At 43.6% G+C, this 425,040-nt stretch overlaps 5 protein-coding genes, 6 long non-coding RNA genes and 6 pseudogenes across 58 annotated transcripts, besides 15 other annotated features; 11 read left to right on the top strand and 6 right to left on the bottom strand.

The window, feature by feature from the left end:
• Positions 1 to 21,198: 21,198 nt before the first annotated feature.
• LOC105372501 (uncharacterized) lies at positions 21,199 to 27,884 on the bottom strand. The gene is made up of 4 exons (XR_001754475.2): positions 27,662 to 27,884; positions 26,449 to 26,746; positions 24,663 to 24,914; positions 21,199 to 22,880 (listed from the first exon to the last, which is right to left on the bottom strand). It is a non-coding gene; the product is annotated as an uncharacterized LOC105372501 (long non-coding RNA).
• Positions 27,556 to 28,466: an enhancer, noted in NCBI's record as "H3K4me1 hESC enhancer chr20:1809920-1810830 (GRCh37/hg19 assembly coordinates)". NCBI's record gives its function as "activates a minimal SCP1, AML or CMV promoter by ChIP-STARR-seq in primed H9 embryonic stem cells {active_cell/tissue: H9 hESC(primed)}" and the evidence as "EXISTENCE:reporter gene assay evidence [ECO:0000049][PMID:30033119]".
• Positions 41,123 to 41,417: a silencer, noted in NCBI's record as "tiled region #14496; HepG2 Repressive non-DNase unmatched - State 20:ReprD, and K562 Repressive non-DNase unmatched - State 24:Quies". NCBI's record gives its function as "represses a minimal TATA promoter and a strong SV40 promoter by Sharpr-MPRA in HepG2 and K562 cells {active_cell/tissue: HepG2 | K562}" and the evidence as "EXISTENCE:reporter gene assay evidence [ECO:0000049][PMID:27701403]".
• Positions 54,119 to 54,368: a silencer, noted in NCBI's record as "silent region_12594". NCBI's record gives its function as "represses an Ori minimal core promoter by ATAC-STARR-seq in GM12878 lymphoblastoid cells {active_cell/tissue: GM12878}" and the evidence as "EXISTENCE:reporter gene assay evidence [ECO:0000049][PMID:35858748]".
• LOC100289473 (cytoskeleton associated protein 2-like pseudogene) lies at positions 77,994 to 84,375 on the top strand (annotated as a pseudogene). Its single transcript, NR_037142.1, has 4 exons — positions 77,994 to 78,078; positions 78,892 to 79,220; positions 83,075 to 83,229; positions 84,198 to 84,375. The product of NR_037142.1 is annotated as a cytoskeleton associated protein 2-like pseudogene (transcript).
• Positions 98,800 to 100,984, top strand: CKAP2LP1 (CKAP2L pseudogene 1; annotated as a pseudogene).
• Positions 115,414 to 124,564, top strand: LOC124904858 (uncharacterized). 2 transcript variants are annotated; one of them, XR_007067498.1, is made up of 3 exons: positions 115,414 to 115,974; positions 116,258 to 116,347; positions 124,514 to 124,564. It is a non-coding gene; the product is annotated as an uncharacterized LOC124904858 (long non-coding RNA). The 2 variants fall into 2 exon arrangements; XR_007067497.1 differs by having other exon boundaries at positions 124,176 to 124,564.
• Positions 134,713 to 135,283: an enhancer, noted in NCBI's record as "OCT4-NANOG hESC enhancer chr20:1703103-1703673 (GRCh37/hg19 assembly coordinates)". NCBI's record gives its function as "activates a minimal SCP1, AML or CMV promoter by ChIP-STARR-seq in naive H9 embryonic stem cells {active_cell/tissue: H9 hESC(naive)}" and the evidence as "EXISTENCE:reporter gene assay evidence [ECO:0000049][PMID:30033119]".
• Positions 135,284 to 135,856: an enhancer, noted in NCBI's record as "OCT4-NANOG hESC enhancer chr20:1702530-1703102 (GRCh37/hg19 assembly coordinates)". NCBI's record gives its function as "activates a minimal SCP1, AML or CMV promoter by ChIP-STARR-seq in naive and primed H9 embryonic stem cells {active_cell/tissue: H9 hESC(naive and primed)}" and the evidence as "EXISTENCE:reporter gene assay evidence [ECO:0000049][PMID:30033119]".
• On the top strand, positions 135,448 to 163,415 carry SIRPB3P (signal regulatory protein beta 3, pseudogene; annotated as a pseudogene). Its single transcript, NR_164369.1, has 5 exons — positions 135,448 to 135,570; positions 155,978 to 156,108; positions 159,961 to 160,314; positions 162,468 to 162,582; positions 163,200 to 163,415. The product of NR_164369.1 is annotated as a signal regulatory protein beta 3, pseudogene (transcript).
• Positions 135,480 to 135,529: an enhancer, noted in NCBI's record as "active region_17459". NCBI's record gives its function as "activates an Ori minimal core promoter by ATAC-STARR-seq in GM12878 lymphoblastoid cells {active_cell/tissue: GM12878}" and the evidence as "EXISTENCE:reporter gene assay evidence [ECO:0000049][PMID:35858748]".
• Positions 163,416 to 171,284: 7,869 nt separating the features above from the next.
• Positions 171,285 to 228,588, top strand: SIRPG (signal regulatory protein gamma). Of its 6 annotated transcripts, none has more exons than XM_011529286.3 (6): positions 171,285 to 171,408; positions 208,332 to 208,688; positions 221,235 to 221,552; positions 222,141 to 222,473; positions 227,434 to 227,518; positions 228,104 to 228,588. In XM_011529286.3, exons 2-5 carry the CDS (start codon positions 208,358 to 208,360, stop codon positions 227,514 to 227,516), a joined length of 1,065 nt encoding a protein of 354 aa, XP_011527588.1. In that variant the 5' UTR covers positions 171,285 to 171,408; positions 208,332 to 208,357; the 3' UTR covers positions 227,517 to 227,518; positions 228,104 to 228,588. The 6 variants fall into 6 exon arrangements, with proteins under 6 accessions (XP_011527588.1, NP_061026.2, XP_005260806.1 ...); NM_018556.4 differs by lacking the exon at positions 171,285 to 171,408 and adding an exon at positions 199,961 to 200,098; XM_005260749.5 differs by lacking the exons at positions 171,285 to 171,408; positions 221,235 to 221,552 and adding an exon at positions 199,961 to 200,098.
• Positions 183,904 to 184,405: an enhancer, noted in NCBI's record as "NANOG hESC enhancer chr20:1653981-1654482 (GRCh37/hg19 assembly coordinates)". NCBI's record gives its function as "activates a minimal SCP1, AML or CMV promoter by ChIP-STARR-seq in naive H9 embryonic stem cells {active_cell/tissue: H9 hESC(naive)}" and the evidence as "EXISTENCE:reporter gene assay evidence [ECO:0000049][PMID:30033119]".
• On the bottom strand, positions 191,100 to 191,380 carry RN7SL561P (RNA, 7SL, cytoplasmic 561, pseudogene; annotated as a pseudogene).
• Positions 192,381 to 192,450: an enhancer, noted in NCBI's record as "active region_17458". NCBI's record gives its function as "activates an Ori minimal core promoter by ATAC-STARR-seq in GM12878 lymphoblastoid cells {active_cell/tissue: GM12878}" and the evidence as "EXISTENCE:reporter gene assay evidence [ECO:0000049][PMID:35858748]".
• SIRPG-AS1 (SIRPG antisense RNA 1) lies at positions 209,267 to 224,232 on the bottom strand. The gene is made up of 3 exons (NR_110090.1): positions 224,020 to 224,232; positions 220,390 to 220,534; positions 209,267 to 211,704 (listed from the first exon to the last, which is right to left on the bottom strand). It is a non-coding gene; the product is annotated as an SIRPG antisense RNA 1 (long non-coding RNA).
• Positions 221,825 to 222,650: an enhancer, noted in NCBI's record as "H3K27ac-H3K4me1 hESC enhancer chr20:1615736-1616561 (GRCh37/hg19 assembly coordinates)". NCBI's record gives its function as "activates a minimal SCP1, AML or CMV promoter by ChIP-STARR-seq in naive H9 embryonic stem cells {active_cell/tissue: H9 hESC(naive)}" and the evidence as "EXISTENCE:reporter gene assay evidence [ECO:0000049][PMID:30033119]".
• Positions 228,589 to 237,730: 9,142 nt separating the features above from the next.
• On the top strand, positions 237,731 to 296,355 carry SIRPB1 (signal regulatory protein beta 1). 7 transcript variants are annotated; one of them, XR_007067441.1, is made up of 6 exons: positions 237,731 to 237,871; positions 246,027 to 246,383; positions 252,681 to 252,998; positions 253,598 to 253,930; positions 254,533 to 258,613; positions 258,804 to 258,918. XR_007067441.1 is itself a non-coding variant. In NM_006065.5 (6 exons), the coding sequence occupies exons 1-5, from the start codon at positions 237,796 to 237,798 to the stop codon at positions 291,583 to 291,585; spliced, it is 1,197 nt and encodes a 398-aa protein (NP_006056.2). In that variant the 5' UTR covers positions 237,731 to 237,795; the 3' UTR covers positions 291,586 to 291,587; positions 292,243 to 296,355. The 7 variants fall into 7 exon arrangements, 6 of the variants coding, with proteins under 6 accessions (NP_006056.2, NP_001316086.1, NP_001129316.1 ...); NM_006065.5 differs by lacking the exons at positions 246,027 to 246,383; positions 252,681 to 252,998; positions 253,598 to 253,930; positions 254,533 to 258,613; positions 258,804 to 258,918 and adding exons at positions 279,046 to 279,402; positions 285,703 to 286,020; positions 286,603 to 286,935; positions 291,473 to 291,587; positions 292,243 to 296,355; NM_001329157.2 differs by lacking the exon at positions 254,533 to 258,613 and adding an exon at positions 259,557 to 260,400.
• On the bottom strand, positions 265,892 to 266,348 carry TVP23BP3 (TVP23B pseudogene 3; annotated as a pseudogene).
• Positions 296,203 to 299,733, bottom strand: LOC107985409 (uncharacterized). 3 transcript variants are annotated; one of them, XR_007067492.1, is made up of 4 exons: positions 299,616 to 299,733; positions 299,319 to 299,467; positions 297,075 to 297,195; positions 296,203 to 296,288 (listed from the first exon to the last, which is right to left on the bottom strand). It is a non-coding gene; the product is annotated as an uncharacterized LOC107985409 (long non-coding RNA). The 3 variants fall into 3 exon arrangements; XR_007067493.1 differs by lacking the exon at positions 299,319 to 299,467; XR_001754461.2 differs by lacking the exons at positions 299,319 to 299,467; positions 299,616 to 299,733 and adding an exon at positions 298,743 to 298,831.
• Positions 299,734 to 300,034: 301 nt separating this feature from the next.
• SIRPD (signal regulatory protein delta) lies at positions 300,035 to 323,489 on the top strand. Of its 7 annotated transcripts, none has more exons than NM_178460.3 (4): positions 300,035 to 300,159; positions 305,702 to 306,049; positions 320,430 to 320,585; positions 323,299 to 323,489. In NM_178460.3, exons 1-4 carry the CDS (start codon positions 300,087 to 300,089, stop codon positions 323,313 to 323,315), a joined length of 594 nt encoding a protein of 197 aa, NP_848555.2. In that variant the 5' UTR covers positions 300,035 to 300,086; the 3' UTR covers positions 323,316 to 323,489. The 7 variants fall into 7 exon arrangements, with proteins under 7 accessions (NP_848555.2, NP_001397731.1, XP_047295839.1 ...); NM_001410802.1 differs by having other exon boundaries at positions 320,427 to 320,585; XM_047439883.1 differs by having other exon boundaries at positions 320,412 to 320,585.
• On the bottom strand, positions 307,547 to 345,179 carry LOC105372499 (uncharacterized). The gene is made up of 4 exons (XR_001754464.2): positions 344,945 to 345,179; positions 344,231 to 344,389; positions 317,728 to 317,983; positions 307,547 to 307,692 (listed from the first exon to the last, which is right to left on the bottom strand). It is a non-coding gene; the product is annotated as an uncharacterized LOC105372499 (long non-coding RNA).
• Positions 328,581 to 328,684, top strand: RNU6-917P (RNA, U6 small nuclear 917, pseudogene; annotated as a pseudogene).
• Positions 335,447 to 336,646: an enhancer, noted in NCBI's record as "BRD4-independent group 4 enhancer chr20:1501740-1502939 (GRCh37/hg19 assembly coordinates)". NCBI's record gives its function as "activates an origin of replication core promoter dependent on BRD2, P300/CBP, MED14 and CDK7 cofactors, and independent of BRD4, by STARR-seq in HCT116 cells {active_cell/tissue: HCT116}" and the evidence as "EXISTENCE:reporter gene assay evidence [ECO:0000049][PMID:35650434]".
• On the top strand, positions 336,118 to 342,153 carry LOC105372498 (uncharacterized). Its single transcript, XR_937198.3, has 3 exons — positions 336,118 to 336,177; positions 341,578 to 341,658; positions 342,073 to 342,153. It is a non-coding gene; the product is annotated as an uncharacterized LOC105372498 (long non-coding RNA).
• Positions 356,609 to 357,160: an enhancer, noted in NCBI's record as "H3K27ac hESC enhancer chr20:1481226-1481777 (GRCh37/hg19 assembly coordinates)". NCBI's record gives its function as "activates a minimal SCP1, AML or CMV promoter by ChIP-STARR-seq in primed H9 embryonic stem cells {active_cell/tissue: H9 hESC(primed)}" and the evidence as "EXISTENCE:reporter gene assay evidence [ECO:0000049][PMID:30033119]".
• Positions 356,950 to 357,150: a silencer, noted in NCBI's record as "peak4119 fragment used in MPRA reporter construct". NCBI's record gives its function as "represses an SCP1 promoter by STARR-seq MPRAs in K562 erythroleukemia cells {active_cell/tissue: K562}" and the evidence as "EXISTENCE:reporter gene assay evidence [ECO:0000049][PMID:32103011]".
• SIRPB2 (signal regulatory protein beta 2) lies at positions 366,320 to 387,055 on the top strand. Of its 11 annotated transcripts, none has more exons than XR_007067453.1 (8): positions 366,320 to 366,465; positions 377,675 to 377,746; positions 379,133 to 379,474; positions 380,337 to 380,402; positions 383,870 to 383,948; positions 384,480 to 384,622; positions 384,728 to 385,025; positions 386,608 to 387,055. XR_007067453.1 is itself a non-coding variant. In XM_047440129.1 (5 exons), the coding sequence occupies exons 1-5, from the start codon at positions 366,381 to 366,383 to the stop codon at positions 383,878 to 383,880; spliced, it is 870 nt and encodes a 289-aa protein (XP_047296085.1). In that variant the 5' UTR covers positions 366,320 to 366,380; the 3' UTR covers positions 383,881 to 384,295. The 11 variants fall into 11 exon arrangements, 8 of the variants coding, with proteins under 8 accessions (XP_047296085.1, NP_001128308.1, NP_001116434.1 ...); XR_007067452.1 differs by having other exon boundaries at positions 377,675 to 378,040; positions 384,529 to 384,622; positions 386,608 to 387,053; XR_007067451.1 differs by having other exon boundaries at positions 377,675 to 378,040; positions 386,608 to 387,053.
• Positions 378,342 to 379,541: an enhancer, noted in NCBI's record as "BRD4-independent group 4 enhancer chr20:1458844-1460043 (GRCh37/hg19 assembly coordinates)". NCBI's record gives its function as "activates an origin of replication core promoter dependent on BRD2, P300/CBP, MED14 and CDK7 cofactors, and independent of BRD4, by STARR-seq in HCT116 cells {active_cell/tissue: HCT116}" and the evidence as "EXISTENCE:reporter gene assay evidence [ECO:0000049][PMID:35650434]".
• Positions 390,597 to 390,866: a silencer, noted in NCBI's record as "silent region_12593". NCBI's record gives its function as "represses an Ori minimal core promoter by ATAC-STARR-seq in GM12878 lymphoblastoid cells {active_cell/tissue: GM12878}" and the evidence as "EXISTENCE:reporter gene assay evidence [ECO:0000049][PMID:35858748]".
• Positions 390,891 to 415,574, top strand: NSFL1C (NSFL1 cofactor). 16 transcript variants are annotated; one of them, XM_011529300.3, is made up of 11 exons: positions 390,891 to 391,020; positions 393,314 to 393,411; positions 394,299 to 394,307; positions 399,466 to 399,540; positions 402,021 to 402,026; positions 402,608 to 402,773; positions 403,435 to 403,527; positions 404,600 to 404,709; positions 405,110 to 405,247; positions 411,910 to 412,074; positions 413,829 to 415,574. In XM_011529300.3, exons 1-11 carry the CDS (start codon positions 390,916 to 390,918, stop codon positions 413,989 to 413,991), a joined length of 1,128 nt encoding a protein of 375 aa, XP_011527602.1. In that variant the 5' UTR covers positions 390,891 to 390,915; the 3' UTR covers positions 413,992 to 415,574. The 16 variants fall into 16 exon arrangements, 15 of the variants coding, with proteins under 15 accessions (XP_011527602.1, NP_001193665.1, XP_011527603.1 ...); NM_001206736.2 differs by lacking the exon at positions 394,299 to 394,307; XM_011529301.3 differs by lacking the exon at positions 402,021 to 402,026.
• Positions 391,161 to 391,662: an enhancer, noted in NCBI's record as "H3K27ac hESC enhancer chr20:1446723-1447224 (GRCh37/hg19 assembly coordinates)". NCBI's record gives its function as "activates a minimal SCP1, AML or CMV promoter by ChIP-STARR-seq in naive H9 embryonic stem cells {active_cell/tissue: H9 hESC(naive)}" and the evidence as "EXISTENCE:reporter gene assay evidence [ECO:0000049][PMID:30033119]".
• Positions 415,575 to 425,040: the final 9,466 nt, after the last annotated feature.

Genomic DNA, 425,040 nt, shown 5'->3' with positions numbered 1-425,040 from the left:
CCGTTCTGCTAGGCTTAGCTCTGGTTCCTGCTACCCTTCTTTCCTTTCTCTAAGTATTACTTCCTCTTGATGATTTCCCAGCAAAAGCTGGTTTCCCTCCTCCAAAACCAGCTTCCTGCAGTGGGAGGTCCTGCACCAGGGAGGGGCATTAAGGAGGCTCTCTGGGTCCCTCTGTGGCAATGTCGAGAGGGGCAGTGGAGTTCGCACTGGGACTGTGACCTTGTTGTGGTTGGTTGTTTTTCTGGGAAGGCGGCAGAGGAGCCCCTCTGCTCTCCAGAGGGAACTTGGCTCTTAACTGGTTGGTAACCTTAGCAGGCCTCTCTAGGCCTCAGTTTCCCCATCTGTGAAATGTGGCACTGAATGCATAGTTTTGAGAGGCCCGAGCAGATTGGATTTTGACAGCAAGGACGCAGCCACTGAGGTGCAGTCGCCTGTGGTGGCATCGGGCCATGGCAGTGTTTTTGCAGGCTATTGCAGGAGGGGGTCAGATTTCACAGGGCTCCAGTGCTCCCAGCCCCTGACTTCTTCAGGTCAGTCAGCTTTTCTTTGTTTTATTTGTTGTAACATCAGTATCCACTGAAGTTTCGAATGGAAGACAGGACTCCAAAGTTAATATAAAATGTTTGAAAGTAATAGCTAACACTTTATAGACTTACCATGTGCCAGGCACTCTTCTAAGTGTTCCACACATATTACTTTATGTAATCTTACAGTAATGCAGTCAGGTAGGTACTATTATTAGTTCTATTTTAAAGGTAAGGAAATTGAACAAAGAGAAGTCTAGTAACTTGCCCAAAGTCACTCAGAAAAGTAAGAGGGATTTGAATTCAGGCAGTCTGGCTCTTAACAAGTATTTGTTTGTTTTTTTCCAAAAAGTCACTGATGTAGCTCATCCTCTTTGCCTCCCATCTGGTGTTGGAATCCCTACTACAACATTCCACCAAATGTACTGCCTGGTCTCAGCTTGCACACCTGCAGGGATGGGGAGCTTGCTACCTCCCTGGGGATCTGTGGCCAGCTGTACCAGTTTTAAAACTCTCCCCCAAATTTATGAATTCCTTAATAAATCTTCAAGGCTCCACATGGTTTCCTGGGAAACAGAGCAGCTTGCTCAGCCCCCAGGGACCTGTTATGGTCTGAATTCCAGATGGAGAAATCTAGAAGGAGCCAACAAACCTCACATTTTGTGAACATGAGAGAGGGCACAGGGTGGACACCAGAGTGGAGGCTCTGCGTGTCTGCTCTGGAGTCATTTTTCTGCCTGAGCCTCAGTCTCATCTTCTGTGAAATGGCATTTACCAAGACCACCTTCTTCATACGGTTGCTGTGAGGATTAAAAGAGATAATCCACACGCAGTGCCTGGCACTTAGGTAGCATTAAAAATAGTTAACTAGTATCTTGGTATCATTTTTATCATCATCATCATTATCACCTATGAAGTCTCTGTTCTCACTCTGGAATTTAGGAATGACTTGGTCAGTGGCTTGACCATAGAATGAATAAGGCCAGCAGCTTGATCCCTGGATCCAAATAGTCCTCTTTGGCATATGGAGAAATTGAATCTCAGAGAAGGCTGGGGACTTGCTTAAGGCTTCCCAGCTAGTCAGTGGCAGAAAAAAATAGAGTTCCGTGGAGCAAAGGGAGAGGTGACTGGTTAATTCCACTAGATCCTCTTGGAAATAAATGTGAGATCAAAGGTCAGAAGCAGGACCACTGGGAGGTTGGGGCCAGCTCCTTGACACTCAAGCTTCTGGGAGGAGCACAGTGTGGGTATTAGAATGGTCAGGTGCTCAGATTCACACATCCATACATGTTGCCTGACTAGGAGTTTTTATGTTACATCTGGGTGTGATCCTGTTGCAGGGATGTAGCTTGGATTGGGCAATAGTCATAAACTTTTTGGAATTTGTTTGGGTGGCTTTGGAACACCAGGGGCAGGGCACCTCAATATACCTGAGTGATTCAGTAGAGAAAGCAGAGGTTCAGGAAGCACATATAGGCTTGAATCCCAGCTGCTCCACTGACTTGCTATGTAAGTGACCACTTCGAGGCTCAGTGTCATCATCTAGAAGATAAAGACGGAGTTGTTGGAAGGATTAAATGTGATGAGGGCAGCTGAGTAGCTACAGAAGTTGCCAACCCAGAATCTGTCTTAACCATATTTAAAAATTTGGAGAATTGAAAACCAAATCCAGATTGCCTCTTTCTTTCCAAAATTCAGAAAGATCCTGCCACCTTAAACTGCTTTTTCAGGAGCCCAAGTTGGGCATCTCTGGCCCCCTAGAGCTGCACTCTCTGACCTGTCAACCTGACACCTGCAGATGGGTCAGAGGTCAGCTTCTCCACCTTCCTAGCTCGACAAGTCTGTCCCAGGCCACGGAGGCAGCTGCCCCCGCTCCAGGAGCAAAGATCACTGGGAGAGGAAAATTCCCCATCCCTGGAGGTGTTTGCTCAGGGCCGCTACAGGATGAATATTTCCTTTCATAATGTTGCTAATCATTTTCCCCTCCAGGCAGGAGCGGAGGCTCTCCTGAGCTCCTCGCAGCTGTGGTGCCTTGTGGGCTCTTAATCAATGTTACATGGTAATTAATAATAGATTCTCCTGCTCCAGCTCCATCACTCCTGGCCTCCCACTCTCTCTGACAAGCTGGCATCTTCCTGGCCAGATGAGGCCGAAATCAAAGGCCTGAAATTAGAGCTGAAAATTTGTCCTCCAATTGCTTGTGGGAAGGAATCAGGATAGCTCAAACCCCTGGCAGGTCTGGCGCTGGCTGAAGTTCTCATTTTACCCTCTGATCCCATGGGTGCTCAGCCTTGCTTTATGGATGGGGCATCAGGCTTGGGGACGTTCGCCCATTTGTCCCAGTGGTTCTCACACTCTAGCGTGCATTGGTATGATTCAGTAGATCTGCAATGGGAACCAAGAATCAGCATTTCTAAGAAGTTCCCAAGTGCTGCTGCTGCTGCTGGTCCTGGGGCTACACTTCCAGAACCACTGATTTCTCTCATCCTTTTCCAAGGGCAATTCACCTGGTGCCAGGCACTGGGAATATGGCGAAGAATAAGGCAGATGTAGTGCCTGCCCTCTTGTTGGGTGGAATTGACCTGGGCATCACATGGTGGGTAGGCAAGTAGGTTTTAGAATCAGACATGCTTGATTCAAGTCCTGACTCTGCTAGCGATGCTCTCTGATCTGGGCAGCACCTGCCTTCCCAGTGCCTTCGTCCCTGCAGCTGTCTAATGGGGATAATTACGTTCTCTGCTTCAGATGATTGATGTGAAGATCAAATGAGGAAAGGAATGTACAAATATATGCTCAGGGCTGGGGGCCTGGCTCATGCCTGTAATCTCAGCATGTTGGCTGTCCAAGGCAGGAGGATTGCTTGAGACCAGGAGTTCGGGACCAGCCTGGACAACATGGTGAGACCCTGTCTCTAAAAAAAAATAAAAAATTAAAACATTAGCTGCACATGGTGGCGTGTGCCTGTAGTCCCAGTTACTTGGAGGCTGAGGTGGGAGAATCACTTGAACCCAAGACAAAGGCTGCAATGAGCTATGATTATGCCACTGCTCTCCAGCCTGGGGAACAGAGTGAGACCCTGTCTCATAAAAAAAAGTGCTCAGAAACGTTAGTTATAAAGAGTGATGTATCATTAATAACTATGTTATTATTGTTGCTGGGTCATTGTCCAAGATTGTGTAACTAGGCTCTGGGGAAGTTGAAATTCACTTATTTATTCATTAATTCATTTGACACATATGTCTTGAACAACCAAGTATGTACCAGGTGTTGGAAACACAGAGCTGAGCCCAAAAGTTAACTCTCTACCCTCATGGAGTGGACTTTCTTGTCAATAAGCGAATACATATGTAGTAAGTCGAGGGGTGTCAAGCACGACGATGCGAAACCAAGCAGGGCGGGGATAGAGATGTTGGAGCTGGGAGAGGTGAGCAGGTGATGCTCTTTTAGGTAGAGTAGTCAGCTGAGGCCCCTCTGATAAGGTAACCTTTTAGCAGAGAGCTGACTGGGGAATTATAGTGAGCCAGTAGGTGTCTGCAGGGGGCGTGTTCCAGGCCCAATGAGTGTAAAGGCCAGGTGGGGACCAAAGTCTGTCTGGGACTTACAAGCATTCCACCTGGATGTCTAACATTGCATCCAGGAGTTCCAGACCTTCATGCTTTGTGGTCCCGACAACCTATACATCTCTTCTCTCCTCCACACTGAGGACTGACCCTAGATCCCACCAGAGGCACCATATGCACTTGTATCCCAGGGTTGCGTAGCCTGGTCATCAGATACCACTGGCTTTGGAGTTGGCTGGTCCTGCTGTGACGTTGCATAGGCCACTTCCCACTCTGAGCTCCACTTGACTTGCCTTCAAACAGTGGGTGATAATATTACCTTCATCACAAGCGGTGATGAGTGGTAGACGAGCTCCAGGCCATGAAAATGCTTTGCAAGTGGGACACTTAGTAGGTGCTCAATGAATGGGGTCATCACTATGCCCTCCTCTCACTGCTTCCTTCCCTCCTCAGTGAGACCCAGGATCCAGGTGGGAGCTCAGACCTGGAATTCTTGCTTAGCCAGAGAGTGTGTCCTATTTGCATCGATTTGCATAAGGCAGGGAATGGTGTGTACCTCTTTTTGCCTTTAGTTCCTGCAAGCTCACATCACCATTTAACAATAGGGTGTTGATCTTCCCCTTTCCCTACCATTCATTTTGCCTCTTGAAAGAATTTCAAGCTGTTAATCAAATATGCTGGAGTTGGAAGCTGTTTTTATTTTGGCCTGGTGCAGAATGGGGTCACCAGCTCTGGGCAGTCCTTGATTACCTGCTTTACTGGAGGAGAGACAACAGCAATGATCTCACAAATTGGAGGGTCCTGGAAGCTTTTAAAAGAAGAGCCAGTTTTATTTTTTATGCTTACAAAAGTAGAACATATAGGTAAAATGGAAAATATATAACAGCAGGAAAAATTCCCCAACAAATTACCCATAATAACGGTAACCAAGCATAATCACTATTAACATGTTACTGTCTTTATTTCATGGTTGATTTTTCCCTCATGCAATTTTTCTATAATTGAGATTATACATAATATATATAATGCTACAGCCGGCTTTTCCCCTGTGCTATAATATTATAAACTTGCAAACATCATTTTTTATGATCATGTAATATTCCACTGAACAGATAGTTTTAAAATCCTTCCTCTGTTATAGGACATTTAGATTTGTCCAGTTTTTTTGGTGGGGCTGGGGCAGGATGAGGAGGATATTGTAAATGTAACTGTCATGAAAATTATGTTCCTGGCTTTTTCTCTGCTTATTATGGGTTATTTTATCAGAAGAGAGCTCAGAAGTAAGATTACTAGGATATAAGAAGAGTGAGATGAGCTTAAGACTGTGGATAGATTTCGCTGCATCTCAATCAGTATCTGAATTCAAGAATGTACTTTTGAGTTGGCATTGTCATAGCTTCCTCTATAAACCTCAAAGCAACATGGGACACTCTGCCATGGGATTTGTTGGGCTCCCAGCCTGACGCTCCATGACTCCTGGTGCCCCTCTCACACAGGGAACACTCAACTCTTTGCTGGGGTGGATGCAAAGCTTGGACAATCTGCTTTCTTATAACATCTTTGGGCAGAACTTGTTTATGAAAGTATCTGGAATTCAAGGATACTCAAGCTGTGTCTTCAAGGCTGTGTCTCAAGGCTCTCACAAGTCCTATTTTACAAAAAATGACTTGGCTTTGGTCAGTTAGTAATGAATGTCTTTGGCTCAAACAAATATGTATTTCCAATCCAATTTTTCATAATAAGATGTCAAGAGATAGCATTCCAGACTATGCACAGCTGCCCAACAATGTTGTCTAGCCTTTGGGCTCTATTTTTCTGTTCTGCAGTCTCTGGGACTGTGGCATTTATTCTTGCAGTTTTTGCCTCTTGGTCCCACGATGGCTGCCACACCTCCAGGTATCAAATCCTCATTCCAGGTATGAAGAAGAAGGAAAGGTGAAGGAGCAAAGGAATATGCCATCTAAGTCTATTTTTTGCACCAGAAGACAAAAGCTTTTCTAGAAGCCCCACCCAGGAGATGCTTGCATCTCATTAGCTAGAACCAAGTCCTATGGCCATCTCTGAACCAATCGTTGGTGAAGAGAAATAAGGTTACCATGATCTTTGGACCAATCAAGATTCACCCCCAGAGTTCATGTTAGGGGCCTACCCTCTTTGAGATCAGTGGCTCACCAGTGCTGTGGACACAAATCAGTTTCCTTAGCAAAGAATGGGATGGGATAGCTGAGATTACTGGGATATGTGTTACTAGAAGGAAGACATTGTCATAGGCTTTGTGGAAGATGTTATGATTTCATCCCAGGGGTAAGCTCTCATTGGCTGATGCCCATTTATTTCTCTTGCCCAGTGATTGGCTCAGAGATAAGTACATGGTCTAAATACAGCAAGGACATCCAGTCTGTAATGAAAAGAGAAGGCTCCTCTTCTTTGTGCAGTGGGGTACTTGAATATGATGCCCAGAACTGCTGCAGCTATTTTGTTCTTATGGGGTAAACCAGGCTGAGGATGAAGCTTACGAGTGTACAGAAGGGGGGATAGAGACACAAGGGAAGCCTCAAGAGATGGAGCCGAGGCCTTGATTGAACTCTACCTGAGGCCCTTATGTTTTCTAGACTTTCAGTCTCAAAAGCTAATGTACTCTTCCGGTTGCATAAACCAGCTTGACTGAGGTTTCTGATGCAAGTTAAAGCATGATAACTGACAGAGATGCAAACAGGAACTTTGAGAAAAAGAGTTATGTGGTTAAATAAGTTTGAAGAACTGGATTAAGCAAAGTTTGACAAACTTTTTTTTTTTTGCTTCCCTTAGATTCTTCTATATGCAAATGTGTAATGTGAAGCTTCAAGAGGGGGAGATTTCATGTAGCATTTCCAGAATGTATTGTCCCCAGAATTGTTTTATCGTGGGACAGGACATCATTGGGAAATGCTGACAAGCCTAGCCCCTACCCTATAAACCTTGAATTTTTGACTTGAGATTAGACATATGGTTAATGTAGACGGAGTTAGGAGGCAAGTCTAAAGGGAAGGCAAAGGTTTCAGTTCCTGGAACATCTCCGCAGTGGTCTCTGCGTTTCCTCCCGAGGGACACATTGCATCTACTAGACAGGAAAGAATGCTAATTGCAATTAGACACAAAGGAAATTCCAGGAAGCTCCAAGTAGCCTAGAGAGCCTCAGCTGGGTGACAGGTTAAAACTGATTTTTTCATCCCCAGTTGCCTACATGCAACACACACACACACACACACACACACACACACACACACACACGCACACACACACCACACTCCCTTCACCTTTAGTCCATGGCTTCCTGGAGGGCAGGGTTAAGTGTCTTATTCATCTCTTTCTCCAGGACAACACAGAGGGCCTGGCACTGAGTAGGTGCTTATAAATCCAGCCCTGACACTTGGGAGACATCTGGGAAGAATGTCACTGACAACTTGGCCCTATTGCCACATTTCACAGATGTGAAAACTGAGGTCCCGAGAGAAGGCATCTGCCCAAGCTACAGGGAAAGCCAGAGGCAGAGCCATTCAGGACGAGAACCTGATAACCAACCCCATCCTCCTTCCCCACCTCCCCACCCCCTACCCCACCCCGCCAACCCGGCTGCCACCGCCTCCTGCCTTTCCTACACCCCCTCCCGCCTTTCCTACACCCCCTCCCAGCCTCCTGGTCAGGAGTTCGAGACCAGCCTAGCCAACATGGCGAAATCCTGTCTCTACTAAAAAAATAAAATAAAAAATTAGCTAGGCGTGGTAGTGGGCGCCTATAATCTCAGCTACTCAGGAGGCTTTCTAATTATTTTATTATTTTATATTTATTTATTTATTTATTTATTTATTTATTTTGAGATGGAGTCTTGCTCTGTCGCCCAGGCTGGAGTGCAGTGGCACAATCTCTGCTCACTGCAACCTCTGCCTCCCAGGTTCAAGCAATTCTCCTGCCTCAGCCTCCTGAGTAGCTGGGATTACAGGTGCCCGCCACCATGCCTAGCTAATTTTTTATTTTATTTTTTTTAGTAAAGACAGAGTTTTGTCATGTTGGCTAGGCTGGTCTCGAACTCCTGACCTCAGGCAATCCTTCCGCTTTGGCCTCCCAAGTGCTGGCATTACAGGTGTGAGCCACTGCACCCGACCTCTTTTTGATTACCATGAGCTCTAGAATGCTGCATTCCTGAGGCCATATCCGGGCTCAGGGGGGAAGAACACCCTGATCGTTTAGTGATGTCTGCCATGGACAATGGGAGCAGGGCATGCCTGCCAATGTGTTGTCATTATCCTTGTAATATAGTGCAGCTGAATAAGGAGGGAGAGCAGAGGGAGCTGTGGGAGCCAGCAGGGAGCCTAGCCTGGGGTGAGTTCCAGCCATCTGGAGAAGACGGCAGTGACCCTGGAGGTGACAGAGAAGTGGGAGTTTGCCAGGTAGAGAAGGGCAGGAAGAGGATTCCATGCTAGAGCAACCTGGAGGAGCAACTGTGCAAAGTTCTGCAGGGGTGCTTTAGGTACAGCTTCTTACAGCTGGCAAGTACTGTGGTGGTGGGGTGGGGGGACAAGAAGGCCATGAAGAGTGGGACCAGATCACACAGGGCCTTGAAGGCCACTATTAATGTTCTAGATGTTATCCCAGGCCAGGGGGAGCTATGGTGGAGTTTTAAGCACTCGCTGAGTGACATTGTCACCCTCTTCAGAATGGCCCATTCCTGCTCTTAGTGGGGTGGATGGGAAAGGGTTGGATGGATGCAGGGGTACCAGCAGGAGCCCATGACAGCCGTCAGGTGGAGGGCAGGAGCCAGATGGGGCAGTGCTGTGGACAAGTGGCGGCAGGAATCAGGCATCTGAGTCGAGGTGTCTTGAGGAGGTTGCCCGCCTCCCCTCTCATGAATGTTTAGGAAGTGAGATGAGGGCACCTGGGGCTGCAGGGACCAGATTCTCCAGATGAATCTGCTGCCTCTGAGTAAACCAACAACTAGAACCTTACAGCTGTGGAGCTGGGGGCTGCTCAGAGCAACCTTGAGCCTGCAGCTGCCCTGGGCTGCCTGGAGGGTGAGGAGCCTACAGGGCTGGGCTCTGGGGAGATGGACCTTGGCCACCAGCTACCCAACAAGTGCAGCAAGATTCCCCTGGCAGGTGGGGCCAGGTGAGCAGCTTCACTCCTGCTTGTCTGGGTTGGGGCTCCTTGAAAAAAGTTTGTGGGAGCCTGGCTAGCCCTAATAACAGCAACACATATAAAAACAATAAGAGCTCTCCTGACATCAGCATAGCCATCATAATGCACCCCAAATCTAAAAGCTGCCATCATCTCTATGGCTACCACCTTCATCCCAGGTGCCATATCTCACCTGGATCGTCACCACAGACTCTCCACTGGCTTCCCTGCTTCCACCCTGGGCCCCTCCAGTCCATTCTCCAGGTAGCAGCCAGAGGAATCCTGTTAAAACAGAAGTCAGGTCATGTGGCTCTTTTGAAGGAAATCCTCCAAAGGCCTCCATCTCACAGCTGAAGCCAAAATCCCTACATGATAATCTGCTTCCCTCCTGGGGTGGTGGGGGGCCACCTCCCATTTACCTTCCTCTCTGACCTTGTTTTCCATCATTCAAGATCATTCCTCTCTGGCCACCTCAGCCTCTGGGCTTTCCCTGGGGCATAACTGTCTGTGAACATTTATGCCCCAGGACCTTTGCACCAGCTGTTCATTTTGCCTGGAATGCTCTTCCCCCAAATATTTGCCTGGTTCCTCTATTACCTCCCTTGGGTCTTTGCTCAAATGTCACCTTCTTATTGAGGCCTTCCCTGACCTACCGCCTTATTTAAAATTGCATCCCCTGAATCTACTCTTCTTGGCCTGCTCCCGTGCTTTTTCTCCATAGGACACATCACCACCTGATATGGTTTGGGTGTGTCCCCACCCAAATCTCATCGTGAACTGTAGCTCCCATAATTTCCATGTGTCATGGGAGGGACCCAGTAGGAGGTAACTGAATCATGGAGGTTGGTCTTTCCTGTGCTGTTCTCATGATGGTGATAAGTCTCATGAGATCTGATGGTTTTATAAAGGGGAGTTCCCCTACACAAGATGTCTTGCCTGCGCCATGTAAGACGTGACTTTTCTCCTCATTCACCTTCTGCCATGATTGTGAGGCCTCCTCAGCCATGTGGAACTGTGAGCCAATTAAACCTCTTTTCTTTATAAATTACCCAGTCTCAGGTATGTCTTTATTAACAGCATGAGAACAGACTAATACACCATCTAATATACTATGTATGTATTTTACTTATTTAGGAGTCTGATCCTTCCCTTAGGTTGTGTGCTCCCTGAGGGCAGGGACCTTGTCCTTTTCATCACTGTTGAGATTCTAGCACTGTAAACACTGTCTGGTGCATAATAGGAGCTCAATGTACTTCTGTTAAATGGTTGAAGGAATGGTACTACTTAATCCAATGTGTCTGACACTGGCCTTCACCCTCTTAACAAATCTAAGAAAGCTACGTTGTGAATTTTCATTCTTTTCTCTTTTCAGTTTGGAGAATTTCTGTTGACCCATCACTAAGTTTCACTTTCCTCCTCTGTGTCCAGTCTGTTGCTAATCCCATCAACAGAATTCTTCCTCTTTGATATTATCTTTTTCTTGCTGGTTCCAGCACTTCCAGTCAGCTCTCTCTCTCTTTTGTTTCTCATAGTTTCCTTCTCTCTTCTGAAACTTCCCATCTGTTTATGTATGTTGTCTACCTTTTCTGCTAGATCCTTTAATCTATTTATTACCATTATTTGAAAGCCCCTGTTTCAGAGTGGATGATCATTTATTGAGTACTATATGTCAGACATTGGGATAATGGATGACTTTAACCATTTTAACAAGTTGAATTGGATGAGAAAATGGAAGTTTCATAGTAGGAAGTGACCAGGGGGTGAGGGCATTGGGATTCCAACCTCAGACTGACAGCAGAGCTTTTGTTCTGTTAGTCTGCCTTTAGCTACCAGCTCTCCCAGAGACCTGGGCTCAGTTCACCAGTTTATTCACAATGAAGGATCCAGGTGGCCGGTCCCCATGGCACCTCACTGTGGCCAGGTCTCTGAAGAGTAGAGCCAGCTCAGATGCAAGCTTCCCCACTTGGCCTTCCAGACCCCTACCATCTGGCCCCATCCACTTTTTCCTTCCCATTCCCAGGGCTCCCCTGCAGAGAGCCAAGCTGGCCCCTTCCTCTGCCAGAACCACTCTCCACCTTGTTCTCCATCTTTCCACTCCATCCCAAACATGGCTCTTCTGTGTCTCATTCAATGAGCTGGGTCACTTAACATGTATTTAATCAGCTTGGATTCTGGTCTCTTCACTTACCAGCTGTGTGAGTTAAGTAAACAATTCGCTTCTCTGTGCCTCAGTTTCCAAACCCATGAAGTGGGGACAATGGAAGGACCTATCTCAGGGAAATGGCATGAGGATTGGCAAGTTAGACCATGTATCAATACAGAACCAATACAGTGCCTGCCTCTCAGCCAGTCCTTAGTAAGTGTTAGCCATCATTAACAGTGACAGCTATGATGTGGGGACACAAAGGTGGCTCAGGCCTGACTCTGCTCTCTTGGATCCCCCAATCCCGAGGGGCATCAGGCGTGTAAACCCAATCCCTGTGATCAGGGATAGAGATGGCACAGGCCGGGGACAGCCTGGAAGAGGGGCACTTCCTTTGCCTGCCTGTCTAGCCACTTGGCCGATCAGAGGGACAAAGTCACTGGGCTGTGAAAAGTCCAGCTGGCCAGGCCATGGCAGGAGCCCCCTCCTGCTGGCCCTTCCTCCAGTCCCCACCCCAGCCAGCCACATTTGCTCTTGTCAGGCAGAGGAGGCTGGGCACTGCACATGCGGGGCTAAGACTGAGGTTGTGCACACAGAGACGTAGGTAAGGTGTGAACTTAGGCATGCCAACTTGCATGCTACGAGGCATATCAGCTGGGGCAAGTGTGCTCAGTCAGCCAGATAGACCCAGACAGACACATGCACGCAGAAAGAGCCCTAACATCACAACGGCTCACACATGGCTCCTAGTATGTGCCAGGCATCAATCCGAGCATTCCACATATATTCATTTGTTTGATCCTCACAACAACCTTATAAGGTATGTTTTATTAATATGCCCATTTTACTGATAAGGAAAGTGAAGCAGAGAGGGGGTTGAGTAATTTGCTCAAGGTCATACCCAGTAAGTGGCAGACCTAGATTCCAACCCAGGGAGTCAGGCTACAGAGACAGAACTCTTAACAGCTGTGCAGATCCATGAAACACATGCACAATGACACACACTCATTTTGGACATGCAGACATGGATACATGCCTCCTGATGAACATGGATACCTTCCCAGGTATGTATAAACACAAAGACAAGACGATGTATAAACACAAAGGGATGTATAAACACAAAGACAAGGGATGTATAAACACAGAGATGTATAAACACAAAGACAAGATGAAGATGCCCATGCACACTTGCATTCACACAGTTGGGGAGGGCTAAGTAAACCACTGTTTAACTTGTGGGCAGCAGACTCAAGACCCCTATGCAGCCATAAACACTCAGGCAGACACACTCAGAGGTAGGAATGCACATGCTGTGTGTACACGTGCTAAGACTCCTTCCACAACCAACACACAGAGAAACGGAAAACAGCAATCACGATGGATTCTTATAGTATCTGCTCAGGCTCTTAGCTGACTTCTCAGTTTCCCTTCCTCTCTACGGCAGCAGCAGCCCCAGAAGGGTGGGGGCTTCCCCCATGTGATTCCCCAACGTGTTTGGCGCAATGCCTGGTAATAACATACGCTCACCCTTTCTGGCTTTCCTCACTAGAAAGAGTGTCAGGCCCTTTGCAGTTAAAAGCTTCACTTTACAGTCAGACAGGCCCAAGATATTGCTCTCAGCTGCCCTACTTGTGAGGCAAGGGATTTCACCATTCCAAGCCCACCACTCTCCCCCTAGAACGTGTCCTAGCCACGGTGGCCATTGCTCCTGTACACCAGGGATGTGCCCACCTCAGGGACTTTGCACTTGCCTTTGCCTGGATAAATCCCTGGCTAAGTACGTTTTGTGTTGCTATAGCACTATACCACAGAATGGGTAATTTATAAAGAATGGAAATTTTCTTTGGCTCATGGGTTGGAGGCTGGGAAGTCCAAAATCCAGGGGGGCTGCATCTGGTAAGGGCCTTCTTGCTCCATCATCCCATGGCAGAAGGTGGAAGGACAAAGGGGTTGGGAAAGAAAGAGAGAGAAGAAGGGAGTCATACTCATCCTTTTATTAGGAATGCACTCTCTCTTTCTTTTCTTTTCTTGTCTTTTTTTTTTTTGGAGATAGAGTCTCACTCGGCCGCCCAGGCTGGAATGCAGTGGTGCAATCTCGCTCACTGCAACCTCCACTTTCCAGGTTCAAGTGATTCTTCTGCCTCAGCCTCCTGGGATTATAGGCACCTGACACCACATCCAGCTAATTTTTGTATTTTTAGTAGAGACAGAATTTTGCCATGTTTGGCCAGGCTGGTCTTAAACTCCTGACCTCAGGTGATCCGCCTGCCTCAGCTTCCCAAAGTGCTGAAATTACAGATGTGAGCCACCACGCCTGGCCTAGGAACCCACTCTGTCAGTAACCCACTCCTGTGATAACAGCGTCAATTCATTCATGAAGGCAGAGTCCTCATGACCTGATCATGTCTTTAAAGTGCCCCTCTTAACACTGTTGCATTGAGGATTATGTTTCCAACACATGAGCTTTAGGGGACACAGTAAAATCAGAGCACCCCTTCACCTCCTTTAGGTCTTAAATGTCACCTTCCCAGTGAGGGCTTTCCTGGTGTCGCTGTTAAATTGCAAACCTCCACTCACCTCCCTTGCTCTCTCTACTCTCGCCCCTTCACTCTGTACACTTCTCCATTCTGTTCCCTGCCCCAACAGACTTGTTTTAATTATTTATTTATTGTTCATCTGCCCCACTGAAGTGTAAGCTCCATGAGAGCAGGATTGCTTCTTCACTCTGGTGTCTCCCGAGCCCAGAACCATGCCTGGTGTGTAGCAGGAGCTCGGTGACTCTGGGGAATGCAGAATGCGCTTCGCTTCATAGAAGGGTAGGAGTAACAACGCCCTTGCAGGGTAGTTGGGAGGCTGGGGAGAATCACTCATAGACGCTACATGGGACATAGCATCACCTCAGAGCTCTTTTTTAAAACTCACATACCTATGATCTGCATGGTAAGAGTTGCATGCAGCAGCTGAGTGAACTCAGTGAACCCTGAAAGGGCCCCTTGACAGCCACTCCCCCATCCTCTTTGCCCACCCTCCTCCCCGGTTCACCACTGTATGTTGGTGGACATGTTTCCAGGCCTTTCCCATATATTTACATCTGCACAGATATAACATGTGTGTCATAGGTATGCATCATACATCAATAAGATCATTCTCCATTTATTTGATAACTATTCATTGAGCACCTACTATGTGCCAGGCATTGTTGTGAGGCATGAAAAAGTGAGATTCCTACCCTCCAGAGCTGACACTCTAACAGAGTAGCCAGCAGACAAAGCTAAAGTATTCTTCCAGGTAGTGATATTAATACATGTTATGAAAGACATACATTTAGGTAAAGGGATAGAGGAGGATAGGAGTGGGGTTGTGGGGGGGTGCTTTCAGTCCAGGGGGTCAAGGAAATGTCTCCTCTGAGGAGACATTTGACTTGAGCTTGGAGGATGGGGAGGAACAAGCCCTGCAGATATCCAGGACAGATTCTTGGTAGAGAGGACATTGGGTGCCAAGGCCCCAAGCATGGCATGAAATTAGTGGGTTGGAGAACGAGTGAACAAGCCAGCAGGGCTGGAGCAAAGTGAGCGAGGGGAGGGGCAGGAGATGGGTCAGGGAGGCGCAGTGCAGAACATATGGGGTGGCATGGGGAATGCAGGTTGGGGCATACAACCAGAGCCTCAGGAAGATGGAGCAGAGGAGAGGACTGAGCTAGGATTGGTTTCATTGGGGTTTTTTGGTGCAATTTTTTTTATTGTGGTAGAATATACACAGCATAAAACTGGCCATTTTAACTATTTTTAAGTGTACAGCTCAGTGGCATTAAGCACATTCATATCACTGTGCAATCGTTACCATCATCCGCATGCAGAGCTGTTTTATCTTTCAAAACCGAAACTGCACCCATTCAACACGAATTCCCCCGTCCCCCAGCCCCATTCTACTTTGCGTTGCTATGGATTTGACTACTCAAGATGAATCATATAAGTGGAATCATGCAGTATTTATCTTTTTGTGTCTGGCTTATTTCCCTTAGCATAATATCCTTGAGTTTCATCCATGCTGTACCGTGTGACAAAATTTCTTTCCTTTTTAAGGCTGAATAATATTCCATTATATGTATATACCACACTTTGCTTATCCATTTATTCATCTGCCAGTGGACACTTGGGTTGCGTCCTCCTTTCGGCTATTGTGAATGATGCTGCTATGAAGATGGGTGTGCGGATACTTATTTGAGACGCTGCTTTCAGTTCTTTTGGGTATAGAGCCAGATGTGGAATTGCTGGGTCCCATGGGAATTCTTTGACCTGGTATTTTATGTAACAGAATCCAGGGGCTACCAGGGGAGAACAGCCACCACGGAAGGGCAGAAGCTGGGAGGCCAGCCAGGCAGCAGTTGTTGCAAGGCGCCTTGTCTTACGTAACAACCCATCCTGCAGATCCCTCCAGGGTGGCACAGGGAGTTCTGCCTGTCTCTTTAATGATTCAGGGCACTTTCACTTTCATCCTTTATTTGGGTTCATCCCAGCTCTGGAAGTCAGGTGGGAAAAGGCCTATGATCCCCTTGGAGAGACAGGGACAAAGGGGCTCAGGGAGGGAGAGTGTCTCAGCCAATGTCACTGGGCTCTAGGACGTCCTCTAGGACGTCCTTCAACCCTGGGCCTGCCTTGGGACTGACTCTGGGGGTAGATGACTCCCCTGTGAGTCTCCCTTCTATTCCCTACTCCTGCCAGGCAAGGCTGGGCAGCTGGAGAGAGCTCACAGCCAGAGCCTCTCTGCCAAGACATTAATGAGCCTGAAATCCAACTCAGGGTATCCCTGGGACCTGGAGAGTGAGAAGGAGGCAGCACCCTAATTAGCCACCATTCTTCTCACCTGCAGCTTAGGTAGCCCACCCCGACAGCACTGCCTGAGGCTGGGGGTGTCTCCCAGCAGGCTTAGGAGCCCTGAAACTGGCTGCTATTGGCTGTGTGTCCTCTTTCTGTGCCTCAGGCCCAGGAATGCATCCTGAGGAGGACAGTGAGAATTCCATCAGAGCCACAGGAAGTCACACCCCACCCGGGCTGGGGTCTGACCTGGGTTCAGGCAAATCTCAGGGCCCTGCCTCTCCTGGGATCAGTTCCTCCCTTTTTAAACTTTCACTTTTTGGCTGATGAAGCTTTGTGGGATGAAAGGAGGAATGGGAGATGCTGCTTCCTTGGGTCGGGGGAGCAGGATGGAGAAGGGGCCAGGCCCTGTCTCGCTGGTTTCCCTCCCTCCTATAGGCATCCAGGTCCCAGTCTCTTCTGCCCATTCAGCCCCTTCCTCCTTCCCTTCCTTCCCTGCATGATCTGTCCCGCCCCCACCAGCTTAGTCAGCTCAGCCACAGGGACCTCCTTGCTTTCTTCAAACAAACCAGGAGTGGGCCTGCCTCCGGGCCTTTGCACTCACTGTTTCCTCTGCCTGGAACTCTCTGTCCCAGATTCTATCTCATGCCTCCTTTACATCTTCACTAAAATGTGGCCTTTTCAATGAGACTTTTCCCGACTCTCCTGTTTAAAACTACAAATTGCCCCACTCCTCCCTGGCAGATCTCCACACCCTTCCCTGCTTTGATTTTTTCCACAGCACTTGTCGTCACTTACCACTGGCATATATTATATTCAGTTACCATTCTCTTTCCTCTAGATTGCATGCCCTGTGAAGGCAGGAATTTCTCTCTTGTTGGCTTCTGCATCCCCAATGGCTGGCACAGAATAGGAGCTCAGTAAAGATGTGCTGAATGCACAATTTCAAGGACCATCCATGGCCATTGCCATCACCCTGGTCCAGCCTGCAGCCACCCTTCCCCTGGATGCTGTGACAGCCCCCAATGCTAGGCTCCCGATGTCCTGTTTTGCCCCATCCAGGCAGTTTCCTGCCAGCAGCCAAAGTGAGCTACTTAAAATGCGATTTTGACCAGATGATCCCTGATAGAAACACTTTTGTGGGTCCCATTTTATGGAGAATGAAACCCACAGTACATCACTCAGTCTTCAAGTCCCTGCCTGCTCCGGCCTCCAGTTACTCTCAAACTCATCCCCTGTCTCCTCCCTCCATTGCAGCCACACTGATCTCCTTGGGGCTTCTTGGCCACATGGAGCCCTGCTCTGACCTCAGCGCCTTTGCACCTCCTGTTCCCGCTAACTGGGACACTCTTCTCTCTACCCTTTCTGGTCAGTTCCATCACATTCCTTCTGTCTCAGGCGAATGTCACCTCCTCAGAGAAGTGTTCCCTGACTACCCTAACCGGTTCCTCCACCGAGTCACTCTTAGCTGTTGCTTTGTTCCTATATTTATTGTCTTCCGAGTCACTCTTAGCTGTTGCTTTGTTCCTGTATTTATTGTCTTCCGAGTCACTCTTAGCTGTTGCTTTGTTCCTATATTTATTGTCTTCCGAGTCACTCTTAGCTGTTGCTTTGTTCCTATATTTATTGTCTTCCGAGTCACTCTTAGCTGTTGCTTTGTTCCTATATTTATTGTCTTCCGAGTCACTCTTCGCTGTTGCTTTGTTCCTGTATTTACTATCTTCCGAGTCACTCTTAGCTGTTGCTTTGTTCCTATATTTATTGTCTTCCGAGTCACTCTTCGCTGTTGCTTTGTTCCTGTATTTACTGTCTTCCGAGTCACTCTTCGCTGTTGCTTTGTTCCTGTATTTACTGTCTTCCGAGTCACTCTTAGCTGTTGCTTTGTTCCTATATTTATTGTCTTCCGAGTCACTCTTAGCTGTTGCTTTGTTCCTGTATTTATTGTCTTCCGAAGGAGACTGTGAGCTTCCTGAGGGTAGGTCCTTGTTAGCTTCCTGTTCTCAGCTCGGAGGAGGCACATGGCACATAGTAGATGCTCAATAATATTGTCTGGCTGGATGAATGAAGGTGTCTGAGCACACGCAGCCATTTTCCTCGTTATTCCTCCCTGTCCTCACAAGCTAGGATTGTGATGCCCTTTTGAAAGATGATGCGATTGGGTCTCAGAGAGTTTGGGCAAGCTGCCTGGACCACACAGGCAGTGAGCAGTGTGTGTCTGTACGTCCTTTGTGTGTCTATGTGTATGTCTGGATGTATCTCTGGGTGTCCAAGTGTCCTCTGTGTGTGTCTTTGGATGTCTGTGTGTCTGTGAGTCTCTGGGCACCCAGGTATTCCTATGGATTTGTGTATGTCTGTGTGTTTGCAAGTACCTTTCTTTGCTATGCACATGTGGCTGCCATGTGCATATCTCTGTTTCTCTGTGTGAGTCTGTATCTGTATATCATTGTGAGTCCCTTCATGTCAGCTGTCCTAGTGTCTCTGTGTGCCCCTAAGCATGTGTGTCCACGGTCCAGCTCTGTCAGCTCTCCCAGCCCCCACTCGGTGGTCCATGTCATTCCCTGCTGCCCCAGGCTCCTCCAGGGCTCTAACAGCCTGTCATCTTCCAGCTGTGGGGTCCCTGAGTTCTTTGGGCACCTGGGGAGCTGGAGCAGAGGAGAGAGGCAGACAGTCAGGCAGGCACTGTGCATCCCTGGGGCCCACAGACCCCAACCCATGGAAACCCTCGCTAGCCCCAGGATTGGCTCCTGACTTAAAATTGCCAATCCCTGATTGAGCTGCCAGGAGCCCGCACTGGGCTGGTTCCCATGGCAACGTGGAAGCTGCCAGGCCTCCCGCTCATAAAACAGGTCATAAAGCAGGGGGATGGGAGGAGGATCAGGGGCTGCCCAGCTGAGGGGGGGCTGGCTGCCTGGGAGCTGCTGGGGCCACTTCCCTTGGAGACCTGGCCATGCACCTGTTGGCAGCCAGGCCAGGTTCTGCTCTGCCCCTCACACTGAGCAGCCTCTTTGTGAATAGGAGTCATCATGGCCTCTAGTTCTGCCTCTAGGTACGATGTTGCATGGATCCAGGAATGCTTTGGGTGAAAGGGCCCAGCAGGACTGAGGCCTGGGAGTGAGCTCTGTAACCCTCTGTCTCCCCATCAGTAAAACGGAGAGCGAAGGGAAAGCAGCATGGTGAGTGGAAAGAACCAGGCTTGAGAGTGCACTGGGTTCAAACCCAGCTCCACCTGCAAGCTGTGGGACCCTGGGCAAATGGCTTCAGTCTCTGAGCCAAACTTGTTCACCTCTCAAATGGAGACAATAATGGCGTAGAATATTTGTGAAAATTAAATCAAAGTTTATAAAAACTTCTGATGGTGCCTGGTCCAGAGACCAGCTGTGGTTGTTAGAAATAATAGCAGCTATTATAATAATAGTGATAATTGTGTGCCAAGCACTTGTCTAAACACTTTACACGCAGCAGTTTATTTTATCCTCATAGGTGATAATTATTCCCATTTCACAGATGAGGATGCTAAGGCACAAGAGGTTAAGTGACTCACTCAAATCACAGAAACCAGAGGGAGAACTCCGGTTTAGACATGGAGTTGGGGTGCTTTCAGCCACAACCCAGTACTGCCTCTCTCTTCCCTCCCTGCAGAATCAGTGAGGCTAGGGGAGGAGTCAGCATGAGCCCCAGCCAGCCTCCTCAGCTTCAGGGCCTCCCCACTGCAGCCACGAAGAGGAGAGGGCTTGGCGAGCGTGGGCTTGGTCCTCCAGAAGGACTTGGGGAGGCAAGTTGCAGGGATCACAAAACAACCTCCTTCAATACCCTTTTCCCATTGCTCAGAGGGAGAAATTGAGGCCCAGAGAGGGCTAGTGACTTGCACAAAGTCATATAGCGAGATAGTAGCTGCAAGGATTCAAACCCAAGTCCCTTTCTTTGGAGCCAGTTATACTCCCAATAAGCCCTATGGCTGCCCAAGTACCCCAGGCCACTGGCAAAATTGAGAAGAAAGCAAAGCAATAGGGGCAGCAGTAATTCCTGTGTGTTGTGGATTTAGCAGGTATTGGGTATCACGCTGCAACCCTTCACGTGCACCTTGTTTAGTCCTCGCTGCAGTCCTATAAGGTTAAGGCACATGATACACATTATCAGCATCATCCCCATTTTAGAGATGAGAAAATTGAGGATCAGAGAGGTTATGTGATTTCCTTCAGGTCAATTCAAGAGACTTGAACCCAGACCTGCTGATCCCAGAGCGGCATACAAGGACCCAGCCCTCAATCCTGGGGTCTTTCTGTGGTGTAACTCTTGGGGCGTGCCCATGGGGGCTGCCTCGTGCTGACCACAGCAAGGCCCAAGGAATGAGCATTTCTCCGTCCATCCATCTGTCTACCTACCTATCCGTCTGTTCACTCAATAAATATTTACCCAGGGCTTTCTCCATGCCAGGCAATATTCAGGCATTGGGAGGCATACAGCAGTGAACAAAGCAGGCAGTGCCTGGCTTCGTGGCCCTCATACCCTCGTGGGGAGAGGCAGACTATAAACAGAGAAACAACAAAGATGTGTGTCAGGTGGTGGTGAGGGCTATGGAGAAAAACAAAGCCAGAGGAGGGGGCAGCGCAGGATGGCGGGGTCGGAGAAGGCTTCTCTGAGGAGGTGACATTTGAGCGGTGATCTGAAGGAGGTGAGGGCTTGGGCCGTGTGGGGATCACTAGAGAGGGGTTTCTGGCAGAGGAAATAGCGGGAGCAAAGGCCCTGAGGCGGGAGCGTGCCTGGCATGTTGGAGGAACAGAGAACAGGTCAGTGCAGCTGGAGACGGCAAGCAAGCGGCAGGGCGTTGGGGAGGTGGAGAGGTCAGTGGGAATCAGACCAAGGGCGGCCCTGTCAGGTTTTCTTCTGAGTGAGATGGAAGCCATTGGAGGTTCTGAGCAGAAGCGTGGAATCATCTGATTGAGTTTTTAAGAGCATCTTCTGGCTGCTGGAGTGAGGATGTACTACAGGGCTCAAAGGAAGAGGGAGCGGGGGTTAGAAAGGCAAGGTAGTATGTGGGTGTCAGATGGCAGAGGCTAGGGCCACGCAGAGTGAAGGAGGTGGAGAGGGAGGCCAAGATCTGAATATATTCTAAAGGCTAAGCCACAGGATTAGGGTCTGAGAACCCTCTAGGATGGCTCCAGGTTTTTGGCTTAAACCAGAATGAAACTGTCATTTATGCAGGTGGGGAGGACTGCTGGAAAAGCAGTGCGGGCCCGGGCTTTGCACATCTCAGTTCGTTTGTGCCTTATATTCCTCAAGCATCAGAATCACCGGAGACACTTGTTGAAGTCCAGATTTCTGGGATCCTCCACCAGAGCTTCCCATTCAATAGAGCTGGGTGGGGCTTGAGAATGTGGATTTCTAATCAGTTTCCAGGTGATGGCGATGCTGCCAGTCACAGGACCTCACCTTGAGACCCACAGATTGTTGCAGCTGGGGAAGTGGAGGCTCACAGCTGGAAGGCGACTGGTAATAAAGTCATAAATTGAGCCAAAGCCTCTTCAGTCCTTGGCCAGCTTCTGGACCCTGATGGAGAGAGAAGGGAGCCCTCAGACATTTGTCCCCAGAGAATGAGAAGTGGGTGTGGCTGGAGCTCCTAGGGACCCTCTGGTTTCTGCTTCTGTTTCCATGGAGGCCATAAAAAAGGGTAGTGGCCGAGCGTGCATGTGACATGCATTCTCTCCAGCTTCTCCACCCCCGGGTGTAATCCTGTCTGGCTTCCCTGAGCCCTGTGCACAGGAGGGATTCTGGAGAAGCTTGCTGCAAGACCCAGCGGTGTCCTCATTCCTTTGTTTTACAACCGTTTGCCGTGTTCGCATGCCGCAGTTGTCAGGAGTGCTATCCACCATCTGGGTCCATTTCTGGGTCTCCTCATGTGGGGTGCGTGGAGAGGCTGTACTTTCCAGCCTTCTTGAAGTTAGGCACGTCCTTGGCACTTGATTTCTGCCAAGATCTGTGAGCAGAAGTGAGGTGTGTCTCTTTCTGATGGGAGCCTCAAGAGCTGGTGAGCAATTTTTTGTCTGCATCCCCTGCCAGGGAGACTGGCGGGTTCTTCAAGGGAGGGCTCGCCAGCCTGGGCCCCTGACTGTGGACGTTATGGAGGAGAAGCCTTGCCAACTGGAGATGGACAGGGAACCGGAGTAAGAAGCAAACCTGTGTTTTTTTAAGCCAAGGGTTGGCAAATTTTCTTGGCCAGAGAATGAATATTTTAGGCTTGTCACAGCTACTCAACTCTGCTGTTGGAGCAAGAAAGCAGGCACAGACAGTACGTAAATGGGTGGTTGTGGCTGTGTCTCGATGAAACTTTGTTTACAAGATGAGTGACCAGCTTGCAGGCTATAGTTTGCCAACCTGTTTGAAGTCTTGAGAATTGGGAGTTGTTTGTTCCTGCAGCATGAACTAGCCGTAGTGACAACTGTACCTTCCATAGTGACCTTGCTGGCATAGACAACAGAACCTACTATGCCTCTGCAAGCACAAGGCAGTAGATAAGGAAAGTGTACTTGACTTTGGCTGGAGATCTTGTGGTTCTCCTCTCAGATCCTCTTCCCATCCTTCTCCTTGCTCTCTGTCCTGAGTGGTTGGCCTGCAGGGATTATGTCAATCAAGGGAACCCTTGTTGTCTGGCTTTCCATTGGGTCTGGCCCATTGGGAGCACTGGTGGGATCTGGGAAGAGAGAGGATAGTGAGGCTGGTGTATTTATTCCCCAGTTCTCTGCCTTCAAGATCCCCTCAAGCTGCCTGTGTCCTTCAACTGAAGGCCACATCTCCTATTGGGGGCTCTCTCTTATCTCCTGGTGACAGCCAACTTCTCCCTTCTCCCTCCTCTCACCCTTTGAGCCCATAATAGTTCGACTTGCACCAGCTCTGAGGTACTACCTTATCCTTTGTGGTTTGCTATACTCTTTTCTCATCCCTCCTAAGTGATCCCTTTATTAAAATCAAATCAAATGACCTACCTGGAGGGTGCCATCTGCTCCTGCTGAGACCCTGACTGCTGCTGCTTTGAGGCACACATGTCTGGGCTTGAATTCTGATTGAGTCACTGCCTTAGTTAAATCATGTCACCTCTGAGACCCCTGGGTTTTCTCTTCTGCAGACTGAAGCAAAACTAACCTCTAGGAAAGGAGGAGGGGTTTCCTAAACTATGGTATCTGTACAATGTCAGGAGGCATCTCAATTAGTGTTAGGAAAGAAGGAAGGAATCCTCATGACAGCTTGGAGAGGGTGGGGCCTGAGTGCCACTTGCCACTTGGGAAATGAGGCTAAGGCTGCGTGGGATGGAGTGTTCCGGGGCTCTGAATGGGCCTGAACCCTGGACAGACATCAGTGCATACACCTCTGGTTCAGTCCCTTCTGGGGATATTGCTGGAAAAGGGTCCCTCAGGACAGAAAACGAGGCATCAGCTAGGCCCAGGTTCAAATGTGGGCTTTGCACTCCTTGCTGTGTGACCTTGGGCAAGTGACACTGCCTCTCTGTGCTTCATCTAAAAATAGATAACACAAATACCTACCACAAATGAGAAACAGAACATAAGGCAGGCATCCTGACTCTCTTTTTGACTGCTGTATGCATGGTATCTAAAGCAGTACCTGGTGTATAATAGGTGCTTACTGCTTGTTACATGAATGAATGAGTGAACAAATGCATTTGTGTAGAGCACTTAGCACAGTGCTCACCTGCCTGAATTCAGCTTCTGATGCTACCAGTTTCCAGCTCTGTGGCCTTGGGTGCCTCATTTAAATTTCTTTATGTGGAAGATGGGATTCAAAAATACCTACTTTGTGGGATTGCTAAGGACTACATGAATCTTCACATGTGCCAGGCAGAACCAGCACTCACTCATGTTAACCATCATTGGTCACACTTTTGCTGGGGGTCAGGCTTTTTAAGCTGTTTAAGCTCTTTTGACCATGCATACAGCAGTCAAAAAGAGATTCCGGATGCCTGCCTTATGTTCTAATCCTCACTCGAGGTAAGTATTTTTATCCCTATTTTTAGATGAAGCACAGAGAGGCGGTGTCACTTGCCCAAGGTCACACAGCAAGCAGTGCAAAGCCCACATTTGAACCTGGGTGCCTGACCAGTTGGCTTACTGGAATTACCCCTGGGCTGGGGACAGAAACCTGGGCAACTTGCCACATGATATTGGATGACTGTTGCCCTCCAAGAGCCTCAGTGTTCCTATCTGTGAAGTGGGAGGTGGTGGCTGAAGTGGGAGCCTTCTGAGTCCCCTTGTAGCTTGCACCTGCACATGGGTCACTTTCGGACCAGGCTGTTGCAGGGGATGCCCTATGCACAGCCCCAGAGATGGGACATCTGGATGTGAATGGACTCAGGGCAAGTTCAGGGTCAGAGCCCTCCTCACATGCCTGGGCCAGTGGCAAGCATGTGCCAACACTACTACTACACTACATCACAAACACTACTACTAATGGTATTGCTGACCTTATTATCATCATCATCATGAGGTGGGAGCTGGGAGGAAGCCCTCGTTGGGGTAGGGGTCCCAGCTTCTGGGCCCTCCGCCCTGTTCCCGATTCCTCTATCCTTGGCCAGTGGTGCAGCGGGGAGGTGGCAGCCCATTGGTGCTCAAAGCTGGAAGAGACGTTCTTCACAAGTGCCATCGAGCCTTCTTTTTTTAACCGCCACGAGCTGACTAATGCCTGAGAGTGTCAGTCCCTCCAGCTCCGGGTGGCCCTGCAGGGGTGTGAAGTGCCGAGAGGAGAGGAAGCTGCTGCCTTCCAGAGCTGCCGGGCTGCCTGGGGCACTGTAGGCCCTCAGAGCCTGAGCCCAACATCTCCGAGCCCCTGTCCCTCTGTCAGGGCTCCTGTACGCTCTCCAAGCTCTCATGCCCCTCTCAGACCTCAGCCTCCTTTCTGAGTCTCCCCATCCTTTTCGGATCTCCCTGTCTGCCCTCCGAGCCCCAGCTCCCTCTCCGGAGATCAGTCTCTTTTTTGCCCTCCTCCCGCTTTCCTGTAGTAGTCCCTTGACAGATGCTGGCAGGGTTGCCCGCAGGGGGCCCAGCCCTGGCCTGGGTGCTGGGAATCCTGGCTGGAGCCTCAGTTCAGCCAGTGGCTCTTAGGGGACTTTGTGCAGCTCCTGTTCCCATTTGGGTCTCGCTTTCCCTATCTGTGTAATGAGAGGGTTGGACTGGATGGGTGAGAAGTCCCCTTCCCACACTGAGCCGAGAAGATTCCATAGAAACCCAAAAACCTTCCAGTAGGGGGTTAGGGGTCCAGCGCCCCAGCACGGTTCCTTGCATGGTGCTGGAGCCCCTTTCCCCTTTCCTCAGGGGAAAGTTCATTGCCTCTGAACAGCACAGGCTCTTGGCAGCTATCTCCTGAGTAGATTTTTGGATGTGCCTTTCCAACTCCTCCCTTCCTGACGTCAGCAGTGCCTGGTCCAAGTGGGCCCCCAGTGGTCTTGATTCCATCCTATTTTCCACCTTGCACAATCTAAAACTTGACCAAGGTGTGCACCTCTTGATGCTGGCCAAGTACTCTCCCCATAGATGCCCTGGCTGGTTAATGTATCACACTGAGGGCACGGAATGCTGCATGAACTCATTTTGATGGGCTGTGCAGAGTTTCGGAACCCTCTGGCTCCAGGGCCAAGTCTGGTTACTGCGGCAGCCATGAACGTGCACTGCTCAGGTCTCCTACCGTGGGGAGCATGATTGACTGACGGCCCCAGCTGCTGTCCCTTGGGATGTGCTGCCATATCTGTGCTGAACCCACATTTCCTGTGGGCTGCTGTCAGCCAACCACCGAGCATGGCAGGAATACTAAAGGCAGGCCCACTCTGGAGAGATGAAGAACCCTTCCAGTAAGTGACTTTGGCTCAAGGACTCTCCATTGGCATGGCTTAACCTTTTTTGAATTGTACTGCAGTTCAAGACTCTTCCTACGCAATCTGCCTTCCTTCTCCCTGTCCTTCCCCAGGTGCCAGACCTGCCTTCTCCTGCTCCCTCTCTCAATAAATCTCTTGTATGTTGAACTCAATCTTGACGTCTGCTTTTCAGTGGGCCATCCTAACACAGTTATTACCTACTAGGCTACTGAAGTTATGCTATACACAGGAACTGATAACAGCAACAACTAGGATTTAATGAGCACATATTGTGGGCCAGGCCATATCTCATCAACTGTTTACTTCAGCCTCATGAGGGAGGAACTCTAACTATCCCATTTTATAATGAGGAAACTGAAGCTCAGAGAAGGAAGGAACTTACTCGAAGCAGAATTTAAAAATGACTGTAGAGTTTCCAAATTTTTTGTTGATATCTCTCTCACCCTCTATGTAATACAAGCCGGTGAGTGTAGATATGAAGTCGCTTTTTGCTAATCGTCGTGTCTCCCTCCTCAGAGACTCACGTAGTCTCTGGCATGTAGAAGGCTCTTGATAAATATTTGCTGCAATTGCCAATGAATAAATGAGCAGTAAAAGAGCTGTGCACAATGGCCAAGTGGCTTAGCCACATTGCAAAAAGGTTGCAAAAAGAAGAAGCTTTTCTTTGAAAGTCCTCGGCCCTGGTAAAACATGAGGGTGTGAGTTTCTATATTTATTAAAACATATTTAGCTTTTCTTCCTTTCTCTTTCACACCCGTCTGCTTCATACTGGGGAGGCAGAGCAGAACAATGGAAAGAACTAGTCAAACATAGTAGGATTCTCCTGGCTTGGCCACCTACAATGTTCTGTGCCTCAGTTTCCCCATCAATAAGATAGGAGTATTACTGTCTACTTCATCAAGTGCCTGGCAGAGAGAAGATGGAGTGGGCACACAGCAGGTCCTGTGCTCCTGCCAGTGTCTCCTGGTAGCCCACAGAGGTTGGGCACAGCCCCATGCCAAGCTTGGGCCAACTGGGAAGGTATGGTGGCTGCGGTGGCTGCAGTGGCTGTCACATCAGTCCCCAGAGGGGCTCAGGAAGCCCAGTGCTGGCAGCCTGCTCCCTTCCCCCAGCTGCATAGAGGCATCCTGCCAACCTTTCCCAGCCTGCGGGTGAGTCTCAGGCCCCTGGCTGTCCCAGTTTCTGCTGATAGCAGAGGACCACGCGTGAGTCAATGCATCACCCGCAGGTTTCTGCAGCTGCCCTTGGATGAGCCAGGCCTGACTGGATTAGTAACTGGATCACAGCCTCCGCCCCTGCAAGCGTCAGAGGCTCAGGAATGCTGCAGGAGACCTTGGCGTCAGCTGTCCCAGGCTCCTTGTGCCTTGCATTACAGATGGGGAAACTGAGGCCCAGAGAGGGGAAGGGATCTGCCCAGGGTCACACTGAAACTCAGTGGCATTACAGGAACTCGAGCCTAAATTTTATCCCTCAGGGGCTCATTCATTCATTCATTCATTCATTCTGGATCCTAGCTCTAAAAAACAGATCTCAACTCTGCCCACTCTCCCCTGCTCCACTGTCACGCCTGTAGCCTAGCTGCTGACAGCTCTCACCTGGATGGCTGCAGTAGCCTCCTCCATCCATTTTCCACACAGCAGCCGGGGGGGGCCTTTTAAATAAAAAAAATTAGATTGTGTTACCTTCTTGCACACTCCTATAGTTTCCCATCTTATTCAGGATAAAAACCTGAGGATGTGACCAGGAACCACCAGGCCTTATGGGTCCAGCCCCTGCCACTCTGAACCCTTCCTCTTGCTGTCGCCCCTCCATGCACTTGGTGGGAAGCCAATGCCGTTGGCCTCAGTGTATCTGGAAGGCTCCACCCTGGCCCAGCCCTGGAGCCCTCGTATGTACAGTTCCCTCTGCCTAGAACACTTGTCCCCAGCATCCCCACGGCTGGTCCCTTCCACCCCTCATGTCTCAGCATGATCCCCTCCTCAGGGAGCCCGGCCAACCCAGTCCTTCCACCGCATCCCAGCTGCTCTGCCTCGCCACCCTGCCCCATCCTTTCACAGCACGTACCCCTGCCAGAATGATCGTTAGTCATGCACTTAATTGTTTATCACCAGGAAGAGTGGACACTTCCTGAAGACAGGGGTCTGAGATTCCGTTATGGCCTCGGTGCCTAAAAGAGTCCCTGGCATAGAGTATGTACTCAATAAATATTCCTCTCTCTCTCTCTTTTAACAGCATAGTGTGGGGATCATAATATTTTCTCTTTTTTGTTTATTATTATATTACAAATATATAACTGTATACTTTTTTATTTTATTTTATTTTAGACAAGGTCTTGCATTGTCAGCCAGCCTGGAGTGCAGTGGCGCAATCATAGCTCACTGCAGCCTCGAACTCCTGGGCTCAAAGGATCCTTATGCTTCAGCCTCCTAAGTAGCTGGGACAACAGGTGCAGCCCACTGCCCCTGGCTTTTTAAAAATTATTATTTTTTTTTTGTTGGGACAGGGTCTCACAATGTTGCTCAGGCTGGTCTTGAACTCCTGGGCTCAAGTGATCCTCTTGCCTTGGCCTCCCAAAGTGCTGAGATTACAGGCACGAGCCACTGTGCCTGGCCATAAATATTTCTTGAATGGAGTAAAGGAGAAAGAAGGAAGAAAGAAAGGAAAGAAAGGAGAAAGGGAGGGAGGAAGAGAGGGAGGAAGGGGGGAAAGAGGGAGGAAAGAGAGATGGGGGAAGAGGGAGAGGGGAAGGAAGGAGGGAGGGAAGGAAGGAAGGGAGGAAGGAAAGGAAGGGAAGGAAGGGAAGGAAGAAGGGAAGGAAGAAAGGAAGGAAGAAGACTAAGCAATGGTGTTGCTGGTTGTGGAGGGAGAAGGCCTGATATTGAGGAAAAATTACCAAAGAAAAGTCTGCTTTTGTTTCCTCCCTCACGTAATCTCACTTCCTCTGTGAGTAGTCCCTCCTCATTCTCCCAGCTTCCCTCTGGGCTCCTGGTGCCTGCTGCCCCGCCTCACCTGCTGCTTGTTCTCTTCTGACTCACCTCTCTTCTCAGGAAAACTAATTCTCACTCACTTGTGACAATAGGGCATTCCCATTCAAAGGGAGTTTTTATTTTTAGCTGTCTTCAAAGGGTAAAGCCAAAGAAATGAATACCTAATGGTGGAATCTCTGCTACTAGTGAGGTTGGACGACTGTCCTAATCCCCTGAAATTACATTATGTGGCTATCCCTCTGTCCCAGGTAAGGGCTGGGTGCCCACCCCCAAGTCAGGCCAGGATACATGGCCTTCTGGACTGTGCCTGTCTCTGTCACCTCTCTCCCCTCCCTCATTCACCACTTTCCCAAGATAAATCAACCAGGTCAGTCAACACGTTTTGGTGAAAAAGAAACAAGTTAGTCTTTTGACTCGACAAAGTGGGCCTTTCTCGTGGCAGAGGGGCTGGGGCAGTCGGGAGCATGTGGAATCAGCACTGCTGGGCCAAGACAAGGCCCCTTTTGTGTTCAGGGACAAAGATAGAGTGTCCCGGCAAGATGGGGCCAGGGCCTTTCCAACGCCAGCTCCGGCAGCCTGGATTGGCTGGCAGGCAGACAAGTCTACCCTGTGACTGGGCGGCCCAGGCTCCCAGCCACCGGCCGCCCCACCCCTCCCTTTGGCAAACAACTGGGTGGGGGTGAAATAAATTGTGAAACCAGACTGTCTGCCCTGTCCTGGCCACCAGTGCTCTCGGGGCTGGGGATCCTCAAACCTAACAGACCTGGTACTTGGGGGCTGAAAGTCCTTAAATCTACGATTTCCGTGGCCTTTGGAGATGAAAAAACTTGGCTTTGGTTCCAGGTTGGGTGACCTTGGGCAAGTCACCCCACTTCTCTGAGCCTCTGTTTCCCAGTCTGCAAAACAGTACAATAATAGTTCACCTCCAGCCGTGGTACAGGTTCAATGACATGGCATCTCTAAGGAACAAGGCACATGCCTGGCACAGAGAGGGCACACAACTGTCAAGTTCACAGCTCTTTACAGTTTACCACTTCATAGCTACTATCTCATTAGGTGCTCAGAACACTACCCCTACCCGTGGAGGCAGGAATAATCACCCCCATAGAATGAAGAAGAAACTGAGGCTTGAAGAAAATTTAGAGAATCTGAATTTCTGGGGATGTGGGCATTCTGGAAGGGCACCTGGTAAGGTTATGTGTGGCCCAGGCTGATAGATCCTGAGGAAGGCGGTAAGAGGGAGAATCTCCAAGGTGTAAAAACTTGAGAGGGTCAGAGACTGAAGTAGGGTCATACCCCCAGGTCGTTGCACTGGCTGTGCCCTCTGCAGAGAATACCCTTTTCCTCCCCTCCCCACCCGCAGGTTAATGCTGGTTGGCTTTTTAAGACAACTTAGCCTAGGAAAGGAGGAAATTCACTTTTCATTGGAAATCTTCTGTGTTTAAAATTTTTGCTACGTGGAAAAATTTTTAAATGGAAATATTTTGTTGAATGGTTTATTCATTCAACAGATATTTGTGGAGGACCTACTCTTCATCAGACAGTGATGCCAGATGCTGTTAAGCAAGATAGAAGTGGTCCTGGCCTCCGGGAGCCAACAGTCTAGTTCAGGGGGCTCTTAGCTTTCGCCACATCGGAATCACTTGGGGAGCTTTAAAAATTATTGATACCTGGGCCTCACCCCAGCTATCTTGACTCAATTGCTCTGCAATGGGACATTTTCTTCTTCTCCTTCTTCTCCTCTCCTTCTCTTCCTTCTTCTTCTTCTTTTTTTTTTTTTTTTTTTTTTTTTTTTGAGACAGGGTCTCCCTTTGTTGCCCAAGCTGGAGTGACTGCATTGGCCCTATCTTGGCTCACTGCAGCCTCAACCTCCCAGGCTCAAGCAATCCTCCCACCTCAGCCTCCTGAGTAGCCGGGATGACAGGGACATGCCACCATGCCTGGCTAATTTTTATTATTTTCTGTAGAGACAGGGTTTTGCCATGTTGTCCGGGATGGTTTCAAACTCCTGGACTCAAGTGATCCATCTGCCTCAGCCTCCCAAAGTTCTGGTATTACAGGTGTGAGCCATTGCCGCACCAGGCTCTGCAATGGGGCACTGGGATTTTCAGTAGCCACTCAGGTGATCCCAGAGGCCAACAGCATGGAGAACCATGGTTTTGGGGAAAGGAGACAAATGAGCAAATCACCAAAATGCACAGACCATGATACATGCATACGGTGAAGGAAATCTATACCAGGAAAAGGGACCAGCATGATAGGGTTGCTGTTGAAGATGGCCTGACCCTAGAGGGCCCCTTGGGGTGGGGGGGTACCGCAGCAGGGAGTGGGGCAAAGAAAGTGAGGAGATGGATCACTGGAAACCTGGGGGAAAGCAGTCCAGTCACAGGGAAACAGCAAGCGTGAAGGCCCAGGGATGGGAAATGGTGAATGTGATGAACAGCAAGGCGGCCGGTGTGGCTGGAAGGCTGCAGATGGGTGGGGAGGGAGAGAACAGAAGGAGGCAATGTTGAGAGGTGTCCTGTGGTTCCCCCAGGCCTGAAGGAGTCAGTGCTGCCTCAGGAACCTGACTATCTTCCTCTTATTCTTAGTCCTAGTAACCCACATAGAAACTGGCAAGAAGTGCCTGGTCTGAATATTGGGATCATTCTTGCCTGTCCCAGCAGGCTCAAAGTGAGCCCAGAATGGGTGGCCTCTTCCTCCTTCTCCCTTACCCCAACCCAGAGCCCACAAAAGCATGTGGCTTGGAGGAGACAGGTAGCTACCAGAGGTCAAGGAGTCCCTGCCCTGTGCCTTGGGAAGGACCTGCCCTCCCTCTACAAAGCTAGACAGCTGGACCTACCTGACCTGGGTCCTGGGGGCCGCTGGAACTAGGAAGGGCTCTGGCGTCATGAATCACAAACTGGCATGACATCACCTTGTCCAGTGGACATTCCAGAGGCTTAAAATCTCAGAATTCTTAATATTAGAGTAATAACTTAGTTATTTTAGAGTGTCGTATTAGAATTGCATTCAAATAATACAGAAATGTCATATTGCGTTAGCAGCCTAGATTGGAATGTTGTGGTACAATGTCTTATAATATTGCATTAGGACATGATGTAATGTTATGTGTTAGAATGGTATGTTGCTCCAGAGTGTAGGATTAGAATATTGGTTAGAATTGTGCTGAAATGTTGAATTAGAATATTAATCTGTGTTAGAACATTATATTTGAATGCAATGTTATAATAGTATATTAGTGTTACATTAAAATATTATATTGTGTTGAAATGTTTTCTTAGCAAGTTTTCTTAGAATGGCATGTTGAATCTTAAAATCAAAAGGGAGCGCATGAAATTGTGGGGTTCTTTGATGGCATGCAAAACACCACCTGACCTAGGAATGGTGGAGTAGCGGTGGCAGGGCCTGGATTTGGGCTCAGCTCTGACACTGACTCCTTTCCCTGCTCTTCCTCTCTCTGGACCTCAGTTTCCCCATTTTTACATCAGGAGCTGTTGGGCAGTGTTGGCCTCTAGGGCCTCTCTCATGCTGACTGTTTATGGGGCTCTGAATGCTGGACATTCGCGCTACGCCAACTCCCGGGCAGGAAGTGAAAATTCTGCTTAACAATGAGATTGATCTTATCAGGGAATGAATGACTTTCTGGGAGTAAACAGCTTCCTCACTGACAGGAAAAGTAAGAGGATCAAGTGACCAGGGTGAGAGAAACTCCAGACCAAGCAGGCAGGAGTATAGACCTCCAGCCAGCTGCTCACTCTTCCCTAAAGGCACAATGACTCCATCCTGCAAACTGGGGGTGAACCAGAGTCTCCTTCTTCCTTCTAGAAACATTTCCCCATCCATCCCACCCAGTCTTCTCCAGACCCCATGGCTGACCACAGTTTTAGGCTGCTATCCCTGACTGATGGGCCGAATTGCTGAGTTCTGAGCCCCTCATCTTTGCCCCTAGACGTTGGCTGGACTCTCGACCATCTCTGTTTTCCCCCTCCCCTATGTGGATCAGGGCATTTCAGAAGTAGGCCTAGAACAGATGGTTTCAGCAAAAATATCCCGGGCCTTCCCACCTGAACTCTCCCTGCCCCTCACTCTCTAGAAGAAAAAACAAGTGATGGCAAGGCAACCTGGAAAAATCCACACATTTACACAAGCTCTGATCCTTCTGTACATCTTCATGTTTTGCATGCACCACCACCCACAGACCCTGTGGTCCCTGATCCAAGACAAGGAGGGGGTTAAGAGCAAGGCCCAGCAGACCAGCTAATGACCATCAGTGCTCTTGTGCAACCCACTTCCCCTTCTGAAACTGTGTCCTCCATTGCAAAATGAAGTAAGGGTTTTGACCTTATTAAGCATGATGGGCATGAATTTGAGGTAACACCTGCAAACCATTCAGCTCAGCACTTATCAAGTGGCAAATGCACTGAGCTTGTTGAGGTTGAAATTGTCTAGAACTGGGCACACCCTACACCCACCCTAATGCCTTCAGCTTGAGGTCTGGGCCCCAGCCTTCCTGCATGCTACAGCTTGGAGGGTAACATTCATATCTCGCGGTCATCCTGAGATGAAAGGGAAAATCCACAGGAGAAAGACAGCCAGGGGTCTTGGTGATTGGAAGAAGGCTTTCTTAAGAAGCTTGTAGTGAGCATGATGTTTTTTGCTTAAATAAATCTCTTGATACTTTTGAGGGCAGACAAGGCCTTGGAACCTGGAGTAAAGAGGCTGGGCAGAGTTCTAGGCCCACATGGCGTCACTGGCTGACCTCTTTCTATCTCAGGGTTTCAGTTATCTAATCTGGAAAATGGGGCTTTAAAAGGCACTTCTTTCACAGGTCATTGTGGGGGTCAAATGAGATGGTCTAACTCAGAAATCTAGGAAAGGCCGTGAGAGGCCTGGTGTGGTATAGGGATGGAGAACAAAAAATAACACGAAGAAAAGGAGAAATGAAAGGGGAAATGGAGGGGAAGGGATAACTTAGAGAGATTGCATGCTATGGGCAGTCCCTGAGGCAGTCGCCAAGGCAACTTAGAGAAACAGCAGGTGGTAGGCAGTCAGCAGCTCTGCCACTAGCTTGTTGTGTGACTTCCAGCTGGTTCCCTGCCCTCTCTGAGCCTCAGGGTCCTCATGGGTAACACTGGCCATTCAGACTGGACAACTCCAATGGTGAACTCACCCGCCTCCCTTGGTCCCCTGGATTCCCTGATATGCAGCCGTAAGCCCTGAAGTGCTTGGCTGGGGAGACTAGAGTTGATCACAATTCCTAAACACCTTCACTCCTATTTTCATGGTTGGACCATGGATGGCAAGGAAAGGATCTCAGATTTCTGGAGGTGACAGCTGGGACAGCTGAAGATGGTCAGGTTCAAGCTCCTGCCTGAAGCTTGCCAGACGCTATCTGTCCACTTTTGCTGTGGTCACCTAGTGGGGATAGTGGAAATTGAGCAAATGTGTGTTAGTCATAAATGCCTGGTATGAGAACAAAGCAGTAAGCAAGCCAGATCCAGTTCTTGCTCTCATGGAATAACGTCTGGGGAGCAGGGTGAATAATACATTAGAACTCTGCTATTTGGTGCATATATGTATGTAATTGTTATATCTGCTTGATGAATTGACACTTTTATCAGTATATAATGTTTTTTGTCTCTTGTAAACATATTTGACTATTATGTATAGCATTCGTATAGCCATCTCAGATCTCGTTTGGTTACTATTTGTATGAAATATATTTTTTCATGTTTTCACATTCAATCTATTTGTATCTAAAATGAGTCTTTTGTAGACAGCATATAGTTGGATATTTAAAAAAATTCATCCTGTCAATTTATGCCTTTTGATTGGTGAGTTTAATCCATTTACATTTAAACTAATTACTGGTAATTAGGAACTTTTGCAATTTTGTTATTTGTTTTCTCTCAAATGTGCTGTTGAACTCTTCTAGTGAATTTTTCATTTCAGTTATTGTATTTTTCAGTTCCATAATTTATATTTGGTTCCCTTTTATAATTTCTATCTCTTTGTTGATATTATAATTTGGTTCATATATCATTCTTCTGATTTCCTTTAGTTATTTTTCTGTGGTTTTCTTTAGCTCTTTGAGCATTTTTAAGACAGTTGTTTCAAAGTCTTTATCTAGTAAGTCCAATGTCTGGGCTTCCTTAGGGATAGTTCCTGTCAATTTATTTTATTCCTTTGAATGAGCCATGTTTTCTACTTCTTTGTTGTGTTTTTGTTGTTGTTGTTGTTGAAAACTGGACATTTGAAAAAACAGCTGCCTCTCCCAGGCTTTGCAAACTGACTCTGTGTTACACAATCCTTCACCAAGGTGAAAGCTTCAGGTCTTCTCAGGTCTTTTCTGAGAATGAATCTTGCCTGCTCCTAAATGTGGCTTACTCAATTCCTCCATATGTACAGCTGCTTTTGAATGTCTTACTTTTTCAAAGAATCTTACCCCAGCACCCAGCTTCTCCTTAGGGCCACAGATGGTCTATTGTGTGTGTCCACTCATAATCTCTTGCCCCAGTCATCTATGGGTCTATAGTCTCCCTGCAGCTTCCACCAACAGTGCCCTCAGCTTCCCTCTACCTGAGATTTTAGTTAGACAAAACAGAGAGCTGTCCTCCAGGCAGGCCTCAGACCAGTTAGAGTGTTGCCAGTAAGGTAGGCTTGCTCCCTCTGGCTCAAGGGAGGGAAATGGGCTGCTGTGCCAGGGAGGGGGTTGGGCAAAAGGGAGTAAAAATGCCACAAAACTTTTTCTGCTGTTTGAAGGTGGCTTTTTCTTGATTAGGTATTCACCTGGGTGCTGTAAACCTTTGACTGTTTTCCAGAGCTCCTATATTAGTTCTAAACCAGTCTCTGGTTGTTTTCTTGGTGCTTCCATGGGGTGAATGACAGCTTGGAGCTTCCTAGTCTGCAATTTTGCAGCTGCCACTCCTCCAACCGACGGTACATTAGAAGCATTCAAATATCTAACTGCACATTACAGGGAAATGAACACATCGCTGGTGTGAATGTCTGCAGGGAGGAAGGTACCAGGGATAATTGGGATCAGAAAAGGCCTTGGGGAAGGTATGATTTTTGAACTGAAAGAGAGGAAGGAAAAAGCCAGGAAAGCAATTCAGGAAAGCATAATAGCAAAGGCCTTGAGGTGAAGAAGAACCTGGTTTGTTCTAGGCCCTGTTGGAAGGATGGTGTGGCCAGAGCCCAGGGAGGCCTGGGGATCAGAGCACACAGGGCCTGGGGGCTGGGATGAGCAGCTCGAGCTGTATTCTGTGGGGAGAACCCATGGAGGGCTTTAAGAACTAAAGAGACCTTGTGATTTTTGCTTAAAACGACAAGGCTGCATTGCAGGTAAGGTCTAGAGTGGGAGCAGTGAAGAGGCTGGTGTAGATGCCCCGGTGAGAGATGAAGCTACAGTCTGGGAATTAAGGGTCAGTTCTTGGCAGGGGTCAGAGGAAGCAGAGTTTAGTGGGAACAGCTGGAAGCATCCCTGCAGACTTTCAGAGGTGGACCAGGGAACATTCTTGGCCAAGTCAAACCAAGAATGGTGTTGGGACAAGAGGCAGGAGGGATATTTTTGCCCCTGTGGCTTCCTTTGAAGTTCTAAGCTCTACCTCTCCCAGATGAGCCTTTCCCCAGGGAAAGGAAGACAAACTGTGTCTCCAGGGTTTACAGAACCAGCCTCTGAAAGGTTTTTCAAACAGGAACTGGACCATTGAGAAGATGGGGAAGCTGGGCCCAAGGAAGGGCTGTGGCCATGGCCTCACAGCACATGGTCCTCCTTTATGGGAGGTGAGTCAGGGACTGCATCACCCAGTTCCTGCTAATACTCAAGTGTCAGCATTTTCAGTGCGTTTGAGGTTAAACTCAAGGATTCCAGAGTTGGGCTGGCCTGGCCAGAGTCCTGAGCTTTCTGGCTCACAGAGTGATGCTGTGCTGGCCACTCCCCCTCTCTGAGCCTCAGTTTCCTCATCAGTACCACTGGGGCGATGATAGTCCTCACCACACTGGTTATTGTGAACTGTGTGAGATAACACATGAAGAGCACTTAGCAAGGTACCTGGCTCACAGTGAGTACTCAATAACTGATTTTTGCAATGACATTGCTATTTACTGTGATAAGAGTAAGTATTATCTGGGGACCCTGGTGACAATTTTAGGCACCCAGCAGAACCACAGAATCTCACTTGGTTTGGTTTGGGAGAATGTCAGAGAGTGGTCTCCACTTCCTGTTCCTTATTTAGCCACGGACCTCACCTGTTCTCAGGCCACACAGCCTATCTCATGTCTAAAGTGAAATGTCATGGGTCAAAGAGAAGGAAAGATAACCCGTGACCAGGAGGACCACGAGGACCATTTGAGCTGGAACTTAAGGTTGGGTGGGAGCAACACAGGCCAAGACAGCAGGATGCCATTCCAGGAGAAGAGAGGAGCCACAGCCAGGGCTTAGAAGTCGAAAAATGATTCTTATTCCGTTCGGGTAGGCAGAAGAGAGTGAGTCATTTTGGCCACAGTGGAGAACTTGTGATGGGAGGGTGGGTACAAGGAAATCAGGCTGTAGCTAGATCATGGATGCCAGGGTGGGGGAAATTGGCCTTCACCTTAGAGGTGACGGGGACAGGGGGCTCTGACTGTTTCTGAGAAAGAGAAGGCCATCCTCAGAGCTGGACTATGCGAAGGTCACTCCGTCAGCTTGAATATAGGCAAGAGGCCCAGAGACCTGCTGGAGCCTCTCTGTGGTCTAGGTCAGGGGTGCGGAGGCCCACTCTGGGCAGTGAAAATGCACATGTAAGGAGATCCCACAGGTATGAAGGGGGTAGAATCAACAAGACTTGGCAACTAACTAGAAGGGGCAGGGGTGAGGGAGGACCCAAGCCTGACTCCCAGATGCCAGCTTGGGCAAAGCGGTGGTTGAATAGGGGCCAAGGATGGAGGTGGTGTGGGGAGGAAGATGGCGGGGGTGGGGGCAGCTCTGAACACATCTTGCCTGAAGAGCCCATGGGCCACCTGCACCGGCACTTGCCTCTATAAGTCTGGACTTGGAGATGGGTCTCGGGATTGGGGACAGGTATTTGACAACGTTTATAGCCCTGAGTTTGGCTGGCTTGTTGAGGAGACAGGCGAAGGAGAGGAGGTGGGGCAGGTATGCCGGCTGCTGCTCTCTTTGGCCTCAGCCCTGGGACAAGCTTGTCCATCTCCTCTGCTGCCCTCCCCCTCTTCTCCTCATCTTACTTCCTTCTGGCTCTTACTTAGCTGCGTCATTTTAGGGAACTTGGAAACCAGGCCTGGTGTCTTTAACTTACAAAATTATACACTCCAATGAGCCGGAAAGGGGCTTTTGGAATAATTCTATTGAAAATATGTGGGTTTTCGCCTTGAAATGATCTTCCTGAAATTATCCCCTTTCTCTCTTTATAAATATTAAAAAGAAGGAATCTGAGCTTACTGCTTTAAATCTCTATTCAGGGACTTTTTTTCTTCTGCCTCCCAGGAAAGCAACCAGTCATTTCTGAGGAAGAAAAGGACAAGGCTGGCGCCGTTTCCTTTAACATAACAATCCCACCTCACTTCTGAAATCCACTTTTTGGAATACCCCTGACCAATCCCTCCTTGTTCCCCCCTACAGCTAAGCCGGGATTTGCTGGAATATTGTGTGTCAGTGTGGGGGTGCGACAGAGGAGCCACTCCAGGAAGGGTGGCAAGGGGAAGGTGAGGAAGGCTAGAGAGACAGGCAGAGAGAGAAGGGGAGAAGCAGGGACACGGATGAAGGGGAGACAGAGACAGCAACAGCGACAGAGAGACAGAAACGAGAGATATGCAGAGAGATACGAAGAGACAGAGAAAGAGACAGAGGGACAGAAAGAGAGAGAAAAACAGAGAGGAAGACAGAAAGAGACAGAGAAGCAGAAAGAGACAGAGACAAGGACAAAGGGAGGGAGATAGAGTGACAGAGGGATGGAGAGAGGCAGGGAGAAAGAGAGAGAGAGAGAGAGAAAGAGGGAGAGAGAGAGACAAGGCACATACACACCCACACACACCCAGAAAGAGAGGCAGGAGGGAAAGCAAGGGAGGATAGAGCAGAGACAGAGGGAGAGGGAGATAATGCTAGGGAGAAAGGGAGAGATGTGTAAGAATAGAGAGGGAGAGATGGGCTGGGGGAAGAGACATGGAGACACTGAAACCCTGGATATTGAGGATTAAAGGAGAGACAGAATATTGTGGGGGGAGAGGTGGGAGGGAGAGACAGAGACAGAGAGAGAGAGAGAGAGAGAGAGGGAGAGAGAGAGACAGAACAAGCATGCTGAGGAGAGAGAAAGTAGCACACAGATGCAGAGAGACAAAAAGGGAAGACATAGGAATAGAGAAATGGGGAGGGCTGGGGAAGAGACAGAGCTAGAGGCAGAAAATGATAAAGAGAGAGAGGCCCACAGAATGGAGACGATGCAGATTGACAGATGGGGTAGAAAAGAGCCAGAGAAATTGCAAGTCAGGAAGGAGGCAGGGGAGAGAGGCTGACATGGAGGGGTGGATGAGGAGACCTGATGGGCTCTGCAGCCTGCGTGCAGGTGCGAGTGTGTGGCTTGTGAGCACAATGGCCTCCAATGGAGGGAAGCCCCTTGTTCCCAGCCCGGCCCCTCTGCTGCCTTCCTCAGTGCCTGAGAGTGGGGTGAAGCATTGCCTGCCTTTGATGCACAGAGGGTGGGGCAGAGCAGACCAGTTAACAGAGTGTGGTTTAGAAGACAGGCAACCCCGAGTTCAAGCATCAGCTCTGCCAATCCCTGCCAACCCCCTTGGGGCCCTTACTCAGTCTTTTGGAGCCTTGGCTTTCTTGTCTGGAAAATGGGGCTAACAATGCCTATCTACATCATAGGATCGCCACGGTGCCTACAGGAGGCCTCACTGCAAAGGGCTTGGCACAGCACCTGAGTCAGCTGCTATTGTCCAACCTGGAGTGTAGGGTGGACTGTAGTCCTTCTGTGATCTCATAATCCACCAGCAGACCCCTCCTGTGTACCCCTCTGTGTACTCCTGCTGTGTACCTGGAGACCCCCAGGTCTCCAGGGGTCAAACCACACCCCACAGGCACCTTGGAAGAAGAAATCCACAGGAGGAAAAAAAGAAGTAGGAATCTTGGTAGCTGGGAGAGTTCTGAGAGGGCATCTCAGGCAGCTGTGATGGGTTCAAGAGGAAATGGAGGCTTGGGTGCACTTCCCTGGTCTCCACCTCCTTCAAAGAGAACCCAGGGAGGAGGAAAGTGTGACCTTGAGCCTGTCCAGGGCTTCTGCCTGCCTGGCTGACCCAGAGCGGGTTGGATTCCATGCTCTGTGAAGGCCTTTGAGGTCCTAACAGTCAGGGGTTCTCGAAGTCCATGATTGTAAGCAGCCCGACTGGGGCTGGGGGGCGATGGGGAAGGGTGTCCCCTGCTCCCCCACCTCCTTCTGCCAAGGCTGCAGAGGGAACAGAGGCCGTTGCCTTCTGAAGGATTTGTCACAAAGCGCGGTGGTCGGTTACCGGTTACCACATAAGCCAAGGCCTTGATCTGCTGTGTTTGAGGAAACCCTTTGTTCCTTTCAAGTCTCTATTCTCTGAGCCAGGGCTAGTGCGGAGACCGAAGCAGTGAGCTTTCTCTTTCTTCCTTTTCTTTTTGGATTTTTAAAAATAACTGGCTTGCGCATTCAGGCGGTGTTCCAGAATTGGGTTCCCAGGCTGTGGTTCAGGGCCAGGGACTCCAGCAGCCCCTTCATCCCAGGAAGGCCTCGGGGGAGGGAGAGCCTAAGGGCTGATGGGGAGGGGAGGGCACACACAGGTGCTTGTGAGAGGCTTGGGCTCAGGAACCAACACTGAGGGGAGACTGAAGATGGGGTTCTAACTCTGGCTATGCACCCCATGCATGCCCAGTGCATCTTCTTCTGGACCTCAGTTTTTTTCAGTGCAGGGTTGGAGGCCAGAGCAGAGATGGCCACTTTTTCCCATGGCTGAGTCTATGCCAGACATTGCTCATCAATTGCCCTTCCCCACGGAGCTTGGATAAGCCCCAAGAAGTCTTTTCAACACCGTGCTCTGGGTATCTACTGCCAATTGCATTTGGCATGCAAAGTGAGACCTGCTTCCTGTCCTGAGAGAAGATCATCTCTGAGGCACCAATATGAAGTGGGGATGCAATAAATATTTTTTGGATGAATGGGCACTGCTTTTTTTAGCCCTTACTTCATGCCAGGCATTGTTCTGAGTACTGTTTAGAACATGCCAGGCATTGTTCTAAACGTTGAACAAAACAAAGTTCCTGACCTCAATCTCACATGTGAGGGAGACAGGCAATAAGCAAATGAACAGAGAAACAGATCAAATGTCAGGTGGTGATCAGAGCCATAAAGAAAAATTAAAACAATAGAGAGTGACAGGCTGTGGGTCGGTAGGGGGGAACGTTGTGGATAAGGTACCCAGAGAAGATCTTCTGGGAAAGAGATATGGAGTAGACAAAGTGACAGTCTCCTCAGAGCCCATCACTCTAGGACTTTGAGTCTAAATTTGTCTGACTTTAAGATTCTAATTTCATTGAGTAAGATTCTAGAATCTCGTGAATCTAGGAACCTATAACCAAAATTATAGATTTTCACTGCTCTCATATTCCATGACAATGATGCTAGAATTCTGTGACTCTGAAATTCTAGGCTTCACTGATGCATCTTTTTGCTTGAACAGACCAGGATTCATTGCCTACCCTCTCCCCACTACCCCTAGGAAATGGAGCTGAAAATAGAAACAGTCAAAACAACAAGCCATTCCAGCTCTAAGTGCCATAGTAAACAAATGGTCCAATGTTGCTCTGATAGTTTAATTGCGGCAGTTCCAGACAAGCCCATTCATGAAGGATCTTTAGTTGATGGAGAGGAGGAGTGAGCACCCAGGGAAGGGATGGCTTGTAGGGCAGGCACTTGGGGGAGGTCTGCGTCACGACCCCAGCTGAGGATGATGCTCTGGGAAGCCTGTTGGGTTTCAGCAGCCAAAGCATTGGTATTTGGATCAGGCCCCTTGGCCTTTAAGGACCACAATGGTGGCTATTTTAACTGGCAAAGTAAAGAAGTGTCTCTTTGAGGATGTGGCATTAGAGCTAGACTGGAAGACTTAAGAAGATACTAGCTTGACAGAAATCCAGGGAAGTGAGTCCCAGGCAAAGGGGAAGAGCAGATTCAAAGGTCCTGAGGTGAGAGAGAGCTTGGCAGGTTCCCCAAGTATTCAGAGCATAGGACAGAGAGGAGATGATATCAGAGGGATAAGCAGGGGCTGTTTCCTATAGGGGTTTGGAGGTCAGGGTTAGGAATATGGAAGCCACTGGAAGGTTTTTAACAGGGGAGTGACATGATATAAATCCATATTCAAAAGATTACTAAGTGCTTTGAGTAGAAGAGACTACTGGGGGCAAGAGTAGAAACTGAAAGACCAGTGAGAGACCCCAGTGTTTCAGTGAGAAATGATGGTTGTTTGGATTTAGATGGTGGCAGTGGGTCCATCTGTTTGTCTACCGCTTTGTTCTTCCCTCCTTTCTTCCATTCTTCTATCTCTTCATCCATCCATTCATCCATCCACCCATCCATCCACCCACCCATCCATCCACCCACCCATCCATCCACCCACCAACCCATCCACCCATTCATCCACCCACCCATCCATCCATGCATGCATCCATCCATCCATCCATCCATCCATCCATCCATCCATCCACCCTCCCATCCACCCACCCACCCATCCATCCATCCATCCATCCACCCACCCACCCATCCATCCATCCATTAACTAAACACTCAGAGCCAGGGGCTGTGCTGGGTGTGTCTATGGGGAGTCAGGTACAATGCTGAGATAACAAGAATGAAATACACATGGTTCCCAGCCTAAGGGGCTTACAAAACAGCAGGGTACACAAAATTGCAATGTAATGTTATGAATGCTCCAGTTAAGGAATGCATGAAGCACCGAGAGAGCTCATGGGAGGTAATTCCCTATGCTCTGTCCTGGAGGAGATACTGATGTTTGAGTTGGGCCTTTCGAAGGACACGGGAGTTGGACAGGCAGCAGAAGAGTGTTCCTGGCAGGGGCACACAGCTTGAGTAAAAAGCAAGGAGGCAGCATGAGTGAGCATGGCCGGTTCTGGAAATGTACAGATGTCTAGGTTGGTTGAATCAACAGATGCGAGTGGGGACGCTGTGGGAGAGGAGTTTGGGTCAACTTGGGAAGACGTGGAGCAGCATATGCCCATGACTGGGCCTGCCCCTTCCGCTCAGCTCTGCCTGCCCCTATCAGAGCTGAATAATTGAATTAAGTACCAGCTCTTAAACAAGATGCAGCTGTTTAGCAGATGTTGCTTCCACCCCAGATGGAGGTGCATCTTGGCGACGGGCACAACATTTCGAAGGCGTCTAATTTGTGAGGCTGTGGAGAGGAAAGAACTTCAAGATGCTGGCATTATTATTTAATAACCATCATTAATTACACACTCCCTCCCTCCAGCACCACTGCATGTCAAACATTCCTGCCGGATTGGGACTGGGGGCACAGAGGCGGGCTGGCAGGTGGGCTTGGGGGTTGGACTTGCTGGTTCTGATTCAGAAAAACAAAAGAAGAAAAGGGAATAAAGTCATCAATCCACAAAGCCTTCAAGAACTTTTATAATAATGGAAAATGACTTCTCTTGCATTTTTCATAAAATGAGTACAAATAATAACTGCTATTGATTGAACCCCCACTCAGAGCCAGGGGCTGTGCTGGGTGTGTCTTAGACATTGCCTCCAATTCCCTAATCCTCCCAACAGCCACGCATGGCCCTACCTCAGGGCCTTTGCCCTTGATGTCTCCTCCGACTGGGAAGGTTCTTCCTTCAGACACCCACATGGCTAACTCCCCTACATCTTTCAAAGCTCCACTTAAATGTCAGCTCCCCAGAGAGGCCTTCCCTGACCACCACTCCCTGAAATAATGTCCTCCACATTCTTGACCTCCTTCCCTTGCTTTTTCTTTCATCACCTGATATACGTATATTTGTTAATTGTCTATTTCTCCCTTTTAGATTTTAAGCTCCCAAGGGCAAGGATTTTTGTTTCATTCACTGTGGCCTCCCCAGCACTCAAAACAATGCTTGACACAGGACAGAGTTCTTTTTTCTTTTTTGAGATGGAGTCTGGCTCACTTGCCCAGGCTGAAGTGCAGTGGCACGATCTTGGCTCACTATAACCTCTGTCTCCTGGGTTCAAGCGATTCTCCTGTCACAGCCTCTGGAATAGCTGGGATTACAAGTGCACGCCACCATGTCCAGCTATTTTTTTTTCTTTTTTGGGGGGGTATTTTTAGTAGAGATGTGATTTCATCATATTGGCCGGGCTGGTATCCAACTCCTGACCTCAGTGACCCGCCTGCATCGGCCTCCTGAAGTGCTGGGATTACAGGCATGAGCCACCGTGCCTGGCCCAGAGTTCTATAAATATTTGTTCAATGGGTGGGTGATTCATCAGTGGGTCTCATTAAAAAATGTGCAGAAGAGTGTTAGGGAGATAAAATCTCTTTCCCAGGCATTACACAGCCAGCAAAGAGCAAGCTGAGATTTGAATTCAGCTCTGTCTAATTCTAAAGCTCTGCTCTTTTCATTAAGGACTTTGTTTTTCTTCTCCAAAGAACTTATTACCACTTACATATTATTATTATTATTTTTGAGACGAAGTCTTGCTCTGTTGCCCAGGCTGGAGTGCAGTGGCATGATCTCGGCTCACTGCAACCTCCGCCTCCCAGGTTCAAGTGATTATCATGCCTCAGCCTCCCGAGTAGCTGGGATTACAGGCATGTGCCACCACGCCCTTGTATTTTTAGTAGAGATGGGGTTTCACCATGTTGGTTAGGCTGGTCTCGAACTCCTGACCTCAGGTGATCCAACACCCCCCCCCCCACCCCTCGGCCTCCCGAAGTGTCAGGATTACAGGCGTGAGCCACCACGCCCAGCCCACTTACTTATTATTTATCTATTCATGTGTTTAATGTCTGTCCTTCCCACTACAATGGCAGCTCCACTGAGGGCAGAGTTCATCTGTTCTGTTCACAGCTGAATCCCCAGCCCCAAAACAGTACCTGGCACCCAGGAAATGCTTTATAAATATACGCTGAATGAAGGAAAGAAGGTCTGGGATATGGGAGGCTGGAGGTGTTCACACCCTTGCTGGGTCTCTGACTGGGTGAGACGGTGGGGAGCTCCAAGATGTTTTCCACTTCCCCAACCCCTCCCACATACAGACTTCTTATTCACTCTTGGAAGCAATGCTGCAAGGGAAGTATTATCCAAACCATTTTACAGATGGGGAAATTGAGGCTCAATCAGAGAAATGATTTGCCTTTCTCAAGGTCACCCAGCTAGTAAGTGTCAGAGCTGGGATTTAAACCTAGGTCTCCAGAGTTCACTTGTCATGCAAAAGGGACCCTTAATGCTTGCTAGCTCTGCCCACCCAAAGGCAATAGCTAGAAGGTCCAGAAGGTCCAGTCACAATCTATGCATTTCCCCATCAAGGTCAGGGGTGTCAGGACCAATGTGAAACTCATGCTTAATTCACAACTCCCAGCTTTGTCCATTTAAATGAAAACTTTCATGTTATTTTAACCAAAATCCCCTGTCGACTTCAATGAAAGCTTTGAATCCATGAGGAAGGTCAGAAAGGGTTTTTTGGAGGTAGCACAGGCGCCCAGTGGAAATCATATTAGCATATTCATTATCATCAGGGCCCTTTGAATGTGTTTTTGAGCTGTTCCCTTCAAGTGACTGGAGACAATGGCTCCTTTCTGTTCACAAATTCCTGGGCTTGAAGTGGGCTGTGGCCAGCTCCTGTGTGCTTCTCTGCACTTTCCAAATGGTCACAGGGAACCCGTGTCGCATAAGGTAACAGGGAGGATGTCATCCACCAGGAGTGCTGGTGGTGAATGAGGCTCTTTGTCTGGGTTTGGAAGAAATATCTCCTCAAGTCACTTAGGCAGCTATGGTGGACCCCAAAGATGGGCTCAGGTAACAAAATATGTTGTTAAACTGTCTTCTAAGGAGGCTGGACCCTATTAACAGGAGATCCCTGAGTGTGGCAGAGTCAGGGCTGGGTCTGGGGTAACAAGGTAGTTGCTCAACTCTAGAAAGTGCCAGGATCACCCAGGGAGCATTTAGCAACCATCAGTGCCCAGCACCACCTCACCAGGCCATCTGGACCCAAATCTTGGCGAGTAGGGGAGTAAACAGGCATCAAAGGTTTGTAAGTGTCCCCAGATGCAGACAGGCAGCTAGTAAGCAGAGCAGAATGGCTCTCTCCTCGAATCAGAGGGGAGGAGAAAAGAGAAGTTGTGGGTGGGGTATGGTGGGGAGGGAGGGCTACAGGAAATCCTCTGGGCATGTGTCGGGAAAAGAGAACTTCAGGGGAAAAACACTCTTTTTTTTTTTTCTCTCTCTAAAGAAAATTCTCAAACTACAGGAAGTGGAGAGAACAGTACAGTGACCCTACACGCTTGTTACCAGCCTCACCTGTCACCCACATGGAGTCCTTCCCATTTGTGGGGTTTCCAGGTGTGTGCCTGTCCCAGGGAGGCCACGTGCCCCTGCTGCCCCAGAACCTTCCTTCTGTAAAGCCCACGCTGCTCTCCAGTGATTCTGACAGTAGATCCTTGGTGGGAACACAGAGCTCCAGCTCTCAGCCCGGGACAAGCTTTGACAGGAGAGCCAGCTACTGGGACACAAGTCCTTTTGTGTGAAGGGAAAAAAAAAAATAGTTCTAATTAAAAAGAAATCCCCACCTATTTGGACTAATTCCTCCATGACTAGCTTCTCCTTAGTTCTCCTGTTTTCGGACAGGGCCTGAGGCCGATTTCCCCTGAATAGGATCAAAGAAGTGAGGGGACTAGCCTAGGGCCTGGAACACCCAGAGGGTGGCTGCTGGGGGCGTGAGAACTGGGTAGGGGTGCCTCCAGGAAGTCCTCTTATGTGTGCTTCTTTGTTCATTTGACAAGGATTTGCTGAGCACCTACTATGCATCAGACGCTGTGTTCTAGGCAAGGGGGATACACCTGATGGAAGAAGGTCCTTCCCTAGACGTAGCTAACATCCCAGTGTGGGAGATGACACGAAACAGTAAGTAAAATCTACCGCGTGTCAATAGATGGTGTTAAATGCTACAGAGAAAGTTAAAGCAGGGAAGGAGACGGGGGAGGGACTGCTGGAGTGGGTGGTAATTTTTAATGAGGTACCCAGGGAAGGCATCTCTGCAGACCCACACAAGTGAGATAGGGAGCCGTGCTGGAGGGGCACCCCAGGCAGAGGGCACAGCAGATGCAAAGGCCCATGGGTGGGAGTTCTCCTTCCAGGAGTGGTGATCACCTTGAGTGGCTGGAATAGAGGAAGGGCTGGGGAGAGCTCTGGGAGGTGAGGTCAGGGAGGCAGGTCTGTAGGGGAAACTGAGGAGGTCAGACTGTGTGACTTAGGAGGCCTTTGTTTTTCCTCTGAGTGAGAAGGGCAGTGATGGGTGGGTTTTGAGCAAGAGGACTACAAGCTCCAGCCTAGGTTTTAACAGGACATCTCTGGCTGCTGAGTTCAGAACAAGTTGTAGAAGGCAGGCCAGAGGCAAGAGGAGGCTGTTGTGTCACCCCAGGTGACAGACGATAGTGGGTCAGACTAGGGTGATCATGGAGGGCACGGATACGTTTAGAAGGAAGAGCCAATAGAATTTGTGGACTGCAAGAATGTTGGAATATGACTCAGGACAGCCAGGGCTGACTCCAAGGTATTTGACCTAAGCAGCTCGAATTATAGAGTTGGCATTTCCTGATATGAAAATCCTGCAGAAGGGGTGGGTTTTGGAGGCACAATCAGGAGTTCCATTTTGGACAGGTGAGATTTGACATGCCTGTGTAACACGGACGGAGCTGTGGAGTTAGTAGCTGGGCATGAGGCTGGAGTGCAGGGGAGACGCCTGGCCCGGAGTCACCCCAGATGGTGAGTGAGATCACTTAGGATATGATTGTAGATGGTGAGACATGGACTAAGGTTCTGATATAACAGGAACTGGGCCAGGCCATGTCTTCTGGGCCTCGTCACCTGGGATTGATGGAGGGATGTCCTGATCCTACCTCCCTCTCCATTCACCACTTCCAAATCTTAGCATTTACCCTAAAGATAAACGGGAGAGCTGAGCTAGCCTAATTTTGGTTGAAAAGAGCAGAGCCTCTCTCCTAACTTGAGCCATGGGGGTTGTTGTAAAGCTACATGCAGGGACTGGAAGGCAGGAATTTTGACCACACATCACAGAATACAACTTAGCCACTGGAACATCATTCAGGACCCAGTGCTCTGGGACTGAGTCAGTTCATAGTCATCTCAGGAGCAGACGTTTGTCAAATTTCTCCTCCCCCTTGTCTGTCTTGGAAGTTTGGCTTACTCATTGCCCCTGTGCCTTCACATTTGTTTGAATTATGTCATCTTTTAGGGTCTTTCAGCTTGTAGGCATCATCCCAACTCTTTGTGGTCCAATTCAAACTGGCAGCCACCATCACTGCTGATGAGTTTAGTTAATTGGGCTCAGCCCTGCTGGGTGGAGCTTCTGTCCCAGGCTGTATCACAGGCTGCTCAGCCTATATTTTGGCAGTCTTTGGGTCAGGTGGCTCTTCCTGCCCCCACCAGGTGTTGTGGAAGTGTGGAGATATTGGGTAAAGAATTCAAGGTCAATAATAGTAATGTCAACAGTAATAGTAACAGCATGGCTATTGATTAAGGAAGACTGCATCAGACAGACTGGGTTCCGGTTCAAGCCCAGCTTCTACCACTTACTATGACCTTGGGCAGCTCGTTCAGCCTAACTGCATCCCCATCTCTACATCTACAAGTGGGAAATAATAATGTTAACTACATCTTAGCATTGTGGTGAGGAGTATATAAACTAATCAAGAAGACTCTTATGGCATATAATTTAATCAGGGCTCAAAAAACACCAGTCACTCTTACCATGACTATTGGTTGAACAGTTCTTCTGTGCTAAATGAGGTGCTTTAAAGGCGCACATTCTCATTTGATTCCTTATAAAATCCCAATGAGACAGGTTCTTTTTTCAGCCCCAACTTATAGCTGTGAAACTGGAGGCAGAAGTGATATGACTTATCCAAAGGTCCTTCAGCTAGTACGAGATGAAGCTGGGACACTCAAACACAGGTTTATCTGGTTTCAGAACCGGTGGTCTCACTGTGTCCCCCCAGCGGGGCATATAGAATATGTAAATGCTCACCCTGGGCCACTTCCTCTGCAAGACTGTGGGCAGGAGCCCCCACAAGAAGGTGCAGGGCACTCCCTGATCCTCCACAACCCCACTCCCTACCCCAGATCTTTCTGCCTTCCGAGGAGATAATGCCTAGTCTTCTAAATACTACTCAGATCCAGTGGGATTGTGCCCCTCGCCTGCTCTGCCCTGCAAAGGCCATTCCTATTCCTTGTCCTGTGTGGTCCTCAACATTTCAATTACTTAGCAAAGCAGGGATTATTTCCTCCCATTTGACAGATGCAGAAACTGAAATTCACCGAAAGGATGGAACCGTATTCTCCCCAGTCCTTACAAGGAGCATTTGGAGAAAGGCAAAACTGAACTTGAGGGGAACAGGGAGTCACTGCATGTCCTCGAACAGGGGTGAGGCAAAGGCAAGAAAGACCGGGGTCAGAACAGAGAAGCTTGGAGCTGGAGCAGAAAGGTGCCTCATTTAACTGGGCCTGTGCCCTGCTTAGCAATGTAGCCAGTTCTGCAAAGTCTCCTCCAGACTTGGGGTTCAGTCAGGGTGTAAAGGAAATAGAATGATATGAATTCCTGGTGCCAGTTTAATTTCATGAAATATGCCAGCATGGCCCTGGGGCTTGATGCAGTCTTCCCTACTGAAGGATCACAGCGGGAAGGGAGCATCTGCAGGCTCTTGGCTCACATTTGTCACCTGTAACCTTCACACACCAGGCACAAGTCTTGCCCATGCTCCGGGGCTGTCATCCATAAACAGTCCCTGAGCTTCACATGTGTGGGTTTCACAGCACAGCTCTGGAATCTGACAGTCGAGGGTTTGAATCTCAGCCTTGCACCTACTCTCTGTGTGGCCCGGAGCAAGTCATTTAACCTCTCTGGGTTTCTGCTTCCTCGTCTGTGATCCTCACTCAGTGGGATACTGCGGAGATCAAGTGAGATATGTTCATTTAGTGCTTGGCACAGTGCCTGGTGTGTGGCAAACCCCATTACTGTTTCACACAACACAAAATAATTCGGACACTTGCTGTTGGCATAGGAATGATTAAAAGATATACGGTATAGGAACATAACAAATAATAAAAAAGGAAAGATTATTTTGATGACAGAGTGGAAGATGTGTTAGGAAGGAGAAGACTGGTATAGAAACATCTCTGCTAGGAACAGTGTTTGGCTGTTGGTAGCAAAAACAACAACAACAACAACAAAACACCTAACCATGGAATAGATTTTAGTTGGTCCTCAATACCCATGCTCCCCTTCTTCCTTAGTCAACAAAATCCCTAATTTTCATCAGAATACATGGCTTGCCTCCTGCAATAAAGATTACAGTTTCCAGTTTCCCTTCCATATCCTAGGTATGCCCATGTAAGTTCTGGCCAATGGAAAATGTTGTGTGTGACTTCCAGAAAATGTCTTAAAAGGGAAGGTAAACACCTTCCTCCACCAGTCCTCCACACTTTCTGGAATTTGAGACATGATGACTACATCTCAAGCAGCTCGGACCATGTGATAATTTAAAGATGGCTGTGGATTCTTTGATCCTCCTCCCTTTGAGAGGAGTCAATTTCCCCTGTACTTAAATCTGGGCTGACCTGTGACTTCTTTGACCAATAGAGTATGGTGGAAATGATGTCACGCCCACTCCAGGCCTAACCTCTAGGAGGACTGGCAGTTTCTGCTATGGCCTCTGGGAGCCATGAGCTGCCATGAAAAAGGTCAAACTACTCTGCTGGAGACACCCACCTGGAGAAGCCCTGGGATTCCATGGAGAGGCAGACGGACCCAGCTGAGCTCAGTGTTCCAGCCATCCCCACGAAAGCACCAGGAACCTGAGTGAAACCATCTCGATCCTCCAGCATAGCACAATCAGCAGCTGAAGATCACTGAGTGACTCTAGTCGGCGCTCCATGGATCACTGAAGGATCACCCAGCTGAGCCCTGCGCAAATTTCTGACTCACAAAACTGTAGACGATACAATGGTTGTTGTTTGGGGGCAGTTTGTTATGCTGTAGCAATAAATAGCCAGAAGAGACCAAGAGGCAGAAGTTGTTTGCTGAAAATAATGCAAAAATTATACCAGCCCTTGCCCAGCTACCTCCGGATTTCTTGCTACATGAAAAAAAAAAAAAAAATCCCTATTTGTTTAAGCCTCGTTGACACCTTGGGCTATTGCTCAGTCCTCAGTTTTCCATTTGTTAAATGGAGCATTAGCTCCTGTCTTACTACTTCCCAAAGGTGCCTGAGAGGGTAGAGTAAGAATGAAGAAGAGAAGGCCTTTTTCATGTAATATAAACAGTGCTTATGTTCCCAAAGATCAGCGAGTGACATGCTCAAACAGTTATAATATATTTAATGTGGTCATAATGGGAGTGAACTTGTCATGAACCAATTGCAATGGATTTTGGAATCAGACACGTTAGGGCTTGAGGCTCTCAGCTCTGCTAGACAAACTTCTAACTTGACAAATAGGCCAGTCATTAAATCTCTCCAAGCCTTAGTTCCCTCATCAATAAAGCACAGACGATGTGATTTCCCTCCGTTGAGTCTGTGTGAGGATTAAATTAAATGAGATTCATCCATCTATTTGATAAATATTGAATATCTCCTAGGGTCTAGGCCAAACACACTCTTGATATTGGTGGAGGCTGGTGTCCACTCACCCTTAAATCTAAATATTTAAAAATTATAAATCAGACCAATACCTTCTCTTAAATGTTCTATCCTTCTCCTCAGTAAGTATAACTTCTCAGCAGCCTGAAAGGCCAGGATTGATTTGGATTTCTTAGATACTCGCACTGAAATGTGGCGGTGCTGGGGAGAGCCAGCCCCATTCCCTGGTCGCTCATTTCCCAGCCTATAAACTGCCACCTTCCCTTCTCATCCCCAGCTCCATCCTGTACCGTGCACACCTCACCTGCATGTGTGTAGACATCCCAGGCTGCAGGTCCAATCTCCATCCACACCCTATCCTCTGCAGTGCCCCTTGGCTACACCCTGGGCTTAGTGTTCTGCCTCCAGACAATAGACCAGGAAGAGGCCTGGCAGCAGGCTTGGGACTTTTAGGTAGGGAGCTCAGGAATCCTAGGAATCTGTAGTATTCTAGACAAGGAGCAAAGACTTGGATGGGTATATCCCCTTGGCACTGCAGACTCTCTAGCCTGTGGGGATGTACGCAGCTGGAGGCTGGCCAGGGCAGAGCCCCGCTTGCCTGGGTCCAAGGATGGGCTGGTCAGCCTGTGCTAGGTGCTGCAGGTACATGAGTAGATGAAGCAGATACCACCCCTGCTTCTCCTACTCAAAGGTGAAGACACATCCCTGAAGTCAGGGCCTCAGTCTTAGCCCTATCTATAAGATGAGGGCTTACCTGATCTGACATCAGGTAATGTTGGAGACTTGGTGTACGTCCTCAGGAATGTCCTAGAAGCCAGGAGGTCAGATGAGGAGGGGCAAGCTTAAGGCCTAAGCAATCAACTTCCTCCTTGAACCTAAGGCTGGCAAGGCAGGAAGGGCACCCACCCTCTGGTCCAACTCCATCCACGCAACTCCTTCAGTGGCCATAACAACACAACTTCCCATCACACCTAGAATAAAAGTCCAGCTCCTTGCCGAGACCTGCAAAGCCTGCTACCCCCAGCTGCTGACCATCTCCAGTCTCCTTACTACTGCTCACTGAGTTCCATCCTTATGTTCATGAAACCCCACATCTACTCTCCCACCTCAAGGCCTTTGCCCTTGCTGTTTTCTCTGCTGGACACGCCCAGCTCTTTGCATGGCTAGTTCCTCTCACTGTGCAGGCCTCAGCTTACTCTCTTGCACAGAGACGTCCATTGACATCCTTTTAGGAGCAGCTCCTGTCTAGCCCCAGCTCTCTCTTGGGCGTGTCACCACTTTACATCCTTCCTAGTACAGCCAAAACTGGTGTAATGGAGTGTGCAAAAGCTTCCACTTGGGGCTGGACTGGCTGGGTCGAAACCCAGGCTGGGCCCAATATTCTCAAGTGCCGAGCCTACCTACTGCGCACTTGAGGCTATTGTTCAACCTGGTTCCCCACATATCGTGCAACCTGTTGTTTCTCCACCTATCGTGCAACCTGTTTCTCCACATATTGTTCAACTTCCTATTTCCCTTCAATAGATTATTCAACCAGCATTTTCCTATCTGTACAAGGGAGTGAGGATTACATGACCTAATGTGCATATAGCATAGAGCAGAGCCTGGCATAAGCGCTGCATTGGTGTTTGCTACGATATTAACACTTGTTGCTATTTGAAATTATTTTGTCTGTATGTTTCTTGTTTATTTCCCTCTTCTCTCTGACAGGCAAACTCCCCACAACAGCCTCCTCAACGCTGCCTCCCACAGTGCTTGGACAAAATAATTACAGCAAGATGCGGGCACTGAGCTGACTCCTTATGTAGGACATCCCAGTGCAGGTAGAGAAACTGAGGGACAGTTGGAGGTTCCTTGCCCTTGGTGATGCGGTGAGAGGGCCTGCAGGCACCAGCCCGGCCGCCCGCACCGCTTCTCGCGGACCCCAGCGGAGCCGCGCTTCTCGTGCCGCTCCTGAGGGTTTCCGCGGCGCCGGCGTTTTTGTTCCCGGCGCGTTTAAGTCGTTGAGGCCGAATCAAGCGAAGGCGGAAAAGCGGCGCGCAGCCCGCGTCAGCTGCAGTTCCGTCCCCCTGGTTCCCGGTGCGCTAACAAAGGCATTTGCATGAAAACAGGAACCCCGTCTGCAGAAAGGACTCGTTGGCGGGGTGCATCGTGCGCTCCAGTGCCCCTACCGCGGCGCCCCGCTCCCCAGGTGGGGAAGAAGCGGGGTGCGGGGACTGGCCCCAAACACGGCTCGGCCGGCGGGGACCGGCACGCTGCGGCCCGGGCGACCCCCTTCTCCGCCCCTTTCCCAGGCCGGCGGAAACGGCCGTCTCGGGCGTGGGCGCGCTTCTGCGGACTCCTCGGGACCTTTTACCCAGGCGTGCGGCCGGGGCGCCCGGGGCCTCGGGGAGCCGGCGCCAGCGTGCGGAGCGCAGCGGAGCGGAGGGAGCGGCGGGAGCGGCGTCCGTGGCTGGTCCAGGTCTGGGGCGCAGCCTCCAGGCTCGCCCTGCGCCGCTCTGGGCCTCGGCCTCTTCGCCTGTTCGACCGGGGCGCAAGCGTGTCACAGCGCCTGTCTGCAGGGGGAAGCGGGCTTCCCAGAGGGGCGCGTGGCTCGCAGAGGGGCTCCGGGAATATCCGCTCCGTTGGCCCTTTCCAGAGCTTTTCCTTAGCTGCTTCTCCTTTGAAATCCGCCTTTTTCCCAGCAGCCCTTGGAGGCAGGATAAATTAAGTGGTAAAAGCAGAGGATTAGGAACCGGGAACCCTGGATTCAAATCCTGCCCGCCGCTGACCAGCTTTGTAACCATGAGCAGGTTACTCCGCCTCTGGAGGCCTCAGCTTCCCCGTCTGTAAAATGGGGCCTAACACAGTCCAGAAAGTGCTTAGTGCCGCAGTGTCACACACCGAGTGCTTAATTCATTCTTAAAATTATCACTTCCAGCTGTGGGACAGGCGCAGGGTAGAAAGGGGTTTTCTTAAGGTCACAGGCGGGGTCAAAGGCAAACCCTCCGGGTCCTCACAAGTAAGACTTGCGAAGCAGCAAGTTCCCCAAAGGGTCTTATCCAGCCGGGTAAGGAGCGCCGGGGCATCTCCCCCCTCTCTCTCCGCGAAGACGCACAAGCAATGGCTGGCGAACCTACTGCCTGGAATGGGGTTCTTGGGTCGAGACCTTTAAAAAAATAAAGAAGAGGAAGAAGAAAGAAAGAAAACAAACAAACATGCACGCAAAAACGGAATGCCAGAGCCTTTGATCTAGGAGCCAGCTTGCTATTCAGGGCCGACCACCGTCTCGCCGCAGTTCCTCCCCGGGAAGGAAGCCTCGCGCTGCCCTCCGGTGGCAGGCGAGGTAGTGTCGCCTGGGCGCAACTCACAAGCAGGGGTTTACCGGAGAAGCCAGCTTCGCTCTGCGCGGGTGGGGGCTGTGGGGGAGAGAGGAGGGAAAATCGGAATTGTTCCCTGACTGCTGTTTTTTGGTCCCGGTGGATCTTGGGAGTCTTGGAAAGAGAATAATAAGGCTCTCTGCATTTGAAAGGCATAGGAGTTTTTACATTCTGGTTTTATTTATTTTTGAATGGATAACACATTTACACGATTCAAAAGATAAAAAAGAGGATAGCGTGAAAAGGAAGTCTCGCTTCCACTCTTGTTCCCCAGGCACCCAGTTCCCCTTCCTAGAGACAGCCATTGTTACATGTTTCTGTGTACCCACCCGGAGACAGTCCATGCAAATGCAAGTATTTTACAGGATCAATAGTAGCTTGCTCTGTATACTCTTCTGCCTCTTGCTGCTTCGCTTAAAAATGCATCATGGAGTTTGTTCCATGTTGATTCACATAGGGCTGCCTCGTTCTTTTGAACAGCTGCATAATATTCCATTGTTTGGCTCTCCTGTAATTATTTGATCAGTGTTCTATTGATGAGCCTTGAGGCTGCTTCTAATCTTCTGTAATCACAGTGTGTTACAACAAATAAGCACCTACATGCATTGTTATGCCTAGGTGCCAGTGAGGCACATAGCTATTGCGGTATAACAAACCACTCCGAAATTCAGTGGCTTTAAATAGAAAGCTTTTGGTATTGCTCATGTGGGTCAGCTGGGTAGCACTGCTGATCTGGGCCAAGCTCAGCTAACTTTGCATTTGCTCCTTGTGTCTGGGATCAGAAAGGGTGGGTCAGCTGGGGCTGGTTTATTTAGGATGGTCTAAATCACATGTCTGGTAGTTGACTGGCTATCAGCTAGGGTTAGAGGGGTGTTCAGGCTATGTGTCCGTCAACATCTGATAACATGCAGTGCCTCCTGAGACTGTATAACTGGTGTGAATTTACATCCATTACATTCTGTTGGTGCAAACATGTCACAAGCCAGCCCAGATTCAAGAGGTGGGGAAATAGAAATCACTTCTCCCAGGGAGGAGCAGCAAAGTCACACGGCAGAGTATGATGCAAGGGCCCTGAGGTATTGTGGCCATTTAAAAATATATTTATAATGTTATAGTTAGCATTATGGTGATAACATTACCTTTGGATATAAACATTACCTTTGCCATTACCTGACAGACGTTACCTCAAGCCTCAAGGCTCATCAACAGAAGACTGATCAAATAATTAACAACAATAATAATTAACAACAACAATAATTTCAACAGAAGACTGATCAAATAATTAACTAGGCCATCAGGGTTGACATTAAGTGATATTGATATTGATAGCATATTCTCTTGATATAACTTTTTGAGAATGACACTGTACCTCTGTGGTTTTCCTCCCCCAAACCAGTCTAATAATAACCCCAGTCTAATAATGAGAATAGCCTCACAGAATAGCCGCTATGCACAGCCTCCACTTAAGGGATGGGGAGTTATGCTTCACTTCCTTGAGGGGGCAGTATGTAATAAGTTATTTGGAATTCTTCTGCTACTGGTTTATTCAGTCATTTATTCTATCCGTGTGCACTCATGGATATTTATTTTGTACTTTTCATTATAATCCAATACTATGTTATTTATATTGTTGCTTAAATTGTTCCAGTTTTGGCGCCTGGGAGCTCTCTCTATTGGCTCCTGTTTCCCTTTGCCATAATTTTTTGTTATGTTTTTGAGCCCTTCCTTACTTTCTGGCACTAAAGCTGCTCCAGACTCATCTTGCATATTTTCTTCCCAGCCCTAGAATCAGCCGTTTCTCCAGGGAGCCCGGTTCCTTTCACTGGAGAATGTTCTTAGAAACAGATCTGGATGGTGGGTTTGCATGTTGCTATTGGGGACCCACTACCAGGGGGCAGAGCTAGGAAATACATGTATGTATCCTAGCCCGTGTATTCACATAACTGTAATGATTCTGTATCTATCATTGGTATCTATATTAAGTTAAACATGAGCTCATGCTACCGTCTCTGACTCTAACACATTCATACAGTTCATTCTATCCTTCTCCCTTTGCTTATCTATAACCTCCCACTTCAGCAGTGAAAAACCTGGCTCCTACCATCTGCCATCCATTTACTTAATTGTTCAATGTTAGTACACATGTACTGGGGTTTCAGAATTGTCAAACCATACCCCTGTGAGACACAGCTCTACCAACTGGAGGGCAGTGCTTATGGACAGCTCTTTTCATCTTGAGTCTTCTTGTTTCCAGTCATTTCCAAAGTTGTTTAGGTCAGCACCTCTAGTCTCCATGCCCTTCAATGAGATCCCTCGTACGTTTGTAATACAATTAGATTCTGTTGCCATCATCTGCATTTTATCCTGTGATTCCCCATCCTCCTAGTAGATTTTTAAAAATTGGCATACATTAAGGTTTACTTTTTTTTTTTTTTTTTTTGAGATGTAGTTTCCCTCTTGTTGCAAGGTCGCGCAATGGCGCAATCTTGGCTCACCGGAACCTCCGCCTCCCGGGTTCAAGCGATTCTCCTCCTCAGCCGCCCGAGTAGCTGGGATTGCAGGCATGCACCACCACACCCAGCTAATTTTGTATTTTTAGTAGAGATGGGGTTTCTCCATGTTGGTCAGGCTGCTCTCGAACTCCCGACCTCAGGTGATCCACTTGCCTCGGCCTCCCAAAGTGCTGGGATTACAGGTGTGAGCCACCGCGCCCGGCCAAGGTTTACTTTTTGTGCTGTAAAATTCTATGGTTTTGACAAATGCATAGTGACAAATGGATAGTGTAGGACCTCTTTATATGTTCTAGATATCAAGCCCTTAGCAGATATATCAATCACTACAGTACCACACAGAATAGTTTCATGGCTGTAAAATATCCACTGTGCTTCACTTAGCCACCTGTCTCCTTCTTCTCAGTCCTCTGGCAACCACTGATCTATTTCCCATCTCTATCATTTGCTTTTTTAAAGAAATCATATAAACGGAATTATCATATATATATATACGTATATGTATATATGTATATACACACGCACACACACACACACACACACACACATATATATATATATAAAACATTTGGAAACTGGCTTCTTTCATTTAGCAATATGCACTTAAGATTCATCCATATTGTTGTGTGAATTAACAGTTCCTTTTATCTCCGAATAATGTTCCATAGTATGACTGTTCCACTGTTTGTTTATCCATTCACCTATTAAAGGACATCTTAGTTGCATCTGGCTTTATTATGAATAAAGCTGCTATAAACATTGTGTGCAGGTTTTTGTGTAGACATAAGATTCCTTATCAGTTGAGTAAATACCTAGGGACATAATTTCTAGATTGTATGGTAAATCAATGTTTAACTTTATAAGAAACTGCCAAACTTCCAAACCGTACTTCCAAAGTACCATTTTTCATTCCCACTAGCAATGAGTGACAGTTTCTGTTGCTCTGCATCTTCATCAGCACTGGTATTGCCAGTTGGTTGTAATTTAGCTATTTTTATAGGTGTGTAGTAGTTGTTTTAATTTGCATTTCTATAATGACGAATGATCATTTCTTCAAATGCTTATTTGCCATTTGTATACATTCTTTGGTGAGATGTCTGTTCATATCTTGTGCCCATTTTTTAATGTAGATGTTTGCTTTCTTATTGTTGAGTTTTAGACATTGTTTGCATATTCTGGATATGATCTTTGGGATGGTTAATTTTATGTGTCAACTTCTCTGGGCTATCACAAGGGATGCCCAGATAGCTGGTAAAACTATTTCTTGGTGTGTCTGTGAGATTGTTTCCGGATGAGATTAGCATTTGAATCAGTACACTAGGTAAAGAACTTTGCCCTCAGCAATGTAGATGGACATTATCTAATCCATTGAGGGTCTGAATAGATCAGAAAGGCAGAGAGAGTGCAAATTCTCTCTCTTTCCTTGAGCTGAGCATCCTTCTTTTCTTCTTCGACATCAGAGTTCTCCTGGTTCTTAGGTCTTCAAACTCTGGGTCCTATAATAGCTGGTACCCTCCCCTCAGGCCCCTGGCCTTTGGAATTAAAAGTTCTGATTCTCTGAGAAGCCCTGACTAATACAATCTTTCATTAGCTATGTGATTTGCAAATATTTACTCCCATCCTGTGTCTTATCTTTTCATCCTTTTTTTTTTTTCTTTTTAGTGACAGGGTCTTGTTCTGTCACCCAGGTTGGAATGCAGTGGCATAATCATAGCTCACTGTAGCCTCAAACTCTTGGGCTCCAACAATCCTCCTACCACAGTCTCCTGAATAGGTGGGACTACAGGTATTCTACAATGCCCAGCTAATTTTTTTTTAGAGGCGGGGTCTTGCTATGTTGTCCAGGCTGGTCTTGAACACCTGAATTCAAGCAATCCTTCCACCTCAGCCTCCAATGGAGGGCAATGGTGGGATCTCAGCTCACTGCAGCCTCCACCTCCCGGGTGCAAGTGATTCTCCTGCCTCATCCTCCTAAGTAGCTGGGTCTACAGGCACGTGCTACCACGCCCAGCTAATTTTTGTGTTTTTTTAGTAGAGTTGGGGTTTCACCATGTTAGCCAGGCTGGTCTCGAACTCCTGACCTCAAGTGATTATGCGCATGACTCAGCCTCCCAAAGTGCTGGGATTGCAGGCCTAAACCACCACACCTGGCCAACAGTGCCTTTTATAGAGCTAAAGTTTAATAAAGTTCAACTATCAATCTTTTAAAATTATGTTTTTGGTATTGTATCTAAAAACTAGTCAGCACATCCAAAGTCAAGTAGATTTCTCCTATGCTTTCTTCTAGCAGTTTTATTGTTTTGTGTTATATGTTAAGTCTATGATCTATTTTGACTTCATATTAATTTTCATGTAAGCTGTAAGGCCTATGTTAAGGATTTTTTTCTTTGTCTATAAACATCTAACTGTTCCAGCATCTTTGTCAAAAATGAGTTGACTGTATTTGTGTGGATAGCTTTCTGGGCCTTCCATTCTGTTCCATTGATCTATGTGTCTGTATTTTTGACCACACTGTCTTTGATTACTGTAGTTTTATAGTAAGTCTTAAAATCGGGCAGTGTGAGTCCTCCAACTTGGTTGTTTTTCACAATATTGTTGGCTGTTCTGTACTTTGCCATCCCATGTAAAAAAAAAAATTTTTTTTTTTTTTTTTTTTTTCTTTTGAGACAGAGTCTCGCTCTGTTGCCCAGGCTGGAGTGCAGTGGCACGATCTCTGCTCACTTCAACCTCCACCTCCAGGCTTCAAATGATTCTCGTGAGTCAGCTTGCAAAGTAGCTGGAATTACAAGCGTGTACCACCATGCCTGGCTAATTTTTGGATATTTTTCATAGAGAGGGGGTTTTGCCACGTTGGCCAGGCTATTTAGTTGTTTGAGTTTCTTATACGTTTTGAATATTAACCCCTTATGAGATGTATGGTTTATAAATGCAGGATGTTCTTCCATTCCATAGTTGTCTCTTCATTCTCTCCATGATTTAGATCTTTGATTTCTTTTGTTTTTGTTTTTTAGTTCTCTGCATACAGATGCTGTATATATTTTGTTTGATTTATATCTCAGTAGTTCATCTTGGGGGATGCTATTTCAAAAGGTATTTAGTTTATTAAATTTACAATTCTATTTGTTTATTACTGGCATATAAGAAGGTAATTGACTTTTGTATATTAATCTTGTGTCCTATGACCTTGCTAAATTCTCTTATTTGTTCCAGAAGTTTTTCTTTTGTTTGTTTGGTAGATCTTTTGGGATTTTCTATGTAGACAGCCACATCATACATGAATAAAGACAGTTTTGTTCCTTCCTTTTCAAACTGTATACTATTTATTTCATTTCCTAGCAGTACCTAGGACTTCCAGTATGATGGTGAAGAGAAATGATGTGGGAGGGCATCCTTATCTTTTTCTCAATTTTATTAGGAAAACATTCATTCATTTACATTAAATATGATGCTACATATTGGTTTCTTGTATATATCCTTATTAGGTTAAGAAATTTCCCTTATATTCTTAATATTTTTGGAGTTTTAAAATCTTGAATGAGCAATGCACTTTGTCAAATGCTTTTTGTGTATATATTGATGCGATCATATGCTTTTCTTAGTCTATTAATATGATGTATTACACATTGATTGATTTATAAATATTGATCTGGCCTTCTCTTCCTGGAATGAACCTCATTTAATTGTGATATATTATTATCCTTCTTAAATATTGCTGGATCCAATTTGTTGATACTTTATTAAGGATTTTTACAGTTATGTTTATGAGAGATATTTGTAGCTCTTTTTTCTTTTAATGTCTTTATCTGATTTTGGCATTAGAGTAATTCTAACCTCATAAAATGAGTTGGGAAGTGTTCCTTTCTCTTTTGTCTTCTGGAAGATATTATATAAAATTGGTATTACTTCTTCCTTAAATGTTTGGCAGATTTCATCAATGAAACCGTATTGTTCTGTTATTTCCTTTTATAGATGGATTTTAACTACCAAATGAATTGGTTTAATAGGCATAGAACAATCTAAGTTATCTCTGGTTCTCCTTAAGTAAGTTTTGGTAGTTTGTGTCTTTCAAGGAATTGGCTAATTTGATCTAAATTATCAAATTTATGGGAATAGGGTTGTCCACAGTAACAACTCATCATCGTTTCAGTTTCTGTGGGATCAATGGTAATGACCCCTCTTTTTTCCTCAGTGTTAGTAATTTGTGTCTTCTCACTTGCTTTTCCTTGGTTAGCGTGGCTAGGGGCTTATCAATTTTATTAATATTTATAAAGAACTAGCTTTTGGCTTTTATTGCTTTTCTCTATTGTTTTTCTGTTTTTAATATCACTGATTTCTGCTCTAATTTTTATTATTTTCTTTCTCCTATTGTCTCAATTTTAACTTTCCATTCTTTATTTAGTTTACTAAGGTAGAAGTTTAGGCTACTGATTCTGGAATTTCTTCTTTTCTAACACACATTGGATGCTATAAATTTCCTTTTATGCACTACATTAGCTAAATAACACAAAGTTTTCTAATTTTTATTTTCATTTAGTTCAAAATATTTTCTAATTTCTCTTGAGACTTCTTTTTTGAACCATGGTTTATTTAAAGGTGTACTGTTTAATTTCCTACTATAGTCAGCTTTCTGTTTTTGATTTCTAGTTTAATTCCTTTGTGATCTAAGAACGTAATTTGTATGATTTCTATTCTTTTTAATTTGTGAAGGTGTGTTTGATGGTCCTGAATGTGGTCTGTCTTGGTGAACATTCCATGAGTGTTTGAGAAGAATGTGCATTCCGCTGTTATTGGATGAAATACTCTATAAATGTTAATTAGATCAAGTTAATTAATAGTGCTGTGCAGGTCATCTGTATCCTTACTGATTTTCTGCCTGTTTGATCTATTAATTACTGAAAGAGGGGTATTGAAGTCTCCAACTGTAATTGTGGATTTGCCTATTTCTCTTTTCAGTTCTGTCTATTTCATGTCATGAATTTTGACACTTGTTGTTAGGAGCTTAAGATGATTATGACTACTTGGATAATTGACTCCTTTATAATTATAGAATGACCCTCATTAGTTCTGATACTCTTTCTTATTCTAAAGTCCGCTTTGTCTAAAATGAATATATTAATAGCTACTCCAGTATCCTTTTGATTAGTGTGAGTATACTATCCCCTTACTTAAAAAATTGAGATATAGTTCACATACCATAAAATTCACCCTTCCCAAGTGTACAGTTCTGTGCTGATTAGTGTATTCACAAAGATGTGAAATTATCGCTGGGCACAGCGGCTTATGCCTGTAATCCCAGAACTTTGGGAGGCCAAGGCAGGTGGATCACTTGAGGTCTGACCAACATGGTGAAACCCTGTCTCTACTAAAAATACAAAAATTAGCCAGGCTTGGTGGTGGGTGCCTGTAGTCCCAGCTACTCAGGAGGCTGAGGCAAGAGAATCAATTGCTTGAACCCAGGAGGCAGAGGTTGCAGTGAGCTGAGATCATGCCACTGCACTTCAGCCTGGGCAACAGAGCAAGACACCATCTCAAAAAAGAAAAAAAAAAGATGTGAAATTATCAACAAGAATTCCAGAAACATATAATTACCCTACAAAGAAATGCACACCCGTTAGCAATTACTTCCCATTCCCCCTCCCTGGAGAACCTGGCAACCACCAATCTACTTTATGTCTCTATGAATTTTCCTGTTCTGGACATTTCATATAAATGGAATCATATAATGTGATTCTATATTGTGTCTGGCTTTTTTCACTTGGTATAATGTTTTCAGAGTTCATCCATGTTCATCCAAGCAATCCTCCTGCCCCAGCCTCCTCTGTAGCTGGGACTATAGGTGCGTGCTACTGCGGCCATGTATCACTACTTCATTCCTTTTTATGACTGGATAATATTCCATTGTATGATGTCATATTTTATTGCATCATCCCATTTTTTTAATCAGTTGATGGACATTAGGGTTATTTTCATCTTTTGGCTCTGATGAACAAAGCTGCTATGAACATTGATGTATGAGTTTTTGTGTGGATATATGTTTTCAAATCCCTTAGGTAAATACCTAAAAGTGGAATTGTTGAGTCATATGGTAACTGTATATTTAGCATATCAAAGAATCACCAAACTGTTTAACAAAGCAGATGCACAAAGCGGATTTCATATAAGTGGACTTATACACGTTTTGTCCTTTTGTATCAGCCTTATTTCACTTAACATAATAATGTTTACGAGATTGATCCTTTTGCAGCATCTATCAGAACTTTATTCTTTTCTATGGCTGAATAATATTCTATGATATGTATATACCACATTTTGTTGAGTAATTTTTCTGTTGATGGACACTTGATTTTTCACGACAGCCAAAACATCTTTTGGCTATTGTGAAGAATGTTGCAATGAACATTGGCATGCAAGCATCATAGTCCCTGTTTTCAATTCTTTGCACTGTAAAGCTAGGAGTGGAATTGCTGGATCATATGCAATTCTATGTTTAGCTTTTTGAGAAACTGGAAAACTTTTCTACAGTGGCCGCACCCTTTTACTTTCTCACTATCAGTGAACAAGGGTTCCAATCTCTCCACATCATTGCCATTTCTTTTTTTTTTTTTTTAGTTGTTATTTGTAAATAGCCATCCTCTTAGGTATGAAGTGGTTTTGATTTTGTGTTTCCTAAATTACTAATGATGTTGAGCATATTTTCTTGTGCTTATTGGACATTTGTGTATCTTCTCCGGGAAAATGCTTATTCAAGTCCTCTTCCCATTTTTTAATTGGGTTGTTTGTCTCTTTAATTGTTGAGTTGTAGGAGCTCTTAATATATTCTAATAATTATATTATTAGATATATAATTTGCAAGTATTTTCTCCCATCGCATAGGTTGTCTTTTCACTCTCTTGATGATAACATTGGATGCACCAAAGTTTTTAATTTTAATTAATTTATTTGTTCTTTTATTGCTCATGCTTTTGCAACCCCTGCCAAATCCAAGGTTGTGAAGGTTTACAACTATGCTTTCTTCTAATAATTTTATGATTTTAGCTTTTACATTCAGGCTCTGATGGATTTTGGGTCAATTTTTACATATGGAGTGATGTAGGAATCCAACTTCATTTCTTTTGTTCATGGACATCCTGTTGTCTCAGCACAACCTGTTGAAGAGGCTATTCTTTCCACACTGACTGGACTTAACACCCTGGCCCTATACTTTATGGGGTTATTTCTGGACTTTCAATTCTATTGCACTGGTCTATATGTCTATATATTGGTTTATATAACCTTATGTCATTATCATACTGTGTTAATTACTATAGCTTTATCCTAAGTTTTGAAATTGAGAGTGTGAGTCCTCCTACTTTGTACTTCTTTCTACATGTCTCCATATAAGAGGGAGACAGAGGGAGATTTGATACACAGAAGAGGAGGAGGTGACATGACCAGACAGGAAGAGATTGGAGTGATTTGGCTACAAACCAAGGAATGCCAGCAGCTACTAGAAGCTGGGAGAGGCAAGGAAGGGATTCTCCCTTATAGAGCCTTAAGAGGGAGCACAGCCCCGCCAACACCTTGGTATCGGCCCAGTGATTCTAATTTTGGATTTCTGGCCTCCAGAACATTAACAGAATAAAATTCTGTTGTTTTTAGCCACCCACCCTGTCCTAATTTGTTACAGCAGCCTTGGGGAACTAACACAGATTGAGTATGTCTTGCCTAAAATATTTAGGACCACAAGTGTTCTAGATTTTATTTTTTTTTATTTGGGCATGTCTGCATATACATAATGACATATCTTGGAGGTGGGACCCAAGTCTAAACACAAAATTCATTTATGTTTCATACACACCTTACACACATAGCCTGAAGATAATTTTATACTATGTGATATGGTTTGGCTGTGTCCCACCCACACCCCAAATCTCGTCTTGAATTCCCACGTGTTGTGGGAGGTACCTAGTAGGAGGTAATTGAATTATGGGGGCAGGTCTTTCCCATGCTGTTCTCGTGATAGTGAATAAATCTCATGAGATCTGATGGTTTTAACAAGGGGAGTTTCCCTGTGAGAGCTCTCTCTGCCTGCTGCCATCCATGTAAGACATGACTTGCTTCTCCTTGCCTTCCACCATGATTGTGAGGCTTCCCCAGCCACGTGGAACTGTAAGTCCAATTAAACTTCTTTCTTTTGTAAATTGCCCAGTCTTGGGTATATCTTTATCAGCAGCATGAAAATGGACTAATACTATGTACTATGCATATAAAATTATAGTGTATAATTTTATACTATGTGTATAAAATACACACATATACTCTGTGTGTGTGTGTGTGTGTGTGTGTGTGTGTGTGTAAAATATATATAGAGATGGAGTGTTGTTATGTTGCCCAGGCTGGCCTTGAACTGCTGGGATCAAGCAATCCTCCTGCCCTAGCCTCCTAAGTAGCTGGGACTACAGGTGCATGCCAATGCAACAAGCTATACAGTATTTTAAAAATTTTGTGCATGAAACAAATTTTTGACTGTGTTTTGCCTGCAGACCATCCCATGAGATCAGGTGTAGAATTTTCCACTTGTGTTGTCATGTTGGCCCTCAAAAACTTTCAGATTTTGGAGCATTTCAAATTTCAGATTTTCAGATTAGGGATGCTCAGCCTCTATAGCTTGCTTTGTAAATTTTTGCTGAAAGCTGGACATGTTGAATAAGAAAATAAACACTGAGGTAAATAGACCTTTAGTGTGAGGATTGATGTTAATCTAGCTAGGAGTTGGGCAGCATTTAATGCTTGTTGTAGTTATAGGCACCAGGGACTTCCAATTCATTTAATGTCCTTATTTTCTCCTCTCTTGGCTCTGGAGCTTTCCTTTATACAGCTCCTCAGAGAGTCTGTGTCTTGTAGCTGTAAGTCACTGTACTCTACTGGAGCCTTATTGGTATGTGCTAGAGTGTGGGGGACGGAGGGCATTCCCTAATCCTCTAATTAAGTCTCAATCTGGGGCCTCTTGCTTCAGGAGTGTGGACTTTAGAAGTGTTTTTCTTCTTCCTGCAGGGGTAGAGCTCCCTCCCCTGCCACCACTTTTTTCCTCCCTAGATGGGACAGGAAGTCTGGAGAGGCCTGGAGTGATGCAGAGCTCCTTTAGCCTAGCTAAGATAGAGTTTCAGAAGTGCCCTCTGCCAAAGTCCTTCCCTCTGGCAATGAGGGAAGAGATCCTGGGAGGGTTTCACCATAGCTTTCATTGCATCTCCCTGCTCGGGCCACGTGGGGACCTTTCTCATTGGAACTTGGTGAGCTTTCTGGAGGAAAAACCTGCAAGAGTGTGAGGTCTTCCCTCTCATGCTTCTCCCTCCCATGCTAGTCTGCACGTAGCCTTGGCAATTCATCAGAATTACTGTGTAAGCATTCCCACTGGCTGACTTAGGCCTTGCTGCAGGGAAGCAGAACTTTGGGCTCACATCTATCTGGACTCATCTGATTCTCCAGATTTTTAGGTGGTAGTTTGCTCTGCAACCTCAGTTTTCTAATGGGCTCAAGGAAAGTCATTGATTTTCAGCATATCCAGCATTTTCTTGTTGTAAGGTCAGGAGTAACGACTTCCAAGTTCTTTGCATGTCAGAGTTGAAACCAAAAGTCCCCACTGTGGGGACTTTTAATATCAATCTACTACAGCAAGTAAGAAATATTAAAAGTCACAAAACCATAGGACTATAATCTTGGAATCAAAAAGACTTTGGCACGTAGAGTCATAGAGTTTTACAACTGGAGAATCGTAAATTCTAAGAAGAAAAGTCCCCCAGATTGAAAATCTCCGTGGACTCACCACTATTTATAGGACGACATGACATAAAACGATTTTTATGCTCTGACCCGTTCCATCTCTCCAGCCTCATTTCTCACCACTTATCTCACCTCCTGCCCAAATCCTATTCTCCCTCCCACTCCCCAGCAAACAAATTCCACCCAGGGCTGCAGCCTTGTCCTAACCTACTTCGTATTCTCTGCTGCACCTTGAATATTGCCTGGAACCTAGCAAACCCTCAATGATCATTTGTTAACCTAATGAATAAATAAAATGGTAAAACTCTCTGCACGGTGTGTAGCACACAGAAGTATTAACAGTGACCTACCTCTATCATCCACCTGATTTTTGCCTCATACTCTTCTAAGCATGTCACGTGTATTCATTTTATTTTCATAACCTTATGTGATAGGTGCTATTATGATTCCCATTTTAAAGATGAGGGAAGTGAGGCACAGAGAGGTTAGCAGTTTGCTCAAGGTTACTCAGCTGATAGGCAGCAAACTGTCATAAATAGGTTGTAATTAGCATGAGGCTTCTATTATTTTCCAGGCACTGTGCTAATGCTGGATGCATTGGGTGCGTAATCTCTCATTTCATAATAACTCCCATGTAATGCATGAAGAAATGGAAGTTTAGAGGGGTTAGGTGACGTGTCCAGGGTCACACAGGTAGTAAAAGCTGGAACTAAAATTCGCACCAGGTCTGCCTGCTGTACATCCCACAATTTTTACTATTCTTCGAGCGGCTTCTGCTGGTTGTATGGAAGGTGACACCTTTGCCCCCTTGTCAAGCCATCCAACTCCTCTTCCTTCAAGACATAGCTCAATGATCCCTTGTCTATGAAGCCTTCCCTGGCCTCTTCCCCACCCCACCCCCAGCTGCTGCAGCCAGCCTTCCTTCTCTGAGCCTCCATATCCCACCCACCTGCCCTTCACACCCCAGTGGAGCCCAACGGTTAGAAATTCAGGCTCTCCTGGTGGTCTTAGGTTCAAATTCTGGTTCTGCTGGGTGGACCTTGATTCACCCTTTGTGTGACCATTTGAGCTTTGATTTTTTTTCCATCTGTAAAATGGAGATAAGAAAATCAGTTTGCACAGGGGGCTGGGTGAAAGGTGCATAAATCTTAGCCAAATGCTTACTGAAGCATATACTACACTGTATTATAATGATCTGTGTAAATGTTCATCTCCATATCTTGAGGGCAGGAACTGATACTGATTCTGATGTATCTCTTTGCCCCTAGCACCCAGTATGGCTTAAAATAGGTATTAAATAAATGTGGAGTAAATGAATAAAAAATGAAATAAATGGATCTTAGAATCCTATTCTCATAATTTGATACATAAAACCTAAGGACCTCATGTCACATAACTGCAAAGTTTGAAGGATCTTAGAGATCAACTTCCGGAGGTGTTCAATCTTTTTGACTATCACCCACACTTAGTAATATACTTTATATTGCCACCTAGTGAGTGCACACACGCGCACACACACACACAAACACGGACGCGCACACACACACACCCCGAAAGTTTCAGTGGACAGTTCTTGCCTTTCCTATGTGGGATAAACTCACATAATTCCTCTTCTTTTCTCTTTCCTCGCCTCACCTCCCCTTCTATCTTCTAACTTTTCCCTTCTCCTCCTTTCCTTCTTTTCTTTCCTCTCTCTTCTATCTTTTCCGTTAAAAAAAATTGCTAGTTTAGGTCCGCTAAATCGATTTCATGCCCCATGAAGGCATTGTGACCTATGGTTTGAAAATCACTTATCTAGTCGAATTAGACTCCTTGTCCAGCATCTCTAACTGGAGTTCTATACTTATACTTCCCTGATGAAAGGAAGTTCCCCCAAAAGATAAACAGTTTTGTTACTGGACAGCATTTATTGTTAGAAAGTTCTTCCTTCTCTTAAGCAGAAATGAGCCTCTTATAACTTCCTTATTGGTCTTAGTTGTTCCTATCTAGCTTGCTGGTCTCTCTGTAAGTTATCAAGCAAATCACCTCATCTCATTGAGTTTTCTTTTCTTCTCCTCTTCCTACAGATGTGCCCCACCTAAGTGCTGACAGCCTAAAAGTCCACCATTAAAGCCATTCTTCGGGTTTAAGGCATTGATCTTCACCATCATCTCCCATTATTATATCTGCTTGCTCTCATGGAGACAGGGGTCACTGGGGCCAGTCCACCTGTAGTGGCTGAAGTCTTCATCTCCTGCAGCAGAGAAGTTTGTTGGGACTATGTAAAATATCAAAAGAGGGTTTCTTTAACCCTTAAATCTCTTTTGCTTGTTTTCTTTCCTCAATGGCTTGGATCTTCCCAGTGAGATGCTCAGTGGGGTTAGCAAATAGCATTTTGGAAATCACAACCAATATTGAAGGGTGAAATGGTATGTTAGCCTTTAACACCTTAGTCTAAATTTTCCCCTGCCAGTCTCTTCCATCACTCTAAGATCAGCCAGGAGAGGGGAATTCTAATGCTAGCCCTCTATAGGGTCTCCTCAGGCAAGAGGCAGTAACCAGCCTTCACTCCAAGGTAAGTGTCAGATTCCTAGGACTGAAAGATTCCCTTGGCCCTATACATCCAAACTCTCTCTTCATTCATTCATCGAACAAGTATTTGTTGAGCATCTTCTGTGTGCTACACCTTGTGCTAGGTGTTGCGGATACCATGGAGACCAAGAGAGTCCCCATTCCTGGCCTCCACGGTGCACGCAGTCTAGCAGTAGTGACAATCACCAATGGTAAGAAGGTGCTCTGCTAAGGTCAGGAGTTGAGGGAGCTTGGAGCAGGGTCTCAGCTCACTGTGTGCTGGAGTCAAGGGAAGGCCTCCTGGGGGCGGACATTTGAGCTGAGACCTGAAGGACAAGGAGCATATGGCTGAGTAGTTCATCTCTCCCTGGCTTCCCTCCTTCTCCCCAGCCCCCAATCCAGGCAGCATCAATGCCCCCATCAAGTCATCTTCCTGAACTCATCTGGGTCACTAGCTTAAATCAGCAGTTCTCAAGTTTTAACTCAGTCAGAATGCTGTTTTGTTTAGTTTGTTTAACTGCAGATTTTAGGACCTCTGTAGGATTCTACATCTGGGGTAGGACTGTGTCTGCATGTCAGTCCATGGCTCATATCTTCGGAAATCCTGGTCTATATCAGAATTCCACGGTTTTGGTATTTGCCCTTGACTATTTGTTCAGCTTCTGAAGGAAAGAGGAAAAGGAAGTTCAGGAATGCCAAGGTTGTCTTTCTGGGATTGCAGAGTCTGGGGAGGCATTGGGAGGGTGGCGTTGGTGACAGCAGGGACTGGGGAGTCCTCAGAGGGGTCCAGCAAGGGCCCTCAGTCCTGGCACCCAACAACCTGAGGGACCTCCCAACAGCCAAATCGTGCTCCTGCCTCACCTCACAGCAGTAGACCAACGGCACATGGTAGCACTGGCCACATAATTAGCAGAGCATGTCCCAGAATAATTAAACGTTTCAAAACAGTAACAGCAGAGCAGTAAATCAAGTGCGGGTTCCTCTCAGAGTGGGGCCCTGTGCAATGCAGGGATCAGATAGCCAGCAGGCTCAGCAGTGGGGTGAGTGGAGCCCCGGCCCAGACTAAAACTCCTGGGTACAGGAAATGAAACCAAGCCTGTGAATATTCAAAGAAGAAGGATCCTTAGAGATCACCTGGCTCAGTTCCCTTCATGTCCAGTTGTAGAACCCAAAGCCCAGAGAGATGGCCCAAGCTGACCCTGCAAATTGGTGGCAGAGCCAGATCAGAATCCCAGCCCTGGGACTCTCCTTCCCCCTCTCCCTCTCCCCCAATCTCTTCTTTCCTGAGGTGGTCTCATCCTATGCAATGTCCATGTGGAAACCATCCACATGTTGACAGCTTGCAAATATCTATCCCCCATCTCCATCACCTATCTCTCCCCCAGCTCCAGAGTCCTGTGTCCAGCCATCCCTAACTGCAGTGGCCTCTTGCTTCCTCTTCTCCCCTGCTTCCTTCCTTACCCACCTCCAGCCTGTCCCTCCTCCAACACACACATACACACAGCCACCAGAGTGTGAGTTTCCAATCTGTGACCTGGATCCTGCTCCGGTACTGCTCTCTGCCCAAGGCACTGCACACAGATTACACTCTAACCTCATCAGCACAGCCTCCAAGATCAAGTCCTGCAGTTTCTCCCATGACCATCTGTTCCCTCACTCTGCTCCCACCACAGTGACCTTGCTGTGGCTCACATATGCCCAGCTCATGCCTGCCCTGCAAGTGTATTCCTCTCTCTGGAACATTCTTCTCCTAGAACTCCCTATGACTTCCACTTCCTTCATTCAGGTCTCAGCTCATAGGCCCCTCCCCAGAGAAGGCTTCCTGTGCACACGGTCCAAAATATACGCAGCTACTGTCTATCCCCTGACTTCTTTTTCTTCATACCAGTTAACCTCCCTGGAATTATACTGCCTAGGTATTCCTTTATTTTTACTATCTTGCTCACTGCTCACTTGCTCAGTGCCCCAAATGATGCCTGCCACATAATTGACACTCTATAAAGAATTGCAGGAATAAGTAAATCAATAACGAAACACATTTATTTAACACATGCATGTTCAGGGGCTATTCAGTGTTAGGGGCTGTGTGAGGCACTGAGGTCTCAGACATGGAGCAAGTGGACAAGGAAGGGTTCCTGTCCTCAAGGAGGCTGATCATCGTCTTGGGGAGACACGGACTTGTGTTCGCAGGAGGCTCAGAGTGACATGTGCAGCTTGTCAAGGGTAAGTCTAAGAAGATGGGGTGAGGGTAAAAGATCCATGGGTCCTTGCAGCAAGGAGTTGGATTTTAGGGTCATTGATGTCCTTTTTTTTTTTTTTTTTTTGAGACAGAGTCTCTCTCTGTCCCCAGGCTGGAGTGCACTGGCGCGATCTCAGCTCACTGCAACCTTTGCCTCCTGGGTTCAAGCGATTCTCTTGCCTCAGCCTCCTGAGTAACTAGGATTACAGGCGCATGCCTCCGCGCACAGCTAATTTTTGTATTTTTAGTAGAGACAGGGTTTCTCCATGTTGGTCAGGCTGGTCTCGAACTCCTGACCTCATGATCCGCCTTCCTTGGCCTCCCAAAATGCTGGGATTACAGGCATGAGCCACTGCACCTGGCCCAGTGTCCCTTTTCTGAAGAGCTAGCAACTCTCTGTCCTCTCTGGGCCCTCAGCCTGTTAGGCCAGCACAGGGGCCCATATTCATGATGAGGGCTCTTGGGTCCCCAGCTCCTATAAAAGGTTGTGCTTATAGAGTACGTGACAGCCAGTTCTTGCCGGTGCTAGAATAAGGAAGGAGACTGACGTGACTCTACTCAGAGGAAGCCAAGCCTTACCCAGTGGACGCATGGCCCAGCCTGGGCTAGCCCTGTGGGTACTTTGGCATTCCTCAGGCCACTCCTTGGAGAACCTCATCTTCTCCACTTCCCCTTCAGCCTTCCAGCCCCACAAGGCAGGCTGCCCATGGCTGCCCACCCACTGCAGCTTAGCCCTAGTGTTGCCAGTCTTCTCCTTCTGTGTAGATGGTGTGATTAAGCTGGAGGGCTGAGACAGGAGCCCTGAAGGAAGCCCACTTCCTCCAGGAAGGCTTCTCTGCTTTCTCAGTGGGATTGCTTCCTTCTGTCCCTTGCCCTGTAGCACATACCTTCCTCTTAGTCTGTTTATCCATGGATCCACCCATCCATCCACCCATCCATCCATCCACCCACCCATCCATCCATCCAACAAACATTCATCCGGCACTTATTTACACTAGTGACCAAGGACATGGTCCCTGTCCTCCAGAGCCTACAGTCTAATAAGGGAAAGAGTTATTATGCAACTAGTTTCAAGTTAACAGTTTAATTATAACTGTGATAAATGCTCTGCAAGAGAAGTATTTGAACCCACAGGGAGACATTAGGGTAGAAAAGACTTCCCTGATGAAGAATGTTTCACCCAAGACCTCACTGTCGACTATGGTAGCCAGTAGCCACACGTGACTATTGAGTGTCTGAAATGTGGCTAGTGTCACCAAGGAACTGAGGGTAGATGAATAATTTTACCAAACTTTATAAAGTAACTATTCTGTGTCAGGCCCTGCCCAGTCCAAACTAGTCTGGTTGAAAATGCCAACATTACATCTAGTTCAGCGTCCACTTCCTTCTCTCACCCCAGCCCACTGCTGCCTCCAAGTCCCTGCTGAGGGATCTGGAAGGGATGGAGGTGAAGCATTCTTTTGTCCCTCCTCCTTTCCCTGAATTGGGTCTGTCTATCATCTGGTGTGTTAGGGCCTGGGAAGGGAGATGGAAAAAGAGGGACTTCTTTTACCCAGCAATGCTCTGTTCACTATGGCTGGACTCTGGAAGCCAGCTGCCTCCTAGGGCACAGGTGTGGATTCCTAGGAGGATCCTGAATGTGTGCATGTGTGCATGCATGTGCACGTGTGTGTGCCCATGTGTGTATGCTGTGGGGGTACACAGTCTGCTGCACAGTCTCTTTTATGCATGATCTGATCCAGGTTCACAGCTCCCCGCTGGAGTCCATGCTGCAGTCTCTTACTCCTAGGCCCTCTTGCCAGTGGTCATCTCTCTTGAGTGGGATGCTCTAAGGTCGGCTCCCCCCTTTCAATGAGGGTCTCTCCATGGACCTCACCCCCTTGCCACTCTGCATGGAGGAAGCTTGAGCTGCTGCCCTGCCACCCCGTCACTCTACCCTGCTGTCTCTTTTCAGTTCCTTTTTCTCCTGCTCAGGGCAACATCAAGGTGGATCAGCAAATCCACTGTTGCTTCAGGAGACACCTGGAAAAAGAAAAGCCAGCCTCCTCCTCCTGCAGGCACGTAATATCTAGGAGTCATTTTGGGGTGCCTTGCTTGGCTGAGTAGTGGTGGGGGGTTGTGAGGTCAGGGGAGTTTCCATAACAGCCTCACCCAGGCTAGAAAACTCCTCTCTAGCCTCTCCCTCCACTTTAGCTGAGCGTACAGACCCCAAAGAGATGGGATGGCTGGGGAGCAGGCTGGGCTTGGCTGCTTTGTAATCAGTCTTGAGAACATACCTGGCCCCAAAGGTTCATTTGTTATTAGCGAGTATCTATTCTGTGCCCAGCACTGTGTGGCTGCTGGTTACAGCCATGAACAAAAAGCAGTAGTCTTCAGGGCAAATCATTTGTTTTTCATGAGGGAAATGGATAAAAACGAGTAATATACATCAGGGCTAACCATTGGAAAGCCCAGTAACGTAGGGTAAGGAAATGGAGAGAGACCAAAGGGAGAGGTTGTTTTCATAGGGAGGTCAGGGAAACTGGTGGCTGTGTTTCAAACTCATGTTTCCCCAACGTGGAGCCTAGTAGACAGTTCTGGGCCATGGGAAATCCGTGCCACCATTGTCCAAGCCCAGTTAAGCTGTGAGGCAAGGGTTGGGTTTCAAAGTCTAGGGTCTTTCTTGGTTGCACGTGGTTGTGTATGTCAAGGCTCACTTCTCAACCCTCTGGGCCCATATCTGATCCATTCTGCATTCCCAGAAGCCGTGTCTGGGCCTGGGACAGGGCAGGCTCTTGATGCTGCTTGTTCAGCATGGAGGAGCCTCCAGGACAAGGGACATCAAGGCTCAGCCTATCAGAGGCCAGCTCTGTGGCTTGAAGCTTGAGGCAGAGCTCAGCCGCTTTCTGGTTTTGCTCATGGGGAATCAGGGACAGTCGGAACCCATTAAAAGGCTCCAGATGCCTCCCTGGTTAGACACCTCAGGCCTGAAGGTTTGCAGCTTGGAAGGAGGCCGTGGCCACAGTGACCACTTCCCTCACTGTGGCTCAGGCCTCTGTTCCAGGCATGGCAGAGAATGGGGTGGGGTAGGCAGCTGGGAAGTATAAGGCCTGCTCCAGGCTGTCAGAGGCTGGTCAGTGGCTCCTGGGCTCTTTCAGGGCCTTATCCAGTGGTTGCCACCAGGAACAGACCAGGAGCACTGTGAGTCTCTCACCATGGCTACCACACCTGGGCGGGCCCTGGGCTCCCTCCTGCCCACCCTTCTGCTGGGACTCACAGGTGAGTCCTGATTCCTGCCCAGAGAGACCCTCAGGGCAGGCAAGGAGACCCCCAGGAATGACCAAATCCAGCCACTGTGTCTTTCTGAAGGAAGACTGAGGCTCAGAGGAGGTGACTGAGCTGTTTTCCTGCCAGTCAGGTGCTGTTTTGCATCTTTTCTTCAATGTAGACCTTGCGGACAAAGGGAGCTGGTGGGAGCTTGGGGGTCAGAAGAGGAAGTGACCTAAGGGTGAGGGGCTCGGGGGAGGTCAGGGGGTAAAAGAGGAGCCCACCTCCCAGTTTTCCCGATGTCAGCTCTAGTCTGGGTGGCTACCTGTTCTGGGTCAGAGAGGGTGTAAGGGTGGAAAAGACAGAGCGAGAGAAAGAAAGAGAGAGAGAGAAAAAAAAGAGAGAGAGAGAAGTCGCCAGAGTGATGGAGCCTCCGGCATTGGAGGCATGGAAGAGTCCTGGACCCAAAGTCAGACAGGCCTTCTTACCCTCCCTCTTTAGTCACTGATAGGCTGTGTGACCTTGAGCAAGTCACGAGACCTTTCTGAATCTCTGTTTCCTTTTCTGGAAAGTGAGGACAATAATACCAGCCTCCCACAGCTGAGATGTGGAAGAAAAGAAGCACACATGGCTGAAAATGTTTTCTGAACCACACGGTGCTGTGTGCAGGGTGGGTGATGAGGGCAGAGCACAGTCCAGAAGGTACCAGAGCTGTGTGCTAAGAGGACAAGTTCCTATGGCCTCCTGCGCTGCCCTCTGCCTGTCATCCTGCTTGTCATTGGTTGTTTATTTGCCTTTCACCCCCATCTGACCAGATGCTTCTCAAGGGTGGGGGTCCTGTCTGACTCATCTCTGTGGTCTCAGCACCCAGCTCTTGACCTGGTGCAGAGCAGGGGCTTAGGGAATGCTGTGAAGACTTGGGGAGTTTCTTGCTCCAGAGCTCTGCAAGGCTGTCCTTAGAAGGAGGGGTGAGTCTCATCCTGCAGTTTTCCTGGGAAAATTCTGGGAGACAGATCCCAGGTTATATCCCAGAAGCAGGAAATATTTTGTCATAGTCCTAGCTGGGTGTGAGGGTGAATGGAGCTGCTTCTCATGGAGACAGCTCCCTGTCACTGCAGGTAAGCAAGCAGACAACGGGGGTCTAGTGAAGTGTTGATGGGAGGCACCCGAGTAGGGGGGCCAACCATCCCTGTTGGGGTGATTCTTGACTTTACACTCAAGTCCTTATAAACTTACATCCACAATGGAAATCCTGATTCATCACCATTCCCTTCCTATCCCAACTTGGTCCTTCTCCAGATCTTCCCAGCTCAAAAAGTAGAGCTACCACCCACACAGCTGCTCTAGAGAAAACCTGGGAATTGTTGATCCAGAATTCATTCTGTCCCTCACCCCCCATCCCGCCCATCACTGAGTCCTGTGGGCTGTATCTTCCAAATGTGTCTCGAGCCTCCTTTTCTCACCACCCTAGTCCAGGCTACCATCACCTTGGCCTGGAGGTCTGTACCAGCTTCCCCACTGGTCTCCCTGCTTCCATTCCTGCCACGCTCCTTCCCATTCTCCACACAACAACCCCAGTTATCCTCTAAAAAATGTACATCAGACCACTTTGCCCCTCTGTTAAAGTCTCTGCTGGTTTCCCATCACTCTCAGAATAGAATCAAGATCATCACCATGGTCCCCAGGCTCTTCTCACTCTGGACCTCTTTGCCATGACACTAGGGTCCCCTACAGACTTCTCAGTTTCTCAAGCCCACCAAGCCCTTCCTGCCTGAGGTCCTTCTCTCCTGCTGTCCCCGCTGTCTGGAATGTCCTTCCTCTGTCCCTTCCCATTGCTGGCTCCTATTCATTCCTGAGTTTCAGCTCAATGATGTCACCTCCTCAAGTAATTCTTCCCCAGCTGCCCTTCTAGAATAAGTCCTCCCTGTATTCTCCATCTATGCAGTCTTTGGGTTTCCTTGATGGCACTGGGATCAGTCATAATCACATTTGCATTTGCTTGTTTTCTTATGATCAAATGCCGATATGCTGCCTGAAGACAGAATCAGACACAGCATATAGTAGGCCCCCAGGGCCTGACACAGCTCTGGTGCCACTGGTGCCTGTGGGGTGTGTCCCACTCTCAGTGTACAATCACAATTGCTCTTTCCTTAGCTGGACAGCCCTTCATCTCTCTGACTGGTCCATCTCACAGGACAAGCCCTGGAGACTCAGTGCCTTTCAACTGTACTGCTGTCCCCTTCAACTCCCAGGACTTCTCCCGGGACTTCAATGTTACGTGGTTGAAGGACAGTGATGAACATCCAGCCTCAGCTCAGCGCCTGGTGCCTGACAATGGAGGCAATGACTTCATCACCAGCAAGGCATGGGTGACACTGACCCGACAGGATGTCTCATCTGAGATCACCTGCGAAGTCACCCACAGGGCCCTGGCAGAGCCCCTGAAAACAACCATGAATCTCTCCCAAGTGCTCTGAGGTGAATGGGCAGTCAGGTGGGGTGGACATTAACCCTGGAAGCATCCAGCTTTCAGGGTTTTTGCCCAAAGCCTCATTTCATAAATGGGGAAATGAAATTCCTCATGGATTTCTGATCATGTGTATTGTGGTTATAAGCGCAGGTTCCAGGGGCTCGCTGTCTGGGTTTTAATCCTAGCTGTGCCACTTTACAACTTGTGGGATCTTGTGAGTTACTTGACTATTTAATACCAGTTTCTTTATATAACAGGAAAAAAATGAGGACCTACTTCATAGCTGTCCTGTGAAGATTAAATGAATTATTCCTTATAAAACACACATAACAGTGCCTGGCATGCAGTGACTTACTTACGAATGTTTGATCTTGTTATTATCTGGTCCCAGACTCCCTTTCTAAACATCTTTGTTCTATTAATGTCATTGTTACAGTTTTTTTTTTAAATGTTTATTATTCATTTAATAATAATGAATATCCACTGTATGCCAGACCCTGTGCTCAGTGCTGGGGATGCAGCAACGAGCAAAATAAAGTCCCTGTCGTCATGGGCATCACCTTTTACTAATTCTTAAAATTATATTTTCTGATATGAAATATTTCAAAAATACAGAATATAGCAGACACCCAGGTACCCTTACCCATATTTAATGAATATTAACATTTAGCCCTATTTGCTTTACATTACGCATACAAGAAAAAAATATTTCTTTAAAAAAAGGCGAGAGACCTTGAGGCTGTTCCCTGGGAGAGGGAAGCATGGGTGGCCACAGGCAGGGGCTGATTTCACCAGGTCTTACTTCCTATTCCTCTGTCTAGTTGTCCCCACCCTGAAGATCACCACTGAAACCTCTGGGACCCATGTACATGTGCAAGACAGAGTGAATCTCACCTGCCACGTCCTCCACTTCTATCCCGCCCACCTGCGACTCACCTGGATGGAGAACAGGAGCATGATCCAGACCCTGGTGTCCCCTCGTCCCCTCAGGCCACCAGAAATCCAGATGGGACATACTCTCTGGAGCACACGTGGCAGGCAGAGGCCACGCTGGAGGAGCGTGAGTTTGCTTGCTGGGTGGTCCACGATGAGCAGCCCCCACTCAAGGCCAACGTCACCCTGCAAGCCCAGGTGCGCAGGCAGGGGAAAGGTGGGTACAGCCTCTGGCCCAGCCCCTCTGGACATCCCCTGTGGGCAGCACGGCTGGGGAGGGTCAGAGACTCAGGGCGGCATTGGATGATGGTGAAGGAAGGAAGGATACCCGCAGCTGGTGATACAACTCTCACACATTCGCCCCCAGACTCCACTTCTCACGCCTTCCTCCACACCCTCCCCAAGAAGAAAGGGTGGGACTCCCCTTCCCTAATTCCATGCATTCTTGATGTTGAAAGTTCTCCACCTTAACACTTGACTGCAAGAAATGGCAGAGGTTAAGGACTGCTGAGCACCAAAGTGCCTTCTAGAAAGGCTATTAATCAAGACTGGCACAGTTGAAAGTTTCTGGATGGCAACTTTAAACAGAGGCCAGAATTCTGAATTCAGCTGGAAAAGAGGGTCCATGCACGGCCTTACGTAGGGTCAGGGCAGGCCCTTACACGGGGTCAGGACAGACCCTTACATGGGGTCAGGACAGGCCCTTACACGGGGTCAAACAGATCCTCCTCCTCCTTTCCCTTTCCTTTTCCCCCTCACTTTCCTTCTCCTTCCATCCTTCTCTTTTTCCTTGTCCTCTTCACTTTCTCTCTTTTTTGAGTATTTTTATATTATCTTATTATTATTTTTTTAACTTTGGTTTTAGGTCTGGGCCCATGTGCAGGTTTTTACATAGGTAAACTGTGTTGGGGGCAGTTTGGTGTACAGCCTCTGTTATTTTTTGACTTTTTAATAATAGCCATTCTGGCTGGTGTGGGATGGTATCTCATTGTGGTTTTAATTTGCATTTCTTTAATGATTAGCGATGAACATTCTTTCACATGCTTGTTTACCGCGGGTGTGTCTTCTTTTGAAAAGTAGCTGTTCACATCCTTCGCCCACTTTTTAATGGTGTTATTTTTTTACTTGTTAGTTTATTTAAGTTCCTTATAGATTGTGGATCTTCGACCTTTGTCGGATGCGCGCTTTGCGAATATTTTCTCCCATTTTGTGGGTCGTCTGTTGGCCGTGCTGATCGTTTCTCTGGCCCGCCTTGCCGCCTGGAATCTCTGCCTCCGTCTCTCGCTCACTCTTTGCGGCCTCAAACCGTTTTCTCCACAAGAGGGAGCTGTCGGCCGGCAGTTCAGACCCAGAGAGCGCGGGCGGCGCTCCTTCCGCCCGGCTGGGATGAGCTCGGGAGAATGAACTACCGGCCCAGAGGCTGGGATGAGCTCGGGAGAATGAACTACCGGCCCAGAGGCTGGGATGAGCTCGGGAGAATGAACTACCGGCCCAGAGGCTGGGATGAGCTCGGGAGAATGAATTACTGGCCCAGAGTGGGCCGGCTGGGCGGTGGGGGCGCTCAGTGTCCGAGAGGGTGGGTGGAGGTCATTAGGATCGGCCGGGCCTTGTGAGCTAGGGGTAAGCCAGCCTATGGACCCACAGCCCTCCAGAACCACGTGAAGTCAAAAAGGACAGTCCCCTGGGGGCAGTGAGGGTGGATGCCTCGGAGTATTACAGCGCAGGCCGCTGCCAGGGTAAGGGTGCCGGACCGGCAACAACAGCCCATCTTCCCACCAGGGCCCTCCACCTCGCATTCTCTCTCTCCCTGACGGAATTGGCCTCTTATCTGGCTGCTGTAAGAATTCTTAAGAGGAATGATCCCACTCAGCTTTCAGTCTCCCCGTGCCTTTTTGTCTGTTGTCCAGCAGAGAGAAGAAAAACACTCACCCAGCAGGATATACAGGTCTGGCTGAAAAACTCAAAACTGGTCCTTTCTGATCAGAAGCAAGTTACGATACTTCTTTATTGACTCATGCTGGTTTTTTCTTCTTTTATTTTTCTCTTTTGCCTGCATGCGGTATATCTGGCCCACTGCTGCAACATTAACCCCCTGGGAGCATCCTTTTGATTATATGGCTCCGCTATGCAGCTTTGTGGGGCCCCGTGGTCTGCAGGGGGAAGGGCAGCCCCTTCCTTTTCTGGCATTTAGGCCCCTTTCTATTTGGTGTTAACAAAGCATTGCAGCTATCCTTCCCCAACCTGGCCCATAAATGCCTTCATCAGCACCCTCACCTGTTACGAACTCCCCACTCTGTCTCTGTTCCTACTGGGTGACACCCGTAGAGCATTTACTGCACACTAGGCATCCTCAAATACATTATCTGATCCTACAACAGAGCCCAGAGCTAGCACAGGGACCAAGGTCTCAGAGGTTCCAAACAGCATAGCTGGGGTTAGAATGCAGGCGTGTCTGTTCAAAAATTCAATGTGTTTTTCTGCATTTTTCTTTCCTATCCTGCCCGAGAATACAAAGCTTAGTGTTATCTCAAGTCTCTTCTCAAATCTCAATTTTAAATGCTCTATTTCTGATATTTATTTCTTCCTGAATTGTGTGGTCTTATCGGTCCATACCAGTTAGTTCTCACAATTAGTATTTAAACTACAAGGGCGTTCCCAAAGTCCCCCGACCTGGGGTTTTATTCCATTTACACCCATCTTCCGTGATTAGACTCTCACATCCTTGAAGCAGGGACTGGCTCTTATGTTTCGAGGTGGCCAAACGTCGGAGTCAAACAGATCAGTGTCCCCAGCCATGTGACCTAAGACAAAACAACTCCCTTTCTTTTTTTGAGATGGAGTTTTGCTCTTATGGCCCAGGCTGGAGTGCAATGGTGTGATTTCAGTTCACTGCAATCTCTGCCTCTCGGGTTCAAGTGATTCTCCTGCCTCAGCTTCCCAAGTAGCTGGGATTACAGGCACACACCACCATGGCCAGCTAATTTTGTATTTTTAGTAGAGATGGGGTTTCACCGTGTTGGTCAGGCTGGTCTCGAACTCCTGAACTCAGGTGATCCACCTACCTCGGCCTCCCAAAGTGCTGGGTTACAGGCGTGAGCCACCACACCTGGCCGCAACTCCCTTTCTGAGTCAAGTTTTCCATTGTTGTAATGACAATTGTTATACCCACCTCAAAGAGCCCTGCTTAAGATTCCTTTCCTTGACTCCTGCTTGGCATCTGGACAATGGGGCCCATAGCAAGTTCTCTGCAGTGACTGTTTGCAGTTTCCACAGTGCCTAGCCCAGAGCTGAGCTGCAAGTAGGACAATATTAAAGGTCATTGGTTAATATAGAGCCAACTGTGCAGAAGTAGAGGCAGCTATGATGTAACAGAAAAAGGCCTTGGCTTGGAGTCAGAATTCCTGGGTTACAATGTCAGTTCTGTTCACTGTGAGGCCCTTGGATGAGTCACTAACCCTCCCTGAGCCTTTTCTTTATCTGTTAATATTAAAAATATGATTAATAATAATTCCTTGGATGGTCATTGTGAGTATATGGTGCGGAGGGCTACCGTTTATATAGTGATTACTGTGTGCTACATATTCTACACTAGTTACATCACTTAATTTATTAATTAACTCTGAGAGAAATGCAAATCAAAACCACAATTAGATACCATCTCACACCAGTCAGAATGGCAAGTATTAAAAACTCAAGAAATGACAGATGCTGGCAAGGCTGTGGAGCAATAGGAACGCTTTTACACTGTTGGTGGCAATGTAAATTAGTTCAACCATTGTGGAAGACAGTGTGGTGATTCCTCAAGGATCTAGAACCAGAAATACCATTTGACCCAGCGATCCCATTACTGGGTACATACCCAAAGGAATATAAATCATTCTATTACAAAGATACATACATGCGTATGTTCATTGCAGCACTACTCACAATAGCAAAGCAGTAAAATAAATTCCTTGACATGGAATCAATCCAAATGTCCATTGGTGATAGACTGGATAAATAAAATGTGGTACATATACCCCACGGAATACTACGCAGCCATAAAAAGGAATGAGATTGTGTCCTTTGCAGGGATGTGGATAAAGCTGGAAGCCATCATCCTCAGCAAACTAATGCAGGAAGAGAAACTCAAACACTACGTGTTCTCACTCATAAGTGGGAGCTGAACAATGAGAACACATGGACACACGGAGGAGAACAACACACACCGAGGCCTGTTGCAGCAGGTGAGGGGAAGGAGAGCATCAGGACCAAAAGCTAATGCATGCGGGGCTTAATACCTAGGTGACGGGTTGATAGGTGCAGCAAACCACCATGGCACATGTTTACCTATGCAACAAACCTGCACATTACGTACATGTATCCCAGAACTTAAAGTAAAATAAAATTTAAAAAAAGAAAGAAAAGAAAAATGTACTTCATCAAAACTAATGGCTAAATAAACAAAGGAAGTCTGAATTTAATTATACTCCAGATATCAAAATGGGATGAATAGTTGTTATAAAATTTAAGCCATTCTTCTTCTATTAAAAAAAATCGCCCCCATTTTACAGATGAAAAAACTGAGGCTCAGAGAGTTAAGTTGCTTGGGCTTCAGTGGAGAGTGGAAATGTAAACTTGGGTTGAGTGAGATCCTAAAGCCTGTGCTCCTAACCTTTTCTCCATGGTTCCAGCCTCTTCTCCATGACCCAGCCTCTGAGAAATGAGGTTTTCTTCCATTTTCAAAGACTGAGGGTAGGGCTGAGTGACAGTAAGGGGTGCCGACCCTGGAGCCTGACTACCTGGCTAAGATCCCAGCTCTGCCACTGACTGATGGACCTTAGACAAGTTACTTAGCCTGCCTGGCCTCAGTTTCCTCATCTGTGAAATGGGGATAGTAACAGCACCCACTTCTGAGGGCTGCTGTGAGAACTCAGTGACTTAGGGAAGAGCCTGTAGGCAGGGTAGGTGCCAAGTGAGTGTTCGCTATGCAGTATCTGTAGGAGTTGACCTCCTTACAAACTGCTGTTGCCCATTGCTACAGTTTCACTGTCCGGCCTCCGTTATCAGATTCAGAAACTGGTTCCTATCAGAACATAACCTTTACATCTTATGAAAGAGGAAGCAATGGGCTTCTTGGCAGATGCTGTGTATTTGTTCACACTGGGGTTCAGGCACCTCTGTGCCCTCTCATGGGAGGGGTCTATCCTTGCAGGCCAGAGTGTCCAGCCTTACAAGTTGCAAGGCCCCCTTCAGCGATCTGAGCCTGGCACAAGGATCCGATTGACCTATGCATCCTCTGGGTTCTCGACACACCAGGTTACTGTGACCTGGCTTAAAAACAAACACGAGCTCCCAAACCCCCAGACCAGCGTCCAGTACAGTGGACACACCTACAATGTGACCAGCAGTGTGCTTGTCCCGCTGATGGATGATGATGTGTTCTCCCACGTCGTTTGCCATGTGGAGCACAAGTTGACGTGGTTTTTCCAGAAAACCACTGGCCTGGACCAGTACCTCCAGGGTAAGATCTCTCTCTCTGCTCAGCTGAGGTAGTGCAGAGTTGGGGTGGGGACTTCTCTGAGCCTCAGTTTCCTCAATGAAAAATGAAGAAGAACCTTCAATGATAAGCAAGCACATCCCTTGTTTGATTGAGGCAAGAATTTAGTGAAATAATACCTGTAAAGCACGTAAGACAGTGCCTTGCTCATACTAACTACTCAGAAGTGGCAATTGTTATTATTATTATTATTTACAGCACTTCTCAGAACTCACTTCTTTCATCTGTAAAATGGAGACAGGATATCTTCTGGGAATTCAATTTTATTATTATCATTATTTTATAGGAAGAAGATTTGAAGAGCTTGGGAAACTAAATTCTAGGGCCAATGGTGTCTTTAGACGGGTTGGACCAATGCTTGGTAGATCTGTGAATTCCATGAGGTCATAAAGTATCATGCCTAGAAGAAATCTTAACCGTCATCCCATTGTTCTGACAACTGTAAAAGTCAGAGAAGGCAAGTGAGTGGTCCAAGCTTGCATAGCAGTAAAATTAATTCCTTGAATGTATATTGGACTTTAAAATCTACAAACTATATCTCTCTTCATTTTCTCATTCACAAAACAGGGGGAGAATTGTGCTATTGGGAAGTAAACACATCATGTTACATGGCAGAAAATATTGGTAGTAATGTCTCAAACATTTACAGCACGCAGACAGTAAAGCACACTCATGTGAATGGACTTCAATGCATAGAACTTCCCTATACTGTTTGTGCCATTTGTGGGTTACAGAAGGAAACTGAGGCTCAAAGAAGTGAAGGCTGCTTAAGGTTGTAAAGCCGGTGAGTGAGAAACCTTGGCATGAATTCCAGCTTCCAACTCTGCTCTATTTACCAGTTGTGGGATCTGCTGCAAGTCGCTTATGTTCTCCCATCCTCAGTATTTTTGTCTGTAAAATAGAGAAATGATAGTTCAGGGAATCTTCCTTATCTGAGTATTTATTATGTAATTCTCCTGAGCTAGGACGATGGTGTTGAGAAGCAAAAGTTATAGAAAATACAAATTTTCAAAAATAAATCGATTACATATAAAATTAGCTCCCACTCCAAGCCCCTCCCTACTCAACACTGCATGCATCTCAGGGCTGTGCTTCCTCTCATGGAAATATCTTTGTGGGTATCTTTATTTGGGTTCCCCTGAAAGCAGAGCCTGAACCCAGGACTTGGGGGTAGGTGGTTGGAGGGTGATGCTGAGAGGTTGGGATGAGGGAGCAGGGAGAGAGATACTAGCTTTGCAGGGGGTCGGCCAAGAAAGAGTGAGTTATTGAGCTGGATGGCCCTGTGGAAAACTGGGGCCCAATGACACTGGAGACCCTCTGAAGAACTGGGTGGACTATGCCTGAGAATTGTCTCATGAAGGAGGAGAGGTGGGGATGTGCCTGTAGTGGGGAGGTGGCATTTCGTGTTTACAGAGAAATCTGAGGCAGAGAAAAGGAAAGGGTTTTGGAAGCCCAAGGTGGGACTCGGTGTGAGTAGTACTGTCTTGCACCAGTGCGCTGAGGTCAGGCAGCTGGGAGAGGAGGCGTGGAGCCCAGAAACCCTCTGCTGTAGGAGGTTGGTCTTGCCTTGATTGATGTGTGGCAAACCTCACACCATTTTGTGCAAATAGAATCCATATCCATTGCAAAGTGCAAACTGAGATCTTGAAAAAGTTGTATTTCAAGAAGTTGAGGCAGGTGATATTGGGGAGCTGCAGGGATCACAGGCAAAGCCTTTGAGTGTTAAAAATGGAATCATAATAATAAGAAAAAATTCACGATGCTAATGATACTGTGGGCACTTCAAAAGAGAGCCCTTCGATTAAAAGATGCCCCTATGAAAATTGATAGAACACTCAAATAATTTCAAATGATTTTTCAAAATTACTCTTTAATGATTGTGCTATAAATGTGAGATTTGAAATGAAGGATTTGTTGGTACTATAGTATAAATTCTGGAAAAAAAATGATGCCAGCTTCCGTCCACTTCCAACAATTATTCTTATAAGAGTTGGTGCCTCTTTGCAATTATACTATATATTTATATGCAAATATAAATTAAGTAAATTTTTTAAAATTTAAATGCTTTTCAAGATGACGTTCCAACCAATTCCTTTTTTACAATTTCTATGAAATTGAGGCCTGATTTTGTATAGGCTGCTTCTAAGTGGCACCTTTTTTTTCTGACACCAAGTAGCTTCAGTGTTTACATTATTTGGTTTTGTGAGAATTGAATAAGAGAATGCATGCACACTGCCTCAAACATTGACTTTCAGGGGATGGGAGCAGTTGTCATCAGCCGTGCTCAGGCCTTTGTCCTCCCAGCACTGGCCTGGACACCAGACAGCCAGGAAAACTCACTGGCGGTTGAAATGGGCCTTCTCAGCCTCTTATCCTTTTTTATTTTTTTTGATCCTTCCCACCTTCTAGAACCCATGACAGTTGTGTGGAGGGCACCTTACCCTGCCCTCTTCTCCACGGGCACCACCCCAGTTACCAGGGCTTCAACACCCGGAGTCTTCCATTCTCAGGTTTTGCTCTTTTCTTGGTGAGATCCCTGTGCTCTCCCTGTGTGCTGAAAGGGAAAGACTAAGTGCAGGTAATAAGCTCAGGGAGGGTGTCTGCCTCAGCTGCCATTAGCAACATCATTGATAGACTTTTACAAGTCTGGGTAGGTTGAGGATGAGAAAAGAATATTTGGGAATTGGATTCCTGTAACTCCTTCAAATTGCCCTACAGAAAGAGTTGCTTCCTCTACCCTAGACCAAGAGCTGAAATCTCTCTTAACTAGGCCCATGAGAGCTGATCTGACCTCAGAGAATTTCATGATTTTAGAGTCTTAGAAACAGAGGGAAAGTGACTTGCACAGGTCTCGCAGTTGGCTATGGTATCAGTGCAATGACCAGAATCCAGATCTCCCAGCCCTCAGTTTAGTGTTAGAGCTGCATCGTGTTGTGTGTTCATAAGAAGTCTATTGAAATATTTAGTGTTTTATAGGACTTCAAATTTGTCCTGTTTTCCTTATTGTGAATACATTCTATTGCATAGCTGAAAATGTGGCTGAAAAAATTCTAGAAGTCATTAGATCATAATTTTGGAAGCCTGGAATCATAAATGCTTATAGCCTTATAGTTTGGGTGTTAGAATAGCATAAAGGTAAAACCTACTGTCTCTGGTGTAATCCCACCTTTGCTACTTGTGCCCTCGGGCAAGTTACTTAATCTCTATAATCTGAAGTTCCTTCCTATGTACAATTTTAACATCTTGGATTCTAAGACTTAGAGTCTATGAATCTTCAAATCTTAAAATTATCTAGTCATAGAGTAAGTTAAATGATTTGTAGCTTCTTCAGTGGAATTCATACCTCATCTTTTCATCTTTAATGGCCAAAGTGAAAAAGAAAAGAAAGATTAAATGACTTTCTTCAATCCCATCCATCCATCCACTCATCCATCCACCCACCCATCCATCCATCTATCCATCCATCCGCTCATCCATCCACCCACCCATCCATCTATCTATCCATCGATCCATCCATCCATCCATCCATCCATCCATCCATCCATCCATCCATCCAGGCATGCATTCACTCATGAATTTACGCTGTCATTCAATCATGCATTTCCTTATGTGTGCATTTGTTAACCAATACCTAAAGTATTCCTCTGTGGCAGGCTCTGGTTAGGCCCTAGGCAGATGACTTCATCCTCAGGGAGCTCCCAGGCACCTACAGATGGCTTCCCACAATAATTGTTTGCTTTCTCTGGGCTTTGTCAGTTCCCCCTACAGTGACAGTGTCCCAGTCTTCCACCTCCTCCAGCTTGGTGGCTGTTACTTGCCTCGTGCAGAGATTCTATCCACAAAACGTGCACCTTGCCTGGCTAGAGGACTGCCATACACTCAAAGGCACTGAGCAACCCACATTAAAGAAGAATAATGATAGGTCCTACACCCTGGAAAAGCTGCTGCTGGTGAATGCATCAGTGCAGGGGCCTGAGCGGGTGCTCACCTGCATGATGGAACATGAGGGACAGCCTCCCAAACGGGCTAACCTCGTACTGTCCACAGCAGCCCACACCGCTTATAAGCCCATTGGGAGCACAGGTAAGTTCACTTCTTCTTCTGTGAGCACCTGGGGTCACTTCTGTATCCTGAGTGGATTTCAGAAGGTACTGGGAGGAGGGGGAGCTTGATAATCAATGAGGTCTTATCCCACTCGAGAGTCTGTGATTCCTTAAATAACCAGAATGGTTTCTGGCCAGTGGATGCCTTTAAATCTGGCCATCCTGAAAGGTTCTTTAATTTCTGTGGAAAGAGTGATCTCCTGGCTCAAGCTCCTTCAAAATTCCCAAGAGAGAGTTCAGCTTAGTGCACTCACTACTGGTGCTTCTCAGATGGTTGTCAGCAAGGCTGTCTTGTTTAAAATATTTGTTTCGGTTATATGGAGGCGAGCTTGAGTGCACATAAAACCTGCTTGCATGATGTCTGCTCCAATGATAGAACAGCCTCTTCCACTTGATTCTTGCACAGGCACTTCACCCCTGTGTGCTTCAGTCTGTTCATCTGTAGATAGTGTCTAATAAATGTTCCTAATTCATTGTCTTTATGAAGATTAAATGAATTAATACATGTAAACTTTACGTATGGTCTATAATAAATGTCAGCTATTGATACCTATTATTTGAATTCAGGTAAGATTATTTTAAAATTTAGTTTCCAGTAGTTACAACTTTGGAAACTTAGGCAACTGAGTCCATTACCTTCCCATAACCTCAGTTTACTCATCTAGAAAATGGTCCTAATGATACCAAACTCTTAAGATGGTAGCAAAGTTATATTAAATGACCACAGGCCTTCGGGACATGGAGCTGATTATATTATACTTAGGTTTGTGCCTCTAAAGCCTTGCACAGTGGCTGCTATGTGTCAGATATTCAAATCAGCATTTGAGCCAAATTCAAGGTGAGGCTTACAGGTCAAGGTCAACTCTTATTTCCAAGAGAGGACTAAATGTGGAGAGAAGACATGGGTTTGGAATCAGAATCAGGTGCAACCTGCAAGCTCTAGAACTTCTTGACTACATGACCTCAGAGAGGGCTTTTAAACTCACAGAGCCTCCACGTGACGGCTCCTTCTATCCTTTGGCATTGAGGCCCAGAGATGCCTGCCCTTGTCTTTGTGGTTTTCCTCCTGGGCCTCAGGGTGCTGCTGGTGATGAGTTTCACAGTGACCTACATCTGCAGGAGGTGGAACCTGTGACAGGTGAACATAGGATAGGCTTTAGTCTTCGGTACTGGGTGACAGGCTGGCAAGAGGCCTACAGGGCAAGCCCAACAAAGTCACTGGGGCCCTCAAGAGTGATCCAGCCTCAAGGGAAGGTTGGGAACACTCTTTATTTTCTCCAAATGTTTTTTGCGATTCCTAGAGTCTTTCAGATCCGTGCATTGTGTAGTGCCCTGGAGGTGGAAAGGTTTCAAATTCCATTCTTTGGGACCCTGGAGATGGGAGGAGGGGGTCCAAGGTGTGGTAGTGGTATGAATGTTGAGACCCAAACTCCAGAGTCCCCCAATACACTGTTACATGTTTCAGTTTTCATATGATATATTTTGGGGATGCATAAGGAAAGTATTGCTAAAATCAATGAATAGAACCTATTCAAGGGACTTGGAGGTTCTGACTAGTGGCAAAGATGAATGTGGGTATGGGAGAGAGTTTAGAACCCAGAAAGTGGCATTGGGGTGTAATGAGTAGGGGCTTTATTTCTGATCTGTGCCACGAATCCAGACTAAGCAGAATACCTGCCATATAGTAGGTGCTCAATAAATATTTGTGAAATTAATACATGAATAAACAAACACATGAATGAATGATTTTTTTTTCTCTACAGCCCCTGCATGCCCTGTGATACATTACCTCCAGCCCTCTCCAAGGGGTTCAAGTGGGGAGAGGCTGCAAGGACTTATAGGTCACTAAAGACCCCTTTATTCCGTCCCTGCCACCCCCATCGCGGACACGCTCCCTTCCGCACACCCTCCTGGTGTTCCTTCCCTCAGAGCTTTGGAGCTGAGTCAGGGACGAGTTTTCTTCATGAGGACTCCAGGGATGTCTTGACCCTGATGTACTGAGCTTCAGATTGGCCCTGCTTCCAACCAAGAGAATTAAACTGCTCAAGAAAAGAAGTTTCCATTCTGCCCCTGGTCATGAACAATCCTTAATTTTCAGAGCAGTTTTTACTTTTGTGCGGGGCTTTTGAAAATATGATTTCATTTTAACACACATATATTTTGAAATCACTGGGAAGTTGCATAAGCATTTTTCTCTTCTGAAATGTACAGAAAAAATACAAACAATACCCATGGACCTAACATCCTATCTTTTAAAAACAGTAACATTTGCCATTATGATCTTCAGTTCTTTAAAAACAAAAAACAAAAAACAAAACACTGTTCTGAATTTATCATTCTCAAGCATGGTTTTATAACTTTATAACATATGTATGAATCCTTAAGCAATGTATAGTATTACTTTTCATATTTTAACATTATATAGATGCTTTGACACTGTACACAGCAATCTGGAACTTTATTTTTTATGCTTAACACAGTTTGTGAGGTTTATTTCTGTTGATATATGGAGCTACATTTTATTAATTTTCCACTGTTCTGTGGTCTTCTATTGTAAGAATATGCCACAATTTATCAATTCTTCTCAAGACAGATTTTGAAGCTTCATTCAGTGTTTTGCTAGTACAACTTTGCAACAAACATTCTTTTATTTGTTTCCCTGGGCATGTGTGGGAGAGTCTGCCTTGTTCCTCTAGCTTGGTGCACAAAGCTGCAGTATTGGTATGATTTGGGAGCTTTTGTTACACAAAAAAAATTTCCAATTGTTGCTTAAGTTTTACTCTTTCCATTTATCCCTTTCATCTCGCTATATATATATATATATATATATATATATATATATATATACACACACACATATATATACACATATATATATACACATATATATACACATATATATATACACATATATATACACATATATGTATACACATATATATACACATATATGTATACACATATATATACACATATATGTATACACATATATATACACATATATATACACATATATATACACATATATATACACATATATATACACATATTATATACACATATATATACACATATATACACATATATATACACATATATATATACACATATATATATACACATATATATATATACACATATATATATAATATTTTTGAATGTTTATTGCATTTTTTAAATAGATACCTTTTAGGAAGTTAAAGAGTTAAGGAGTTTTCCTTTCTTCTATTCCGATATTAATGTATTTTAAAATCAAACAAAAGCAAAAGAAATCATCACCAGCAGACTTGAATTATAAGAAATACTAGTGGACACCCTTCAGGCACAAAGAAAATGACACCAGATGTAAATCTGGATCCATACACAAGAATGAAGAACAGAAAAAGTAAATAGATGCATAAATTTAAAAGACATTTAAACAAAATCTATAGATGATAAGTGAATGTTTAAAGCTAAAAATAATAACGCAGTGTGGATATTATGATAATAACGCATTAATATCATATAATACCTGATACAATGGCACAAAGGCTGGGAGAGGGAATTGGATGTACACAGCCAGAGTATTCCTATATTATACATACAGTGGTATAAATATTGGGGCTTCTTTTTCAGGATCACTGTATATTTTTATATTTTTTCATGTTGTCTTTTATGTCATTTACAAACAGCTTTGTTTTTAATATAAACCTTGTGCACTTTTATTAAATTTATCTTTTTAAGACTTAAATGTAAGATCTGGAACTATAAAAAGAAGAAAACTTGGGAAAAGCTCTTCTGGACACTGGCTGAGACAGAGACGGAGTCTCACTCCATCGCCCAGGCTGGGGTGCAGTGGCACGATCTAGGTTCACTGCAACCTCCGCCTCCCAGGTTCTAGTAATTCTCCTGCCTCAGCCTCCCAAAGAGCTGGGATTACAGGCGCACACCATCACATCTTGTTATATTTTTCTGCTGGTGTGTGTGCACACGTGTGTGTATGCATTATAGATGGTAGGAATCTTATTTTTTTATAGATGATAGGAATCTTATCTTTTCTCTGGAAGGATTAATTATCCAGCACCCCCTGATATCCACTGCCAGCTTTGCTATATAGCGAGTGTCTATAGATCTGTGGTTCCTTCGATGAGCTCTGTGTTCCACTGATCTACTTGTCTAGCTCTCTGTCAATACAGGCAAATTAAATTGTGCTTCACTTTATTGCACTTCACAGACACTGCGTTTTTCACAAATTGACGGTTTGTGGCAACCCTGCATTGAGCAAGTCTATTGGTGCCATGTTTCCAACAGCATGTGCCCACTCCGTGTCTCTGTCACATTTTGGTAATTCTTGCAATATTTCAAATTTTAATAATTATTATATCTGATCTGAGGATCTGTGATTAGTGTAATGGTCTTGTGGCTCCGCGAACCGTGTCCTTATGAAACAGCACACTTGATGGAAAATGTCTTGTGTGTTCTGACTGCTCCACCTACTGGCCGTTCCCCCGTCTTGCTCCCTCTCCTCAGGCCTCCCTACTTAGCCTGAGGCACAGGGAGAGGCATTGGCCTGAAATTAGGCCAATTAATAACCCTGCAACGGCCTCTAAGTGCTCAAGTGAAAGCGAGAGTTGCAAATCGCTCACTTTAAATCAAATCTAGAAATGATGAAGCTTAGTAAAAAAAGGCTTGCCCAAAGCTGAGACAGGCTGAAAGCTAGGCTTCTTGCACCAGACACTCAGCCAGCTGTGAATGCCAAGGAAAAGTTTTTGAAGGAGATTAAAAATACTACTCCAGTGAGCACATGACTGATAAGAAAGCAACACAGTCTTATTGCTGATAAGGAGAAAATTTTAGTGGTCTCGAGAGATGATCAAACTAGCCACAACATTCCCCTGCAATATCTCCGAGGTATGCTTGTGCCTGGCCTAGCATAGCTCCACAGTAAGTTTTGATATCTTTTGGGCAAGTCATCTCACCTTTTCTTATCCAAAATTGTTGTGACTATTCTTGGCTTAAATGCATTTTAGACTCACTTTATCAACTTTCATGAAAAATCCTTTTAGATTTATTAATTGATTCCATGGAATTCATATATTATTTTGGAGACATTTACATTTTTCCAGTATTGAGACTTCCCATTTATGGGCATGGTATACCTCTATTTATTTAGGTTTTCTTTTATGAAGTTCAGTTTACAATTTTACAGTTTTTTTCTCTATAATGGTCTTTTGCATCGTTAGTTAGAGACGCCTTTAATATATTCTAGTTTATGGAATCTTTAAAATTTATTATTACTTTTTTCAGTGGTTGTTGACTACTGAATAGGATTGCAATTGAGTTTTGAACATCAATCTTAGAGCTGGAAAGCTTATGAAATTCTCTTACTAGTGCTAATAGTATGGATATTCTTTTTATATATAACTTTTTTTTTTTTTTTTTTTTTTTTTTTTTTTTTTAAGATGGAGTCTCACTTTGTTGCCCAGGCTGGAGTGCAGTGGTGTGATCTTGGCTCACTGCAACCTCTGCCTCCCAGGCTCAAGCGATTCTCCTGTCTCAGCCTCCCAAGTAGTTGGGATTACAGGCGCATGCCACCATGCCAGGAGACAGGGTTCCACTGTGTTGACCAGGCTGGTCTCAAACTCCTGACCTCTAGTGATCCACCATCCTCACCTCCCAAAGTGCTGGGATTACAGGTGTAAGCCACCCCACCTGGCCTTTGTGTGTAACTCCTATAACATTCGTGTAATGATCTAAATTAGTGTTTATCTTTCTCAAAGTTACATGTACACACTAAGAGTCAAATAAATAGTTATATAAGTTTTACATATAAAAATTGGAGTCTCCCTAACATCCAACCATATTCTATCTCCCAGAAGCAACTATTCTCAATTTTTAATAGATTATCTTAGACTTTTACTGCCATATCTCATATAACATGTTCATATTGCCACTTCTTCATTTTTCAGTATTAGGCGTTACTTTTGACTTCCCACAATTACAGATGGTAATATAATGCTCCACCATTGCTGACTTAATGCCACACGTGAACACTTTCTATTCCCCATCAACTGAATATGATTATATCATAATTTGGGATAATTTAAGAGTCGATGTCTATATTGTAATAAGTGTTTGAATATTCTTACTTTCTTTTTTTTTTTTTTTTTTTGAGATGGGGTCTCACTCTGTCGCCCAGGCTAGCGTGCAATGGTGCAATTTTGGCTCACTGCAATCTCTGCCCCCTGGGTTCAAGCAATTCTCCTGCCTCAGCCTCCCTAGTAGCTGGAATTACAGGTGTGCACCACCACGGCTGGCTAATTTTTGTATTTTTAGTAGAGACAGAGTTTCACCATGTTGGCCAGGCTGGTCTCGAACTCCTGACCTCAATTGATCCACCCACCTCAGCCTCCCAAAGTGCTGGGATTACAGACATGAACCTCCCCACCCGGCTGAACATTATTTCCAGCTGGGTCTGGTAATATTCCTAGCTTTTGCTTATGTTCAGTCTCTCCTGTGTATGTTTGTGTAATCACCACTATAGTCAAAATACAGACAATTCCATAACCATAAAGGTCTCCCTGGTGCTACCTCATTATAGTGACACCCACCCTCACCATACTAAGTCTCTGGCAAATGCTAACCTCTTCTATATCTCTGTAATTTTGACAATGTTATATAAATGGGATCATACAGTATGTAACATTTTGAGTTTGATTTTTCACTCAACATAATGCCTTTGAGATCCTTACAAGTTGTTGCATATATAAATAATTTATTTTTTTATTGCTGAGTGTTATTTTATTGTATGGATGCATACTGTTTGTTTAGCCATTCACTTGTAAGACAAGTTTGTCTTACACTGGTTGTTTCCAGTGTTTTGCTGTTACAAATAAATCTGCTACAAACATTTGTGCACGGTTTTTTGTGTGTACATAAGTTTTCATTTTTCTGGGACAAATGCATGGGAGGGCAATTGCTGGTTCATGTAGTATAGTGAGTGTATGCTTAGTTCTTTTTAAGAAGTTGACAACCAGTTTTATAGAGTGGGTGTATTATTTTACATTCCCATTTTCAATGTATTAGATATTCAGTTTCCCCGCATCCTAGCCAGCATTTGATATTGTCACTATGTTTTACTATAACTGTTCTATTAGGTACATAGTAATAATATCTCATTATGATCTTAATTTGCATTTTCCTGATGGTTAGCGATGTAAGCATCTTTTATGTGTTTATTTTCTATCTATATATCCTTGTTGATAAAATGTCTCTTTATGTCTTTCACCCATTGTGATATTGTGAAATATATATTTGGTCTTCAACCCTGTTTCCTGCCAAACAACCCCTAAAATCCTTAGACTCTCCAAAGAGATGTCTTTTTGTGTCTTAATGAATTGACTGATGGCTGGGAGCACCTCCGTAGCTTCAGGATGGCGACTGGTCACCTGAAGAGTAAGTCGATTAAACGATTTAATCAATTATGCCTACATAATGAAGCTTCTGTAAAAACCCAAAAGGACTGGGTTCAGAGAGCTTCTGGACAGCTGAACACATACAAGTTCCTGAAAAGTGCTGCACCTGCGGACGTCATGGAAGCTCCGTGTCCCTTCCCCATTCCTCTCCCTATGCATCTCTTCATCTATATCCTTTATAATAAACTGGCAAACTTAAGTGTTTCCCTGAGTTCTGTGGGCCGCTCTAGCAAATTAATTAAACACAAGGAAGAGGTCGTGAGATCTCTGATTCATAGCCAGTGAGTCAGAAGCACATTCCTTGCAATTGGCATTGGAAGTGGGGAGAAGTTCCATGGGACTGAGTGCTCATCCCCGTGGTGTCTGACGTTACCTCCAGATAGATAGCATCAGATTAGAATTGGATTGAGGACACCCAGCTGGTGTCTGCTGCAGAATTGATTGCTTGCTTGTTGGTGGAGAAGAAATCTCCCACATTTGGTCACAGAAGTCTTCTGTGTTGATTGTTGCTATATGAGTGCAGAGGAAAAACAGTTTGAGTTTTCCCACCTTTACCCACTTGTAATGGAAGTTTTTGTCTTGTTTTGTTGTTTTTAACTGTTGAGTTTTGAGAGAGATATCCTAGATTTGAACCCTTTGTCAGATGGGTGGTTTGCAAATATTTTCACCCGGTCAGTAGCTTTGTTTTCATCCTTAACATGGTATTTTGGAGAGCGAAAGTTTTAAATTTTGATGAAATCCAACTTATCAATTTTTAAAATTGATCATGCTTTTGATGTCAGGTCTAAGAATCTGCCATCGAGCCTTAGATCCTGAAGATTTTCTCCTAAACATTTTATAGTTTTATGTTTTATCTTTGAACCTACGATCTATTTTGAGATAATTTTTGTATAATGTATGGTATGAGGTTTCGGTTGAGGTTCATTTTTTGTTTATGGATATCCAGCACCTTTTGTTGAAAAGACTGTTTCACTTGTGGAATCAATCCTTCCTCCATTGAATTGCTTTTGCTACTTTGAAAAATCAAGTGTCTGTACTTGTACGGGGCTGTTTCCAGGTTTTCTATTTTGTACCATCGATCTATGTGTCTGTTCCTCTGCCAATATCACAAAGTTTTGATTACTACATCTTTATCATGTCTTAAAATCAGGTATATTGATTCCTTCCACTTTATTCTGTTTTGACTCTTTCAGTTCTCTTTTTTTCCCTTTGTTCATATAAATTTAAAAATAGTCATATATATTTACAAAAATATGTCTAGAATTCTGACAGAAATTGTGTTAAACCTATATATCAGTTTGGATAGAATTGACATTTTTATTATGCTGAGGCTCACAGTCCATGGATATAGCATGTCTCCCTGTGATGGTTAACTTTAGGTGTCAACTTGAGTGGGTTAAGGGATAGCCAGATAGCTGGCAAAACATTATTTCTGGGTGTGTCTCTGAGGGTATTTCTGGAAGAGATTAGTGTCTGAATCAGTGGACTGAGTAAGGAAGATCTGCCCTCATCTAATGAAGATGGGCACCATTCAATCAGTTAAGAGCCTGGATAGAACAAAAAGGCAGAGGAAAGATGAATTCACTCTTTCTTCAGGAGCTGGGACACCAATCTTCTCCTGCCCTTGGATATCAGAACTCCAGGTTATCTGGCCACTGGACTCCAAGACTTACACCAGTGCTATGAGATTACCCAGTCCCAATCTCTACCTCTGTAGAGTCTGAGGCCTTCAGCCTCTGACTGACAGATACGCCAACATCTCCCCTGGTTCTCAGGCCTTCAAATGCAGAACGAGCCACTCCACCAGCTTCTCTGGTTCTCCAGCTTGCAGACAGCATATCGCGGGACTTCTCGGCCTCCATGATCACGTGAGTCAATTCCCATAGTAAATCCCATCTCATCCATCTATTGATATATGTATCCTATTGGTTCTGTTTGTCTGGAGAATGCTGACTAACACATTCCTCTTTATTTGAATCTTCTTTGATTTCTTTCATCAGTGTTTGCAGTTTTCAGCATACAAGTCTTATATATGTTTTGTTAAATTTATAGCTATTTCATTTTTGAGCAAATTAAATGGTATTATATTTTAAATTTTGGTTTTCATGGGTTTATTGCTAGTATATAGAATTAAAGGTAACTTGGCCAGGCATGGTGACTTACGCCTGTAATCCAAGCATGTTGGGAGGCCGAGGCAGGTGGATCACCTGAGGTCAGGAGATTGAGACCAGCCTGGCCAACATGGTGAAATCCTGTCTCTGCTAAAAATACAAAAATTGGCTGGGCATGGTGGCGGACACCTGTAGTCCCAGCTACTTGGGAGGCTGAGGCTGGAGAATCACTTGAACTCTGGAGTCGGAGGTTGTGGTGAGCCAAGATCATGCCACTGCACTCCAGCCTGGGCGACAGAGTGAAACTATGTCTAAAAAAAAAGAATTAAAGTTAACTTTTTGCATGTTGATCACGTAGTCTGTCACCATTCTGAACTCACTTATCAGTTCTAAGAGTCTCTTCTGTAGATTCTGTAGAATTTCCTACAAAGGCTATTATGTCATCTACAAATAGAGATAGTTTTATTTCTTTCTTTCTGATATGTATGCCTTTTATTTCCTTTTCTAGCCTTATTGCCCTGGCTAGGACTTCCAGTACTATACTCAATAAAAGTGGTGAGAGAGGAAGAAACACTGTGACTGAGAAGTCATGGTGAGGCCAGGGCCTGTCACCACCACTGCTGCCACCGAACAACAGAGAAAGCTCCAGGAGTACCTAGAAGTCGAAAGGAACTTCAAGTGCCAAACACTGAGCTTTATCTAAAAGCCAAAAATAATTGCCCAAATCTATCCAAGAGAATGTTATCAATCATGCTGTTTTGCCTGTTAAAGCATAAGGCCCATCAGCATTAAACTCCAGGCCAGACAAGCCAATATTACAAGGTCCCAGAAGCCAAAGTTGAAGCCACTAAAACTGGGCAAAAGGCTGAATATGTTCCTTCTAACCAAACTGTAAGCCTCCAGCAGTAGCTTACAGCAGCACAAAGCTGGATCATTCACCATGGAAAAGCTGTCAAGAAAACCCATGGGGTCACTTAATGCACAGGATTTGAAGACTACAAAGCAGCAGTTAACATATCAAGGAATGTTAAGTGTACAGACTCCATAGGAAATGCCCGCATTGAAAATTAATCTTTGGTTAGCTTTCTAAAAGAGATTAATGAAGAGAATTTGCCTCAAACCTTGTCAGACCCTGAGAGGAAGCCAGACTCTCAATTATGTACTATAAAGAAGTTAAAGAATAACTCTCATAATTGAACCAAGAGCAATTTGGTTCCTCAACAAGCCTTGGGCAGATATTCAGTGACTAGTGCTGCCCTGAAAGACAGAGTTCATAAACAATTTGTTGGAGAAACACAAGTCAAGCTTCTATCAGTAAAGTCATAGCAACTCTCTCAAGAAGATCTTCCAAGACTGGGAGAAAAGCCCCCAAGACAGTTCCCTCTCTCTTTGTTCAGACCCTTAGTAGGACTCAAGCATCAAAAATAAAAAATTAATGGTGGAGGGTACAAAGGTTAATAGGGTTAATTATTAAAGAGCATGTATAAGTTAGTGAATAGGAAGTAAAACATACCAAAACCAGGACATACTCCAGTTTGTTTCAGGGAGGATATAGTAACAGACATTTAAACATTAAGCAAGATCAGCAGTCCATTCAACCTTGTTTTGGGCCTTGGTCGTGTGCACTGCAAAAATCAAAAGCTATAAGCCAGAGGCTAGTTTGACAGTTGGCAGCTTAAATTCAGTCATTCCCAGCACCCACGGCGTAAGAGCAAATGGAACTAATGGGGACAAATGCCACAACAGCTTACAACATAGAGCACAGGCATTGGTCTCCAAGCTGAAAAAGGCTCTTCTGTTTTCTAAACAAGAGAGCTCCCAAAACTCAAGCTGGTAACACAATCATGAAGGAAAAGGAGTGTCAAAAGGGACCCAAATGAATCCAAATACCGAAAAGAAGACAATAGCAGAGGATCAAAGGAAACAACTGGAAGAATGACAGAAATCTAAGGGGAAAATCTATAAGTGGCCTCCTATGACACGTAAAACAGAAAGAAAAATAATAGAGAAAATAAATATTCTGGAAGACCGTTGAAAAAAAAGAGGAAGAAAAGAAAGCACAGCTTCAACTGCTCCATAAAACTAACAACACTCTGACAGAATGTCTGCAGCTCATTGAAAGGGGTGTGGTTTTTAAGGAAATATTTGCCATATTGTCTAGTATTCCTGAGGCTGAAGAACTGCTAAATTCTGGTTCTACAAAGCAAAGTTGTTAGCCAAGAAAGGCACCTATGATGCTACTGGGCTATATGAAAAGGCCATTAAAAATGAGGCAATACCAACACAAGTGTTACAGGAAGTTGTTCTTAACATTTTGCAAGACCCAAACAAAACCATGGAAGGAATCACCTCTGACTTTTTAGTTGCTAAAACTGACATGACATCAGCAGAAGAGCTGGCCAAGAGGATGGAATCTGGAAAGTCTTGTTCTTCTCAAAAAAAAAAAACCAAACAAACAAACAAAAAGGAACAGGTACAGCAACACCCCAAATAATGAAGGCATAACAGGATAATCATCCTGATATCAAATTGCAGATCGCTCCAGCCCTGGAATAAATGGAGTGGCAGAATTGCAAGACGTGAAACTTATCACTCCTGTACGGGGTTCAGTGGAGATCAAACAAGCAGTATCCCACTACCTGGAAAGGCTGCAGGAATGCAATTTAGTAGTGACTTCTCTTGACAAGCTATTAGGTGTGAAAGAAACACAGCATTTTATATTTTATAAAAATGAGATTTTGCCTGTAACGTTAGGATTTCAAATCCTTGAATCATAAGTTTTTTAAAAAAGGTGTTTTAGAGGGCTGGGCATGGTGACTTACACCTGTAATCCCAGCACTTTGGGAGGCCGAGGCAGGCGGATCACGAGGTCAGGAGATCGATACCATCCTGGCTAACACAGTAAAACCCCATCTCTACTAAAAATACAAAAAAAATTAGCTGGGCATGGTGGCGGGCACCTGTAGTCCCAGCTACTCGGGAGGCTGAGGCAGGAGAATGGTGTGAACTCGGGAGGCGGAGCTTACAGTGAGCCGAGATGGTGCCACTGCACTCCAGCCTGGGCAACACAGTGAGACTCCGTCTCAAAAAAAAAAAAAAAAGGTGTTTTAGACCCTCTGAGGTAAGAAATGCTCTTGTTCAAGTGACCTAGAAAATAACGTATAATAGAGAGGCATAATGGATGCAGAAGATTATGTATGGCCTCTCAGGATTTCAAGTAATTTGCTTGGCTTACTCAGATTTTCTATACCCACAGGAAAGTCTTTGGTGTATGTAGGTTGACAGAGTTTTATGGTATACATATATTTCAAACTATTAAGAATTAATTTGTCCTGTAAGTATGGTAAAAATTTGTACTTTATTGATGTACTTTAACCCCAACATAGTTCTTTTTTATATTAGAAGGTTGGTGCCACAGTATGATGGTCTTTCCTTTCTGCGTCCACCTTAGCGGGGAGGGCAAGTCCTTTCACGGTGGAAGATCTGAGCTTTCACGCTGGCTTGCCAGGCTAGATGGGACATAACAGACCACCTGGTTCAAATCTCCTCACTTGCAGATGAATTTATACTAGGTTTGTCTTTGCTCAGAGCCTACAAATGATATTCATGTATGATCTTTGATTTCTGTTGCAGTAACCCTGTAGATGAAGGGGAATCCTTTCTGTGCCAGGTCTCCTGGAATGAAATGCAATCTTGAATTGGGGTGGTCATCTGGCTCTTTTGGTTTATATTCAACCCTAATTTTGCATTTATTATTCAGAAATACTCAAAGTAAAAACAAAAGGGGCAAGAGAGAGGGGCGAGGAGGAGAGAGAGGGGTGAGGACACTGCTTCTTCATTTCAGTGCTTTGATCTGCCAGGGGACAACAGGCCTGAGCAGGCAATGCAAGCCCCAGAGACTGTTATTAGTTCTTTTACTTTCTTTCTGAGAAACTGCTCTAGGAAAGGTAAAATCAGAGTCATGATGGTAACATAATACATAGAAAACCCTGGTCAAGATATTTTAAATTTTTACTTTGTAAATATTTAAGTGTTATCCTTTAAACAATCATTAATATTTTGTTTATTCCTGCTTTTAAAAAAAGAGTGATGAGAGAAAACATTCTTGTTTCTACCCCTATCTAGGGAGAAAGGCTTCAATCTTTCATCATTAAGCATGTTAGCTGTAGCATTTTGTTTTTGTAGATGTCCTTTTTAAAAAAAAATTTTAGTTGACACATAATAATTATACGTATTTAAGGTGCACAGAGTGATATTTTGAAACAGGCATATGAAGTATAATGATCAAATCAGGGTAATTAGGATATCCAGCACTTCAAACATTTATCATTTCTTTGTTTTGGGAACATTCAAAATTCTTTCTTCTAGCTTTTTGAAAAATGCAGTAACTTATAGTTTACCATATGCACCCTACAGTGCTGTGGAACATCAGAACTCATTTTTCATATCTAGCTGAAATTTGTAACCATTCACCAACTTCTCCGTATCTTCCCTACCCTCCTACCCTTCCCAGCCTCTGATAACCGTAAGTCTCTACTTCTATGGGCTCCATTTTTTTTTAGTTCCCACATGTAAGAACACGTGGTATTTGTCTTTCTGCGCCTGACTTATTTTACTTAACAATGTCCTCCAGGCTCATCCATGTTGCTGCAAATGACAGGATTTCATTCTTTTTTTTTTTTTTTAAATGGCTGAGTAGTATTCTATTGTGCACATAATACCACATTTTTTTATTCATTCATCTGTTGATGGACATTTAGGCTGATTCCATACCTTTGCAATAGTGAATAGTGCTGCAATAAACATGAGCATCCCTTTGAGAAACTGATTTCCTTTCCTTTGGATAAATACCCAGTAGTAGGATTGCTGGATTGTAAGGTAGTTCTATTTTTAGTTTTCAGAGAAGTCTTTATACTACTTTCAATAATGGCTCTACTAATTTACATTCCCACCAACAGTGTATAAGAATTTCCCTTTCTTCACATCCTTGCCAGCATTTGTTATTTTTTGTCTCTTTGATAATAGCCAATCTTAACTGGGGTGAGATATCTCATTGTGGTTTTGATTTGCATTTCCTCATGGTTAGTGATGTTGAACGTCTTTTCATATATTTGTCGGCCATTTATTTGTATGCCTTCTTTTGAGAAATGTCTAATTAGATAATTTGCCCACTTTTAAATTGGGTTATTTGTTTTTGGTTGTTAAGTTGTGTGAGTTCCTTGTATATTCTGAATATCAGACCGTTGTTGGGTGAATAGTTTGCAAACTTTTCTCCCATTCTACAAGTTGTCTCCTCACTCTGCTGATTGTTTTCTTTGCTGTGCAGTAGTTTTTTAGTTTAATATAGTCCTATTTGTCTGTTTTGTTGCCTTGTTGCCTGTGCTTTTGAAGTCTTATCCATAAAATCTATGGCTATAGCAATGCCCTGAAGCAGTTCCTCTGTATTTTCTTCCAGTAGTTTTATAGCTTCAGGTCTTACATTTAAGTCTTTAATCCATTTTCAGGTGATTGTTGTGTATGGTGAGAGACAGAGGTCGTTTCATTCTTCTGCATATGGATATCCAATTATTCTGGCACCATTTATTGATAAGATATCCTTTCTCTGATGTATGTTTTAGGGGCCTTTATTGAATGTCAGGTGAATACACAGATTTATTTCTGGGTTTTCTATTCTGTTTCATTTTTTTTATGTGTCTATATACCAATACCATGCTGTCTTGGTAACTGCAGCTTTATAGTATGTTTTGAAGTAAGGTAGTGTGATACCTCTAGCTTTGTTTTTTTTGCTCAGCATTGCTTTGACTATTTAGGATCTTTCGTGGTTCCATACAAATTTTAGGATTTTTTTTTTCTGTCTGTGAAGAATATAATTGGTATTTTGATAGGGATTGCATTGCATCTGTGGATTGTTTTGGGTAGTATGATCATTTTAACAATATCAGTTCTTATAATCCATGAGCACAGGATGTTTTTCCATTATTTTGTATTCTCTTAAATTTCTTTCATCAGTATTTTGTAGTTTTTATTGTGGAGGTTTTTCACCTCCTTGGTTAACTGTATTCCTAGATATTTTATTTTATTTTATTTTATTTTTATAGCTATTGAAAATGGGATTGCTTTTTAAATGTGTTCTTCAGCTATTTATTGTTGGTGTATAAAAATACTACTAATTTTAGTGTTGATTTTGCATCCTGCAACTTTACTGAATTTGTTTATTAGTTCTAAGAGGTTTTTGGTGGAGTCTTTAGTCTTTTTCTATATATAAGATCATATCATCTGCAAAGAGGGACAATTTGACTTTTTCTTTTCCAATTTGGATCTTTTATTTCTTTCTTCTGCTTGATCATTCTGATTCAGACTTCCACTACTATAATGAATAGGAGTGGTCAAAGTGGGCATCTTTGCCTTGTTCCAGTGCATAAAGGAAGAAAGGCTTTTGCTTTTCCCCATTCAGTAGCTGTGGGTTTGTTATATATGGCCTTTATTATGTTGAGGTATGTTCTTTCAGTGCCTAATTTGTTAAGAGTAAGTTTTATTTAGAAGGGATGTTGAATTTTATCAAATCCTTTTTTCTGCATCTATTGAGATGATCATATGGTTTTTGTCTTTCCTTCTGCTGCTGTGATGTATCACATTTATTGATTTGTGTGTGTTGAACCATCCTTGCATCCCTAGAATAAATGTTATTTGATCATGATGTATTATCTTTTTGATGTGTTGTTGGATTTAGCTTACTAGTATTTTGCTGAGGATTTTTGCATCTATGTTAGTCAGGGGTATTGCCTGCAGTTTTCTTTTTTATTGTTTCCTTGTCTGGTTTTGGTATCAGGGTAATGCTGGCCTCATAGAATGAGTTAGTAAAAATTCCCCTTCAATTTTTTTGAGCAGTTTAAGAAGAATTAGTGTTAGTTTGTTATAAGTTTGGTAGGATTTAGCAGTAAAGCTGTTTGGTCCTGGGCTTTTCTTTGTTGGGAGAGTTTTTTATTACTGGTTCAATCTTGTTACTTGTTATTGGTATGTTCAGATTTTCTGTTCCTTTCTAGTTCAATCTTGGTGTGTTGTATACGTCCAGGCATTTATCTATTTCCTCTTGGTTTACAATTTGTTAGCATATAATTGTTCATCATAGTCTATGATGATCCTTGGTATTTCTGTGGTATCAGTTGTAATGTCTCCTTTTTCATTTGAGGATCCAGTCTCATTCCCCTACATGTGGCTTTCCAATTGTCCCAGCACAATTTGTTGAATAAGGTGTCCTTGCTCCACTTACATGTTTTTGTTTGCTATGTCAAAGATCAGTTGGCTGTAAGTATTTGGCTTTATTTCTGTGGTCTCTATTCTGTTACATTGGTCTGTGTGTTTATTTTTATACCAGTACTATGACCATTTTATCTCTTTTTATGTTTTTTGACTTAAAGTCTATTTTATCTAATACAAATATAGCTAATCCTACCTGCTTTTGGTTTCTATTTGGGTAAAATATCTTTTTTCATCCCTTCAGTTTCAATCTATGTGTCTTTACAGGTGAAGTGAGTTTCTTGTAAGCAGCATATAATTGTGTCTTGTCTTTTTTATCCATTCAGCCAGTCTATATCTTTTAACTGCATATGTAAACTGTTTACATTCAAGATCGTAATTGATAGGTGAGGAAGTACTCCTGTCATTTTCTTATTTGTTTCTGATTGACTTGTACATCCTTTGTTTTTTCTTCCTCTCTTATTGGTTACTTTTGTGATTTGGTGGTTTTCTGTAGTGACAACATTATATTTCTTTCTCTTTTTCATTTGTTTATCTGCTCCACCAGTGATGTTTACACTTTTGTGTGTTTTCATGATGGTAGATATTTTCCCTTAACTTCCAAATGTAGAATTCCCTTAAGGAGCTTGGGTCTTGAGAGGTGAGTGGGATCCAGTGTGAATTTTCTCCCTGAAACGATGCAGTCACATGAACTCTAGGCAGCTCCCATACTAGGCTTATGGCCTGTAAGGGCCAAGAGGTTCTCCTGTGGCTAGGCTTATAGGTGTCCATGGTGAGAATGTGCATCACTGTGAATCTCTTGCTTACCATTTTCCCACAATGGGGAGTTCTTCCTGGCACTGAGCTGATCCCAGCCAGGGCAACTGCTCACTTCCCTTTCTTTCAGTGCCTCAGAGGGTTCCTGTCACTTCCCTGATGAATTCCAGTGTTTTCTCTTACACACTCTATTCAATATGTGGTTGTCCACTCTCTGTTTTGATCTTTCTTTGTGAAAGAGGTGAGTGTTGGGTATCTCTAGTCAGCCATGATGTCTCCTTGGTAGATGTTATTTATCAAGTTGAGAAAGTTCCTCTATAATATCTAGCTTTCTGAGTTTTTAATCATGACAGTGTGTAGAATTTTGTCAAATGCTTTTTCTAATAACTTGATACAGTCATCTGATTTTTCTTCTTTAGACTGTTATTGCAATGAACTATACTGACAGATTTTCAAACATAGAATCAGCCATGCGTCTTCATTCTGCTCATTTGGGGTTTATTTTGCTATTTTTTCCTAGGATTTTTCTTTTTTTTTGAGATGGAGTCTCGCTCTGTCACCTAGGCTGGAGTGCAATGGCATGATCTCAGTTCACTGCAACCTCTGCTTCCTGAATTCAAGTCATTCTCCTGTCTCAGCCTCACGAGTAGCTGGGACTACAGGCACCCACCACCACGTCCAGCTAATTTTTGTATTTTTAGTAGAGATGGGGTTTCACTATGTTGGCCAGGCTGGTCTCAAACTCCTGACTGCAAATGATCTGCCCACCTCCAAAAGTGCTAAGATTACAGGTCTGAGCCACCGTGCCCAGCCTTTTTCTAGCTTTTAAAGGTGTGAGCTTCGATTATTGATTTGAGATCTTTTTTCCTAATGTAAGAATTTAGAGATAGAAATTTCCCTCTCAGCATTTCTTTAGCTGTATCTCACATATTCATTTTCGTGCACGTGTGTGTATGTGTGTGTGTGTGTGTGTCTAGATAACAAGAAATTTGAAAATAAACAGTACACTGCTAAATAACCCAAAGGCTTTTGTGTGGACACATTTTTTAAAATTTCTCTTGGGTATTCTCTAGGGGTGTAATTGTTGGATCATATGGTAATTCTATGTTTAAACACTTGAGGAACTGCCAGATTATTTTCCAAAGCAAGAATACCATTTTAAGTTTCCACTACCATATAAGGGTATCTCATTGTGGTTTTGATTTGTATTTTCCTGGTTATTAATGACATGGAGGATCTTTTCATGTGCTTATCTTTGGAGAAATATCTACTTAGATACTTTCTCTTTTTGAAAATTGAGTTATTTGTATTTTTATTATTGAGTTGTAAGTGATTATCTATCTATCTATCTATCTATCTATCTATCTATCTATCATTTATCATCTATCTGTCTATATCTATTTTCTAGATACCAGTTCCTTCTTAGATATATAATTTGGAATATTTTCTCCCATTCCATGAAGTATTTTTTTACTTTATTATCCAAGGTCATGAAGATTTATCCCTACATTTTCTTTTAAGAGATTTACAGTTTTAGCTCTTGCATTTAAATCTTTGATCCACCTTGAGTTAAATTGTTTATATTGTATATGTATGTGGTTATCCAGTTGTCCCAGAATCACGTTGAAGAGACTATTCTTTCATCATTGAATGGTCTTAGCATGCTTGTTGAAAATCAGTTGACCACAGATGTGTGGGTTTATTTCTTGACTCTCAATTATATTCCATTGATATGTATGTCTATCTTTATCAGTACTAAATTTTCTTGGTTACTATTGCTTCATAGTTAAGTATTTCTTTGGATATACCCAATAATGAGACTGCTGGGTCAAATGCTAATTCAATTTTAAGTTCTTTGAGAAATTGCCAGACTACTTTCCGTAATGGCTGAACTAATTCCCATTAGCAGCATGTAAGTATTCCCTTTTCTCCACAACGTTCCTAGCATCTGGTTTTTTTTTTAAAACTTTTTGATAGTAGCCATTCTGATTGATGTGAAATGGTATCTCATTGTGGTTTTGATTTGCATTTCTCTAACGTTTAGTGATGATGAGTATTTTTTCATATGCTTGTTGGCTATGTGTATGTCTTATTCTGAAAATTGTCTGTCCATGTCCTTTGCCCACATTTTCATGGAGTTGTTTGTTTTTTGCTTGTTAATTTGTTTAAGTTTTTGTAGAGCCCTGATATTAGGCCTTTGTCGAATGCATAGTGTGCTAATATTTTCTCCCATTCTGTAAGTTGTCTGTTTACTCTCTTGATAGTCTGTTTTGCTGTGCAGAAGCTCTCTAATTTAATTAGGTCCCATTAGTCAATTTCTATTTTTGTTGCAGTTGCTTTTGGAGTCTTCATGATGAAATATTTACCAGGCCCTATATCCAGAATGGTATATTCTAGGTTATCTTCCAGGGTTTTTATAGTTTATAGTTTTGGGTTTTACATTTAAGTCTTTAATACATCTTAAGTTGATTTTTGTATATAATGTAAGGAAGAGGTCCAGTTTCAATCTTCTGCATATGGCCTGCCAATTACCCTTACTAGGCAGTTTTTATGTGAGGTTGAGTCAATCTAGTTATTAGATGAACAGTACCCTAAGTTTGGGTACTGATAATGCTGTGTTTATTTTCAGTGCACCCAGGCTTCTAATCCTCTGTTGCCTTGTGTTCTGGATGGACTTGTTTGCAGAAGATTTTTCTCAATAGGTGCTTTACCCTCTGCTTTAGGTCTTCCCTTTGCACACCTGCGCCTCAGAGTGGGTCCTTCTTTGTATCTCCCCTTTATCAGTAGTAGACTGCTGTTACTTATCACTCAGGACCTATTAACCCGGTTGGGGCGGGGGGTGTATGCACAGGGAGCTCTGTTGTTATGGTTCAGTCACAGTGTTAGTCACTATGGTCCAGGGTTCCAGAAGTGGAGACTTCTCAGTGGTCCTTCCCTTGGGCATCTCAGTAGATCTCTAATGGTTTAGGCCCAGGATATTTTTCTATCCTTTCCCCAGTGGTACAAAAGGGTTTTCTTTCTGTTCCTTTACCTGAGGAAAAGCAGATTTGCTGTTCTTTCCAGCTGCTTAATGCTTTGTTCCATATGGGAGACAGATGTGAAGGATCTGGGTGGGGCTTTGGGCTTTTTCCTACAGTAGCTGTTGCCCACGTCCCCTAGGTCTGCACCATGAAGGAACCTTTCTCTGAACTCTCATCCCGACCCAACCTTTCTGAGAATCCAGTAAAGTCTGTGGAGAAGAGCCTGCATGTACATGTAAATTTCTTTCATGTCCATGGATCTCTGGGGTTCTATATTCTCATGTTAGCCCACACATACTCACTTTAGCAATTTGGCAAAAAAAACTTTGAATTTTTCTTACCAGTTTATTTGGCGTCCAGCCTCTGCCCCAGGGAGGCATTTGCACATGGCTCATGTCTTCTTGGAGGCATCTGTTTTTCTTTAGATTTCAGATTAGCCAATTGCCCTGCAACTTCAGCTCTCTGATCAGTTCAAGAAAAGATTTTATTTTGTAGATTATACAACTATAAATTTTTGTTGTAAGAGTGGAGATGACACTCTTTCTGAATTTTATCATCCTAAGCAGAAGCTGAATTTCCCTGGATATATTTTCCATATAGAACTCATAGGATTTGCTAATCTGTAGAGTGAGAGAGAGAGAGAAGTCAGTGATGTCCCCAAGATTTTGGGCCTAAGAGACTGGAATAACACATTGCCGTCAAGTGTGTTAGAAAAAGCAGCACATGGAGCACCTTTGGATGGGGAGATCAGGCATTTAATTTTGAACATGTTGAGTTTTAGGGCTGTAACTGGAAACCCTATTGTCTCTCATAACATTTCCATTTCTGAGTGTGATGCTTAAAACCTCTGTTCTTCAAACCTCCACCTTTAGATAAATAGCATATTTTCTAAAGGAAAGGCTCCCTGCACTTCCCACAGGATTGTGAATGAATAATAAGGGTCTCCCCCATCTCAAGAGGGAAGAATAATGAGGACCTTCAGACACGCATGCATGAAGTTGGCACATATTTCTAAGGACAGCAGTCTGGTTTCTTGAATATTTCCTCAAGAAGATAAGTTGCTATGTGAATAATGAAATTTTGTTAGAAGCAAATATTTCTATTGTCTTTACAAGTTGAGAAGGTCAAGGACAGTTGAGCCCATGGCAAATACCTCCAGGACCCTAGACCACCTAAGCAGAACATAGGAAGAGGCTGCAAAAACAAGTCATGCCTACATTAGCAACCACCCACCTCCAACCTACATGAGAAGTTGAAGAGTAGAGAGAAGCTGTATTTTAAATGTATTTTAATAAAGCAAATATTAAAACAAGTATTTATAAGTATTTTTCTTTCCATACCAAAAGCCTGCTTTGACAGTAAAGCTTGTTGACACATAGTTCAAACACTTCCGTCCTGCCTTTTAAGAAATTTATTCTGCTTTTCAAGGAAGGTATGTTTCTATTTTATCTACAAACCTTGTAGACTGGCCTTATGGTTTATAGCAATATAAAAACACATAAAGTGATGCGTTTTTTAAATGAAATTATGTAACGACACATCATGTATATATTTTACCACTCTTACAAAGATAACTTACAGTAAATAATGTTAACAATGTTAGTTTTACTTTTAAAATACAGCATTTTTAAATCTCTAAGCTCAACTTGAAGATATCATAAGAACAGTAAATTCGATAAAAATGAGAAATTACATTCCCATTTCTTTAACAATTTGTAAATTCCAATTATCCTGAACATTTGATACCACTTACATAATTTGTTAATCACATTTTCTTAAACATTTGATAAGAGATTTAATATTTTGATCCAACTACCACAAAGGTAGACTTGTGTACTTGACAGATTTTTCTAAACACTTGACAACTCAGGATTCAAACATAAACACAAAATAGCATATCAAAAGTTAATCACTCAGTTGGAAAACATTTAGACCATAGGCTTTGATTCATTTCTTGAATAATTTTGTTATATCTTCCTCTTTTAGGCTGGCTGCAATGAGCTATAATTGCACTACTGCACTCCACGCTGGGTGACAGAGGAAGACCCTATCTCTGAAAATAAAAGAAGTATATATATATATAAAAGTATCTTCCTCTATATAATTTAATTCATTAAGCCATTTATTTAGATGGAAACTTGGCCCCCTGACATGTGCTATGAAACAAATAGAAACCTAGAAATTTAGTGCCTATTCAAATATTAAGACAGACACTGGTGTGGTGACTTTTGACTATCGCCTCATTGGGACGTTTTTTCTTTCTGATCAACTTAATGAAAGTATAATTTACTATAATTAAGTGTAGCCATTTTTACTGTAGAGTTCAATGATCTTTGATGACCGTGTACAACCATGTAACCACCACCCCCAATCAAAGTAAAGAACATTTTCTTACCAGAATAAATTTCCTCTCCCTTTGCAGTCATTCTCCCCAGCCCTAGGTCACCACTGATCCACCTTCTGTTACTGGAAGGTTAGTTTTCTTCCCTGATTTAGAATTTCATATGAATTAAATCAGATAGTATATACTCTTGTGTTTAGTTTCTTTACCTTAACATGTTTAGAGATACTTGCTGTTGCATATGTCTGTAGCTTTTTATTTTTATTGCTGAATAGGATTTCATTGTAATATACCACAATTGGTTTATGTATTTGCTGATGAATATTTGTGTTATTTCCAGTGTGGGATTATTATGAATAAAGTTGCTACAAAAAAAAAACAAAAGTACAGAGAAGCAGGGAAAGGAAAGATCTTTGGAAGGAGTCGTTAAGGGCTATAGCAAGTTTCCTCCCATCCTCAGGGTCAGGAGTGAGGGGGAAGCACCTGAAACCAAGCAAGAGAACTTTCAGACAACACTTCAGAGATCTTGACACTTATGCCAAGGGCTTGGGAGAGCAGAAGGGCTTGTACTAGAAGTGGTAGCTCCAATGGCCTAAGGCAGCAGAGCAAAAAGAGGCAGGGCTGCACCCAGGGCAGCTGCACTTCCTCCAGTGGTGGGACAATTAATCTGTAGAAGTCCCATCTCATTACACATGACTTTCCTATAAATATTGAGAGTCTCCATCAGCCAACACAGTTTTCTATGAAGTCTGGCCATATCGCAGTCACTTCAAGGAGTCTGATCCATGTCGTTACAGATATCCCAGTGAAGGGCTAAATAAAGCTTAGTTCATGATTTTTGCAAGTGAGAATGGAATAAAAGCTAATCAGATTCAAGGTTTGGTTATCCTTTGAACTCAACATTATGTTCTTGACAACTGATAAAAGCAAAAGAATTTAGACATACATCTTGCCCAAGCAGAACTAGTTTGGAAGGCTTTCAGGGAAAAGGCTGTTTAGAAGCATGAGACCAGAATGGGGAGCACTTGTGTGTACATTTCTACTCAAGTTTTTCCATTTTCCTTCTCTAACATCTTCTTTTGTCATAATCATTGTTTCTCTTTTTTTTTAATTTATTTTTATTTTTTATTTTTTTATTATACTTTAAGTTTTAGGGTACATGTGCACATTGTGCAGGTTAGTTACATATGTATACATGTGCCATGCTGGTGCGCTGCACCCACTAACTCGTCATCTAGCATTAGGTATATCTCCCAATGCTATCCCTCCCCCCTCCCCCGACCCCACCACAGTCCCCAGAGTGTGATATTCCCCTTCCTGTGTCCATGTGATCTCACTGTTCAATTCCCACCTATGAGTGAGAATATGCGGTGTTTGGTTTTTTGTTCTTGCGATAGTTTACTGAGAATGATGGTTTCCAATTTCATCCATGTCCCTACAAAGGACATGAACTCATCATTTTTTATGGCTGCATAGTATTCCATGGTGTATATGTGCCACATTTTCTTAATCCAGTCTATCATTGTTGGACATTTGGGTTGGTTCCAAGTCTTTGCTATTGTGAATAATGCCGCAATAAACATACGTGTGCATGTGTCTTTATAGCAGCATGATTTATAGTCCTTTGGGTATATACCCAGTAATGGGATGGCTGGGTCAAATGGTATTTCTAGTTCTAGATCCCTGAGGAATCGCCACACTGACTTCCACAAGGGTTGAACTAGTTTACAGTCCCACCAACAGTGTAAAAGTGTTCCTATTTCTCCACATCCTCTCCAGCACCTGTTGTTTCCTGACTTTTTAATGATTGCCATTCTAACTGGTGTGAGATGATATCTCATAGTGGTTTTGATTTGCATTTCTCTGATGGCCAGTGATGATGAGCATTTTTTCATGTATTTTTTGGCTGCATAAATGTCTTCTTTTGAGAAGTGTCTGTTCATGTCCTTCGCCCACTTTTTGATGGGGTTGTTTGTTTTTTTCTTGTAAATTTGTTTGAGTTCATTGTAGATTCTGGATATTAGCCCTTTGTCAGATGAGTAGGTTGCGAAAATTTTCCCCCATGTTGTAGGTTGCCTGTTCACTCTGATGGTAGTTTCTTTTGCTGTGCTGAAGCTCTTTAGTTTAATTAGATCCCATTTGTCAATTTTGGCTTTTGTTGCCATTGCTTTTGGTGTTTTGGACATGAAGTCCTTGCCCACGCCTATGTCCTGAATGGTAATGTCTAGGTTTTCTTCTAGGGTTTTTATGGTTTTAGGTCTAACGTTTAAATCTTTAATCCATCTTGAATTGATTTTTGTATAAGGTGCAAGGAAGGGATCCAGTTTCAGCTTTCTACATATGGCTAGCCAGTTTTCACAGCACCATTTATTAAATAGGGAATCCTTTCCCCATTGCTTGTTTTTCTCAGGTTTGTCAAAGATCGGATAGTTGTAGGTATGTGGCGTTATTTCTGAGGGCTCTGTTGTGTTCCATTGATCTATATCTCTGTTTTGGTACCAGTACCATGCTGTTTTGGTTACTGTAGCCTTGTAGTATAGTTTGAAGTCAGGTAGTGTGATGCCTCCAGCTTTGTTCTTTTGGCTTAGGATTGACTTGGCGATGCGGGCTCTTTTTTGGTTCCATATGAACTTTAAAGTAGTTTTTTCCAATTCTGTGAAGAAAGTCATTGGTAGCTTGATGGGGATGGCATTGAATCTGTAAATTACCTTGGGCAATATGGCCATTTTCACGATATTGATTCTTCCTACCCATGAGCATGGAATGTTCTTCCATTTGTTTGTATCCTCTTTTATTTCCTTGAGCAGTGGTTTGTAGTCCTCCTTGAAGAGGTCCTTCACATCCCTTGTAAGTTGGATTCCTAGGTATTTTATTCTCTTTGAAGCAATTGTGAATGGGAGTTCACTCATGATTTGGCTCTCTGTTTGTCTGTTGTTGGTGTATAAGAATGCTTGTGATTTTTGTACATTGATTTTGTATCCTGAGACTTTGCTGAAGTTGCTTATCAGCTTAAGGAGATTTTGGGCTGAGACAACGGGGTTTTCTAGATAAACAATCATGTCGTCTGCAAACAGGGACAATTTGACTTCCTCTTTTCCTAATTGAATACCCTTTATTTCCTTCTCCTGCCTGATTGCCCTGGCCAGAACTTCCAACACTATGTTGAATAGGAGCGGTGAGAGAGGGCATCCCTGTCTTGTGCCAGTTTTCAAAGGGAATGCTTCCAGTTTTTGCCCATTCAGTATGATATTGGCTGTGGGTTTGTCATAGATAGCTCTTATTATTTTGAAATACGTCCCATCAATACCTAATTTATTGAGAGTTTTTAGCATGAAGGGTTGTTGAATTTTGTCAAAGGCTTTTTCTGCATCTATTGAGATAATCATGTGGTTTTTGTCTTTGGCTCTGTTTATATGCTGGATTACATTTATTGATTTGCGTATATTGAACCAGCCTTGCATCCCAGGGATGAAGCCCACTTGATCATGGTGGATAAGCTTTTTGATGTGCTGCTGGATTTGGTTTGCCAGTATTTTATTGAGGATTTTTGCATCAATGTTCATCAAGGATATTGGTCTAAAATTCTCTTTTTTGGTTGTGTCTCTGCCCGGCTTTGGTATCAGAATGATGCTGGCCTCATAAAATGAGTTAGGGAGGATTCCCTCTTTTTCTATTGATTGGAATAGTTTTAGAAGGAATGGTACCAGTTCCTCCTTGTACCTCTGGTAGAATTCGGCTGTGAATCCATCTGGTCCTGGACTCTTTTTGGTTGGTAAACTATTGATTATTGCCACAATTTCAGCTCCTGTTATTGGTCTATTCAGAGATTCAACTTCTTCCTGGTTTAGTCTTGGGAGAGTGTATGTGTCGAGGAATCATTGTTTCTCTTTATAGGCACAGACTCAGAGATTAGTCATTACCTTGGACCTAAACTTTTTTTTTCAAATGTATACATTTATAGGTTGCTACCATTTTTTCAGTGGCCTGAGGAAAACTACTATTTTGAAGTAAAGTAATACCATAGAGTATTTTATGGACCTTCATTGTCTTTTACTGGCTTGATGAAGCCAGTCACGGCCCCCACCCGCTCTCTTTTTTTTTTTCCTTAAGCAGATGAAAGGAAAGGGCAACCTTATTTTTTCTAAAAATCTATCTTCTTCTGACATGTTGGAGGGCTTATGTATTTTGTTTTATTCTCGTTCAAAGCCTTTAGCTTAAGCTATGTCAAGGCTGTCTATAGCAGTTGACTTCTGCTTTCTGCTGGGTCTTCAATTCCTGTTCCTCCTGCCACAAAAGAGCGGTTGCTGATGCTACTTTAGAAAGTGAAGTCATTTGCCTTTTCGGGTAGAATGAAGAAAGCCCGGAGGAGGCTGCAGAATCTTTTCACATGGTGAATATAGCAGGAAGAAAGGAAGGGAGGGAGGGAGGGAAAAAGAAGAAAGGAGGGAAGGAAGGAAGGAAGGAGAAAGAAGGAAAGAAAGAAAGGAAGAGAGAAAGAAAGAAAGAAAAAGAAAGAAGAAAAGACAGAAAGAAAAAGAGAAAGAGGGAGGGAGGGAAAGAAAGAGAAAGAAAAGGAAGGAAGGGAAAAAGAAAGAAGGAAAGAGAGAAGGGAAGGAAAGAGAAAGACAGAGAAAGAAAGAGGAAAGAAAGAAATAGAACTTTCTGTCTTACAGAACTAGATACTGCTCCTGGAGGCCTGGGTGTGACCGTGACGTAGACTCTGGAGCCACAGGATAGACCAGTGACCTCATTTTTCTTGCCAGGTGAGGTCTGTAAGATTTTGATTTGTCTATAATCTGGAATAGAATTGTGCCTTCAAATAAGTGACTTTTCTAACTTTAGGTTATACATGGTGTGATACTAACTTAAAAATAAGTGCATTTTCCTTCAAATAAACTGTTTCTTACGTACAGCAATTTGTAACTTAACAACAGTGGGGTTCTTCTTGGGTGTCTTGTTTTGCATTCTGTAGGTAAAGAGCTGAATTTAACACCGGTTGCAAGAAAAAAAAACTCCCAAGTGCATTTTAATTTCTCTTTCTCAAATTTCTTTTCTTGGATATGTAATATTAAGTGTATACAACACCAATTTAATAAATATCCTATACATTGCCTATATATAAGACCTCTTCTGGGGAATTGGAAAGTTATCAATGTTTTTAAGCAGCTTCAGTTCTCACGAATGAAATAGCTTGTGTACAGGATGATGAGCTATTCGTTAAACATAATCATTGTGCAGGAAGTAGCAAGGGTGGTGTTTTGTTCAGAGTTTGTATCAAAATACCCATTCTCCTAGGCTTTATGTTCTCAACAAATGACTATATTTTATAACATAAAATGTGAAGTTGTTTTGTAATTGGAAAAGGGGACAAAGAACATGTACTGCCATTAGGAAATATCCTTTTGTGTTCAGCTTTGTCATAAACTTTTTTAGTTCAGTTAATTTAACTGTATAAAATCTTTATAAATTATGACAACTGTACCTTCTATTTCAAATGGTGGAATGGTGCAGCTTATTTGGATATGGTTAGAAATTAGGCACATGCAACAACCAAGTCCAAGTGCATTTCTAGTTACAGGTTTCTTAATTTAGTAAGAACATTATTTTTACCAATATAAGTAATTTTACCTCTGTGTTGCACTTGTCAACTGATTTCAATATTAATCACAATAATGTCAAATGCTTAAACTACAAGAGTGAATTTCCAAAAGACTTTTGATTTCATGAATTAAATGAAAAACATTAAATCATGATTTTCTATTTGAATCCTCTGATGGCATCATTTAACTGCTGACTTCTCTTAATGGAGCCAACACATTAACAACCATTGCTTCACTTTTCATGTGTGCATAAAAAAACTTGGAGAAAGTAATGAGTATAATTAACTTAGAAGAACAGTCTTTTGATCTAAATGAAGTCATGCTTCATAGAGTAATATGTAGGCTCACCTTTTGTAGCCCTCATTTTAATCATTATCTTTTAGCGCCATCTTCTTAATGTAGCTATTAACTTTTGAAGTAGATGCTGATGGTTCTTGTGATTGGCAATCTGTGTCTTCTGATTTCCATCTAATCAAGCTTTTTCTAGGCTGCTGGCATGAGACTGCACTTTGCTTTATCATTGAGTGCCCCTCATGCTGTTCTCAAAAAGAAGGGGTTAGTTACACTGTGACCAAGTGCTAAAAAAAAGCACTTCGCTCACTACACATGTATCTCACAGCCTATAAGGTGAGAGCACGGCAGAAGCTGCAAGTACAAAGTGGAAGTTTACTAAATCCACCCCAGCTTCAGTTAATGCAACTATTGACAATAATACTTTGTTAAAACAACAACAAAAAGGACAAATACCCAAACAAGCAAAACATGAGGACAACAGGTATAACCCGAGACTGTTCCAGTGAAACCAAGCCATAGGCTTTCCATAACTGATGATAAGGATGCCAGCTCTGTGGATTAACAAGTGGGAGGGACCAAAGGAATCCCAGAGGGAGGAGTTGGCCTTGGAGAGGCAAGAGAAATTCTACAATACCAGATAAGAAAAAGTGTCAGTAGGTCCACAGCACCTGGAAAAGCCAGAGGTCAGTGACTGACAACATACAGTAAGATTCATTCAACACTTAGCAATTTCCTGTTGTTTGCCAAGCATCAGGTATGACAATTAGTACTATTTATTCAGCATCATTGCATAGCAAACACTTTATTTTATTTAATCTCCACAAAAGAGTGTAAGGTAAGTATTGCTACTTCTGGTTTACAGGGGATAAAACTGAGCCCAGGAGGGGCCAACTGACTTGCCCAACTCCTGGCCATTCCCTCCTGTTCTGGGCATTTCTCCTCTGCCTCTCCCCATTTCTCTGCCTACATGGGGAGTAGATGGGAATGGTGACTTCCCATGTTAAAGGTGTTAAAATCTGTGTGACCCTCTCTCCCACAGAGGTTTGATTATCGTTTTCTCCTCCCATCATTTCTCTTCCCTTTCCAAATGACCCCTCCAAAAACACATCCTTGTTTAACTAAACCTATTTCCTCTGCTGGCAAGAGAGAGGAAATGGGTTTTGATTGTGTTGCAAAAACGTCAGGGGTCCACAACACATTTTACATCTGATTCAATTTTATGTTTTATCATTTTATATTACTAGAGAGACTTTGTTTTTACTTTTTTTAATTTAAAAAGAAAAGAGGTTGATTTTGCTCATGACTGATGGCTGGAAAGATCAAGGCTAGGCATCTGCATCTGGTGAGGGCCTCAGGTTGCTTCCACTCAAGGCAGAAGGGGAAGGGGAGCTGGCATGTGCAGAGATCACATGGCAAGAGAGGAAGCAACAGAGAGAACAGGGGAGATGCCATGCTCTTTTGAACCACCAGCTCTTAATCATAAGAAATCACTCACTGTGCCCACCCCCCCACCCTCTGCAGGGAGGGTATTAATCTATTCATGAGGGATCTGCCCTCATGATCCAAATACCTGCCATTAGGCCCTACCTCCAATATTGGGGATTGTATTAGTCTGTTCTCACACTGCTAATAAAGACATATCCAAGACTAGGTAATTTATAAAGGAAAGGAGGTTTAATGGACTCACAGTTCCACATGAGTGGGGAGGCCTCACAATCATGGCAGAAGGCAAAGGAGGCACAAAATCATGTCTTACATGACGGCAGGCAAGAGAGCTTGTGCAGGGGAACTCTTATTTATAAACCCATTGGATCTCGTGAGACTTATTCACTACCACAAGAACAGTATGGGGAAACTGGCCCCATGATTCAATTATCTCCACCTGGCCCCACCCTTGACATGTGGAGGCTATTACAATTCAAGATGAGATTTGGGTGGGGACACAGCTAAACCATATCAGGGATCAAATTTTAACATGAGGTTTGTAGTGGACAAACATCCAAACCATAGCAAGTGATCAATTCACCTATCAATAACCAATAAGCATATAAAAAGCTTCTTACTCTCTAGTAAATAAAGATGGCAAATTAAAACAATAAAATGTAATTTTCTATCCATCAGATTGAGAACTTAAAAAGTGATAATTGATAATTCCTCAAGCTAGAGAAAGTACAAGGAACCAGACTCCCATTATCTGCTGGCGGGAGTGTAAACTGTTGCAACTTTTCCTTCACAGAAATACCTACCTAAGAATGTTTCGATCTGTTCTATTAAGTATCAGATGGCAGGTTCAGAACAGTGCATATGATTTTCTCTCATTTAGAAAATGTACCAGTGGTCTTCTCTGGAGAGTGGGGCTGAGGGTCTAAGTAGAGATGGAAGTTTTTTTTTGAGACGGAATCTCACTGTTGCCCAGGCTGGAGTGCAGTGGTGTGATTTTGGCTCACTGCAACCTCCACCTCCCAGGTTCAAGCAATTCTCCTGCCTCAGCCTCCTGAGTAGCTGGGATTACAGGTGTGTGCCACCATGCCCAGCTAATTTTTATATTTTTGGTAGAGACAGGGTTTCACCATGTTGGCCAGGCTGGTCTCAAACTCCTGACCTCAGGTGATCTGCCTGCCTCAGCCTCCGAAAGTGTTACGATTACAGGCATGAACCACCGCACCTAGACAAGGAAGCTTTTTTAACCATAGAATCTTAGGTAACTCTTTTTCTTACCATGTACATATATACTGTTTAAGTATCCAAATTTTAAAACCAATTTTTAATTTTAAAAATCTCAACTTGAATTTATCTGAGATTTCAGCTCATATTCACTGCAGAGTTATTTATAATATCAAAAAATGCAAACTTTATATCCAACAGTTTGGTATAAATTGGAAAAAAATAAACTAAACATTAAAAACCATATTGTGGAATATTTTGCAACATAGGCAAATATTCAAATACAGTAAATGAAAAACTGATTATAGATTATATTTCAATCTCCAATTGTGTAATAATCATATATGTACACGTATATGGTCAGGTCTCACTCTGTCTTCCAGGCTGGAATGCAGTGGCATAATCATTGCTCACTACAGCCTCAAACTCCTAGGCTCAAGGATCCTCCCACCTCAGCCTCCCAAGTAGCTGGGACTACAGGTGCATGCCAGTATGCCCTGCTAAACTTCATATGTTTTTGGAGAAACAGAGTCTCACTATTTTGCCCAGGCTATGCTTGAGCTCCTGGCTTCAAGGGAGACTTCTGCTCTGCTCACCCTGAAGATCTCAACTTAAAAGCCATATCCTGGCCGGGTGCGGTGGCTCACGCCTGTAATCCCAGCGCTTAGGGAGGTTGAGGCAGGCAGATCATGAGGTCAGGAGATTGAGAGCATCCTGGCTAACACGGTGAAACCCCGTCTCTACTAAAAATACAAAAAATTAGCTGGGCATGGTGGCATGCGCCTGTAGTCCCAGCTACTTGGGAGGTCGAGGCAGGAGAATCGCTTGAACCTGGAAGGCAGACATTGCAGTAAGTGCAGATGGGAGATCGCGCCACTGCACTCCAGCCTGGACAACAGAGCAAGACTCTGTAAAAAAAAAACAAAAAAAAAAAAAACAAAAAACCATATCCTGGAGGATGCAAATTAAGTCACATCTGCCAGGCAGGTATTCCCTTTTTTTTACAGCAGGTATCTCACATGATAATTACAAATACATTTGCCTCTCAGCCAACAAATATTTATTGAACCATACTCTGTGCCAAGCAATGTGGTTGGTACTAGAAATTAGGCGGAAAAATTCTTGTTCTTGTGTAACTTGCACTCAAATAACTGTAAGGTTACGCCTGTGCTAAGTGCTAGGAACGAGTATGTGGTAGTCCGAAAAACCCATGAAAAGGCAAATTGTACACAGAAACTAGCAAGGATTGCCCTAATACAAGAAATCCTAAGGAGGGGAATTAACCAGACCAAAGAGGGCATCGTTACCCAAGGAACCACACGTTCAAGAAGTAAAAGGCCAAAAAGGCTGTAGCAGAGCCAAGGGGAGTGTGCTGGAAGATGCCAGGCATGCCAGGCCGCCTGCACGTGAAGCACTTGTTGATCTGTTGTCTGGAAACAATGGGGTTATTAGGCGACGGGCAGAGGGAGGATCATACCTGATTAATAGGGACGGTTCCCCTCTGGGCTGAGAGTCTGTGTGTCCGTCTCACTCGGTGGCATCCCAGGAACCCAGAATAGCACTGCACGTAATAGGTGCTCCATAGGGTACCGGCCTGGGTGAACGGGGGACGGGCCTCTGCGGCCGGATGGACCACCCAGGGCCACACCTCCAGCGGCGACCCACATCCACGGCCCCCATATCCCAGGGCGGCCGCAGCAGGAGAGGGAGGGAGGGAGTCCCAGGGCCGCCCCGCAGACCGCCCCTGCCCTCTGGGTCCCCACGCCGCTGCCAGCCTCCTGCCGAGGTTCGGACTCCCGGGGGCCTTGAGGAACCGAGAAGCCGCCTCCTCCCGGGTGGGCGACGTCGCAGGACCGGGACGCTTCACAGAAGTCTCCCTACTGGGCACTCATCTCCCGCGGCCGGCAGCACCGGGCTCTGGAAGTGCCAAGACTTTGTTTTTTCAAGAGACAGGGTCTGGCTGTATTGTCCACGCTGTCCTTGAACTTCTGAGCTCAAGTGATCCTCCCACCTCAGCCTCCCTGGTAGCTGGGACTACAGGTGGATGCCGTCATGCCTGGTTACTAGAGGGACTTACACACACACACACACACACACACTAAAAAAAACCTACTAAACTACTTTTTAGAGAAGTTTTAGGTTCACAGAAAAATTGAACAGAAAGTACAGGGAGTTCCCATATACCCACTTGGTGTTGTACACTCTATGGATGTATAATGACATGCATCCACCATTGATGTATTGTACAGAATAGTTTCACTGTCCTAAAAATCCCTGTGCTCCACCTATCCAGCCTCTCTTTTTTTTTCTTTTTCTTTTTCTTTTCTTTTCTTTTTTTTTTCTTTTTTTTTTTTGAGATGGAGTCTTGCTCTGTCACCCAGGCTGGAATGCAGTGGCGCGATCTCAGCTCCCTGTAACCTCTCCCTCCCGGGTGTAAGCATTTCTCCTGCCTTGGCCTCCTGAGTAGCTGGGATTACTGGCACGTGTCACCATGCTTTGCTAATTTTTATATTTTTAGTAGAGACGGGATTTCACCGTGTTGGTCAGGCTGGTCTTGAACTCCTGATATCAGGTGATCCCCCTGCCTCTGCCTCCCAAAGTGCTGGGATTACAGACATGAGCCACTGCACCTAGCTGACTAAACCTCTTTTCTTTATAAATTACCCAGTGTCAGGTATTTCTTTATAGCAGTGTGAGAACAGACTAATACAGTAAGTATTATACATAAATGCAGCTGGTCTTCCTAAGGATGGTTGCCCCTTAAAGGAAAGCTCAGTTTCGTCCAGCAGTTTCCCGTAATTTTAGAATTTCCTTTTCAAAAGTGTCCAAGGCTAGGACAGTGTATCAGGTCAAAGTGTGTTGCTTTGTGAGCATCACTCCACAAAGTGTCACCAGTGAGTCATGAGTCCCTCTCCTGCATGTAACAGCTGTTCATGCAATTCTCTTCGAGAGAATTGAACTCATCCTCATGTTTCCTTTGGTTTTGAACAAACAGGAATTGGTCACAAATGAAAATACAAGTCTGAATTTCATGCAATAGGGAACAGCTACAATTTTAACAGCATGCTATGTAATTTTAGGCCAAAAGAAATGAAACTACTTATGGTAGACTGCCAATGCTACGACCTGGAACACCTGCTGTGAAATAGCAGCAGAGGAGACAGTTATCTTTTGTTTTATTCCTGAAACCAGAATCTCCTGCCCATAGACAGAGATCAAAACCTCCATTCTAAAGAGAGGCAGTTGGAGAGAACAGCCCAAATAAAGGCAAAACCTCACCAAAAAAGAAAGGGAGATCTGAATTCAGGAGGACTCACCCTTTTACACCCTGTGAAACCTCTGGAGTCTGAGGAACATAGTGCATTAATGCTGGTACCAAGCACTGAGCCCAAGAGGGAAGGCAGCATGTTCAGTGTTGGGAGGTCCCTCTGAATCCTGCTGACTACAGCGGACATGTCTACCTAAGAGAAGAAGCTTAGATAAAATTAATATAAGTAGAAGGTCTATTTGGGCCAAATTTGAAGACTGTAACCCAGGAAACACCTCCAAGTCACTTTGGAGAATAAAGAACAGACTCGAGCTTTTAAGGAAAAAGGACAAACCAGGGGAGGGGATGATTACAAAAGTTTTTGTCAGGAATTCTCATTGCTTTACAAAAATAACATTGATTAGTAACCTTTATACGTTATTTAACTATAGAATATGACTTATAGTGTCCACATATGGCATTGTTACATTAAATTGTATCTACCTGGGGCATCAGTCAGTCTAGAGTCCACATGGCAAGCAGCCTCAAGAGATGGTTACTTAGCTGAAGGAGGGAAGTGGGACATGACTGCTTTCTCATTCCAGTGCCTCTCTGGGCCTGATAATTGAAAGGGGCATTGCATTCCTCAGATTAAAAGGTTTTTGTGCAATTTATATTAAAATACGGATGTACCCAGAATTTATTTAATTACCCTTTACTTTTTCCTGCTGTGTATTGTTTTTAAATCATTATGTAATCTAAGGGTAGCATTATGCTTTCTGTCAGGCCTCCAGCCCAAGCTCAGCCATCATATCCCCTGTGACCTGCATGAATACATCCAGATGGCCTGAAGCAAGTGAAGAATCACAAAAGAAGTGAAAATGGCCGGTGCCTGCCTTAATTGATGACACTCCACCATTGTGATTTATTCCTGCCCCACCTTAACTGGGTGATTAACCTTGTGAAATTCCTTCTCCTGCCTCAGAAGCTCCCGCACTGAGCACCTTGTGACCCCCACCCCTGCCCACAAGAGAAAAACACCCTTTGACTGTAATTTTCCACTACCCACCCAAATCCTATGAAATGGCCTCACCCCTATCTCCCTTTGCTGACTCTCTTTTCAGACTCAGCCTGCCTGCACCCAGGTGATTAAAAAGCTTTATTGCTCACACAAAGACTGTTTAGTGGTCTCTTCACATGGATGCACGTGACATTTGGTGCCATGACTCTGATCGGGGGACCTCCCTTGGGAGATCAATCCCCTGTCCTCCTGCTCTTTGCTCTGTGAGAAAGATCCACCTATGACCTCGGGTCCTCAGACCAAGCAGCCCAAGGAACATCTCACCAATTTTAAATCGGGTGAGTGGCCTCTTTTTACTCTCTTCTCCAACCTCTCTCACTATCCCTTAACCTCTTTCTCCTTTCAATCTTGGCGCCACCCTTCAATCTCTCTCTTCCCTTAATTTCAGTTCCTTTCCTTTTCTGGTAGAGACAGAGGAGATGCGTTTTATCCATGAACCCAAAACTCCGGCACCAGTCACAGGCTCGGGAAGACAGTCTTCCCTTGGTGTTTAATCACTGCGGGATGCCTGCCTGATTATTCACCCACGTTTCAGAGGTGTCTGATCACCGCAGGGACGCCTGCCTTGATCCTTCACCTTAGTGGCAAGTACCACTTTGCTGGGGCACAAATACCCCCCACCCCTTCTCTCCATGTCTCTACCCTCTCTTTTCTCTGGGCTTGCCTCCTTCACTATGGGCAACCATCCACCCTCCATTCCTCCCTCTTCTCCCTTAGCCTGTGTTCTCAAAGACTTAAAACCTCTTCAGCTCACACCTGACCTAAAACCTAAACACCTTATTTTCTTCTGCAATGCTGTTTGACTCCAAAACAAACTCGACGATGGTTCCAAATAGCCAGAAAACGGCACTTTCAATTTCTCCATCCTACAAGATCTAGATAATTCTTGTCATAAAATGGGCAAATGGTCTGAGGTGCCTGACATCCAGGCATTCTTTTACACATCGGTCCCTCCCTAGTCTCTGTTCCCAATGTGACTCACCCCAAATCCTCCTTCTTTCCCCCCCACCTGTTCCCTCAGTCCCAACCCCAAGCATCGCTGAGTCTTTTCAATCTTCCTTTCCTACTGACCCATGTGACCTCTCCCCTCCTCCCCAGACTGCTCCTCTTCAGGTCGCTCCCCGCCAAGCTAAATCAGGCTCCGATTCTTCCTTGGCCTCTGCTCCTCCACCCTATAATCCTTCTATCACCTCCCCTGTGCACACCTGGTTCAGCTTACAGTTTCATTCTGAGACTAGCCCTCCCCCACCTGCCCAACAATTTCCTCTTAGAGCGGTGGCTGGAACTGAAGGCATAGTCAGGGTACATGTGCCTTTTTCTCTATCAGACCTCTCTCAGATCAGCCAGTGTTTAGGCTCTTTCTCATCAGACCCCACTAAATATATACAGGAATTCCAATATCTAACTCTGTCCTACAATTTAACCTGGAGTGACTGAAATGTCATCCTAACTTCTACCCTATCCCCAGATGAATGGGAAAGAGTTTTTTCTCCAGCCCAATCTCACGCTGATAACTGCCGGCTTCAAGAGCCAGACCTCCAGGAAGGCATTAGAGCAGTTCCCCGAGAGGATCCCCAATGGAACTATCAGGCAGATTCCCCAGGTATAGCTAGGCAAGATTATATAATTTCCTGCCTAGTTGAAGGGTGTAAAAAGGCAGCTTACAAAGCTGTTAAAGAACTGTTAAAGAACAAAGCTTAAAGAAACTACCCAAAGTAAACATGAAAACCCCGCCCAGTTCATGGCTGGTTTGGCAGCAACCGTGAGATGCTTTACAACGCTAGACCCTGAAAGGTCAGAAGGCCGTCTTATTCTCAATATGCATTTTATCACCCAGTCAGCTCCTGACATTAAAAAAAACTTCAAAAATTAGAATCCGGCCCTCAAACCCCACAAAAGGAATTAATTAACCTCGCCTTCAAGGTGTACAATAATAGAAAAGAGTTGCAATTACTTGCCTCCACTGTGAGAGAAACCCCAGCCACATCTCCAATACACAAGAACTTCAAAACACCTAAATCCACAGTGGTCAGGCATTCCTTCAGGACCTCCTCCCCCAGGATCTTGCTTTAAGTGCCAGAAATCTGGCCACTGGGCCAAGGAATGCCTGCAGCCCAGGATTCCTCCTAAGCTGTGCCCCATCTGTGTGGGACTTCACTGGAAATCGGACTGTCCAACTCACCAGGCAGCCACTCCCAGAGCCCCTGGAACTCTGGCCCAAGGCTCTCTGACTGACTCCTTCCCAGATCTTCTTGGCTTAGTGACTGAAGACTGACATTGCCCAATCACCTCGGAAGCCTCCTGGACCATCACAGATGCTTTGGGTAACTCTTACAGTGGAGGGTAAGTCCGTCCCCTTCTTAATCAATACGGAGGCTACCCACTCCACAGTACCTTATTTTCAAGGGCCTGTTTCCCTTGCCTCCATAACTGTTGTGGGTATTGACGGCCAGGCTTCTAAACCTCTTTAAAACTCCCCAACTCTGATGCCAACTTGAAGAACAGTTTTTATGCACTTCTTTTAAGTTATCCCTACCTGCCCAGCTCCCTTATTAGGTTGAGACATTTTAACTAAATTATCTCCTTCCCTGACTATTCCTAGGCTACAGCCACACCTCATTGCCGCCCTTTTCCCCAGTTCAAAGCCTCCTTCACATCCTCCCCTTGTATCTCCCCATCTTAATCCACCATTTTGGGACACCTCTACTCCCTCTTTGGTGACCGATCATGCACCCCTTACCATCCCATTAAAACCTAATCACCCTTACCTGATCAATGCCAGTATCCCATCCCACAGCATGCTTTAAAAGGATTAAACCCTGGTATCACTTTCCTGTTACAGCATGGCCTTTTAAAGCCTATAAACTCCCCTTACTATTCCCTCATTTAACTGTCCAAAAACTGGACAAGTCTTACAGGTTAGTTCAGGATCTGCACCTTATCAACCAAATTGTCTTGCCTATCCACCCCGTGGTGCCAAACTCAGATACTCTCCTATCCTCAATACATCCCTCCGCAACCCATTATTCTGTTCTGGATCTCCAACATGCTTTCTTTACTATTCCTTTGTACCTTTCAGCCCAGCCTCTCTTCACTTTCACTTGGATTGACCCTGACACTCATCAGGCTCAGCAAATTACCTGGGCTATACTACTGCAAGGCTTCATGGACAGCCCCCATTACTTCAGTCAAGTCCAAATTTCTTCCTCATCCATTACCTATCTCAGCATAATTCTTCATGAAAACACACATGCTCTCCCTGCTGAGCATGTCCAGCTAAACTTTCAAACCCCAACCCCTTCTACAAAACAACAACTCCTTTCCTTCCTGGGCATGGTTGGATAGTTTCACCTTTGGATACCTAGTTTTACCATCCTGACTAAACCATTATACAAACTCACAAAAACAAACCTAGCTGACCCCATAGATCCTAAATCCTTTCACCACTCATCTTTCCGTTCCTTAAAAACAGCCCTAGAAGCTGCTCTCACACTAGCTCTCCTTAACTCATCCCAACCCTTTTCATTACACACAGCCGAAGTACAGGGCTGTGCGGTTGAAATTCTTACACAAGAGCCAGGACCACGCCCTGTAGCCTTCCTATCCAAACTACTTGACCTCACTGTTTTAGACTGGCTCCCACATTATTCCAGATACCACACCTGACCCCCATGACTGTATCTCTCTGATCCACCTGACATTTACTCCATTTCTCTATATTTTCTTCTTTCCTGTTCTTCACCCTGATCACACTTGGTTTATTGATGTCAGTTCCACCAGGCCTAATCGCCACTCACCAGCAAAGGCAGGCTTTGCTATAGTATCTTCCACATCTATCATTGAGGCTCCTGCTCTGCCCCCTCCACTACCTCTCAGCAAGCCAAACTCATTGCCTTAACTCAGGCCCTCACTCTTGCAAAAGGAGTACATGTCAATGTTTATACTGACTCTAAATATGCCTTCCATATCCTGCACCACCATGCTATTATATGGGCAGAAAGAGGTTTCCTCACTACGTAAGGGTCCTCCATCATTAATGCCTCTTTAATAAAAACTCTTCTCAAGACCACTTTACTTCCAAAGGAAGCTGGAGTCATTCACTGCAAAGGCCATCAAAAGGCATCAGATCCCATCACTCAGGGCAACACTTATGCCGATAAGGTAGCTAAAGAAGCAGCTAGTGTTCCAACTTCAGTCCTTCACAGCCAGTTTTTCTCCTCATCAGTAACTCCCACCTACTCCGCCACTGAAACTTCCACCTATCAATCTCTTCCCACACAAGGCAAATTGTTCTTAGACCAAGGGAAATATCTCCTTTCAGCCTCACAGGCCGATTCTATTCTGTCGTCATTTCATAACGTCTTCCTTGTAGGTTGCAAGCTGCTATCCCACCTCTTAGAACCTCTTATTTCCTTTCCATTGTGGAAATCTATCCTCAAGGAAATCACTTCTCAGCGTTCCATTGGCTATTCTACTAGTCCTCATGGATTGTTCAGGCTCCCTCCCTTCCCTACACATCAAGCTTGGGGATTTGCCCCTGCCCAGGACTGGAAAATTGACTTTACTCACATGCCCCAAGTCAGGAAACTAAAATACCTTTTGGTCTGGGTAGACACTTTCACTGGGTGGGTAGAGGCCTTTCCCACAAGGTCTCAGAAGGCCACCGCAGTCATTTCTTCCCTACCGTCAGACATAATTCCTCGGTTTGGCCTTCCCACCTCTAAACAGTCTGATAATGAACCGGCCTTTTATTAGTCAAATCACCCAAGCAGTTCTCAGGCTCTTAATATTCAGCGGCTCCTGGTTTTATCTCAAACTACCACCTTAAGTCTCTCTTAAAGTGGATAAATGATCTTTGCTGACAGGGTACACTCCAATACTTTCACCCTGATGAAGTCTTATTCTTTACTTTTATACTCACTCTTACTCTTGTTTCCATTCTTATGCCACCCTCTACCTCTCCCCAGCTATCTCCACCACACTATCAATCTCGCTCACTCTCTCCTAGCTGTTTCTAATCCTTCTTTAACAAACGATTGCTGGCTTTGCATTTCTCTTTCCTCCAAAATTGCCGAGGCCTCGACTTAACTCACTGCTAAAAAAAGAGGACTCTGTATATTTTTAAATGAAAACTGTTTTTACCTAAATCAATCTGGCCTGGTGTATGACAACATAAAAAAACTCAAGAATAGAGCCCAAAAAACTCACCAACCAAGCAAGTAATTACACTGAACCCCCTTGGGCACTCTTGAATTGTAGATGTCCTGGGTCCCCCAATTCTTAGTCCTTTAATACCTGTTTTTCTCCTTCTCTTATTCAGACCTCGTGTCTTCCGTTTAGTTTTTCAATTCATTCAAAACTGTATCCAGGCCATCACCAATCATTCCATACAACAAATGTTTCTTCTAACAACCCCACCATATCACCCCTTACCACAAAATCTTCCTTCAGCTCAATCTCTCCCACTCTAGGTTCCCATGCTGCCCCTAATCCCGCTCGAAGCAGCCCTGAGAAACATCGTCCATTATCTCTCCGTACCACCCCCTAAAAATGTTTGCTGCCCCAAAACTTCAATACTATTTTATGTTATTTTTCCTATTGATATAAGAAGACAAGAATGTCAGGCCTCTGAGCCCAAGCTCAGCCATCATATCCCCTGTGACCTGCATGAATACATCCAGATGGCCTAAGAATCACAAAAGAAGTGAAAATGGCCGGTTCCTGCCTTAACTGATGACATTCCGCCATTGTGATTTGTTCCTGCTCCACCTTAACTGAGCATTTAACCTTGTGAAATTCCTTCTCCTGGCTCAGAAGCTCCCCCACAGTGACCTCCGCCCCTGCCTGCAAGAGAAAAACCCCCTTTGACAGTAATTATCCACTACCCACCCAAATCCTATAAAACAGTGCCACCCCTATCTCCCTTCACTGACTCTTTTTGGACTCAGCCTGCCTGCACCCAGGTGATTAAAAGACTTTACTGCTCACACAAAGCCTGTTTGGTGGTCTCTTCACAGGGACGTGTGTGACACTTTCTAAACCTAACACTTGCTCAGTACATAAGTGTTAATGTACATTTTCATTTCCATCTTGGCTTTGTGGGTGCCTAAATCAGCAAATCTCTCCTTTCCTCTTTTTTCTTTTCTTTTTTTTTTTTTTTTTTTTTCCTATTTTGGGATTATTGCCTCTGGAAGCTATGCCTTTAGTTTTGTCTCTGGTTAGTAAGAGGAAAAGGAGAAAAAGGATAGCACCTCTAGGCAGTAGCCTCTCTCTGGGATGGCCCTGATGACTCCAATATAATCAGTCCATCCCCCTCCCTCTTCTTTTCTCTTCAGCAAATATTTTATTTATTTATTTACTTTGACATAGGGTCTCACTCTGTCACCCAGGCTGGAGTGCAGTGGTATGATCCTGGCTTACTGCAGCCTCCTCCTCCCAGGCTCTGGTGATCCTCCCATCTCAGCCCCCTAAGTAGCTAGGACTATAGGCATGCTCTACCATGCCTGGCTAATTTTTTGCATAATTTTTTTTTTGTAGAGACAGAGTTTTGCCATGTTGCCCAGGATGCAAAATATTTTAGAATGACTCGCATTTATGAGTGGATACAGGTTTCCCCTCTCTCTTTGGATATTTACCTGACAAGCCCCTGGTAGTCCTGAGTGGCTTCCCGTCCTGATTTATAATCTCGAATGATCTAAGAAACCTCAAGCGTCTTAGGGGGAGTGGGATCAAAGTGCCCCTTCCCACTTTGCTCTGCTTTTTAAAAACATTGAGCCACCTATCTCCGTGGATGAGATCTGAGATATCCAATGGAGTTGGGATATGAAAGCAACAGCAGCAAGGGAGGCAACAGAGAAGCTCTCAGCAGCCCTGGAGGCACAGAGCTCTACGAGGTGCCGTGGAGGACTCTCTGAGAAAGGAGGGCTGCCTGACACCAAGAGAGAAGAGAGGAAATTACAAATGGTCCCTGACTTACAATGGCTCGATTTCTAAGTTTTTACTTTCTGATGGTGTGCAAGTGATACATTCAGCAAAAACCATGCTTCCAGTACCCATACAACCATTCTTTTACTTTCAGTACGGTATTCAATAAATTACAGGAGATATCCAATACATTCTTATCAAGTAGTCTTTGTGTAGATGATTTTGCCCAACTCTAGGCCAATTTAAGTTTTGAGCATGTTTAAGGCAGGCTAGTCTAAGCTATGATGTTCAGTAGGTTAGGTATGTTAAATGCATTTTTGACTTACAACATTTTCAAGTTAGGATGGGTTTACTGGGACATAACCTCACCACAAGCTGAGAAGCATCTGTGTTGTTGTAATTCAACAACACATTGAACAGTGGGGAGAGAGCCACCCACCCAAGCTGTAGCCCACTGGACTCCTCAACTTGTCTTTATTGCTGAGGCTGGAACAGAGTGATATGCACTCAGCACCAAAGGAGATCTCCATTCTATCAGCAGGAGTTCTTCTTCAAATCAAAATCACTCCGAAGTACACTGAGAAATAGCCAATCCACATAGCCCAGTAACTTCAGATCCCTGGCAATGATAGTTTAAGTATCCCCCTCTTGCTGGAATCATGGATAGGAAGTGGTATCCTGGGCCATATTATTGAGATTGGGACAGGATCCACACTATAGGATGGAAAGTCCTGGCAGAAACACAAAGTGGTGCACACCTTGCCAGCAGGATATAAAGTCGTCTCTATTGGTGGAGCCAATCAGGATAGCAAATTAGTGAGCCATGAGCAGTTAAAAAACATCCCCTGGGAACTTTCTACCCATTTTAAATGATCCATTCTCATCACCAGTTGTGTTGTAAATGGTGGAGTAAGTGTCATTGGTGGGATCTTTGGGGATCATTCCAACACAGTTGCAGAAGTCATACTTGAAGAGACATATAAAATTAAATGATTTGTTTTACTCATAGTTCCTAAAAGGTGAAGCATGACATGCCACACAGGGAGCCCGTTAGAAGGAGCTCCTAGAGAAAGGGCTCAAGTTAGCAGGTGGGGAGATGAGACCGGGTGGACCCCTGGGAAAATGCCTTTATTAGAGTCACAGTAAAGTACACAAGCAAATGGCATGAGGGAATTTCACTGGTGTGTTTGAATATCACTAGGTTACAGTAGGGGAGGGCAAGAACTGGTATCAGGGACCAGCCTTATCATATTGGCACCTCATTGCGTGGGCAGGGTGCTCACAGCCTGTTTGTGGGGACATCAAGGCATGAGAAAAATATGAAGTTCTAAAATTTTAAACCACAACAGAAAATATTTATTTCTTCAGACAATTTTGAGGTATTATGTTGCATCCTTTCATTTCAACCTAAAGAACTCCCTTTAAGATTTCTTGTAGGACAGGTCTAGAGGAGATGAACTCTGTCAGCTTTTGTGTATCCAGGAATATCTCGATTTATCCCATATTTTTGAATGATGGTCTTATCAGGTATAGAAGTCTTAGTTGATGGCTTTTCTTTTCTTTCAGAACTTTAAACATAACATCCCACTGCCTCTGGCCTCCAATGCTTCTGATAAGAACTCAGCCAACAATCTTACTGAGGATCTCTTGTATGTGAGGAATGGCTTCTCTCTTGCTGCTTTCAAGATTCTTTGTTTCATTTTAGCTTTCAATAGTTGGATTATAATATATCTTAGTGTGGGTCTCTGAGTTTATCTTACCTGGCATTTGTTCAGCAACTTATATTTGTAGATTCACATATTTAATCAACTTTGGGAGGACTTGGGATATTATTTCTTCAAATAACCATCTTCTCCTTCCTCTCTGTTTCTCTTCCTCTTCTGTTATTCTCATAATGTGTATGTTCATCCACTTAGTGGTATCCCATAAGTCCTTCAGGTTCTGTTCCTTTTTCTTTATTCTTTTTTGTCTTTCTATCCTGGAGACTCAATAATTTCATTTCAAGTTTTCTGATTCTTTCTTCCTCCTGCTAAAATCTATTATGAAACTCCTCTAGCGAATGTTGCATTATCATGACTTTCAGCTCTTCTATTTCTGTTTGGTTCTATTTTAATATTTTTTATCTCTTAGTTGATGTTCTCATTTTGTTAATACATCTTTTCCTAATTTCCTTTAGATTTTTGTCCACGTTTTCCTTTAGCTATTTGAGCATTTTTGAAATGGAATTTTGCCCTTGTTGCACAGGCTGGAGTGCAATGGTGTGATCTTGGCTCACTGCAACCTCTGCCTCCCCAGTTCAAGTGATTCTCCTGCCTCAGCCTCTCTAGTAGCTGGCATTACAGGTGCCTGCCACAACGCCCAGCTAATTTTTTGTGTTTTTAGTAGAGATGGGGTTTCACTACATTGGCCAGGCTGGTCTTGAACTCCTGACCTCAGGTGATCCACCCACCTCAGCCTCCCAAAGTGCTGGGATTACAGGCATGAGCCACCGCACCTGGCTCTCTTTGAGCATTTTAAGACAGTTGTTTTAAAGTCTTGGTCTAGTATCAGGATGGGACCAATATATTGCAAGAGTTCTTATAAGTAGGAGGCAGGAGAGTAAGAATTAAAGAAGGACATGTGATAATGAAAGCAAGAGGTTGGAGTGATAGTAAGATGAAACTGTGAAAAAAGGAATGTGAACAACCTCTAGAACTGGACAGGTAAGAGACAGAAGCCTAAAAATATTATCTCTGCTGATACCTGCTTAGATTGTATATATTTAAAAGTGCTTTGAGATATATATAGGTAGATAGATATTGTTACAGTCAAGCAAATGAATATAACCATCATCTCAAATAGCTACCTTGTTTTGTGTGTATGCCAAGTGCATCTAAAATCTTACCTTTTAGTAAAAATTGTGAGAATAATTCAATATTATTAACTAGGGTCTTCATGCTGTACATGACATCTGTAGAGTTTTTCATCCTAACGATCTGCAATTTTGTATCTTTCGACATACATCTCCCCATAACCTTCCCCAACCCTACTCCAGGAAACCAAAGTTTTATTCTCCACCTTTGCATATTTGAGTTCTTTTCTTTTTTCTTGGTTACAGCTCAACAATTCCAATTTTGTACTTGTGACCACCGGAAGTGTACGATAATACATTTCTATTGTTGTAGTACATACATTTAGTAGTAATTTGTCAGAGCATCGTTAGGAATCTAATGTAATGTGATTATGCTATGGCTAAAAAATTTCAGGGCTTAAAAAATGTTTTATTTCTTATTTAAGCCATATGTTCATTGTGCGTTGAGAGTTATGTATTTTATAGTCACTCAGAAATCCAAAGTGAGGAAGTAGCTTCCATCAGAGCCTTGTGGGTCTTTGTGGAAGGGAGCAGTTGATCCACAGAGGCTTTTGCCATTAAATGCACAGACCACAAATTATACCCATCACTTCTGCTCGCAACTCAGTGGTCTAAAGAAGTCACATGGCGCCACCCAATGCAATGATTCAGAAAAAGCAACACTCCATGTGGCCAGAAAGTAGAGAGACAAATATTTGGCAAAGCATGATATTTCAAAGGAGGGTTCAGGAGTTCTACTCAGGTCCTCAACCTCATGCTCTACCATTAAACTGGACCTGACTCTGCCACAGTGTTCTCACTTGTAATACAGTCTCATGGTACAGGCTTGTTGTGAGGGTTAAATGAGATAATACATGCAGTGTGCTGAGCTCAAGGCCCACTCCTGGTGTATACTCAGTCAATGAAAGTCATTGATAAACACTTTAGAAAACATAAGCATCACATAAGGATGATTAAATGACTGTTTTGTGTTTTCCTCCAGGAGCGGCAGGTGAGGAGGAGCTGCGGGTGATTCAGCCTGAGAAGTCAGTGTCAGTCACAGCTGGAGGTTTGACCACTCTGTGACCTCCCTTTGCCCTTGGGGCCCATCAGGTGGTTCAAAGGAACTGAAACAGGGCAGGAACTAATCTACAGTTCAAAAGGAGGCCACTTTCCCAAGATAGCTTGCATTTCAGACATCACAAAGAGAAACAATACAGACTTTTCCATGTGCATCACTAGCATCACAAGAGCCAACACTGGCACCTACAACTGTGTGAAGTTCTGGAAAGGGGGCCCTGACATGGAGCTTAAATCTGGACCAGGCACTGAGTTGTCTGTGCATAGTGAGTACAGTGTGGGCCTCCTTCGTCCCCCAGTGTGTGACAATAAGTCAATAGTAACACCTTCCATTCATTGAGCAACAATCGGGTGTGGTGGTGGGTACGCATTTTCATGAACTGGTGTCACCCCCTTCTACAGATCAGTTAAGTTAAGGCCTGATGCATCATGCTATTCACTCAGGCACCCATGGCCTGTAAATGGTGGGTAAAGTCTGTAACACTGGTCTGCCTTCTCCACAACTTGTCTCTTCTCATCTGGCCCAGCCTTTGGTTTCTGCAGATGAGGGAACTGAAAGATTGGGTGACTTGCCCAGGCACAAGGCCAGATCTTGCCTTCTGCCTCCACAGAGCATTTTCCCCCTCTGGGTGGCCGAGTCTCCTTTTTATATAACTGGTACTCACTGAAAACCTACTATGTGCCAGGCTCTGCCCTGGTTGCTGTGTAAGCTGCAATGAACAAAACAGGGAAAAACTTGTCTCTCACAAACCTTACCCTCTCTTTCCTTCCAATGAGAAGGAATTTGTTCGGGGTGGGAGGGGGATTGTGTTTTTCTTAGTTTAATCTTCAAAAAACATCACATTGGGAAGATTTCTGAGAGGCACAGATCCATTGTTTAATCTGATGGCCCTGCTGGGCATAGATGCCGTGAGCTTTGGTGTTTGTGGATCTGTTAGAGAAACTCTTGTGTGATTCAGGGATTGACTTACACAGGTACTGTAGGCTGCAGTCAGAGGTGGTTCATCTCAGAATATCCCTCTCTCCAGGGAAGAGGCCTCCCATGTGAGTGACTTAGAGGTTTCCCAGTAGAGTTAGCAAAGACGCTCACTTTGGGTTTCCTGCCAAAGATCTAGATTCACAATCTAACTCCTGATCCTGGGATGTTAGCACAGGAGGGATCTTCAGACCAGCCAGTCCAACCCCCTGTTGACAAACAAGAGCCTGAGGCCAGGAAATGACATGGGTCTTGCCCACAGTCACAGGGCCAGTTAGTGATGGGATCCAAATTAGAGCTCAGATCCGATTCCAGGCAGGTCCTTCTTGCCCTGGTGTTAGACACCGTCTCCACAGAAGAGCCTGGTACATCCTAGGTGCTGAATAGATGTTCCTTGAACATAACCACTGAGAGGCAGCCAGCACTTCCCCTTTTCACCACCTTCCCAAGGTTCAGAACACCCCTGACATTCAGACCTCGAGCCTGACTGGAAAACAGTAAGTATTTTATTTTATTTTATTTTATTTTATTTTAATTTTGAGATGGAGTCTCCCTCTGTCACATAGGCTGCAGTGCAGTGGCAACATTTCGGCTCACTGAGACCTCTACCTCCCAGATTCAAGTGATTCTCCTGCCTCAGCCTCCTGAGTAGCTGGGACTACAGGTGCCTGCCACTGTGCCAGGCTAATTTTTGTATTTTTAGTAGAGAAAAGGTTTCACCATGTTGGCCAGGCTGGTCACGAACTCCTGACCTCAGGTGATCCACCCACCTCGGTCTTCCAAAGTGCTGGGATTACAGGCATGAGGCACCACATGTGACCCGTTTCATTTTATATAAAGATTCTATATCAGGACATAGACAGCTGCTCAATTAATACCTGTAGAGTACTCCAACTTATGGAGCTATCAAACTTAGTTTACAGTCTTCTGTTAATGGATATGTAAGTTGTTCCCAACCTTGGGCTACTAAAACAACGCTGCAGTGGGTGGCCTTGTATATGTACATGCGTCATCCTGCTCAGGTGGAAGACACCCACTGGAAGTGACATTGCCGGGTCACAGGGTGTGTGTGTTTTAAGGTATGTAGCTATTGCTAATGTTTTCTTCTTGATGTTGAAATAATCAGCACCCCCCACCACCACCCTGCATCCCTTGAACATAGGTAGGGAAGGTGGTTTTACCCTGATTTTGCAGATATTACAAAGACATTGAAATTCCACGATGGTTCATATTGTGCCTAGGCAAGCACCCTTATTAAGGCTCAGGAGTAACTCAGATGTGCTGACTCCTAGTAGAGTGTTCATTCCTGTTTTCCAAGCCATTAACCTAAACGATGCCCTGGATTAGATTGGAGAAAAGTGAGGAGGGGACCAAAGAGTGGCAGCTGTCCCAGATGCTGTGTCTTCATCTGGCATTTTCTCCTTATAACCAGTGCTATGAGAGGGAGACCATTTGCTGCCTCATTTATAGATGAGGACACAGGTTTAGAGAGGGGACCTGACTTGTGAGCAGGCAGAGGAGCCAAGTTTTGACCCCCAGCTGCCTGACACACAGCCCTTGTCTCCGCAACACCCAGCTGTGCTTGCTGAAGTGTAGGGAAATGCTTCAACCTTCTCGTTCTAAACTGTTGTATTGTTCTGTTCTATATCACTAAACATTAAAAAAAAAAAGAAAAAAAAGGCTTCTTCTTGTGTGGGTAGGAGGGGCTGGCTTGACAACCCCCATCAGAAAGTTCCTGCAGGCATTATATGTTATGTTGAACCTGTCCTAAAAGATATGTCTTGGCATTTAGGACTCTTCTTACATGTGCCATTTCTCCTTCATCGAGCAGCATCCATGGAGCTGAGTCCAGCCTCCTGCCTTTCAGCAGACCACACTGAAACCACCTTTGCAAAATTATGAGAGACAGTGAAAGAGATCTAACTTAACTGACTCCATCTTGCTTCTAACCTCCAAGCTGTCCTCGTTCATTCCTGGACGTAGGCTGAACTAACTTTGGGAGAAACTTAGTTTATAGTTTAAACAAAGATGGTAACAGCCCTTTCCCAAAGCAGACCTTCTTGCCTGGAGACTAGAATGCCTTTGTAGGACTAACATTAGCCACAAGATGAGAAATTATGGTTTAGGAGTCATGCAGCTGGAGGCTACAAGATTCTGACCCTCCCTAAACTGCTCCTAAGATCAGTGCTTGAGATATTTGGCAGACTCTGAACTTGATGTATCATCCGGCACCACCCAGATCCAAAAACTGGCTCCTCTGCTCTTATGGCCACCTGCCCAGGAACTGACTCAGCTCAGGAAGACAGCTTCGACTCCCTATGGTTTCATCCCTGACCAATCAGAACTCCTGGCTCACTGGCTTCTCCTTACCCACCAACTTACCCTTAAAAACTCTGCTCCCCAAATGCTCGGAGAGACTGATTTGAGTAATAATAAATCTCTGGTCTCCCGCAAAGCCAGAATTGTGTGAATTACTCTTTCAAGCAATTCCCCTGTCTTCATAAATCGACTCTGTCTAGGCAATGGGCAAGGTGAGCCACTTGGGCCATTACAACGTGCCCACCCACTCATGGTGCCGAAGACTAAGGATGTGGGAATGAGACATTTCCTAGAGTTCTCATGCCCCGTGTGAGCAAGAGTTTACATTCTTTTTTGGGCTATTAGGAACCCAAGGTCTTCTGTTTATGGGTACAGAGTAACCATAGGGAGCCCAAGGGGAGAACTACAGAGTAACCAGCCCTGGGCACCCAGAAGGGAGACTTCTCCCTAGAATTGCATTAAGTCAAGAATCTGAAAGGGACAAGGGAGGTGGCAGTCATTGTTGGGGATGTTGAAGTTCTAGTGCTTACTCTTTGATGAACAGGGAAGCTTGGCAAAACACAGGAAATGCCCAAGTCATGCACGGGGGATAAGAAGACAGTGCCTTCATCTCTCTTAGTCTCAGTTTTCTCATCTGTAAAATCATGACAATCTTGGACTCCTTTAGGAGAGTGGAAAGGACTTAAGATTCTCTCTGTAAATCACCTAACACATTGTAGGCACTCTCCCAAATCACGTGTTATTTCAAGGCTGTGTGATCTCAGGCAACCCAGTTCCCTTTGCTGAGCCTGTTTCTTCATATGTAGGGTGTAGATAATTACACCAATCATTCCAGGATGTTAAGAGGATACAGCTAATCTGGGGAGAGAATAGACCAGTAAATGATGGGGTTGTTTTCCCAAGGTTGTGTGATCTTGGTAAAGTCTTGGCTACCCTCGAGTCCTCAGTTTTCCCATTTGTGAAATGGTGATGATCATGGTCACCATTATGGACTCTGTGGGGATTGGAGAGGATGTGCACAGAGTTCTGGATGGTGATGGTGTTAGGGTTATTACTGAGTGTCAGTAGCACAGTGGTTAGGAGAGCATGGGTTGGAGCCCCATCACCTGTGCCACATCTCAGCTCTGACATTTCCCAGCTCTGTGATCTGGGACAAGGCACTCCACCATCGTGGGCCTCGGTATCCTTACCAGTCAATTGTAACTTGACTTGGGAATATCTTCTCCAACTGTATGTGTTGTTTGTTTACTCTGCTGATTATTTATTTTGCTGTTCAGAAGCTTTTTAGTTTAATTAGGTCCCATTTATTCATTTTTGTTTTTGTTGCATTTGCTTTTGGGGCTTAGTCATGAATTCTTTGCTGAGGCTGATGCCTAGAAGAGTTTTTCCAACCTTGTCTTCCAGAATTTTTATAGTTCTAGGTTTATATTTAAGTCGTTGATTCATCTTGAATTGATTTTTGTATGAAGTGAGAGATGAGAATCCAGTTTCATTCTTCTACATGTAGCTTGCCAGTTTTCCCGGCACCACTTATTAAATAGGGTGTCCATTCCCCAACTTATATTTTTGCATGTTTTGTTGAAGATCAATTGGCTGCACATATTGGGCTCTATTTCTTGGTTCTTTATTCTGTTCCATTGGTCTATGTGCCTACTTTTATACTAGTACCATGCTATTTTGGTAACTATAGCCTTGTAGTATAATTTGAAGTCTGGTAATGTGATGCCTTCAGGTCTGTTCTTTTTGCTTAGTATTGCTTTGGCTATGCAGGCTCTTTTTTTTTGTTCCATATGAATTTTAGGATTGTTTTTTCTAATTCTGTGAAAAATGCTCCTAGCATTTTTATGGGAATTGCATTGAATTTGTAGATTGCTTTGGGCATTATGCTCATTTCCTTAATATTGATTCTTCCAATCCATGAGCATGGGATGTGTTTCCATTTGTTTGTGTCACCTATGATATCTTTTAGCAGTGTTTTGGAGTTCTTGTTGTAGAGATTTTTCACTTTCTTGGTTAAGTATATTCCTATGTATTTTATTTATTTTACAACTGTTGTTTGTTTTCCTAGGTATTTTATTTTGCAGTTGTTTGGGACTGAGTTCTTCATTTGATTCTCAGTTTGGTGGTTGTTGGTGTGCAGCAGTGCTGCTGAGTTGTGTACGTTGATTTTGTAACCTGAGACTTTATCAAATTCATTTATCAAATCTAGGAGTCTTTTGGAGGAGTCTTTAGGATTTTCTAGGTATATAATCATATCATCTGCAAAGAGCAATAGTTTGACTTCCTCTTTTCCCATTTGAATGCTCTTTACTTCTTTCTCTTGCCTAATTTCTCTGGCTAGGATATCCAGAACTATGTTGAATAGAAGTAGTGAAAGTGGGCATCCCTGCCTTATTCTTGTTCTTGGGGGAATGCTTTCAACTTTTTCCCATTCAGTAGGATATTGGCATAGGTTTCTCATCTATGGCTTTTATTTTTTTGAGGTAGGACTCTTCTATGCCTAGTTTTTTGAGAGGAGAGTTTTTATCATAAAGGAATGCTGGATTTTGTTGAATCCTTTTTCTGCATCTATAGAGATGATCATATGGCTTTTGTTTTTAATTCTGTTTATGTGATGTATCACATTTATTGACTTGTGTATGTTAAACCATCCCTGCATCCCTGGGTTGAAGTCCACTTGATCATGATGAACTATCTTTTTGTTGTGCTGTTGAATTTGGTTAGCTAGTATTTTGTTAAGGATTTTTGCATCTATGTTCATCAGGGAAATTGGTCTGTAGTTTTCTTTTTTTTGTTATGTCCTTTTCTGGTTTTGATAATAGGGTGATACTGGCTTCATAGAATGATTTAGGGAGGATTCCTTCTTTCTCTATCTTTTGAAATAGTTTCAGCAGGATTGATATCAATTCTTCTTTGGATGTCTGATAGAATTCAGTTGTGAATCCATCTGGTCCTGGACCTTTTTTTTTGTTTGCCATTTTTTTGATTACCGATTCAATCTCGCTACTTGTTATCGGTCTGTTCAGAGTTTCTATTTCTTCTGGATTTAATATAGGAGGGTTGTATGTTTCCAGGAATTCATCCATTTCCTCTAGGTTTTCTAGTTTATGTGCATAAAGGTGTTCATAGTAGTCTCAAATGATCTTTTGTATTTCTGTGGTGTCAGTAGTAATGGCTCCAGTTTCATTTCTAATTGGTCTTATTTGCATCTTTTCTCTTCTTGGTTAATCCAGCTAATGGTCTATCTATTTTGTTTAGTTTTTCAAAGAACCAGCTTCTTGTTTTATTGATCTTTTGTATTTTGTTGTTGTTGTTTGAATTTCATTTAGTTCTGCTCTGAGCTTTGTTATTTCTTTCCTTCTTCTAGCTTTGGGTTTAGTTTGGTCTTGTTTCTTTAGTTCCTTGGAGCATGATATTAGGTTGTCAATTTGTGCTCTGTCAGACTTTTTGATGTAGGCATTTAGTGCTGTAAACTTTCCTTTTAACACTGCTTTTGCTGTTTCCCAGAGGTTTCGATAACTTGTGTCATTATTATCATTCAATTCAAATAATTTTTTAATTTCCATCTTGATTTCATCATTAACCGAGTTATCATTCAGGAGTGGATTATTTAATTTCTGTGTATTTGTATAGTTTGGAGGGCTTCTTTTGGAGTTAATTTCTAGTTTTATTCCACTGTAGTCTGAGATGATACTTGATATGATTTTGATTTTTAAAAATTTATTGAGACTTGTTTTGTGACCTAGCATATGGTCTATTTTGTGCTGATGAGAAGAATGTATATTCTGTAGTTTGGGGGTAGAATGTTCTGTAAATATCTGTTAAGTCCATTCGTTCTAGGGTGTAATTTAAGTCCATTATTTCTCTGTTGACTTTCTGTCTTGATGATCTGCCCAGTGCTGTCAGTGGTATATTAAAGTCTTCTACTATTACTGTGTTGCTGTCTGTCTCATTTCTTAGATCTATTAGTAGTGGTTTTATGAATCTGGGAGATCTAGTGTTAGGTGCTTATAAATTTAGGATTGTAATATCTTCTTGTTGGATTGATCCTTTTATAATTATATAGTGACCATCTTTGTCCTTTTATACTGTTGTTGCTTTGAAGTCTGTTTTGTCTGATATAAGAAAAGCTACTCCTGCTTGCTTTTGGCTTCCATTTGTGTGGAATATCTTTTTCCACCATGTTACCTTGAGTTTATATGAATCCCTCTATGTTAGGTGAGTCTCAGGAAGACAGTAGATATTTGGATTGTGATTTTTTATCCATTTTGCCATTCTGTATCTTTTAAGTGGAGCACTTAGGCCATTTACATTCAACATTAATATTGAGAAGTGAGGTACTGTTCTCTTCATCATGTTAAATGTTACCTAGATAATTTTTTTTTCATTGTGTTATTGTTTTGTAGGCCCTGTGAGTTTTAGGCTTCCAAGAGATTCTATTTTGGTGCATATTGGGTTTTTGTTTCAAGGTTTAGAACACCTTTTAGCATTTATTGTAGTGCTGGTATGGTAGTAACAAATTCCCTGAACATTTGTTTGTCTGAAAATTACTTTATTTCTTCTTTATTTATTAAACTTAGTTTTGCAGGGTACAAAATTCTTGGCTGAAAATTGTTCTGTTTAAGGAGATTGAAGAGAGGACCCCAATCCCTTCTAGCTTGTAAGGTGTCTGCTGAGAAGTCTGCTGTTAGTTTGATAGGTTTTCCTTTGTAGGTTTCCTGATACTTTTGTCTTACTGCTCTTAGAATTCTTTCCTTCATGTTGGCTTTAGATAGCCTGATGACTATATGCCTTGGTGAAGATGTTTTTGCAATGAATTTCCCAGAAGTTCTTTGAGCTTCTTGGATTTGGATATCTAGATCTCTAGCCAGGCCAGGGATATTTTCCTCAATTATTCCCTCAAATATCTTTTCCAGATTTGTTATTTTCTTTTCTCCCTAGGAACATCAATTATTCTTAGATTTGGCCATTTTACATAATCCTGTATTTCTTGGAGACTTTGTTCATTTCTTTTGACCCTTTTTAAAAAAATTTTTGCCTAATAGAATTAATTCAAAAGCCTTGTCTCCAAGCTCTGAAATTCTTTCTTCTACTTGTTTTAGTGTATTATTAAAAGTTTCTACTGCATTTTGTAATTCCCTAAGTGTGTCTTTCATTTCCAGAAATTCAAATTGGTTTTTCTTGATGATATCTATCTGTCTAGAAAATTTTTCATTCATATCCTAAACTTAGAAAAATTTTTTATGATGGTTTTCACCTTTCTCTGATATCTCCTTGAGTAGCTTAATAAGTCCTTATCTGGTATTTTCAAATATTTCATCTTGGTTTGCATCCATTGCTGTAGAGCTAGTGTGATCCTTTGGGGGTATTATAGAACCATATTTTGTCATATTACCAGAGTTTATATTCTGGTTCCTTCTTATTTGGGTAGGCTATTTCTTCTAACTATTCTTGAATTTATGTTTGATTTGACTAAGTTTGTTGTTTGTTTTAATTTCTTTTTCCCCTTAAGGATGAGACTTTAATACTTATAGTTAGTTACAGCCTAATTTGGTTCTTGGTGCTTCCAGGGATGAAGACTGTAAGAGTTCCCTGGTTATAAAGTCTTTGTATAATGGCTTTCCCACATGCTAGTTGTAGTAGGGGCCAATAGGGGAGGTGTCCCTGGGTAGGGACTAGTTGTGGCTACAGCAGATGGGCAAATGCGATACCCAATGGTGGGCAGAGGTCCCAGTTTTGACAGAGGTTCTTGGAGGAGCTCTCAGTGAGTTGCACTGAGGTCTTATCAGAAGGAAGGGTTGAAGCCACCTTAGCTCCCCTGCCAGGTCAGCAGGAAATTTATTCACCTCTCAGACACACTCCAGTCCTAGTACTCCAGCATTCAGATCAGACAGGCACCTCTTCATGGGTAGGAATGTTGATGTTCAAGTAGAGAGGAATTGTGACTCTGTCTCTCATGCAAGCCGGCACCTGGAGGATGCTCCTCCTGTGGGGATGCCATCACCCTGACGTGTTCCAGAAAGGGCGTCTATAGTTTAACCCACACTTAACTCCCATGGGAAAAGCCCTAACCATGCCTGTGGTGGTGGACAAGGGAGAAAAGATATTTCCTTATCCAAAGCCCTTCATGGGCACCAAGGCTGTCTGACTGTTGGGCTAGAGCTGAAGATTTTCCCTGCTGAGGCCAGCACTACAATTGTGCCTCTGTTAACTTCCCACCAGTGGAAATATCTGATGCTCAAGTCCTGTTGTCTGGATTCCTTTGTCTCACAGGATGTTCCCTTGGTGTGGTGCACTCCCCCTTCTCCTAAGAGTGGGGATCCCTGGGAGCCAGGCTACTGTAAGTGTTATTGTTCCTCTGGGTCTAGCCATCCAGTGAAGTTGCCACACTCCAGGCTCATGTTGGGGAGTGTCTGCAAGGGATCTGGTGATACAACCTGTCCTCAAGTCTCCCAGCAGTGGGTAGCAGCACTAGCTCTAATGGTGGTAGCAGGTGAGTGATGTAGACTCTGTGAGATTCCTTGTTTATTGATAGCCTTAGTGTACTCACTTTCTTGAATACCAGTTAGAGTGGAATGATCTAATCATATGGACAGGCTCAGGACCTCCTGGTTAGCCAGAGTGGTGCAGGCAGTAGTGATAACGGAGATTTCACAGCTGTCTTCTCCTTCTTGGGCGCAGTGCTATTCCACCAGGAGATGCTATCATGGACTGTGTTGGTTGGCTTCCAGCCAGGAGGTGACGCTTGCAAAAGAGCACCAGCCGCTGTAGTAGCAGTAGGATTTTTGCTTGCCTTATGTTGCCCAGTGCGGGTACTCTGGTTTCTCAGGCAATGAGGAGAGGCATATAGTTCTCAAGATTTTCTGTCCTTTATGTGAAGCTACCAGGGCAAGTGGCAGAGCAAAGCCAGATGGGAGCTGGGTCAGGCGGGTTTGCCCTCTGAGTCTTTGCTGGCAGGGTACACAGCAGCCCCTGTGGGTGTTGTGGGGATGGGAGCAGGTCTCAGGTCACTGGGTTGACCTTCCGGAGGGGAGTATTGCTGCCTGTGCTGCACAGAAGGGTTCGCACATGGAATGGTGAGTAGCAGGCAGCGGTAAGCCCCCACACAGTTCCCACGTACTTGGCGAGGCAGATCCACTCCCACAGTGTTACACTGGCAGCAGTGAGCTAAGTTCCAGTCAGCCTGCACTCAGAACTCCAGTTGCCCATGTGAAAATAACAGCCGCTTTCAGACCACGCCTCTCCCCATCCACTGGAAAGCCTGGTGCCTGGCTCCTGCACTTGCGGTTGCAGCCCACTTTTCACTCTCCCCTGCCCTGGTCCTGGCCAAGGGAGTTCATCCCCACCCAAGGTTCTATTGTGAAACCCCCTTGGGGGCTTCCTTCAACCTGAGACCAACTGCTTGAACTTTTCGGCTGTCCTCCGGAGAGTCCCCTGTGTGGAACAGTAGGGAATGGCTTCCATCGGTCCACACGAGGATCTGGAAGTGCATTCACGGGTCTTCCCGCCGTTGCTCCTACTTTTATATTCCACAGGCCTCCCCAAGTCGGTTCCTGCGCTGGTTGGAGTTAGAGCCTTCCCCCATTGCCTGGACTTTCAGGGTCCCTGGTGGGGGTGTCTATCCCCAAGGCAGTCTCTCCCTTCCTCTCACTCTGGGGACTCGCAGCCCTTGCCTGACTCACAGTGTAGGCGGCAGCCTCCTGCTTCCTTCAAAAGGTCTGTCGATTCCTTCGGTTTTCCTATTCAGTTTCTGTGTCGCTTCTTGGAAATAAGTTCTCAGTGTGACTCTCTACACACTATTTTTTCCTTCCAAGTGGGAGAAGTATGCTAGCAATGCGTCTAATCTGCCATCTTGAAAAGCTTTTGTGGTATATCTTTTGCTATTCCTATATTTGTACCTATTTATATTACTTTGTTTGGGTGTGTCTCTTTGTGCTGGATGCTTGGAGATTTCCCTGACATGATCACCCAGCTCACCAACTTACTACTTATTTATATATCTCAGCTACTAAACCTATTAATTTAAAAAATTCAGCACTAATTATGTTTTCATTTCCAGTCTGTGTTTTGGTATTTTCCTTAGATGCCTGTTGTTATTTCATGCCTGCCTATTCTTGTTTCATAAATACCTGATGTTTTATGGATTTACTTCGGTTTTCTTTATAAGGTTATTGAATATACTAATTTTAAAGACCTTTTCACATTGACTTTTTTTAATGTTTTCTCTGTGGAGAAGTTCTCTTTATTGCTGTTTTTGCTTTTAGTTATTGTTGTTCTTGGATTGGTTAGCTAGCTCTCATGGTGCTGCTGTTCTCCAAATCTTTGGAGATTCCTGCATGCACTGCTATCTTTCCAGGAATAACGCCCCAAGTGATTAGGGGTTGTCAGGGTCTCATGAAGCGTGGCACCTGCCCCAACCTCCCTGTGGTGGCTGCTTCTAATTGAGGCTATGGCTTCTTCTCTGCTTACTTCCTGAAAGATGTCTCTCTGGTACGGTTTGCCCGTGTCCCCACCCAAATCTCATCTTGTGTTGTAGTTTCCATAATCCCTCCGTGTTATGGGAGGGACCTGGTGAGAGGTAATTGAATCGTGGAGGCTGTTACCCCATGCTGTTCTCATGACAGTGAGCGAGTTCTCATGAGATCTGATGGTTTTATAAGGGGCTTTTCTCCCTTTGCTCAGCACTTCTTGCACCACCATGTGAAGAGCAATGTGTTTGCTTCCCCTTCTACCATGACTGTAAGTTTCCTGAGGCCTCCCCAGCCCTGCAGAACTGTGAGTCAATTAAACCTCTTTCCTTTATAAATTACCCAGTCTCAAGTTTGTCCTTATAGCAGTATGAGAACAGACTAACAGACTCTCCCTCCCTATGAGAACTGTCATAGAGCAAACATTAAAAGTGAAGGCTGTGGAGTGTGACAGTCTATGTTCTAATTCTGAAAGCTGGGTGATCTTGAGCAAATTCATTACTCTCTATCCGCCTCAGGTGTCCTCACCTGTAAAAGGAGGTTAATGGTAGCACTTACCTCATGGGGTTGGAGTAATGATTTAATGAGATCTGACATACCATGTTTGATGCAGTATCTGGAGCATAACACATCTTCAATAAATGATGCGGCCACTCTTCCTTCATGTTATGTGGAGACTCATTTCTTGTTCATAAGTGTAATTAGACATTGATTAATATAATTATATAATTTTTCATTTTCCTTTCTGTGAGTGTGGAATCACAGACAGGGGAAGATTTCACCATGTGCATATCTGCCACATTGAAACATTTGAATGAAAATATGATAAATTTTACAATTTTATTTGACAATTTCTCATGACAGATGAAGAATCTAAAACCCAGAATGCAACAGAAATGTTTTTGGACAGGGCTTTGTTAGTCATAGATGATGGAAGAGAAACCATTTCTCCCAATAAAGTGGTTTTTCTAAAGTACAGCTGTGGCAGGGAAGCAGTGAATGCTTCTTCTACACAAAAAAATTGTTGCCACAGTTTTTTGGCTATAATTAAGTAGAAGTCTAGCATTTTGTATAGCTTATATTATTCTACCGTATCTCTACAAGGTGCACGTTATAACCTCCATTTACGTACAATCAAACTAAGGCTCAGAGAAGTAAAGTGTCTTGTTGAAAGCCACACAGTTGGAAATTATAAGTGGAGGGATTAATGTATGGATTGACAGGGAGCAGGATGAAGAAAATCCCAGAGGGAGCCATTGATATCAGGATGGCAGGGGTAGTCCAAGTGCTTCATGTAAGCTGGGTCCCAGGAGGACCAGGGAGTTAGATAGGAGGAAGTCCCTGCAACTTGCCAGGCAGTAAGGATCCATTCAAAAGCAATACCTGAGTTCCCTCTGTTTACATGGCACCATGAGTATCAATAATGCCCGACTGTGTTTCAGGCATGGTATAGTTATAACATCTCTTTTAGTCTCCACCATAACATCTGCAGGGAAAGCCTTATTATCCACATTTAGGAGATATTATCCTAAACTTATTATCCACAGTTTAATGAAACTGAGCCTAGGAGGGCCCAGTAGCTTGCCCAACTCCTTAGCACACACTCTTGGTTGGGGCATTTATTCTTCCTCCCTCCTCAGGTCTTATCTGAATACAGTAGTGAATGAAATAGGTGTTTCATTCACGAACAAAAGGTACTGAAATTGAGGTGATGGCCCCAGGAACCTGTCCACCATATTCTCCTCCCATCATAACCCTGTCTCATCTCTGGAATCCATAATCCCCACCTACCTCCTAAAGCAGATCCTTATTACTCTAAACCCACTTCCTCTCCTGGAGGAAGTCGTGAAATGATTCTTTCTGCTGGATGCAGGCACATGAAAATGCTAAGGTCCCAGATTAGACTGAATTTGGGCTAAGTTTGGGCAGTTACATCAACAAACTTTTGGAATAAGGAATCATTTCAGGAGCAGATCTGGTTCCTCTCCAGTGCTGAGCAAGTCCTGTAAATGTTCCTCCTGCCTCCAGCTGAGTAGCGTTTGTTTGAAGCTGGTGCAGACTAAGGCAGCAAGCCAGCCACATCTTACGGTCTTGACATGGACAGTTTAGGGCATAGCTCACAATCACAGATCTTTCTTGGCCTAAAACCCCCAATTGCGGAATCACCAAAAATATCTGAGATGGAGATAGGGGTGATGTGGGGAGAGAGAACATGGTCAAGGTGTGCAGGAAGCATTATTTCTGCTAAGTGTGTCTGATTCTCCTGAAAATGGAGCATGAGAACTCTACTTTGTAGCTGCCTGCTGTGCCTGGTTTCTATGTCACAATCTAGAAGCAGGTTACTGTCTCACTTCATCACAGCTACTTCCTCTTGAATCGAGGGAGCCAGCGCTTGTCTTATCTACTTAGAGCAGAGCCTGAGATCTCCCCAGCACAGACGTTTGAACAGAGCAGGCCCCTGATGTCTCCAGGATACCCATCCTAGCCTCCTGGCCCCACCCTCCTAGTCCTTTCCTGCTGCTGACTCTCCTGCTAGGACTCACAGGTGAGCATTGCCTTGGGCTAGAATGCTTTCTTCTTCACCACGGAGCCATGGCCTTCCCCTGGGCTTCCAGGGATTCCAGACAACCACAAGTGCTGCCAAGGAAAGTCAAGGACTGGGCATTGTCTAAGAGCAGAAGATCAGGGAGGTGCATACTTCCTCTGTGGATCTGCAGCTGGCTACCAGAGGCATCAAACCACATGATGCTTCAACCACCACCAAAACAATTACTTACATTTTTATAGTAGTTCAGTTTACACAACACATTCAAAAGAATCATTATTTAAATCCTTGCAACTCTTGAGGCTCCAGAGGCAAAGAAACCCGCGGAAGCCCACAGAGTGAGCTCAGAGACAGCCTGACAAGGCTGTGTGGCTCCAAGCCCAGCCCTCTCTGTGCACCATCCTGAAGAAGTGAAGTCTGAAATGGTGCCTGCTTGAGTTGGGCAGGGGTGCAGTGTTTCCTGGAGATGTCCTGCATCCACCATCCTCCCTAAGGGTGCTCCTCCCTTTGCCCTGTGTTCCCCCCATTCCTCCCTCCTCTGTGATCTGAGTGTTACCACCATTTCTCTGTGGCCAGTTCCTTTTTAAGAAGTTCCACATCTTCTGCTTGCTGGGTCCTATATTTGTTAGGGCTTCCATAACAAAGTACCACAGACTGGGGGGCTAATACTTCCTCGCAGTTCTGGAGCCTGAAGTCCAATATCAAGGTGTCAGTTGGGTTAGTTTTTTTGGTTTTTGGTTTTTGTTTGTTTGTTTGTTTGTTTGTTTGTTTTGAGAGGGAGTCTCGCTCTGTCTACCCAGGCTGGAGTGCAGTGGCGCAATCTCAGCTCACTGCAACCTCCACCTCCTGGGTTCAAGCGATTCTCCTGCCTCAGCCTCCTGAGTCGCTGGGATTACAGGCGCCCGCCACTATGCCCGGCTAATTTTTGTATTTTAGTAGAGATAGGGTTTCACTATGTAGATCAAGCTGGTCTCGAACTCCTGACCTCAAATGATCCGTCCACCTCGGCCTCCCAAATGCTGGGGTTACATGCATGAGCCACCGTGCCCGGCTGGGTTAGTTTCTAATGAGGTCTCTCCTTGGCTGTAAAAGGCCATCTCTTCCCTGTGTCTTAGCACGTGGTCTTCCCTCTGTGTGCGTCTGTACCCTCAGCTCCTCCTGTAGTGAAAACATGGGTCACAGGGTCACATTGTGTTAAGGCCTGTCCGCAATGACCTCCTTTAACTGAATTACTTCCTAAAGAGCCTATCTCCAAATACAGTCACATTTTGAGCTATTAGGGATTGGGACTTCAACACATTCATTGTGGGGGACACATTCAGCCCATAACAGGTCCCCATAACATGCCTTGGTTCCCTAGACTTTTCTGTGGAGATTTTATTTCCCCTTCCCCAAGACAGGCAGGACTGGAGGGCCTTAACTGGTGCAGCCTTTGAGAGCCGGGCTGCTTGTCCTCACCCCTTTCTCAATCCATGGAGCTGACCCCATGGTCACAGGGCTGGGCATAGTACCTTCTCAGCTCCCCAGTGGGCCCTGCTGTGATGTCCCCTCACAGATCCTAAAGGGCAGGGCTCCCACTTTTAAAAGTATTTTTCTTACACATACACTGTAGTGAAATTACTACCATAATAGTTCACCAATTAAACTCTTCTGATAAGACAGACACATTTCTTAGCATTTTGTATTAATGTGACTAATCCTCACAATATCACTGTGTGAAAGCTACAGTTGTTATCCTCTACTTGCAAAAGGGGAGTCAGGCAGAGGGAGGAACTTGTTCATTGTCTCCTAGCTCAGTCAATGGAGCAGCTCCAGAGTTCCTTCTTTAAGCCAGTTTATGTTAATTGCAGAAAAATTAGAAAGTGCAGGGAGGAAAACAGAGGAACAATCACCACCCATCACACCAGTCAGAGACAACCAGAGTTAAAACCCTGTTGTATGCACTCCAACCTTTTGTTAATAATGTGTTGGATGCTTTCTATGTGCCAGATATTTTACTGAGCTTTTAAAATGTATTATAATTTAGGTCGGGCAGGGTGGCTCATGCCTGTAATCCCAGCACTTTGGGAGGCCTAGGCAAGTGGATTGCTTGAAGCCAGGAGTTCAAGACCAGCCTGGCCAACATGGAAAAACCCTGTCCCTACTAAAAATACAAAAAAAATTAGCTGTGCATGGTGGTGCATGTCTATAACCTCAGCTTCTTGGGAGGCTGAGGCACGAGAATTGTTTGAACCCAGGAGGCGGAGGTTACAGTAAGCCAAGATCATGCCACTGCACTCCAGCCTGGGCAGCAGAGGGACAGTGAGACTGTCTCGAAAAAAAAAAAGTGTTATAATTTTATTCAATGCACAAAACAACCTTGTATATTAGCATGATAGGCCATGCTTTTATATGTGTTTATGAATGTGTGTATGTGTGAGTGTGTGTATACACATTTGTGTATACGAGTGTAAGAATACACACACAGGAGTTTTTATTTTTTATTATTTCTCTTTCTATTTTAAATTAAATTTTTAACAAAAAATTGTAGTTTTATTTTCTATTTGTCAAAATTATGCATATCTACAACATATTAAGAAATATGTATACATTTTGAAATGACTAGATTGAGCTAATTAACATATGCATGATCTTACATACGTATCTTTTTTTGTGGAGAGAACTCATAAAATCTGCTCTCTTAGTATAATGGATGTTATTAAATATGGACTCCATATTGTACAGGTAATCGCTTAATCATATTTCTCCTATCTAACTGAAATTTTGTATCCTTTGACCAATCTCTCCCCAGCCATACCTCCTCCCTAGCCCCTGGTAACACCCATTCTACTGTCTATTTCTATGTGTTCAACTTTTTTAGATTCCACATATGAGTGAGATCATGTGGTATTTGTCTTTCTGCACCTGGCTTTTTTCATTTAGCATAAAGTCCCCCAAGTTTATGTATGTTGTCAAAAATTACAGGATTTCCTTCTTTGGTAAGGCTGATTAGAATTCCATTGTGTATTTTCCTTATCAGTTTGTCTGTTGATGATGGACACTTAGATTGATCCCATATCTCAGCTATTCTAAATAGTGCTGCAGTGAACATGGGAGTGCAGATATTTCTGTGACATGTTGACTTCGTTTCCATTGATTGTATACCCAGTAGTGAGATGGCCGGATCATAGTAGTTCTATTTTAATTTTTGAGGAATTGCCATACTGTTTCTATCATGGCTGAACTAATTTACATTCTCACCAACAGTATGCAAGAGTTTTCTTCTCTGCACACACTCTCCAACACTAGTTAAATATCATTGTTTTTATAATAGCCATTCTAACTGGTGTGAGATGATATCTCACTGTGGTTTTAATTTACATTTCTCAGGAGAATAGTAATGTTGGATTTTTTTCATATGCCTACAGCCATTTGAATGTCTTCTTTTGAGAAATGTCTGTTCAGATATTTGGCCTGTATTTTATATTTTGGGTTGTTTTCTCACTATGGAGTTGTTTGACTTCCTTCTATATTTTATATATTGACTTTTTATCAGATGTATGGTTTGCAAATATTCTCCCATTCTACAGGTTGTCTCTTCACTCTGTTGATTGTTTTCTTGCCTGTGTAGACAGTGTTTAGTTTGTTGGAATCTCATGTGTCTATTTTTGCTTTTGTTGTCTGTCCTTCTGGGTTTATATCCCAAAATTAACTGCCCAGACCAATGTCATGGCACTTTTCTTCTAGTACTTTTACAGTTTTGGATCTTACATTTATGTCTTTAATCCATTTTAGTTGATTTTTTTATGTGATATAAGATGAAGGTCCAATTTTATTCCTTTACATGTGGACATCCAGTTTTGCCAACACCAGTTTTTGAAGACTGGTCTTTCCTCATTGTATGTCTAACAGTTTTGTCAAAAGTCAATTAAGCAAAAATATGTAAGTTTGTTTCTGGACTCTCTATTCTGTACCATCGATCTATGTGTCTCTTCTTATGCCAATGCCATGCTATTTTGATTATTATAGCATTGTACCAGATTTTGAAATAAGGCAGTCTGGTGCCTCCAGCTTTCTTCTTTTGCTCAAGATGGCTTCACCTATTCATGGTTTTCTGTAGTTAATATTAATTTCAGATTGTTCTGTCAATTTCTGTGGAAAATATCATTGGAATTTTTTTAGGATTGAACTGAATTTGTAGATCTCCTCAGGAAATATTTAAACAGTATTAATTCTCCAATCCCTAAACACACATATCTTGTCATTGTGTGTCTTCTATTTCTTTCATCAGTGATTCATAGTTTTCAGGGGGCAGATCTTTCACTTACTTGATTAAATTTACTCCTAGATATTTTAGTTTTTTGAAGCAATGGTAAATGAGATTATTCTATTAATCTTTTTAAGCTAATTTGTCATAAGTGTATAGAAATGCACTGATTTTGCATGTTAAGTTTCTATTTTGCAACTTTATTTGCTTTTTTGATCTAATTGTTTTTAGAGATTTTAGGATTTTCTATGTATAAGATAGTGTCTTCTGAAAACAGCAACAATTTAAATTCTTCCTTTCTGATTTGTATGACTTTCATTTCTTTCTCTTGATAATTATTCTGGATAGGACTTCTGATACTATGTTGCATAGAATTAGTGAGACAGGATATCCTTGTCTTGTTCCTGATCTTAGAGAAAAAGCTTTTCACTTTTCTTCACTGGATATCATGTTAGCTGTGGATTTGTCCTATATGGATTTCATTGTACTGAGGAGCATTCATTTTACATCTAATTTTTTGAGCATTTTTACAATGAAAAAATGTTAAATTTTGTCATATGCTTTTTTTGTCATTGTTGATATGGTCCTATGGTTTTTGTCCTTCATTCTGCTGATGTACTGTATTGCATTTGTAGATTTATGTTTATTGAAGCATCCTTGTATTCCTGAGAAAAATCTCACTTAATCATGCTGAAACACACAGGATTTTAAAAAGACATTCTCTTCCATTCATATTTTAGTCTACATGAAATGCACGTTGAAGAGATGTTTGGTTTTCCCTGTTGCCCAGCCACTCTCTTCCCCTTTCTACCATCTGATATTACCACTGAAACTCTCCCAATCTGTTAAGATAAGCAATAGGTAAGCAACTTCTCTCTTGGTAAAATGAGTTTTATTTTAAAGCAGAACTTCTGTGCATTACTGTCTTAGAGTTCCCTCTTTCATGAAGGGTAAGAGTGAGGAAGAAAGAAAGGGATAAAACAGAGAGCGCTGTCTATGTTATCTACATCTATGGTTATATCAATAGCTGTATCCATATGCATATCATATAATGTCGATTGAAGCCTCCATGACTTAGAAAATCTAAAAAGTAATAATTTACAATTTTTGAATACTCACCATGTGCTAGACACTGTTGGAAATGCCTTATAGCTGTTACCTCAGATGGTTGTTATGCCCAGAATAAATATTCCCCTTAACCTCCTCCCACTGCTCACAGATAAGAAAACAGAAGCACAAAGAGTTGTGTGGATGCTCATTGGTAACTGGTAGAGCTATGATTCGAACTCAGGCACTCTGACTCCAGAGATCACAGGTTTCACCGTCACTCTTGTCAAATACTTGTGGCCTTGATGCTATGCCATGAGACTTCTTGCAGCTGCTGCTCCTGGGAGTGAGTGGGGTTGTGGTATAGGAAGAGGGTTTGTGGTTTTCTCCTTCTGGGCTCTTCTGCTTTCTTTGTGTATGCAAATGAATGTTTTTTAAACCAAGTCATCTACATGGGAAACTCAGTTTCTAGCAAATATCACAGATGCAGTCCACTTAAAATAGATTTCAGTGTCCCAGGGAAGTGTTCTAATGAGTAATTCACACCTTACACACCTATATATTGGATAGCTACTATGTGCCAGGACCTGACATAGAACATGGCATGCATTGGTGAATAAAAGAGCAAAAGTGGTTGACCTTTTGGAGCTTATATTCTACTGGAGAAATGATAATAACCAATACACATGATAAGTAGATAAATAAAATAGTGTAGTATGAGTATATGATTTTATCATGTTGTGGAAATGTCCATATATTCCTTTTATTGATTATTTTTCTCATAAAAAGATGTTCAAATTTGTCAAATGCTTTTCTACATCAAATGAGATAATCGTGTCTTTTTCTCTTCACTGTGTAATATGATATATTACATTATCATTTGTATATTGAAACATCTTTGTATTCTAGGAATAAATTCCACTTACTCATGGTGTAGAATCCTTCTAATATGCTATTAAATTCAGTTTGTTAGTATTTGGTTGAGAATTGTTGCATCAACAAATTATAAGACCAACAGTCCACAAAATGGTGTGCAGCTGCACCTGACGGAAATTTTAATTTTGCTTTTCAGTGGAAGTTTAGGTTCCAATGGGCCCCATTTCAGATGAGCAGAGCCTTGCATGTGGGACAATCTACGGTTCATGATTGCAACAGGAGAGTATTGTTCCTAGATCTGGACTCCAGGATGGGAGAGCCCAGTAGGTAACCAGGCATTTGTTGTTTTAATGGAATATAGCACAAGGGTGAGAGGGGCATTGTTTTTGCATCAAAGGCCCTGGGGAGATGTATGGCCATCATGAATGGTCTAGAAACTCCAAAAAGCATGAAAGAAATTGCTAAAGTCTCCACAGAGAAGAGGTATTTTTGTTTCTTTGTTTATAGGCACTAACAGGGGTGCCTATTGATTTTAATTTGTAAATAAACTTTGTAAAAGAAGAATATGTTGCCACTGGCGCCTCAAAACAACTTAGAGATGCTGGATAATGTGATGTTAATATGCACATCACATGAATCTCCTTTGAAGAGGTTGTTATCAATGTTATGTCATCCTGTGCTCTTGAAGAAATGTAGATGTCATTATTGATATTTAAACAGGATCCTCACTTCAGGATAGAGAGTCTTGGCAGAACTCCAAAAGGTAACATGAAGCTGCACATAGCACAGCAAAAGAAAGCCATCAGTGTAAAAAGCCTTCTCAAGTTGTGGAGCCAATCAGAGTAGCAAATTAGTAAGCCATGAATAGTTAAAGAGCATCTCCTAGGAAATTTCCACCCCAGTTTAGAATGATCCCATTCTCATTGCCATTGGTATTGAAAATGCTAAAGTCAGGCTATTGGGTCTTTATGAATCACTCTAAGATGGTCATGAAATTTTCACTTGGAAAGGCATGTGGAATATGATTTATTTTACTCACAGGTCCTAGAGAGGGAAGTAGGGCATGCTACGTAGAAAGCCATATGAGAAGAGCTCCTAGGAAGCAGGCTCAATCAAGCAGATGGGGAAGCAAGAGAGAAAGAATTCCTCAGCAAGTGCCTTTACTGGGAGTCAGGGTAGAGGGTACAAGCAAAGAGCATGATGGGATTTACTGGTGTCTTTTTATGGGATTAGGTCACAATATGGGAGGGCAAGAAAGGGAAATTGTGCCAGGAGCCAGCCTTATCACACTGGTGCACCTGGTCACCTGGGCAGGGTACTCACAGCATGATTGTGGGATGTTGAAGCATCAGAAAAATATGAACTAAAATAAATTTACATGTAGCAGGACTTTTTTTTTTTTTTTTAGACAGAGTCTCACTCTGTCACCAGGCTGGAGTGCAGTGGCACGATCTCGGCTCACTGCAACCTCCAACTCCCTGGTTCAAGCTACATGATCTCGGCTCACTGCAACCTCTGACTCCCTGGTTCAAGCTATTCTCCTGCCTCAGCCTCCTGAGTAGCTGGGATTACAGGCATGCACCACCACGCTCAGCTAACTTTTGTATTTTTTAGTAGAGACAGGGTTTCACCATGTTGGCTATGATGGTCTTGATCTCCTGACCTCGTGATCCGCCCGCCCTGGCCTTCCAAAGTGCTGGGATTATAGGCATGAGCTACCATGCCCAGCCTGGACATTTTTATTTATACAACTTGCAGTTGCCATGTAGCATCCTTTTATTTCTACCTGAAACCACTCTTGTAGGTAAGGTTTAATGGTAGTGAACTCTCTTAGTTTTTATTCATCTGAGAATATCTTAATTTCTCCCTCATGTTTAGAGGATAGTTTTCCCAGGTATAAGATTCTTGGTTGATAGGTTTTTCCTCTTTCAGCATTTTCAGCATATCACTCCTCTGCCTTCTGGCTTCCAGTGCTTCTGATAAGAAATTGGCTGATCATCTCATTGAAGAACTCTTGTATGTGAGGAATCCATTCTCTATTGCTGCTTTCAGGATTCTTTCCCTGACTTTAGTTTTCAACAGTTGGATTATAATGTGTCTTAGTGTGGGTCTCTGAATTTTTCCTTGAGTTAAACTTGAGTTTCTTCAGAATCTTAAATTTGAGGATTCATGTATTCTATCAAGTTTCAAAAGGTTTTGGGGTATTATGTCTTCAAATAATCTGTTCCTTTCTCTCTTCCTCTTTTCTTCTTCTAGAACTCTAACAATGTTTGTGTTGATCCATTTGATAATGTCCTACAATGTCCTCGGGTTCTGCTTGTTTTTCTTTATTCCTTTTTCTTTCTATTCCCCAGTCACAATAATTTCAATTATTCCATATTCCAGTTTTCTGAATCTCTCTTCTGACTGCTCACACCAGTTGGAGAACACCTCTAGTGGATTTTTCAATTATTGTACTGTTTAACTCTTAAGTTTCTGTTTATTTTTTATAATTTCTCTTGCTGTTGTTCTTATTTTATTAATGCATCATATTCCAATGTTTCTTTAGTTTTTTTTCTGTTGTTTTCTTTAGCTGTTTGAGCATGTTTAAGACAGTGATTTAACATCTTGGTCTAGTGTCAGAAAGGGCCCAATATATGACAAGGGTCTTTGTAGGACATATGACAATGGAAGCAAGATGTGGGAGTGATGGGAAGATGTAACTGTGAGGAAAGGAATGTGGCAGCAAGGAACAGAGCCTCTAGAATACACACAGCTTTGCTGACACCTCTTATTTAAGGGGTAAAACATGGTGCTTTCGTATACATAGACATAGTGTAATGGTTATTACAGTCAAGCAAATGAACATATCCACCCTCTCACATAGTTACCGTGTGTGTGTGTGTGTGTGTGTGTGTGTGTGTGTGTGTGTGTGTAGGGCATCTAAGATAGACTCTTTGAGCAAAAATACTGAATTCAATGCAATGCTATTAACTCTAGTCCTCATATTGCACATTAGATCTCTGGACTTCTTCATCCTACCTTTCTGCAGTTTTGTATCTTTTGGCCTGCATCTCCCCATTACCTCTCCGACTTCACTCCTGGCCACCAACATGTCATCCTCTATCTTTGTATATCTGAAGATTTTTCTCCTTGATTCTGTCCAGTAACATGATTTTGGACTTCTGACCTCCAGAACTATAAGATGATACGTTTCTTTTGTTTTAAGATGCTAAGTTCTGATAATTTGTCACATCAACATTAGGAAACTAAGGTAATGTAATTATGCTATGGGTGAGAAATTCTCAGGGGCTTAAAACAATGTTGTACTTGTTAGTTAAGCTGCATGTTCAGTGTGTGTGGAGAATTCATGGTCATTCAGGCATCCAGGCTGATGGAGCAGACCTCATCAGAGCCTCGTAGGTCTCTGTGGAAGGGAGAAGTTAATCCACAGAGGCTCTTGCAGTTAAATGCACAGCCCACAAATTATACCCATCATTTCTGCTCACAACTCAGTGGCCTAAAGGAGTCACATGGCTCCACCCAATGCAATGATTCAGAAAGTCTGGCCAGGCGCGGTGGCTCACACCTGTAATCTCAGCACTTTGGGAGGCCAAGGCAGGCAGATCAACTGAGGTCGGGAGTTTGAGACCAGCCTGACCAACATGGAGAAACCCCGTCTCTATTAAAAACACAAAAGTAGCCAGGCATGGTGGCGCATGCCCGTAATCCCAGCTACTCGGGAGGCTGAGGCAGGAGAATCCCCTGAACCCAGGAGGCGGAGGTTGTGGTGAGCCGAGATCATGCCATTGCACTCCAGCCTGGGCAACAAGAGCGAAACTCCGTCTCAAAAAAAAAAAAAAAAAAAAGAAAGTGCAACATTCCATATGGCCAGAAAGTGGAGGCACAAATATTTAGCAAAGCATGACACTTCCAAGGGGGGATCAGGAGCTCCACTCAGGTTAGCAACCCCATGCTCTTCCATGAAACTGAACCTCTCTGTGTCTCAGTGTCCTCACTTATAATACAGTCTCATGTTACAGACTTGTTGTGAGGGTTAAATGAGATAATACACACAGTGTGCTGAGCTCAAGGCCTGCTCCTGGTATGCACCCAGTCATTGAAGTTCATTGATACACACTTGAGGAAACATTCAAGATCACGTAAGGATGAGTAAATGACTGCTCTGTTACTTTCTAGGAGTGGCAGGTGAGGAGCTGCAGGTGATTCAGCCTGAGGCATTTGTGTCAGTTGCAGCTGGAGAGATGGCCACTCTGAACTGCACTGTGACCTCCCTGCTCCCTGTGGGACCCATCCAGTGGTTCAGAGGAGCTTGTCCAGGCCAGAAATTAATCTATAGTCCAAAAAGATGCCACTCTCCCCGGGTAACAACTATTTCAGACCAGAGAAAGAGAAACAGCACAGACTATTCCATCCGCATCAGTAGCATCACCCTCGAAGATGCTGGCACCTACTACTGTATGAAGCTCCGGAGAGCAATTCCTGCCAACGTGGAGATTAAGTCTGGACCAGGGACTCAGATGTCTGTGCGTGGTGAGTACAGTGTAGGCCTCCTTCATCCCCCAAGGTATGACAAGAAGTCAATAATAGCACTGTCCTCTGTCAGCAACAATCAAGGGTGGCAGTGGGTGCTCACTTTCATGATCTGATGCCACCCTCTTCTACAAATCAGGTATATTGAGGCCTGGAGATGTCATGCTATTCACTCAAGTCTCCGTGACTGGTAAATGATGGGGAAGTCTGAAACCTTAGTCTGCCTGGCACCATAGCCTTTGCCTCTTCTAATCTGGCCCAGCCATGTTTCCACAGATAAGGGAGCTGATGGTTTGAGTGATTTTCCCAGGCACAAGGCTAGACCTTGCCTGCTGCGTCCACAGAGCACTTTCCCCCCAGGGTGGCTGAGTCTCTTCTTTACGTAACAAGCATTCATCGAGAACCTACTGTGTGTGAGTCTCCACCGTGGTTGCTGGGCAAATAGTTGTTAAAAAAAAAAAAAGGCACAAGCTCTGCTTTCACCAAGCTTACATTCTGTTCCCTTCTAATGAGGATAAATCCATCCAGAGCACTGAGGGAGTAAATTGGGTTTTTCTTTATATAATCTTCAGAACCATCACACTGGGAAGATTCCTGAAGGACACAGATTCACTGTTTAATCTGATGGCCGTGGTGAAAGGAGACGGCAAGAGCTTTATGGGTCTATCCAGGATGTTTGTGGGTTGTTCAGGAAACCCTTGTGTGATTCAGGGACTGCCTCACACAGTCACTAAAGGTTTCAAGCAGAGCTAGGCCATCTCAGAATGTCCCTCGCCTAAGAGAAGAGGTCCTCTATATGGGTGACTTAGGGGTCCCCCAGTTAAGGCAGCAGAATGCTTATTTTGGGTTTTCTTTCAGAGGCCCAGGTTCCTCAATTTAACTCCTGAATCCTGGAATATCAGTGCAAAAAGGACCTTCAGACCATTTAGCCCAATGCCCTTTTACAGATGGGAGACTGAAGCCAAGAAATGACAGGGGCCTTGCCCAAGGTCACAGGGCCAGTTAGGGTTGGGGCAAGAGCCCAGATCCTACTCCAGGCAGGCTTCGTTCCATCCTGGCATTAGATACTCTCTCCATAGAAGAGTCTGGTTCGTAGTAGGTGCTGAATGAAAGCTCCTTGAAAAGAACCGAGTAGGAAGCCAGTATTTCTCCTTTTCATAGTTACTCAAAGGTTTAGAACGCCTCTCTCCTTCATTCTCTGTGCTCTGTTGGTGATTGGAAAACCTCTCCCAAATGCAAGCCATATAATTTCTTATTGAGATTCCATATAAGGACATAGAGACCTGCTCCATTGTTTACCAGCTGCAGAATATGTCAATTTATGGAAATATCAAATGTTATTTTGCAGACTTCTGTTGATGGATATGTAAGTGGTTCCCAACCTTGAGCTTTTGAAACAATTCTGCTGTGGGTGAACCTGCACATATGTTATCCTACTCTGGTGGCAGATGCCTGCCAGAAGTTGCATTGTTAGGTCAGAGAGTGTATGTGTTTTAATTTAAATGGATGTTGCCTAATTTCCCTCCTAGATGAAACAGCAATCAAGGCTCCCCAGAACCCTTGAACATAGGTAGGAATGTGGCTTTATCCTAATTTGCAAATATTACAGACAAAGACACTAAAATTCCCAGGTGGTGCATCTCATACCTGGAACAATGACAGCTAGCAAGTGACTCAGGTTTAACTGAGATCTGCTAACTCCTAGTAGGGTTCTCACTCCTCTTTGCCATGCTATTGGCCTAAGTGACCACTTGGATGAAAGAAGAGGGAGGTGGGAGGGGGCCAAGGAGCAGCGGTTGTGTCAGAGACTGTACCGTCATCCTGGCATTTTCTCCTTTTAACCAGTGCTACGAAGTCGGAGCCATTTGCTGTCCCTTTTACAGATGAAGACATTGAGGCTCAGAGAGGGAACCTGAGTGGTGAACAGGTCAGGGATCCAAGGTTTGAATCCCACAAGCCTGATTGATAGCCCCTGTCTCTGCAACACCCAGCGCACTTGTTAAACTATAGAGAATCCCTCCAAACTTCTCATTCTGAACTCTTGCTTTGGAGAACTGAACAGCCCAGGTAGCCTCAGATGGGGTAAGTGGAGGCCCCTGGGATGGCCTCCCAGGTGGCCCCTCTAATGGATCCTCCTGTCTCCTGATTTCCAGTCCGGGTGCCAGCTCCTACTGCCTCACTCCTCCTAGGTCTCCTCCTGGGCTCCAAGGTGCTGCTGCTGGTTGATGTCTCTGCTGCCTATGTCCACCGGAAGCAGAAGGCCTGACTGTAAGTGTAGAGGAGGGAGGGTGGGCCAAGGGCTGCTCCAGAAGGTCAGGCCAGCAGGAGCACCCAGCCCGCATGCCACACAGCCTCAGGGTCAGTGGAGTTTGGAGAAGGTGATGGGGCTTCCTCAGCACCCTCAGAAGTCTCAGGGAACCCTCTAGGAGAATCCCAACCCCAGGAAGTGTGTGGGTGCTGCAGGAGGTGGGCTACCATAAGGGTGTTCAAAGGTGTCCACAGCACCCTAGGGGCCCATAGGGGAGGTGGGGAGAGGGGGCTGAATGAGGGCCAACTCTGTAGGTGGTCCCTTGCAGGCCATCTCTCAATTATTTGATGCTGTACTCCGTGGCATCTAAGGAATCCCCACTGTAGAGTACTGTTGAGACGCCTCAAGTGGGCTGCTCTTAGTGCTCTCAGGCTCTCAGCGCCTGAGTGGGAGGGATGAGGGAAAGGGCATCAGGACTTGGGAGGAGGGCTGAGCAGGTGAAATTCTATCTCAGGGCTCCCTGTCCACCCATAATAGGCATCCCAAGAGGAAGACCAGCACTGAGGACATAGCAGAGTCTCAGGAATCATTTCTTGAAGGATGAGCAGATGACTAAATGTGGATGTGTTTCCCACAGCTCCTTTCCTCCTCCCCTGCCATGTGGGACCCTCAGTCTGTGCTGCCTCCTTCCTTCCTTGAAGGGCTCAGCTGGAGAGAAGGAGCTGGCGAGAAGCTTCCCCAGACTCAGCTCCAAATGCCTGTCCTCCCAGGACATCTTCCTGCCCACAGGCTCCTGTTGCTCCTTTGCAGAGTCCTTGATGCTCCATAGCAGGGTCTTCATTCATGGTCCTGAGCAGAGGCCATGGGATGGGGCTCTGGGGAGTGACTCACGACACCTCCCTAGGATGTGGGAAACACGCCAAATCTAAACACATTAGGACTCCTTGCATCCATCGCCTTGGGACTGGCCATAAACCACAGACTCTCTCTAGCCCCTCAAGAGTTATTCTGCCATCTGGATTCCTGCCTACTCCAACTTCCCAGCCTTGTTGAGGTTCACTATTGCCTCCTGAATACAAATGAACCCCCATCCCAATTTTAAGAAAAAATGATTCTCCTTCCTCTTTGTCTCACACCAAGAAAGAAAGAAGCTCTCCCTGCTTTCTCTGTGATGGGACACTAGTTCTGCTAGCATCCTGCAGCCTTCCCAGCCCTGCTGCTCGTGGCAGAAATGCTGCCACAGTCCAACATCCTGGAGTCCTCCTTGATTTCTCACTCTCTTTTTTTTATACTCTGCATTCAATTCTGCCTTTGAAATGCTTATGTCCACTTATATGAGACAGTAAATGTTTAACAATGGACTTTCTGAAAGGGAAAAACAAAAAGCTGATTTGTAGTGCTTGCCAATCTCTGTAGTATGAAAATTCCCAACATAGACAGTTTCAAGCCATCAACAGTTAAACAACCAGATTGCAAAATTCCTAAAATTTAACAATTGGCTCTCAGCTGCTCCAGCACAGCACTGAGTTACATGCCTAATTCATGCATTTCTCACCTCCACCACCCTTCCCTGTCGCAGCCAGCATCATCTCTTCTGGTAGCATTCCAATTGCCTCTACTGGCTTTCAGTTTTCAGCCACAGTGATTCTTTGGAAAAGTCTAGTTGTATACTCCTCTGCTTCTTCTCCAACACAGCTACATGGTTCCCTTCATCCCTCCTTCAACTCTTTCTGCCTAATGTCTACTAATGTAAACCACCCTGTATAAAATATCAATTTCCCTCCCTACCCTGATACTCTAATTTATCTTAACATGATGAATTTTTCCTTAGCACATATTACCATCTGTATTATTCTGAATACAGGCAGTTCTCACTTTTCATGGCAATGCAGGATTGTAAAAATGACCGTGCAACCTGAAACCTGGGAAAGCAATCTCCATATCCAATTGGAAAAACAATGATCATTCTGTGACTTTTACAATTTTTTGTCAAAATATTAGAAACAAAGTTACAAACGTAGGAGGCAATAAAAATGTAATGAAATAAACATTTATTAGTGCACTGTAATTCAAAGCATTAGAAACATTGAGAGTTCAAGTGTTTTATTGATTTGTAAAAATGTATCAAGAGTAGTTGGATCAGTGCTTGCCACCTTCTTGTGCATTTCTGATATGGAGCAAGCATTGTTTCTACCTTGGTGTTTCATCATCTTCCTAATTTTGAATTTGTTTCCAACATCTTATCCTTTGCAATTTGTTTGTTTGTTTGTTTTTTAAATTATACTTTAAGTTCTAGGATACATGTGCAGAATGTGCAGGTTTGTTACATAGGCATACATGTGCCATGGTGGTTTGCTGCACCCATCAACCCATCATCTACATTATGTATTTCTCCTAATGCTATTCCTCCCCTTGCCCCCCCACCCCCCAACAGGCCCCGGTGTGTAATGATCCCCTCCCTGCATACATGTGTTCTCATTGTTCAACTCCCACTTATAAATGAGAACATGCGGTGTTTGGTTCTCTGTTCCTGTGTTAGTTTGCTGAGAATGATGGTTTCCAGCATCACTCATGTCCGTGCAAAGGACATGAACTCATTCTTTCTTATGGCTGCATAGTATTTGATTGTGTATATGTGCCACATTTTCTTTATCCAGTCTATCATTGATGGGCATTTGGGTTGGTTCCAAGTCTTTGTTATTGTGAATAGTGCTGCAATAAACATACGTGTATGTGTCTTTATAGTAGCATGATTTATAATCCTTTGGGTATATACCCAGTAATGGGATTGCTGGGTCAAATGGTATTTCTAGTTCTAGATCCCTGAGGAATCACCACACTATCTTCCACAATGGTTGAACTAATTTACATTCCCACCAACAGTGTAAAAGCATTTCTATTTCTCCACATGCTCTCCAGCATCTGTTGTTTCCTGACTTTTTAATGATCGCCATTCTAACTAGCGTGAGATGGTATCTCATTGTGGTTTTCATTTGCATTTCTCTAATGACCAGTGATGATGAGCTTTTTTTCATATGTTTGTTGGCTGCATAAATGTCTTCTTTTGAGAAGCGTCTGTTCATATCCTTTCCCACTTTTGGTGGGGTTGTTTGTTTGTTTCTTGTAAATTTGTTTAAGTTCCTTATAGATTCTGGATATCAGCCCTTTGTCACATGGATAGATTGCAAAAATTTTCTCCAATTCTGTAGGTTACCTGTTCACTCTGATGATAGTTTCTTTTGCTGTGCAGAAGTTCTTTAGTTTAATTAGATTCCATTTGTCAATTTTGGCTTTTGTTGCAATTGCTTTGGTGTTTTAGTTATGACGTCTTTGCCCATGACTATGTCCTGAATGGTATTGCCTAGGTTTTCTTCTAGGGTTTTTATGGTTTTAGATCTTACATTTAAGTCTTTAATCCATCCTGAGTTAATTTTTGTATAAGGTGTAAGGAAGGGGTCCAGGTTCAGTTTTTTGTATATAGCTAACCAGTTTTCACAACACCATTTATTAAATAGGGAATCCTTTCCCCATTGCTTGTTTTTGTTAGGTTTGTCAAAGATCAGATGGTGTACATGTGTGGTGTTATTTCTGAGGTATCTCCCAGTCAGGAGGCATGGGGGTCAGGGACCCACTTCAGGAGGCAGTCAGCCCCTTATCAGAGCAGTGCTGTGCTGGGAGATCCGCTGGTCTCTTCAGAGCTGGCAGGCAGAAAACTTTGAGTCTCCTGAAGCTGCAACCACAGCCACAACTTCCTTCAGGTGCTCTTTCCCAGGGAGATGTGAGTTTTATCTATAAGCCCCTGACTGAGGCTGCTGCCTTTCTTTCAGAGATGCCCTGCCAAGAGAGGAGGAATCTAGAGAGGCAGTCTGGGTACAGTGGCTTTGCTGCACTGTGGTGGGTTCTGCCCAGTTCGAACTTCCTGGTGGCCACCTACTCAAGCCTCAGTAATGGCAGATGCCCCTCCGCCAACCAAGCTTGAGCATCCTAGGTCAACCTTAGTCTGCTGTGCTGGCAGCACGAATTTCAAGCCAGTGGATCTTTGCTTGCTGGGCTCCATGGGGGTGGGATCCACTGAGCTAAACCACTTGGCTCCCTGACTTCAGCCCCCTTTCCAGTCTCACTGTCATTTCAGGTGCCACTGGGGTACAAAAAAAAAAATTCCTGGAGCTAGCTCTGTGTCTGCCCAAGTGGCCGCCCAGTTTTGTACTTGAAACCCAGGGCCCTGGTGGTCTAGGCACCCAAGGGAATCTCCTGGTCTTCAGGTTGCAAAAACCATGGGAAAAGCATAGTATCTGGACCAGATAGCACTGTCCCTCACAGCATAGTCCATCACGGCTTCCCTTGGCTAGGGTAGGGAGTTCCCCAAAACCTTGTACTTCCCAGGTGAGGTGACGCCCCACCCTGCTTCTGCTTACCCTCCGTGGGCCACACCCACTGTCTAACCCGTCCCAGTGAGATGAGCTGGGTACCTCAGTTGGAAATGCAGAAATCACCCACCTTCTCTGTTGGTCTCACTGGGAGCTGCAGACTGGCACTGCTCCTATTCGACCATCTTGCCAGCTCTTCCCCTTTGTACTTTCAAAGTGGTGAAATCTCTGCAAAAGTTCCTTTCATGTGAAGATTTTTGCCTGTGTCACATTCTCTGGGAGCACTTTCTTCTCTCCCATCCCTGCATGAGACAAGACTTGGAGCTCCTTTTCCATAAACATCTGTGTAGACACTTACTGGGATGTGCCTTGCCCTAGTCATAGTGATTCCCCCTGAGGCCAAGCCCACACCACGACCCTGGTGCTAGTAATGACTTTGTGATTATAAGGCTGGACACATGACCCACACTCATCATGTGGTGGTACCTGCACATCCCCCAGCCATTGGCCAGGGTTGTTGCACTGCATCGTAAATCCTTGAGGGCAGAGAGTCTGTTTTTTAAAACTATTACTATTACCAAAATACCACCTAATAAAAATCATATCTAACTTTTGGAACACGGTCAGCTGTTATTAAGTAATTTGCATATATTAATCCATTTTACGGCCTTAACAAACCTATGAAGTTGATATGACTATTATTTCCATTTTAGGGAACTGAAGAAACAGAGATGTTAAACAAATACCCCTAGGTCACACAGCCAGGACTGGTAGAACTAAATTCAAACCTAGAAGTTCTGATTCCTAAGCCCACAAGTTTAAACTGTGCTCTTCTCAAACATCCACTGACTCCTCCCTTTTCCCACAGCCATATCTCATTATCTGCACCTTGTGTCATGAGTGCAGGGCTAAATTTCGCAGAAGGAGAATTTTAGCTTATGGTTTCCCAGGCTCCTGCTTCTCTCAAACATTCAGGCTGTAACTGTACTGCACGAAGTCAACTTAAATTTGAAACTCAATTCTCCACGTGATTTCCACAAAATTTTTTCACTCACATAGCATCTATGCATCTAATAGATCTTTATTGAAGGACTGGAGTTCACAGGAAGTCACTTTGCTGCTCCAAGTACAGATTCTGCCAAATTATTGAAACTATTCTATCAATATTTGAGTCATATATTCCAAATTATAGTTTTGGAGGTATAATATTTTGTGACTCATATCTTCCGGGTAGTTGTTACTTTCATAAAAGGAAATATTCCTCTTTCAACCATTTGTGCTTTTTGCCTTAAATTATACTTCTTAAGATATTAATATTTCTAGCACAAAATTTTGCAAAGTATGTTATGGTATTTCTTTGTTATTGCTATATTTATACATGTTTACATTACTTTGTTTGGATGTGTCTCTTTGTGCTGGGTCCTAGGAGATGGCCCCTACGTGATGACCCAGCTCACTACTTACTACTCATTTATGTATAGTCAGCTTACTCAGCTGATATGGTTTGGATCTGTATCCCCACCAAATCTCATGTAGAATTGTAATCTCCAATGTTGGAGGTGGGCCTGGTGGGAGGTGATTGGATCTTGGGTGTGGATTTCCCTCTTGGTGCTGTTCTCATGATAGTAAGCAAGTTCTCATGAGATCTGGTTGTTTAAAAGTGTGTGATACCTCCCTACTCTCCCTGTCCCTCCTGCTGTGACCATGTAAGATGAGCCTACTTCCCCTTCGCCTTCTGCCATGTTTGTAAGTTTCCTGAGACTTCCTCTGAAGCCAAGAAGGTACAAGCATCATGCTTTCTGCAGAGCCTGTGGAACAGCGAGCCGATTAAACCCCTGTTCTTTATAGATCACCCAGTCTCAGGTATTTCTGTATAGCAATGCAAGAACAAACTAATATGTCAACCTAGTTATTTTTAAAAACCTATATATATATTTAAAATCCTCTGCTTTGTTACATTGCCGAGATACCTGTTGTACTCCATGTCTACCTATTCTTGTTTTATACATGGTTGGTTTTGTTTTATGGATTTGCTTTTTTTGTTATGTTTATAGGTTATTAAATATTCTAATCTTGAACACCTTCTCATATTTTATTTTTTAACGTGTTCTCAGGTGTGAAGTTCTTTTTATTACTGTTTTATTGTTTTTAAGTTATTGTTGTTCTTGGATTGGTTAGCTATCACTTGTGGTGCTGCTGTTCCCCAAATCTTTAGTGATTTCTGCTTGCACTGCCGTCTTTGCAGGAATAATGCCCCATGTGATCTTGGGTTGTCAGGGGCTCGTGAAGCATGGCACCTGCCCCAGCCTCACTGTGGGGGCTGCTCCTAACTGAGTCTGTGGCTTCTTCACTGCTTACTTCTAGAGGGATGTCCCTCCTGTCTTATGAGAGGTGGTCATAGTGCAAACATTAAAAGTGAAGGCTGTGCAGTGTGACAGCCTATGTCTCAATCCAAAAGCTGAGTGATCTTGAGCAAACTTGCTACTCTCTGTGTGCTTCAGATTTTCTCACCTTTACATGAAGGTTAATGGTAGCACTTACCTCAGGGTCAGAGTGTTGAATTAATGAGGTAACTGACATAAAATGCCGGATACCATGTCTGGTGTCCAGGACATCTGCAAAAAATAATAGTTTCTACTATTCCTTCATGGCATATAGAGACTACTTTCTTGTTTTAAAGTGTAGACATTGATTAAGGTAATTTTATCATTTTTTATATTCGTTTCTGTGGGTATGGAGCAGGAGGTGAAGATTTCACTCTCTGTACATCTGCCACATAGAAAAAGAAATTTGGATGGAAATATGATAATTTTTATAATTTCATTTGACAATTACTTCTGAGAGATGAAGGACTTCAAACCCAGCATGTGACAGGGAGGGTTCCACACAGGCCTTTCTTAGTCATAGATGATGAAGGAGAAACCATTTCTCCTAACAGGGTAATTTTTCTAAAGCACAAGTGTCACAGGGAAGCAGTGAATGCTTGCTGTACACAACATATTAATATAGCCACCATTTTTTAGTTATAATTAATTATGAGTTGAGCATTCGGTACGGTTTATATTATTCCTACCATACCTTTACAAGGTACATGTTATAACCTCTATTTACATATAATCAAGCTAAGGCTCAGAGAACTTAGGTGTCTTGTTTAAAGTCACACAGCTCGATATTGTGAGAGAGGAATTCATTTATGCATTGACAAGAAGCAGGGTGCAGAGGATCCAGAGGAAGCAACTGATCTCAGAGTGGCAGGGATATTTCAAGTACACCATATAAGCTGGGTCTCAGGGGCCTGGAAATCTCGGAGAAAGCCACTGGTGGGAAACTCAGCCTGCAGTAGGGATCCATTCAAAAAATTTTGAGTTCCTTCTCTTCACCTGGCACCATGGTATCAATAATGACCTACTGGGTTTCAGGTATGGTACAGTCATGATCTCTTTTAACATCCACAAAAACACAGCAGTGAAAAACCTATTATTTGCAATTTGGAGAACAAAACTGAGCCTAGGAGGGCCCAGTGACTTCCTCAAATCCTTAACACATCCTCTTGGTTGGAGTATTTATTCTTCCTCTCTCCTCACCTCCAATCTAAATGCAGTGGTGGATGGAATAGGTGTTCTGTGTGCAAAACAAAGACTATTGATGTGACTGCCCCAGGAAATTGCATACCATATTCTCCCCCCATCATAACCCTATCCCCTCTCCATAACCCATAACCATAATTCCCACCTCAGCCCACAAAGCATATCCTTATTAACCTAAACCCATTTCCTCTCCTGGAGGAAGTCAGGAGATGATTCCTTCTGCTGGATGCAGACACATGAAAGTGCTGCTAAGGTCCCAGATTAGACTGAATTTGGGCTAAGTTTTGCCAGTTACATTGATAAAAGTTTGGAATAGGGAACAATTTCAGAAGCACACCTGGTTCCTCTCAAATATTGGCAGTAGCTTTTGTGAACCCTCCTCCTGCCCCGAACTGAGTAGCACTTGGTTGAGGCCTGGTGCAGAAGAAGAAAACAAGCCAGCAACATCCTAGGGTCTTGAGATGGGAAGTTTAGAAAACAGTTCTTAATCACAGGTCCTTCTTGAACTAACAGCCCCAAATGGTGAATCACCAAGAAGACCTGAAGATGGTGTTAGGGGCCATGTGGAGAGAACATATGGTCAAGGTGTGCAGGAAGCACTATTTCTGCTAAGCCTGTCTGATTCTCCTGAGAATGGAGCATGAGTAACTGTTTGCGTTGTAACTGCCTACTGTGCCTGATTTCTATTTCACTGTTGTACTCTATCATTGCCACTTCCTCTTGAATCAAGGGAGACAGTGCTTGTCTTCTCTCCTCAGAGAAGTTTGACATCTCCCCAGCACAGATATTTGGACGGAGCAGGCTCCTGAGGTCTTCAGGATACCCATCCCAGCCTCCTGGCCCCACCCTCCTGGTCCTTTCCTGCTGCTGATTCTGCTGCGGGGATGCACAGGTGAGCACTGCCTTGGGCTAGAACCCTTTCTCTCTGCTTGCAGCCCTGAAATCCCTGCCCCTGGGCTTTCAGGGATTCCAGACAAACACAAGTGCTCCCAAGGTAGGTCAAGGACTGGGCATTGTCTGAGAGCAGAAGATCAGGGAGCTGAGCACTTTCTCTGTGGATCTGCAGCTGGCTACCAAGGGATGGAATCAGGTGATCCTTCAACCAGCACCATAATTAGTTACATTTTAAAAATAATATTTCATTTGACAAACACAGAAGAATCATTATTTAAATCCTTACCAGAAGCAGACCTGGTTCCTGTCAAATATTGAGCAGTAGGTTTTGGGAACCCTTCTGCTGCCCCAAACTGAGGAGCAGGAGCCTTGAGGCTGGAGCCTTGAGGCTCCAGGAGGCAAAACCATCTGCCCAAGGCCACAGAGTGAGCTGAGAGACAGCCTGACAGGGTGTGTGGCTCCAGGCTCAGCCCTCTGTTCAGCACCCTGAGGATGTGAAGTCTGAAACAGTGCCTGAGTTGGGCAGGGGAGCAATGTTTCCCGGGGATGTTCAGCCACTGTCCTTCTTCAGGATGCTGCATACTTTGCCCTCTGTTCCCCCTGCTTCCCACTCCTCTGTAATCTCAGTGTTACCACCCATTTTTTTGTGCCCTCTTCCTCTTTAAGAAGGAATTTGCTGCTTTCTGGGCCCTGTAATCCTTTCCTAGGGCTTGCATAACAAAGTACTACAGACTGGGCAGCTAAAATTACAGACATTTACTTCCTTGCACTTTTGGAGGCTGAATGCAAGATCAAGGTGTTGGCAGGGTTAGTCTGTACTGAGGTCTTTCTTACTGGCTCGTAGATGGCCGTCTCTGCTCTGTGTCTTATTACGTGTTCTTCCCTCAGTGTGTGTCTGTGTCCTCATCTCCTCTTCTTCTGAGATCGCCAGTCATATTAGATTAAGACCCCCCCAATGACCTCATGTAACTAAATAGCTTCTTAAAGACCCTGTCTCCAAATACAGTCAAATTCTGAGGTTCTGGGGACTGGGGCTTCAACACATGCATTTTGGGGGACACATTCAGCCCATAACAAGTACCACAATCTACCTTGGTTCTTTCGACTTTACCATGGAGAATTTATTTTCCCTTCCCCAGGACAGGCAGGATTGGAAGACCTTTCCTGGTGCAGCCTGGGAGAGCCCTGCTCACAGCCCACAGACAGGCTGCCTGTCCTCACACCCTACTCAGGCCAGGGAGCTGACCCCAGAATCACAGGGCTGGGCACAGCAGCCTCCCTGCTCCCCACTGGCCCCTGCTGTGAGTCACCTCACAGGTCCTAGAGGACAAGGTTCTCACTTTTCAAATTATCTTTCTTACATATACACTTTACCCAAATGACAGTGGTAAGAGTTCAGCAATTGAGCTCTTCCTACAAGGTAGACACAGTTCTTAGTAATTTGTGTATTTTAACTCTACTTAACTCTACTAATCCTCACAACATCCCTATTTGAAAGCTACACCTATTAACTCCTATTTGAAAACAAGGAGTCAGGCAGAGGGAGGAGCTTGTCCATTGTCCCCTACCTCAGTCAGTGGAGCAGCTGGGATTCAAGTCCAGGTGGACCAACTCCAGAGTTCATTCTTTTAGCCATGTTATGCTACTTGTAGAAATATTAGCACATGCAGGGAAGTAAACATAGGAATAATCATCACCCATCACACCAGTCAGAGAAGTGACACTCAGAGTTAAAACGCTGGTGTATATACTCCCAACATTTGTTACAAATGTGTTGGATGACTTTTATGTGCCAAATATTTTACTGAGATTTTAACAGGTTTCATAATTTTATTTAATGCACAAAACATCTTTATATAGTATAAGGACAGAACAAACTTTTATATATATTTGTGAATGCATGTGTATATATGTATACATATATATATGTGTGTATAAGTGACTATAAGTGTACATACATGTACATAAGATTTCACATTTATTGTTATCTTTTTATTTGCAATGAAATGTCTCAGAAAAGAAATGTATTTTATTTTTGTTTGAGAAAAGCATATATACTTATCATGTACAACATATTATAAAATATGTGTACATGATTAATTTGAGCTAATTAACCTATGCATTACCTTACATGTATATCACTTTTTGTGGTGAGAACTTATAAACTCTGCTCTCTTAGCAATTTTCAACAATACAATTCATGTTATTCACTCTAGAAATCATATCGTACAATACATCTCTTAAACTTATTTCTCTTATCTAAACTAAAATGTTGTATCCTTTGACCAGTATCTCCCAACTACACCCCCTCCCCTGCCCCTGGTAACCACCACTCTAGTCTCTACTTCTTTTTTTTTTTTGAGACGGTGTTTCACCCTTGTTGTCCAGGCTGGAGTGCAATGGTGAGATCTCGGCTCACTGCAGCCTCCACCACCTGGGTTCAAGTGATTCTCCTGCTTCAGCCTCCCGAGTAGCTGGGATTACAGATGTCCGCCACCATGCCCGGCTAATTTTTTGTATTTTTAGTAGTGACGGGGTTTCACCATGTTGGCCAGGCTGGTCTCAAACTCCTGACCTCAGGTGATCCACCTGCCTCAGCCTCTCAAAGTGCTGTGATTATAGGCTCTACTCTCTACTTGTGTGAGTTCAACTTTTTTAGATTCAGTGTATGAGTGAGACCATGTGGTATTTGTCTTTCTGTGCCTGGCTTATTTCACTTAGCATAGTATCCTCCAGGTTGGAAATGACAGAATTTCCTTCTTTTGTAAGGCTGATTAGAATTTCATTGTGTATATATACCACATTTTCTTTCTCCATTCATCTGTTGATAGACACTTAGGTTGATTCCATTTTTGCTACTGTAAATAATGCTGCAATGGATATGGGTGCAGATATCGCTGTGACATGCTGATGTTACTTCCTTTGGATATACACCCAGAAGTGAGATTGCTGGATCTAATGATAGTTCTATTTTTAATTTTTGGAGGAAACTCCATACTGTTTTCAATAATGGCTGTACTAATTTACATTCTCACCAACAGTGGGTTGGATTCTCTTTTCTCCACATACTCTCCAATGCTACTTAAATTTCCTCATTTTGATAATAACCATTCTAACAGGTGTGAGATGATACCTCACTATGGATTTAATTTGCATTTCTCTGATGAATAGTAAGATTGGGTATTTTTTATATGCCTGCTGGCCATTTTAATGTCTTCTTTTGAGAAATGTCTATTCAGGTCTTTGGCCCATATATTAATTGAGTGAGTTGTTGCCTTATAATTGAGTTGCTTGAGTTCTTTATATGTTTTGTGTATTGACTCCTTATCAAATGTATAATTTGCAAATATATTTTCCCATTCTGTATGTTGTCTCTTCACTCTGTTGATTGTTTTCTTGGCTATGTATGTAATCCCACATTCATTTCTATATCCACGAGAAATGCACATGTAGAAGCTTTTTAGTTTGTTGTAATTCAATTTGTCTATTTTTGCTTCTGTTGTGTGTGCTTTTGGGCTGATATCTAGAAACTGATTGCCTAGACCAATGTTACAGAACTTTTCTTCTAGTACTTTACAGTTTCAGATCTTACATTTAAGTCTTTAATCCATTTTGAGTTGATTTTTGTATGTGGTATGAGATGAAGTTCCAATTTTATTTCTCTATACATGGATATCCAGTTTACTCAATAACATTTTTGAAGAGATTGACTTTTCCCTATTGTGTGTCCTTGAAACTTTTATCAAAGATCAATTAAGTGTAAATATGTGAGTTCATTTTTATGGAGTTGTCCCATATGGCATTTATTATGTTGAGGAACAATCATCCTATATGTAATTCATTGACAGTTTTTATCACTTAAAAATGTTGAATTTTTTCATATGCATTTTTGGGGCCTGTGTTGAGATGGTCATAGGGTTTTTGTCACTCATTCTGTTTATGTAGTGTGTCACATGGAGAGATTGCTGAATATCGACCCATCCTTACATTCCTGGGATAAATCTCACTTGACTATGCGAAACACACACAGGATTTTTAAAAGACTTTTCTTATTATTTCCTTCTAACCATTTCTTAGTCTATATGAAATGCACATTAAAGAGATATTTGGTTTTCCCTGTTGCCCACACTCTCTCTTCTTTTTTACTTCTCTGATCTTACCCCTCAAAGTCCCCCAATCTGTTAAGATAAGCAATAGATAAGCAAACCTCTTGGTAAAATGCATAGTCCCTCAAAATAGAACTTCCATGCATTACTCTATTAGTGTTCCCACTTTCATGAAGGGTAGGTGTGAGGAAGAAAGAAGTGGATAAAGTTGCAGAAACTTCGGCCTATAGCATCTATATCTATATAGTAACTATATCTATAGTTATATTAGTTATATCCATATCCATAGTCATACCTATATCCTCATCATCTAATGTCCATTGAAGCCTCCAAGCTTCAGGAAATCTACTGAGTAAAAACTTTATTTTATTTATTTATTCATTTTTTTGAGTCAAGGTCTCACTCTGTCACCCAGGCTGGAGTGCAGTGTTGCGATCTCAGCTCACTGCAACCTCTGCTTCCTGGGTTCAAGTGATTGCCATGTTTCTGCCTCCTGAATAGCTGGGACCACAGGGGTGTGCCACCACCCTCAGCTATTTTTTTATTTTTATTTTTAGTAGAGACAGGGTTTTGCCATGTTGGCCAGGCTGGTCTGAAACTCCTGACCTCAGGTATCTGCCCACCTCAGCCTTCCAAAGTACTGGGATTACAGGCTTGAGCCACTGTGCCTGGCCAACTTTATAATTTTTGAACACCCTCCATGTGGCAGACACTGTTGGAAACATCTTACAGCTCTTACTTTGGATGATCATTATATCCAAGGTAGAGATTCTTATCACCCCCTGCCCCCCACCACACACACACATAGATAAGGAAACAGAAGCACAAAGCATTCCAAGGTCATTCATTGGTAATTGGCAGAGCTATGATTTGAGCTCAGGCACTCTTAATCTAGAGATCACAGTTTTCACCATTACTCTTCCCAAATACTTCTGGCCCTGATTCTATTCCATGAGATTTCTGCAGCTGCTGCTAGTATGAGTGTGTGCAGGGGTGTGGTATGAGGAAGAGGATGTGTAGTTTTCTTCTCCTGGGCTCTTCTGCTTTCTGTATGATTGCAAATTGATTTTTTCTTCACCAACTCATCTACATGGGAAATTTATTTTCTCCAAATTCAACAGAAACAATCCATTTAAAATAAAAGATTTCAGTCTCTTAAGAAAGTATCCCACTGAGCAATTCACACATTATACACATATTTATTGGATATCTACTATGTTCCAGGACCTGACATAGAAATGTTGGGTGCACTGGTGAATAAAATAGAAAAAGTAGTTTCCCTTTTGTTCCTTATATCCACTGGAGAATGACAGTAACCAATACCCATGATAAGGAGGTAAATAAAATAGTAAATTAGACAGTGAATAGTAAATTAGATAGTGCCAAAAAAACAAGAAAGTATGAGTATATGACTTATAATTTTGAATGTTTTCATATATTCCTTTTATTGATTATTTTTGTCATAGAAAGATAGCCACATTTGTCAAAGGCTTTTCTGCATCAAATGGATAATCATGTGTTTTTCCCTTTATTCCATAAATATGGTACATTACATTGTTGTCATTTGTTTACTGAAACATCCTTGGATTTCAGGAATAACTATTATCTGCTCATGGTGTATTATCCTTCTACTATGCTATTCAATTCAGTTTGCTAGTATTTGGTTGAGTATTTTTGCATTAACAAACCTAGCAGTAATAATGCCAACTGTCAACAGAATGGTGTGCAGCTGGACCTGGCAGTGATTTTAATTTTGTGTTCTAGTGGAAGCTTAGTTTCCAATGCGCTTCATATCAGGTGAGCAAAGCCTGGATGTGGGACAATTTATGGTTAATGATTGCAACAGGAAAGTATGCCTTGTAGAACTGTACTCCAGACCAGGGGATCCCAGTAGGTAACCAGTCATTTGTTGTTTTAATGGAATATAGGATGAGGCCAAGAGGGGCATTGTTTCTGCATCAAAAGCCCTGGGGAAATTCATGGCCAACATGAGTGGTGAAGAGACTCCAACAGGCATGAAAGAAGTTGGCAAAATTTTTATAGAGAAGAGGTATTTTTGTTTGTTTGTCCGTTTGTTTGAAGGCACTAACAAGAGTATTGTTTTCGATGATGTGTAAAAGAATATGTTGCCACTAGCATTTAACAGAAACTTAAAGGTGTTGGATTATATGACATTAATACGTGTGTCAAATGAATCTGTTTTAAAGATGTTGTTATCAATGTAATGTCATCTCTGTGCTCCTGAAGAAAGGTGGATGCCATTATTGATATTGAGACATGATCCCCACTTTAGGATGGAGAGTCTTGGTAACACTCCCAAAAGGCAACACAAAGCTGAAGAAAGCAGAGTACAAGAAAGCCATCAGGGTAATAGCATCTCCCAAATGGTTGAGCCAATCAGAGTAGCAAATTAGCAAGCCATGAGCATTCAAAGGGAATCTCCTAGGAACTTTCCACCCTAGTTTAGAATGATCCCATTCTCATTGCCATTAGTGTTGAAAATGGTAGAGTAAGTCCTGCTGATTGGGTCTATAAAGAACACTCTAACATGACTGTGAAAATTTCATTTGGAGAGACATATGAAGATGAACAATTTATTCTACTCATAGTTCCCAGAGAGTGGGGTATGGCATGCCAGGTAGGAAGCCATATGGAAGGAGCTTCCGTGAAGCAGGCTCAACCAAGCAGATGGGGAAGCAAGACAGATTGGAACCCCAGGCAAGTGTCTTACTGGGAGTTAGGGTGGAGGACACAAAAACCATGATGGATTCACTGGTATGTTTTAATGCCACTACTCTACTAGGTCACAGCAGAGGAGGACAAAAAGGGGAATTGTGGCAGGGACCAGCTTTATCACACTGCTGTACCTGGTCATTTGGTAGGGTGCTCACAGCTTGTTTCAGGGATGTTGAGGCATCAGGAAAATATGAATTTTTTAAATGTACACCTAACTGGACATCTTTATTTCCTCATACAATTTTGAGTGCCATGTAGCATCCTTTCATTTCCACCCAAAGCACTCCTTTTAGCGTTTTTGTAGGTAAGGTTTAGTGGTCATAAACTCTCACCACACCAGTTGGGTGTGGTGGTGGGTGCTCATTTTCATGACCTGATGCCACCCCTTCTACAGATCAGGGAAGTTTGGGCCTGGAGACATCGTGCTATTCACGCAAGGATCCATGGCTGAGGATTTATCTGAGAATATCTTAATTTCTCCCTTGTGTTTGAAGGATGTTTGCCAGGTGTAGAGTTCTTGGTTGATAGGTTTTTCCTCTTTCAGCATTTTAAACATATCATTCCTCTGTCTTGTGGCCTCCAATGCTTCTGATAAGAACTCAGCTGATAATCTTACAAGGATCTCTCGCGTGAGAGGAATCGCTTCTCTTTTGCTGCTTTCAGAATTCTTTCCTTGACTTTAATTGTCGACAGTTGGATTATAATGTGTCTTAATGTGGGTCTCTTTGACTTTATCGCTGAGTTAAATTTGGGTTTCCTTGGCACCTTAAGCTTGTAGATTCATGTATTTTATCAAGTTTGGGAAGATTTTGTTCATGATTTCTTCCAATAATCTTCTGCCCCTTTCTCTTTTTCTCTTTTCCCCCAGAACTCTAGTAATGTGTATTTTTATCGATTTGATAATGTATCATCATTCCCTTAGATTCTATTATCTTTCATTTTTGTTGTATCTATACCTCACTGTCAATAATTTCAATGATTTCATCTTCCAGTTTCTTGATTTTTTTCCCACCTGCTCACTTGTTAGAGAACCTCTTTAATGAACTTTTAGTTGTAATACTTTCAACTCTAAAGTTCTCGTTTGATTTCTTTTTATAATTTCTCTTTGTTACAGTTCTTATTTTGTTACTGTATCATAATCCTGAATTATTTTAGTTGTTTGTCTATTGTTTCCTTTAGCTCTTTGAACGTGTTGAAGACAGTGGTTTTAACATCTTGGTCTAGCATCAGGGTGGGCCCACAGTGTATCACATGAGTCCTTATAAGAAGGAGGAGGCAGGAAATTAGGAGTTAGAGAAGCACATGTGAGGATGCAAGCCAGAGGCTGGAGTGATGGGAAGACGTAACTATGAGAAAAGAAATGTTACCAGCTTCCAGAATTAGTAAAGGCAAAGAACAGAGACTCCAGAAAACATAGCTGTTTTTTAAAAAAATTGTATATATGTAAGGTGTACCACATGATGCTTTCCTATACATATACATAGTGTAATGATTATTATAGTCAAGCAAATGAACATATCCATCATCTCACAGTTACTCTGCATGTGGGTGTGTGTCAAGAGCCCATGAAATATACTCTTTAAGCAAAAATACTAAATTCAATACAATATTGTTAACTCTAGTTGTCGATATATGGCATGTTCGATCTCTGGACTTCCTCATCTGACCTATCTTCAATTTTGTATTTTTTGACCTGTATCTCACCATTACCTCCCTGCACTTCACCCTGGTCAGTACCATTTTATTCTTCACCTTTACATACTTGACTTTTCTTCTTGATTGTAACGCAGTCACACAATTTTGGGCTTCTGAATTCCAGAACTACAATATGATACATTTCTTTTGTTGTAACACACCAAGTTTTGGTAATTAGTCGTATCAGCATTAGGAAACTTATGCTATGGGTGAAAAATTCCCAGGGGCTTAAAACAATGTTATTTCTTTTTAAGCTGCATCTTCATGGTGTGTTGGGGATTCTGCATGTCACTGTCACTCAGGAATCCAGGCTGATGGAGCAGACTCCATCAGAGCCTTGTGGGTCTCTGCGGAAGGGAGAAGGTGATCCATAGAGGTTCTTGCATTTGAATGCACAGTCCACGTATTATGCTCATCATTTCTACTCATGACTCAATGGTCTAAAGCAGTTACATGACCTCAGTCAATGAAATGGTCCAGAAATTGCAATACTCCATATGGCCAGAAAGTGAAGGCAAAAATATTTAGCAAAGTATGACACTTCCAAAGAGGGCTCAGGAGCTCCATTCAGGTCCTCAACCCAAAGCTCTATCTTAAAATTGAACCTCTCTGTGCCTCATTGTCCTCACTTCTAATACAGTCTCATGTTCTAATACAGTCTCATGTTTAAGCTCTATCTTAAAATTGAACCTCTCTGCGCCTCATTGTCCTCACTTCTAATACAGTCTCATGTCACAACAAGCTACAGGCTTGTTGTGAAGGTTAAATGAGATAATATATGCAATGTGCTGAGCTCAAGCTCTGCTCCTGATATGCACTCGATCAATGAAAGTCTTTGATACACATGAGGAAACACACAGGATCATGTAAGGATGAATAAATGACTGCTTTGTCATGAAAGTGAAAGCTGAGGAGGAGTTGCAGGTGATTCAGCCTGAGAAGTTCATGTCAGTCGCAGCTGGAGAGATGTCCACTCTGCACTGCACTGCGACCTCCCTGTTCCCTGTGGGGCCTGTCCAGTGGTTCAGAGGAGCTGGACCAGGCCACGAATTAATCTACAGTCCAAGAGAAGGCTACTTTCCCCAGGTAACAACTATTTCAGACTAGACAAAGAGAAACAACACGGACTATGTTCGAGGAGCTAAATAAAAGCTCCTTAAACAAAACCACTGACCGAAGAGCCAGCAATTCTCCTTTTCATCGGTTTCCCAAAGGCTCAGAATGCACCTCACATTCAGACACTAAAGCCCATTGGTGATTGGAAAAACTCTTCCAAACATAAACCCTATCATTCCTTATTGAGATTCCACGTCAGGACATAGAGAGCTGTTCCACTCTTTGACAGCTGCAGAATAGTCCAATTTATGAAAATATCAAATTTGTTTTACAGTATTCTGTTGATAAATATGTAAGTTGCTCCCAATGTTGAACTATTAAAAGAACCCTGCAGTGGGTGACCTTGTACATGTGTTATCCTACTCAGGTGACAAATGCCCACTGGAGGTGGCATTGCTAGGTCAGAGGGTGTGTGTGTTTTCATATGTAAGAACACTGCCTAATTTCCTTCCTAGATCATTAGCAATCGAGACTCCTAACAACCCTTAAACATAGATGGAGAAGGGGGCTTTATCCTGATTTTGCAGTTATTACAGATAAAGACGCAAGTTCCCAGTTGATGCATTCCCACCCTAGGCAATCACATCGAGTAAGTGGCTCAGGTGTGACCCCAATCTGCTACTTCCTAGTGAAGTGCTCACTCCTCTTTGCCATATTATCAGCCTAATTGATCCCTGGATGAGAAAGGAGGGAGGCAGGGAGGGAAGCAGGGAGCAGCAGCTGTGCCAGAGTCTCCTCATAACCAGTTCTAGGAAGGAGGAGCCACTTGTTGCCTCTTTTAACCCACTTAGAAAGAAAAAAAACAGTGCAGCTCACTGCCAGAGCTCATTTAATTTTACACAAACATGCTCTTTGAGGTTGAAGCAAATCTGACTGATTTTCATTGTGAAAATAAAATATAAAAACTGTTCTTGGAGTTATTTCTAAACAGAACTTGTCTCTAATCCTAATGTAACAGAAATGTACTTGATGTTACATTAGAATTAGAGACAAGAGTATTCTTGGAGCAAACAGGGTATGGGTTAAAGATGAGGCACTAAAGCTCAGAGAGGAGACCTGAGTGGTGAGCAGGTCAGGGAGCCAAGGTCTGATCCCAACCCAGCCTGACTCACAGCCCCTGTCTCTGCAACCCTCAGCTATGCTTTTTAAAGTGTGAAGAAATGCTCTAACCTCATTCTAAACTCTTGCATTGCTCTGTTTTACAGCAAAAAGCATTCAACACCAAACAAACAAAAAAAGTCCTGTAGGGGTAGGAGGGGCTGGCTTTACACTCTCTTTAGAAAGGTTCTGCAGATGGCTCATTATATGTCAAGCCTGTTCCTAAAGGACAGGTCTCAGCACACATGAAGCATTTAGGACTCTTCCCCCATGTTGTGCTGTTTCTCCTTCACTCAGCAGCATCTGTGGAGCAAAGTCGGGCCTCCTGCAGCCCAGCAGAGCACGTGCCCACCCCTTCTTGGTGCTGAGGACTAAGGATGAGGAGATGAGGTATTTCGTAGTGGGTGAGTGGGGCCACTGTAAGCAAGAGTTTCCATTCTCCCCTTGGGCTGTCAGGAGCCCATAGTGTTTTATGGCTACAGGGTATCTGGGCCCGGGCACCCAGGAGGGAGGCTTCTCTCTAGAATTGCATAAAGTCAAGAATCTCAAAGGGACAATTGGGTGTGCAGTCAGTGTTGGGGCTCAAGAATTCAGGGCACTTGCTCTGTTAATGGACATGAGTGCTTGGTAGGACACAGGAAGTGCCCACTGGGACACATGGAGGACAAGGAGGCAGTGCCTTCATTTCTCTCAGCCTCAGTTTCCTCATCTGTAAAATGGTGATCATCACGACTCCTTTAGGAGAGGGGATAGGATTTGAGGTTCTCTCTGTAAATCACCTAGCACATTGTAGGCACCCCTAAATCAAGCTGTTATTTCTTGTGATCTTGGGCCAGTCTTGCCTTCCCTTGAGTCCCCAGTTTCCCTATCTGTGCAATGCTGATAATCATGCACCAAACCCACTCTGGGTTCTGTGAGGATGGGAGAGGATGTGCACAGAGTCCTGAATGGTGGTGTTGTTCAGGTTATTACTGAGCTTCCGCAGAACAGTGGTTAGTGCAGGGCAGGCAGGAGCCCAACTGCCTGGGCCACTTCCGGGCTCTGGTACTTCCTGGCTCTGTGACCTGGGACAAGGTGCTCTACCACAGTGAGTCTCAGTGTCCGCACCTGTTGATGATAACACTGACCTCACAGACTGGGGACAGAAACTGAAGGAGTTAAATCCTTTTAAATGCTCAGAGCAGCACCTGGAGTGCAGTAAATGTTCCATAAATATGAACTGTGTGATGTCGAAGCTATGAGACCTCAGATGGGTCAGTGCTTCTCCAGGCCTCAAGGATACATGGGGTTTGGGGTGGGGTCTGGTGGCTTTCGATCTTGGCTGCTCATTAGAATCATCTGGGAAATTTGAAAAAAAAAAATTTAAATCCAGCCCAAGGCTCCCTCCTAAAAAAAAATGCCAGTTTAATTGGTCTGACATGAGCCTGGGCATGCAAAGTTCTCAGTGACTCCAGAAGATTCTAATACACAGCCCCCTAGCAAAAGTGGTCCTCCATTGTGTTGAGCATTGACAGCAGCTTTTCTGGATGTGGATGCTTCAGAATAACATGGGCCAGAGACATCTCAGAAGGCCCCAGTGGCCTGGCCAGGACCCTTCCCATGGAGCAGGCCTTAGGGGACAAGGAGGAGAAGCCTGGTCTAAGTCCTGCTCAGATCCCAGCCTCAGTGTTGGGAACAACTTTAACAAGTTTGTGTTTAAACAGCACTGAAATCCCAGCAAATCCTCACTCCTCAGCCCCAGGAGCCTCCCTGCCTCCACACACGAAGATGTCATGGAGGAATCTGTTTCCTATTCCTTCCAAAATGCTTCCAGCTTCTGTAAATAGCTCCTCTGGAGGGAAGCATCTGTGATCTTGTTTGTGTTTTGAAAGCCAATTTGCCAAACTTGTTTCCTGAGGGGATTGTTCAGAAAAGGGGAGAGAATCCTCACTTGGTGGTTTCTGCTCCTTTTGTCATTTGGGTTTGTCATGAGCCGCAGGGAGCAGGGTTTGAGCCTTTTCTCGGTGTTTCTGCTCCTCTTTGTTCTGCTGCCTAAAGGATAAATGTGTAGATTTAGAAGCAGTAATGACCAAACCTCCTGAAAACAGTCACAGGGGTCATTTGTTAAGCACCTACGACATGCCAGGCTCTGTGCTTTTCACTTGTCTTCTCTTATCTTACCAGGGTGGGGTTTGTGTCCACTTTTGGTCCTTGGCCAGCCGGGCCTCCTCTCTGAGCCTCATCCTATAAAGGGGCTCACATTAGGACCCCCTCACAGGGATGGAGGGGGGTTAAAAAGATTAAAGAGAGGTATAGAGGGAGCAGGCAGCATCAGGCTCCCATAAATGGAAATTGATTACATCCTCTCATCCCGTTAGGGTCGCCATGCTGGTGGTATCTTGATAACTTCTCTTCTTCAAGTGACACCCTCTTTACTGTGCCCTCAAAATGTCTGACACATGTTAGGGAGCAGGTTAATATGTACAAAGGCAAATATGTGTGATATATGCTTCCTGGTGATTGTTGTAGAAGATGTAGGGTAGTAATTCACAATTTGGAGGTGCCCTTTAGGACCTCTCTATGGAAAGAAACTGCCTTCATTTTTCTGATTCTCTAATCTGTGTGCTTTCAGGACGCAGGATGAGTGCCTGCCTGCTTAGATGGCCTGGGTCTGTGTTTCTTGTAGTTAACTAATGATGAAAACATTAACCACCTTTGGCTTTCTCAGTACTCAGTGATCTTGTTTGTCAACCCAAACCTGACCCAACTGAAGACCCAGATTCCAAAAACGTTCCCTCTTTGGAAAGGCAGCACTTGGCACAAATTAGGCCTGCTAACAACAACAACAACAACAACAAATGATTGGCCGAAAAGCCAAAAGAAATAGCATTTATTTGGGAAATAAAGAATTGTACTTTGGGTATACAGAGTCAGAGAAGTGCTGAATAGAGTCTCATACAGCAGTGCGGGAAAGGTTTTGTATAGGGGATTTTCAAAAAAGTTGGTTTTGGAGACAATTCAATGGCTGGGCAAAAATTCTAAACTGCAAACCTGTTTTCATTGGTTACTTAAAGTACTCCAGGATGAGAGAGATCAAAATCCCACGTACCTTGACTTCAGTTGTTACTCAGATCTACAGCAACATCCTGTGGCTTGACCTTTAGCAGGTGTGGGTGCAATGTTCTTACAAACTCTCGGCTCTTCGTTAAAGCTTTAGCCTTAATTACTTCATTTTCTTTCACAGATCCTGCTGGAATATTTGTGAAAAGAATGAACTATATGGAACAAATTCATAAATACCTCAGAGAGATCTCGGTGTATTCACGAAATTTGGGTTAAAGATAGAACTGTGTTCACTTATATGAAGCATCCTCTGTGTTTGATCCAAAGCAAACAGGGCCCCATTTAATCCTCACTGCATCCCGGGAAGCAGAAATGCTGTCCTATTTTACAGAAGAGGAGCTGGATGTGTCAGGCCACCCGTCTCCTGGGCTGAGCGGCCTGGTTCCAGCTCTCACAATGGCACCACTTCACCATTGTTCCCTGTATTGGCTTCTGTAAATGCCCTCTCTTGTTGGGAATAGGCCCCCTAAAATCTGGCCATAAACTGGCCCCAAAACTGGCCATAAACAAAATCTCTGCAGACTGTTACATGTTCGTGATGGCCATGATGCCCACTCCAGACGGTTGTGGGTTTACTGGAATGAGGGCAAGGAACACCTGGCCCACCCAGGGTGGAAAACCACTTAAAGGCGTTCTTAAACCACAAACAACAACATGAGCGATCTGTGCCTTAAGGACATGCTCCTGCTGCAGATAACTAGCCAGACCCATCCCTTTACTTCGGCCCATCCCTTTATTTCCCATAAGGAATACTTTTAGTTAATCTATAATCTATAGAAAAAATGCTTATCACTGGCTTGCTGTCAATACATATGTGGGTAAATCTCTGTTCAAGGCTCTCAGCTCTGAAGGCTGTGAGACCCCTGATTTCCCACTCCACACCTCTATACTTTCTATGTATCTTTAATTCCTCTAGCGCCGCTGGGTTAGGGTCTCCCTGACCGAGCTGGTCTCGGCACTCTCTGAGATTGGTGAACTCTCCAGGGGAGGCAGGCTAGGACCAGTCCATACACAGAGGGAGACCAATCAGTAACTTTGTTCCTGTGCCCAGATTGGTGGAAGTCACCCTGTTTAGAGAGGAGAACTTTGAACTCAGGTCTGGACTTCCTCACCTCTCAGAGCCTTTCCAGCCTGGTCGGTAAAATGAGGACACCACCCTCTCCACATTATTAGAAGGATTAAAAACTAATGTCCATGAAGGTTCTTAACATGTCACACACTCATCATTAGTGATGGTCATCTCAGTCATGTCTCCTGTTTATCGATGCTCCTTTTGTAGCCAAATCCTCTGCCCCTGTGGTATCATGCACTGCAGTGAGGACCACAGCTGAGCATACAGTGAGCTTCACCTGTGAGTCCCACGGCTTCTCCCCCTGAAACACCACCCTGAAATGGTCCAAAAATAGGAATGAGCTCTCAGGCTTCCAGATCAACGTGGACCCTGCAGGAGAAAGTATGCCCTATAGCACCTGCAGCACAGCCAGGATGGTGCTGGCCTCTGGAGACCTTTGCCTTCAGGTCATCTGCGAGGTGGCCCACATCACTTTACAGGGGGACCCTCTTTGTGGGACTGAAAACTTGTCTGAAACCATTCAAGGTAGAGAATCCTCACTCCTAGCCCAATCCCATATCTGGTTGCCAAGCCTGCTCCTCCTCTCTGGCTTTTACTCCAGGGCTTGGATTTCCTGGAATCTAATTCCTAACTGTGCTGCCCACCTTCCATGCACCTAGATGTACTGGTCACTTACTATCATTTCCATGGTAGCAGCTAGATGTCCACCCACCAGGTGGTAGACATCTGTGCTAGATAGATAGATAGCTTGCTAGCTTGCTAGATAGCTAGCAAGCTCTATGCTAGATAGTTTCATTTATTTCACCAAGAGCAACTACGATTAATGAGCACCTACTATGAGCCAAGGCCCTGTGTGCCTGGTGATTTCATTGATTTTGCTGCAGTTATGACATTTCAACTGCATGCCAGGGGTTGTGCTTGCAGATTTCACTCATTCTTAGCCTAGTAGGAGCTACCAGTCCTTGAGCACCTACTGTGTGCTGGGCGTTGTGCTTAGTAATTTCATTCATATGCAAAGAGCACCCTCAATGTCTGAGCACCTGATGCATGCCTAGCTCTGTCCTGGTGATGCCCTCACCGTGGTGGTGGGAGCTACTTTATGGAGCCCTCCCTGTGATCTGTCTGTGCCACAAGGTCAGAGCTTCTGCCCTGTGCTGTTTCAGTTCCACCCTTCTTGGAGGTTACTCAACAGCCCATAAAGGCAGGGAACCAGGTGAACGTCACCTGCCAGGTGAAGAATTTCTACCCCTAGAACCTACAGCTGACCTGGTTGGAGAACAGAAATGTGTCCCAGATAGAAACAGCCTCCATCCTCATTGAGAACATGGAAGGCACCTACGACTGGACAAGCTGGCTCCTGGTGAACATATCTGCCCACAGGGATGATGTGCTCACCTACCAGATGGCGCATGATGGGCAGCTGGTGGTCAGCAAAAGCCTTGCCCTAGAGGTCTCAGCCCACCAGGAGCAGAGCTCAGAGGCCACCCTTGGTGAGGTTACTCCCGATTTTAAAATTTTGTCTCTTTCCTTAATGTTAATAGTAATAGTCATGCTTGTTATAAAATAACCTAGAAATCTATAAACATAGAGTAGATTTTTAAAGTCAGCTGTCTACCCCAAATCCCACACTCCAAGAGTCACCATTACTAAGATTTTGATGCACAACTTGGTAGATCTTTTGACACAAATATATATTAAAGGAGGAAGAGAGATGCAGGGAGATCATCTGCTCATGGAGTCCTGTGTTTTGCCTTCTGTCTCAGATGTTTACTTATGTTCTCCATTCCTTGTCAGATCAGCCCTCCTGCTGTTCTTTCTCTGACTCATTTTTGTTCTGTCCTAAACTTTTCCATCCCATCTGCGACCTCATCCCAGCAGACTCTGGCATCTGCTGTGGGAAAATCAGAAAAGGCATTTAAGACTGGACCAGGCCCCCTGGGGACCGTGACTGGTCACAGCATGAGCCTCTTCTGTGTCCTGATGCTGATATTTGACCAATAATAACCGCAACATCCCTCTGCACATTTACTACGTGCAAATTTCCGTTCATCTATACTCTCCCTTCCTGCTTCAAACATCCAGTAGTTTGGAGTTTTACAGAAGAGAAACTCAGAACTTGAGGAACAATGAGAGATGTTGGGATGTTGTTGAAGATGTCTTGTCATTAGACAAGGTGATTAGTCTAAACGAATCAAGGTAAATTTGAGGCCCTGAAGACAGGGCCACTATCAGCCTGTACGGCAAATTTGTGCTAATTAGAGAAATATTCCCTTCTGCTAGACATTGTCCCAAGGATCTGAAGTTGGCCGATATTCCCCTCTCTTTGACCAAAATATGTCCTGTTTCCCTCTCATACAATACCAGGAGGGGTCTCTGCTCCAGAAGACTTTTCAAAGGCTTGGATTCCTCCTGCATGCCCTAAGACATTAGCCTCATCTGCTGGGTCTGTGCTGGGTCACTGATTTGTCCATGTCCCTGCCTGCTGGAAGAGTGAAGATAGGAAGTGAAGGACAAACAATTTCCCCTATAATCAGAGATGCATGGAAGGTGCATAGTCACGTCCACTGCTCACTCAGTCATGCATGCACCTGCAGTTGCAAATGGAGTCCATCCTGGGTGATCTGATGATTGAGGACGTTTTTCTACAAGATCAATATTGTTATCACAGTTAATAAAATTAACAAAAATTTCCTCATATCATCTAAATTGGGTATATTTTACAATTTTCTCAAATCTCTTTCATGGCTGTTTTTTGTGTGGTGTGTGTGAGCTAAAATTGGTTTTAATTCCTCTTTAATTTTTTGGTAAAATATTCCTGTGAAAGGCTGGGTGCGGTGGCTCACGCCTGTAATCCCAACACTTTGGGAGACCGAGGTGGTTGGATCATGCGGTCAAGAGATTGAGACCAGCCTGGCCAACATGGTGAAACCCCATCTCTACTAAAAATACAAAAATTAGCTGGGCATGGTGGGTGTGTGCCTGTAGTCTCAGCTACGCCGGAAGCTGAAGCAGAAGAATCGCTTGAACCCAAGAAGCAGAGGTTGCAGTGAGCCGAGATCATGCCACTGCACTCCAGCCTGGGCGACAGAGCAAGACTCTGTCAAAAAAAGAAAGAAAGAAAGAAAAGAAAGAAAGAAAAGAAAAAGAAAAAGAAAAAGAAAGAAAGAAAGAAAGAAAGAAAGAAAGAAAGAAAGAAAGAAAGAAAAGAAAAGAAAAAGAAAGAAAGAAAGAAAAGAAAAGAAAAGAAAAGAAAAAAAGAAAAGAAAAGAGAAAGAAAAAGAAAGAAAGGGCTCCTGTGAAAATATCTGGTCTTCAAGATATATTTTCAGAAGTATTAAAATTATCAATTCAATTTCCTTAACATGTTCATATATTTCATAATGAAGGGGATACATCCTGAGTAATGTGTCATTAGCTTGAGGGAGGATAGGTAGTCAAAGAAGTAACCCTGTTCTCAGGATGCAGCAAGAGTGATGGCAGAACAGTCAATACAATAAGACTCAGCATTGGCATTCTAATTGAGCTGATTAAAGCAAAGCTATCTATAGTAGGGACTTCCCCTCTGTGCATTTTGACTTTACCTGTCCTCAAACTGACCCTTTGCTCATTATAATAGTAAAAAACACATCCCTGGGTGGAGATTTAAGATGCTAATGAGCTATGCAATGTATGAACAAGCATATACAGCCACTGCTCAGGTGCACCCAGAGGACTGCCCAGAACATGCTTATTTGCAACACCTCTTTCCACCTCCTTATGAATAATCATTGAAGACTCCCTTAAAGGGAGCCTCCCTAGTGCCAGTCTTTGCTGTCTTATCCTTATGAACAACCCGTTTTGAATCCTCTCTCTCTCTCTCAGGAGGTACCATCTATTCTGCACATAACTTTCAAAATATTCTTTTCCTTTTGCAATAAATTACTCTATGCTGCATTTCCTTTGCTGTGTGTCTCTTGTTTAAATTCTTTTAAACTAAGAAGACAAGAACCAAGGTCTCACAACAGCTATCAACAAGCTAATTTGGTTTTGGCATGACCATCACAAAGTGTACTTACATAAACCTAGAAGGGATAGCCTACTACATACTACACACCTAGGCCATATGGTATGGCCTCTTGCTCCTAGGCCACAAACCGGTACAGCATTTTACTGTACTGAATACCGTAGGCAATTAGAACACAGTAGTTTTTGTGTATCTAAACATTTCTAGCCAGATATTGTGGCTTACACCTGTAATCCCAGCACTTTGAGAGGCCAAGGCAGGGGGATCACTTGAGCCCAAGAGTTTGAGATCAGCCTGGGCAACATGGTGAGACCCTGTCTCTACAGAAAAATTAAAAATTGACTACGTGTGGTGATGCACAGCTGTAGTCTCAGTAGTGGGAGTATCACTTGAGCTCGGGAGTTAAAGGGTGTGGTGAACCGCGATCACGCCACTGCACTCCAGTCTGGGCAACAGAGCAAGTCTCTTTGTCCAAAAAAAAAAAGTAAGTAAATAAACATTTCTAAACATTAAAAGGTGCAGTAAATGTATGATATAAAATATTTTTTAATAATTTTTTTAAAAATATTTTTTAAAATGGTACACATGTATTGGGCACTTCTCATGAATGGAGCTAGCAGAACTGTTTGCTCTGGGTAAGTCAGTGAGTTAGTGATGCATGCACGTGAAGTCCTAGGAAACTACCCTATGTAGACTTTATAAACACCATACACCTTGGCCATGCTAAATGTATATACATTTTTTATTTTTAACTTTCTTAAAGAGCTGGGGTCTCACTGTGTTGCCCAGGCTGGAGTGCAGTGACTACTCACAGGTATGATCCTACTGCTGATCAGTATGACAGTTTTCACCTGCTCCGTTTTTGACCTGGGCTGGTTCACTCTACCTTAGGCAACCTGGTGGTCCCTCCTCTTGCAGGAGGTTAGCCCATTGATTCTGAACTTAGTGCACACACTCAATCCAGAACTTCTGGGCTCAAGCAATCCTCCTGCCTCAGCCTCCTGAGTAGCTGGGACTACATACACATGACACAATGCCTGGTCTAGGCTATGCTAAATTGATTTTTAAAATATTTTGCCTTGTTCAATAATATATTAACCTTAGCTTGCTGTAACATTTTCATGTTATGAGGTTTTTAATTTTTTAACTTTACTTATTAGTAACAACACTCAGCTTGAAACAAACACATTTTATAGCTGTACAAAAATTTTTTTCTCTTTACATCCTTATTCTATGAGGTTTTTGCTAGTTTAGAACTTTGTCTTTTTTTTTTTTCTTTTTTAAACTGTCTTTGTTAAAAACTAAGACCTCCCACGCACATTAGCCTGGGCCTACAGGGTCAGGATCAGCAATAGTGCTGTCTTCCACCTTCGCATCTTGTCCCACTGGAAGGCCTTCAGGGGCCATAACCCGCCTAGAGCTGTCATCTCCTAGGAGAACAATGCCTTCTTCTGGAATCCCTCCTGAAGGACGTGCCTGAGGCTCTTTTTTTTATATATATCCAAAAAAGACCAGATTTTAATTTATATTTAAACGTTCCTAAAAATCAACAAGACCCAGCAGCCCAACTATAAATGGGCAAAATGACATAAATAGTACACATAAAAAGAAAAACAAAGGGCTTTTAAACTTGTGAAAATATACATAACCTAACCTTCAATAAGGGAAATGGAAAATTAGACTAAGTTGTGAGGCTCTTCTTGAGGAGGCGTCACTCCTTTCAGAAACAAGTCCATGGCTTCCTTGCAATGTATGAATACCTGAGTACAAGCTCTCTCAACCCCCTCCTTCCAGTAGGAGAGCCTGGCACCGGGAGATGGGGTGACTGGAAAGAAGGAGCCTCTTTCCCTGGTTTCTGCCTTGGGTTGGATCCAGGGCATCCAGGGAAGGACTCAGATTCAAAAGTTTTGGAGCCTTGTTGGGCCCAGGTAGCTTTGGATGGGGTAAGCGGAGGCCCATCCCAGGTGGCCCCTCTCATGGCTCCTCCTGGAGTCTCATGATTTCTAGGGCTCATGCCAGCTCCTACTGCCCCACTCCTTGTAGCTCTCCTCCTGGGCCCCAGGGCCCTGCTGGGGGTTGATGTCTCTGCCATCTAACATCCACTGAAGCAGAGGCCTGACTGTAAGTGTGGGGATAGAAGGGCTGGCCAAGGGTTGCCGCAGAAGGGCAAGGCCAGCCGGAGGGCCCAGCTCACACGCCATGCAACATCAGGCTCAGTGGAGTTTAGAGAAGGTAACCGAGCTCCCTCTGCACCCTTGGGAGTCTCAGGAAACCCTCTAAGAGGCTCCCAGCCCCAGGAAGTGTGTGGGTGCTGCAGGAAGTGGGTTACAGCAAGGCTGTTCAAAGGTGTCCACGGTGCCTTAGGGGCCTGCTGGGGAGGTGAGAAGAGGGTGCTAAGTGAGGGGCAACTCTGTAGGTGGTCCCTCACAGGCCACCTCTAGATTATTTGATGCTGGACTCCATTCTAAGGAATCCCACTGTAGAGTAATGCTGAGAAGCCCCAGATAGGCAACTCTGAAAGCTGTTCCCACTCTGATCCTCTGAGTGCCTGCGTGGAAGGGATGCGGGAAAGGGCGCCAGGACTCAGGAGGAGGGCTGAGCTGGCACAGTCCTATCTCAGAGCTGCCTGTCCAACCACCACAGACATCTCAGGAGGAGATCAGCACCGGGAACATAACAGGCTCTCCGGAAACATTTCCTGAAGGATGAGCAGATGATTAAACCTGGACGTGTTTTCCCACAGCTCCTTCCTTCCTCCCCTGCCATGTGGAACCCTCAGTCTCTGCCACCTTGATGCCCCAGAGTGGAGTCTTCACACATGGTCCTGAGCAGGGGCCAAGGAATGGGGCTCTGGGCACTGACTCACAGCATCCCCCTAGAATGTGAGAAACACATCAAATCTGAATACACTAGGATTCCTTGCATCCATCACTTTGAGACAGGCCATAAACCACAGACTCTCTCCAGCTTTTCCGTACTTATTCTGTCTTCTGGATTCCCGCCTACTCCATCTCCCCAGCCTTGTTGAGGTTCTCTATTGCCTCTTGAATACAAATGAACCCCCATCCCAGTTTTAAGGGAAAAAAACAGTTCTCTTTCCTCTTTGTTTAAGCATCCAAGATAGTTTGAATATTTGTTCTCTCTAAATCCCATGTTGAAATTTGATCCCCTATGTTAGAGGTAGGGCCTGATGGGAGGTGTTTGAGTCATGGGGGCAGATACATCATGAATGACTTGGTGCCGTCTGCAGTAATAACTGAGTTCTTGCTCAATTAGTATTCACAAGGTTTGATTGTTACAAAGAGCCTAGCACCTCCCTCTTCTCTCTCTCTCTTCCTTCCTCTCTCACCATGTGATGCCAGCTCCTCTTTGTCTCTCACCATGAGTAGAAGCAGTCCGAGGGCCTCATCAGAAGCAGATGCTGACACCATGCTCTTGTACAGTCTGCAGAACCACAAGCCAAATAAACCTCTTATTTATAAATTACCCAGCCTCAGGTATTTCTTTATAGCAACACACGTGGACTAAGACAGTGTCCTACTCCTCACACCTAAAAAGAAAGCAGTTCTCCCTCCTCTCTCTGGGATGGAAACACTAGTTGTTTCTGACAATCTGCAACTTTCCTAACCCTGTTGCTCATGGCAGGAATGCCGCGACAGTTCAAAAGCTTTGGAGTCCTCTTTGATTTCTTTTTCATTTACACGCAACATTCAATTATGCCTTCAAAGTGCTTATGTCCACTGATGAGATGATAAACGTATAACAGTTGACTCTTCAAAAGGAAAAAGAAGGCCGATTTATAGCGCTTGTCAATTTTGATAGTGTAAATACTCCCAATGTAGCCAGTTTCAAGCTTCCAACAGTTTAACAACCAGATTGCAAAATTCCTTAAAGTTTGACAGTTGGCTGTCTTGAACCAGCCCAAGCCTGCTCCAGTACACCACTGAGTTATATTTATAACCTGCGTGCTTCTCACCTCCATCGCTCCTTCCTGGTCCCAATCAGTATCATCTCTTCCAAACTGTTGCTATTGTCTCTACTGGATTGCAGTTTTCAGTCACGATGATTTTTTTTTATTTTTTGAGATGGAGTCTCGCTCTGTTGCCCAGGCTGCAGACTGGAGTGCAGTGGCACGATCTCGGCTGACTGCAAGCTCTGCCTCCCAGGTTCACGCCATTCTCCTGCCTCAGCCTCCCGAGTAGCTGGGACTACAGGCGCCCACCACCACGCCCGGCTAATTTTTTGTATTTTTAGTAGAGACGGGGTTTCACTGTGGTAGCCAGGATGGTCTCGATCTCCTGACCTCGTGATCCGCCCGCTTTGGCCTCCCAACGTGCTGGGATTACAGGCGTGAGCTACCGCGCCGGGCCATGATTTTTTTTTTTTTGAAAAGTCAAATCCTGTCATTCCTCTGAGTCTTCCCCAAAACAGCTGCATGGCTCACTCTCTTCTTTCCTTCAAGTAAGTTTCTGCTGAAATTTCACTTTATTAAAGACACATTTTGTAAACCATGGTGAGGAAAAATAGTCATTTTCCTCTCCTACCCTAGAATTTCAATTCCTCTTATCCTGATCAGTTTTTCTCCTCAGCACTGTATTATATTACCACGTGTACTTATTTTGCATGTCCTCACTTTGCATGGCAGTGCAGGATTGTAAAAATAACTGGAAACCATGAAGCCCTGGTAAACAACTCTACATTCAATGGGAAAAATAATGGTTGTTCTGTGATCCTCATAATTGTTGTCAAAGTATTAGAAACTGTCATATTGTCAGTTAGAAATGTAGCAGGAAGTTCAAATATTTAGTATACTGTAATTCAAAGCATTAGAAACATTGAGAGTTAAATTGTTTTATTTCTTTCTAAAAATGTATCAACAGTAGTTGGAACAGTGCTTGCCTTTGTCTTGCATATTTACTATATGGAACAAGCGAAAGAACAATAGGACACTCTGGTATATTTTTAAGTGATTGCTTTTCCTTTCCGTGTCCTGGGAGCACAAGTGAATATTTCTCCTATATTCACTCTGACGAGCTAACCAAGCTCCCAGAGATAAAACTCACAAAAGTGTGGGAGACCTCCGTTATTGGGTCCTCCTCGAGTTTGTGTCTAAGACTGGCCCACACTGAGCCTCAAGAAATTCTTCAATTACAGTGCAGGCTTTCCTTCCCCGGCACTGGTTCCCACAGAGGTTTTGGCTTCAGGAAGTTGTGATTCTCTATATTACCCTGCCCAACTCCTCAATTCTGGGGACAGTGGTTTGCCCTGTGACCTCGTTTTTCTGACAGATCTAAGAAGAAATGTCACTTTTGATTTGCTCAGCTGGTTCCTTGGTGTTGACTTAAGGGACTTTTTGCAGGGGTTGTGCAGGGGACTGGGTTTCATCCCAGAAAGCTGCTACAGCCACAAGCCCTCAAATGTGCCACATCTGGAATTATGGTCTCTGAAATTGCAAGCTCAGTCCTTAGCTACAGAGCCCTCTTGGTCTGGGCTGTCAATGAGGAAGGGTCATGGGACCCCTGGCATGAGATGAGTGCCTCTGAAACAGAGAGCAGGTTCTGGGGCAGTGGACCTCTCTCCAGTACTGGCTAAATCTACCCAGGCCTGGGAACCCCAAGCACAGACATCCACAACTTCCCAGAGATGGCAACTGTGTCCACTTCCTCTTTCACAATGGAGGATTGTCCCAGTCTCATGGCCCTTTCTCCCTACAGCTACCTCACTCCTCAGACAACATAGCAGATAAGCAGATGCCCTCCTTTCCTGCAGAGTAGAGTCTGGATTCTCTCCATGAGACAGTCTGACAGGGCAGGCAATGTCCATCCCTGTCTCCCAGCCCATCTGGACAGCCCCTGCCACTTCCTCTGCTACCAGGACTCACAGGTGAGTGAGTGCAGCCTGCTCTACATGAGTGTATTTCTACATGGTGTCTCCTCACCCTCTCAGCCCATGTTACCTGCTCCTATTGATTTACATTTGGGAGCATTTTCTTCTCTCCCATCCCAGCATGAGACAAGATTTGGAACAGCTTTTCCATGAGCATTTGAGTAGACCCTTACTGGGGTCATATTGATTCCCCCAGACGTCATGCCTATAGCATGCCCCTGGTGCTGGTAATGACTCCATGATTCTAGGGCTGGGCACATGACCTCAGCTCATCATCGTCGTACTCCACCTCCACCAGCCACTGGCCAAGGTTGTCACACAGCATCATAAATTCTTGAGGGCAGAGGATCTGTTTTTTAAAATTGTTGCTATTACCAAAACACTACCTAATAACGATAATATCTAACTACTATCTATAATGATAATGGTAATACTGAATATATAACTTTTGGAGGACATGGTCAGATAGTATTAAGTAATTTGCATATATTAGTTCATTTAATTCTCATCACAAACTTATGAAGATGGTATGATTATTCTCTCCGTTGTACACTTGGGGAAACTCAGGAAACAGGGAAGTTAATAGTGACCCCAGGATCACACAGCTGGGACCCATTAGAGCTGGATTTCAGACCAGGAAGTTTTGATTCTTAAGCCCACAGTCTTACATCTTTAGTCTTCTGGAGCATCCACTGGCTCCCAGTTTCTCATGTGTCCCAAAGTCGTCCCTGGTTATCTGCACCTGCTGTGATGAGTCAGGGTGAAATATGGCAGATAAAGGAGAATTTTGGCTCATGGACTCCCAGGTTCCTGGTCCTCTCAAACATTCAGATTTTATCTATGCTTCCCCAAGTCACCTAAATTTAAATTTCAATTCTCCACGTGATTTCCACAAAAATTGTAAGCATCTGTGTACTTAGTTGATCTTTACTGAAGGATTGAAGTTCACAGGAAGGCACTTGCTGCTCTAAGCACAGATTCTGCCATCTTCCTGACACTATACTATGCATTTTTGAGTCATATACGCCCAATTCTTATTTTTGGAGACATAATACTTTATGACTCACACCTCTCAAAGTAATGTAGTAATGTGGATAGGTAAAAATAGAGCAATAGGAAAAGATATACCACAATATTGTGGTATATTTTTACCTATCCACATTACTTTGTTTGGGTGTGTCTCTGTGCTGTACCACAGGAAATTTCCCCTACATAATCACCCAGCTTACTAACTTACTATTATACTTATTTATGTATAGTCAGCTAGTCAACCTATTAAGTTTTTTTAAAAAATTTCAGCACTGATTATGTTTTCATTTCCAAAGTCTGTGTTTTGGTATTTTTTCAAGATGGTTGTTGTTACCTCATGCCCGCCTATTTCTGTTTCATATTATTACATGCCTGATGTTGGTTTATGAATTTACTTCTCTTTTGTTTTCCTTATAAGATCATTAAGTATACTAACTTTAAAGAACTTTACACATTTTGTTTTTTCATATTTGCTCAGGTGTGAAGTTCTTTTGATTGCTATTTGTTTTTGAGTTATTGTTTTTCTTGAATTTGTTAGCTGCAGTGCTGTTCCTCAAATCTTTGGTGATTCTTGCTTGCACTTCCGTCTTCCCAGGAATAATTCCCCATGTGATCATGGGTTGTCAGGGCCTCGTGGAGCATGGCACCTGCCCCAGCCTCACTATGAGGGCTGCTCCTAATTGAGGCTATAGCTTCTTCTCTGCTTTCTTCCTGAGGGATGTCTCTCCCTTCCTGCAAGAGGTATCATAGTACAACCATTAAAAGTGAAGGCTGTGGAGTGTGGCAGCCTATGTTCCAGTTCTAAAAGCCGGGTGATCTTGAGCAAATTCATTACTCTCCATGTGCCTCGGGTTTTCTCACCTGTGAAAGGAGGTTAATGGTTGAGCTTACCTCATGGGGTCAGAGCAATGATTTAATGACATTACCAATAGAAAAATGCTTGGCACCATATCTGGAGCACAGGAAACTCTCAATAAATGATAGCTGTTATAATTCCTTCATGTCATATAGAAGCCAATTGCTTGTATTCAAGTGTAATTAGACATTGATTCATATATTCTTTTCATTTTGTGTTTTCACTACTGTGGGTGTGGAGAAGGAGGGGAAGATTTCACCCTGTGTACATCTGCCACATTAAAACAGGACTTTCAATTAAAACATGATAACATTTACAATTTGATTTGACAATTATTCATGACAGATTAAGAACCTAAAACCCACATGTGAGATGAAGGATTCTGGACAGGTCTTTCTTAGTCATAGATGCTGGAAGAGAAATCATTTCTTTTAACAAGGTGGCTTTTCTAAGGCACAACGGTGGCAGAGAACCAGTGGACTCTTCCTGTACACAGAAAATAATTATAGCCATGTTTTTTTGCTTATAATTAATTATGAGTCAAGCATTCAGTATGGCTTATATTATTCCTACCATAGCTCTACAAGGTGCATATTCTAACATTTATTTACATACAATCAAACCAAGGCTCAGAGAAGTAGTGTCTTTTTGAAAATCACACAGCTGGAAATTGTAAGAGGAGGAATTAATCTATGGTTGAACAAGGAGCGGGATTTAGAGAATCCAGAGGGAGAAACTGATTTCAGGGTGGCAGCGAGAGTCCAAATACACTATATAAGCTGGGTCTCAGGAGGCCTGGGTTGCTGGGAGAAAGCCACTGGTGGGCAACTCAGCATGCAGGAGGGATCCATTCAAAAGCAACATTTGAGTTCCCGCACTTCACCTGGCACCGTGAGTATCAATAATGACCTACTGGGTTTCAGGCATGATATGCTCATTACCTCTTTAATCGTCACTAAAACACTGCACAAAAAGACTTACTATTCCCAGTTTAGGAGATTGAAACTGAGCATAGGAGGGCCCAGCGACTTCCCCAACTCCTTGGCACACACTCTTGGCAGGAGCATGGATTTTTCCTCTTTCCTCATTTCCCATCCGAACTCAGTGATGAATGAAATAGGTGCTCTGTGTGTAGAAGAAAGGGTATTGAAATTGATGCGACGGCCCCAGGAACCTGCCCACCATAATCTTCCCTCATGATAACCCTATCCCCTTTCCATAACCCACAATCCCCACCTCACTCCACAAAGCAGTTGCTTATTACCTCAAACCCAGTTTCTCTCCTGGAAGGAGTCAAGAAATAATTCCTTCTGCTGGGTGCAGGCACATGAAAGTGCTAAGGTCCACAAGAGACTGAATTTGGGCTAAGTGTTGCCAATTATAGCAATTTGGAATAGAAAATCATTTCAGGAGAAGATCTGGTTCCTCTCCAGTGTTGAGCAGGTCCTGTGAACTCTTCTCCTACGTCCAGCGGAGTGGCATTTGGTTGAGGCTGGTGCAGAACAAGACCACAAGCCAACCACATCCTAGGGTCTTGAAATAAAGACTTTAGAAAACAATACCTAACAACAGATCTTTCTTGACTTAAAAGCCTCAAATGGCAAATCACCAAGAAGACCTGAAAATGGGTTTGGGGACACGAGGAGGGAGCACAGGTCCCAGGCAGGCAGGAAGCATTATTTCTGCTAACCCTGTCTGATTATCCTGAAAATGGAGCACGATTAACTCCTTGCTTTGTAGCTGCCTACTGTGCCTGATTTGTAAGTCACAATCTAGAAGCAGGTTACTGTTGCATTCCATCATAGCCACTTCCTCTTGAATTGAGGGAGGCAGGGCTTGTCTTCTGTCTTCAGAGCAGGGCCTGACATCTCCCCAGAACAGACGTTTGAACAGAGCAGGCTTCTGAGGTCTCCAAAATGCCTGTCCCAGCCTCCTGGCCCCATCCTCCTGGTCCTTTCCTGCTTCTGACTCTACTGCTGGGACTTACAGGTGAGCATTGCATTGGGCTAGAACCCTTTCTCCCTGCTTCCTGGACCTAGCCTTGCCCCTGGACTTGCAGCAATTTCAGATAAGCACAAGCACTGCCAAGGAAGGTCAAGGACTGGACATTGTCCAAGAGCAGAAGATCAGGGAGCTGAGCACTTTCTCTGTGGATCTGCAGCTGGCTACCAGAGGCATCAAACCTTGTGAGGCTTCTGCCACCATCACAATTAGTTACATTTTTATAATATTTTATTTGACAAACACAGAAGAATCATTATTAAATCCTTACCTGTCTTGAGTCCTCCTACCCATTTTTGTGTGCCCTCCTCCTCTTTAAGAAGTTCCACATTTCATGCTTACAGCGTCCTATATTCCTTTCTTAGGGCTTCCACAACAAAGCACCACAGACTCAGTAACTAAAACAATAGACATTTACTTTCTTTCTTTCAGTTCTGGAGGCTGAATTGCAAAATCAAGATGCCAGCAGGGTTAGTTTCTACTGAGGTCTTTCTCCTTGGCTTGTAGAAGGCCATCTCCTCCATGTGTCTTGACACATGGTCTTCCTCTGTGTGTGTCTGTATTCTCATTTTCTCTTATGAGAACATCAGCCATATTGGATTAAGGCTCCCCGCCAGTGACCTCATTTAACTAAATTGCTTCACCCATTTATGCCTAGTGCTCCGTTATTGGATCACTAAGCTTGCGGGAGTTATTTATATCCTACTGCTCAAGGGCATCGCCAAGGTCTGATTTTTCAAATTAAAAAAAAATTGCAACCTCGGGCATAAATGGGTTAAAGACCTTGTCTCCAAATATGGTCAAATTCTAAGGCGCTGGGGATTGGGGCTTCAACCCATTCGTTTTGGGGGCACATTCAGCCCATAACAGGCACCACCATCTCCCTTGGTCATCTTGACTTTCCTCTGGAGAATTTATTTTCCCTTCCCCCAGGCAGACAGGATTGGGAGGTCTTTCCTGGTGCCACCTGAGAGAGCCCTGTTCACAGCTCCCAGACAGGCTGCCTGTCTTCACCCCTTTTTCAGACCATGCAGCTGACCCCCGGTCACAGGGCTGGGCACAATAGCCTCTCAGTTGCCCACTGGGCCCTGCTGTGATGTCATCTCACAGGTCTTAGAGGGCAAGGTCTCACTTTTCAAATTATTTTTTTTACACATACACTGTACCCAAATGACAGCAGTAATAGTTCAGCAATTGCTCTCTTCCTGTAAGGCAGATGCACTTCTTAGCATTTTGTGTGTATTAAGTCAACTAATCCTCACAGCATCCCTGTGTGGAAGCTATAACTCTTGTGCTCTATTTGCAAATGGGGAGTGAGGCAGAGGCAGGAACCTGTTCATTGTCCCCTACTTCAGTCCATGGAGCAGTTGGGATCAAGTCCAGGTTGACCAGTTCCAGAGTTTATCACCCTTTTAACCATGTTATGCTATGTGTAGAAATATTAGAAAATGCAGGCAAGCAAACATTAGATTAATAATCACCCATCACACCAGTCAGAAACAATCAGAGGTAAAACACTAGTGTATGTATGTTTTCCCAAAATGTTAAAAATGTGTTGGATGGTTTCTATGTGCCAAATATTTTACTGAGATTTTTAAATTTGTCATAATTGTAATTAATGCACAAAACAACCTTATATACTAACATGATAAGCCAAACTTTTATATATATTTGTGAATGTGTATATATACACATTATATACACATATATATGCACATGTGCCTATGCATGTACATGTACATGCACAGATGAGATTTCATTTTTAATCATTGGTTCTCTTTCTATTTTCAGTGAAATTTTTAACAAAATAAATATTTTATTTTATTTTTATTTGACAAAAGTATGTATACTTATGTACAACATATTAAGAAATATGCATACATTGTGGAATGACTAATTTGAACTAATAAACATATGCATTACCTTACATATTTATCATTTTTTATTGTGAGAACTCGTAAACTCTGCTCTCTCAGCAGTTTTCAAGAATACAATTCATATTATTAAGTATAAACACCACATTGTACAATAGATATCTTGAACTTATTTCTCTTATTTAAATTGAAATTTTGTATCCTTTGACTAATATCTCCCCAACTACACCCCCTCTCTAGCCCCCGATAAACACCATTCTACTTTCTACTTCTATGAGCTCAACTTTTTAGATTCTTCATACGTGAAATCATACAGTGTTTGTCTTTCCGTGCCTGGCTTATTTCACTTAGCAGAATGTCCTCCAGGTTCATCCATGTTGTTGCAAATGACAGGGTTTCCCTTTTTGTAAGGCTGATTAGAATTTCATTGTGCATATATGCTACATTTTCTTTCTCCATTTATCTGCTGATAGACACCTAGGTTGATTCCATATCTTGGCTTTTGTAAATAATGCTGCAATGGACATGGGAGTGCAGATATATGTGTGACATGCTGATGTCATTTCCTTTGGATATATGCCAGTAGTGAGATTACCAGATCAGATAAGAGTTATATTTTTAATTTCTTGAGGAACCTGCATACTGTTTTCACTAATGGCTCTACTAATTTATATTCCCACCAACTGTCTGCAAGGGTTCCCTTTTCTCCACATCTTCTCCAATACTAAATTTCCTCTTTTTGATAATAGCCATTCTTAAAGGTGTGAGATGATAGCCCACTGCGGTTTTAATTTGCATTTATCTCATGAATAGTAAGGTTGGATTTTTTTTTATACGCTGACTTGCCATCTTAATGTCTTCTTCTGAGAAATGTCTATTCGGATCTTTGGCCCATATTTTAATAGGGTTGTTTTCTTATGGTTGAGTTGTTTGACTTCCTTATATATTTTGTATACTGACTCCTTATCAGATGTATGGTTTGCAAATGTTTTCTTCCATTCTATAGGTTGTCTCTTCACTCTGTTGATTGTTTCCTTGGCTGGGTAGAAGCTTTTTTAGTTTGTTGTTAATGCCTTTTGTCTATTTTTGCTTTTGTTGCCTGTGCTTTGGGGCTCAAATCCAAAAATGTATTGCCAAGACCAATGTCATGAAACTTTTCTTCTAGTTCTTGTACAGTTTCAGATCTTACATTTAAATCTTTAATCCATTTTGAGTTGATTTTTGTATGAGGCATGAGAAGAAGGCCTAATTTCATTCCCCTACACATGGATATCCAACTTTCCCAGCACCACTTTTTGAAGAGACAGACCTTTCACCATTGTGTTTTCTTCACACTTTTGTCAATAGTCAATTGAGTGTGAATGTGTGAGTTTATTGCTGGGCTCTCTGCTCTGATCCATTGGTCTATATATCTCTTTTTATGCCAGTGCCATGCCATTTTGATTACTTTGACACTGTAGTCAATGTTGAAATTAGGCAGTGTGGTGCTTCCATCTTTGTTCTTTTTTTTTTTTTTTTTAGATGCAGTCTTGCTCTGTCGCCAGTCTGGAGTGCAGTGGTGTGATCTCAGCTCACTGCAATCTCCACCTCCCGGGTTCAAGTGATTCCCCTGCCTCAGCCTCCCAAGTAGCTGGGACTACAGGTGTGCACCACCATGCCTGGCTAATTTTTTGTATTTTCAGTAGAGACAAGGTTTTACCATGTTGGCCAAGACGGTCTCGATTGCCTAACCTCGTGATCTGCTCGCTTCGGCCTCCCAAAGTGCTGGGATTACAGGCATGAGCCACCATGCCCGGCCCCATCTTTGTTCTTTTTGCTCAAGATTGCCTTGATGTAGCATATCACATTTGGAGATTTATGAATGTTATACCATCCTTGCATTCCTGAGATAAATCTCATGTGACCATGCTGAAACACACACAGAATTTTAAAGACTTTCTTTACTGTAAACTTCAACTCATTTTTTCAGTCTATATGAAATGCACATTGAAGAGATGTGTGGTTTTCCCTATTGCCCAGCCACTCTCCCTCCTTCCTACTTCTCTAATCTTACCACTGAAAGTCCTCCAATCTGTTAATAGAAGCAACAGATAAGCAAACTTCTCTCTTGGTAAAATGCATTTTCCCTCAAAGCAGAATTTCTGTGCATTTTTATCCTGAAATTCCCTCTTCCATGAAGGTAGAAATGAGGAAAAAAATGTGGGGATACAGGTGACACAGGTCTGCCTATATTACCTATAACTATAGTTATATTTATATCCATATCCATACCCTTATCCTTATCCTTGTCATCTAATGTCCACTGAAGCCTCCAAGCCTCAGAAATCTACTGAGCAATAACTTTACAATTTTTGAACGTTCACCATGTGGCAGACACTGTTGAAAATGCCTTACCTCTTTTACTTCATGTGATCATTATATACAAGGTAGATATTCTTGTCACCTTTCCTAACAGATAAGAAAACAGAAGCACAAAGTGCTCCAGGCTCACTCATTGGTAACTGGTAGAGCTACGATTTGAACTCAGGCACTCTGACTCTAGAGGTCACAGGTTTCACCATTACTCAAACACTTCCGGTCTTGATTCTATTCCATGAGATTTCTGCAGCTGCTGCTCTTGGGTGTGGAGTGGGCAATGTGGTGTGAAGGGAGATTGTGGTTTTCTTCTCTGGGCTCTTCTACTTTCTGTATGTTTGCAAACTGATTTTTTTTCACTAAGTCCTCTACATGGGAAACTCATTTTCTGTCAAATTCCACAGGAGCAAACCACCTAAAATAGAAGATTTCAGTCTTCGAGGGAAATGTCCCACTGAGCAATTCAAACATTACACACATATCTATTGGATACCTACTATGTGCCAGGATCTGACATAAAAACATGGGGTACTTTGGTAGAATAAAAGAGAAAAAGTAATTGCCCTTTTGTTGCTTACATCCACTGCAGAGAAAGACAGTAATCAATACACATGATAAATAGGTGAATGAAAAAATTAATTTTTGACAATGATAAGTGCAATAAAAATAAAGTATGAGTAGGTGAATGTTATCATCTTGTGAAAGTATTCATATATCCTTTTTATTGTTTTCATCGTAAATAGATGTACAAATTTACCAGATGCTTTTCTGCATCAAAATAGATGATCATGTGTTTTTTCTATTTATTCTATAAATAAATATTTGTAGAATACCATATTGTTTGTCTGTCATTTGTATATTGAAACATACTCATATTCCAGGAATAAATACCACTTGTTCATGGTTTATAATCCTTCTTACATGCTGTTCAATTCAGTTAGCTAGTATTTGGTTGAGGATTGTTGCATCAACAAATCCAGTAGTAATAAGGCCACTGTCAACAGAAAGGTGTGCAGCTGCACCTGACAAATTTTAATTTTGTGTTTCAGTAGAAGTTTAAGTTCCAGTGGGACCCATTTCAGATGAGCAGGGACTGGCCTGTGAGACAACCAGTGGTTAATGCTTGCAACAGGAAATATTCCCCCTAGATCTGGACCACAAGCCAGTAGATTCTAGTAGATAACCAGTCATTTTTTGTTAGAATGAAGTAAAGAACAAGGCAGAGAGGGGCTTTTTTGTTTTGTTTTATTTTTTGTTTTGCGTTAGAAGCCCTGGGGAAGTTTATGACCATCAGGAGTGGTCTAGAAATTCCAAGAGGAATGAAAATCATTGCCAAAGTCTCTAGAGAGAAGAGGTATTTTTGTTTGTTTGAAAGCACTAAAAGGAGTGCCTGTTGATTTTAATTTGCAAGTAAAATTTGTAAATGTAGAATACATTGCCACTGGCACCTCAAAACAACTCAGAGATGCTGGATTATGTGATATTATTATAAGTATCACATGAGTCTTCTTTGAAGAGGTTGCTATAACATCCTGTGCTCTTGAAGAAAGGCAGCTGTCATTATTGATATTGGAATAGGATACACATTTTAGGATAGAGAGTCTTGGCAGCACTCCAAAAGGCAACACATAGCTGTGCATAGCACAACACAAGAAAGGCATCAGGGCAAAAAAAAAACCTTCTCAAATTGTGGAGCCAATCAGTAGCAAATCCGTAAGCCATGAACAGTCAAAGTGCATCTCCTAGGAATTTGCTACCCCGGTTTAGAATAATCCCCTCCTCATTGCCATTAGTGTTGAAAATGGTAGAGTAAGTCCTGCAGGTTGTGTCTTAAAGGATCACTCTAACCTGGTCATGAGAATTTCATCTGGAGAGGCATAGCTGGGTAGGGCATGCCACACAGGAAGCCATATGGGAGGAGCTCCCAGGGAGTAGGCTCAACCAAGCAGATGGGGAAGCAAGAGAGATGAGAGATGAGAAGCCATTGCCTTTAATGGGAGTCAGGGTGGAGGACACCAAGAAAAAGCATGATGGGTTTTACTAGAACGTTTCAGTGTCACTAAGTCACAGAAGAGGAGGACAAGAAGAGGAATTATGGCAGGGACCAGCTTTATCACAGTGGTGTACCTGGTTTGGCAGGGTGCTCACAACTTGTTTGTGGGATGTGGAGGTATCAGGTAAATATGATTTTTTAAAAAAAATTTACATATAACTGGACATCTTTATTTCTTCATATAACTTTGAGTTGCCATATGGCATCATTTCATTTCCACCTGAAGCACTCCCTTTAGCATTTCCTGTAAGCAAGCCTTTGTGGTCATGAACTATCTTAGCTTTTGTTTATCTGAGAATGTCTTAATTTCTCCCTTGTGTTTGAAGGACACTTTCGCCAGGTATAGAATTCATGGTTGACAGGTTTTTCCTCTTTCAGCATTTTGAACATATCATCCCTCTGTCTTCTGACCTCCAATACTTTATATAAAGAGCTCAGCTGATAATCTTACTGAGGGTCTCTTGTATGTGAGGAATCGTTTCTCTCCCACTGCTTTCAGGATTCTTTGAATTTAGTTTTTGACAGTTGAATTATAATGTACCTTAGTGTGGGTCTCAGATTCTATCCTTGAGTTAAACTTGCATTTCTTCAGTGTCTTTAAATTTGTGCATTCATGTATTTTATTAAGTTTGTGAAGGTTTTGACCATGATTTCTTCCAATAATCTTCTGCTCTTTTTTCTCTTCCTCTTTTTTTTCCCCGGAACTCTAATAATGTGTATTTCAATCCACTTGATAGTGTCCCAGAATTCCCTTAGATTCTGTTCTCTATACTATACTCCATTTTCCATCCGTATCTCAGTCTTAATAATTTTAATTATTCCATCTTGCAGCTTTATGATTTTTCTTCCACCTGTTCACACCTGTTGGGGAACCCCTCTACTGAACTTTCAATTGTTGTATTTTCAACTTCTAAGTTTCTGTTGGATTTCTTTTTATAATTTCTCATTCTGGATGTTCTTGTTTTGTGAATGTGTTTATATCCCTGCTGTTTTAGTACTTTGTCCATTTTTTCCTTTACTTCCTTGAGCATTTTTAAGACAGTGGTTTTAATACTGGGTCTAGTGTCAGAGTGCACCCAACATATCAGAAGGGTCCTTATAAGAAGGAGAAAGGAGATTAATTCTTTGAGAAGGACATGTAAGGATGCAAGCAAGACATTAGAGTGATAGGAAGATGTAACAGTGAGAAAGGAATGTGGGCAGCCTCTAGAATTTGGAAAGGCAAAAACTAGCCTGCAAAAGACGCATAGCTTTACTGACAGTTTTTAAATACATATATATATATAAAATATATAAAAATATATATGACACTTATATGACATATATATATATATATATATATACACACTTCAAAGTAGAGTTCAGGAGTTCTATTCAGGTCCTCAACCCAAAACTCTACCTTGAAATTGAATCCCTTGGCTGGGCTTGATGGTTCTCACCTGTCATCCCAGCACTATGGAAAGCCGAGGCAAGTGGATCACTTGCACTCAAGTAAGGGCAACCTGAGCAGAATGGTGTGACCTGTTTCTGCAAAAATACAAAGCTTAACCTGGCATGGTGGTATACACATGTGGTTCTAGCTACTCTGGAGGCTGAGGTAGGAGGATCACTTGAACCTGAGAGGTTGAAGTTGCCGTGAGCCATGATTATGCCTCAGCACTCCAGCCTGGGCAACAGAACAGGACCCTCTCTCAAAAAAAAAAAAAAAAAAAAAAAAAGAACCTCTCTGTGCCTCAGGCCTCAGTGCCCTCAATTGTAATACAGTCTTATGTTATAGGCATGTTGTGAGGGTTAAATGAGATAATACATGCAGTGTGCTGAGATCAAGTCCTGCTCCTGATTCCTGATGTGCACCCAGTCACTGAATATCTTTGATAAACATGAGGAAATACAGGATTATGTAAGGATGAAAAAATGATTGCTTTGTGCTCCTTTTCAGAAGTGGCAGGTGAGGAGGAGCTACAGATGATTCAGCCTGAGAAGCTCCTGTTGGTCACAGTTGGAAAGACAGCCACTCTGCACTGCACTGTGACCTCCCTGCTTCCCGTGGGACCCGTCCTGTGGTTCAGAGGAGTTGGACCAGGCCGGGAATTAATCTACAATCAAAAAGAAGGCCACTTCCCCAGGGTAACAACAGTTTCAGACCTCACAAAGAGAAACAACATGGACTTTTCCATCCGCATCAGTAGCATCACCCCAGCAGATGTCGGCACATACTACTGTGTGAAGTTTCGAAAAGGGAGCCCTGAGAACGTGGAGTTTAAGTCTGGACCAGGCACTGAGATGGCTTTGGGTGGTGAGTACAACATGGACCTCCCTCATCCCCTGATGTGTGACAATAACTCAATAGTAACACCTTCCATTCTTTGAGCAACAATCAGGTGTGATTTTCAGTGCTCATTTTCAAGACCTGTTGTCACCCCCTTCTACAGATCAGGTGAGTTGAAGCCCAGGGACATCATGCTATTGCTCAAGGTAAATGATTGCTAGTAAATGATGGGAGAGACTACATCTTCAATCTGTCTGGCTCTACAGCTCTTGTCCTTCCCAATCTGGCCCAGCCCTTTGGTTCCACAAATGAGGAAACTGACAGATTGAGTGACTTGCCCAGGTACGGGGCCAGAACTCACCTTCTGCCTCCAAAGAGCGCTTCTCTCTCAGGCTGGCCAAGTATATTCTTTTTTTTATTTTTTTTTATTTATTTTATTTTATTATACTTTAAGTTTGCAACAGGCACTCACTGAGAACCCACTGTGTGCCAGACTCCGCCCTGGATGCTGTGCAAACAGCAGTGAATGAAACAGCCAATAGCTCTTCCCCACACCAAGCTTACATTCTCTTCCATTCTAATGAGGAGAAATTCATCCAGGGGATGGAAAGTGTAAATCGTGTTTTTCTTTATTTAATCTTCAGAAACATCACACAGGGAAGATTCCTGGGAGGCACAGATTCACTGTTTAGTCTAATGGCCCGGTGGGAGGAGATGCCAATAAGTCTCGCATTTGCTGTGGGTCTATTTGAAGCCTTGGGTGATTTAAGGACTGAGTCATACAGTCACTGTGGGCTCTGAGCAGAGCTGGGTCATCTCAGAATATCCTTCACCTCAGAAAAGAGGTCATACGTATGGGTGGCTCAGGGGTGCCCAATTTAAAGCAGCAATAAAACTTATTTGGGGTTTCCAGCCAGAGGCCCAGAATCCTCATCCTACCTCCTGAATCCTGGAATTTCAGCACGGGAAAGACCTTCAGACTTTCAGCCCAACTCCCCTTTACAGATGGGGGACTTAAGCCAAGAGATGATAGGGGCCTTGTCCACAGTCACATGGCCAGTTATTGATGGAATCAAAGCCAGAGTCAAGGTCCGAATAGAGGCAGGCTCCTTCCTTCCCCAGTGTTTGTTAGACACTGTCTTCATAGAAGAACCTGGTGCATCACAGGTACTAAATAAAAGCTCCTCAAACAGAACCATGGATCAGGGAGCCAGGATTTCTTTTTTCATCCATTTCCCAAAGGTTCAGAATGCACCTCACATTCAGACACTAAAGCCCATTGGTGATTGGAAAACTTCTTCCAAACATAAGCCCTAACATTCCGTATCGAGATTCCACGTCAGGACATAGAACTGCTCCACTCTTTAGCAGCTGCAGAACACTCCAATTTATGGAAATATCAAAATTTATTTCACAGCATTCTGTTGATGGGTATGTAAGTTGTTCCCAAACTTGAGCTACTAACAATCCTGCAGTGGATGGCCTTGTACATGTATCACCCTCCTCAGGTGGGAGACACCCACTGGAAGTGACATTGCTAAGTCAGAGGGTGTGTGTATTTTCATATATGAGAATATTATCTAATTTCCCTCCTAGATGACATAGCAACAGGGCTCCCCACCACCCTTGAACATAGATGTGGAAGTGGATTTACCCTGATCAGATAATATAGGCAAAGACACCGAAGTTTCCAGATGGTGCCTCCCCAGCCCAGGCAGTCACAGCCAGAAAGTAGCTCAGGTGTGACTCAGATATGCTAACTCCTAGTATGGTGCTCACCCCTCTTTGCCATGCTCTCAGCCTAAATGATGACCTGGATGAGAAAGGAGGGAGGCAGGGAAGGGGGCCAGGGAGTGGCAGTTGTGCCAAAGTCTGCTTATAACCAGTGCTATGAGGGCGGAGCCATTTGTTGCCTCTTTAAAGATGAGGACACTGAGGCTCAGAGAGGAGATCTGAGTGGTGAGCAGGTCAGGGAGCCAAGATTTCCTCCCCACCAGCCTGACTTACAGCCCCTGTCTCTGCAACACTCACTCAGATGTGGTTTTTCAAGTGTAGAGAAATGCTCCAACCTTCTCTTTCCGGACTCTGGCATTGTTCAGTTCTATAGCGAAAAGCATTAAAGACGAAACTGAGGCTGGGTGCAGTGGCTCATGCCTGTAATCCCAGCACTTTGGGAGGCCGAGGTGGGTGGATCACCTGAGGTCAGGAGTTCAAGACCAGCCTAACCAACATGGAGAAACCCCGCCTTTACTAAAAATAAAAAAGTAGCCAGGCATGGTGGCGCATGCCTGTAATCCCAGCTACTCGGGAGGCTGAGGCAGGAGAATCGTTTGAAACTGGAAGGCGGAGGTTGCGGTGAGCCGAGATTGCACCATTGCACTCCAGCCTGGGCAACAAGAGCAAAACTCCATCAAAAACAAAACAAAACAAAACAAATGAAAAAAAGTCCTGTAGGGGTAGGAGGGGCTGGCTTTACCCTCTCATTAGAAAGGTTCTGCAGATGGTTCACTATATGTCAAGCCTGTTTCTAAAAGACAGGTCTCAGCACACATGAAGCGTTTAGGACTCTCCCCCCATGTTGTGCTGTTTCTCCTTCACTCAGCAGCATCTATGGAGCAGAGCTGGGCCTCCTGCAGCTCAGCGGAGCACATGCCCACCTCTTCTTGGTGCTGAGGACTAAGGATGAGGAGATGAGGTATTTCCTACGGGGTGCGTGGGGCCCATAGGAGCAAGTTTCCATGCTCCCCTCAGGCTGACAGGAGCCTACAGTGTTTTGTTTCTGGCCACAGTGTATCTGGGCCTGGGCACCCAGGAGGGAGGCTTCTCCCTTGAATTGCATGAAGTCAAGAATCTCGAAGGGACAATTGGGTGTGCAGTCAGTGTTGGGGCTCAAGAATTCAGGGCACTTGCTCTGTTAATGGACATGAATGCTTGGTGGGACACAGAAGGTGCCCACTGGGACACATGGAGGACAAGGAGACAGTGCCTTCATTTCTCCCAGCCTCAGTTTCCTCTTCTGTAGAATGGTGATCATCATGAACTCCTTTAAGAGAAAGAAAATGATTTGAGGTTCTCTCTGTAAATCACCTAGCACATTCTAAGCATCCCCAAATTGAGGTGCTATTTCAAGGTTGTGTAATCTTAAGCCAGTCTTGCCTTCCCTTGAGTCCTCAGTTTCTCCATCTGTGTGATGCTGATAATCATGGCCCCTACTCTAGGTTCTGTGAGGATCGGAGAGGATGTGCACAGAGCCTCTAATGGTGGAGGTGTTTGGTTTATCACTGAGCTTCGGCAGAACAGTGGTTAGGAGAGCATGGGCAAGAACTCAACTGCCTGGGCCACTTCCCAGCTCTGCCATTTTCTAGCTCTGTGACCTGGGACAAGGCAACCACCACTGTGGGCCTTGGTGTCCTCATCTGTTGATGATAACACCGACATCACAGACTGTAGGGAGAGCTGAAGGAGTTAAATCGTGTAACATGCTCAGAGCAGCACCTGGAATGCAGTAAATGTTCCATAAATGTGAACTATGTGATGCCGAAGCCATGACATCTCAGGTGGGCCAGTGCTCCTCCAGGCCTCAAGGATACATAGGGTTTGGGGTGGAGTCTCGTGGCTTTCAATCTTGGCCACCCATTAGAATCACCTGGGAAACTTTGACAAAAATGTTTACAAACCTGGACCCAGGATCCGCCTAAAAATGCCAATTTAATTGATCTGACATGGGCCTGGGCATCTGAACTCTTCATGACTCCAGAAGATTCTCATACCCAGTCCCCTGGCAAAGGTCATGCCCCATAGGGTTGGGGCTTTGAGAACAGCTTTTCTGGGGGTGGGTGCTTCAGAAAAAATGTGGTGGAAACAGCTCAGGAGGCCTCAGTGCCCTGGCCAGGACCCCTCCCACAGTACGGGCCTCAGGACCCAAGATAGAGTTTCCGGATAAAGCCCTGCTCAGATCCAGCCTCAGTGCTGGAGGACCTTCCATCGTGAAAACGTGTGTATCTAAAAAAGCATTGAAATCCCAGTACTCCTCAGCCCCAAAAGTCTCCCTGCCTCAAAACACCAAGATGTCACGCAGGACAGGGCCAAGATGGCTGACTAGAAGCAGCAGTGATAGGAGGCTCCCATGGAAAAGAACCAAAAAAGCGAGCAAATCCTGCAACACCAACTGAAGTATCCAGGTTCTGACATCAGAATTGACTAGGCAGCTGGCGAGACCCATGGAGAGGAAGAGCAGTGTGGTGCAGAGGCCCCCTGAGAGCTGTGGGGCAGGGAAGCCCCCACCCCCCAGCCAAGGGAGGCGGTGAGTGAGCTGCTACCTAGCCTGTGAAACAGTGCTTTTCCACAGAACTGTGCAACCCTCAGATCGGGAGATCCCACTCATGAGCCCATGCCACTGGGGCCTAGGGTCTCAATCAACCGCAGAGCTGCACAGATTCTCAACAGCCATTCAGCTAGAATCTCCTTAAGGCTGCTGAGCTCCCAGGGGAAGGGGTGGCCAGGATCACAGCTGTGGCTGCCTGCTGTTTAAGCCATCTGAGCTCCTTGGGAGATAGGCGGCAGCCAGCATTGGGACTGATCGCTGCCTAACACACTAAGTTCCCAGGGCAAAGGAAAGGTGGCAGCCATCTCTATAACTGCAGGCCATGCTTTTCCCCTGCTGGAGCCAGGGAGGCTAGATGGCTTGTTCCCAAGAGGTATCCCCCACAGCCCAACACACCAGCTGTGGCAAACTGCGGCCAGAGTGCCTCTTCAGGACTGACCCATCCCTCCTCACTGGGCAGGGCATCCCTCCAGGAACTCCAACAACTCCAGCCTGGGGCTCAGGGACAGAACTCTGATCTCCCTGGGCCTGAGCCCCTAGGGGGAGGGGTGGCCACTGTCTTAGTCTGGCAGACTTAGTTTTTCCTGCTGCTAGTTCTGAGAAATCTGGGCAGCCCAGATAAGTGGGTTTTTCCCCACTGAAGCACACTCACTCCACCAAGGGACAGTCAAAGTGCTTCGTTAAATGGGTCCTGCTCCCCGTGCCACCCAACTGAGAGAGACCCTCTAATAGGGGTTGTCGGACACCCTACACAGGAGTGCTCCTACTGGCATTAGATCAGTGCCCCTCGAGGTTAGAGATCCTAAAGGAAGGAGCAGGCACCCATCTTTGCCGTTCTCCAGCCTCTTCAAGTGACATGTCCAGGTGTGGGAGCCAACCAGATGAAAAGGCCCGAAGTGAACCCCCAACAAACTGCAGCAGCCTTGCAGGGAAGGGACCTGACCATTGAAAGAAAAACAAACAGAAGGCAACAACAGCATCAACAAAAAAAGTCCCCACAAAAACCCCATCCAAGGGTCAGCAGCCTGAAAGATCAAAACTAGACATATTCATGAAGATGAGAAAAAATCAACAGAAAACACTGACAACCCAAAAGGCCAGAGTTGCCTCTTCTCCTCCAAATGATCGCAATGAGTCTCCAGCAGGGGTGCAAAACTGGACAAAGGAGGAAATGGACGAATTGACGGAAGTAGGCTTCAGAAGGTGAGTAATAACAAAGTCCGCTGAGCTACGGGAGCAAGTTCTAACCCAACGCAAAGAAGCTAAGAATCTTAATAAAAGGTTACAGGAGCTGGTAACCAGAAAAACCAGTTTATAGAGGAACATAAATGACCTGATGGAGCTAAAAAACGTAGCACAAGAACTTTGTGAAGCATACACAAGTATCAGTAGTGGAATCAACCAAACAGAAGAAAGGATATCAGAGTTTGAAGACCATTTTGCTGAAATAAGACATGCGGACAAGATTTTAAAAAAAGAATGAAAAGGAATGAACAAAACCTCAGAGAAATATGGGACTATGTAAAAAGATCACAGCTATGATTGATTGGAGTACCTGAAAGAGATGGGGAGGATGGAACCAAATTGGAAAACACACTTCAGGATATTATCCAGGAGAACTTCCCCAACCTAGCAAGACAGGATAACATTGAAATTCAGGAAATATAGAAAACACCACTAAGATACTCCACAAGAAGATCAACCCCAAGACACATAATAATCAGACTCTCCAAGGTCAAAATGAAGGAAAAAATGTTAAGGGCAGCCAAAGAGAAAGGCAAGGTCACCTACAAAGGGAAGTCCATCAGACTAACAGAACAACTATTAGCAGAAACCCTACAAGCCAGGAGAGAGTGGGGGCCAATATTCAACATTCTTAAACAAAAGAATTTTCAACCCAGAATTTCATATCTAGCCAAACTAAGCTTCATATGTGAAGGAGAAATACAATCCTTTCCAAACAAGCAAATGCTGAGGGATTTGTCACCACCAGGCCTGCTTTGCAAGAGCTCCTGAAAGAAGTACTAAATGTGGAAAGGAAAAACCGGTACCAGCCACTGCAAAAACATACCAAAATATAAAGATCAGTGATCACTATGAAGAAACCGCATCAACTGGTGTGCAAAATAATCAGATAGCATCATGAAGACAGGATCAAATTCACACATAACAATATTAAGCTTAAATGTAATTAGGTTAAATCCCCCGATTAAAAGACATAGACAGGCAAATTGGATAAAGAGTCAAGCCCCATCGGTGGGCTGTATTTAGGAGACCCATCTCACATGCAAAGACACACATAGGCTCAAAACAAACGGATGGAGGAAAATTTACCAAGCAAATGGAAAGCAAAAGAAGGTGGGGGTTGCGATCCTGGTCCCTGACAAAACAAACTTTAAACCAACAAAGATCAAAAAAGACAAAGAAGGGCATTACCTAATGGTAAAGGGATCAATTCAACTAACTATCCTAAATATAGGAGCACCCAGATTCATAAACCAAGTTCTTAGAGACCTACAAAAAGACTTAGACTCCCACACAATAATAGTGGGAGACTTTAATACCCCATTGTCAATATTAGACAGATCAATGAGACAGAAAATTAATAAGGATATTCAGGGCTTGAACTCAGCTCTGGATCAAGTGGACCTAATAGACATCTACAGAACTCTCCACCCCAAATCAACAGAAAACACATTGTTCTCAGTGCCACAAGGCACTTATTCTAAAATCAACCACATAATTGGAAGTAAAACACTCCTCAGCAAATGCAAAAGAACGGAAATCATAGCCAACAGTTTATCAGACCACAGTTCAATCAAATTAGAACTCAGAATTAAGAAACTCACTCAAAACCACACAACTACATGGAAATTGAACAGCCTGCTCCTGAATGACTCCTGGGTAAATAATGAAATTAAGACAGAAATTAAGAAGTTATTTGAAACCAATAAGAACAAAGAGACAACATACCAGAATCTCTGGGACACAGCTAAAGCAGTGTTTAGAGGGAAATTTATAGCACGAAATGCCCACATCAGAAAGCTAGAAAGATCTGAAATCAACACCGTAACATCACAATTAAAAGATCTAGAGAAGCAAGAGCAAAAGCTAGCAGAAGACAAGAAATGACTAAGATCAGAAACGAACTGAAGGAGATAAAGACACAAAAAACCCTTCAAAAAATCAATGAATCCAGAAGCTGGTTTTTTGAAGAAATTAACAAAATAGACCACTAGCTAGACTAATAAAGAAGAAAGGAGAGAAGAATCAAATCAATAAAAAAAAGATAAAGGGGATATCACCACTGACCCCATGGAAACACAAACTAACATCAGAAAATACTATGAACACTTCTACGCAAATAAACTAGAAAATCTAGAAGAAATGGATAAATTCCTGTACACATACACCCTCCCAAGACTAAACCAAAAAGAAATCGAGCCCCTGAATAGACCAATAACAAGTTCTGAAATTGAGGCAGTAATTAATAGCCTACCAACCAAAAAAAGCCCAGGACCAGATGGATTCACAGCCAAATTCTACCAGAGGTACAACGAGGAGCTGGAACCATTCCTTCTGAAACTATTCCAAATACTAGAAAAAGTGGGACACCTCCCTGACTCATTTTATGAAGCCAGCATCATCCTGATGCCAAAGCCTGGCAGAGACAGAACAAAAAAAGAAAACATCAGGCCAGTATCCCTGATAAACATCAAAGTGAAAATCCTCAATAAAATACTGGCAAACTGAATCCCGCAGCACATCAAAAAGTTTATCCACCACAATCAAATTGGCTTCATCCCTGGCATGCAAGGCTTGTTCAACATACGCAAATCAAGAAATGTAATCCATCACATAAACAGAACCAATGACAAAAGCCACATGATTATCTCAATAGATGCAGAAAAGGCCTTCAATACAATTCAACACCGCTTCATGCTAAAAATTCTCAATAAATTAGGTATTAACGGAACATATCTCAAAATAAAAAGAACTATTTATGACAACCCCACAGCCAGTATCATAATGAATGTGCAAAAGCTGGAAACATTCCCCTTGAAAACCAGCACAAGACAAGGACGCCCTCTCTAACCATTTCTATTCAACATAGTATTAGAAGTTCTGTCCAGAGCAATCAGGCAAGAGAAGGAAATAAGGGGTATTCAAATAAGAAGAGAGGAAGTCAAATTGTCTTTGTTTGCAGATGACATGATTCTATATTTAGAAAGCCCCATCATCTCAGCTCAAAAACTCCTTAAGCTGATAAGAAACTTCAGCAAAGTCTCAGGATAGAAAATCAATGTGCAAAAATCACAAGCATTCCTATACACCAACAATAGACAAGCAGAGAGCCAAATCATGAATGAACTCCCATTCACAATTGGTACAAAGAGAATAAAATGCCTAGGAATACAACTTACAAGGGATTTGAAGGACCTCTTCAAGGAGAACTACAAACCACTGCTTCAAAGAAATAAGAGAGGACACAAAAAAATGGAAAAACATTCCATGCTCATGGATAGGAAGGATGAATGTCATGAAAAAGTAATTTATAGATTCAGTGCTATTCCCATCAAATTACCATTGACATTCTTCACAGAATTAGAAAAAAAACTACATTAAATTTTATATTGAACCAAAAAAAAGCCCGTATAGCCAAGACAATCCTAAGCAAAAAGAACAAAATTGGAGGCATCACGCTACCTGACTTCAAACTATATTACAAGGCTACAGTAACCAAAACAGCATGGTACTTGTACCAAGACAGACATATAGACCAATGGAACAGAACGGAGACCTCAGAAATAATGCTGTACATTTACAACCATCTGATCTTCAACAAACCTGAGAAAAACAAGCAATGGGGAAAGGATTCCCTATTTAATAAATGGGACTGGGAAAACTGGTTAGCCATATGCAGAAAACTGAAACCAGACCCCTTCCTTACACCTTATACAAAAATTAACTGAAGATGGGTTAAAGACTTAAATGTAAAACCCAAAACCATAAAAACCCTAGAAGAAAACCTAGGCAATACCATTCAGGCATAGGCATGGGCAAAGACTTCATGACGAAAATGCCAAAAGCAATTGCAACAAAAGTGAAAGTTGACAAATGGTATCTAATTAAACTAAAGAGATTCTGCACAGGAATAGAAACTATCATGAGAGTGAACAGGCAACCTACAGAATGGGAGAAAATTTTTGCAATTTACCCATCTGACAAAGGTCTAATATCCAGAATCTACAAGGAACTTAAACAAATTCACAAGAAAAAAACAAACAACCCCATCAAAAAGTATGCAAAGTATATGAACACACACTTCTCAAAAGAAGACATTTATGTGGCCAACAAACATATGAAAAAAAGCTCAACATCACTGATCATTAGAGAAATGAAAATCAAAACCACAATGAGATACCATCTCATGCCAGTCAGAATGGTGATTATTAAAAAGTTAGGAAACAATAGATGCTGGTGATGCTGTGGAAAAATAGGAGCGTTTTTACATTCTTGGTGGGAATGTAAATTAGTTCAACGATTGTGGAAGACAGTGTGGTGACTCCTTAAGGATCAAGAACCAGAGATACCATTTGACCCAGCAATCCCATTACTGGGTATGTAACCAAAGGAATATAAATCATTCTACTATGAGGACACATGCACATGTATGTTTATTGCAGCACTATTTACAATAGCAAAGACATGAAACCAACCCAAATGCCCATCAGTGATAGACTGGACAAAGAAAAGGTGGTACATATACACCATGGAATACTATGCAGCCATAAAAAAGAATGAGTTCATGTCCTTTGCGGGGCCATGGATGAAGCTGGAAGCCATTATCCTCAGCAAACTAACACAGGGACAGAAAAGCAAACACCACATGTTCTCACTCATAAGTGGGAGTTGCACAATGTGAACACATGGACGCAGGGAGGGGAACAACACACACCAGGGCCAGTCAAGGGGTGGGGGGGTGAGGGGAAGGAGAGCATTAGGACAAATAGCTAATGCATGCAGGGCTTAAAATCTAGATGATGGGTTGATAAGTGCAGCAAACCACCATGGCAAACATAACCTATAAAACAAACCTGCATATTCTGCACTTGTATCCCAGAACTTAAAGTAAAATAATAATAATAAAAAGATGTCACAGAGGACTCTGTTCCCTCCTCCTTCCAAAATGCTTCCAGCTTTACCTATGATCTTATTTTTTTTTGAAAGCCAGTTGTCCAGACTTGGTGGTTTTGCTTTTATTATCATTTGAGTTTTTCATGAGCTGCAGGGAGCAGGATTTGAGCCTTTTCTTGGTGTTTCTACTCCTCTATGTTCTGCTGCCTAAAGAATAAGTGTGTAGATTCAGAAGTAGTAATGACCAAACCTCTTGATAACAGCCATAGGGCTCATTTATTAAGCACCTGCTGCATACCAGGCTCCGTGCTTGCCTTCATCCTCCCTCACCTTACCAGGGTGGGTTTTTTATCCACTTTTGGCCCTTTGCTAGCTGGGGTCCCCTCAGACCCTGGTCCTATAAGGGACTCACACGAGGACCCCCTCAAGGCAATAAAGGGAGGATTAAAGAGCTGAGAGGTACAGAGGGAGCAGCCAGCATCAGGCTCCCAAGAAGCCCTCAATAAATGGCAACTGGTTACAGCCTCTCAGCCCTCTAGGGATGCCCAATGCTGCTGGTGTCTTGATGACTTGACTTCTTCAAGTGACACCCTTCTTACTGTGCCCATAAAATGTTTGCATGTGGTAGGGAGCAAGTTAATATTTACAAATGCAAGTATGCCTAATATGTGTTTCCTGATGACTGCTATAGGAGGTGCAGGGTAATAATTAGCAATTTGGAGACACGTTTAGGACTCATCTACAGGGAGAAACTACCCTCATTTTTCTGATTCTCCAGTTTGTGTGCTTTCAGGACCCAGGATAGATTTCTGCCTGTTGGGGTGGCCTAGATCTTTGTCTCTTGTAATGAATTAACGATGAAGAAATCACCCACCTTTGGCTTTCTTAGTACTCAGTGATCATTGTTTTTGGACCCAACCTGGCCCAACTGAAGACCTAGATTCCAAGAAACCTTCCCTCTTTTCAAATTTGGGACTTGGCACAGATTAGACCTGCTAACTAAAAAAAATAATGATTGATAGGAAGGCCAAAGGAAATAGCATTTATCTGGGAAATAAAGAGTTGCAATTTGGGAACCCTGAGTCATGGTAGTCCTGAACAGTGTCCCATAGGGCAATGCAGGAAAAGTTTTGTACTGGGGACTTTCACAAAATGTTGTTTTTGAAAACAGTTCATTGCCTGGCAGAAATGCTAAACTGCAAACTCGTATGAATTGGTTACTTAATTAGGACACTCCAGGATGAGAGAAATCAAAATCCCATGTACCTTGACTTCAGTCCATTGTTATCCAGGTCTACAGCAACATCCTGTGGCTTGACCTTTAGCAGGTGTGAGTGCAATGCTCTTACAAACGCTTGACTCCATGTTAAAGCTTTAGCCTTAACTACTTCATTTTCTTTCAAAAACTGTACTGGAATATTTGTGAAAAGAATGAAAAATATGGAATAAATTCATAAATACACAAAGAGAGAGAGCTCTAGGTATATGTCAAGTCTGGATTAAAGACAGATCTGTGTTTATTTTTATGAAGCATCTTCTGACTTTGATCCAAAGCAAAACTTCTTCCATGGCCCCATTTAATCCTTGTTGCACCCCTGGGAAGGGAAAATGCTGCTGTCCCACTTTGCAGATGAGGGGCTGCATGTTCCAGGCCACCCCTCTCATGGGCTGAGCAGCCTGGTTGCAGGTCTCATGGTGGCGCCACTTTGCCATTGTTCCCTACTTTGGCTTCTGTAAACACCCTCTCTGAGGTTGGTGAGCTCTCCTGGGGAAACAGGCTAGCACCAGTTAATACACAGAGGGAGAACAATCAGTAACTTTGTTCCTGTGCCCAGATTGGTGGAAGTCACCCTATGTGGAGAGGAGGACTTTGAACTCAGACCTGGACTTCCCTCTGGGACCTTTCCCTACACTGTCTGACCTGGGGCTGGTCGTCACCTCTTCCAACCTTTGCATCCTGCTCTGTAAAATGAGAATAAGAACACCATCCTCTCCACATTATTAGAAGGATTAAAATTAATGTATCTGAAGGTTCTTAACAGTGTCACACACTCATCGTTAGTGATTGTCATCTCAGTCATGTCTCCTGTTTATCGATGCCCCTTTTGTAGCCAAACCCTCTGCCCCCGTGGTATTGGGCCCTGCGGCGAGGACCACACCTGAGCATACAGTGAGTTTCACCTGTGAGTCCCATGGCTTCTCTCCCAGAGACATCACCCTGAAATGGTTCAAAAATGGGAATGAGCTCTCAGACTTCCAGACCAACGTGGACCCCACAGGACAGAGTGTGGCCTACAGCATCCGCAGCACAGCCAGGGTGGTACTGGACCCCTGGGACGTTCGCTCTCAGGTCATCTGCGAGGTGGCCCATGTCACCTTGCAGGGGGACCCTCTTCGTGGGACTGCCAACTTGTCTGAGGCCATCCGAGGTAGAGGACCCTCACACCCAGCCCAAGCCCACACCTGGCTGTCAAGCCCACTCCCCTCTCCCCAGGCTGTTGCTCCAGAGGTTGAATGGCCTGTAATCTAATCCCTGACTATACTGCCCGCCCGCCATGCACCTAGGTGTGCTGGTCACTTACTATCATTTTATTGGCAGCGGTCAGGGGACCAGCAATCACGTGCCAAGCTCTGCGCTAGAGAGTTTCATTTATCTCACCAAGAACAACTACTATTAGTGAGTACCTACTATGAGCCAAGTCCCTATGTGCTCGGCGATTTCACTGATTTTGCTACAGTTCTTACATTCCAACTGCATGCCAGGGGTTGTGCTTGTAGATTTCACTCATTCTTAGCCTAGTAGGAGCTACCAGTCCTTGAGCACCTACTGTGCACCAGGCACTGTGCTTGGTAATTTCATTCATATGCAAAGAGCGCCCTCAATGTCTTAGCATCTGCTGCCTGCCTAGCACTGTCCTGGTGATGCCCTCACCGTGGTAGTGGGAGTTAAGTTATGGAGCCCTCCCTGTGATCTGTCTGTGCCAGAAGATCAGAGCTTCTACCCTGTGCTGTTTCAGTTCCACCCACCTTGGAGGTTACTCAACAGCCCATGAGGGTGGGGAACCAGGTAAACGTCACCTGCCAGGTGAGGAAGTTCTACCCCCAGAGCCTACAGCTGACCTGGTCGGAGAATGGAAACGTGTGCCAGAGAGAAACAGCCTCGACCCTTACAGAGAACAAGGATGGTACCTACAACTGGACAAGCTGGTTCCTGGTGAACATATCTGACCAAAGGGATGATGTGGTCCTCACCTGCCAGGTGAAGCATGATGGGCAGCTGGCGGTCAGCAAACGCCTTGCCCTAGAGGTCACAGTCCACCAGAAGGACCAGAGCTCAGATGCTACCCCTGGTGAGGTTACTCAAAATTTTTAAATTTTGTCTTTTTCTCTCATTTTAAAAGTAATATCCACACTTGCTGTAAAATAAGCTAGAAGTCTATAAATACAAAGTAAAATTTTAATGTCAGCTCCATCCCCCCAAATCCCACATGCGAAGAGTCATGACTAGTAAGAATTTGATGCACAAGTTAATAGAACTTTTGACATAAATATATGTTTAATTTTTTTTTTTTTTGAGACGGAGTCTGGCTCTGTCGCCCAGACTGGAGTGCAGTGGCGCGATCTCTGCTCACCGCAAGCTCCGCCTCCCGGGTTCACGCCATTCTCCTGTCTCAGCCTCCCGAGTAGCTGGGACTACAGGCGCCCGCCACCACGCCCGACTAATTTTTTGTATTTTTAGTAGAGATGGGGTTTCACCGTGTTAGCCAGGATGGTCTCGATCTCCTGACCTCGTGATCCGCCCGCCTCAGCCTCCCAAAGTGCTGGGATTACAGGCGTGAGCCACCGCGCCTGGCGTACATAAATATATATTTAAGGAGCAAAGAGGCAGGCAGGGGGAACCATCTTCTCATAGAGTCCTTTGCCTTCCCTTATTCCTTGAGAGTTGTTGTGCCCGTTTCTCATCAGCCCACCCTTGTGCTCCCTACTTTTTCTAACCTCTGCTTTGTTTCTGTTTCATCCAAACTTTTCCATCCTCATTTATGACCTCATCCCAGTACACCCTGACATCTGCTGTGTATGTTTCAGAAAGACAAATGTAGTTTAAAACTGTACCAGGCCTGGCGGCTCACGCCTGTAATCCCAGCACTTTGGGAGGCCGAGGCGGGCGGATCACGAGGTCAGGAGATCGAGACCATCCTGGTTAACACGGTGAAACCCCATCTCTACTAAAAATACAAAAAAATGAGCCGGGCGTGGTGGCGGGCGCCTGTAGTCCCAGCTACTCGGGAGGCTGAGGCAGGAGAATGGTGTGAACCCAGGAGGCGGAGCTTGCAGTGAGCCGAGATCATGCCACTGCACTCCAGCCTGGGCGACAGAGCGAGACTCTGTCAAAAAAAAAAAAAAAAACTGTACCAGGCCTGCAGGTGACCATGAATGGTCACAGAACGGACCTCTTCTGTGTCCTGATTGTGATATTTGAGCAACAATAATCACAAACCCCTCTGCAAATTTACTAAGTGCAAATTTCCATTCATCCATGATCTCTGTTTTTGCTTCAACCACCCAGTAAGTCTGGAGTTTTAAAGAAGGGGAAACTAGGACTTGGGAAGTCATGGGGGATGTTGTTGAAGACCTCTTGCCTTTAGATCGGGTTATTGGTTCAAACTAATTAAAGTAAATCTGGGTCCCTGAGGACAAGGTCAGTATCAGCCTAAAATGCAAATTTGTGCTAGTTAGAGAAACAGTCCTCTTCTGCTGGGCATTGTCCCATGGACCTGAAGTTGGCCTGTGTTCCACTCCGTATGACCAAAATATGTCTTACTTCCCTCTTGTGTAATACCAGGAGGAGTCTCAACTCCAGGAGACTTTTCAAAGGCCCAGGTTCCTCCCACATACCTTATGGTGGTTAGTCTTATCTGCTGGGTCAGTGCTAGGTCACGGATTTTTCCATGTCCCTGTCTGCTGGAAGAGTAAATATAGGAAATGGAGGGCAAAAAATATCTTCTATAATCAGAGATGTATGGAAGGCGTGTGATCATGTCCACAGCTAACTCAGTCATGCATGTACACGCAGTTCCAAATGGAATCCATAGTTGGGTGATCTTATGACTAAAGACAGCATAACAAAACCAGTATCATTATTACAGTTAATACAATTTCAAATTTTTAATCACTAAATTTCATAAAATTATTAAAACAATTCCCTTATATCATCTAAAATGGAGTATACATTCAAATTTTCCTCAAATTTCTTTTATGACTATCTTTCTGTGCACTAAATTTGGTTTTAATTCATATTTAAATGCTTTGCAGTATTTTTCTTTGAAACACTTGGGCCTCAAGAATTTTTGGGGGTGTTTTAAAAGTATAAATTCAATTTCCTCAGTAGTTTAGGGTTACTCATATTATTCATTTCATATTGGGTGAGTTCCGGTAACTCGTGCCTTTTGAAGAATTTTGTGTCCATTTTATCTAAGTTGTCATATTTTTGTGTGTAGAGTTGTTCATAATATCTCCTTATTATCTTTTTGGTGTCTGAAGGGTTATGGCGATATCCCCTGTTTCAACCTCATATCTAAAATATGCCATTTCTGTTTTCTTCTTCATCAGCCTTGCTATAGTTTTTTTCCATTTTATTGGTCTTTTCAAAGGACCACTTTGTTTCCGTGAGTTTTTAAATTGTTTTTGTGTTTCCAGTTTATTCATTTTTTGCACTCTTCTTTTTATTAATTCCTGTCTCCTGCTTGCTTTGAGTTTATTTTGCTCTACTTTTTCTAGTTTCTTGAAGTGGTGATTTAATTGACTTGAGGCTTTTGCTCTTTTCTATGTCATTCCTTTGCCTCCGTTTATGGCTGGGGCTGGTGTTGGGGGATGGGTCCCAGGTGCCTGGCTGCAGGGCTGTCCCTCAGTCCTGAGGCCCCTAGTCAGTCTCCCTTCTTCCTCTCCCACCTTGGAATTTCTCCTATTCCTGATCCTTGTGATGTTTCTAGGGTTCATAGTTTTACTTCTCAGGGAGGTAAAACTGCACCATCAAGACTGGATTGCATTTGCTTTTCAGTTATTCATCCACCCACTGGCTTGGACCAGGACCAGGGCTGGCATTTTTGGGTGCTTTCGGTTTGCCAGATGTAGCATCTTTGCTCAGGTACTAAGGCTGGAAATGCATTTTAAGTTGTCTAGGCTGGCAGGTAAAATGCAAGATGCCTTGTGGTTACATAAGTGCTGCACCAGTGGCGTGGGAGCCGGGTAAGAGACTGTGCACTAGGGTTAGGTGAGTGTTCTGTTTTGACTCACGGTCATTTTGCAGTTTGGCTTTCTCTCTTCAAGTAATACTGAGAGCCAGGGTTGTGCAGAACTTACTTTGTTTTCATTTTTTATTTGATTTGGGGAGGATATTTTATACAGATAAGTAGCTATGCTGCTGCAATTGTACCCAGCAACTCTTAAGTCAACCGAAGATCTTTGAGTGCTTTGACCCAAATGTCCACTCCCACATCTCAGGGTCCCACAACTTCCCCATCAGGGCCCTACCCCAGCATAGCAACCGTTGAAGCTGAGATTCATCCTCCTCTGTGATTCTGCTACTCTTTTAATGATGTCCAGGGCCCAACCCTCTATTCTTTCTGCCCTCTAGCCACAAGAGATAAGAAAGTGCAGTGCTGCCAAGAAGTCCTCTTGCTTTCACGCTGAACCTTAACTCATAATCAATCACTCGTAGCTTCTCAGCATATTTCCCCAAAAAAAATATGCCCAGTGATAGCCATGGAACAAGTTAGTCCTTATAACTACCATTTCCCAATTTGTTTCAAAAGCCTGATGCCAAGGAATTTCCTGCCTGTGGTTACGCCATCCCAGCTTACTGCCAGTGAAAGTTTTATCAATTGCATCCCAGCCATGGTGCCCAGCCCCACTCACTGCCAGCCCTGAGGTCCTCATTGCGAGCTGATGAGTATTCAGGCTTCAAATTTATATTTTAGAGTAAGCTTTACAGACAACTTACCAAGGTCAGTTTCTCTGTAAGGCAGACTAGAGATGGATACAGGAATGCAGGAAGCATCCTGAAGAGCTGTAGGGTCAGCATGCCTCAGGAAATGGGGAGGCAGGACTGTAGGAGGAGCGAGGTGCTGAGCTACAGTGCAGGTAGAACAAAGACCCAGCTGCTCCTGCGGAGGATCCCAAGGGCTGAGAGCGTCATGTAGTGTTTTTTAATTGAGGAGAGAAGCGTGGCCTTCCTATTTTCAATTCAGCCAATCTTTCTTGTGGGCTGTCCCCTAGAAGGAGGAGTGAACTTGGAATTGGGCAGTGCAGCTTTCCTCAAGGGAGAAGAAGTCCCAGAGAGCCACCCAGCTGAGAACTGCCGGCCTCCAACACCCCAGCAGCCACAGATGCTGAGTTCTCCATTTCTTCCTTAAGGACCCACCAGCACCATTTTATTTATTTAAAATATACTGTAATATCTTTAATGGCCCAAACTGCTCGCGTTAAAAATGTTGATTTTAAAAGCCTGAACTGCTCATGTTAAAAATGCAGCGTCCAAACATGTGCTTCCCCGTAACTGAGTGTGCCCAACTAACAGAAAGATTTCAGATGACACCTGCACTGGGGTGGAGGTGGCCTAGGTGACATCTGAGGCCCTCCCAAGCATGAGACCCATTTCCGTGACTCACCAGGATGTTTTCTAGCCGGAAGGTTTCATTATGTCCAGTGTTCCATGGCTCCTCCAAGTTCTGAGAACACGGAGTCCTCCCCTTACTTCTGGGGCTAAGCAGGGAACCTGCAACTCTCATTGTGAAGCCATCCTCAAGCCACCTGCCTACCCTTTTATAGTCATTAAAATGTCCCTAGGAATTTGGACTTGTTTTGTTCCAAAGGACATGGTCTCAGGGATCAACCTAAGGAACACTAGTGATGAGCTTCTTTAGGTTTGAATGCAAGTAACCTTGTGACCCTCCCTAAAATCCATGGGCCTCAGTTTCCCTAGCAGAATGGAATGACAATCCCTGCTCCCATAGGCTTGTGAGGGTCAAGTGAGGAACCCCGTTGCCACATGTATGAATACCTGAGTACACACCCCCTCCACCTCTTCCCTCCAGGAGAATAAGCTGGCAACCTGGGACAGGATGAGTGAGAATGGGGAGCCTCTTTCTGTGGCTTCTGCCTTGTGCTGGAGTGAAGATAGCCTGGGCAGGATGCAGGTTCAAAGGTGGGGCATAGATGGGCCCAGGCAGCCTCAGATGGGGTAAGTGGAGGCCCCTACAATGGCCTCCCAAGTGGTCTCTCTCATAGCCCCTCGTCTTCCCTGATTTCCAGGCCCGGCATCATCCCTTACTGCGCTGCTCCTCATAGCTGTCCTCCTGGGCCCCATCTACGTCCCCTGGAAGCAGAAGACCTGACTGTAAGTACAAGGAAGGGAGGACAGACCAAGGGCTGTCTCAGAAGGGCAAGGCCAACAGGAAGGCCCAGCCCACATGCCATGCAGCACCAGGGTCCGTGGAGTTAAGCTCCCTCCGCACCCTCGGAAGTCTTGGGGAACCCTTTAAAAGGCTCCCAACCCACAGAAATTATGTGGGTGGTGTACAATGTGGGATGCTTGAAATGTGTTCAAAGATGTCCACAGTGCCCTAGGAGTTTCATGGAGGCAGTGATGAGTGGGTGGTCCCTTGCAGGCTATCTGTAGATTATTTGAATGCTGGGACTCCATGGGGTCAGAGAAATCCACATTGTAAACTAATGTTGAGAAACCCAAATGGGAAGCCCTGAAGGCTGTTTGTGCTCTGACCCTCTGTGTGTCTGAGTGGAAGGAATATTGGAAAGGGCATCAGGACTTGGCAGGATGGCTGAGCAGGCAGAGTTCTATCAGGACTGCCTGTCCACCAGTGACAGGTATCCCAGGAGACCAGCCCCGAGAACATAACAGACTCTCAGGAAACATGTCTTGAAAGATGAGCAGATGACTAAGTGTGGATGTGTTTTCCTACAGCTCCTTCCTTCCTCCCCTGCCACGTGGGACCCTCATCTCTGCTGCCTCCTTCCTTTCCTGAGAGGCTCAGCTTGAGAGAATGAGCCAGTGAGAAGCTTCTCTAGACTTGGCTCCAAACATCTCCCCTCCCAAGACATCTGCCTGCCCACAGGCTCCTGTTGCTCCTTCACACAGACCTGGATGCCCCAGAGCAAGGTCTTCATTCATGGTCCTGAGCAGGTGCCATGGGATTGGGCTCTGGGCACTGACTTAACGGCACCTCCCTAGAAGGCGAGAAACATGCCAAATCTAAACACACCAGGACTCCCATCCATCGCCTTGAGACTGACCGTAAACCACAGACGCTCTCCAGGTTCTCAAGAGTTATCCTGCCTTCCAGATTCCTGCCTATCCCAACTCCCCAGCCTTGTTGAGGTTCTCTATTGCCTCTTGAATACAAATGCACTCCCAAAGTGGTTTTAAGAAAATAAAAAGATTATCCTTCCTCTTTGTCTAAGGGTCCTACTCCTCACACTCAGAAACAAAGAAGCTCTCCCTGCTCTCTCTGTGATGGGAACACTAGTTCTAGCATCCTGCAGGCTTCCCCGCCCTGCTGCTCATGGCGGAAATGCTGCCGCAGTCCAAAAGCCTCCTTGACTCCCGAATCCTCCCTGATGTCTCTTTACACCCCATATTCAATTCTGCCTTCAAAATACTTATGTCCACTCGTGAGATGGTAAGTGTTTAAAAATGGACTCTCTTAAAGGAAAAAAAAAGCTGATTTGTTGTACTTGACAATTTCTGTGGTATAATCACCCCCAACATGGCCAGTTTCAAGCTACCAGAAGTTTAACAACTGGATTGCAAAATTCCTGAAACTTAACGGTTGGCTTTCAGGGGCCAGTCCAAGCCTGCTGCAGGAGAGCACTGAGTTACATCCCTAACCTGCACACTTCTCACCTCCATCACCCCTCCCTGTCCCGGCCAGCATCATCTCTTCCGGGAACACTTCTGTAGCCTCTGTTGGCTTTCATTTTTCAGCTACAGGGATTTTTGGAAAAGTCAAATTGTATCACTCCTCTGCTTCTTCCCCAACACAGCTGCATGGCTCCCTTCATCCCTCCTTCAAGCCTCTGCTCAATGTCACTTTATTAAAGGCACCTTTGGCAAACCACCCTGTACATAATATCAATTCTCCTGTCTACCCTGGCATTCTAATTTCTCTTATCTTGATTAATTTTTATTTAGCATTTATTACCATAAGCATTATAACGAATACAGGCAGCCCTCGCTTTTCACAGCAGTGCAAGATTGCAAGAATGACTGTGCAGCCGGAAACCCAGGAAAGCAATCTCCACATCCAATCAGAAAAACAATGATCATATTGTGACCTTTACAATTTTTTGTCAAAATATAGGAAACTCTCATAGTGTCAGTTACAAATGTAGAAGGCAATAAAAAATAATAAATGAATATTTATTAGTACCCTGTAATTCAAAACATTGGAAACATCAAGTGTTTCAGTATTTTATTTCTTTGTAAAAATGTTTCAAGAGTAGTTGGAAGAGTGCTTACCTCCTTCTTGTACACTTCGGATATGGAGCAAACATCCTTTCTATCTGGGTGTTTTATCACCTTCCTCTCTAAGTTTGGATTTGTTTCCAGCACCTTATCATTTGCACTTTCAGTGTCGTGAAATCTCTGCAAAAGTTCCTTTCACGTGAAGATTTTTGCTGTTGTCACATCCTCAGGGACACCTTCGCCCTATTTGTCAGTACCCCATCCCGTATCTGTTAAATTCACCTTCTCTAAGTCCTGCGGGCTGCCTATCTGAAGTTTTTCAAACACTACCAGGGTCTACGTTGCCTCACCAGCTATTCATGCTTCTATAACTCCACTGACATACAATTTGAACTTTATCTCCAGCATTTTCACTGCTCATTTATTCACTGCATTTTCACTGTGGTTGTCCAATCTCTCTTTCAATTATTTGTTTCCCAAAAATGTCACATGGGCTCATCACCAGTTACATGAGGTTGCAGTCTTATGTGAGCCTGTGCCCCTGGCCTGTGGACTTCACAAGTGCCTCTCAGTTTTTTCCCCTATGGTGGGACAGGATGGCCAGAGGGGGCTGGAGTTGGGTGCTTGCCTTCCCCAGGTAGGTTAGGCTCTGATCAAAGCCCAGCAGATTAGGCACTGGTAAAATAGTTTCTCCTGAGAGCTGGGCTTGGTAAGAAGAAAGAATGCTCTGGTGTAGTTCAGAATGATTCGCTTTCCCCTCCACACCCCCCAGGAAGCACAAGTGAATGTTTCTCTCATATTCACTCTGAGCACCTAATCAAGCTCCTGGAGGTAAATCTCACAACAGTGTTGGAGTTCCCTGCGATTGGGTCCTGCTGGAATCTGTTCCTCAGACTGGCCCACACCAAGCCTCTAGCAATTCTTCAATTACAGTGCAGGTTTTCCTACCCTGGCACTGGTTCCCATGGAGGTTTTGGCTTCAGGAAGTTGTAATTCTCTATATCATTTTGTCTAACTTCCAGTTTTGGAGACAATGGTCTGCTCTGTGACCTCATTTCTCTGACAGACCTGAGAAGAGTTGCCATTTCTTATTTGCTCAGCTTGTTACTTGATGTTGGCCCTAGGGACTTTTTGCAGGGGACATCCAGGAGTTTTGGTTCCATCCTTAAAGGCTGCTACAGTAACAAGACCTCAAACTTTCCACACCCAGAATTACAGTCTCTGAAAATCCAAACTCAGTCCTTAGCTACAGGGCCCTGTGGATCAGGGCTGTCAACTGAGGAAGGGCCAAGGGAACCCTGGCATGAAGTGAGTGCCCCTGGGACAGAGAGCAGGCCCAGAGCAGTCAAACTGTCTCCACTACTGTCCAAGGCTCCCAGGCGTGGGAACCCCAAGGTGGATATCAGCAACTTCCCAGGGGTGGCAACTCTGCCTGCTTCCTCTTTTACTATGAGACCATGCCAGTCTCGTGGCCTTTTCCTTCCACAGCAAATTCCCTCCTCAGATATCATGGCAGGTGGGGCTTCTCCTTCCCTGCAGAGCTCAGAGGCTGGGGTCTCTCCGTGATAAACTTTCAACAGAGCAGGCAATGACCATACCTGTCTTCCAGCCCACCTGGACAACCCTTGCCTCTTTATGCTATTGGGACTCACAGGTGAGAGCAGCCTGTTCTACACAGGTGTATTTATATGTAAGTCTCCTCACCCTCTCAGCCCATCTCACCCGTATCTATGGATTTCCATTTGGGAACATTTTCTTCTCTCCCATCCCAGCAGGAGACAAGATTTGGAGTACACTTTCCGTGAGCATCTGTGCAGACTCTTACCGGGATTTGCCTTTCTTTAGTCACAGTGATTTCCCGAGGTCATGCTTGTACCATGACCCAGGTGCTAGTAATGACTTCGTGATTATAGGGCTAGACACGTGACCCACACTCATCATGTGGTGGTATCTGCACATCCCCCAGCCATTGGCCAGGGTTGTCGCACTGCATCGTAAATCCTCGAGGACAGAGAGTCTGTTTTTTAAAGGTATTACTATTGCCAAAACACCACCTAATAACAATAACATCTAACTTTTGGAGCACAATCAGCAATTATTAAGGAATTTACATATATTAATCCATTTTATGACCATAACAAACCTCTGAAGTTGATACGATTACTTCCATTTTATATTTGAGAGAACTCAAGAAACAGAGATGTTAAACAGACTCCCCTGGGTCACACAGCTAGAACTGATAGAACTAAATTCAAATCTAGAAGTTCTGATTCCTAAGCCCACAAACTTAATCTTTGCTCTCCTCAAACATCCACTGACTCCTCACTTGTCCCACAGCCTTATCTCATTATCTGCACCTTCTGTCATGAGTGCAGGGCTAAACTTGGCAGAAAGAGAATTTTAGCTCATGGTTCCCCAGGCTCCTGGTTTTCTCAGACATCCAGGCTGTATCTGTACTGCACAAAGTCAACCTAAATTTGAAACTCAATTCTCCACATGATTTCCACAAAATTTTTCACTCAAATTGTATCTATGCATCTAATAGATCTTCATTGAAGGATTGGAGTTCACAGGAAGTCATCTTGCTGCTTTAAGTAGAGATTCTGCCAGAGCATGGAAATTATTCTATCAATATTTGAGTCATATATTTCAAATCATAATTTTTGGAGGCATAATATTTTGTGACTCATCTTTCAGGTTAGTTGTTACTTTCATAAAAGGAAACATTTCTCTTTCAACCATTTGTGCTTTTTACCTTAAACTATGCTTCTTAAGATAGTATTTCTATTGCAACATTTTCAAACTATTTTGTGTTACAGCTTTTACCATTGCTATATTTATACCTATTGTCATTAATTTGTTTGGGTGTGTCTCTTGGTGCTGGGTTCTAGGAGATTGTCCCTGCATGAAGAGCCAGCTCACTAACTTACTACTCACTTATGTACAGTCAGCTACTCAATTGATACGGTTTGGATCTGTTTCCCCACCAAAATCTCATGTCAAATTGTAATCCCCAGTGTTGGAGATGGGGACTGCTAGGAAGTGATTGAATCGTGGGGGCAGGTTTCCCTCTTGGTGCTGTTCTTGTAATAGTGACTGAGTTCTGGTGAAATCTGGTTGTTTAAAAGTGTGTAACACCTCCACCCTCTCTATCCCTCATGCTCCAGCCATGTGAGATAAGTCTCCATCCACTTTGCCTTCCACCCTTACTGTAAGTTTCCTGAGGCCTCCCAGAAGCCAGGTGTATGCAAGCATCATGCTTCCTATACAGCCTGTGGAACCAGGAGCCAATTAAACCTCTTTTCTTTATAAATTACCCAGTCTCAGGTATTTCTTTTAGCTGTGTGAGAATGAACTAATACAAAAAATTGATACTGACGAGTGGGGCATTGCTATAAAGTTACCTGCAAATGTGGAAGTGGCTTTGGAACTGGATAATGAGCAGAGGTTGAATGAGTGTAGAGGGCTTAGAAGACAGGAAGATGAGCGAAAGCTGGGAATTTCCCAGAGATTTCTTGAATTGTGACCAAAATGCTGAGAGTAATATGGACCATGAAGTCCAGGCTGAGGAGGTCTCAGATGGAAATGATGAACTTCCTGGCAACTGGAGCAAAGATCGGTTTTGTTAAGTCTTGGCAAAGAGCTTGGAGGCACTGTGCCCCTGCCCTGGGGTTCTGTGAAACATTGAACTTGGGAGTGACAATTTAGAGTATCTGCTGGAAGAAATTTCTAAGCAGCAAAGCATTCAAGAAATTTCCTGAGGCGGGGCACAGTGGCTCACGTCTGTAATCCCAGCACTTTGGGAGGCCGAGGCGGGCAGATCACGAGGTTAGGAGTTTGAGACCAGTCTGGCCAATATGGTGAAACCCCATCACTACTAAAAATACAAAAAAAAAAAAAAAATTAGCCAGGTGTGGTGGTGCATGGCACACACCTGTAGTCCCAGCTATTTAGCAGGCTGAGGCAGGAGACTCACTTGAACCCGGGAGATGGAGGTTGCAGTAAGCCAAGATTGCACCACTGCACTCCAGCCTGGGTGACAGAGTAAGACTTTATATCACACACAAAAAAGAAGAAGCAGTTACCTCGCTGCTTCTAACAGCCTAATTCATATGCGTAAGCACAGAGATGACTTGAAACTGGAACTTATATTTAAAAGGGAAGCAGAGCATAAAAGCTTGGAAAATTTGCAGCCTGGACATGTGGTAGAAAAGAAAGGCCCATTTTCAGGCAACGAATTCAAGCAGGCTGTGAACTTTGCATGAGTAAAAAGAAGCCAAATGCTAATATTGAAAACACTGGGAAAAGCCTTCAAAGGCATTTCAGAGACCATCTCTTTACAGGCACAGAGGTCTAAGAGGGAAGAATGGTTTTGAGAGCCAGAACCAGGGCCTGCTGCCGTGTGCGGCCTTCGGACACGGCCCACTGCACCGCATTCACTCCAGCTCCGGTCTTGGCTCGAAGGGGCTCGAGTATATCTCGGCTGCTGCTTCAGAGGGTGCCAGCCATAAGCCCTGGTGGCTCCATGTGGTGTGAATTCTGCAGGTATGCAGAGTACAAGAGCTGAGGATTGGGAGCCTCTGCCTAGATGTCAGAGGATATATGGAAAAGTCTAGATGTCCAGGCAGAAGCCGGAGCCCTCATGAAGAACCTCTACTAGGGCAGTGCAGAAGGGAAATGTGGGGTTGGAGCCCCCACACAATTCCCACTGGGGCATTGCCTAGTGGAGCTGTGAGAAGAGGGCCACCTTCCTCCAGACCAAAGATTGATAGATCCACTAGCAGCTTGCACCATGTGCGGGGAAAAGCTGCAGGCATTCAACACCAAGTATGAGAAGAACCGTGGAATTTGAATTTTGCAAAGGCACAGAGGTGGAGCTGCTCAGGTTTTGGGAGTGCACCCCTTCCACCAGTGTGCCCTGGATGTGAGACATGGAGTCAAAGGAGATAATTTTGGAGCTTTAATGGCTGCCCTGCTGGGTTTCAGATTGCATTGCATAGGCCTGTATTCCCTTTCTTTTGGGCAATGTATCTCTTTTGAAATGGGAGTATTCCCATTCAGATGGCTAAAGCCAATGCCTATACCCCATTGTATCTTGGAAGTAACTGACTTATTTTTAATTTTACAGGCTTATAGGTGGAAGGCACTTGCCTTGTCTCAGATAAGACTTTGGACTTTTGACTTAATACTGAAATGAGTTAAGACTTTGGGGGACTTCTGGGAAGGTATGATTGTATTTGCAATGTGATAAGGACATAATATTTGAAAGTGGGCAGGAGAAAATGATAAGGTTTAGATCTGTGCCACCACCAAAATCTCATGTTGAATTGTAACCCCCAGTGTTGGAGGTAGGACCTGGTGGAAGTTGGCTGGGTCTTTGGGTCAGATTTCCCTCTTGGTGCTGTTCTCATGATGATGAGTGAGTTCTCATGAGATCTGGTGGTTTTAAAATGTGTGGCACCTCCCTACTCTCTCTCTCCCTCCTGCTCTGGTCGTGTAAATATGCTCACTTCCCCTTCACCTTTTGCCATTTTTGTAAGTTTCCTGTGACCTCCCAGAAGCTGATACCAGCATTATGCTTCCTGTAAAGCCTCTGAAACCATCAGCCAATTAAACCTCTTCTCTTTATCAATTACCCAGTCTCAGTCTCAGGTATTTCATTATAACAATTATAGAAAGAACAGATTAATACATCCACCTATTTGTTTTTTAAACAATTTAGCACTAATTATATTTTTTCAAAATTCTTCTTTTTATTACTTTTCTCAGATACCTGTTGTTACTGCACACCTACCTATTCTTGTTTCACACGTGACTTTGTTTTATGGATTTACTTTCTTTTCATTATCTCTATAAGGTTACTAAATATGTTAATGTTAAAAATATTTTCACATTTTATATTTTTATTTTCTGAGGTATTATTTTCTAAGATGTTATTTTCATTGCTGTTTTTGTTTTTTAGTTATTGTTTTTGAATTTATTATGATGTCGCTTTTCCCCAAATCTTTAGTGATTACTGCTTTCACTGTAATCTTTACAGGAATAATGCCCTGAGTGATCATGGGCTGTCAGCACTTTATGGAACATGGCACCTATCCCAACCTTGCTGTGGAGGCTGCGCCTAATTGACGTTATGGCTTCTTCTCTGCTTCCTTCCTGAGAGATATCTCTCCCTTCTTATGAGAGGTGTCATAGTGAAGGCCATGGAGTGTGACAACCTGTGTTCTAGTTCTAAAAGCTGGGTGATGTTGAACAAATGTATTATTGCCTGCGTGCCTCAAGTTTCCTCACCTATAAAAAAAGGTTAATGGTAGTGCTAATTTCATGGGACCAGAGTGATGAATTAATGAGGTAACTGACAAAATGCTTGGCACAGTACCTGGAGCACAGGACATCTGCAGTAAACACAGCAGCTACTACCCTTCATGTCATATAGAGACTAGTTTCTTGTTTTAAAGTGTAATTTGGCATCGATTAACATGATTTTATCATTTTTATATTCATTTCTGTGAGTGTGGAGCAGGAGGTGATGATTTCACCCTCTGTGCATCTGCCACATTGAAAAAGAAATTTGCATGGAAATGTGATGACTTTTACAATTTCATTTGACAATTACTCATGATAGGTGAAGGATTGCAAGCCCAGCATGGGAAAGAGAGGTTTCCAGACAGGTCTTTCTTAGTCACAGATGATGGAGGAGAAACCATTTCTCCTACCAAGGAAATTTTTCTAAAGCACAAGTATGTCAGGGAAGCAGTGAACTCACCCTGTACACAAATGTAATTATAGCCACAATTTTTTGGTTATAATTAAATATGAATCAAACCTTCTGTATGGCTTATATTACTCTTACCATATCACTACAAGGTGCATGTTATAACTTCCATTTACATGTAATTAAGTTAAGGCTTAGAGAAGTCAAGTGTCTTGTTGAAAGTCACACAGCTGGAGATTGTAAGAAAAGGAATTCATCTACAGATTGACAAAAAGCAGGGTGAAGAGGATCCAGAGGGAGAAATTGATCTCAGAGTGTCAGAGGTAGACCAAGTACACCATAAAAGCTGGGTTCCAGAAGTCCGGGGAACATGGGAGAAGGCCACTGGTGGGAAACTCAGCATGCAGTAGAAATCCATTTAAAAGCAATATTTGAGTTCCCTCTCTTCACCTGGCACCATGAGTATCAATAATAACCTACTGAATCTCAGGGATGTATAGTCATTATCTCTTTTGATGTTCACTAAAACATGGCAGTGAGACTTATTATCCCAAGGTTAGAAGGCAAAACTGAACCTAGGCAGGCCCAGTAACTTCCCCAACTCCTTAGCACATCTTCTTAGGGTATTTATTCTCCCTCCCTCCTCAGTTCCCATCTGAAGACAGTGATGAATGGAATAGGTGTTCTATGTGCAGAGCAAAGAGTATTGAAATCGATGTGACTGCTCCAGGAATCTGCCCTCCATATTCTCCCCCATAATAAACATATCCCCTTTCCATAACCCATAATCCCCACCTCACCTCACAAAGCAGATCCTTATTACCCTAAGCCCACTTCCTCTCCTGGAAGAAGTCAGGAAATAATTCCTTCTGCTGGGTGCAGGCATATGAAAGTGCTAACGGCCACATGAGACTGAATTTGGGCTAAGTTTTGCCATTTATATTTATAAAAGTTCGGAATAGGGAACCATTTCAAGAGCAGACCTGTTCCTCTCCAACACTGAGCAGGTCCAGTGATCCCTCATCCTGCCCCAACTGAGTAGCACTTGGTTGAGGCTGTTGTAGAATGAGACCACAAGCCAACCACATCCTGAGGTCTTGAGATGGAAAGTTTAGGAAACATTTCATAACCACAGGTCCTTCCTGGCTTAAGAGCACCAAATGGCAAATCACCAAGAAGACATAAAGATGGGGTTAGGAGTCATGGAAGGAGTTAAGACCTCAGGTGGGAAGGAAGCATTATTTCTGCTAAGCCTGTCTGATTCTCCTGAAATGGGGCATGCATAACTGCTTGCATTGTAGCTGCTTGCTGTTCCTGATTTCTGTTTCACAATCCAGAAGCAGGTTACTGCTTCACTCCATCGCAGCCACTTCCTCTTGAACTAAGGGAGGCAGGGCTTGTCTTCTCTCCTCAGAGCAGAGTCTGCGATCTTCCCAGCACAGACGTTTGGACAGAGCAGGCTCCTAAGGTCTCCAGAATGCCCGTGCCAGCCTCCTGGCCCCACCTTCCTAGTCCTTTCCTGCTGATGACGCTACTGCTGGGGAGACTCACAGGTGAGCACTGCCTTCGGTTAAAATCTTTTTTCCTGCCCACTGAGCCATGGCCTGTCCCTGGACTTTCAGGGATTCCGGACAATGACAAGTGCTGCCAAGAAAGGCCAAGGATTAGGCTTTGACTGAGAGCAGAAAATCAGGGAGCTGAGCACTTTCTCTGTGGATCTGCAGCTGGCTACCAGAGGCATTGAACCACAGGACGATTCAACCACCACAACAACAATTACTTACATTTTGATAATATTTCAATTGAAAAAGCAGAGAAGAATCATTATCTAAATCCTCACCAGTCCTGAGGCCCTAGGGCCAAGTGACATGCCCAAGTCCACAGAGTAAGCTCAGAGACACCCTAACAGGGTTATGTGGCTCTAGGCCCAGCCCTCTCTCTTCACCAAACTGAGGATGTGAAGTCTGTAATAGTGCTCACTTGAGTAGGGCAGTGGTGTGGTGTATCCTGGGAGTGTTCAGCCACCATCCTCCCTAAGGGTGCTCCTCACTTTGTCCTCTGTTCCCCCATGCTCCTCCCTCCCCTGTGACCTGATTCTTACCACCCATTTCTCTGTGGCCTCTTCCTCTTTAAGAAGTTCCACATTTGCTGCTTACTGGGTCCTATATTCCTTTCCTAGGGCTTCCATAACAAAGAACTGCAGGCTGGGTGGCTGAAACTACAGATATTTACTTCCTTGCAGTTAAGGAGGCTGAAGTCCAAGATCAAGGTGTCAGCAGGGTTAGTTTCTACTGAAGTCTCTCTCCTTGGCTTATACAGGGCCATTTTCTCTCTGTGTCTTAAACACATGATCTTCCTCTGTGTGTGTCTGTGTCCTCATCTCCTCTTCTTATGAGAATATCAGTCTTGTTGTATTAAGGCCCACCCCAATGACCTCATTTAACTAAATTACTTCTTAAAGACCCTGTCTCCCAAACTGTAACGTTCAGAGGTGCTGGGGATTAGAGCTTCAACACATGCATTTTGTGGGACACATTCAGCCCATAACAGGTACTACAACCTCCTTTGGTTCTCTTAAATTTCCCATGGATAATTTCTTTCCCCTTCCCAAGACAGGCAGGATTGGAGGGCCTTTCCTGGTGCAGCCTGGGAGAACCCTGCTCACAGCTCCCAGACAAGTTACCTGTCCTGATCCCTTCTCAGGCCATGGAGCTGACCCCAGAACCACAGGGCTGGGCACAGCAGCCTCTCAATTCCCCACTGGGCCCTGCTGTGATGTCACCTCACAGGCCCTAGAGGGCAGGGGTCTCACTTTTCAAATTATTTTTCTCACACATACACTGTACCCAAATGACAGCAGTAAGAGTTTAACAATTGAGCTCTTCCTACCATGTAGACACAGTTATTAGCATTTTGCCTGTTTTAGCTCCACTAATCCTCACAACATCCCTGTGTGAAAGCTGCAACTATTATCCCCTATTTCCAAACAAAGACTCAGGCAGAGGGAGGAACTTGTCCATTCATTGTCCCCTACCTCAGTCAGTGGAGCAGCTGAGATTCAAGTCCAGGTCGACCGGCTCCAAAGTTCATTCTTTTAGTCGTGTTATGCTACTAGCAGAAATATTAGAAAATGCAGGGAAGTAAACATAGAATTAATTATTGCCTACCACACTTGTTAGCAACAACCAGAGTTACAACTGTGATGTATGTACTTCTAAATTTGTTATTAATGTGTTGGATGCTTTCTATGGGCCACATATTTTACTTTCTATGGGCCAGATATTTTAATGAGATTTTAACGTGTGTTGTAATTTTATTTAATACACAAAACAAACTTATATACTATCACAATAGGTCACACTTTGATATATATTTGTGAATGTATATGTGTGTGTCTATATATACATATATATGTGTGTGTGTGTATATATACATATATGTGTGTGTATATATATTTGCAAATGTGTGTATACATATGTGTGTATACATATGTATATGCATGTATGCATATAAGTAAGTGTACATGCACACACAGGAGATTTCATTTTTTATCATTGTTTCTCCAAGTTTCTAATTTCAATGAAACTTTTAACAAAATATTTTATTTTTATTTGACAGAACTGTATATACTTATCATGTATACCATATTAATGAAATATGTGTACATTGCAGAATGCCTAATTTGAGCTAATTAACATATGACCTACCTTGTATATGTATCATTTCTGTGGTGAGATCTCTCAAAATCTGCTTTCAACAATTTTTGAGGTTACGAATTGTGTTATGAACTCTAGACCCCATATTGTACAATAGATTTGTGGAACTAATTTCTCCTAACTAAACTGAAATTTTGTATCCTTTGACCAATATCTCTCCAAATGCACCCCCTGCCTAGTGCCTGGTAACCAATATTCTACTATCTACTTCTATGAGTTCAACTTTTTAAAATTCCACATATGAGAGACATTATGCAGTATTGTCTTTCTGTGCCTGGCTTATTTTACTTAGCATAATATCTTCCAGGATCATTTATATTGTTGGAAATGATAGGATTTCCTTCTTTGGTCAGGCTGATTAGAATTCCATTGTGTATACCAATTTCCTTTCTCCATTTATCTGCTGATGGACATCTAGGTTAATTTAATATCCTGGCTATTGTAAATAATGCTGCAATGGACATGGGAGCACAGATATCTCTGTGACATGCTTATGTCATTTCCTTTGGATGTATGCCCAATAGTGAGATTGCCAGATCATATGATAGTTCTATTTTTAATTTTTTGAGGAGCCTCCATACTGTTTTTGCTAATGGCTCTACTAATTTACATTCCCACTAACTATGTGCAAGAATTCCCTTTTCTCCACATCCTCTCCAAAACTAGTTATCATCTTTTTTATAGTAGCCATTCTAACAAGTGTGAGATGATAGCTCACTGTGGTTTTAATTTGCATTTACCAGATGAATAGTAAGGCTGAGTATTTTTATAGGTCTGATGGCCATTTTAATGTCTTCTTTTGAGAAATGGGTTTTAAGATCTTTGGCCCATATTTTAGTTGGGTTGTTTTCTTAATATTGAGTTGTTTCACTTCCTTATATATTTTGTATATTGACTTTTCATTAGATGCATGGCTAGCAAATATCTTCTTCCATTCTGCTGGTTGTCTTTTCACTCTGTTGATTGTTTCCTTGGCTGTGTAGAAGCTTTTTAGTTTGTTGTAATGCCGTTTGTCTATTTTTCTTTTGTTGCCTGTGCTTTGGGACTCATATCTGAAAATTCATTGCCCACACCAATGTCATGGCACTTTTCTTCCAGTACTTTTACACTTTTAGATCCTACACTTAAGTCTTTAATACATTTTGAATTGATTTTTGTGTGTCATGTGAGAGGAAGGTCTAATTTTATTCCTCTACAGATGGATATCCAGGTTTCCCAATGCCACTTTTTGAAGAGACTGACCTTTCCCAATTGTGTCTGCTTGACATTTTTGTCAAAGGTCAATTGAGTGTAAATGTGTGCGTTTATATCTGGGCTCTCTGGTCTGATCCATTTGTCTATGTGTCTATTTTTATGCCAGTGCCATGCTGTTTTGATTACTATGGCACGGTAGTCAAGTTTGAAATCAGGCAATGTGATGCCTCCAGTCTTTTTGCTCAAGATTGCCTTTTCTACTCACAATTTTCTATGACTAATGTGAACTTGAGGATTGTTTTGTCCATTTCTGAGGAAAATGTCATTGAAATATTACTAATAATGAATTGAATCTGTAGATCTCTTTGGGTAGTATGTATATTTTTAACAAAAGTAATTATCTAATCCACAAGCATGGATATCTTTCCATTATTTTTGTTCTATTTATTTTTCATCAGGGTGTTATAGCTTTTTTTGTGGAGGTCTTTCATGTCCTTGAGTAAATCTGTTTCTAGCTATTTTAGCTTTTTTGGTAGTAATTGTAAATGCGATTACCTTACTGATTTCTTTTTTCAATAAAGTCATAATAATGACAGTAATCAATATACATGATAAATAGGTAAATAAAATCATAAATTAGCCACTGATAAGGGAAAATAAAATAAGGTATGTGTATATAACTTTTATCTTATAGAAATTTTCATATATTCCTATTATTGATGGTATTTTCACAAAAAGATGTCCACATTTCTCAAATGCTGTTTTGCATCAAATGAGATAATCATGTGTTTCTTCTCTTTCTTCTATAAATATGGTGTATTACATTCTTTGTCATTTGTATATTGAAACATTCTTGTGTTCCAGGAATAAATACCACTTGCTCATTGTGTATATTCCTTCTAATATGCTGCTGAACTCAGCTAGTGTTTGGTTGAGGATTATTGCATCAACAAACCGAGTAATAATAATGCCAACTGTTAACAGAAAGGTGTGCAGCTCTACCTGGCAGTGATCTTAGTTTTGTATTTTCATGGAAGTTTAGATTCCAGTGGGCTCCATTTCAGATAAGCAGAGTCTGGCTTTGGGACAATTTATGGTTAAAGAGTACGACAGGAAAGTATGCTCCCCAGATCTGGACTCTAAGCCAGGAGAGCCCAATAGATAACCAGAAATTTCTTGTTGTAATGGAGTATAGCAAAAGCTGAGAGGGGCATTATATTTGCATCAAAGGCCCTGGGGAAAATGTCTGGCCATCATGAGTGGTTTAGAGACTCCAAGAGGCATGAAAGACACAGCCAAAGTCTCTACAGAGAAGAGATACTTTTATTTGTTAATTCATTTAAAGACACTAACAGGAGGGCCTGTTGATTTTAATTTGTAAGTAAAATTTGTAAATGAAGAATATGTTGCCACAAGCACCCCAGAAAAAACTTACTGATGCTGGATTATGTGACATTAATATGCATATCACATGAATCTTCTTTGAAGAGGTGTTACCAATGTTATATCATCTTGTGCTCTTGAAGAAAGGCAGATGTCATTATTGATATTGGAACAGGATCCTCGCTTCAGGATGGAGAGCCATGGCAGCACTCCAAAAGGCAACACAAAGCTGTACATAGCATAGCACAAGAAAGTCATCAGGGTGAAAAGCCTTCTCAAATTGTGGAGCCAATCAGAGTAGCAAATCAGTAAGTCATGAGTCAAAGGCATTCCCTAGGAACTTTCCACCTGAGTTTAGAATGATCCCATCCTCATTGCCATTACTATTGAAAATGTTAGAGTGATTCCTGCTGGTTGAATTTTGAGGATCACTCTAACATGGCCATGAAAAGTTCATATGAAGAGGCATACTCACAGTTCCTAGAGAAGGAAGTAGGGCAGGCCATGCAGGAAGCCATGTGGGAGGAGCTCCCAAGGAGCAGGCTCAATCAAGCAGATGGGTAGGCAAGAGAGATGGGATCCCTGGGCAAGTGCCTTTACTGGGAGTCAAGGTGGAGGACACAAGCAAAAACCATGATGGGTTTTACTAGGGTGTTTCAATGTCACTAGGTCACAGTAGAGGAGGACAAGAAGAGGAATTGTGGCAGGGACCAGCTTTAAAATACTGGTTACCTGGTCACCTGGGCAGGGTGCTCACAGCTTGTTTGTGGGATATTGAAGCATGATTTTTAAAACATGTACACATAACTGGATATCTTTATTTCTTCATACAACTTTGAGTTGCCATGTAGCATCCTTTCATTTCCACCTGAAGCACTCCCTTTAGCATTTCTTGTAGGCAAGGTTTAATGGTCATGAACTCTGTTAGCTTTTGTTTATCTGAGAATATCGTAATTTCTCCCTTGTATTTGAAGGACACTTTGCCAGGTATAGAATTCATGATTGACATATTTTTCCTCTTTCAACATTTTGAACTTACCATCCCTCTATCTTCTGGCCTTCAGTGCTTTGTATAAGAGCTGAGCTGAAAATCTTATTGAGGGTCTCTTTTATGTAAGGAATCACTTCTGTCTTGCTGCTTTAAGGATTCTCTCTTTGACTTTAGTTTTCAACAGTTGGGTTATAATGTGTCTTAGTGTGGGTCTCTGAGTTTATTTTTGAGTTCAACTTGCATTTCTTCTGTGTCTTAATAGGTAGATTCCTGTATTTTATCTAGTCTGTGAAGGTTTTTGTCCACTATGTCTTCAAATAATCTTCTATTCCTTTCTCTCTTTCTCTTTTTTCCCCCTGGAACTCCAGTAAGGTGTATGTTGATACATTTGATAACGTCTCACAATTCCCTTAGATTCTGTGCTCTATACTTTATTCTATTTTCCACCAATACCTCAGTCTCAATAATTTCAATTATACCATCTTCCAGTTTTCTGATTATTCTTCCACCTGCTTATACCCACTGGGGGACCCCTCTAGTGAACTTTTAGTTATTGTACTTTCAATTCCTAAGTTTCTGTTTGATTTCTTCCTATAATTTCTCTTTCTTTACATTCTCATTTTGTTAAGACATTTATATTCCTTTAGTTCTTGGTCCGTTATTTCCTTTACCTCTCAGCATTTTTAAGGCAGTGATTTTAATATCTGGGTCTAGTATCAGGGTGGAGCTAATACATCACAAGTGTGCTTATAAGAAGGAGGAAGGAGATTAATTCTTGGAGAATGACGTTGAAACATCCCTGTATTCCAGGATGTTTGCATGTGAAGATGCAAGAGGTTAGAGTGGTGGGAAGATGTAACTGTGAGAAAGGAATGTGAGAAAACTCTAGAATTTGAAAAGGCAAAAAACAGAGCCTCCAGAAGACACATAGCTCTGCTGAAAGCTCTTTAAAAATTGTGGAAATTGAAGGTGTAAAACATGATGCTTTCATATACGTACACATATACATATACGTAGTGAAATGATTATTAAAGTTAAGCAAATGGACACATCCATCATCTCCCATAGTTATGCTGCATGTGTTGTATGTCAACAGCACCTAAAATGTGCTTTTTAAGCAAAAATACAGAATTCAATACAACATTATTAACTAGAATCCTCAGATTGCACATTCAATCTCTGGACTTCTTCGTCAGACTTACTGCAATTTTATACCTTTTGACCTCCCCATCACCTCCCCTAAGTTCACCCCTAGTCACCACTGTTTTATTCTCTATCTTTGTGTATTTGACGTTCTTCATTTCTTCTTCATTGTACCCCAGTAACACTATTTTGGACTTCTAACCCCCAGAACTATAAAATGTTACATTTGTTTTAAGACACTAAGTTTTGGTAATTTGTCACATCAGCATTAGGAAACTTATGTAATGTGTTTATGCTATGGGTGAAATATTACAAGGGGCTTAAAACAATGTTGTATTTCTACTGGAAGCTACATATTCAGTGTGGATTGGCAGTTCTGCATGCAACGGTCATTCACGCATCCAGGCAATGGAGCAGGCCCCATTAGAGCCTTGTGGGTCTCAGGAAGGGAGAAATTGATCCACAGAGGCTCTTGCAGTTACATGCACAGCCCACAAATTATACCCATCACTTCTGCTCGTAACTCAAGGGTCTAAAGAAGTCACACGGCCCCACCCAATCCATTGATGCAAAAAGTGCAACACTCCATGTAGCCACAGAGTGGAGGCACATATTTAGCAAAACATGGCACTTCCAAGGAGGGCTCAAGAGTTCTACTCAGGTCCTCAACCCAAAGCTCTACATTGAAATTGAACCTCTTGGCCAGGCATGGTGGCTCACGTCTGTAATCCCAGCAGTTTGGAAGGCCAAGGCAGATGCATTGCTTGAGCCCAAGAGGTAGACACCAGTCTGGGCAACATGGTGAAACTGTGTGTCTACAAAAAACACAAAAATTGGCCAGGTATGGTGGAACGCACCTGTGGTCCCAGCTACTTGGGAGGCCAAGGAGAAAGGATCACTTGAGCCTGGGAGGTTGAGGCTAGAGTGAGCTGTGATTGTACCACTGCACTCCGGCCTGGGCAGCAGACAGAGCAAGACCCTGTCTTAAAAAAAAGAAAAAGAAAAACAAAAAGAAAAGAAAAGAAAAAAAGCAAACAGAAAGAACAAAAGAAAGTAAGGAAACAGAAATTGAACCTCTCTGTGCCTCAGTGTCCTCGCTTGTATTACAGTCTTATGTCACAGGCCAGTTGTGAGGGTTAAATGAGATAATACGTGTAGTGTGCTGAGCTCAAGGCCTTTTCCTGGTGTGCACCCGGTCAATGAAAGCCATTGATAAACACTTGAGGAAACACAGAGGATCACGTAAGGATGAAAAAATGACTGCTTTGTGCTCCTTTCCAGGGGTAGCTGGCGAGGAAGAGCTGCAGGTGATTCAGCCTGACAAGTCCATATCAGTTGCAGCTGGAGAGTCGGCCACTCTGCACTGCACTGTGACTTCCCTGATCCCTGTGGGGCCCATCCAGTGGTTCAGAGGAGCTGGACCAGGCCGGGAATTAATCTACAATCAGAAAGAAGGCCACTTCCCACGGGTAACAACTGTTTCAGACCTCACAAAGAGAAACAACATGGACTTTTCCATCCGCATCAGTAACATCACCCCAGCAGATGCCGGCACCTACTACTGTGTGAAGTTCCGGAAAGGGAGCCCCGACCACGTGGAGTTTAAGTCTGGAGCAGGCACCGAGCTGTCTGTGCGTGGTGAGTACAGCGTGGGCTTCCTTCATCCCCTAGTGTGTGACAATAACTCAATAATTACATTATCCATTCTTAGAGCAACAGTCAGGTGTGGTGGTGGCTGAGCAGCCACCCTTTCATGAACTGATGTCACCCCTTCTCCAGATCACATGAGTTGAGGCTTGGAGATGTCATGGCAGTCGCTCGAGGCTCCACGGCTTGGAAATGATGGGACAGAAGGCATCCCCAGCTTGCGGCTCTACAGCTCTTGTGTTTCCAAAGCTGATCCAGCCCTTTGGTTCCACAGATGAGGGAACTGACAATTTGAGTGACTTGCCCAGGCACAGGGCTGGACCTTGCCTTCTGCCTCCAGAGAACGCTTCCCCCTCAGGGTGGCCAAGTCTCTTCTTTATGCAGCAGGCACTCACTGAGACCCCACTGTGTGCCAGGCTCTGCCCTAGATGCTGTGCAAACAGCAGTGAATGAAACAGCCCAAAGCTCTTCCCCACCAAGCTTACATTCTCTTCCCTTCTAATGAGGAGAAATCTGTCCAGCTCATGAAGAGGGTAAATTGTGTTTTTCTTTATTTCATCCTCAGAAACACCCCACGGGCAAGATTTCTGGGAGGCACATTCACTGTTGAATCTGATGGCCTGGTGGGAGGAGATGCCAATACGTTTGGCATTTGCTGTGGGTCTATTTGGGAAACCCTTCTGCGATTTGGGGACTGAGTCACACAGTTACCATGGGCTCCGAGCAGAGCTGCATCATCTCAGAATGTCCCTCACCTCAGGAAAGAGGTCCCACAAGTGGGTGACTTAGGGGTTTCCCATATAAGGCTGCAACAATGCTTATCTGGGGTTTCCTCCCAGAGGCCCAAGAGCTTCGTCCTAAGTCCTGAATTATGGAATGTCAGCACAGGAAGGACCTTCAGACCATCCAGCCCAACCCCCTTTACAGATGGGAGACTGAAGCCAAGACATGACAGGGGCCTTGTCCATGGTCACAGGGCCAGTTAGTGGCAGAATTGGAGCCAGAGTCCATATCTGAATCGTGGCAGTCTCCTTCCTTCCCCAGCGTTAGACGCTGTCTCCATAGAAGAGCCTGGTGCATCATAGGTGCTAGATAAAAGCTCCTCAAACAGAGCCAGGTGTCAGAGAGCCAGCATTTCTCTTTTCATCAGTTTCCCAAATGTTAAGAATGCACCTCACATTCAGATACTAAAGCTTGTTTGTGATTGGAAAACTTCTCCCAAATGTAAGCCCTGTCATTCCATATCGAGATTCCACGTCAGGACATAGAGAGCTGCTCCAGTGTGTTTACAGCTGAAAAATACTCCAATCTATGGAAATATCAAAATTTATTTTACAGTCTTCTGTTGATGGATATGTAAGTTATTCCCAACCTTAGCTACTAAAGCAATCATGCAATGGATGACCTTGTACATGTGTCACCCTACTCAGGCGGGAGACACCCACTGGAAGTGGCGTTCCTAGGTCACAGGATAGTGTGTTTTCATATTTGAGAATATTGCCTGATTTCCCTCCTAGATGATGTAGCAATCAGAGATTACAGGCATAGGCCACCACGCCTGGCTAATTTTGTATTTTGTAGAGACAGGGTTTCTCCTTGTTGCTCAGGCTGGTCTCAAACTCTCAACCTCAGGTGATCCACCCACTTTAGCCTCCCAGAGTGCTCAGATTACAGGCATAAGCCACCGTGCCCAGCCCCACTTCAAACATTTTTAATACAGTGGTTTTAACATCTGCCTCTAGCATCGGGGTGGACACAATACATAAGAAAGGTCCTTACAAGAAGGAGGAAGGAGATTAATTCTTAGAGAAGGATTTGTGAGGGTGCAAGCAAGAGGTTAGAGTGATGGGAAGATGTAACTGTGAGAAAGGAATGTGGGCAGCCTCTGGAATTTGGAAAGGCAAAAAACGGAATCTCCAGAAGACACATAGCTTTACTAACAGCTTTTTAAAAAAATGTGTATATGTAAAGCGTAAAACATGATGCTTTCATGTACATGTATGTATATGAAAATGTACATTGCCCAGTAATGACTGAAATCAGCTCCCCACAACCCTTGAACTTAGACAAGGAAGGTGGCTTTTTCCTGATTGTGCAGATAATATTGGCAAAGACACTGAAATGCCCAGGTGGTGCCTCCCCAGCCCAGGCAGTCACAGCCAGTGGTGGCTCAGGTGTGACTCAGATCTGCTCACTCCTAGTGAAGTACTCACTCCTCTTTGCCATGCTCTCGGCCTAAATGATGAGCTACATGAGAAAGGAGGGAGGTGGGGAAGGGGGCCAGAGAGCAGCAACTGTGCCAGAGTCTCCTTATAACCAGTGCTATGAGGGAGAAGCCATTTGCTACCTCCTTTAAAGATGAGGACACTGAAGCTCAGAGAGGAGACCTGACTTGGGAGCAGGTCAGGGAGCCAAGGCTGGAACCCCGCAGCCTGACTCACAGCCTTTGTCTTTGTGACACTCAACTGTGGTTTTTCAAGAGTGGAGAAATGCTCCAACCTTCTCTTTCTAAACTCTTGCATTGTTCAGTTCTACAGCAAAAAGCATTAAAAACAAAACAAGAACCCTGTAGGGGTAGGAGGGCCTGTCTTCACACTCCCATCAGAAAGGCCCTGCGCGTGTCTCATGATATGCCAAGCCGGTTCCTAAAGGACAGGTCTCAACACACATGAGGCATTTAGGACTCTTCCCCCATGTTGTGTTGTTTCCTCTTCACTCAGCAGCGTCCAATGAGCAGAGTCGAGCCTCCTGCAGCCCAGCAGAGCACGTATCTGCCCGTTCATGGTGCTGAGGACTAAGGATGAGGAGATGAGGCATTTCCTAGAGAGTGTTTGGGGCCCATGTGAGCAAGAGTTGAGATTCTCCCCTCCGGCTGTCAGGAGCCCACTGTCTTTTGCTTATGGCTGCAGGGTAACCAGGCCTGGGCACCCAGGAGGGAGGCTTCTCCCTAACATTGCATGAAGTCTAGAATCTCAAAGGGACAATTGAGGTGGCAGTCAGTGTTGGAGCTCAAGAAGTTAGAACACTTGCTCTGTTAATGGACATAAGTGCTTGGTGGGACACAGGAAATGCCCACTGGGACACATGGAGAATCGGGAGACAGTGCCTTCATTTTGTTCAGCCACGGCATCTTCATCTGTAGAATAGAGACAATCATGGACTCCTTTAGGAAAGTCGTAAGCGTAAGGTTCTCTCTGTAAATCACCTAGCGCACTGTAGGCACCCCCAAAGTGAGGTGTTATTTCAAGATCGTGTGATCTTGGGCCAGTCTTGCCTTCCCTTGAGTCCTCGGTTTCCCCATCGGTGAGATGCTGATTATCATGGCCTATTCTGGGTTCTGTGAGGATTGGAGAGGATGTGCACAGAGCCCCTAATGGTGGTGTCATTCAGGTTATTACTGAGCTTCTGCAGAACTGTCGTTAGGAGAACACAGGCAGTATCCCAGCTGCCTGGGCCTCTTCCCGGCTCTGCCACTTCCTGGCTCTGTGACCTGGGACAAGGTGCTTCACCACCATAGGCCTCGATGTCCTCACCCTTTGATGGTAACACTGACCTCACAGACTGGGCCGAGTCTGAAGGAGTGATATTGTGTAAAATGCTTAGGGCATCAACAAGCACACAGTAAATGCTCAATAAAGGTGAGTTGTGTTAGGGTGAAGCTGTGTGACCTCAGACAGGTCAGGGCTTCTGTAGGCCCCAAGTATAAATGGGGTTTGGGTTGGAGTCCAGTGGCTTTCAACCTTGGCTGCTCATTAGAATCATTGGGAAAACTATCAAAAAAAAAGTTTGCAAAGCTGGACCCAGGAACCCCCCTAAAATGCCAATTTAATTGCATCTAATTTGGGCCTGGATATCTAAAGTTCTTAATGGCTCCAGAAGATTCTCATACACAGCCCCCTAGCAAAAGCGGTGCCCCAGGTTTTGGGGCTTTGAGAACAGCTTTTTGGGTCATGGGTGCTTCAAAACAGCCATTCTGGAAACATTCTGGGAGGCCCCAGAAGCCTGAACAGGACCCCTCCCATGCTACTGGCCTCAGGGCCCAAGATAGGAGACTGGGACAAAGCCTGGCTCAGATGCAGCCTCAGGGCTGGGGAACCTTCTGTCTTGAAAACATTTGTATCTAAACACGTGCTGGAGTCCCAGCAAATCCTCACTCCTCAGCCCCAGAAGCCTCCCTCCCTCAGCACTCCCAGATGTCACTGAGGTATCTTTTCCCTCCTTCTTCCAAAATGCTTCCAGCTTCCCCTGTGATCTTACTTGAAAGCCAGTTCGCCAAACATGGTGGTTGCTGCTCCTTTTATCATTTGGGTTTTTTCTGGCAGCTGCGGTGAGTAGGGTTTGAGCCTTTCCTTGGTGTTTGTGTGCCTCTTTGTTCTGTTGCCTAAAGAATAGCTATGCAGCTCCAGAAGCAGTAATGACCAAACCTCATGATTACAGTCACAGGGGCTATTTATTAAGCACCTACTACATGCCAGGCTATGCCCTTGCACTTACCCTCACTCATCTTCCCAGGGTGGGGTTTCTATCTACTTTTGGCCCTTGGCCACCAAGGATCCTCTCAGAGTCTCGCCCTACACAAGGGCTCACATGAGGACCCCCTCTGACAAATAGAGGGAGGATTGAAGTGTTGAGAGGTACAGAGAGAGCAGCCAGCATCAGGCTGCCAAGAAGCCCTCAAAAAATCGGAACTGAAGACAGCCTCTCAGCCTTCTAGGGACACCCATGCTGCTGGTGTCTCAAAGACTTGACATCTTCAAGTGACACCCTCCTTACTGTGCTCTCACATTATTTCACGCATATCAGGGAGCAAGTTAATATTGGCAAAGTCAAACGTATAATATGTGCTTTCTAAGAGGACGGCAGAAGGTTCAAGGTAACAATTAGCAATTTGCAGACACCCTTAAAATTCATCTACATGGAGAAACTGCACTCGTTGTTCTGATTCTCCAATGTGTTTGCTTTCAAGGCCCAGAATAGGTTTCTGTCTGTTGGTGTGGCCTGGGTCTTTGTCTCTTGTAATTAATTAACGATGAAAAAGCTAACCACCTTTGGCTTTCTTAGTACTCAGTGATCCTTGTTTTTCACCCAAACCTGTCCTAACTGAAGATTCAGATTCCCAAAAATTTCCTCTTTTCAAATTTAGGACTTCCAGCAGATTAGAACAACTAACAACAACAGCAAAATGATTGTTAGGAAGGCCAAAGGAAATAGCATTTATCTGAAAGATAAAGAGGTGCAATTTGGGTACACTGAGTCAGTGAAACCCTGAATAGTGTCCCGTATGGCAATACAGGACCGGTTTTTTATAGGGGATTTTCACTAAAGGTTGTTTTTGGAAACAGTTCATTAGCTGGTTGAAAATCCTCAACTGCAAACCCACTCTCATTGGTTATTTCATTAAAGTACTCCAGGTGAAAGAGATCAAAATCCCACGGACCCTGGCTTCAGTTGTTATCCAGGTCTATCTACTGCAACATCCTGTGGCTTGACCTCTAGCAGGTGTGATTCCAATGCTCTTACAAACTCTTGGCTCTACGTTAAAGCTTTATCCTTAATTAATGCCTTTTATTTGACAGAACGAAATATTTGTGAAAAGAAAAATACGGAATGTTTCATATTTTTATAATACCTAAAGAGAGACCTCTGTGTATCTGTAAAGTCTGGGTTAAAGATAGATCTGTGTTTTTTCGGGGAAGCATCTTCTGTGTTTGATCCAGAGCAAAACTGCTTCCATTGCCCCATTGAATCCTGGCGACATCCCAGGAAGTAGAAACGCCGTCCTCCGTCCTCCTGTTTTGCGGATGAGGAGCTGGGGGTGTCAGCCCACCCCTGTCCTGGGCTGAGCAGCCTGGTTGCAGCTCTCACGGTGGTGCCACTTTGCCATTGATCCCTGTATTGGCTTCTATAAATGCCCTCTCTGAGGTTAGTGAGCCTTCCGGGGGAGGACAGCTAGGACCAGTTAATAACATGGAGGGAGACCAATCAGTAATTTTGTTCCTATGCCCAGATTGGTGGAAGTCTCCCTGTGTGGAGAGGACTTTGAACTCAGGCCTGGACTTCCCTCTGGGCCCTGCCCCTACACTGTCTCACCTCACATGGGTCCTCACCTCTCCCAACCTTTGCATCCTGCTCTGTAAAATGACAATAAGGACACCACCCTCATTAATCTTTCCACATTATTGGAAGGATAAAAAATAATGTCTCAGAAGGTTCTTAACATCTCACACACTTATCGTTAGTGATTGTCATCTGAGTCATGTCTCCTGATTATCGATGGTCCTTTTGTAGCCAAACCCTCTGCCCCCGTGGTATCGGGCCCTGCGGCGAGGGCCACACCTCAGCACACAGTGAGCTTCACCTGCGAGTCCCACGGCTTCTCACCCAGAGACATCACCCTGAAATGGTTCAAAAATGGGAATGAGCTCTCAGACTTCCAGACCAACGTGGACCCCGCAGGAGACAGTGTGTCCTACAGCATCCACAGCACAGCCAAGGTGGTGCTGACCCGCGAGGACGTTCACTCTCAAGTCATCTGCGAGGTGGCCCACGTCACCTTGCAGGGGGACCCTCTTCGTGGGACTGCCAACTTGTCTGAGACCATCCGAGGTAGAGGACCCTCACCCAGCCCAAGCCCACACCTGACCACCAAGCCCACCCCCCACCACCCTCCACTCATCCAGCTCTACTCTTGCTCCAGGGCTTGAAATGCCTGGAACCTAAATTCCTAACTGCCCACCTCCCATGCCCCTAGATGTGCCAGCCACTTACTAACATTTTAATGGCAGTGGCTGGGTGACCACACCACCCACCAGGTGCCAAGGACTGTGCTAGCCGTTTCATTTATTTCACTGATAGCAAACACAGTTAATGAGTACCTACTATGAGCTAAGCCTCTATGTGCTTGGTGATTTTCTTTATTTTGCTACAGTTACAGCATTCCAACTGCATGCCAGGGGTGGTGCTTATAGATTTCCCTCATTCTTAGCCTAGTAGGAGCTACCAGTCCTTGAGCACCTACTGTGTGCTGGGCGTTGTGCTTAGTAATTTCATTCATATGCAAAGAGCACCCTCAATGTCTGAGCACCTGCTGCATGCCTAGCACTGTCCTGGTGATGCCCTCACCGTGGTGGGGGAGCTACGTTATGGAGCCCTCCCTGGATCTGTCTGTGCCACAAGGTCAGAGCTTCTGCCCTGTGCTGTTTCAGTTCCACCCACCTTGGAGGTTACTCAACAGCCCGTGAGGGCAGAGAACCAGGTGAATGTCACCTGCCAGGTGAGGAAGTTCTACCCCCAGAGACTACAGCTGACCTGGTTGGAGAATGGAAACGTGTCCAGGACAGAAACGGCCTCAACCCTTACAGAAAACAAGGATGGTACCTACAACTGGATGAGCTGGCTCCTGGTGAATGTATCTGCCCACAGGGATGATGTGAAGCTCACCTGCCAGGTGGAGCATGACGGGCAGCCAGCGGTCAGCAAAAGCCATGACCTGAAGGTCTCAGCCCACCCGAAGGAGCAGGGCTCAAATACTGCTCCTGGTAAGGTTACTTCAAATTTTTAAATTTTATCTTTTTCTTTCATGTTAAAATTATTTATGTTTGTCATAAAATAAGCTAGAAGTCTATAAGTATAAAGTAGAATTTTAAAGTCAGCATCATTCTCCCAAATCTCACCCTCCAAGAGTCATCACTATTAAAAGTTTGAGGTACAACCTGACAGATTTTTTGACATAAATGTGTGCTGAATGAGGAAGAAAGGAGGCAAGGGGATCATGTGTTCCTCACGTTCTGCATCTTGCTTTTTACCCCTGACAGTTGTTACATTCCCGTTTCTCATCAGCCACCCTGTCTCCTTCCTACTCCTTCTGACCTCTGCCTTGTCTGTTCCTTCCTAAACTTTTCCATTCATATCTGTGACCTGCCCCCTGCAGACTCCTGCATCTGCTGTGTGAATTTCAGAAAGACATGTGGAGTTTAAGCCTGGACCACGCCCCCAGGTGACCATGAGTGGTCAAAGCAAGGGCCTCCTTTGGGTCCCGATGGTGATATTTGACCAATAATAATCACAATGGCTCTCTGCAGATTTATTATGTGCAAGTTTCTGTTCATCTATGATCTCCTTTCCTGCTTCAACCATCCAGTGAGTCTGGAGTTTTACAGAAGGGGAAACCAGGACTTGGGAAGCAATGGGGGATATTGTTGAAGACAATTAGATCAAGGCATTAGACCAGATGACTGGCCCAAACTAATTAAGGTAAGTCTGAGGTCCTGAGGACAGGGTCACTACCAGCCTATAATGCAAATTTATGCTAATTTGAGAAACGTCTCTTTCTGCTGGGCATCGTCCCAAGGATGTCAATTTGGCCAGTGTTCCCCCATCTATGACCAAAATATATCTTATTTCCCTCTCATATAATACCAGGAGGGGTGTCTATTCCAGAAGACTTTTAGAAGGCCCAGCCACAGACTCTACGGCGTTGGCTTTATCTACTGGGTCAGTGCTGGGTCGCTGATTTGTCTGCTGGAAGAGTGAAGACAGGAAGTGGAGGACAACAATGTCCCCTATAATCAGAGATGTATGGAAAGTGCATCGTCACATCCACTGCTCACCCAGTTATGCGCCCACGCAGTTGCAAGAGGAGTCCGCAATTGGGTGATCTGATAATAGAGGACATTTTTTACAAAAACAATATCATTATAAACTTCATAAAATTTAAAATTTTATACCATTAAATTTCATAAAATTGTTAAAATAATTATCTCACATCACCTAAAATGGAGCATACATTCAAATTTCCCCAAATTTCTTTTGTAAACGTTTTTCTGTGCACCAGATTTGGTATTAATTTATCTGTAAATGTTTGGTAGTATTTTTCTATGAAATATCTGTACCTCAAGAATATTTTGGGGTACTTTAAAATTATGAATTCACTTTCCTCAATAGTTTAGGGCTATTCACATTATTCATTTCATATTGGGTGAGATCTGGCAACTTGTGCTTTTCAAAGAGTTTTTGGTCCATTTTATCTATGTCGTCATATTTCTGTGTGTAGAGTTGTTCATAATATCCCTTATGATCCTTTTGATGTCTGCAGGGTCTGTAGTGATAGCCCTCGCTTCATCCTGATATTTAAAATGTGCCATTTCTTTTTTCTTCATCATCAGACTTGCTATAATTTTTTCCCATTTTATTGATCCTTTCAAAGGATCAGCTGCTTCAGTTGGTTTTTGCATTGTTTTTTATATTTTAATTTCATTAATTTTCTGCTCTCTTCTCTTTTTTATTAATTCCTATCTGCAGCTTGCTTCGGGTTTATTTTGCTCTACTTCTTGTAGTTTCTTGAAGTGGGGATTTATATTATTGAATACAGACTTTTTCTCTTTTCTGTGTCATTTTTTTTGTCATGTTCTATGGCTGGGAGCTCATATTGTGGGGGTGGGTCCCAGGTGCCTGGCCTCACGGCTGTTCCTCAGTCCTCAGATCCCTAGCCAGTCTGCCTTCCTTTTTCACCTTGGAAGTTCTCCTATGCCTGCTCCTCATATTTCCAGAGTTCTTAGTTGTACTTCTCAAGGAGGAGCCGGAAGAGATGAATCTGCACCATCTATCTGAAGCTGAATTTGCTTTTTAGACTTCCATCCACTCACTAGAGCTCCGACCAGGGCTGCCATTTTTGGGTGCTTTCAGTGTGCTGGATGTAGCATCCTTGCTCATGTGCTATGGCAGGAAATGCGTTTTAGGTTGTCTAGGCTGGTACACAACATGCAAGATGCCTTATGTGACATACTGCACCAGCAGCGTGGCAGCCTAGTGAGATTGTGCACTAGGGTGTGGTGAAGGTTCTCTTTTGACCCACAGTCATTTTGCAGTTTGGCATTCTTTGTCCAAGTGATACTCAGAGTCAGGTTTGTGCAAAATTTACTTTTCCTTTTTTGTTTCTTCTTTTGGTTTGGGGAGGTTAGTTATAGAGATAATTAGTTATGCTGCTGCAACTGTCCCCAGAAACTCAGAAGATGGCTGATGATCTGTAAGTGCTTTGACCCAAACATTCCCTCCCACATCTCAGGGTCCCACAACTTCCCCATCAGGGCCCTAGCCCAGCATAGCAGCCCATTGAAGCTGAGATTCATCCATCTCTGTGGTTCTGCTACTCTTATAATGTTCTGGAACCCAATCTTCTATTCTTTCTGCCCTCTGGCTCCAGGAGATAACAATCTACACTGCTGCCAAGAAGTCCTCTGGTTTTTACACCGAGCCTTAATTCATGATAAGTTACTCTTAGCTTCTCATCGTCTTTCCCCAAAGAATTGATGCCCAGCAACAGCCATCAAACACGTTAGTCCTCATAACTATCATTTCCCAATCCGGTTTCAAATGCCTGATGCCAAGGAATTTCCTTCCCGCTTCACTGACAGTGAAAGTTTTATTAATTGCACCATAGCTGCAAGCCAGGGCCTGCCCAGCTCCATTCACTACCAGCCCTGGGGTCCTCATTGCCAGCTGATCTTGATGAGTGGTCAGTTTCCAAACTTGCATTTTAGAGTCTGCTTTTCAGACCATTTCCACTGTCAATTTTGCTAGGAGGCCAACTGGAGGTGGATACAGGAGTTCAGGAAGCATGCTAGAGTGCTGTCAGGGTCAATATGCCTGAGGGAGTGAGGCAGAAGTGTAGGAGAGGGACGTGCTGAGCCACAGTGCAGGCAGGACAAAGACCCAGCTGATTCTGCAGAGAAGCCAAGGGCTGAGAGAGTCCCTTAGAGTTCTGCTAATTGAGTAGAGAGGCGTGGCCTTCCTATTTTCAATTCAGCCAATCTTTCTATGGGCTGCCCCCTAGAAGGAGGAGTGCACTTGGAGAGTGCAGCTCTCCTCAGGGGAGACAAAGTCCTAGAGAGCCCCCCAGCTGAGAACTGCCGGCCTCCAACCTTCCAGCCACATATGCTGAGATCTCCATTCCTTCCTTAAGGACCCATCAGCACCATTTTATTTCCCAGAAAACGTACATGAAAACAGAAGTAAACATATCTTCATTTGTTTGCTTTTAACAGCAAAAAAATGCTCATTGTAAAAATGCAAAGAATCCAAATGTGTGCTTCCCCAGATCTGACTGTGTGTCCAACAGAGAGATTTCAGATGGCACCTGCTCTGGGGTTGATGTGAGCTTGATGTCTGAGTCCCTCCCAAGCATGACAGTCATGCCAGGGTGTTTTCTATCCACCACAGTACATTAGGCCCAGCCCCTCAAGGGCCTCCCCAGCTCTCAAGAACATGGGGTCAACCCTCACCACTGGGGCTAAACAGAGCAGCCTGCAACTCTCTCACTCTGAAGCCATCTTCATATAACCAAAAAGCATGTTAGTTGCTTGCTGCATGTAGAATCCAATCAAGGAGCGCGAGGTCTGATACAAAAAAAAGTGAATTTATTCCAAAGCTAGGTTGGGGAAGGGACACAACGTGTCCTGCTTTCAAATGTGCTGCTTCCCCTTTGGAGAAGAAAGCAGACACTTTTATAAGGTAATGGGGATGGGAACAAGGGCAGGGGTCCCTCTACTAGCCTGGTGACTTAGCTACCTGACAGTTGAGGTGGCGTCATCCTGAGCAGAAGTAAGTTGCAAACGTGGCCAAGGGGGCATGCTTTCCATATGCCCTCCTGGTGGATGAAAGTCTGGAGGCTACCCCTGGAGGTGAAGTTTCTATGGTGGGTATGCTTTGGTGTGCCAGCTCTCCAGGAGAGATCTGTCTTGGAGTATACAGAAGAACTTGCCCTGCAGGGAATGTCTGGTGAGGGGGAGGTGAAAGGTTATATTTGCATTTCTGAAGGGCTAAGTAGGAAACTGGGAGCAGGGGGAAAGGGGAAAGAAAACAAAGAAAATAAACTGTTTTTTAGCAAACTGGGGGTACTCAGTTATACTCATGACACCTACTTTCCCTTTTGTAATTCTTCCTATGACCCTGGGAAATTGGACTTGTCTTGTTCAAAAGGACGCAGTCTCAGGAATCATCCTAAGGGACATAATGATGGGCTTCCCTAAGTTTGGATGCGAGCAACCTTGTGACCCTCCCTAAATTCTCTGAGCCTCAATTTCCCCATCAGAATGGAATAATAATCCCTGCCCTACAGGCTTGTGAGGATCAAGTGAGGGACTCAGGTGCCACACATGAATGCATGAGTACACATTCTCTCCACTTCGTCCCTCCGGGAGGACAACCTGGCAGCCTGGGACAGGGTAAGGGAATGAGGAACCTCTTTCCCTGGCTTCTGCCTTGGGTTGGAGCTAGGGTAGCCAGGGTAAGATGCAGTTTCAAAAGCTTTGGAGCATTGATGGTCCCAGGTAGCCTCAGGTGGGGTAAGTGGGGGCCTCTGGGATGGCATCCTGGGTAGCCCCTTCCTAACTTCTCCTGTCTCCTGATTTCCAGGCCCAGCACTGGCTTCTGCTGCTCCACTTCTCATAGCTTTCCTCCTGGGCCCCAAGGTGCTGCTGGTGGTTGGTGTCTCTGTCATCTATGTCTACTGGAAGCAGAAGGCCTGACTGTAAGTGTGGGGGATGGATGCCTGACCAAGGGCTGCTCCAAAAGGGCAGGGCCAGGAGGAGGGCCCAGCCCACATATCATGCAGCATCAGGGTCAGTGGAGTTTAGAGAAGGTGACAGAGCTCCCTCAGCATCCTCAGGACTCTCAGGGTCTCTAAGAGTCAGGACTCTAAGAGTCTCCCAACCCCAGGAAGTGTGTGAGTGCTTGAGGAGGTGAGCTATAGCCAGGGTGTTTAAAGGTTTTTACAGCACCCAAGGGGTCGCATGAGGAGGTGAGAAGAGGAGCATGCATCAGGGGCTACTGAGTGGGTGGTCCCTTGCAGGCCATCTCTAGATTATTTGATGCTGATCTCCATGGGCCCAAAAGAATCCTCACTGTCAAGTCATGTTGAGAAACCACAGATGGGCAGCTCTTAGGGCTGTACCCATTCTGACCCTCTGTGTGCCTGAGTGGAAGCAATGAGGAGAGAGGCATCAAGACTCAGGAGGAGGGCTGAGCCAGCAGAGTCCTATCTCAGGGCTGCCTCTCCACTTGCAACAGGCATCCCAGAAGGAGACCAGCACCAGGAATACAACAGCCTCCCAGGAAATGTTTCTTAAATGATGAGCAGATGATTAAATATGGACATGTTACCCACAGCTCCTTCCCTCCTCCCCTGCCACATGGAACCCCCAGTCTCTCCTGCCTACTTCCTTCCTTGAATGGCTCTGACTGAGAGAAGGGGCTGGTGAGAAGCTTCCCCAGACTGAGCTCCAAACACCTCCCCTCCCAGGACATCTTCCTGCCCACAGGCTCCTGTTGCTCCTTTGCAGAGTCCTTGATTCTCCAGAGCAGTCTTCATTCATGGTCCTGAGCAGAGGCCATGGGATGGGGCTCTGGGGAGTGACTCATGACACCTCCCTAGGATGTGGGAAACACGCCAAATCTAAACACATCAGGACACCTCTCCTCCATCGTCTTGGACTCTCCGTAAGCCACAAACTGCAGTCCAGATTCTCAAGAGTTATTCTGCCTTCTGGATTCCTGCCTACCCAATTACCCAGCCTTGTTGAGATTCTCTATTGCCTCCTGAATACAAATTAACACTCATCCTGGTTTTAAGGAGAAAAATGATTATCCTTCCTCTTTGTTTATACGTATGATATAATTTGGATATTTTTTCCCTACAAATCTCAATGTGAAATTTCATCCCCTATGTTGGAGGTGGGGTCAGGTGGGAGGTGTTTGGGTCATGGGGATGGATTCATCATGAATGACTTGGTGTTATCTTGGTCTATTAGCACCCACAAGATCTGATTGTTTAAAAGTGCCTAGCAGCTCCCTCTTCTCTTTTTCTCTTCCTCTCTCCCCATGTTATGCCAACTCCACTTCACTGTCCACTGTGAGCAGAAGCACTCTGAGGCCCTCAGCAGCAGATGCAAGTACCATGCTTCTTGTACAGTCTGCAGAACCAAAAGCCAAATAAACCTCTCTTTATAAATTACCCAGCCTCATGTATTCTTTTATAGCAACATACATGGACTAAGACAGTGTCCTACTCCTCACACCTAGAAAGAAAGCATCTCTCCCTCCTCTCTCTGTGATGGAAACACTAGTTTTTCTATCATCCTGCAACCTTCCCAACTCTGTTGCTCATGGTAAAAATACTGTGACAGCCCTAAAGCTGTGAAGTCCTTCTTGATTTCTTCTTTGTTTATATCTCATATTCAGTTCTGCTTCAAAATGCTTATGTCCCCTGGTGAGATAGATGGTAAATGTTTGAAAGAAAACAGAAGGCTGAATTGTAGTGTTTGTCAATTTCTATGGGGTGAATATCCCCAACATGGCCCATTTCAAGCTTCTAACACTTTAACAACTAGAATACACAATTCCTGAAAATTTAACAGTTGGTTCTCCTGAGCCAGTCCAAGCCTGCTCCGGCACACAAAGGAGTTGTACTCATAACCTGCACATCTCTCACCTCCACCACTCCTCCATGGTCCCAGCTAGCATCATCTCCTCCTGGACCGCTTATAGAGCCTCTGATGGATTGCATTTTTCCAGCCTCAGTTATTTTTTGGAAAAGTCAAATCCTGTCATTCCTCGGCTTCTTCCCCGCAACAGCTGCGTGGCTCACTCTTCTGTCCTTCAGTTTATTAAAGGCAACTTATGTAAACCTCCCTATGTAAAATATCCATTTTCCTCTCCACCCTAGCATTCCAATGTCTCTTAATTTGATTAGCTTTTCTCCTTAGCACTGTATTATATTACTACATATATTATACTAAATACAGGGCAGTCCTCACTTTGCATGGTAGTGCAAGATTACAAAAACGACTGTGAAAATACTGAAACCCTGGAAAGCAACTCTACATCCAAAGGGGAATATAATGACTACTCTGTGGTCCTCATAATTTTTGTCAAAATATTAGAAAATATAATATTATCAGTTGCAAATGTGGACAGAAGGGAAAAATATTTAGTTTATGGTAATTCAAAGGATTAGAAACATTGAGGATTAAATTATTATTTCTTTGTAAAACATAGCAAGGATAGTTGGAACAGTGCTTGTCTTCTTGTATATTTCTGATATGGAACAAGCATAAGATGATGAGAACACTCTGGTATAATTTGAAATGGTCCCCTTTCTCCTTCCTCTTCAGGAAGCACTACTGAATATTTCTCTCATACCCACTATGAGGACCAATCAAGCTGCTGTAGGTAAAATTCACAGAAGTGTGGGAGTTCCCATGACTGGGTCCTCCTGAGTTTTTAGCTCAGACTGGTCCTCACTGAACTTATAGCAATTCACCATTCATGGTGCAGGTTTTCTGACCCCAGCACTCTTTCCCATGGAGGTTTCTAATTCAGGAAGTTGTAATTCTCCATATCACCCTGCTGTCTCTCTAATTTTGCCCTATGACCTCATTTCTCCGACAGATCTAAGAGCAGTTGTTGTTTTTTGATTTGCTCAGCTTGTTAGTTGGTGTTGGTTTGAGAGACTTCTTGTAGGGGTCACCCAGGAGATTTGGTTCCACCCCCAAAGGCTTCTGTAGCCACAAGCCCTCAAATGTGCCACACCTGGAATTATGGTCTCTGAAGCTGCAAGCTCAATCCTTGGCTACAGAACCCTATAGGTCTGAACTCTCAAATTAGGAAGGGTCATGGGACCCCTGGCATGAGGTAAGAGTCTCTGGGACATAGAGCAGGCTCTATGTCAGTCAACCTCTCTCCAGTACTGTCCAAGGCTCCCAGGTCTGGGAACCCCAAGCACAGACGTCAGCAACTTCCTAGCAGTGGCAACTGTGTCCACTTCCTCTTTCACAATGGAAGATGGCCCCAGTCTCATGGCCCCTTCCTCCCACAGCAACTTCCCTCCTGGGACATCATGGCAAGGTGGGGCTTCTCCTCCCCTGCAGAGCATAGAGTCTGAGGTCTCTTCATGAGAGTCATTCAGACAGATATCCCCAGCCCTGTGTCCCAGCTCACCTGGACAGGCCCTGCCACCTTCTCTGCTCATAGGACTCACAGTTGTGTGCAGCCTGCTCTATACAGGTGTATTTCTATGTGATGTCTCCTCTCCCTCTCAGTCCATCTCTCCTGTTCCTCTGGATTTCCACTTGGGAGCATTTTCTTGTCTCCTATCCCAGCATGAGGCAAGATTTGGAGCACTTTTTCTATGAGCATCTGTGTAGACCCTAATTAGGATGCACCTTGCCCTAGTCATAGTGATTCTCCCCAGAGGCCATGGCTGCACCATGACCTTGGTGCTGAGCACATGATCTCAGCACCCATGATTCTAGGGCTAAGCACATGACCTCAGCTCATCACCATGGTACCCCCACCTCCCCCAGACATTGGCCGAGGTTGTCACATAACATCATAAATCCTTGAGGGCAGAGGATCTGTTTTTTAAAATTGTTGCTATTACTAAAATTCTACCTAACAACAATAATGTCTAGCTAATATGTATAATAATAATAGTAAAACTGAATATCTAGGTTTGAGGATACAGTCAGATACTATTAGGCACTTTGCATATATCAGTTCATTTAATTCCCATAACAATCTTATGAGGTTGGTGTGATTATTATGTCCATTTTACAGTTGAGGAAACTCAAGAAACAGAGAAGTTAATAGTGTCCCCAGGGTCACACACTTGGGAGCTGGTAGAGCTTGATTTCAGACTAGGAAGTTTTAATCCTAAGCCCACAGGCCTAATCTTTAGTCTTCTGGAGAGGCATCCATGGGCTCCCAGTTCCTCATGTGTCCCAAAGTCTTCCCTCGTCATCTGCATCTAATGTCGTGAGTGGGGGCGAAATATGGTAGATGAAGGGGGGAGTTTTAGCTCATGGACTTCCAGGCTCCCCGTTCTTTCAAATATTCCAATTTTATCCATGTTGCACCAAGTCAATCTAAAGTTGAAAATGAATTCTGCACGTGATTTCTACAAAAATTTTTTACTTGAATAAGCATCTATGCATCTAGCATATCTTCATTGAAGGATTGGAGTTCCTTGAGAACTCCTTGACAGTTCCTTCCTTGGGAAGGCAACTTGCTGCTCCAAGCACGGATCCTGCCATCTTCCTGACACTATTGCATCAGTTAAAATAATTTTTTGTTTGTTTGTTTGTTTTTTTGAGACGGAGTTTCGCTCTTGTTGCCCAGGCTGGAGTGCAATGGCGCAATCTCAGCTCACTGCAACCTCCACCTCCCGGGTTCAAGTGACTCTCCTGCCTCAGCCCCCGAGTAGCTGGGATTACAGGCACTCGCCACCACACCTGGCTAATTTTGTATTTTTAGTAGAGCCACGGTTTCTCCATGTTGGTCAGGCTGATCTTGAACTCCTGACCTCAGGTGATCCACCTGCCTCAGCCTCCCAAAATGTTGGGGTTACAAGTGTGAGCCACCGCACCTGGCCTATTGCATCAATTTTGGAGTCCTGTATTCCAAACTATGATTTTTGGAGGCATGAAACTTTATGTCTCACACCTTCCAAGCCAATTGCTATTTTCATGGAAGGAAATATTCCTCTTTCAACCACTGGTATGTTTTACCTTAAATTATAAATCTTTAGATATTAATATTTCTGGGTTTTTTTTCCTTTTTCCTTCGTAAACAGTAGACTCTTATACAAATATAAAGTTTTGTACCTTTAAAGTTATCACTCCAATAAAGACACCTATTAAAATCAGCAAAACATCTTGAAATATATTTTAATAATGTACAAATGTATTCACAACATAATCTGATTAAGAGACTCCACTAAGTCTATAGTACCTACAACACAATTTACAGATACCTACAGTAGTTTCTAGGTTGCTTTAGTTTATAATTAAATCTACTGCTTTAAGAAATGCCATTAATACAAATGCATAATCTATAACATTCTCATTATAGTAAGAAAAAATATAGATTCATAAAACAAAATGTCTTTACCCATTATGTGAAGTATGTAAATGATTATTCTCATTAAAACATAAAAATAATGCGTTTTTAGTAATAAAAGATAGATATCATTAGGCCAAAGAGCATTGAAGAGCTCCAGGAGGCTCCAAAGTAAAATCTGGCTATCCTCTTATAAAATAAGTAGAACAGCACAATTTCTGGGTATTCCTTAAACATAAACTATGATAATTCATTTATAATAATTGGACCTTAAGTAAATGACTTCTTACAAATGAAAATAAACAAAACTTTAGAAACTAATACCAATTCCCTAAATTTCGTTTTTACTCATTTATGTATGTCTAAGAAATTTTACCATGAAGTACATATTAAAAATTATCAATTATTTCTAACTTACACATTAGCCAACGTGCTCACTCATACTGTGGAAACAAAACTTGCTTCTGAAAATAATCTACAGAAATAATATGTAAACACATAGAGCTTTGAAATAGACTAAGAACATACTATGTTCTATGGATCAAATAGCAAAGGCCTTCATTACATATATCAATAAACACACTTTGGTTAATTTGGGATATACTGATATTACATGACCTTGTGCATACCTCTGTATACCATTAAATAAATTTGGACGTTTGTAGTGACAACACACTTTCTAGCCCCAAGTGCTGGAGAGAAAATAAAAACTTAATATGAAAACTACTTTTGTTTGTTTTAAATAAAGTTATTAAGTGGGGGGAAAAAAGCCAACACTTTCTGTTGCAACATAAACTGAGATCTAAAAGGTTCAGAGTCAAGAATCTCTTAGGTTGCCCCCCAACATCGTAAAACACATAAATTTTCTCCCTCTATTTGAGAAGTCTGATCATGTCTAGCGTTCAACCACTTTACTCTGAAGGAGAAGAGGGCACTGTATTAGTCCATTCTCATACTACTATAAAGAACTACCTGAGGCCGGGCGCAATGGCTCATGCTTGTAATTCCAGAACTTTGAGAGGCTGAGGCGGGCGGATCACCTGAGGTCAGGAGTTCAAGACCAGCCTGGCCAACATGGTGAAACCCCAGCTCTACTAAAATACAAAAATTAGCTGGGCATGATGGTGGGTGCCTGTAATCCCAGCTACTCAGGAGGCTGAGGTGGGAGAATCGCTTGAACCCAGGAGGCAGAGGTTGCAGTGAGCCGAGATCATGCCATTGCACTCCAGCCTGGGTGACAGAGTGAGACTCCGTGTCAAAAACAAACAAACAAACAAACAAACAAACAAAACTGCCTGAGACTGGGTAATTTATAAATAAAAGAGGTGTAATTGACTCACAGTTCTGCATGGCTGGGGAGGCCTGAGGAAACTTACAATCATGGCAGAAGGTGAAGGGGAAACAAGGAATGTCTTACATGGCAGCAGGAGAGAGAAAGAGCAAGGCGGGAACTGCCAAACGCTTTTAAACCATCAGATCTTGATAACTCACTCACTATCATGAGAACAGCATGCAGGAACCACCCATGTGATCCAATCACCTCCCACCAGGTCACTCCCTTGACACATGGGGATTGTAATTTGAGATGAGATTTGGGTGGGGACACAGAGCCAAATCAAATCAGGCACTAAAAGCACATATCACTCACAGCACTGGACAGGCCATTAGTCCCAACCAGAAGATTCTTCTTTCAGCCTCTAAGACAGTTTTACTCTCTTAAGAGGATGTCTCCCAGGACTCAAATGCCCAATGGCCCTTTCCATTGTCATCAATGTGATTCCACCAACATAGTCCAATCATTACTCTACCGGTGACATTCTTCACTGCCCAAAAGCCACCTGACAACGAGATCATTGTCACCACACAGGCCACACAGGCAAGAAAGCAACTGCTGGGCGGTTCATAGAGAAAATAGGTGGCGATTGCACTGACTTGAAATAATTAAAGGAAAAGTGAGGCCACTGGATCTCTGAGTTTAAATTTCTTTGGTCTATTAGTTGTCTGCCCTCCCTTCTAAATCAAACAGTGAAATATCTTCAGTATCATCATCACTGTGCCTTCAGAGCCAACCCTGGGCACCACCACCCTCTCTGCAAGTGCTCAGCTCCTCAGCTGTTTCTGGGAAATTTTTTGACATGTTTTGTGAGATATCTTTTGTTATTCCTATATTTACACCTATTTACCTTACTCTGTTTAGGTGTGTCTCTGTGCTGAATCCTAAGGGATTTCCCCACATGATCCCCCAACCCAATAACTTACTACTTATATATATATAGTCCCCTAGTCAACCTATTACATTTTTTAAAACTGTCCTCAGTAATTATGTTTTCATTTCCAAAGTCTCTTTTTTTGGTTATTTTTCCAAGATACCTGTTACTTCATGCCTGACTATTCCTGTTTCACACATGCCTGATGTTATTTTATGGATTCACTTCCCTTTTGCTATCTTTATAAGGTTACTGTGTATGCTAATTTTAAAGACCTTTTTATATTTTATTTTTTCATATTTTCTCAGTTGTGAAGTCCTCTTGATTGCTGTTCTTGTTTTTGAGTTATTGTTTTTCTTGAATTGGTTAGCTATCTCTCATGGTGCTGCTGTTCCCCACATCTTCAGTGATTCCTTCCTGCACTGCCATCTTTCCAGAAATAAAGCCCCACCCCACGTGATGGAGTTATCAGGGCCTCCTGGAGCATGGCACCTGCCACAGCCTCACTGTGCGGGCTGTTCCTAACTGAGGCTATGGCTTCTTCTCTGCTTCCTCCTGAGGGATGTCTCTCCTTTCCAATGACAGATGTCATAGTGCAAACATTAAAAGTGAAGTCTGTGGTGTGTGGCAACCTATGCTCTAGTTCTAAAAGCTTAGTGATCTTGAGCAAATCCATTACTCTCTGTGTGCCTCAGGTTTCCTCGCCTGTAAAAGGAGGTAGGTTAATAGCAGTGCTTACTTGATAGAGTCAGAGTGATGAATTAATGAGGTAACTGACATAAAATGCTTGACACCATATCTGGGGCACAGGACTTCTGCAATAAATGATAACTGCTGCTATTCCTTCATGTCACATAAAGACTATTGTCTTGTTTTTAAGTGTAATTTGACACGGAATAATATAATTTTATCCTTTTTCATTTTCATTTTTGTGGGTGTGGAGTAGGAGGGGAAGATTTCACCCTGTGCACATTTGCCACATTGAACAGAACTTTGAATGAGAATATGATAACCTTTACATTTCATTTGACAATAACAGATGAAGGACCTAAAACCTAGCATGTGACAGGGAAGCTTCCAGACAGGCCTTTCTAAGTCATAGATGATACAAACATTTCTCCTAACAAGGTGGTTTTTCTAAAGCACAACTGTGGCAGGAAAGCAGTGAGCCCTTCTCATAAAAAAAAATTATAGCCACATTTTTTGGTTAAAATTAATTATGAGTCAAGCATTCATTATGGTTTATATTATTCCTACCCCATCTCTACAAGGTGCATGTTGGTGCATGTTATAACTTCCATTTACATACCATCAAAATAAGGCTCAGAGAAGTCAAGTGTCTTCTTGAAAGTCACACAGCTGGAAATTGTGAGAGAACAAATTAATTTGTGGATTATAAGGAGCAGGATGCAGAGAATTCAAGAGAAAGCAATTGATCTCAGAGTGGCAGGGGTAGTCCAAGCACATCATATAATCTGGGTCTCAGGAGGCCTGGGTTGCTGGGAGAAAGCCACTGGTGGGCAATTCACCATGTAGTAGGGATTCATTCAAAAGCACCACTCGAGTTCCCGCTCTTCACCTGGTGTCATTAGCATCAATAATGACCTACTGGGTTTCAGGCATGGTACAATCATTATCTCCTTTAATCTCCACTAAAACACTGCAATGAAATACTTATAACCCCCAGTTTAGAGAACAAAATTGAGCGTAGATGGCTGCAATGATTTCCCCAACTCCTTAGCACACCTTGTTGGTCAGGGCATATATACTTCCTCTCTCCTCATTTCCCATCTGAACACAGTGGTGAATGAAGTAGGTCCTCTGTGCAGAACAAAGGATATTAAAGTTGATGTGATGACCTCAGGAACCTGTCCGCCACATTCTGCCCGAATCATAACCCTATCCCTTTTCCATAACCCATGATCCTCACTTCACCCGACAAAACAGATCCTTACTAAACTAAAACTACTCCCTCTCCTGGAAGAAGTTGGGAAATGATTTCTTCTGCTGGATTCAGGCCCATGAAAGTACCAAAGTTCAGATCAGACTGAATTTGAGCTACGTTTTGCCAGTTATATCATTAAAAGGTTTGAATAAGGAATCATTTCAAGAGCATACCTGTTTCCTCTCCAACATCAAGAGGCTCCTGCGATCCCTCCTGTTGCCCCCTGCTGAGTAGCACTTGGTTGAGGCTGGTGCAGAACGAAGCAACAAGCCAACCACATCCTAGGGTCCTGAGATGAAGAGTTTAGGACACAACTCACAACCACAGACCTTCTTGGCCCAAGACCCTCAACTGGCAAATCATCAAGAAGACCTGAAGATGGGGAAGGGGGCCACGTGGACAGAACACAGGCCTCAGTTGAAGAGGAAGCATTATTTTTGCTCAGCCTGTCTGATTCTCCTGAAAATGGAGTATGAGTAACTCTGTGCTTTGTAGCTGCCTGCTGTGCCTGATTTCTAAGTTACAATCTAGAAGCAAGTTGCTGTCGCAATCCATCATAGCCACTTCCTCTTGAACTGAGGGAGGCAGGGCTTGTCTTCTCTCCTCAGAGCAGAGCCTGACATCTCCCCACCACAGACGTTTGAACAGAGCAGGCTCCTGAGGTCTCCAGGATGCCTGTCCCAGCCTCCTGGCCCCACCCTCCTTGTCCTTTCCTGCTGCTGACTCTATTGCTGGGACTCACAGGTAAGCATTGCCTTGGGCTAGAACCCTTTCTCTCCGCTGGCAGGGCTATATCCTGTCCCTGGACCTTTGGGGATTCCAGACAACCACAAGTGCTGCCAAGGAAGGCCAGAGATGGGGCCTAAGAGCAGGACATCATGGAGCTGAGCACTTTCTCTGTGGATCAGCAGCTGGCTACCAGAGGCATCAAGTCACAGGATGATTGACTCACCACCACAATTACTTACATTTTGATCTATTTCATTTGACTAACACAGAACAATCACTATTTAAATCCTTACCAGTCTTGAGACTCTGGGGCTAAACAACCTACCCAAGGACAGAGTGAGCTCAGAGACAGCCTGAGAGGGCTGTGTGGCTCCAGGCCCAGCCTTCTGTATTCAATACCCAGAGGAAGTGAAGTCTGAAATGGTGCCTGCTTGAGTTGGACAGGGGTGCAGTGTTTCCCAGGGATGTTCAGCCACCGTCCTCCCTAAGGGTGCTCCTTATTTTGTCCTGTGTTCCCCCATGATCCTCCCTCCCCTGTGACTTGAGTCTTAACACCCATTTTTTTGGTCACCTCTTCCTCTTTAACAAGTTCTGCATTTGCTGCTTATTGGGGCCTATATTCATTTCCTAGGGCTTCCATAGTAAAGAACCACAGACTGGGTGGCTGAAACTAGACATTTACTTCCTTGCAGTTATGGAAGCCGAAGTCCAAGATCAAAGTGTCAGCAGGGTTAATTTCTACTGAGGTCTTTATCCTTGGCTTGTAGAAGACAGTCTCCACCCTGTGTCTCAACCCATGGTCTTCCCTCTGTGTGTGTGTCTGTGTCCTCATCTCCTCTTCTTATGAGACCATCAATCGTATTGGATTAAGGCCCACCCCAATGAACTCATTTAACTGAATTGCTTCTTAAAAACTCTGTCTCCAAATACAGTCACATTCTGTGTTGCTAGGGTTGGAGCTTCAACACATGCCTTTTAGGGGACACATTCAGCCCATAACAGGTACCATAATCTCCCTTGGGTCTCTTGACTTTGCCATGGAGAATTTATTTTCCCTTCCTCAGGAGGGGCAGGTTGGAAAGTCTTTGCTCCCAGCTCCCAGATAGGCTTCCTGTCCTCACTCCTTACTCAGGCCATGGAGCTGACACCAGGGTCACAGCGCTGGGCACAGCAGCCTCTCAGCTCCCCACTGGGCCCTGCTGTGATGCCACCTCACAAGTCCTAGAGGGCAGAAATTTCACTTTCCAAATCATTTTTCTTACCATACACTGTATTCAAATGACAGCAGTAATAGTTCAGCAATTGAGATCTTCCTATAACGCAAAAACTGTTCTTAGCATTCTGTGTGTTTTAACTCCACTAATCCTCACAACATCCCTGTGTGAAAGCTACAACTCATATTCCCTATTTGCAAATGGGGAGGCAGGCTGAGAGAGGAACTTGTCTATCGTTCCCTACCTCAATCAGTGGAGCAGATGGGATTCAAGTCCAGGTCGACCAGCTTCAGAGTTCCTACTTTTAGCCTTCTTATGCTACCTGCAGAAATACTAGAAAATGCAGGAAAGCAGACACAGGATTAATCATCACCCATTACACCAGTCAGCAACAGAGTTAAAACCCTGGTATATGTTTGTATTCCGAAAGTTTTGTTAATCTGTTGGATGATTTCTATGTGACAAATATTATAGGTCACAGTTTTATATATATTTGTGAATGTGTACACACACACGCACACACACGTGTGCAGTGGTCCCCAATCTTTTTGGCACCTGGGACTGGTTTCATGGAAGATAATTTTTCCAAGGACCCAGAGTGGGTGGGTGGGGAGGTTGGTTTCAGGATGAAACTGTTCCACCTCAGATCATCAGGCATTAGTTAGATTCTCATAAGGAGCACACAACCTAGATCCCTCGCATGCACAGTTCACAATAGGGTTGGCACTCCTATGAGAATCTAATGCTGCCACTGATCTGACAGGAGGCAGAACTCAGGCGATAACGCTCACTCACTGGCTGCTCACCTCCGGCTGTGCGGCCCAGTTCATAACAGGCCACGGACCTGTACCCAACCACAACCTGGGGATTAGAGATCCCTGCATGTGTGCATATAAGTGAGTGTAAGTGTGTACACGCACACACATGAGATTTCATTTTTTATCAGTTTCTCCAACTTTAATTTCAATTAAAGCTTAAGAAAATACTTCTAATTTGAGAACAGTATACTTCTCATGTACAACATATTATGACATATGTGTACATTTCTGAATGACTAACTTCAGCTAATTAACATATGCATAATCTTACATATTGACAATTTTGTATGGCGAGAACTCCTAAAATCTATGCACTTCGCAATTTTGAAGGATATAAATCATCTTATTAACTATAGACTCCATATTGTACAATAGATATCTGGAGCTAATTTCTCCCATCTAAACAAAAATTTTGTGTCCTTTGACTAATACTTACCGAACTGCACCCCTTGTCTAGCCCTGGAAACCGTCATTCTACTCTAGTTCTTTGAGTTCAACTTTTTTAGATTCCACATATGAGAGAGATCATGCGGTGTTTGTCTTTCTGTGCCTGGCTTGTTTCACTTAGCATAATACCATCTTGGTTAATTCATATTGTTGCAAATGACAGGATTTCCTTCTTTTGTACAACTGATTAGAATTCCATTGTGTATGTATACACCACATTTTCTTTATCCATTTATCTGTTGATACGCACCTAGGTTGATTCCATATCTTGGCTATTGTAAATAATGCTGCAATGGACATGGGGGTGCGGATATCTCTGTGACACGCTGATGTCATTTCCTTTGGATATACGCTCAGTAGTGAGATTGCTGGATCATATGATAATTCTATTTTTGAATTTTGAGGACACTCCATACTGTTTTCGCTAATGGATGGCCTAATTTACATTCCCACCAACTGTGTGGGAACAGGGTTTCCTGTTCTCCACATACTCTCCAACATCTTTTTGATGATAGTCATTATCATCTTTTTGATAATAGTTATTCTAACAAGCGTGAGATGATAGCTCACTGTGGTTTTAATTTGCATTTATCTTAAGAATGATGAGGTTGGATATTATTTATATGTTGACTGGCCATTTTGATGTCTTCTTTTGAGAAATGGCTATTTGGCTCATATTTTACTTGGGTTGTTTTCTTATGAGTGAGTTGTTTGACTTCCTTATATATTTTGCATATTAACTCTTCATCAGATGTATGGTTTGAAAATATCTTCTCCCATTTTGTAGGCTGTCTCTTCACTCTGTTGATTGTTTCCTTGGCTGTGTAGAAACTTTTTAGTTTGTTGTAGTGCCATTTATTTATTTCTGCTTTTGTTGCCTGTGCTTTGGGGCTCATATCCAAAAATTCATTGCCCGGACCAATGTCATGGAACTTTTCTTCTAGTACTTTTACAGTTTCAGATCTTACATTTAAGTCTTTAATACATTTGGAGTTGATTTTTGTATGTGGTATGAGACAGAGGTCTAATTTCATTTCTCTACACATGGATATTCAGGTTTCCCAACACCCCTTTTTCAAGAGACTGACATTTCCCCATTGTGTCTTCTTGACCCTTTTGTCAAAGGTCAATTGAGTGCAAATGTGTGAGTTTATTGCTGGGCTCTCTGGTCTGATCCATTGGTCTATGTGTCTCTTTTTGTGCCAGTGCCATGCTGTTTTGATTACTGTGGCACTGTAGAAGATTTTTAAATCAAGCAGTGTGATACCTCCAGCTTTGTTCTTTTTGCTAAAGCTTGCCTTAGCTATTCATGGTTTTCTATGGCTAATATGAACTTAAGGATTGTTTTGTCCATTTCTGTGGAATTTCATTGAAATTTTACTGACATTGAATTGAATCTGTAGATCTCTTTGGGTAGTATGTACATTTTACAATAGTAATTCTCCAATCCACAAACATAGGTATCTTTCTGTTATTTGTTTTCTATTTTTTTCATCCAAGTTTTATAGTTTTCAGTGTGTAGGTATTTCAGCTCCTTGATTAAGTTTATTCCTAGCTGCTTTACCTTTTTTGGTAGCAATTGTAAGTAAAATTGTTTTACTGATTTCTTTTCCCACTAATTTGCTATAAGTGTATGAAACTACTGATTTTTACCAATTAATTTTATATCTTATATCTGTGGCCTATTTGTTTGTTGATTCTAAAAGTTTTTAGAGATTTTTAAGATTTTCTCCATATAAGATAGTGTCATATGCAAACAGGGAAAATTTATCTTCTTCCTTTGTGATTTGAATGCCTTTTATTTACTTCTTTTGTGCAATTATTCTGGATAGAACTTCTGATACTATATGTTGAATAGAAAACTTGAGAGTGGGCATCATTGTCTTGTTCCTGATCTTAGAGTAAAAGGTGACAACTTTTCACCATTGGGTATGATGTTAGCTATGGATATGTCCTGTATGGCCCTTATTGTGTTGAGGAACATTTATTTGGTATCTAATTTCTTGAGAGCTTTTATGATTAAAAAATGTTAAATATTGTCAAATGCTTTCTTTGCCTGTGTTGTAAGGTCATATGGTTTTTGTCCCTCTTTCTGTTGAAACACTGTACCACATTTAGAGATTTATGAATGTTGTACCATCCTTGAATTCCTGGGATAAATCTTACTTGACCATGTGGAAACACACAGCAGCAGCAGCAGCAGTAGTAGTAGTAGTAGTAGTAGTAGTAGTAGTAGTAGTAGTAGTAAGACTTCCCTTACTACAGTCTTCAACTCATTTTTTAGTCTACAGGAAAAACACATTAAAGAGATGTTTGATTTTCTCTGTTGCCCAGTCATTCTCCCTCCTTTCTACTTCAGTCATTTACCCCTGAAAATCCCCCAATCTGTTAAGCAAAGCAACAGGTAAGCAGACTTCTTAGTAAAATGCACTTTTCCTCAAAACAGAACTTTTGCGCATTCCTCTCTTTGAGTTCTCTCTTCCATTAATGGTAGGGTTGAGGAAGAAAGAAGGAGATAAAAGTAACAGAGAACCCTGCCTATATTATCTATATCTATAGTTATATTCATATCCATATCCATAACCATATCATCATCTAATATCCATTGAAGCCTCCAATCCTCAGGAAATCTGCCAAGTAATCACTTTACAATTTTTGAATACCCACCGTGTGCCAGATACTGTAGGAAATCACTTACATTTCTGACATCAGGTAACCATTATATCCAAGTTCACCCTCCCTCACAAATAAGGAAACAGAAGCACAAAGTGCTCCTAGGTTACTCATTGGTAACTGGTAGAGCTACGATTTGAACTCAGGCACTTTGACTCTAGAGATCACAGGTTTCACCATTACTCTTCTCAAACACTTTTGCCCTTGATCTTATTCCATGAAATTTCCGCAGATGCTGCTCATGAGGGCAGGGAGGTGATGTGGTGGGGAGAAGAGGATTTGTGGTTTTCTTCTCCTTGACTCTTCTGATTTCTGCATGTATACAAGTCGATTTTTTTTCACCAATTCACATGGGAAACACATTTTCTGGCAAATTTCATGAAAGCAATTCACTTAAAATACAATATTTAGTCTCCTGAGAAAGTGTTCCACTAAGCAATTCACACATTATACACATATTTGATGAATACCTGCTATGTGCCAGGACCTAACAAAGAACATTGTTGAATAAAAGACAAAAAGTAGTTGCCCTTTTGTTGCTTATCTCCACTGGGGAGAATGACAGTAATCAATACACATGATAAATAGGCAAATAAAATAGTATATTAGACAGCGATAAGTGAAAATCAAGTGTGTGTTTACGACTTTTATTATTTTATAGAAGTTTTCATATATTCCTTTTATTGATGGTTTTTGTCATAAAAAGATCCCCAAATTTGTCAAATCGTCTTCTGTATCAAATGAGCTAATCATGTGTTTCTTGTCTTTCTTCTATAAATATGATATATTACATTGTTTGTCATTTGTGCATGGAAACATCCTTGTATTCCAGAAATAAATATCACTTGCTCGTGTTGTATAATTCTTCTAATATGCTGTTCAATTCAGTTTGCTAGTATTTGGTTGAGGATTGTTGCATCAACAAACCAAGTAGTAATAATGCCAACTGTCAACAGAAAGGTGTGCAGCTGTACCTGGCAGCAATTTTAATTTTGTGTTGCAGTGGAAGTTTAAATTCCGATGGGTGTCATTTCAGATGAGCAGAGCCTGGCCTGTGGGGCAATTTATGGTTAATGATTGAAACAGGAGGGTATTATCTTCAAATCTGGAATCCAAATCAGGAGATTCTAGTGGGTAACCAGTCAGTTGTTTTAATGGAGTACAGCGTAGGCCATAAAGAGCATTATTTTTGCATCAAGGCCCTGAGGAAATATATAGCCATCATGAGTGGTCTAGAGACTCCAAGAGGCATGAAAGACACAGCCAAAGTCTTTACAGAGGAGAGATATTTTTGTTTAATTCATTTAATGACACTAACAGGAGTGTCTGTTGATTTTAATTTGTAAGTAAAATTTGTAAATGAAGAATATGTTGCCACAGGCATCCCAAAAAAAACTTACAGGTGCTGGATTATGTGACATTAATATGCATATCACATGAATCTTCTTTGAAGAGGTGTTACCAATGTTATATCATCTTGTGCTCTTGGAGAAAGGTGGATGTCATTATTGATATTGGAACAGGATCCTCGCTTCAGGATGGAGAGCCATGGCAGCACTCCAAAAGGCAACACAAAGCTGTACATAGCATAGCACAAGAAAGTCATCAGGGTAAAAAGCCTTCTCAAATTGTGGAGCCAATCAGAGTAGCAAATCAGTAAGTCATGAGTCAAAGGCATTCCCTAGGAACTTTCCACCTGAGTTTAGAATGATCCCATCCTCATTGCCATTACTATAGAAAATGTTAGAGTGACTCCTGCTGGTTGAATCTTAGAGGATCACTCTAACATGGCCATGAAAAGTTCATATGAAGAGGCATACTCACAGTTCCTAGAGACAGAAGTAGGGCAGGCCATGCAGGAAGCCATGTGGAAGGAGCTCCCAAGGAGCAGGCTCAATCAAGCAGATGGGTAGGCAAGAGAGATGGGATCCCTGGGCAAGTGCCTTTACTGGGAGTCAAGGTGGAGGACACAAGCAAAAACACTTTTACTAGAGTGTTTCAATGTCACTAGGTCACAGTAGGGGAAGACAAGAAGAGGAATTGTGGCAGGGACCAGCTTTAAAATACTGGTTACCTGGTCACCTGGGCAGGGTGCTCACAGCTTGTTTGTGGGATATTGAAGCATGATTTTTAAAAAATGTACACATAACTGGATATCTTTATTTCTTCATACAACTTTGAGTTGCCATATAGCATCCTTTCATTTCCACCTGAAGCACTCCCTTTAGCATTTCTTGTAGGCAAGGTTTAATGGTCATGAACTCTGTTAGCTTTTGTTTATCTGAGAATATCATAATTTCTCCCTTGTATTTGAAGGACACTTTGCCAGGTATAGAATTCATGATTGACATGTTTTTCCTCTTTCAACATTTTGAACTTACCATCCCCCTATCTTCTGGCCTTCGGTGCATTGCATAAGAGCTGAGCTGAAAATCTTATTGAGGGTCTCTTGTATGGAAGAAATCGCTTCTGTCTTGCTGCTTTAAGGAGTCTCACCTGGACTTTAGGTGTCAACATTTGGATTATAATGTGTCTTAGTGTGGGTCTCTGAGTTTATTTGTGGGTTCAACTTGCGTTTCTTCTGTGTCTTCAATTTGTAGATTCCTGTATTTTAACAAGTTTGTGAAGATTTTTGTCCACTCTGTTTTCATATAATCTTCTATTCCTTTCTCTCTTTCTCTTTTTTCCCCCTGGAACTCTAGTAAGGTGTATGTTGATACATTTGATAATGTCTCACAATTCCCTTAGATTCTGTGCTCTATACTTTATTCTATTTTCCACCCACACCTCAGTCTCAATAATTTCAATTATTCCATCTTCCAGTTTTCTGATTATTCTTCCACCGGCTTATACCCATTGGGGGGACCCCTCTAGTGAACTTTTAGTTATTGTACTTTCAATTCCTAAGTTTCTGTTTGATTTCTTCCTATAATTTCTCTTTCTTTACATTCTCATTTTGTTAAGACATTTATATTCCTTTAGTTCTTGGTCCGTTATTTCCTTTACCTCTCAGCATTTTTAAGGCAGTGATTTTAATATCTGGGTCTAGTATCAGGGTGGAGCTAATACATCACAAGGGTGCTTATAAGAAGGAGGAAGATTAATTCTTGGAGAAGGACATTGAAACATCCTTGTATTCCAGGATGTTTGCAGGTGAAGATGCAAGAGGTTAGAGTGGTGGGAAGATGTAACTGTGAGAAAGGGATGGGAGAAACCTCTAGAATTTGGAAAGGCAAAAAACAGAGCCTCCAGAAGACACACAGCTCTGCTGAAAGCGCCTTAAAAAATGTAGACATGGAAGGTGTAAAACATGGTGCTTTCATATATGTATACATGTACATATACGTAGTGAAATGGTTATTAAAGTTAAGCAAATGGACACATCCATCATCTCCCATAGTTATGCTGCATGTGTTGTATGTCAACAGCACCTAAAATGTGCTTCTTAAGCAAAAATACTGAATTCAATACAACATTATTAACTAAAATCCTCAGATTGCACATTCATTCTCTGGACTTCTTCCTCAGACTTATCACAATTTTGTGTCTTTTGACCTCCCCATCAACTCCCCCAAGTTCACCCCTAGTCACCACTGTTTTATTCTCTATCTTTGTGTATTTGACGTTCATCATTTCTTCTTCATTGTACCCCAGTAACACTATTTTGGACTTCTAACCTCCAGAACTATAAAATGTTACATTTCTTTTAACACACTAAGTTTTGGTAATTTGTCACATCAGCATTAGGAAACTTAGGTAATGTGATTATGCTATGGGTGAAAAATTACCAGGGGCTTAAAACAAGGTTATATTTCTACTGGAAGCTACATATTCAGTGTGGATTGGCAGTTCTGCATGCAACGGTCATTCACGCATCCAGGCGATGGAGCAGGCCCTATCAGAGCCTCGTGGTCTCCGGAAGGGAGAAATTGATCCACAGAGGCTCTTGCAGTTAAATGCACAGCCCACAAATTATACCCATCATTCTGCTCATAACTCAAGGGTCTAAAGAAGTCACAGGGCCCCACCCAATCCAGTGATACAAAAAGTGCCACACTCCATGTACCACAGAGTGGAGGCCATAATTGGCAAAACATGGCACTTCCGAGGAGGGCTCAATAGTTCTACTCAGGTCCTCAACCCAAAGCTCTACATTGAAATTGAACCTCTTGGCCAGGCGCGGTGGCTGACACCTATAATCCCAGCAATTTGAAAGGCCAAGGCAGATGGTTTGCTTGAGCCCAAGAGTTAGAGACCACTGTGGGCAACATGGTGAAACTGTGTCTCTAGAAAAAATACAAAAATTGGCCAGGTATGGTGGAATGCACCTGTGGTCCCAGCTACTTGGCAGGCCAAGGAGAAAGGATCTCTTGAGCCTGGAAGATTGAGGCTACAGTGAGCTGTGATTGCACCACTGCACTCCAGCCTGGGCAGCAGACAGAGCAAGACCCCGTCTCAAAAAAGAAAAGAAAAGAAAGCAAACAGAAAGAACAGAAGAAAGTAAGGAAAAGGAAATTGAACCTCTCTGTGCCTCAGTGTTCTCGCTTGTATTACAGTCTTACGTCACAGGCCAGTTGTGAGGGTTAAATGAGATAATACATGTAGTGGGCTGAGCTCAAGGCCTTTTCCTGGTGTGCACCCAGTCAATGAAAGCCATTGATAAACACTTGAGGAAACACAGAGAATCAGGTAAGGATGAAGAAATGACTGCTTTGTGCTCCTTTCCAGGAGTGGCAGGTGAGGACGAGCTACAGGTGATTCAGCCTGAAAAGTCCGTATCAGTTGCAGCTGGAGAGTCGGCCACTCTGCGCTGTGCTATGACGTCCCTGATCCCTGTGGGGCCCATCATGTGGTTTAGAGGAGCTGGAGCAGGCCGGGAATTAATCTACAATCAGAAAGAAGGCCACTTCCCACGGGTAACAACTGTTTCAGAACTCACAAAGAGAAACAACCTGGACTTTTCCATCAGCATCAGTAACATCACCCCAGCAGACGCCGGCACCTACTACTGTGTGAAGTTCCGGAAAGGGAGCCCTGACGACGTGGAGTTTAAGTCTGGAGCAGGCACTGAGCTGTCTGTGCGCGGTGAGTACAGCGTGGGCCTCCTTTGTCCCCTGGTGTGTGACAATAACTCAATAATTACATTATCCATTCTTGGAGCAACAGCCAGGTGTGGTGGTGGCTGAGCAGCCACCCTTTCATGAACTGATGTCACCCTTTCTCCAGATCACATGAGTTGAGGCTTGGAGATGTCATGGCAGTCGCTCGAGGCTCCACGGCTTGTAAATGATGGGACAGAAGGCATCCCCAGTCTGCGGCTCTACAGCTCTTGTGTTTCCAAAGCTGACCCAGCCCTTTGGTTCCACAGATGAGGGAACTCACAATTTGAGTGACTTGTCCAGGCACAGGGCTGGACCTTGCCTTCTGCCTCCAGAGAATGCTTCCCCCTCAGGGTGGCCAAGTCCCTTCTTTATGCAACAGGCAGTCACTGAGACCCCACTGTGTGCCAGGCTCTGCCCTGGATGCTGCGCAAACAGCAGTGAATGAAACAGCCTAAAGCGCTCCCCCACCAAGCTTACATTCTCTTCCCTTCTAATGAGGAGAAATCCGTCCAGGGCATGGAGAGGGTAAATCGTGGTTGTTTTTTTTTTTAATTTAATCTTCAGAAACACCCCACGGGGAAGATTTCTCGGAGGCACATTCACGGTTGAATCTGATGGCTTGGTGGGAGGAGATGCCAATATGTTTGGCATTTGCTGTGGGTCTATTTGGGAAACCCTTCTGTGATTTGGGGACTGAGTCACAGAGTTACCATGGGCTCCGAGCAGAGCTGCATCATCTCAGAATGTCCCTCACCTCAGGAAAGAGGTCCCACAAGTGGGTGACTTAGGGGTTCCCCATATAAGGTAGCAACAATGCTTATGTGGGGTTTCCTGCCAGAGCCCCAAAAGCCTCGTCTTAACTGCTGAATTCTGGCATGTCAGCACAGGAAGGACCTTCAGACCATCCAGCCCAACCCCCTTTACAGATGGGAGACTGAAGCCAAGACATGACAGGGGCCTTGTCCATGGTCACAGGGCCAGTTAGTGACAGAATTGGAGCCAGAGTCCATATCTGAATCGTGGCAGTCTCCTTCCTTCCCCAGCATTAGACGCTGTCTCCATAGAAGAGCCTGGTGCATCATAGGTGCTAGATAAAAGTTCCCCAAACAGAGCCAGGTGTCAGAGAGCCAGCATTTCTCTTTTCATCAGTTTCCCAAATGTTAAGAATGCACCTCACATTCAGATACTAAAGCTCATTGGTGACTAGAAAACTTCTCCCAAATGTAAGCCCTGTCATTTCATATCGAGATTCCACATCAGGACATAGAGAACTGCTCCAGTTTTTTTACAGCTGAAAAATACTCCAATTTATGGAAATACCAAAATTTATTTTACAGTCTTCTGTTGATGGATATGTAAGTTATTCCCAACATTGAGCTACTACAACAATCATGCAGTGGATGACCTTGTACATGTGTCACCCTACTCAGGTGGGAGATTCCCACTGGAAGTGGTGTTTCTAGGTCAGAGGATAGTGTGTTTTCATATTTGAGAATATTGCCTAATTTCCCTTCTAGATGATGTAGCAATCAGAGATTACAGACTTGAGCTACCATGCCTGGCTAATTTTGTATTTTGTAGAGACAGGGTTTCTCCATGTTGTTCAGGCTGGTCTCGAACTCCCAAACTCAGGTGATCCACCCGCCTCAGCCTCCCAAACTGCTGGGATTACAGGCGTGAGCCACCATGCCTGGCCCCACTTCAAACATTTTTAAGACAGTGGTTTTAACATCTGGCTCTAGCATCAGGGTGGACACAATACATAAGAAAGGTCCTTACAAGACAGAGGAAGGAGATTAATTCTCAGAGAAGGACTTGTGAGGATATAAGCAAGAGGTTAGAGTGATGGGAAGATGTAACTGTGAGAAAGGAATGTGGGCAGCCTCTGGAATTTGGAAAGGCAAAAAAACAGAACCTCCAGAAGACACATAGCTTTACTAACAGCTTTTTAAAAAAATGTGTATATGTAAAGCCTAAAACATGATGCTTTCATGTACATGTATGTACATGAAAATGTACATTGCTCAGTAATGACTGAAATCAGCTCCCCACAACCCTTGAACTTAGACAAGGAAGGTGGCTTTATCCTGATTGTGCAGATAATATTGGCAAAGACACTGAAATGCCCAGGTGGTGCCTCCCCAGCCCAGGCAGCCACAGCCAGTGGTGGCTCAGGTGTGACTCAGATCTGCTCACTCCTAGTGAAGTACTCACTCCTCTTTGCCATGCTCTCGGCCTAAATGATGAGCTACATGAGAAAGGAGGGAGGTGGGGAAGGGGGCCAGAGAGCAGCAACTGTGCCAGAGTCTCCTTATAACCAGTGCTATGAGGGAGAAGCCATTTGCTACCTCCTTTAAAGATGAGGACACTGAAGCTCAGAGAGGAGACCTGACTTGGGAGCAGGTCAGGGAGCCAAGGCTGGAACCCCGCAGCCTGACTCACAGCCTTTGTCTTTGTGACACTCAACTGTGGTTTTTCAAGAGTGGAGAAATGCTCCAACCTTCTCTTTCTAAACTCTTGCATTGTTCAGTTCTACAGCAAAAAGCATTAAAAACAAAACAAGAACCCTGTAGGGGTAGGAGGGCCTGTCTTCACACTCCCATCAGAAAGGCCCTGCGCATGTCTCATGATATGCCAAGCCGGTTCCTAAAGGACAGGTCTCAACACACATGAGGCATTTAGGACTCTTCCCCCATGTTGTGTTGTTTCCTCTTCACTCAGCAGCGTCCAATGAGCAGAGTCGAGCCTCCTGCAGCCCAGCAGAGCACGTATCTGCCCGTTCATGGTGCTGAGGACTAAGGATGAGGAGATGAGGCATTTCCTAGAGAGTGTTTGGGGCCCATGTGAGCAAGAGTTGAGATTCTCCCCTCCGGCTGTCAGGAGCCCACTGTCTTTTGCTTATGGCTGCAGGGTAACCAGGCCTGGGCACCCAGGAGGGAGGCTTCTCCCTAACATTGCATGAAGTCTAGAATCTCAAAGGGACAATTGAGGTGGCAGTCAGTGTTGGAGCTCAAGAAGTTAGAACACTTGCTCTGTTAATGGACATAAGTGCTTGGTGGGACACAGGAAATGCCCACTGGGACACATGGAGAATCGGGAGACAGTGCCTTCATTTTGTTCAGCCACGGCATCTTCATCTGTAGAATAGAGACAATCATGGACTCCTTTAGGAAAGTCGTAAGCGTAAGGTTCTCTCTGTAAATCACCTAGCACACTGTAGGCACCCCCAAAGTGAGGTGTTATTTCAAGATCGTGTGATCTTGGGCCAGTCTTGCCTTCCCTTGAGTCCTCGGTTTCCCCATCGGTGAGATGCTGATTATCATGGCCTATTCTGGGTTCTGTGAGGATTGGAGAGGATGTGCACAGAGCCCCTAATGGTGGTGTCATTCAGGTTATTACTGAGCTTCTGCAGAACTGTCGTTAGGAGAACACAGGCAGTATCCCAGCTGCCTGGGCCTCTTCCCGGCTCTGCCACTTCCTGGCTCTGTGACCTGGGACAAGGTGCTTCACCACCATAGGCCTCGATGTCCTCACCCTTTGATGGTAACACTGACCTCACAGACTGGGCCGAGTCTGAAGGAGTGATATTGTGTAAAATGCTTAGGGCATCAACAAGCACACAGTAAATGCTCAATAAAGGTGAGTTGTGTTAGGGTGAAGCTGTGTGACCTCAGACAGGTCAGGGCATCTCTAGGCCCCAAGTATAAATGGGGTTTGGGTTGGAGTCCAGTGGCTTTCAACCTTGGCTGCTCATTAGAATCATTGGGAAAACTATCAAAAAAAAAGTTTGCAAAGCTGGACCCAGGAACCCCCCTAAAATGCCAATTTAATTGCATCTAATTTGGGCCTGGATATCTAAAGTTCTTAATGGCTCCAGAAGATTCTCATACACAGCCCCCTAGCAAAAGCGGTGCCCCAGGTTTTGGGGCTTTGAGAACAGCTTTTTGGGTCATGGGTGCTTCAAAACAGCCATTCTGGAAACATTCTGGGAGGCCCCAGAAGCCTGAACAGGACCCCTCCCATGCTACTGGCCTCAGGGCCCAAGATAGGAGACTGGGACAAAGCCTGGCTCAGATGCAGCCTCAGGGCTGGGGAACCTTCTGTCTTGAAAACATTTGTATCTAAACACGTGCTGGAGTCCCAGCAAATCCTCACTCCTCAGCCCCAGAAGCCTCCCTCCCTCAGCACTCCCAGATGTCACTGAGGTATCTTTTCCCTCCTTCTTCCAAAATGCTTCCAGCTTCCCCTGTGATCTTACTTGAAAGCCAGTTCGCCAAACATGGTGGTTGCTGCTCCTTTTATCATTTGGGTTTTTTCTGGCAGCTGCGGTGAGTAGGGTTTGAGCCTTTCCTTGGTGTTTGTGTGCCTCTTTGTTCTGTTGCCTAAAGAATAGCTATGCAGCTCCAGAAGCAGTAATGACCAAACCTCATGATTACAGTCACAGGGGTTATTTATTAAGCACCTACTACATGCCAGGCTATGCCCTTGCACTTACCCTCACTCATCTTCCCAGGGTGGGGTTTCTATCTACTTTTGGCCCTTGGCCACCAAGGATCCTCTCAGAGTCTCGCCCTACACAAGGGCTCACATGAGGACCCCCTCTGACAAATAGAAGGAGGATTGAAGTGCTGAGAGGTACAGAGAGAGCAGCCAGCATCAGGCTGCCAAGAAGCCCTCAAAAAATCGGAACTGAAGACAGCCTCTCAGCCTTCTAGGGACACCCATGCTGCTGGTGTCTCAAAGACTTGACATCTTCAAGTGACACCCTCCTTACTGTGCTCTCACATTATTTCACGCATATCAGGGAGCAAGTTAATATTGGCAAAGTCAAACGTATAATATGTGCTTTCTAAGAGGACGGCAGAAGGTTCAAGGTAACAATTAGCAATTTGCAGACACCCTTAAAATTCATCTACATGGAGAAACTGCACTCGTTGTTCTGATTCTCCAATGTGTTTGCTTTCAAGGCCCAGAATAGGTTTCTGTCTGTTGGTGTGGCCTGGGTCTTTGTCTCTTGTAATTAATTAACGATGAAAAAGCTAACCACCTTTGGCTTTCTTAGTACTCAGTGATCCTTGTTTTTCACCCAAACCTGTCCTAACTGAAGATTCAGATTCCCAAAAATTTCCTCTTTTCAAATTTAGGACTTCCAGCAGATTAGAACAACTAACAACAACAGCAAAATGATTGTTAGGAAGGCCAAAGGAAATAGCATTTATCTGAAAGATAAAGAGGTGCAATTTGGGTACACTGAGTCAGTGAAACCCTGAATAGTGTCCCGTATGGCAATACAGGACAGGTTTTTTATAGGGGATTTTCACAAAAGGTTGTTTTTGGAAACAGTTCATTAGCTGGTTGAAAATCCTCAACTGCAAACCCACTCTCATTGGTTATTTCATTAAAGTACTCCAGGTGAAAGAGATCAAAATCCCACGGACCCTGGCTTCAGTTGTTATCCAGGTCTATCTACTGCAACATCCTGTGGCTTGACCTTTAGCAGGTGTGATTCCAATGCTCTTACAAACTCTTGGCTCTACGTTAAAGCTTTATCCTTAATTAATGCCTTTTATTTGACAGAACGAAATATTTGTGAAAAGAAAAATACGGAATGTTTCATATTTTTATAATACCTAAAGAGAGACCTCTGTGTATCTGTAAAGTCTGGGTTAAAGATAGATCTGTGTTTTTTGGGGGAAGCATCTTCTGTGTTTGATCCAGAGCAAAACTGCTTCCATTGCCCCATTGAATCCTGGCGACATCCCAGGAAGTAGAAACGCCGTCCTCCGTCCTCCTGTTTTGCGGATGAGGAGCTGGGGTTGTCAGCCCACCCCTGTCCTGGGCTGAGCAGCCTGGTTGCAGCTCTCACGGTGGTGCCACTTTGCCATTGATCCCTGTATTGGCTTCTATAAATGCCCTCTCTGAGGTTAGTGAGCCTTCCGGGGGAGGACAGCTAGGACCAGTTAATAACATGGAGGGAGACCAATCAGTAATTTTGTTCCTATGCCCAGATTGGTGGAAGTCTCCCTGTGTGGAGAGGACTTTGAACTCAGGCCTGGACTTCCCTCTGGGCCCTGCCCCTACTCACTGTCTGACCATGGCCTGGTTCTCACCTCTAAGAGCTGTTGTGTCCTGATCTGTAAAATGAGAATAAGGACACTGCCTTCACGACATTATTAGAAAGATTAAAAACTAACGTCTCAGAAGGTTCTTAACATGTCAAACGCTTATCATCAGTGATGGTCATCTGAGTCATGTCTCCTGATTATCGATGGTCCTTTTGTAGCCAAACCCTCTGCCCCCGTGGTATCGGGCCCTGCGGTGAGGGCCACACCTGAGCACACAGTGAGCTTCACCTGCGAGTCCCATGGCTTCTCTCCCAGAGACATCACCCTGAAATGGTTCAAAAATGGGAATGAGCTCTCAGACTTCCAGACCAACGTGGACCCCGCAGGAGACAGTGTGTCCTACAGCATCCACAGCACAGCCAGGGTGGTGCTGACCCGTGGGGACGTTCACTCTCAAGTCATCTGCGAGATAGCCCACATCACCTTGCAGGGGGACCCTCTTCGTGGGACTGCCAACTTGTCTGAGGCCATCCGAGGTAGAAGACCCTCACACCCAGCCCAAGCCCACACCTGGCTGCCAAGCCCACTCCCCTCTCCCCAGGCTCCAGAGCTTGAAAGGCCTGGAATCTAATTCCTAACTGTGTTGTCCACCTCCCATGCACCTAGGTGAGCCGGTCACTTACTATCATTTTAATGGCAGCTGTCAGGGGACCAGCAACCATGTGCCAAGCTCTGGGCTACAGAGTTTCATTTATTTCACCAAGAGCAACTACAATTAGTGAGCACCTACTAGGAGCCAAATCACTATGTGCTCGGCGATTTCACTGATTTTGCTACAGTTCTTACATTCCAACTGCATGCCAGGGGTTGTGCTTGTAGATTTCACTCATCCTTAGCCTAGCAGCAGCTAACAGTCCTTGGGCACCTACTGTGCGCCAGGCACTGTGCTTAGTAATTTCACTCATATGCAACGAGTGCCCTCAATGTCTGAGCACCTGCTGCCTGCCTAGCACTGTCCTGGTGATGCCCTCACTGTGTTGGTGGGAGCTACGTTATTTAGCCCTCCCTGTGATCTGTCTGTGCCACAAGATCAGAGCTTCTGCCCTGTGCTGTTTCAGTTCCACCCACCTTGGAGGTTACTCAACAGCCCATGAGGGCAGAGAACCAGGCAAACGTCACCTGCCAGGTGAGCAATTTCTACCCCCGGGGACTACAGCTGACCTGGTTGGAGAATGGAAATGTGTCCCGGACAGAAACAGCTTCGACCCTCATAGAGAACAAGGATGGCACCTACAACTGGATGAGCTGGCTCCTGGTGAACACCTGTGCCCACAGGGACGATGTGGTGCTCACCTGTCAGGTGGAGCATGATGGGCAGCAAGCAGTCAGCAAAAGCTATGCCCTGGAGATCTCAGCGCACCAGAAGGAGCACGGCTCAGATATCACCCATGGTGCGGTTACTTCCCATTTTTAAATTTTGTCTTTTTCTTTAATGTTAAAAGCAATATTCATGCTTGTCATAAAATAAGCTAGAAGTCTATAAATATAAAGTAGAATTTTAACGTCTACATTAAAATCCTACACTCCATGGGTCACCACTACTTAGAAGGTTCAAGGTAACAATTGGCCATTTGTAGACACCCTTAAGCCCCATCTACCAGGAGAAACTGTGCGTCAAGTCTGATGCACAACTTGATAGATATTTTGACATAAATATACATTAAAGGAAAAAAGAGAGAGGGAGGTGATCCGTTTGTTTATGAAGTCCTGTGTCTCGCCTTCTTCTGCATTTCTCGCCAGCACAGCACCTTGCCTTTTACACTTTCTAACCTCTACCTTGTCCCTATTCTATCCTAAACTTTTCCATCCGCATCTGTGACCTCAGCCACCAGTCTCCAGCATCTGCTCTATAAATTTCAGAAAGACAAGTGAAGTTTAAGCCTGGACAGACCCCCAGGTGACCTGGTCACAGCACAGGCTTCTTTTGTGTTCTGATGGTGATATTTGACCAACAATAATCACAACCACTCTGCACATTTACTATATGCAAATTTCTGTTCATCTCTGATCTCCTTTCCTGCTTCAAACACCCAGTGAGCTTGGAGTTTTACCAAAGGGGAAACCAGGACTTAGGAAGTAATGAGGGATGTTGTTGAAGACTTCTTGTCATTAGACCAGGTTATTGGTCCAAAGTAATGAAGGTAAATCTAGTCCCTGAGGACAGGCTCACTACCAGGCTATAATGGGAATTTGTGCTAATTAGAGAAACTTTCCCTTTCTGCTGCGCTTTGTCCCAAGGACCCAAATTTGGCCAGTGTTCCCCCTCTCTATAACCAAAATATGTCTTATTTCCCTCTCTTTTAATACCAGGAGGGGTCCCTCTACTCCAGTCGAAAGACAATCTTTGAGTGCTTTGACCCGAATACATCCTCCCACATCTCAGGGTCCCACAACTTCCCCATCAGGGCCCAACCCCAGCATAGAAGCCATTAAAGCTGACATTCAACATCCTTTGTGATTCTGCTACTCTTCTAATGATGGCTGGGGCCCAATCTTCTATTCTTTCTGCCCTGAGGCTCCAGGAAATAAGAATAAGGACTCAGGTTCCTTCCAAAACACCCTATGATGTTTGCGTCATCTCCTGGGTCAGTGCTGAGTCACGGATTTGTTCATGTCCCTGCCTGCCAGAAGAGGAAAGACACGAAATAGAAGACAAACAATGTCCCCAATCATCAGAGATGTGTGGAAGGTGCATAGTCACGTCCACTGAAAACTTGCTCACGCATGCACCTGCAGTTGCACATTGAGGGATCATGTGATCAAGGACATTTTTCACAAAACCAGTGTCATTGTCCACTTAAATTTTAAGTGTTCAAATCACTAAATTTCATAAAGTTATTAAAATAATTTCCTCATATCATCTAAAATGGAGCATACATTCACATTTTACCAAATTTTTTAGAACCATTTTCCTGTGTGTTAAATTTGGTTTTAATTTATCTTTAAATGCTTGTGTTTTCCTTTGAAAGATCTGGGCCCCAGGGATATTTTTGGATATTTTATAATCATAGATTCAATGTCGTTAATAGTTTAGGGTTATTCACATTTTTCGTTTCCTATTGAGTGAGCCCTGGTAAGTTGTGTTTTGCATAACTTTTGGTCCATTTCATCTAAGTTGTCATATTTATGTGTGTAGAGTTGTTCATAATATCCTCTCATAACCCTTTTGGTGTCTGCAGGGTCTGCAATGGTATCCCACGTTTCATCCTGATACTAAAAATGTGTCATTTCTCTTTTCTTTTTCATCAGTCATGCTAGAGTTTTTTCCCATTTTATTGGTGTTTTCAAAAGATTGACTCTTTGTTTCAATGGGTTTTTGTATTGTTTTTGTGTTTTCAGTTTCATTAATTATCTGCTCTCTTCTCTCTTTTTTTTTTTAAATTAATTCCTATCTCCTGCTTTCTTTGGGTTTACTTTGCCCTACTTTTTGTAGTTTCTTTAAGTGCGGGATTTATATTTATTGACTTGAGACCTCCTCTTTTCTATGTCCTCCCTTCATCACTTTCTGTGGCTGGGGGCTGGTATTTGGGCATAGAGTCCCTGCTGTTTGGCTGCTGGGCTGTTCCTCAGTCCTCAGGTTCTTACCTCGCTCTTCCACCTTGGAAGTTCTCCTATGCCTGCTCCTCATGATATTTCTTGGGTTCATAGTTGTACTTCTCAAGGAGGCACAGGATGAGATGAGTCTGTACCATCTGGACAAGGTTGAGTCTTTTCTTAGACTTCCAACCACCCACTGGGGCTGAGAGAGGGCTGCCATTTTTGGGTTCTTTCAGTGTGTCTGACATGGCATCCTGGCACATATGCTAAGTCTGGAAATGCATTTTAGGTTGTCTAGGCTGGCAGGCAAACTGCAGGATGCCTTCTGTGACGTGCTGCATCAGTGGCATGGGAGCCTAGTGAGAGACTGTGCCCTAGGGTTAGGTGAGTGTTCCCTTTTGACTCAGCCATTTTGCAGTTTGGCATTCTCTCTTCAAGCAATATTTAGGGCCTGGATTGTGTAGAATTTACTTTTCCTTTTCTGTTTCTTCTTTTGGCTTGGGGAGGATATTTATAGCGACAAGTAGCGATGCCACTGCAATTGTCCCCAGTAACTCTGAAGTCAACTGACAATCTTTGAGTGGTTTGACCCAAATGTCTCCTTCCACATTTCAGGGTCCCACAACTTCCCCATCAGGGCCCTATCCCAGCATAGCAGCCATTGAAACTGAGATTCATGCTCCGCTGTGATTCTGCTACTCTTCTATGATGCCCAGGACCCAATTCTCTATTCCTTCTGCCCTGTGGCTCCAAGAAATAAGAATCTGCAGTGCTGCCAAGAAGTCCTCTGGCTTCCAGCTGAACTTTAACTCATGATGAATCACTCTTAGTTTCTCATTGCCTTCCTCCCAAGAGTTCATGCCCAGCAACAGCTAACACCTTAGTTCTTATAACGACCATTTCCCAATCTGTTTTCAAAAGGCTAATGGCAAGGAATTTCCTTCCTGTGGTAACACTATCCCAGTTTAGTGCCAGTGAAAGTGTTATCAATCGCAACACAACAGCAAGTCACGGCTTCTCCAGTCCCATTCACCACCAGCCCTGGGGTCCTCATTGCTAGCTGATGAGTAATCAGATTCCCAACTTATATTTTAGAGTCTTCTTTCCAGACCACTTCCCAAGGACAGTTTCTCTGGGAGGCCACCTGAGGATGCATAAAGCAATGCAGGAGGCATCCTAGAGTGCTGTCAGGGTCAACATGCCTCAGGAATGAGGAGGCAGGAGTGTAGGAGGAGGGAGGTGCTGAGCCACAGTGCAGGCAGTACAAAGATGCAGCTGCTCTTGCAGAGAGGCAAAAGGCCGGAGGGTCCTGTAGATTTTTTTCAAATTGAGGGGAAGGGCTGGCCCTTCATATTCCCAATGCAGTCTATCTCTCATGTGGGCTGCCCCTTAGAAGGAATAAACTTGGGCAGTGCAGCTCTCCTCAAAGGAGAGAAAGCCCCAGAGAGCCACCCATCTGAGAACTGCCGGCCTGCAACACTCCAACACTCCAGCGGCTATAGATGCTGAGGTCTCCATTCCTTCCTTAAGGACCCACCAGCACCATTTTATTTTAAAAAAAATTTTTTTTAATACCTTTGTTACTTTTAACATCCAAAACCCCTTATTTAAAAAATGCAAACAGTCCCAACATGAGCTTCCGTAGATCTGACTCTCTGTGTCCAACAGAAAGATTTCAGATGACATCTGCACTGGGGTTGAGGTAGGAGAGATGATGTCTGAGGCCCTTCCAAGCCCGAGGCACATTCCCTGACTCACCAGGGAATTTTCCAGCCAGCAGGTTTAATTGGGTCTTGTCCCTGGAGGGCTCCCTGAGATCATGAGAATATGGGGTCCTCTCCCTGCCCCTGGGGCTAAGAAGGGCAGCATGCAACTCTCTCACTCTGAATCCATCCTCACACCACCTGCCCACCCTTTACTAATCATTCTCATGATCCTGGAGTGTTGGACTTGTCTTGGACTCAGGAGTCACCCTTGGGGACATAATGATGGGCTTCCCTAGGTTTGGATCCTACTAATCTCCTGACACTCCCTAAACTCTCTGGCCTCAGTTTCCCCATCAGAATGGAATAATAATCCCTGCCCCATGGGCGTGTGAGGATCAAGTGAGGAACCCAGTTGCCACATATATGAATACCTGAGCACACACTCTCTCCACCTTTTCCCTCCAGGAGGATAAACTGGCAGCCTGGGACAGGGTGAGTGAGAATGAGGAGCCACTTTCCCTGGCCTTTGCTTTCGGCTGGAGTCAGGAAAGCCAGAGCAGGATGCAAGTTCAAAAGCTTCAGAGGATTGATGGGCCCAGGTAGCCTCAGATGGGGTAAGTGGAGGCCCCTGGGATGAGCTCCCAGGTGGCCCCTCTCATGGCTCCTCCTCTTCCCTGATTTCCAGAAGCAGCGCTGGCTCCTACTGCTCCACTCCTCGTAGCTCTCCTCCTGGGCCCCAAGCTGCTACTGGTGGTTGGTGTCTCTGCCATCTACATCTGCTGGAAACAGAAGGCCTGACTGTAAGTTTAGGAGAGGGAGGACTGACCAAGGGCTCCTCCAGAAAGGCAAGGCCAGCAGGAGGGCCCAGCTCACATGCCATGCAGCTTCAGGGTCAGTGGAGTTTACAGAAGGTGACAGGGCTCCCTCAGGATACTCAGGAGTCTCAGGGAACCCTGTATGGGGCTCCCAACCCCCAGGGAGTGTGCAGGAGTTGGGATGGTCAAGGGTATTACAGGAGGTGGGATGCTTCAAGGGGGTTCAAAGTTGTCCCCAGTGGCCTAGGAGTCCCATGGAAAAGGTGGACAGAGGGGTCTAAGTGAGGGCCAACTGAGTGGGTGGTCCCTTGGAGGCCACTGCTGGGACTCCATGGGTTCAAAGTAATCCCCACCGTAGTGTTGAGAATTCCCAGATAGGCTGCTCTGAGGGCTGTTCCTGCTCTGACCTTCTGTGTGCTTGAGTGGAAAGCGGGGAAGAGGGAGCATCAGGACTTGGAAGAAGTGCTGAGCTGGCAGAGTCCTATCTCAGGTCTGCCTGTCCACCCATAACAGGCATCCCAAGAGGAGACCAGCACTAGGGACATATCAGGCTCTCAGGAAACATTTCTTAAATGATGAGCAGATGAATGAATGTGGATGTGTTTTCCAACAGCTCCTTCCTTCCTTCCCTGCCATGTAGGACCCTCAGTCTCTGCTGCCTCCTCCTTTCTTGAGAAGCTCAGCCTGAGAGAAGGAGCTGGCGAGAACCTTCCCCACACTCAGCTCCAAACGCCTCCTCTCCCAGGTCATCTGCCTGCCCACACGCTCCTGTTCCACCTTCACAAGACCATGATGCCCCAAAGCAGTGTCTCTATTCACGGTCCTGAGCAGGGGCCATGGGATTGGGCTCTGGGCACTGACTCATGGCACCTCCCTAGAAGGTGAGAAACACTCCAAATCTAAACACACCAGGACTTCTCCCATCCGTCGCCTTGGGACTGGCCATAAACCACAGACTCTCTCCAGGCTCTCAAGAGTTATCCTGTCTTCTGGATTCCTGCCTACCCCAACTCCCCCAGCCTTGTTGAGGTTCTCTACTGCCTCCTGAATACACATGAACCCCTATACCAATTTTAAGAAAAAAATGATTCTCTTTCCTCTTTGTCCAAGCATCCTATCCCTCAAACCCAAAAAGAAAGAAGCTCTCCCTTCTCTCTCTGTGATGGAGACAGTATTTCTTCTAGTATCCTGCAGCCTTCCCAGTCCTGCTGCTTGTGGTAGAAATGCTGCCACAGCCCAACATTGAGGAGCCCTCGATGACTGCCCTTTACAACTCATATTCAGTTCTGCCTCCAAAATGCATGTGTCCACTTACATGAGATGGTAAATGTTTAACAATGGACTTTCTGAAAGGGAAAAACCAAAAGCTGTTTTGCAGTGCTTGCCAATTTCTCTAGTGTAATAACTCCCAACCTGACCAATTTCACACTGCCAACAGTTAAACAACCAGATTGCAAGATTCCTGAAATTTAACAATTGGTTTTCAGGGCCCAGTCCAAGCCTGCTGCTGGAAACCTCAGAGTTAAATCCCTATTCTCCACACCTCTCACCTCCACCACCCCTCCCTGTCCCAGCCAGCATCATCTCTTTGGGGACCACTCCTCTGGCTTTCATTTTTCAGCCACAGTGATTCTTTGGAAAAGTCAAATCATATCACTTCTCTGCTTCTTCCCCAACACAGCTGCATGGCTCCCGCTCTCCCTCCTTCAAGTCTCTGCTCAATGTCACTTCATTAAAGGCACCTTCTATAAACTACCTTGTATAAAATATTATTTATTTTCTCTATCCCGGCATTCTAATTTCTCTTATCCTAATTAATTTTTCTTTAGCCCTTATTTTGATGAGTATTATGCCGAATACAGGCAGCCCTCACTTTTCATGGCAGTGCAAGATTGCAAAAATGACTGTGCAACCTGAAACCCAGGAAAGCAGTCTCCATAGTCAATCAGAAAAACAATGATCATTCTGTGACCTTTACCATTTTTTGTCAAAATATTAGAAACTCTCACACTCTCAGTTACAAATGTAGAGGACAATGAAAATATAATGAAATAAATATTTATTTGTGCACTACAATTCAAAGCATTAGAAACATTGAGAGTTCAAGTGCTGTTTCTTTGTAAAAATGTATCCAGAGTAGTTGGAAGAGTGCTTGCCTTTTTTTGTATATTTCTAATATGGAGTGATATAGTTTGGCTCTGTGTCTCCATCCAAATCTCATCTTAAATTGTAATCTGCATGTGTTGTGGGATGGGCCTGGTAGGAGGTGACTGAATCATGGGGGCGGACTTCCCCCTTGCTGTTCTTGTGATAGTGAGTTCTCATAAGATCTCAGTGAGTTCTCATGAGATCTGGTTTTTTGAAAGTGTGTGGCAAGTCCCCCTTCGCTCTCTCTCTCTCTCTCCCTCCTGCCACCATGTGAAGAAGGTGCCTGCTTCCTTTTCTCCTTCCACCATGGTTGTAAGTTTCCTGAGGCCTCCCAGTCATGCTTCCTGTTAAGCCTGTGGAACTGTGAGTCCAATTAAACCTCTTTTATTCATAAAATATCCAGTTTCTGGTAGTTCTTTATAGCAGTGTGAGAATGGGCTAATACACGGAGCAAGCATTGTTTCTTTTCATTTGTTTATTTTATTTTTATTTTTTTGAGATGGAGTTTCACCCTTATTGCCCAGGCTGGAGTGCAATGTCGTGATCTTGGCTCACTGCAACCCCCGCCTCCAGGGTTCAAGTGATTCTCCTGCCTCAGCCTCCTGAGTAGCTGGGATTACAGGCATGTACCACCACACCCAGCTAATTTTGTATTTTTAGTAGAGATGGGGTTTCTCCATGTTGATCAGACTAGTCTTGAACTCCCGACCTCAGGTGATCCACCTGTCTTGGCCTCCCAAAGTGCTGGGATTACAGGCATGAGCCACCATGCCTAGCCAGCAAGCATCATTTCTATTATACCTTGGTGTTTTGCCATCTTTCTAAGTTTGGACTAGCTTCCAACATCTTATCCCTTGAATTTTCAATATTGTGGAATCACTCCAGAAGATCCTTTCATGTGAAGTTTTTTGCTGGCATTTCAACCTTTGGGACATCTTCAGCCCTTTTATTACCACTCCTCTCCCATTTGTGGCAGTTTGCGTTTACTACCTCCCTCTGGCTGCCTATCTGAAGTTCCTGCATCAGGGTCTACATTGCCACAGTCAACTATTTGTACTTCTAGAATTCCACTCACATTCAATTTGAACCTCACTTGCAGCATTTTCACTTCTCATTTCTTCACTGCACTTTCATCTTGGTTGCAAAATTCCTCTTTCAATTATTCATTTCTGTAAAATGTCATATGGGCTCATCACTGGGAGGCAAGGAGGCAACCCAACTATAGGATTTGCTGTTTGAGTAGGAGAGCCATAGGGACCAATCACCAACAGACTTTGAAAGACACAACATGACTGGTTACTGATCATGACGAGCTTTTATTACCATGGTGATTTGTGGACTGAAGAGCTAGCCCAGAAGTTTGTACTCTATGCAAATTACATTAAATTTACTATGGCACCTAAATTTTGAGACTTGTGTTGTGGGACTGATGTTACTTAACTAAACTATGGTAAGAGAAATGCATGCATGTCATCACCAAAGTGAGAACTGCCTGTATTTATCTATGTTACGCAAATGGAATGTCAGTTATATCGTGGGGGGTTGGGGGTGGGGGAGGATTATCTGTATCCTCAGTTGCCAGAACTGTGTCTGCCATATAATAGGCTGTCAATTTTTTTAAATGAGTGAATACATCATTGAGGTCATTGGTTTCTACTAGGTGTTGGATTTCAAAAGAAAACTTCTCTTCATTTGATCACTTGGCTTGTGTGCTGTATTCTCAAGCTCTTTCTTTAAAGACTACTCTCTCTTCTTTCTGTTTAAAACATTCCATCAAAAATTCAACATCCTCTAGAAAGTAAGAAAGTGCTAACAAGAAAAAAAAGTCAACCCCAAAACCAAAACCCACAGTGACTGGAGTACATCAAAGAGGCGCAGGAACCAACTGAAAGAGCTCCCAAAGGCCAAAGCTGGAACACTTTCAGCAAAAAAATAAGTAAAGTAGTAATGAGTTATAGTCCAAAGTATAAAATAAATATCTGAGTCCATACTGATATAAATAAATGATTGAATAAATTAATGGGAAAGAAGAGAAGAATCTCCAGTGCAGAAGAGTCCCAGATAATTTATTTATACACTCCACTCTAAAGGAGGTGGAACATAACTTCCACTCCTGAAGTGTGGGCTGTGCACTGCGACTTCTTTGCAAAGAGTACAGCATGGAAAAAAGGAGAAAAAATAACTTTACAGTGGAAAAATCTGACAAATACAGCTTCAGCCAGGTGATCAAGAGTTCATCAACAGTTATAAATCAACATCAAGAATCATAAATCATGTCACTAATATGTACCTTTAATATGATGTGATGAAGATGACACTTTTCCTCTATTACCTTCCCCCCAAAACTCACAACCCCAATCTAATCATGAGGAAAACATCAGACAAATTTCAATAAGGAGGCATTCTGCAACATCGGGCCCAGAACTCCTCAAAACTGTCAAGGTCATCAAAATCAAGGAAAGTCTAAAAAACTGTCATAGCCAAGAGAAGCTTGAGGAGATATGACAAGTAAATGTAACAGGTATCCTGGATGGGATGCTGGAAGAGAAAAACGACATTAGGTAAAAAGAAAAGATCTAAATAAACTATGAACTTTGATTAATCATAATGTATCAATATTGGTTCATTGATTATAATAATGTATCATATCAATGTAAGATGCTAATGATAGGGCTCAATTTTTCTGTAAATCTAAAGCTGTCCTTAAAAAATTAAGTCTATTAGAAAAAATTAACGTCTTGTCCTCAGCTAGGTTTTATTTGCCTCTTGTACCCCGTGGGGAACAATGCAAGGAAATGTGCGGTAGGGAGACTTTGTTGATATTCCAAAGTTTTATCTCACTTCAAAAGCCTGAGGTTTCCTTTCCTCTCGTCCTTCCTCTGTCCACTACCAGAGCTCACCCCAGATCTAGGCACTCAGATCCCAGAGGAAGTGGCTTCTCAATCCCCCGTGATGCTCACCCTAAACTTTTCCCATTAGTAAAATCCAGGTCAGACCAAGTGGGATCAGAAAACTTTGGGTTATGTGGGTGAGCTGGGATAGCTTTGAGGACCTGACTATGAGTGAGTGAATAATGTCCTGAGCCCAAGTCTTCACAGGAACAAGTTGTTCCCATGAATTGTGTAATGGATGCTGAGAGGCACCTGGCTGTGGAGATGGTCCTCAGCATCAGCTCTATTTGCGATTGTCTCAGCTGAAGGGAGTGCCCTTGCTTAGGTCGTATCTGGTAACAAACCACATCTCATTGGACTCATCAACCTAGTCGTATAAAGGCCCAGCTCTCTTATCCTAACTCAGAGCAACTCTGGAGGAATATCCTAGTACCAGGCTCCATGCAAGGTCAGCTGAGGTCTTCAATGGGACTTCATTGCAGCCCAGCTTCTTCTTCTACCCAGTCCTGCTTCCATCTTCTCCCGTCCACAAGTGTTGATCCTAAAAGTACTCCCTGAAAGATAACCTGCTTGTTCATCTTCACCCCAGAGTCTGTCTCCCAGGGAACCCAACCTGGGACAGTGAAGCTATGCTACGTATCAGAAAGGTGGGGATCCCTTCATCTCTAAGGGAGCAAGTCAGTCACAGAAGAAAGCCTTGTTTATAGTACCTCCAGATTAATGAGAATCCACAAAAATGTTTATTCAAGAGAGGGACATAATTAAATCTATGTTGTAAAAAGACCAGTCTGGCTGAAGAAGGAGAAAGAGATTATAGGGGGCAAATAAAAATGGGGGTACCCTAGTGAGAAGGCAATTGTTCTTATTCAGGCAAGAGATGATGATAGAGATGGAGAAAGAGATTAATTCAGAAGGGATTTAGGAGGTAAATCCAATAGGGCCTGGTAGGGGCAAGATAGGAGTGTGAAACTATGCCCCCAAAGAGTTAAAGAAACCAGTCACTAAGAAATTCTTGAGTTTACAGGATAGCAGATAAGAAAAAAAAAAAATTGCTAAACTGCCGAAACTTCCTCCACTTGTAGGATAACAAAACTGACTAAAATCTGTTGGAACCAATATGGCCAACTGGAGTTTGCTCAGAATGAGCTTGCTGATGTCACAGCCTGAGTTTCTACCACGTATTTCATGATGACGCCCCAGGGTTTTGCACATGGGAGCCGTGAAGAGGCATAGAGAGATAACTGTACATGCCCAAGGACTTTCCAGACCTCCCCTTTCCTTTCACAAATCACATACTAATCCCAGAATCCAACCCCTAAACTTTTGCTAATAAAACTACTGCCTTGAAGCCAGCACATGGAGCTAGATTTGAGGTAGACTTCTGTCTTCCTGTTAGTCAACTTGCAATAAAAAGCTTTTCTTTTCTCAAAAGCCTGGTGTCACAGTATTGGCTTCTAGCACATCAGGCAGCAACCCCCTTTCACTTGGTAACAAGTGGATAAGTGAGGGTATAGAACATGAGTCCCTTCCTGGTTTGACAAACTGCTTAGATGATGGTACCATATACAAAACAGGCATGGTGTGGGAGAAGATAAGGTTTGTGAGTGCAGATCTGAAACTCAAACTTGAATATTTAAGGTATACAAAGAGGCCAGGCTCAGTGGCTCACACCTGAAATCCCAGCACTTTGGGAGGCTGAGGCAGGTGGATCATCTGAGGTCAGAAGTTCGAGACCAGCCTAACCAATATGGTGAAACCCTGTCTCTATTAAAAATACAAAAATTAGCCAGGCGTGGTGGTGGGCGCCTGTAGTCTCAGCTACTCGGGAGGCTGAGGCAGGAGAATCACTTGAACTCGGGAGGCAGAGGTTGCAGTGAGCCGAGGTCATACCATTGCACTCCAGCCTGGGCAACAAGAGCGAAACTCTGTCTCGAAAAAAAAAATACATATATATATATATATACAAATGAAGATGTCAAGAAGGTTGCAGAATATACAGGTCTGTATCATGGGCCCAAGATTACTCAGCTCTTAGGAGGTGCGTTCAGGATTCTAGCCTAGATTATATCTGATTCCAAAGCTGGCACTCTTGGATACTGACCCGTGAGTACTGACTCTCCAAGGAACTTAGAGTCTAATGAAAGGTGAGAAGATTCCTCAGAGTAGGGGAAGGGGAGGATGATGGAGGCTGGAGGAATGTTCCTGTCTAGTTCCAAGCAGGGGCCATGGATAGGAATTCCTTTGTGGAATTCATCATTTCAGAACAACGGGATAGGATGATGACATCACAAGGGGATGGGGACTCTTGTCGTCTCAGAGAGAACGTGCCAGCCTGGCTCTGCTTTCTTTTCCTAGAGGGTCTAACACCTCTCCCGGCCCTGACATCTAGCTGGTTCCTGAGGAGGAGGCAGAAGTCATGAGGAGGCAATGGGGAAACAGCCATGGCAGCCAGTGCCTGCCTGTGGATGCTTGGACATTAAAGGGTCACCAGCTGAGTGTGGGCTGAGTGTCCCTGAACACAACATTTGTGCTTAGGAAGAACCCATTCCAGAGCTGAGAGAGAAGGATGCCAACATGCTGCTTCCTCCCTCTTTCTGGGGGCATTTCTTCTGCCCCTCCAATCCCATCTCTGAGAGCTGGTCCCAGGTCCAGCCCAAGCAGGAGAGGCAGCCCTCACCTTCCCAGGTGTTTGTAGGCATGTTACTCTCCCTCCTAGAGAGTGTTCCCCGCAGCTCCGCCTTCCCTGCAGGCCTCCTCCATCCTCTAAAGCACAAATCATCACCACCTGCACAACTCGAATGTCTTTCTCAGCCATGCCTGATTCCTCTGCAGGAAGGAAAAAGGAAGCAGTTCCTGGTAGTGTATGGAGGGACCCACAGAAAAGCCAAGAGCCCACAGCAGATATTGCTTGTTTTTTACCTCTAACTACTCTGGAGTGCAAGAAAGGGCATCCATTGTAAAGTCCAACTCTTACCAAGTGGGTGAGGCTATAGACATCTTGTCTCTTTCTTCAGCTGTGCAGCTCAGACAGGCCCAGATGTTGAGCTCATGCAGGAGCTAGACCCATACCTGCGCATCATGTGGATGAGGCCTTTGTCTAGCCTATGTGTCTGAGGCTCCTAGATAGGCAAAGGCCATGAAGTTGGGGAGAACCTGTGAGATGGGATGAAACTCAGGAAGGAGTATAAGGCTGTGGGTGTCAAGCCCCCCAGCCCCAGCAAAGCTAAATACTTCCAGCAGCAACTTCCTAGCTTGAAGCAACCTTGTCTGTTCAATTTTATAATCACAAAGGAAAAAGTGTCCCAGTCCCCTGGCCTTTCCTCTCATCACAATCCCCTTCCTCTGACATCACAGAGGCAAGAACTGTCTTCTCTGCTCGGAGCACTGAGTCGAGGGCATCTCCAGGACAGGCATTCAGGCAGAGCAAGCTCCAGGTTTCACCACAATGCCCATCCCTGCCTCCCCACTCCACCCACCTCTGCCTTCCTTACTGCTGTATCTGCTGCTTGAACTGGCAGGTGAGTGGGGCCTCAGTGTATGTGTGTGGTGGGTTCTCCCCTCTGCCTGTTTAGTGAACTCTCCCTCACCTGTTCCCATAGAATTTCTTTTGGGAGGGTTTTCTCCATCTTATCCCAGAACAGGCAGAACTCAGAAGACTACACTGGGATGGTCCCCAATTCTGACAAAGTCTCCCGGTGGCCATGTCTGTTGCAAATCTCTTTGCTCAGGTAAACGACTCACACCTATGGTCACAGGGCGGGGCACAGCATCCATCACAGCTCTCACCCTCCAGCCTCTGGAGGGTGTAATTTATTTTATTTTATTTTTACCTTTACTTATTTTTTTGAGACAGGGTCTCACTCTGTCACCTAGGCTGGAGTGCAGTGGTGCGATCTTGGCTCACTACAACTTCCACCTCCTGGGCTCAAGTGATTCTCGTGCCTCCAACTCCCAAGTAGCTGGGACTACAAGCACGCGCCACCATGCCCAGCTAATTTTTGTCTTTTTTGTAGAGATGGGGTTTCACCATGTTGCCCAGGCTGGTCTCAAACTTATGAGCTCAAGAGTTCCACCTGCCTCGGCCTCCCAAAGTGCTCGCATTATAGGCGTGAGCCACCACACCTGGCCCCTGGCAGATTTTACACTTCTTTCTGTGAAATTCAGTTTTTTATTTCTCTGTTGCCACTGCATTTGGCTGCTCTTAAAAAGTACTGCAAACTGGGTGGTTTAAATTACAGAAATTAATTTTCTCACAGGTCTGGAGACTAGATATTCAAAATCGAAGTGTGGGCAGGGTTGGTTCTTTCTGAGGACTGTGAGGTTGAATCTGTTCCATGTCTGTCTCTGAGCTTCTAGCAGTGGTAGCCTCAAACATTTGTTGGATGGCAGGTGGCACCACCCTCCCTGTATCCTCACATCATCTTACTCCCATGTATGTCTGTCTCTGTGTCCAAATTTCCACTTCCTATAAAAACATCCACCATATTGGATTAGCACCCACCTCAATGACCTCATTTTAACTTGATTTCCTCTGTAACTCTATTTCCAAGTAAGGTCACATTCTGAGCTACTTGTGGTTAAGACTTCAACATATATTTCGGAGGCATACAATTCAACTCATAATAGCCTCAACATGAAATTTTAATAACTTAGATATATTCTTTGTTGGTTTATGTACTGCATTTATATCTGTCTGTGCTTTATACATAGGAAGGGTAACTATAAAGCTTCCTCTTTTTATTCAATGGAGAGTTAAGGATGACTAAAAATATTTAGGTAAAAGCTAACTTAAGATACTTAAAGCTAGTAAAACTCACTTGAATTTTTAACTGTACTTATTGGGTGAGGTACACAGACTGTAAGGTGACTCCCAACTATCCCACCCTTATGTAATCTCAGTTGTGTGTGACATGCTTCTATCTGATAGAATATGGCCAAAGTGATGCACTGTCTCCCCCTTGAGTATGTTAGGTTGTGTAAGATCTATCACACTAGAGTTTTTTTGCAACTTCTGGCCTTAAAGAAGCAAGGAGCCATGTTGCAAACTGCCTGTGAGAAGGCCCACATGGCAATGAACTGAGGGAAGCCCCTAGAAGTTGAGGGCCTCAGTCCTACAACCACAAAGACCTGAATTCTGCCAACAACCTGAGTGAACTTAGAATGAACACTTCCCCAGTCAAACCCCCAGATGAGAACACAGCCCAGCTGGCACCTTGAGTGGAGCTTGGTGAGACCTTGAAGCAGAGAACCCAGCTAAGCTATATCTGAATTACAAATGGACAAAAATTGTGAAATAATTAATATGTGTTGTATTCAGCCTCTAAGTTTGTCGTAATTTGTTATTCAGCGATAGAAAAGGAATATACCGAGTAAGATGGCAAAACCATTCAAAATAAAGTCCTCCATTGTTTTGTAGAACTTATTTGTTTTTAAAGGTGTACAACTTGATGGTTTTTTAAATTTTATCTTGGTTTTAATTGACAAATAATAATTGTATATATTTATGTGGTATAATGTGATGTTCTTATACATGTCTACACAGTGAAATGATCAAATCAGGCTAATTAACATATCCATCACCTCACATACTTATCACTTCTTTGTGGTAAGAACATTTAAAATCTACTCTTTTAGCTAGTTTGAAGTATGCATTAACTATAGTCACCATGCTGTGCAATAGATCACCAGAACCTATTCCTCATGTCTAACTACAACTTTATAGGCTTTGACCAGCATCTCCCATTTCCTTGTCCAACTCTCCACCACCCCAGACCCTGGTAACAACATTCTATTCTTTACTTCTTTGAGTTTGACTTTTTTGGATTCCACATATAAGCGACATTCCACATATAAGCAAGATCATGTGGTATTTGTCTTTCTGTGCCTGGCTTATTTCACACCATAATATCCATGGTGTCATAAGTGACAGAATTTTCTGATTTTCAAAAGCTAAATAGTATTCTACTGCATGTTTGTGTGTGTGTATGTGTGTGTATAATCACATTTTTATTCCTTTATACATTGATGGGCACTTCAGTTGTTTCTATATTTTGGCTATTGTGAATAACTGCAATTTTGTAGAACTTATCTTGTAGACATTTTGTGTATCTGCCATGAACTCAATGTCAGTGTGGCTTGTGTGCTACCCAAGAATACACAAGAGCAATTAAGTACTAAGGAATAAGATTTTGTTTGGTAGAATTGATCATTGACAAACCAACCATTGTAATATCTAAGATAATCCTACACTCCAAAAACCAGTTGTGACCTTTTATGGAAAATAGCAACTTCATTGAGAATGCATGCCTCAGTGTTTACTCTGGGAGAGGTGAATGAGTGGCCTTTCACACCACAGAACACCCGGTATGGGAGGGAGCTGCCTCCATATGCAGGTCACTCCATATGCAGTATGTTGGTTATCAACATACTGTCCTTAGCTTGGGGCAGTATCCCTGATTTTGAGACAATTAGAAAAATCTGACCCAAATTCTATTTTGCATTTTCTCATTTAATAAAAATATACTCATATATTTATTTAAAATATGTTTATTTAGTGCCTAATATATTGCAGGCCATCCTCATATCCCGATGCAGAAGGAAAGTGTCATTCTCCTATTTGTACACTGGTACCTCCCCTTCACCTCACATGGCACCCAGCATTGTAATTTTTATATGACTGGTGCCATCACATGATGCTGAAATAAAGCTATCATACTGAGATCCCACCTTGACCTATAACCAGACCCTCAGAGCATCTTGAGCCAAGACAGAGAACATAAGAGATGATTCCATGTTTATTTCCAGGAACTCCAGAAGAAGAGTTCCAGGTGAAATAGCCTCAGACTTTAGTGTCAGTCAATCCCGGAGATGTCCTAACCCTGGCCTGCAATATGTCTGCTCTGTCCCCAGAAGGGCCTGTCTTGTGGTTCAAGAGCATTGGGCCAGGACAACAATTAATCTTTAGTTGCAATGGAAGCCACTTCCCCAGAGTAACTCCAGTGGAAAACACAATGGTTGATCAAACTGACTATTCCATTCGCATCAGTGACGTGTTGCCAGAGGATGCTGGCACCTACTACTGTGTGAAGTTAAGGGTAGGACACCCTGACATGGAGTTTTTCTCTGGTCCAGGCACCACCGTGTATGTGAATGGTGAGCACAGCCTGATGCACTTTATTCCCTGGGTTTATGAAGATGAATCTTTAAAACCCTTCACCATGTACCAAATCATCACTACATACTGAACACCATGCTCCTTTATCCACGAACTACCCTGTAGACTAGGTTTCTTCTAATAGCCTTTCTAGTAAGCCATTCTGGACAACCTGTGCCAAATACTGAATCAAGCTATGTTGACAAGCCACATCCTTCTCTGATGCCAACCCCACCAGAACCCAATGACATAGGAGACATTTACAAATAAAAAGATACTGGATATGCAAGGTGCAACTACATGTGTGCACTGCATGGCCTAAATGGTAAGAAAACTGGGTCCTAGAAGGCTGACTGACTTCTAAGGTTTTACGAAGAAACCTGGGCCCAGGTATATGCATTGTGTATATTATGACTTATTCCATGACCCTGAACTTCCAGTCACAGATGCTAGTAGCCACATCTTAGCTTCTGATGGAATCTCAACATAGGTGAAGTTTTCCCCAAAATGCCCAGTATCTCCTGGGCCAAAACAAAGGGCTCTTCAGGCAGGTAGAATCTCTACATGCCTCCATGATCCCAGTCACCTTCCCATTACCAACTGGAATGTGATGGGGACCTGATAGCAAGTACCTGAGTGGTCACCACAGTCCAGTCTGAGATCACACTCCCATTCCCCATACAAGTCAATGAGTGGATGTGATCTCCTACCATGGCCTGGCACTGTTGTTAGGGAATTCTTAGACCAGAATGAGGGGTCTTGTGTATCAATCTCTCCAAAGTCTTTTTTGCAAAAAGCCTTCCCATAGGGGTTGAGTCATTCCCTGACACTTGAACTTTCCCAGGTCTGTCCTGAGACTTCCATGCCCAGCCCCACTGTTCTTTAATTCCCAGTATTTTTATTCCCAGGATAACCAGTATTTCCTTCTCCTCACCACCCTCTGAATTAACGTCATGAAATACAGTGGTATTAGGTGTCCCTCAGTTCTACCAGGAGAACTGACCTTCCCAGTAATGTTTCCCTTGAATCCAGACACATTCCATAATGCCAAAATGGCAATGGAAAATCCACAGGTTTCCCTTAAGTTACATAATGTCAATGCAGGCTGCCTTCCTACCATTACCTCCTGGCCCTGCCAGCCAGGAGTTCCCTTTCTCTCTAACCTGCTCCTTAGGCAGTCTGTGGTTTTGACAACCAAGCTTAATAGGAGAGATTATTACCAGGACCTGACACATTGTAGGGTAGTGATGATGACTGTGTAGGAGGGTAAAGGGTGGCTGGTGAGAACCTCCAAAATTGTAGAGGGCCCTTGAGGTTCTAATCTCTTTTTGTTGAGGAGAGGAAACCCTCTCCCTTCTCTCTCTTGAAGAGATAAGTAGTGGAACCATATGCTGTTGCCAAGACCACCTCATTCTTTAATTGTTTTAACTTCTTCTGTGCATCTCTCAGCATGAATTTCTGTACAAATTCAGAGGCTAATCACCCTTCAGAGGAGAGAGGAAGGCCAACCCCAAACTCAGTGGAGATGTAGGGTTGAAGGACAGGACTTGAACCCAGTTCCAAATGTACCGAGTGACTCTAGGCAATTAGATGGATAGGGAAACTAGTCTTTCTCCAAGAACATTACCCATTGATAATTGCCCCTTCTCTCTCCCTGTCCTCCTCTTACCACGGTTGAGGGCTGAGGAATGGAACTGAGGAGGAATACATCTGGTCTTCTGGACTAACTCCCTTCCTTCAGCACTCTAGGGAGAAGCTGCCTCCATGTGCAAAGGCCTCTCTTTACTCAATGCATGGGCATTTGCGCATGTCATTAAAAGAATTAATGAATGAGGCCCAACCGTGACCCGTACCCATGCTTAAGCCAGAACAGGGGAAATGAGAAATGATTTTCAGCTTTTTTCCAGGAGTCACACATGTGTTCCATGTGCAACAAACGGAGATGTCACAGACTGTATCAACTGGGGAGTCAATCATCTTGAGTTGCAGCGTACCCAATACCTTACCAAATGGACCTGTCTTGTGGTTCAAGGGAACAGGGCCAAACCGGAAATTAATCTACAATTTCAAACAAGGTAACTTTCCCAGAGTAAAAGAGATTGGAGACACCACCAAGCCTGGCAACACAGACTTTTCCACCCGCATCCGTGAAATCTCTCTTGCTGATGCTGGCACCTATTACTGCGTGAAGTTCATAAAAGGAAGAGCTATCAAGGAGTACCAATCAGGTCGGGGCACTCAGGTGTTTGTTACTGGTGAGTATGTCTCCTATACCCCATACCCCCTGGTGTATAATATCATCTCAGCAGTTATGTCTTCTATTCATTCAATAATTGCTATGTGCCAAATATTATTGAAGGTACAACATACATTTGATCTTTTTAATTCTCTCAGCAAGCTGTGAGTTAGGTATTTTACAGGAAGAAAAAAAGACTTGAAAAGGTTGAGTGATGAGTGATAAGAGCTATTTTGGTTGATTTCTCAATATTTAATCCACCCCCATGACTAACCTAAGCCAACTAGGATAATTCCATGTTCCCTGCTAGAGGTTTACTCAAATATGGGCTGAACTTGGCCAGTTTGGGTCTATCAGAGAAAAAGACAGGCTTGCAGAAAAATCTGGTAATCTAAAGTAATTCTTCCCTTTGTTGGCTGGAAACAAGCAACTGTGTTGCTCCAGGTGCTTTAAGCAGGCATCTTATGACCATGAGGGGAATAAGGTTGAGAAAAAGTCTAGATGAATGCAGATATGTAACAAGTGTGGATTGACAATCTGCACAACCATACTGCTCCTTGTTCCAATCTCACCTCTGGACCTCTAATAATGTGAAAGAAAACATCTCCTTGCTAAGCCAATTTGCTTAAATCAACAATGTCCTAAGGGCTACAAGAATGATAAAAGTCGCACATCCCACAGTGTGTTGTAGTGTGTTGAACTGCAAGTACAAATCTATGTTTCCCTGCATCCAAAGCCTTTTTCTTAGTGTTTTGCTACTTGTGGTGCCCTGTGAAATTTGGGCAATATCCAGCCTGAGAAATTATTAAATTGGTAATACAATAATGCTAACATTTATTGGGCATCTACTATATTCCAAACATTTCATCTATATTATCTACACAGCAACATTTGAATTGCTGGATGCTTGTACTCACTGTACAGATGAGGAACCTAACTCAGGGAGATTTCAGGAGTGTACATAGTAGGGAATAAAGAGGTGGGGTTGGTCTGGGCCCAGTCCAGTATGTTCTATATTAGTGAAGAACATTTACTTACAAGAAAGAAGATCAAATGCATTAATTTCAACCAAAAATATGAGTTGATTGATTCTGTACCTGCAGAGGATTCTGGGTTCCTCACAGTATTCAAGGCAGAACTTTTGGAACCAGGGACTAAAGGATTGGATTTAGGGCTTAATGTTACCAAGACTGTGGCTCTCTGAAATTCTCTCATCTCTTCATGGCTTTAATCTTTCCTGCTGCATATAAACCTTCAGTATATGATAGCGAAAATAAATGCAGAAAATGTTGATATTCATTCCCCCATCTTACAACCAAGGTGGAAAGACAGCTTCTTCCTACCAACCTTCACAAATGAGTTCTAGGGAACTATCCACATTAGCCTTTTGTATGCCATGTTGTCAACATTTTATTCGTTGTTGCTAGGGAGAGGAGGTCCATGGGAGATAACCAATCAACCCAATGGAACAAATGCTAAGCAGGTTGAAAACAAAATATGTTCATCCACCACATGGTCCACACCCTACCTTATCAGATGAGGAAGTTGAGCCTCTGAAAGGTTAATGGGCTTGTCTTCCAGGTTATGGGTACTGGAACCCAGGTAGACTCTTCTCGGAACCCTTTGGGTTTATGGCTTTGCCTCCTTCTTAGTAAGAAGTCTCTAGTTAGAGTGGAGATATAGGAGTGCATGACAGCTGTTTAGAGGGAGAATACTGTGAATGAGTTCAATATCTTTATTAACATTCAAATGTTCTGAGTCAGAAATGTACCAAATTTATGCCATTTCTTAATAAATAAAAATGTATACATATGTTTTTAAAATACTTAGCTATGTATTCGTTTCTTGTAGTTGGTGTAACTAATGGATACAAATTTGATGGCTTAAAACAACAGAAATAGACCACTATGGGTGGCATAACAGCACAAGGAGTTCCAAGGGCCCACTCCATGGAAACTGGTGAAAATTATTTTTAAAAAATATTTAGAGGCTCTGGAAATAGTATTAAGGGCATATCATAAATGAAGAAATAATTTTTAAACTACTAAAACTGGGGAAGAAAAGTAAAAGTCTGATATTTGAACCAAAACCCACCTTTTCCCTGTCAAAGGCTATACCCCATGGCAAAGAAGAGGAATCAACTGCACCAAAATAATCCATCCAGTCACTCAACAACTGTACAAGCAGATGACAATAACAAGCCTCGGTGGTTGTGAGGAAGACCAATATCCAGAGTTTCTACAATGTATTATCTAAGATGTCCAGTTTCAAAAAAAGTGAGACATGCAATAGAACAGAAAACTATGACAAGTATACCAAAAACAAACCAAAAAAAAAAAGGTATCAGAAACTGCTTGTTATGGCCATCAGATGTCAAACTTAACAGGCAAAGCATTTGGTGTAACCATTACAAATATGTTCAAAGAAACATGATTAAACAAACCATGATTAAATAAGTACAAGAAAGTAACATGATAATGTTGCATCAAATAGAAGATATCAATAAACAGAAATTATTAAAAAGAACCAAATGGAAATTTTATTATTCAAAAGTACAACAATTGAAAGAAAAATTACCCTAGAGGGGATTAACAGTAGATTTGAAGAAGCAGATTTAGCAAATTTGAAAATAGATTAATATAAATTATGGAATCTGAAGAACAGAGAAAAATTAAATGAAAATAACATTTAAAAAATGAACAGAGCCTCAGAGAAATGTAAGCCATCATTAAGCACACCGCATACATGTAATAGGGATAGCAGAAGGAGAGGAGAAAGAGAAAACAGCAGAAAAAAATATTCAAAGAAAGAATAGCTGAAAACTTCTCAAGTCTATTTAGTCAGCTGGACCGGAGACTGAAAAAGGAAACTCAAATTACTAGAATCAGAAATGAAGGAAGGAACATTACTAGCAACTTTATAGAAATAAAAAGGAATATTAAAGAATACTATGAAAAAATGTGTGCCTATAAACTAGGTTTATATGATGAAAAAGACAAACTCCTAGAAGACATAAAAATTACCAAAACTGGCCCAAAAATAATGGAGCATTTCAAGATACCTATAACAACTAAACAGATTAAATTAGTAATAAAAAATTACCCTGATATCGACACCAGACAAAGACATCACAAGAAAAAAACACAGATCAAATATATCTTACGTATATGGACACAAAAATCCCTTAAGAAAATACTAGCAAACTGAAACCAGCAACATATAGAAAGCATTATTCATGTTGACCAAGTGGGATTTATCCCATGAATACAAGGTTGGTTTAATATCTGAATGTCAATTAATTTAATACAACACAATATCAATAAAATAAAAAAGAAAACCACATAATCCTCTCAAGATGATAAAAAAAAAGGAATTTGGTAAAATCTAAAATTCTTTTATTTAAAAAGGTACTCAAAAAACTAGGAATAGTAGGGAACTTTATCAACCTGATAAAGAGCATGGATGCAAAACCCATAGCTAACATCATATTTAGCAAAACCGAAAGCCACAGCCAATGTCACAATTAATGAGGATGGTTAGATGCTGTCCCCAGTAGATCAAGAATAACACAAGGATATCTCCTATCACCATTTCTACTCAACGTTGTACTAAAATTTTTAGTCAGGACAATTAAGTAATAAAAACAATCCAAATTGGAAAGAATGAAGTAAAACTATCTCTATTGACAAATGGCATGTTCTTGTACATAGAAAATCCTAAGGAACCCACTAAAAAACTATTCAAACTACTGAGCAAGTTCAGCAAGCTTGAGAGTACAGTTCAATATACAAAAATCTATTACATTTCCACACACTTGGAATGAACACTAAAAATAAAAATAAATTTAACAAAAGAAGTGCAAATTTATACTCTGAAAACTACAAAAAAATGTTAAATGAAAGAAGATCTAAACAAATTGAAAATTTTCCCATTTTCATGGACCAGAAGATTTAACATTCTTAAGATGGCACTATTCCCCCAAACTGGTCTACAGATCCAACACAATCCTTATCAGAATCCCAACCTACTTTTTTGTAGAAATTGACAAGCTGATCTTAACATTCATGTGGAAATATGAAGGATCCAGAATAGCCAAAACAATCCTGAAAAATAAAGTAGGAGAACACACGTTTTTCTTTCAAAACTTACTACAGGCTGGACGCAATGGCTCACGCCTGTAATCCCAGCACTTTGGGAGGCTGAGATGGGAGGATCGCTTGAGGACAGGAGTTTGAGGCCAGCCTGGTGAACACAGTGAAATCTCATCTCTAAAAATAAATAAATAAAATAAAAATAAAAGTTCACTACAAGTCCACATCAATCAAGATAATGTGGTACTGGAACAGGATAGACCTATAGACCAATGGAAAAGAGAGAGTCCAGAAACAAGCCCATGTATCTGTGGTCAACTGATTTTCAACAAGTGTGATAATGAGGAAAGAAGCATCTTTTCAACAAATAATGCTGAAACAACTGGATAGCCACACACAGAAAACAATGAAGTTGAACCCTACTTCACACCATATACAAAAATTAACTCAAAATGGTTTGAAAGCCTAAAAATACCTATAAAGCTTTTATAATAAAACATAGGGATAAATCTTAATGACATCAGATTTTGCATTGGCTTCTTAAGCATAGTATCAAAAGCATGAGAAACAAAAGAAAAAATAGATATATTGGACTTCATAAAAATTAAAACCTTTTATGCTTCAAAGGACATTATCAAGAAAGTAAAAAGATAACCCACAGAATGGGAAAAATATTTGCAAATTACATATCTGATAAGGGCCTTGAGTTTAGAATATATAAAGAATTTCTCCAAAGCAGATATTCAAATTGCCAATAAGCACATCAAAAGGAGCTCAGCATAATTTATCCTCAGGGAAATGCAAATCAAAACTATAATGAAATACAACTTTGCACTCATAAGGATAGCTAAAATCAAAAATCAGATAACAAATGTTTATGAGAATGTAGAGGAATTGTAAACCTCATACACTGCAGGTGGAAATGCAAAATGGTGAAGCCACTTTGGAAAATAGATAGGCAGCTCCTCAAACAGTCAAACATAAGTTACTATATGACCCAGCTATTCCACTCCTAGGTATTTACTCAAGAGAAATGAAAACATATGTTCACACAAAAATTTGTGCACAAATGTTTATAACAGCATTCACACTATCTGAAAGGTAGAAACAATCCAAACATCTATCAACTGATGAATGGAAAAGCAAGGTATGATCTATACATACAGTGGAATATTATTAGGCTATGAAGAGGAATGACATACTAAGACATGCAGCAACATGGATAAACCTTGAAAGCATATGCTAAGTTAAAGAATAAAATCACAAAAGGTCACTTATTCTCTCTAGATTCTTCCTCTCTGTGCAGGACATCTCTGAAAGAAAGACAGCAGCCCCAGTCAGGGGCTTATAGATAAAACTCCCATCTCCCTGGGACAGAGCACCGGGGGGAAGGGGCAGCTGTGGGCACAGCTTCAGCAGACTTAAACATTCCTGCCTGCCGGCTCTGAAGAGAGCAGTGGATCTCCCAGCACAGCGCTTGAGCTCTGCTAAGGGACAGACTGCCTCCTCAAGTGGGTCGCTGACCCCCGTGCCTCCTGATGGGGAGACACCTCCCAGCAGGGGTCGACAGACACCTCATACAGGAGAGCTCTGGCTGGCATCTGGCAGGTGCCCCTCTGGGATGAAGCTTCCAGAGGAAGGAGCAGGCAGCAATCTTTGCTGTTCTGCAGTCTCCACTGGTGATACCCACGAAAACAGGATCTGGAGTGGACCTCCAGCAAACTCCAGCAGACCTGCAGAAGAGTGGCCTGACTGTCAAAAGGAAAACTAACAAACAGAAAGCAACAGGATCAACATCAACAAAAAGGATGAGCATGCAAAAATCCCATCAGAAGGTCACCAACATCCAAGATCAAGGTAGATAAATCCATGAAAATGAGGAAAAAACAGCGCAAAAAAGCTGAAAACTCCAAAAACCAGAATGTCTCTTCTCCTCCAAAGAATGACATCTCCTCGCCAGCAAGGCAACAAAACTGGATGGAGAATGAGTTTGACGAATTGACAGAAGTAGGCTTCAGATGGCGGGTAATAACAAACTCCTCCATGCTAAAAGAGCATGTTCTAACCCAATGCAAGAAAGCTAAGAAACTTGATAAAAGGTTGCAGGAACTGCTAACTAGAATAACCAGTTTAGAGAAGAACATAAATGACCTGATGGAGCTGAAAAACACAACACGAGAACTTCATGAAGCATACAGAAGTATCAAGAGCTGAATCAATCAACCAGAAGAAAGGATTTCAGAGATTGAAGATCAACTTAATGAAATAAAGTATGAAGACAAGATTAGAGAAAAAAGAGTGAAAAAGAATGAACAAACCCTCCAAGAAATATGGGACTATGTTGAAAAGACCAAACCTACGTTTGATTGGTGTACCTAAAGTGATGGGGAGAATGGAACCAAGTTGGAAAACACACTTCAGGATATTATCCAGGAGAACTTCCCCAACTTAGAAAGACAGGCCAATATTCAAATTCAGGAAATACAGAGAGCACCACAAAGATACTCCTCGAGAAGAGCAACCCCAAGACACACAATCGCCAGATTCACCAAGGTTGAAATGAAGTGAAAAATGTTAAGGCAGCCAGAGAGAAAGATTGGGTTACCCACAAAGAGAAGCCCATCAGACTAACAGCAGATCTCTCTTCAGAAACCGTACAAGCCAGAAGAGAGTGAGGACCAACATTCAACATTCTTAAAGAAAAGAATTTTCAACCCAGAATTTCATATCCAGCCAAAAAAAGCTTCATAAATGAAGATAAATAAAATCCTTTACAGACAAGCAAATGCAGATATTTTGTCACCACCAGGCCTGCCTTACAAGAGCTCCTGAAGGAAGTACTAAATATGGAAAGGAAAAACTGGTACCAGACACAGCAAAAACACGCCAAAATGTAAAAACTATTGACACTATGAAGAAACTGCATCAACTAATGGGCAACATAACCAGCTAGCATCATAATGACAGGATCGAATTCACACATAACAATATTAACCTTAAATGTAAATGGGCTAAATGCCCCAATTAAAAGACACAGACTGGCAAATTGGATAAAGAGTCAAGACCCATCGGTGTGTTGTATTCAGGAGACCCATCTCACATGAAAAGATACACATAGGCTCAAAATAAAGGGATGGAGGAAGATCTACCAAGCAAATGGAAAGCAAAAAAAAAAAAAAAGCAGTTGTTGCAATCCTAGTCTCTGATAAAACAGACTTTAAACCAACAAAGATCAAAAAAGACAAAGAAGGGCATTGCATAATGGTAAAGGCATCAATAAAACAAAAAGAGCTAACTATCCTAAATATATATGCCCTCAATACAAGAGCACCCAGATTCATAAAGCAAGTTCTTAGAGACCTACAAAGACATTTAGACACCCACACAATAATAGTGGGAGACTTTAATATCCCACTGTCAATATTTGATACATCAATGAGACAGAAAATTAACAAGGATATTCAGGACTTGAACTCAGCTCTGGACCAAGCAGACCTAATAGACATCTACAGAACTCTCCACCCCAAATCAACAGAATATACATTCTTCTCAGCACCATATCTCACTTATTCTCAAACTGACCACATAATTGGAAGTAAAACACTCCTCAGCAAATGCAAAAGAATGGAAATCATAACAGTCTCTCAGATCACAGTGCAATCAAATTAGAACTCAGGATTAAGAAACTCACTCAAAACTGCACATCTACATGGAAACTGAACAACCTGCTCCTGAATGACTACTGGGTAAATAATGAAATTAAGGCAGAAATAAATAAGTTTTTGAAACCAATGAGAACAAAGACACAATTTACAGAATCTCTGGGACACATTTAAAGCAGTGTTTAGAGGGAAATTTATAGCACTAATGCCCACAGGAGACAGCAGGAAAGATCTAAAATAGACACCCTAAAATCACAAAAGAACTAGAGAAGCTAGAGCAAACAAATTCAAAAGATAGCAGAAGACAAGAAGTAACTAAGATCAGAGCAGAACTGAAGGAAATAGAGACACAAAACACCCTTCAAAAAATCAGTGAATCAAGGAGCTGTTTTTTTTAAAACATTAACAAAACAGATAGAGTAGATTAATAAAGAAGAAAAGAGAGAAGAATCAAATAGACACAATAAAAAATGAAGAAGGGAATACCCTGATCCCACAGAAATACAAACTACCATCAGCGAATACTATAAACACCTCCATGCGAATAAACTAGAAAATCTAGAAGAAATGGATAAATTCTTGGACACATACACCCTCCCAAGTCTAGTCCAGGAAGAAGTTGAATCCCTGAATAGACCAATAACAAGTTCCGAAATTGAGGCAGTAATTAATAGCCTGCCAACCCAAAAAAGCCAAGGACCAGATGGATTCACAGCCGAATTCTACCAGAGGTACAAGAGGAGCTGATACCATTCCTTCTAAAACTATTCCAAACAATAGAAAAAGAGGGACTCCTCCCTAACTCATTTTATGAGGCCAGCATCATCCTGATACCAAAACCTGGCAGAGACACAACAAAAAAAGAAAATTTCAGTTCAATATCCCTGATGAACACATCGATGCAAAAATCCTCAATAAAATACTGGCTAACCGAATGCAGCAGCACATTAAAAATCTTATCCACCATGATCAAGTCAGCTTCATCCCTGGGATGCAAGGCTGGTTCAACATATGGAAATCAATAAACGTAATCCATCACATAAACAGAACCAATGACAAAAACCACAATTATCTCAATAGATGCAGAAAAGGCCTTCAATAAAATTCAACACCCTTCATGCTAAAAACACTCAATAAACTAGGTATTGATGAAATGTAGCTCAAAATAGTAAGAGCTATTTATGACACAGCCAGTATCATACTGAATGGACAAAAGCTGGAAGCATTCTCTTTGAAAACCAGAGCAAGACAAGAATGCCCTCTCTCACCACTTCTATTCAACATAGTATGGGAAGTACAGGCTGGGGCAATCAGGCAAGAGAAAGAAATAAAGGGTATTCAAATAGGAAGAGAGGAAGTCAAATTGTTTCTGTTTACAGATGACATGATTGTATATTTAGAAAACCTCATCATCTCAGCCCCAAAACTCCTTAAGCTAATAAGCAAATTCGACAAAGTCTCAGGATACAAAATCAATATGCAAAAATCACAAGCATTCCTATACATCAATAATCGACAATCAGAAAGCCAAATCATGAGTGAACTCCCATTCACAATTGCTACTAAGAGAATAAAATACCTAGGAATACAACTTACAAGGGATGTGAAGGACCTCTTTGAGGAGAACTACGAACCACTGCTCAAGGAAATAAGAGAGAGGACACAAACAAAAAACATTCCACTCTCATGGATAGGAATAATCAATATCGTGAAAATGGCCACACTGCCCAAAGTAATTTATAGAATCAATGCTATTCCCATCGAGCTACCATTGACTTTTTTCACAGAATTAGAAAAAAATGACTTTAAATTTCATATGGAACCAAAAAACAGCTCGTATAGCCAAGACAATCCTAAGCAAAAAAGAGCAAAGCTAGAGGCATCATGCTACCTGACTTCAAACTGTACTACAGTGCTACAGTAACCAAAACAGCATGGTACTGATATGAAAACAGATATATAGACCAATGGAACAGAACTGAGGCCTCAGAAATAACACCACACATCTACAACCATCTGATCTTTGAGAAACCTGACAAAAATAAGCAATGGGGAAAGGATTCCCTATTTAATAAATGGTGTTGGGAAAACTGGCTAGCCATATGCAGAAAACTAAAACTGGACCCCTTCCTTACCCCTTATACAAAAATTAACTCAATATGAATTAAAGATGTAAATGTAAGACCTAAAACCATAACAACCCTAGAAGAAAACCTAGACAATACCATTCAGGACATAGGCATGGGCAAAGACTTTATGACTAAAACACCAAAAGCAATTGCAACAAATGCCAAAATTGACAAATGGGATCTAAGTAAACTAAAGAGCTTCTGCACAGCAAAAGAAACTATTATCAGAGTGAACAGGCAAGCTACAGAATGGGAGAAAATTTTTGCAATCTATCCATCTGGCAAAGGGCTAACATCCAGAATCTACAAGGAACATGAACAAATGTACAAGAAAAAAACAAGCAACCCCATCAAAAAGTGGGCGAAGGATATGAGCAGACACTTTTCAAAAGAAGACATTTATGCAGCCAACAAACAAATGAAAAACAGCTCATCATCACTGGTCATTTGAGAAATGCAAATCAAAGCCACAGTGAGATACCATCTCAGGCCAGTTAGAATGGTGATCATTAAAAAGTCAGGAAACAACAGATACTGGAGAGGATGTGGAGAAATAGGAATGCTTTTACACTGTTGGTGGGAGTGTAAATTACTTCAACCATTGTGGAAGACAGTGCAGTGATTCCTCAAGGATCTAGAACTAGAAATACCATTTGACCCAGCAATCCCATTACTGGGTATATACCGAAAGGATTATAATCATTCTACTATAAAGACACATGCACATGTATGTTTATTGCAGCAGTATTCACAATAGCAAAGACTTGAAACCACCCCAAATGCCCATCAATGATAGGATAGATAAAGAAAATGTGGCACATATACACCATGGAATACTATGCAGCCATAAAAAAGAATGAGTTTATGTCCTTTCCAGGGACATGGATGAAGCTGAAACCATCATTCTCAGCAAACTAACACAAGAACAAAAAAATAAACACCACATATTCTCACTTATAAGTGGGAGTTGAACAACGAGGACATATGGGCACAGGGAGGAGAACATCACACACCAAGGCCTGTTGGGTGGTGGGGGACAAGAGGAGAGACAGCATTAGGAGAAATACCTAATGTAGATGTTGGGTTGATGGGTGCAGCAAATGACCATGGCACATGTATAACTGTGTAACAAACCTGCAGGTTCTGCACATGTATCCCAGAACTTAAAGTATAATTTAAAAAATCAATTTTTTAAATAATTCCATGTATATGACATACTCAGAATAGGCAAATCTATAGAGACAGAAAGTAGATTAAAGACAGAACATTTCTTATGATTTGGGGGATGGTGGAAAGATAGGGAAAATGGAGGTTATTACATGAAAGGCATGGAGTCTTTTTTGAGATGATAAAAATGTTCAAAATGACTGTGGTTATGATTGCACATATCTACAGACAAATATCTGCAAATATTGAATTGTACATTTTAAATGTGTAAATTGTATGGTGTATGAAGTACATCTCAATAAAGTTGTTTAAAAACCAAATTTAGTCTCTTACAGTTCTAGAAGCCAGAAGTCTGAAATCTGCATCTCTGGACTGAAATCAAGGCATCAGCAGAACTGCTCCTTCTGGAGGTTCTAGGAGAGAACATATTCCCTTTCTCTTTTGGCTTCTGGTTTGCTGCCAGCATCCCTGGCCTGTCAGCAGCATAGAATAAATCTTCAAGGCCAGTGTCTTTAAATCTCTCTGTGTTCCATTTTCACATTGCCTTCTCACAATTAAGCTACCAGATTCTTAACAAATCTGTATTAGTCATCTATGCTGCATAACAAATTACCCAAAACTTAGTGATTTCAAACAACAAACACTTACTGTCTCCCAGTGTCTGTGAGTCAGGATTCTAGACATAGTTTAGGTTGAGTGATCTTGGTTTAAGGTCTCTTTTAAGGCTGCAATCAAGGTGTCTGCCAATAATGCAATAATCCAAAGGCTCAACTGGAGAAGAATCCACTTCAAGCTCACTCCCATGGCTATTGGCAGGCCTCAGATCCTTGCGGGCAACTGGCTGAAGACATCAGATATCTGCTACATGGGCTTCTCCATAGGACAGCTCACAACATGGCAGCTGCTTCTCCTCAAGAAGCAGGAGAGAGGGGAAGAAGAAGATACAAGTCACAATTTCTTTATAAGCTAATTTCAGAAGTGACATCCTGTTACTTTTACTTTTTCATTAGAAGTGAATCACTAGATCCAGAGGAAGGGATTACATAGTGGGGTGAATGCCAGGAGCTGGAGATAATCTCAAAGGCTGACTACCACAGCAGTTCTCTCAGTAACTAGGAGGACATGCAGACAAAATGTCAGTAAGGATACAAAAGATTTGATCAAGGTGATTAACAAATTTGATGTAATTGAGCACTGCACCCAACAACTGAAAAACACAGCTCCTTTTCAAGCCCATGTGAGATATTAACTAAAATTAATCATAAGCTTGGTCAAGAAGCAAGTCTCAACAAATCTTGAAATATCAAAATTATATAAGTATGTTTTCTGATCATTGTGGAATTAAACTATAAATATTTACAAAAAGATCATTAGAAAATCCTCATATATTAGGAATTTGGGAAATAATCTAAATAACTGATTTATCAAAAAAGAAATTACCACAGATACTAGAAAATATTTTGGACTAAATAATAATTAAAATACTGCACATTAAACTTGAGGCATGTAGTTACTGCTGTACTTGGAATTTATAGCCTTAAATCCCTATATCAGAAAAATAAAAATGATTGAAACCCAGTAATGAAAGCATCCATTACAACAATTTACTAAAACAATGACAAAGGTTTAATTTTAGTGTGGTCAGTGGGGGTGGGGAAGATGTTGCCAAGGGTGCTGTCTAGTTACTACTGCTGCATAGCAAAACACCCCAAAACACAAGGTCAAAAAAACAACCATCTTATTATGATCAATGACACTGTGGGTAAGGAATTCAGACAGGGTACAAGAATGACTTATCTCTGCTATATGTTGCCTGGGGTCTCAGTTGGGAAACTCACCTGGGGATGACTCAACTGCTGGGTCATCTGGAAGCTTCTTCTTTTACATGTCTGATGATTGATAATGGATATTGGCTGCATCTTAGCTGGGATGTCAGTTAGAACTCTTACATGTGTCCCTGCAATGTGATCTCTTCATGCATGCTAGTTTGGGCTTCCTCATAGCATGGTGGCAAGGTTCCAAAAATTAGCATCCCAAGAAAGCCAGGTAGAAATGCAGGGAATTATTATGGTCTAGCCTCAGAAGTCACATCACATCCCTTCTGTTGCAGTCACAGACCTGCCCAAACTCAGGGGGAGGGAACATATGCCTACATCTCCATGGGAAGAGTGTCGAAGAGCATGAGTGAAGAGGGACCTTGTTGCAGTCAGCTCTAGAAAATAGAATCTGTCATCAGTGAAGACAGGGATTAGAGTTAGAACAAAGAGTGCTAAACGGAACACTCTGGCCAGTTCCTTGTCAAGAAATCCCTCTCAGAAAAAATGTTTAACAAGCTAGAATAAGGTGTCGAGGGGAGAGGGACACTCATCATGCTACAGAGCAATCAAATCTCATCGCTGATTGGCCCCTTTCATTCCACCCCTTCTCATCACCATTCTCATCACCAACATCCGGTCAGCCACTGGTAAGGAGGCAGGGGTGGGGAGCAGTGGGGAAACTGAGTCACAGGAGGCAGTGTCTGGCACTGGGTCCACAGAAGTGATGAGCTCATGGCTAGAGGCTCTGAATGTGATTTCATGTGCAGGTGGCTGCTGCTCAGAAGGAGGAGAGGAGATGTATTCTTGGTGTGAGTGTTTCTACATCTCCTCCACTCCCTTCTCCCAAGAGGTGGCCCCAGACTAGGGACAGAAAAAAGAGATACCCCTCCTCCTCCCAGCTGCGTTTCTGCATGTCACTGTTCCTGCAGTATGAGCACACTAAGGCCCTGCACCCCCCGCTTGACACACACAGGCTTCTTCCCCTTTTCTCTAAAACAGAAACTATCCTCCTCCTCCCAAGATCGAACTCCTTGCTCACTCAAAGTCACTTCCCCTGTAAGCGTACTTTGAAGAGCCAAAGCCTCCCATCAGATATGGCTTCAGGATCATTTTTACAACTGACACCTCTGGAGTGGGGAAAAACAGGGATCCACACCTGTGAAGCCCCATTCCCGGGAGCCCTCCTCCTGACTAGCTGCACAGCTCATCTGAGCCCAGGTCTTGGACTATCACAGGAGGCTGGACACACCGTTCTCTATGGCAGACCCTGTTCCTGGGCTCCTGGATGAGGAAGGGTCACCAGCACACCTGACACAAAGTGAGGGGCCCAAAGGACACAGCCTAGGCACTAAGGGTGTCTGCCAGGGCCCCTCCAAGCACCTTGGGACCCTTATATCAGTAACTTATTAGCTTGTGTCTGATTCCTATTTCACAATCTAGAAACTGGAACGGTCATAATCCTACAGCCCTTTCCTCCCATCATAGTAACTTCCTCTTATATCATGGAACACATAGTTTTGCCTCTCTCAGCAGAGCAGAATCCAAGACCTCCCAAGAACAGACCTGCAGGCAGAGCAGGCTCCAGGGCCCACCATGATGCCCATACCTGCCTCTCGGCCCTGCCTGAGAGAAACAGCACAAACTATTTCGTCCAACCCTGCTGCTGCCTCCGGCTGCTGGGACTCACAGGTGAGTGCCCCCACCCTCAGGTACCATGATGCAGGGATGCTCTCCTGAGTTTGGCGGCGGTACCATTTCGCCACCTGCAGTGGGGCGGATGAATCTCTGTTGTCCTAGGGCCTCTTTCTTTGCCACCCCTTCCTCTTTAAGACACTTCCCTAAATAGTTTGTTTTATAACTAGTGTCTCCAAAACAAATCCTTCCAGAATTCTTCTTGCTTGGAGGGGTTGCTTTCTCTCCCATCCAGGCGTTTCCCCATGACAGGGGTGCCCAGTCCCTCTCACTTCCCACACCCCTGATGTCCTGTGAAGGTTCCACGACCCCCTAGGCCTGACCTGCAGGACCTGATGCCATCCTGAGAGAAGAAGTAGAGGAGCAGCATTTGACCCCTTGGTCCCCAGGAGGGAGACAGGGATGCTGTCATTAAGATGAGTACACATGGATGCATAGGTGATTAATAGATAGATTAGATAGATAGATAGGTAGATAGATAACAACAAGTACTACACATGCAATGTAGAACTATTAGAAAAAATTGCTAAATGGTCCTTTTTAGACTAGTAAGTCTCCCAGAATCTCAGAAACCTAGGATTACGTTCTTGATGCGGGTGTTTCTCCTGCCTGTCTACTCTCTTCTCTCCAAAGATGATCTGCACAGTCAGGAGAGGCAACCATTCTTCTCCCAGTGGTGTTAACATCTCAATTTAGAGTCCAACTAATAAAGTGGTTAAAAGCACAGGCATTAAAAAAAAAAAAAAAAACGACAGGCCGGGGTTCAAATGCAAGTTTCATCATTTGTAGGCTGTTTGACTATGGATAAGTTACTCAACTTCTCTGTGCCTCTGTTTTCTTGTCTGTGAAATCGGGATAAATAATAATGCCTTTCCAATACAGTTGTGGTGAGAATCAAACTAGTTAATTAATATAGTTAAGTTTTTGGAGTAATGTGTAGCACACAGAACCACCTATGTGAGCTCTGGTTGTTACAGCCTTTTAGGGCTTAATAAGTGCAAATATGAGCCCACGAAAATAGTCCTGCTGCATCCGGCCATTGCAACTCTCACTCTGTGTCTTTGGCAAGTCTATGTCTTCACTTAGAACTCACAGAAGTCATGGGAACTGAGAAAGGTCCATCAGGCTTGGTAGAAGAAGGAACTGAAAGCCAAGCAATGGTGTGCGCTTCCTAGAATCACCAGGTTGTCAGGGCTGGAGCCTGGCCTACTGGACTTGCAGTTAAGAATGGAAAGCCCATTTCACAGAAGTCCTTCTATGAGCACAGTCCTGAGTGTTTCTCAAAGATTTTCAGGTTTCAGTATCACAACAAAATTGCAAGAGGAAGTTTTACTTTCCACATTGTATACATTACATAGATAAGAAAACAGAGCCTCAGGGAGGTTATTTTCGCAAAGTAAAACACCAATGTCAGTCCTTTTTCTGTTGCTTAGAATAGAATACATGAAACTGGATTATTTATAAAGAAAAAGAACCTATTTCTTATAGTTGTAAAGGCTGAGATGTTCAAGGTCAAGGGGCCATATTTGGTGAGAGCTTTCTTGCTGGTGGGGACTCTCTAAAGAGTCCTGAGGCAGCACAGGGTATCACATGGTGAGGGGACTGAGCATGCTAGCATACTATACTTGGGTCTCTCTCTCTCTTCTTATAAAACCAACAGTTCCCCTCCCATGATAACCCATTAATCCACTAATTTGTGAAATAACGCAGAGTCCTTATGACCCAATCACCTCTTAAAGACCCTACCTCTCAATACTGCACATTGAGGATTGAATTTCAACATGAATTTTGGAGGGGACAAATATTTAAACTATAGCAATCAAGCAATAGAGGAGGCATTGAAACCTGGGTCAATGGGACTCCACTAGCTCTTACTTTGACCTCTTCACTGTGCTGCTTCTAGATACATCGAACTTTTAACAAAAATAAGATTACACAAAATATGGTGGTTTATTTGTTCTTTTACTCAATGATAAATTGGGGACCCTTTTCTATGTAAATATATATGTGTCTGCAACATCATCAATACATCCCCAATATATACATCAACACTATCATTTCAATCTCTACATAGTTTTCCATTTTGTGGTTGTACCATCATTTATCTAACTCACTCCTATTCTTGGACATGGGCCATGCATCAAACTTTTCTATATTGTAAATACTATGATTACCATTCCTTTACAAATCATATTCACCCTTGTCTGATTGTTTCTTTTGAATAAGGCCGTCAAAGAGGAATTACTAAATCAAAGGGTATGAGTTTTATTGGGAAATTGCATTTCAAAAGTGTTTTTTGGTTTCAAAAGCCATTTCCCAATGAAACGTGAGTGTCTCAATATCAGTAATATATTATCTCACCACACCCAGCACAGAAGCAGCAGCAATGGACAGGGGGTATTTTGAACATTTGGGACCAAAACAGATTTGGTTAAAGTATCTCCACTTTACTTGTTTAAATATGGGTTTGTCACGTGGACATAGATCATAAGATCATGACTGTGATGCTGTATTGCCATCTAGAGAGATCGTGTCCATTGTTATTCCCACCAGCAGTATGTGGGAGCGCCTGCCTCACCACAACCTTAGCAACACAGAAAATTGGCAATCTTTTTCATGTTTGCTAAGCTAATATTCTAAAAATTGTGTCTGCTCTTAGCTTGCAGGAGGGAGAAATGTTTTATTTTATTTTATTTTTATTGTATTTCAGGCTTGCTGTCAAAATAATCCAAACAGGGAAGGAACGTACAAGTAAATAACAAAAGCCCCCATACTCTTCTGACTCCCTGGAGACAGCTACTTTTTAGGAGTTTCATTTGCCTTCTTCAAGAGAGCTTTCTTCCACTGACATAAAATGCCAGCTTGATCGTACAATAAATCTGTCTATTTACCTGGGTCCAATTCCAGGTTCTCTCTTCTGTTTCATCGACCTCTCTGCTTGCCTTGGTACCAACCTGCCTCTACTATTTATTGCAGCCTGAAAATGTGCTCTAACTTTCATATGCTGAAACCTGCGTACATTTTTTTTAAAAACTTTTCCAGCTAGTCTGTCATGGACGTTAGCAATTTGTGTGTGGTTTAACTATGCACTTCACTGGATTACTGGTGTTGTTGAACATCTTTTCTAGAAGTATTTCTTCTCTTTTGACTTCCTGACTGTGTCCTTAGCAAGGGCTGTCTGTCTATCTTGTCTCTATGTCTCTCTTGATACCCAGTTAAGGAATGTGCCCATCCTAAAAGCTAATACATGATATGGAAAGAAAGAATGAATGGGGCTTCAAATGCAATCTGAACCCAGGCACCTGGACCGCAGCCTCATCCCCAGCTGGAGCTTGGAGCTGACGTGTGTTCTTCCAGGAGTGGCGGGTGAGGAGGAGCTGCGGGTAATTCAGCCTGAGAAGTCCGTGTCAGTCGCAGCTGGAGAAGCGGCCACTCTACACTGCACTGTGACCTCCCTGATCCCCGTAGGGCCCATCCAGTGGTTCAGAGGAGCTGGACCAGGCCGGGAATTAATCTACAGTCAAAAAGAAGGCAACTTCCCCTGGATAAGAACTGTTTCAGACATCACAAATAGAAAGAGCACAAACTATTCCATCTGTATCAGAAGCATCACACCAGCAGAGCCGGCACCTACTACTGTGTGAAATTCCAGAAAGGAAGCCTACATGAAGATTAAGTCTGGACAAGGCACCCAGATGTTTGTGCATGGTGGAGTACAGATCCCTAGAAATCCAGCGCATTGTTCTAAAACAAATTACAATCCCTGGGAGCCTAGCCTAAGGCTCCCCCTTTGTTAGCCCTTGTGCCAAGATTATGAATAGAAGATGGGGATAGTGAGAGGTCACAGTGAAGGAACAGGGTGAAATGTAACCCCAGCGCCATCTATCAGTAGACTCCTAACTCTTTAGAATCTTACAGCTTCCAAAGGCCCACAAAGCACAGTGGGTAAAAGTAGACTACAGCGCCAGATGGCCTGGGATCAACTTCTTGCTCTGCCATTTACATGCTATGTGACATTAATTCTATTTTTTTTTTTTACAAGGTCTCTCTGTGTTGCCCAGGCTGGAGTGCAGTGGCGTGATCCCAGCTCACTGCAACCTCTGCCTCCCAGGTTCACGTGATTCTCGTGCCACAGCCTCTTGAGTAGCTGGGATTATAGGCATGTACCATCATGCCCGGCTAATTTTTTTGGATTTTTTTTAGTAGAGACCTGATTACGCCACGTTGGCCAGCCTGGTCTCGAACTCCTGACCTCAAGTGATCCTCCCACCTCGGCCTCCCAAAGGGCTGGGATTACAGGCATGAGCCACCATGCCCAGCCTATGTGACCTTAATTCTTAATTAAGATTCTTAATTCAAAATGTTAAATTCTCTGTGCCTCAATTCCCTTGTGTTTAAGGTAGGGATAACAATAGTATCCACTTCACAGATTTGTTATAAGAATTATAAATGTGAATGGGCTTATAAATGGAAAACACTTAGAAGAGTGCCTGCTGTATAATAATTATTATATTACTATACATCATTAATACTCAGGATATTACAACCAATTAAACTTAAAAACATAATCTTAAAAGCATGGAACCATAGATTCCCATAAGATATGAATGATAAATTTATTGAGGCAGAAAGTTATAAGAATCACATGTAGATTATTGATATAGAATATGTAATTCCTACATTTCTTGAATTTTGTCCTTTGTTTCTATAAGTTCTGTGTATTCTCGAGTTTGGTCCTGGCTGATTCAATCATGGCTGAAGACAAACCTTGCAAGACTCTAAACAGCACCCATTAAAGGAAAGCCTGGGAAGCCCAACAGTTAGTTCAGATGTACTTGTATTGGTGAATTAATTATTATGATTCTTTTTTAAAAAAATGAGTGTGATAATTTACTGTAACAGAACCATAGAAACATACATCAAGATAATTTAGGGGACTTTCACATTTTAGCTTACAGCCATGGAGAAACAAGGAGAATGGTAGGCAGTCTTTGGGGACAAAGAGAATGTCATACAATTTTAAAGAATTGAAACTAAAAAGTTATGCACAAAGCACTGTGAGTGACACCAGCATGAGATGCCTAAGGACAATATTAGACCCAGGAATACAAGGAATAGTGCCTTCACAATTCTTAGGGAAAATTATTTCAAAGCTAAAATCATTTACCCAGACAATCTATGGAGTTTGCAAGATTATCAAGAATTGCTTTTTACACCCTCTTATGCTTAACTAAAATAGGAGTCATACAAAAAAAAAAAGGTAAGAATGAGAACTAGGAATAGGGGATTGGAAACCCTAAGATAACAGTTGTGCAGGAGGCATAGAAATGGCCACTGGGCCATTCCAGAACAGGAGGACTTGCAGCATTACTAGGGACATCTCCAAAAGATAGAATCAGTAGAATACTTAAGCAGTCTTCAAACTCATGCCCACCATTTCTAATAGTATTTAACATTACGTTGAAGTATTTGTCAATGCTTTTAGAAGGAGAGAACAATAAAAAGCATATTAATTGCAAAGGAAGTGGGAAAACTATCTCTCTTTGTAGATGATATGGTATCTGGAAAACTTAATAGAATCAACATTAAACTGCTATAAAAAACAAGATAATTTAAGTAACATAGTAAGTTATAAAATCAACAAACAGAAATCAACAACCTTCACATATACAAAGAAAAACCAGTTAGAACATACAGTGAAAAAAGACAAACACATAGTACAATAGCAAAATTAAATTAAATTAAATAATTGGGGCAACTTCTACCAAAATAGTGATGGGGACTGGATTTACTCTCTTGCTAAAAATCTGGGCAAATTATTTAAAACATGGTAGACAAGACATTGGATACCAGGCAACAAAGGACAGTGATCCCTGTGAAATGGGACATAAATGAAGCGAGCCCTAAGGCTGCCCTAAGAGTACTCTCTGAGAAGGCTTTAAGACCACCATGCAGAACGAGATAACTCAGGTGGAGCCCGAAGTTCTCCCTGAGTTGTTAAGAAGGACCTGGATGTCCACAGAGGCCAAGTGACTAGAGTTTTCAGGGTAGGGCACCAAAGAGCAGGTCGTTTCACAGAAAGAGAACTCCAAATATCTGTAAAAGGTCCCCATTGAATATTCAGTGAAGTATTGAAAAGTGTATTATGTACATGAGAAAAGTACATGAGGCCAGAGGAGAAAAATTTCTGGAGCTTACGCAAGGCTAAGAATAGTGCCTGATCTTTACAACCTGAGTGAAAAAAACTTATAATTCATGGGACATCTGGTAGAATACACAGAAGAGTTCTGCCTCAGTAAAGGAAAAAGAATTAGCCCTAGACCAAATGATGCTGGAGGCATGCCTTGCAAAGCTTAAGTCCAAAACATGAAAAGTTCAAACCGCTTCCAGGTAATTTAACCATGTCCCAAAACAAGCTCAAGCATATTTATAGAAAGGCAAAATACCCACTACCCATTGAAGTAAAAGTCACAATATCTGTTATCCAATAAAAAATTACCAGGCATGAAAATGGCAGGAAAATGTGATTCATAATAAGAAAAATTAATCATTTGAAACTAACCAGAAAAGACAGGTGATAAAATTAGTACACAAAGAAATTAAAGTTATTATAAGTATACTCTGTATGTTCAGGAAGCTAGAAGAAAAACTGAATATGTGAAGTAGATGCACGGAAAATATTTAAAAGATCCATATTGAACTTTTAGAGATGAAAGCTGCAATATCTAAGATGAAAAATAGACTGAGTAGGATTAATAGCAGTTAAGATGTTGAAGAAAATAGATTAATGAACTTAAAGACACAACAACAGAAACTATTCAAAATGACACAGAGAGATAAAAATGGAATATATAAAGCCACATCCAAATATAAGACCAAAAAAATTAAAAACTGTATAAAAGATAAACAGAGCAGCCAGATGCAGTGGCTCACGCCTGTAATCCCAGCACATTGGGAGGCCAAGGCGGGTGGATCACGAGGTCAGGAGATCGAGACCATCCTGGCTAACACGGTGAAATCCCATCTCTGCTAAAAAAAAAACAAAACATTAGTCGGGCGTGGTGGCGGGCGCCTGTAGTCCCAGCTACTTGGGAGGCTGAGGCAGGAGAATGGCGTGAACCCAGGAGGTGGAGCTTGCAGTGAGCCGAGATGGCACCACTGCACTCCAGCCTGGGCGACAGAGCGAGACTCCATCTCAAAAAAAAAAGATAAACAGAGCATCAATCAGCAGCTATGGGGAAATTTCAAGTGGCCTAATAGATATGTATTGGAGACACCAGTGGAAGAGGGGACAGAAAGAATATTTGAAGAAATAATGGTCACATATGTTCCAAATATGATGAAAACTGTAGACCCACAGATCCAAAAACTCGATGAACCCCAAGCACAAACCAAGTTGCACAAACCAATAAAGAAAATATCTTAAAAGCAGCCCCCCAAAAAGAAATATTAAATACAAAAGAACAAAAAATACAGGAGACTTTTCATCAAAAATAATGCAAGCTTAAGACAGTGGGGATACATCTTTAAAGCTTTTTTTCTTTTTTTTTTGAGACAGAGTTTCACCCTCATCACCCAGACTGGAGTGCAGCGGCGCGATCTCGACTCACTGCAACCTCCGCCTCCCAGATTCAAGCAATTCTCCTGCCTCACCCTCCCGAGTAGCTGGGATTACAGGCACCTGCCATCATGCCTGGCTAATTTTCGTACTTTTAGTAGAGACAAGGTTTCACCATATTGACCAAGCTGGTCTCGAACTCCTGACCTCAGGTGATCCACCCTCCTCGGCCTCCCAAAATGCTGGGATTACAGGCATGCCCCACGATGCCTGGCTATTTAAAGCATTTTTAAAAAGAAAACAATAATTAATTAGTCATTCTAGAATTTTTACCTAGCAAAAATATCTTTTAAAATAAATACATAAAATTAAGCATTTAATTTATTTATCTATTTTTTGAGCCAGTCTTGCTCTGCCATCCAGGCTGGAGTTAAGTACTCACTTTGGCAGCACAGATACTAAGAGTGAAATGATACAGAGATTAGTATGGCCTGTGTACACGGATGGAATGCAAATTTGTGATGCATTCCATATATTTTCCCAGTTTTGCTAGATGGAAAGCATTCTAGAGATGTATAGTGGTGATGGTTGCACAACAATGTGACTCATGCCACTGAAACTGTACTCTAAATGTGTACTCAATGCCACTGAACTGTACACTAAAAAATGGTTAAGATGGCAGATCTTATGTGTACTTTACCACAATTTTTGAAGTGAAGAATAAAGATTTTATCAATCATACAAAAGCTGAAAGAATTCATCATCAACAGATCTGCACTACAAGAAATGTTAAAAAGAAGTCCTTCCAACAGTAGTGAAATGATACCAGATGGAAACCTGGATATATACAAAGAAATTAAAAGCAAGAGAAATAGTAACAATGTGGGAAAATATTTTAAAAGTATATTTAAATGTACTTAAAACATAGCTGTTCAAAGCAAATACAATAATAATATATTTGACAAATTATAACATACATGGAAGTAAAATGTGTGAGAAAAATAGCACAAAGACCAGGAAGAGAGACACAGAAATATATTACTGTAAGAATTTTATGCTATGTGTGAAGTGATACCTTATCACTCATGGTAAATAATGATGAGTTAATAATGTATGCCAGAAATCCCAAAACAACCAGTAAAATAACACAACAAAGAGTAATAGCTAATAAACTGACAAAAGACATAAATCAGAATCATAAAAATCAATCCAAAAGAAGACAGAAAATGAGGTACACTGGAAAAGAGATGAGGCTAGTAAGTAGCAAGATCATAGATTTAGACCTAGTCATATAAATAATCATATTAAATGTAAATGGTTTAAACACACCAATTAAAATAAAGTGATTTTTGCATTATATTTTTTAAAGTAGGATCCACTATTTGCTGCCTGCAGAGAATTGATTCTCTTCAAAAATAAAGGCACAAATAGATTAAAAATAAAAGGACAGAAAAATATATGCAACATCAACAATAATTTTTTAAATATGGAATGCCTACATTAATATCAAAGTGTATTTAGAACAAAGAAATTATGAGAACATAGAATATCATTTATAATAAGCTTATCAATTAATAAAATATACCAATTCTAAATGTTGATGCATATAATAATAGAGTTTCAAAATACATAAAACAAAACTCATGGAATTGCAAGAATATATAGAAAAATCTACAATTATAGTCAGATCTCAAAACCTCTCTTTCAATAATTGGTAAAAAAAGGAGGCAGAAAATCAGTAAAGATGTAGAAGACTTGAACAGCACTATAAGCCAACTTGAGCTAACTGATACTTATAGAATGCTCCATCCCAAAACAAGAGAATACACATTCTTTTTAACTACAAAAGAAACATTTACCAACATAGATTGTATTCTCAGCCATAAATAAGTCTCAGTAAGTTTGAAATAAATCAAGTCATGAGAAGTGTGTTTTCTGACCACAATGGAATTAAATTTATTTATTTATTTTTAATTTTATTTAATTTAACCCTCAGTAGTCATAGAAATTAAATTTAAAAAGCAAACATCTCTAGAAAATCTCCAAACATTTTAAAACTAAATATACTTCTGAATAATACATTATTGAAAAAGAAATCGGAAGAAAAATTAGAAAGTATTTTGTATATGTATGTATGTATGTATTTATTTATTTATTTGAGACAGGGTCTCACTCTGTCCCACAGGCTGGAGTGCAGTGGCACAATCACGGCTCACTGTAGTCTCAACCTCTCGGGCTTGGGTGATCCTCCCACCTAAGCCTCCTGAGTAGCTGGGACTACAGGTGCACTCCACCCTGCCCAGCTAATTTTTGTATTTTTTTGTAGAGACTGAGTTTTGCTGTGTTGCCCAGGTTGATCTCAAACTCCTGAGCTCAAGTGATCTGCCTGCTTCAGCCTCCCAAAATGCTGGGGTTACAGGCATGAGCCACCACTCCTGGCTTAGAAAATATTTTTAACTGAATGAAAATGAAAGCATAGCATACCAAATTTGTGGCATGCAGCCAAAAGAGTACTTAGCAGGAAATTCATAGCACTAAATCCCTATATTAGGACAGAAGAAAGGTTTTTTTCAGAGACTTCAAAAAGTAGGAAAAAATGAAGAAAGGAAATAATAAGGAACACAGCAGAAATCAGAAACATAAAATGAAAAAATATAGAAAAAATCAATAAGAGCAAAAGCTGGTTCCTTGAGAAAATTCATAAAATTAATAAATCCATATCCACACAGTTAATCAGGAAAAAAGAAAGAAGATACAAATTACCAATATCAATAATGAGAGAGGTGACACTACTACAGACTCCACAGATATTAAAAAGATTATAATGGAACTTTATGAAAAACTTTATACCAATAAACTTAACAACTTTGATGAAATGGACAAATTCTTTGAAAGACATAGACTGCTAAAGCTCACTCAAGAAGAAATAAATAGGCTAATTATCGCTATATCTATTAAAGAAATTAAATTTGTAGTTTAAAAAGCCTCTGACAAAGAATAATTCAGACCCAGATGACTTCACTGAGGAATTCTATCAAACAATTGAGGAAGAAGTACTAACAATTTTACTCAAATTATTTCAGAAAATTAAAGAGGAAGTGAGGCTTCCCATTCTGTGAGGCCAGCATTACAGATAAAGAATCATAGAAAAGCAAAACTATAGATCAATATCCCTCATGAACAGAAAATTATTATAGAGCTATAGTAATCATACAGTGTGGTATTGGCATCAAGATAGACAAGTGGGGGGGAGGGATAGCATTAGGAGATATACCTAATGCTAAATGATGAGTTAATGGGTGCAGCACACCAACATGGCACATGTATACATATGTAACAAACCTGCACATTGTGCACATGTACCCTAAAACTTAAAGTATAATAATAATAAAATAAAATAAATTAAAAAATAAAAAAAGAAAAGAAAAAAAAGACAAGTGGATCAATGGAACAGAATAGAGATTCTAGAAATAGACTCATACATATGGTCAATTGATTGCTTAAAAAAAAAGTATGAAGGCAAGTCAGTGGAAAAAGAAGAGACTTTTCAACTGTGGTGTTGGATCATTTGAAGAGTTAATAGACCAATGGAACAGCATAGAAAAATCCAGAAGTGTATCTATCTAGTTCCTCCCACCATACACCAAAATAAATTCCAAGTGGATCAGAGATTTAAATGTAAGAAACGAAACTATTTAAGTACTAGAAGAAAACATATATATATATATATTCTTTTATAACCTAGAAATGGAGAAAACCTTCCCAACTGTAACTCAAAATGCAGAAAGATTTAAAAGATTATAATTTTGATCGCATTGTACAAAAAGAAACTTGTGTATAGGTGTGTGTACTATTTTGCGATTTACATCGTAGACAAAAAATAATCCCTAATATAGAGAAAGCTTCTAAAATTTTAGAAGACAGTCAACCTTTTAGAATTATGGGCAATAAATGGGAAAAGACAAGTTATAGAAAATGAAATACAAATGTTTCAAACATATAAAAATACGCTCAACCACCCTTGTATAGGAAGAAATGCAAATTAAAAACTACACTGAGACACGGTTTCTCACCTATCTGCTTGACCAAAAATCCAAAAGTTCAACAGCACGTTCTGTTGGGGAAGCTAAGGCGAAACAATTACTCCATATTTTGCTGTTAGGAATGCAAAACCATATAACTCATAAAGAGGTGAACTTGGCAATATCTAGCAAAATTACCTCGTGACCCAACAATTCAACTTCCAGAAATGTATCCCAAAGATCTACTAACACAAGTGCAGGATGACTTATCCTTAGGCTCTTCATCACAACACTATTGGTAAGAGCAAAAGCTGAGCTGCCTACTAAATTATGGTACAGCCGCACACTGGGTATTATGTGACTTTAAAAGGGCGTAAGGAGGAACTCAGCACACCACTTCAGAGTGACCCACAGCATATCATTAAACAGGAAAATATATAGAAGAGTGTGTGGAGCACACTACCTTTTATGTTTACAAGAGTGAGAAATACAAGCATGTGTATATTGTCTCTTGTGGTTTTGTGTGTGTGTGTGTGTGTGTGTGTGTGTGTGTGTGTGTGTGTGTGTGTGTGTTTTCCTTTTTTTGAGATGGAGTCTTGCTCTGTCGCCCAGGCTGGAGTGCAGTGGCTCGATCTCGGCTCACTGCAAGCTCCGCCTCCTGGGTTCACGCCATTCTCCTGCCTCAGCCTCCCGAGTAGCTGGGACTACAGGCGCCCGCCACCACGTCTGGCTAATTTTTTTTTGTATTTTCAGTAGAGACGGGGTTTCACCGTGTTAGCCAGGATGGTCTCGATCTCCTGACCTCGTGATCCACCCGCCTCGGCCTCCCAAAGTGCTGGGATTACAGGAGTGAGCCACCGCTCCCGGCCTTGTGTCTTGTTTTTTTAGAAAAAGAGGAATAAACTAAAATCATAATTTAAAAATTTACATGTAAAGGAGAAAGGGAACAGAATGGAAGAGACAAGGGGGAAGCCAGACTTCTCTGAATGTGCTGTGACTTACGTTTTGACTTTCTAAGCACATGAATTTTTAAATAATTAATAAATTCCAAAATGAAAAAAAATCCTAAAAATCTAAATTACTAAATCTAAAGTAAAACTAATTAATCTAACTATATATTGATGGCTTAACTAGACAAAGACTAATTATTTCGAGGGACTTTAAAACACAGAGATAGGTTCAGTGAGAAGCCAACTGTAAGACAAGGATTTCAGTGCAATTAACAACAGTAAGGAGTGGTGAAGCCAGTCAATAAAGGGCATGTTATCAAGCCCACTACCACTGCGCGCGACTGCAGCTGAATACAGTTGGGAAACTGGGAAATAGTACCGGATGTGGGCAATTTATCAGAGTCAACAACCTGGTTTTTTCAGCAAATAAATGGCAAGAGAACAAAGAGGAAGTGGAACTCCTTTAGATTAATAGAGGTTTAAAAGGCATCAACAAAATGTAACATATGGCTTTAATTTGCATCCTCATTCAAACAAACCAACTGTAAAGTTATATTTATGAGACAAGCAGAAAAATTTGACTGTTGACAAATGTTAGATGATATTAAGGAATTACTATTAAATTTTAAGTATAATAATGACATTTTATTGTTTAAAAAAAGAATTCTTAACTCTTCTACATGCTGAAGTAGTTAAGAATGAAATAATATCATGTCTGGTATTTACCTTAAAACCATCCAGTGTATGGCTTATTTCACTTAGCATAATGCTTACTAGGTTCATCCATGTTGTCACAAATGGCAAGATCTCCTTATTTTTAAGGCTGAATAATATTCCATTGTATACATATGCCACAATTTCTTTATCCATTCATACATTGACAAACATTTACGTTGTTTCTATATCTTAGCTACTGTGAGTAATGCTGCAATAAACATGGGCATGCAGATACATTTACAAGGTGGTGAATTCATTTTCTTTGGGTATATACCTGAAAAAAACCTTGCTGGGTTATATGGTAGTTTTATTTTTAATTTCTCTCACTTACATGTAAAATATAAAAAACAAAACAACTCGAATATATAGAAACAGAGTAGGACAATGGTTACCTGGGATGGGAAGTTGAAAAAATGGGGAGACAGATGGAAGTCCACGAGTACAAAATTTGTTATGTAGGATGAATAAGCCCAGAGATCTAATGTACAGTGTGAGGACTACAGTTAATAGTATTGTACTGTATACTGGAAATTTGCTAAGAGGGAGGATTTTAGATACTTTTACCACACACACGAAAATGGTAACTATGTGAGATACTGGATATACTAATTTTCTTGACTGTAGTAATCATTTCACTAAGTGTATGTATAGCTACACATCATGTCGTACACTTTAAATGTATACAATAAAAAATACTAACCCAGCAGTTGATGGGAGAAGTGTAGACGAAACAGGATCAGCCATTTGTTTGTAGCTGTTAAAATGCCATTGTGAATACTTTCTCTCTGTTTTTATGTATGTTTACAAATTTATCATAATAAAAAGATTTTTTAATTCAAGCCTATACAATCCCCTGAAAAATCTTTGTGCACTCCTGAATACACATGTACCCTAAAGTGAAGTCCAGTGCAGTACTTAGTAGTTTCAAACATGAAGGAAATCTGGCAGAAAGCTTGGGGATGAGTTTGTCATAAGTTCATAGAAAATGAAGCAAATGAAAATAATGACACCATTAAAAGAACAGCATGATGACAGTCAACAATAATTTAATTGTACATTTTAAAATAGCTAAAAGAGTGTAATTGGATTATTTGTAACATGAAGGATAAATGTTCGAGGGGTTGGATACCCCATTTTCCATGATGTGATTGTTACACATTGCATGCCTATGTCAAAACATCTCATGTACCCTGTAAATATATACACCTACTACATACCCACAAAAATTAAAAATTAAAAAATATATATTAAAAACCTCCACGGAAAACAAAAAGCTGTACAAGACAGGAAATATGATTATGATATATTACATGGCCCAATTATGAATAATGCTCATTTGGTCATAATAATATAAATGCTGAATACTGATAAAACAAAAAATTATGATGTGTCTTTAATAGGAGGATGTGAGGCGGAGAAATATGGATGGCAGGTAGAAGGAGCTGTAAGAGAGCTAGAGCATCATCTTCCATAGCAGTAGGTAGATCCATAATATATAAAACTGAAAAAGATGAGAAAATATGAAAATAACAGTATAAGTATGTTAGTATCAACATAGAAACACAGAGAAATATGCCCAAAGAATCCACTAAAATAGTTAAAACGTGTTGGTCTATAATATTTGCAAGGAGAGGAAACCAGGGGTCTGCTGTTTTTCGGGATATACCTTATGTGACTTTTTAAACAATGTACTTTGGGAAGAAGATAGGGATGAGAGGGGACAGGAGGAAGGTGAGCAAGGGAATAACATGGTCAGATCTCCATTTTAGCAAGATCACCATGGTCTGATTTCCAAGTGTAGGTTGGAAGAGCTGAGAGGTAAAGTCAGTGAGGTCAGTTGATAGGCCGTTATAACAAGAAGAGTAATGATAAAGTTTATGAAGAGGAGAAAACTGGAGATGGGCGATTGGGGCAGGAAGTCAAGCAGAGTGAACCATGAGGGTGAGTATTGGGCTAGAGAGTAACTCTCCCTCTTCATTTTTCTCTCTTCTCTCTCCTTCTTCTCTTCACCCTTGCCCTGATCAAAGCTAAGCTCTCTCTTCCAAAGATTTCTGGCCCTTCCAACAGGGCTAGCCCAGGCCAACTAGTGAATCTCACCTGCACCTCAACTGGCTTCTTTGCCGAAAACATATATGTGAAATGGCTCAAAAATGGCATAGAGCTTCCAGCCTTTCAGACCCAGGTCTTCCCGCATGCAGATGCTTCCTCCTACACCGTCATCAGCACTGCTACAGTGACCCTTGGCTTCTCCTCACTCCACTCCCAGGTCACCTGCCAAGTGGCTCACAGTGAATTGCAGAGTCCCCTCAGAGGGCACGTGAACATCTCCCAATTTCTCCAAGGTAAGCCCCCCACACAAACAGGGCCAACCTTTTGTGACCACTGTAGGCTCCCTGCTTGAAGCATGTCACCTGCATCCTCCCATTCATTCCTCACAAAACCCTCAGTGAGGTGGTGATAAGGTTCCCTGTTTTATATGACCATCCTCCTTCTGCATAATGCTATGATCGAGTTCTTCTCTTTCAGAGCTCCCTTCCCTCTAGCGTCTTTGGGAGGTGGAACTTCATTCACCCATTCAACAGGTTTTGTTGAGCATCTGCTATGTGGTGGCATTATTCTCGGTGCTGGGGATTCCATGGTAAACCAAGCAGACCTGGTTCTGCCTTGCTGAGTTTACAGTCATGTGAACCCGATCAACCAAGACACAAACAACTATATGGTTATATTCATCACATTTGCTATGAAGAGAAAGAACAGATTGCTGAAATATATGAAAAGGAGAGAAATCCAGTTTACTCAGGAAATGTCTTTTTGAAGAACTGATGTTTGAGCCAAGGCATGAAGAATGAAAAGGAGTCAGCCAAGCAAAGTGCAGAGTGTTCCAGGCACAGGAAACAGAGCGTGAAAAGGCCCTGTGATGCAGCGGGGAGCAAGACATGTCTGAGAAGCAGAGACGAAGCCAGTGTGGCTGAGGCTTAGTGAGAGGACGAGTGCATGGAAAAGGAAGAGGCTGGCAAGAGAGGGGCAGGGACCTGATCACCTAGGGCTTCACAGCAAAGAAGTTTCTCCCACTTGAACTCTCCATGGGAACTCCTAACACCATTGTTCAAACCACCATGCCACCACTGCCTTGCCACCAGTCACCACCTTTGAAACATGCTTCTTAAACTCACCCTGGCATCAGGAGAACCAGCAAAGCAGGCTACACACACATGCCCTTTCTGGCTCTTACTTCAAGTCCATCTGCCTTTGCCTTCATAGGGGCTTTCCCCAGGGGCCTGTACTGTCCTTTGCCCCCAACCAACCTCAGCATAGAGTAGTCTCAGTTACCTCCTGCAGATGGGTGAAGTTCCTTCCAGGGTTCCAGAACTCCCTCTTTCCTTCTCTCCAGCTCCAGCCAGAGAAAACCAAGGAGACCCATTAATAGCACCATAGTCTCCACAGCAACCCCATAAGGGAGATAATTTATGGTATCATTGTCAAGAATTTAGCTCCTCATTACTCAAATGCCTCCAGCCCAAAATAGAAGTGTGTCTTGCTTAACCAAAAGATACCACAAGAGAGCTCCAGCCTGGAAAGTGAATTCTAGCCTCCACATCAATCATCTCAAAGAAACTAGAGGCAGCTTTGTGTCCTTGCTTCATTCAGATGAGGAAACTGAGGCCCAGAAAAGTGAAGTGACTTGCCCAAGGTCACAGGGTTCTTCAGTAAGCATGCTGGAATTTGAACCCAGTGTTACACCTCTTCAGATAACTACCTCTGATCTGCCTCCTGTAAGAACCACCTATTCAGAGATACCAGAGAAAGGCAATACCCACCCCCACCTTCCCCAGGAGTGGTGGTTCAGTCATGGTCAGCCCAGAGATTGGTGTTGCGCTGCTCCCCCAACCCTCTCAGAACTGCTGCTCCTTCCATCCTACCCATATAAGTGAAGAAGACACTCCCCATCGACCAAGTCATCCAAGCCTGAAACCTCTTCTCACACAACCCATCACCAAGTTCTATCAGATTTCACTCCCAAATATTTCCTGAACTCATACATTCTTTTCCACTGCCACTACTTAAGTTCATAGTTAAGCTCAAGCCAACATCCATGAGCAATTGCAAGAGCCTCCTAATTGATCGCTAATATCCACCATTGCCCTCCACAGTCCTTCCCCAAAACTCCCAGCAGCCAAGGGGATTTTATAAAGGAAACCAGATCATGTCTCTCCTTTGCTTAAAATCCTACAGTAGCTCATCACTTCTCTTAGGGAAAAAAAAAATTATTACTGGGATGTTCAAATGTGATATTCAAGCATTTTTGTGTATATTTCCCTAAAATAATTGTGAAGAACTATGTAGTGTATCATAAATTTTAAAGTTGACTCTAAAATTTTTCATTTTAAGCTTAAATGGTTGCACAGAACATAACTCCTGGAGTATTACAAATGTTGCATCACTCCAAAACATATTCAGTGAAAAAAATAACATCATCATAATTTAATTTCCACCATGATCCATTTAAACATACATAAAGAAGCTCTTCTTTAATAATCAGGCATCTTATATCATTCCTTTTACTTCTTAAAGTTGTATTTCCATTCTAACTCCCATGAAGAATTTTACCTTAATGTAACATATTTTATTGTGGAAAATCTTTTCTTCACTATAAAATCATACAGATCATATCACAGAGAACTATGAGAACACAGAACTCAAGCAAAACTACATCTGTAAGTTGAAATTTAAAATAAAATTTTTATGACCATAAGGCTCTCAGTGTCAAAAAACATTCTTTTGGATTGAATTGCACAATAGATCCAAACAATCTAAATATATAAAAATGTTTGATAAGTAATTATTAAAATAGCCATTAACTTGGTATTGGAAATGCAGTTTGGCAAGGTAGATGGGGGAGTGGATGGTGCTTTGGTTAAAGCAGGCTTCCTGGCCAGCAGTATTTGAAATGTCCTTTTATTTTGCATCCCAAAGTCTTTACACCAAGGACAATGCCCCACTTCAGGAAGTGTGGGAGGAAGGCCTTTCTTTTGTGATATGGGAGAAGGAAAATTGAGAAACCGGAGGTAAGAAAAGAAAATGGCCCTGATGCTCATTCTCAGGCAGATCAATCTAAGTAAACAGTCTTATGAGGGTTCAGGATCTGGAAATTAATTGTATTAAAATAATGTTCGTATGCCTTAGAATGTCTTTAAGTGCCCCCAGGCCACCTTTAAGTGTAGCCAGCCTCCAGATTGGCTATGAATTCAGCCTCACTCACCCATCCTCTCTCTCATTCACTTTGATCTTCTTTCTAAAGTCCATGGAAACTCAGGGCCTCTGCCCAGGTCCATCTGTCTGCTGAGATGCCATTCCCACCCCCAACCTCTCCCAGCACCCCCCTTCTCCTGCCCCACAAACCCTTTTGCCTAATGTTTCACAATTATTAGGGATATATAACAAATTATCCCCAAATTTATTCCAGTATTCCAAATTTACTCCATATTCCCTTAAATGACTATGCTGTTAGATGCTGTGGGTTAGGAATTCCAGCAGGGCTGGGCAAGGACAGCTTGCTGTGTTCTATGATGGTTGAGCCTCAGCTGGACAATTCAGAGGCTGGAATCACCTAAAGGCTCCTTCACTAACATGCCTGACCATTGGTCCTGGCTGTTGGCTTGGGGCCTTTGTTCTTCTTGGCATGGGCTTTTCCTTATTATCTTTCTGTTGCCAGAAAAAGGGTCCCTATTCAGGCCCCAAGAGGGGGTTGTTGGATCTGATACAGGAAGAAGTTAAAGGCAAGTCACAGAGTACAGTGAGAAGAGATAATTTATTGAAAGTTACTCACTTACAGGGTGGGGTGTCCTCAGAAAGAAAGCAGAGGAAAGCCTCTTCTTTAAGTTTTTCTTATAAAGGTGTCTTGTCCATGTAAAAGCTAAGCTAAGCTGTGTCTACACTCATGTGAGCAGACAGCGTGACAAAATTTATTATTCTATTGATTTAAAGAAAACTATCCTTGACATTCTAGAGTTTGAGTACATCAAAGAATATAATGATCTTGAAAACATATATTTTTATGGGTATTGGGACATCCTGACTTTCCACTGTTATAGAAATGTGTCTTTGTAGGAATCTTTAGGCTTTTCTTCCGTTGTAAATATCTTATAACTGTCGGTCGTAACCAGCAAGGAATGTGCCTTGTTAGTTCCAAGACAGAGTTGAACTTAAAGTAGCATTAGTCTGGCTCTCCTAGGCTCCTGCTTCCCCAACATTTCCACATAGGCTAGTAATAGCTTGGTGGCTGTGTCCCAAGGGTGTGTCCCAAGAAAGAGCTAGGTAGAAGCCATACCAACTTTCATTACCCAGCCACAGAAGTCACACAGTGTTGTCCCTGCTACATTCTATTCATCAAAGCAGTTACAAAGTCCAGGGGAGCAGAAATAGACTCCTCCTCTAATGCGGAGTAGCAAAGTTCTGGAAGAGTATGTGGCTGCCATAATTTTTGGAAAATGCAATCTGCCACATAGAGTTAACTCTTAATTCGTCTTTCATATTTGAATTTCATATTTGAATCTTTCAAATTCAAAGATTTCCACACAAAGGTTACTTCCTCTGGAGACCCTTTCCTAACCTGCCCTCCTGCAGACCAGGTCAATTGTCCCTATTGTAGGCTCTTGGAACTCCTGTAGGAGTCATGTGACTGCTTTGTTTCCTTCCCGTCCTCCTCACCAGAGCGGGAGCTCCATAAGGCAAGGAACATGCCTGTCTTGGTCAATGCTGTATTCCAAGAACCCTGCACACTGCCTAGGAAGGTGTAGACACCCCTTGAGCACGCTTTGCATAAAGGAAGAAACTAACGAAGGCAGTGCTATTGTTTCAGTTGTGCCCACAGTGAATATCTCAGCACACCATGTCCCAGGACTCCAGACTGCCATTCTCACCTGCCATATACAAAGGTTTCACCCCAAAGTCACACAAATTGCCTGGCTAAAGAGAAATGGATACTTCAAGACCTGTGAGGCACTTGGCCCCACCAAGAACCCAGATGGCACATTCACCCAAGACAATCATATCCTGGTCAACACTTCAGAGTGAAAGGATAAAAAACAGTTCACCTGCCAAGTGTGGCAGAATAACCAGGCTCTGGTCCAGGCCAGTAGGCAGCTGAGCAGGCCCAAAGAAGAGCAAGCGAGTCTGGGAGAGTAGGACCGGAATAACCAAGCAGGTAAGGGCTCAGACCTAGAGACAGACAGGCCAGGTTCAAATGCAGGCTTTGCTGTTCTCACCATGTGTGACCTTGGAAAAGTCACTTCACCTCTTTCTGAATTATCTATAAAATGGAACAGCAATTATGGCAACCTCTTTAGAGCATTACGTCTCCAGTACCAAATTGCAGTAAGTGCTGCTTTCATCAGCTGAATCCTGACCACCCACTCATTTTACCAGATACTCCTTTGAATAACTAAGCTAATCTGAAATATCTTTCCCCAGTTCCCACCCATCCTCCAAAAGCCATTCAGATTTAACAATTACTGAGCACCTATTAGGTACTTTGGGTGCTCCCATTTGATACAAAAACATTCTGAAATGCGTGTTATAATCCCCACTTTACAGATGAAGGAAACTGAGGCTTATATAGGTGAGGTGACTCTCCCCAAGACCAGGGTATAGTCTTGGGACCTGAGTCAGGGGTGGGGCTGAGCCTGCTTGGGGGTCTAGTGGAAACAGGATCTAGCCTCATCCTGACATTGTTCTGTCACCAGGTACCCCTGTGTGCAACTCCTTCCTGCTCCTTTGCTGGAACTTTCTGCCATCTGTGTCCTTAGGAGGAGCCTTTCTTCCAGGTAAGGGGGGACCCTAGATGGGATTAGGCTCCCAAGGGTGGGACTCCAGCTGACAGGGGCACTGTGAGAAGAAGGCTGTGGAGCCCTCCCATTTCTCCTGTACCTTGAATGGGTGTTGATCCATAGGGTCCCCGAGAGTTGCACCGCTATCCCCTTGACCTTCCTCTGTCTCTCATTCAGCCTGAGGATGTACAAAGAGGCAGGTTCCCTGGTCAGGGCAGGAGAGGGGGCACTTAAGGAGGAAGAAACAGAGAGAGCTGGTATGAAGACAGCACCCTTGAGGTAGACTCTAAGGAGAGGTGTGAGAAAATCATGGGCTGTGCCTCAGCCCCTGCTTCCTCTACAGGTCATAGACCCCGCAAAGGCAGTCCTCCACAGTGACATAGGACCCTCAGTCCCTCCTGTCTTATTTAGGAGGACTGGACTTAGAGGAGGACCTGCCATGATGTCTGTAGCTGCTCCCTCAGCTTCTCTTGCCTCATCAGCCTTCTGAGACCTGAACAGCACTGGCCATCCCTCCCTGTCTCCTGCAGCCACCAGAGGAAGGGAGCACCTAGACTGGAAAGGTCAACAGTGAGAGGGAGATTCTCATGCCTTACCCAGGAATGAATTTTCTGTGGCAAGTCTGACCTCAGAGTCCATGATACTGACCAGGAAACCCAGCAGAGGCAGGATAGGCTCCAACCCTGAGGAAAATAGATGCCTGCATTTCTGATGGCTCCTTCCTGGCTCATCAAGGAAAGCCCATTGCTCTGCCATGAAACCCAAGCTCTGCCATGAAACCTCTACAGCCCCATCATTAAAACTGAGTTAAATGAAACACTTATGGCCAATAAACATATGAAGAAATGGCCAACCTCATTAGTAATCAGGAAAAGCCACGGCAAAACCACACTGAGATGTCATTTTGTCCCTGTTCAAATAGCAAAAGTAAAGAAGCCACTGGATCTTTTTTGCATTGCTAGTGGGCACATAAATGGACACAGCTGTTTTGGGAAACAGATTGGAAAATTTTGTTGTGTTAAACACTCACATACCCTATAACCTGGCACTTCCACTCTCAGGTTACACTCAAAAGAAACTTGCACATGTGCACCAGGAGATATGTACAAATATGTACATGGAGACATTGTTTAAAATTAGCAAAACCTGAGAACAATCCAAATGCCCATCTGCAGTACAATGTGTGATAAACTTAGTACACTCACAGAATGGGATATTCTATAGAAAGCAAAATTAATTAACTACAGCCGCACACAGTAACATGGATAAATTTTAGTAATACAATATTGATGGGGGTAAGTAAGTCCCAGAGATTTCATGAAAAATGATGGTCTTTTAATAAAGCTGAAAACAGCTAACATTAGTTTTTAGGAATACATAGAAATACAATGAAACCCATTTTTTAAAAGGAACAATGAACACAAGATTAAAAATAGCAGTGACCTTGGATGTAGGAGGGCAGAAGGATGAGAATTTGGGGTACATAAAGATAGGTGGAAATTATCGTGAAGGTTCTAGCTTTCATGATGGATGGTGGCTTCACAAATGTTTATATTAAGATTTTTTTTAAATGGACAGATTAACAATATAAAATTGATATAGGTATGCAGGTAAATAGATAGATGCATGGTTGATTGGAAGGGAGAGAGGGAGTGAGGGAAGATAGATGGATGGATGGATGAATGGATGGACAGATGGACGGATGGATGGATGGGTAGACAGATGGGTGAACAAATGACCAAAGGGCAGCTATATAGATGAAGGGGTAGGTAAACAAATTAATAAAAAGGGTCATGCATTGTCAATAATTATAGTATCATGCAACATGAATTATGATAGGTACAATTCTGTGTACTTAAGATTCAAAGGAAAAAAATAAATGGAGGGACATTATCTAGAGAACCCCAAGTTCCCTTCCTATTGTGACATTCTACAGTTCCATATAAGGAAGAAAAACAGTTACTGGGTGCCACCATGGGCCTGGGACTTCATGTGTGGTTTTATCTCATTTCATCCTCATACCAGTCTTACAAGGTGGGCACCATGCTCCATTTTGCAGATGAGGGGACCTGCCCAATGTCACTTAGATAACAAGTGGTAGAACCAAGAAATCCAGATTCAAACCCAACTCTTGTCACTGCTTTCCAAGGAGCCACATTGCCCAGCATTCTAGACACAGATGGGTGATCTTCACCCATCCTCAATCTATTGCTTCCTGGCCTGTCAGGCCAACGGTTCTACAGTAAAGCCAACCTGATGCCTATGGGTGGTGAGGGAAAGGGAAGAACACATGTGTGCCCTTTCCCAGGTTTGAAATGTGTCCCTGGAGTAGATCGAGGGTTCATTATAAGCACCAAAATGGCCCTGTGAAGACTTTGGAAGATGACGTAGTCCAGAAAAGCCTTTTACAGAAAAGGCTTTTTGTAAAAGGGTAAGTATGCCCAGAGGAGATAAACATCCTGCTCTATTTTTATTATGTAGTTTTACTGTGACTTTGAACCTTTATAGTCACAGAAACAGAGATATTCTCCCTCAGATATGCATCTCCTTTTCAAAATTTTCTACTCACAATAGAGGTGCTTCAGCTTCAATATTCCCATTCCTGGGCTCCAATGTTGAGGACCTTGAGGATGTCTTGGCCTTCTTCAATGATGAGGGTATCATGAAACAAGAATTATAATTTACCTCCCCCTTGAAGCAGAGCCAGGACTAGGATGAGGCAAAGTTCCTAGGAAACAAAAAGTAAGACACTCATTCTGAGGCCTGAGCAAGCGCAGTGTCAGCATGTATAACACCTTGTGATATGGTTTGGCTGTATCCCCACCCAAATCTCATCTTGAATTGTAGTTGCCATAATCCCCATGTATCATGGGAGGGACCTGGTGGGAAGTGATTGAATTGAATCATGGTGGTAGTTACCTTCATGCTATTTTCATGATAGTGAGTGAGTTCTCACGAGACCTGATGATTTTATAAGGGGTTTCCCCCACCTTCACTCTGCACTTCTCCTTGCTGCTGTCATGTGAAGAAGGACATGTTTGCTTTCTCTTCTGCCTTGACTGTAAGTTTCCTGAGGCCTTCCCAGCCATGCTGAACTGTAAGTCAATTAAACCTCTTTCCTTATAAATTACAGTCTCGGGTTGTCTTTATTAGCAGCATAAGAATGGACTAATACATCTTGTCTCTACATTTTGTGCCCTAGGTGCCCTAAGTTTCCAAGTCTCATTAATCCTGTCCTCTCCTGTTCATCTGCATGGTCACCCAGACCCTTGTCAATACTTACCTAGGTCACTCCAACAGCCTCCTTCCAGGTCTTGCTCTGGAGCCTCGCATCCATCCTTTACATCAAAATGGCCTCTTAAAACATTTTCTTGGGGTTCCAGTGACTCACACATGTTACCCTAATACTTTGGGGGTGCAAGGCAGGAAGACCACTTGAGAACAAGAATTCAAGACCTGGGTATATATTGCCTTGGCAACGTAATGAGACTTGGTCTCTACAAAAAAAAATTTTTTTTAATTAGCTGGGTGTGATAACACATACCTGTTAAGTACTCAGGAGGCTGAAATGTGAGAATCACTTGAGCCCAAGAGGAAGAGTCTACAGTGAGCTGTGATGGCGCCATTGCACTCCAGCCTGAGGGACAGAGCAAGACCCTGTCTCAAAAACGTGTGTGTGTGTGTGATATATACATGTAACATTTTCTCAAAAACTTTAGCTAGTTCCTCATTCCCCCAATCATACTTCAAAAAGGACATAGAGGATGTCCCCAAATCATACATCAAGAAGGACATAGAGGATATCCCAGGTGTTGCATACCTTGAAGCCAGAGGAAAAATGAAGCTGCCAGAAAAGTCACAACTTGAACATAAAGATTGCCTATCCTTTTAAGGAAACCACCCATATCCTAAGGAAGCCCAGTCCAGAGTTTCCAGATGAACATTTGTTCATTTCAAAGAAGGCTATGCCTTTGTTTATTCCACACATATTCCTGAGCGCACACTATATTTCAAGCACTGTGTGGGCACTGAGCAAACATTAGTAAGCATTGGTAAAAGTGGTCCTCACCCTTGTGGTGAGGGTACAGTCTGATGAGGACAGATAGAAAGGAAAGAAAGGTGGGAGTGATACAGGGGAGGGAGGGAGGGAGGAAGGAAGAAAGAATTTCAAATGTGATGAGTGCTCTGAAGAAAATAAAAACAGTGCACAAATAATGGGGATTGCTAGGATAGAGATCTTCACAGAGTTAATAATGAAGTGCTGCTAGCTAGACAGAATGGTAAGCTAGTAGCCTTTCTGAAACAGGAACATTTGGGCTGACATCTGGAAGTTTCAAAGAGCCTGGGAAATACCTTCTTGTTGGAGGGAACCTATTATGCCAAACTTTAAGGTATGAAGGAGCATGGAAGGTTCAGGAAATGGTAGGGAACCAGTGGGGCTGGAGAGTGTGAGCAATGGGACATGGGACAATGCTGGAGGTATGGGCAGGAGACAGATTACACAGGGATACTGGTCACAGTGGAGACTTTGGGATTTATTTAAACAATGGGACGACATTGCAGAGGTAGAGACTCTCAGATGTCTCACTGCCCAGATTGCAAATTACACCAAGCAAATACAAGATTTACATTTTAAGAAATCACAATGACTTCCGTGGAGCAAGTAGACAAGGGGAAAGCAAATAATCAGAAAATTCAGATGTGAGGTTATTGCAGTAAACCCAGAGTCAATGGGTAATCTAAGCTAGGTGGTGCCAGCAGAGATGGAGAGAAATTGACTAACGGGAGGTGAGCCTAAAATTGGAAGTGACAGGACTTGCTTGGGGACTGAATGTGAAAGGCAATGGAGAGGGAGGATTGGAGATGACTTCATGACAAGGTTGAGCAATGGATGAGATGAGGAAGACAGGTGGAGGGATGGGTTTGGTGGTGGAATGGAACTGAATTAACAGTTCCATTTTAAACATGTTAAATATAATGTTGGTTCGTCATCAAAGTGGAGCTGTTAAGTAGGCACACGGACAGATGCATCTGAAGTTCAGGAGACGGGTCAGAGCTGGAGAGTTATTTTTGGAGTCATTTGGTCTGTTGCCAGGGCAGCCAATCAGCAGAGCTAAAATATCCAGATTTTCCTTTTCCATCCTTCTGGTCTCCCAAAAGCCCTTTGATACAATGCAGTCTCCACGCTCTGGTGCAAAACAAGTATTAATACTTATGCAGGCATGGACTGGAAGAGAAAGCAGAAAGACAGAATGCTTTCATTTGTCAAGACGGCATGATTATAGATATATTTTTCCTTTCTATTTTCATATCTACTGAGAGTTGTTGGCATATTTCTTCAACAAATCACTTTAAAAATAATAAAATATGGTCTGAACTAGTGGTGAAAAGGATCTGATATCTGCAGGGGCTGGAAATGCCCCCTTGTTCCCTGTCACCCTGGTCTGTCTTGGTAATCTTCAGTAACCTCAATGGAAACTGGGAGAAGGTCCTGCAAAGAGAGTAACAGAGACAGAAAGCATTCAAGGTGAGCAATGAGACATCTAAGACCCACTGCACCTTTAGCATCATAGCCAATCTGAGCTGGTAAAGCTTTTGGTACCACTTTGTACAATCTCTTCTCCCCAGTCCTAGTTCACAAATGTGGAAATTGTGTCCTAAAGGTATTAGGTGATATGATCAAAATAAAACAACACAACTCTCAAGCCACAATTCCAGGTGTGCAAAAGTATTACTTTTTAAAACTTCTCCATAATCTTTTTTTTAAATTTTATTATTATTATGCTTTAAGTTTTAGGGTACATGTGCACAACGTGCAGGTTTGTTACATAATTTATATTTTAAACACCCTACCCATGAGCTTAATCATGGTCAATTTAGGATCTCCTCCATCAAAACGGGGTCCCCCAGCCTCCGCATCCCCAGTGGTGTCTAAGGTGCCTTGGTGACATCAGTCCATGCAGGTATCTGCTAAGATGTCTGCCCCCTGTGAAGCTCCTGGCAGTAGATCCACACAGGGGCTTCTAGCAATAACTTCTTTCTGATCCCAGAGCTTCTCCACACCATTGGATTTCAGCTCCACCCATAATCTTCTTAAGCACACTGGAAAATGTGACTACTCTGGCACCCCCAGAAGATTCTGCAGGATGGTCTCAGGTCCTCTCCCCCTAAGTTGAGCATAGATCCCATTCTGCTCTTCTGCTGCCAGGCCAGGCTGGGAGCTGGAACTCCAGGAACCATGTCACCAGGAAGGAAGACACAAGTCCTCCTAACTCCCCAGCTCCTCCAAATTTGACCTGGGGTTTGCGGGAGCAGGTTGTAGTACTCTTGTCAGGGGCCCATCAATGTTGGTTCTCTCAAGCACTCCTCCCCTCTCCCACAAACTGGGCAATGCCCCCTCAGGTAATCAAGATGGAGGTTGGGTCAGGGGTAAGTGGTGAGGAAGGGGCTGGCTCTGCAGAGCCCATATTTTTCCAAACGTTTGCATCTTCCATCTGGATCTCAGCTTTTGCAACTTAAAGGTGCATTTGCTCTCTGTTTCTGCGGTGACAGCCTCCCATGAGGCAGATGCATCACATTTTTCTGCTGCCTAATTTGGCCACTGTCAAACATACAATACTGAAGGAAAGGCATTGGTGAAAACAGCACTGCCAGAGCTCTGCAGTGACACCAGCAGGCATGTTTTATAACGATGCGTCAGAATCCTCTACACGCTAAAGTCGAGTGAATCTTAACCCTGTGAACATACTCGAATCTTCAAACTATACATTTTTTATGCGTGAGTTATACCTCAGCAAAGCTAGAAAAGAAAAAAAAAGATGTCTGCATTAACCACGCAAAACACACCAATTCCCTGTGTGCCTTATCCCTATAAATTTCTAATACTCTTCCATTAGTAAAAGGTGGGAAGAGAGAAAAGAATGAGTTTCATGAAAACCATTCGGAACCCTCATTTTTTTTCCAGAGTCCCTGATGTAAGTGATCTCAGGCTTGGCAAGAAAAAGCAAAAAAGTCAGATAGAAGGAAAGTTCAGACTTATTTATTATTTATTTACCTTGTTCTCAGAAACTAAAGCTCAAAATCCACAACCTGTAGTTTCTGTGATGCTTTAATAAAGGTGATATTGGACTCATCCATATACAAGTGTTTTTTGTTTGTTTATTTGTGTGTTTGTCTGTTTTACCATATTCATTCTCTGTGCACAGAGACAGTGAGCTACTTGAATTTTTTCCCCAGAAGCCTCCAGACAACTCCCCTTCACATCTCAACATGTGTCCCAGCCTCAGGGGACTGGCTGCCATAACTGCCTTGGACCAATGATGATTCATCTCCTGGGGCTGGGGAAGGGCCTAGGTTTCCCTGAAACTGTTGCTGGGTGGAATGGCTATTCTGTTAGCAAGGCAGGAGGGACATTTGGCTGTGCAGAGGCCCAAACAAGGGTATCTTCCAAAATGGATGGTGAATTCAGTGAGCTATGGAAAACTGCACCCTCCTAGGATGCAAAGCCCTAGACATTTCCAGGCCTGTGAGGTGCTGAATTCATGCCAGAGAAGATTTTGGCTTCAAGAACCAGAACTTTGGGAGCTTCATCAAATATCCCCAAGGAAGAGCTTGTCATAGAGAGACTGCAGCAGGTAGTAGAACCGGCCAACTTCAAATGGGACTTTGTCCAGTTAGGCCTGGACAAAGAGCAATGGCCATAGTGACCCATAAAGACTGAGAACCAGAATTCATCTCCTTTGTCTTGGAAGGCAACAGCCCCGGTGCCCTGATCCAATCCAAGAGTGGAGTGGGGAGCTATGGAAAATAGCTGCTATTCACTTTCTCTCCAACCATGGTAGAGGCACATGCTCAAACTGGATTTCATAGGATTAAGAAAAAAAAATCTTAACATTACATGCTTATTACAAAGGAAAAAAGAATACAGTGGAAATGCCTGGAAGACATCACAAAGTAATCAAAGTGAACATGACTAGTAATGGGACCGATTGTGTGCCTTCTGATTGGAAGCAATGAGAACACAGCATCACTTCCAGATATTCCTGCCAAAGGTGCCAAAACCTGACTCTCATCATGAGGAAGTGTTAGAAAAATACAAAATTAGGGGCATTCTACACAATAACTGGCCTATACTTTTAAAAAGTGTCAGGGTCATAAAGTAAAGGAAAGGAGATTTTTTTTCTATATTAAGGAAAACTAGAGAGGTATGGCAACTAAATGTAACTGGATCCTTTCTCTATAAAAACATGTTATTGAAACAATTGGCAAAACTTGTAGGGAATCTAAAGATAAGATGGTAATAATGTGCCTATGTTAATTTCCTGATTTTGATGGTCTGGTGGTCATGCAGGAAAATGTTCTTATTTGTAGGAAATACGCACTGAGATATTCAGGGGTGTCTTAGTCCGTTTGGGCTGCTATAACAAAATGCCATTAGCTGGGTAATTTATAAACAACAAAAGCTCATTTCTCACATTTCTGGAGGCTAGGAAGTCCAGGGTCAAGGCACCAGCAGGTTCACCATCTGGTGAGGGTTTGCCCTCACTTCCAAGATGTCACCTTGCTCCCTGTCCTCACATGGCAGAGGGGATAAACGCTGTGTACTCACATGACAAAAGATGGCTGAGGAGCTCTCTTGAGCCTCTTTTCTAAGGGTACTAATCCCATTCATGAGGGTGGATTCCTCATGACTTAATCACTCCCCAAAGGCCCTACCTCTTACTACCATCACATTGGCTATTAGGTGCTAACATGTGGATTTGGGGAGATACCAACATCCAAGCCATAACCAGGGACGATAAGGCAATATGCCAGCAATTTATTCACAGATGTTTCTGAAAAGAGGCTCTTTATCCCACACTTGTAACTTTTCTACCAGATGAAGATTGTTTCCAAAAAAACTGTAATTAAGTAATATTCAGGTATTATGGAGCAATTCATATCTGCTGCAAAACAGATAGGTAGCTGACATACACTGAAAGCGTGCTGTGTGCCAGACTGTTCTGAGTACTTTCCGTGTTATAAACTGCGTTACTCTCATAACAACCAGATGAGGTATAACCTATACTTACCTTAATTTTGCAAATGAGAAAAAATGAGACACAAAATTTTATTGACTTGTCCAAGGTTGCACAGCTCCTAAGTGCCTGGCTGGAGTTTGAACCCAGGCAGTCTGGTTCAAACTCCCTTGTTCCTAACTACCACATACTCTCTTCTGATACTTTTGTCCAGTCCAATGGCCTTATATATCATTGAAATATAGCTCAAGGACTCAAATTTATTTCTCCAGCTGGGACTTCCCCCATGAATTTCATGTCCATCTGTCTACTCAACAGCTCCATTTGTCTGCCCAATAATATCTCAAAGCTTACATCCCAAAATCTGGCCTTCTGCTTATCCCCCAAAACTCTGCTCCACCCACAGACTCCCCCATTTCGGCTGATAAGAACTCCATCTCTCCAGCTGATGAGCCAAAAACCTAGGAGGTATGCTTGATTCCTCTCCTCTCTTATCCCGCTCCCTTTATGTCAGGAAATTACATTAGCTTTAAAATATATTCAGAATCTGACTATTTCTCACTATCCCCATTGCCAGATTTCACCCTTCATCCTCTCGTTCCTGGATTGCTGCCATTAGCCCCTCACTGGTCTCCCTATAGCCAGCATAGGAATCCTTTCAAACAAAGGCCAGATCATGTCCCACCTCTTCCCAAAACTTGCTACAGCTGCTCATCTCACTGCAAGTAAAGCCAAAGTTCTTACCTTGGCCCTCACAGCCCCTCACCACCTGCTTACCCCAACCCCCTTTCCCTGGTCTATATTTCTTTCCACAGGCCTTATCACTTTCTAAGATACTATATCATTTACTTATTTACTTTATTTATTATTGTGTATTGCCTGCCTCCCCAATTGGGATGTGTACTTCAGTTAATAAGGACAGTGAGTTTTGTCTGCCTTATTCACTGATGTATCCTAAGCACCAAGAATAGTTCTGGTACATAGCGCATGCTAATATTTGTTGAATGAATCAGTGACTACACCCTACAATCTCTCATATTGGGGTGAGAGCAGAAATGAAGAGAAGGATGAATAGACAGCAGGAGACAGAGGGGGAGAAAGAAGAGAGAGCCCCTAGGTCTAGGGCTGCAGAGAACATTCCTTAGTCCTGCCAGCTCTAATAGCTTGTCCCATGATCTGTGGCTAGAAGTTATCACAATATTTATGAAAATCACTCTTTGGGAAGGTAGCAATGAATACTGGATAGTAAGAAGGAGTTTGTGTGCTTGTTCTGGCCTCAAACCCAGGGCTGATCAATGTCTACCATTTCCCTGGCTCCTGAAAGATGCATTCTCTGATGTGGAGCATTGTCATGTGTCATTACCAGGTTCCAGGGAGGGAAAGTGAAGAAAGAGCTGCCCTTTGCTTCACCTCTTCTGAGTAACAGGGTTGAAATTCTCTATCTTCTCTCTGGCTCCAAGCACTCTCCTGCCCTGCCCCTCCCTTCTTAGGATAAATCCAGTTAACAGAGCCTGAGGCCCCAGGCACCATGACTGGCCACATCCAGTCCACCCACATCGGTGGCCCCTGGCCAACTTTACTGCCAACCCTACTTGTGGGATGCTCCTGTGTATAGGATAAAGCACACAGAACAAGGTGCTGGGAGGCTGAACCCAAAGGCTACTAACATGGCAGACCAAGACGAGCGAGAAAGGAAAAGCCCATACAAAATAACAACAACCTTCCCCAATTTCTTTCCAAGTCAAGTTTACCCAAACTTGTTGAACAGTCTCCCTTTGTGTTCCTGTCCCTGTACCCAGTTTATTGAACAAGCTGGACTCAGTAGGGTTGAAGCAGAAAGCTGCTTCATTCTTCTTCACCACTGCCCTTTCAAATCTGCCAAATTATTCCTCCTAAGAGGCAGTAATGGTACCTATTATTCAGGTAATAAAAATTGCAATCTCTCATTCAATATGAGTGATGGTGGGCTTCTTGGCTATTTTCCACCTTGCTCTTCCATTCTTCTTTTCTCTCACTGCCACCTCTGGAGCAGAGGAAAGGGGAAACTAAGGACTAAGGCTGGGGTGATTTATGACTTGCCCATATTCTTGCCACCTCATCAGGCCAAGGGCAGGATTTAAACCCAGATCCCCCTGACCAGAAGCAGAGGTCTTTCTGCTCCACTGCAGCTATAACACATTTATCTCTCTTTCCCTCTCTATAACACACACTCGCCATAACACACGTATCTCTCTCCCTCTCTCTCTCTCTCTCTCTCTCTCTCACACACACACACACACACACACGGTGTGGGGAAGGCGTTTAGGTCCTTCCTAGCTAGACATTCTGCTGCCGAAATAATGATGCCTGAATATTTGGTGAGAACAAAAGCGCTGCATACATAGGCATGTCAAAAGGAAGCCTAAAAATATTTAACAGACACAAAAAATAGTCGGAATCCAGGTGTTCAGGCTGCTTTAGGGAGGTGTTGCTTCCCGGGATGTTGGGAGACTACCAGATAAATGCTCACGAAACAGCACAGCTCAGATCAATTACATCACGTAGAAAATCGGACAGAAGAGGACTTGCTTCCTTACTGATAAAAGACCTAAGACTAAGGCTGACCTTGACCAGGGTATACAACCAGGGTGATTGAAAGAAATCCCACTCCAAGTGGAGCCGGGCTACATAGGACCTGGGGTGGAAGATAGATCCAAGGAGCAAGACGGAGGGATCTAGCTCCAATTTCTAAGTCCTGGACAAGGGAAACCTGTGTCACTGTGTTGTACACTGGAAACTGCTCAGCTACGTTGAGTAGTGAAGTAAAAAATGAAGTATTAATTTAATGAAAGTACCCAGCATGGCCCTGAGAAAGTGCACTATTTTATTGGGAAAAAAAAAAAACTTTGTTAAATATTATAAGGTGCTCAGTAGCATTAATAATCATGCAAACTGGGAAGAAACCCCAACTCCTGACTTCTCTTTGGGAGGGGAAAGGAGTGGAACATTGATCCAATATTTTGACTTTTTGGGGTGCTGCCAAAGGACTAGTTTCCATCTTGCCTGAATTTAAATGCTGACGGGAATGAGGACCAGGTTTGAGGCCACTGAAAACGAAGATGATCAACATGACTTGGTCTAGCACCAAAATATGCAGTATCACAGATAAATAATAGGTGGAGCTATTAGTTTGTTCTAGCATCAGTCTGCAGTATCACAGACAGAAACTAGGTGGAACTTCAGTACCGTGGCTTACTGCAGCACCAGCCAGACCGCAGCATCATAGGCAGACACTAGAGGGAGCGCTTCAATAGAAAGACCTCTTCCGTTACGTGATTACACACTAAGTCCCAAAAGGGTGCATTCCCAGAGAAGGGTTGACAGGTCTCCAGATTCTCTAGCCAGGCTGATTGGAGAAAGTCCTCCCTGTAGAAAACCAGACCACAAAGACTGCACGGGGTAGCTGAGTTTTCAAATGCCAAAGTACCAAGAGAAGATAAGAAGACATATAAAGGGACAGGAAAACATGGCCTATTCAAAGAAACACATTACATCTCTAGAAACTGACCCCAAAAAAATACACGAATTATCTGACCAAAAAAATGCAAAATAATAATCATAAGAATTTTCAATGAATTAAAAGAGAGTACAGACAGACAACTAAATGAAATCAGGAAAACAATGGATGAACAAAAAGAAAATATCAAAAAAGAGATAGAAGCTATGAAGAAGAACCACACAGAAATTCTGGAACTGCAGAATACAATAACTAAATTTAAAAATCCACTAGAGGGGCTTAGGAACAGATGTTACCAAGAGAAGAAAGAATCAGCAAATTCAAAGACAGGAGTTTTGAAATTACTGAAGCAAAGGAGAAAAAAAGAACTAAGAAAAGTAAAAGGAGCATAAGAAACTTATGGGACACTATGTGTAACATTATGGAACAACCTACACACTATGAGAATCTAAGACAGACAAGAAAAAGAGAAGGCACCACAGAGACTTTTAAAAAAAATGATGGCTGGAAATTTTTCTAATCTGAGGGAAAAAGTAGACATACAAATTCAAAAAGCTCAACAAGCTCCAACCAGGACGAATCTAACAGCATTTACACTAAGACACAATTAAACTGTCAAAAATAGAAAAGAGGCTGAAGTGGGAGGATCACTTGAGCCCAGGAATTTGTGGCTACAGCAAGATGTGATCACGCCACTGCACTCCAGCCTGGGTGACAGAGGGAAACTTTGTTTTAAAAAAAAAATGACAAAGAGTGAATCTTGAAAGCAGCAAGAGAAAAGCAACTTGTCACATACAAAGGAGCTCCTATTAAATCATCAGCTAAAGTCTCAACAGAACCCTTGTAGGCTAGAAGGAGTGGGATGTGATGAGAGAAAAAATAACTGCCAACAAAGAATACTATATAGTACTAAACTGCCTTCAAAATGAAGGGGAAATGAAGACTTTCCTGGATAAACAAAACTGAGGGAATTCATCACCATTAGACCTGCCCTGAAAGAAGTGCTGAAAGGAATCCTTCAAGTTGAAATGAAAAGATGATGAATGGCAACACAAAGCCATACAAAAGTATAAATCTACCAGGTAAACATAAACATAGAGACAAATATAAAATCTGGAAGTATTGTAACATAGCTGTATAAATCACTTTTGAATTTGGTATAGAATTTTAAAAGCGAAAGCATGGGAAGTAACTAAAAATCTATGTTGATGAATACACAATATAAAAAGAGGTAATTTGTTTTGTTACAGTAACATAAAGAGGGCAGAGAAGTAAAGAAGTAGAGTTTTTATATGCAATTTAAGTTAAGTTGTTATCGGTTTAAAATATCTTGCTATAACTTTAAGTCTCTTTGTGTAGTTGCAATGGTGATGACAAATAAAATATGAATAGAATACCAATGCTCTTCAACTTATGATGGGATAACATAAGAATAAACCCATCAGAAGTCAAAAATATTGTAAGTCAAAATTGCATTTGATGCTGGCAACACAGCATACTGTCCCTGACTTATGTTCAACTTACAAATTTTCAACTCTACAATTATGCAAAATAATACACATTTAGTAGAAACCATAACCCCATTGTAAATCATAGGAACTTTTTATCTTATGCTGGGCTTACATTCAGGTACTGTCTGTATACACAAACAGAATTGAAAAGAGAATCAAAATATGTCAGTACAAAACATACAAGAAGGCAGCAAAGGAGAAAAGGAGCAAAAACCACTGGACAAGACATATTAAAATATATTGAATGTATTATCCATATATATAGACAAGTAACAAAACGAAAATAGTAAGTCCTTCCATGTCAGTAATTACTTTAAAGGCAAATAAATACCTCAGTTAAAAGAGATAAATGAGAAAACATAAAAACAACAGAGCAAGATGATGGAATAGAAGCCTCCAGCAATCATCTCCCCCAGGAAGGACACTAATTTAACAACTGTGTACACACAAATAAAAGAGCCTTCATAAGAACTAAAAATCAAATGAGCAGTTACAATACCTGGTTTTACTTCATATCACTGAAAGAGGCACCGAAGAGGTAGAAAAAAAGTCTTGAATAGCCAACACCACCCCTCTCCTAACCCCTGGCAGTGGCAGCATGGTGTGGAGAGCATTTCTGTGCACTGGGGAAAGGGAGATCACAGCAGTTGTGAAGCATTGAACTCAGTGCTGCCCTATTATAAAAGAAAACAAAATGGGACCAAACTCAGCTGTTACCCACCCAAAGAGGGAGCATTTAAACAGCCTTAGCCAGAGGGGAATTGCTAATCCAATCTCAGTGGTCTGAACTTCAGTTCCTGCAAGCCTTACCACTGTGGGCTAAAGTACTCTGGGGCTCTAAATAAACTTGAAAGGCAGTCTAGGCTCCAAGAGCTACAACTCCTAGGCAAGTTCTAGTGCTGAACTGGGCCCAGAGACAGTGGACTGAGGGAACATGCAACCTACTGAGACACAAGCCAGGGCAGCTAAGAAGGTGCTGGCATCACCCTTCCCCTAACCCCAGGCTGCACAGCTCACGAAAGAGGCCTCTTCCCTCCACTTGAGGAGAGGAGAGGGAAGAATGAGGAGGACTTTGTCTTGCATCTTGGATGTTGGGAATAATGCTCAAAATCCTAAGGAAATTGAACACTCAAACAAGGATTCTTAGCAAAGCAATTTTACTTCTGCACAGAGGGGTGCTTCTCCTTGGCCAGTCACCATGAGAGCACACTTGAACAAGAGCCTTTATTCCTGAAGCAAGTCCTGCCCCTGTACCCTTTCCCCATTGGCCATGGTCAGGCAGTACAATCTAAATTAACCCTGGTTGGCTAAACATTTGAACTTTTTTTCGGATAAGGAGGGTATGTAAGGAAGAGAGGCGAAAGGGGAAGGGGTGTCTGCAGTGAGCTAGAGAGCAAGTCTTCTTGCCAAATAAGGAAAGGAATGTGAGCTGGTACTGATAACACCTGGTACTGTGGCGTGTCTGGGCATGTGACAAAGACAGAAAGGAAGAAAAAAGAGAAAAGTGAAAAAGGGGTGGGGAGGTACTATGAATTAAAGAATAAAGGATTGATCAGGCTATTTGAAGAGAAACCTCATCATATCCCACATGGATATCAGCTCAACCACAGCAGGATAGGGCACCGTGAGGCCCCTTTTCAGGTCCTAGCTCCAGGATGATATTTCTTGACACACTCTGGGCCACAAGGGAACCCACTGCCTTGAAGGAAAGATCCCACTCCTGGAAGCATTCATCACCTGCTAACTAAAGAGACATTGTGCCCTGAATAACCAGCAGCAATACCCGGGTACTACGTTGAGGGACTTGGGTGAGACTTTCTGGTTCAGGTGAGACTCAGCACATGACTCACCACTCAGTCGTGGTGGCTATGAGGCAAGGCTCCTTCCACTTGAGAAAAACAGAGGGAAAAAATATGAAGGACTTTGTCTTGCACGTTAGGTACCAGCACAGCCACAGTGGGGTGGAGCATTAAGTGGTTTTTTGGGGTCCCCAGTTCCAGGACTTTGCTGGTGAATAGCATTTCTAGACCTATCCTGGGCCAGAGGGAAGCCCACTGCCCTGAAGGGTGAGTTCCGGGCCAGGCAGCATTCACCACAAGCTGACTGAAGAGCCCTTGGGCCTTAAAGGAACATTGGCGGTAGTCTGGCAATACTCCCTATAGGCTTGTGGTGGTGTTGGTCATGGGGTGAGACTCCTCTGCATTTGGAAAAGAGAAAAGAGTGGGAAGAACTGGATCTTGTAGTTTGAGTGCCAGCTCAGCCACAGTACGATAGAATGCCAGATAGATTTCTAAGGCTTTTTACTCTAGTTCTTGGCTCCCAGATGGCACCTCTGGACATGCCCAGAGCCTGAGGGGAACTTGCCATCCTGAAAGAAAGAACACAGGTCTGGCTGGCTTTGCCACCTTCTGATTATAGAGCCCCAAGGCATTGAGTGAACATAGGCCACAGCTAGGGAGTGGTTACAGCAGGCCTTGGGACTCAGTACTGTTCTGGCTTCAAGTCTGACCCAGCACAGTCCTAGCGGTGGTGGCCACAGGCTGCTGTTTCACTCCACTCCCAGCTCCGGGTGACCCAAAACAGATAGAGAGACACCATTCATTTGGGAGAAAATAAGGGAAGAGAACAAGAGTCTCTGCCTGGTAATCCAGAGAACTCTTTTGGATCTTGTCCAAAAGAAGTTATCAAGAAAGTATCTCTATTGGTCTGCAAGAACCAGAGTGTTACTGGGCTTGGAGTGCCTCTTAAAGCAGAAATAGATGCAATTACAACACCAAGTCTTTTTTAATATCTGGAAAGCCTTCCCAAGAAGGATGGATACAAACAAGCTCAGACTAAGAAGACTGCAATAAATACCTAACTCTTTAATGCCCAGACACCGAAGATGCATTTACAAGCATCAACACCATCCAAGAAAACATGACCTCACCAAATGAACTAAATAAGAAACCTGGGACCCATCCTGGAGAAAGGAGATATGTGACCTTTCAGACAGATAATTCAAAATAGCTGTTTTGGGGAAACTCAAAGAAATTCAAGACAACACAGAGAAGGAGTTCAGAATTATATCAATAAATTTAACAAAGAGACTGAAATAGTTAAAAAGAATCAAGCGGAAATCTGGAGGTGAAAAATGCCATTAGCATATTGAAGAATGCATCAGTGTCTTTTAATAGCAGAATTGATCAAGTAGAAGAAAGAATTAGTGAGCCTGAGGACAGATTATTTGAAAATACACAGTCAGAAGAGACAAAAAAAGAATGAAAAACAATATAGCATTCCTACATGCTCTAGAAAATAGCCTCCAAAAGGCAAATCTAAGAGTTATTGGCCTTAAAGAGGAGGTAGAGAAGGAGATGGGGTCGAAAGTTTTTTCAAAGGGATAATAAGAGAGAACACCCCAAACCTAGAGAAAGATATCAATATCCAAGTACAAGAAGGTTATAGAACACCAAGAAGATTTAACCCAAAGAAGAATACCTCAAGTCTTCTCTTAATAATCATTTAATAATCAAACTCCCAAAGACACTTAATAATCAAACTTTATCTAAAGGTAAAGAAAGGATCCTAAAAGCAGCAAGAGAAAAGAAAAAATGACATTCAATAGACCACCAATACATCTGGCAGCAGATTTTTCAGGGGAAATCTAACAGGCTAGGAGACAGTGGCATGACATATTTAAAGTGCTGAAGGAAAAAAAGCTTTTACTGTAGAATAGTACATCTGGTGAAAATATCCTTCAAATATGAAGGAGAAATAAAGACTTTCCCAGACAAGCAGAAGCTGAGGGAATTCATCAACACCACACCCATCCTACAAGAAATGTTAAAGGAGTACTTCAATCAGAAAAAAAAAAGAATGTTAATGAGCAATGAGGAATCATCTGAAGGTATAAAACCCGGTGGTAATAGTAAGTACACAGAAAAATACTGAATATTGTAACACTGTAACTGTGGTATATATGCTACTCTGATATTAATAGAAAGACTAAATGGTGAACCAATCAAAAATAATAACTACAAAAACTTTTCAAGACATGGTACAATAAATGTAGTTAGAAGCAACAAAAAGTTAAAAATGGGGTGGGGAGAAGTTAAGGCATAAAGTCTTGATTAATTTTCTTTCTGTTTGTTTATGCAAACAATGCTGTTATAGCTTTAAAATGGGTTACAAAATAGTATTTGCAAGCCTCGTGGAAACCTCAAACCAAAAAATATACAACAGATACACAAAAAATAAAAATTAAGAAACTAAACCATATAACCAGAAAAGCTCATCTTCACCCACAAAAAAAAAAGACAGGAAGGAAAGAAAGAAGAAAGAGAAAACTACAAAACAACCAAAAAACAAATAACAAAATGGCAGGAGTAAGTCCTTACTTATCAATAACATTGAATGTAAATGGACTAAAAACTCTCCAGTCAAAAGACACAGAGTGGCTTAATGGATTTAAAAAAAAAAAAAAAGGCCTGCCAGGCACAGTGACTCATACCTGTAATCCCAGCACTTTTGGCCAGGCGTGGTGGCAGGCGCCTGTAATCCCAGCTACTCAGGAGGCTGAGGCGGGAGAATTGCTTGAACCCGGGAGGCGGAGGTTGCAGTGATTCAAGATCATGCCACTGTACTCCAGCCTGGGTGACAGAGTGAGATAACACCTAAAAAAAAAAAAAAAAAAAAAAAAAAAAAAAAAAGCCCAATGATTTGTTGCCTACAAGAAATCCATTTCACCTCTAAAGACACGTGTAGACTGAAAAGACAAAGCTCACTATGTGATGATAAAGGGGTCAATACAACAAGAAGATATAACAATTTTAAATGCATATGCACCCAACACTGGAGCACCCAGATATATAAAGCAAATATTACTAAAGCTAAAGAGAGAGAAAGGCCCAGTGCAACAATAGTTGAAGATGTGAAAACCCCACTTTCAGCACTGGACAGATCTTCCAGACAAAAAATCAGCAACGAAACATCGGACATAATGTACACTATAGATCCAATGGATCTAACAGATATTTACAGAACATTTTATCCAACAGCTGCAGAATACTCTTTTTTTCTCAGCACATGGGTCATTCTCAAGAATAGACATATTAGGTCACAAAACAAGTCTTAAAACATTCAAAAAATTGAAATAATATCAAGTATCTTCTCTGACCACAATGGAGTAAAACTAGAAGTTAATAACAGAGGAATTTAGGAAACTATACAAATACTTGGAAGTTAAATAATATGCTCCAGAATAACCAGTGGGTCAATGAAGAAAGTAAGAAAGAAATTGAAAAATATATTGAAAGAAATGATAATGGAAACACAACATACAAAAACTTGATATAGCAAAAGCAGTATTAAAGTTTATAGCCATTAGTGCCTACATCAAAAAAGAAGAAAAACTTCAAATAAACAACCTAATGATGCATCTTAACTGAAAAAGAAAGAGCAAACCAAATCCAAAATTAGTAGAAGAAAAGAAATAATAAAGATCACAGCAGAGGTCAGGCGTGGTGGCTCACACCTGTAGTCCCAGCACTTTGGGAGGCCAAGGCGAGCAGATTATCTGAGGTCAGGAGTTTGAGACAAGCCTGGCCAACATGGTGAAACACCATCTCTACTAAAAATACAAAAATTAGCTGGACGTGGTGGTGGGTGCCTGTAATCCCAGCTACTCGGGAGGCTGAGGCAGGAGAATCACTTGAACCCAGGAGGCGGAGGTTGCAGTGAGCCGAGATCATGCCACTGGACTCCAGCCTGGGCAACTGAGAGAGACTCCGCCTCAAAAAAAAAAAAAAAATCACAACAGAAATCAATGAAATGGAAATAAAACAACACAAAGGATCAATGAAACAAAAAGTTGGCTTTTTGAAAAGTTAAACAAAATTTACAAACCTTTAGCCAGACTAAGAAAAAAAGCAAGAAGATCCAAATAAAATCAGCAATGAAAAAAGAGACATCACAACTGATACTGCAGAAATTCCAAGCATCATTAGGAGCAACTTTATGCCAATAAATTGGAAAATCTAGAAAGAATAAACAAATTCCTAGACACATACAACCTACCAAGATTGAACCATGAAGAAATCCAAAACCTGAACAGACCAGTATTAAGTAACGAGATTGAAGCTATAATAAAAAGTCTCCCAGTAAAGAAACAGTGGCTTCACTGCTGAATTTTACCAATCATTTAAAGAAGAACTATTACCAATCCTACTCAAACTATTCCAAAAAATAGAGGAGGAGCGAATACTTCCAAACTCATTCTATGAGACCGGTATTACCCTGATGCCAAAACCACATAAAAACACATAGAAAAAGGAAAACTGCAGACCAATATCTCTAATGAATATTGTTGCAAAAAATCCCAACAAAATATTAGTAAACTGAATTCAACAATACATTAAAAAGCTCATTCATCATGACCAAGTGGGATTTATTCCTGGGATGCAAGCATCAAGGATAGTTCACCATACACAAATCAATAAATGTGATACATCATATCAACAGAATGAAGGACAAAAACCATATGACCATTTCAATTGATGCTGAAAAAGCATTTGATAAAATGTAACATCCCTTCATGATAAAAAAATCCTCAAAAAAACTGGATTTAGGAGGACTATACCTCAACATAGTACAACCCATATATGACAAACGCACAGCTAGTATCGTACTGAATGAGGGAGACTGAAAGCCTATCCTCTAAGACCTGGAGCATGACAAGGATGCCCATTTTCACCACTGTTATTCAGTGTAGTAATGGAAGTCCTAGCTACAGCAATCAGAGAAGAGAAAGAAAAAAATGGCATCCAAATTGTAAAGGAAGAAGTCAGATTATCCTTGTTTGCAGATGATATGCTCTTATATTTGGAAAAACCTAAAGACTCCAAAAACAGGCAAAACTAATCTATGGTGATAGAAATCAGAGGTGGCTGCCTCTGGGGCCAGAGATTGAATGGAATGAAACAAGAAGGAACTTTCTACATCTTGGGGTGGTTATTACACAGATGTATATGGATGTAAAAGTCTAAAAATTCACTGAACTGCACATTTAAATGTTTGTGCCTTTTTCTGTATGTAAGTCAGAACTCCATAAAAATTTAAAACAAAAACACCAAAAAGCAAGCCATGGGATTTGACATGAAACAGGAAAAGGGAGTAAGAAAGGCAAACCAAGCCACAAGGCAGGACAAATTGCCAATAGCAGAAAATCAAGTTCGAGGACCTTAGAGACTTTAGTATTGAGACACTAAATGCTTCCTCCTAAATGAAAAGAGAAGAAATGAGGCTGGATGACTTTTGTGTTCGGTCATAAAAAGCCATGCTTGGTTCTCATGGGACTTGTGGCATTTGGTGTTTACAGACCATCGGAAATCCTCACTGCTTTATCTCTCAAGTTCACTGGTAGCTCTTGGAAAATCAGGAATCTGAGAGACTCACAGAAACTGCTGCTAATGATGCCAGCTGCCTGTGCTTTAGAGGTGATTTATAGAAGACAGGCAGCACTGCAAAACCTCACATTTGCATAAATTAAATCCACCAATTCTCACGTATCTGCCCCCTCTTCATGGCTAGAGAAGCAAGCATGCCTCTCCTTTTACCTTCCAAATCTAAGCAAGAACCTCTCCTTGGTTCATTATTCTCTCCTAGAATAATGATGGTAAAGAGTTACAGAAAATGCAGTTCTTAGGCTTTTAGAACCTCCAAAAAAAGAGGAGAGCATAGAAAAAGTGGAGATAGATGCTGATTGCAAAGACACCAGTGTTGCTCTTTTTAAGACTGGTATTTACTTGATTGCTGCTAAGGTTGAACGCTTTCCCTGTGCTTGCTTAGTATGTTTTCCATTTTATGGTAAACAATCAAAAAGCTGTTGTTTTAACAAAGTTCCATTTTTGTAGTGGAAGGAAAAAAAGCTTTATGGGTAGACTTGTGTTCTATATATACCTCGGGTGCTCTTGTTGAGGATAACTTAACTCAGGCTAGTAATAGACACTATAGTTCATGTGATACCCAAGCACACTGACCAGGAGGAATGCCACTGTTCCTAGTTACTGAGCAATTATCGCAAGCCAGTGCTTCACGCGCAATCGCATTTCATGTGTTTTATAGATGACGTGACAGATATAACATTTTTAACTATTTCCTTTTGCATTTCTCCACCTCCCAGCAGTTTAATTCCTTCCCTGGAAGCTTTTTTCCTATTCTAAGCTGGAGTGTGAGACTTGCTGTCTTGAGGAAGGGGCAGGAGGGATTCCATCTAGAACAAAGAAGGCCAGCTGTTAGGAAGAAGACTGAGATTAGGAAAGTCCCTACCAGAAGGAAAAGAAGGGGAACTCCTCCCCTTATGACTTGGTGAGGAAGTAAGAAAAAGAGGGAGAAGACAGGGGTTGAGATGCTAGAGTCCTGCCAACCCCACAGTCCTGAGGTCCAAATGCTGGGGTGGGGTGGGAATGGAGTTTAGGGATTCCTACAGCATAAGGGATCATGGCCTGTCTTCCCAGGGTGTTCATAGTCCACGACATCACAAAGAAACCATATTCAACCTGGCTTCTGAGCACTAGATCAGAAACAGTAAAGGAAATGAATGTCTTCAAAAACTGGTGACTGTGGTTAACCCTAAGGAAAGTAATGTCTGGGAGCCCTATAAATGAGACACTGAGACCTCTGAATTTTGTACCTGTAGATGCCCATGGCAGATAAATCACAAAAATATCCACAATTCTATACCCCCTCTTTGTATCCACACCTTTTGCAATTAGGCTTTGCAGTTCCCTAACAAGAGGCAAAGTCTATTTTCCATTCCTTGAATCTTGTCTGGTCTTGTAACTTGATGTGGCCAAAAGAATATGGCAGAAGTTTCCTTGTACCTTGCACTGTCTCTCAAAACTGCCCCTTTCATGAGAACAAGACTAAGTTAGTGTCCTGGAAGATGAGAGACCACATAGAGGACAGCTGAGGTACCTGGGTTAACAATCAGTCAACCGCAGTAACAAAGCCACCTAGCCAACCTGCAGCTGACCTCAAGTGCATGAACATTCCCAGCCAAAATCTGCTGAGATGAGAAGACCGAACCACCAAATGGAGCCCTGACTGAATTGTCAACCCACAAAATAGTAAATTAACTGAACATTTAGTTTTTAAGCTTCTAAATTTTGGGGTGCTTTGTTATGCAGCAATAGCTAACCAATACAATGCCTTGCCTATTAAAATAAAATTATTTGTAAGTAAAACTTTAGAAAAAAACAATAGCTGAGAAAGAAATCTGCATAGATGAGCAGGTGATTCAGAAATTCCCGTGTAAGAATGACATGGAAAGTACTGAGGGTCTGGTGGAATCATCTAGGCTTGTGGCCCTTTCAAAGAAGTTTCACTATATAGATCTCATTGACAGGAGAACAAGTAGAGGGAGTAATGGAATTGAGCAGGGGTATCAATGCAAGGCCTCAAAAGTCTAGAAAAGACCAGTCACAGACCCAGTGCAAAGTCCTTGGGGACCAGGCCAGACTAACCTCCTCATAGTAGACACCAGACCTCTGGGACCCAGGGGACATACTCAGATCCAAGGCCTGCCACCCTGTTGCTGGAGAATCTTCAGCTTCCTCTGCACCCAGAACCTTCTGAAGCATGAGGGAGGAAGTGAAATAATGAAAGGCTGAGTTGTTCTTGTACTTTTCCCTGAGTTAATTAAAAGACTGAGTTAACCTAAAAGACAATGGTGAAAGCCTATAGAGTGCTTACTCCACCCCACACATGCTACCACATTTTTATTCCTGTTTTACAGATGAGGAAACCGAGGCATAAAGTGGTCAAATGATTGTCCTAAGGTCACACAGCCAGACTGAGTAAAGCCAAGATTTGAACCCAGACAGTGTGGCTAAAGAGATTGCCTGGATTGCATGAATTGGCAAGATTAAGCTTTTCCTTCTTGATAGCCAGCACCAGGAGGCTCCTGAGGAAGTTCAGATCACTTACAGGAAACAAAGATGCCACAAACGCAAATGTTTGCACAATCTGAGTATGTTTCACTTGGACCCCAGGAAACAGAGGCTGAGAGAGTTACACATGATTATACTTTTAGGAATTAGGCCTGTACCCTCCCTGCAGTGCTAAAAGGAGGCCCCCATGGGGCTTGCTTTATAATAAATCCTTCTTCTTAAGCAATGTCACCTCCTCTACTTTCTGCACATCATGAATAATAATGGTTAATATGTTTAGCATTTACATTGTTCTGTGCCCTCACATTATTTCTCATAATCTTACCAAAACTGTTCTGAGGAGGGAACTGCCGTTGTTCCTACGCTGCAGATGAAGAAACAAAAGGCTCAGAAATGGGAAGTGACTTTGAAATCTTGCACAGCCAAGAAGAGGAAGATCCAATGTTTGCTCCAAATTCCACCCGATTCTGGAGTGCGTCCTATGACCTCAGTGCCCACCTCCCTCCCGGGCACCTAGGATGGAGCCTATGGCAAGGTTTTAGCACAGTGACTACAGGAATCACAGCCCAGACACAAAAGCAGGAAACCCTTTGACCGGGCTCCTTCCTATTGCACCAACAGCCTTGTGTTGCTGCAATGAAAACACTTCCCCAAGCAGCTGTGGCCAAGAGACGCAGAAACTGCCTTGTCCACGGGCCCCGCCTCAGACTCCAACACTCACAAGAGAGCAGAGGAGCCCCAAGTCTTGGGGACCACAGAAGATGCCATGTGCTCCACGATGTCGGCCCCCACCTGCCTGGCCCACTTGCCTCCCTGCTTCCTGCTGCTGGCACTGGTCCTTGTCCCCTCAGGTAAGTGGGGTCTAGGATAGAACAGGGTCCACCCCCGGCTGGTCAGTCCCTAGAGGGGCACTAAGTGCTCTGCCATGCCTGAAGAAGCTTGACCCCATGAAGATAGAGTAAAGAGGGGTCCACTGAAAATTTGCCTGACTCCGGCAGAGGGCACCCCCAGTGTCCCAAGAAGCAGCGTAGTGAAGTGATAAGCTCCCAGGCTCTGCGCTCACACCCACTGGCTTCCAGCTTGATTGCTCCTATGCCCACGTCAGATGCTGCAGCTCTTTTAGCCCCAGGAGCCTCTTCTACAAAACAGGGACGCTCATGGGACCTTTCTCTAGGGCTACTGTGAGTATTAAATAGAAAAGTGGTGAGGCTCAGCCCTGGGCCGGCTGCATAGTTTATGAGACCCACTGCAAAATGAAAACTGCGGTCTTTTGTTCAAAAAGTATTGAGCAACACAGCAGAGCAGTAAACCAAGCATGGGCTCCTTCTAAGCACAGGGCCCTGTGCGACTACATAGATGGCACAGCCATGAACCAGCCCTGGCTCAGCTTAAGACGCAGTAGGCTCAAACCTCACCACTAACCAGTTTAAGTAATTTCTTTCTGAGCCTCAGTTTTTCCAACTGTAAAATGGAGCTAAAAATAGGACCCACCTTGGGACTTTCTTAGGAGAATTTAACAAGATAATACCCATAAGTGCCTGGCATAACAAAGATTTGATAACTCTTGGCGATTATTATTATCATTCCCATGTTTCCTCTAACTCAGGGGCAGGCCAGGTTAGCTCCAGAGTCTTGAGACCCCTGAATATATAGCTCAGCCTCTGAGTCCAGAACTCTCTGATCTACCAGGCAGGGATACTTGGCTCTCAGTGGGCTCATTCCATCTCCTGCCCATCTGGGCCTCTGCTCCAGGCTCTACTGAGATCTAGATTCTGTCCATGACATCTTTGGTCCTCCGGGGTGGCCATCCCCAGGAGAGATCCTGGCAGAACCCAGGTGTGGGGTCGGACCTAGGTGCTCCCTTACTCATTGGCCGTATGACTCAAGACACCACTTCAATTCTCTAAGCTGATTTCCTCAATTCTAAGATGTGAATCATAATTGCTAGGTCTCATTCCACAGGTACTTTTGAGTGTCTGCTATGTTTTAGGCACTAGACTAGGAAATCAGAAATCTAAACTACTCAGAATAAAAAATATTCCCAATGATTGTTGCAATAGAATAGATGGAAAATAAGAGAAGTTGCTTAAACCAGTCAGTTGGAATGTTTGAGTCCAGCTGCATCTCAAGCTGAGTCAGGGCTGGTTCTTGGGTGTGCCCTCTATATAGTGGCACAGAGCCTCCTGCTTAGAAGGGCCCCATGCTTGGTTTAATGTTCTGCTGTGTTGCTCAATAGTTTTTGAACAAGGGACCTGCATTCCCGTTTTGCACTTGGCCTCACAAATTACGTAGCTGGCCCAGGATTGAGCCTCACCACTTCTCTATTTAATACTCACAGCAGCCCCGAGAAAAATATGAGTGCCCCTATTTTGCAGTAGAGGAGACTGGGGCTAACACATTTTCTATAAGGCTTTTAAAGGGAGCCCCATACAGGAACCATGAAAGGCAGAGGATGCAGATGGAAAATAGATGAGAAGGTCCAGCTCCACTGACAAGGCAGAGGCAAACCTCCTAGGACACCTCCTAAAGCCCAAGTGACAACACAGAAGGGGACTCAGAAGGGGAGAGGGAGGGAAGGGGTGTGGGCACCAGGACTGAGTCCAGGCTCCAGCTTCTTCCCTGGTGTTCACTTCCCCAGACTCACCCCTAGCTGAGATAAGACTTTCTGAGTGCTTCCTTCTTCCTCTCCTCCATTGCTTCTTTCTCCTCACACACGCAGGCTTCATCTTTACAAATAATTTATTTTTAACAGCTCTATTGAAGTGTAAGTGACATATATTAAACCGTACATATGTAAAGTACACAATTTGATAAGTTTTTTTTGTGAGTGCTGGGTGTATTTCACACTTGTGAAATCATCACCAAAATCAGCATCATGAACATATCCAGCGCCCAAAAGTTTCCTTGTGATTCGTCCTTGCCACTCCTCCTTGTCTCCAAAACAACCACGGATCTGTATTCTGTCACTATAGTTTGCATTTTCTAGAATTGTATATAATAAGGATCACACAGTTATACTCCTTTTTGGCTGGCTTCTTTTACTCCGCATAATTATTTTGAGATTCATTCATGTTGTTGCATATGTCAATAGTTCATTTCTTCTCATGTCTATCCATTGTATGGATAAACCCTTTCCCATTCACCTGTAGACAGACATTTGGGTTGTTTGCAGTTTAGGGCTATTATAAATAAAGCATCTATGAATATTCATGTACAAGTCTTTGTGTGGATATATACTTTCATTTCTCTTAGGGAAATATCTGAGAATAAAATGGATCATATGGTTGCCATACGTTTAACTTTTTCAGACACTGCCAAAGTGTTTTTCAAAGGAGTTGTACCATTTTACATTCTCATCAGCAATGTAGGAGGATGGCAGTTCCTACACCTCCTCACCAACACTTATTATGGTCAATCTTTTTAATTTTAGTCATTCTAATGGGTACATAGTAATATCTTACTGTGATTTTTTTTTTTTGAGACAGGGTCTCACTCTGTTGCCCAGGCTGGAGTGCAATGGCTTGATCTCAGCTCACTGCAACCTCCATCTCCCTGGCTCAAGCGATCCTCCCACCTTAGCCTACCAAATAACTGTGACTACAAGCGCACATCACTACACCCAGCTAATTTTTGTGGTTGTCTGGTTGGTTGGTTAGTTTTTTTGTTTTGGTAGAGACAAAATTTCACCATATTGCCCAGGCTGGTCTTGAACTCCTGGGATCCAGTGATCCGCCTGCCTCAGCCTCCCGAAGTCCTAGGATTACCAACCTCTCACTGTGATTTTAACTCCCTAATATGTAATGATGCTGAACATTTTTTACATCATGCATCCTTTTTGGTGAAGTGTCTATTCGACTCTCATTTTTTAAGTGTGTTTCTTATTATTGAGTTTTGAGAGTTCGTTATATATTATGGATACAAATATTTTGCCAGATATATGCTTTGCAAAGATTTTTCTCCTACTCTGTGACTTGTCTTTTTATTCTTTTACAAGTGTTTTCCGAACAGCAGGAGTTCTTAATTTTTATGAAGTCCAATTCATCAATTTGTCTTTAATGGATCATGATTTTGGTGTTACATCTAAGAAATCTTTGCCTAACCCAAAGTTACAAAGTTTTTTTCCATGTTTGCAGCTAGAAGTTGTATCGTTTAACATTTTATGTTTAGTTATATGATCTATTTTGAGTTAATTTTTATATAGTTTGAGATATAAACCAAAGTTCATTTGTTTGCACATGTATTTCCAATGGTTCTTGCACCATTGTTGAAAAAACTCCCCATTCTCCATTGAATTGTCTTTGCACCTTTGTCAAATATCAAATAATTATAGTTAGGAGCCATGGCATGCACCTGTACTCCTAGCTACTCAGGAGGATTGCTTGAGACTAGCAGTTTGAGGCTGCAGTGTGCTATGACGATCACACCCAAAATAGCACTGCACTCCAGCCTGGAAAACATAGCGAGACCTCATCTCTTTTTAAAAAATCAGTTGCCTCTATTTGCATGGACTATTTCTAGACTCTCTATTCAGTTCCACTGATATGTTTATCTATCTTTGTGCAATACCACATTGTCTTGATTACTGTAACATTATCTAAGTCTTGAAAGCAGGTGGTATTAGTTTTCTAACTTTATTCTTTTTCAAATGGTTTTGGCTATTCTATAAATTTTAGATTTAGTTTATCAATGCTAAAGTGAAGCCTGCTAGGATTTGAATGGGAATGGCATTGAGTTTATATATCAACTTGAGAAGAATTGACATCTAAGCAATATTGAATCTTCCAACATATGAACAGTGTGTACCTCTCTATTTATTTAGGCTTGATTTTTTTTATCTTAGCAATGGCTTATACATTTTCAGTTTGCAGTTCCTTTACATTTTTGGCTAAATATTTTCTATTTTTATAACATTGATGACTGGAAATTTTAAAATTCCAATTTCAAGTGGTTTATTGCTAGTGTATAGTAATACATATAATTTTGTACATTGATCTTTTATCGTCCACCTTGCTAAGCTCATTTATTAGGTCTAGTAGCCTTTTTAAGAAATTTTCATTTAAATTTTAATTATGTCATATGCACATAAAGACAGTTTTCTTTTTTCTTTCAAATCTGGATGTCTTTTATTTCCTACTACCTTTTTCACAGTTAGTACCTATCCTACAAAATTGAATAGAAATAGTAAAAACAGGCATCTTTGTCTAGTTCCTGATCTGCAGGGAAAACATTGATTTTTGCACCACTAAGCTTGATAGAGTTGTTGTAGGGTTTTCACAGGTGCCCCTTATCAACTTGAAAAACCTTCCTTGTCTTCCCAGTTTGCTGAGAGTTATTATTAGGAATGCATGTTCAAGTTTGAAAACTGCTTTTTCTGCATTCTGTTGAGATGATTATATGAGTGCATGTATATGCGTGTGTGTGTGTGTTAGTTTAGTAATATGGTAAATTACATTGATTGATTTTTGAATGTTAAACCAACTTTATATTCCAGGGATAAGCTCAATTTGATTATAATGTATTATACTTTCTAAATATTGCTGATTGCTGAATTCGGTTTACTAAAATTTTGTGTAAAATTTTTTATCTATGTTCATGAGAGATATTGATTTTCCTTTCTCGAAAGGAAAAGGCTTCGGTTTCAAGATAACACTGGGACTCATAGAATAATTAGAAAAGTATGCTCCTTTTTTCAATTTTCTAAAAGTATTTGTATAAAATTGGTATTATCTCTTTCTTAAAGATATGGAAAATTTGGCTGGGCATGGTGACTCATGCCTGCAATCCCAGCAGTTTTGGAGGCTGAGGCAGGCGAATCACTTGAGGCCAGGAGTTCAAGACCAGCCTGGCTAACATGGCGAAACCCTGCCTCTACCAAAAATATAAAAATTAGCCGGGCATGGTGGTGCATGCCTGTAATCTCAGCTACTCAGGAGGCTGAGGCAGGAGAATCGCTTGAACCTGGGAGGCAGAGGTTGGAGTGAGCTGAGATCACGCCACCATATTCCAGCCTGGGTGACAGAGTGAGGCCCTGTCTCAAAAAAAAAAAAAAGAAAAGAAAAGAAAAGAAAAAGATATGGAAAATTCACAAATGAAACTTTCTTGGATTGGACCTTTATTTCTGGGAAGATTTTTAATAACAGATTGAACTTTTTAATAGATAATAGGGCTAACCAGGTTGTCTTTTTCTTCTTGAGAAAGCTTTGGCAGTGTATCTTTTTCAAGGAATTTGTTCATGTTACCTAATTTGTCAAATATGTATGACTTGAAGTTTTCCATAATATTCTTTTATTATTCTATTAATAAGAGTAAAATCTGTAGTAGTATCACCAATCTTATTCCTTATTTTAATAATTTAGGTTCTTTCTGTGTGTGTCCCCTCTGTTCAATCTGACTAGAGATTTATCAGTTTTAGTGATCTTCTCAAAGATTTTCTTCTTCTCATTGATTTTTTCTGTGTGTGTGTGTGTGTGTGGTGTGTGTGTGTGTGTGTGTGTTCTACTGTATTAAGTTTCATTTCCAGCTTGATGATTTCCTTTCTTTCACTACTTTGAGTTTAGTTTATTGGCCTTTTTTTCTAGTTTCTTAAGGTGGAAAGTGGGTAATTTATTTGAGTCCTTTCTTCTTTCCAAATATAGGCATTTAATACTACAAACTTCCCCTTGCTTTAACAGAATCCCGCAAATTTTTATATTATGTTTTCATTTTCCTTCAGTTCAAAATATTTTCCAATTTTTCTTTTTTAATCGATACATAACATTTGTACATATTTATGGGGTTCATGTAATACTTTGTTCCATGCATAGGATGTGTAATAAATGAGTCAAAGTATTTAGGATATCCATCACCTCATGTATTTTTCATTTATCTGTGTTAGGAACATTTTAAGTCCTCTCTTCAAGCTATTTTGAAATCTACAATACATTGTTGTTAACTACAGTTACCATACTCTGATATCAAATGGCAGGATCTTATTCCTTCTATCTAACTGTATGTTTGTACCCATTAACAAATCTCTCTCATGCCCCTCTCCCTACACTCACTTTTCCCCACGTCTGGTATCATTCTACCCTCTGCTTTCATGAGATCAATTTTTTTAGCTTCCACGTATGAGTGAAAACATGTGATGTTTGTCTTTCTGTGCCTGGCTTATTTCACTTAACATAATGAACTCCATCTTCATTCATGTTGCTACGAATGACAGAATTTCATTTGTTTTTATAGCCAAATAGTATTCCATACTGGCCATCCAGTAGTGGTATTGCTGGGTGATATGGCATTTCTATTTTTAGTTTGTTGAGAAGTCTCCATACTGTTTTTCATAGTGGCTGTACTAATTTACATTCCCACCAACCATGTATAAAGTTTCCTTTTCTTTGCAACCTTACCAGCATATATTTGTGGTGGTTTGTTTATTTATTTTGTTTTTTTTTTTTATTGTTGCCTTTTTAACAGTCGTTCCAACTGGGGTAAGATGATATCTCATTGTGGTTTTGATTTGCATTTCCCCGATGATTAGTAATGTTGAGCATTTTTTCATGTGCCTGTTGGCCATTTGTATGTCTTCTTTTGAGAGATGTTGATTCATGTCCTTTGCCCACTTTTTAATGAGATTTTTTTTAACTGTTGAGTTGTTTGAGTTTCCTGTATATTTTGGATATTAGATTAGTCCCCTGTCAGGTGAGTACTTTGCAAATATTTTCTCTCATTCAAGAGTTTGTCTCTTCACTGTGTTGATAGTTGCTTTTGTTATGAAGAAGCTTTTTAGTTTAATATAGTCCCATTTGTCTATTTTTGTCTTAGTTGCCTGACCCTTTTGAGGTCTTAGTCATAAAATCTTTACCTATACCAGTGTCCTGGAGTCCCTTCCCTGTTTTCTCCTAGTAGTTTTTATAGTTTTAGGTCCTACAGTTAGATCTTTAATTCATCTTTAGTTGATTTTGGTATATGGTGAGAAATAGCAGTCTACCTTTATTCTTCTGCATATGGATATCCAGTTTTTCCAGCACCATTTATTGAATGTGTATTCTTGATACCTTTGCCAAAAATCAATTGGCTGTAAATACATGGATTTATTTCTGTGTTTTCTATTCTGTGCCATTGGTCTATTATACCATTGGTCTATGTATTCTATGCCCTTGGTCTATTATACCAATACACATCCCAATCAAGAAGAAATTTACAAAATCCCAGAAAAAGAACACAAAATATCGATACTAAGGAAGATCAGTAAGATACAAGATAATTCTGAAAAACAATACAAAGAAATCAGAAAACACTCCAAGACATTGCTCTAGGCAAAGGTTTTGTGGCTAAGACTTCGAAAGACAGGCAACAAAGGCAAAAAAAAGACAAATGGGACTATATTAAACTAAAAAGCTTCTGCACTGCAGAAAAATAATCAAAAGAGTGAAGAGACAACCTCCTGAATGAGAGATAATATTCACAAAGTACCCATTTGACAAGGGACTAATATCTGGAATATACAAGGAACTCAAACAATTCAACAGTTAAAAAAGCAAACAAACAAATAAATAATCTAATTAAAAATGAGCAAAGGAAAGGAATGAATAAACATTTCCCAAAGAAGACATACAAATGGCCTAGAGGTATATGAAAAAATATGCTCAACATCACTCATCAGGGAAATGCAAATCAAAACCATAATGAGATATCGTCTTATCCCAGTTAGAATGGCTATTGTTAAAAAGACCCAAAAAAAGGCCAGGTGCTGTGGCTCGTGCCTGTAATCCCAGCACTATGGGAGGCTGAGGTGGGCAGATCACCTGAGGTCAGGGGTTCGAGACCAGCCTGACCAACATGGTGAAATTCTGTCCCTACTAAAAATACAAACATTAGCCAAGTGTAGTGTCATGTGCCTGTAATCCCAGCTACTCAGGAGCCTGAGGCAGGAGAATCACTTGACCCCAGGAGGCGGAGGTTGCAGTGAGCTGAGATGGTGCCACTGCACTCGAGCCTGGGTGACAGAGCAAGACTCCCTCTCAAAAAAAAAAAAAAAATGATGAGGATGAGGAGAAAAGGGAACTCTTATACACTATTGGTGGGAATGTAAATTAGTACAGCCACTATGGAAAACAGTATGGAGATTTCTCAAAAATCTAAAAATAGAACTGCCATATGATCCAGCAATCCTAGAACAGGTATTTATCTACAGGAAAAGAAATCAATATATCAAAGGAGTGCATGCATTTCTACGTTTATTGCAGCAATATTCACAATTGCAAATGTATGGAATCAATCTAAGCGTCAATCAATGGATGAATTGATAAAAAAAATACATATATATAGTGTCCCCAAGCACACCCACAATGGAATACTATTCAACCGTGAAAAAAAAATAATGAAATCATGTAGTCATTCACAGCAACACGGATGGAACTGGAGATTATTATGTTAAGTGAAGTAAGCTGTACTCAGGAGGCTGAGGTGGGAGAACTGCTTGAACCTGGGAGGCGGAGGTTGCAGTGAGCCGAGATAGTGCCATTGCACTCCAAAAAGAAGGAAAGAAGGAAGGGAGGGAGGGAGGGAGGGAAGGAGAAAGAGAGAGAGGAAGGAAGGAAGGAAGGAAGAAAGGAAGAAAGAAAGGAAGGAAGGAGGGAAGGAAGGAAGGAGTGAGCCAGACACAGAAAGACAACTATGCAGGTGCTAAAAATGATCTCACGGAAGTAGAAACTATAATGATAGATACCAAAGACTAGGAAAGGTGATGGGTCTCAGGGAGAGGGGTTAAGAGTGAGGTTGGTGAATGGGTACAAACACACAGTTAGATAAAAGGAACAAATTTTAATGTTTGATAGCAGAGTAGGGTGACTATAATTCACAACAATGTATTGTTTTTCAGAACAGCTAGGAAAGAGGACCTGCAATGTACCCAACACATAGAAATAATAAATACTCAGGTGATGGATACCAGAAAAAAAAGAAACTTACAGTAGTAAACTCACATTTCTCCACTCCCAGTCTTTATTCTATCGATGTCATAACTTCTACATATACATGTGTTAGAAGCCTCACAATAGAATGTTATTTTTTTTTAAAATCAGTTTGGGGCCTTGCTTTTAAGATTTGTTGGGTGGACCAGAACACTTCTTTCTGGGCTGCATCTCTCTTCTGTGGACTTTCCCCAGTGCCCTGACAATCATGGGTTTTACCAGTTTGGCTGGTGGGAACAGGCACCATTCTTAGCCCTGTGCTGAGTGATGGGCACAGTCCTGTACGTGTGTGTGAGGAAACTCCCTGAGGCCAGGGAAAAAAACAGGAAGGATCAGTGATAACAGATCTGACTAGCTCAAATAATGTTTGAGAGTGGATGTCGCTGAATTTCTTGGAACTAAGGACATCAAGGACAGAAGCAATCCCTAGGATTCAACATGCGGTTATCACTTGGTCACAATTGTGAGAAAGTTATTCTTGGTGGTTAACAGCACATGCCTAGCTGAAGATAGGTAGAAATAGAATTTAGAATTCCATAAGTCTTTCCTAGACCCTCTTAGAAGGAAATGTTTGCTTCACCTTCTTACTCTCCTTGCCTCATTCACAACTGAGAAACACCATGATATACTGCAAACAAATGTGTGGAGTGAGACTGAGCTATTCACAAAGGCTGATGGGAATACAGACAAAAAGGAAACTCGGGGTACAAAGCTGCTGACCTTGAGTTGAGCAGAATCTTAAGTCACCTGATCTGAGTTCAAATCCTGGACACGATATCTACTGAATGCATGGTTCACCTCATGTTTCTTTACCACTGTGAGCATTCGTTTTCTTTCTCATCTCGAAAATGGAGATTATAGGCTGGGCATGGTGGCTCACACCTGTAATCCCAGCACTTTGGGAAGCCAAGGGGAAGGAATCACTTGAGCACAGGAGTTTGAGACCAGCCTGGGCACCATAGTGAGACCCCATCACTACAAAAAAAATTAAAAAATAAATAAATAATAAATGGGGAAGTTTTTAAAATTGAGATTATAACAGCATCTACCTCACAGAATTCTTAGAAGGAATACATGTGATGATGTTTGTTACCCAGAATATCCATGGGAGGCCTCAGCCCTCTTTCTCTGTATCCACTTTGAGGATAAACTCAACAGTTCAACCTATCTTCAAAATAGCCTCACTTCATAACACATTAACACGAACTGCAGTCTGCTGATAATTCACATGAGGCAGAAAGGGTATTTACACTGAACCCCGCAACACACAAACCTATGTCTCTGAAGGGTGGCATTTGAAGATTAATAGCCAGAGCTCCAGAAACAGGTTGAGAGGGCTTGAATCAAGCCTGTCACCCTCTTACTGAGTGATGTCTGAGTGTGCCAGAGCTTCCATAACAAAGTAGCATGGCCTGGGCGGCTTGAACAATAGAAATGTAATTTCTCACAATTCTGGAGGCTGGAAACTGAGATCAAGATGTCTGCAGGGCTGGTTTGTCTGAGGCGCCTCTCCTCAGCCTATAGACGGCCACCTTCTCCCTGTATCTTCACATGGTCTTCCCCCTGCATGCGTATGTTTAAATTTCCTCTCCTTATAAGGACACCAGTTGGGTGAGATTAAGGCCCAACCCCAATGACCTCATTTTAACTGAATTACCTCCTTAAAGACCCTATCTCCAAATACATCACATTCTGAGGAACTGGAGGTTAGGACATCAACATGTGCATTCGGGAGACACAATCCTAGCCGATGATCCTGGGACAGCTGCCTAACCTTTCCGGACCCTCAGTTTCCTCTGTCAAAAAATGGGAATGATGCCATTTACCTTACAGAAGCATTGTGAAGAATAAGTGACATCATGCACGCAGGGCCCAGCACACGGTGAGCACTTGAGTGTTATTTATTGTTTGTAGGTTTGCCATTGCATAGCTCAGTTCTCTCTCTGCAGCCAGCCATCTCATCCCCTCTTTCCCTTCCCTGTCTAATGACACTCCTGTCTTATCCTGGGCCATTGTTCTTGGCCAGATAATGGTTTGATTGTTTTAAGCTTGTCATTTAGGGCTCCAAGTCCTTCCTGCCCAGTGCAAGGTCTTTCTTCCTCTTTTGTAGATGCCTCTGGGCAGAGCAGCAGGAATGACTGGCAGGTGCTACAGCCCGAGGGCCCCATGCTGGTGGCAGAAGGTGAGACACTTCTACTGAGGTGTATGGTGGTCGGCTCCTGCACTGATGGTATGATAAAATGGGTGAAGGTGAGCACTCAGGACCAACAGGAAATTTATAACTTTAAACGTGGCTCCTTCCCTGGGGTAATGCCCATGATCCAACGGACATCAGAACCACTGAATTGTGATTATTCCATCTATATCCACAATGTCACCAGGGAGCACACTGGAACCTACCACTGTGTGAGGTTTGATGGTTTGAGTGAACACTCAGAAATGAAATCGGATGAAGGCACCTCAGTGCTTGTGAAGGGTAAGGATCAGGCCCTGCAGACCACACATTTGCTCCAGTCTGTTTCCCTGCACAGTCACCTTTATCCACTGTATCATGCTGTATCACACAAAATTTCAGTGGCATACAACAATACATATTTGTATCTCTACATGCACATTTACATGTGGCTGGGTGGTTCCACTCCTCATGTCTCATGCCAGAGCCCAGGCTGGAGAGGTAGCAACTATGTGGGGCATGTTTTCTCATAAAGATGGCAGAAGCAGAAGCCCAGTCCCAACTCTTCAAGTACACCTCAAGCATCTACTCACATTATGTCTGCTAACAGCCCACTGGCTAAAGCAAGTCACATGGCTCAGCTCCAAGTCAAGGGACAAGGAAGAATAGTCTTCCACCATGCACCAAAGGTAAGAGTGTGGATGTACCCTATTACAAGCACAGAGTCAAAACCTGAGGCTGATCATGTCATCTACCACACTCCCCAAGTACTCAATCATGGCATCTGTAAGTCCACCTATGGTGACCTGAATACCCAAATCCTGGGCCTGTCATTGAATAGTAGTTCCTTCTTAAGTCAGTTACCCTGGCTCTACATGCCTCAAGTGCTTTGCTTGAAAAACAGGCAAAACAATTTGTACTTCAAGGGTCATTCGGGTGATTAAATAGAATGGATGCTTGTGGAAACACCCCATAAACTGGTGACATGGAGAGTATCTGTACGTGGGAGTTCATTTTAACTTGATGCCAGATTCAGGAAGGCTTCACTGGCTTCTTCCGAGCTATGATGGTGCCTCCTCTGTAGTCCTGCCATCTTCTGGGTTTCCGCCTCTGGGCAATTTTTTGACCATCTCCACTGGAAGACAGAGAATGGCTTCAGGGCCGGGCACTTGTGTCTTCCTGAGTTTCATGTTCCCCAATCCTACCATTGGTATGTAGTAGGTACTCAGAGCTTTTTTACTGAATGAGTCAACTGGTGAGTAATAAAGAAAGCAGGAAGGAGTGGCTGAGTGAAGAAATCTGGAAAGAAGGAAGGGAGGGAAAACACCAGGTAGGAAATGAGTGAACGATGGAAGAGGAGAGGGAATTCAACAAGGACCTCCTCTTTGGCTTCAGGAGCTGGGGACCCTGAACCAGACCTGTGGATCATCCAGCCCCAGGAATTGGTGTTGGGGACCACTGGAGACACTGTCTTTCTGAACTGCACAGTGCTTGGAGACGGTCCCCCTGGACCCATCAGGTGGTTCCAGGGAGCTGGTCTGAGCCGGGAGGCCATTTACAACTTTGGAGGCATCTCCCACCCCAAGGAGACAGCGGTGCAGGCCTCCAACAATGACTTCAGCATTCTTCTGCAAAACGTCTCCAGTGAGGATGCAGGCACCTATTACTGTGTAAAGTTTCAGAGGAAACCCAACAGGCAATACCTGTCTGGACAGGGCACCAGCCTGAAAGTGAAAGGTGAGACAATTGGTTTTGGACTTGTCGGGAGAGCGGAGCAGGTATTCAACAGGAATTTTTCTACATGTCCCGAACAAGCCAGTTCTTCACAGCCTCCATGTCTTTACATAAGTTTTTCCCTCTACCTGGAATGCTTTCTCCTTTTCTCTGAAAACTCCTACTCATCCTTCAAGGCCCAGCACAAATGGCCCTTCCTCTGTAAAACCTTCTCCTCCTCTCAAGCAGAGTTAATTTCTCCCCATTCTGGTTTCCACAGAACTCTGTATAGATCATTAATAATTCAACAAACATTGGCCAGGCACCGTAGTTCACTCTTGTAATCCCAGCACTTTGGGAGGCCAAGGCAGGTGGATCACCTGAGTCAGGAGTTCAAGACCAGCCTGACCAACACGGTGAAACCCCGTCTGTAATAAAAATACAAAATTAGTCAGGCGTGGTGGTGCATGCCTGTAATCCCAGATACTTGGAAGGCTGAGGCAGGAGAGTCTCTTGAACCTGGGAGGCGGAGGTTGCAGTGAGCCAAGATCGCACCCTTGTACTCCAGCCTGGGCAACAAGAGCAAAACTCCGTCTCAAAAAATAATAGTAACAATAATAATTCAACAAACATCTACTACATGACTGTTGAGTGTCCTGCACTATGCTAAGTACTGCAGACACTGCAATGAATTAGACAGGTCCATACCCTAAACGTGCTCCAGTAGAAAGTCTAACTTTGTCCTTCATAGCTGCAGGGTTTGACTTCTAGCCCATACCCACATAGAAACTGGCAGACTCATCCCAGAGATCCCAGCTCCTGGGACTTAGGAAGTGGTGGGAGATAAAGATAAAGGGAAGTATGACAAAGCCTCTCTCCCTTGCAGCAAAATCTACCTCTTCCAAAGAGGCAGAATTCACCAGTGAACCTGCAACTGAGATGTCTCCAACAGGTGAGCGTACCCACCTCAGTGGAGTCAATGAGTCCCCCACAGGCAAGGGGGCCATGAATGGCTTGGTCATGGGAAGGGAGCAGTCCCAGACTCCTGGGGCTAACCTGCCACCAAGAATGCTCCCAGGACTTCATCTCAACTGCAGAACTAGGACCCCAGAGAACCATGTTATAACAGCTCAGCTATAACGAACTTTCTCATAGCCAGGGCCATGTAACTGTTTAGTGGGAAATGTTGTTTGAGAGGTGGTGAGCTCCCTGTGATTCTGAGTGTAGGGACACACTGTGAGGCTATGCACAGCGACACTGGAGAACATGGCTTTGTAGCTAAGCCTCCTGGATGGAGCCCCTTCCTAGTGTAATGGGCAGGTTCTCGCCCCTTGAGTCTGGTATCTGACTCTATGAACTAGCGGGGAGGGGACAAGAATCAGAGACCCTACTTCATGGGGTTGTGTGTGCACTCAAGGAGATCACACATGCCAGGTGTCCAGAACTGTGCCTAGCACATCTCATGTTAACATTCAAGGACTCTCAGTATCTGGTGGGAGCTTGTGATAGATGTGGTCAGATTTGCCTTCCTGATGCTCGGCCCTGCTCCTGCCATTCATGGGGGCCAGACGGCCTGGGTCCCGTGACTTCTTTAACACATGTGGCCCTGAGAAAATCATTTCCCCACTCTGGGTCTGTCTCCTTATCTATAAAAATTGGATCACTATCCTACACTGTAGGATTACCTTGAGGATTGCATTAGGCAATTAGGAATAGCAGAGGTTAGGGATGTGACTGAGATGATTACAGATGCAGGCAGAATATTGGGCAACCGTTCTCTGGGCCCAGGGCAGAGGGAAGGGTGGTCTTTGATCTCCTCTTTCAATGTAGAAAGGATACAGCTCCAGAGGTTATACAGCAGCAGGATGTGACCTTGCCCATGGGCAGCAATGAGGCGTGGGCTGTGGGGCCCTCACCACGGGTCCCGCCTGAGCTCTCTCCTGTGCCTCCCAGGCCTCCTGGTTGTGTTCGCACCTGTGGTCCTGGGGCTGAAGGCAATTACCTTGGCTGCACTCCTACTGGCCCTGGCTACCTCTCGGAGGAGCCCTGGGCAAGAAGATGTCAAGACCACAGGCCCAGCAGGAGCCATGAACACCTTAGCATGGAGCAAGGGTCAAGAGTGAGGGGTCAGCCCCAGAGTGAGGACCCTCTGAGTTGGAGAGGAGCCAGGGCTCCTCAACCATTTCCCTACCTCCAGTCCCAGCCTCTAGGTGCCCCCAGGCCTCATGACAAACTCCTAGATCCCTACATCTGGTTTTGGTCCACCTAGTGAAATTCCCTTCTTTGCACCGGGCTTCCCTCTAAAATGTCTCCCTTTCTCTTTTTGGCCTGTTCAAGACCTCCTTGCTTTTCAGTCCCTGGCTCAGTCTCTCCTCAACACCCTTGCCCCTGCTGCAGCCCTTTCTGGTGCGCCCTGCCCCTTTCCCCACCTCGCTACATCCTTCTTGGCCTCCAACATCCAACTCAGAGTCTTCTTCCCAGGAGATGTCTGTAAGAATCTCTGAACTCAACCAGCCAGACCATCTGTGCCCCTCCATCTACACCTTTCTCCCCACTCCTTCCTGCCTTCCTTCCATCCCCCTCATGGCTGGCTTGGGCAGGTATAATATTAGAATGCAGGTTCAGCAACTATAACAAAGCTCTTAAATAACAGTGGCTTAAACCAGTGGAAATCAACCAGAAAGTTGACCATCAGCAGGCCAAGCAATACAGAGACTCCCTGGTATTGAGACCCAGGATTCACTGATCTCATTGCTACCAGGTCCACCTTCTAGGCAGCCAGACTGGAAAAGAGGGCAGGAAAGGGGAGCAGGACCCTCCCCTTTAAGTGCACAGTCAGGAACTTGGCCACCTCACTTATCTCTACTTGGCTGGAATGTGGTCACATGGTCACACCTAGCTGCAAGAAACACTGGGAGATGTAGTCTTTATTTCTGGCAGCAATGCGCCCAGCTGCAAGTTTTCACTAGAGAAACCAGATGGCAGATATCAGGGGATAACCAGTTATCTCCACCACAGCAGCATACAGACAGCCTCTCACCTGCCCTGTGGGACACCTGAGTTCAATGCCCAGCTAGCTAGCCAGCACTTCTTCCCACTATCACCTCCCCTGGGGCAGCATGATGTGGGGCAGTAGTTCCCAAGATGAGTGATTTTGCCCCCACTGGACTTTTGGCAATGTCTAGAGATGTTTTTGGTTGGCACAACCTGGGGGGGTGCTACCACCATCTAGTGGACTGAGAAGCCCTGACATGGGGAAGAGTGTGCATGCCCAGGAGTCAGACACACCTGCCTTTAACCCTGAGGCCTCTGCCTCCTCCCTGTGCACCCTCAGTGACTAATCAGAGTCCCTTCCCATCACGGAACATCCAGGATACTAATGTGGACTTCTCTGCATTGTGTAAGAACCAATTCAAGACCAGGCACGGTGGCTTATGCATGTAATCCCAGCACTTTGGGAGGCCGAGGTGGGTGGATCACCTGAGTTCAGGAGTTTGAGACCAGCCTGGCTAACATGGTGAAACCTCGTCTCTACTAAAAATACAAAAAATTAGCCAGGCGTGGTGGTGTGCACCTGTAATCCCAGCTACTTGGGAGGATGGGGCAGGAGAACCGCTTGAACTGGGAGGCAGAGGCTGCAGTGAGCTGAGATCGCGCCATTGCACTCCAGCCTGGGCAACAAGAGCAAAACTCCGTCTCAAAAAAAAAAAAAGAACCAATTCAATTCTGCATTTACTGAGGGCCTACTATGTGCTGTGTGCACTGCATGCACTCGATACATGTAAATTCCCTGTTCTCTTTCCAGGCAAACATTTATTAGCACTCACTATAGCGGCGAGTAGATGAGTCTAGATGTTTTTCATTACCACAAACAGAAAAACAGCTTGAACTAAGCCAGCGACAACAGTAATTTAGTCTGAGAATGGAATAAATTATTGAATTACCAGACATTAGAGAGGGTAGGGAAGGTAGGCTGAATACTAACCCCCACCCCAAAGATATCCATGTCCTAATCTCTGGAACCTTTGACTGTTACCTTGTATGGCAAAAGTAAAAATAAAAAGAAAAAAGAAAACAAGACTATACAGGTGTGATTAAATTAAGAATCTTGAGATGGGGGTGGGGGTTTACCCTGGATTATCTAAGTGAGCCCTAAAAGAGATGTTAAGTATCCTTACAAGAGAGACACGGATGGATCTTCGATGTAGAAGAGAAAGCAATGTGACCACAGAGGCAGAGTTTGGAGCTATGTGACCACAGGTTAAGGAATGCCAGCAGCCACCAGAAGCTGGAAGAATCAAGGAAGAAATTCTCCCCCTGGAGCCTCCGGAGGAAGTGTGGCCCTGCCAATACCTTGATTTCAGACTTCGGGACTTCAGAAATATGAGAAAATAAATTTCTGTTGTTTTAAATTATCAGGTTTGCAGTGATCTGTTACAGCGGCCACGGGAAGCTGAAACAGCAGGAAAGCATGGAGGTGGTTCTCCACTAACTGGAGGTGGGTCCCACCTGCCCTTGCAAGCCCCCTAGCCCTGTAGGGCCCTGCATGAGCTGGTCCCTGCCACCCCCTCTGACCTCATCTCCCCAGATCCTGTAAGCTGACTCTTCTCCAGCACCCCTCTGGACTTTGACCACACAAAGCTCCCTGATTCATTCAAGTCTCTGCTTAACTCTTACCTTTAAAGGCCTCTCTGGACCACTCTATCCAAAAAAGCACCTCCATCACTCTCATTCCTGCTTGCCACTTAAGTTTTCTTCATAGTACTTACTGCTACCTGAAAACATGTGTGTGGTGTGTGTGTGTGAGCGCACATGCATGTGTGTGTGCACCTATGTGGGTGTGTGTGCATGCATGTGTGCATCTGTGTGCCTGCGTGTGCACGTGTGTGTGCGTGTGTGTGCGTGTGTGCATGTGTGCGTGTCTGTGTGTGCGTGTGTGTTTGTGTATCTGCTTCCTTGATGGTTGTTAGTTGTCCCCACTAGAATTTGAGCTCCCTGGGGACAGGAACCTAATGGTCCACTATTGTAGCCACCCTCATTGAATCCTGAAACGTGGTTGAAAGCTGACTCTGTGCCAGGCCCTAATCAGTGTGCTGAGAAAGAAACAGAAGTCTGCTCTCTCAGAGCTTACCTCCTCCCGAGAGAAGACAGACAATGAGCAAGTAACCCTAGGTGAGTAACAGGCCCCACTATACTGAGTGCTGAGGGCCTTCACAACGCAGGAGGAGGGGGAAGGAAGTTGCCAGAGCAAAGGGGAAGTGACACTATTTTATGCAGGGTGGACAGAAGAGGCCTCCTGATAAAGTGACATTTGAGCAGACACCTGAAGGAGGTGAGGAAGAGAGCCCTGCAGATACCCAGGGGAAGAGCTGAAAAGTACAAGGAACAGCGAATGCAAAGGTCCTGAGGCAGGAGCGTGCTTGACTTGCACAAGAACAGCAAACACCAAGCAGAATGCCTGGCCTGTATTAGACCCCGTAAACGCCTGAACTACATACATGGCAGAGATGAAGCACACAGTCTCGGAAATCTGGCTGTGCAGGTTCAAATTCCAGTTCTCCTACTTATCTCTTGGGTGAGTTTGTTTCTCTCAGTTTCCTTGTCTATAAACTGGTAATAACATGCGTGTCTCCCTTATTAGGTAGTTTTGAGGCTAAAATGCATTGGTATATGTGCAGCACCTGGCACATAAGAAGCCCTAAATAATTATTATAGTTACATTATTTCATTAGGCTATTGTTATGCAATTCTAACTATAAACTGTAGTCACTATCCTCCCCATGACAAGGAGCATGGCAGCCTACAGTGCCTGGGCCCCTTATCGGGCAACTTCAGAAGTCAGATGACCCTACTCACCACAGACTCAGTTGTAAAATCCTATAGAAAGTTGGCCCTGCTTGGATCCAGGGACTTATAGGGACATGGCAGGGGAGCAAGGTGGAGGCAAGTCCACTAAAGAAGACAAATATAACAAAAGATGAACAATTTAAGGCCCTTCGTGGGGACTCTGGGAAACCTGCTGACCACAGATAGAAAGGGTGGGGAATGGATGGGAGACAGAACTCCTCAGCCCAGCCCTTCTGCTGCTTTGGGGCCCCAGGCATTGCACAGGTGAGATGACCCACCAAAGACAGAGCAGGGGGCATGCCACAGCCCCCACTAAGGGCCAACAGGCCACTATTACATGTCCTGCCTGGGCCTTCAGATCTGATGCCTTGATGTCAGTGACTACACTCCAAGATCCCTGAATCAGGGCATCCGTTTCTCTCCCTCCCCTTCTGTTTTCTCCTTCCTGCAGCTCTTCTTTAGCTCTTTCCTTCCCTTCCCATGGTTCTTGTCCCATGCTCTTCCTGCCCCAAGGAACCCCCATCAAGGCTGCCAAAGTCCCAGACTTTGTGACTGCTCCCTGTGAGAGATAGGTCTATTCACGCCACTCTCCTCGGGCTCGAGGACCCTCCATTTCCCCCTGCAGGTTAGACCTAGAGCTGGAGGAAGAAAAGGAGCAAACACCATTTGACAGGGGCTTCCTATAACCTGACAACCCAAGGATGGCAGCCCTGCTGCATGCAGTATTGGGGTGGCGGTATCGGGGTGCAGTGAGAGGAGGTGCCAGCCAGGTCAAGAATAGTCCGTCCTCTCCACAAGACACACCGCCCAGAGAGCAGCTACATGTCATTGGCCTGAGAAAGTGGGGAATGCCAGGCCTAGTCAAGCACATTTCTAAATTCTATCTAAATGGCACTGATTAATGGCACTTTGCTACACAGATCATTCTCAACCTTGCTTTCTGACTCAACATTTGAGTTATATCCAGGTTGGTTACCTGTAACTCTAATTCATTCATCTTCAGAACTGTATAGTATTCCATTGTATTAACATATTACATTTGTGATTTCTGTTGATGGATGGAGACCTTAGTTGTTCCAGTTTCTCGCTATCCCAAACAGAGACAGTTTCACTGTGTCTCCTGATGCATGCACAAGTGCACACACCCACAAGTAGAACTGGAGGGTTATACAGGTTCTGTGCTTCTTCAACTCCACTAGATTGGCCAAATCATGCCCCAATGCCATTAAGCCAACATATACTGCTGTTAGACACAGGAAAATTCCTGTTGTTTCAGGCTTATGCCAATATTTCCTATGGTCACATTACAGGGAAGTGCGGGAATCTTCAGTTCTTGTCTGCTTGGAAGAAAGATTTCAGCCAAGAGACACACAGCAAAGGTGAAGTAGCAGAGTTTATTGAAGAAAGATAAAGTACGTTCCTAGAAAGGAGTGGGCTGACCTGGCTGGAAAACAGCATCAGGCAAAAAACAGCAGTAGCAGTGTTTATTTAAAGAGACAGTACACTCTGAAAGAACGAGCCAGCAGCAGCTGGTGCTGGGGGACCCTCTTTATGAGAATCTTACATGATTATTCGTGCAGGGGCATGAGGGAGCGTCACTTACAATCATGTTTTAGGTGGTCCCCCTGGCTGTGAATGTTGTGTGTTTGTACGCGCTAGTAAACACATTGCCTGTCTCATTAGCATTTAAAATCTCCACTCAGGGGTGTGTTTTGTTGTTATTATTATTATTTTTTGAGACAGAGTCTCGCTCTGTCACCTAGGCTGGAGTGCAGTGGTGTGATCTCAGTTCACTGCAATCTCTGCCTTCCGGGTTCCAGCGATTCTCCTGCCTCAGCTTCCTGAGTAGCTGGGACTACAGGCACGCACCACCATGCCTGGCTAATTTTTGTATTTTTTTAGTAGAGACGGGGTTTCACCATATTGGCCAGGCTGATCTCAAATTCCTGACTTCGTCATCCGCCCACCTCGGCCACTCAAAGTGCTGGGATTACAGGCATGAGCCACTGTGCCCGGCTTGTTATTATAATGAGCAAAAGGCTACTGTAGGGCGAGTTACTGGAGGAGTGCACATGCTCGTCAGTGGGAAAGTCCCTACCATGGTTATCTCTGGGTAAGGCCTCATAAGTCCCCTTTAGGGCCAGAGGAGCCCAACCACAAGGCCAGAAGTTGCCAGTGTAGCCATTGTCTCTTTGCTGGCCGCCAGTGGGTGGCGCTGACTGTCAGTGAATGGAGTCTCCAGGACTTCTTTTCCCAAACGCTCCCTTGCCTGCTTATTTCTGGCTATCTGCCTACTCTAACAGTCAGACTTGTAAATGTTTTACCAGTTGGATAAGGCAAAAGGGAATCTCATTGCAGTTTTCATTGGTTCTCACTGCTGACTAATGCAACCAAGCATTAGTCACCGGCTGGCAGTACTGTTATTTTATTATTATTGTCATTAGTTGAAGATGTTGTGAAAAGAGAGACAAATAGTCCCAACTTTGCTGAGGCAGTGGTAGTGTTGTTATTATTATTATTATTTTTTTTTGAGACAGAGTCTCGCTCTGTCACCTTTTGTGAAGAAGAGTGGTAGAAGAAGGCAGTGCTGAGGCTGAGGTAGTAGAGAAGGGTGAGTGGTACCGGCAGCTTCCATGTATAGGGGCCTCTGGAAGGTCTGAATGTCAGCTGAGAAATCAATCATTTGCTCCACCTAGCAGCTCCCCTGGCCCCCTAAGCTATAGAGGGTTTAGCGCTTAGGGGACTGGAGTAGGGGGTCAGAGGAGACACCAGTCCTGGGTACACACAGCTCCTGCCCAAAGTGAAGTCACCACCAGTGAGGACACGGCAGAGGGGGTGCCAAAGGAAGGCTGGGGTGGGGCGGGAGGTGGTGGAAGATAGGATTAAAGGGAGGGGCTGGGGTGAGACTGGAGTGGGAAGGAAGATGGAGATGAGCCCGGAGGGGGCTGGGGGTGAAATGGAGTGAAAGTGGGCTTTGGAGGGTGGGGTGCATTTAGTACTGAGGGTGGAGTTAGAAGGGAAAGTGGGGCGGGGTGGGTCAGGTGCTGGTGGCGGATCTGTGAGGTAGAGGTGAGGCTGGAGGTGGTCGTGGTGGTAGAATTTGGGGATGGGGCTTGGGTGGGATGGGGCTGGAGGTTGGGGGCTGGTGTGGTTGGACATAGGAGAGTGGAGCTAAAGCTGAGCCTGCAGCACCTCCTTCTCTAGTTTTGTTAAGGACACTTAGATAAGTGTTATGTAAATGTAGTTTCAAGTTCATGCCCTCACATCCCCTGCCTTAAACTCCAGTTGGGTCATCTGGAGCTGCTTCCAGAAACCAGCCATAGGAAGTGACCAGCACAGTCCTGCAGTCTAAGGAGAGACAGTGTGGTGTAGCGGTTAGAAGCAGACTCAGGAGCTGTGCCATACCTGGATTCAAAACTCTTTAGAAGTCTAGGTTTCCCCATCTGCAAAATGGAAATGATAACAATAGAACTCACTTCATAGGGTGCATGAGTTAGTGTATCTAAGGCTCTTTGCAGAGTGTCTAGGGGCATAGTAAGTGCTCAGTAAACACTAGCTGCCAGGTAGTGTTATGGGAAAGGATGCCCTCAAGTCCTCTAGAAGAGGGATCAGGGACCCTCTGGCCGAACAAAGAGCTTTCCCTGATGGCACAAAAATGAAGAGGGGGGGTGACAATGAGTTTCAATGACTCCAATACCAGCCAGGGAACTGGACCTTGAGGAGCTGATCGCCTGCAGATCTTTAAGCTGGGGTTAGTCGTTGTCAGTTTCCAGGGTAGAAAGACCTTACTGGTTGCCAATCGTGAGGTCCAGAGTGAGCCTCTAGCTTCTTGGACTTCCTGGAAAGTTGGGGTGCATTTCGAGTTGACACAATGATGAAAGGGGTAAGTCCTAGGGACCGGGGCTGGTCCTGGGTGGCCTTGCAATAGAAAGGAGAGTCTCACACCACAAAGAAAGGACCCTCCTCCCATGCCTCCTGCCAGGGCCTATTGTGGCTGCAACCATGCTCCTAATAACCTAACCCAAGCCCTAACTCGTTTGTCATATAAACTTAAAGGATTTCTTGCACAGTGTTAATAAGACACCGAATTTTCCAGGAAAGCAACTATTGTGTCAATTGAGGGAAGACTGGACTTTGTGCTGTTCATAACCTGATTAAGAGGGGTTTTGACTAAGCCTGGGCACCTTCTCAAGGTCTCCTTGAGAAAGGGACACCTGAACTGAGAGCTGAAGAATGAGCAGGGGCCGACAGAGGAAGAGGAAGGGAAGAGTGTCCCACGGTGGTGTTGGAAATTAAAGCTCGAAGTCTCAAGGAAAACCAGCACTGAAATAAAAGATTTTTCAGCAAAGCCAATTTACTTCTGCAGAAGGGTGCCACTCACACATCTGGTCTTCAGGAAAGCACACCGAACAAAAGAGAGAAGGGGTTTTTATCCCTAATGCGGTTAGTCGCTGCTTCTGTGTCCTGTTCCCATTGGCTGGGGCTGGACTGCGCAATCTAAGCTAATCCCGATTGGCTAGTTCAAATGGAGCAGAAATGTGGGCTACAGTGGTAGGGCAAGCGGTTTCGGCAGGAAGAAGAGTTTCCGCGGGAATGGCAATTGTAGCGAGGGTATCCAAGGGAACAGATGTGAGTTATAGATTAGGACCCGCGGGAAGGTTGTTTACCGTAACTAGGGGTAAGGAGGTACAAAGAACAAGGAAGTTAGGCTTTGAAAATAGAGAACAAAGAACAAGTAAGCTGAACAAGTAAGTTCCTCTTTGGAGAGGCAAGAGGGCAAAGAAGCTGAGGACCCAGAAGACAGGATTGTGCCTAAGAAAGTGGCCTTGGAGCAGAGGCCCAAAGAAAGCGGGGAGAGCGCCTTGCCCATCGGTAAGGGAAAGGTGCTCCAGGCACAGAAGCAGCTAATGCAACGGCCCTGAGGCAAATGCAAGATAACTGGCAAGTTCCAGGAACAGCAAGGAGGGCAAGGCGCCTGGAGCAGAGGAAGCTAGCGGATCCCTTGATGAGAGGGAGGAACTGGCCCATCTCTCATGGGTCCTGCAGGCAGGCCATGAGACTGTCTTTTATGCGGGGCGAGATAACGAGGCATGGACGTGTTGTGAGCGGAGGCCTAGCCTGTTCAAGGTCTGAATTTTTACCCCTAGAATGTAAGAAGCATGGGAGCAGGGACTTTGTTTTGCTCCCTGCCATATCCACAGCCCTAGAAAAACGTCGGGCCATTGATAGCTCTCAGTAAATGCTTGACAAGTAAGTGAATGAACGAATGCACAATTAATGAAATGAGGGCTGCGTCAATGAATAACTGGGAATCTGACTCCTGCAGGGAGCCTTCAGCCCACAGGTGTATGTAAGACCCGCCCCGCCTCTCATCCTTCGGGCTCCCACCCCCGCCGTTAGGCTGCGGTTCGCGCCGCGGTCGCCAGAGGGCGCGGAGCGGCGGGGCTTCCCGCACGGAGGGCTTTGCGTGAGGCACCGCGTGGGGCGGGGCTGCGGGCGGGCTCCCAGCTGCTGGGCCCTCATCGGCTGGGCCTCGTCGACCGGCAAGCGGAACGCGGCAGCGGGGCTGGGCCTGTGCGGCGGCCGCCGGAGCGCTTTGGAAGGCGCACGGGGCGAAGATGGCGGCGGAGCGACAGGAGGCGCTGAGGGAGTTCGTGGCGGTGACGGGCGCCGAGGAGGACCGGGCCCGCTTCTTTCTCGAGTCGGCCGGCTGGGACTTGCAGGTAGCGCCGCGCGGCGGGCTGTGTCGGGTGGGCCGGGGACTGCTGGGAGCGGGCGCCTGGTGCCTTAAGCCCGCGGCGGCCGAAGCGCACAGTCATCCCCGCTCTACCGCGGCCCGACCCAGGCCTCATGGTCCCGGGACCGCTTGTCACGCGTCGCCTGCTCGGCTTGGGAGTGGGGGAACGCGGGCCAGCCCCAGCCAGTTCTGCCGTGCCAGTTTCACCCTGCCTCGCCCGCTTGCGGCGTCAGCGAGACTTCGGGCGCTGCGGCAGCCGGCGAGGAGAGGGAGCGCCTGGGGGCGTGGCTGCCGCGCCGAGTATCTGCTGGAGGCCGGGCTGGTCCGAGTGAGCAGCTCTTGGGTGAAGCCCCACTCGGGACTAGGTGGCCGCTCATTTCCACTTCCGAAGTCCAGCCCGGGAGTTGACCGCCGCCCAGCCTTCCTAATTGCTGGGAGAATACCTCTGGGGTGGTGGCGCAAGGTTGGAGCTTCTTCACCTTGCGTAGTTAACTTATCTGTAAAATGGGAGTCTCGTGGAAATTGCTGTGTAGTTCATTGGCACGTACTGAGTATTCACTAAATACTTGCTAAGAAGACTTAAGCTTCACGAGGCAGGGATTTTTGTACACTGATGAATTCCCAGTGCCTGGAACAATGCCTGGCACATAATAAGCATTCGGTAATTAACTGTAGAAAGAATTGCATAAATATTCTTGGCCAGCTTCGTCTTAGGTAGATGATGACGGTGATGACTAATATTTATTGAGTACCTACCATGAGCCAAGCGCTGTTCTGACTGCTTTACATGTCTTTTGTCATTTAACCTTCGCATTTTGCAGCTGAGATTAAAGAGGTTAAGTAACTTGCTCAAGGCCTCACTAGCTACCAGGCAGAAGAGGTAGAAGTGGAACCCAGTTCTGTCTGATTGCAAGCAGACAGAGCCCAAGCTTTAAACCACCATGTGCCAAGCACTTTACATAATATGATTCGTTGGATCCTAGCAACACTATGAGGTAAAGACTAGACCCATTTTATGGATGAGGAATTGGAAGCACAGAGGGCAAAGAATTTGCTCAGGGTCACATAGCCAGTAAGTAGCGGGGTTGGAATTTGAACTGAGTCTGCTGCCAAACGTAAATTACTCCCCAAACATAAGAATTCGGTAAAGCATCACACCTAGATCACACCTAGACACAATGGGAAGCCCCTATGCTGGGCAGAAATAAAAAGTTTCTACCTGAAAGACCTAAAAGCACACAGTGTTGTGACCAACAGATCTTCTGTCTCGTTCCCCTCACATTGTAGTGGGGAAACTGAGGATCATGCATGTGACTTGCCTGGCAGGAACAGGACTTGAATGTAGGCTCCCTGAGAATGCCAGTTCACTACATGGCCTGAGACAGCACACTGCCTCCCAGCAGATTACTTTTATCCCTTGACAGCTCACTGTCTCCTGTGAAGTTGGTGACCCTGAGGACAGAGGCCATGTCTATTTCATCTCTGTGACCTCAATGCTTTCTTGTGTTTGTGCAAAGCAAGTGATTAGTGAATGCCTGTCCGTTGAGTTGGTGACAGAGATGTCACAAATGACCAAAGGATTCCCATATTCCTTCTGTATGTGTAAACCTAAGATGCGAGTATGCATAAATCTTAATGGATTATCTCATCCAGTGTGCAGGTTGGTGAGACAGGTACCCCCATTTCACAGATTAGGAAACAACTTGAAAGAAAGGAAAAGTAGCAACCTGGACTGACTCCACAGTTCCTGACTCCGGGCTGTACTGGAAGCGCTTAAGAGTGAGGGCCTAAGCACACTAGCAGGGATGGAACCTGGCTCCTCTCTTTACCAGTTGTGTAAACTTGAACAAATTTTTTTTTAATCCTCAGTGCTTCTGTATCAACTATAAAATGAGATGATAAGAGTACTAATAGCATAGAGTTCTTGAGGATTAAACAAATTAACGTATGTAGAATGCTCAGAACAACCTGGCATGTAAATGCTCACTAAATGTGTGCTACTTTTACTAGATCACGTTTCTTCATAAAATGAGAATAAAGAGTGTCTTCCACCCCAGCCATTCTTACTGCCTTCTTTTCACCTTAGTGGGTGGAATTTGTTTCAGTTGACACGAAGACTAACAGCTGAGCTGTTAACCTTCTGGTCTAATTTTCTTTGGCCCATGGATGCAAGCTACCTTGTAAGTGTTGGCCATGTCTGTATTCCTTTGTGCTCAAAGGAGATGTGCGTTAGGTGAAGGCCTGTTTAAGGGTCCCAAGGTACTACCTCTCTGTTTCAGATCGCGCTAGCGAGCTTTTATGAGGACGGAGGGGATGAAGACATTGTGACCATTTCGCAGGCAACCCCCAGTTCAGTGTCCAGAGGCACAGCCCCCAGGTAAGGGCCAGCTTCAATTATCGCTACATGAGTGTTTCCAGCAGTGAAGAGGAGCTATTTTCTGACCAGAGCGTTCAGGCCTGGGTGTGTGGACCAGGTCTGAATGAGAAGGTTAGACTGAGTCAATGGGTAGTACTTCCCAGCAGGCCTCAGTCATTTCCTATACAGAGATGCATGACTTTTAACTGGGTGTGGTTTATGGTTCAATCCTGGGGGAAACCACAAACCTACTTTTAAGACTTTTACTTATGTAGTATGAGGAATGACCACTGCAACTCTAAAGTTTTTAAGTAAAAGCCAAAAAACTTCCTTTCAAGGGTGCTATAGATGTGAAAGTTTAGGCGAAATGACTTAGGAAAGCTGTTTTGATATTTTAGGATGCCCGTTACCTTATTAAGAAGTCTTGTACAAAATAAACCTGTGTAACCCACCCTTTGCCAAGTTGATTAGGGAGACCTTGTCTTACTAGGTAAAACAGTGTTAACCTTTGCAATCCCATTTGCATCCCCTGTCGCTGCCTCCCACAGCACCCACAGCAGATTACTCCTGTGCTCTGCAGAGTGAGACAATGCTGGTCTTCCAGGAGACAGGCAGGGGTGCTTCCTGTAAAGGTGTCTGAACCTTTACAGAGAGTGTGTAAGCAGAGGTGTCTCCCCTCTCTGCTTTCGCCTTATTGCTTCTACTCTCTAGTGTATGTTTTAGCCAGGAAATTTTATTTGGGTTTGAATTCAACCCCAGAATATAACCAACAGTGTTTCTTTGCCATGAAGTGGTAAATTATGTTTCTCTCTAAAGGCAACTGAGGTTTAAAATATATTTCCTCCCTTCGAAGAAGGAGCACTAACCCCAGATCTCATTGCTTTCTTCTTTCCCTAACTCCCATCCAGAGAAAAGAGGTAGGAGGAAAGTGATCTTGTAACTGTTTGCACGTGCTAACCTATGAGATGTTGGTGATGGCACATCTGGGTATTACTGCTTGGGACATGTTGTTAGGGTAAGTGCTGTTCTTGCAGCTGCTAGTAGAGATGGCTGATTTTCTGGGGTATGAGTCTTTGACAGCCACCTTAGGGTGTTGTTGGGATGTTGGCATGTCAGAATTATAGAGGGGGAGAGATTTAAACTTAGTCTCTAATGCCAGTTACATGTTTACTCCTTTCTTTTCTCCAGTAATCCCAAAGTTCTATTAAGGCAGTGGTTTATTAGCATGGGCCCAGGAGCCTGACTGCGTTGGTTCAAATCCCAGCTCTGCCACTTAAGTAAAAGCTTTGTGACCTTGGGCAGGTTACTTAACGTTTCAGTTCCTCATTTTCCTCGCCTGTCAAATGGTAATGATAGTGCCTACCACATGGGAGACTGAATGAGTTAATACTTACAAAGCAAATAGAACACAGCATGTGTTGTTATTATAATTTTAGTATTATCATTTTTAGCATTCATTCTCAATTGACCTGTTTTGTTTACTCTATTCCCCAACAAGTATGTACATTTAAGAATAGGCATAAAAGTGGCCAGGCGCGGTGGCTCACACCTGTAATCCCAGCACTTTGGGAGGCCGAGACTGGTGGATCACGAGGTCAGGAGATTGAGACCATCCTGGCTAACATGGTGAAACCCCGTCTCTACTAAAAATACAAAAAAAATTAGCCAGGTGTGGTGGCAGGAGCCTGTCATCCCAGCTACCCGGGAGGCTGAGGCAGGAGAATGGCGTGAACCCGGGGGGCGGAGCTTGCAGTGAGTCGAGATTGCGCCACTGCACTCCAGCCTGGGCGACAGAGCAAGACTCTGTCTCAAAAAAAAAAAAGGCATAAAAGTAAAAGAATCAAGGACATAGAGTTTAACATTAGAACTGAAGTGAGTAAAAAGACTGGACGCACATTTGGTCCAAGAGGCATTGCTTTATTGCTCTGGTTAAGGCTCAGACTTGGTAGTAGGCTTAGAAAAGAACTGAAGACAAGAAAAAGGGAGGGAGGAGGGCGCAGTGTGTTGCATGGTTTGTCCTTGTTGAGGAGGAAAGCAAATGCTAGGACTACATTCTCAGGAAAAACCAAACTTGTGCTAGCACCTCAGAGGAATTCTGTGTGGGGCCTGCCTCTGCTTTGACCTGGCAGTTGCAGGACACTTAGCCAGCTGCTGCCCTCTCCCATCCCCCACTTTTGACTTCTCACATACCCTTTTATGTTGTCACTGCTGCCTCAGAGCAACACCCAACTCTAGAATAAGGATTCTTAATATGGAGCCCGAGAACCCTAGGAGGAATCTATGAAATGAGCGTGAGAAGGTCTCTATTAATACCTGAAATTACAGGCAAAAGTTTGTGTACATGTTAGCAGGTATCTTTTGTGGCAAGAGAGTCCATGGCTTTTATGAGATTCTCAAAGGGCTGACAGACATAAAAATGTTAACCATTGCTATAGGAGACAGTTTAAACTCAGTAATAACAGCTGCCATTTATTGAGTATTTACGAGTGAGGCACTGAGTTAAGCTTTTACATGAACATCTTTTTAGTCCTCACAGCAACCCTGTGAGGTTAGTACTGTTGTTAGTACTGTTAGCACTGAGGTTAGTACTATTCCTATTTTACAGATGAGGACACTGAAGTTGGGTATCTTTCCAAGATCACAGAGCTAGTAAAACAAGGATTTAAGTGTAGGGCTGTTTTCTACATTCAGCATTTCAGCTCTCAGCCCCAACAATGTTCTGCCTCTTCTTGTGGACATTCAAAGTCCTCCAGAGTTTACCCTTGGACCCACCTTCCTAATCTGATTCCCTTTTCCTCATTTCTTAAATCCTTTGTTCCAACCAAACTGATTTCTTTGGTGCTCTAATTCTTCCTTATTTTTGGTTCTCCTGCTTTTGTTTGAGCCTCTCACCTGATCAGGTGTGCCCGCTCTCTTGCTTTCTGCCTATACAAATCCCATGCATCCTTCCATGTTTACCTCCATCCCCACTCTGCTGAGCGTGTTATTGCTAACCCTGTGACCAGGCTGCACGCCATAATTCTGTTCCACAGAACTCCAGTCACAACTATCACTCCTTCAGTTCTTTGACTATATCCATGTACTACTGGGTGGCATCTCTCCCACATTGCCCTGAACTCTTTTCCTGATATTTAACTTAATTTTTCTCCCCAAGTAAATTGTAAATTCCTGGAAGTGGGACGGCTAGTATTTCAGGAGCAGTCACCAAAGCTCTGCCATGTTTCTCACCTGTGTTCTCTTCTGATACTGTTCAACAGCTTTGAAATAGGTAAGGTGCTTACCATTTCGCTGGTCAGGATGCTAATTCTTAGAAAGGTCAAGTAACTTACAGCTGCTGTTACCACAGATTCAAGGCGAAGTCTGCCTAAGTCCAAAGCTGCTTCTGCTGCCACATGCTACCTCCCTGCCAGCACCTCCCACCCCTGTATGCAGGGTCAAGCAAGAGGTAACAGTTTCTTCCTTTTTTCCCCTCTTTCATCCAGCAAAAGTTGTACTTTAAACTTCCGGGAACTACGATTGTCTGATTCTCTAAAATTACACGATCCAACAAGGTAGCTACTAGCTATTTAAATTAATTGAAATTAAACAAACATTGTTACTCGTTTTCTCTAACCACATTTCAGATGCTTAATAGCCAAATGTGGCTAGTGGCTTCTCTGTTGGACAGTGCAGATAGAGCATTTCCATCATCACAGAGAGGCAGAGCTAGGGTAACCGGATTAAAAGCAGAAAATGTCATCTGATGAAGGAGTTTTGTGCCACTTCAGTATGCCAGAGTAGCCTGGGAGATAGTTCTAATATTGAAAAATTGAACTTTCTGAGATATTTAGCCAATTTGTAGAGACCATAGGACAAAAGTATTGTGCAATTGCTAATATCCCTAGGACATCCATGCCATAAGGTAACTGAAAGCATTACTCCAGACAGTGGTTCTGAACTTGAATATATGTCGGAATTACCTCAGGGGCTCCTTAAGGCTAGATTGCTGGATACCCCTTCCAGAGGCTCTGATTCAGGAGAATTAAGAGGGGGCCTGGGGATTTGCATTTCTGACAGGTTCACTGTAATGCTGATGCTCCTGGTCCATGACCACACTTTGAGAACTGCTACTCAAGAGTAGTACTTAAATGTGCCACACCATGCAAAAGACTTTCCGTGCATCAGTACCCCACCTGCACACAGAAAGCCCATAGGTTGGTGCTGTGATTGTCTTATTTACATGTGAGAAAATGAAGGCTTTGAGAATTTAAATAGCATGTCCAAGATCCCAAGGGTAGGAGGCAGAATTGGGATTGGAATCTGGTACATGGATACCAGAATCAATGTCGGATACCATCAGAGTCTGGGTGTATGAGTTTTGGGGGAAAGAAACAAAGCCATAGCAGAGCAAGTGATTTGCCCAAGCAAGTGTACACACATATATTTGAAAGTTTAACAACAGGGAGATAGAAAATATTTTTTTCATAGATGCTCATCCTAGCCTAGTCATTGGAAGAAACTTTAGGCTGAGCATGTATGGAAAATTCCCTTTGGGAAGATGAATGAGTGGAACTAGTACTCTCAGGGTACTAGTACAGATCTCATCACTTGGATCCTTTTGAACCATGTCATATCAAGCATCAAGGAATGCCCGGCAGACTGTTCTCAGGAGCCAACTCATGCAGGGAGCTTGTTTGCTACATTGATTGGTTTTTGTCTTCTCACTTCTAGTTGATGGATCCTCAAAACTCTTCTGTCCCCTGATTGTCTCCTTGAAATAAATCTTCAAGACTGAACTGGAGCTTTCTTCCTAGTAAACAGCTCATTAAAGCCTCACTAAACCTGTATTACTCTCTGTTAGTCTTTTCTCACACTGCTATAAAAAACTACCTGAGACTAGGTAATTTATGAAGAAAAGAGATTTAATTGACTCACATTTCCACAGCTGTACAGGAAGCATAGCTGGAAGGCCTTAGGAAACTTACAATCATGGTAGAAGGCGAAGGGGAAGCAAGCACATCTTCACATGGTGGCAGGAGAAAGCATGTGTGAAGGGGGAAGTGCCAGACATTTTAAAACGATCATATCTTGTGAGAGCTCACTCACTATCATGAGAACAGCATGAGGGAAATCCACCTGCATGATCCAGGTCCCTCCTCCAACACTGGGAATTACAATTCAACATGAGATTTGGGTGGGGACACAGAGCCAAACCATGTCACCCTCTTTGTCCCATATTATATGGAAGCTGCTTTTTTCCCCTAAGAAATACAGAATTTTTTTAAATCTTGATAAAACTTGTCTTATGATCCTTGAAAAACTTAAGCTTGTTCCTTGAGGACAGATCTAAACTAGGTGGAAAGTGGCAGTGGAAGATAATTTCAGAGAGAATTAACCCTTCTCACGCTCATTTTTAGTTGTGCCCATCCCATACAACACTGCTTTTTTTCTAAAAATAAATACTTCTTGACTAACCTGCAGCAGAAGTACACTGGAGCTTGCTTTTCCTCCAGTGCTGTCACCCTCGTATTCATTCATTCCTACTTCTTGGCTATGTGTCCTTCCTTCAACTCTCTGGTCTCTGTGCACTGTGTATGCTGCTTTCCTATAATGCTACACCAACCCCTTTTCCCCAGCAGCCCCATCACCATGATTGTCCACTAGTTCTTTGGCAGTTGGTCCAAATATTTCATTTTTCTGGGAAGCCTTTCTTAGTTTCCCTGTTACTCCCCGCTGTCTGTACTACTTAAGTCTGTACTCATTTTTAGTTGTGCCCACCCCACACAACACTGCTTTTTTTCCTAAATATTAATAAATACTTTCTAGTTTTTATTAAAGCCAGGGCAGCTTAAATTGGGATTCCATTTTACCTCATGATAGGACTTTCTAATTTATACTCAATCTGTGTGATCTTGAAAAAATAAATGCCACATTATTTTATGTGTAATCTTAGGGGATTAACCTTTCTCCACATAACGTCCTCCTCTCGCCTACCAAAAATGTAACCTCAGTGTCTTCACCTCCTTAGCAGCTGGTGATGAGGGTTACCTTTCTTAATGCTCCCTGAGATCATTTTGCTCCTTTCTGTGTCTCCAGTGATAATAGAGTGACATCCTTCAGAGACCTCATTCATGACCAAGATGAAGATGAGGAGGAAGAGGAAGGCCAGAGGTGAGTCTTCTAGAGGGGGTCAGGGGGACAGTTCACAGGGAAGTCCAGGGTAATGTGTAAATCACCTAGAACAGGACCTGGTAAACATGTTTGGTTATTGTTAGCCATTACTACTGTGGGCTGGTCTGTGTGGGTTATATCTTAGGAAGTCTCTTCTACTCCTTGTAGCTTAGAAGTGACCCCTGTTCCGTTACTTAATGTATTTATTGAGGAATATTAGGGGAGGGAAACAAGGAAAAGATCTAGCAGTCCCACTTTTTGGTATTGACTAAAAAGATTTGAAATCAGTTTGTAAAGAGGTGTCTACGTTCCCGTGCTCATTGCGGTGCTCTTCACAGTAGCGAAGTTATGGATCAGCATAAGTGTCTTACCAGCAGATGAATGGATAAAGCAAATGTGGTGTATATACACAGTAGGAATACTACTCAGTCTTTAAAAAGAAGGAAATTGTCATTTTCAACAACATGGATAGAGAACATTATGCTAACTAAAATAAGCCAGGCACAGAAACACAAATAAAGCATGCTCTCGTGTGGAATCTAGAACAATTCCAATCTAGAACAATCGACAGAGTGTGGTTACAGAGGCAGAAGTGAGGGCATAATGGGGAGATGGTGGTCAAAGGGTATAAAATCTTAAGACAGGAGGAATATGGTTTGGGGCTTTTTCTTTTTTAGATCTCTTGCACAGCATGATGAATATAGTTAATAAAACAGCATTGTACATTTCAAAATTGCCAAGTGTTAATTTCAAGTGTTCTCACCACAAAAATTTTGAGTATTTGAGGTGATGAATATGCTAACTAGCTTGATTTAATCCACTTCATATTGTTAAAGCATAACATCACTTTGTACACCATAAGTATATACAATTATAAATTGCCAATTTACAATTTTAAAAAATAAGGAAAAGAAAGAAAAAGTTATTCATTATATTACAGTCCATACGTAACCAGGTATCCATTTTTTGGTATATTTCTTTCCAGCTTTTTCTTTTTAATTTAAAAAACATCATGTAAAAAACAGAATAATAGGCTTATAAGTGTATATTTCCCCCAATAGACATGTACCCATCAACTATTTGTTTTTAACCTTTAGAACATTATAATAAAAATATCCATTATGGAAACTACAGACTAGTATAATGAAAAAGTCTTAAACTCATCTACCCTTTGGTAACTACGGTTGATATTCTGGCATATTTCCATCCAGTCTTTGTTCTGTATATAAATATGGTTTTGCTGGATCAATGCTACATCTCAGACGTTTCCCCATGTCCTTAAAATCCTTCATATGCCTTTTCATATGCTATAATAATAATCCATTATATGGGATGCCTGACATTTAGATTTTTTTCAATGTTTTACTACTGTAAATATCAGTGCTATGAACATTTTTGTGGATTAATTAACCACATTTCAGATTTTTTTTAGGATAGTTTTTAAAAATGGAAATACCAGGTCAAGGGCATGCATATTTTTAAGGCTCTTGATCACAGGCTCCCAGTTCTGAAGCCAGGGCTTTGAGATCCCTTAATAAAGACTTTATAGTCCATTTAGCAGAACTTCATCTACCTGGAATGAACAAGAATGAACGCCAGCCTCATTTCATGGGTTTTGGTTCTCCACAGGATCTGCCTCGGTCTGTCAGACATTCCTAAGGAAAATTGTATAATAACTATTTCGGGAATGCAGTTATCTCATCATGGTCAGTCTTTGGGGAAGTGGGCTGAGAAATTACATGTGTTCTATTCTCTATTTTCATTCCTATTGTGACCTTCACACCGACTCAAAACCTTCCTTTTAGATACTTCTGGATATAAAAATATATGTTAATTTTGGGGTTTCACACTCCTGAGTGAAAGGCAGTGTCATCAAGTACGTGAATGCCCAGCTCCTAAATGTCTTTCTCGTTCTCCTCCCACCCAGTCACGTCCTCCAGGCAGTGACCTTCCTTTATTTCACATTCCGCTTACTTCCTTGACCCCTCAGCATTTCAGACCTGAAAGGACACTGGTACTGTTGTCCTTGTCGGGGCCTGTGGCTTTGCCTCTCATTCCCTGGTGAATGTCAGGAAATAGAGGGCTGAGACTAATTTTTATAGGTTCTCAATTTTTCTTGCTTGGGGACAAGCTGTTGACTTAGCTCTGAATAGGAGTAATAAGGAGGCAGTGGGCCAGGCTGCATGACAACTGGTTTTCAGGCCCATATAAAAAAGTACTAACTTTATTATCTCAAGCCATGCCTGGCCTATTGCAAAGCCCAGTGTGGGTGTCTTGGGGCTTGTATTTGAGATTGGAGCTTCTCTGACCTCCAGTACCCTTTCCTCAGGGGCCACAGTGTGTGTCACATGAATGGCAAGGTGAGGTGAGGCTTGGGGGAGCTCCTGGTGCTGTGTCACACCACCTTACCTGTGTGCATTACTCTGTGCTTGTTCTTTTGCATACATCTGCTGATTTGAACCTCACGGCTCTGACTTAAGGAGCAGGTAGGTAGGGCATGTGGTCCTTCCCTCCCGTTTCAAAGACAAGGAAAGTGAGTCACAGAGTAGTGCACTGGCTTACCCAGGACATACAGTGGCAGAGCCAAGACTGGAGCCTAGCTGCTTGTACTAACCATGCCAGTGCCACCATTAACCCCAAGTCACTAGTGGTAGCTACTTCTGACTATGACTGTAGTCACTGTCTCCTGGAGAGGAGCCTGGCCACCAGATTGATAGTCCCAGCTGAGACTCTCTCCTGAACTGATAAGCTGTTTTGCATGCTTGGAATGCCTTTCCCCAGTTTGTTCACCTGATAAACTCATCCTTATCCTCAAGATTCAGCCCAGAAGACACCCTTAAAGGAAGCCTTGGCTGTCCTTCCCACCCAGTGTTCCCTCACTGACTTCTGTTGCTGCTCACACTGCATTTTACCTGCTTGCCTCCTTCCATGTGTTCCCAACTAGCCAGTAAATTCTTTAAAGACAAGCATTGTACCCTTTGCCTCAGTGTGCCCAGCACCAACCTGGCACATGCTCTATTCATGTTTTCCATGAGTGTTTCATGTTAGAGGTGTATTTTGTACACAGGTTTTATGCTGGGGGCTCAGAGAGAAGTGGACAGCAGATTGTTGGCCCTCCCAGGAAGAAAAGTCCCAACGAGCTGGTGGATGATCTCTTTAAAGGTGCCAAAGAGCATGGAGCTGTAGCTGTGGAGCGAGTGACCAAGAGCCCTGGAGAGACCAGTAAACCGAGAGTGAGTATAAGGGTCATTGTCTGTGCCCACAGGACTGAGATTCCAGAACTGGGAATGCCACCTTCTTCACCCCGGTAGTGACTGATTTTTTTCTTTTTTTCATTTGCTTACTTGGTCTTCTGTGCGGAACACGAGTGTAGTTTATCTCACCCTTTAACGTGAAACCAAGATTTGGGGCAGAGTTTTCAGACCTACAGCCTATGGTCTAGATTGGGTTCTGCATACATGTTTTGTTTGGCCTATCAAATTTGACTGACTTAGTGTTTTATTTTGTTTTACTTGAATTAATAGTCATCTGTTTTATATAAAATCGGGATTTCTGTCTCCTTTGAGAAAATCAAAAAGTCTTTGATATTGTCTTGTACCCAAATTCCTACATGGTCACGGTTAATGAGAGTTTAGTAGCATCTGTTTCCTTTAGCCAGGCACTGCCCCTTCCAGCTCTTAACCCCAATTCTGGCCACCTAATTCATTTACCATACTGCCTGGGCATGTAGGCACTGAGTCTGATATCAGAGAAAGTGCATCTAGTAGCTAACAAGCTTGATCAGGAACCCTGTCCTCTTTCTTCCTCTTACCTAAGATATATATATCATTGTATCTGAGTAACCCTTGTACCATGGACCAACCCCTTAAATGTGTATGAACTTGTCCCTTATAGCCATTTGCAGGAGGTGGCTACCGCCTTGGGGCAGCACCAGAGGAAGAGTCTGCCTATGTGGCAGGAGAAAAGAGGCAGCATTCCAGCCAAGATGTGAGTGCATCCACCTTCCCATGAGGGAAGCTTGTGGACTGTTCTGCCATTTTTCTGAAGGGATTGGTTACATATTGTGCATTAACCAGCAGCCTCTGAAAGGGAAACTAACAGAGACAGTGCCCTTGCTGTGGTTCACGAACAAAGACGCTTACTGGAAAATCAAAGGAGGTTTCCTGGGTGCTGGGTGAGAGAGCTGGTGAGAACAGGTGGGGAAAGGGGATGGGCAAATGAAGGAGTTTTTTGAGCAGCCCATGGATCTCAGGCAGAGGTACAGTGTATCTGGGGTTCTCTAGTGATGCGAGTATAGCTGAAGAACTTGGTCTTCAGACCACCAGAGAAGACTTAACACCAATTTTTCTTTTCTTTTTTTTTAGTTTTCCTCATTGTCCACTACTTTTTAGCCCTGTGCATAGGGTCTCCTTCCCCACAAGTGTAATCATACACACAATTTTGAGTCTTTTTTATTCAATATTATACCACAAACATCTTCTTGTAGTCTTGTGATCATTAATTTCTATAATATGTTTTAAATCATTTTGGGTTTTATTCCAAAATAAAGTCAAGCAAGAAGAAAATAAAAATTTTATCCTCCGAGGCAGCTGCTAATGCATTGGTTTTTAGCCTTCTAGACCCTTTGCTGTGAATGTGTGTGGGAGTTGTTGTGAACAGAACTTGTAGATAACATTTTTAATGACTGTGGAATAGTCCATGAGCAAGATTTGCCATGGTAGTTTAGTCGGACACTCACGGCATACCAAGCACAAGCAAAGCGTCGATTGAGTCACCTGCCCAGAGCCATATAGCTAGTGAGTGGCACAGTCAAGATGCAACCTCAGGTGTCCTAAAACAAAACCCCTGCTCTTAGTCTGTGCTAGGCCACCTTCCTATTCTAGGTTAATGCTTATTTAGTTTGCTTGTTGAGTTGCTTGTGCACACATGTATATATGTGTGTCTCTATGTGTGTTTTAATAGTAGCAACACTGAGAAATAGTAAAAACCTGCTAATTTGCAAGTTCAAATTGGTATGCTTGCCAGATCCCTGGTAACTGTTTACTCCCTGTCATCACAGGTTCATGTAGTATTGAAACTCTGGAAGAGTGGATTCAGCCTGGATAATGGAGAACTCAGAAGCTACCAAGACCCATCCAATGCCCAGTTTCTGGAGTCTATCCGCAGAGGGTGAGTGAAAAAGCCCTCCTGTAGGTCCCAAATCAGTGAGTGGATAGCAGTTGGGAAAGGAGGAGGCAGAATGTTTATTATTTGAGGAGTAAATTGTTTGAAGCAGATTCAGCATAGTTGAGATACGGATTCATAGATCTGCTCCAAAAACCTTGTATGTCCATTTTTCCCCTTTGGGCCTGAGGCAGACCTAAGTGGCCAAATAAGAAATAGGTGTCGGCCATGGCTGAACAAACAAGAGAAAAGGTGGAGGCAGACAGGTAGCCACCAGAGTAGCCTGCTCCCTTTGGAGGCCCAGCGATTTTTCACCACGGGACTGAGAGGTTTCTTCTCCCCTTTTCCCATCACTGTCATTTCCATCTTCTCTCTGTGGACCTCAGCATGGCCTTTTCTTCCACAGGGAGGTGCCAGCAGAGCTTCGGAGGCTAGCTCACGGTGGACAGGTGAACTTGGATATGGAGGACCATCGGGACGAGGACTTTGTGAAGCCCAAAGGAGCCTTCAAAGCCTTCACTGGCGAGGGTCAGAAACTGGGCAGGTAAGGGGCAGCACAGGTTAGAGCCAGACTCTGTCAATCACACCTGCCAAGCCCAGCAGACCCTGTGTATCACTCACTTTGGTTATTAGCTCTTTACTGTTTACAAAATACTTCAAATTTTATTTGTATGGGAGGAAGAGTGTGGAGAACATGGACTGGAGTTAACAGACCTGAGTTTATATCTCTGCTTCACTTTCTAGCAGTGTGACCTTGGACTATATAGCCTCAGTTTCCTCAACTATAAATTGGTACTAATAAGAGTCCATACCTCCTAGGATTATTGTTGCAAGGAATAAGTGAGCTGATGCATGTAGAACACTGTTCCATAGTGAGCAGTCAATGTAAGCAGAAAGTGTACGTAATTGCTGCTGTGGCTCAGTAATCTAGGGTGTTCAGGGAAGGTGTCATCTCCTTGATGGCTTAAGGCTGAAATGAGGATTCCAAGGGGAATAAGAAATTACAGACTCTTGCCTAGCCAGGCCTCACAGTGTGTTGCTCAGGATGCAGGGACACTCAGGAACCTTGCTGCCCCTTTGCAGGCTGGTGTGCCACCATTATGACAGCTCAGCAGCTCTTATTTCTACTTATTTGGCCCTTCCTGACACTCACTCTGCCACTTGTGACTTTTTCTGCATTGTGTCCTCTGCTACTGCCTTCTCACTCCTGTACCCTCTACTAACAGACATTCTCTATCTTCCATTCAAAGCCTCTGATGATATCTGATTGGTTAATAGTCACTGGTATCCCTCATACGGTTCTCCCACCAGACTCTTGGCCAGCCCATAGGTAGGCTGCCTTCTCTCAGGATCCACTTAGCTTTGGCCATGGCCATGGGGTCACCTGATGAGTGTTCTTCAGAGGGAACTGTGCACATGATAGGCATTTAGAGCATAGTGACCCTCCTTGCCAATATGATCCTTATTTTGTAGAGAGAAAGCTGAGGCTCTTGGATATTAGGGGCCTTTCCTTGGGCACATGGCTGGTGTGTGTTAGAGCCAAGACCCCAGGCCTTCTGACTGGCATTCCTTCCTGCACTCCTGCACAATGAGACATCCTTTCTAACCTAGATCTGGCAGTTCTCAAAGTAGCTACTGCCCTTGCTCACCTCACTATCTTCAGAGATCAAAGCTTGGTCTTCCAACAACCATGCCCTCTGAGCTTCTGGCTGGCCCTCTCCTGGAATCCCTTACCTGCCTGTTGACCATTCATGCCTCATCAGGAGCAAGGGTCAGAGTTCAGGGTATTAGATTTACCTGGCCCAAAGTAGTTAAGTCATCCCTGTTCTCATCATTTCATCTACTGCATCAAGGGCTGTGGACTAGCCCAGGACAGCTATTCTCACAGAGAGTGTCCCTGTCAGTTGTGATGAGCTTTATAGGGCACCTAATTTTTTTTTTCTTTGATTATTAAAATAATACATGTTCATCTTAATAGAAAGTGCAGGTAAAGAATAAAAGCTGTCCTGAAGCTAACACCCAGAAATATCTGGCAAGTGTATCTTTCTTCTCTTACTCATTTGCATGTATTTGTAAACATGCTGTTGTATCACCTGCTTTTTACTTTATCAGTGAAGTATGGCTATCATCCTTTATCAGTAAGCTTATTTCTACACTTTTAATTATAATGCTTACATAATTTTCTAGCCCATAAATGTGCCATAATTTAACCAGTCCTTGCTGTTAAACATTTAGGCAGCTACCAGAATTACAACATTGCAGTGAATATCTCTGTGATTAAATCTTTGTACACTTGGGCTAGACATATGATTATTGTTTCAAAAGGGCTTCATACTTTTAAGATGTCAAATTGCCCTTCAAAAAGGCTATATTTTTTATGCCCACCACCAGTTACAAGGGAGGGCTCAGAACTTCAGAACACCATGCACTTTGGGTATGATTTTATAATACTAACAGGAAATGTTTCTATTGGAAAGTCTAACCATATTATGTGTGTGAAACTCTGCATCTCAGAAAATTAAAATATCTTTAAAGTCTATTTTAGCATGATAGGAATAAATATTAATGTGGAGAATGAGCACAAGATAGAACTTGATATCACCATGATGTTTATCAACAAAGTGTTCACTGCCAGTTCCACTTGCATTTTATTTCAGTTCTGGCTTTTTATGAAAACTTAGCTTAAAAAAAAAACAGCCACAGTTTTATAAAGTTAAGTGAGATGGGACTTTAGCTTTTCAGTCTAAATCAGGACAGCTGCTTTAGTTTTTCTCATAAATTTTACTATGTTTTTCATTGTCTTGTGAACCAAAATGATCAGAAGCCAAAAGTCTTGAACTTTTCTTGAAATTTTTCCTGAAAATTTTCTCAGATTTGCTTCAAAAATCAGTCAGTACTGGGCTTTTTCAAAATCTTAATTATCTGGGAAAATACTTCAAGTGAATGAATAAGTTGTCTCAGTTAAAATATTTTGAGAAAATTCAGTTGTATTAAATTTTTTTTGTTGTTTTAGTAAAAGGCAAAAGATGTATACAATCTGAAGAGAAACCGGAGAATTTTGTTGTTGTTTTAGGTTTTACGTTAGTTTGTTTGAGTTGGGAGCTGATCTGAAGGTTCGAATTGCAAACAGCAAGAGTGCACTTGGGAGGAGGGGTCACTGCTGCTGGAAGTGAGCTTTAGCTGCTCCCGTGCCTTCTGTAGTGGTTATTTTTGTGGAGAAGATGGCTGGTCTCAGGATTTGTAACTGTGGCAAGAAAGTACCTAGTGCCAGTTTATTCCCCCTGTAAAGATAGGAGGAGTTGGGTGATTCGGGCTCTTGAATTGAGACTCATTTTCCCCATAACTTACGATGTTTGCAGGGAGACACCAAAAAACACTATTTATAGACGTCTGCTCTAACCTTTCCTGCCTGTGAATCAAGCACCCTCACAGCTGCAGATGGCCAGCCGCTCACTGGGAGCAGTAGCCCAGCTGTTGGCAGTTCTCAGGAAGAGCTGGCAGGCCAGCTCCTTTGAACAGATGCGTGTGGCTGCCCTGCGGGATGATTAGAGCACTATGGAACTAATATTCTTTGAATGATGTGCTCTTATTATTTGAAAAATCAGGAGGCCTGGTCTTCAGGTTTCCCCTCCTCTTCCACTCCCCATCCTCCTTGAGAGCAGTATAGACTGGGAATGCCTGTCAGGTGACCTTCCACTTACAGCCCATGGCAGCTGATAGCATTTCTAGTCGATTTTGGTCCAGAATTGAGGCAAATATAAGTGGGGCAGGACCTTGAAGAATGATATAATTAGTTAGTCGAGTGTTTTATGTTGTTAGCTAAGCGCTATGCTAAGTATTTCATTTATTTTATCTTCTTTAATCCTGTTTTAATCCCCATTCTACAAAGAAGGATCCTGAGACTTGGTGAGATCCATATTGCTGGCCAGTGCAGAGCTGGGTCCCTCCAGTCTCTGCCTTTACCTGCCAACCTGCATAGCATCCTGGATATTCTTGCATAGCCACATAGACATTTGTTTGTACTTTTAGTATGTGTTGGGTACAGTGCATGTTTTTAGCTATTTTCTCAAGTATCTGGGAAGTTTTAACTCTGTTTTATTGATGAGGAAACTGGGTCTTGAAATCCAGGCCTATACCTGTCTGAGTGTAAGGCCCAACAGGAGAGTGGGACAGTGTGAAGAGCACAGGATGGAGAGCCAAATAGCTCGGATTGTATACTGCCTCTACCGTGAACCAACACTGGGATTTTGGGCAAGTTGCTTCACCCTGCTGTGCCTCAGTTTCTTCATCTGTAATGAATCCCTACCTCATAGGCTGGGGGTTAAGCCTGTGGGTTAAGTAAGTTAATACATGTGAAGTACTCAGCACAGGGCCTGGCTTAGGAATGGGTGCCTCATAAATAGTCACCATGTTTATCAGGCCACCCTGCCTCACCTAATTTTTAGGGAGTGTGTAAGAGAAACAGCCAGTCAGAAGCTACACAGCCAAGTCCAGGCATCAGGCTTTCCTCATCTCTTCCAGTGATGACCCACCAGCAGTCTGCAATGGGACGTGCTGGGAAGCAAACCCAAACAGCAGCTGCTTCCTTGTGTGGAGGATTTCCTAAATACCAGGCCTTGCGTGCACATTATCTCGTCTCATCCTCACAACAGAACAGCTCCTCATTTTACACACAAAGACACTGAAGCCCTGGGAAGTTGTGACTTGCTTAAGGCCACACTGTCTGTTTAGAGGCAGAGCAGAGGCCAAATGGTGGTGGCTCAGCTCCAAAGCTTGTGCCATTTCTCTGGCATCACACCAACTCTCCTTGATAATAGGGACAGTAGGGACTGCTTCCCCAAAAGGCGTGGAGCTGTGGTAAGGAGAGTATCTCCACTTTATAGAAAAGGAAATTGAGGTGCCAAGATGCTCAGTAACTTGCTGAGGGTCATCAGCTCATAAGTGAGGAGTGAAACTCAAGGAGAAGTTTGAGAAAGCATTTCCAATATAAATATTATTTTTCTAAAACCATCGTAATTGTAAAGCTTGACAAAATCCTGGCTGGTGGGAATACACAGAATATATACTGAAAGGAGGCTTGTTCATTGCATTAGTTTTTAAAAATGATCCATAGCGTGTGTGTGTGTTTTCTCATCTATAAAATGGAGATACACCCCTCTCAGAGGATGGTTGTGGTGATTCAGCGAGGTCGTGGCTGTGAAAGCCCCTTTAGACAATACCTGCACAGAGTCGGTGTAAATGTCACTCCTGTTTTTTCTGCTCCCCACCCCCTTAACTGATATCAGCTATTTTGGCTTAACAGCTTCTTTCTCATCTTAGGCCTGCCTGAAAACGTTATAGTTCCCTTTCTGGCAGGCGGTGGTTTCAATGAGTACGTATACTTTGAATTATTATAAATAGTTGAGGGACAGGCTGCCTAAAGTCTAATTGGAGAGTTAACCTAATGTCTGTGAAACTAATGAACAAAACGAGATAGTGTAGATCAGGAATGTCCAGTCTTTTGGCTTCCCTGGGCCACTTTGGAAGAATTGCTTTGGGCCACACATAAAATACACTGATACTAATGATAGCTGATGAGCTAACAACAACAAAAAGCAAAAAAAAAAAAAAACTCATAACATTTTAAGAAAGTTTACAAATTTGTGTTGGGCTGCATTCAAAACTGTCCTGGGTCGCATACGGCCCATGAGCCATGGGTGGTTGGACAAGCTTGGTGCAGAGCTTAGGCATTTACAGGTATATGAGATTTACCTATTCACTATTTCCAATCAACTCTTGTGGCCTATCGTAGTGTCATTTAAACTGTGTGTCCCAGCCCACACTTTTTGAGTCCCACATGCTTTGAGGCTGATGCAGAGAAGCAGCTTCTCTAGTGCTAGTAATGTGGGTGACATTCTCCTCTGAGCTCTACTTTGTAATTCTGTAAGTCCATGTTTTTCACATTCACAGAAAAGAGTAAGTTTGCTTTTCAGTCATTCTTTAATTATATGCTTCAGGGCAATATTTAACTGTGCAATCTCTCAAAACCTTTAATGTGCCAATGGCCTCTGAAGCTGCTAGTGTAATATGTGGCCTTTCCTACACCTTCCTTCCTATGGAACACACTTTGGAAAGCACTTTCAGTTGGATTTGCTCTCAGTACCATTTTTGGGGCTGTGAAGGGGGAAGAGTAAGTTACAAGAACTGATCTAATTAGAGGCTTTGAGGGGAAGCAAATGCTCATCTAGTGGCCTTTCTTCTTTGCAAAGGTCTAAGTCAGGTCATCTGCTAAGAGAAAGACTGGGAGTGAAGTGGACAGGTGGTTTGGAGGAGAGAAGGCGGCTCCATACAGTTGTGGAGAATTGGGAGTCCTATGTGCATTTTGTGTTTGTCAGCCATCCTGAGTGCATTATGCAATTTTCCCCTTTAATCCTAACAAAAACTGAGCAAGGCCTATGCCTTAACCCTTTAAAAATCTAATTACTACCTTTGTTGAAACTAAGGGTGCTTGAGTAATTCAAACCCTGGTCCATGTGATTCTGAGATATGAAATCTAACACTGTGTCTGACACCGTGTCCTGTTCATTGTATGATGAATCCCAGCAGAACCCAGCACTTAATTGGCTTTTCAGTGCCCTTTAGAACTCTCTCCCCTGCCCTCAATAGTGGATGTATGAGTACAGATACACATGGGAGTGAGGTGCACTAGGTAATGCAGGCCTGAAAATTCCATCACAGAAGAAGAATCTGGATTGCTTTGCCTGCATCCTGCCACTCACCTGCCAGGCTGTGCCAAGGCTGCCTCAGCTGCAGACTTGGAACACTCCCCTCCACCACTCCATTGAGGCTAAAACTGACCCTGTTCTATTATGTCTTCCAGCCTTATGACCCTGTCTCTCCCACCCTAGGCTGTCCTGCTTTCCTCCCTTCAAGCCCTTGTTCAGTTGAAGACACCAAGGAGGAAAAAGGCCGAGTAACTTGCCCACATTACTCAGGAGCGAGGGAGCTAGCAATAACGTATGAAATATATGACTCAGGGTTTGAAGTGAATTCTGCTGGACCTGTAAGTTCCATAAGGGCACGATTTTCCCTGTCTGGGTCAATAGATCAGCAGCACCAAACAATGCCAGGCGCATTGCAAATGCTCAGTAACAGTCCAAGAAGGGATTCCCTTCTTGCTAGGGGCCTTGTTTCTGCTTGTGTTCTGATGCCATCCTCTCTCCTCAGCACTGCCCCCCAGGTGTTGAGTACCAGCTCTCCAGCCCAACAGGCAGAAAATGAAGCCAAAGCCAGCTCTTCCATCTTAATCGACGAATCAGAGCCTACCACAAACATCCAAATTCGGCTTGCAGACGGCGGGAGGCTGGTGCAGAAATTTAACCACAGCCACAGGTACCTTGCATTGTGTGGCCTAGCTTATTCTAGGAGTGTCCTCTGGGCCTCACGCAAATGTGTGGGAAGCAGAGAGCCGTTCTTCCTCCTAAATACCAGCAGGCACTCCATGCTTTCCCCAAAGCAGACACGAGGGTGGTAAGGACTACAAGTCTGAAGCCTTAAGTTCTGGTCCCCACTCTTCCATTAGTGTGGCCAGTGACTGTTCACTTCCCCCTGTGTGTCTCATTCTTCATCTGTAAAATTAGAGTATTAGATTTCTCAGGGCTTTTTTTAAGCTACCAGACTTCAGAGGAAGTCCCATGCTAAAGTCCTGTGAAGACATCAAATTAGAACTGCTGTGGTTGATGGAGGAGAAGGGGGTGCAGTGTCAGCGTCCCACTCACCTGGCTTCCTCCACCTCCCTCCCCACAAGGGGCCTGTGAAAATTACTGGGCCAGGAAGATCTCTTCTAGATCTGGCTGTCGAGAATTCTGGGAATGCCTGCTCCACATCTCAGACCATCTGGGCTGGATCAGTGCCTTCTTCATTTTAAAGATGGGGAAACTGAGCCACAGCAAAGTGAAGAGACTAGTAGGAGAGGTGCTAGAGGACTGTTGCCAGTAAATATATTTGGTGCCTCCTTTCTGTAGAACAGAAGTGTCTAAATGTTATTGGTCATGAGCCAACTAAGCCAGCACCCACATGTGGGATCAGTGAATTGTTTGTCAGTCGTTGAATATTGACTGGGCTCGCCTGTGGGTGACAGCGGGAGACAAGCCCCAGCTGTGAGCCAGGTGCATCTAGAGCCTATTGAGACCTCCTTCATCAGGAACATTCATTACACTCAAGTGCCTGGTGGTTAAGCGAGTGACCCATCCCAGTGATGTGAGTTATTTGTCTCAGTTTCATTTCACTCATTAAGCTCAGCACACTGCTGCCCATTCCCAGGGTGGACAGCCCATGCAGAGGCTTTGCTAGGTGAAAAAGCTTGGTTTGCTAAAAGTCACAGGCAGAATCCTGCAGGTCCATGCCCTTAGATGTGCCAAATTGTAAGTTGCATAGATTTTAGGGGTTTGGGGCAAAAAGGAAACTTATGTTTAAGTGCTCTAGGGAAGGAGGCATTGTTTCCAGGTGGTTTCATTGTCATATGATCTCCAGGTTCAGAAGGCAGGTAGTGTCTGGAGAAACGATTCCTGGCCCTGAGAAGTTGACCATTAATTTCTGACAGATAGTTTAAGTGCCTCCTGTGATATACAAAAGAGACACACACTGTCCTTGTGAAATTCATGAGCTGCAGGAGGAGACACTAATCAGATCATCCCAGAAACGTGGAAGGAGGGCCAGGGATGGAGCCAAGGAGCTAAGGAGGGCTTTCCTGAGGAGGTGGCATTGGATCCGAGGCCTGAGTTGTGATTAGGATTACAGAAAGGGGATCAGGCAGGGGAGCCTCTGGAAAGAAGGACCCAAATGTGGGAAGAGAGTATGGCCTGATGAACTAGAAGCGGGCAGAAGAGAACGAGGGGAAAGAGGGTGGTATAAAATTAGGTCCTTGGGAACACAGTAGGGTTGTTGGTGTTTATCTCAAGGAAAATGGAAACAACAGTGAAGGACTCTTGGCAAGGAAGGGACTTGGTCCCACATGCCTGAGCGTAGCTTTCGCTGTTCTGTGGAGAAAGTCAGGAAAGGGGATTTGCGAGGTGTTTAGCTTTCCACAGGGCAGGGGTATGGACAGCAGAGGATGGCACTGCTCACCGCTTCCCCAACTCCTGCAGGATCAGCGACATCCGACTCTTCATCGTGGATGCCCGGCCAGCCATGGCTGCCACCAGCTTTATCCTCATGACTACTTTCCCGAACAAAGAGCTGGCTGATGAGAGCCAGACCCTGAAGGAAGCCAACCTGCTCAATGCTGTCATCGTGCAGCGGTTAACATAACCGCCCAGCCAGCTGCCTGGCCTCCCTCCTGTGTTTCCCATGGCCAGTGGCCATGCCCCATGGGGATCGCCCCTCCTGCCCCCTTGTGCACACCCAGCAGTCCAGTGCAACGTCTCCTCCATAGCTCTGGGTTCTTAGATCTTGGTTGGACGTTTGTTTTCTCCTTAGTTGCATTTCCTGGGTTTTTGTGATGATCAATGGACTTTAATGAAAAAAAAAATAAAAACAACCAAAAAAATTGAAGGAATATCACCAGCATGTTGTACGGAAACTCTCCCACTGAAGCAGGCTTTAATTGCTTTAAAATTATATTTATCTTGGGGCCTGTGGGAGGAAACTTCCTTCCATCTTCTCTGCATAAAAACTTGTGGCACACAATGCTTATTCACTAGTGTGTCCCACCCGCCAGCCCCACAGATGACTGGAGGAAGGAGGGGAAATGTGTAGAAAGAGGCTTCGCCACCACTTGTTCCCACGAGAATATGTCACTTGCCCAGATAAAACTGGGCGGCAGCCAGAGTTCCCTGAAGTGGGAAGTCAGAGCTCCATGCACACAGTGTCTTCAGAAGGTGAAAATAAATATTTCCCTGTGCTCCTTTTACTCAACCCCTGGGGTATCTAATCTTGCCAGGTCTTGGCCAGTTGAGATTCTGTTCCACCTGCCTGCCTGGCCCTTTCCTCCATTACCATCCAGACTGCTCGCCTCCTGGGGATTCTCAGGGGCTCCATTATGGCTTGATTTACTCCACGTGCAGAAGTCTTGAGTGGACCTAGGAGGTAGGTGGGATATTTTTTTTCACTAGGATACAGCTCATGCCAACCCATCCTAAGTGAGTTCAGAATCAGGGTATCTTGCCCTATAAGATAAACAGTCAAAATGCCACCGAGCTGTTCACTAGTGATGTGTGGCAAATCAAATCAACTGTTGAAGAAGGGGTGAGTTTTCTGTGCTACAAGCACCTGTCACTGTTGGTACTTGCAGGAGGCTTCTGCTGGGTATGTTTTGGAAGTGAGTGTCACTACTTGGCTTTGCTTAGCAGGTTCTGCTTCACACTTGTTCTTTGACCTGCTGACTTGTGACTTGCAGAAACATAGGCAGTAGTCCTAGCCTGGTAAAGACCCTCCACCACCCCTATAAGTTTGATTGCTATGCAGGTTTGGGAGAGGAGGCCTATTGGGCTCTTGGATGGAACCCTTTCCCGTATTAAACAAACCAGAGACAGAATCAGTGCTGACTCAGGATCTCCTGGTTTGGAATCGTAATGTGCCTCAATCCTCTTTCCAAGCAGGCCTCACCAGTCTCTTTCTCTTTCCTGCTTCACCCCTGCAATGAGCCAAGAACCAACACTACATCCACCTAGAACTGCAGAAGGGCTTGTGGTTTCAACCAAGACCCATCCTGAGCAAGGGACTTGGCTTGGTGCTTTTGATCCCAAAGTTCCCACACCGGCAGTGGCCTGCTGGGGCAATGGCATCTGTCACGGTGTTTTCTCCAGCAGGTGGAGATTATGGAACCTACATATGGGTCTGGAAAAACTGTACACTGTTGTCACCTTGACCATTAAAAACCAGAATGAGGACAATGGAGTTTTGTACTTTCTAATGGGTTGCTTTGACGGAAACTACAGCAGCCAGCAGAAGTACTTAAGTGCTTCACAAAGGTCCCACTTTACAGTGCAAAACCTTGAGCCCCAGTCACACTGCTAGTAAGTGGTAAGGTACTGCCTCTTCCCATCCAGAGCCCACGTTCAGCCACCATGGAGTGCAGTATACACTCCATCCCTAACTGCCAGGCCCATATACATACACTTGACCTCCCCCTACCTCCTTCTCACAGTGTCTGCTTAATTAATTAGTATATTGCAGAAGAGATTGTAAAAACACCCACTTAAAACCTGTATCATCTACGGTAGTTTGCACAGGGCCCCCAGCACCTCTGGGAAGTAAGCGAGGCAGGTGATCTAACTCTTACCTATATTGTTGATGCAGCCACCACAGTTGAGAGACAGTCCCTCTGACCTTGGACCAGGGATCACACTGGTCTGGTTCCAGGCTGGGGAAGGATGTTCCCAGCCCTAGTTTTCTGTTTTGGGCAGTCCAGATGGAAAGGCCCATCCACCCAGATAGGTTTTCACAGGTTTAGAAGAAAAAGGATACTCAGCCACTGGTTCCGGGGCTTCTGAATTCAGTTCTCAACTGGGGCATTTTGGATCTCCCCAAAAACTGGTTGGTAAGAGAACCTCCTGGCATTAAATGGGCCAGGACAAGGATGCATGTCAGTTCATTGGATATGCCTTGATAGATACCCAAAACTCATCAAAATGAAAAATAGGCAAAGTAATTGTCATGATGCCCTTTCTAAAAGTGCAGTTTTAACTAGTCTTTGCTGTGGGATGTGGGTTGTTTGATCTTGTTAACAATCATGCCCAGCAACCCTGTAGGTAGAGTCTTGCACAGATCCGGCTGCTTCCTCAGTAGAAGGCCAGGGAAGAAGCAGGCATGTGGTCAAGAGCTAGGCATGGCTTTAATGGCGTTCCAAAGTGTCTTCCAGAGGGGCAGCGGCCCTTTTCATACCCATCCATAGGACAAAGCATGCCCTTCCCTGCCAGGAGCTTAAAGATGACTTAGAGCTCATTCAGGGGAAGCAGCTGGTACAGAAATAAGGGTTCCCTGCTGCTCCCTGTCTCCTAACTCCCAGCATTTCAGAGAGAACTGCCAACTCCTGATTCCCAGGCCCAAATAAAAGGCCTTCCTTCTTTAAATGGGCGTTGGGCTCCTGTGTTGAGGGTGTGTGGCTGGGGATCCCAGTCCCCCTCTTCCAGGCCACACTCTTCCCAGGCCAGGACAGGGAAGCAGAGTAGAAAACACTTTTTGACTTGTAGCATCTGACCCAGGTCCCAGTCTGAGCTCCTGCACTGTGACTGTGCCTCTCTGTTTCGGTGGCCTCATCTCATGCCATGTCCAGTCCATCAGCAATCCTCTGGGTGCCCCTGGTCACCCCTCCCCTACGATCATCTGGGCCAGCCTCCGTAGTCACTCACCTATGACTGCAGAATCTCATCAGTCCCCCAGCTTCTGCCCTTGCCCCACCCAGGCAAAGGGCTTCTTTGGCACCATTAACCACAGCCTGCCACTCCCATCCTTTAACGTCCTTGGGAGCTTTCCATTACCCCTGGAAACTTCTAAGACCTGCAGAGCCCCATAGGCCCTGGCCCCTTCCCACCACCCTCCATCCCTTTGACCTGCTTCATTTTTCTTCTCTCTGCTCCATCTAATATGTACTCTATTTATTAACGTGCTTGTTTCCTTGGTCCCCCCACTAGCTTATAAACTCCATGAGGGCAGAAATGCCTGTTCCTCACTCTTGTATCCGGAGCAGGTGGCATGGTGTCTGACGCATAGTAGATCCTCAACAAGTGCGTGCTTGGATGAACCTGTGAAATGGAGACCAGACCTTATCTAAAAGGATGGAAGGCAAGAAGGCTTTTAAAGCACCCCCATGTGGTGCCTGCTTGGGAACTGCAGTCCCTCCTCCCAAAGCAGGTTCTCAGCCATGAGGGGGCGTCCTAAAGGGCACCTAGAGCCACAGGGTGTTCCTGCAACAGGTGCTAAGAAGATGTGTCTGGGGTAGGAAGCGGGTGTGACAGGAATGTCCCCAGTCCCTTCTTGCCCTGTCTCAGCTGGACCAAGAGGTTTATTAAGGGCCAGTTACCCTCCGTGTTGAGCAACTGAGAACCTCAATGCCAGGACTAGGACTTGCTACTACTAATCGTAATAGCAGCTGCCATCATTTGAGCACTCACTTTGTGCCAGGCCGTTTGTGCCTTAACAACCCAAGGGTACCATGGTTAGCCCACTATGGAAGAAGTTACTGAGGCTTAGAGCGGTGATGGGACTTGCCTGAAGCCACACACGGAGTAAGAGGCATTTGAATCCCCAACTACCTGAACGCAGAGCCACAGCCCTTGACCCCGAGGCTCTACTGCTGTGAAAAAGGCAGGCACAAAGGCAGTGGCAGGAGGGACGATTGGGTCGGGCAGGGAGGGACAGGGAAAACGGAAGCGGACACCCTTGAACTGGGTTGTGAAGGGTGATTAAAGGTTGGTTCTCTGACGAAAAGGCAAAAAAGTTGTCCTTCCTCAAGAGACAAACTCAGAGGGCATGTGGAGGCTTGGGGCAGGCTTTGAACTTAGGTTCCATCTTATACCAGGCATGACCTTAGACAAGTCACCTAAGCTTCTCTGAGCCTTGGCTTCCTCATTCAGAAAACAGGGATAATGGTAGTTCCTACCTCTTAGACTATGGGGATTAAAGATGTCTGTGAAGCCCTTGACGCATAGGAGGAACTTTATGAATGACAATAGGTGCTGCTGTGTAGCCCTTACCATGTGCCGGGCGCTGTCAAACACTTGAGCATGATCTCATTAATTCTCAACACTCCTGTGAAACAGGTGCTTTTATTATTCACATCTTTACAGAGAATGAAATTGAGTGCCTTGCACGTGGTAGACAACCTGGCCATTAAACGTCTATTGGTTAAATGATCGGAGAATCAGAGAGGAGAAAGCAGTCAAGGACACACTACTAATAAATGACAACTGAGTTTGAACCAAGGGCCATCTAACTCCATCCTCCTGGCCTGGCCTCTGTACCATGAGCTTATTTTAAGTCAGCTCTGGGTGAACCACCTGCAGCAGGAAAAGCTCAGGCTTAGGAGTCAGCCTGCTGGGTACTAGCTGTGTGGCCTCGGCAGGTTCCTTAGTTTGATCATCCATGTGACAATATACTAAGATGGAATTATTTCCATCCCAATTTGGCTGGGTTCCCAAGGCAATAGGGGGCCTAGCTACTCCACCTCCCAGGATGAATTGCTGTCCACACACAGGGCTTTCAAAGACATGGTCAAAAACTAGCTGTGTGTCTCCTTGCCTCTTTCCCACACCAAAGACGTTAAAGGTTCAAGTTGGAGCTCTGAGAAGAGTTTTCTTTAAAGGAAGTTACTGGAGGGCTTTGAGTGCACAGGGGAAGGGGGAGCTTTCCTTCTCCCTCAGCCTAGGGATTGGTGTCTCAAGGAGACCACTCAAGAGCTTGGAGATGACGAAGGTGCCAGGCACCCACCTCACACCTGAGCAATCTTGAAAGCAAGAGGCTGATGAAGCAAAGAGAACTTGGTGTGAAGGAGCTTGTGCTATAAGTCCCATCAGCCAAATGTGGACCCATGAGGCAGCCAGACTGGACTGTCCTGGGTCTTGCTCTGGAAGGACAGAGGGACCTTAGTGCAAGATAGACCTTGGGTTGCAGGACTGAGGGAGGAGTTACAAGCAGCCAGCTAGAGAATCTATTGGCTTCCTCAAGGGAAGTGAACCAAGATCTGAAGAACCAACAAGTGCACCCTAGAGGGAAGCCCAGAGCATCTGCACCGGCCACAGGAAACCAGCAGGCCCTTCCCCATGTCCCCTGCGACCCTGCCCCTGAGAGAGGGAAGAAGCTGTACTTCTAAATGAAGTTCAAAATCTTGACTATGACCTGGGAATGGCCTTTTTAAAAAAAATTACTTTTAAATAGGTAATATATTTACATGGTGCCAAAAAATGTCTTAGATACCTCCCTTCTTATCCATGCCATTTGCCCAATTTCCCCTCCCTCCCTCCCTCCCCACTATAAGTTTCTTAGTTGTCCTTGCAGAGTTCCTAAATACAAGCCGATACTCTCTGTCTATTCTGAGGCATCCATTGTTTCCCATATTTTAGCAACTCTGAAATCAGAATGCATCATACAAGAAGGCAGTCCTGGTGTCACCTAATACCTTAACATATTTATTTTGTCTATATGTTTCCTTTTTATTTGTGCCCAAAGTTGATATGATATAAATTCATGTCTAAATAAGTCTAAATGAGTTCTCAAATATAAAATTCTAAGCATTGTGCCAATTTAATCAGCAATGGTCTTTCTTAGTGGCATATAAATTAATGGTGGCTTTGTCACTCCTGGCATCTTAGATCCAATAGATCTGCAGCGATTCTTATTCACAAGTGTGTCAGCCTGCCCACCACTATCTACATCTTTTTCCATTTAACAGTAGATTTTGGAGGTCATTTGTTGTGAAGGACATGTGGGTGTCTCCTGGGTTTTGCTGTTACAAACAGTACTACAGTGGCAAAGCTTGTATATGCAAATGTGTAAAGAGTAAATTCCCAGATGTGTAAGTGCTATTTACTCTTGCACCCGCAGTGGACTTGAGAGCCTGTTTTCCCACAGATTCGCCAGCAGGGTGCGCTGTGAGCATTTGCCTGTCAGGTAAGTGAGCAGTGGATTCACAGTGTGGTTTTGTTTGCATTAATACCAGTTGTTGTTGTTGTTGTTTTGTTGTTGTTGTTGTTGTTGTTTGAGACAGAGTCTCACTCTGTTGCACAGGCTGGAGGGCAGTGGTGCGATCTTGGCTCACTGCAACCTCTGCCTCCTGGACTCAAGAGATTCTTCTGCCTCAGCCTCCCAAGTAGCTAAGATTACAAGCACGCACCACCACGCCCAGCTAATTTTTGTATTTTTAATAGAGAGGGGGTTTCACCATGTTGGCCAGCCTGGTCTCAAAGTCCTGACCTCAGGTAGTCCACCCGCCTCAGCCCCCCAAAGTGCTGAAATTACAGGCATGAGCAACCGCGCCCAGCCCATGAATACTATTTATTGAGTATTTTTCTGTACCACATTATTAACTACATATTTCTCATGAATCATCCCATTTAATCCTCAGGCAAGCCCTATAAGACAGGTACCATTTTTAATTCTATTTTAGATATGAGGGTGAGAGAGGTTAAGCAACATGCCTATTCCACCTAGCCAGCATGTGCAAGTCCACAATTTTATGATAAATTTACCTTAGTTTTTTCTTTTTTTTTTTTTTTTTTTTTTGAGACGGAGTCTTATTCTGTCACCCAGGCTGGAGTGCAGTGTCATGATCTCAGCTCACTGCAACCTCCATCTCCCAGGTTCAGGCAGTTCTCCAGCCTCAGCCTCCTGAGTAGTTGGGATTACAGGCATGTGCCACCACACCCAGCTGATTTTTGTATTTTTTAGTAGAGATGGGGTTTTGCCATGTTGCCCAAGCTAGTCTCAAACTCCCGACCTCAGGTGATCCGCCCACCTCGGCCTCCCAGAGTGCCGGGATTACAGGTGTGAGCCACCGTGCCTGGCGATAAATTTGACCTTAGTATGTTTATTTCGGAGCTTGTACTCTTAATCACTCTGCATATTGCCTCCCTTAACATTTACTTGTGCATAAAGTGTTGAATAATATCCAACTTAGGCTTGAATGTTGAATGTTTCCAGCTTAGGGTTTCCTGGAATGATGAATACTAGCATCTTATTCATAATGATCTGATCATAACATCTATGCAAATTTTAGTTATTCCTACTTCAGGATGGTATTCAAAGTCTTCATCGTATGTGGCCAATCTTTGATGAGTTGGTAAAATCTATATAATATAACCTGTTCATTTTTCAGGTATGTGAGCACATAATTATGTTTCTTTAGGATACTGCTTGCTATGGTTGCGGATTTTCTAACTTGCTTTCTCTGTTTTTTTTAGAACATTTTTGTGGGTATGAGAAATTGATGAATATTGTTATTCATGTTCTCAAAGAAAAAATATGCTGATTGGATCACCTCTTCTTTCCTTCCTTCCTTCCAATTGCACCAACTTCCCTGATGGGCATGGCTCCCTTCACTGTCGGGTTGGATTCTCATTACTGTCTTTTGGAGATGCCTGGGATGCACTGCATTGTACAGACAACTGCCTTCATCTTTGGAATGAGTTTTAAGTTGTCTTGTAATAGCTCTTTTGGCTTCACTGATAGAAGGACCCAGATAAGAATACAGTTTTTTCGCATTGTATTTATTAGTGTTCTAAAATATCTTTTTCTTGAAGAGTCTTATGATCAAGCACCCTGTATTTTAGGAAATTCAGCTGTTGTAAATCTACTTTTTTTAAAGTTCTTATTACAGCATGTAACAAATTACAAAAACATGTAATTTGTAAAAAAAAAAAAAAAATCCTAGGAGACTTAAACAAAAACAATCACCAGCTACCTGAAAACTCAGAAAAATTTGGCCTTGTGCCCCCCAGTTGAGTCAGTTAATGAAGAGATTTTGAATAATGACCATGAGGGCAAACTGCCCAAATCAGGTTCTCAGCTCTGCCATTTATTAGCTCTGAGACCCTGGGCAACCCAACAGCCCCTCTGGGCCTCCTTTTCTTCATCTGCAAAATGGGTATGTCAGTATAACTGATACAGAATAGGTGAGCCCCAAAATTGGTGCTTATCCCAGAAGGGTCCTTAGCTTTTAAGGACAAGCCAGTGGAATTGGCAATCTTTTGTTGAACAGTACTGCTCTTTGTAGAGCAAGGATAACTCCTAGGCAGTGCACTTCAGTCAGCAACATATGGGCTCCTGGCAACTGTATACTCACATAAACCCATTTTTAATTACATGCAAATTAAGGGGCAAGCCAATGCAAACTGAGGGACAGGTTATTTAGAACTTCCTAGGAAAGGGGTGGTAACTTCCAGGTAATTACCATGACATTTGTAAACTGTCATGGTGCTTGTGGGAGTGTCATATGCTAATGAGCAATGAGGGCAGCTAGGGATCACTTTCCTCACCATCTGCTGGTTCCTGCGGTTTCTTCACTTTGTGTAGACCACATCCTGTTTTGGTCAGCAGGGTTGTGACCAGAAAATAAGTTCTGCCAGACTGCTGCCTCATAAGAGTTGTTATACATTTGGCCATATGAGTGAGTATTAACTGTTAACCATTTTCTAATTCATTTAATTTTTAAAATTATCATACAGTAAAATTAACTATGTTGTATATAATTATACAGATTTCAGCACACGTATAGATTCATGTAACCACCACTACAATCAGGACACAAAACAATTCCATCATCCCAGAACCTCCCTCATGCAATGCCTTGATAGTCACACTACCCCTCAAACCCAATCCCTGACAGCCACTGATCTCTTCTTCATCATTGTGGTTTTGTCTTTTCCAGAACATCATGTAAATGGAAGCATACAGCATTTAACCTTTGGAGACTGGCCTCTTAGCATAATTCCTCTGAGATTCATCTGGAGGAACAATTTTCATATGTTGTGCTTATGGAAAGTTCATTGTTTTTTCATTGCCAAGTAATAGTCCATGATATGAATGTGCAACAATCTGTCTATCTGTTCAACCATTAGAGGATATTTGGGTTGTTGCCAGTTTGGGGCAATTAGAAATAGAGCTGCTATAAACATTCATGTACAGGTTTTTCTGTGAACAAAATTTTCCTTTCTCTAGGGCAGCAGTCCCCAATCTTTTTGGCATCAGGGACAGGTTTCGTGGAAGACAATTTTTCCACAGACTTAGGGAGTAGGGCGGATGGTTTCGGGATGATTCAAGCACATTTACATTTATTGTGCATTTTATTTCTATTGTTATTACATTGTAATATATAATGAAATAATTATACAATTCACCGTAATGTAGAATCAGTGGGAGCCCTGAGCTTGTTTTCCTGCAACTGGATGGTCCCATCTTGGGGTGTTGGGAGACAGCGACAGATCATCAGGCATTAGATTCTCATGAGAAGCACACAGTCTAGATCCCCTACATGCACAGTTCACAATAGGGTTTGCACTTCTATGAGAATCTAATGCTGCTGCTGATCTGATCTGACAGGAGGTGGAGTTCAGGTGGCAAGCAGTGGGGCAAGGCTATAAATATAGATAAAGCTTTGCTCACTCACCAGCCTCTCACCTCCTCTGTGCGGCTGGTTCCTAACAGGCCATGGACTGATACTGGTTCATGACCTAGGTTTTGGGGACCTCTGCTCTAGGGTGAATACTCTAGAGATGTCTAGGGTCTGGGGTGGCTGGGTTATATGGTAAGTGTATGTTTAACTTTATTTAAAACTGTCAAATCATTTCCCAGAGTGGCTGTTGCACTGCACATTCCTGTCAGCAATATATGAGATTTTTGGGTGCTACTTAGCTTCACCAACACTTGGTATTGTCAGCATTTTTATTTTAGTCATTTTAATAGGTGTGTAGTTATCTCTTGTCATGGTTTTGACATTAGCATGTCTTGTGATGCTAATGATGCTGAACATCTTTTCATATGCCATTTGCCACCCATAAATCCTTTTTGATAAAGCATTTTTAAGAGTCCTTGCCGGCCAGGCATGGTGGCTCATGCCTGTAATCCCAGCACTTTGGGAAGCTGAGGTGGGCAGATCACAAGGTCAGGAGATCGAGACCATCCTGGCTAACATGGTGAAAACCCGTCTCTACTAAAAATACAAAAAATTAGCCGGGCGTGGTGGCGGGTGCCTGTAGTCCCAGCTACTTGGAGGGCTGAGGCAGGAGAATGGCGTGAACCCAGGAGGCGGAGCTTGCAGTGAGGCGAGATGGTGCCACTGCACTCCAGCCTAGGTGAGAGTGCAAGACTCCGTCTCCAAAAAAAAAAAAAAAAAGAGTCCTTGCCTTTTTGTTTATTGGATTATTTGTTTTCTTACTGTTGGATTTTGAGAATTCTTTACAAATTGTGATTACAAAAATATAAATGCAGAATATCTATGAGTCCACCGTTACCTTGATATCAAAGGTATGATTCTATGAGTCCACCGTTACCTTGATATCAAAGGCAGACAAAACGACTGTCCGGTATATCTTATGAATATAGACTCAAAAAATCCTCAACAAAATAGCAAACCAAATCCAGTAGCACATTCAAAGGATTATAGATCATGACCAAGTGGGATTTCTCCCAGAAATGCAAGGGTGGCTCAACATAAGAAAAAAAAAAATCCATCAATGTAACACAACTCTGTAAAGAGGGAAATGATATCACAATAGATACATTAAATGCATGCAACAAAATTCAACACTTCAAACACTTTCAGGATACAAACACTCACCAACAAATCAGAATACAGAGAACTTCCTTAACATGATAAAGGTCACTTACACAAAACCCACAACTCACATTATACTCAATGGTAAAAGA

This window comes from Homo sapiens, chromosome 20 (genome assembly GCF_000001405.40).
Source record: "Homo sapiens chromosome 20, GRCh38.p14 Primary Assembly".
Taxonomy (NCBI): Eukaryota; Metazoa; Chordata; class Mammalia; order Primates; family Hominidae; genus Homo; species Homo sapiens.
The sequence above is the reverse complement of the archived record's forward strand: the minus strand, read 5'-3'. Positions and strand labels throughout refer to the sequence as shown.

Bases quoted from the DNA above. Each gene is read 5' to 3' on its own strand.
- SIRPD (XM_047439883.1), top strand. From the start codon at position 300,087: ATGCCCATCCCTGCCTCCCCACTCCACCCACCTCTGCCTTCCTTACTG. The intron at 300,160-305,701 runs GTGAGTGGGGCC...GCTTTTTTCCAG, and splicing joins TCTGCTGCTTGAACTGGCAG to GAGTCACACATGTGTTCCAT. The intron at 306,050-320,411 runs GTGAGTATGTCT...TGGAACACATAG, and splicing joins CACTCAGGTGTTTGTTACTG to TTTTGCCTCTCTCAGCAGAG.
- SIRPB2 (XM_047440127.1), top strand. From the start codon at position 366,381: ATGTGCTCCACGATGTCGGCCCCCACCTGCCTGGCCCACTTGCCTCCC. The intron at 366,466-377,674 runs GTAAGTGGGGTC...CCTCTTTTGTAG, and splicing joins ACTGGTCCTTGTCCCCTCAG to ATGCCTCTGGGCAGAGCAGC. The intron at 378,041-379,132 runs GTAAGGATCAGG...CTTTGGCTTCAG, and splicing joins CACCTCAGTGCTTGTGAAGG to GAGCTGGGGACCCTGAACCA.
- SIRPB1 (NM_006065.5), top strand. From the start codon at position 237,796: ATGCCCGTGCCAGCCTCCTGGCCCCACCTTCCTAGTCCTTTCCTGCTG. The intron at 237,872-279,045 runs GTGAGCACTGCC...GCTCCTTTCCAG, and splicing joins ACTGCTGGGGAGACTCACAG to GAGTGGCAGGTGAGGACGAG. The intron at 286,936-291,472 runs GTGCGGTTACTT...CCTGATTTCCAG, and splicing joins CGGCTCAGATATCACCCATG to AAGCAGCGCTGGCTCCTACT.
- NSFL1C (XM_011529300.3), top strand. From the start codon at position 390,916: ATGGCGGCGGAGCGACAGGAGGCGCTGAGGGAGTTCGTGGCGGTGACG. The intron at 404,710-405,109 runs GTGAGTGAAAAA...TTTCTTCCACAG, and splicing joins CTGGAGTCTATCCGCAGAGG to GGAGGTGCCAGCAGAGCTTC. The intron at 405,248-411,909 runs GTAAGGGGCAGC...CTCTCTCCTCAG, and splicing joins GAGGGTCAGAAACTGGGCAG to CACTGCCCCCCAGGTGTTGA.
- SIRPG (NM_018556.4), top strand. From the start codon at position 200,026: ATGCCTGTCCCAGCCTCCTGGCCCCATCCTCCTGGTCCTTTCCTGCTT. The intron at 221,553-222,140 runs GTAGAGGACCCT...GTGCTGTTTCAG, and splicing joins CTTGTCTGAGGCCATCCGAG to TTCCACCCACCTTGGAGGTT. The intron at 222,474-227,433 runs GTGAGGTTACTC...CCTGATTTCCAG, and splicing joins GAGCTCAGATGCTACCCCTG to GCCCGGCATCATCCCTTACT.